At 38.5% G+C, this 561,495-nt stretch overlaps 74 protein-coding genes and 1 pseudogene across 97 annotated transcripts in view; 34 read left to right on the forward strand and 41 right to left on the reverse strand.

The window, feature by feature from the left end:
* Window positions 1–8,928: 8,928 nt before the first annotated feature.
* LOC108597261 (glutamate receptor ionotropic, kainate 2) lies at window positions 8,929–20,127 on the reverse strand. Its single transcript, XM_033294618.1, has 11 exons — window positions 19,922–20,127; window positions 19,694–19,849; window positions 19,550–19,612; window positions 18,971–19,174; window positions 18,660–18,871; window positions 18,475–18,597; window positions 11,547–11,786; window positions 11,047–11,463; window positions 10,765–10,988; window positions 9,881–10,708; window positions 8,929–9,274 (listed from the first exon to the last, which is right to left on the reverse strand). Exons 1-11 carry the CDS (start codon window positions 20,004–20,006, stop codon window positions 9,031–9,033), a joined length of 2,796 nt encoding a protein of 931 aa, XP_033150509.1. The 5' UTR covers window positions 20,007–20,127; the 3' UTR covers window positions 8,929–9,030.
* Window positions 12,308–14,159, forward strand: LOC108604409. The gene is made up of 2 exons (XM_017993876.2): window positions 12,308–13,654; window positions 13,710–14,159. Exons 1-2 carry the CDS (start codon window positions 12,455–12,457, stop codon window positions 13,719–13,721), a joined length of 1,212 nt encoding a protein of 403 aa, XP_017849365.2. The 5' UTR covers window positions 12,308–12,454; the 3' UTR covers window positions 13,722–14,159.
* Window positions 20,128–30,452: 10,325 nt separating the features above from the next.
* Window positions 30,453–31,135, reverse strand: LOC108605311. The gene is made up of 2 exons (XM_017994984.2): window positions 30,943–31,135; window positions 30,453–30,886 (listed from the first exon to the last, which is right to left on the reverse strand). The coding sequence occupies exons 1-2, from the start codon at window positions 30,998–31,000 to the stop codon at window positions 30,585–30,587; spliced, it is 360 nt and encodes a 119-aa protein (XP_017850473.1). The 5' UTR covers window positions 31,001–31,135; the 3' UTR covers window positions 30,453–30,584.
* Window positions 31,136–48,760: 17,625 nt separating this feature from the next.
* LOC108608545 lies at window positions 48,761–55,577 on the forward strand. The gene is made up of 14 exons (XM_017999963.2): window positions 48,761–48,929; window positions 48,986–49,110; window positions 49,166–49,376; window positions 49,428–49,560; window positions 49,621–49,757; window positions 49,808–50,431; window positions 50,488–50,689; window positions 50,854–51,230; window positions 51,287–51,837; window positions 51,899–52,198; window positions 52,258–53,919; window positions 53,975–54,909; window positions 55,026–55,407; window positions 55,461–55,577. Exons 1-14 carry the CDS (start codon window positions 48,779–48,781, stop codon window positions 55,512–55,514), a joined length of 5,844 nt encoding a protein of 1,947 aa, XP_017855452.2. The 5' UTR covers window positions 48,761–48,778; the 3' UTR covers window positions 55,515–55,577.
* LOC108608544 (peptidyl-prolyl cis-trans isomerase, rhodopsin-specific isozyme) lies at window positions 55,550–56,771 on the reverse strand. Its single transcript, XM_017999961.2, has 2 exons — window positions 56,224–56,771; window positions 55,550–55,807 (listed from the first exon to the last, which is right to left on the reverse strand). Exons 1-2 carry the CDS (start codon window positions 56,728–56,730, stop codon window positions 55,604–55,606), a joined length of 711 nt encoding a protein of 236 aa, XP_017855450.1. The 5' UTR covers window positions 56,731–56,771; the 3' UTR covers window positions 55,550–55,603.
* Window positions 56,772–57,447: 676 nt separating this feature from the next.
* On the reverse strand, window positions 57,448–62,916 carry LOC108608226 (serine/threonine-protein phosphatase 1 regulatory subunit 10). Its single transcript, XM_017999505.2, has 6 exons — window positions 62,742–62,916; window positions 62,375–62,564; window positions 62,208–62,305; window positions 61,864–62,138; window positions 60,526–61,758; window positions 57,448–59,356 (listed from the first exon to the last, which is right to left on the reverse strand). The coding sequence occupies exons 2-6, from the start codon at window positions 62,375–62,377 to the stop codon at window positions 57,753–57,755; spliced, it is 3,213 nt and encodes a 1,070-aa protein (XP_017854994.1). The 5' UTR covers window positions 62,378–62,564; window positions 62,742–62,916; the 3' UTR covers window positions 57,448–57,752.
* Window positions 62,917–63,589: 673 nt separating this feature from the next.
* Window positions 63,590–64,385, forward strand: LOC108608410 (probable 28S ribosomal protein S23, mitochondrial). Its single transcript, XM_017999769.2, has 3 exons — window positions 63,590–63,720; window positions 63,776–63,937; window positions 64,000–64,385. The coding sequence occupies exons 1-3, from the start codon at window positions 63,677–63,679 to the stop codon at window positions 64,352–64,354; spliced, it is 561 nt and encodes a 186-aa protein (XP_017855258.2). The 5' UTR covers window positions 63,590–63,676; the 3' UTR covers window positions 64,355–64,385.
* LOC108608409 (DNA-directed RNA polymerase II subunit RPB3) lies at window positions 64,351–65,325 on the reverse strand. The gene has a single exon (XM_017999767.1). The coding sequence runs from the start codon at window positions 65,229–65,231 to the stop codon at window positions 64,404–64,406; it is 828 nt and encodes a 275-aa protein (XP_017855256.1). The 5' UTR covers window positions 65,232–65,325; the 3' UTR covers window positions 64,351–64,403.
* Window positions 65,326–65,369: 44 nt separating this feature from the next.
* On the forward strand, window positions 65,370–65,907 carry LOC108608411 (glutamyl-tRNA(Gln) amidotransferase subunit C, mitochondrial). Its single transcript, XM_017999770.1, has one exon. The coding sequence runs from the start codon at window positions 65,425–65,427 to the stop codon at window positions 65,884–65,886; it is 462 nt and encodes a 153-aa protein (XP_017855259.1). The 5' UTR covers window positions 65,370–65,424; the 3' UTR covers window positions 65,887–65,907.
* Window positions 65,870–67,052, forward strand: LOC108608408 (DNA polymerase subunit gamma-2, mitochondrial). The gene is made up of 2 exons (XM_017999766.1): window positions 65,870–66,585; window positions 66,643–67,052. Exons 1-2 carry the CDS (start codon window positions 65,892–65,894, stop codon window positions 67,035–67,037), a joined length of 1,089 nt encoding a protein of 362 aa, XP_017855255.1. The 5' UTR covers window positions 65,870–65,891; the 3' UTR covers window positions 67,038–67,052.
* Window positions 67,029–68,480, reverse strand: LOC108608407 (origin recognition complex subunit 5). The gene is made up of 2 exons (XM_017999765.2): window positions 67,392–68,480; window positions 67,029–67,334 (listed from the first exon to the last, which is right to left on the reverse strand). Exons 1-2 carry the CDS (start codon window positions 68,478–68,480, stop codon window positions 67,050–67,052), a joined length of 1,374 nt encoding a protein of 457 aa, XP_017855254.2. The 3' UTR covers window positions 67,029–67,049.
* Window positions 68,481–68,828: 348 nt separating this feature from the next.
* Window positions 68,829–70,480, forward strand: LOC108598192 (actin-related protein 2/3 complex subunit 1A-B). The gene is made up of 2 exons (XM_017984811.1): window positions 68,829–69,192; window positions 69,265–70,480. The coding sequence occupies exons 1-2, from the start codon at window positions 69,120–69,122 to the stop codon at window positions 70,323–70,325; spliced, it is 1,134 nt and encodes a 377-aa protein (XP_017840300.1). The 5' UTR covers window positions 68,829–69,119; the 3' UTR covers window positions 70,326–70,480.
* A 309-nt stretch (window positions 70,481–70,789) lies between these two features.
* LOC108608180 (DNA polymerase subunit gamma-1, mitochondrial) lies at window positions 70,790–74,425 on the forward strand. Its single transcript, XM_017999439.2, is given in 4 exon segments — window positions 70,790–70,969; window positions 70,971–72,798; window positions 72,845–73,664; window positions 73,716–74,425. Coding segments are annotated over 4 exon segments (3,429 nt in total). The 5' UTR covers window positions 70,790–70,852; the 3' UTR covers window positions 74,380–74,425.
* LOC108608181 (cysteine sulfinic acid decarboxylase) lies at window positions 74,420–76,814 on the reverse strand. The gene is made up of 3 exons (XM_017999440.2): window positions 75,963–76,814; window positions 75,205–75,572; window positions 74,420–75,141 (listed from the first exon to the last, which is right to left on the reverse strand). The coding sequence occupies exons 1-3, from the start codon at window positions 76,695–76,697 to the stop codon at window positions 74,544–74,546; spliced, it is 1,701 nt and encodes a 566-aa protein (XP_017854929.2). The 5' UTR covers window positions 76,698–76,814; the 3' UTR covers window positions 74,420–74,543.
* Window positions 76,815–78,904: 2,090 nt separating this feature from the next.
* LOC108608252 (protein son of sevenless) lies at window positions 78,905–84,702 on the reverse strand. Its single transcript, XM_033293354.1, has 8 exons — window positions 83,614–84,702; window positions 83,290–83,577; window positions 82,873–83,230; window positions 81,845–82,803; window positions 80,941–81,783; window positions 80,025–80,882; window positions 79,288–79,957; window positions 78,905–79,225 (listed from the first exon to the last, which is right to left on the reverse strand). The coding sequence occupies exons 1-8, from the start codon at window positions 84,322–84,324 to the stop codon at window positions 79,182–79,184; spliced, it is 4,731 nt and encodes a 1,576-aa protein (XP_033149245.1). The 5' UTR covers window positions 84,325–84,702; the 3' UTR covers window positions 78,905–79,181.
* Window positions 84,703–86,196: 1,494 nt separating this feature from the next.
* Window positions 86,197–87,249, reverse strand: LOC108603432 (UPF0428 protein CG16865). Its single transcript, XM_017992255.1, has 4 exons — window positions 87,081–87,249; window positions 86,866–87,020; window positions 86,510–86,806; window positions 86,197–86,436 (listed from the first exon to the last, which is right to left on the reverse strand). The coding sequence occupies exons 1-4, from the start codon at window positions 87,199–87,201 to the stop codon at window positions 86,281–86,283; spliced, it is 729 nt and encodes a 242-aa protein (XP_017847744.1). The 5' UTR covers window positions 87,202–87,249; the 3' UTR covers window positions 86,197–86,280.
* An 83-nt stretch (window positions 87,250–87,332) lies between these two features.
* LOC108608459 (tRNA-specific adenosine deaminase 1) lies at window positions 87,333–88,997 on the forward strand. Its single transcript, XM_017999843.2, has 3 exons — window positions 87,333–87,551; window positions 87,663–88,421; window positions 88,482–88,997. Exons 1-3 carry the CDS (start codon window positions 87,385–87,387, stop codon window positions 88,795–88,797), a joined length of 1,242 nt encoding a protein of 413 aa, XP_017855332.2. The 5' UTR covers window positions 87,333–87,384; the 3' UTR covers window positions 88,798–88,997.
* A 22-nt stretch (window positions 88,998–89,019) lies between these two features.
* Window positions 89,020–89,663, forward strand: LOC108608461 (C-type lectin 37Db-like). The gene is made up of 2 exons (XM_017999845.1): window positions 89,020–89,107; window positions 89,170–89,663. The coding sequence occupies exons 1-2, from the start codon at window positions 89,053–89,055 to the stop codon at window positions 89,661–89,663; spliced, it is 549 nt and encodes a 182-aa protein (XP_017855334.1). The 5' UTR covers window positions 89,020–89,052.
* An 18-nt stretch (window positions 89,664–89,681) lies between these two features.
* LOC108608460 (carbonic anhydrase 2) lies at window positions 89,682–95,604 on the reverse strand. The gene is made up of 3 exons (XM_017999844.2): window positions 95,363–95,604; window positions 90,657–90,815; window positions 89,682–90,597 (listed from the first exon to the last, which is right to left on the reverse strand). The coding sequence occupies exons 1-3, from the start codon at window positions 95,394–95,396 to the stop codon at window positions 89,978–89,980; spliced, it is 813 nt and encodes a 270-aa protein (XP_017855333.1). The 5' UTR covers window positions 95,397–95,604; the 3' UTR covers window positions 89,682–89,977.
* A 4,166-nt stretch (window positions 95,605–99,770) lies between these two features.
* LOC108608144 (brefeldin A-inhibited guanine nucleotide-exchange protein 1) lies at window positions 99,771–105,789 on the reverse strand. Its single transcript, XM_017999387.2, has 4 exons — window positions 104,734–105,789; window positions 103,843–104,681; window positions 100,446–103,784; window positions 99,771–100,387 (listed from the first exon to the last, which is right to left on the reverse strand). The coding sequence occupies exons 1-4, from the start codon at window positions 105,527–105,529 to the stop codon at window positions 100,244–100,246; spliced, it is 5,118 nt and encodes a 1,705-aa protein (XP_017854876.2). The 5' UTR covers window positions 105,530–105,789; the 3' UTR covers window positions 99,771–100,243.
* A 428-nt stretch (window positions 105,790–106,217) lies between these two features.
* LOC108600953 (zinc finger BED domain-containing protein 4) lies at window positions 106,218–108,452 on the reverse strand. The gene is made up of 3 exons (XM_017988804.2): window positions 108,270–108,452; window positions 107,809–108,195; window positions 106,218–107,748 (listed from the first exon to the last, which is right to left on the reverse strand). Exons 1-3 carry the CDS (start codon window positions 108,404–108,406, stop codon window positions 106,266–106,268), a joined length of 2,007 nt encoding a protein of 668 aa, XP_017844293.2. The 5' UTR covers window positions 108,407–108,452; the 3' UTR covers window positions 106,218–106,265.
* A 271-nt stretch (window positions 108,453–108,723) lies between these two features.
* Window positions 108,724–115,780, reverse strand: LOC108608261 (ATP-binding cassette sub-family A member 9). Of its 2 annotated transcripts, XM_017999553.2 has the most exons (15): window positions 115,495–115,780; window positions 115,055–115,178; window positions 114,244–114,444; window positions 113,718–114,188; window positions 113,506–113,658; window positions 113,273–113,451; window positions 113,001–113,217; window positions 112,638–112,938; window positions 112,266–112,578; window positions 112,057–112,208; window positions 111,815–111,989; window positions 111,374–111,611; window positions 110,687–111,316; window positions 109,613–110,624; window positions 108,724–109,553 (listed from the first exon to the last, which is right to left on the reverse strand). In XM_017999553.2, exons 1-15 carry the CDS (start codon window positions 115,675–115,677, stop codon window positions 109,133–109,135), a joined length of 4,770 nt encoding a protein of 1,589 aa, XP_017855042.2. In that variant the 5' UTR covers window positions 115,678–115,780; the 3' UTR covers window positions 108,724–109,132. The 2 variants fall into 2 exon arrangements, with proteins under 2 accessions (XP_017855042.2, XP_017855043.1); XM_017999554.2 differs by lacking the exon at window positions 108,724–109,553 and having other exon boundaries at window positions 110,225–110,520.
* Window positions 115,781–115,969: 189 nt separating this feature from the next.
* On the forward strand, window positions 115,970–117,006 carry LOC108607580 (protein FRA10AC1). Its single transcript, XM_017998476.1, has 3 exons — window positions 115,970–116,075; window positions 116,136–116,595; window positions 116,652–117,006. Exons 2-3 carry the CDS (start codon window positions 116,140–116,142, stop codon window positions 116,982–116,984), a joined length of 789 nt encoding a protein of 262 aa, XP_017853965.1. The 5' UTR covers window positions 115,970–116,075; window positions 116,136–116,139; the 3' UTR covers window positions 116,985–117,006.
* A 14-nt stretch (window positions 117,007–117,020) lies between these two features.
* On the reverse strand, window positions 117,021–118,455 carry LOC108607579 (mitogen-activated protein kinase p38b). Its single transcript, XM_017998475.1, has one exon. The coding sequence runs from the start codon at window positions 118,355–118,357 to the stop codon at window positions 117,272–117,274; it is 1,086 nt and encodes a 361-aa protein (XP_017853964.1). The 5' UTR covers window positions 118,358–118,455; the 3' UTR covers window positions 117,021–117,271.
* A 265-nt stretch (window positions 118,456–118,720) lies between these two features.
* On the forward strand, window positions 118,721–122,048 carry LOC108607576. Its single transcript, XM_017998473.2, is given in 9 exon segments — window positions 118,721–119,191; window positions 119,253–119,379; window positions 119,450–119,485; window positions 119,487–119,895; window positions 119,954–120,115; window positions 120,175–120,981; window positions 121,046–121,160; window positions 121,221–121,328; window positions 121,386–122,048. Coding segments are annotated over 9 exon segments (2,406 nt in total). The 5' UTR covers window positions 118,721–119,028; the 3' UTR covers window positions 121,865–122,048.
* A 1,800-nt stretch (window positions 122,049–123,848) lies between these two features.
* On the reverse strand, window positions 123,849–124,460 carry LOC108608449 (basic helix-loop-helix transcription factor amos). Its single transcript, XM_017999830.2, has one exon. It carries the CDS (start codon window positions 124,458–124,460, stop codon window positions 123,849–123,851), a length of 612 nt encoding a protein of 203 aa, XP_017855319.1.
* Window positions 124,461–127,414: 2,954 nt separating this feature from the next.
* Window positions 127,415–131,908, reverse strand: LOC108607575 (solute carrier family 12 member 9). 4 transcript variants are annotated; one of them, XM_017998469.2, is made up of 8 exons: window positions 131,329–131,906; window positions 131,117–131,251; window positions 130,708–131,051; window positions 129,363–130,250; window positions 128,928–129,310; window positions 128,677–128,865; window positions 128,440–128,619; window positions 127,821–128,382 (listed from the first exon to the last, which is right to left on the reverse strand). In XM_017998469.2, exons 1-8 carry the CDS (start codon window positions 131,585–131,587, stop codon window positions 127,941–127,943), a joined length of 2,820 nt encoding a protein of 939 aa, XP_017853958.2. In that variant the 5' UTR covers window positions 131,588–131,906; the 3' UTR covers window positions 127,821–127,940. The 4 variants fall into 4 exon arrangements, with proteins under 4 accessions (XP_017853959.1, XP_017853958.2, XP_017853957.2 ...); XM_017998468.2 differs by having other exon boundaries at window positions 128,677–128,868; XM_017998471.2 differs by lacking the exons at window positions 127,821–128,382; window positions 128,440–128,619 and having other exon boundaries at window positions 128,777–128,868; window positions 128,928–128,986; window positions 129,217–129,310; window positions 131,329–131,908.
* A 283-nt stretch (window positions 131,909–132,191) lies between these two features.
* Window positions 132,192–134,873, forward strand: LOC108607577 (probable ATP-dependent RNA helicase DDX23). Its single transcript, XM_017998474.2, has one exon. It carries the CDS (start codon window positions 132,268–132,270, stop codon window positions 134,818–134,820), a length of 2,553 nt encoding a protein of 850 aa, XP_017853963.1. The 5' UTR covers window positions 132,192–132,267; the 3' UTR covers window positions 134,821–134,873.
* Window positions 134,874–135,000: 127 nt separating this feature from the next.
* On the reverse strand, window positions 135,001–137,524 carry LOC108607581 (cysteine-rich protein 2-binding protein). Its single transcript, XM_017998477.1, has 5 exons — window positions 137,131–137,524; window positions 136,922–137,073; window positions 136,683–136,857; window positions 135,430–136,622; window positions 135,001–135,373 (listed from the first exon to the last, which is right to left on the reverse strand). Exons 1-5 carry the CDS (start codon window positions 137,508–137,510, stop codon window positions 135,018–135,020), a joined length of 2,256 nt encoding a protein of 751 aa, XP_017853966.1. The 5' UTR covers window positions 137,511–137,524; the 3' UTR covers window positions 135,001–135,017.
* A 1,497-nt stretch (window positions 137,525–139,021) lies between these two features.
* On the reverse strand, window positions 139,022–140,427 carry LOC108608457 (intraflagellar transport protein 46 homolog). Its single transcript, XM_017999842.2, has 2 exons — window positions 140,226–140,427; window positions 139,022–140,160 (listed from the first exon to the last, which is right to left on the reverse strand). Exons 1-2 carry the CDS (start codon window positions 140,340–140,342, stop codon window positions 139,165–139,167), a joined length of 1,113 nt encoding a protein of 370 aa, XP_017855331.1. The 5' UTR covers window positions 140,343–140,427; the 3' UTR covers window positions 139,022–139,164.
* Window positions 140,428–141,743: 1,316 nt separating this feature from the next.
* LOC108607921 lies at window positions 141,744–184,578 on the forward strand. The gene is made up of 4 exons (XM_017999034.2): window positions 141,744–142,451; window positions 161,239–161,291; window positions 172,587–172,637; window positions 183,067–184,578. The coding sequence occupies exons 3-4, from the start codon at window positions 172,635–172,637 to the stop codon at window positions 183,901–183,903; spliced, it is 840 nt and encodes a 279-aa protein (XP_017854523.1). The 5' UTR covers window positions 141,744–142,451; window positions 161,239–161,291; window positions 172,587–172,634; the 3' UTR covers window positions 183,904–184,578.
* On the reverse strand, window positions 152,947–155,437 carry LOC108607918 (peptide transporter family 1). Its single transcript, XM_017999031.2, has 5 exons — window positions 155,398–155,437; window positions 155,202–155,338; window positions 155,074–155,149; window positions 154,006–155,009; window positions 152,947–153,943 (listed from the first exon to the last, which is right to left on the reverse strand). The coding sequence occupies exons 1-5, from the start codon at window positions 155,429–155,431 to the stop codon at window positions 152,999–153,001; spliced, it is 2,196 nt and encodes a 731-aa protein (XP_017854520.2). The 5' UTR covers window positions 155,432–155,437; the 3' UTR covers window positions 152,947–152,998.
* LOC108607919 (peptide transporter family 1) lies at window positions 155,569–158,378 on the reverse strand. Its single transcript, XM_017999032.2, is given in 7 exon segments — window positions 155,569–155,965; window positions 155,967–156,023; window positions 156,025–156,753; window positions 156,809–157,812; window positions 157,876–157,951; window positions 158,148–158,284; window positions 158,345–158,378. Coding segments are annotated over 7 exon segments (2,196 nt in total). The 3' UTR covers window positions 155,569–155,806.
* On the reverse strand, window positions 173,688–176,217 carry LOC108607920 (probable cytochrome P450 310a1). Its single transcript, XM_017999033.2, has 6 exons — window positions 175,587–176,217; window positions 175,410–175,532; window positions 175,171–175,352; window positions 174,882–175,112; window positions 174,018–174,272; window positions 173,688–173,957 (listed from the first exon to the last, which is right to left on the reverse strand). The coding sequence occupies exons 1-6, from the start codon at window positions 176,069–176,071 to the stop codon at window positions 173,794–173,796; spliced, it is 1,440 nt and encodes a 479-aa protein (XP_017854522.2). The 5' UTR covers window positions 176,072–176,217; the 3' UTR covers window positions 173,688–173,793.
* A 4,480-nt stretch (window positions 184,579–189,058) lies between the features above and the next one.
* On the reverse strand, window positions 189,059–193,419 carry LOC108608465 (coiled-coil domain-containing protein 170). The gene is made up of 6 exons (XM_017999853.2): window positions 193,282–193,419; window positions 192,088–192,169; window positions 191,545–191,670; window positions 190,674–191,489; window positions 189,666–190,538; window positions 189,059–189,606 (listed from the first exon to the last, which is right to left on the reverse strand). The coding sequence occupies exons 1-6, from the start codon at window positions 193,386–193,388 to the stop codon at window positions 189,085–189,087; spliced, it is 2,526 nt and encodes an 841-aa protein (XP_017855342.2). The 5' UTR covers window positions 193,389–193,419; the 3' UTR covers window positions 189,059–189,084.
* Window positions 193,420–193,962: 543 nt separating this feature from the next.
* LOC108601074 lies at window positions 193,963–195,634 on the reverse strand. Its single transcript, XM_017988972.2, has 3 exons — window positions 194,838–195,634; window positions 194,636–194,781; window positions 193,963–194,583 (listed from the first exon to the last, which is right to left on the reverse strand). The coding sequence occupies exons 1-3, from the start codon at window positions 195,554–195,556 to the stop codon at window positions 194,108–194,110; spliced, it is 1,341 nt and encodes a 446-aa protein (XP_017844461.2). The 5' UTR covers window positions 195,557–195,634; the 3' UTR covers window positions 193,963–194,107.
* A 4,590-nt stretch (window positions 195,635–200,224) lies between these two features.
* On the forward strand, window positions 200,225–214,706 carry LOC108596937 (protein FAM107B). Of its 2 annotated transcripts, none has more exons than XM_017983182.2 (3): window positions 200,225–200,934; window positions 213,736–213,916; window positions 213,980–214,706. In XM_017983182.2, exons 2-3 carry the CDS (start codon window positions 213,762–213,764, stop codon window positions 214,239–214,241), a joined length of 417 nt encoding a protein of 138 aa, XP_017838671.1. In that variant the 5' UTR covers window positions 200,225–200,934; window positions 213,736–213,761; the 3' UTR covers window positions 214,242–214,706. The 2 variants fall into 2 exon arrangements, with proteins under 2 accessions (XP_017838671.1, XP_017838662.1); XM_017983173.2 differs by lacking the exon at window positions 200,225–200,934 and adding an exon at window positions 210,523–210,907.
* Window positions 214,707–214,815: 109 nt separating this feature from the next.
* On the reverse strand, window positions 214,816–216,466 carry LOC108602802. Its single transcript, XM_017991029.2, is given in 6 exon segments — window positions 214,816–214,940; window positions 214,997–215,308; window positions 215,361–215,449; window positions 215,503–215,663; window positions 215,713–216,035; window positions 216,038–216,466. Coding segments are annotated over 6 exon segments (1,293 nt in total). The 5' UTR covers window positions 216,392–216,466; the 3' UTR covers window positions 214,816–214,886.
* Window positions 216,467–216,712: 246 nt separating this feature from the next.
* On the forward strand, window positions 216,713–217,446 carry LOC108604438. Its single transcript, XM_017993918.2, has 3 exons — window positions 216,713–216,822; window positions 216,873–217,169; window positions 217,228–217,446. The coding sequence occupies exons 1-3, from the start codon at window positions 216,790–216,792 to the stop codon at window positions 217,366–217,368; spliced, it is 471 nt and encodes a 156-aa protein (XP_017849407.2). The 5' UTR covers window positions 216,713–216,789; the 3' UTR covers window positions 217,369–217,446.
* Window positions 217,447–220,131: 2,685 nt separating this feature from the next.
* Window positions 220,132–222,305, forward strand: LOC108595906 (CG31674). Of its 2 annotated transcripts, XM_033295123.1 has the most exons (5): window positions 220,132–220,211; window positions 220,825–221,235; window positions 221,290–221,627; window positions 221,687–221,812; window positions 222,102–222,305. In XM_033295123.1, the coding sequence occupies exons 2-5, from the start codon at window positions 220,841–220,843 to the stop codon at window positions 222,218–222,220; spliced, it is 978 nt and encodes a 325-aa protein (XP_033151014.1). In that variant the 5' UTR covers window positions 220,132–220,211; window positions 220,825–220,840; the 3' UTR covers window positions 222,221–222,305. The 2 variants fall into 2 exon arrangements, with proteins under 2 accessions (XP_033151014.1, XP_033151012.1); XM_033295121.1 differs by lacking the exon at window positions 220,132–220,211 and having other exon boundaries at window positions 220,732–221,235.
* A 150-nt stretch (window positions 222,306–222,455) lies between these two features.
* On the forward strand, window positions 222,456–223,686 carry LOC108595855 (glyoxylate reductase/hydroxypyruvate reductase). Its single transcript, XM_033294320.1, is given in 6 exon segments — window positions 222,456–222,540; window positions 222,543–222,858; window positions 222,916–223,247; window positions 223,304–223,429; window positions 223,489–223,526; window positions 223,528–223,686. Coding segments are annotated over 6 exon segments (978 nt in total). The 3' UTR covers window positions 223,609–223,686.
* A 255-nt stretch (window positions 223,687–223,941) lies between these two features.
* LOC108606547 (intraflagellar transport protein 80 homolog) lies at window positions 223,942–226,959 on the reverse strand. Its single transcript, XM_017996749.2, is given in 8 exon segments — window positions 223,942–224,175; window positions 224,178–224,547; window positions 224,604–225,143; window positions 225,201–225,580; window positions 225,636–225,665; window positions 225,668–225,865; window positions 226,308–226,764; window positions 226,823–226,959. Coding segments are annotated over 8 exon segments (2,346 nt in total).
* Window positions 226,960–228,892: 1,933 nt separating this feature from the next.
* On the forward strand, window positions 228,893–237,603 carry LOC108606511 (CG31676). The gene is made up of 3 exons (XM_017996684.2): window positions 228,893–229,138; window positions 233,809–233,994; window positions 237,361–237,603. Exons 1-3 carry the CDS (start codon window positions 229,069–229,071, stop codon window positions 237,573–237,575), a joined length of 471 nt encoding a protein of 156 aa, XP_017852173.1. The 5' UTR covers window positions 228,893–229,068; the 3' UTR covers window positions 237,576–237,603.
* A 2,530-nt stretch (window positions 237,604–240,133) lies between these two features.
* Window positions 240,134–244,025, forward strand: LOC108603622 (CG9335). The gene is made up of 3 exons (XM_017992582.2): window positions 240,134–240,316; window positions 243,150–243,350; window positions 243,405–244,025. Exons 1-3 carry the CDS (start codon window positions 240,250–240,252, stop codon window positions 243,620–243,622), a joined length of 486 nt encoding a protein of 161 aa, XP_017848071.1. The 5' UTR covers window positions 240,134–240,249; the 3' UTR covers window positions 243,623–244,025.
* Window positions 244,026–245,888: 1,863 nt separating this feature from the next.
* LOC108602949 lies at window positions 245,889–247,679 on the forward strand. The gene is made up of 3 exons (XM_017991303.2): window positions 245,889–246,213; window positions 246,293–246,469; window positions 247,360–247,679. The coding sequence occupies exons 1-3, from the start codon at window positions 246,153–246,155 to the stop codon at window positions 247,569–247,571; spliced, it is 450 nt and encodes a 149-aa protein (XP_017846792.1). The 5' UTR covers window positions 245,889–246,152; the 3' UTR covers window positions 247,572–247,679.
* Window positions 247,680–249,644: 1,965 nt separating this feature from the next.
* LOC108606530 (CG9338) lies at window positions 249,645–251,176 on the forward strand. The gene is made up of 3 exons (XM_017996708.2): window positions 249,645–249,788; window positions 249,849–250,022; window positions 250,854–251,176. The coding sequence occupies exons 1-3, from the start codon at window positions 249,728–249,730 to the stop codon at window positions 251,060–251,062; spliced, it is 444 nt and encodes a 147-aa protein (XP_017852197.1). The 5' UTR covers window positions 249,645–249,727; the 3' UTR covers window positions 251,063–251,176.
* Window positions 251,177–255,527: 4,351 nt separating this feature from the next.
* On the forward strand, window positions 255,528–256,439 carry LOC108603214. Its single transcript, XM_017991812.2, has 3 exons — window positions 255,528–255,822; window positions 255,933–256,115; window positions 256,172–256,439. Exons 1-3 carry the CDS (start codon window positions 255,777–255,779, stop codon window positions 256,393–256,395), a joined length of 453 nt encoding a protein of 150 aa, XP_017847301.2. The 5' UTR covers window positions 255,528–255,776; the 3' UTR covers window positions 256,396–256,439.
* Window positions 256,440–258,584: 2,145 nt separating this feature from the next.
* LOC108606481 (GTPase-activating protein skywalker) lies at window positions 258,585–295,342 on the reverse strand. 12 transcript variants are annotated; one of them, XM_033294962.1, is made up of 13 exons: window positions 295,270–295,342; window positions 293,535–293,798; window positions 278,751–279,241; window positions 267,581–267,783; window positions 267,318–267,522; window positions 262,705–262,829; window positions 262,307–262,635; window positions 262,078–262,249; window positions 261,677–261,706; window positions 260,826–260,912; window positions 259,309–259,467; window positions 259,035–259,255; window positions 258,586–258,976 (listed from the first exon to the last, which is right to left on the reverse strand). In XM_033294962.1, the coding sequence occupies exons 3-13, from the start codon at window positions 278,896–278,898 to the stop codon at window positions 258,835–258,837; spliced, it is 1,821 nt and encodes a 606-aa protein (XP_033150853.1). In that variant the 5' UTR covers window positions 278,899–279,241; window positions 293,535–293,798; window positions 295,270–295,342; the 3' UTR covers window positions 258,586–258,834. The 12 variants fall into 12 exon arrangements, with proteins under 12 accessions (XP_033150852.1, XP_033150851.1, XP_033150857.1 ...); XM_033294963.1 differs by lacking the exon at window positions 295,270–295,342 and having other exon boundaries at window positions 261,677–261,703; window positions 293,535–294,014; XM_033294961.1 differs by lacking the exons at window positions 278,751–279,241; window positions 293,535–293,798; window positions 295,270–295,342 and adding an exon at window positions 269,337–269,514 and having other exon boundaries at window positions 258,585–258,976; window positions 261,677–261,703.
* Window positions 295,343–295,505: 163 nt separating this feature from the next.
* Window positions 295,506–298,915, reverse strand: LOC108597371 (microsomal triglyceride transfer protein large subunit). Its single transcript, XM_017996594.2, has 6 exons — window positions 298,659–298,915; window positions 297,584–298,380; window positions 296,593–297,526; window positions 295,993–296,533; window positions 295,771–295,938; window positions 295,506–295,717 (listed from the first exon to the last, which is right to left on the reverse strand). The coding sequence occupies exons 1-6, from the start codon at window positions 298,717–298,719 to the stop codon at window positions 295,564–295,566; spliced, it is 2,655 nt and encodes an 884-aa protein (XP_017852083.2). The 5' UTR covers window positions 298,720–298,915; the 3' UTR covers window positions 295,506–295,563.
* A 26,790-nt stretch (window positions 298,916–325,705) lies between these two features.
* On the reverse strand, window positions 325,706–328,168 carry LOC108601578 (polycystin-2-like). Its single transcript, XM_017989481.2, has 7 exons — window positions 327,833–328,168; window positions 327,127–327,778; window positions 326,839–327,070; window positions 326,553–326,780; window positions 326,023–326,501; window positions 325,919–325,969; window positions 325,706–325,860 (listed from the first exon to the last, which is right to left on the reverse strand). Exons 1-7 carry the CDS (start codon window positions 328,113–328,115, stop codon window positions 325,755–325,757), a joined length of 2,031 nt encoding a protein of 676 aa, XP_017844970.1. The 5' UTR covers window positions 328,116–328,168; the 3' UTR covers window positions 325,706–325,754.
* A 1,978-nt stretch (window positions 328,169–330,146) lies between these two features.
* On the reverse strand, window positions 330,147–402,234 carry LOC108608182. Of its 2 annotated transcripts, XM_017999444.2 has the most exons (4): window positions 401,802–402,234; window positions 331,388–331,739; window positions 330,413–330,543; window positions 330,147–330,350 (listed from the first exon to the last, which is right to left on the reverse strand). In XM_017999444.2, the coding sequence occupies exons 2-3, from the start codon at window positions 331,701–331,703 to the stop codon at window positions 330,482–330,484; spliced, it is 378 nt and encodes a 125-aa protein (XP_017854933.2). In that variant the 5' UTR covers window positions 331,704–331,739; window positions 401,802–402,234; the 3' UTR covers window positions 330,147–330,350; window positions 330,413–330,481. The 2 variants fall into 2 exon arrangements, with proteins under 2 accessions (XP_017854933.2, XP_017854932.1); XM_017999443.2 differs by lacking the exons at window positions 330,147–330,350; window positions 330,413–330,543 and adding an exon at window positions 330,741–330,879.
* A 1,084-nt stretch (window positions 402,235–403,318) lies between these two features.
* On the forward strand, window positions 403,319–408,221 carry LOC108596319 (integrin beta-nu). The gene is given in 8 exon segments (XM_017981938.2): window positions 403,319–403,503; window positions 403,567–403,646; window positions 403,728–403,917; window positions 405,085–405,835; window positions 406,573–406,768; window positions 406,827–407,240; window positions 407,242–407,337; window positions 407,339–408,221. Coding segments are annotated over 8 exon segments (2,397 nt in total). The 5' UTR covers window positions 403,319–403,427; the 3' UTR covers window positions 407,933–408,221.
* Window positions 408,222–408,596: 375 nt separating this feature from the next.
* On the reverse strand, window positions 408,597–419,115 carry LOC108594477 (estradiol 17-beta-dehydrogenase 11). The gene is given in 8 exon segments (XM_033294004.1): window positions 408,597–409,264; window positions 409,359–409,475; window positions 409,558–409,679; window positions 409,743–409,868; window positions 409,931–410,041; window positions 413,127–413,251; window positions 413,312–413,465; window positions 419,104–419,115. Coding segments are annotated over 8 exon segments (1,035 nt in total). The 3' UTR covers window positions 408,597–408,996.
* A 1,218-nt stretch (window positions 419,116–420,333) lies between these two features.
* On the reverse strand, window positions 420,334–421,983 carry LOC108595961 (annotated as a pseudogene).
* A 2,356-nt stretch (window positions 421,984–424,339) lies between these two features.
* On the forward strand, window positions 424,340–429,556 carry LOC108608163. The gene is given in 9 exon segments (XM_017999418.2): window positions 424,340–424,597; window positions 425,604–425,749; window positions 425,807–426,001; window positions 426,067–426,158; window positions 426,222–426,356; window positions 427,451–427,605; window positions 427,660–428,323; window positions 428,378–428,476; window positions 428,698–429,556. Coding segments are annotated over 9 exon segments (2,046 nt in total). The 5' UTR covers window positions 424,340–424,583; the 3' UTR covers window positions 429,244–429,556.
* Window positions 429,557–429,932: 376 nt separating this feature from the next.
* On the reverse strand, window positions 429,933–431,852 carry LOC108608164. Its single transcript, XM_017999419.2, has 3 exons — window positions 431,537–431,852; window positions 430,688–430,956; window positions 429,933–430,636 (listed from the first exon to the last, which is right to left on the reverse strand). The coding sequence occupies exons 2-3, from the start codon at window positions 430,847–430,849 to the stop codon at window positions 429,989–429,991; spliced, it is 810 nt and encodes a 269-aa protein (XP_017854908.2). The 5' UTR covers window positions 430,850–430,956; window positions 431,537–431,852; the 3' UTR covers window positions 429,933–429,988.
* A 219-nt stretch (window positions 431,853–432,071) lies between these two features.
* Window positions 432,072–433,456, reverse strand: LOC108602456. The gene is made up of 3 exons (XM_017990582.2): window positions 433,132–433,456; window positions 432,807–433,075; window positions 432,072–432,752 (listed from the first exon to the last, which is right to left on the reverse strand). Exons 1-3 carry the CDS (start codon window positions 433,442–433,444, stop codon window positions 432,090–432,092), a joined length of 1,245 nt encoding a protein of 414 aa, XP_017846071.2. The 5' UTR covers window positions 433,445–433,456; the 3' UTR covers window positions 432,072–432,089.
* A 601-nt stretch (window positions 433,457–434,057) lies between these two features.
* On the reverse strand, window positions 434,058–435,206 carry LOC108595940. Its single transcript, XM_033294010.1, has 3 exons — window positions 435,095–435,206; window positions 434,766–435,040; window positions 434,058–434,714 (listed from the first exon to the last, which is right to left on the reverse strand). Exons 1-3 carry the CDS (start codon window positions 435,204–435,206, stop codon window positions 434,058–434,060), a joined length of 1,044 nt encoding a protein of 347 aa, XP_033149901.1.
* A 943-nt stretch (window positions 435,207–436,149) lies between these two features.
* LOC108595951 (perlucin-like protein) lies at window positions 436,150–436,633 on the reverse strand. Its single transcript, XM_017981241.2, has 2 exons — window positions 436,562–436,633; window positions 436,150–436,506 (listed from the first exon to the last, which is right to left on the reverse strand). Exons 1-2 carry the CDS (start codon window positions 436,631–436,633, stop codon window positions 436,150–436,152), a joined length of 429 nt encoding a protein of 142 aa, XP_017836730.2.
* Window positions 436,634–436,918: 285 nt separating this feature from the next.
* On the reverse strand, window positions 436,919–438,705 carry LOC108602226. The gene is made up of 3 exons (XM_017990276.2): window positions 438,426–438,705; window positions 437,957–438,095; window positions 436,919–437,897 (listed from the first exon to the last, which is right to left on the reverse strand). The coding sequence occupies exons 1-3, from the start codon at window positions 438,573–438,575 to the stop codon at window positions 437,014–437,016; spliced, it is 1,173 nt and encodes a 390-aa protein (XP_017845765.1). The 5' UTR covers window positions 438,576–438,705; the 3' UTR covers window positions 436,919–437,013.
* Window positions 438,706–438,783: 78 nt separating this feature from the next.
* LOC108605322 (pickpocket protein 28) lies at window positions 438,784–440,598 on the reverse strand. The gene is given in 7 exon segments (XM_033294803.1): window positions 438,784–439,006; window positions 439,065–439,546; window positions 439,604–439,677; window positions 439,739–439,862; window positions 439,918–440,202; window positions 440,258–440,384; window positions 440,436–440,598. Coding segments are annotated over 7 exon segments (1,398 nt in total). The 3' UTR covers window positions 438,784–438,863.
* Window positions 440,599–442,248: 1,650 nt separating this feature from the next.
* LOC108600259 lies at window positions 442,249–443,567 on the forward strand. The gene has a single exon (XM_017988218.2). It carries the CDS (start codon window positions 442,257–442,259, stop codon window positions 443,499–443,501), a length of 1,245 nt encoding a protein of 414 aa, XP_017843707.2. The 5' UTR covers window positions 442,249–442,256; the 3' UTR covers window positions 443,502–443,567.
* Window positions 443,568–444,531: 964 nt separating this feature from the next.
* LOC108605834 (CG14397) lies at window positions 444,532–449,090 on the forward strand. Its single transcript, XM_017995645.2, has 3 exons — window positions 444,532–444,549; window positions 448,724–448,946; window positions 448,998–449,090. Coding segments are annotated over exons 1-3 (318 nt in total). The 5' UTR covers window positions 444,532–444,547.
* Window positions 449,091–449,210: 120 nt separating this feature from the next.
* On the reverse strand, window positions 449,211–456,872 carry LOC108594296 (WD repeat-containing protein 75). Its single transcript, XM_033294353.1, is given in 7 exon segments — window positions 449,211–449,728; window positions 453,123–453,493; window positions 453,990–455,182; window positions 455,238–455,416; window positions 455,476–456,130; window positions 456,183–456,572; window positions 456,641–456,872. Coding segments are annotated over 7 exon segments (3,243 nt in total). The 5' UTR covers window positions 456,733–456,872; the 3' UTR covers window positions 449,211–449,365.
* Window positions 451,600–453,074, forward strand: LOC108594297. Its single transcript, XM_017979440.2, has 2 exons — window positions 451,600–452,000; window positions 452,717–453,074. The coding sequence occupies exons 1-2, from the start codon at window positions 451,911–451,913 to the stop codon at window positions 452,861–452,863; spliced, it is 237 nt and encodes a 78-aa protein (XP_017834929.1). The 5' UTR covers window positions 451,600–451,910; the 3' UTR covers window positions 452,864–453,074.
* Window positions 456,873–457,179: 307 nt separating the features above from the next.
* LOC108601301 (malectin-A) lies at window positions 457,180–458,664 on the forward strand. The gene has a single exon (XM_017988625.2). It carries the CDS (start codon window positions 457,295–457,297, stop codon window positions 458,339–458,341), a length of 1,047 nt encoding a protein of 348 aa, XP_017844114.2. The 5' UTR covers window positions 457,180–457,294; the 3' UTR covers window positions 458,342–458,664.
* A 170-nt stretch (window positions 458,665–458,834) lies between these two features.
* Window positions 458,835–459,298, reverse strand: LOC108605098 (UPF0729 protein CG18508-like). Its single transcript, XM_017994817.2, has one exon. It carries the CDS (start codon window positions 459,195–459,197, stop codon window positions 458,940–458,942), a length of 258 nt encoding a protein of 85 aa, XP_017850306.1. The 5' UTR covers window positions 459,198–459,298; the 3' UTR covers window positions 458,835–458,939.
* Window positions 459,299–460,218: 920 nt separating this feature from the next.
* Window positions 460,219–465,531, reverse strand: LOC108594415 (long-chain fatty acid transport protein 1). Its single transcript, XM_017979585.2, is given in 6 exon segments — window positions 460,219–461,056; window positions 461,059–461,301; window positions 461,361–461,562; window positions 462,148–462,774; window positions 465,090–465,367; window positions 465,473–465,531. Coding segments are annotated over 5 exon segments (1,875 nt in total). The 5' UTR covers window positions 465,194–465,367; window positions 465,473–465,531; the 3' UTR covers window positions 460,219–460,357.
* An 858-nt stretch (window positions 465,532–466,389) lies between these two features.
* Window positions 466,390–467,764, forward strand: LOC108602958 (leucine-rich repeat protein 1). Its single transcript, XM_017991327.2, has 2 exons — window positions 466,390–466,987; window positions 467,038–467,764. Exons 1-2 carry the CDS (start codon window positions 466,394–466,396, stop codon window positions 467,743–467,745), a joined length of 1,302 nt encoding a protein of 433 aa, XP_017846816.2. The 5' UTR covers window positions 466,390–466,393; the 3' UTR covers window positions 467,746–467,764.
* Window positions 467,765–478,225: 10,461 nt separating this feature from the next.
* On the forward strand, window positions 478,226–480,911 carry LOC108598653 (lipase 3). Of its 3 annotated transcripts, XM_017985368.2 has the most exons (5): window positions 478,227–478,418; window positions 478,585–478,913; window positions 479,526–479,703; window positions 479,768–480,129; window positions 480,230–480,911. In XM_017985368.2, exons 2-5 carry the CDS (start codon window positions 478,695–478,697, stop codon window positions 480,794–480,796), a joined length of 1,326 nt encoding a protein of 441 aa, XP_017840857.2. In that variant the 5' UTR covers window positions 478,227–478,418; window positions 478,585–478,694; the 3' UTR covers window positions 480,797–480,911. The 3 variants fall into 3 exon arrangements, with proteins under 3 accessions (XP_017840863.2, XP_017840857.2, XP_033149257.1); XM_017985374.2 differs by having other exon boundaries at window positions 478,226–478,913; window positions 479,768–480,123; XM_033293366.1 differs by having other exon boundaries at window positions 478,227–478,913.
* Window positions 480,912–481,654: 743 nt separating this feature from the next.
* LOC108601229 (lipase 1) lies at window positions 481,655–484,185 on the forward strand. Of its 2 annotated transcripts, none has more exons than XM_017989131.2 (4): window positions 481,655–481,774; window positions 482,310–482,445; window positions 482,499–483,038; window positions 483,526–484,185. In XM_017989131.2, the coding sequence occupies exons 2-4, from the start codon at window positions 482,335–482,337 to the stop codon at window positions 484,162–484,164; spliced, it is 1,290 nt and encodes a 429-aa protein (XP_017844620.2). In that variant the 5' UTR covers window positions 481,655–481,774; window positions 482,310–482,334; the 3' UTR covers window positions 484,165–484,185. The 2 variants fall into 2 exon arrangements, with proteins under 2 accessions (XP_017844620.2, XP_017844628.2); XM_017989139.2 differs by lacking the exon at window positions 481,655–481,774 and adding an exon at window positions 481,827–481,853.
* An 8,014-nt stretch (window positions 484,186–492,199) lies between these two features.
* LOC108607879 (E3 ubiquitin-protein ligase TRIM9) overlaps window positions 492,200–561,495 on the forward strand; it is an 88,037-nt gene continuing 18,741 nt past the window's right edge. For all 3 annotated transcript variants that reach the window (XM_033294089.1, XM_033294090.1, XM_033294092.1), the window contains exon 1: window positions 492,200–493,382. In XM_033294089.1, the coding sequence (XP_033149980.1) occupies window positions 492,489–493,382 (894 nt within the window). In that variant the 5' untranslated portion in view covers window positions 492,200–492,488. The remainder of the gene's footprint in view (window positions 493,383–561,495) is intronic.
* On the forward strand, window positions 517,695–518,501 carry LOC108594438. The gene has a single exon (XM_017979613.2). It carries the CDS (start codon window positions 517,754–517,756, stop codon window positions 518,474–518,476), a length of 723 nt encoding a protein of 240 aa, XP_017835102.2. The 5' UTR covers window positions 517,695–517,753; the 3' UTR covers window positions 518,477–518,501.
* On the forward strand, window positions 532,268–532,694 carry LOC108594440. The gene is made up of 2 exons (XM_017979615.1): window positions 532,268–532,372; window positions 532,424–532,694. The coding sequence occupies exons 1-2, from the start codon at window positions 532,356–532,358 to the stop codon at window positions 532,626–532,628; spliced, it is 222 nt and encodes a 73-aa protein (XP_017835104.1). The 5' UTR covers window positions 532,268–532,355; the 3' UTR covers window positions 532,629–532,694.
* On the reverse strand, window positions 534,268–534,753 carry LOC108594439 (acylphosphatase-2). Its single transcript, XM_033294093.1, has 3 exons — window positions 534,522–534,753; window positions 534,444–534,460; window positions 534,268–534,381 (listed from the first exon to the last, which is right to left on the reverse strand). The coding sequence occupies exons 1-3, from the start codon at window positions 534,682–534,684 to the stop codon at window positions 534,268–534,270; spliced, it is 294 nt and encodes a 97-aa protein (XP_033149984.1). The 5' UTR covers window positions 534,685–534,753.

A 561,495-nucleotide genomic window follows, 5' to 3' on the forward strand; every position in this document is an offset into this window, starting at 1 on the left:
GTCTACGCAGTCTAAAAATAAAAACTTCTTCACGTTCTAATTAGCGCCTCCTACGATTTTGTTTGACATATTAGATTACAAGCTCTGTTTCTTCTTGTGACAAAATTATAAAACCTAAAGTAATCTGACTACAACTTAGCTTGAATTTATTTAAAAATAACCTTACTGTCATATTCAGAGAGTTTTCTTTTGTCACAATACTTGTGTCATTGCCTGTATTGCAAGCTTAACATTTAGAGCAGCTGCAAAGTGCTTAAAATTGATTTTTTAGTTTCTGTCTGTCTGTCTGCGTAAATTTGTCAACTTATGTACGTTGATGACAAATTAAAGTAACATTTAAAATGCGCATTAATTTAGTTTAATTGCCAAGTCAAATAACAAACTACGAAATAAATGTTGTACTTCTTTTAGACAGGCAAACAAAATAATGCTCGTTTGTAAATATTTAATATACAAAATGTCTTCAATTAAAACTACACGAATTAGTTTACAAACCAATTTTGAATCCAACTGATTTATTCATAGCATAGCATACCAGGGAAACGGAAAGCACAGTTAGAATGTCACTTTGGTTGTTAAAGTTTTTATTTCACTTTTGGGCAAAATAACATTTATCAATGTCGTTGCTCAAGAGTTTGAGTGCGGGGTGGTGGATTGGGTTTGGATTGGCTGTGACGTTATTTTGTGTGGAATTCGAGTGCAGCAAATAAGTTGCAGCAACTTGCAAAATGTTGTTTGCCCTGCCAGGCTTAAGTGTCTGCTTATATACATATATACGAGCAGTATGTGTGTCAATATAGCAAGTTGGGCTTTAAATGACATTAAAACTTTGACGCGTCTGTAGATTTTGCCAGCTGCCAAATCAGTGCCTCAACATATATAGAGAACATACAAAGTAGAGATAGAGAGAGAGAGACTTGCTGCTGGCAAATTAGTTGTCTGCTACGTGCGTTGGCGTTGCTTGATTAGCGAGCGAGACGGCGCAAAAGTTTTAGCTGAAATTTTTGGCTCATTTTGCGATTTAACAATTTTTGTATGGCCCGTTTACATGGCTTGTTGTGTCGCGGCAATTTGTTCGCTGTCACTTTGCACGCGGCTGCGACATAAATTTCGCTTTTGTCGACCCAATTTTTCGGGGCGCAGCCCAAAGAGCGTTGTCAAAACTTTGCAGTTGGCTTTTATTTACATATAGTGGCAAGCAAGAAAGACTGAGCGAGCGAGCGCTAGAGAGACAAGGCAGCCAGTCGAGTAACTAACTGAAAAATGAAAACAAAAATAGACCATAAATAAAAACCACAAGCACGAGTAGCTACAGCTACAGCAGCCCTTCTCTATATAGCGGCAGGCGTTACTGCTACACAAGAAAATAATGGAAAAAGTTAGTTTTGCATAACGCGCTGCGTCCGAAGTCGCACATGTGTGTATGTGTGTGTGTGTGTGTGTTATAACTACAACAGCTGCTGATGCTGCTGGTGGCAAAAAAAGAGAAAACAATGCTGTAGCAGCCTAGGCAAAAGGCTAACGCCTTCAGTTTAGCTGCATGTGTGTGTGTGTGTGTGTTTGCCAGTTGCGGTTGCATACACATTACTCACACACACACAGACACAGACACACAGTCAGCTGCCCCCAAGGTTAGTATTTAAATGGCAGTGCGAGCGAGAGCGCAACAGCAGCAGCTGCAGCTGCAACTCAAGAAAAGCGTCTCCTTAGCATATATACATATGTATGGGTATGCCTGCCACACTTGTACTTGCAGCTGCCGCCGCCTGCCGCACACAGCTACAAAGTTGCACTTTTACTGTCAATCGACACACACACAGTCACATGGGCGTTGCAGCTGCAGTCCTGCAATTGCAATTTGCCACACACATACACACCGCACATAAACTAACACCAAAATCGAAAGTTGCACGGAAATTATTGCTGCCACATTTTATGTGCTTGGCCAGAAGACATTACCATTTTGTCAAGCGAACGTGCAGCATATTGTAGCTGCCACAGTTGCATATAATGTAATGCACGTTGCACAGCCACCATTTACCATTTATATTATATTCAGACAGGTAACATCTTCACTATCTTTAGCTGCTGCTTGTGAAAAAAATTCAAACGAGTTTCAAATTTATATGTAGCCCGAAAAAGTATGCTACAAAAAGCGTATTTGAATATGAATTAATTTCAGCCGAACTTATATTTTGATAAACGCACTGCATTTAAAATGTTGATTAAAATACAAAATATTTTTAAAATATTTTTAAAAATAAACATTGAGTTCTGCAAGCTTCCTTAATTTGTTTTCCTGGTTTCTGTTTCTGCATTTCACATAACATTTAATTATATTGTAAATATATTTAACAAAAATACTTGTTTTTATTTAAAACATAAACTTGCGAAATACTTTTCAAACATTTGTGAATATGAATATTTAAAAAAATACGAAATCAACCCAAGGCTTAGTAACTTTTTCCTTTTTGCTTGCTTATTTTTGCATTTCACATGAACTAAAGCAGATTCTTAATTTTGTTGTACTTATATTTTACTTTAATAATATGCTTTTTTTTACATATAATGCACTCGCTAAATACTTTTAAAACATTTGTGAAATTATTAAAAAAAAAAAAATTCAACACAAAGCTCAGCAACTTTTTAATATTTTTTTTGTTGCTTTCTTTTTCGGCACTGCACATCACACATTTCACAGTAAAACGCCTGCCTAACAAACTTATGTAAAAATTAATTGAGCAAAAGTATTTTGCTCGGACTAAATTAATGCAAATATTCTTAAATTCACTTATAGCGCAATGTTTTGAACTTTTTATAGCAATTAGAGCACTTTTGTAATTAGAAGATTACGCTTAAATGTTTTGCAAAACTTTGCAGGCAAACAAACAAAATATTTAAAAAGTAGTCTGGCCATTATGCACTTAATGTAATGTAATTTTAGACGTTTTGAAAGGCGCTCTAATTTATGTGCGTCTAAAAAACTTTACACTTGGCATTAATTGAATTTTCGGCCATAATTTTAACAATGCTTTATTCATTAGCCACAAACAAATCTAACTAATTTGCATAAAGTTAGAAGCAAGCACACAGACTGAAGTAACGAAATGTAAGCGCAGTTGACAACTTTCTAAAATATATAAACACAATATATATAGCTGCATGGACTGACAACGATTTTTGTGGTCGAGAGCGCTAAAATTTTGATCTCATTATTAGCGCATGAGCTAATATTAGCACAGATAAAACGAAATGAAAATTTAAATAAAATGCCAAGGAGCTTTAAAGCAAATAAAAACAAACAGCAGAGCACAGGGCAGCGCACGTATGTGTGTCTGTGTCTGTGGCTGTAGCTGTAGCTGTATCTGTGTGTGTGTATTAAGGGAAGCGGCTACACGAATTGCCACTTAAAAATTCAAAAGTTTTGCGGCTGGCGCATATGGCAGCGATTCAGCGAGGCGGCGAAGCAGCTTAGTCGCGGCCCAGTGGCAAAGCCGGCAGCAGCAGCAGCAGCAGGAAGTGTGCGCCAAAACACAGCAGCAGCGGCTGTGGCAGTGGCAGCAGCAGACTGAAGCTGAGTCAGCCTCGCGCAACGCGCTCACAATTGCTTACAACAATAACAATAATAAAATGCGCCACAAGACGTGGCTTTTGGGGTTAGCCTCGAATGCGCGGCTTTTGCATTATTTTTTTTTCTCTGTTTTTTTTTTTTTAGAGGCCACCAAGCCGCAAAAGGCCTTAACCCGAATTAAATTCAGAGCCATAACAGCAGACAAGCAGCAATCTAATTTCAATTTCTTTGCCTGTCTTGTACTTTATTTGCATAGAAAATTCCATGCGTTCGCACATGAAAATTGTATAAATATTTGTTGCCAAAATATTTGTGCTGTAGCTCAAGCATTTACGCGCAAGAAAAGTTTAAACAAAACTGCGAAACTTTTTCTTTAATTTGCAGCTTACCCACATGAGCGCCGAAAATCTTAAAAATTACAGCACAAGAAATGAAAATAGTAAAGCAACTTAGTAGTCAACTTGCCTGCTTGCCACTTGCCGCTTGCCACTTGCCACTTGTGTGTGTGTGAGTTGCAGCTGCAGTTTGCTTTAGCTTTTGCGACAACGGATATGAATTCCGATTTTGGCCCCGAAAGCAAAAAAACACACACACACTCCGACACCAACACTAATACATGCTCGCCGCGACACGCTGCAACTCCGTTTTGCACACACACACACACACACACACACAGAGGCGCACGCACGCCGTAAAGAGCGCAACGAAAATTTTATTTCTATCAAAAGCTGCTTTTGTGTTTTTCTCTGTTTCAGTTTCAAATGTAAACCGCAAGCGCATGGAATTTTCAATTTCAATTTAAATTTCGTTTTCGTTTCAATGCGACATTTAATTTCTACACGCAGTTGTTTGTTATTGAATTCTACCTGCTACAGTTGTTGTTGTTTCTGTTGCGTTTGCTGTTTCCGTTTCTGTTGCTGTTGTGTTTAAGCATTTTCTTTTGCTACTTTAAGTGCTGTTGTGTTTTGCTCATTTCAGCCAATCGCGACGCGAGACGCCACGCGTCGTAGCTACAACGTTCAGTTTACTATTCGCAGACCGCACAATTCAAAGGCAAAACGAAGACTGAGTTTTACACTTGGCGCACTCGTTATTTTATACGCTCAGCACTAAACGAAGCGTCCACGAATGCGAACGACAACAAAGGCGCACACGACTGTTAACATTAATGCGATGTCCTGTAATGTGAGTGGTGAGTTGCCCTCTCACCGCTATCGTTTGCTTGCGAGTCTGTTAAAGTGGCTGACAGACTGCTGAGCAGAATAAAACGAGTTGAATACTGCAAATATTTAAACAACAATTAACAATAAAACAAGCATAATGCTGTGCGTAAAGATTTGAAGAACTTTAGCCTGGTTATCAAGAAATGATCAATAAGTGTTCGATCCCAGCAACAATTCTGAAAGAGCGAGCTAGGCTTTATTCTTTATCACGAATAGTATAAAGATGTTGGCAGGGATCTTGACAGGTCTCATGGCACAACGAAATGCTTTCTGTTCCAGCTGGGGCTTTATAAGAATCACATATATTCAAAAACTCGCAAAATTATTATACACAAATTGTATTTTATTTTTATTTTACATTTAAATTTGTTAGCCTGTGGCTGTGGGTAAACATAAATTTATGTTGTACACAATTGTACTTTATTATTATATTAATTAATTATATTATTTAGCACATTTAGCTTAAACATTTATTTGACTATAATTCTGTAAACAAAGCAGATAACATTAAATTCAACCCCTTAGATAGTTGCTATAAATTTTATCCGCGGGCTGTAATCTTAACATAGCAGCGTATAACAGTTAGAACAGCGAAACGGTTAACATAGCGTACATATATTTTACTCCAGGCTGAACTTAACATGCTCTCCTTTGGATAACATAACTAACAGTCGTTAACATAACAGCGGCAGCGATTATGCTGCTAACAGCCCAAGAATCTATGCTTAGTTTTATTATTGCATTTGATTAGGATTAAAAAATAAAAAAAACCAATACATTTCTAAAATAAATGCAGTTGCTGAATCAAAATTTACGTAATAACAATGACAACAAAATAAAGTAAGTAGCCAAAAAATGTTTGGAATTTTCACATATTATGGCATTTGGAAAGCAGCTCATATAAATTACAGACACTGCTTCGATGCAGCTGCAATTGGAATTGCTAACGTCTTTGTTTTATTATGCTATTTTGAAATTATTTATTGGCCAGCGCTGGCGAGCAAAGGCCACGGCTAATGCGTAGTTCAATCGAGTAAGTAATGTGCATCAATTTTCAGCTCAATAACGCGTGGAATACAAATGTGAAACATGTGCAAATATACGCACATACACAAAGACAGATAAATATGCGCAGAAATAAATATCTAATAGGATGAGGCTGTAGCAGCAACAGCTCGCTCTAGTTGCACGCAACTCGACATTGATTGGTGTGTGAGTGTCAAGTGGAGTGTGACGCGTTCCGTTTCAGTGTTGTGGCAAGCAGCAGCCGCCATATTGTTTGCTCTTTGCCTTGCCATGCCACACAGCTCGCAGCGCTTTATCTGCGTTTATTTGTTTTTGCTGTTGTCTTGCCACTAGACCCCCGTCTGCCCCTCACCCAGCACCCCGCGTTTGCAATAGAAGAAAAATTGCAATTGCTTGGCAATTGTTTTTCTTTTAGCGATCGTGTGCGCTGCCATTTGTTTGCCAGCGAAGTGGGCTTCAAATATTTGCTAAAGCAACAAAGCCAGGGTCGAGCAGGGACGGAGCGGGGCAAAGTCGTAGCAGCGCAGCTAAATAATGTGCGTCTTTCAATTGTGTGGAAAATGGAATTTCGCAACATAAGCATGGCAGCTAGCTATGGCAGCATATAGATAAACTTCTGTCCACATTCAATACGAAACAATACACACACACAGACGCACACACGCACGCACTGACACAGACAAACATTTGCATGCAAACAAGCGAGCCAAAGTTGCAACACAGCCAGTGCAACTGCAACTCCATTGTACAGGCGGCTGGCAAACTAAACATTCATAAGCAAACATGGAGCTAAAAGCAAACTTGCAACGTTTCGTGTCAAGGCATGCAATGGCCAACTTATGTGGCATGTCTCAGAGTCTACTCAACCGCTCACTCCGCCTTTGGCGCCCTCAAGTTTCTCAATTTTGTCACGACAGCCAAGTAATTAGTGCCAACTAGTTAAGTGGAAAGTTAACAACGGATTTTCGGCTCAAATTTCAAGCACAATTAAACCGAATTAATTCAATTTGATTCTGGGCGTCAATTACTAGTGCCACATGTGCTATAAATCGTGACATTATCACTTGCCTAGCCGCCGTGCCGTTGCCGTTGCCTTTGCCTGACTTGCAGTTAATTAAAAATGTTGCTGGCAATTTAACACTGCAACCTAGGCCAGGCAGCCAGCCAAAGATTTATGTTGCCACCTTCACGCTGGCCTGGCGAGCTGCCTTTTAATTTCATTTTGTTGCAACTTGTTGTATAGACAGCGGGAGCCGTGTGTGCTCATGCACATATTGCCGCCGTCTTTCTAATTTATGTGTTATATAATTTATTTTATCTGATAGAGCTCAGACTGCGCCTTTAATTAGGAAGAAATGAAACTTATTTAACAAATAGTCTGCTAGAGCTTCTTTTCTTTTTGCTATTGCTCACATCAGAGATCGTCACTTGCTTGTGGGTCTATATAATTTAAAGGGTTTTACATTAAGCAATACTTCAGCCTAGGCATGTGAGTGGGAGTGGTGCGATCATTCTCTCATTCGCTTTGGCTGCTGAGCGTCCGAGTCTCTAAATAGCTTAGATGATATAGTCTCAATTATTTATTATTTACATATTATTATTTAAAATTGCTTCAATTATTTTCAACAACACCATTTAATATTAACAAGCTTTCTTGCATTATTAAGTTAATCGAAAGCGTAAAATACATGTAATTTGTTGTTTTTATTTTAAAATATTGGAAAGCAATTAAAAACAATTAAAATATAATGAATTTTAAACAATTGTGTTAAATTATTTTCTATAATCTCGGTTTTTAAATGTTTGCTTATAATACTTGTAATTTAAATAGAATTTAAAGTAAACTAACTCTGTTAGTAATGAATACAATTACTAATTTTTTATTAAAACTTACACCATACATTCTGATTAAAAATTCTGTTATGCTCAATAAAGCTTTCCTAACTTTATGCCTGCCTTCGTCGCCCACTTAATAATTTGTTTATATGTTTCTAATCATTCACACTAAATGCCCACAACAGAGCCGCCGCCTCAGCAGCAGCAGCAGCAGTAGAAGCCGGAAATCAGCTAAGCCACAATGCCTGTAGCCCAAAGGCAGCTTTGGCCGCTTAACATTCAGCTCATGTGTCCGTTTGCCGGCTTGTCCGCCGTATATGTATATGTTTGAATGTATGGGTGCTTACAGCACACTCCATACGCGGTGACAGGCAACAACAAATGTTCAAAAATTTGTTAACATCAAAAAGTACATTAAAGGCTCAAAGAATGCGCTTTCGTGCGGAAATTGCTTACGTGCGTGGCATTAACAAATGACATTTTTGTATGCGACTGGCAACAACAGAGCGAACAGAGCCAGAACAGTCTGCGCCCGCCACCACCCGCGGCGTATAAGAGTGATAGCTCGCTTAAGGGTGCATTTGAGTTTAGTGTGGAACGTGTGGAACTTGTCGCTTTGTCGCCCAACATTCAGCCACTAGCCGGCGGTGGTGAGTTTGCGTTTTTTTGTAGCTTGTGCGCATGTTAGAGCAGCAGCAACAAGTGAGCAGTGTAGAGAATTGTGTAGAGTTATGTTAGTGCGGCTGTTAAGTTAACAGCAGCCCACTAACAGAGGCCTGCTGCTGCGCTCAAAATGAAAATGACACACGTAGTTTGGCTACGTGCTACAACAAAATAATTAAAAACTGCAGCCAAGCAGGGCCAACTGGCCTCAACTCCAGCTCCAGCTCCAGCTGCATACAACGGTTGATGGCCAAGTATGTTGCCGTTGCTGTCACGCCGTCATTTGCTCTAGAGCTCCGCTTACAGCGCTTGACAAAGGCCAAAAGAGCAATGACATGGCGCGCCAGCTCCACTTACACTTGTAGCCAACGGCAGCAAGTGAAATAATTTTGCAACCAGTTGCGAAAAAAGTCAATAAGCTCCAATAACGCAATTGACAAGCTGAGACAGCGAAAGGACGCTGAACGCAACGCAGTGTTGAGTGTTGAGTGTTGAAGGGTTTTGCTCAGCGAGCCATGTGGCAAGTTCAAGCAGCGCTATGTGGCTGTGCTGCAGGCCAAAAACCCAAAGTAATTTCAAGCTTAAAGAAGCTCAAAATTGATTATCAGCAAGCGCACAATTTTATTGCAAATAACTTAATAACAACAGCAACAACAACAACAACTTTAGCTCAGACACGCGCTTCATCTTCATGCTTCATACTGCTCATCCTCATGGCTCTTCCTCCTTGTTGGCTTTTGCTGGCGGCGCTGGCAACTCACGCATCTCTTCGGAAGAGCGACCCAGCACAATGCGTCGCGCCGACTTTGGAGTGCGCTCCAATGACTTCTCGATAGATTGCCGCGGCGTTGTGCGCACACTAGAGACGGGTGAACCACTTGTTATGGGCTTCTTGTTGTTCCACACGCAGAGCACAAAGCGTATTTCCTTATTGAAGGCCTGCTTAAAGGTGAGCTGCAATGGAAAGAGTGCGAATCACTGTCAGTTGAATTTTAATTGAGCGAACTCTGAACGCGTCGCATGCTCTTTGATAATTATTAACAGCTGTTGAGCAAAACGAAGAGAGAGAGAGAGAGACATAGCAAGTGCAATTAAAAGTTAGTTAGTGTAGCTAAAAGCTGAAAAGAGAAGAGCTGGGACATTAGCACTGTTTACTAATATTCAAGACTTATAATTAGCTATTAAATATTAAAAGAAATGTTATAGTGCAAATTAATTTATACTTAGTTATTAAATAAAAATATAAAATAAAATATTTCATTTTTAAAAAATTTAAGTAAACAAATATAAGCACAAAAAAGTGAAAAAGTAAAGTAAATGAAGTGCCTCTCCAGCAAATATAAAGAAAAATAATAAAATTAATTTATTACTACGGTTAATTTAACTTTAAATACTTCTTTATAATAGTTTTTAAATCACCCGTGAAGAATTTAAAAACTTTTCAGCTATAAATATCAACGTTTCCAACATTAACGTTAAATCTTTGCTAATTAAAAATTGAGAACTATTTAATTTCAGAAAAAGCTTACAAAGACACATGCGCCAAGGTATACTACACAAGCGCTCTTCAAGCGCCACCTGCTGCACATAGACCAGGAACTCTATGATGCCAATGAGAAACGCTATCAAGATGCCCACATAGAGGGTATAGAAGATGCCACGCAATGCTTCAAAGTCCATGTCAGGTGTGGCATCCGGATCGGGCTCCTCCGAGCAGCTGGAGTTTGTATTCTTCCACCATTTTTGCTTGAGATTGTAGAGCTCGCCGCGTTCACTCAAACGCAAGATGGAGGCGCTCAAATTGGAACGATAGTCGGCACCGAAGGGCACAGCTATGGCGTAATGCTTCTCGCCAAACTTTTCGCCCACCACACGCAAATCGCAGTGCTGCTCCCGATTGTATTCGAGCGTAGTGGTCTCCATGAGGAACATATACTCGCCCAAGCTGCTGAGCACACGATCTACGCCCTCATCGTTGTCCTTGGTAAAGGCGGAGGGATCATCGTTGCTCATCAGATTGAAAGCCAAGCGGTAAACCGTTTCATTGGACTCGGCCAACAGATTGTAGGTGCTACCGCCTTGAATGGTGCCAAACTTAACTTTCTTCTGTGCACTCAAGTCTTTGAGGCTGGTGATGCTGCCCTCCATTTTGGAGCTGGTCAAAAAGGCAGCCAAGTTGGCAGTATACGAGTTGGCAATAATAATGGCGAATATCCACCAGGTGGCCTCAAAGAAGCGCACCTGCGGACTACGCGGCAGAATGTCACAACCTGCTGTCATTATAGACGCCACCGTTAGCCAGAAGGTATTATGCAGATGCCATTGATTCTCCAAGCTGTCTGGGTCGTGATTGCAGGGATGTGGATTCTCCCATTCCTCCTTGGCAATGCTGAAATGGTAACTTTAAGCAATGTGTTCCACTAAAGAGCTGGAGGGCCTGCTCACCGTGCTATAATAACTTTCAAGAAGGACATGGCAAACACTGATATGAGTATCCATATCCATACCATGCCGCCAAAGGGCTCCAGATAAGCGTGCAGCTCCTTCTCCTTATGCGGACTCTTGTAAGCCAAAATACTCACGCCCAGCTGCATAAACGGCACCGTAAAGTCCACAGCTGTGCGTCTAGCTTGGGTAATGGTCAAATCGCAGATGCCCATGTGTGCGTCCTGCAGAGCAAGCAGAGCAATAAGTAAAGCCAGCAAGCCTAGGTTAAGTTCCACTCACATTATTAACTATTTCACCAATGATGCCATTCCATTGCTTCGTATCCTTGTCCTGTTTGCCGTACTGTCGATCCGCCACAGGCACAAATATATACTCGAAGCCCACCTCCTGCGCAATGGCATCAATTAGATCCACCGCATAGCCTTGGTATATGGCATTGCCCGTCAAATTCAACTTTTGCGCCGTCTCATTATACGAAAAGTAGGGCGGACCAATGCGTGTGGCAACGCGATAGACCACACGCTTCTGCACCTTCAGGTCCACATTTAGCTGCGTTATTTGGCCACGCGTATCCCACACGGCCACGGCCACATTTTCCGTCGGATCATAAATCTCAATATTGAAGTTAATGCGCTGTCCATCCTCGTCAAACTGCAAATTGCTGCTGCGAAAGTTTGTGCTATTCACGCCGGAAGTCTGCCCATAAAATCCAAAGCCCCACCCCCACCCAGCGTTAGTATTAGTGCCACATCAAGCGTCAGTCCGTCAGCCCAACTTACCGCCTTCATCAAACGCATCAAATAGCGGCCCATTTGCCAGCCACGCCCCTCCGCGTTAAAATCGCAGCTCAAACGCGGCACGCTCATGCGATCCGGATAAAAGTAGCTGGCATTACGCCAGGCCTGTGCAAACAGCTGCAGTGAATCGTGCAACAGATCCTGCAACAGCATGCGCTCCGGCTCAAAGCTCTCAAACACAACAGAATCTCTTTGGGTCACCAGGCCATACGGGTCGACATGCTGTGGATAGTTAAAAAAAAATTAGATTAACATATATACAGAATGGCCCCTCAACTTTTGGTCTAGCAAAAAGTGTGTAGGCCAAGCTGCCTGGGCGCACATTACAAATACATATATATTATATACAAAAGCAGTTTAAGCAAAGCTTACGCAATAAACAATGCATTACGACATACATTGGGTTATGCGAAGCTACGCAAACAGCATTTACACATACAGAGTTACATCTGGAATGCGAGCTACGCTAATAACAACACAGTAAACATACATACATATGTGTAGCGCCACTGCAGCTGCGAGTGGACATACGCACATTTCTAAAATGCGACTACGCAAAAACACACTTGTACATACATATAACATTAAGCTAACATAGTGCGCTGCGCAGTGACATACGCACATTCTGGAATGCGAGCTACGAGTAATACATTACTCATATGACATACATTAATAGAATAAGTTGCCACAGTTACCAGCTGCATTGATATATTTAAATGCGTAATTAATAAGTAAAAAAAGAGAGGACGCGACGCAGGACAGTCAGTTCTGTTTCGGCGTTCAGTGAATAAAGAGTGAAAGTTGTGAAGTGAAGTTTGTGTACTCATTTATAGACATACTATATTAAGCCTCCGACAATCTCAGAAGTGTGAACGATATACACCTACAAAATGAATAACAGTGAAATAAATGTCGATGTGGAGATCGCAGAGTTTTCAGTTATCCAACTGAAAACCTGGCTGGCGGCGTTGGAGCAACCTACCACTGGCACCAAGGCCGAGTTAGTTGCACGTCTTAACGCGATCTCGCCACAAACACGTGGCGCCAGACCTAATTCAACCACAGAAGACCCTGACGCAAGTGGACACAACAGCGACATGGACGAGCAAAGCGTTATTTCATCACAAAATGAAGCGGTCGACAATTTAAATCAACAGGCACAAGACACAGTTGGCGACACACCAACAACTTCAAACGCAGACATACACAACCATGACGTGTCCGTGCTGGAACAGCTACGTGGGATACAGCAGATGCTAGCAGAACTCAAAAGCCCAAAAGGAGAAGAGCACCACACCACAAATGGCGACAAAAGTGGCAACGGTAGCGATAACATAGAGAAGCGAGCAATCTTTGATATAAATGCTAAGCAACAGCGAAGTGACAGTGCAGCTTTGGCTTTGTCACAAGCTAAAGAAATCGCAATGAGCTACGACGGAACAACATGTGCACGTCTTTGGGCAGCACAAATACAAAATATTGCAAATATGTACAACTTGGACAATGGCAACATGCGTATTTTGATAATCTCAAAATTAAAAGGCAGTGCTCAACAGTGGCTACATGCCAACACAGTGCGAATTATGGAACCAATCGACGCAATATTGGAACAATTAATTTTTGCATTCGGGGATCAACAATCTAAAATGGAGTTACGGCGCAAATTCGAGGATCGTAAGTGGCAGCCCGGTGAAAAATTCGCAGCATACTTCGAAATAAAAATGATGCTGGCCAATGCGATTGCCATCGAACCAGATGAGCTGATTGAACATATCATCGAAGGGATACCAGACATCAACCTGCGCGATCAGGCGCACATACAGCGATTTTCCAGCCCAGTGCAGATTCTTTGCGCTTTCGCCAACGTACACATTCGAGGACGGACAGCAGCACCCAAGCAGAGGGCGCCATCAACAGGAAATGCAGTTCGCAGAGCTGGAGTACGTTGCACAAACTGCAACTCAATCGGACACAACGCACAGGAATGCCGAAAGCCAAAAAGGGAGCCAGGATCATGCTACGCGTGCGGCAAATTTGGACACTTTGTGGCACAATGCCAGGATAAGAACGAACTGCGGGGCAACAACTATGTAAAGTATTTTAAAATTTATTTTGTTAACAATAACCCATTTTCAAAAATTACAGCATGCCTTATAGACTCAGGTAGTCCCATATCTTTCATAAAAAAAACACTCATGCCCAAAGAGGCAAACTTACAAACTGTAACTGAATCCTATTTTGGATTAAATAAAAGCCAACTTGAAGTGTATGGCAGCATATTATGTTATGTTTTCAAAGAAACAACAAAATGTTATTTTAATTTGATAGTAGTTTCAAACGAGTCTATGAGTCATGATGTAGTTTTAGGCAGAAATTTCATGGATGCATGTAATTTGAAATTAGACCTTGACACGCTAAAAATGATAACAGTAGAAAACAGTCCACACCACAATAAAAATCTGTCTCACAATATTAAAAGATTTAAGAATAGCTCTTACACAGTAATTCGCAGAACTGAACCAAAGGTTAAGTCAATTCAAAAGTTTTCAAGAAGATATAAAATAGAACGACAGTCAACTGATAAAACTGATACAATTGATATAAATGATACTACTGATACAAATGATACAACTGATACAACTGATACAAAGCATACAACTGATACAACTGATACAAAGGATACAACTGATACAACTGTTACAACTGTTACAAATGATAAAATTAATATAAATGATACAACTGATACAAATGATACAACTGATACAACTGATATATATGATGCAACAGATACAACTGATCAACAAAATAAAAAATTGGCAACTGATAAAACTAATACAACTGATATAAATGAATCTACTGATACAACTGATACAAATAATACTAATGATACAAATGATACAACTGATACAACTGATACAAAGGATACAACTGATCAACAGAATAATAAATTGGCAACTGAGCAACAAAATAAACGACTAGAAACTGATACAATTGAGCAACAGAACACAGATAAGAAAGAAAACATTATCCTAAAAAACAGACAAGACCAAACAGTAAACGTGGAAAACTTTGACACTGAAATGTTTAATATCTATCACACTGACAATGAAGAAATTGATTATAAATGTGGGGAAAACATAGGTTATGGAACAAAATGGAAATTTACAAGAATACTGAGGGAAAATTACATAAACGCAATACGACCGGAAAAACCAACAATCAGAGCAGAGATTAAACTATGTTTAGAAAATAGCAAGCCTTTTAGTTGTTCTACACGACGACTGTCTTATACAGAAAAAGAAAAGCTACAGCAGTTATTAGACGAATATTTACAAAACGACATTATTCAACCAAGTGATTCTGAATATGCTTCACCCATAGTATTAGTTAAAAAAAAAAACTGGCGACATGAGATTATGCATTGATTTCAGAAAACTAAACAAAGTATTAATTAAAGACAATTACCCACTGCCACTGATAGACGACTTGTTGGACAAATTAGTAAACAAAACGGTATTCTCAAAACTAGATTTAAAAAATGGTTATTTCCATGTTTTTGTAGACAAAGAATCAGTGAAATATACATCGTTTGTAACGCCCCTTGGCCAATTTGAGTTTCTCAGAATGCCAATGGGAGTAAAAAACGCTTCCGCAGTATTTCAACGATTTGTTAATAAAATATTTTGGGATATGATTAGGGAGAATAAAGTTATTGTTTACATGGACGATATAATGATCGCGAGCAAAGACATCAAAGAACATTTAGATACATTAACAATAGTATTTCAAAGATTAACACAAAACAAATTAGAGTTACGCATGGACAAATGCGAGTTTTTGCAATCAAGCGTCAAGTATTTAGGTTTTTTCATATCGAAAGACGGAATTAAAGCAGACGAGAAAGGTATTGAGGCCGTACAAAATTTTCCAATACCAGATAAAGCCCCTGCTGTTCAAAGCTTCTTAGGACTATGCTCCTACTTTCGCAGGTTCATAAAAGATTTTTCAACAATTGCCAAGCCGCTATACGATTTGATAAGGAAAGATAGAGAGTTTAAATTTGAAGAAAAAGAACTGGAATGTTTCACAATTCTAAAAAACAAATTAATACAGTCACCAATCTTAGCAATTTATGATTATAAGAAAGATATTGAGTTACACTGTGACGCCAGTGCATTAGGTTTTGGAGCTGTCCGACTTCAGAAGCAAGACGATGGAAGACTACACCCAGTTTTCTACTTTTCAAAGCGGACAACAGAAACAGAATCAAAGTATCATAGCTTCGAGCTAGAAACCCTTGCAATAATTTATGCTTTGAGACGGTTCAGAATATACGTACAAGGCAAACATTTTAAAATAGTTACAGACTGTAACTCACTGACGCTCACACTGAACAGAGTCGAACTCAACCCAAGAATAGCAAGGTGGGCACTTGAGCTTCAAAACTACGATTATGAAATCATTCATAGGTCAGGGAGTAGAATGCAACACGTCGATGCACTCAGTAGATGTAATAATATTTTAATAGTAGAAACAAACACTTTCGAAAATAATTTAGTCATTTGTCAAAATAAAGATACTAAAATTGTCAATTTAAAAAAATCATTAGAGAAAGCAGAGCACAAGCTATTCGAAATGAGAAACGGCATAGTGTATAGAAAAACAACAGACAACAGAGTCTTGTTTTACGTGCCCGAAAGTATGGAAGACCACGTCCTGTACAAGTATCACAATGACATAGGGCACATAGGCAGAGACAAAATGATTGACATTATAAAGAAAAGCTATTGGTTTCCGAGCATAAAAGAAAAATGTTGCTCGCACATTCAAAATTGTCTCAAATGCATAGCATTTTCCCCAACAACAGGAAAAAGTGAAGGATTTTTACACAGTATCCCGAAAGGCTCAAAGCCATTTGAAACAATTCACATTGACCATTACGGCCCAGTGAGCAATGCTAGAGCGAAGAAATACATTTTTGCCATAGTTGACGGGTTTACAAAGTTTGTAAGACTTTACACAACGAAGACCACAAACACAAAAGAAGTAATCATAGCACTTAAGGATTACTTTAGGGCCTACAGCAGACCGAAAATCATAATTTCCGATCGAGGCAGTTGTTTTACGTCAAAAGATTTCGAGAATTTTACCGCAACCACAAACATTAAACATATTAAAATAGCAACAGGATCCCCACAGGCCAATGGGCAAGTGGAAAGAATTAACAGAAGTTTAGGGCCAATGATTGCAAAACTGGTCGATACTGAAAACAACGTACATTGGGACACCATTATTGACAAAGTAGAATACGCATTCAACAACACACAGCATCGCAGCATAAAACAAATGCCAAGCAAAATGCTATTCGGAACAGAGCAAAAGGGCGCAATAATAGACAGTTTAAGAGAAAAACTAGAAGAGCTAAACACAACAGCAACAGAAAATTTAAAACAGATTAGAATAGAGGCCAAGCTAAATCAAGATAAAGCACAAAAGATATATGAAACTTACTTCAATAGAAACAAGACTAAACCAAAAACATACAAAAAAAGGCGACTACGTAATGGTAAAAAATTTTGATACAACAATAGGCGCACCTAGAAAACTGATACCGAAAAATAAAGGCCCATACAAAATAGAAAAAATTTTGCGCAATGACCGATTTTTATTAAAAGATGTGGAAGGTTTTCAAGCATCACGCACGCCATACATTGGCGTGTGGAGCGTTCAAAACATTAAGCCATGGTTCAATAGAAATAAAAATAAAAGCAAATAAATTAAGAATATCAACATGTATATTTAGAAATAATTTAACTTTAAGAAAAAAAAAAAAGAAAATGTGAATATTAGATGTAAGTCAAAAACTGTTAAACCACATGATCAGGAGATCAAACGGTCAGGATGGCCGAGTTGTGGTAGGCAAGCTGCCTGCACATACCAAATACATATATATATATACAAAGGGTTAAGCAAGCTACGCAATAACAATGCATTACGTACATACATTGGGTTATGCGAGCTACGCAACAGCATGCACATACAGATGTACATTCTGGAATGCGAGCTACGCAATAACAATAACATAAACATACATACATTGTGGTAGGCCAGCTGCAGCTGCGCAGTGACATACGCACATTCTAAAATGCGAGCTACGCAATAAAACACACTTGTACATACATATATACATTAAGCTAACATAAGTTGCGGCTGCGCAGTGACATACGCACATTCTGGAATGCGAGCTACGCAGTAATATACATACTCATATGCACATACATTTAAGTTAGAATAAGTTGCGCAGTTTACCAGCTGCATTGATATATTTAAATGCGTAATTAATAAGTAAAAAAAGAGAGGACGCGACGCAGGACAGTCAGTTCTGTTTCGGCGTTCAGTGAATAAAGAGTGAAAGTTGTGAAGTGAAGTTTGTGTACTCATTTATAGACATACTATATTAAGCCTCCGACAAAAGCTGCTGTGTTTGTTTATCAGTCATTTGCCTAAGCTATCAAAGTTTAAAAACTAAAACCCTTACAGTAAATAAAAATAGTTTATCAATCAAAAAAAAATATATATAGTAGAAAAATTCAGCCTTTTCTAATTGTGTCTTAGTTTTGTTTGAATAATGTTTTTAAAACTAAGAACAGTGTTTAAAATGCGAGACTTGAGGCGTTTTCTTTAGCTGATTCATACTCAGAAAGTATTTAATAAAATTCTTGAGCATATGCGCGAGTTTTTGGAGTCGCCCATCTGACTTTAATCAGTATACTTTAGTCTAACCACAAAATATATAGTTTAACCCTCGAATATTTAGCGTAGTCATTCATATTTAGTTTAGCGTAACTTTGAGCTCAGCTAATGCGTATTTAAGTGTTATGCATACAGTCTGTGTAAAAAGAAAACTTACAGCTGGCTGTTCGGCATTCACTAGCAAACGCACTGCGGTTATATTCACGGCAAAGGTTTCATTATCCGCTGTGAGCTCCTCCAGATTGTCGGTATAACTATCCAGATTAGTCAGAAATACGTTCTGTTGAACAGCAAATATAATAATTTAATTAAAAATCATTAGCGTAGTAGTTTGCAACTCACATTGAATACACCCGTTAGCCCAAACTCTGAGGAGGAATTCAAAAGCTCGACGAGCATATCTGGCTTGCAATCCAACACCACACGTCGCTCGCCTTTAATGCTCTTCCATATAACCCTATAGTCGTCGTCTCTATGGAATTTACGCACACGCACCACATCGTTATGCATATCACGCAATTGCAGCAAATCCTGTAAGCGAGCTCTGGCTTGAGCTGTAAACAATGGCATTAGCTAAGTAAGCTCAATGGATTTGCTCTGCATGAGCAACGGACTGGCTGGACATGAGCAACGGAACGGAACGGACTGCTTACCATCCTCATCATCATAGACAATGGTAAATTTGCGCCAGCCAAAGTTTAGCACTATATCCGCATAGGCCTTGGACAGTATAAGCTGTGAGGGATATAGATTCAATGTCATCTGATGATTGGGCTTATCATTTAAATGCTCATCGTCGGCCACATCGAATTCGAGGTGCGGTATGCCGGTGTTGTTGCAAATTAAGGCAACAATATCTGCAGGTGTTAAATACAAGAATTAGTTCAAATAAGAATTAAATATCTTTGCTTATTCTAATTTAACTTAAACGTTATAACTGCTGCATGCTTTCTAATAAAATTCTATTCTACTCAATAGCAATACTAATAAAAATAAACTTTCATTCAACGATTTTTCTTTAATTCTTGCAGCTTAATAGCTTTCAGTTAAATTCCATTTAAAAAGAATATAAGCACCTACATATAAACTTTCAATTTTCGACACTCTTGGTATTCTCAACAGCTTTTGGCTTTTTGTTTTCATTTTTATTTTGCTTGTGCGTTCTATACAAATACCGCCCGCAATGTGCGCTATGTTCTGACAACCCCCAGCCCAGCCCCCGGGCTACTTACCACTTGCCGCTTGTGAACTTGGTCCAAAAATAGCAGCGACACCATCATCTATGAAAGCGCATGCTGAAAGCGACAAGTTTTGCCATATGAATTTCAATTGGTGTGTGTGTGTGTGTTTGTGTGTTTAGTGTTTAGTGTGCTCACCATGCTCCTGCAACGCGACGCTGCCATCCTCGGGATTCAGATGTTTTATCAGTGGGTTTAGTGTGAAAGTTTGCTCCGCCTCGGGGCCGTTAATGGCGTTCACCACAGCCAGAAATTCTTTCTCCAGCGCCAGTTCATTGTCGTAGAAAAAAGCGCCTGAGCATAAAAAGTCGCAGCTATTAAATAATATGCATATAGACTAGATAGCTCTACGGGTTGTTGCCTCACCAATGTTGATTTGCTGCTGCTGCAAACTGTCGCGCACCAAAACTGCACTAAAGCAACAACAAATAAACGCAATTCCAGGCCACATGCCTGCCAAACTGGAATTCTTTTTCTTTCGCAGCACAACGAGCGCAAGAATTTCGACAATGTTACGGCAAAGCTATTTCCGAATTATGTATCTGCTTGCAGCATACGGCACGGAACGTACGCGTCGAGCATGACTAGAGCACTGCCAAAGCTTTTCAAATAGATCACTTTTGGAATGGGGCAAAAGCAGCAGCTGTCAGCTGATTTGTTGGAAAAGCTTTGCAGGTCAGCTGCTCACCAATCAACGCAAATTGACTGCAAGACAAATTGATCTATAATATACACTTTATAAGCAAATGCGCATCAATATTGCACTTTTTGCATGTACTCAACTATAATATACACTTTAAAAGCAAATTCGCATCAATATTGTAATCAATATTGCACTTTGTGCATGCACTCGACTAAACCTTTCAGCTTCCTATACTGTGCAAATGTTTGAAAGCAATACAAAACGCTTTTTATATAAAAAAAAACATTTTTTTCATTAGCAATATAAAAATGTTATTTATAGAACATCTTTAAGTTTAATTCTTAATCTATTAAATAACAATTTATATATATTTTTGCTTTTCCTTTAACTATACTATATGTATAAGCAGCGTTAGCAAAGAGTTATATTCTTCGTTTGGCAAGTGTATGAAAAGACGGCATGATTAGCTCCCCAGGGTGCTGCAAAAAGGAGTCAAGTCGGTTCTCTGACATGTCAATAGCAGCACCATTATCCTTATGGGAGGTCGCAGCTCAATCAGACGCAGAATTTCACACGCCACACATACACACACATACACACACCCACACAAAAGGCAGTGAAGCCAATGCCAAACAGGAAGTCAGCTGGGCCAACATAATAAATTTATTTTCACACCAGCAGCTGCTCTATACCCACTCTATGTGTGTGTGTGTGTATTTGTGTTTGTGTGTGTGTGCGTGTACATTTGCGCAGCATTGATTTCTATTGAAAAGTGATGAGGTGACAATTTTTCATAGCAACAGCAGAAAAAAAAACTTAATAAGAGCCGGCAACCAACAAGCAGCGTTAAATGTTGTCAGCCTTTGGCAATTTGCATAAAAAACACATTGACAAAACACACACGCACATTAGCATATTTTAATGGTGTGCGTGTGTGTGTGTGTGAGCAACAATATGGCCGCTGGTGTCATTTTAGCTTCTGGTCTGTTTGCTTTAAGAGCTTTATTGATGCCAAACACGTTCCGTATTGAAGGCAACCTTTTTCTGTTTGACTGGCACGCACTGCAGTCAGAATTTGAATAATTTGGCCATGGCCAACAGGTAGCGTAGCTAACGCTTTTATTCATTCAACGCTGGCGGCAAAAAAACGAAAAGAAAAACAATCTAAAATGCCCAGCAGGCAGACATAAATATTAATAAACAAGTCGGTTGCAGCTTAAGCTTCAAGTTTTGCGACACGCAAACGCAGAAAAAATTGCTAAACAAAACACTTGCAAAACATTTTCTATTACAGCAAATATTTATGGTTATAATGCTATGCTACATATATATAGGAGGTATGCATGTGTGTGTGTCAAGCAAAGACAACAATTCTAAAGCCAAATGCTTGCCGCAAACTGCAGAAGAATCTGCAAAACTTTAGCTAGGTGATAAAAAACAAGCAGCAAGGCCAAGGCAGATGTACAGCCAAAGTGAGCAAGGGAGCAGCACATTGGTTAGACTGGGTTGCAAAAAGAGAAATCTATTTGAAAATAAGTTGCAGCAAGCAGCGAATAAAGAGCTACACTAACAATAATTTAATATATAAATGTAAAGCAATTTGCAAGCCAAAAGTTTATAGAACTTGCATTTAAAGTTCTTGCATTCTATAATTTTGCCATGCGTATACTTAATTTTGAAAGCTGTGTGTAATTAAAACAGAACTCTAAACACGCGCAACTCAGACTTCACACTTGTATCCATTAAAAGCTTAACGTTTGTTTTAAACAATTTTATTTTTTTAATATTTATGCATGCCAAGCTGCATGAACGGACGCACAGACTCGCAGCGCAAAGTGTATAAAAAGTTTTTAATACTTGGCCATAATGTTGCCAAAAGGATTATCCAAAAGAATGACTTTTAATGGAGACAGGAAGTAAGCGCATAACAGACAGAAGTATTAACTGTTTCCTTCCGACTGCCACTACAAGCGCGCACCGTGGGCCAAACGGACAGACGGACAGAGGGCCAGACAGACACATAGGTTTGTATGTATGACTATTTGTCGTATTTACAGCGAGTGCCAGTGACTAAGCGCTGTTAGTTGTAAGTAGTTGGTAGCTTGGATTTAGCCACATTGTATATGTGCATGTATGCGTGTGTGTGTGTGTGCGACAGCGGAAATATTTTAGCTTGTTTATACCAGTCTGGTAGTGGCCTAAAAGCTTATGCTTATTCTTATTTTTATTATTTCTGTGTATGCTGGCTAAAGGCAAAAGCAAAAGCTGGTCAGCGTCGCATTTGTTGGTTGCTAGGATTAAGTTCAGACGCAATATGCTGCCAGCCCGACTAATAGCGCTAGCTGTGTGGCAACTACCTAGCTACACTACTACTGCCTACCTATATAGATTGCGCTCATTTTCCATTTTAATGAGCACTCAGCTGCGCTGAAATATGAGGCGGAATCCACGCCGCGACGCTTCATAATTTTGCTTGGCCTTTTGCTTTTGCTTTAGCGCATTTTTTCTGTGTATAATGCCCAAGAAGAAGCAAGTGGCGCTAAGACGGTTTTGGCCGTGTCGTTTTTAGCGGCTTGGCTGACTGCTGCAGGATATTGCTTTAATTGAAATTTATGCTAAATAGATTGACACTAATGAGCAATGGCTGCCTGCCTAGCCTAGCGTAGACCACCCTTAGCTAGCTAGCAACATAATTAAATTTCCATTCAACATTTTTTGTTGCCACTGCCGACGCTGCCGCTGCTGCTGCTTCTTCATTTTGTTATTATTATTTTTTGCGCTATGTCAGCAGCAGCAGCAGCAGCAGCTCTAGTGTCTTCAGAGTGTCAACGAAATTATTGTTATTATTATTATTATTATTTTTGCTGGTGGCTCACATTTGCATACTAAATTGTGCTACAACAAATGGCACTTCCGCTTTGGCTTAGTGCTGAATTTCCGCCAAAAGGAAACTTGTTTGCCTGCCAAAACATAACAAGCAGATCTATTTGAACCATGATCTTGCATATGCTGCTCCTGCTCCTGTTCCAGCTCCTATGCTGCTTTTTTCTAGTGCTGCTGCTGGAAAAAATATACATTTATGGCTTTAGTGGCGGAAATGAGTTTTCGTCGTAAAGTTTTATGGCAATAGGCGTTTGCTTGTTAGCGTGTAGCAGCTCCAGTCTCCCTTTGTTCGTTGCCCAAAGCTCACAAAAAAAAATTGTAGCACGGAAATTACGCACTTGGCACTTGGCACTGCCAGCAATAGCCACAGCCGTCATGCCATATAAACATACAATGCACACACACACACACACACACACATATGAGAAGCACTTTAAGCACTGAGAGAAATACAATTGCTTTTAGCTCAAACATTTTTAAGCCACTGCCGGTGAACAAATTCATGTTCAATAATATTATTTGGAATAAAATAAAATAAAACATTTATAGCAAATGTAAAATATCAAGCTACTTAAAATTAAACATGAACTTTTATAATATTTAGCTCTACAATTTTATATATTTTTAATACTTCTCTTAACTTAAACAACTAGTTTCAATCAAAAAAGTTATTGGAAATAAATGTAAGTTTAAATTGCTCACCTACAATTTAACAGTAAGTAGATTCCCGAATATTTACGGTATATAATTTAATACCAAGCCAAATTCAGCACAAGCGTAAATTGATATAATTTCAAAACATGTTTAAATTGGATATCTTCACACTGATTACAGCAAAAGCAGTTTATGGCTTTTCTAAACTCTCCCCATATAGATCTTACATTACAATATTTATTTTGATTAATAATTTATTTGGAATTAGCATTTTATAGGTAAGTTAACAATGCACTTACCTATGACTTTTAGTGTTTTTTCTTTTTTGTCATGCAAGAGTTGTGATAATAAATGAAGAAAGAAGCTGACAATCAAACATTTTGTTATTTTTCTGATTGCTACTACTTTTTATTTTAATATGAAATGAATCAAAAACATTAAATAATTAGAAATATTTAATTAATTAATAATATTGTCTGCCTTACACATACCTAAATGAATACTATTATATAATGTGTATTTTCATAAATATTTTAAATAGATTTATTCTAAAGTTAATTGACTGCCAAGTGATCTACAATAGAATTTCTCTCAGCTTATGGCATACACAGCGTGTGTACATATGAATAGCTCGTGCTAGTTTTAGCCATTGTTTCGACAAGGCGCTGTCATCCATTGACACTCTGCATAAAAATAAAAGCTTTGCAATTGAGGCGAAGTGTCTGGGGTGGGGGTGGAGGTGTGGGTGGGGCTGGCTTCTGGGTTGACATTTCGTTTGCAGTGTGCAGAGTGCGCTGTTTACTGAAAGCATTTTCCATTACATTTAGCCTGCCACGCAACATTTCTCTAACATTTTGACTAAGCAGCGTGCACAACGTGGCGTATACGTGGCGTATTGTATATGGGGGCCAGCTTTTCCGTTTCCGGCTATGGGTGCCAATGCCAACTAACTTTGCTTGTTTGTTTGCTCTTTTGTTGTTATCATATGCGCTGCGCTTTTGTTTCAACGCGCTGTTGTCTCAGGCTTTTAATTCTTTTAACAATGGCGCTAAAAAGTTGTGCATTGAACAGCGAAAAAAAATATATGTACAGGGCCAAATGCAACTACCAAGAACCACCCGCATGTATAGCCAAAGATAACAAAAAATATTGTTCGCCGCAATGCAATTGTTGCCAAAGAAAAACTGACAAAACCAGAGAGTGGGAAAGAGTGTTGCTCATGTTTTTCATTTGTTTCAGCTTATTCACACGCTGGCAAAAGTTGCGCGCTGGGCAGAACGTATACACAGCATCCGTTTCCGTTGAAAAGTTTCATTTCCTACAGCCCAATACGCTACGAGCTACACACACGCCTGATAAAGTGTAAAATTAACTTTATGCAATAAACAACAACAGCAACAAAAGCAACGGCAACACTCTTGAAAGGCCTTTTGCCTTGCCTTGGCTTCTAGCAATCATTATGCATATAAAATGAGTTTACAACTGTTGCTTATCGGGGCTGTCAGGCAGCTGAAATCAGCAAGAAACAAATTTTGCACGTAACAGAAGAAAAAAAAATAAAATTGTATATGATAAATTTTTCGCATACGCAAGTTCATAAAGCAAGCAAAGGATATGCCTTAGCCTAGCTATGCATATTAAATAAGCTGACTTGTATATATGTGCGCATTGGCAACTTATTGGTAGCTTACTCCCCTCCACCCCCTCTCTCATTCCCTTGCTATCTCTCGCTCTGCTCTGCGGCTTGGCAGCAACACGAAAAGCAATCAAATTGCAAAAATTTGTTTCATTTTCTGCGATAACATGACTTGAATTTGATGAATGCCGTGGCGCGCGCTCAGGCCACGACCACAGCGCCAAGCTATAGATACATATACATATATTGGCCACCCAAAGCCAATCTCGGCGCGCTTTTTACGACAATACCGCACAGAAAAAAAAAGCGAAGAGCAGAGCAGAGGCGAGGCGAGGAATATGAGAGAAAAAATTCTGCAGATATGGCCAAATGAAAGAGTTATGAATCCGCAACTTTGTTGGCCCCGCCGCAGGCGCTGAACTCTTACGAATGCCAACGACGATATTACTAATACGCCCCCTTGTACGCCTCGGCAGAGGATTAAAATAAATGTGGCGCATTTGTATGTGCTGCACGAGCAGCAGCTCGATTGGCTGGGCAAAGTCAAGTTGCCTGGTTTTAGCGGCTTATATAAGCCATAGACTATTGCCAAGCACTTGAAGCAGCGCACATCACATGCAAATCTGTTGGGTAGTTTCGTTTCATTTTTTCGTACTTTAACTTTGGCTGCCGCCGCTCCAAGCATCAGCTTGACAGCTTTTCCAAATTTTGTAATTACGCGGCACGTCAAATGCACACGCCCACAAATAAATGACCATAAACAACTTGAGTTAACAGCCTGCAGGCCACGTCAGTTGCTAGGGCTTAATTTGCGCTGATTTTTCAACGTGATGTTCGGGTCAGTGCGCTGCAGCAACTGATGAAACATTTGAGATTTCATTTACCAGCACAATTTATTTGAAGGCATTTTTTTTCTACATGCTACACATAAGATATCAAAATTATGTTGTGCTTAGTTTTCAGTGCAGGATTAATGTTGGTAATAAGCTTAAATTTAAGCGCTCGTCAAATTACTCTTGATTCTTTTCATTCGTTTAGCTATATGGCATAGTAAGTATTAAAAAACATTCACCCAATTATATTATAAAGTTACTCTAGGCGAAATGATTCAAACAGCATTTAGATTATACTCAGTATTATTCATAGTCTATTTTATTTATTTATTTATTTATTTAATGTCAACTATGAACACTCGACGAAAAGAAAATGAATACAAAAATATTTAAAGTTAACCTTAAAAGTATTTAAAATTAAGCTTTTGTTTTTAAATTTGATAAACTTATAGATTGGGAGTGTTGAACAGACCCAACATTCGTAGCAAGGATTGGGGAAAATCCAAAAGCCAATACAAATTTATTATTGCATATTATTGATAAAATTTATTTTATGCATATTTTTAGAATCCATTTGAATACAATTTTCTAGCCTTTTCTTTCATTTAAATATTATTTTCCAATAATATATTCTAAGCTTTAATTACACTTTAGATTTCTTTATATCTATTAATATAAAATAGCTTTCGAACTTGTAAATTTGTATACGCGTATTCACATACAATTTTTGAACAATACTAATTCACGATTAGTATTTAAATGAATTTAAATTAACTATAAATCTGCCACTGCTACTCTGCTAATTTTATTAAATTGTAGTTTTGATTCCTTGATTTTAACGCTCGGCTTAACTTGCCTTCAAAGCTGCATTTTCATTGTGCGCGCTTTAATGGGCATAAAGCCAGCTCTTGCTACCCTGGGCTATAAGCTGCTTTTTAACATTTTCAGCAATCATTTTTTGTTATTTATAGTTGCTTTTGTTATTGCTGTTGTTGTAGCATATGCAGCTACCGTTATCAACTTGAAAAATAAACGCAGCTCATGGCAGGCTCATTTAATATGAGACATAAACCGCTTTGTAGCCAAGGGAAACTCAATTACAGTTGCCGTGTGTCCAAAAGACTCAAAGACACAACAACAAAGAGACTGCCTAGTTTGCCTCGCCCGCTCGCATTGTTGAAATATTTTAATGAATCAAATGGCAATGTTGGCAGTTCGATATTATATGTATGTATCTCTCTCTCTCTCCTTCTCTTGCTCTGTCAGTTGACTGCTCTGCTGTTTCGTATAGCATTTCAATCGTGGGGGATATGACACATCATCAAAGTTGGCATATTTCATTATTCGACATCGATATGCTTGCGTGTTGCGTGCCAACGCTCAATATGCTAAATTTTCAGCAGCCCACGCCCATCACAACAACCACACAAACACAACATTCAAGTGTACACTTTAGTCAATCGAACTTTTCACTGTGATGTGTGTGTGTCGTGTGGCAGGCAGAAATTTTCATTTCGTTTGGCGCGTCATTTGAGGCGGCGCCGCTTGTTATTGTTGCAACAGCAACATTGCTGCCATTTGATTGAAATCGCATAAAACAAAAAGCAAGCGGCATTGCTGCCTATGTGAGTCATAAAAATATTTACAAGTGTTTGGTGTTCGATATTTGGCGCATTGATTTGATTGCCCAGGCACACAGAGCGGAGAAAAAGGAAACAAACTTTTGATTGTTTTTCGCGTTTGCGCCTAATGACAGCTGAGCATGACATGAAATATGAGTTGATTGTGCATCGTAGACGCTTGGGGGAGGGGTTGAGAAGCGCACATAAACGGGTTATAAATCGTAACGTAAAGTCACAGCTTTGGTAAATTTGTAGCCCAGCATAATGGCCAACAGCAAGCTCATTAGGCCACAGCAATTACTTTTAATTAATGCCTTTGAACAGCATAAAATTTCGCAGACTTCGAACAGCGCCCCAGTACCCAGTCCCCAGCTACCTTTCTTACATGCCAATTAACCAAGTCATAACAGCGAGCACGGCGTTGTCGCCTGCCTTGGCTAGTTGGGTGTCAACTCGGTGGTGCAACGGGGCGTATTAATTAGTCACTCGAAGCCATCATCAAGCAGCGCGCACATTTAAAGCTTCACCTTGACGCGCGCTCTCATTTCTCATTCAAAATATGTCGCTTTCTCTTTCTCTCACACACACACACACACACACACATATACACGCTCTTGCAGTCTAGCTAATTGGCTTCATTTGCAGTTACCCTGTGGTCTCTTGTGCTGCTCCTGCTGTTTGCTCTCAATAGCGTATTGCATAAATTTATTTACGGCGTGCAATCAAAATTTTTCTAATTGGCTATGAAAAAGCTTATAATTCAAGCATAATGCGCTCTAATTGCTTTAAAGATTTTTACGCTACTCAAATTACATGCCAAGCTGCAGTTCGCAGACTCTGTACATAAAATCTGGACTAAACAGAAAGTAAAAGGCTGCCAAATCGAATCAGTTCCGACTTTATTTTTAAGCTATGCACACAAGAGGATTATAACTTTGTTAAAGCTGCGAGCTCTGCCAGCGATATCAATATAAATTATATTTTATGCACTTATGTATAGAGTTTAAAGTTAGTTGCATTAAAACAAATAAATTACTCAAATCAAAGCTACATACAGTATGTGATTTTATGGTTGAGTTAGTTATTATTATTAGTTTGTATAATAAGGTAAGTCTTGGTATAATAATTAATTTTATTGATGAGCTTGATGTAATGTTATTATTAGTTACTATTCAGGCAATAAAAATAAACAAGCTGCTTATATGCTAGCTATATACTGGGTCTCAAGCTGCCGGCTGCGTCCTGTAGTCTTTGCAAGCTCCGAATTTTTATTTTTGGCATGCATAAAACACATTCAGGCAGCGGTAAAAAAAACACTTTACACGTTTTACCCAGGTGACATGTTGAATGCATAAAAGGCATTTGCACAAGTTTATATTGATAGGCACCCAGTACTGAAGGCGCAAGCACCCTGTAAAGTTTAATATGTTCAATATAAATAAATTAATGGCATTATAAGGTTAAGATAATTCTTAAGCTAAAATCTTTACAATGTCAACAAGTTTACAATTCTCCGCTCTGCCATTTTGTTTGATCAACAATTATTGCATATTTAGTCTATTGTTTTAAGCCTTGAACTCAAACTTCACTCAACACCATTATGCCCTTTCCGAAAGCAATTTTCCAAGTGGTAGAAGCATAAAAAACCCAACAGACCGCAATACACTTGGTTTTTACTGCGTTGAGTGTCAAACTTTATTTTTATTTGTTTTTGTTGCGCATTTTGGACATGACGTTAAAAAAGTCGGAAAATTGCATTTGCCCATATGCAATAGTTGTGTTGTCTACACACACACACACACACACACACACACACAGACAGACACATACATATATTTATATACATATTTGCGTATGGCAAGCTGGCAAATGTTTGCCTTTTATTTTAATTTCCCATGACGTCGCTGCCACACGTTGCGAGCTCTCTTACATTTTGGCTGTTGCGACGAGCAGCGAAGCACTTTACATTTTACGTTAATGTAAAAATTGTGCACTGATGTAAGCACGTCTTCCGCACTTCAGTCTGTGGGTTTGCTTGCATGTGTGTGTGTGGCCACTATAGCAAATAAAGACTGTAACTATTGCAGGCCAGACAGCGTGCATTTTAATAAGAGCGAATTAAAATGTGCACTGTGATATGCTTTCAGTATTTATGTTTTTAAATTTAAATTAATATGAGTGTGTCTAACAAATAAATTGCACTCGAAAAACTAAAGTGCATACACTCTATATTAAATAGTCACTGCAAATGTGACATACTGGCAAAATTGCCTTGTCAACTTGGTTTTCTGTCTGTCTGCCATGCATATTATATAATTTTCCCCATATGCGGATTAGTATTCAGCAATCCCCTAGCCCCGCTGTCAGCTTTGCCGCATACAAATAACAACAACAAGTAAAACAAGAGCAGCAGCAGCAGCAGCAGCAGCAACAGCAGGCAAAGCTAGTTCCATAAGCGGCTTTGGACAAAAGCACTTGAGCTTTGTATTTGAGAGTGTGTAATGCGAGGGAAGAAGAAGCAGAAGGCCAGCTTATAGTTTGTTAAACAGGCAACTAACGCTGCCTTTGTCTGCCGTTCCCGCCCGTTTACATAATGGCTGAGTAAGACAAAAATCAAGCATAGGCAAAATCGGATTTACTCGAATGCACATACAACATATATATATATCTATTGTGATAGAGCAGCGAATGAAATGATAAGACAAAGCGAGCTATGTATAAGCTGAAACATTAATAGCTTTAATGCGTGCTCGCTCTGCTAATCAAAGAAATCCAAAGTATCTTGCGAGCAAGTTAGCTGCCGCACAATTTCGCCATTTGGTTCGATCCAGGCCTGTGCTACTTCGGCAGCCTGCATGGCATTTTGCATTTCGAACAGCAAGCCGAATTTGTAGATGGGATCAACATTAATCTTTGCCTGCACCACTTGATCCATCAAATTGTAGAGCTGCAGCTCCAACAGCAAAGCACGTGCCAGATCTACGGCATTCTCATTACCTGTTATGGGATTGTTTTTCATATCAAGTGGCTTGACCAGCACGCGCGGACTAAAGTCAACACCTATAAGTACAAGTTTAAGTACAAAATATATTTAGGAATTAATAAGCGCTGCTAACCTTCCGCAAAAGCACAGCTGAGCATTGAGAGCAACGCAATTGCTAAATATATTTTCATGTTGTGGCAGCTTCGAAGAGTGGAGTACGACTGATTGCAAAGTCTGTGAATTGAATTTTTAGCCAGATAACAATAATGAGCGTGAGATTAACTGAGCGTGGAATAAGCAGAGCTGAACTTTTGCTGATAAGAATGTCAGCTCGAGAAGCGATACTACCAGCAAAACTGGAAAAAAAAATAGTATTAGCAATTCAAGCAGTGAAATGAATGAAAGTGAAATGAATGAAAGTGAATGCTTTGGGCGAAGCAAAAGTCTTAGCTCAAGTTTATTGAATGAATAACAAATTTGGTCAACAGTTTTCCAATATTGTACTACTCAGTTTTATTTATATATAATCAATTAACAACCGCGTAACATTATATCAATTATTAATCTCTTCGATTTTGTTTCTAGTACGATTAAGTAACTGCACACAGAAAAGTTTTATTTATATTTTTTAAATATGCTTCGTCCGAATCCATCACGCTCACACTTTTAACTAAAACTGATCAAGTCAACTCGCTCTGCTCAAAGCTCTCATAAGTCAACTTCTCGCATTGCCAGATAACCTTTTGACATCTGGGAGCATCCGCCCGACTCAGCCTCTCCGTTTATGCTTGTTTGATCATGCAAGGCAATAAATTTGTTCCTCAGCTACGAACAGCTGTTCTAACTTAAGCTCAAATTTCGGCTTTACACAGAGCTGATGAAGCTCAAGCGCTTTCCTCTTTGCACTTGCATTCACGCGCTCTCCTCTTGCGCGTTCTCTTCTTTGTGCGTGCATTCGGCACTACTTTAATAAAAGCGCGCGCTCTCTTTGTGCGTGCTCACTAATTTATTCTCTCTATGCACTTGCCTTCTTGCACAGCTGCATTCGCTATCACTTATCTCCTATCACTAGTTACCTATCGCTAAGAATTAGAAGGCCGTGCCTATAATTCTCTCCCTACACTTACATTCGATCATCGCAACTCACAAGTTGAACCTTTCCTCTCGCTTACTAATCGCTTCTAATCGCTTTACTTACTAAATAATAATTAATACGGCCGTGCCTTTAATTAATTTGTTAGTAAGAACTTACTTACTTTTGATCTTCGAAACGGACAGACCTTGCTCTATATTTATTTTCGTACGCCGGTCGTGCCGCATACATATATTCACAAATTTACTTGTAAAACTGAACTAAAACTAAACCTGCAGAGGGCAGTAATAAATCTACATATGATAAAGAAATTTCTCGTCGTTTCTAATATATATTCGGGCGTTAAATCGCGACGCGCAAAAATATAACTAGCGACAAGTCGTCAGCTCAAGACATATTAATATTGATTAGTGCTGGCAGTTTTTAAAATTAAATCCGCTGTTTTTCGTGGTACGAATTTGAAAAATAAGCTAAGAAGAGGCTAATTACAAGTACAATAACCCAAAGTTGAGTTAATATTCCGATAATGTTTTAAAAAAGCAGAGTTACTAATTTCCATATTTTAGTAGTAGTTGAGTAAGATTAGGCTTAAGGCTCTAAACATAATAACGATGAATAAAAAATATTATTATTACAATATTTTCTAATAACAATTATTTTTCGAATTGTGTTTCTTTTATTTCATTTTGATTAAGTTTCCTCTGCTGTATATCAATCGAGCATCAATCGCAACTACAATCAAACTGCCTTTAATACTCATTTAGCTTTTCAAATTTATGCATCATGTGTGTGTCTTTGGCTGTCTTTGGTTTGTTTATTATAATCAAAAAATACATTGGCGCTGGGCACTGGCACTCCCCTCGCTATTAAGTGAACAGGAAAATAATCAACTGACGCAAAATAATTTCAGCATGCTGCGATATCATCAAATTTCATGCACTATCAAAGTCAATTTCCTGTGCTGCCCCCGCAGTGATAACAAGTCCACTGCCTGCGGCGCAAAGCTGCTCAAGTCGACACACCCCCACGTCCCAGCACCCCACCCACTTCATTTTGAGTCACGAAAATAATTTATTCAACTGTAGCGGTGGTCGCTAGTCAGCAAGCAAGGACGATGAGATGATGAGAAGAAGAAGGACGACGACGATGGCGACTGCCCTGCGGTTCATTGTCAGTTAAGCTTTTTAAAAGAAAACCACTTAGGTTGTTGACATTATCCTTCACTTTCTATTTATTTTGTCATTTAATCAACTTCCTGACGTCGACGCCGCCGTTGATGTTGATGTGGCTGTCGATGTGCCCAGACTGATTTGCATACCAACTGCGTCGCCGCACAGTGGCGCCAAAACTTGAGGTGGACGACAGGCGACAGTCAGTGGCAATCCAATCCATCAGCCGCCTTGTGGGCTCGTTTGACTACTGAGTTGCCTGAGTCGCCAAGGCTCAGAGTAAATAAAAATTGGCTGCGGTCGAAAGTATAAAGTCAATTTGATAGCCTGGGCCAGCAGCAGCAGCAGCCTCACTGGCTCACTGGCTTGCTCATTTAGCGTTATTAAAGCAATTCTATGAATATTTTAAAGGCTTTGTTTGAACTGAGCCCAAAACTGAGTGCTGAGTGCTGCCTTGGCCTGGAGAGTGTGTGTGCCCCACAAAAGGTTTAGTGTTTCAATATGGCGCATAGCAAATGCACAAAGCGGAGACGTGGCATGTAAATAACGGCAATGCCACTTTGAAGTGGCTGCCACTACTAAATGCCATAACTGTGTATGGGGAGCGGGGGTGCTTTGTATTCATCACATTATGGTTCGCAAAAAATGAAAGAGAATAAAATAAACAAATGCCTTAAGTCGCATTTGGGCAATCAGGCGCACAATAAATTGTTTTTGTTTTTTGGCTTTAACATGAAAATGCTTTTAATTTTCCATTGACTAAACCAACGTCGTTTTGGGGGCATTTTGTGTGTGTCGAATCGAATGCAAAAAATACAATAGTTTGCATTAGGTATACAAACAATATTGATTGTAACACACGAAGTTAATTAGAGCTTCATCGCTCGCTGTGCGTAAATTATTAATTAAAAACAGGCTTGCCACGTTTAATTGCACCGCAAAATGAATGCAGTGAAAGCAGTGAGAGCAGTGCGCAAAATTTATTAATTAAAATGCCACAAAAGCGTAAACACGCACACATAGATACACTTAGGCAAACACAAAAGCAATGTGTGTGTGTGTGTGTGTGGCAACAATGCGGCACTTAAATGCGTGCGGCAAGTGCTCATCAAAACCAGACTATCACTCAATGCACACAGCATTTTTGTTAGTTTAATTATGTGTGCGCAAACTAACACACAAACACACAAACATATTTGTATATCAAGTCAAGCCTCATCGAGCTGCGGTTGTTGTCATTCACAATATTGCGCAGCATTGTCGTAATAATTGAAAATGCTCGCTGCCCACAAAACAAAACAAACACACACACACACACCGACAGACAAACACATGCAAAACACGTAAATTAACAATATTGTCAACTAGCATAATTTTTGTTTAATTTGAGGCTAACTGTCTGCATTTGATTTTTAATTGCGCGCCTTTATTGCAAATGATTTTTTTTTATTTTTTCCGCAGCCTGCGGTTTGCTCTAACGTTAGAAAGAGAAGCAAGCACAGGTGTCAATTTTATTTTTAATTTGTAACTAATATGCGCATCAAAAAGCAACAGTAGCTCACAATTAGTAGTAATAGCAAAAAGGGCAGCCCTAGTCGCTATCAAAGCTCAAACAAACGACCAGTTGACCAATGGCTTGAAAAAGTTCTGACAATTCTTTGTGAAAATACTAAAAATTGGCTTCATTATTTGCAATTTATATTACGCTTCAGTCAAATGATTTTGATAAAAGATAAAATAAGCAATAGTTTAAAACTTGGGAGTTTGTTTTCGACATTTACAACTAATTTATATAATTTGATTTTTTTTTTTTTTTTTTGAATGAACTGGCTATGCTGTTATAATTAGAAGTTACTTAAATTAATTTCATCAAGCGACAATTAATACATTGAATCATTTTCAAAGCATTTTATTAAAATACACATATCTTGATCCATACTTTAATCATAGAATTTTGGCAACATTACTAGCAATCTAATTTTCTAGCTATTTTAATATCAGACTACACTTAAAATTACTTTTGTTTTCCCAATTTTAAAATGAACATATTTATGGGCATAGCTGCCCAATTCCATCCCATTTATACTTGACAAATCTGTGTCGATTGTAATAATCAAAAGTAAAGCTAAATGTAATCATAGAATTTTCATACTTGACGTAGTTTTAGGTTTGATTTTCGGCTTGTTTGTTGCTTAAAAGCTTTAAGTGATTTCCAGCGCTTCTGTTGGGAACTGTGCGGTTAGTCGAGTTCAGCTTGAGTGCATGTGGATAAAGAATATATTTTCGCTGAATATTTTTTATGACGAGCCATGAGCTGTAATTAGTGCGGCCAACTGACCGCTGCACCTGTCGCCGAGGCTGGGCGCAGACTACGACATTATTAATTGCATGTCGCTGCAGCTTGGCTGACAGCATGTTGCAACATTTTGGAGGCGCCACAAAATAAATAAAAAGACGTAAAAATACAACGGCTGGCAGGCAAGTCAAGCGCTTGGCCACGATGCACACAAACACACACACACATGGTCAACAAGCTGATAAAGTTAAGTGCACGTCAATGCACACAGAGGCGGACACACACACACACATAGAGGCGCTTTGTGTGTGTGTGTGTGTGTAAAGGGATGACAGAGCACACGATTAAATTACAAAATGTCAATAACGATAACGAATGAAATTGATTGAAACGAGCAGCGACCACAATGGCGACGTCTCGCACTCTCGCGTTCTCTCTCTCATTCTCCAGCTGTCTAGCACAGTGATAAATTATGTGCCTTTGTATCTGTGTGTGTGTGTGTGTGCGATCTGCCGATGTCAATTAAAATGCATGATGTTGAAACCATTTGCAATTAATTCATAATTAAAACATGACACATAATCAAAATAACAAATGAATTCGCCTGCATGTAAAAAGTACCGCTATTTATTGAGCATACGCACCTTTAAGCCTTCGAAGCTTGTACCATAAATTTTTGCATAGTTTTCGGCAGACCTCGACAGTTCGACAGTTCCGCCCGCTTGCACACTGCTAACCACTGACAAGGGTACAGGCAAATGCACTTAAAAGCATTTAGTTGTAGCGACAAAATTTTGCAACATTGAAATGTGGTCGCTGGCCCAAACTCCCACTCCCACTCCCACTCCCTCCCACCCTCACTATCTTTTTCTCTTTGGTTGCGAGTGTGCTCACAATATTTGTGTGCTGTGCGGGTTTGGCAATTTATGTGCGTGCATAAACAAGAAGCCTTTGCTCTAGGTAGGGTCGCTGCGGAAAACTTTTAACTTTGTCGTTTTGCTCTTGCTGCCTAAATTAGCGCCATAAAGTATGCAACAAGCTTTTGCTGTCAGCGTATTTAATTTGTTTTCTTGCAGTGCTATCAAATATTCATTTGAGCTGCCGCTGTCCCCACTCCTACACCTCCTTCAGTTCAAGATGACATGCTCGCTGGCTCTGTGTGGCCATTGGCAGGCGGTGGCGAGCAAAAACTTTGCAGCTAATTTGCGTTGCGGCAAACGGGCAACATTTTGTGAGGGGGGGGCAAGCGCTTTGTTGCAAAACTAAAATTCTCATTCAACTGTCATTTGTGGCGCTCTGGCGTTGACATTCATTAGAGAGACATAGCCTTTGTGTGCTTACAGTGCTGGGCATAAATTATGTGACCATTACAACTTTTTACTAAGACACAAGCCTGTTGTCATAAGCCAAAGCGAACTCTAAACCAAAAGCGCTCAAAACTGCGTTCCAACTTATTTTCCAAATATATTATTGCACATAAAATAAAATAAAAGCTGGCTGCCTGGCTGAATGTGCTAAAGCGCTTTTACTATTGAAATTGAATTTGGCAATTTGTCTTTGCACTCTGACTGCCATTTTTTTATGCAAGGGCTATAAAATGGCACTGCGAAAATCACATTTTGTTTGTAAATCAGCAATTTAACGCCAAACCAAAACACACAAACACGCACTCACACTGTTAAACGCTCAATAAGATTGGAAAATTGATGACGGTCTCGCTCATTGGTTGCCAGCATCTTGTGGACTGTTGCACTACTACGAAAGCTAGCGTGTGCCTGCGACTACGCTGAGTAAATCCCTCATTTTCAGTGAAAATAAAAATTGCCCCAGCGTAACGCAAAATAAACACATTTAAGTTGCAAATTGAATTTTGCATAATCCCAACGCTGCTGCTGCCGCTTCACTGCGACAGCTCTCTTGCCTCTTATTGCGTCCATTTTGTCAGCTCATCCTTTACTTCTTCGCCTCTCTCCCACGCTATTCTTAGGGTACTTGTAAATATATATATTTTGTAGCGCACTTATGGGCGCAAGCCGCCTGCAGGAAATGGTCGCGCATGAGACGGAATTTCTGATTAGTTGCCATGGATCTGCACTCCACACTGTGACAGCATTCACTGTGACTCCCTCCCTCTTACTCATACTCTCCCTCTTACCCCTAACTTGCGCACTGTTTGCTTGGCTTTGACTTTAGCGGAATTCTATTTATTTTCAAAATTTCTTTTGGCACAAATTTTGCGTTCACACACACACACAAGAGTGTATGTAAATAACAACACACACTATACACACACAGCATGTGTGTTAGGCATGTGATCCTTGGGATTTAAAAAGTAGCTGCTGCTCGCCGCGTAATTGAATTTACTTTATACTCAGCTGATTAGAAAAAAGAATTTACTTTTTCTGATTGGATTTCGTTACGGCTATGGTTGTGGCTTTGTATGTATGTGTGTATATATGTAAGCAGTCTTATTTGCTTAGCTGCTGTTTATTTACGCTTGTTGGTAAAAAAATAAATTACATCTAAGTAGTTGCAACCTAAGAAAAATTCGAAAAGTACCGACAACATAAGACCCTGTAGCTGTATCTGATGTCAAAGCCGCATTAAAACACAGACAAATAAATCTAGGTAAGTGTGTATTTATATCTTTATATTTATAATGCATAATGCTTATACTTAAGCCCAAAATTCTGAGGAAAATGCATGTCTTCTCAAATGAAATCTTCTTTGCTAGCTGTAAACTATAAAATATGTACTCAATCAATTGTTCATACTATTTTTCTATATGAATATAATTTTACTACAACATTTGATAGAGAAATTTCACAGTCCAGCTGCAACTAAATTGCTAAAAAAAAAAGCTTAGCCCAAAGCATTATTCTTGCTTTTCTATGCTCAAATTGCTAATTAAGTTGGGCACTTTACCTCTATTTTGGCTTCTGCCATTGCTACTTTGGGATTCAATTACGTTTGTATATGAGTTTTGAATAAAGTGGCCTCAACTAAACTCACATTTTACGATCTAATCAACTTGGTTAGCAGCCCAAAAGCACAAAGAGCAAACAGCTTAATAGGTCGCCTTGAAACACACACTAATTGCCTACAAAGCATATTATATGTAGCCCATATAACTCTCATATACTCTTTTGCTATGCAGGATTTCCACAAATGAGCAGCATATTGAGTTCTTTGTTGTCCCCAATACGCTCATATTTGCGGCTAGGCAATGCGGTGACGTTGCCTGAATGAGTGCTAATAAAAAAAAAAAAACTATGTATATAACTCTACATAAAAACCTACTCATTTGTAAGGCAGCAATGTCTCCCAAGTGGGCTCATCACACACAGAAACACACACACACACTCACACACACATTGATAGATATATACATATATGGCACACTGGTGTATCATTCACATAGAGAATGCTCGGCTACAAAATTGTAGATTGGCCAGCACGTTCAGTTCGCTTGTCTGTTAGTCCAGCGGACAACGGAAAATAAAACAAATTGGCCTTTTTACCACTTTGAATACCCTGCACAGCTTTTGTAAGTGTATAAGCTACAAGAAAATAAAAATGTAGCAATATATAAATCAAACAGCTAAACTAAGTCAATACAAATTATGATTAATATGCAAATAAATTAATAAAATGACTTTAGGCAACTCATCATTTTGAAGCTAGCAATGTCAAATTTATATAAATACTTGTTTAGGTATTATAGCGTATAAGTTCGTCCAGCTTGGCGCAATTTCGACTTTTTCGCTATTTGCTGTCAACAAGCAAAAGAATCGCAACTGAAGCAAAGTAAAAAAATAAAGGCAAATAATGAAGTGGAAAAACGTAAACTATGAATGTGGCCATATGTACAAACATGGACATGTTTGTATGTAATTGTCTCTGTGTGTATGCGTGTGAGTGTGTCTGTTTTTTATTTGTTTTCTGTTGTTATTACGACTCCATTGCGTTTAGATGGAGATTAAGTCGCACAGATCCCAGCTCTCAGCTCTCAGCTACTCCTTTTGCCACGCTGCGACTTTTTGCAATATATATATATATATATACTTTTATTTTTTTGCTTTATGAGCAGTTTATTTGCTGGCAGTGTAATTCTACGCGCGCCCTGGGCTATGTATAGACCAAGACCAACGGGCCGAGTAAGCAGGATGAGAGATAACACTCTAGCACATGGGCGTAGCCCAGGTAAGTGCAAAAGGAGACAGCTGTACTATATTTTCCTCATATATATGTGCATGAAAAATTCTGCAAAATTCTAATAAGCACTGTTCCGGCCAAGTTATAATAAAGCAACCTATGCTGTCAACGTATTTTTGTTTGTAAATCTGGTGAAAATTGTGGTAAAAATTCTGGGAAATTGTAAATTATATGCTACCTACGCCCATGCAACAGCACAATAAAGTGCGGCATTTGTTTGCGTTTGCCGCCGTAACAAATGAAAACTGTGAAAAACAACAGCAAGAATAAAAAAAAATTGCTCAGCAGCAAAATGAAAATATTGTATGCATATTACACACGAGCGTCGCCGCTTGACTATTATATTGCTTTTGTGGAGATTCTGCGAAAGCAGCAAAAGGGGGGAAATGGGGTTGAATGCTTTTATTAGTCATTGTCATACAGTTCCCGCTCCACTCTTAGTCGATCCCCAAAGTGCCATCGACCAAAACGCTCTTGATGTGTGTTGATAAGCTCGCTTTGTTTGCTATTTTTTTTCTGTTTTTGTGTCCAGCCGCCGCTGTTATTTCGGTTTGTTTGTTGTTCTATAACTTTAGCAAAAAAATATATTTTATAAAATATACACGAGTGGTGTTGGCTTAACTTGGTCAGCTTGTGCTAAATTGCCAAAGGCATAACCTCGTGGCAATGCTCAATAAAAATTTGATTGCAACATGAAATTCATTTTTTAACAATTTTATAACAATGGCAGCTAACTAAAATATTAACAAATTATTGCAAATTTTATTATTATAGCTTATTTAGTTTTATTCTTTACTCTGAGAGTTGCTCTTTTAAAATGTGCTCACTTCATCAGAAATAATATTTTTATATACTACGTATACTTATTTTTGATGTGCCTGAGTACGTTGTAAAAATCTCACGTACATATGCTAAAATGTAAAATATGTAAAGTTGTTTGCCACATAAAAGAAAATTGACTGCGAATATTATATTTCCCAAGTGAACTGTCCGCCCACAGTTCATTTTTTTAACGCACGTCTTGTGATTATAATTTTGTTTTTCATTTATTTTATTTTTCTCTTTCACTTACAATTCAGTTGTTTTTTTTTTTTGCCTTGATTTTTGTGCTGTGCAAAATTTTTTAATTTAGCTGATGCGCGTGTTTGTTTGTATGTGTGTGTGTTTGTTTGTAATATGAGCATTTTTGTTTGGTTGCATGGCAAAGACCAAGTGACAATGGCAGCAACACTTGAGGCACAGGCGAGGGCGTTTTGTCTAGGGATTTATTAGCAGAATTTTATGTGGCCAAACACACACACACACACGTAAGGAGTGCAGCGCTAAAGTAAATCCCAAATTTCCAAGAGCCCAGCAGCACCTTAACTTTAAATCAGGAAATGTGCAAAAGCAAGCAAATGCATTTGCAGCCGACAAATAAAATAAGTTTAAAAATAGTAAAAGTAAATTTATATATTTTCAGATTCCAACTCATACTCATTAAAATTGTCAATTATGTACGCACTTTAAAGCTTTTAATGCATATTCCTTACGCACACATCAAAAGCGACATTAATTAGCCACACCTCTGCAGACGTAACACACACACACAGAAACACACACAGAGAGCGAGAGCAAGTACATAAATGTATGCTGTAAAGCAATGTTGTTGTTTTTGTTATATGTTTGCCTTATTATAGCAAGCGTGCGCATAATTTCTAATTAACTTTTTGCTGGAAAAGCGTAAGACAGGTTTTGGTCTGCGGGGTACTTGGTGCTCGGCATTGGCACCGAGATCCCTTTAGCACGTCATCATAAAAATGTTTTGCCAACATATTTACGGGCGTAGCCCCTTGGGCAAACAGACACACACACACACACACACCCATACACATATCTTTCTCTTCAGTGCAATGCGTAACAAATGAAGTAAAGAAATATGTGCGACACACAAACAAACTCAAAATGGTAATAAAAAAAGGCAACACCTGTAAACCTGTGCAATGTTGTTGCTGCTGCTGTTGTTGTTGTTATTTTTTGTTTGCCTGGTCTTGTTTTTATGCGTTAAGTCATTAAAATGAAAATTTATTATGCGCACCGTACGCACGGCAGAAATTTTCTTGTTTTGAGATGCCAGAGCCGGCCTAGCCGACGTATACGTAACTCAAACGCATATCTCATTAAGCTCCTGTTGCTAAAATGAAGCCAATAAAGCCTCTTATCTGCAGGCAACGTGATTTATTTATGCACAAGAAATTATACTTACTTTGATTTGAAATTAAGTATATGTGCACATATCGTTCGTTCGTTAAATTTTACGGAATGTGGCTCTTACACTGGAAAAAAATAAGATGCATATGCGCATATATAAAACAAATAATAACAACTTTTATGTTCAGCTAAAGTTTTTGATAAAATTGGCACATCAATTTTTTATTAAAAGTCATTTCATTAAATATAAATATAATTATTTTATATTAAGTGCATATAAAATGCGGACATAAAACCCTTTTTAAATTCATTGCAATTTAAGGATTAAAAATTTACTGTGGATAGCAAAGTTTATAACACAATGTATAAAATTTATCAAATAATTACAATAGAAGAATAAGAGTAATTTATAAATAAAAAAGTAATAAAGAACGTTAACCCAACTCGCTTACTTAGCGAACTTATCGCTTAAGAATGTTTTGTATTTTATTGTTAGACCCAAGTTTCGGTAATAAATGAAAGCTGAAACTACCCGGACATCTTTTAATTTCATGTGCCCAACTGTGACTGCTACAAATTTAAAATTTACAGCTAACAAGATACAATTATATCCTTTTCACTACCTGAACTTTTGCTAATGCGCACTTAGTGTCTGCATTAATTTTTAAAAGTATTCAACAGCTAGAGAACTTTATGCGCTGCTGTAAATGCAATACTTGATCCAGTGTTAAAGATAGTAAGTATTCTACTCGAAACAAAAAGCAATTACCTTGATATACAGCGGAAGTGCTTAATGTCTTCGAGTGTGTGAGTGTGCGTAATTTTTTGGGTGCAACTATCTGAGGCAAGTTTGTCAAGTGAAATTTATGCGAACTGCGACAGTAATTGAAGCGGAAATCCACAAGTAGCAGCAATCGAAGAAGAAACTAATAATTTACTTTATTTACGGAATTTGAACGCAACACACTCAGCAATAATACTGTCTGTCTCTTTCTATTACTATCGCTCTCTCTTTCACTAGTGCTGCAACGGGCTGTTGTAGTTTCTCGCACACGTACGTTTGCCATCAGGAAAATGGAAAAAGTTTCGTGTTGCCGTGCGCTTTGCTTGGCCTGCTCATCAGGGCGCGCAAATTAAGAAAATTATCATGCATCGTACCTAGGCGACAAGGCTAAGTTAAGCTTTGGGGCGTGTGATGACAGAAAGAGAAAACTTTCTCAAGCAGAATCCAATTAAACATAAAAATAAAATATACTGTGACAGTTTCCAATTAGCGCTGCAAGATGAATCCGATGACAACATATGCCAGCCAGCCAGCCAAAGAATAATATAAGCTGGCACCAAGATGTCTATAGCGCGATAGTGAGAGCGAGATAGCAAGCTAATTAATGACAACGCTGGGCTACATAACAACTAGACAGCTGCGCTGCAAATTACAAACGAGCGAGTTCCAACAGACAGACACTCGAATGCGAAAATAATTGCCAAAAATAACAGCGCATTTATTTATGCCCCACTACACATGGACGGTTGCCAGTGGCAAGTTTTTATGATTGCCACTGAGCTTTTTCTTCTGGGGCTATAAAAATGTTGAGCAATGTTTCTAACCCTGGCCGCGTGGCCAAAGGTCCTTTATGCCTTTCTTGCAATTTGCAACTAATTGCTACAAATTAATTTCAGTATGCTTTTAATGGCCTTTTGAATGTGCTAAATGACAATAGCCAAGCCATGCCAAGCCAAGCGGCCGCTGTACTTCGCTCAACGTTTTGTGGTTTCTACTTTTTGCTGTTTGCTGTTTGCCTTGATTAAATTTAATGAGCTGAGACAAGCAGCCACTCAACTACAAAGTTAACAGCAGAGCAGCAAAAGAAAATTCACAGACAACCAGCAGTTCACTATTAGACCAGCTTTGTATGTATTTGTGTGCTTGTGTGTGTGTGTTTGTGTTTATTTCCGCATATGCGTGCATTGCTTGCAGTGTCGTAAATCAAATTGGCGTGTCAACATCACAAACTAATTTATTTAGTTCAAATGTGCCTTTAGCTCTTGATTATTCATACGCACTGTTTGCCTGTCTGCCTAACTGTCTGCATCGATCTGTATGCCTTGTGTTGACTTTCATTAGCTTTAATTGCGTAAAAGTACTTGAATGTCGCTTGCATAACTCAAACGACAAATCAAATGCAGTGTTGCTGCTGTCACAGAGTTGCTGCAACGTCAAGTTGCAATGCACACAGCAAAATCAAACGCAAACAAAAGTTGAGCACAAACTAATTTTTTAGAATTCATGCAGAACTTTTTGTAGTCAAAATTGTGGTGGCAACAAATGCGTTGTTGCAACATTGTAGACAACTATATATAATATTTCTTACAGTGCATGGCGCATCGGTGAGCTCAGCACCCGAATAGCCAGTGGGCTAGCTGCCTGCAGTCGTTGTTACCGCCTGTGTTTGGTTTACGTGCTTAAATTGGCAATTAGCAGATTAATTGTCACTGGCAATATATGCGTCAATATTTTGTGCAACCGACAGCTGCAGTACATAGCTCTGCTCTCCTCTCTCTCTTTCTCTCTCTCTGTATATCGCTTGTGCACGTATGTAGTTTGCTTTACGGCACTGTTGTTTACACAATTGTTGCACTGCTGGCTGCTGCTGCTGCTGCTGCTGATGTTTGATTGCACTAACGAGCATTAGCATAAATTGGCAGCACAGTAGGTTATGGGTTAGTGCTGAAGGGTGGGCAAAGCATGAGGTGTGTGCCATATGAACGTTGCATGCATCATTTCGCAGCACGCAGCCAAACAACGGAGCTCCCCAAAAATATCTAAATATCAATTGTGCAGTCAATCAATTGTAAATTTTTAATGAGTTGTCATTTCGTCTGGCTGAAAACTGACATCAAACTGACATTTACTGTTGCCCCCAAAACAGTTTTGGTTATTGGCTCCTGTGGTTGCTCAACTCTCAAAGCAATTTGTCACGCTAATTAGCTTCTGTGGGCTGTCCGATGCAATGACACCGCAGCACACTCACATATGCCAGCATATTATGTATACGCCACGTAGTGCAGCTAACCTTTGGGGAAAACCATGGCACCGTACCTACATATTTAAGTATTACATATGATTCTGTACTGTACGCTCGACTGTCACTTATATTTTGTTTTATCGCTTACTTCTTGCTTGCCTGCTTGCTTGCTTTCTTGCTTGTTGACGTTGCCGTCGCTAGTTTTGCTATCTGGCAATAATATAGCACAAGTTATTCTAGCAGCACATCGACACTGACGCTGACGAGCATAAGTTGTTGCTGCAACTGTTTTCATACACATGCATGCAAAAAATACTCTTGTGCTGAGTCAGTGAGTGACTTAAAGGGAAATGTATGGCTGCCCTTTTTACTAAACAAAACAAAACTAACAACTATTTCAGAGAATAAATATTTGTGTAGAAAAGTTTTATTTAATGTTTAAATTATTTACTGAAGTTTTAATTTACTTTTATATAAATTCCGACATACCGACATGTAAGCTGCTAGTTTTACTTAACTTTGAGTTAACAACTTTTTTATGCAACAAATAATTTTATTTACTTTTCAAATATAATAAGTGTACATTTATTATATATTTATATAAATTACCATATGACTAGGATCCAATTTTAAGTTGCCCTTAAATCTATGCTATAAAATTTGATGCTTAACTGCAAGTGCATTTAAATGTCGCATTGTTGCAGCTATGGCTTTGATTCTTGTATTTGTGTGTATAATATGGCTGTCGTGGCAGCTGCAGTTGCTCGTACATTTCACTTGACTTGAGAGCCACGTTAATGCCGTCAGTGCTGCCTCAATGTCTTGGCAAAAGGGCAACTTATCATTTTATAAGCATTTCTGTTTTTTGTTTTTCTTTGCCAAACTGTTTTTCTTTTGCGGGCTACCACTAGTTGTAGCAATTGCAAAAAGAAGCAAAATATTTTGTTGCATTTTGTTTTGCGCACACTATGCAGCTGTGTGTATGTGTGTGTTCTTTATGTGGCACATATACGCTTTAAAATGTGGCAAAGTGGTTTTCATTTTGGCAAAACGCTTTTAGTGGGCGGTAGTTGTCGTCAGAGTGCTCTGCCGGCCATTTCAAAATGAAATTAATGTAAAATTATGTGGCACGTAAACTAATTTTTAATGCTGCAACCAAAGCTCAGTCCGCGCTGTATACGATTTACGAGCTTAGAGTAGTGCCGAGCCAGCCTTTCGCTATATAGCATTTGAAGAGCCTTTTATTGCGTCGCTGCCTGCCACTTAGAGCGCAAAAAAAAAGTGACCAACATACGCATTAAAATGCTACCCAGGCTCGCAGTTTGTTGTTCAAGTTGAAATTTATATTAGGCCAACAAAGTCGCCAGCAGCAATGGCACAAGCCTGTCGTTGAGGACAACGCAGCCGCTGGCAATGGCGCCTGCTCTCAAGTGCTCATAAATTCACGAAAAATTTCACAGCCGCCAACGGACTAACAATAGTATACTAAAAAAATAATAAAAAAAAAAGAAATGCCAGAGAGCAGAGCAAACCCTTCAAGAGCCCGTTGGCAGTCTCTCAGCCTGGCGTCAGCTGTTGCCGCAGCCAAAAAGGGTTGAGGTACGGCCTTTGGTTTGGCAACATAAATTGTTAAAGAATTGCCACTTTATAGTCGTAAGAACCCTCATAAGCCGTGCAAATAAAAACCACTTGTTAGGATTTTTTCTCTCTCTTTTCTTCGCTTCTTTTCTTGTTTGTGGCAGAGTTCACCTTACGATGCGCCTCGGCGCGGCAGCTGACTCAATTTGTTGGCCAATTTCATTTCGTTTTTCAATTGCCAGCTCCATAAAGGGCCTTGCATCAGCAATATATTTGATTTAATTAAGTTGGCTTAAGCAATAATAAAAAATCATCAGTGCAATATACATATATGCACTTGCATGATGTGCATAAAGTGATGAATGATGTACGCTAAAGTTATTTTGAGTATTTCAAGCGCCTTCATTCTTTATTTCAGCCATACTTAAGTTCAATGATTTAATTTGCCTTTCAAGTCTAATCTTACTGTAAATACTATCCATGTATACATTAGCTTTAAAGTAATATTTTAAATCAAGAGAGTGTCAACGAAAAATGCTGCAAATGACGTATTCAATATTCAAAAAGAATTAAATTAATATAAGTTTATAACAACCTTCAATTTATTTCTTTTAATTAGTAATACTTTAGGTTTCAATAAAATCAGTTCAGTTTCTATATAAATGATTCAGCTTGGAGTTCGGCAGCAAATCAAACTGTAATTTCAAAATAATTAATATGATATATTATTTTATATATATTTATTTATTATGCAAAAACATGGATATTCAATGGATTATATTTAGACATTATAAAGATATATCAATCAAATATTTAACTTAATTAAAATAAAACCCCAATCAGTTAATTTTTATACCTTTTCCATATGCATATGCTATTAATCTTCACTTTTTAAACTGCAGCAAGCTACCAAATCCATGGCACTTTAACCCTAATGGCCTTAAATGCAGCAAACACCCAATATTTGCTCTTAACCCCCTACACACACACACACACACACAGCCATTGAAAGATTATGTAATTTTCAGCTAGTTTGCTTTGTCGCCAGCCTTCAGCCGTACTGTTGACATATGTGGACTGTGGTGCTCCATTATCTGGTCGCATTGCTGTTGGTGCATGTGAAGTGTCGTGATTTATAAGCGCTTTGCCGGCGATAACAGGCGCTAAGGGACTGGACGACTGCGACTGCGACTGCGACTGCGACTGCGATGGGTTGTGTCGGCAAAGGAATGCAAGATTTTTGGACACACCCAGTGGGCGAGGCACAAACAGAAAATGTAGTGAGGCAGCAACAGCACCAGCAACAACACATGCAAATTGCTTGGCAGCTGCACCCAAACTTTGGTCGTTTTCTTTCAATTTACATTGTTCGCTTTTGCGGTTGTACGCTTGCCTGGTTCGATTCTTTGTCGTCTCTACCTTGCAGCATTGACAATAAAAATAGCAACCCAAACCGCATATCGTTGCAGTCACTATCAAAGCAGCCCCATAACATTAATTTAGCACAAAAGCACATTGCCAAATACAGCAGAGGAATAGATCAACATGCAACTAACAAATAAATAGGACTGCTTGCGATTTTGTTGTGTGTGATGCATTGAGAGCTCAGATCTCTACGCCAGCGTCTCTGTGGTCATGCGGTTGGGTAGCAACCGCTGTCGACTGCTTTTCGGCACACAACTGACCTGACGCCACCCCCCAACCCCCTAAGCCACCCTGTTGTCTAACCCAATACGTTTGACATTTTGGTTGGTCACATGCTGAGTTGAGCTTTTGCCAAAATTGAAATTGTTTTCTCAAACAACAACGGGGCGGAGCAGTGATGTGCTCACAGTATTGTCCTTTGCCAAATTGTAAGCGTGCTTTTCCTGAAAATGTTTGACCCAACCACACGTGCGCCACATGCAGCCAAATCACGTGCAACAGACAGACTTGTATTAATCACAACGTTGAAGGCGTTACTATTAAATGAATTGAATTAGATAGAGCAACTTACTTACTTACTTGAATTAGATAGAGCAACTTACTTACTTACGTAAATAATTTGAAATAAATCAATTCTATACCAAATTAAATTATATGTTAATTATATTTCATTATTTTAAGTAAATTGTTTGAAAGCAAAATCTTGACTATTATTGTCAGATTATTATTTATATTACTGTAATTATTTGTATACATTTAAAACAAATAATCAAACAGAATGAACATCAAATAGCAACATTAAGATTGTCACATTTTTTCATAGATTTATTATAACAGATATTATTATCAACTATGATATGCATGATTAGTATTGCTAAAGACCAATTGAATTTCTGTGCACAGCTTGACATTAGTATAAAATTAATATCAACACACACATATATTTGAACAAGCTTTCAAATAAAATAGCCTACAATATGTCTATATTAGACGCACTAACAGTAAGAGAATCCATTAATGAAGAGGATGAGATTGAAGATGCGCCCGAAGAAGAGCAGTGCACAAGAGCCTCACGCATCTCCGCACATGGGCGTGCTAAATCAGACTTTTGCTGCATTGCCAAGGAATGTAAGTTAACTATAAATAAATACAAGCCGAACTACTAACTAAACCATAATTCATAGACTACAGTGAGTACGGGAATTTAGTGGATTCATTGCAAATCATACCCAGGTTGATTGTAAATAAAAAGGGCTTCAAAAAGAATGCTACCTATGGCTTGAGCATAGCCATACGCAACAATGGACTGGTATTAATTAACTTTTACACTTAAGCGTTTAATATATAAGCTAAGCTTATTGCAGTATCCTCGAAATATACGTTTTTTTACGGATAGTCCTAACGATACACAATTGTCTGTATTGGAACACGAGTTGAATCGATATTTGGAAACTGATAAAGTGATAAATATTAAAATCTGGATACGCAGCACTACGGCTCATGATATCAATCGGCCACGTCATATATTCATAGAAACATTTCATCCAAATATTGTTTTTGAAGTGCCCATTATAGGTAAAACTTGTTAAGCGGCTTAATAGGCTCTAATTTCAAATTTTATTGCAGTTTTGCAAGGCTTAGAGGAGCCCACGTATAGCAAGACTATTATACTGCCGGCCTGTGTGCCCAAGGATAAGTCCTACTATGAAATGATAATTTATAATCCTAAAAAAGAACCTGTTCCATTTAAACTAAAAAAGTAAGCACTAAACGATTATAATACTTATATTAAATATATTTATTTATTTTTGCTTTGCAGCACATTTCATGGACTTACCATAAGTGACTTGCACAAAGATGAAATACCGCGCTTAGATTATGTTAAATTACTATTAACATTTCATCCCAAAAAATTGCAAATTTATAAAGGATTTTTCAATTTGAAATTTTCCATGGGTACTTAGTCAAGCTAATATTTTAATTGACATCTAATTAATTCGTTGCAGAGCCCGCCAGGCTAATAATGTTTGAATTTACACCCAAATCGATGGGCGCCTATTTGAGTCATGGACACATAGTCTTTGGTCAGACCAAGTTCGATCAGGAGGAAACACGCAAAATCATTATATGCAATGAAAGTCCACATATTCTACGCATGTGCACATATTTTAGTATTCAACAACGTGACACGGTGCATTCCTCACTCTCAATAAACTCCAAGATGTCAAGACTATTTTCTGATGCCGTTAGCATGCATAGTGTGCTTATGTATGACTTTGAGGAAGAGGGACCACCCACAATAACATACAACGAAGAAGCGGAGTATCATTTTAATTATGATGCACCCGATGTACTCGAGGCTTATTCAACGAATGAGATTATATTGAAATTTCGACCCAACTGCATTGAAACCACGCCCTTTTCAGATGCTATGGAGCCACCTTACTTTCAACGCACTAAGATACATTTTTGCCTTACAGATTCCGATGACTGCGTCGAAACTCAATTCGTTACTATTGAGGGTGAAGTCGGGGGCATTGAAGTCGAAATCTTTCCCAAGGTAATCGACTTTCGCAAAATCTATTTGGGCGAAGAACACTGTGCGTTTATTAAAATCTTAAATGTGGATGGTTGGTAAGCGCTAAGTTTAAGGCGAGTACGTCATACAAAACAGCACTTGTGTCAGGTGTGAATGCCAAGGTGAACTTTAAAGACGCTTTGGAAGAGGATGTGGGCGGTGTGCGTATCTCACCTGAAGCTGGCTATGACCTTGCTCCCTGTGAACGCGGCGTCTTCACCTTATCCTTCTTCACCATAGTGCCCACGCGCTTTACGCTAACATTGCGCTTCAAAGTAGTTAACGGTTCTCACTATAAGGTCTTGATCAAGTAAGCTAAAGAAATTATACTATATAAAATCTACAGCTCTTAGTAATCATATTATTGACATTTATTTAAATATGTAAAAGTATTAGATTATCTCTTGCAAATCGTTCATCACGATTATTTTTCATAAATAATTTATTTGATTAGTATTGAATTCCACATTTTAGAGGCACTGGACAGCATGTTCAACTGCGCACATTTCCACAGCTGGTGGAATTCGGCAGCATTCCCATCGCTGTGCCCCAAAAGCGTTTCATGCTGCTCATGAACCCGCTGGCTGTGCCCATTACACTACAAGTCACCACCACGGATGATGGTGAGGAGCAGCCTTTGGTGTTAAATATACGCGATTCCACAGAAATGCTGCCCATTACCGTAAGAGATCCCATTAAGCATTTACAAAAGACTAACGATGAATTGCGGGAAGAAGTGGATCTTACGCAGGACTTTGAGTTTCAGCTAAACGAACAAGAGGAACTGTCCGTCAAGTCCTATTCACAAAATGAATCTATATATAGTGCCGAATTTGAGGAAGAGGTCATGGGTAGCCATCAAACATATGCATACAAATTAGCCTTTGATAATGCGTTTTTATTACAGAGCCAGTGCCTGTATTGGCTTCACATCTGCTTAAAAATCTGAAGAAGCAAAAGATTTTTGATAAATCGGAAACAGATAAGCGCGTTATACAAGAAACGCTACGAGAAATGCTCAATACAAAGTATTTTAATATATTTTCCAAGCATAACAATTTCATTTTTATGGACTGGAACGCGTTGCCAAGTGATCCACGCGAAATCTACTGCGATAATGAGGTAATATATCTCAGACCCAACACCGGACGTAGCATAACTATATTGATTGTACCGAATCGTGTGGGCTACTTTCATCGCTCTCTCACTGTGCGCATTTGTCCAGCCGTTCCCTTGCCCAGCGAGTCGAGTGAGGATCAGCAGCACAACACGCTCATTGAATCCAAATATCTATGCTCAAAGTTGTGGTATGAGTTTAACTGTTGCATACCCGACATCGAGTGGATTAACTTTGTTGATCTGACTGAACGCGTTATATATGCAGGCGAGGAATATTACTTTGATATGGTATTTTCCAATCCCTCCACAGTGAGTGGCTTTGTGCACTATGAAGTTGTGGTAAGTCATTAAACGATTTTTCATTTCGATAGACAAATAAAATATTGTTTAACTTTGGCAGCCCAATGAAATGAGCTTTCGCGACGGCACTTGGAAGTTTTTTATTGCAGGTGGCGCTCAGGCAGTGGCCAAGTGTTCCATTTCATTTCACATGAAAGGTCAGAACAAGCTAACAGGCTTGGTAAAAGTCGTAGGCGGACCACATCCCTATCCCTTTCATATATTTGCGCAAGTGCTGCCACCGGAAATACGCATACGACCCAGATTTGTGCATAGACTGCTGCATGTTTATGAAGAAAATAAAATACACTTCTACATAGACAACTGTTCGCCGACAAACACAATGCTGACCTTGAGATTAGTAAGTAACTTTAGCATATATTTGCATATTAAAATACTCGGCACTGTCGATTTTCTTAGGAAGACTGTGAGTTTCAATATCTGACCACGCGAGGTGGCGTGCTGGCCGCCACAGGACAAAGCATGTATACCACCTTAGTATCAATGTTTCTTGACCCAGATCTATATCGCAACACTTTGTATGTCGATTTGCAGTTTGATCATGTTATGGAAATACCCATAACATTTTTAGTTGAAGGCGTGCCGCTTTATTTTGAGCCAGATATTAAAAAGGGCTATGATGCTGGCCTACTGTTTACCGATAGCAAAGAAGACTTCAATGCCAATATCTTTAAGCATCGCTTTAAGGTAAAAGTAATCAATCGTGGGCAACGTTACTATCGAGTGTCCATCAGCCGCTTGAAAACCTATAATCCCACATTAAGTGTAAGCGCCTGCACTAGTTTGCCGCTAATGGCGCGCTTTGAAATCCAGCCCAAGTTATTAGAGCTATCGCCCAATTCTTTCGACTATATGGAGGTGCTCATTAGCGCCTATGAGGAGGGCGTCTACCAAGCCGAGTTTATGCTAAACATCACAGACATTAAATATCCACAACGCAAGCATATTTTAAAAGTCACTATCAAGGCTACATTTGTCGACTGTCAGCTGCAGTGGAGCCCCAGGCAGCTGAATTTTCACTTTCAGCCCAAGACGCCACTCAAGGATCGCACACATATTGCCATTGCCGAGCTCATCAATCCATTTGATATACCTGTGGAAAATGTAATACTTACAGCTTTGGGACCATTTCGCATTAAAGCCCTATTTGAGCATCTGTTCGAAAGGCAAATCAGCACTCGTTTTGATTCACACGAGCATAAAGAAATCTTCGTGCTGTTTCATAGACCAGCGTTGAAGCAGCTCTGCTGCAAGCTGATTGAGGGACGCGTTACAGCCTGTGCCGAGGGCATGCCACAAAAGTATTTACAAGTGCGAGTCCACGTGCTAGTGCCAGAGCTTGCTATCATGTTGCCCGAGCTGGTGCTCTTCGATCGTGGTAGAGCCTACGAAACCACGATTAATATTGTCAATCTGGGCTGTGCAGCTGCCAGTTACAAATGGCATAGGCTTTGGGTTACGGATCGATTCGTTGGTGACGATGATCCAGCCGATGTAGTTGCAGAGATTTTGGATGAAATTCTACGCATGCTGGAGTACAACTTTAAATGTGATGAAGAGCCGAATATGACGCTGCGCTATCAGCTCTGCCGCTGTCAGTTTCATCACGAGACCGAAGTGGGCAACCTAGTGCTGGAAATTATAGAAGATATTATTAATGAGCTGGATCTCAGTCAGCGTCGTTTTATCATCAATTTGAATGAAATGGATATATCGCTGGATGACAGCGCACAGCATAGCACAACGAGCTTTATACAACACACATTGGATGAACTGCTCAATCGACTTAATGTCGAATCGAGTCAAGAGTTATCAGAAGCTTCTTCGGAGTATTGTTTCTTGGATCGCTTCATCTACTTTTACGAAAAGACTGGTGAAGTGGCCATTAAAAATAGTCAAGATTGTGTGCTACACTTGCCGCATATAAATCGTGGACATGAATTAAAAACGGTTTTTCAATTGGGTGTTATTGGCGGCATAGCCAGCTCTTTAGCTGTAACACTCGTAAATTTAAATGAGAAAATTCGATTTCATAATGACAATGTGTACCTCAATATTAAGGTAACTAACAGAACTGTCCAGTTCATAGATATTCTTATAAATATTATTCTTACAGCCTTGGTACGAGCTCTTCAACACGACTATACGCATTTCAAATGTCACTCAATATCCGCTGCAGTTGATTTTTGTAGATATGAGACCAGATCAAAAAGAATGGCGTTTTGTTGATGGCTATGCGAAGATAATGCAAAGCTATGATCTAGCTTTGGAGCCCCTGGGCATCGATAAAATTCAGCTGAGTGGCATACTTGGCTTCAGTGAAAACTTTCAACGTTCCTTTGCTGTGCTCATTAACAAAAGCGCACTCAGCTATTTCCGTTTGCGTGGTCAGGGCGTTTTACCCATATTATGCATGACGTCACAACTGCCCAGAGTAACACAAAGTATGGTAGAGATTTTAGATGAATATACCTGCATGCGTATAATATATAACTATGAGATATTTAAGAGCATAACAGAGACGGACGAAGAGCCGCCAGGCGGCGACGAGGAGGAAGATTTTATGGAAGACTATCCTAGTGAGGACTTTAGCGTAATGTCCATAAGCGGTGAAGAGGAAATGAGCGACGCTCGTCAGCGTGCGCATGATTATCAATTTTATAGAATGTTACGCACTTATGTCTTGGTTAACAATAATGAGGAACTACCCAATGCCGTGGTGTTAAATCAAATGCTCTTAACTGAACGTTATCTGCGTCGTTTGCGCTATAACTCGGAAGTTTTCGACATACACCAGCAAGTGTATCAAACCTATTTGAAGGAAGGTAAAAACATGGGCTATAAGCAGCCGTCTACGGTCAAGCATATTACTGTGCAGCCCTTGCCTTGTGAACAGCATGGCTACGTACTGGACTTGGGTCCCTTGACACGTAATACGCTAAGAAAGTTTGAATTGAATTTACATTTCTTTGGACCTGGCAAGCTAATAGCAGCAGCACGTACGGCTGTGCGCATTCCGGGCCTGTTTGTGGACTTTCAAGTGGACAATCAGTAAGCAGGCTTTGCCGACTTTGGTATACACTTTGCTGTTAAACTAATGCATACAGCAGTCAAAGTGTATACAATAGCTTTTTTTTAAATTTCTGTAATTCTAATACTAATTACAGTATCGACAAAAAGTTTACGTTTTGGGCTGAGCAATGCAAAGCGCCAGAATTTTTCAAGGATTCTTATCGTAACATGTTGGAACGTGAAGTGGATGCTGATAAAGATCCAAAGCTTAAGCATGCGCACTCTTTTGATTTGAATGAAATTGTTATACATCAGCGTGATGTAAACGCTGTGGATCGTCGTATAATCGATGAATATTATATCAGCTTTAATCCTTCGGTTTATCCAGATCATAAGCATCATTTTACTCTGGCTAAAGTATATACGGCGCATAGCTCAAATTTCTCTGGTGTGGATGTACGTTTAGTGGGTTACTTTAGGCCGTCTTCCAAGTACTACAAGCATCAGCAGCGCATAGAGGATTACATATATATAGATGTGAGTATAGTTGGAAGTGTGGGCTTCAATAATAAATTTTCATTTCTTTGCAGTTACATATGGGCCCCACTCTACCCATACTACTAAAAGGCATTTGTGCGGCTTAAACACAAGTTTTATTATTATTTATTAATACCATTAAAAGTTGCATGTGCTGTTAAGTATATGATATATGTGCATATAAATGAATAAATCATTAGCAGTACATATTTAATTGACGGAAAAAATAATGGAATATTAATAAAAGGACAAAAGAGCTTATAACAGGAAAACCTGCTGCTTTAATCCAACCTATAATATTATAATCATCCGGATAGTAGTCAAATTTCTTAGTAGGAATTTCACCGCAATTTGTTATAACCACCGGCTCTATGGGAAAGTCATCCGTGTCTGTTTTTACCTACACATAATTTAATACAAATTTTAAATGAGTTTTTTAATTAATTTGCAATGTACCTACATCTTCGATAGCACTATATAGTATCCATGCCCTCTACTGCACTAGAATTGCCAAAGACGACCGTGTTTGCCATCCACACTTGGCCACCCCCACTGTGTATATAGACTGACAGCCATTGTATGTGGGCTACCACGATTGGCCAAGCCCACCAACCCGACCAGGAGGCGGTTCCACCATTGGCCGCAGATGCCCACGAAATAAGCCCGAAGAAATTCACAGGAACTTCGAGGAAGTCGTGTTATTGAAACCGTTTTCCTAAAGGATGGCAGCAACAAGAAGAAGAAGAATATTAGCACACGCGTTATCAAAAAGGTTAAGGGCGAATGAGTTTTTTAATTAATTTGCAATGTACCTACATCTTCGATAGCATATAAAGTATCCATGCCCTCTAGCACTTTGCCAAAGACGACGTGTTTGCCATCCAACCACTTGGCACCCACTGTTGTTATATAGAACTGACAGCCATTGGTATGTGGGCCACGATTGGCCAAGCCCACATAACCAGGACGATTATGTTCGACGTTTAGAGCCTGTGGTTCATCCTCAAAGAAATCACCATAAATGCTTATTGAGCCAGCTCCATCGCCAGTGACTATATCGCCGCCTTGCACCAGAAAACGACTCACTACGCGATGAAATCTTGCACCAACATAGCTGCTGCCATTGATGCCACGCAAGCAAATATGCCGAAAATTGGCCACAGCCTTGGGGGCAATCTCGCCGAACAGTCCAAATGTTATACGTCCCAATGATTGCTTATTTTGCTTAACATCCATATAAATGCGAGCGGTCACTTTGAAGCTAAGTCCATTGGCTACAGCCAGCGTAATTAATAGGCTGAGCAACGTATTTAAAAGCTGCATGGTTTCGGCTTGAGACGCGTAAACTGCTTCCGTTTTGTGAAATAACTGTGTACAACTAAATTTACAAAATATCCCAAATGCTGCTAGCAGCAGTGGAAGCCTTAGAAATTTTAGGTTAAGTGCAACAAACTACGAAACACTGAAAACTAAAAACAGTGGCGCCGCACTAGAGGGGCTAAAAAAGAATTTCTCAACGGATATTTATGCATTATGTATGCGGAATTTTAATTTACAGACTTGGCTTAATTGACTTATTATAATTATATAATGTGTATAGAAATATTAAGAATTGTAGATTACTTCAAACTAAAACCGTTCTAATTACTTAATTTACAAACTTCTACTTGAGCACTTAGTAACAGAATTGATTTTTAGTTTAAACCAATATTGTTTGCAATCACTATTCTAATAAAGAAGCAATCGCTTTAATATCTCATTAGTTCTGCTTCCCTTTTTAGAACACTATGCACGCTCTTGTCTATTAGCAATGACATAATCGCAGCTAGTTCATTGATTTTTGTTCTATTTTACCGCTGCTTTAACTAAATGCAATCAATCCACACGAATATAACTAGGGTGAGCTCAGTATAGCGTAATATTCAATTAAATTACAGCACTATGTCCAACATTTGTATCAAATTACAAAGCAAATCTAATTGTTTTGACAATACACATTTTTATTAATAAAAACAATATTATTTAATAAAAAATATTCATTCATACATGACTTGGTCTTTATCGCTAGCCTTAATCATTAAATATCCCTATTTGCAGTGTGTACCAAATTCGAACTGAACCCCCTATTGTATACATACGATCAAGTTAGTAAGTACACCACAACTTAATACTTAATGGCTAAATAATATTTTAGGTTTATATTTACAAGTGCATAGGCGCCGGCGCTAATGAGCGGGCTACAGTCTTCATTGGCATTGTTTGGGGGGGGTAGTGGGACTTAGGTATTTGGGTAGAGGGTGCGAGATCTACGATTTTGAATCTTCCTCAGAAGATTCAAGCGAATCCTATATGCGTTTCTTTTGGGGATGCACATACTTGCAGGCCTTGCCCATGTGGCAATGACCACGCATAAACGCTTTGCAAATGCCTGTGTTACCGCCTCCGCCTCCGCCTCCGCCGCCGCGATTGGAGCCAGTGCCCGCTGAACGCCAATTGCCACCAGAATTTTCCTGGAAATTGTTGCCGCCGGTGCGCCAATTGCCGCCAACATTGTTCTTGCGATTGTTGTTATTACGCGGACCGCCATTGCCCATGGGGCCCATTGGCCCATTGGGCATAGGCCCATTGGGTCCATTCATCATGGGACCGTTTGGACCCGGTCCGTTCATCATCATGGGTGGATAGTTCATATTGTTAAAGCCAGGTGGACCGCCGAAAGGACCCGGACTGCCAAACTGATTGCCCATAAAATTGGGCGGCATGCCGACGCCGCCCACATTGTTCATATCCATGCCGACAGGCGGCACATTCATAGGATTCATCATAGGGTTGCCCGGCATTTGGTTTTGCCAAATGGGTGGTGGTCCCGGTTGTTGCATATTCATGGACATCTGTTGTTGAGGATTTGGTGGCATGTTGTTTGTGTTGGGCATAAAATTAGGGCCAAATGGCTGGAAATGATTGGGTGGCAGCATATTGGGATTTATTCCAGGCGGCATCATATTATTCATATTACTATCATTGAATGTATTCATTTCGTTGGTATTGTCAGCAAAGCCCTTCGGCTCTGGCCAAGGCTGTGCGCTATAGTCATTAGTTGCATCCGGATTGCCTGTGAGATCATCAAACGGTATAATGGGTATATCATACGAATAGTGTGGCTCTATCTCCGCCTCAACAGGGCAAGGGGGTATCATCTCAACTGAGAAATATAAGGCACGCAGCGTGGTAGCTTCACGATCCGCTTGCACATAGCGCTGCTTTGACATGCTACCGTTAGGATGATCGGGCACATTGTCCACCTCTACCAGTGGGCGCCACTCAATTTGCGCCTCCATTGTGTCATCAAAGCCCCGTCGCGATATATTTAATGCATCGCGTTCGCTATAACGTTCCAAATTCTTCATCTCGAGGAAGCTCTGCTTGGTGACATTAACGCGCTCCGTGCGATCCACCTCAAAGAATCGCACCTGCGTCAGCTTATCCTCCGTCTGCCAGGTCAACTTCTTCTTTGGCCCCTTGCGCCGATGCAAAGTAAGCACGCCGGGTGGACCATCTGGACCGCAGCCAGGCCCCGGCTTCTTGGGCTCCTCGGGTGTATCGTCCTCTTCAGGAGTGGCAGCACGCTCTGCATTTTCGCCCGCCTTCTCCTTTTGCACCTTTTGCTCAATGTCTTCCTTAACCTTCTTTAGAGGTATGTCATCATCCTCGCCATCGCTGTTTTTGCCAGGCGAGCCAGCACCGCTTTCGTCATTCTCCTTGGTGCTATCATCAGACTTGTCCTCGCCCTTCGACTCATCTAAGGTATCCTGATAGAACTTGAGCGGTTGCAAGGGCGCATCCTTATCTGTAGGCGAACCAGCAGTCTTCTTACGCTTTACCACCTTTTTAGGTTGCATTGAAGCGATAAGGGCATCAGAGAATAGATTTGTCTCAACCAGCGTACAAACTGCAAAAGAATAGAAATAAATGTTAATAAAAGCACACAAATAAATATAAAATTATAGAGGAATATAAAAATAATTCGTAGTCTTTGCTTTTGTTTGCTGTAGCTTGTCCCATACACAACCTAACGGTAACTCAACATGCTGCCTGCGCAGCCCAAGTACAGTACACAACAAAAATAAGAGAAAATGGCGACGTGCAGTCAGGGACGTCTGCGCATAATGCCCTCAATTATATGTTTAACAAACTTCTCGGTAACGCCCCAGTTGGCTGTCGCTTCTATTAAGCGTTAGCAAGCCTTATTCAAGTAATAAACAGGCTGCCAGGTTCTCAGACTTTGGTAGCGCAATCATGAAGATGTACAGTCTGCGCACAGCACGAACATAGTATATACAATATATGGTTTGTTTATGATCAGATCAATTTGAATCGACCGCCATAAAATGCGTTCATGTTTGGCTACCAAACTTTAAGAACCGCAAGCTCACACTTTGCATTTTGTTTTTTGCATATCATAATATCATTAATTTATTTCAAATAGAAAAAGTATATTTTTCTATAAGCAGGAGATAAACTCGTATTTTTATTTTTGTATGTAGTTTGTTCAATAAGCTGCAAAAATCTACATACCTTATAAGCTAAATTATTAAACGTGTACTTTGTGTGTATTTGCAAAATGGTTTATATATAAATTATTGTAAAATGCTTTTGAGGTTGAGAAATTTTATACTTAACACCAAACAGACTCGTCATCATCATGGTCTCGTCGCCGGCTTCCATTGAGGCGCATGCGCAGTTCCATAAAGCGCCGTGCCGTGCCGGTTGCCATCGTACAAAAACTAAATCACACTCCAACGTTAAATGCCGACGCTTATCTATAACGATCAGTCTTTTGCCGCCGACCCAATCCCACAGCAGACATTTAGCTTCAACGTGTGGTGTGACAATTTAAAATATGTAGCTTAGATACCCAGAGCCTACCCCAAATATTAATGTTATTGATTAACCACCCCAGTCGAAAATTAAAAACTCTTTTTTTCAAAAAGATTTTCACAAAATACACAAATTTTTGTGTAGTCAAAAAAAATAACAGCAAACAAAAGCAAAAACCTGCTGATAGCCTGTAAAGATATAAAAGGAGATTAATAGGGTATTCATAAATTTGTTGCTTACTTTTCTTGGGGGCTATTAGCTTAGCAGCTCCAGGCCTTTCCACATGCCCGCTCACGTTGTTGATATCAATCTTGGCCTTTTTCTCGGCAGACGCAATATCCCGTGGCGGTGGTGATGATCGCTTCAGAGAACCCGACGGCAGCAACGTGGGAGTAGTTGCTGGGATAGACGTAGACGTCGGCTTCTTTAGACCCTTGCGCGAGGGTGGGGGTGGTGCCTCTTCAGTTAGACCATGTGAGCGAAATTTTGATTGATAGGTTTTAACAGTCGCCGCTTTCTCTGTATCACGGCGTATTTCAATCGATATCGACGCCTTTCTAGATGGAATGGATATCGATTTGGGCTTTTGCAACTCGCTATCGCCCTCCTTGGACTTTTTATCTAATGCAGCAGGCGACGCTGTTGGTGGGGGCATTAGCTTATTATCTTTGTCTTTTAATGTTGAGGACGACGTAGTGGAAGAGCGGCTGCGCTCTTTGGATGAGCTTGATGTAGACGACGATCTCGATGATTTATGTTTATTTGATGAACTAGTACTGCCTTCTTTGCGGTCCTTATCTTTCGATGAGCTCGAGCTAGAACTTGAGCGTGTCTTGTCTCGATGCTTATCGCTAGAGCTACGATGAGACGAAGACGAACTTTTTGATGACGATGACGACGACGAGCTCTTGTATGAGGAGGAGGATGAAGATGACTTATGGCTAGATGAGGACGACCTGTGACTGCTGGACGATTTCCTATCCTTATCACGATCTTTTTCTGATCGCTTATTTTTATCGCGCGCGCTTTTATAATTTTTATCTAAATCGTCACCAGCTTTGGATTCTGTTGTACTACTATCTAACATAGATCTTTCTGAACTATCTAAGCTGTCTTGATCAGCCTCTCTACTGCAATCATCGCCTGTGAAAGAACTATCGTCATCGTTATTTTCTCTATCTGCAGGCATTCGCGCAGATTTAGATTTGTCAACAGTTTTGATAGTTATAACTAAGTTCTCTTTGCGCTCATGTGATGTAATCATATAGTTTTGATTATCTGACGTGCCATCGCCACTGTCGGTGCTGTCCGAGGAGCTGCTTCCCATATTCGCAGCCGCCGCCTTTCGTTCCTTCTTCTTTGGTGACTGCTGGTCCCCTATAGCCACGGGCGAGTTAGTGGGTGTGCCATTTGGATTCTCTGTCACTATCTTTAGCCACTGTTCAACCAGTCGCTTTGCGAGTATTCTAACACCTATAAACAATAGCATCGAAATATACCGTCGGTTAGAATTTGGCAAATAACAAAATATACACAAAAAAAAAAAAAAAGGAAGCAAAACTAAAGCTAAATACACACCTTCATTGCCACCATCTTTGCAGAGACCCTTAACAAGGACAGGAGCCGAGTTAACTTTTAGTCTGTTGACATCTACTGGCGAAAGCAGCAACAACTCCAAGATCTCTTGCACCAAAGGCCAGTTCATAGTACGTATAGCATCACTAAGCCAAGTACATACTAATGCCCAGCCCCCAACAGACATGAAGTCACCCAGTAGTTCAGTTTTGGTTGATTTCAATATCTGCACGTAAACGCACTTAGAGACCAGCTTTTTTGAATATTTCGTCATTAACCTATTTCGACATTATTAATTTAAACGTTAGATGGCGCTTTCACAATTTATCCAAATTTTGACAACTTACCCTGCAATACGCTTTACTTCCGTTGGACTAAGAATGCCACCGTTCGTGTCTAAAAGCACCCGTAGGCACTTTAACAACTGTAACGGCACTATTCGCGGCTGTGATTCGATTAAGCAATGCAATAATTATTTAATATATAAATTTAATGTTATAAATAGTTAACTCACCATTTTTGCGTGGTTGAAAACAAAAGACTATCTGGCAACGCTGCCAAACAGCAAATCCAATGGTTGTCTCTCTCTGTTACAGGCAATAATACTCTTGGCACCAATACAAATGTAAGGCTCCAAGCAGATTACGCAATTTCACCAAATGGGCGTACAATTATTTAATTCAATTCAATTTAAGTCCGTATATCTAAAAACGTAAGAAGTACCACTTAGTAACTGTGCACAAACGTACATACATATATACAAATATAAACACACGATTATAATGCTAATGCCTAGAGACGCAATAAAACTCCTAATATTAGGCTTGCAGTACGCAAATGGCTGTTGAACGAATTTATTGGCATCCACAACAATAACTTACAAAAATAAGAGCTAGATTGAATTTTATTTAGCGTTTTGATCAATATTCAAACGATGAATATGTTGACGATGTTGACTTGGAACAACAAAAGAAACGTGTTTCCCGTAGATACGCGGTGAAAGCAATGCCTCCACAAAATTGCAACCCTGAAGGAACTGACAACTCGATTGCAGCTATGAAAAATATTCTTTATATACATATACATACATATGTATAAGTTTATGTATAAATAATTTTTTTTATAATTGTTTAATAATACAATTCGTGCTCAACGCGCGCCTGTTTGTTTACGAATGAGTGTTGTTAGCTCAACGCCAGCCTAGCTGGCTTAATGTTTTTGTAATTTTAGAAATCAGATAATGTAGAAAGTGGGCAGCGCCATTACATGACACGTAGGCACACGAAAAACGCCATATTGATTTTTACACTTGGATTTTCTCACTAATACGCAATAACGAAAAAGGGCTAATTTTACAATGCTAGCCAATGTTTATCACTTAATAAGAGTAAATACATAAGTACATGAACTTTCTGCTGCATTTGCACGACACATAGCCCCAAAAAGTGACTAAGGCAGGCACTTTGCCATAGATCGGGTGTTGGCCTATTGCAAAATCAAATTATTATTATTATTACAAATGTTCTACAGCAGAACTTGTTTTATTGTTAAAAAAAATTTGTTGCTTTAATTTTATTGCGTCTCAATTAATTTTAAATGCGAAAATTTGTCCGCTGTTCGACTTTACCTTCTTACTTTTCTTTTTTTAATAACGTGTTATCGCCATTGTTATTGCCAATCGATATTATCTGTACCAAAACTGTGGTAACTGCTACTTTTTCTTAGTGTCACATCTCAAATAGAATTCCAGTGTTGCTTAGTTTCCTGCATGTCGTAATAATTAATAAACAATTTTGTGAATTAAAACAGCAAGGAAATGGCGCAAAGCAGGTTGGAAAAGATTGGCACCATCTTCACTAGGTATGGGACTATCAAATAAATGCCAATCCATTTCGCTAATTGAGCAATTTCACAGAGTACAAGGTCTGTTGCGAGGCAGTGCCATGAAAGCTGAAGATAAGCCCATCTGGTACGATGTGTATGCGGCATTTCCACCAAAATTGGAACCTCGCTTCGACAGACCTGCGCCCAATGTGCCAGTGCGCAATATATTCTATGCTGAGGATGTAGTGAGAGCGTAAGTCATCATTCACTAGAGAAGCTCTGAACTATTTTTCATTGATTAATCCCATACCGCAGAAAGCTGCATAAGCATAACAAGCCCACGGAGACTATATCGCTGTTTGACCATAAGCGTAGCACACAATCACAGCAGTTTGTGCAAATCTATGAGAATTTGCGAGCGCAAGGAGCGCTAGATGAACAGCGCATATATGAAACAGCATTGGATTTGTTGGCGGAGCAGAGGCAACAAGCAAAGGGTACAGAAGCTGTGGAGGAAAGCTTAGAGGAAACGGAAGCCAAGAGCACGTTGCTAAGCGACTTCCAAGACGCCGGCGAGCAGCAGCAAATAACAACAACGAGCACGCCAGCTAGCAAGAAAACGAAAAAGGATAACGCTGGCATCAACATTGACAGCTTGTTCAAGGATTAGTTTTTTGTTGTGTTTATTAAACTAATTATATAAAATTTGTTAAACTTCCTTAAACGGCGAGCGCATCGTTCTGCGACTCGTGGCTGAGTTGCGTCTGTAAATTGGAAAGTTTATTCTTCAGCACCTGCACGCCCATGATGACAATATTTTCAGGCTTAAGTGCTCCAGAGGATTCTACGTTGAAGAAGAATTTATTGGGCTTGGCTTCCCAGTTGTAAGGTGCCTCATATTGATCATCTTCAAGTTCGGTGTGCTCACTCTTGGGCCACTCATCGGGCTTGGGGTAAAGCGTATGACGCATGGAGTTATCCGGATCGTACTCAAAGCAGACACCTGCTGTGGGGTTCCATTTTGCATGCTCCTTGCCAAAGCCTTTCTTTGCATAAGCGCGCAATTTAAGCTCCTGTCCCTTACGTAGCTTGATTATCAAAATCTCATCAGTGCTCTCACCATACTCGTTGTCCTCCTCGCTCTGGTTGCGTGATGTGACCGGAAGAACCTTGGCATTGCTGGACTTAAGATCCGCCGTAGTAACGTGGCGTGTTTGCTCCTCATTGCACTTGACATCCAAAGTGAATTCAACGCTGCACTCGGGACAAAAGTCAAGGCATATACAATCGCGCGTATACTGCAGGCGCTCCACCACATCGTCCGAAATCAAAGGTATTAAGCCTATGCGATGCGCTAGGAACTCATCTGAAAGCACCGTAGAGTTTGCCTCAAGTTGCACCCAATCAATGGCCAATGTTGGCGTCTCAGCTATGAAAACACGACGTAGACTGTTTGCTACGCTCAACTCCGTGTCCTCCAGCACAAACTTCACATTGTCGTCAGTCAGCTCAGTTATCTGCACAGAAGGCTGATTTGCATACGGCATTTTAGCTTACTTTTTAGCAGCAAAATAATAAAAACAAAAATTCAAGCGCGAGACAAAAAATTCAGCCGGACAGGGTTGCAGCAGGGATAAGTAATAACTTATCGAATCGAATACGATTGCCTGTTAAAATGACTCGTTACTTTTTTGATTTATTCGTTACAAGCAACAGCTGACAGGCATTCGCTTTAAAATAATGTTTCGTTACGGAGCGCGTTTTTATTGCAAATTTGCAACAAAGAGTAACATTAAATTACCAAAGCCAAGTGAGAAAACAGAATTAGACTTTACGCAACTAAATCATAGCACAAAGGTGCCGCAGCAACCAGTGCCGACTGCTTTTCCAGACACTAGTAAAAGTGCAATTGAAATTGACACCAAGACCATACAACTGCTGGAACGCCTGTCGCTGGTGGACTTGGACAGCGAGCAAGCGCTGGCTACGCTTAAAAGCAGCATTCAATTTGCAGATAAAATAGCTCACATAGACACGGAAAACGTGCGTCCATTGTACACGGTGCTGGAGAAGCAACAGCTGCAGTTACGCAACGACATTGTAACAACTGGAGATAATCGGGAGCAGCTGATGCAATTGGCTAAGGTAACTGACGAAGATTACTACGTCTCGCCTCCTGGCAATATCCCACTGGAGCAATAAATGTCATGTCTAGTCGTCTGGCGCGCTGTTTCAAGTCCCTAGAAGCCGCAGACTTTCTACGCCATCTAGATCAAAAAGCTACGCCAGACATACAGCTGCTTACCAATGGACAGGCCTATGCAGAGCAGCTGCAGCAACAGTGGCTGAATCTGCGCCCACTTTCAGCTAATTTGGGACAGCTGACCTACAATGATGTTACCGCTCAACATCGTTTCTCCTTTGTGCAAGCACCGCAATTTAAAAAGCAGTTACAACAACTGCATCAATTGTATCCACAAAAATTCAAGTGTCCCACGCTGTTAAAGCATCAGCGCAGTCTTAACTACAACTCCCAGTCAAACTCTATATTTAAGCACAGTCTGCCAGTTACGCAACTAATTACAGACTATTTTGTGGAGGCACAACGCGGCCTGGAACACTTTTATAATGTGCAACGTGAGAGCAAAATATGGTGGATGCGTTACTCCTCAAATCCCAGTCGTTATTCCATTGTGCCTTATATAACTGAACAGCAAGAAGGCTGTCAAGCCATTGATATTAAAGCCAATTTTGGCCATGAAGCTGGTGTGACTGTGGAACAGCTGAGCTTGGTGTGTCCTCCAGCTACAGCAGATTTATCATTGCCTGATGCACGCTCAGGCCAAATGCAACAGCCAGCAATAATACGATCAATTATAGAACTGGAGCCAGCCAGCTGCAGTAAGTGTCCAAACATCAAAAGTATAATCAAATTATAAATATTTTCTCTCCTTACAGCGCTTCTACTGGATGGTTGTGATCATAATAGAGAAGCGAGCTCGCTCTTGCTAAGCCGTGCGATGGCACCTTATCAATGTGGTGTGGCTGCCAGGCAGTATGATAACCAAAATTCTGCTGATCTACACGATCTCTGCGCACACGTAGTGGATGTACTGCAGCGCGCAAAAATACGCCTGCATCAAAGCTATACTATAACACAAGATGAGGAACAGTTGCTGCAGCAATTGCAGCAATTCGATGGCTTGGGTGTGCCTTATACGCTGCTGCTGGATGAGACAGAGGCATTGAGCACAGGTCTGTTGCAATTGCGTAGTCGGGACACACAGCTGGCAGAGACTGTACACATTAGTGATTTACCAAATTATCTTTTAAATATATTTAGAAATTATTAAAATCTTACAAAACTACATAAAATCGCATAAGTACTGACGCACATTGAATCCCACAACTTTGCCTATGTGCAAAACAAACTCGAGGCCCACTGTACACTGAAGTTTGGCAGAGCCATCCATTATATTATTTTCACCAGAGACAAAGCAGAGCAACTTCAGATGCACCAACGTAGAGATTTGGGAGAGCAAGTTGCAAGTGAGACCTACTTTCTCATCCAAAATCGCGTAGAAAATTGCCAGCAAGCGATCAATGCTAAAGGACTTGGGACCCAGAGTGGTGGACATTTTCTCCACCGTCTAGAAGGGAGTGTAAATTAATATTTACTACAAGAAGAATAGCATATTGATATTTACCTTGGCTTTTGCGTTGACGCTTTGCATACGCTTGCGCTGTTTGCCATGATGCTTAACAAATAGACGCTTGTCCTGCTTGGCCGAGTTGTGGCTAGCCAAGAATGCAGCTATGAGCAAATATTTCCCATAATATGGCAGCTCCAAGGACTGCGCTAGCTGACGCACGCTTTGCTCTACAAGCTCTGGCTCCCCCAGCGGTTTTTCTATGCGCATGTAGATCTGTGTTAATGCCGCACGCAGTGGACCTGCTATATGACGCCACAATCGTGATACATCTGTAGACTCTATACTGCCGTCTAGCACGGGTTGCACATAAATGTCAAAGCACTTGCGCGCCGTCAACTGCAGTTCTGGTAAGTCTCGACACGCTTTATAGAAAACGCTTAGAAATAGATTTAAATAGTTGTTGTAAAATTCAGCAGTTAACGCCTGTTTACAAAGCTGCAAGCGGTGCTCGTCGTCTGTCAGCTGCTGTTGACGCAGCAGACGTTGCTGCATTTGTAAAAAGTCGCTTCCAAGTATGCGCTGCGTCTCTGCTTTGTTGTATTGCGCCAAATGCACTGTCATAATCTCACTTAATCCTGTTTTGTTGTAATACTTCTCAAAAGGCAGCTGCGAGAGCAAGATCACGCAGATATTGATGCCGCTTAATTCTTGCAGACGCAGCAGCACTGGCAATACATTAGCATCCATATCGCGCAGACGCTCAGCGTTGTCGATGGCTATAAGAAACCCATTCGTTTTAGTCCTTTGCCAACGACGCAGTTGCTCCACAAATTCTAGCATATTGTCAGCTCGTATCTCCAGTTCCCCCTGTTGTGGCGCCAGTGCGTCCAAGACAGTTTCCAATAGTATTTTGGTTGTATAGCATTCTATGGCATTTAGCTGTGCTATTTGAACGTTTTGTTGCTTGTGGCATTGTTGCAAAAATGCTTTGGTGATCGCTGTTTTTCCCGTACCGCTGTGACCATATATGTATATAGCTGCTGGATAAGCTTCATCGCAGTCGCCTATAAGCTGCGCCAATGTTGTTATGGCTGTCTCGCGACAAGGAAACTGTGGCTCCAATGCGGCACAAATCTGCTCCATTTGCTTTGTTTACGTTATACTTTTGGCGGCATGAATGTTTATCGGTTATATCGGTTCTTTTTGTTGGCTCGATTTTGTTCGTTCATTTTTGTTCATCGTTCGTTAAGTCCGTAATTAGTTCGTGTTAGCTTGGTATCTATAATTTTTCTACATATTAAATATAGTGCAACAGTTCATATATTTTTGTCTTTTAAAAATTTGCATTTCGTACATTAGTAATTTCAAGATATGCACAACAACCACTCAAGAACGATGAAGGGTGAACGATTTAGTTCGATCACTTTAGTGAATAGGTCAATTTTGTCGGTTCGTGTGTGAACGATTCAACACTGCTTGTGACCCAGAGCGGTTTTTGTGAATTGTACAACACCAACACAGATTGAGAGGTTTTCTGCTTTAACAATTTGTAACTCCGCTGGTTGTGCGAGTTTTCTGTTAATTAGTGCGGCTAACAAAGGTTTACTAGCTGCAGTGCTAGCTTAATCGTGTAGACGGCCCAGAGTCCGCGATTAAAACTAGATAACAAGCCGAAAAGCAAGCGCTCTGCAAGCAACGCCCAATTTGCAATAAGCCAAATATCGGCGACCTACGTGTGTGGTAAAGATATATAGTAACGCAGCATTTAGTTAAGCATTCGCAATGGCTGAGACGTACACTTTCGGTACCACGTTGGCTTCTATAACGTGCCACGCCTGGAATAAGGATCGCACACGTAAGTGACGCATTTCAACCACACAATAGAAATCATTTACTAACTTATGACTCATGTGTGTATTTGACTCAGAAATCGCGATATCGCCCAACAACCATGAGATTCATATCTACAGCCGTGACGGCAATGACTGGAAACTGGCCGATGTTCTTAACCAGCACGATTTACGTGTGATGGGTATTGACTGGGCCAAAAATACGAATCGCATTGTAAGCTGTGCGGCGGATCGTAATGCTTATGTTTGGACGCAGGGCGACGATAGCAAGTGGAAGCCAACGTTGGTGCTACTACGCATTAATCGTGCTGCTACTTGCGTCAAATGGTCGCCGGCGGAGAACAAATTCGCCGTGGGTTCAGGTGCACGCCTTATATCCGTCTGCTACTTTGAGTCTGAGAACGATTGGTGGGTGTCGAAGCATATTAAAAAGCCCATACGCTCAACTGTCACATCGCTGGACTGGCATCCCAACAATGTGCTGCTGGTTGCCGGCTCGACGGATTATAAGGTGCGGGTCTTTTCGGCCTTCATCAAGGACATTGAGGAGCCGCCATCACCCACGCCTTGGGGCAATCGTAAGCCGCTTGGTCAGCTTATGGCTGAGTTTAGGAATTCGGCCAACTCTGGCGGCGGCTGGATTAACAATGTTAGCTTCTCCAGCGACGGCAACAAGGTCTGCTGGGTGGGCCACGACAGCTGTGTGAGCATTGCCGATGCCACGAATGGCAATACTGTCATACGCTGCCGCACCGGTTACTTGCCTTTCCTCTCCTGCGAGTGGGTCTCGCCTACGTCTGTTGTGGTTGCCGGCTATAGCTGTGTGCCTCTGGTTTACAGCCTGACGTCAGACAATAAACTGGAGCAGAGCGGCAAACTGGACAAGTCACAGAAGCGCGAGGCCAGCGGCATTACAGCCATGCGTATCTTCCAGTCAATGGACCGTAATATGCGTACAGAGAACACGGATACCGTGGTGGACTCTATACATCAGAATGCCATCACTAGCGTGCGTTTGTATGCTGGGGATAAGGACAAGGCCACAAAGGTGTCCACCTCGGGCGTGGATGGCCAACTAGTCATCTGGAATGTAGAGCAGGGCGGCATCAATGGAGGCATGCGTAATCTGCAGATCTAAGTTTGCCTATAACGCACTTTGTTTTTATGTTTTGTCTGTGTCGGAGCCTGCATTGGATTTTTGTTTTGAACAAACTGAAGACTGCAGGCCTTTATGCATATATATATATAGTATTGCCAAAACTGTTTTCGAAATGAACGCGCTTTTTTCTTTAATTGTGTCGTGTAAACGCTTCTTTTTATAGATATATCTAATTTTATGCAACAATAACTAAAGAGATTTCTGATCTTTACTTCTTCCATTTCCAAAAGTATTTGTATGTATTTTAATCTGTTTCTATATTAATGCAAAATGAAAATGAGAACATTTAATTTGAATTTTAAATGATGAATTGGAAGAGGGTTATCTACAGTGGGAGCTTTTAATTGATAACAATTTGATTCCATTTTCATTTAGTTTGGTTTGTGTATTGGCTAACGATATCGATACAAAAGCCCAACTGTTGACTATGTGGCAACACTGTCATTTATAAACAAAACAAATTTCGTAATTTTAACAACAATGTCGTTTAATTTAAACTAAAAATCATGCGTCTGCTACGTAATTATGCAACCAAAGCAAGTCGTGAGCACTATGCTAGCAGCAGTCTAAAGATTTATCGTAAATTACCTAGTACAAGTCAATTAAAATCAAAATATGCGCCAAAGACAAAACCCGCGGAGCCGGCCAAATTCGGAATATGCTGAGAATTTGGTGAAGGTCCAAATGATATCAAAGAACTTACACCGGCAAATCTTTCCACAGGCTAAACGAGAGTATGATGAACCACAACGCGATGCGGCAACGCGCTACAATGCGGAGCTGCTGCGTCATGGAATAGATGTGGAAAGCGGCTCAGCTATGCCTGATGTCGAGTTGAAATTACCGCCATTGCGTGGTAAGAATATTGAGGAGCACTTTTACAGTATAGCCAAGGAGCAGGTGACACCTTATGAGGCGCTGTTGCAGCCGCTGGTGGACTGTGCACAACTGCCAGCCAAGCCCAAGCGCTGGCTATTCCAAACCGGCTGGACAGCCTATGATGAAGATGGGAGCGCCACACCAGTGGACAAGCCCATGGAGCAAGGCATAGTATTCGATGTGGAGGTGTGTGTGCGCGAAGGCAGCGCCCCAGTGCTGGCTACTGCAGTCAGCACCAAACGCTGGTATTGTTGGGTGAGTTCCAAGTTGACGAAACATCGCACAAACGTGAAGCCTGTGGAGCTTTGTGATGCGCCGGAGAATGAGCGACCGCACTACACGCCGGATGAGCTCATACCGCTGGGCACGGGAACACCTGGACTGGTGGTGGGTCACAATGTGTGCTACGATAGAGCACGCTTGCAGGAGCAGTACTTACTAGAGGACGCAGGCACACGTTTTGTGGATACCATGTCGCTGCATATGTGCGTAAGCGGCGTCACCAGCTATCAACGGGCGCTGCTCAAGTCTAAGAAAGAACCAGCTGAAGAGGATTTGGCTTGGCTGGAGCAGAGCGCGCTTAATAGCTTGGTGGAAGTGCATCGTTTGTATTGCGGCGGCCCAGCTTTGTCCAAGGAGCCGCGTAATATTTTTGTTGAAGGCACGCTCGAGCAGGTGCGTCAACATTTTCAAGCGCTGGTCAACTACTGTGCCAGTGATGTGGAAGCAACTCAACGCATCTTACGAGTACTTTATCCTATGTATGCGCAGCGATTTCCACATCCTGCTAGCTTGGCGGGCATGTTGGAAATGGGCTGCGCTTATTTGCCAGTCAATGGCAACTGGGAACGCTATATACGCGAAGCTCAACTGACGTACGAAGATCTAAGCATTGAAGCCAAGTATCATTTGGGTCGTCGTGCGGAGGAAGCGTGTGCGCTGTTGCAGGACGAGCAATACAAGCAGCATTTGTGGCTCTGGGATGAGGATTGGAGCGTGCAAAAGCTGAAGCTTAAGCAAGCACCTAAGCGCAAGGCGCTGCCTACAGCGCCGATGCCAGATGAGGGGCAACTCAATGAGGAGCAGCGTCGCTTGCAGCGCAAGTTTCAACATCTTTATGATCAGCAGGCGCTGCTGCCAGCGCGTCGTCCATTGCTGCCCGGCTATCCACAGTGGTATCGTAAGCTCTGTCGCAAGCCGCCAAGCAACTACAATGAGGAGCTGGATGAGGAGGAGCCTTGGCTGCCTGGCGCCAGCGAAATCAGCACAGGCATGCAACTGGCACCCAAGCTATTGTCACTCTGCTGGGAAGGGTATCCTCTGCACTATCAGCGTGAACATGGCTGGGGCTTCCTAGTTCCCTTCCGTCGTGCTGACCAACAGAGTACGCTGCCCTTGGACCAGCTGCTTGAGCGCTGTGCCATTCCTGAGTTTGCGCGACAGTTTGCGGCAGCAGAGGAAGGCAATGCCGCTTTGGAGCTGCTGCCACGCCAGCTGGAAGAGCACTTGGGCAAGCGTCAGTTTCACAAGAAGATCTCACAGCAGCAGCAGCGCCTGGAGCAACAATACAAAGGTGAGTGGAGACTCTTATACAACTCTTATAACTCGATTTATTTTAGGTGCTGGCGTCTGGTGTAATCAAGTGTTAGATGACTGTTGCTTCTTTCTCAAGCTGCCACATAAGAACGGTCCCAGCTATCGCGTGGGCAATCCACTGTCCAAGGACTTTCTTAATAAGTTCTCGGAGCATGCGCTGAGCAGCGGCGACACCAGCTGCCACGCGGCCACGCGCGTCATAGAGATAGCACGAATGATGAGCTATTGGCGCAACAATCGCGATCGCATACTCAACCAAATGGTAGTCTGGCTGCAGTCGGAGCAGCTGCCAGCAGAGCTTAAGCCGCTCACACCCAGCTTGGCGTTTGGCGCCATTTGTCCGCAGGTTGTTGTTGCCGGCACACTAACGCGTCGCGCCATGGAGCCCACCTGGATGACGGCTTCGAATTCACGCGCCAATCGCATAGGCTCAGAGCTGCGTGCCATGGTGCAAGCGCCGCCGGGCTATAAGCTTGTGGGCGCCGATGTGGACTCGCAAGAGCTGTGGATAGCCTCGGTTCTGGGCGATGCGTATGCGCATGGCCAGCACGGCGCTACGCCTTTGGGCTGGATGACGCTCAGCGGCAGCAAATCCAATGGCAGCGACATGCACTCCAGCACGGCCAAAGTGGTGGGCATATCACGTGATCATGCCAAGGTGCTCAACTATGCGCGCATCTATGGTGCGGGTCAGCAGTTCGCCGAGACGCTGCTGCAGCAATTCAATCCCAGTCTGAGTGCCACCGAAGCTAAAGCCAAGGCTATGAAAATGTTCGCCGCCACCAAGGGCAAGCGTGTGTATCGTCTACGTGAGGAGTACCACGATGAGCTGGAGGACAGAAGGTAAGCTCAGGTGCAAAACAAAAGCAGCTTGAACTAATTTTGCCATCACAGCTACAGCGGCTATGAAGCCACACGGCTTGCTGCCCAACGCAATCGCATCGTCTCTGAACTCTTCCATAGACCACGCTGGCAGGGTGGCACTGAGAGCGCCATGTTCAATCGGCTGGAGGAGATTGCTACACGCGAGCAGCCGCAGACGCCGTTTCTGAACTGTCGCCTAAGTCGCGCGCTGGAATCAGCTGGTGGCTCAGAGCAGGAGCAACGTTTTCTGCCCACACGTGTCAACTGGGTGGTGCAGAGTGGCGCTGTGGATTTTCTGCATCTTATGTTGGTTAGCATGCGTTGGCTGCTGGGTCCACATGCACGCTTCTGTCTCAGCTTTCATGACGAGCTGCGCTATTTGGTGAAGGAGGAACTGGCCTACAAAGCTGCGCTGGCCATGCATATTACAAATTTGTTAACGCGCGCCTTTTGTGCCTCGCGTCTTGGCCTAAATGATCTGCCCATGTCGGTGGCCTTTTTCTCATCCGTCGAGGTGGACACAGTTCTGCGCAAGGAGTGCACTATGGACTGTCAGACGCCCTCCAATCCGCATGGTCTGCAGATAGGCTACGGCATACCAGCGGGACAGACGCTAAGCATACAGCAAGCCATTGAGCAGGCGGGTGGCAACGATTTAACGCAGTGGGCGTGGCTTAAGCGGCAAACTAGTTGATTGTTAACTCTTTGTAAACGATGACAATAATTATTGTGAATTTGTTTTTCCTAAAAGTTAAATTAGGTATTTTATTTGTAATAATTCAACTTAAAATGCTAAATAACAGCTACAATACCACATTTTGTCTATACAACAAGCTTAGCCTACAGATAAGAATGTACTTAGAGCTGCTCGCCCAGCGTTTCAATCTCATTGATGAAGAAAAGCATATCCGACTCCTCCAGGCAAGAGTTCTGCAGCACCAAGCGGAAAAAGTTGGGCAGCTTACGCAGCGGCTGATAGGTGATCATCATGGAGCCCTTCTTAATCATAGCCTCCTTGATCTTCGGCGCCACCTTATGCAGCCTATCATAGAACTCCTGATTGCGCTCCAGCTGCCTCAAGCTCGTGGGCACATACCAGAATGTAATATTTGTGCACTCTGGCTGCTGCAGCACCAGCTCAAAGCCTGGACGCTCACGCAGCTTGTTGGTAAAGAATTCGGCCATGCTGAAGACCTGCTCCACATGTGCTGCAAAGCCCTGGCTGCCCTTAGCCTTCCACATAAACCAGAACTTGAAAACATCTGCGCGTCGTCCACACTGTATGTGCTTATCGCCAGTATCGAAGCTCGTATCATAGAACTTGTCCTTCTGAAAGAGATAGGCTGCATTGGTGGAGTGACACTGGCTCAGAATCTGCGCATGGCGCGTTAAGAAGGTGGAGCACTGCTGCGAGGCCGCCAACAGCTTGTGTGGATTCCAGGTGACTGAATCAGCGCTGCCAAACAAAATGTAATTGATTGAAAAGAAAGTCTTAGTCGCTGCTGATCAACAAACTCACCATTCAATGCCTTTGAGCAGATGTCTATATTTCTTGGACATTAGCGCACCACCGCCCCAAGCAGCATCCACATGCAGCCACATATTATGCTTGCGACAGAGCTCGGCAATGCCCACCAAGTCATCAAAGGCACCCAGCACTGTTGTGCCAGCTGTAGCCGACACCATCAATGGCTGCCAGTTGTTGTCCAAGCAAAGTTGGATTTGTGCCTGCAAATCGCTTAGCTGCATCTTGCCCAGCTCATTGGTGGCTATCTTGCGCACATGCTCACTGCCAAAGCCCATAAACATGGCCAGCTTCTCCACGGAGTAGTGTGCATCCTCTGAGGTGAAGATAATCAAGGGTTTGGCATTGAACAAGCCGTTTTTCTAAAAGTCATTTGAGAGAAGATTGAAAGCAATTAAGAACTAACAATAAACAAAGTCTGTCAAAAATCATACAATGTATAAATATATATTAAGTATACGCAATATAAAAATTAAAAGTGAAAACTTTGCTCAAGAAAATTGTTGTCAAAGCAAAGCTCTAACTCATACCTATGTGTATAAGATAATAATTAAAATAAGCTAAGTCATACAAAAATAATAAATGTATATCAAGTATACGCAGTGTTAAAATTAATAGTGAATTATTGGTAAGTAACTGCCTTCAACTTTAGGGCCTTCCGTTTATTAAATGCAAACTAGTTGACCAACGAATCTCACTTGCATAAGCTTCCGCTTTGCTTGAAATGGATTGGCCTTCGTCTCAGCTCTTACCTTGGATTCGGGCGCGTATTTGTAGCGCGCACAGCTAATTGCATAACCATTGGCAATTGAACCGCCGGGGCAAAAGATGCCATCGCCATGTCCATTGTCTGGGAAGCCCACAATGCGACGCATTTCGGCAAGCACCTGTTCCTCCATTAAGGTGAATACAGGCGCCACCTCATAAGTGTAGACGCTGGGATTGAGCGCATCGGTTAGCCACTGACCCACCAGCGCATAGGGATCAACGCCCGAGTAGAGCTGATTGATAAAATACGGATGACCCGTCTTGACCGAGAAGCGTATTGTCTCGCGCAATAGCTGACGTAGCTTGTCTTGCGATTCGCCCTTGTCGCGCAGTTCGAAGTCAAAGAGCTGACGCAGCTCGGCCGGCTCATGCCATTCAACCACCTTTGAGGAGCGATTGGTGCCCTGGAAAACGGCCAGCTGTATGATCTCATCCACGCAGGCGCGTATAAAGCCTTCAAATTCTGCCGCTGGATGACTAGCCACAAAGCTGGATAAACCATTGGCACTACACTTGATATTATTATTGTTGTTGTTGCTTAACATAATAGCTGCTGTTGCTGGTGCTGCATCCATTGCGGCAGCTTCCTCGATCACAACTGCATCACTCGATGACGACGTGCTCGTTGCTGTTGTCAATGTCTTGGCCAAATCGCCATTGTACGGCTTAAATATAGATTCCTTGAAGTGATGTGTGGGAAAATTTTCACTGGCCAGCATTTTGTTTTTGCTTTTACTTGGCAGCACAAACACAAAATAATTTTAACACTTGCTTGACTTGGCCTGATCTTTGTTAGCTGCTCCTGGCAACGTTTCGGAAGTTCGCTAGCCAACTGAACGTATTGTTGTGGTTCTTGCTGCTTTTATAAAAGTTTATTCTAACTAACACACATACACATACATACGATCGTTCATATATCAACAAGCATAGTGTAGCGTTAGCGTCTTATATAAAGACAATGCCGTACGTTCTCCCAGCATGAGAGATAGAGAGAGAGAGAGAGAGAGACCAAACGAGTGAACGTTACTGGGAGGCGCGTTGCTCATTTGAGAAGGGGAATCCGAAAAAAAAACCCATTGACTGTTATAGTTTAAACAATTTACTCTTAACATCTAAGCTAACATGCGCCTTTCTAAATTATTCTTATAATTCCTAGATTTTCCATTACTGCAATTAAATTAATGGAAGGGCACTAAGACGTTTTGCGTATAAAATATTTAAATAAAATTTCGATAGCTTAAATAAAATTAAAAAATATATAAAAACAAAAGAAAGAATTTGTTTATTTAGCACAAAAAACCTAATTTATTAAATAAAAACAAATAAATAAAACTAGTTTTATAGGGTATTTGCCAGTTCTCTTTAGCAAACGTTTTCACTGTTTATTTTGATCATTAAACTTCTTTAGATGACGATGCAAGCAATTGCCTTGAGGGGATTTTGATTAGTAATCGGCTAAAATACGCAGAATTTTTCGCACGCATTTAAATTGGCAATATTCAACTCAATAGAGTGTACAAATATGTTTATAAGAAAAAGGGGATTTTAAGTGATTTGGCAATTTGATTTGCTCATGTAATACAATTATGTGCGCCTAGTTGACCAATTTAATTGCTAATTACTCGTACGCTGTTGCCTTCAAAGAGCTCTTAAATATATGAATGTGCATAGCTGCTGTTGGCGGTTTCTCTCTCATTAGTTACAATCAACAGCAAATTAAATGCAAATTCATTGAGCAATTTAAGCAATTGCTATGGGTAATTCTTTATATTTTTTTCTTGATTATATTATCATTAACACAAGCTAATTTCGCATGTTTAAAGCGTGGTACATGATAGACAATTAATGTTTCAAATAGTTGCTGTAGGTCATGTATTGTGCTGAGAATATTGCAAAGTGTTAGATGTTGGGCAATTGCTGTCATTGAGCAACAACTTTCTCTGAATTAATTTCAAAAAAATATATATTTAATTAATATAATGCATATGCAACAATTTCCGTTACTTACGAGCAAGATACCTGTGCACTGATCTTGGGCAATGGCCTTGACTGTGACTGAGAATTTCTCTATAAATAAAAGCGCATACTATCCGTTTTGTCTAGAGCTCTATAATATTTGAAATTTTCCGGTAATGCTGCTATATGGGATGCAGAATATTAATAGTATGCAATATAACTAAATGAAAATGAAACCAGTTTCCTAAATTCAGGAAGCATTCCGAGCAACGTCATCAATGCAATCAATGACAAAAGCTGATTACACAAAATATAAAAAGCGAAAGGAAACGTAACTTTTGCTAGAGTTAATTGCAATGCACAGCTCACAATAACAATAGCAACAGCGACAATAATTAGCAGCCTCTTTCAACTCACTGTGTGTGTGTGTGTGTGCTCTTTCCTAGTTGTAGTTAATTAACAAATGTCTGCGTACGCCTTTCAAGTTTAGTTTAGCTTAGTACTCCAAGCAGGTGTTCCGGTCAAGTCGTTACGGTTTGGCTTTATAAGCTTAACAAGGTCAGTGTCCACAATCGTAAAGAATACCATGAAGAACTTTGATAATGTTGCATGAAAATCATATTACAAAATATAAACGAGTCGACACAATCAAGTTTTTGCAGCGGAATTGAAAACAAGTAAGCGGAAATAAAAAACAAAACTTGACTTAAAGTTAAACAAAATCAGCGACCAGTTTTAGTATTATTTTAAGCTATAGCATATAATAAAAAGTAATTTCTTTAATAAGACAAAAAACTGCTGCATTTTACAGTTGTCAACTAAATTCCATTCTATGTAATTTATTGAGTTCAACAAATGGAAATGTCTAACAATAGTGTTATACTTTATTGTTTTTGTATTTTGTAATTTTTTTGTGTGTGTGTTTTGTATTGTTTTATGTTTTTTGTTTTGTTTTACATTCTACGATCAATACAATGTTGTTTTGATATTTACAATTGTTTATAATATAATTAATATAATAACATAAATTTCATTTTGTTTTTTGTTTGCGAATAATAAAATCGTCAGATTTAACTCGGGGCCCATAACTCCTGAATACATACATAAACATATACATATACATTATTTGTATTTATCTTTTCATGCACTTGCACTTGATGCCACAATTCAATTTGAAACATATTTTATGGTTACATGCTGTCGTAGTTGCTCATTTAGTCCTATCACACATCGCCAGGCAATAAATATTATTCTTGGTTTGTACTTGGGTAAGGAAACATCGTACCTTTATCTGCAAATCAAAAAAAAATAATTAATAAAATACAAATCTATTGAAATAAGCACAGCACTCACCTGGATTGTTGTAGAAGTTTGCGCTTAGACTAGGTTTTGGTGGAAGTTTGGGTGTGCCATCGCTATGGCTCGCTGTTAGCGGAAAGAACTCCTTGGGGGACGAGCGTCTATTCGGATGTTGTGATGGATGATGATGATGATGCGCATGCCCATGCGCATGATGATGCTGTGAGTAAACCATCTGCTGTGCTGGCTGTGGCCTCAAACGTGTTTGATGCTGTAGCTGATGCGGGTAGGTGTTGGATGTGCTGCTCTCGATAGCGCTGGAAATGTATGGGGACGGTGACATGGGCGTTATGGGCGTCATGGGTGATGTGGTCGTCGAGGAGCTTAATGCGGGCGAGATCGACTGTGGTGGCTGATGCAATTGCTGCTGCTGCTGCAGTTGAGACTCATCACCGAGCATTGCGGATTGCTCAACATTAATCACCGTCGTGCTGGGCGTGCCTGCACCCGCAGCTGTGTGTGTTGCAGAGCTTGAGTCAAGTGATGGCTGCTTGGCCGAATTGCGACGTATCATAATACTGCTGGTGTTGGGCAGTAGCAGGCTGCTGCTTCTGCTGACAAACTCCTTAGGCTGGTGACTGTGACGCGCATAGCCAGAAACTATGGAATGATTAAGTCGTGGCGGTATTGGTGGTGGACTCAGCTCGCCATCGCGTGGAGGTAACTAAGCAGTTATAAATAAAAATTATAATTAGACTAATTAAAAATATAATTTGACTGCTACTACTCACTGTAGGTGCATCGGGTGCTTGACGCTTTTGCGCCATGTCAGCACAGCTCTCGGTGCGTTCCTTTCGTCGCGGTGGCAATGGCGGCGGCACCGCCCTATACTCCAAGTGGCTAGCCGTGGGCACATTTACATGCGGCGATATAGGCACCGCACCAGACTGCCCATGTCCGTGCCCATGCTCGTGATTATAGTAGAATCCACCCAAGGTTGGACTTACATCACCAAAGCCAGCGCCAATGAGCGTCACAGTACTGGCAATGCTATGCGTTGGACTATATTGTGTTTGTGTATGGCGTTCATGGAATGGTGAGCGATTGCCAGTCTGCTGTGGGGCAAAGTGCGATGCCTCATGCCGTGGACTGACCAATAGCTTGGGCAATGGCGAAGGTGGCAATACGTCTGACATATCTGTGCCCAAATAGCTTTCAGACAAACTGACCGCCCAGTTGCCCAGTTGCACTTGTTGTTCTGACAGCGCTGGACTAAATGCATCCGTGACTGCTGTTGCTGCTGGTGCATTGCCGCTTTGTGTCCACACATGAGCTCCGGGCTTGCGTGGCAAATGCGGTGCCACCTCGCCATTATCTATGGCACGCTGCATTGGTGCGCCGCTCCAGCTGTTGCTGCCATTACGCTCTGGTATAAGCACATGCGCAAACACGGAAAATGCTTGCGGATTATGCTGTGGACTATGGTCACCAAGCTCCGCATGCGACACCACGGCAGCTGTGTTTGCGGAAACTGGTTCAATGCTGTTGGGTGCATTGCTAGACAGCTTGTTGCTGCTGTTTTGGATTTGGTTCTGGCGCCGCGGCTTAATGCCTGGCGATTTGAGCGGAATGTTCGGCCATTTGCGAGGCTGCAGAGAAGGATACAAAGTTGAATTAAGGGCTACTATAATAAGGAAGCTTACTTACAAATTTAGGTACCGTCTTGCAGGCGCGGGGCTCAATGCGCAGACTCTCGTTAAACAAATAATCCGACATTTCCTTATCCGACAGACTATTGTACGGATCGAGTTGCTCAAAAAAGTGCCGATATTTGGGCTCTTCGCTGAGACAATACGGCTGATTCTGATATTGTTGTATTTCGCCAATAATTTCCGACATTTTTCGTCGCTTGGAAAAGTTTATCAGCTCCGTGTTGGGTAACAAATCCAAGTTGCCCTCCTCCAGATGCAATATGTTTGTGAGATAGTGTCCAAAGAATGGCACGCAAGGCGGATTGATGCTGCGCAAACGCTCTTGATATTTCTTTAAATGATCCTCGCTCAGCTCGCGACACTCATCCAGAAACTTCCGATGTCGTTCGGGCAGTCCATTAAAAGTAGCACGCAAACGATGCACTGAAGCTGTATCCATGGCCGCCACAATCGATAAAGTGCCATTGAAATTGTTCAACTCCAACATAACCATCATAACCTCAATGGCGCGCTGTACCATGGCCAAACGCTCATCATAGTTCTCAGCCTCAATAATAGACTTCTCAATCCAGCGTGTCACATTTGTTGTATGTCGAATGATTTTGAGCAGATTGGGACTCTTAAGCTCTTTATCCTTTTTTGTCCATGATGAGCCCACAAGCTCTGAAGGTTTTACAGTTTTGTACATCTCAAATTCCAGCAGTGTGAGCTGACGTGCCACCTCCAATGGATGCAGTGTGAGCAGTGTTATCTCCTCCTCTGGCACACTCAAATGGTATTCAACAGGCGGAGGATCATGTCCGTAGGCATAAACGATCTTTTTATTGCTTTGTTTGTTCTGTATTTCATAAAATAAAGTATATAGAAATAGTTGCAAGTAATTTTGTCTTCAAACTTACCTTGCGATCCACAATTTTGCGCACAGACTCCACCCATTTTCGCATCGATTTGCTATTGACAATATCGAGGAAATGCAACAGCCTGTCCAGCAGCGTGGGGTCCTTCTCAAAATCATAAAAATGATGATCGACCCAATGTCGGAGCACATTCAGAACACGGAATTGCACCGGCTGCACAAATTCCTTGCGATAGCGCTTCCAATCCTCGCGTTGCGAGTTCTTTAACATCTTATCGCTATCCACTGTGGCAGTCACTGCATCCTTATCCGAGTCCGTGCCAATGCCAGCATGGCTGTTTGTTTGCTGCTGCTGCTCCTGATAAACCAAACTCGGCTCAGGTATTTCAAAACGTTCGATGAGCAGCGTTAACAGCTGCTGTGGTGAACAAAAGTAACGATATGTGGTGAGGAAAGTGCGCACAAATGTGGGATCCGCATAGATGTGATAGGTTAGGCGTTCGATAAGTTTGCAAAGGGTGGCGCCTTTGATCATCGGCACCACACCGCTGTCGCGCTCCTCGAGTACAATATTTTCGGGGCTGTCGGGCACGGAAAACTTATATATCTCTGGGCTGGGCATGCGCAATGGATGCTTGCGTTCAATGTCCTGCAGAATGCTGTCCAGTATACGATCTAACATAGACTTGGTGTTGACCATTATGAGATCAGCCATCCAGTCGTTTTTATGCTGTGCCGTTTTAGCTGACAGCACTGTGGCTGGATAATTGGGTGTGGCCAGCTCAAAGCTATGCTTCACCTCCTCCGTATCCGCACGATCATTGATCTTAACGCGACGCATAAAAAACTTTTCTTTTTGTCTATAATCATAGGCATTGGCACCAGCCGACGGTGTTTGTTTCTTAGTATTCGGTTTGCACAGCACCATGAGACCATCAAATAGAAAAACTTTGCGCTCGCTCCAAATGCGCTTGCCTGAGCCCAATTTGGTCAAGGAATCCTCTGGAAGAAAAATATTATATGTACATTTAATGAAATGCTATTATTTAATTATTGTTAAAAAATACTTACCGCGTATAAATTCATTGCAGTTAAGACCTACATCCTTGTCATCCCAATGCTCCACCTTAAGCTGCAGTTCACGAGTGCGTTCTATGGCCATTTGGCGACGCACACGGCCACTTACAGGCACTAGGCGATCCTTGGACAGATTAGCCATAACTTTTTCGAGATCACAGTGCAGCGGATGTAGTAATCCTTGCACTTGCTCAAAACTTTCAAAATCGTCCTGTGATGTACTGAGATCCATGAGATGCTTAATGTAGTCAAAATACACAAAGGCGTGGCAAATGGGCACCAATAGCAGCTTGGGCAAATAATACTTGACCGCTTCCCGAAAACCATGACCAGCCGACATTAAGGAAAGTGCCTATAAAATATGTAATTTAATATATATATATTAAATGTATATTTGGGAGTTTTACGTACATTCGGCTTGGCCAGCAGATTGCTGAGTGCATCACGAGATGCCTGGGAGGTGACATCATGTGCGTATTTCTTGTAGACATCGAACTCTTCGGCCTCGGCAAGCTCCTCAAAGCAGCTGGCAACGCAGGGTGCATTTTGTTCCTGCGACATTTCGATTACGTCCTCTAACGATCCAAGCAGTGTCACCGTTACTTCATAAATGTCCATTATATTGGAAAATATGGGTTCGAGTTCCTTGGGATCGCGCGTAATTTTGACGAGCTCTTCGCGAAATACACGTATAATCATGGAGATCGCGCTGATTTTTTATTGATTAATTTTTTTATGGAGATCGCGCTGATATTGTTTCTCATCATTGATGAGTTCCTTGACGGTCTCCTCGTAGGTGGCGCTGGCTCGTTGCGCCGGCAGCGACAGTGGACTGGGCAATACATTGCTTTTGTGCTGATCGCCGCTTTGGTTAAGCATGTCGAGAAGCACACCATCGCCAATCATGACCACCTCAATGTCTTCTTTGGCTATCTCGCAATGCGAAATTCTCCCCACATAATCGGCGGCCATTTTGAGCGTATCTGCGGAGATGCACTCGAGTATGGCCACCAGATAGGCCGTAACAGAGCTATCGATTTTGTACTGTAACACATCCTTTTGGAGCAGTGAGTGCACACGTTCTGTGGGCAACACCGTTTTGCGTTTTTTCGAATTTATCACTTCGTTGGCCTCCTTAAGAGCCCACTGATCGATGGGCGATGGAAAGCTTTTAACCTTCTCTTCGAGATCTTGCACAGAATGTGGCAATGGCTTGGCGCACAACAAGGCCAGCAGTCGTACGCATAAATTTTCCACATAAGCCAGCGCTTCGTCATTGGCTGTGACGCGCGGATTAACCTGCTCGAGCACCTTACGCAGTGATGGTATAAACAATCCTTTCCAGCGCTGTGCATTCTCGTATTTTGTAAAATCATAGCCATCGGTGTCCTGCACAGTGGAAGCAACGCTGATTCCATGGCTGCCACTGCCACTGCTGGAAAACATTTCTGCACTCCACACAAACACACACGCACACACTCTCAATCACACACACTCACTCACACATACACACCTATGCATACATATATACACACACACACTCTTGTTATTAGTCAACAGCAACCGTCTTCGTCGGGCAGCAACATTTTCAGCGTTTTTTGCCAGTTCTTTAAACTCCAATTAAACTTCGCGTTTTCTATTTACTATCTAACCCGAAGAAAAACAATAGTTTGTTTTCACATGCTATACATACAATTTTTTTTTCAATATATTTTCTCTGCAAATTCTGCTTACAACAACGTTAAGTGAGCTGTACATTCGATTTATAGTGTTGGGGAGCACTACTCATACTCGATTGTCGATAATAATTTTGGCCAACATGGTTTTTATTGCACTATACCGCGTTTTATTAATTTGAAATTAAAATAAATTGTAGCATTGCTGGCCTCTAAATATATGTATATGTATGTCCAATAATGGCAATGAATTAATTTAACTTAGTGTTTCGTTTGGCCATACCAATTTTTCAATCCATTCTAAATAATATGAGACACTTGTTAATATCGTATAGATTCCCAAATCTGTTGAACAAGTTGGTCCCTCTGAAATAGCCCCAATTATTTGAGACCAGCAGTTAACTGATTTGGGATGTTCTACAAACACAGGACCACCTGAATCACCCACACAAGTATTAGTCCCGTATTTTAATGCACGAGTACATATTCTCTTAGGATGATTAGAATCTTCTGTACTCTGACAAACACTCCAGTCCTTCTGACCTAAATGTATCGACTGCAAAAGATTTATGTCCAATTTCGCTGTATCATTGCTCCCCCAACCAGCGGTTGTAAAATTTGTAAATGTCAGGGTATTTCCAAAATGGAGACAAGCCGGTCTTATTTTGTCAAGAAAACTAATCTTCTTGTCTAGCTTTAACAATGCGAGATCAGCGTAAGGATCGTCATTACCGTACTTTGGATGTATGATTACTGTTACATTTATTCTTATACCATCACTTTTATTACTTTTGTCAAGAGTTCCCAAGAGTACAGAAACATCACTGTAAATAAATGCATGCCAATAATTTATAAAAATAATAATTTTTCATAAGTTACTAACCTTTTATTTTGCTGATCAAAACAATGACCTGCCGTCAGTACATATTCATCACTTATAACAGTTCCACCACAAAAGTGTGTTTTATTTACATTTTGTACAGAAGCCATAAATGGAATTACGTTGGTCACATTCATTCCACCTTTAATTAACTCAATTCGAGTGCATACATCTGTCAATCGCATATATTCGTTGCATTCTTTAGAACACAAATGATTTATTTAAGATTTGAAAACAACATGTAAACTCAATGATAAATACATACTCTTTTCAGCAATGGTTTTAGGCTTTGAGTTTTCTGGACAACACACCAAATTGTTTCCATTGCAATACGGAAGTGCAGCACCAGCTGAAACTAGTTCTTTTAGCGGTAGGCAGCTTTTTATTTTTGTACACTTAAAGGGACAGTCTAGATCACTTTGAGAGCTTGCAACTAATGTCACAATGAATAGTATCCTAATCATTTCGTTCCTACTACACAACCTTTAGCACACAGATAAATTATAAATAATGAATTTTAAAAGCTTGACACCCGTTATTTTATGGGCGTTTATTTGTTTGCTATTAACTATTAGTATGTACACATATGTATGTATATACGCCCACTTGTATAATATATATACAAAAGTATGGTATAGATAAATCAATGAAAATGTGGGAATTTAATCCAGACTGTCGGGATACAGTCGGACAAGTAAAATGAAATTGGTTTGCAGAGAGCTCTATTAAGAATGATAAAAAATTCAAACAGTTTTACCTAGTGTAACTTTTATTTATAAGCTAAGCTGTAATGTAAACTAATCAGCTTATAAAATGAAATGCATGGGATGTTGTACTTGGTCAGCATTATCTTTCCAATAATGTACCCCGCTGTTTCTTTTGTGGTGGATGCATATCGTCGGCTTGAGATTTTACACCAGGATCGGCCACTTTGCCACCTTTGCGTTGAAGCTGTTTTTCGATAATGCGTGCATTGTTAGCATAGCTATCCGCAATTTCACGCTATCATAGATACAAAAAATAAGTATATTCATTGAAATGCTGTGAACATCAGTAAATGTTGGTAAGTGCTTACCGCCTCGATTTCATCCTCTTCTTCATCAATGGTAGATACCGTGACAGAGCTGAATTTACCCATATTTTTTGTATGTCGCGTTACCATAACCTTTTTCCCACTGGAATCCACAATGCCTGAATCTTCTCCACTTGGAACAGCTGTACTGGTCGGCGGGCATGCGACTTTGGTATCTATTGCCAGCAAATGTGACAGTGGTTTCTCGCCCTTGCTGCTCACCAGTGCATTATTCATAACAAATGTCACATGAGAGTCGATGCCGTGTCGGTAGTATATGGGCAGGCCGCAATTTCGGCACTATAATTGACAATATGCATTACAAAGGAATGAAAACAAAGCTCAACGTAGCCACTCACCGAATACCTATACTGCTTCTCTATGCCCTTTCCTTTGCGCCGTATATAAAGCATTTTTGGTGCTGGATTGAATGTCATCTTGTTGGCATGATCATTAGCATCTATGACTCGGGCACCGTCCACCTCGCGCAACGGAAGCTGATCTAAAGTGCAGTCTGTTAAAAATAAATGTATCAGTAAAATGCACTAAATTAATAAACTCGTAAACGTTTCACCTAAAATCAGTGACATTTTGGTGCATAGACAGTAATATATATTCAACGGCTTCTCCTCATTATATTCCTCCTGATCCTTTGTATCAGAGCATACAATGCTGCGCGAGACTACTTTAGGCATTATTTCAATATAAAATTAAAATGTAAACAAAACTTGTATTTCTTTTATTTATAAGTGCAATGCCCGATAACGATATGATACCGATAGACCGCTTCGATACTAAGTACTTCGGTGTTGTCCAACACTCATGGCTGTTCTACAAGAAATACAACAATAAACTCAACAATAAACACAAATGATTAAATGGAACACGAATTAACTGCTCAACATATTGCCGAGCTATGTTACCAGAAATTTAACTGTCTACCCAAGGCAGGCAAGCCGACCAACTGTCAATGGACCGTTCTAGCGGGAATTGTACAATATGACAAACAGTCAACCTGTAGCAAGACTGTTGCTCTTGGAACCGGGTTAGTAAATTCTTAGGCATTCCTAAGATTTTATATCAACATTTTATTGGCAAACAGCACCACATTATGTTCGTATTTTGTCTTTTCTTTTAAAAATCCTTTATTTTACAGAACTAAGTGCATTGGTGCCAGCAAGCTCTGCAAGAGTGGTCTTATAATAAACGATTCTCATGCTGAAGTGCTGGCACGGCGGGCTTTTTTGCGTTACTTGTACCATGAGCTGTCGAAGGCCGCGCAGCATTCAATGGATTCGCCTGCGGATTCCATCTTTTACTGGCAGCCAACTTCAAGTTGCTTTGTGCTAAAGAAACACTTGGAGTTCCATTTTCTATGCACACAAACTCCTTGTGGAGATGCATGCATAGCTGACGAATCATTGACAAATGAGGGCGGACAGCCAGCAAAACGACAATGCTTGAATATAAAGAGCACAGAATATATTTCTGACGCAGTTTATACTGGCGCCAAATTGATTAACAGACAGCCAATGAGCAGTGATGATATGCAGCAATCTCCTTCAGAATTACGCACTAAGCCAGGACGGGGCGAACGCACTTTATCTATGTCATGCAGCGACAAGCTATCCCGCTGGAATGTGCTTGGTGTACAAGGTGCATTGCTGGACTTGTTGATCGATAAACCTATTTACTTCAATAGCTTAAACTTCTGCTGCAAAGATGCGCGTTTAGAGTGTATTGAGCGTGCCATTTATCAACGCTGGCAGCACAAGGAGTTCAAAAACACACGTTATCAGCGACAAAAGCCCCGGATACGTATTAACTGCATGCTGCCATTTGAGTATGCGCAGCGTGACGATTGTCAGCCCTCCCCAAATGCCACGATTTGGACCCTGCTGCCGGATACACTAAAGTATGCTGTGAACTTCAGCTGTCTTTATATAATCCTAAATTATTTTTCGTACTTTTGCAGATCCTATGAGGTAGCAGTTAATGGCAAGCGTCAAGGCGTCACTAAGAGCCAACTGCATACAACTCAAGCTGCTTTAACAGTTAGTAAATATCAACTGTTTTTTAACTTTATAGATTTGTTGGTTTGCAGCAGTGCACTACGAAAGCGGTTGCAACTAGAAACATCAGAATTGGATAATTTAACATATGCAGCATGCAAAGCGTTGGCCAAGGACTATCAGTTAGCCTGGGCGAAATTGAAATGTGAATACTTTGAGCTGTGGACTAAAAAGCCAGACAACTTCTTAAACTTTACTATTAAAACAAGCTTAAGCTGACCAATGTACATGAAATGAAGGGCTACACCCATACTAATATTATTAAGTGACATAAAGCAGTAACAATTTGTGGAATTCGTTTTGAAATTAATAATGATTGAGATTAGCTTATGCCACAAAATCTGACGCATGATTAGTAGAACGCAAAACCGCAAAATGTTTGCTGTTCAATCAAATAATGTTTTAAATAAATGTGCTTATGCAGAATCTAAATCAGTTGCGCTGTTTAACTTCACATAATTGGAACGCATAAAAATGTATCGAATTATAGCTTTGACTTTGCTTATACAGCAATTAGCTTTGGTAAACGGTAAGCATTGGCAAACGCCTAAAATGTAAGCTACTAGTAATCTTAATTTTATGTCGAAACAGCTTCGGAATACAGCACCAAGGTGGAGTACAAGGTTTTAAGTACAGTGCCTGCACAATATCATGACAGGCTATTACCGTTTAAGGCTATTGGACGAAGCTTTTATTATTTGCCTGAAATCAATGAGACGGAGCTTAATTGGCATCAAGCTGTACAGAAATGTCGTCAACTGGGCGGTCACTTAATAAATTTGCAAAACAAAAACGAAAGCTTGCTAATTGGCACGAAACTGGAGAAGCAGAAAAGCTATTGGACTGATCTTAGCAATCTGGGACAGACGGATTATTACTCTATTTCAACTGGCTTGCCGGCTACAAATAGAAATTGGTTGGGAGATGATGCTGATGAGCAGTTGGATGAACACAAACAATATTGTGTGCAATTGACACATGACTATGAGGAGGGGTTTGTAATGAGAAGGTCACGCTGCCAGGATCAGGCAAGTTATATATGCCAGCTATTGTCGGCGCGCAGCATTTCCATTGTGGTTTGGTGAATAATAAAACAAATGGAGTGGATTTGCAACATTTAAAGTAAATATATATTTATTTTGTAATACCATAGGTGTAACATATAATATGGGCATAAAACTAATTGTCATAGAGCAAGTGTTTCAACAAATAAAACATTACACAAGCATTTTAAATGTAAAGAGGCATCATAAGAGCTAAACAAAAATAATACAAACTAAAACGAGACTTTAACAATTGCTGCTGCTCAACTTGGAAGCGATTCTAAGGTGCAGACACGGCATTTCTGATCATGTATCTTTTGTTGCTGTAGTTTGGATGCAATGTCAATGGTTCATGGTCAATGTTCACCAATTTCGCGTAGCTCACGCTTGCCCAGCGGCAGTGGTGGACGGAAGTTGTTGATGACCTTGCCATTGAACTCATTGCATGGGCACTCCTCCTTTACGTCGTAGGCATTAAGATTGCGCATGGAGTTCAGCTGATCGTCCGACACTTGAATGGGTGTCTTGAACACAAGCCAGATGACGCACTCCGAGCAGGGTGGCGTTGTTAGCGAGCCCTCATAAGTCCAATAGGTGTGCACATCGGGCAACAGTTTGCCAGGATCACAGCCTTGAGGCAGTGTGACGCGATCGCCTTTGTGCAGCACAAACTGCAGTAAGCTGCTGACCTTATCCAGCTCGGCATGATGATCGCCCGGCTGCAGAAACACACCCAGTACGGCCAAGCCGTCGGGTGCAGCAGCCGCCTCATTGAACGACTTGTACTTGGTAGTATTCCAATGGACCAAGTGGAGCTCGCCGGCATAGGAAACACCATCAACCGTATGCTCTGAGCCCTTGGAGTCTGTGCATCCCCAATGGCAATGGAATTGCTCCAGCTTAAATATTTGATTACCCAGTGGACCACCCGTCAGCTCCGAATTGGCGCCATTAACATCTACGCGCCAGCAATAGCCTGCAATTGCATTTAAATTAATATATTGTAACTTAATAAAATAATATTGCTTTATGTACCTGGATTAACCAGACTCTTGGAATTCTCGGCAACATACTGCCACTTAAGCGGCGCCAATTTAAGATCGCTGCTCTTCTTAGCACTTGAGGTGGTTATGGCCACAGGCGACTGACGATGTCCCGATGCATGTGGAAAATCCTTGGCCCAGTGTTGAGGACCTGTAAAGAACAAGCATGAATGCGCTTAATTAATAATGAATCATTACCTATTACTAGTGTTCTTTGTTATATATTTTCTATTTCAAATTATTTTTCATTTTATTGCAATATATTTGCAATGTTTCTAATCTTTTTTGGCATATGGCTCAGTAAATTGAATTCCTTTTGAGATACTTAACATATATACATAAGTATTTGTTGAAACTTTGAGCAACGGCTCAAAGTATAACTTTTTTATCTTTGCGCGCCTGCTGTGTAAATATAGAGGCATTTATTACTTATTGCATTTGCATTCTTTTAATACTTATTATTGTTGTTCTTGTGCTCGGTGCAAGAATAAAAATTAAGCAAATATTTGCAAACGCTATGGCGTCACGTGTTGTATAGAAACGCCTAAGATTGCGGTTTTGGGGCAGAGTAACTGAAAGCAAGAGAACGAACAAAAGAGAGCGAGTCATGTGATATGTAGACCTGACGCAGGCATTAAGATAGACCGCAGTGTTTGGGGCTTGAGGGTTCAGGGTTGAAGGTGTAGCAGTATATACAAACAAGCAAGTATCTTACAAATGTTTAGGTGCACTTAATCACAATAAAGTAATTGTCTTATCTAGACAGTGCGGTGTCTTTTGGCACATGATAAATCAAGACGCAAAGCCACTGTCTTTTGGTATTAATGACTCTAAACACAAATTTATTGATAAATCAGCGCATTGCGAGTCATGTGCAATGCAATTTCACTATTGTTATCAAGGGCAAATATTATTCAAGCGAGGCCTCTCGCTAATTATATAATTAACTAAAGAGTCGGCAAAGGAAAAACATATTACGTATACGTATATGGTACAGACAATTGGTGCTGACAATCTATTTAGACCATGACAGGGTCTGCCATTTGACGCATGTGACAAATCAAAATAGGGGAGCAACAAACAAATTGACAGTGCAAATAGTTAAATCAAACACAAACACAACTAATTGCCAGTATGTCATAAGAATATCACGTATACGCTGCTGTCTTTGCCACACAGCTATGCATAAATATGTATATAAAGAAAAATACGATCCTTTTATAATTTAGCAACTGTGTGTAAATTTCCGGCCAGTGCTTGAGCTTAAAGCATTATTTGTATACTTAATGAAGTTGTCATGCTGTCATAAATGTTTCTACTTTATATATATGTACTTTGTTGTTTTTGTTGTTTTTTTTTGGGCAGTGCAGCAAATATTTTGCCTTAATTGTATATACTTAAAGATCAAGCGACGACATCTGCCAGCCAGATAACAATGAGTAATGCATAAGCAAACAAAAGCGGCAAGGGAAATAAAAGAAATGTAAAAAGAAAAGTAATTTTTACACGTGCTTGAAATTTATAATATTTAAATAACTTTATTACAGCTGCTTATGGCAACGAGTTAGTGCTTACAAATTTGCCATACATATATAGAAATGAAATATATATATATGTATATAGCAAACTGTTTGCTGTCTAATTGAGTGCTCAGAGAACATTAATGCTGGGATAAAAACAATATAATTGTTGTTTAATTGAATTACCCAGTGCTTTAAAAGGCTTGCTATATCATAAACTGGTTTGATTGCCGCTGGGGGAAACAAGGAAATAAGCGGCATATATTTACATTCTATATTGTGCAACAGCACGTTACTAATTTCGACGATAATAAAAACTACAATACTTAAAAGTTTACAAAACAAACAAAAAAGTAAAAGTATATAAGAAAAACCTCATTAAGTAGAAAATAAAATGTCACAAGCGCGACTTGCGTGATAATATCTAACTGATGCTAAAAACTAATAGACACATATACATATAGTATATGTCATGAGTTAATTGCGTGCTATGTTTTAAAATCGCAAGGAAGCGCATGCTAATTGAGCGCAGTGTGTTTTGTACAATGAACTGTGCCAAAAATAAAAAGTTCAAGCTGATACCGGTTCGTGAGTCAAGGTATTTTATTCTCCCCACCTGCTTGTTAGTCAGAACAACCCAATTGTATAACGTCGCTAGACAGTTTGAGCTTTTGCGAAGCCCCAGCACTGCGCTTAAGCATTATGGACGCTTAGCTAATGTCATTCTTCGATTTACAATATTTTTAGTTGGTCCGCATTGACCCTTAATAGGTCAATAAGCAGCATTGCTAATTATTTGTTTGCATGTGAAGCAATATTGCCAAATATCAATAGAAATTGCCTTTAAAAAAACAAAAAACTGTCACGTACAAGACAACAATGTGTATTTGTCTAGCATATTAATTCGCCAAATATTATACAAAAAATATGTACAAATATAACTTTTATAAAGTACATATAAATTTAATTTGCTTATATGCGCGTATAGAAATAGATACATTTTTTTTATGATCATCGACCTAGCCAAAAATAATACATCGAATTTTCTTCGCACGCGTTGATCAGCCGAGAAATAAGGTAACATACCATACATATAGGCAGCCATATTTATCTTTGTTTGTAATTGTGTAAGAAATATTGGTCGCGCCTTTCGTATAAGTAATGTGTTTTATAAGGAGCTAAATGCGTCAGTGGAAAATTTCGCAAATTGATGAAAGTGCGTCAATGCATCTATCAATGATTTAATATCATATTGATAATAGCACTTCTATTTGTTTGCTTATACATATATGTATAACTAATTGTAAGATTTTGATCAGTTTTTTTTAATAATGGGATATTTTCTCAAGAATCAATCAAAATTTCGATGCAAGATAAAAACAAATTACATATTGTATGGCCTAAAATGCAATTCATCATTGTAAGAATCTTTTAACTACAGAGTAACTGTCTAACGGTATAAAAATGATTACTTATGACAAAAAGAATGCCATAACTTATCATAGGCCATAAGCCCTTAGCTTAAGTGCTTGACATACCCAACGTGATAACAAAGTACATACAAATTACTAGTTGAAATCAGATCTTGCTTTATATATGATTGATTTTAAAAATATAAACACGCGACTTTTAATCTAAGATTCGCTTATAAAGCGTGTCTCCTGGTTTGTTCAGGGCAGAGGTGCGCTTGATTTGATTAAAGCGTAATCTTTTTAATATATAGTTAAAGTCTGTGTCTGTGTGCACTTATGCTTAATGCAAAAAGCACTTAACTCTCGAGTGCGCCATATAAAGTATATATTTAACATTTATTTAGGGGGCATACTACTGTTAAATGGAAGTGCAGTGATAAGGCATCAAAGAGTGGAAAATTTAACAAGGCATCAAATCAATCAGCGCACAATCGGCAACAGTTAAACAAATCAAAACGAATTGCCAAAATGCTCTAATTGATTTGATAGCGCTGGAGACAACAAATATGACTTTCTTTTTTTATTATTTTTTTTATCAAATTATGACACCCTCAGTCTTGGCTGGCATGTGACTTTGGAGCGCATTGGAGCGTTTAGAACATTCAAGCCCCTGACAATGTACATATTTCGACTTTGAAACCGGTCTTCAAAGCGTCCTTAAGAATCACACATGCACTTGACCAGTGTCGGCCAAGTTAACGAACTGCCTTCAAAGAGCAAAACAAACTTATACAAGAAATGTGTACAAAACAAAACTATAAATTATGAATAAGGCGAAGCTTAAATGCTCTAACTGTCGCTGAAAAGACAGCCAGACAATTTTTAAAGCTTTTTGTTTTGTTTTTTCAACATAAATCTTGCGAATAAACAAAGCCAAAAACCAGTTTACACTCTCAGACTGGCTTAATGGGATTCACCCGCATTTAGTGTGCGGCAAATGCTGAGATCACGAGACATAGCTCGTGCTACGGCAGCGGCGACTGCGACGGCGGCGCTCTCTTTAACCGTTGGCCCCTCAATGCGCTCAACATTGCGTATGCGTATTAATTATAACTGTCGCATATTCATGAGCGCCCAGCGCAGCTCTGAACGTGCCTATTACTCGCTCTAAATTGTGTGATTGTGCGCAAATATAACTATATATATGTACATATATCTCATGGGTGTGTATTTGTGTTGCTTGTAATTGTTGCTCACGACGGCTGCTTGATTGAATTAACTGAGCTGAACTGAAGTTTGGAGCAACGACCAGTGTTAACCAGCAAAAACTCAACACACTTGGTGTTGGCCAGCTGAGTAATCAATTCTCGACAGATAGTGACTCGGCTGACTTTTAGTCACTTGTTATTTCACGTTTTTTCTTTTTTCGCCACAATGTATATCTTATCATTAACATTTCATTAGAAGCATTACGGTCTGCAGACTCAGACAATTACGCATAGCGGCAAATAGCGCGTCTTGTCTAAACAATGCTAAAAGTTCTCAAGTTGCTTTATCTATTAGATAACAAAAGTGTTCAATAAGCCAGTGTCTCAGTTGACAAGTAAATATTACAGCATCAACAATAGCACGTAAACAAACTACTGCAAGCACAACAATACTAAAGTTTCCAAAAAAAATAAATTAACATACACGCATGCGCTGCGTGTTTGTCAACAAAACTTGATCTTGACTTGAAATTGTAAACAAAAAGCACAAGCTCTTACCGTTCTCTTCGGTGTAACCCCAGTGGTGGCTCATGTTTTGTTTTTGATTATTGATTGATCTTTGGTTTCTGGTAATTCAAGTGTTTCACTCGCGAATTCTGGCACGCGTCTGACTTAAGTGTAGAATGCGACAGTCCCTTTTATAAAATGCGGGATTTGCCTATCGGGGAACTGTGTGTGGAAAGCGCGTCGAGCAAGATACCAAGACGTCTGTTTAGTTAGTGCGCTGTCTATAGACTGGCCCGAGCGCTGAGACAGCGTCGCTGGCTTCGAAGCCCAACTAATAAAGCACAACAGCACGCACTTAAGCGCACTACTACCAAGAGCGTGCGGGAGAAAGAGTGAGCGTAAGAGAGGCACAAATACGGGAGAGCGGGAGCGCGCGCTCCAGCACTCGAGCGAACGCCAATGGCAGCGTATCAATTGAATTGAACTGAATAACAAAAAGAGCAGGGGGAATGTTAGGTGCGACTGCTGTCTGCCTGCTCAGTGGCAAAGTGCTATTAAAACTGTTGACACTGGCTAAGTTCAATAGCTGTAAAAAACAGGCAGACACCCCGTCTCTCACTTTTTCGCTCTCGCGCTCACTAATTGCGTAGCCGCACTGTGACGCAAAATGCTGCACAAACGCCATGTTTGCAAATGTTTGAACAGCCGCTTGTCTATATCGATAGGCGTCGATCGTCCACAATTGTTAAATTAGGGGTGGGCCAAGCTTTGCTTTACTTTATTTACTATGCTTTGCTGCATTTGGTGCCACTGTGCGCAGCTCAAACGCCATCATTTGCTGTCGGGCTTTAGTGAAATGTTTATTTTTTTGTTTTATTTTGAAACAGCAAAGCGTGATCACGATCGTGCGCTTAACTTTTACACACACACAAACAAAGAAGAGCAGCATTGAGAGTAAAGCTGTTATTTTTTGGCAGCTGTGCTCTCAATTGACATGAGGGGATGTTTGTGTGTTGAAAATTTCATCAACGCTGGCAATGTGATTTCATTAGACCCTACAGCAAAATTTTGCACATTGGGACAGTTTAGCGAGTTAAAGCAAATTTGCCGCTAATTCAAATTTAGTAGAAATTGCTTTGCTTTGCTGATATCTCTCTCTCTCTCTTTATATATATTTATATATGTACCTATATAAATGTGTCTAATTGCGTTTGTGTAACTGCTGTGTTGTTGTTCTTGCCAGCTTTGTCATTTTGTTTGCTGTTACACGCTGCGTATGCGCAATTAATTTGCGTCTGTGTGAATTTTGTGGAATTTGTAGACTTTTTTGTTTTCATTGAGCTGAAATTTATTGCACAGATAAATGTAATATGCAGCTTATTTTTCAATTAAGCATATAAATATGTAATATTTCGTACTTTGTCGCAGTTTTATCTGCTTTTCTCACGTGAGCAGAGCAGCGTTACATTCACAAAATGCAATCGTTTCCGTAATAGCAAATGTTGCACAACAAATAAATGTAACTTTTAATGTACACATGCTCTATAGTTTAACTTCAATATTTACTACTTGAACAGCTACCGCTCAAGGTCAAGTATTGCAATTAAATTATAGCTTGGCAAATATTCAGATAGAGAGAACGATATAGAACGAATTATATTTCTATATTTCTCTATTTATTCTAAGCATACTAATATACATAGCAGTACTGAAAGTTAGGGTAGGCTGTTGTACCTTTCAACGAGTTCAAGGCAAGGAAATACAGCCGAATAGATAATACAACATCTTGTTTTATTTTTCTACCTAGTTTTATTTAATTAGCATGTTTTTATCTATTTATCATTTTTTAAGACAAATACGCGTGCCAGGGTTTTAACGTAATCAGTCTTTTGGCCACTTGAATTTTAGTTATTTTTCAACTGCGTAGATTACAAGAGGATTAGGAATTGGAGCATATAATTTGTTTTGATATAAGAATTTACTTTAATAATGTCACGTGAAACTCATTAGGCAATCTATCATCATTTAAAACTTAACGTGCAAATAATTTGACAAATAAACGACGCGAATCATTAGCACATATATCTATGTATGTACATCATTGACTTATATGTGCAAAACTTCAGTGAGAGTCTGATTAAGTTTCCATTGAAATTGACATATTAACAAGATCTATTAACACTTTGCTTTGAATTTGTAACTCATACAAAGCTGGTTCATTTACCACCCCCTTGACAAGCTTTCCCCATCGAAAATTAGTTGTATATTCATTTCATTTAACACAACGCGTCATTTGTTTGTCACAACTCATCTTCCCCCACGACAATGCGTGTTAATCGAATTGCTTATGGATATATAAAACAGAATAAAAACAAGAAGGCATTCAAGTTGGGCGCAACCAACGTTTTGATACACATTTGCACCTTTATATTAACCCTAGCATTTCCAACGCTACTGACTTGTGTTTTTTAATTTTATATTTATTTTGCTGCCATTAATTTCAATTTTAGTTTCAAGCAAGAAAGCCTGTAGCTCAGCGAATAGAATTTGGGTAAATACATAAAATCCATGCGTTTTTAAGCTCATACGATCAATAAAACATTTGTTGATAAAGTAATGATGCAATTTTGGTTTGTAGAATTTCAACTTTGAAAAGCCGACGCTCCGCAAAATCAAATAAATAATTATCTAATTTACCTGGTGAATTCGTCACACATACTTTGCCTTATCAGCCAGCGTTTAGTTTTACCTATTATTTTATTTTTGGTTTATTAGTAGTTTCGTTGCTTGTCTACGTTCTTAGGATCCCGACTGGCTGGTCAAGGAGCAACAACTGGATACTGGTCGTAGAAGAAACAAGCGGTCTACACACCAACTGAGCAAGTAGATTGCTTCCCATCAAGTTGGTGAGATGTAGATGACTTTCAAATTGAAGCCTAAAATATACCAAAATATAATTTATTTTGTTGCATTATTAAATACTTTTATAATTATACCATTGATACATTTCTTCAATGAATGAAACTGTTTTCATTGCTAGAGAGTGGACATTTTAATAAATGCAATAAATGCTGATTTCAATCAAAGGAACAAACAGAGTTGACTTAGTCAAACTGCAATTTTACAACAACAATAATAATAATAAAAACAACATATGCAACTACGCATGCGCATGAACGTTTCGGCTTCGCCCTTTAGTTTCCAATTTCTTTATTTTTTGTTTTATTTATAAATTTCAAACAGAGCGGATACTTGATACCCTTTTGAAAGGGCCTTCTCCATTTTGTACAAAAATGTTAAAGTGTATAAAAAACAGAAAAATACTTGTGTGCTATTTATTAATTCATATCATGTGGACTATGATGCTGTTAAAATTTTTTATTAAAGGTGCCAACAAACATCTCAATATATGTCGATGTATAGATATGTATACATATGTGTTCAATATAAAGAATGTATTCCCAGCCGCAAGTCGTACAATCCAAGAGCCATTAAATAAGACAACTCATACATATTAAAAGACCATTTGCAAGAATATAAAAAACAAACGTTTTTATTAGATTTAAAAATAAATTGACGACTTGCTTTGTTTCTGGCGTTGATTTATTAATTAAAAGTAGTCAAAAAATTCCATTTAATGATATTCAGCTTAAGGCAATTATTGCAAATATAGTATAAGCAATTATTTGCACGCATAATGATGCCCATCAAAATGGCGTGGATCGGAATAATCCATAGGATTATTTGCAGTGGACATTTTGAATTCATAATTCAACAATTCAAAATGTGAGCAATATACAAATTTTTGTGAAAGTGCTTTTAATATATAAATTTGAATAGATAAATTGAACGATTTATAAATAAATATCATTCACATATCACGAAAAATAACAAATTAATTAGAAAATAACTGCGAGATTGCCGGCAGCACAAGAAATTTTGTTTTGTTGGCCTGTGATATGATCAATTCTATTCGATTTTTTCGAATTAAATCACTCTAAATTCGAAGATCACATCACTTGACATTGTTTGATTCTCTTGCTTTTTGCCTGATAATTAAATAATTGATAATGTACTAATTAAATGACAAATTTCACAGCAGGGTTTGCATAGTAGACAAATATAAATAACCAGCTGGCATTTAAATTTGTTATTTTTTCGCATTTATTAAAAAGATGGGACGTTATCGTGAGAATGCGGCACAGTAAAGTCAGCGTATAAGAGAACAGTCCCTAATTAAGATTACTTAATTATATGGTATTCCACTGAATCCACAAGTTGTAACTACGCTTTTATAAGTTTAGATTGTTCTGGAAATCTTCAGTTCTTGAATGCGACTTATTGTTACTCATTCTTATGACTAGTTTGAAAAGAAAAAGACTTTCGAATTATGTAATAGTTATATTTGAAATATATAATTTGATTTAGACTATTACTAGCAATATACAGGCTATAGTTTAGCATTTAGTATTATTTATTATTTATGCTACATAATTGTGTTATATAGAGATAGGTAGTGAAGTTATAAATAAATGGTTACACCAATTTAATTTTGCCAAAGAAAGAAACTAATTATATATAAACTGACACATATTAAAGCCTTACGCACGCTCACACATAAAGTTGGGCGCATATATATGAATATAAAAACAACAACACTTTTTGTTAACCTACAAACGTTACATTCGCATATATGTGTGTATATGTATATAAATATAATGTATTTATGCTTTTTTATGTATTGTATATGGTATGTATGTATATAATAAAAATATAAACTCTGCTTACGGAGGCCAATGACAAATCAACAACATAACAACAAAGCCCGAAATGTAAAACTAGGGGTGATAGTTCGAGGGGGGGTGGAGTTAAGGATTGATAAACAGCGCCTTGCTAGCAGGGCTGAGTCAGTGAAAGAGGGCGTGGCCTTGACTATTTAACATTCGCGCTCATAATATTGAATACTGGACCGATGCGCATAAACACACGCCTAAGGACACTTCTCAGTTCAGGCTTTAGGTCAAAGCACATCATCTCGCAGAGCAGACTATAATAGTTGGACACGTGTGTGGCAAACTGTAAATGAAAATAGCGTTGAGCAACTATATTAAGCAAGATATGCGCAAATACTTACCCTGGTGTCAGACATCTTAAGCAGACGCGTTAATATGAGCAGCAGCAACGATGTCCAGGCATCGCGATGCGTCTCACTCTGCAGGCTCAGATAGTAGGCCAGCGCCTCCTTGCACACTTGCACCAACTCCTGCTCAATGGTTGGCCAATCGCTGCGTCGATTCTCATCGCCATACATCTTGAAGTAAATGCGCACAACACAGGCCAGCGAAGCGGTCTCCTGCTTAAGCAGATTTGGCTTCACCGAGCCCTTGAAGCCCGCATGCCACAACAAATTGCGCTGCTCCTGGTCGTTGTTGAAGCGCTTGGCAAAGCGATGCGACTGCAGCAGGCACTCGGCGAGCGTGAATAGCTGATGCGTGCGCAGATAACCGTACATGCCCTGCTCCTCACGCTGGCAGTCCAGCTGCAGTGAATGCTGCGACTGCGTGGAGCCACGACTGTTGCTCAGGTCTGCTGCAGCCAACGTAAGCGTCTCGGCATCTTCCTTGCGCGTAGTTGCGGGGAAGAAGACTATATTGTCCATGGTCTGTATAAGCTCCAGCTGCACCACGCACTTGATGTGCAGCGCCTCAAATTGATTGTGTGCCGACGCCATGACTGGCGCATCCGACATGGAATGTGCTGAGCTGGAGGCGCGTCTAGGTTGCGTCGGCTGCTGCTGCTGCTGCTGCTCCAGACTGTTGTGTGATTTACTGGGTCGCCAGCTAAGCAGCTCCTTTGGGACCGTGGCATTAAAAATATCCAGCAAGCACTGACAGGTGTTATCCCAGGTAACCTCATTGAACTTGAAGCCATTCGAGATGACCAGATTCTCCAGGCAATTGGTGCCGGATCTGGCCAGCTGCTCGTTATTCTGCTGCACGCACCAATGCAGCTGTGCATAGAGCTCCTCGAGCAGCAAATGCCCCAGCACATCAAAGTATTGCGTAAACACATCTATGATAGCATACAACGCATGATTGCAGGTGGTGGTCATCCATTCGGATTTCTCTGTAACATGCTCCGGCAGCTTCATATTGTCAAATATGCGAAAGATGACATTGAACAGATCCTTCCACCAGTTGGGCTTAAAGCTTTCACCATGTGTTTTGACAATTTCAAAGAGCACGGTAAGTCCACGTGTGCGCACGTCCAGCTTGCAGCGATTGACGACACAGGAGAGCGAGAACAGCATGGGGAACCAGCCGCGCACCCACACACGATCCTCCTCCGCCACAGAGGCATCGTTCTCCATGCCTGCATGCTCGGCAAACAGCTGCGGAGCATCATGCACGCATTGCGCGCAGTTGCGCACCAGGCGAATGGCCTCCATGCTGGTGTCCGGAAAGCGTGCATTGCAAGCAAACTCGGACAAACACTTGACGGCGTCCTGGAATGAATCCACCATGACAGCAAACTGCCGTTTATACAATTCGCCAATGATTTTGCCTGTGGTTTGGAAGGCTAGCTCCACAATGGGCTCCTCGTGATCAGCGGCAGCCAAGTGGAATATGGAAAAGATGTTCTTCCAGCCTGAGCGTATATTATGTGCCTGGGAGTTGACCATTTGGGCTATACAACGCACTACCATATCCCTGATGGCGGGTGAGTTGTTCTTCTTCATAATATGCTCAAAGGGGCGCAGGAAATCCTTTTGGAAACGAAAATTACTAAATTCACCCTTTTCCATGAACTTCATCGAAAGCTGACGCAGTGAGTCCAAAGCAAAGAAAGCAATCTCCTCATTGCTATTGCAGCCGACGGCATTGAAATGCTCGCCAAGCACCTGCCAAATGCGTGACCATTGCAGACGTATGCGCTCCATGTTGTAGTAACTAATCTCCACAATCTTCTGCAGCGAAAACATGCGTGGCTGCGACTGCTGCAGTTCATCCAACGACACCTGGCACAAGGCTTTGACAAAGTCCACAATAGCATCACCATCCAGCCGCATGGAGCCGGTAAAGATGCGATCCACTGCAACAACAACACTCTGACTGCTGGTTTCCCCAATATGCTCCTTGACTATGGGATTGAGCGTATCCTTAAGTGTAGTCTGTGCGCCAGACAAGAACTGCGGACGCACGCCAGTGCCGATAAGCTGCGCCAGCTCCAGTTGACTGATGACTTTGACTATGTCCAGCCAGCTGCTGCCCAAGTAGTTGCCATCGGTGTGTGCCACCATTATTAAGGTCTTGATGGTGTCAATATTCTTCGCCTTCATCTCGTTTATGGGCGAGTTGGCATTGAGAAGCGTAAAGCGAGACAAAGCCTGCACATAAGCATCGCGCTCCAGTGACATGTGGAAGATGCATGCAATGCGTATGGCACAGCGTATGCCATCCAGACAAAGCGTAGCAATCTCTGGATCATCGCAGACTTGCAGGCCTACAGAGAAGGCTGCTAGAAATGGTGTCCAAGCCATTTTAAACATGGGACGCACATGCTCCAAGTGCTTGGCAGAGGTGAAAGGCGACTTAACATGCGATACCGACTGCATCAAATTGGTGGCCGTCAACGAAATGACCTCCATTTCCATATTCCATAAGAGTTTGCGTCGCTTCTCGGTTATAAAAGGCTGCTTGCCCTGTGGCTTGGGCGCCAGCAGTGCTGAATTATTCTTCATTTTGATTTCATGCTCCGCTATTTCATCGTATATTGAAGATAAGTACTCCTCAGGCAGATCAGCCTTGCTGTCGCTAATGCCGCGATTCATTTTTATATACTGCTCCTTGGTCATTTTATGCTTGACCTGCGGCGAATGCAGATCTGTCGTAAGCATTATAATGCTAAAGGCCAGCACATACACAGTGTCTGCACTTTGGAACAGTTGATTTTGTGGATTACACTCGCAATATCTGCTCGCGAATTTCTCCATAAGGCGATCGATCTTTTGCGCCTCGCCGGGCAGACGGAATTCCTCGAGTAGAATTCGCAGCGCTGCCACCACTTCCAGCTGGCGAAAGTCAAAGGCATCAATATAAGCACACATCACCTCCTTGGAATGATCATCATTCTCGCCTAGATAATTGCCTATCACTGTCTTGTCCAGGCGCTCATCCTCATGCAGCCAGCGTGCTATGTCCTGGCAGCTTTTGCCCAGCAGCTGCTTCTCCTGCAGAAACTGCACGCCCTTTTGTGGCTTGCGATTGAACAGCTCTATGCCCGTTTCCATCACTTCCTTACGCATTTTACGCTCCTCCAGTGCTTCGGGTAAGTCCAGCAGCTCTTGATTCTTGGCGCTGCCATAGGAGTTCAAGCTATGACTGGAGCCGCCATGCGTGGAGCGCAGGCTAGAATTGTGTGCTGATAGCGTATCCACATTATCGCTGCCGCCCTCCTGTGCAGGTGATTGCACCTGCAACAAGAATTTGATTAAACATGAATTATATATGGGAAGCCTTACAGTAGCTCACCTGCAGCACTGGCGCTGGCATATTAGGATTCACATACAGGTCCTTGCTCCACTCGACCATGCACTTAAGAATGGACACCAGACATTCTAGACCACGTATGCGCATTGATTTTTCCTGCATGGGATTAGCACCCAACTCAAGTGCTTGCCTTCCCTGCGCTATTTTGGACAAGTCATTGACCAAACGCTCGAAAAGATTAGCCGCTGAGAAATCACAATCATAGTTGACATAGATATCAACCACGGACTGCGCATCGGCGCAAATACGCGTTAGCGCCTGTATCACCATCCACTTGTGCTCAAAGGAGCTTGAGCTGGCCTCCAGTATATTAAGAAAGATCTCCTTGAAGAACACCTCAATTTGACGCTTCAGATGCACCTTAAAGTTGGACAGCAGTGCCACAAATATAGACAGCGATAGCTCAAAGACCTCGGCCACTAGGCTGACGCCATTGTTTGATAAGGCAACGCATAAATATTGTTTTATAGCCATGATGAACATCTCGTTGGAGCGGAAGACAGGTCCAGCGTTCTGCAGTATAAGCAGTAGCAAGTGCAAAGACAACACTTTGGAGCGCAGCTCATGTGATTTGGGATCTGGATGACCCTCGGGCAGCGGTTTCATTGACAGCTTACAAAGCGCGCGAAATACCAAAAACGCATCCTTTTGCAATATGTGTGTAAACTTGGCTGTGACTATGGCATCGTTTTCACTGTGCAGCTCCACGCTGTCATGATCCGAGTGCGAAGAGTCAACGGAGCCATTGCCATTCATCGAGACATCCATTTCATGCTGGTCCTGCTCCTGGTTCTGATCCTTCATAGCCTCATTGAAGGCGGCTAAAATAAATCAAGTTAGTGAAAGTTGGCACTTGCTGTTTCCATTACGCACCTGTTATGATTTCAGCCAGCAACTCTGACGCTATGACTTCATCACTGTCATCTGTTGCCGGCGCCTCACTGCCAGATTCTTCCTCTTGACTGCCAGCGCTGCCATTTAGCGTCGTTGTCGTCTGTTGTGGAGCCGGTGGCGGCACCTCGTATACCTGATTCTCCATGCGCGCAAAAATCACATTCAACATCTGTGTCAACGTGGCACGCGCCGTTGTCTGATTCACCAGATTTCGGCTGGACAAATAAATGTCATAGCACGTGCGCACCGCCTGCAGCAGTGTGAATTCATGTATCTCCACATGCTGCGAGGTGACCACTGTCAGTAGCGCCTTGATTATCTGCAGCTGCACACCCTCATCTGTTTGTGGTCCATTGAAGCAGCCATAGATGGTAATGACAATGCGATCGATAAGCAGATGACCGGGATTCGCTGAATCCTGTATGGCGCCTGTCAAATGTCCATATGCTATGAGCTTCTGCAGGCAGTCCAGTGCTGTGACCACAATGCGTGGCGAGCGACTTTTGCAGGCCAGCTCAAAAGGCAGGAAGTACGTTTCCGCATTGATAATGCTTGCCGCATCATTTTTGGGCAACGGCAATGCGGCGCAGGGCAGCTCATTACCTTCTGCAATTTGGCCAGCTTGTATGAGCTCGGCTTTGATTTGTTCTAGCGCTGTGTCGCAGGACTTTTTGAGCTGCGAGTGATGTGACCGCCGTATGTCCTTATCGGCAAGGATTTTCTCTAGAGCACGCACAATAAACATTTCCTTCGTTTTCGTAGAGTTACTGTGCATATTGTATGCAACGCAACCAAGGTCGTTTATCTGTTGTTTTTCTAGCCTCTTTCTAAACTATAAACGGTGTGTTTCCTTTCTCTTGTTGTTGCTGACAGTGCGGCCAGCGACTGCAACAGTCTGTGTTTAGCTTTGTGGTTGTTGTTAACTGTTTACTGCAACACTTGGCAAGCCCTGTGTGTTACTTGACTGTGCATTATTGCAAATGTTTTAATTTTTCACATCAAATATAAAAAATACAATGCGTGAAAAAACGTCATCAGTGCTGCTCTACATTGCCAGACTATTAAAAGTCAAAAAGCTGCCAGATGGCTAACAATAAAAGTATCGATATTAAAGTATCGATGTTATTAACAACTATTTTGATTTTGGAAAATTTTTTAAATAAAAAAATTAATAAGTGTCTTATACTTAAGGTTGAGCACTTGCTGTTTTTGTGCCAAATAATCGTCATGTACTGGAAGTGTTGATGTTCTGCTTTAAGTCAAAGAAATCGGCAACTGAAGCAAATTTTAAAGCGATTAATTGCGCTGGGAATGATTCAGAAACAAGTAACTAATAAAAATTAAGAATTTGCAAAGTATTTAGTTCTTTTATATATTTGTAAGCATTGTAACTTACGACAGCTCAAAATTTTAAACCTAAGCATTCATACAATTTATAAAATTAACTAAAGGATAATATAATCGTGTGGTTATAAAATTAACTAAAGGATAATGTAATCGTGTATGCATGGTTATAAATTCCATTCCTCCTTGTTGCAATCAGACATGATGACCATATTATTCATATGATTTTCCTCAAGTTTAGCAAGACAATCTGACGTCTCGCTGCCTTCATCGGTAAAAAGTCGGGCTGGTGGCAAAGCAGATGCAGGAATATGTAAGTATTTCATTGCTAGGCTTTGCAGAAAAGGATGAAACTGCGCCAGATTCTGCCACAGCAACAAGGGCTCAGTCTGTAAGCAACTACTATTTGCATTAAAGAAACTTGAGATCTCATCCTCGCTCTCATTTTCAGTAGTCATGGTGCTTTGCTTGTATTTCTCATGTGCGAGCGCACTATAGGCGGACCAAATGTTGTAGCCTTCAGTCGAGGCCTGCTTGGCGGCCATTTCAGCTGCAGCTGCCTCTCCCCTCTCCTCATACAGTGTATATAATTGTGTCATATATTTGGTCATAAGCGGCACGCTCTGGAAGGGCATGTTGCGAAAACGAGGATCCAAAAGACTTGCGAACGCCATGTGTGGATTTTGTTCAAAGCTGTTATAGCTTTCCTCCAGCTTCCTGATGACAAACGTGCGCAATTCGTGCACAAACTGATGGGGCCTGCTTCGACCCACAAGCGGCTGCTTTAGCTCATTAAGTATGGTAAATAAAATGGGCAGCACATTGCTGGCATATGGATAGGAGCGCACACTGTTACCACACAGCTGTCGCACAGCACTAATTATAGGCGTCAAGACAGCAAGCAATTCAGATGCCAAATCCAACTCATCCGCTGCGAGCGCATTTAATTGCATCTTGTGCTGCAATTTCAAGTAACGCTCCAGCATATCATAGCTGCTCAAAGCACGATCTCTTACATCCAACGGCAACTTCAGTTCCGTGCACAAGTCGCTTGTCATGATGAAGTGTCGAACTTTCTCGCAAAGCGCAGTGAATTCAAAACGCTGAAGTACACACTCCAAAAGTGACTCCAGCTGTTGAGCAAAGCAAGGCATATAGCCTTGCCTACCCAACATATCTGTTACTGCTTCCTTGAGTAGCTGATTGTCCCTGCATACAATGCAAACTATTTTAGACTTATCAATGTCGAACTGCTGGCACGCGCGCTCTAAACTTCCAACAATGCTTCCAACATAACATTCATTTGGCAACACATCCACGGCTAGCGTGCGCGACCGTCTGTTGATGCCCTCATAATAATGCGCTGCCAGCTCAAGATAACTAAATTCAGCAGTTGTGCTTAAAGAGCAACTAAGCGACAGTGTTTCCATCTGATTAAATTGGCGACGCAGATGTGCCACCTGCTTTTGTGCTTTGAGGTTTATATAGTTCCCCAGCTGCTCAATACTGGGGAGTTGCAATTCTGCATTCTGGCTGCCAATCAGCTCTTGAAAGCCTTCGCCTTTTATTATGTGCAACGGATGCTTATCGCGACAGACAAAGTAAGCCAGTCTATCCATATAACGAACACGCGGAGACCTTGGCAATTGACTATAGGGGAATAGTATTTGTTTACTAAACATATACTATATTAAAAATGCTTTCACTCACCAATCGGCATTCTCATTTTCTGCCTCTTGCTCGCCATTTATGTGATAGGAAACCACGCTTTGTGCAGTCTGATACTGTCCATGCTTTGGCTCGAATTCAATAATATCACCCGCACTAACTGTTTCAGCAGATTCAGTTTCTTGACCCAGCCAGTTGGTGTAGGTTTCTTCGGCAACAACGCTCTCCACAGCTGCGTGTGCCTCGGCATCGCCGTCCACAAACTCAATAATGTTTACTGCATCGGTGTCTGTTTCAGCCTTTACCAACTTTTCAATCTTTACCGCATAGCCACGCTCCACACGCATTTTTCTATTGCGATGCTTGGAAAGATTGGGCTCGCGTTTTAGAATGCCGCGCACCACAACAGATTCATTGTCATTCACATCGCTGCAAAACAAACGCGTTTATCTACTATGAGCATATGTACATATTGTACAGTTGGTACACATTATTTGACTTACATTTGTGGATGGGTCTTCATATGTTTCATTAAATTTGATGTGTTGCCGCATGTCTTGATGATCTTTTCGCAAAGCTGACATTGTGCCGTACTTTGGTCTATTTTATCGTAATATTTCCAAATTTTACTGCGCGCCATTTACGATGCCTTGTCTGTTTACAAGAGCTGCAAAATGTAGTGTTGCTAAAGAATCGATGGTAGCACAGATAGAATTGTGCAGCACTAACAAATGTAAACGTATTCCTGTTAAGGGCTCCTGTTAAAATCAGTAAAAATGTTATGCTTCTGTTACAAATTCAAAAACTTTATGATTTTTAAATTTAAAAAAAAATTAAAAGTCGATTTAACAATCTTAAGTCATGAAATTAAATAAAAACTCGATTACGTTAGAAAACACATTTACACATCTATATTTTGATATTAATTACTAATTAGAAAGTAAGTATATATGTATATGAATGAATTTACAAGCATGCCATGTAGTACATATATGTATGATTTGATTTTGTAATCACTCAGTATACAAAATTATTATAACTTACACTATCTAAAGGTTTTAGTAGGAGTAATAGACCTACTCTATGAAAAAGTCTATTAGAATTACATTACACACACATTGTTCTTACAATAAATAATGATTATTCGAATATGTTCTCTTATGATTGTACTGCTAGCCCCAACTGTTAAGCGGCCCATCCAAAGCAAGGCCGAGCTAAAATTTCATTTGCCACTAACTAATGCCAACATTGCTTGCCAACACAAGATAGAATGATTTCTATTTCTTTCGAGCGGCTCGGCCAACACAAAATGACCAACGATGAAAATTTCGTCGTGCCCAACATGCTCTACTGTGGATGGGCCGCCTTAAACTTCGTTTACTTCAGAGTTTTCGCGTGATAAGGATTTTGCCTGTTTGTCAAACTTCAAAAATATATCCTCCAATGTGCACTCGTTAACCGAGTAATACTCGATGAGATGATCCAGCTGATTAGTCAGATAGTCGTTAGTTATCTTAAAGACATTCGACCACAGTATGTGTTCTTCGGTTTTTACAAAGTAGGTTAAGGTGCCAGCGTGATTTTCTCGCAGATCCAGCGTATCAAATAGACTTTTCAAGGTGCTGGTAATAAGAGACACATTTGCTTCAGTTTCCGTGTCCATTTTCATTTTCAGTTTAATGGTAAAGCCGCTAAGTCGTTTCAGTTCACAAATGTTGTTTAAACATTTGAATTTTCCTTTGGCCATGATGGCCAATCGGTTGCAAAGCTCCTCGCACTCATCCATGCTGCAAAAAATTATAAATTTATTAAGCTTGGATCAAATTAAATTGTGTTTTAGACATACCTATGTGACGTAAGCACCACTGTGCGATCCTTGCTTTGAAAATCTTTGATGCATTGCCACAAAAAGCGACGTGAGATAGGATCTACACCCGTGGTAGGCTCATCTAATAGCACCAGCAATGGCGCGCCAATCATGGCCATGGCTGCCAGCAGTTTGCGCTTGGTGCCGCCTGAATAATTGCGTACTTGCACATGGCGATACTTTTCCAAATGCATCTTAGTCAGCCAGTAGTCCACATTTGATTTAACGTTTTCTTGTTGATCCCGCTGTCCACTTAGCCCTCGCAGCATGGCCATATAGGTCAAACACTGCTCGGCGGTCATAAATTTATTCAATGCATCATATTGCGGACAATAGCCAAAGCGCTGCCGATAAGCGACCTCATTTTCACGAATGTCCACGCCATCAATGAGTATGCGTCCGCCATCCATGGCCAAATTGGCAGCAATCATTTGAAACGTGCTAGTTTTGCCTGCGCCGTTAACACCAAGGAGGCCAAAGCATTCCCCACGCTCAGCCCGAAAGCTTAGGCAATTAACCACGGGTACATCGTTGTAGCTTTTGCGCAAATTGCTCACAATCAAAGGATTGTCCAAGGCAGTGCGCTGTGGATCTTCTAATAAGTGTTTGACATGTAGCGTTTCATTCTGCACATCCTTAAGCTCCAACTGTGGTGTAGTGCTGACACGCGCAGGACTTCCCGATTTATTTGATGTCCTGGCATACTGCCACTGAAAGAATTCGCGTAGACGCTTGCGATAATATTTCTGCTCCAACACAATGACGAAGAAGCCCATAACCAGCACGCACACCATTATGGCATATAAGAAAAATATAGCGGTTGTTTCCAAAGGTGGGTTTTTCGATTTGCCACGTTTTGCTATGAGATTTTCGTTGATAATGCGCAGCTGATGATTTAGATTAAAATCGGGCAAAAACCGCAGAAAAGATATTTTAGTGGCATGCAGTTTCATGGCTTGTATATGGTTGGATGTAATCAATGGTGCAATTTCTGCAAGCATTTTGTATGAAAAATAAAATAAATGCAAAATGAATATTTAGTTAACAACTCACCGGACACAATAAGCATCAACAGCAGATATGTGGATATTGTCGATATGGATTTAAAATTATTTGCCAGCAGATATAGAATTGGCAAATAGCTAATGCCATAAAAGAAAAAGCTAAAGCCTATCATCCCTTGCTCCTCAACGCTGTACAACTCGCTGGGCATTATTATGCGTTGTATTATATACAGTATAAGACAAAGCCCACAATGTAGCAGCGCATCCATCGCAAAGCTGGCAAACCAGTAAGTATACCGTGACATGGGCTGCAGCTGACGAAAACCATTGACGTGCTCACGGAACGGCAAGGAGGTGTAATAGAACAGGCTAAAGAATAATGCTGCTGATATTATAACTGGGTAATATTCCAGACGCGATGAGCTGACATCTCTAACAAAACGCCTGATGGGCACATATATGGCTTCAATCTGCATTTGGTTGTCACGTTTGCCGAGTTGCAGCAGGCACGTGTCCAGCATATTGATGAGCATAACACTGCTGTGGTAACGATTGCTGGCATAGTACAGCTCAAATGTGGGCGTTGTCTCAGTTCCACGCTGATCCACATACATATCTACTACGCCAATAGTGTCCTCCAGAAAATCAGCCAAATTTTCACGCTGCAGTTGCAGTAATTCTGCAATAGATATATTCTTGATAAAGTTGTTACACCTCCTTAGATATGCCTGCTTACCATCATGCATAGAGTTGCTGCCGCGTAGCGTTAAAGTCTTTGCATTGATGCCATTTGCTTCTATGTATTGTCGCAGTTGTTGCTCTATCTTGTCATGATGGCCCGTGGGATTATAAATATAAACAGTTCCGGTATGTAGTTGGCTAAGCTTTAATGGCAAAGCGGCTTCGTTTGTCACTACAGATAATGAATGCATAAGGAAAAGTACACAGATGACCGCAATCACTGGCAGACTCAACTAGAAAGATAATAAAAAGATAAATAAATCAGTTAGTCCAAACACGCTGCGCTTCATTCAAAATATTCTTCTATATAGAGATCAGTGGCTGTTCTTGAATTCGTTAGCAGCTAAGTGTAGCCTAGTCAAAGTTTATCAATTTAAGGGGGTTGGTTAACCTTATCTTTTTATCACCTAAGCTTTTAATAGTGTGAGTGATTTACCATTAAGCAAGTATATTGCCATTGATTAAGCAGAAATGTTGACTTTTTGTAGAATATAGCACGCCACAGCTGCCACTGACTGGGCGGGGCCTGCAAACGTTTGTAATTCAATAAAGGTGCATCATTCCTAGCGCGTGCATCAGGTGTGTCCACTTGGTCTGCTTCGCCAGCACAGCTGTTTATACAAATAAAAACAAAGTCTAAATTACTTATTACACAATTTGAAAACTGCTTGCACTTACTTGAGAAACACTGTTTCCAGTGAAGTATCTGTTATGGAAATTGTTTCAATACCCAGACGTTTCATATTTTCCTCCAAACTACGTAGCACATTAAAGAATTCCTTTTGATAGTCATACGGCAGGCATATATAGACTGTAGGTTTTACAATGTTCTACAGAAAGAGCAACATCACTTAATTTGCAATTAAACACTAATTGTAATTAATTACCTGTATAATTGGATTGGGTATGTGGTTGCTTATTAAATCCAAAGTCTCCTGCTGCAGGAATTTAGTTTCATGAGCCTGCAGCTTAAGAAAATAGCCGCAACCAGATTTACGCTTTAGTTCCAAGGGTGAACCATTTGCCTTTAACTGCCCATCGACCAATATGCATATGGTGTCACCCAGTACCTCAGCCTCTTCCATATAGTGGGTGGTTACCAAAATAGCCTTCTCTTTGCGCAGTGCCAGCAAAATATCCCACAATTCACGACGTGATTCAATGTCCAAGCCAGAAGAGGGCTCATCTAGTATGACAATTCTATAGATAAAAAAGATAATGAAAGTAAAACCAATAATATATAAAATTGTTTTACTAACTTGGTATTCCCCGCAATGGCAATGCCCAAGGAAAGACGCCGCTTCATGCCACCGGACAAATTGCAACCATATTCATTTGTTTTGTCGGTTAAATTTAACTTTCGCAGCTTTTCCTTGGCCCAGAGACGCGCATCCTGACGACTTGCACCACGCAGTTGTGCAAAGAACTCCAAATGTTGCTGACAGGTCATATAGTTCATAAAAACACTGTGCTGTGGACAGAAACCAATCAGATGACGATACGAAGCCACATCACGTTCACTGCAGGCAATTATTTTACCCGAATCCTTCGGCACAATTCCTGGGAAAATTAGAAAGTTAATTAATATAAAATACGCGAGAAACAAAATCTTTGTATCTTGCCCATTATCATGTTCATGATTGTGGTTTTTCCGGCGCCATTATGTCCCAGCAATACGGTTATCTCTTTGTTTCTAATTGTCATATCTAAATTTTGGGCAATTGTGGTTTCACGTTTGCTGCTTTGAAATTTTTTGCAGAGATCACTGATGATAATAGCATCAGTGCCACGTGGTGATGTAGTATACTCATTGCGTTGACGCTTCTTGTAAGTTTCGGGCTAAGAATTAAAATAAAATTAAATTGATTTTATACATAATACAAAAGCCACTTACGTTTAGGAAGAAGAACAGGGGACGCTTAAGTCCACCATGTCCGGGAAATACACATGCAAAGTAATTGTAAAGCACAGCATACAAGATGGTTTGAAAAATAAGCAGTATATATAGAGAGAAAAGACGACTAGAATCGAATTTAATAATGCGAAACAGATCGCTACCGCTAAGCTCTCGATCTGTAAAAGTAAATCTTATAGTTTAAAGGCTTTAAATGAACAAAAGCAACTTACGCTTGTTGGAAAATGTCTGCAGGACGTCCAAGCCTTCCAGAAAAGCATTCGTACACAGAAAATAACAGGCCAGCTTGCTAATCCAGCTGCGCACAAATGTAAACGCATAGGGTATAATGAAGAGTACGAGGCCACCAATTTTGGCATAGAATACTGCAAAATATAAACGATAATTATTTAAGTAAACATAGTTAAAGCCAAGCAAAGCTTACCTGAGTGAAAGCAAACCGATATGAGATACGCATATGACATTTGCGCTACGATGTAGAGCAAATATAAAAAAACGGCAAATATAATTCCGCTATTACCCAAGGCATGATAATAGTAGGCGGGTATTAACGTTATAGTGAGAAAAAATGCATAGCAAAAGAAGCGTATGGAAAAAAATGTTAATCCGTCCAAGAAGCTCATGGGTGTAACCAGATTAAGAAACGCTTTTATGCCATTGTGCTTCTCCTCCACATAGGGCACAACAAAAGTGCTTAGCAGCAAAAATGTAAAGAATATGCTAAATAATGTGCCAGAATTGTTGATGCGATTGCTGTCAGCATTGGACAGCTCTAAATTGGGCATAGATTTCAACAGCAGCTCATAGTTATTATCTATTCGTTGGTAACGCATATACTGGCGATCTATAACAAGCTGTAGTGTCAAGAATCCATTCCGTATATACTCATCATCATCTAAGGCAAAAAGTCAATTAATTTATTTACCATTTAAAAAATATGTATGTATTACCTTTCGCATGATTGATTTGTTCGTCATTTACAAAACGTTTCTCAGGCAGACTGCGCATTTGATTGGAGCTAAGTGTATATCTAAAGCTTCCATCATCCCCAGGTGCAGGCATTTCTTGGAAATTGATAGCAAAACAGTTGCCCCTGCAACGCTGTTCCATGTCCATTTGCATTTCATCGCTGCTGTTGTATTCCAACATGCCTAGCAATTGTTTATGAAAATTTTTGTTATTTTATATATATTTTGTTTATACAACCACTAAGCAAGAAATATATAGAGGCGTCAGAGTGCGTTCGGCTGTTTTGAGTTCGAAAGCAAGCACAACAAGAAATCTGTTTTCAGTCGCAGATCGACTGGTTACGATTGAGGACGGCTGCGTTTCTACGCGCTGTGTTCTCGTTTCTGTGGATGTGTGTACGTTTTTATGCGTATGCAAAAGGCACTGTGGAAAAATTTCAAAATAGCGGGAATTCTGGCTTTTTTGAAAATGAAAGCAGCTTTTTCAATCTGCCCTTGATTGACTAAAAAAAAAAAAGGTTGCGTTGTATTATTTTGTTTTTTCTGAAATTTGCGTGTTATTACTTATATTTATTTATATATTTTAAGACAATGACTAAAAAAAAGTTCGCTAACTTCACTTTTTCACAAATTTTCCACTTTATTCACTCACGCTTTTTTCTATCTTTGATTTTGATGTTTTAGCCACCCAGAAACAGGTGCACTGGTCGCTTGATCGGTTGATAGCACTTTTTTTTTGCTGTTTGGCGCATTCTTGCGTTTGATATATTTCTTGCTTAGTGATACAACTCACGTTCATATGGTAGTTCCAGCTCTGTGCGCACCTGGTCCACCAGCGATCTGGCATTCTCTGTGCTGGGCGCGTAATATATTTTATCATCATCATTTGCCGGAAAGTATAATTGTTTTAAAGCCACCTAAAAGTAAACAAATCATCCGATGTACTTATTAAAGAAGATAGGAGTACTTTTTAACTTTTATACTTTCTGTTATAATTTTAAGCCCTGCGCTTCCCATACAATCAATTTAATGTAATATAACCATTTGGGTGACGGATGTGATATGGGCACCCTCTATTATTAAAGTTGTAGGCGAAGTTGTATAGTGAGCTCTACATGCATGTAACTACATATGTGTGAGTGTGTTTTGTATTGTAACTTGGGCTACTTATCGCTGTTTTTTTTTTTGTTGTAGCGTAAGCACTGGCGTATCAATAATTATAATTGTACTCACATAATCCTTGGATTCAAATATTTCCATTCGAATCGTAGACGTATTGTCAGTCCAATGTAAATATGCCACATTACAAAAAGTCAAGAACAGGAATATGAGACATAGAGGTATCCAATTAAACCGTAAGTACAGAAAATTCTTCCGCCAAAACACAGGGATTAATACCCTGCATTGACTAGCCATTTTTGTAGCTAATTCTCCTTTATTGCTAGGCAGAAATTTAGTTTATTTAGCGCACTTCTCCATTTGTTAGGCGTATAAATTGCTTTCTCCCCTTTTTCGGCATCAGTGGGGTAGAGCTGAGTAATATTGCATTAACATTGACTGACGAGTATCTTAAAGTTTCGTGTCACGTCGTGACTACATAAAACATTAACTGTTGTTTTTTTCCGTTAAATATTTAAATTTCTATATACCAATGATTTTTTATTATTTTTGCAACCAGCTCGAAAGAAGGCATACTACCATCTAAAAAATGCATGGACATATATTTTACACACCGATGGTCACTGTAAATATCAACCATTAACGTACTTTTGTAACACTTACTGTAGCGGCTTGTCACATACTTACTTAACAGAGTATGTTACTTAACAGTCTCAAAACAATAACAACGAAACTTATTGTATTATTTTTATCAGAAGAATGAGCAACAACAAATCACAAACTGCTCTATTTCCAATAAATTTGGATAAGCTTACTGATAAGGAACGACACAACTACATATTAAACCAATATGTGATACCAACGGCTGCAGAGGTGCAGTCACGCAAGCACAAACGCGATATAGATGTGATTCGGGAAAATCATAAATTTCTCTGGTCGGAGGATGCCGATGAGGACATCCAATCGCTTAGTTGGGAGCAGCGGTTAGCGCTTCGCTATTACCGCAAGCTCTTCAAGGAGTATTGCATAGCGGATCTATCACGATACAAGGAAAATAAAATTGCTCTACGCTGGCGAACAGAGCAGGAGGTGGTCACTGGTATTGGACAGTTCCAATGCGGCAGTAGACACTGTGGTGTGCGCGAAGAGTTGCGCAGTTGGGAGGTTAACTTTAAGTATATAGAGCAAGGAACATCACAAAATGCGCTCGTCAAGGTAAGTCCGCAATAGAAGCTGGAAAATGTGTTTACTAAATTTTAAATCTCGAGCAGGTACGTCTGTGTCCAACGCATACAGAACAGTTAAATTATAGAACAAAAAAAAAGGAATACAAACGACAAAGACGAAGAGAAAAGGAAGATCGCAAGGCAGAGATAAAGCTCAAGCGGCGTAAACTAAACGAGAGGGCGGACGACAGCGTTGAACCAGAAGAATCGAAGGACAAGATTCAAGAGGAAACCAAAGACGAAGCTGAATCAGATACACCGCAAGTTGGTGCTGCCACAGCTAATGAGGATGTCTGGAGCAAACAGATTGATATAAGCAAGGAAGAGCCTTCACGCGAGCTTGAATTCGAACGCTATTTAGAGGATCTCTTGCTATAGAAGGTGAAGGAGAGACTGAGAGCCCAAGCTTGTTTGTATTTTGAAGTTTGTGCTCTTTAATGGCTATGGCTACTGCAGACTTGTACATAAATATACATTTACATTTATACAATACACAAAATATGTTCACGTTTAAATAAACCGACACCAATAAATCAAACTGGACATTAAGGCGGTGACTTTTCGTTTTAGAAACAATTGCAAATTACGTATACTTTAAAAACTATATTGGTTAGCATCATTAATTGACTCGCTTCACTTGTCACCAACATCATCATATATTTTATTTATTGAGTCTGCGGCAGCAGCTCAGCAAAGGCCTGTGGCGGCTTAAAGCCGCGCACCTCAGTGAATACCAACTCCTTCCATTTCTCTACGGGCAGCTCGTTCTCTTCGAAACTTTGATCATAGATCGTCGATGTGGCTTCATCGGAGGGATCATGCCACTTTTCCATATAAGGATGAGCTAGCGCCTGCTCTGCGGTTATACGTTTCTCTGCATCCAGCTCCAGCATTTTTTCAAGCAAGTCTATTGCCAGGGGATTGGCTCCACGGAATACATCTCGGAAATTGCGAGGTGGCATCACAGGCAGAGAGCGAATGTAGGAACGCGCGCTCTCTGACGAAATTTTGTTCATAAACTCTTCGGACGGCGTTCCTAAGACTTCCATTATCAGGTTTAGCTGGTGTATGTGATCTGTGCCTGGGAAGAGCGTGCGTCCTGTTAAGAGCTCTGCCATAATGCAGCCCACAGACCAAATGTCCACCGTCTGATTATAGTGCATCCAATTGAGCATGATTTCTGGCGCACGATACCACCGTGTGGCTACATAGCCTGTCATTTCATTTTCAGCCGGACGCGCCAAACCAAAGTCCAGTATGCGCAGCTCACAATCCTCGTTTACCGCCAGATTGGAAGGCTTCAGGTCGCGATGTATAACGCCAGCACTATGTATATACTTAAGTCCGCGCAGAATCTGATAGACCAAAAACTGTACATGCTCATCGGAGAGTTTCTGCGTGCGTATTATATTATTTAGATCAGCGTCCATCAGATGCGTCACCATATAGACCTGCTGAAAATGATCAAGCGAGTCAGCGGGCTGCCCTGGATGAAAGACGTCCAGCAAACCTATAACATTTTCATGATCCATATGCTTCAGCAGTCTTAATTCGCGGTAAGTACGTTTGGCATGCACGGCGGATTGGAAGGGGCGAGCCAATTTCTTAATCGCTACCTTTGTCGTTGTGCCCTTTACTAATGCCTTGCACACCTGTCCATATGCGCCTTGGCCAACGGGCTGGAGGTTTTGGTATGTCTCGGGTATTTCCCACTCGGTGCGGTTTATGTCAAGCTTATAGAATTTCGGCATTTTGCTTGTGATTGTCTTAGAACTTTAATACCTTTTAATTATCGAATTATTGTCTAATTTTACGAGGTGTGCTTCTTCTTGCACATTTAAAAGTGTTGGCTAACGCAAATAATTATTGTCTATTTATCAGTTTTTGGACAGTCGTAAGATGTTTGCTACAGTGAAAGGTTTATTTTCTTAATAGCTCGAATTTAATCCCATTCAGCTAATTTTTCCCATGGCCAAAATATTATGTTACTTTGCAGCAAACAACTTAAATACTACAAGTATATTATCCTGTCACTTTAAAATACTTGTTACCAGTCGCAGTTAGGTTCAAGAAGTTCTTTCATCAGTGTTGGTTAACTCAAATGTGTGTGATGTTTTTCTAAAACAACTCCCAAATTAAAAGAACAGAATTTGCAAATCGCCGCGTGCAATTCTTAATAGAAATATAATTAAAATAAAGAGCCAACTACGCTGTAATAAAATAACACCATGCTTTCATTGCAAGTGCACCCTTAAATTGTTGAACTGCGGCTGAAAAAAAGTGCGCGATTTTTTGTGGCCGCCGCTGCCGCAACCGCGAGGCTCAACTAGGCGACAAATAAAAATTAAAGGCAATTCAGCCAGCAATTCATTCACAATAGTTAAACGTTTGTAGCTGTAATTGTAGTGCGTATGAATTAAGCATGTCCAAAGCAAGTGAATTGTTTGATGAAGAGCTGTTTGAGACACGCTTGGAAGCGCTCAAGGACACGCAGGAATGTATACAACAAATGTCCAACTGGTGCCTGCAACATCGAATCAATCACAAGAAGATCATACACTCTTGGCTAAACGTATTCAAACGAGGTATGTAACAATAGTTCCTCAACTCTAATTCCACAGCTCTAATCGCATTGTAATGTTGCAGTGCGTGTGGATCATCGCCTGGTATTATTTTATCTGGCCAATGATGTTATACAGTACAGCAAACGCAAGCGCTATGAATTTGTAGAGTGCTGGGCCACAGCGCTACAAAGAGCCACCACTATGGTGCGGTAAGTTGAAGCAGCTAAAAACATAAATTTAAACACTTCTTATTAATTTTATAAACATTTATTTAAACAGCGACGAGCGCGTAAAGGGCAAAATCTTGCGGATATTAGCAGCGTGAGATCTACAATGAAGAATTTCTCAGCGATCTTAGCGGCTTGCTTAATATAGCTCCGCCCAAGAAAGCGCCACCAAGCAGCGATCCCAGCAATGAGTATCAAAACTCTACGCTCATAACGCAGGTGAGGGAATGCGTTGAGCTGTCGGAAACCACAGACAAGAGCATGAAGAAGCTACCAAAACCGCCAAATTTCGAAATCGAAGTCATTAAGCAACAGCTAAAGGATAAAAGTCATTCTAATGAAATAGAAAAGGAGCTGGAACGCTATGTGGCTTTTATAAATGCGTACAACAAGAATTTACAAAATGAAATTAAGTGTCGCAAGGCGGTCTTGGATTCTATAGAAGCAGCGCAAAAATTCTACGAGCACCAGGGGCGTGAAGTTAAAGTTGTAGCAAGTGTAAGTTAACGATGAGAGTTTATGTTTATTGTTTATTTAATCTAAATATCGTGCTTAGGCCTATAAAAGCTTTGGTACGCGAATCAAAATTGTCAAACGCAAGCTGGATGAGGTGATACCCACATTATCAAGCCCAATACCCTCGCCGGATATAAATGCGCCCTCACCAGAACGTGATGCGGATCTGCAGTTGCCCGATGAAAATTCGCCATTAGGCGAGGTAAACTAAATTAAACTAAATTCGCATTTATTCAAATGTATTAATGTTTGCGCTTCCAGAGCATATTCAGCAGCGACGGTCTCAATGGTTTTGCCAGCTATTTGGATGGTCAGCTGCCCTTTGATATTAACGATTTTAAGCGTGAAACGAATGCCAAGGATCGTGGGAGTGCCATTGAAGTAATTGGCTCGCGTTCGGATGATGAGAGCTATACGCCAAGTGCCAATTTCTATAAACCCGAGACACTGAATAGCAATGCCTATGCAAATAACGCAAATGGTAATAGTGTCGGCTCTATACCGGGTCTGGGCAGCAGCGGCAACACTGGCGAATATAATCCGGCGCAAATGCACAGCTCTTATGGTGGTGTATTGCCGCCACCAGCGCCGCCTAGTTTTGAGGAATATGCGCCGCCACCGCCACCCCATCTGGGCTATGGTCAGGCAGAGAGTCAATATACGCCTGCGCCTTTAAATAGCAGCAACAACATGGCACCACCGCCGCCTATGCCAGCAAACGCTGGTGGCGTAGATGATTTCAATAGTACTTGGGACATGAGCATGACTTGGACGCCGCTGGATAACAGCTTAAATAGCAGCAGCTCCAGCTATACGCCAACGCAAATAACGCCGCGCTCGCCGCCACACTTTGAGCGCAAAGGCAACGGTGCGCCCATTGAGTACAATGATCATCATAATGCTTCGGGGCTGGGTGCACAAGATGTGGATCATCGTGCAGTGCAACTGCCGCCGGCGTTTAACTTTCGATCCAAGACCACACAAAATGAAGATCTAACACGTCCGCTGGTGGATATTGATCATCGAAATTTGATATCACTCACAGGCTCACCAGGGGGTGCAGATAAGGTAGATACACCAAAGATAATAATTTTGTGGAGCTTAAATTTTATTTGTTTCTTTTTCAATACAGGACTTTACTGGCGGTGCAGATGTGGACTATCGCACAGCGCCAGTTCCCAATCATTCACCAATGATGGCGCCGCCGAATAAGAAAAAGCACAATTCGCCACTAAAATCAAATGCCAGTAAATAAACCAACGCAATTGTTAGTATTCGGTATGTCAAAACAAACTTAATTTTTGCAGGTTCATCTTCAGAGTCGGATCGTGTAGATGGCTCGGCGCGCTATGATCCAGCTGATATGGTTGTGGACATGGATATGTCGGACGAGGATCTGGAAGAGTCGCAGCGAGGTAGTAGTTACATATTGATTGAAGACAAATATATATATATTAACGTTTTTTATGCAGAAATGATTGCTAATGTAAATGATGGTGAACTGGATCAAGCATCTGGACGGCCCGCGCTGCTGGAAACACCCGCAGATTTTTTAAATCAATGGGACGACAGCATGCAGGACACTCAGGGTGATGGCCAACAACAACAACAACCACCACCTTTGCCACCGCAACCTTGGAATCAAATGCAGCCGCCTAGGCCCTGGAATGGCAGTGAAGGTAATGGCAATGGACCGAATGGTGTGCCGCCTCCGCCTAGGCAACCATTTGCTGGAGGGCCATTTCCGTTTAAGCCCTTTGGTAATAGTCCGGATAATATGCAACGTGGTCGTGGTCGCGGTCGCGGCTGGTCTGCACCATACAGGCCCAACTTTCAGCGCATGCCCAATAATCCGTTTGATGGACCCGGGCCTGGTCCCAGCGGACCCGGACCTGGACCGCGTCCGTTCTTTCAGCGTAGAGGGCGCATGCGTGGTAAACCTTGGATGTAATGACGTATTATAGTTAATATATATATAGAGGTTATAGTTGTTAGTTATCTTTATCTCATTTGGATTTAAATTTATTACACATATATAAACAAAGAAAAAAAACACACACACACACATATATATAACCTACGTATTTGAAAGTTGTGGCTCGTTGGCAACAACAATTTATAAACAATTGCGGAAACAGGAGAAATATTAAACCTTCTTAGTGTCATCAAACAATCTATGTTTAAGCAAGAGTTTTTATGAAATTAACGCAAAAGCAGTTTTAATATTTGTCTGTCTATAAATGCCACGAATTTGAAAGCAACAATAACAAAATGATTTCGAGCAACCTTTAATAAAGATGCAATTACATTGAGTGACTTTAAAACTTTGTTTGCTGGTTCAATTTAAATAAACTTACCACGTGCCAAAGCAGGCTCTAAAGTCGTTTCCCTAACGGTTTATATATATGTTTATAAAACGGTCAACGCAGCCAAGCATTTCAAATACTAGCAGAAATTTACAAAGACTTGTGTTGCGCTAAAATATATTTTAAGTTTACAGTTGCCTTAGCTTCTATAATTATACAATGTAACGCTTTTAATTACAGTAATTAATTCAAGCAAGCTGTAACTGTATATAATTAAAAAAATAATAATTGTAATTAAAAAAAAAACAACTAATTATTGTAATTAAAACTTTGGTTATGCCAAAGTCTTATGCTCTTCACTAAATGTCTAATTATAAGCAAAGAAACGCTAACAAAAAAATCAGACAAAACAAATTTAAATTAAATAAAGATTGAATTCTTTTAACCATTTACTTGAAAAATACCCACAACTAACCCACAAGGCTTCAGGGGATACCATTGAGCAGCAGCATGACGGCTTTATACATACATATACGTATACATATTTTTTCGAAACCTCTATTTCAAGACTGACTTTTTGACTACCAAATCAGAATCACTCACGACTTTAGTACAAATGCTGAATCTCTAAATCAAAATTTATTGCTTGATCTGCTTTTAAAAAATATTTGTGAAGAGCATAAGATATTAAAAACACTTGCTTGCTAGCCTAAGCATAGAGATATACGTAGTTAAGCATTTAGTTAATAAGCTTAGACTAAATATGTATATTTATATAGAGTATAAATACAAATCTAAATGTGATATTTAAAACTAAAAAAATATACGTACGTATAACTCAGCAACATTTAAACAACGCCTTCAACTCTCTAACCCATGTTAAATAATCAACAGTTACAAATGTCTATGTTTAAATCAATTTTCTTTTGCTTTAGCTGAGAGTCCTTGCATGACTGTTTACCTGTTGATGGCACTTAATCACCTCCAAAGTATCTTTCGCTGCTGTCTTTATGGTCTGTGTCGGAAGTCGGAACTCATCAATCGTGTCGGCAAACAGTTGTTTGGACTGTTGTGGGCGTTACGCCCACCACTTGCATGCCGCTCCCAAGGATAAAACTATTTAAACTAGTTAACTGCAACCGACTGCATGTGGAAAATGTGAATTAATGTTGGGGTGATGTAAGTCAAAGGATGCGGCTGCAAAGCGCTACACGAAAGAAAAAATAGTGCAGATTATCTGTAAGTTAAAATATTTAAACAACAAACTATTTTTATTTGTATAGCGATAGGATAAATAGAGATTCTAATTTGTCTTTTAGTTACTATCGAGAATAATTCTTGTTCACTTCGTGACAAAATCTCTTTTAATTTAATCTTGTTTCGGATTCCAAAATTGTTTTTGCTTTGAAAATTGTAATTGGAAAACATTTTTATATCATAGAGTAAAATATATCTTTAATGTTTAATTTTCATTATTTTATTTTTATTTTAATATTTAATTTGTTGCTTAAGAAAAACTTAGTTAAACTAAATAACTAACAGCCTTTTAAAGATGACACTAGGTTCAAGTGATGCTGCGCCCCACAGCCCCCAAGCCCATATATGATGTAGGACACCCAAAGATAAATTTTAATAATCTCTGTCGAGCAGCGTTATCAAGTCTCCAATGTACGCCTGCGCCATTTGCAAAGTTTCGTACTTGGAGAGACGTCGATCGTGTCCCAGCGAGGGCACCACATCCCGCAGCTTATCAAAGGCATCGTTCAAGCTGTTCATGCGTCGACGCTCGCGTGCATTGGCGGCCAGACGACGCTTGCGCATGACATCCGGGCCAGACCGGGTAAGCTCTTGGGAGGACGAGGAGGATTCGCTGCTATCGTAAGGTTTGCTGCGTGAGGCTTTGCTCCAATACTTGGCGGCTTTGCTTTGGAACTTTGTGGCTGCGCTGCCGTTGCCGCTACTCTGCTGATGCTGCTGTTGATGTTGCTGTTGTGTCTGTGTGCTTAGCATCTGCTCCAGCTCCAGCATAGCAGGCGTATCATAGTAAAGCTCTAAGCTGCAGCTGTTGGTGCCATCAGATAGACTGTCTGCACTGCCAGCAAAATCCTGATCCTGCGTCTGATACAAAAACTGCGCATAATCATTGTCAGTGCCCAGTAGAACATCCGCATTCGACTCTATGGCCTTAGATGGCGTCGTATGATAATAAAAATGTTCGAGCAGCTCGTTGTTGGTCAGCATGTTTGTTGTGTGTGCGTTGTGTATGCAAGTCAAAGGATAACTGAAGCAGCCACAGACTGTCAAGCAGCCTTTTATGCCAGTCAGCAGGCCAAGGCGTGCGGTGATTGGTTCAGACTGCAGGCAACTGCAGCTACCTGATTCGTTGAGCGTCTCAGGCACTGATCCCTGTTGCTGTTTGCTCTTACCTGAGCGCTGGCTTAAGCCCGTGCCCTAAATTGGCTTGCGGTCAAAACGTTTAATTGCCTCTTGCGCATGCCTTTAAACTGCCATTTGCTACTGTACCTTAATCACATACATAACATAATGCATAAGTGTGTGTACTATATACAAAATTAAAACTTTTGTGCTGCTCACGAACTTCGTTTCTTTTGTGCTGCTGCAGCAGCAATTGGCTTTTTATATGAATTATACTTATTTAATTTTAATATGGCCAACAATTGTTGCCAAGGTCAATCTTTGTGCACACAAAAGACGAATCTACTCTCTTGCCTCCTGGCCATCTGCACTTTCTGGTGAGAATTAATAATTTGCGTATATTTTTATTGTTAACCACATTTGTGGGCCAACTTAAATTGCTCTGCATACAGTTTACTTTGCATGTCTGTGGTCTAGTGCCGTCTTTTGGTTATCTGTGCTTTGGTCAAGAAATTTCTCCACAACCATAACAATAAGAAAAGTGTCTGTACCAAGTGCATTTAAGAATTTGTTGCCTGTGCGGTTTAATACTTTCGATTTTAGTCTTTGTCTTTTATTAGGTCAAACACAAATGTTGAACAATTTCTCTTTAAGCTACAGTAATAAGATTTTTAAACTTAAACTGAATCTTAAATTTCTCGAAACATTATCTTTGTTTTTTCCATCCAGTTGAGGGCAATTCGGAAGCGGTCTATATAAGATGATAAGAACATGACTAAAATATGATGACTAACTAATACTGGCAGGGAGAAAAAACTGTTGCTTCTTCCCAAACTTAATCCTGGGCACGTTCATGTAAATATTTCTGTTGATTAAAATTGTATTTTATATTCACTGCACACGTAGATTCTAAGAGTTTATATCAGCTCAAAATATCAAACCATACTATAATCATATTTTTAATTTATCATATAAATTTACATTTACATAAAACTTAAAAAGAATAATTCCAAAGCGTATGAATCAAAGGTCTTAAGCTATTTAAAAAGCTATGAATGGAACTCATGTTTATGTTTTTAAGCTCTATGAATGAAACAGTACTGCATGACTCAAGCGATTAAGAATCGGTAGAATTTCATTCAAATTGCACTGGCTAATATTTAAAATACAAGTCATGCTTTCTAACCACAGCCCATTTGCTTGCTGCTGCTGCTCTACTTTCCACGGCCATCCTGCTGCCGGCTCATCATCATCAATGTCAGCTCGAGACTTCTGGCCCACTTTTAAGAAGCCGCAACGAAAGGTTAATTAACTCGACAGACTTGTAGTTGGAAAATCAATTCAAACAGCTCGTTGCATTTCTAAAGAAAACGGCCAAAACAATTTGAAAACAAGTTGAGACCGAGCGCCGACCATGGCTAAAATGTACAAATGATGCGGACTCGAAGTTGTCCCGATATTTCACACACAAAATTGACAAGAACAAAAGTGGCGGCCACTCTACTGGTCAGTGGCAGATATTTGATGCCGACAAAGGACCGCTGATGGATCTCTGATAGATGTGCCACGCGACCGCGGAAACTTTTGATATTATGCTGCAATTTCCAGCGAAAGGATCGCCGGCGAGAGATCAGCTAAAGATCGTTAACGCCCAAAGCCAGTCCAGGGCATTTCCAATTAGCATGTGGCTTACCTGGCCAGGCAGCATTTGTGGCATGTCAAAATAGCAACAATAGCTGAAGTGGCCTAGTGGGCGTAGTTTGGTTGAAAGTCGTGCCCTTTTTAAACCCAACAATAGCACAACTGATGATAATCCTCTGCGTGTTTGAGTTTCTTTGCAGCATTTTCGAGATTAATCGTTTTCGTTGTGCGGATTATAGCATTGGCGCTAAATTGCAAAAATGCGATTAGGCCAAGTCAAGTGGTCGAAAGATTGCGTGAGATTGTTGCTATTGTCACTAAAGAATAGAATATTGTGCTCTTGCCTGTGGGAAACTCCACTTGTTGCCTGCCTGCCATTGTTTCCACAGCTATTGTGTTTGCAGTTTCGGAAAAGTAAATTGCAGCTCTACAATTACCATGTAATATATAAGAATTATGGGTTATTACAGTTGTGCATATTGGTTTTGATTTCTGCGTAAAATATTTGTTTTGTTTGCCAGCTGTGTTGGGCAAAAACCACAGACAGCGTGTCGCGCTAAGGATTAACTCTAGTTTGGAAATTTTATATTATTTGAGTGTTTAGATTAAAACAAAAAGTTATAGCCTTCATTACCAGAGCGTGCTTAAAGGCGACGCCAATTTCTAGGAATCAGACAGCTTCTATTAGCCAACCCGTACCCTAACACTTCAGTAGTCTATCCTGCCTATCAGCATAGCCGTTAGCCTGGGCATTGATACCAAAGTGTCAGGCCAATTGCAACATTTATGAGAATTTATTGACACTTAAGCGTGATTTGGAAAACACAAAAAAAAAAACAAGGCAGGTAAACAGGACCTCTCGCAGGTATGTCCTTGAGCGGCAATACTATTGATGAGTATCATAAATAGTCATCACATAAAGTAACGTTAACCCTCAAATATCAGCTCAAGTGACATTTATGACTTCATTGTCCTTTTTTTTGTCCTTTGCCTACAACACGAGCCTCTTGCTTATCTTAATAAGCATTTAATGGTAGCGGTAAATCGCTGCCTCTAAACAAAACAAAAAATGTGTTAAGTGAGCTACTGATAAATACAAAACTGCAGCAACAAAGTATCTTTTGATAAGTTTATTGTAAAGAACTGAATACATAGCATAGATAAACATAAATATAAATAAACAGCTGGTCACAAAATAATTAGTTAATGCACTTTAAAGACACATGAAGTAAAATAAAATTAAAATTATATATAATTGTTAGTTGCATACGGTAGTTGACACTGTGATTTTTTAGCTAATTTAATTAGTAATTAGTACCTAAATGCGTCTATGAAAATCGTGTTCTAATACTTGCTTTTTACTAAATGGAAATCAGTGAATCACAACTTGTTTAATATCGCTGTATTAATATACATATTTGTATAAATTTGAATTATACCTAAGACAGATTTCATATTTTCATTTCACTACACATATAAAATTGTATGTATGTAAATACACATGTAAATTTGCTGATATGATGGTGTGTTTTTGTTTGTGGTGGTTATTGTTGTTCATACTGTGTGTGTTAATCAACATAAAAATGAATAAAGCAATGACATGGAAACTCTATATATGTAAATAAGATACAATACAATCAAGCCGTGGGCGTTCAAGAGCAGATTGGTCTTATCGGCTTACAATGTGTGCACTCTGCTTTTCGCTTAGAGCGTAGTCGACGTTACTGTGCTTACACCATGCACCAGAATCGTGGGCGGCAGCTCCGCTGTCAGTTCGGTGAGCAGTTCCACATAGCTGGCACTTCGGTCATGAAAATCAGGCAACATGGGCTTGGGTGGGGCAGCTAGATATATAAATGAGAGCGCTGTTTGGTCGGAGCGATCGCGTATGATTTGATTGGCGCGTTGCATATATAAAAGCGACCGATTTAGCTTATCCTCTGCTATCTCAGTGCCATCATCCAGCCAAGCCTCGTCCGCTTGCGCTGTAAACTGCTTGAGTATGCGCGCATGACGCGTAAACTCCGTATCGCGACTCCATTCCTGTATCTCAATAATGTCTGCATTAATGCGCAGCTCCTTAAGCGATTGCTCCAGCTTCAGCTTGGAGAACACATCCATTTGCGGTGCTTGCGTATCAAATGTGCTACAAAAATGAATAATTAGAATAATGTTGAGTAGAAATGCTTTTTGCTTTGCATACCCAACAGTGCGCTCCTCATTGGTTTCGCAGAGAAAGATGCGTACACGCAGATGCTTCCACTTGGCCAGCATTATAACAGCCAATTGCATCATAAAGAGCGAGACCATGTCAAAAGGATCACCCGAGGTAGGATTGAATACATTTATGGGCCACACGTCAATGTACTTCATATGCTTGCTACTGCAAAGTTCAAATTGTGTTTAGTTTATAAATAATAATGTTAATATTTTAGCTTACATGGTAATAAAGTTTTTATCCAAGCGCTGAAAGTTGCGGCACAAGCACAGATTCTTTTTCATGCGCAGCGTATCGCAAAGAATTTGCACATATTCCTGCACCTGGAAGTGCTTGGGCTCACCATCGCGTCGTATGGGAAAGTTTTGTATGTCGCCTTCGTTGAAACCATCCGTTTTATAGGGCGAAGAACTGCTGTAATATTTAATAAACAATGTTATTAAGCTCAAATAAATAAAGCCTTAGCTACTTACTTTTCAAAGAAATCCTTAGGTGCTTCATTGTCATAGAAGCCCAAGATAATTGTATTCGGCTTCATGGCGCCAATGCCTGACAAACGTATCAAATGTTGCACACCCTCGCGTATGCTGCGACTTATGGTCACCTCGGTGAAAGCTTTGACACGCATGTGATCCAGAAAAGACCACCACTGCTGATTCTCCACGCTATCTTCGCCGGCATTACAGTCGCCTATCTTGACATGGCCTATGATATAAAGACCGCTTTTCTTCAAATCGTTGACAAAGTCAACTAGCGGGCAACAAGAGCGTGGTGAGCTGACCAAGAGCAAGATCTGTGGACGCCAGAACTTGACATGATCTTTGCGCGGATCCAGCATAAGCAAATATTTGCGCACCTGTAGGAAAATTCAATTAAAAGAGATTTCGTTTAATGATTTATGCACTCACCTGATGAAACATAAGCGCTTGCGAAATGGAGCCCCATTGAGCTGCTTGCGTTGCCGGCGAGAACAGATGCAGCGCTATAACCAAAATCAAGCAGAGTATAATGCAGGAGGATGCATAAATCGGATTAATGACAAACATCATGATGAGTGTGCCCAACAAACCAACCAGGCAAGTATGCCAGGTAAAGTATTTGAAGAGTGGCCTAAAGTTGGGCGCACCCGTTAGCTCAATGCCCAAGCAGGCCAGATTGGTGGCCAAGTAGGAGAGCATAAATAGCACCGAATTGATCTGTGCAATAATGTTAAACGAGCCGATTAACAAAATGCACTCGACTAGCACCCAACTGACGACCACAGCGCATATGGGATTGCCCTTCCAGGTACCGCGCAGTACAAAGTTTAGCAACGAGCCAAAGACTTGATCCTTGCTGAGTGCCTCCAATATGCGACTGGAGCCAATGAGATTGCTGAGACCCGTGGAGAAAGTGGCTGTCAAAATGCCTATAGCAGTAAATGGTGGCCACATATTAACAGGCAGCAGGAACAGATAGTTGTTGCGCATAGTCTCGGCGGGTGTGGTGCAGCTCATCAGGAACGAGAGTATTACATAGGAGATGAACGTGAAGCAGACGGCGGACAATGTGCCCCATGGTATGCTCTTTGAGGGATTTCGCAGCTCGCCGGACATATTGGCACCAGCCATGATGCCTGTGACGCCAGAGAACAGCACGCCAAATGTTGTGGAAAAGTCCACCTCTTTGCCATTGGATGTATAATCCTTGCCATAGTGCGAAGCCAAATTCTCGCTCAATGTTTGAGAACTCAAACCCGTATAGGGCAAATGTGTTGTTGTATTGGGCAGTAGCGTATTCGCCTCGGGCACCGGTATCTACAAATTAAAAAGTAAAATAGCTTAATGAGCCGTAGTTTATAGCACTTTGTTGTTAATGCATATAATTAATAAAATAAATATGTATGTGTATATAGTTTAACGCTATCAGCTGCGCACACAAGTGATTCATTTGCCACTGGTCATTATCAATTTAGCATTGGTTAAAGCTTAGTTATAGTATAAATATACTAACAGCAGCTGTGCTGCCAAAAATTACAATTTTCGAGTCATCACTGTGACTAAAAGGGGAAGTATTAGAAAACAGTTGTTATCTATCAATGTGCTTAACAATTATTGAAAAAAGTATGATAAATATTTGTTCGCAGCATTTTTATAAATTTATCTATCGACAACTGCAATACCCTTGCATGAATAGAGATTGATAAGCGTTGACAGCGCTTAAACTATGCTGATTAATTACATAGATAAATGCCGCTGAGCCCTACACACTTACCATTTCATCGTTAGCGCCAACGGCCAGAAAGCTGATATAGGTGGCGAATAGACAAACGGTCACTGTGCCCAAAATAAGCACTGACGTCTTTGCAAATAGGGCTGCGCCCACCAGGCAAACCAACAACATGCATGTATTGATTACACTGCTTATGAGGAAGCGCCACCATTTGCCATCCCGTAAGACTGCATCGCCGTGCACGAAATGACCGCCGGGTCCAAAGTTATCCATAATGCCTTCAGTGCAGCCAGAGATGGCCATGGCACAGCCTACTACATTGGCAAAGAAGAAGAGCGTACCTATAGAGCCGCCAAACTCTAAGCCCAAAGTGCGACTGATCATAACTGTAAATATAAAAGTTCCAGCTTTAGTATAAGCTTACATTTGGTGGGAGATAATGATTACTCACAGTAGACGCCACCGCCTTCTACGGCGCCATTGGTGGAGATAGCACAAACAGAAGCAACCGTAAATAGCAAAATCGCATAAGCAATAAGGAACTGCAACAGCGTTACATACAAGCCAGCATTGCCCACAATGAAACCTGTTAAAAAAAGCACGCAAACAATTAGTTATGCATACATACATACAAGACTAGAAATGTTTAGTGACGGCACCCACCCACACGTATGAACACCAGAGCGCTAAACATCGATAGAGCCACTGGACTGAAGACGCCTGCAAATGTGCCCAAAGTGCGTCCGTTACGTTCCGGATCCTGCATGCCGAACTCAACGTATCCGTCACCCGACTGCGGTGTCACTGGACGCGTAGTATCCGCACCGCCAGCACCAAATAATGAGCCAAAGCTGCGAAACATATTAGCTGCAGCTCCATTGCGCGGTGCTGCTATGGGCGCCGTCTCCTGATCTGTGTTCATGCTTATTTTGTGTGCCAGCTGCTACGTCTTTGTCAGCGCTTGCAAACACACACAACCTAAGTGCTGGCGATGTACTAGTTCCTAGACGCCCACAATTACTTTAAATCACGAGAATTAGGTATTTGTGTTATTTGGAGCGCTTTAAAGCGTCCGATTCATTTGTTTGTGTCGTTTTTGCTTATTTGTGTTCTTTTTTATTTTCTGTTTCAACGCGTCACTTGTCGCTGCGTTACCGTTGTTGTTCTCTCATTTGTCTGTTGTGTACAGAGAAATCGCGGAAGAAATCAAGCCCCAAAGGGGGAACAGCTCCATGAGCTCAGCTGTTAGGGTTGTCAACAGTATTTATTCCATTCTAGTGATGCCAACTTTTTTGACTTATTTTGGTGGGAATAAACGGACAAAGCAAGAATATTTAGAGCAGCTAAGTGTCATCCTGTACATTGTTGTTTACATTTTAGCTGAATATAAATATACTTAATTTGAACAATAAGCCGAAAAGTAAGTTTGCAAATATTTTTTGGCTGCTAACACTTTGCATTGTAAAAGAAACATTTATATCGGCACTAATTTATTGTCACAGTGACTTCATCACAGAGAATTGCTCATCTCTAATGCGCACACAGCTGTTTTGTTTTCACCTAAACGTTTTGATTGTATTATTTTCTGCTGTAAACTAAAAAATGGTGAATGATAAAAAGCGTCGCTCGCGCTCCCGAGAACGGTTTCGGGATGAGCGTAATGTAGCCGGTACCGATCGAGATCGGGAACGTGAACGGGAGCGTGAAAGGCAGCGAGATAGAGATCGTCAAAGGGACCGCGAGCGCGACCAACGCGACAAGCAGTTGGATAGAGAAAAAGATAGAAGGCAAAGGCGCTCGCGCTCTAGGGAAGATAGAACACAGAACGTACGCAGAACGGGACGTTCACCAGAGCGCCAACGGGCTGTACGTGAACGTTCAAGAGAGCGCGGTACACGCAATGGCGAACCAGAAAAGAAGCCCAAATTGGATATTAAGCCGGGAGTTAAAATTGAGGACAAGCAGGACCAGAAGAACGTCGATGTAAAGGTAAAGAAGGAGCCGTTGTCGCTGGAAGAGCTCCTGGACAAGAAGAAGAAGGAGGAAGAGGCACGAAGCAAACCAGTTTTCTTAACAAAGGAGCAGCGAGTAGCGGATGCAATCAAGCGACGCCAGGAAGAGGTGGAACGTATGCGTGCTGCGCAAGATGCGGTCAGAGATCAGATACACGCGCCTAATACTAAAATGGGCGGTGCTATAGCCACAGCTTCAGCCACGCCAGCAGCAGGAATGCCGCCACCTCCGATTGCCAAGGTTGAGCGGCGTGGTGAGCGCAACGAACGTGGTGGCGATCGTGGTGGAGATCGTGGTGGCGATCGTAATGGCGACCGTGGAGGCGATCGTAATGGCGAACGTGGAGGCGACCGTGGAGGAGAACGTGATAGGGAAGGAAAGCGTGCGGAGGATTTGACACACAAGGACAAGGAGAAGGAGCTGGAGGCTATACGCGAACGCTATTTGGGCATTATAAAGAAAAAGAGACGCGTACGGCGTCTCAACGATCGAAAATTCGTATTCGACTGGGATGCTGGCGAGGATACTTCCATAGATTACAACAACCTTTACAAAGAGCGACATCATGTGCAGTTCTTTGGACGCGGCAATGTAGCTGGCATAGATATTAAGGAACAGAAGCGCACGCAGAGTCAATTCTATGGCGATTTATTGGAGAAGCGTCGTACCGAAGCCGAGAAGGAGCAGGAGAAGGTGCGCCTCAAGAAAATGAAGCGCAAAGAGGACAAACAAAAGTGGGACGATCGGCACTGGTCTGAAAAGGACAACGATGAGATGACCGAACGCGATTGGCGCATCTTTCGAGAAGATTACAATATTACCATTAAAGGTGGCAAAATACCCAATCCCATACGTAGTTGGAACGAGTCTGGCTTTCCGAAAGAGATTATTGATATCATCGATAGCGTGGGCTATAAGGAGCCCACGCCTATACAGCGCCAGGCCATACCAATCGGTCTGCAGAATCGCGATATTATAGGCGTGGCTGAGACAGGTTCCGGCAAGACTTTGGCTTTCCTTATACCTCTGCTATCCTGGATTCAATCTCTGCCTAAGATTGAGCGTCTGGAAGATGTAGATCAGGGTCCATATGCTATTATAATGGCGCCCACACGAGAATTGGCGCAACAGATTGAGGAGGAGACTATTAAATTTGGACAACCGTTGGGCATACGCACCGTGGTTGTTGTGGGTGGTTTGTCCCGTGAGGAGCAGGGCTTCCGCCTGCGCTTGGGCTGTGAGATTGTCATTGCCACGCCGGGTCGTCTCATTGATGTGCTGGAGAATCGGTATCTGGTGTTGAACCAGTGCACATACATTGTGCTGGACGAGGCAGATCGCATGATTGACATGGGCTTTGAGCCAGATGTACAGAAGATTCTCGAATATATGCCTGTGACCAATCTTAAGCCGGACAGCGAGGAGGCCGAAGATGAAAAGAAGCTTATGGAGAATTTCTACTCCAAGAAAAAGTACAGACAAACGGTGATGTTTACAGCTACTATGCCGCCGGCGGTGGAGCGCTTGGCACGCTCCTATTTGCGTCGTCCGGCCACTGTTTACATTGGCTCCGTTGGCAAACCTACGGAGCGCACAGAGCAAATAGTCTACATGATGGGCGAGAATGACAAACGCAAGAAACTCATGCAGATTCTCTCCGGTGGCATTGAGCCGCCAGTTATTATCTTCGTCAACCAGAAGAAGGGTGCCGATGTGCTGGCCAAGGGCTTGGAGAAGCTTGGCTACAATTCCTGCACGTTGCACGGTGGCAAAGGCCAGGAGCAGCGTGAGTATGCCTTGGCTGCGCTCAAGTCGGGTGCCAAGGATATTCTGGTGGCCACCGATGTGGCGGGTCGTGGTATTGATATCAAGGATGTTTCGCTGGTTATTAACTACGACATGGCCAAGTCTATTGAGGATTATACGCATCGTATTGGTCGCACAGGTCGTGCGGGCAAGAACGGTGTGGCCATTTCGTTTGTCACCAAGGACGACAGCTGTCTGTTCTACGATCTGAAGCAATGTGTAACCGCAAGTCCGGTGTCCACCTGTCCGCCGGAGCTAATGAATCATCCAGAGGCACAGCATAAGCCGGGCACTGTGGTTACTAAGAAACGTCGCGAAGAGAAAATATTTGCTTAGATTTAAGTACCTTCCAATGCCAATAAATAATTATTTCGAAAATTATCACAAAATATATGTTTATATTTTTGTTATTTGTTTAAAGTTACGCCTGAACGAAATGCGTAAAATAGACGCCAAAAATAATTTCCAACATTTAAATATCTTTCTACTTAGCTTAACCTGAGACGTTTATATGAATTACACTTAGTGTGCCATCATCTCATTAGACGCAAAAAGAAAGCATTACGGCTTTGCTTGGAGTCCAGCGGCAAGTACTTGTCATAAAAGTCCACTATCACCTCCTCAATCTTAAAGCCAAACTTTTGGTAGAGCATCACAGCCGAGTTGTTTGCCGACACATGCAGTGTTATATCCTTGGACATGCAAGTCTGTATAAGATGATAGAGCATGAAGGTAGCTATGCCGCTACGCTGCCAATTTGGGCGCACGGCCATAAAGGATATATAGGCTTCGTTGAAGCCCACATCTGGCACTAGAAAGCCGCAGCCAATGACAAGTTTTTTATAAAGCGCCACAACGCTATAGTCGGGATAGCTCAAGCACTCGCTAACTGCAATAAAAACCAGTTTAAAAATAGAGTTCAAAGATAAAGCTGGCAATACTAACCATCGATGCCTGACCAGAAGGCGCTTTGGAGCAGCGCATTTACCGCTGGTATATGCTGTGGCCGCACATAACAAAAGTCGATAGTAGCTCTGGTGGGATGAGTCTTATTTACTTTAAACTGTAGCTCGCACATGAGCTTTAGCCAAGGCGGCGCCATTTGTCTGCTGCGGTAGACAAAGGGCTGGAGCACGCGTTGTGTGTAGGGCGACTCAAATAACTCGTACTCCGTCGTGCCCATAAGCCTGGCACGAAACGTGCTGCGTTTTTGTAGCGTCGCCTGCTCCAACAGGTGATACCGATCTAAAATTTGTGGTTTCTTTTCTCTGTTTAGCATTTGCAGCCGCGCCGTGGGATCCACATGTTCGTCCAGATTGAATATGCTACGATTGTGTTCACGTTTCCATTTGCGCACGCACAGCTTACGATAGAAACGTCGCACATGGGCGGGTATTTCCATTTTACAGCGCTGCTCCAGCGCAAAGTATTTTTCCAAACGCTGATGCAATTGCTGCTCCTCATAAACGCTCATTAGCTGCAACTGCTGTGTAGTTTCCTCTGCTGGCTGTTGCTTTTGCTCTTGCAACCAAGGCCAATTGCGACGTGTTTGTCTTTTAAAGCCACTTGGTTCACAGCGCTCGAGGCTTGGATTTTGACTCTCAGGCGGCTCAGCTGTGTCTTCTATAACTTCTAGTGGCTCTTCTTTGATTGGCTTTTGCTGCTGTGGCTCTTGCGCTTGGAAATTGGTCACCTGCACTATGCGTGCTTGATAGCAATCGCTCTGCTCAGTCTGTGGCTCTGCCTGCTCCATGGCTTCCTCTTCGCTTTCAGAGCTGGCTTGTTGCGGCTCTGCTTGCTCCATTGGCTGTTGCTCTGGCGGCTGTATTTCACTTTCAGCTGGCGGTAGTCCAAAATTGCCTTCAAGCTCAAAGAGACTGCCACTGGCACCTGGTGGTTCTAGCAATGCTTCCGACATAAAGAAATCTGTCTTGCCTATGCCTGGAGTACCTATAAGTGGTGGTGGCATAAACATACTCAAATCATCGCCACCCAAGCTTTCTGCCAAAAAGTCCATTAAACTGGCTTGAACGCTGCTTAGAGGTTGCTGCGGTGTATCCTCGACGTCTTCTTGCTTGGTTTCTGGTGACGGTGGCGCTGCTGCTGCTTGTGTCTTGGGCAGTCGACCCATGTAGGGACTGTAAAATGTTAGCATGTTAAAATTGATATAAGACATCAAATATCGCTGTTGTGCTTACATGGCACGCGCACAGCCTTCGCTGCTTGCTGGCTCCTCTACTGGAGCGCTTGCAATTGTTGACACTTCATTCACATGATCTGTGACAGACAAGTCGCTGCCACAGCTGTTCTCATCCACCGCTGGCGCGCGGCGATCTATACGCAGCTGCTGACGCTCAAGTGTGCGATGTTCATCTGCAAAGTCGAAATGTAATATTATAAAAATCTTAAATCTTTAAATCTTAAATCATATGCTTACATTCAGCACGCACGCTGCGTGGTGTTAGATTGGGTTTGGCCAGCTTCCACCAGCCATGCTCCAGACATACGGACATGCCACTTTGAAAGTATTCTGGGCTGTTGTGCGACAATGCGCCGGAAACAGAACCTGTCCATTGCTTGCGGCGGCGACTGCAAAAAATACCAAATGTAATACGCGAAGAAATAATAAATGCGGCTTACACTTACACTTTTGGCTCGAATATAAAGTTCCAGTTCTTCTCCACAAAGTTGATAATGTGCGTGCGCCAGTGAAAGTAGCCATGATGACTTAAGCCTTTCGATTTAATGGAAAGATTGTACAACGTTAGCGTCAGCACCAACAGCCAAGGTATGCGTTGACGCACAAATCGCTCCTTGGGCTTTTCCACGGAATCCTTGTTTTCTAAGCCTACACACCGTATGCACGTGAAATCAAAAAACACATCGCCAAGCAAGTCACCTGGCGTGCTAGCATGTGGTAGACACTTTATATGCACATATTGCTCGCATTTCAAGCACTCCAGATAGTTGTCATCGGTAACCGCCTTCTGGCAGTAGCTGCATGTGGACGCGTTAGTCGGCGACATGCTCAATTAATTGTTAACAATTAAATATTGTTTGTTTACATCAAAGCAAGTAATAAATGCGCATTTATGGTGATGAGCATGTGGTGTTTTGACTAAAATGCACGAGTGTCATCTATAACAATCTTTGTAGCTATCAGCTGCCGCCACAATTATCGAAATGACCGCAAAAATTTAAAACAAGAACTAAATTGTGCTCAAAACGAAATATGGTAAATAAGATTAAAGTTTGAGCTGAGTAATTATTTTCAATTTGCTACTGAAAATACAATTAAGCTCAGGTTAAGCATTTTTCCACAAGTTTGACAACTGCAGCATAATTTTCTTACTGCTTTAATTGCTGCAAGCAGCTGCAGGCTCTTCATAATTTGCTTTCTTTGTATGGTTAACGACGCGCTTGCAATGTCAATCACAGAAGCAACGCCACAAAAGGCGTTGAAAATTTACTGCAATGTAATGCATTTTGCATGTGTTGCTGCCTTTGATTGGCAAGCGCACACCCCACAATGACACACACACCCACTCAAAGACACCCGAACTGCACTCACGTCGGCTGACACATGATGTCCAGTGCAGTCAGACGCACACACACACACTCACGCGTATACACACATACAACGAAAATGCCAATAATGGGTCTTTACTGGTTTACGCATAATTAAGGTCGTCAAACGTGAACTGGTCAATGTTGTCTTGAGCAGCTCTAATTAGCCAACATTTGTTGTTGTTACGGCGGCGGTTGTAGTTGCTCTTGTCGGCGGTTTAAGCAAGTACATGATTGGATTAGGTGCAATGTACGTGTCGGTGTGTGCATGCTAAGTGTGTTAGTGTACGCATTGCTCCAGAAAGCATGCTATACTTTTTCACTTTTATTTCCAACACTTTTTCAATGCTCTTTGTCACCCATGCCTCAGTTTCTGTTGCTCTTGTTTGCCACTCTAGTGCATTTCATTCAACTTTTCAGCACTTTTTCATTTTCAGTTTCAATGGAACATCCGTACGGCGACTCTAGCGTTCATTGTGCTTTGTTGTGCCTTTTGGCAGTAGAAAGCGACACCAGCAAAGCAACAAAAGCAATTAACAGTGAAATGGACGCTCAGACTTAGTCGACTATTAAATGCGCTGTTTAGCTTAAGATGTATTTCAAAAATATATGTAAATGCAATTATTCTTTGAATTTATGATATATAATTTGCATGCTTGCTAATAAACTTAAAACAAAGCAGTTCACTTTTGTGTGCTAAGCAGCTAAGCAGCTGAATAGTCCATTTGAATTTAGTTTTGGCAACGCATAAAAAATTGTGAACCAAATTTCATTTTTGTCGCTCAAAGCTATTCATGCAACAGTGGCAGAGGCGACAAAGCGACAACTGCGGCAATTCTGCAAAGTTGTCGCCCACGCAGTGCCTTTAAATGGACATGCTAGACTGCGAAATGCAATCACACCCTATCCCGTCCCTATCCCAACCCATTCCCAAGCAAAGAGCATAAAACGTGCAAGTTATGTTGGCGTTTTAATGTACAAGCATTGACTGTTAGCCCCGCGCATCCTGCAGCACAAAAGGCAAACAAACGCCGCGGCGCAGCGTCTGGCTGTCACTTAATCGAAGCCATTAGCGTTATTAGTGGTGGCCCCAGTAGGCAGTGGCCAGTGAAACTACTCCCAGGCCTGACTGGCGGCCAGGTAAAGGGCGAATAGCGTTTGCACGCTGTGTATATAATCCGCTTGACTCTCCAGCGGCCCCTCCACATCGAATCGCTCGCACAGCACGCGCACATAATCGCCCAACGAGATTTGTTGCTGCAGGCAGCCACGATAGGCCTCGTCCAACGCGGCCATTGTATCTTCTGCCGCAAATGAACGTGGCCAAAGCTCTAGCAATGCATCGATGTCCTTGCGCGGTTGGGCATCGTTCATGGACTGCGCCATATGCACCTGCTCCACTTCTGCAATCCACTTTTCAATATCCTTGTTGGATCTGGCGGTGGGCACCCGTGTGGCCGAGCTGCTGGCATTGCGCGTCTTCTTGCCACGACTGCCACTCAGCACGGAACGCAACTTCATGTTCAACAGACTGGGCTCGCTTTGAGCGCCCGACGGCTCATCTAGCAGCATTAAGCCCAAGCGCTCCAAGTGCTCATCCAGCTCCTGCTGACGTTGCGGCTGCAGCAGCTTTGGCGCCTGCACCTTCAGCATGGCATCCACATCGCCCACAGCGGGCACAAACTCGGGTATGAACGGCTGCAGATGATAGGGCGTCTCTATAGTCTGAGGCGTGTACTTCAGTATATAGGGAAACAGTTCCTTGAGCTCTGGCTGCAGTGGCAGCTGCTCCCATTTATCTGGCGTCAAGCTGAAGTTGTTGGTTGGCTTGGCTTGGCTAGCGCTGCGTCGTTGCTGCGTGGGCAGCGGCAGCTTTTGATGCATCAACTTGGCTGCTGCCGCTTCCTCTGAGCTGGCCAGACTGAGCTGGTCCTGTTCCTCTGCGGACGTAGACTTAATACCACGAGTGCTGCCTGTTCTTGTGTGTGGTCGTGGCGCTGTTGCACTGGGTATCTGCAGCTCGCTATCCTCATCGCTGTCCTCTTCGTCATCGTGGTCGATAATATCCTGTAGCAGGCCATCATCATCCGCCGAGCTACTTTGCAATTGCTGCACAGTAAAAAATGAGCTAGAGATAATAGCTTTCCACTAGAAGTTTCATCGCTGTCACTTACCAAACGACGCTGTTCACTTCTGTTTGCTCTGCCAGCTCCGCCACTGGCTCCGAGTCTCTCCATTTTGCCATTGGCACCGCTGATTGTGATCTCCTCATCGTAGTAATTCATGGCCATTCAGCTGCTCAAGTTCTTGTTGAATTTCCTATTTATTTCTTCTGCTATTTTATTTTTTGCGCACTTCCGCTGAATCCTTGATACACTTGCTGGCCAACAGCGTGACAAAATTTTCCCGTTTTTGCTTTTCAAGCAGGTGCCTGCGACCTTTCATTGAACTGCGTTTTTGTTTTGGCTGCACTTGCTACCTGCACTGCCTGTCACGTTGCCTTGGCAACCCGCGCCACTAGCAACAACGCCCCCTTCCCACCGTGCGTACTACTTGTTGTTATTGTTATTGTTGCTATACACATTTCAGCTGAAAGTGGACGGCTGTCCGGACTGCGGACTGCGGACTCCGGAGTATTGCTGCTTCTTCTTGTCGTCGTCTGTTGCGCTGTTTGGTTTTAATTACATAAAATGGAAATCTGATTTACAGTATCCGTTCAGCATTTGGTTGTTATCTTTAAACCAGCAACAGCTACAGAGACACTGTCTCTTAGCCCTTTGTTCTTTGTTATTCATGTTTGGAAAATTGAGGTAGTTCATACCCTTTAGTGGACCAATTTTATGGCGTGTTTTATTAATGAATATTATTTCAAGCAATTCGAATGGTCTTTGAGTAATTAGCGCCTAAGGAATTACACCAGCGGCGCCGAGTCTTAAAGAGTTCTCTATTAAATGTTGTAAATACATTTAAATGAGTCTAATAATTGGATTTCAACATTTAAGTAGAGCACAAATAGTTTTAACATTAGCATTTGTCCAAGTATGGTGGGAAATTGTTTGAAACATGTAGAAAAAATGCAATACGCTGAGCAAAGTTCGAATTATTATACATTTTTTTTCAGTTTGATATATTTTTTATAAAATATATAAAAAAGAGAAGGATGCCTCACCGAACCCATGAAGTCTAAGCCCGTAAAATTTGCAAGGCAAGCTTGGTTTGTTTTGGAATTTTGTATTACAATCCAAATTTTTTTCTTGCGACTTCGGTAATATTCAGTATAAGTTGCCATATAGAGCGCAGCAACTCGCCAGCCAAAGTGTATACAAAATTTAGCTATAAACACGCTAAAATATCCAGCGCAGCACTGACGCAACATCATACCAAAATGTATCTGCAACATTTCAAATGTATCGCAACTTGTTGTTTGTTGAGGGCGGCTCAAAAAGTATCTGCTTGGCTTAAAATAAAATAAATGTATACACAATTCTAATGACTAAATAATAATTTATTTTTTTGTTGTTAAATACCGCAAAAAAATTACAATAATTATTGCATTAAGCAGAACGAAAAGTTCCCAGAAATTGTAAAGAAATACACAGCGCTAACAAGTTGCGAGCACGCTTGTATCTGTCGGATACTGATACCAGTTGGCAGTTGCACAGTGTGCGCGCTGTATGAAAATAAACAAACGTTCATTCTGTTTTGGAATCTTGCGTTGTGCGGTTCGTTGCGGCTGGGCTATAACCACGTAATAGGAGTTCGCGTAAAGATTACAGTCGTAATTCGATTTAACCGGTGTTTGGAACGCGCTGCGCTCTAACAACAACAAACAAAAAACAAACAAACGAAAACAACAACAACAAGCACATCTAATTAAATGCCAAAGTGTGTACGTGTTGATGTGTTTGTGTCTGAGTGTCTATGTGTGTGTCAATTGAATTTGTGTGACTTTTGATTGAATCAAAATTACGTACTACAGTCATAACAGCGTGATTGGAGCGCAACAGCAAAAAAAAAAAAATAAAATAATGAAACAACAACAGCACACAATTAACGTTAATTAAGCCGGTCGCTTGTTTTAATTACGCGGTTAATTTCTTTGCATTAAATCTTGTGCAACGTGCTAAAGATATTTAAATTTTTTGTTCATATAACTGGCAAAGCGCTTTGGGCATAATTAAAAGCATTTTTAATAGCTACAGTGCTCACTCCCCCGCACATTAGACCATATTAAATAGAAGGTGTGCCTATCCCTATCTACAATATACATGCATACATATGTGTGTGTGTCTGAGTGTGTGACTGGCAGGATTTTCATTATCAGACGCTAAAAGGATTAAGCAGCCGTTCATCTTCATCAGCTGCCTCAGCAGCCAAATATTTGCGCACATCCGCTAACGGTAAGTTAACCCAACACCCCATCCCACCCACAAGCCAACACTTCCGCATTTGGTGTTTTATACGTTGGCATTTCACGCTCCCGCAAGCCTGCAGCCAAAAATGCTTTATACGTTTGTCTCTGTGTGGGGGTTAAAAAAAAAGGGTTGCCTTGAGTCCGTGTGCGGGTCAAAATGTTTGGGCCATATTGTTAGCTTAAACTGTGCTTTGTAGCACGCGGACCCAACAACTTTGGCAATAAAATGAAATTGTTTTGAATTATTGAGATCCGTAGCAGGGGAGTTCTTAGCATCCCACCTACCCCCTCACCCACGCACATTACATCTTTTTTTTAATGTAATTTATTTTTGGCGCATTTATGACCAGAAAGTTCATTGTTGGTGTAGCCCACATATGGTCAGAGCTCGGAAAAAAATAAAGGCTCAAATAGGTGTCTGGGGCATTAACAGTTAACATGTTGCGGTTTTTGATTGCTGCAAAGAGTTTTATCAGCACATAAAAAAGGGCCATGTGCTTAGGGACTGAGTATTGAACTGGCAAATTGGGTGTGGTGTGGACGAGTTTATCAATTGTATATACATATGTATACACGCTGGACCTTCTATATATAAATGAACTTGCTTAGTTTCGGTTTTTTTTTAAGTTTGATAAGCTTGCCCTGGGCTTGGCTTGCACTTAAATGCAAATGAGGCATTGCTGCTGGGGTCAGCGCTTCATGTAGAATGAGAAGCAAATAAGTAATGAGCCCCAACTTGATCCTGCAATTTTATGATAAAAGTTGAAATGTCCGAAACGACTTCGAGCTTAAAAAGTTTTTATAGAAATCCAGATATATATTTTTTGTAAGTAAATTAAAATGAACAACATTCGTTCTCTTCGAATGTTGATAAAAAGTATCATACGTCGCTTTATATCAAATTGAGATTTTGATGCAAATTTTTTGTAAGGTCAGTTGCTTATTTTTTGTCCAAATATTATAATAATATTTTCCATAGTTAGTTGACACTTTTGTTCAGAGCAAAACCAGAAATAGGAATTGCGGAACTGCTTTTTTATCTTGGGGGTTAATTAAATTAAACACATACAGCAAATACCAAGATATTTGCTTCAATTAAATTCAAAAAAGCTGCTGTTATTGAAAACTATATTTACTCAGCCCCCAAGTCATCAGAAATTGAGTTATAGCTCACGTTAAATGCCTGGCAGTTTGCCTTAGAAATATTTCATTTGCAACAATAAGAAATCAAATCAATAGCAAACAGATTGACTGCCTAAGCTCACTCACCCGCACTCACCTCCAGCCAGAGATGCTCACACACAAGAGCCGAAGCTATTTACCTACAATATTGATAGCTGTATATCAGTTACATTTGAGAATAAATTGAATTTGTTGGCCTCGAACGTCAAATTATTAACATTGCAGCTTCTGGCCAGACGCTTGAGCACGTTGGAGTAGCGTGGCTAATTAATTTTCATTCATGTGCTTGGCAAGCCACAAGAATAAGGAGAAATTAATATCAAAAGCGAGACAGAGACAGAGGGGACAGCGGTTGAGTTAAATGTGGAAAATGTTAACATAACTGGGCCAATAATAATTCCATGCTTTGTGTACAATTGCTTTTGAGCTTTTTATTTCTTTTTGTGGTCTCTGTTTTTTTTATTGTGACTTTTTATGGTCCGGCAATGTTGTGCACTCTCTATCTCTAATTCCTGACGCTGAGCGCCTAAAAGCAGACAACACTTGGCCACTTGGCCACTTTCCCTTTCATTGCTCCAGCAAGCGAGAGCATGAAACAAAGAAAAAAAAGGAATAGCCGCTTATCGCAGTTGTCGTTGCTTTTGCTTAAGCATTTTTATGTCTATGCTGGCGTATTTTTGTTTTGTTTTATTCTAAGCGGTACTCGACGAAAAAGTTTGAGTGTTAGGCTCTGTGGCATGCCCCCGCTGCTTGTGAAACAGAGTAGGATGATAATCATCATCATCAGCATGCGCAGCCATGTTCTCAACTTCAAGTTCAAGCGAAAGTGAAACGTGTTGGGTTTTGGATTCTGCTGGCTGGCCATAAAAATAAAAATTGTTGTCGTAGAGGCTGCGACTGAGGCTGAGGCTGAGCTCGCTGAGCAATTTGATTTGAGTTGCAGTTACACACAGTCACGCTACGTCGCGCTCAATAACAAAAAGTTCGCCAGAGTATCTTTGGGTAGGAGAGAGAGAGAGAACGTACGATAAGAGACACGAATTATATTTGACATTTTCAGCCAGATTGGTTTTTATTTAAATTAGTTTCAAATATGTATGTGAGAGCTGTAGGCCTAGCTTAGTATACAATGCTCGCTCAAGTGTTAAAACAAAAAAAATTGATTCTCTTTTACTCAACTGTGAAGTTGCTGCAAAGCAAGAGATAGACATGCTTGGTCTGAGCTGGGTAAATGGTAGAGCTAGTAGATGAAGGAGTTTATAAATATATTTTATAGCTGTCTGCAGCTGCAAAAACATAAACTGCTGCAATGGCTATAAAAATGCCTTATCAAATGGCACATAAAATGAAATTAAAATAGTTTTAATATTTTCCAGCGCATAGCCTAGTCGTCTATTTATTTTCGTTATGGCAAACACAGCCTTTTATTATATTTTATTTATTTATTTGCTGTGAACCTTTTGCTGTCTCAGCTGCGCATGTCTTTTGCTAATATTTCTGCGAATTTATTTCAATTTGTGTTCTTAAATCAGCAAAAGCTGCTTTGCAAAGCAAATAAACAACGTGAACTTGACTTGCTTGTTACTCGAACTTCCGCCGCTGCCTATCGATGACAATTTGTAATGAAAACACATTTATTAGTTGCGCTCTAGCACAAGTTGTTAAGCTGAAATGCAAATAGTTATTTTAGCAAGTGCTGCGACTAACAGTCAAATAAAATTTATTATTTGCGCAAGTGTCACAAGTTTTGCGTCTAAGCGCGCAACAAAACAAAAGCAAATAAATAAATAAATATAAAAAAGAGTAAGACAATGACAAGTCAGTGGGTGAACGTCATAACAAAAAAAGTTTTAACCTTTTGCTGGGGCAACAATCAACAGACACAACAGTTTTGCTTCATTACGAACGGAAAAACAACTTTCCCATGTTAGCGCATACACGCCCAACTGCTCAAGCAGTTCCAGAGCAGCTCCCAGCTTGCTTATATCATTTATCAAAATTTACATAGTCAGCAGGGAAAGCCAACTCAAATTGCTGCTGCTGTTGTTGTTGTTGTTGTTATGCATTATGATGAAGCTATCAAAAGCAGCAGCAGACGGGCAAGCGAAAGAAAAAATACTTGTCGACAGTGGTGTGTGCAAGTTGTCAATGAGATTGATTGTGGCACAAAGGCTATTGAGGCAGGTAAATAGCTGACGAGTGGCGCCAAGCTACAGCACAGGCTTAAGCTGTCTCAGGTGCTGGCTAAACAAATGTACATTAGGGCTAAGGGTAGCTATGCTATGCTGCAGATAATGTGTTAATGATGGTCTTTCAATAGAGAGTGCTTCATTTATTTTGTTGTTGTGGCAAGTTGGGCAGCTTTAAAAGCTTTTAAAAATATTTTCATTATTTATACTTACAAACGACTGCATTACTTGCGACAAACAGCTTGGGGCCAGCACTTTTGTGTTTTAGTGCTAAATCAAAAGTATCCTTGAGTTGTGACAGTTGGCGCCTGAATAGGCGCAAATGCAGCTGCGTTTGTTCACATAATTAGCTAAGAACAAAAAGCGAAAGAGAGAGAGCGAGTGAAATTGCAGGCCAAAGTGCTGCGGCATTTTATCTTTTTAATGCAACTGCTTAGCCGCAGGCGCAGCTTAAATTAAAAATCTGAAACTAACTGCTTGCAAATGCATTTTAATACATACATATGCATGTGTCTATGTGTGTGTGTTGCATTAGGCACGTGCCGCGCCTGACCTAAAATCGCAATTGCTGCAGCAGAGCAAACAATGCTCTCTAAAAGCAACCGCGCCCCGAAAAAAATAATATTGCAACCCTACTTGTGAGCTGTCTTTAGAGCTAACACCCAAAAGCGCTCTCACTCTCACTCCCGCTCAATACCATAGATGCTGCTCTCTTTCTAATGCTTTTGTTTCGCTGGCATTATTTGGCCGTGTGTGTGTTGGCTTAGCATATGCTATGCCGCTTTGTCTGTTTCAAGGGTGTTTCTACTTGGCTTTAAGTGCAAATTGGGTCAACGCTGCGTATGATTATTTTGCTTAAGCAAGCAAACAATTGATTGTAAAAGTTTGCTTAACTTATTGTATTTGCATTTTTCAGCTTGGAAATGAGAGTATGCTTTAGATTGCAGCTAGTAGATATTTTTAATAATATTTATTTCGATTTAACTCAAGTCAGTCTGCAAAATTTCCGCTGTATGTAAATAGAGTTGAAAGAATATACCAGCAAACAAACATGACAGCAGCAACAACGGCAATCAGCATGGAAACGTGTGACATGCACGTGCGACATATACATCATACGCCATGTTGACGCACCCTGACAACTTGCAACTCCCACCCCTTAATCCAGTTTGCAACAAACAAAATGGTTTTGCGTGTTGTTTCTGGAGCTGGGGCTGGGGCGTAACCCCCAAGTGTGCAGCGTGCACAGGTTGTTCGTTGGGTTTGGGTGGGGGGTTGCCCAATTATGAATTTGTCTCTATGTGTTTATGTTAATGCGGCAAGCAGCAGCGAGCGACACGCAAAGCAACAAGAACAACAACCAGCAAGCTATGAAAACTGATAAAACATCTGCATGCGCATAAAAAACTTCCACTTGTACTTTAAGCTTGTGCGCATATCTATTGGAGTTTTTTATCTTGCAGTTACTTTTTTTTAGAAAACAACTTGTTTTGTTTTTCAACTGCTGCTGATGCAAAAGTTTGTGCCAAGTCAAGCAAAACAAATTTGGGCACGTGTTGACACTCAGTCACCTCGCCAGGCAGAAAGTTCTGCTTTAAACAATTTCGAAAGGATTTTTAAACGATTTTTAATTAAATTTATGAAGACAGCTGCCGTTAAGAACTTTTAGTCGTAGAGCGCGCACGAAAAAAAGAAAACAGTTAAAACAAGAAGCCGTTAAGTTTTGGCCTTTATTTTACCGCTTGATGTCATAAACATGATAAAAACTCGGGCAGCGGCGGGCATCGGGCCAACAAAGAGACAAAAGATAAATAAAACGTTGTTTGCCAAACTGACTCATGTAGAGCAAAGTCATAAATATGCGCATAGGGCAGGCTAAATGCTCAACACCTTCCTCAATTGAGCCCAGAGCAGCAATGGCAATAGCAATAGTATCTTAAAGATACAGCCATGTGAGCTCATCGCTTGGCATAAATAACGTTACTTTTTTAATCAATCTACGCATATTTTAGTGGAAGCTATTAATACTTGAAGCAAATGATTTGATATGCTTATCAGTGAGCTCAGCGCTTTTAGCCATTGCTCATATTGGTGCCAGCGTATCTTAAGTAAACATAAATAGAAACAGTTTCATTCACGTTGATAAATACTATATCTGTAGCTATTTAAGCGTATTTTATTTTTGCTGATAAAGCACTTTTTGGTGTTAACTGGTGACTGTTTTTTTTTTTTTTTTTGAGGTCAGTTATTTGGTAATTGAAAATTGTTTGTTAAATGGGTCGCAATACGTAATATGCTTACAACGGTAGTTGCAGTCTTAGAGTCTAGACGGCACTAGGTACATATATTGCTTTATGGGCTAGCGGTACTAAAAGCCAATCAACTTTAGACAAAAAGAACCAAACTTCAAACATATGCAAACTAGTTCATTGAACTCGCAACTCACATGCATTATGTAAACAATAAAAAAATCAGCTGAACAAAAGAAATGTTTATTGCCGTTTTGGATGTGTAACAAATACATAATTTTGGAACTTTTGGTTTGGCTTGGTCAGCTCTAAGTTTTTTTTCTTTTTGACAGCTTGCCTTAATGGGGCATGCCACTGAGCTAGACAGACATGTGTTGCCTTAGTCAATTGACTTGCATAATGCGCACACATACATATATATCAGCATTATTTGCTGACTGGCTCCATTGTTTCTTGTCATTATTAATCCAATTAGCAGCACAAGAACACAGCATAGCACACAGGCCTAGCAGCCAAGGCATTGCACAACAACAATAACAAACATATGTGCATGGAACGTGCGGCAAGCCAAAAATTGGGTCAAAGACTGCACGAGACCCCGTTGGCAACATCTATGTGTGTGTGCGTGTGCGTTTATAGACAGCAACTAGCAATTGCTCTCTTGTCTGCCTGGCAGTAGTCAGTGTGGTAAGCAGCTTAAGCCGCAGCTACTTAACAACAACATGTAGCGACATTGCCAATAGGGATGAACTGCCCCTGTTGGTGGGTGGGTTGGTGTGCAATTGCAAGTGCATGCTTGGCAGCAGTATAAAGTTCAAGTTCAGTCTTGAAAAGCGCAGCTCAGCACTTCTGAGCGTCCTCAGTGGCTGCCTAGGCTAAGCTTTTAAGCATTTTATAAGAGTGTGTATCAGGTTTCGAGTTGAAGACCTTTTTTCAAATGAAAAAAAAAAATAATAATTCAAATTTAGCAACAACTCTTTTTGTTATAATAAATTTTTTATTTTGTATGTATTTAAATTTTTTAAGTATTTTATTTGCTATAATTTTATGTTTCTAACAAAGTTAGTTTCTTTGCTTTTTATATAATTTGCTTGTTTTATATTGTAAGCATAACATTTAAGGCGTTGATTAATTTAATCGCTGGTAGTTTTCCATGGAGTTTTATGAGCTGGTCTTTTATCTTAAGAAGTATTTTATTGTGATAGCTTGCCATTTTAAAAATGATTTATATTTATTTTTAGCACAGCTATCGTTTTATCATTTTGCTTGCCATTTTTTTTAATTATTTACATTTATTTTTGGCATAGCTATCGCTTGCTTTTATTTTTACGTATTCTGTTTTTAATGAAAACATTTTAATTTACAGTTTGTGTAATTTAATGCCTAGCTGTTTACTCAAGTCTGTTGTGAGCTGTTATATAAGTATTTATAGCTGCTTTAAATATGCCGTATTTAAACAAGTGGCTCTTTTAATAACGCTGTATGCCAATTAATAAGCCATATTTATAGGTTAATGTGCACAAACAAGCGAGCAACAAACAAACAAGCATGTGTAATTTGCACAGTTGTTGCTTTATCAGCAGACTTATTCCTAGAAACAAAATGTTAAAGTCAAAACGAACAAAAAAGAAAAGCAACAAATTGTTGCTGCTCACAAATTAAACGTTAACCATAAGCAGCTCTCAGCACAATTATGTCAATCAAAGCAATTTGATGTGACAATTGATACGAGTCTATTGTCCACTTGTAACCACACCCCTCACGCCTCCTTTTACTCCTCAGTTCTTTTTACACTTGATTACTTTTAACCTTTACACTTTTGTAAGCCGCTTATGCGGGGTCCGACAGCATTGAAATTGTTTGCCCGACAATTTCAAGAACGTCTCCAGTTATAGTACGGCAGTCATGACTAATCGTCACAAAATGCACTGGACACACACATACATGGACATACGTATGAGGCATATGAAGATTAATCATAGCAAGCACAACGAGTACCGCATATAAAGATCTAAGATAGCAGACACGGGTTCATAAAAGAATATACACAAGCTCTCGCCTATTGTAAATCAAATGTGACTTTATTAATACCCTATATACTGCATACGTATAGCTGTTAGCTTAAGCTGGGTATACCTTATTTTCTTTATTCTTGTGCGTAACAAGTTATGTAGAAAATGCATAAAGAGTTGCTGCAGCAATCAACAATAAATTCCTGCACATCACAGCAGCTGCTACGTATGTGTGTGTGAGCATTGATTGTGGCGCACACACACATTCACACACACATTCACACATTTGCATAAGTTGTTGAACTTTAGATAAACGCTCGAGTCTTCAAGTGTTGCCGTTGCCGCTCTCAACTATCTCTGCCCCCAAGTCAAAATCTTATTGGTATTGTGGGATTTCTGAAATTGGAGAAAGAGCCGTCTCTATATATCTCTCTGTGTGTGTGTGTGTGTGTTTTTTTTTTGTCAATTTTTAATTTAACCACTTTGCCGCTTTGGCCTGCAGCTCTGTTGATGGCTTAATTCAAGTGCTGGCTGCCCCTGGTGCCATTGGGTGCCAGCTTTGAGGTCTGAGTCGAACAATTTTTGCATAAATTTGCCACACTGGGCGTTTACTACTTTTGCTTGAGCTTCAACTACAGTTGCAGTTGCTACCTGTTGGTGGGCGTGGCAATGCCATAGATTTTGTACATAGCTTTCATACTTTTGTGTATATATATTTTTGTCGCAGCGCGTGTTTTACGTGACATTCAGCCAAAAGTTGGCTTAGTACAAAAATTTACAAAAAAAAAGTATAGAAATTGTTGATTGAACTGCGGTTCAGCGGTTTCTATTAATCAGTAGACGGGTTATTATAAACTTTGTTGTTGTTGTGCTCCTGTTAGTGATTACGCTAAGGTCAAAAAGCGCAAATTGTTGTTAGCATTGAGTTACATGGAAAGTTTTGTTTTAACAAATTGTTGCTAAGTTGTTGTTTTTGATTTAAAAATATTATTCATGCATAGAAACTTTCAAGCTAACTTTCTTATTATGGCTTTGCTAATGCTGTTAGTAACATAACATATAAAAAATCTTTCACTTTAATACTGCTATTAATATTTGATGGCCACGCTAAACTTATAAAAAGTGTTGAGCTTATATAAATTTAGCACATTGTAAACCGTTCTCAATTTAATAAGTAGCTGACTTCCAACACTGTTATCGGTGATTGTTATCGAGTTAAGTAGCAAGCGTGCAAAAGCTCTATGCTATACATGTTCAAAAGCAAGACAACTTCCAGTGCTTGCCTAGATAGAGCATTTAAACTTCGTTCTGCTAACAAACAGCACTGTGGATTTTTTCATGACTAGTCAACGAATTTCGAGGCTGGCTCTGGCGCTGTGTGCACTTGCCAGGGCTGCTGCTGATAAGCCACAGCGAAAGCAACAAGAAATCAACAAAAAACAAAAAGAAAAGTAAACACAACGCGACATTATCATAATTGCTTATGCTTCATTACATATTTGCTCGCTCTGGAGCTTGAAGCTAGTAGCAGCTTGAAGGCGAGCGTTTGCTATAAACTGAGTGTAAGCGTTGGAGATCAACAATTGTGGGTTTTGTTCGCCTGTAGCATAATCGTTGTATAAACAAAGGCGATAAAACAAAAGCCACATAAATAAAGCGCAAATATTTGAAAAAAACCATACTCATGTATGCTACATACATATGCACATTATGATAAAGATCACGAACTGTATGCGCCGCAAAAAAAAAAAACTACAAACGAAACTTGAACCGAAAGGGGCAGTTAGTCAGCATTGGTTTGGCTTAGTCGGTCAGGCTAACGGTATTGCGGCACAGTTGCCGCACGCCCAAAAAGGGCAAGTCTGGCCACAAGCTTGGTGGCAGACACAGCCAGACAAAGGCATCCATCGACAGCAGCCGCACCATGTGTGTATCAGCTTTGAATTTGTTGTTGAATTTGTTATAAAGCCAATGTTGTTGGCCACGTTTGGGCTACGCCCGTGACTTGGCGATTTTATTTTCGCTCCATTTGCGGCCATAAATATTCAGTCAAGTGTCATCTCGTCTCGCGGCATGTGTACTGGAGTTTGAAATGAAATAGATGCTGCTGCTAGGCTGATCAGAGCATAAGGGGGCAGCAGTCAGTGAATAGAAAAAATGAAGCACAAACGACGAGCATATGAGCTGGCTTAAAACGAGTTAAGTCACTTCTGCGGTCGCAACCAAGTGGCTTCCTTGTCTCCAAAGCTGTAGCCAAAGCCAAAACCAAATACAAACCCGGACGCCCGCTTCCAGCTGCCAATTGTGTACGAGTCGCGCAGCTGAGGCTTACGGCCACAAAAAGCATTGGAATTATATTTTATGGTTATGCGCACAGGCAGCAAAAAAAAAAAAGGCAACTTGGCCCAGCCACAGCTTGGGCTTTGAGTTATGGCGTTTGGCAAAAGTGCATGTAATGTAGCATGTCGCCCAAGAGCAATGGGCATGTTAACTGGCCATGTGGGAGGCTCTGTGTTGATGTTCTTACTCCAGAAGATAAGTAGCTCACATGATTGAAATGTCATAACTGGCTGGCAGTCTATTTATTACTGCAAGTTAGTGGCAATCTATCAATTGATTGCAGCTTGATGAGGGTTTTAATAAAATATAGCTATAGCAAAATATTAGTAGAAATAATAAACTAAATGGAAAATATAATAAAATAGGTTATGGGTGACTTTCAAAATATAAAACCAATAACTTTTTATCAGCTCAATATTGTTGTTTACTCTCGATTATCAAATCCACAAATCATTAGCTGCAGTATTTAGCATTCCCACAGTTGATTAAAAGAGAATTTCAAATTCGATTTGCTTATAGAATGCTTTAATTTATTGCTCTGTTGTTTTCACACTTTAAGTTTCACTCCAAGTACTTTGCGCTCTTCTCCAAATTCTTTTTCGAACTGACAACATCTTCACGCTCCTCAGTCTCCACATTTGGTTTATACTTGTGTGCAATCCACATGAATATCAACATATCAATAAACACTAAGACGGCGTAGAAAAAGAATTCATACGACTGCCTTTCGAAGATCTTGAGCTTGGCTATGACCACAACTATGACATTACCAAATCCCATTGTTAGCAACCAACAGGCTTGCAGCACAGCCTTCATGCTGGGCGGTGCCTGTGCATAGGAGAACTCCAAGCCTGTGACAGAAACCAATAGCTCCGCTAATATGATGAAAACATATTGCGGCAGCTGCCAGAGCATGCTCAGCTCATTGGGTGCAGTGACCTCTACCAGCTTGGTATAGTAACTGCCAGGCTGTAGTTCATTGATTAGCAAAGTGTAGACACCGCCTTGTCTCAACTCATAGCCTTTCACGGCGATATCATCTATATATACTAAATAGTTACGCGCAGCCATACGCATAAGTTTGGTCTCATTGGCTGGATGTATAAACTGTTCCTTGCTGCTCTGCCAGCGGATGGAACTTGTCTGCTTCGTATTGGCAATGCTGCGGACTTGCGGATAAGTATCTCGCGGTTTGTTGACAAAGTCGCTGGTCCAAAAACTCGAACTGCTGGTATTGCGTGCATTGAGTATTAAGGACCAGGCGTGCTTGTGGGTGAGCTGCTGCCTTCCAGCCTCAAACAGTGGACAACTGCCGTCTGTAGAACTGAGAGTGTATGTTAGATCATAAACTGACGGCACGTGTAGATTTTTATCTGTATAGACGCTATATGGCAGCAGCTTCACACTGTTGTTGTAGAGATTGCTGGAGAATTCGTAGGTGCAGTTTTCCGTATTGAATATGCGTAGTTGTATATTATTCACGTAGGGCAGCACTGGATAGTTTTGCTAGAAGAATTGCAATTAGGCTTCAAGTCTACAGTCAGCTAAAACTAAACAGCTAAACTTACCTCCATTTGGAGTTCCAGTAGGCCAGAGCAGATAAACGCAACGCCAGCTAAAATCCCACCCAAACTTATTTTCTGCAGTGGTCGACTAAGATGCAGAAACTTCAGCACTGGATTAATAAGAACATCCTTGAGCGCAATTAGCACTAGAATTAATAATGGGTTTACTATATGAAACTGATCGGGTTTGATGCGCCAAACGCCAACGTCGCCATTCATGCGCGCCGCCTGAAATGTCCAGCGTGAGCCTTGCTGATCAAGCAGCGCATAGAAGAGGGGCAAAGGTAAATACAGACAAAGCACTCGTAGTATAATTTTAACATCCGTTATCATTTGCGGCTCATGCTGCTCTGCCGCGTAGTCCAGCCAGTGGGCACGCGACTTTAAATGACGCTGCTGCCATTTGGTTTTCACCGCTGTCCATATGGTGCGACTTACATTGACCACTATATTGCCTGCAGCTGGCTTGATTATGTACAGCCTGCTGCCTAGCAGAAATATAAGGATTGCTATGATCATAAGCACTGCAGGTACGCCAAAGGCCAAGGGATAACAGCTCAGCTCGCCAAAGCAATGCACATCCTCACGTAAAATGGGCGTTACGCTCACCGACAGAAAGGAGCCCGCATTGATGGAAAAGTAGAACAGCGAAAAGAACCCTGTGAGCTGCTTTAGCTGCTGTGGCACTGTAAACTGATCGCCACCAAAGCTGGCCACGCAGGGCTTGATACCGCCAGCGCCAACCGATATGAAAAACAGACCCATTATGGTGAATGTATTGGCTGGCAGTTGCAGTGGTCCTATGGCACCCAGCGTCAGTAAAGTGCAGCCACATATGTAGACCATGCTGAGGTACAAAATGGTTTTGAACTTGCCCAGCCAAGAGTCCGCTATGATGGCGCCAAGGATGCACAGCATAAAGGAAAACATGGCGCTCATGTGAAACAAAATGGTGGCCGCATCGTCGGTGTAGCCCAATCGATGACTGAGGTAAAACACCAGCACAGCTGATTAGATTGGATGCACACTATTGTCAGTCACTGTTTGGCAGTTAGATTTGTATTTACTCACTGCGCATGCCATAGTAATTGAATCGTTCACAGAACTCACAGCTGATAAGGAAGAACACTGATATGGGATAGGGTAACTGCAATTGACAACTGTTTGTTTCTTCTCTATTCGTTGTGACTATATACTACCTTTTCTTGTATTGCTGTGTCATTGTTGTCCTTGACTACTTTGACATCTTCCAAACTTTTGTCCACTGCAAGTTGCTTAGCTTTTTCGTTTGCCCCAACAACTGCTAGATCAGGCACAGGCTGTGGTGTCTTAACCACTGCAATGAATAAGCCTTATTATTAAATATTTTATATTATTTATTTTTTGCTAGCGCACCCAAAAGTGGAACTATCTCCTTTGGCGCTGCCATTGCAAGTGTCGGCCTAATACATTTATCTGTCACAGATTTGAGTGAAGGCGTAAGAAATAAAGAGACTGAAGCATATCTGAATCTCTATGTAAACAAGTAGTGTCTTTAGATAATATACCCAGCCAGCAATAAAATATAATCTTTATTTTAATAAAACTTAACCATGAGCTGAAGATTTATTAGTTGCTCATTGAGCGCTTAGAGCAATAAACTGTTCTCAGTTTCACATTTAGTTCTCATTGACAGGACATTCGCGCAGCAAACGGGAAGTCGAAGGCCACTTGAACACGCTTAGGTCTGCAGAGGAGTGTCTGACTTGGCAGACACTTCCGCAGTTATTCAAAATTAATTGTTGTTACTTTCACACTGAAAATTTCACTCCAAGTACTTTGCGGTCTTCTCCACATTATTCTTCGAGCTGTCAGCATCTTCATGCTTCTCGGTCTGCATATTTGGCTTATACTTGTGAGCAATCCACATGAATATCAACATATCGATAAACATTAAGATGGAAAAGAAGAAGAATTCATACGACTTGCCTGTCGAACATCTTCACCTTAGCTATGATCACAACAACAACATTACCGAATCCGAATGGTTAGCAACCAACAGGCTTGCAGCACAGCCTTCATGCTAGGGGGTGCCTGAGAATAGGAGAACTCCAAGCCTGTGACAGCAATCAAAACCTCTGCTAGGGTGATGAAAACATATTGCGGCAGCTGCCAGAGCATGCTCAGCTCATTGGGTGCAGTGACTTCTACCAGCTTGGTATAGTAACTGCCAGGCTGTAGTTCATTGATTAGCAAAGTGTAGACACCGCCTTGTCTCAACTCATAGCCTTGGACAGCGATATCATCTATGTATACTAAATAGTTACGCGCAGCCATACGCATAAGTTTGGTCTCATTGGCTGCCTGTATAAAGTGTTCCTTGCTGCTTTGCCAGCGGATGGAACTTGTCTGCTTCGTATTGGCAATGCTGCGGACTTGCGGATAAGTATCGCGAGGTTTGTTGACAAAGTCGCTGGTCCAAAAACTCGAACTGCTGGTGTTGCGTGCATTGAGTATTAAGGACCAGGCGTGCTTGTGGGTGAGCTGCTGCCTTCCAGCCTCAAAGACTGGACAACTAGAGTCTGCAGAAATGAGAGTGTATGTTAGATCATAAACTGACGGCACGTGTATATTTTTATCTGTATATACGCTATACGGCAGCAGCTTCACACTGTTGTTGTAGAGATTGCTAGAGAATTCGTAGGTGCAATTTTGAGTATTAAAGATCCGTAGTTGTATATTATTCTCGTAGGGCAGCGTTGGATTGTGTTGCTAGAAGAATTGCAGTTATAATTTAAGTCTTCAGTCAGGTCAGTTTCATATTTACCTCCATTTGGAGTTCCAGTAGGCCAGAGCAGATAAACGCTACGCCAGCTAAAATCCCACCCAGACTTAGTTTCTGTAGCGGGCGGCTGAGATGCAGAAACTTTAGCACTGGATTCATAAGCACATCCTTGAGCGCAATTAGCACTAGAATTAATAATGGGTTTACTATATGAAACTGATCGGGTTTGATGCGCCAGGAGCCAACGTCGCCATCCATGCGCGCCGCCTGGAATGTCCAGCGTGAGCCTTGCTGATCGAATAGGGCCCAGAAGAGGGGCATGGGTAAAAAAAGATAAAGCACACGTAGTAGCACTTTAACATCCGCTATCATTTGCGGCTCATGCTGTTCATCAGCATAGTCCAGCCAGTGGGCACGCGACTTTAAATGACGCTGCTGCCATTTGGTTTTCACCGCTGTCCATATGGTGCGACTTACATTGACCACTATATTACCTGCAGCTGGCTTGATTATGTACAGCCTGCTGCCTAGCAGAAATACAACAAGGGCCATAACCATAAGCACTGCAGGCACGCCAAAGGCCAAGGGATAACAGCTCAACTCTCCAAAGCAATGCACATCCTCACGCAAAATGGGCGTTATGCTCACCGATACGAAGGAGCCCGCATTGATGGCAAAGTAGAAGAGCGAGAAGAACGCTGTAAGTTGTTTTAGCTGTTGCGGCATCTTAAACTGATCGCCGCCAAAGCTGGCCACGCAGGGTTTTATGCCTCCAGCGCCCAGCGAAATACAAAATAGTCCCACTAGGGTAAATGTATTGGCAGGCAGTTGCAGTGGTCCTATGGCACCCAGCGTCAGTAAAGTGCAGCCACATATGTAGACCATGCTGAGGTACAAAATGGTTTTGAACTTGCCTAGCCAAGAGTCCGCTATGATGGCGCCAAGGATGCACAGCATAAAGGAAAACATGGCGCACATGTGAAACAAAATGGTGGCCGCATCGTCCGTGTAGCCCAAGTGACGGCTAAGGTAAAACACTAGCACAGCTGCAGATTGGTAGATTACTTTTTTTTAGGCACTGTAGGCTAGTTAGATTTGTGTTTACTTACTACGCATGCCGAGGTAGTTGAAACGTTCGCAGAACTCACAACTGATAATGAAGAGTACTGATATGGGATAGGGTAACTGTAAACGATATAGACAGCATTTAAATATTAGAGTTGTCACAGAAATCATTGCCGCTTCTGTATAACTTTAATTTCAATCCGGCAATAGTACAATAATTTTGCACAGAGTTCAAAGTTGTGTGGCGGAAATTTCCACGCGGAAATAATTAAAGCGAAATTCTATTTCATCAGAGATTTCTGTTTATATTTATTACCTTTTCTTGTAGCTCTGTGTCATGGTTGTTCTTGAGCACTTTGACATCTTCCAAGTTCTTGTCCAGTACCAACTGCTTACGTTGGTCGTTTGCCTCAACAACAGCTAGAGCAGGCACAGGCTCTTCTGTTTTAACAACTGCAATGTATATGTTTTATTATTAAATATTTGACAATACTTTATATTTCGGTAGCGCACCCAAAAGTGGAACTATCTCCTTTGGCGCTGCCATTGCGAGTGTTGTTCTAATGCATTTATCTTCTACAGACTTGAGCGTAAGGCGGTAGAAAAAAAGAGACTGAAGCATATCTAAAGCTCTATGTAAACGAGACGTGTCTTTAACCACGCAGATAAACTGTTCAGCCAGCAGTAAAATATAATCTTTATTTTAATAAAACTTAAACAAGAGCTGAAGATTTATTAGTTGGCTATTGAGCAGTTGGAGCAATGAACTGTCTCAGTTTCACATTCAGTTCTCATTGACAGGACATTCGCACGTCGAGCAGGAAGTCGAAGGCTTAATCGGCCACTTGAACACGCCTAAGACTGCAGCTGAGTGTGGCTCACTCTCTTCCGCAGTTAATCAAAATCAATTCAAGCTAGTATCAGACATTAAGATATGCAGCTATCTTCATCTATATAACTGTAGTATATGCTGTATGTCTCAATCTCAATCTTTCGCACGTGCTTCGTATAATGTTTACGCTCAATTTGCCTAAATGCAATTTGCATATATTTTAAGTGCTGATTTGCAACCTAAGTCTTGAAACTTTAAAAATTTGCGTTGGGCTTATTTGTTTTTTGCTGCGAGCCAAACGAGGTACGCTTGTTACTTATGTTAAGTGCACTTGGGTCACGTTTTTGATATTTCATTGAATCAAAACAAATTGCCGCTCCGCCTGTCAGACCTTAAATAAATAAATAAATATAAATTTAGAAAATGTCTACCCGTTGGGCAAAATCTACTCGTTAGGCTCAGAGCAGTACCAAGCCCAAGCTCAAGCCCAAACCCAAGCTCATAAAAAATGCCGCAAAGGAAACAAAAATTAGATTAAACATCATAAAAATGTAAGTCCCACTCAATTAAATGCTCAAACAGGTCAGTGCATGGTCTTAACTCTCAATGGTAAACAAATTGCCAATTCTTAGCGGTTTCAACATTTTTCTTTTTGCTTTTTATTTTTATTTCCATTTCTTGTTGCTGTTGTTGGCCGTTCGCTTTTTTTTTCGCTTGCCTCTGGCTCAGCACTTTGGCTAATTGACAATTTCAAGCAAGTTTTGCTCCGCCATAAAAACGAACTTTTCTAATAACCCCAAAACTCAGTCAGTCAGCTCGTCTAAGCTATTAAAAAATTAATTGCCCGCTTCCCTAAGGACAACGTCAGCCTCGGGTACACGCCCCATACATCGTTGCTAATACAGCTTTTAGAGCTGCTAAACGCCCGAGTCATCATCATTGTCGACTCTACGTTTGACCATTTGTTTCCCACCAAAGCTCTACAAAAAAAAGGGCTTGGCTTCGACTTTGCTTCGTCTCCCAAGCTGGCCAAAAAGTAAAACAAGACGCAGTGTGCAAGAAAACAAGGCAATAGAAAAATTGAGTTTAATGTTCAGCAGAAATACTCTGCAAAGTTTAGAAACATAATAAAGAAATAAAGAAAGCATTTAAAAAATATAAAAAATATACAATACCGCATAAGAAACTCAAAAAAGTGTCAGATCTGTATGCTAATTGATTTTATTTTTAAAATATATTTTTATTATGTTAGCAAACAGTATAACAATTTTTATTCAACCAACATTTATTTTTGTTGAAGATTTTTTTCTTTTGTTTGCTAACCTCATTTCTTTTATGCTTGCAGCTAGCCCATTAATATATTTTTTTCTAGAGCATAAAAACGTTTAATTTAGCCACAAGCTGCTAAATTTGTATTGCTTCGTTTTGTTCTTGCCTTTTTTGTTTTTGTCTACCTTTTTGGTCTTTTGAGTGTGCGACTGACCTTTCGTAAGCAGTTCTCTCTAATTGTGACAAGCAACAGGCTAAAGCGAGACAGCTGACAAACTGACGCTCAATTTAGCTCAATTTTGTTTATATATATTGTATATTTTTTTTGTATGTGGGCCCTGAACTGACGCAAGCTGCCAATTATATACATTATTACTTTCCAATTTGATAGCTCTTGACACTATATTAGTAAATAAATGACGTCAGCAATTGCGACGATTAGATTGCTTTTTGGGCATTAACATTTTTCGCGCTTCCTGTTGGCACTTCCGCTGCCCCAAAAGCAAGTGAATCATGACTAGAACTTAAAGACTTTATTTCTATATAGAGCAGTATTAATTGAACTTTAGTTCACACACAATTACGCCTGTCATTTAAAACTGACATGCCTTTTTTTTCTACATTGTTTATTAATCTTTGCATGAAGTTCATTTATGAATGAGCAAAAGCAGAACTGCAAACAGTGCGGCTGAGTGCTTTAATACTTTATGTGTCTGTGTGCAGAAGCCCAAAGCCGTCACAATGCGCAAAATTTTAATGAGTTGGAAATTTAATACCAGCCAGGCCAGGCAGCCAGCCCGCAGTAGCAGCCAATATTGCAATTGCCAAAAGGGAGAAAGGGGCATGAGCTGCTGCTGATTGCTCAATTCGCTGGTTGCAGCTGCGGTAGGTCGTCCCAACAGCAGCGCGCACACAATTCAATTTTCAGCAAACATAAATGCATGTGTATGTTTTTGTGTGTGTCTGTGTGTTCTATAAATTGTTGAATTTACATTTAATTAAGATTTTAATAAAGAGAGTGCAACTAGCTGCGACTACAGTTTGAACTTGACTTTCAAGTAGCGCGCTCAATGTCGACGTCGCTCAACTAATTCAATATTTAAAGCGGCAACGTTTGACTAATTTTTGTATAGCTTTAAGTTTATTATTCTTAAGTCTGGCTGCGATAAAAATAAGTCGCTTCCGTCCGTCGCATTTTGCACACAATGCGCAATTACGCGCGGATAAATTTTAAACTTAAGTTTTGTTTGCATTTAATTCATGCTAACTAAGCTGTTTCTTCTTCTTCTCGTTTTATCTTTTGCAGCTTATAACGACAAGTTGAGACGACATTATCGACGGCAAACTTTCTGCGGAAATGTAAGTTCTATTACTTTTAACCCTGCTCAATTTGCAGACACTTAATTTAATTTGTTGCGCTTAATTTTCGTCAGTTTATGTGACAACTCGCTAAGCATTAATTTATACACGTACGCGTATCACATGAACCGTAAACTTCAACTTCATTTTAACGCTCTTCTGCATTATAATTAGTCCTACGCGACGTCGTTAAAATCTTGGCAATGTCTCACTCTCTCACTCTGCACTTGTGCCCCAATCCAGATTGTTGCTTCCAGTGTGTGTCTCTTCTAATTGTAGTTTAACTTTCTGACATAATTTATGATGCTTTACTGCTGTTCTGGCTCTCAAGTTTGCTTATGTGTTTGTTGTTGCGCTAAATGGGTTTTTGTTTACCTGCTAAGTTTTCTCCTTTGCAGTTTTTTTCTGAAACTGAAATTCTGGGAATTTTCAAATTGCATTCAAATTCGCCAACAGTTGATTTATAGTTTGTTGCTGCATGGCAGATTTGCTACTTAGCGATATTATAAAGTTATTTATGCATCCTTTCCATATAATTAATATCTTGCATAACTCAGACAGGCGGAACGAGAATAAACTTGAACTTGAAAGGCAGATTTAAAGCTACACATTTAAGTCGATATTATTATTTAAACATGTAGTTTATTGAATCCGTCAATTCAATACTTTTAATGGATACTATCGATAGCATCACTGATTGTTTTACAATAAAAATATTTAGTTACATTAAATCAATTTCATAGCATTTAAGATAAAAAGTATTGTACTTTGATAGTGTTATTGTTAATTGATTTGCTAAGTTTAATTATAGCCTTTATAATCTATAAATATAACTTGCTTTACCGCTATGTGTAAGCAACATTAACTAACATCAACGAGTGCATGCGTGTCTCATCACTTTAATTTATAGCCGCCTTATGCAAGCGCTTACAGTGCTCGCCATAATTATTCAAGCAATAACAACTCGCAAACAATAAAAATATATATATGCGCAACTGTAAAAATTTGCCATCATTTGTAAATGAATCTTTAAATCGTCACGTTTAATTGAAAATTGCTGATAGCAAACGTAGGCAGCTAACAATTTTACATACAAACATGAATGTCTGACTGTAACGCTGACTGTTGTGGCTGTTTCTATGGAACTTTGGTGAGTCGTTCACACACACACTTGGTGACCTTCACACAAAAGTCTTTATGGGAACCAAAAAGAATTATAATAAAATTGTCTGTATATTCTAATAATAAACGTTATATACTAAACTTAAATCTTAAAGCTTTATGATGCTTGTTTAGATATCTTTGCTCATGTGTGGCTGACATCAGCCATGCAAAATGCAATGCAGAGTCATAATATTAACGCTTTTTTGCTAAGATTAATTAGAGATTTCATTTTATGATTAATTAAGCTACAAGCTTTTTGGGTGGTCCACACAGTCAAGTGCCCTGCGGCGGTTTTTTACTAAAATTTATGACTGTTCTTTGTGCAAAGCTGGCCAAAGAGCTTTAAACATTTATATTTGCACATGATAATGTTATTCATTTAATGCACACAATTTGTATATGCAAATTATGATACAATGCAAAAAAAGCCATTAATTTATAGATAGCCTAGTATTGTTTACATTTGCCAATTAATAATTGTATCAAAGTGTTTAAGCTTGCTTACTGTTATTTGTGGCACGTAGAGCAAATTTAACAGTGCGCAGCTTAAAGTTATTTTATGTGAAAATAATTTGTTGACGTTAGCTAAAACAGTAACAAACTTTTCAATTGGCAATAAATTGTGTTGGCTTTAAAAACAACACACAAAATAAATTGGCATGCATGTGGCCAACATAATCTACGCATTACAAGCTTGTATATATTTCATTTCCTTAAACAAACACAAACCAAACTACTTTGAATATTTACAAACTTAAGGCTTGGCATGCCTTTCATATACCGCAGCATACAAAACATAAATAAATAAATAAATACATGCTACATTTGCAGCTGCCTACAGACAGGTGCTTTGGTTTAACGTGGCTGAAAAAATGCGTTTAAGCCGCGTGGTTGTTGCATTGCAAAAACGCAGCAAAATAAAGTTGCGTAGCCCACAAGCCAAAAGATATCAAAAATTGGGTTAAGCAACTTGTTCAGTGTTGTGGTCGTTGCTGTTGTTGCAGCAACATTGCTGCATTAGTGTCTGGCTTTTTGTTCAATGAAAATGAAAGCAGGCCTTTGCAAATCAGAATACTGGTCTCAGTTATAGCCATGGCCAAGTGTAGGCCTGCACTTGTGAAAGTGAAAACTCAACTTTCTTACACTTGTCGCACATTACAATGTAATTTGTTTAGTTTGCTTTACATTTATTATCTGTGTCTAGCTAATGTCTGTTCTTTGCTGAGTGCTGCGTCTTTGTGGCAACGTGGGAGTTGCTGCTGCCACAATTTGTGTAAATATTTGCTTTTGGGAAAGTTTCACAGTTTAAAGCAACAAGTGTTGAGCATTTATGCCAATGCTGTTAACAGACTTTTCCTCAATTTTTTATGCTCGTTATCGCTGCTGTTGCTTTTGCTGTTGGCAAAGGATTAGGCAGCTAAACTCATTTGCATGACAAGCTGTCGGAAGCTGTCGATGCGATATACATGCAATATACATGACTTGAGCCAAGATATGTAAAAATCTGCGTGTTGGCTTAAAATTTTTATGTGTTACCTGCTTTCTAGCATGCCAGGCCAACCAGTTTTATTATTACAGATTTATTGGCCGCATAGGTTGTATTTTGTTTTTACTTTTTCACTCTTTTATAATATTTGGTTTTATACAAATTGACTGGGCAATTTCTTGCGGTTTCCCAAGGCGAAAGTCTTTGACTATATTTTGTTATAACTTTTTTTTAAGGCGTTGTCTCGCATTGCGCGCTGCTCTAATTCGGGCAATGTAACTTTAACTCCAATTTTAATTAAAGTGATTGCGCGCACCGGCACGTTTTCGATTTCCAGCTAAAAGGCGTGGCAGTGTGTGCCTATTATTAGCTGAAAATTCGCTGTAGCAATCATAATTTACAGTTGGTGTAAGCGAGCAAAAAAATGCGTTAAGTATACGCCGCATTAACTGAGATTGTTGTCGCCTGCAAATTATTTAATTAAACTAATTGTTATTTTCATTAAAATTATAATTACGCAAGCCGTTACAAAACAGCCAGACAATTAAAAAATCTAATTAATTTTATTTCACTTAAAATAATAATCAACTATTTTTTGCACAATTTTCGCTGCAAATATTTAAAAGTTTTACGCTCAATTACAGCAATTTAAGCGCGCAGGCTTGACGGCCATTTTTATTAAATTTAAATTTCAAATTAAAGTTCAGCAACAGCAGTTGCCATGCTGACAATAAATAAAACTGATGGAAGTTCATTGTTTAAGCGTTGTCAATATGAAAAACACATAAATCTTGGTCTGGTTTGTTGTAGCAACATATTGGAAAAACGCTTTTCCAACCCTAGTAAATGTGTGTCACATATTTGCATAGATTGGCATTTTCGATGGTCCCAAAAAAATAAAATTCGTTCGTAGTAGTAGTACTATTTGTATTTTTGTGCTCTACGCTTTGTCACGTGATTTTTTGTTCCAATTTAGCTTTATGTGCAGCTGACACGTTAGACTCATGTGCGTTTGTCAATCTATCAATAAATTTCAGAATGCGCTGTATTGATAACAAGCAGATACAAATTGTTGCGTAGTCAAGACGTTTGATTAACAACAAACGATCGATAGCGTGAGCAACAAGAGTTTTTAATTAGTTTTGGCCAAGTCGCAAAATATGTTTAAAAGGTTTGCGATATGAAAAAAGAATGTGTTTATTGAAAACTGGTTGAGTATGAACAGGAAACACGCGATATAAAGCTCAAGCCGGTTTTTTGATTTTTATAAATTTACAGGCAGGTGATTTTTTTTAAGAGGAGGAGAACTTGTTCTTTTCCCCAAAACTCTCACCACGAACTTTACCTCTCTCTCTCTCTCTTGCCGGGGCTTGTATTCATATGAAAATTAACGCATGTTCGCTGAAATCGACTGATTTAATTTAAAATTTATAACAAAAGCATTTGAATTCCGCGTCACGCTGACCTTTGCAAGTCATCAAGAAATTGTATGCAATTTGTAAATTACGCACGTTTTGCAAAGACCCTTGAATATAAACAAATGAAATACATAAAGATATAAATCACAGCTTGAACAACACGCTATAATTCCCTTGAACATCAAAAGTCGCGGCTTGGGCAAACAATTGTCAATTGTTCATTGAATTGCATGCTAATTAGGCTTTAAGCTTTTGATTGATGTTTGCTATTGATGGACAGCTGAAAAGGCTTACAACTGTTGCCGTTACATTTAAATTCACACCCACAACGACAGCAAGCAGCAGCAAGTGCGAGTGCGAGTGGTGTTGGTAGTGCGTGTTGTTTGCCAAAAAGCTCAAATAATCATAATAATAACTTTAAAGTTTCTTTTTATGGCAAAGTTAAAATTTGGCTTTCAATATTTGAAGGTCTTGGTAAAAAACAAAAATGTATGCATGGCAACATATTTATGTAGACTTGCGCATTGTTGCTGTCAGCTTGTATTTAATATATATATTTTTTGCCAGCTTTTAACAACACTTTTTGCTGCTATGACAAACAATCTGTGCTTATTGTGGCGACAAAAGAAAGTTTGAAAACACCCCGTAGGCAAGCGAGCTAATAGGGTCTGAGCATTAGAAAGAGACAGCATGAAAGTAAAGTTTGCTTATACGTATGTGTATACGTCGTAGTAGTAGTGCAAGCTAAGCTTGCACTTATACTCGCTTGCAGTGCAATTAAGGATGACACTCACACTGTTTGGGATGACAGTGCATTGTTCTAAGAACAGTGTGCTTACATTATAGAGTAGCTTAAAGTAGAAATATACTGCACACTTAGCCGAGTTAAGTGCTCTATAAATAGACAAAACTACGTTTATTGAATTGTAGGTGTGGTTGCTTTGTCTTGAAGGTGTTTTAATTTTTATTTTGTTGCTTTTTGCTGGCCAAATTGTTTTCAATCTGTCCAAAGGTGTCTTTGGCATTTTTATGACTCTCGCCAGTCCATAAAACATATAATGGACTTTCACTCTTTATTTTATACACACACACGCACACACTCATACGCTATATTTATTTATTTTTTGCTGTTGCTTAGTTTTGCCCAGCGTGCATTGATCTCATAGAGCATTTGGCGTGTCCAGTGGATGCTGCGGCTTTGGCTCAGAAGCAAAAAGAAAGAAAAGAAAACCACATGGAATTTCACTTTTGTTGTGCATTGTTTGTTTGATTTGACTGATTATCAAACGTAGTGTCAATTGATGACTTTGATTAGCATAAAGTTGTTGGCTATGTTCGAATTTAATTGGCTTGTTCATCAATCAATCAATCGCTCAGTCAGTTAGTCAAATAGACATTGCCTGACTGCAGGCAGTTTGAACGTCAATTTTTATGAGTTTTTTGACGCTCTGTTGCAACAATTAGCAACAAATTGGCAACCGGATGGGGAGTGCCACAGCAGCAACAACAATAGACAACAACAACAACAACTCCAACAATGGCGCTGCAGCAAAAAGTTGTCAAGAAAAATTTGAAGTTGCAAATTCTAGACAAGCGCAAAAGTCAACACTTTTTTGGAAGTTCTGCTGCTCTTTTCTTTACTTTTTTATTTTTGGCAAGTTGAAATGGTTGCAGCTTCTTCAACACAGCAACAGCAGCAGCAGTCGCAGTGGCAGCTGCTATGTTAATTTTACATATTGCAACATGCAGCTTGGCTGGCTGCTGCTACTGCTGTTGCTGTTGTTGTTGCCACAAAAACTCATTACATTGAATGCGCAAATGCAGCGCAATTTTCCAGCTGCCCCATTGCCATGCCACGCCACCTCGTCCGCTTGAGCTCAGCATTGTTGCCCGTAAAACTTTTGTTGCCGTAAAACTTTGTTGCTGCTGTTGTTGTTGCTATTGTTGCTGCATTGCATTGTGTTGACAACAAATGGTACTAAATTTTTGGCATTGCATAATAAACTGCGCGATGTTAGCGCTGATGATGCGCGCAACACAAAGTTGGGGCACAAGGGGCAACTGGGGCAGGCAGAGGCCGATTTCGACAGGCGGCAGCTTAAGCGCAGTTGAGCAAGTAAGACAATAACTTTTCCTCCGTGATGACATTATTCACGTGAAAACTTTAGCTCCAGTGAGAAATGGGCTGAGCAGAGAAAGATGGGGAGGGAGCAGCATTGATTTAGCCAAAAAACGTTGCCAGCAACAAAATTCTCTTAGAGCAAAATATCTATAGCATTAATCCTGGTGACGTTGGCAGGCAACAAGCCCAAAGCAAATATGATAAGACGACTGCTGAAGCTCTGCTCAGGCTAATTTATTTCATGTGCCATAACTCAAAAGCCTGACTAAGCAAGGCAGGCAACCCTTCCTTCTAGCGTGTTGCATGTTGCAGCAGCAACCCACAACTGTTGCCACTGGGTGACTGACTGTGGTGTGTGTGGCGCATATGGCAAATGGCAAAGCTTAAGAGACTGCAAATGAAAGTTGCAGCTGCAAGTAAAGACTCCGCATTCCTGCATGGAATATTTCTTTCCGCAAAAACTGTTGTAAAGTACAACTGTTGCGTGTTGTTGTTGCCTATCTGTCATGACATTTGGCCGCTTGCAGCATCTTCGGCTTCAACTTCAGCTTCAGCGTATGCCGCATAATCAGCGGCGGCTTTATAGGGTTTTTGGGTTTTCATGTCACACGACAAGACAGTTGCTATCTTTTCATCTCAAGCATATTTTGCTTTTTACTTTTTCTATTTTCAAATGACGCGCAATTTGGCGTGGGATTTGCCGTGGCGCGCACAAGTGAAACTAATTTGCAGCGGCACAAAGTCAACTCAACTCTTAAATTGTGTCAAATGTTGTTCAATTAACTTGTACGCTGGCAAACCTGATAAGAGAGCGCACCCTCCTCCAAGTTCCCACATAGCCAACAATAGACGCCACATAAAATGCTGAGCCCGAGCTGCCCCCGCAGGCCAGAGGTGTGCCCATGTAGCGCCTCAATTGGGGCTTTGCCGTAAAGTGTAGTCATTGCCAGCTAGGCGGCTAGGCAGGCTGCTGCCTCTAATCAAGCACGTAAATAAAGTTAAAGTTTATACATGTAGCCAAGCACACAAATAACGCTAAAACCCCATCGGCTCGATTGCCGGCGGGGCTATGACATCAAATCAATGGACGGGCATACACACATGGACTTGTTTAAGCTAGGACTGCTGCCGGCTAACAAAAGCGGCCAAATGACAACATCAACTGCGACATATATCCAGCAGCTGTTAGCCCTTGCTACACTGAGCGAAACAAGCACAGGCCAAAGCAATTGCAATACATGCCGCAGCTGCTGTTAATGAATTAATAGCAACATATAAAATATAAAGTACACGCAATGTTGTCACGCTTTTCGCACAGTGTATTTATTTATAAAGAGTTGCCTTGCCGTGTAGCATGTACTTAAAGTATAAATATAGTCAGAGCTTTGCCCCAAGCGGCAAACAACAATAAAAATTGTTGGTCGTATGTAACATTTGATTAGCTTGTGAAAAGGGGCGAAGAGCGAGAGCGATTGCCGCTTAGTCAGCTTCCTTCTGGGCTGCGGCCCCAAATGCGCATACATATAATATATATAGTATGTAGCCAACAATGGGGCTAAAAGTGAGCAGCAGCGCTGGGCCCAGTTGGCAATTAGAGGTTGAAAGTTAACTTGAAGCTGGGAAAATTACTTGCATAACCCACACAGAAGCTAACAGAAGTAGAAGTAAAGTATCTAATGTTTCATATTTAAAAACTATGTAGTGTAGTGTAGTGTAGTTAGTTGCCTAATATATGACAATAGCATATTGTAAACTTGATTACGTATGGAGTGTGCCAAAGCTAAAGCTTCAAGTTTGCGTGCGTAGCGCTTCAAGTGCAGCGAACTGTGCAGTTGTTAACTAAAAGAATAACAAAATACAATTTAAACTGTGTTGTTACTGTTGTTGGTCAGAGGTGAAAACTTTACAACTGGCATAAACTCCGCATGTAAGACACACTCAAAGTTTTGGCTAAGTCCATAAACTGGGTTAAACTTTGCAGCCATAAAGTGCGTTGGAGTTTAAGCAATGTACAGCGAACTAAAAGTAGCGCAAGCAGCGTATTTTGAATACAAAATATGTTTTAATTATTAGCAGCTACTTTACTAAATTGCAACTGACAGCAGCTTTGATCAGAGACGTAGACATAAATTAAGCAGCTTCAATGCCAATGACATGTTTCATGAAAATCAAAGTAGTTAACATCATTAAGGCCAATTTCAATCTGCATATGCTTATGTTTGGCCAAAAGCTGAAAGCCGCTTCCTTTCCCAGCAGCAACACACAATAATGCCGCCATATAAACATCCGCTTATCGTGATAAATCAAAGCCACGAGTGCTGTTAATTTTCCCAGAAAATCTCAATGCAAGACGCGTGCAAAGCGCAGAGCAGTGTGGAGTGGGCTGGGCTGGGCTGGAAGTTGGGAAATGCCTGCCCCGAAACGTGAGCATGTGCGTGCAAGTTGAATTTATGTTTTCACGGCAGAAAAAATTTATCTTAAACAAGCATGGCGGCATTAAAGTCTCTTGTCTGTCTTTATGCATATGTGTCTGTGTGTGTGTGTGTGTGTACATGTTGCTAATTCTAATTAAAAGCAACAACAACTCAATGTAGCGAAAAAAGAAACATAAACATGAAGTACTTGGCCAATGTGGATCACATCAGCTAGAACTACGGCTATTTAGTCTAGTGTCTGCTTGGCTGGAGCTAAAGCTGATTGTGCGGCGCCGCCTTAACCACAAAATTCTGTGTGGGGGCCAAGAAAAGTGTAAGCAGAATTAAATTGTGCACATTTCCGTGTGACGGAAATTGCTTCATGTTTGTCATACGAAGAAGAGGCCCTTTGTAAGCCTAAGCCTAAACAACCACAACAAAACATTAGAGAGCGGAAATTCAGAAAAATTTTGGCAGTTGGCAGGCAAGATGAAAATTGAAATGAATTTGAAATTATTTAGATTTATGTTACACACAAAAGCTGCTGCTGCTGCAACTGTAAATTGTGTTTATTAATTTATGCGCTGATTGTGGGCATTTCAATTGAATTTACACTGAATTATGCTAAATCGAAATTAATGCTTCACAGCTAATTTCGTTTGTGTGTGTGTGCTGCTGCGTAGGTGTGATAATTTTATTAATTAAGGTACATAATTAATAAGCATAATATAATCGCCTGTGCGCACATAATTCAAAGCCAAAACTTTGGCAACAAATTTTACAGTATTTATGATGCAGATAAATCACAATTTGTGTTATGAAAGTTGCATTAGTTTGAAACATAACCTCAACAAATTTAGGTAACTGGGTTACTTTATATTCGCATATATTATTATTTGCTCTCGCTTGGCAAATATGTTAATTGTCTTAGCTTGAATTCTTTATATACAGATGATGTTATGAAAGTTGCATTAGCAAAATGGCGCTCAAAAGTACAGTTGTGCTTGAAACATAACCTCACAAATTTAGGCAAAGGAAGTTTGCTCGAGTTTGTACAACTGTCTAAATTTAATTAATGAACGCGCCTGTTGGCTTGTAATCTAAATTTAATGCACTGTTTAAGCGCCTTTTGCTGAATGTCAGGCACATAAATTAATTAAAAGTCGGAAAGAGATATAAATACAAAATACATAGACAGCAAACAAACGTAAACATAAACAAATTACAGCATGCAGGCAAGCGTTTCATTTCAGCTGACAATAATTAAAGCAACTGTGCAACAAAAGCAACAAACCAAACCAAGAGAGCAGCAGTGACAACAACAAGCGCAACAAGCAGCAGGCAAGCAAACAAATCAACAAGCAGCTGCACGCACCACGCAGCATCAAAAGAAATAGCCGAGTCATCTTTTGGCTGGCAAGGGCTGCTGCCATGTTGCATGCAGCACGTTGCACGTTTGCAGTGGCAATTATGTGTATGCAACGCCGCACACAAATTGAAATGAAAAAAAAATGTACGCAACCCCCCCAAGCAAGTCGTCAAACAAACCAGACAAGCTAACCAACCAAAGCAGCTAGACTCGTTGCATGACATGCACACACATACACACACACATACATAGGCACACATATGCACACACTTATGTTGATAGTTATTCTACAAGAATTGTCGCTTACAATTTGTCATTCTGTTTGCTAGCTTAGCACTTACTCATCAACAACGTAATGATATTAATGTTTAAAAGGCAAAAAGTGTGCAAAGAGCAACAACAAAGCGCAACATACAATGAAAACATAGATATGAATGTGTCATTTGTAATTGTTGTACAAATATAAATATATATGCATGCATGTAAGACGAGAGCGTCATTTATTTATTTTTATTCATCTGTCGTCCCCCCTCGAGGCGCTGAGGTCGTGTGGGTCGTTGCTTGGCTGTCGCTCAAGTACGTGTACAGTTAACTGGAAATGCAAATAACACTTTTTAAAAATAATTGTTTAACAGTGAAAAACAGTTGAAGCTGAACAAGAATTTCATTTAAAATTTAATTAACGCAAATATGCAAGCAAAGCTAAAGTGGAACAAAGCAAAGCTTCTAAGAAATGTAGAATACATTTTTATTAAATTTAATACAATATTGTCAGTAGTTTTTTAATTCAACAACTTCACTTTTGCAACAAACTAAAAATTTTGCTAGTGAATTTTAATCTTATTTAAAAATATTATATGTATGTTTTTATGAATTGAATAGATTTCATTTTGCATGCTTTCTATTCAGTTTCTTTCTTTGCATAAATTTACAACAAATTTGTTACATAATCTGTTAAATCTTTAAGCTCTCAACTTACATCAGCTTCAGTTCCACTGTTAGGCATTTTAAACAAAAGCAACAGCGACAATAAAAGCAACAAATTATCGACAAATAAAAAGCAAAAACAACGCAGACAGCTAACAAAAGTCATATGTCAATTGGTTAATTAAAAGCGACGAGTCGACGTAGCGACGTCGATAACCTTTTATGTCAGTTTTGGGTTGTGATCAATGCCTGCACTTGTTGTTGTTGTTGATTTATAAGAATTTAATTTATTTTTAGTATCTTTCACTTTTGCCGCGCGGCAGCAATGAACTTTAAGCTTAAATTAAAACACATGCTAACTCATAAATAACAACTTGTCTACTTTTTATTTACAGTTGTAACATTTTTTGGCTTAATAGCAAAACAGACGACAACACATAAAAATGGTAAGCAACAAGCTCTAATTGGGGTGAAAAGAAAATAAAAATTATTATGATAATTTACATGATAAATTAGCAAACACTTAAGTCATTGCTACATGTCAAGAGCGCCCAAGTGGGAAATATATTTCTTAATTTATGCTCAGGCGAAATGAAAATTTTCGTAGCAAATGCTAGCGCATATTTTAAGCCAGGCCAAGCCAACGAGCGTGCGGGCCTGGTGTGGAGGAGGTTGGGATTCAGCGTTGACCACTTAATATACACTGAGTTATGTTTTTAAATGTAACCAGGACAATGGCAGCAAGCGCGCGAGTTCGCGATTTGCAAGCAAGTGGGAATATTCACGCCCAGTTAAGAGAGAGAGAACGGCAAGCAATTTATATGCGCTGGCGTTATCCCCAGGAACTGGGTCAGTTGCATGTGAAGTGCTGCTGCAGCAATTGTAACTCAGTTGCATGCCACACACTTTAAATTCGTGGCAGTGAAAAATTCAATTACGCTTTAAGCTCAAACTACAATTGTTGGCGCACATAGCGTATGCGTAATTATTAATTTCTGTTTTTGATAAGCGCGCACAATTTCCGGCTCATTAGAGCTGCTGCTGCTGCTGCTGCTGCTACTGTCTAGACAAGCTGGCAGGACTCGCTTCCTGGTCACCCATGGAGCGTAATTAATTTAATGGCTTGGGCTGAAAGTTGTTAATTTTGCAAAATGCCTTTACAGCCAGATTAGAAGCAATTGTTAGTACTAGCTCTAATTGTGGCATCGTTAGTGTCTTGCTTAGCTACCAAAAACGGAGAGGGAGGACTTGAACTCCAATCAATTGCAACATCTCAAGCGTATTGACAACAAAGCCAAAGCAAATCGAATCAGAGTTAATAATAAGCTGCTTGTGAGCCTTGAGTGCCGTGCTGTGTAGCTGAGCAACCAAAACAGACTCGTAGCATGTCTAATTTAAGCGCACATTACGTATACGCAGCGTGTGCGCTGCTTGTTATGAACTGACAGCATAAAAAACAAGCAATAATTTAGCAAAAATACAATTTTATTTATGGCATAATTTTGGGCGTTCAGGCAGCATGAGCAAATATATATAGAAAACGTATAAAATTAGTTCAGAGAGATTCAACAGCTTGTGACGTTGTTTTGTTTGCTGTCTATTTTATTTGCGCGCTTTTAATTTAACTCGCAGTCCCTCCTTGCTGCTTATATACGGCGCTGGCAGCTGCGACACCTGCACGGACTGCGCGCAACACAATTCCAAATCGTATTGCTGCAGCAGCTTAATCAGCGCCACTTTGATTATCATGCTGGCGAAACTGTGCGCTGCAAATAGTCCAGAGAATTCAGAAATGAGCGCTGTGTGCAGTGTGGCATGCAACTTACCCACGCATTGAGCGCCGCCAATGCCAAAGCCAACAAAGGCCGTGGCCGCCGCCGCTGCCTTTGGCTTGCCATGCAGAAAACGCAATGGCTTATAGCTGAGCGGATCCGCGAAATGCTGCTCATCACGCTGTATGGCCAGCACTGGCACCATCAGCGTCTTGCCCTCGCCTATGGTGAACTTTGAATTTGGCAGCGTGTAGCTCTTTCGGCAAATGCGTTCAATGATGGGCAAAGGCGGATATTTGCGCAGAGTTTCTAGCAGAAATAAAATAAATAGCAGGATAAATAAATGCAGTAAAGTTAAACTTAAGCTCATTGTTTTTGCTTTGATTTTTATGTCTACGCAAATATTGGCAAAGTATAAAATTGATCAAAACAAAAAGTAGTGCAAGGGAAAATAGTGCAATCTTATATATGTGAGGACTCAGAGCAAAGTTAGTTCTCAAACGAAATAGTTAATATATTTTAACTAATAAAACTAGAAGTAGTTTATTCTTTTTGCTACATAAGCAACTTTTTCTATTTAAGAAAATTAAAACAAAAAGAGTTCGCTTTAAAACAAAAAACTTTTGGAATGATTTCCAATGTAACCTTTTTATTTCGTCAAGGAAAATTCCGCATTTAATTTAATATAAGAATCTAGTTTTAGGCTTTCTTTCTGAAAGATCCGATCAGTGTGAAATTAAATCATGGCTAGTTCGTAATTGAAAACTTTGCTGTGAAGCAATACAAATTTACACCGGAAGACAGTTTGGCAATATTAAATTGTCGGACTGTGTATTAAAATTCTCTCACCTTTCAGGCATAAGTGGGTTTCCATTAATTGTTTATTTACAATATTTACTGTGCTAAAGTTTCACTCACCTTTCAAACACATGTCCATGTACTTGAGCTGCTGCAAGTGTGGCAAGCTCAGCTGCAGCTTGTCCGCTTGAAATTCCGCCAACTCAGTCTGCAGTTTCTCCACAATCAAAGGCTGCTGAGCTATTTCATAGAGCGTCAGCGTTATAGTCGAGGCAATGCTATTCAAGGCGGACTTCAACAAATCCTCGGCAACTTGCGCCAAGCGCTTCAGGCACAGCAATTTGTCTTCCTCTGCAAAGGGAAAGCTTGGCTTAATTAAAGACTTAATTGAGTTTGGGGGGCCGCTTACCAATCGCATGTTCCACTTGCCACTTGTCGCTGCTGAGATCGTTGCCGTTGCGTAACTTCACCAGCAGCTGCAGCATGTCCTTGCGTATAATGCCGCGTTCCTCGCGCTGCAAAACATTTTGCTGTATGATGTCCAGCAGTCGATAAGTAAGCGTTGACTTTTTGTGCAGCTTGCGCAAAGTGCTGCAAATATATGCAAAATATATAGCCAAAGTCGGTGCAAGTGGCATTAATGCTTACAAGGACTGCAGGCAGCCATGACTAGTCAAATTGTTGGCATAGCTATTGAGCAAATGATCGCTTTGCTCAAAATTGTTGACATCCAGGCCATAGACTAGATTGCCCATAACATTCGCTGCATAGCTGTTGAACATATAAAAGTTATTATAAATTTTTAGTTTAGTTAACGATACTTACACTCTGAGCAGCTGCTGCAGTTCCAGCTCGACGCTGCCTTGGGTCTCTAGCTGCTGCAAATGCTGCAACATATGCTCGCCCACATGCTGCACATGCTGGAGCATGTGCGTCAAGCGCTGTGTGCTAAACATGGGCGCCAGTTTCTCCAGCAGATTGAAGCGCCTGTAGCCCTTGACATAGTCCCACTTGCCCTCGCTAAAGTGCGCGTTGCCCTGCTGCAAAATGTTGCAGGCCAGCTCAACATTGCGCACCAGCAGCACCGGACGAAAGAAGCAATAGATGCCGAGCAGACGCTCGCGGCCCGTCTGATAAGCCTCGCATATGGCGTCCACGTGTCGGAATTCACGGCGATAGGCCTGGCTGAGAAAACGCCAGCTGAGTGCGACGCGCTCGCTGGGAAAGCCCTTGCGCTTCCAATAGCTGTAGACATGTCGCACATACAGAAAGACCAGCGAGTAGACTAGAATCGGCAGCAGCAGCCACATCTTGCAGCGCAGAGAGTCGTTGATATACTAAAGCCGCACTGACTGACAGACAGCGCAACCAAAAACAACAACGAAAAAAAATGCAGATAATTATGGCAGCAGGTTCGCCTGAAACCGAAAGTTGCGACTGGCAAACCCAAAGAGCGACCAGGCCAAGCCGGCAACAGACTAAACAGACAGACTATGTGCTATCGCCCTTGCCCTTATGCACAGTCTGCTGCTATCTGCGGCTCTCTCAGTTGTCGAGTCTCGCGCGCTCTCTTTCGTTGTCTCATGCTGATAATGAACACAGCCGGCTCTGTGACTCTCGCATCGCATCCTGATAGTAATTCATACTCTAAGCAACAGTTTATATATATTACTTAATATATGATTATCAGCAACTTGTTGTGCTCTGCGCTACTTTTGTTTACATGCGCTGCTCTCTTTCGCTCTTGCTGCAGCATTTGTGCAGCTATTGATAAGCCTTATACATAGCCTATATATATATTTTATATAGCTGAATTTGATTCTATACTTGATTGATTGACTGCGCGCACGTCCGCATCAGACAAAACTGGATTCGGCAGTCCAGTTTATTTTTGAGTTATGCCAAAGTTGGCAAGTTTTTTTTTTTTTTTTTGTTTACAACTCTTTCTGCAAATTATCTTATCTTGCTTTAGAGCTAAGCACAGCTCTCTAGAGTAGCATTGAGTAAACATTCTTAGTACTTGTTATCTGTTTAATCTACAAATGATAATTGCATTTACAGTTATCTTTATCTAACAATAAGTGCATGTTTGAAAATTCACAAGCCAAGCGACTTGACTAGGCTTATCAAAGGATTTATCAATGCACTGAAATGAAACAATGCTGATAATTTTAGCATATGGAAATCGAAGATAACTAACTAATTTAACAAGCACGCAGCTATATATAAACTTGGCTATTAAATTAATAACATACTCAATGGCCTTTGATATATTATTTTAACGCTTTGTTTACATTTATATTTTTATTCTTGACTGTAATCTCTCAAATCAAATCGTTCTGAGTCTCTAGAATTTATAAAGTTACAGTCAATTATACACAAATCTCTTAAAAATTATCTGTTGCTATATGAAACAAATACACAAGTAAAAAGGAGCTTGAATTGATATTGGATTGGTTTGTTTCTAAATCGTTTAATTCCAATAATTTCTTTTAAATTTTTACTTTTCATGCTAAATTTCTTTTTATATTTATTGCCAAACTAAACTTAGCTCAAGTGTTTATGGCAAAATAAACACTTAAGTGAATTTAAAGCATCATTTAACAAAAATGGAAACTTGAAGAGTTTCTTTCCTTTTTTTGTATGGCTGCTGTTCGGGGCCACTGACATTTTGTCGTAATTGTTTGCAAACAATTGCCAAGTCATGACAATTACACGAGTGAATGGACATGCGGCAAGCAAGAAGGATGTAGTATGAACATGCAACATATGCCTAGGCCATGACTTTGTCAATTTCGCAACGCTTTTGATCAGGCAGCTTGCCACAAGCTGTGGCCACAAATGCTGCGCCAGCCCAGCCAGTGCCAAATAAAGATGAGCAAACTTTATTGAATTGTGGCTGAGGCCAAATCACTTTGGCAGACACTCAAAAGCTTTATTTATGCTAACGGTACACACACACACACAGCACTTAGCATGACATCCTGCCCCCAATATGTTGCATGTTGCAACGCATAACTTGGCCACGTAATATTGGCCATGTAACTAAGCGCGCTATATAGGGCTTTATATTTAAATCAACATGGGAATTTGCATTAAGAATTATGTGGAAGTGCAACAATTTGCAATACAAAAGCTTAGCTGGCTTCGTGGCAGTTGCACTAGTTGTAGTTGAATAATTCAGTGCAGTGGAAAATTGCCTCCGGTTGCTGTTGGCGTGTCGACAGCAGCAGCAACAACAACAACAGCTAAAAGTTGTATATTTTTTGCAAACAAAATTAGCATTATTTAAGCTTGACATGCTAAGGGCGTGATTAACAGTTTCCTCTTTTGGCTGCTGACAGTTGAAGGCTAAGGACTTCACTATAAATAGCATTCAAAACTATTTATGCAAATTTACAAGCATCACATTAGCAGCACCCACATAAACATTTAATTAGAGCTCTAAAAGCCAACAATTAAATTGTCAATTAAGGTGCAAGCATTTGCTTGATTTAGTCACAACTCAATTGCAAATCAACAGCAATCAAAACACTAGACAAACCATTAAGTGTGCTATTGATATATTAGCCTAAGGCAAGCGACTTCGAGTTACGTATTTATTGCTGCAGAGATAACAAATTTCAATTAAAGATTATAAAGTCAGCTGAGTGCCATTCAAATTAGCTCAGGCGTTAAATTTGCAAGATAGAAGAAGATAGACAAAAGGTAGCTGCTATAGAAATGAGCAGTGCTTGAGACTCAAGAATTTTATTGCTTATATAATTATATGGATATTAAGCACTTTAACGTATATTGTTTTCAAATTGATTGACTAAGTTTTTTCTAGACATGTCTAACAGTAAAACTATACCCGTTATATATTTGTTTAATGTTAGCTTTAAATTAAATACCAACACCTTAATATTATAATGCAAAGTAATTAAAATCTGCAAAAAAATTTAAAAATATTTGTCAAAATAAAAGAAGCCAGATTTAATTAGATTTTGTTTTTGCATTCTAGTCAACACTGCATAATTTGATGCACAATTTCGCTTGATGGAAACAAAATCAAAGCAAACATAATTTATTGGCTGCTGGCATAAATATTGTCAACAAATAAATATAAAAGTGCTGTCATGCTATACGTAAATACATAACTTAAAAGGCTAACAACACATGCAATAATGACTGACAATTTAACTGCGCACAAAAAATTAAATGCTAATAGCTAAAAATAACAAAAACTGAACAACAACATTTCAAGTTCAGCTTCAAAGCAGCGATAAATGCAAACGAAAATTGAAATTGCAAACAGCTGTCAGCCATATAGTATATGAGCATTATATATTTATTAAACAAATGAAGTGATTCACCCACAACACAAAAAGCACAAGCACGTGTCATTTTCTTATATGCAAAGTTAATTATGCAGCGCACTCACGAAAAATTTTCCCAATGAACTTTGTGTGTGACAAAAATGTTGTTAAATTTTTTACATTATTTTTCGCTCTCTGCCATAAATCAGAGAATGTGCCACACAGGCCAGGCCGCTGTTGTTGCAATGCAATTTGAGCATTCAATGAGCGTATAGAGCTCTTTGCATAGAGTTTGCTTTCTGACAGCGCCAGCAATTTGCAAGCTAACAAAAATATTACTCAGCTACTTGTCAGCCTCGTTTACAGCACACAGTGCACAATAAGAAAAAGAAAAAAAAAAACTAACTAAACAAAACAACCCCGTGCCCCCCACCCCCACCCCCCAGCCAGCTGCAGAGCTATCTACAGTTTAGCGCGATGCTGTTCAACAACTTGCGAACAATGCGACGCTTTGTGTTGTGTTGAGAACTTTGTGAAGTTCATGAACAAAAAACAAAATAAGTAAGATAAGTTAAATACGATAAACAAAAAAAAAAACAAAACAAAACAAATATAATGTACACTATACGATATGAGCTCATAGTTGATGCTCTTAAGCTTATTTTAAAAACTAAAAATATGAGCTTAAAACTTAATTTTGTAGACGTCTGTGCTGTTCTTCAATTTGACATGCCCGCTATACAAACAAAAGGGCAAAAGTATTTACATGCAAATTGCTCATTGCTACAAGTGCATTGTGTGTGAGCAAGACAGCTATATATATAGTGTATATATAGCAAGGGAGCAAGTTTATACAATGGTGCGAAATTTGCATGTTTATGCGAAATAACATTGCTGCTTCGTTTTTTTTCTTTTGCGTACAATGCGGCGTATGGGCAACGTCAACGACAAAAAATGATTTTCTGAGTTTTGGCAACTTGAGCGTTGGTCTTCGCGATTTGTGCTGTCAGCACAGCGAGCATTGCATATTTGATAGAGCAAGAAGCGAGGACTGAGGAGCAGCTGGCAAATGGATATGGATATGTCTAGCTGGAGTTACAAATGCAGCTTTGGCTTCGCATGCAAATTGCTTTATGAGCTGACATATGTGTGTGTGTGTGTGCGGTTTAATAACAAATTCAATTTAAAGTTGAAGCATTTTTTACTACACATGCGTAGGCGTGGGAGGGAGGCGGCGACTGGCTTTTGTGCACTTTTAATTGAATTTTTGCCACACAAACACGCCCACATCTTAAAAATTAAATCAGCGCACGTTGCACTTGAACAAGTTTTTATAATGCTCAAGCCCAAGCAACGATTAACATAAAGGCCGCCACAACGGGAAATTGTTCAACTGACCTTTGTGTAGCATGCCCCACGCCCACATTGCAACGGTATCAAATTGCTACAACAACAACGACAACAGTATGTTGAACAATTTGTTTGATTTCTGTTTGTATTTCTGCTGCTGTCCGTGACATGCACAACATTTCACTGACCTGCCCCATACACAGAAACGAGAAAAAAACAGAATAACAATAGCAATAGCAAAATTTTTATGTTTTCTCTTTAGCATTTTTTCTAGGTTTTTCATTTTCACATTGCCCATTGTCCATTGTTGGCACTTTAAGCTACTGCTACTTGTTTTTACAATTTGTATTTTTATGCGACTGTTGACGCTTCTTGTGCTCAAATGGCAAATAAAGTGAAATATGATATTTTTCAACAGTTGTTATCAATATTTGACTGAGCGTGAAAATAAATCTACAAACAAATTTTCCAGCTCTTTGCGCCCATCAATTTGCACTCACACTCTAGTTAAGTAAGCGCTCTAATTAAAGCCATTACCAGCGCTTAGAACACGCAATAAATAACAATTGTAGCGCTTTGTTATATAAGCTCACACTCAAATGCAGAATGTTACTCATACGCCGCGTGTTCGCGCTCAATTTGCTTTTGACATTGAACTTGTTGTATCGATAGCTTGAAGGCCAGTCAGCCAGCCAGCCAGCCAGCCAGCCAGCCAGCCAGCCCGCCACTGTGCCTGAGTGCAGCATTAAATATTCATTTGGCTAGTGCTAGCCACAACACAATAAAAATGTCAACCTGGTCAGCCAGCTTGCTTGTTTAATTGTTGTGGCAAATGTTCTACACCATGAGCGGCGACACCAAGCATGCAATCGTGCTGATACTGCCAAGCAAGGACTCGGACTCGAACGAGTCCGAACTCGTAATGAAGCAACATAAATCTCAGCACTAAATATATATATAGTAAGTTTGCCAGTTGGTAGGGGCGACGAGCTGAGCGATTAATCTTCTGCTAGCGCAAGGACACGTAAAAATAGACTCTGGGGAGCGGCAAAAAAAGGACATGGCCCGCAAATAGCAAAATAAATGTGCATACAGTGAATACAAGAAATCAACAACCAGCGAACAGCAGCAGCAGCGGCAGCAGCTGCCTGTGTGTGAATAATAGATAACCGCGTTAATGTTGCAACGCCGCAAACTTTACGCACAACTTCGCATCGCAATTTTGTGTGCTTGCCACACTCTCAACGGATGTGACTTAAAGCTCTCCACACTTCCTGTCGTTTATTTATTTTTCGTCTCTCTGTTATTATTTGCGCTGCTTTAAGCTTTTTTCTGCTTCAATTGTTGAGCACTTTCCATTTTGGCGCTTTCAGTTTTGAAATTAGCAATTTAAATAATTCAATTACAGACGTGAGCAGCAATTTGTGGCTTTAATTAAAACGTGTCGGTGTCCAAGCGCCCAGCTCAGCGCTCAGTTCCAGCCCTGCAGCTAAAAGTTGGCGCTTTGCGCTAATTTCAACTGTCACGCAAATTTGTAGCAAATTTTAAATCTATTTTTTTATTCGTTTGTTCATTAACAATGCGAGCATGGAGTGCTTAAAAAAATTGATTGCGCATTTCAATTTGCCAGTGCTGGCGATAAGGGCTTTAAATTTATTATAAAGTGTGAAACAGTTGAATGAATAGTAATGGGAGAAAATTTAAAATAAATTAATAAGCGGCAAATAAATATATTATTTATAATTAATCAATTTTAGCGTTATGCAAATACAAACTAAATGCAAATGTAATTAAAAATAAATTAACATAATAATAATAAATAAATCAATACGAGAGTTATGCCAGACTAATTACGATTGCTCACTGTAAAAGAAATTGAATGTGAATTTGACATAGCATATATAAATTTAAATCTATAATATATAAATAAATTCCAAATGACTAAAGTCAAATAAATTCTTAACGCACGCAGCGCTGCCCTAATGAAAAAGAAGCAGAGCGCACATTAAAGAAAAGAAAAGAGAAGAGAGAGCGAGCGGCGACAACATAACTGTTCACGCATGCAAATGAGCATATGCATACACTTGAGCTGTTGAGAGCAAGCAAATGAGAGCTAAGCTCTCTAAGCTGCTGCGCTCTCACGGCTCATTGCATACGGCGTTGCTCTTTTGCTGTTTGAACAACAAATATTTAAAAATGACTTTACAAATTGATTGGGGGGGAGCATAAAAAAACAGAACAGTGGAAATAAATTCAAATGCAATTACACACATTGAATCAATTTTTCAATTGGTTTTGCAAACGTTTTTACTATTTTTTTTTTCTTTAGCTTTGTGCTAAACTGTTGTTCAGCATATTTGATGGCTTGTTTACAGTTTTTGGAGCGGAAATTGATTGTGTATAATTTCCAGTTGAGCTCGCCCGCCCAGCGACCGCAATGTAAACAAAAGGCAAAAGCAAAAGCTGCGCCAAAACAACTAAAAGCTCATCCAAAGTCGACTAAAGTGCAGCGCGCGCGTGTTGGGAATTTATTTTTGGCTTAGCGCTCAAACTCAAGTTGGGATTTGTGCTGGGTTAGGGGAAAATGCGATTGAAATGCTTTTACACTTTAGCCACAAAATCTAATAAAGCACTATTTGTTCTTGCTACCTTTTTAGATGTCACATCAGCTGCCGCAGACACGTCGCCGGTTGGGCTCCGTTAGCGACTCGGCGCCACCCTCAGAGTCCAGCGAGGGCACCGCCTCCTCAGAGCAGCGGGAAGAGCTTATCCTGCACGCCGACTGGTCGGCCCACTCACAGTCCTCGGCGCAACGCAGCAGCGCACATGGCACCACATCGCTCTACAATGCCTCGGACATAGATGCGGACACCATTAGCACGGACACCAGCAGCAATACCAATTTGTCGGAGTACGAGCGCGGGCAGGTGGAGAGCTTCTTTGGCGGCCTGGGCACCGACATATTCGTGTGCGGCGCCTTGGCCAATTTGTATGAGGGCACTGGCAACGATGGCGACTGGCGTTTGGTCTTCACTGGCATTCCAGTCATGCTGCATGATAAGGGCAATGCGCGCTCGCGTTCCATGCCACGCCTCACCTTGGTGCTGGCGGAGCGTGGCTCTTGCTTCGCTTTGTGGTCAGATCGCGTGGATAATTTGTCCAACTATCGCATAGCGGGCCCTTCGTTTCACACCATGTGTCTGTCCACAAATCATCAGCAGATGATTGGCTTCAGCTTCGATTCAACAGACGCCGCACGCGAACTTTGGCAACATGTGGAGCGCTTGGTCAGCGATCCGGAGAATCTGGCGCTGTCCGTGCCCGGACGCAAGCAGAAGAAGCAGAAGCGCGTCAAGCCAGCGCCGCTGCCGCCCAAGTCACAAATATCGCATCCCTGTCAGTTCCATCATGTGACCAGCGTGGTGAAGGAGGATTGCGAGCGTTACTACAGCATGCAGGCATTTGGACCGCCCAATATGCAACAGCATCGTTGAGTAGGGTCGGGCGCGTGGATTTGGAATACGAGCGCCCTCTGGTGGCAGAACTAAGCAACACCACCAGCAATCACAATCAGCATCGAGCCCTCCAGTCACGCCCCCTCCTAAGCATCAGCCCCCACTTCTATATACACAACATAATATAATATAATATAATATAGTTGTAGCTCTACATTCTTTGTTATAGCTTGTAGCATTATGGCCTAAGTTATGTCAATACTATATATTAATGTATATGTATATGTGTGTGTGGCACAGCTGTGTGTGTGAGCGCACGCATTTATCTGTGATACCATTTAGGCGTCTATATAGCCATATAGACTCGGCATTTGGCAAAGAGAAAAACTAAAAAAGAAATCAAATCAAATTTAATACACAATATTTATAATTAAAAACGTGAGAATGAATACACAACAAGAACAAAAAACGGTAAAGCGCATTCGAACGATTGTCAATAAGCAAACGAGTTTTATAAAGTTTTCTAATATCAGCAAATACACAATTATATATGTATAATAATATATTCATGTGTATACATTTAGTTATATAGCATATTAAATGTTTGTTTGGCATTCGCTGCATTCATAAGCATTAGCACTAAGCTTGTTTTTTCTTAACTAAAATTTTACTAACTGTTTTTTAGATCGTACATAATAAACATGCAAACATATATTATATATACATATAAAAGAATATTACTAATGACTTATATAATTATATATACTATATGCATACATATACTGATTGTATTTAGCTATAAGCCATTGCATTCAAAGCCCATTACTATGTATTTCCTAATCATAACATTGCATTCAACAAATGACAAAAATCAAATAAAGCTGATATAAACAAAATAAAAGTATAGATGGACTTATTAGTAAAAGGTTATGCTGGCACCACGGTGCACACTGAACTGAATTTCTTTTAATAAGCAAAAGTGCAGAGAGTAGATCGATGTGCACTCTCAATTTGGCAAGCAGCCAGCAATTGCAACGCTGCAATCGAAAGAGAGAGAGCGCGCGCGCTGACGTTGACGCCGACTGCGAAAGAGCTGCGCTCACAGCTTGGCGCTCACTACGAATTTTAGTAAGCAGCAACTGCAAGTGTGGAGAGATTAAACAGTTATTTTGAAGGTCACATGCTAAGCGCTTCCCATGCAAGTAAAATTAATACACCAATGGACATGAAAAAAATATTAAGAATATTATCATCAGATATCTGTACATAATAAATTGCGTGTCGTCTGTGGCAGACACAGGCTTGTGGATACAATGGCATTATTTCCCTATTTAATTGTGCCAACAATTACAATTACATCAACAATTACGCTAGGCAAGGGCAAAGTCAAAGGGCCAAGGCAAAGTGAACTGAATGCATGCCCGTATAATTAATCAAGGGTTATGGGAGCTGTTGGAGTTGCCACCACTGCAACTGTTGCTGATTGAAGTGCAAGCAGCAACTGGCATAAAAAGCATTTAAATCATGTGACACACACACACACACACACACAGACACAGTCAAAGTCCAACTGTGTTGCAGTTGAAGTTGCAGTTACAATTGCTACTTGGGAGTTTATATGGATAAGTGCGGCAGACTGCAGTGAACATTTATGCTAATTAAGACACATCATGTGGCAAGCTGGCCCCCCACTAAAAGGCAGAGGCAAGCCACAGAGTGCGGCTGATAGTCCGGGTTTGGGGGTCTATTCAACATTATAAATGTGCTTGCATTTTATGGTCGGTTTTATTGTTTTATGTGTTTCATGTTTCATGTATATTGCCATTATTAATGCTATTATTGTGGACATTTATTATTTTCGCTTTCGGACACACAGAGATTCAGAGATTCAACATTTGCATGTCAGCAGAGTTGAATAATGTTCAGTTCTGTGGTCCACAGACATCAAATTGTCAACAAAGAGTTTCACATTTAAAGCTTAAAGAGTCAACTTTTTGGTAATTGTTGCAATCAACATCAAGTTTAATGGCCTGAATAGTCTTGAGGGCAACACTTGTGGCTTAGAACAAAGCAAGGCTGTTCAGCTTATATTCCCAATTAAAAATGAAATAGGTATTTATGCCCAAACTATTTTCAACTTTAAGCTGGCCCAATGCCCACAGGCAATTATAAATTTTAATTCTGTGAGCTCTCGAAAATACAAATTTCGTCTGTTGCCCAAACGCTTTTAGTCGAATCAACGTGGCAAGTTTTTAATCAGAATTTGTTTGCTGCTATTTTTTTTGGCAGCTGGCAATGTTTTCAACAATTCAATTCGTTTTTTGGCCTGCAGTGCTAATGACCAAGTAATCCAACAATTGCCACTTGCAAAAGGATAAAGCCAAATCCCTCGCTCAGACACCGGACATCAAATATAAATGCTTAAAATGTAAAAATGCATTTTCATTTCAACTTTCAGTTGCATGCCACACACACACACCAACACATATTGGAAACCCAAGTGGATTTGTTGGCTGCATGACTGTGAAAGCCGCAAAACATTTTGATTATTTAAGTTGACTGCTGCAAGCGTCGGTTTAATTTTTGCTGCTGCTGCTAAACAATAAGCGGAAGTTTTTGTGGCTTTTGCGGCCAAGTGGGTAAAACCGAATCTCGACTCAATCTGTAATCAAATATGCTGAAGCTGTCCACACGCTGGGCATTCCAATTGTGTCGCTTGGTTTACGTTTAACAACAAGACATAGAAGAAAACAGCTATTAAATTCGTCTCTGGCATAGCAACAAGCTAAGGCGCCCACTTGTATGCTTTAGTTTTTTGCACAAGTCAATTTTTTTTCTACACGTGTTGTTTTGTATTGTAAACAATTTGATGTGACACCAGCAGACACACAAGCGCCTCAGAGCTGCAAGTGGTGTGGTGTGTGAGCATATTTACATAGCCCAAGACAACAACAAGCTGAGTGATACAATGGAATGGAGAATACCCTTTGTTTTTCAATAAAAGCAACAGTTTGTGCTGCAAAAGGCTTAGAAAAATTGTAAGAAATATTTTAAAAATTAATAAATCAATTGAATTGTGTCTGTATATGCAAAAGATTTATAAAAATTATAAGAAATATTTAAAAAGTGAACCAATTGAATGCTGTCTTTGTATTATCGATATAATCGATATCAGCAAACGATATATAGTATAGCATATTACTGTGCTACATATTTATTAAAGATTTAATTTGTTCAGCAGTATTTCCTATAAAATTTAGTTTTCACCAGCTTATTCCAGCTGCTAACAAGGTAGAGCTACCCCTAAACTCACTTAACTAGAGCATTTTAACAAGAGGAGCAACTGAAAACCTTCTCACACAGGTAAGATCTTTGCATGTGTGTGTGTGTTTGTGTGTGTGAGCTGTGTTTGTCATAGTCACATTACCATTTCTACAGCATTTCCAATTGACGTTGACGTTGGCCTAGTTCTTGAACCACGCCTCAGAACACGTCTGACAGTTTTGGCACGTTTGAAAGTGATTCAATGTCCAACAAGCCAACCTGCCTACCGGACACTGAGCATTGAGGCATGTGGCGCAATGGTCGCGGCTGATTGTGGGGGTGGGTGGGTCAGTTCAGTTCAGTTCAGCCAAGCTGAACAAGGAGCAATGGCAATGCAACGGAATTTTATCACAGACATGTTGAAATATTCAAACTGTCAACGCATACAAGCTAGAATTAGGCGAACTGGAATGAACCGTATACGTGCATATATTCGGGCTAACATGTAAGCTACTACATACATATATATGTAATGGCAATTATAAATATTTGTTAAAAGCTGCAGCCAATATCAAACAAAATGTAATGGCAAATTTAAAGCGAATTCTAATTTAAATGTGCGCTTTAAGAATTTTCTTCCATTTTCTGCATATTTTTTAATTATGGGCCAGTCAGTTTGGTTTCATAATAACTAAAGTCGCACCTGAGTGACTCCAGAGTCTAATGGGCGCATCTCCGCCTGCGCGAGAGTTTAGCAAAAGATCAAAAGTCGCATTTAAAGCAGAACCTGTTGGTTGCTTGGCTTGGCTGTGGCACAGCGTGTTGCAGTTTGTGCCGCATGTGGCAAGATCAGTAACCGCGCGCCAGGCGTACACACACATATGTGTGACTTGTGGCCTGCCAAGATTCCTGATTTTTTTCTTTGCTTTTTATGTTCTTCTGCCTCTTTCGCGTTACTTATTGCTGGTTCTGTAGGTCTGGGGCATGGCACCACCTCTCCCGCTTGCCCTTTGGCTGTCTGCCAGCAGCCAGTCAAGCGGGTCGATCTTCACAATTTGCGTTGCAAGCAGTCAAGTCAAGTTCATTGCACCAAAGCAGCGACTGTCTGCTGCTTCAACTCCTTGCAACTCACGTGTATTTGCCATTTATGCAACGCTTTGTCGCTTAACATGCAAAATTATGCATCTTGATTGGCGGCTCATAATAAAAACCAAAAAAAAAAAAGATACAAAAAATAATATAAAACACTCATTTGCTGCTGCACTTTTGATTAATTGAACATGTGGCAAGCGCCACTGCAGACTTAAACGGGTTGCATGTCGCATTTGATTTATTTGTCAGACGCATCTGAAAATTGCCCCGCAGCCTCAGCATCGCAGGCGACATAATGCCTTGTTTGACACATTTCCTATTTTGCATATTTGTGCACTGACCAGCCACATGACAGGCGAGTCAAAGCGACAGCTACGAAGGCAGTGGCCAATCAAGCCCCTTGGACAGGTGAACAAGCCAATGACATTACAATTTACAACTGACAGACACTTTATATAAAGTAGGGATAACATAAGAGTCAAAAACTTCAGCGCAATCTAGTTAACATTTCTATATATCGACTATTTTATTTACTTTAATGTAATTTTTTCAATATTTTGCATTTTTTTTTTTGTTTCGTTAGCTTGGCGGCTGCTTTTAAATAAATACACCAAAGAAAATACCAAACCAAATGCACACACCGTATTTAGCTCTGACACAAACCAAACAAACAAATGCAGGCAGACAAAAGCTGCTTGAAACATACAATTAACTCCAACGTTTTATTTGTACTTAAACAAGACAAATGTGTAAATATTTTTTAAGTGAATTTAAATTAAATGCTTTATTTAGCTATTAAATTATTAAACAAACAAACAAAAAACGTTTTGAGGTGCAAATAAAATGTTTAAAAGGGCAGTTAGTTTAGCAATATTTGCTCTTAAAATCAAAGTCCTCGTCGCAGCTGCCGCTTGAATTATTAGCCAGCAGCTGATCCTTGCAGCCATGATGAGCACGATGCACATCCGAGTCGAAGCAAGCATCATGCAAACGCTTGTCGCGACTCTTGCTGCGCTGTCTCTGCAGATGACGTGTGCCATGTGAATGGGAATGCGAGTGGGCGTGGCCATGTTCATGCCTGTGATCGTGCTTATGCGGACTAAGCTCACGCGGCGGGCGACAATGCGCAGAGGGCGGCACAGGATCATCATAACGCGGGCACGGATGATCGCCGACGGGCGAGGCAGTCTCATAGCGTTTGGACAGCAGCGTGAATTCCTGATGAGCCGAGCAAAGCGCCTGCAAGCGATGCAGCAAATCCGTTTCGGGTAAGTCACGCAAATGCAAAGTGCGCGCCACGGAGGTGCGAAAGGACTGCAAATGCGACAGACGCTGATTGGCATCCGAAAGCTGAGCGCTAAGGCGACTGACATCCTCACGCAGCGACTGCAAAATAGAATTGATATAGAATTGGATGCGATATGGCTTCAACTTCATCTACTCACATTGATAAGCGCCTCATCGCGACAGCGTCGATTCTGATTGGATTCACAGCTGGACTTTAGACGCTCCTTTAACGCATTCAGCTGCGCCAGCATTCTGGTCTTCTCATCCTCCAGATCGCAGATTTGTGTGGTCAGCTCATCAATTTTGCGCGCACGCTCCAGCGATGTGATCTTATACTCCACCGCCTCCGCCAGCTGTGCCTTGACCTCCGCAATCTGAGCACGCGCATCCGCCAGCTGCGCGCTTAGCTTATCCACCTGCTTGGCCGTCTTCTTGGCACGACACACCGCCTCATCCCGCTCGCCCTGCAGCATGCACTTGCCCCTAGCGCCATCCTCAATGATGGCCAGCTTGCGACGCAGCAGCTCCAAGTGCAGGTCCCGTCGCTGCACTTGCTCGCGCAGCACGCGGACACGTCGCTGCAAATTGTAGACGCTGCTGCTCTCCTTCAGCGTCAAGTCGTGACAGGAGCGCTCTCGTCGCAGCTTACTCGGCCCATGATGGCCATGATGATGACCATGATGCTGCTGCACGTGATCACAGCAGCCCTTCTCCAGCTCATGCTCACAATGAGCAGCCAGCCGCTCGGCGCGTTCCAGCAAGCTGTCTGCCATCAAATTGGTGTCCGCACCCACAGCCGGCGGCGCTGAGCATTCACTCCAGTTGAGCGCATGCGCCAAACGCTGCAGAAACTCAGCCAGACTCAAGTGATCCTTGCGCAGCGTGTGTATCTCGGCATGGCATTTATCCAGACGCTCTGCCATCTCGCACTTTTGCGCTTCATCGGAGCGCAGACGACACTCGGTGGACTGTTGCGTTTCCTTGAGCTTCTCATGCTCACAGCTCAGCTGATCGCGCATCGAGTGCAGTTGCTAAAAAAAACAAAACAAAAAACAGTTGACTTGTAATATAAAATTAAAAACTCATTCAGTGCTGGCTACTTTGCTTTTGGCTGGATTTCAATTATTGATTGCTGCCAATTAAATTTATTTTTGCCATTTACTCACCGCTTGCATTGACTGATTCTCGCCCAGCAGCTCCCTCAGCTTATCCTTGATGAGCGTCTCGCAGGGTTCAGGCACATTGAGCAGATTGCTTAGAGTGCGCAGGAACTGCAGACGATCGCCCTGGCAACGGTCCAAGTTATTTTGCAATCGATGGCAACGCGACTCAAAGCCACGCAGCTCCTCCTTCAACTTCTCGCCATTGATTTCGGACTCAGTGAGGCGATCCCTTTGCAGCTGCAAATCGCGTTCATATTGACGACAACGTCCCTCCAGCTCATGGTTATGATTGCCAGCGCCGTCCAGCTGCGCGCTCAATCGTTGCTTCTCTATGTTGGCCAATGACTTGAGATTGAGCAGTTCGTTCTCGCAGCTGCTCAGCGTGTCACAGGTGGAGGCCACCTTGGCCTTTGCCCGCTGCAGCTCCAGCAGCAGCTCCTCAGCACGCGACACTACACACTCGGGCGTGGCATGATTGCCCTCGCACACCTCCAGGCCAAGTGCCACGCTGAGACGTCGCAACAGCTCATGGAACTGCGCCTTAGACTGTTCCTTGTGCGACTCCTCGCTGGCCAGCTGCCCCTCCAGATGCTGCAGCTTGCACAGCAGCTCCTTATTGCGCTCATCCGAGCTGCGCTTCTCCCGCTGCACCGTCTGTATGGTTCCATCGCAACGCGACTGCACCACCTGCTCCCGCTGCTCCGCCGACTGCAGTCGTCCCTGCAGCGAGGCTATCAAAGCCGACTGGCGTGCGGTCTGTGCCCGCAGATTCTCCACCTCTGAGTCCTTGCTGCATAGCGCGCTGCGTGTCTCTGTCAGCTATAAGCAAATTTAGGTTAATTGCCAGGTTGCCAGTTGTTAGGGCTGCGCCTACCTCGCTGGTTAGACGCTCCTTTTTGTAGGACAGTGCGGCCAGTTCACTGCGCAGCGTGGTTGTCAAATCAAGTCCATGATGATGTTCACTGACTGTGATGCCTGCCGTGCCACAGGATGTATCCAGCTTGAATGCAAATAAAAAAATATGCAAATTTCTGATTTATAATATTTTAAACATATTTTATTTCTCACAGAAAATATAAATAACTCTTGCCCATCCTAATATTAAATATAAATTTGAATATGTATATGAACATAAAAATATTTAATAGAGAATTATTTGCAATTTGTTATTCATTTAAACGATATGAAACAAAAGTAAATGAATTGAAATACTAGTACTAAATAAATTAAAATCGCTGTATCGAGTATAAAGAGTCAAAATAAAGCTTAATTTTTAAAAATTATAATCAAATCAACCATAAAATTTCAAATTTGTTTATACTATAACAATCAGAAATTAAAAGAAAACTTTGTTAAAACGTTATTCATTATTTTACAACTTTATGCAGTTTCCTTGCTTGCCAGGCCTACAATTTACCAAATGGTGATGATGCGGCGATAGTCCACCACTGAGTCCCAAGTGATGATGATGCAGATGATTATCCCCTGGCATACTGGGGCTATATAATTTAGAATTGAGTGAACAAATAATGAACCGCTCGAGGTAGCCGCTGGCAGGCAACTAAATTCAAGGCGTGGAAATGTTGCTCTTGCCACCGTCGTTTGTGGCATTGACAACCAGCCTAACAACTGGCCAGCCAGTTACCTGGCATGTTAGCTAGGAATTTACATCAACATAACATCACACACGCGGTACTATATAAATTTATGCTGAACTAAAGTTTGCTAACAATTGGGAATGGGAACCTTAAACGAAAGGGGACGGACTAGAAGTGAAAACGAAGCCAATGAATGGGGGGACGCAGACTGAACTGCAAACTGCTTTGTTTACTGTTATTTGGGTCATTCACTTGGCGCCAGTGCAAGACAGGATTAGGAGTTGGTTATTGGAGTTGCGTGTGCACAGTGTGCAAGGAGTTGGAGACATGAGCTGCGAAAATTTACGTTGCAAAGCGGAAACGGAAAATGAGGTGGGAAAGTTTTATTTGCGCTTGCAGTTGGCCCTAAAAGAAAAGGTGCCGAAAAGTCAAAAGGGAAGCCAGTTAAATATATAGATAAAGTGCACAGTAGCAAGTAGAACAAAGTAGAGTTGTGAAATTAGCATTGATTGGTTTTAAATAAAATAAATAAAGTGAAGCAGTTACTTTTAATTTTTAGCTTTGTGGCAACGAACTAACAAAATATAATTTTAAACAAACTGCAACATAAGAATTAAAGTTAATAGAACACGCACAGTTACTTTATATTTACTGCTTGTCTGCTGTTTTTTTTTAACCACTGTGCATTTTATGTAAATCGCATAAATCCTCCAATAGTTCCGCCTGGCACAAGCAACGACAACATCAACAACAACCAACAACTTTGAGCCCTAACAACCGCATAAATTTCACACTAAAAAAGAAAACAACAACAACTAACCAAAAAGTTTATGTTGATAAGCGCACAATGCTCAAATTTGCCAAAAACGAAATTCATATTAAAAATGCAAGCTCATAAATCTAAACGTAATGCTTTCATTTATGTAGTTATGATGGCAATTTGGATGGCTGGCTGGCTGGCCCCATTAAAGACAGCTGGAGAACTTACCAATGGAACTGGAACTGGAGGTGACATTGGCAATGTGCTTGAGTTCGAGGACAATTTGCCACATAAGAGCTCAAAGACATGCCAATCCTCTGGCGTATTGCCATTGGTTTCGGGCCTGAGATTCGCAGGCATTGAGTCGCGAATTGAACGCGCGCGTTCCAACGTTAAACGGTGATTGTTTCACATATATTTTCTATTTGCCAACTATAAATAAAAGTTGCTAGCTAGCCAAGCACTTAGTCAGTTGCCAGGCGCATAAAAATAACTATGCATAGAGCCCAACACGTGGGCGTTACTAGGGCAATGCACAAGGCAATTTGAGTGGGCGGTTGGGTGGTAGGGCTGATTGCACCTAATAGCATGATTCGATTTTCTGACTGCAAATTCAATTTTTGAGGAGCAGCATTGGCTCATAATTATGCTGCAATGTTGATGATGATGAAGTTGGAGGGGATGGCTTCATTGCTTCCGCCTAGGCAGGCACGCAAATCGTTTTTACCGTAATTTCATTGTCGCCGTCTGGCGGCATTTCCTTTCGGGCTGCTACCTCTCAACGCCCTAGACCACGTCCACGCCCAAGCCCACGCCCACGACACCAAACGCCTCCGCCCGCCCCATTTTGTGTAACTTTGACAAATAAATATGCATGGTAAATGTTTGGGCAAAGTTTTCATGTGCTGTTTGCTTTAGCCCTGACTTTGATTTTGCCATGGAAGCCAATGAACTCGAACCCTTTAGGCAGCAGCAAATTGTTGATTGTCACTGCAGCTTGTGCACAGTGGCGTAGACTATACGGGGGGTGTAACCCCTAGTATTTGTTTGTTTTATTTGTAATACTCGAAATTTCAGTTTTACTTCTTTTTGCCCTTGCCCTTACCCTTGCCTTTGCCTTTGCCCTTACTCTTGTTGGAAACATTCGAGAGGAAGCGAATTTCTGTCGTTGCTCTGGCCTCTTCCTCTAGGCGAATTTGCTCGTTGACCTCTTCGACGCGACGCTTAAACATATCCACCTGCTCTCTATAGTATTTGAGATCATCTCTAACCTTGACACAATTATTGCGCGTAGTGTTGCAAGTCAGCTCGGCATACTCCAGATCGTTGTCCAGACGCGTCTGCCATTCGATAATGGAGTTTTTATAGCGCTCAATTTGATGCTCATAAACAAAGTCCACATAATGAAACGAACGACTATCGGTGCTCATTTTCTCTGTCAACTCGTCGAGCTCATCCTGAAAGACTCGCTCCTTGGCATCCAGCCACATTTCATGCTGCTCCACATTGCTGCGCATCCAGTTAATGCGATAACGCATTTGTATGGGCATTAGAGCTGTAAAGATTTTCAAATTAAAGTTATGCTAAATAGTTAAATGTCTGCTTGCCTTCTGCCAAGTCGTTGCTATTCAAAAGCTCCGAATGTCTATCGAAAGTTTCAGGTGATTCATGCAGTTTTTGCAATTCTCGATGAGCCTCACGCAAACCATCGAGCTCAGCTACCCAATCTGCAGTACGCTCATAGTCCGAAAGCCTTTACAAAAATTAATTAATCATGCACTGATTATTGAAATAACTAGCACTACTTACTTTAGCTGCGCCAATGCGCCCACACACAAGTCTTCATTGTTGCGAAAATCTTCTCTGATTGCAGATATCAAACGCTTAATTTCTATCAGATCAACGGCAAATTTGGTGCAGTCCAATTCATGCTGGGACTTCTCCATCACCAGCACACCCAAATAGAGTTGACTGAGCTTTTGTCGGCGTAGAAAGTGCTCGACCGACCAATGAAAGAGACGATGCGGTATTTCATCTATTTCATTTGGCCAAACCTGTAGAAATGTGTCCAGCTGTTTGGTCAGACGCACCGACAAAAACTCAACGGCGGCCTTTTGGAACTGCACCAGGCAAGCTCGATGCAGTGACTCCTTTTCCTCCTCAGTCAGCGTTATTTTTGAATATTGCGATATGGTGCTACGCAACCTGCCTGTATTGGCTTCCTGCAGCATTTTCATAATGCCCATAGCCTCACCTGTCATGGAGGCCAAGGGTCTCGCCACAATTGTTTGCTGCAACATTATTTGCTCATGCTCATGCTTGGTTTTGATTTTATAAGGCTTTAGCAGATTCTTCAGAAACTCATCGCGACAGATGGAAGGATCCTTTTGTGTGGGTAGTGGAAATGGTATAACAACAGCATCCTCATCTTCCTCTTCGGACTTATCTTCAGTTTCATCTGTGCTCTCAGGACTGCTGCCAGCAAAGTTGACAATACTCTTTCTCAAATCATCCATTAAATCCTCCATCGCGTTTTATATGTCAATTGTGTAAATATGTGTGCAACTGCTTAAATGTAGTTGTGTGCGAATTGTTTATATATTTTGACAGTGTTTCAAATGATTACATAAAACAATAAACAGTGAGCATAGCTTTGTCAGCATTTAAAAGAATGTTCAATTTGGTTTTTGTTTTGTGTTTGCATCGATACTAGCAATAAATTAAATGTATTTAAAATTTAAAGTTTAATTTGGTAAAATTTCAAAATTACAGTAAAGCGATATAATTGTTTTTTAATTAAAAATTGTTTAATGCATACAAGCTGCACTGCAATAAAGTGTAGTCTAATCTGTTTTTTATATTCGTCATTTTTGGGGCAGGCACAAGATTGCTGTTGACCTCCCGAGTAGGTGGTGGCACGTAGTCATATGGGGCAGCTAAGAGTCAAACATATATTTAATAGCAGTGAAGCAATTAACAAGTCATGGAACTGTACCAAATGCACTGTAGATGGCGTACTTACATCTGTGCGTTGTTCTCATAATGTAAGTAAGCCAAAGATAAGCTATGACGTATACGTAATTTTAAGGCTCTACGCTAATGGCGCAACAATACCAATCCCAATCTCCGATTACCGAAGCCGAAAACAGTAAGCCGCCTGTGCCTGATGCACCCATAGCTGAAAAGCCGAATACCCCGATGCCACCAAAATCGCAACGAGTTTTCTATAGCATTTCAAAACACAGCAACGCATGTTAAGAGTATGGCGCGTATTTATTCAGGCAAAAGAATAAAACCGAGCCCAAAAGAGCTAAGTTATTACCCCACGTAAGCAAAAGAAATTGTTTTTCATATAAATTGTTTTTATTCTGGCTGTTCAGCAAAGATAGGCCGACAGTTTGTGCTCGCCGTTCGACCATCTATAACAAACCCAAGGTAATGGGTTGATTAAAGTATGAGCAGAAGGATTATCAGCTTTGGAAAAAAATGGTATAGCTCAAGAGCAGTCTATCTGGAGCAGAGATGAGCTGTATAAAAATGCAAATGTGTAAAAGTTAGCATTATATATATTATCTTAGTAATACAATGAGTTTAAAATATTAGTATATAAACTAAAAAGTTCACATCATTCATTTTAGCTACGATAAAAGCATTTATATTTAAACATTTGTATGTGTGCAGAGGATTCAGCGCGGTTGTGGCTTAAAGCGGCCATGGCAAGAGCCAAGTTCTTGCCGCCGTTTTGTCTGACATAAAGGGCTTGCAACCCGGTTTTTCATTCATGTGGCAAGTGGCAATCGTTGAGCAGCACGTTGCTGCTAGCCTGCTGCAGTTTCTAATCGAATATAAACCTTCCACCCTAATAATGACCGCAGGCAAACTGCAGGCCCTTTGTTAGCTGAAATATCAAGTGGTAGGTAGCCCTGCGTTCGTTATTATCATAATTATGGCCTTAGTTTGTTGCAAATGTGTCTGTGTGCGTTGCGCGTGTGGCATGCAACGCGCTTGTTGCTCTTTTCGCTGTGCGCCTGCTCGATTTTGTTCCGTTAAAATCTGTGCGCTGCGCTGACAATGCCACAAAATGTTGCACAACAGCAGCGGCAACATAAGGGACCAGCTCACAACATATTTGCTCAAACAAGCGTGTACACATGTGCATATATGTGTGTGTGAGTTCAGTTCTTTTAGGCTACCCTGTAATAAATGCCAACTGCAGAAAAAGTATCTGAAAGATACAAGTAAGCAAACTGCAGTTGCTTTAACATTTGCATGCTTATTTTAAGTTAAGCACTTAAATATGAGTTTAAAAATAAATGTTTTATTAAAATTGCATTTAATATTTGGTAGGGTAGCTCTTATTCGAGCAACTGCTGCTGCTGCTTTTTTTTGGTTTGTTGCTGGGAACGGGAATCGAAATGGGTTGAACGCCAAGTAAGGGGATATGTTTATGTTGTTCTTCTTCGCTTCGTTGTTGTTATGTCGTCTGCCTGCTTCTTACTCTCTCGCGCTCCCCATTTCACTCGCTCCGTCTCTGTTTGGTTGTTCTTGTTGATTCTGTCTGGTGTTTGCTGCTTTTCGCTGAAGTTCCTGTTCGCCTGTTCAAGCCTGTTTGAAATTTCACATGTAATTCCCACGGCCTGAATTTTCCCACACAAAACGGCGGAAGAAGAAGCAGCAGCAGCAGCCTTCAACAAGAAAGCGACAAACGGACTCAGCAGACAGACATCAGAGCCATAAAAAAAAGAATATACATACATACTTATGCACATTGCACATTCACACCGCACATATATATTATATATAGTATCTATATATATATATATGCAGTACTTTTTTCAATGCACTCCAGGGTCGCTGGCCGTGCTCCGTCTCCTTCTCCAAGCATCGTTATTTCGTTAACGTTATTCTCTTTTGCTGCTGCCTGGCACTCGAACGCATTTTTATTAAATTTATGTAGTTTTTAAGGCTTCCAAAACCAAAAACCAGTCGTATCCATAACCAAGAGTCTTCTTACAAGTTCCCTCTTCATAATTAAACATATTTTTAATTAAACTTTTTACAAACGAAACAATTTATTTTTATTTATTTTTTGGCTGACAACTGCATTTTAACTGTGCCTTAAAGGCGGTACCCAGAGACAGTGCAGAATTCTTGATGCACCGGAAATTGCATTTGTGGTCGTTAAGGCAAAATTGAAGCAAATTTCCAGCAGCCTAAGAAGAAAGTTATGTTGCACTACCATCCTGTCCAGTTACGCGCAACAGACTAGCAGCTACACAAAAATATTTAATAAACAATCAAATAGTAGTTGTTTCTATTGCAAAATGTAGTCAACAAATTTCACACAGCCCACTTTGTTTCAAGATCTTCGACCTTGAAACCTTCAAATCAAGTTACCTACGCGCCAACTGAATTAGAATGGAATTTGGCTCAGCTGCAGGTCAGAGAACTCTGCTTGGCCTTGACTGCGCTTCTAATGGTCCATGACTTCTCTCTTTGGTAGCAAACGTGTATGGAGGAGGAGGAGGCCACAACCATAAAACAGGCTGAAAAGAACGTAGTCGAGAGTCGACTACAGTCGATTCCAGTTATTGTTGTCTGCACTGCACTACGGCTACTGCACTCCTGTTTCATCAATATGTTCAAGGATTTTTTTCATGCTCAGCTTGCATGCATGTGTGCGTGTAGTTATGCTGGTGTGCGTGTGTGTGAGTGGCAAGCTCACTTCAAAGGTCATAAGCACAATGCGCTCGCTTTTGAGTGGCACTCACACTTGAGAGGGGGCTGAGCAGAGGGGAATACGTACTAAAAATTTTTGGCAACTTTATGCGCCTGCCAAGCTCTCGTACTAAACTTGCTGTTATCCTGTCGCCTGAACTCACCAGAAGTGACAAAAAATGTGCTTAACGGGGTCAAACGGTTTAACAGACACACACACATGGGGACTTGCAGCCACAAAAGTTCGGGGTCTAACCAAGTTCCACTAATCGCTCAAATCTCTGAGGCGCTCATTGTGCAAGAAAAAGTAAAAATCAAGCTCACGCTCAATGCTACAGCAAATAAAAATATTTTTTTGAATTGGCCGCTATACTCTCCACCCATTAGTACCATTTCCCCAGCAGCGAAACAGCAAAGCTTTGCTAAATCAACTTTGTTGCTCGCCACACACAGATACGTTTTGTATCTTACAAATACTCGCGCACATGTGCATGTGTTTGTATAAAAATCGCGCACGATTCACACTCAGCTAAAGCAAGCAGGCCGAGTGAATGTCACGGCGAGAAATCTCTCAAAGCAGCCAACTGTTTTCCCTGCGAGCCTGCTATTTAGAGTCCATGAATCGAAATTTGTCCGCGATTGTTTGCGCTTCGAAATTAAAAAAAACTAGAGCAATACTGCCAAGCAGCATCATTTAGATTTTAGACCTGAATTGTAACAGGCGAGCAGCGAACTCAGCAAGCTCTTTCGCATTCACACCTTCAAGCAGTTTTGTGTTTGGAGCAACGTTCCAAGAGCAAGCGAGACGGCACGCTGGCACACGCAAAAGTTTGAATGTTGGCGCGTTATTTGAATGCTGCCGTCTGCGCGTGCATGTAATTTAATACTGTTTTAGTTGCTTGATTTAATAAAGGCAATTGATGATTTATTTTGAGAGGTTAGACACCCCACTGCCAGAATGCTTATCTAATTTAAACGTGCACATACTTTCCTGTATTATCAAACCTTGACAATGTTTGAGGGTCGCATGTGCCAAATAAATATTTTTAATCCGGGTGCGGAATCGTAAATCAAATAAATTTACTGTCACAGGTTAGATTTTAGAACTCAAATGAAAACATTTATCTATGACAATAGCTTACAAAATATTGGTGGACATCGCATTTGTTTACATTATTGTTTCTCGCATACTCAGGCATTTCCCCTTCGACTTCCCCGTTCATGTTGTGCTGACTGCATTTGTCTCGCTTGCACTTGCAAATGTTTTCATAACTTGTTTATGATACTGGATGACACGCAACTGCGCTCTCTTTACAATTGAGACGAACATTGCAGTCGAACTCATACAATTGAGACGAGCATCGAACACGCATCGAGCGCCTTTTTTTACCAGCGCTTTTTGAAGCGAACATTCTGCCATCGCAACTCCAACAGTTTTTTCTCAATTCTCATATTCTCTCTTATAAATCGCCAAGTGTTGAGCATGTTCGTACATGTTCGCGGGTGTAATTTTTAAACGTTGTTTTTATTTAGCATTGCTTTATCGTAGTGAACGCGTCGCCGTCGCTCGGAGTCGGAGCCTGAGTTTAATAAGAAATAATAACAAAAGCAGTAATAATTTAAAAATACTTGACCAGTTTAATGCACTCATAAAGTAAATATTGAAAAAAATAACGGCATCAGCAAATGTGCTACTAAAAGAGAAATACAACGAACACAGCATCCTAAGATTGTGACTGTGTGCATGAGAGTTTGTTTGTTTGTTTGTTGTTATTGTGTTTGTAGTTGTTCCTGCGTATTAGGCAAACAGCAAAGCATGAAATGCAAATAATCACAGCAATAACAACAACAATAACGTGTGTGCCTAAAACAACGAAACGAGACAACGAAAATTGCGCGCCAAAAATCCGCAGCAGCAGCTAACACAAAAGGATTGAAAAGCAGAAAATAACACGCAAACACACATACATGCGCACACATAAAAATACCAATACAAGAGCAGAAAGCAGCAAAACAAGCAATAACAACAACAGCAGCTGTGTGAGCTGAGCTGAACAAAATCAAAACAGAAGACAACGCTGACTGCAAAATTCCAGTTTCATCTCCAACTCACTCCACTTAATTTACTCACCATACCCACAAAAAGGACGCTCAAGTCTCATTGACTTGAAATCATTTGGACTACGTGGTGAGTTGTTTTTTCGTTTTTCTTTGCTTCTTTATTTTTCGCAATACGTCCTGTCGACATTTGACGAAAGTGCAAAAGTCAAGGCTTCTGATTGTGTGACCTTTGCAAAAAGCATCTAATGTGCAATGACTTCAAGGCAAGTCCTTGACAAGCCTGCGTCTGCACAGTGGTTAGCAGCCTGTGAAAAAATTGTGAAACCCAAAGACGTTTATCAGCAGCTCACATGCAGCACAAGAAATTGTGGCATAAGCTGCTTAAGGGATTTAAAATACACACAGCTAATTAAACACAAAGGAAACACATTGCTGATTAATGTACTGTGACGAAATATAGAAAAATAATCACGACATTACACGCCTATGAATCAGTTTCTGATTGTATAAGAAAGCTAGTCAGGTAGAAAGAAAGCAGCAGCTAAGATTTCCTGTTTTAAGGGTATTTATTTTCCAAGGCGTATCAAATTCGTAGCGTCAGCATAATGGAGACCATTGTTACATATTTATATCTAAAACTTATTAATAGCTGTAAATGATTGATAATAGATTAAAGTTTCTATATGCTGTCATACTGTAGCTCTCAGCCTTTTGCAATCAATAATGTCTGTAAAGAGAATAATAACCGATAACAAAAGTGAACCCAACTAAAACTAACAACACACACCCAAAAGCCATAAAACCAATAAAAATAATGCTTCAAGTGTGTAATAATCACTTGCGACGATCTAATGACAAGTTTAGGGCACTGTGCCTAAGCTCTGCGGCTTCTTCTTTAACTGTTAACTGCTTTCTGAGTGTGTGTGAGTGTCTGTGTAATCAGCAGTCTAGACAGGCTGGCGTAGATGACTTTGTGTGCAGCTTCTTTTAGTGCAAAAAACATCGCAGCAAACCTCTCGCTCTAAAGGGCAATCCAAACACACTCAGCCAGCCAAACAGCCGCAAACATACTCATGCATAATCCCTTTTTATTACGCTCTCGCGACAGAGCAATCGAAACGAAAATAAAAATAAAAATACTATAAAGCCGAGACAGCGGCCCAAAGAGAGTTCGAGAGTCCTGCTGCTAACCGACGAAACGAAACCCGTTCCCCCAAACATGTTTCGCGTGTGAACTCCACTCAACTCGGTGTGGCGGCTCAATCATGATGAGAAATCGCGCTCGTAAATTACAAAACCATGGTTTTATTTGTCAAAATTTGAAACTTATTTGAACAGGCGCTAAGCAAAGGGCAGCAAGTCGAAAACAACGCGACTCGACTCCACTCCAAATCCACCGGTTTGTCCGGGTTGCCAAGCGAGTTGTTGTTTGTTCTTTTGCTGCGCTCTGTCTGCTCTTTGCTCGTGATTAGCATGCTCCGAGCTCAGTTTGTTTGCTCTACGTGTGTGTGTGTGAGAGCGCGAGAATTGCGCCCTTTGAAAATACACTCGACTCGGAGTCATAAGGCACACACTCAGACTCAGTGTCAATGAATTTCTTTAGGCACACACACAGCCAAGCCCCAAGCATTGATTACTGAGTTTAATTACAAAAACCTTCATTACACTCTTCTTCGTCTATTGTTTTTGTTCATTCTGTGAACAGTTGTCGTAGTCTCGTCATTGCTAAAACGCAATTACTTCAAATGACGCATGTGACGCGGCTTAAGCTCGAACCAAAATTAGCAAATGTATAACAACAACAACAACAAATAATTACTGTAGCAGCTTGTAAATGAATTGGAGCTGTAGTGAATGTTGATTACAAGCTTTAATTTTGAACGACGTTCCCATTCCCTATTATAGTCTACACACACACCCCAAAAGCAACCAAATCGAGTCGTGTGGATTTGCAAAAAAACACACAACGCCAAATAATAATAATAATAGCAAGGCCGCCTCGACCACTCGAAACAATAGAAGAAGCATGAGTTTTGAGAATGAGTGCAAAGAGCTTTACACTCAATTCAATTGCATGAATGAAATCAACGAGTCGAGCTAACGCAGTTGATTACATATCAGCTTTGTTGTTGTTGTTTTTGTTATTGCTACAAATAGACTTTCGGGTGTTGAGCTTTCTATATATGGTCATGTTTTGTATAATTTATAATTTTTTCGCTTTTGATAAGCCCAGCTGTGTGTGTTTGTTTGAATGGCATGAAATATCTTTAAGCAGCCAGCTCACTCGCACTCGCACTCGCTTGCATTTTGCCCAAAAGCGGACGAGTCAAGAGACTGGCAGGCAGCCTGCGATTCCGGCTTATGCAATTTATCACAGCAATAGCAACAAAAACAATAACGGCAATAGCAATGGCAACAAAATGCAATTGAATCGGCGTTTGGTAATGAATGCTGCACAGTGGTCTCCAACTTGAGCTCAAGCCGCACTGTGTAATTCACAAAAAAAGCAACAAAAAAAAAAAAAGTGAAAACTTGTTTTTGCTTTCTGTCCCGTTGTACATAGTTTATTATTGTTGCTATTACTTGTTATTGCGCCTGTTGTTGTTTTATGTTTTGTTGTGTTTCTTTTGTTATGTCTTGCATTTTGACTTTGACTTTTCAACCGTCTTGTCGTCATCGTCATTAGTCACAGTGGTGCCGAGCTGTTAACAATTGCATGCAGTACGCTAAACAAAAGGCTTACAAACAAAAAACATAAATAAATGAATACACACATACATATGCATGTATGTATGCATATGCATGTAATTTTGCTTGTAGCTTGTGTGTTTACATTAATTTCATACAGTAGCTGGCAGATTTGTATCTTCTGTCTTTGCATTTGTTTAGCTGAGCGTTGGAACAATTGCCACTGTGCAATGTCCAAAAGCAACCACCAATGGCGCTTTCGATTTTCTTCGCCTTTTGCAACCCCACACGCAGTAGCAGCAACAACAACAACAAGAAGAGCACAACAATTGGGGAGCCCATGCAATCAAGTAGTTGTTGTTGTGTGCGCTCTCGCTCTCTTGCCCTCGCTCTCTTGCTGTTTGCTTGTGTGTGTGTGCGCGAGAGCTTTAAAATTCTCTTTTCGGATTTTGTATTTCAACTTTTGCACACACACTTGCAGTCGTTGATGATTTCCTGTGAACATTTGGATATTTCAATGTAAAGAAACTTGTTGCATGCTATAAAATTTAATATGAGTACAGCGTGCTTGCGACCCACTGTTGCCACAGCTGTTACTCTACCGCTGGCATGTTAATGAACTTGCAGAGTCATCGACGAAAAGTAATTAATGCATTTTGGTTTAGATAGCCAAACTGCTTTTTCAATTTTGAATTAATTATGATCAGCGCAAAACATTTGGAACGTGCAAATCAAATGAAGTTCACTTTCCAAGACCAACCAAAGTGAAAGGCCAAGTTTACTTTTATTTAAGGTTGTTTTTGTTGTAATTTTATTGCTGCAAGTTATATTTTTTATTTGTCAATTGCTCTGCTAAAATATTTATGTTGTTTACATGCCACACACACGCAGCAGCACATTTGCTGTTGCCGTCTCTTTCGCACGGTGATTAAGTCTTAAGCGCTGCCATTGGCTAATTTTAAATAGTTGCAGTTGCGCCATTTGCTGTAATGCTCATTTACACGCATTATGATTTAAGATATTTCTTTTAAAAACACCGCTGTGTGAAATATTTTAACGCTAACTTGCCAAACCGCTAAAGTTCACTGAATTTGTGCCACAACAAGTGCCAAAAGGGGCGGAAAAAGGGGGAGAGTGCACAAATATGTTAAATGCTTATTACTCAATGGTCAGCACATAAGGAAATTCACTTGTAAATTTAATGTACTTCATAAAAGCTGCAGTAATGAGCAGCGCGGCTATTGCATGTTTATTACCAAGGCTATAAAAATACTAAGGGAAATGCTATGAAGGATCAAATTGCACAATCAGCCGCCTAGCTACTATACTATGATTGATTAACTAGCTCAAGCGTTATATAATTAAGCTAAGCACTTTTTTTTTTATTATTTATTGCGCAATGCTTATTTATAAGCGATTATATACAGAAATCTTTGCTTATCTGTATTTTATTTTTAATTGTGAGCCAACAAAACATAGATAAACAGCTTGGCAGTCAAGAGCTATTGAAATTTGCTTAGCTGCGTGTCGACGGCCACCATATGGTTTTTAAATTGTTTCATAATCATGCAAATTCATTTAAATTCGTTATATTTTTTATAGCGCTCTTGATAAGCTTCGGCGCTCATAACTCAACACAAAAATTCTAGATACGAAAAGCGCTTTATTAGCTCTTTATGTATTTGCTTGGGATTACGAAATGCCGTTGCTTTGACTTAAAAAGCAGCTAAAAGTGCTCACTGTAGCCCTAAGTAGGGTAATGTGTGCTAAGGGTTGCATTAGTCACTGTATTAAGTAAAAAAAAAGTTGTAAGATATACAAAAATTATACATAAAAAATTTAAACTTACTATGAACATACAGTCAGATATCTAAAAAATAATAAAACGATTTAGGAAATGTTATGTTAATCTTGTTGTATTTAGTAGCAAAAATTAGTATTGGCAGCTAATTTTTATTTTTATGCAAATCAGTTCAAAAGTGGTTAAGAAATTGTAATTTTATTAAGTTTTATATTAAAAAATAATAAAACGTTTGAGGAAATGTTATGTTAAGTTTTGCTACATTTTTATTTTAATGCTAAACAGCTCGAAAAGTACCGAACTAATTTAAATAAATAAAATAAAAAGTCAGTCATATAAATAATAAAATAAATGAGGCACTGATATGTTAATTTTGTTATCTTAGTCACTGTATTTAGTAGGAAACATGTAAGTCTAAGCAGCTATTTTTATTTTAATGCAAAGCAGTTTAAAACTGCAAAGAAATTGTAATTTTATTACAGTCGTTTATTTAAAAGATAATAAAACGTTTTAGGAAATGTTAGCAAATGTTAGGGCATTCAAATAGTTTTCAATACTCAAACACACTGTGCGCTGTTTCTTATTAAAACGTGCTCACAGTCGCTATTTGTTTATCGTAAATGTTTATAACTTGCGCTGCCGCTGCCGCTGCCTTCAAGTTGTGCTGTTTTTTATTGTTTATGCCCAGTGGGGGAAATGCCACATGGGGCACCCACACACACAAACACATGTCTAGATTCTATAAACAAATTGCGCATTTTGCTGAAATCAACAACATTATATAATTCCACTCGAGGCAGTTCAATATGTTTCAGGTGTTTTCTCCCAAATTTGTTGCAGGCTTAAGCAATTGCGCAACACACACACACACACACTAATGCACACTTAGGCCAGCTTTAGTGGCAGTTGTCAAGTAGCTAACGCAACAGCTTAAAGCAAAAACTGGACAGAAATTAAGCAGCTAAATTGTTATTAAATGCGCGTACGTACGACAAACGATGTCGAGGCGGAAAATGTTGTTATTCGAGCTCTGGAAATAAATGAATGACTGACTGAATGACTGCATGACGAAGCGCAGAGCTAAAGAGAGAGTGAAAGCCCATATAAGCTACTTTAGGAACCTGACTTATAACTTGTAATCACCATTTCAAGTTATTTTTCCTTTGTCTGTTTTATTTTCAACCATTTTTTTGTGCGCTCTTAAAGTTGTGTATATGGAATGCGACTTCCTGTGGAGCCAGCAGCAGCCGAAGCAGCAGCTGCATCTGCCATTGGGGACCACACAATGCAACTGCAACTGCAGCGGCAACGGCAACTGCTGCTAATTCCTCATTCATGACTCAGCCCCCAGTGTGTGCCCACCCATTTACTCTCACTCCCACTAATGGGCCGAGAAATGAGCGCGGCTAATAAATTCTGACACGCCACTAAAAATTGCTAAAACTAAACATACCTTGCACACATGTGTAGCACTGTCTATGTGTGTGTGTGTGTGAGTTGCGTGTGCTCTGGCCGGCGCGTTTTATGTCGCGGCAGACAAACAACAGCCAATAACACTAGACAAATACAAATAAATACTAAATATGTAGTTAATACACATCAGCAATGACTAACACGCGCCTCTAATGACATTAAACACACAAACAAGGACATCCTTAAAATAATAGAGCAACATTTTTTTCCTAAACAAATGCGTTTTAATTTTTATTAAGGGAGCTCAGTCTTTTATTAAACAGAGATTGAATCGTAAAGAAATTATTTTATAAATTGAAGTCAATAATTTTATAACAACAATTTCGAAGCACAATATTTAAAAATAGACTGATGGCTAGAGGGCAGAGTAGACATGGCAATGAAATATAATAAGGTAAGCACAAACATTTAAATTAGTTAAAACAAATCTATAAATTAAACATGCAATTGTAAGCTGCGAACATATAATATTTATTATATTTCACTTCAAGTCCTAGGCCTGTTCCAAACTAACGTCAAGCGAGAAACAGACCCCTCTAAATCACTAATAGAGTTTTATGCATGAAATAATTATTTTAAGTAATAATGAAATATAATAGTTATATTTGTTTCTTAATTTATTTTAGAGTAATATCAGCATATCAATTATTTTATTACATTTTAATAGTTATATTAAATAAATACCAACAACCATAAGCGCAAACATAGCTTCAATTACTAATAAATTATATAAACTATAAAATAAATTTCCAATTGATTAATATACATTATCATTAATCACTTAATTACACGCTGTTAAGTTTAGTTCGCATTTAGATCTAAATAAAGTCACAGTTAAAGCAACAACTACTCAACGTTCTACTAAATAAATGTTAATTAATAAGTGCTGCATAAAGTAGTTATATAATATAATTGCCTTCAATTTAAGTAAACTAAATTGAACTTGCAGGCTGCGGTCGTTAAAGCTCAACAGCTGCCAACAATGAACTTAAATACAATTTAAGCATTCAATATTTATTTGAACCCATTCAATGGCCAAAATATTTTATTCTTTGTAGAATTGTTTACTTCAGCATTTGCTTGAGCAAACAAAATTTCAATTCAGCTATCATTGCGCTAAAAATGTTTTAAGTAAAATAAATAAGCGGCAAGTGTCTGTTTATTGATCCACTTGCCACATGCTGCGCGTGGCAAATATTTGAGTAAACTGGCCAAAAATGAAAAGCACTCTGGACTCAGTTTACAACCACCGCCCGCAGTCTAGGCTAGAATAAAACTATGCAAAAGGCAAAAACAAAACATGGCGCACAGCTGATTAGGGCTTATAACCCCAAACGAACTAGACACGGGTGGGTGGGGGTGAACATATTGTCAGCGGTGCCAAAGCTTTGTTAAAATTTATATTTAGCGTTTGGCCATAACACACTCGTTGCAAATTTCTGCTATCCTGTTGAAAAATCAGGGAAATCTATTTATTGATGTTTTTCGCCAAGTGCCAAAAGGTGGGCCAACACCCAGTTAGCGCCCCCAGTTAGCAGCTCATGACGTCAGTCGATAACGGTTAAAAGCGCATGAGAGAAAGCTTTGAAAGCTTTTAGCTTGCGCAGACGGACGTCACTGCTCCTGTTTGGCGACGTCTCCTGTTGCGTCCTGTGGGTAGAAACGAGCAACTGTCTGCGGACTGCTGAGCGCCTGTTCTTTTGAGGCGGAGTATTTGAGTTAGAGTTGCGAATGGCGCGCAGCCCGCTCCAAGTGCAGCCCACACGGCCCCATCAACTCCCCAAGAGCAGCTCAAACTCCCCAGCCCCGGACTGGAGAATTATTTGTGGAGTGGAGTAGCACTTGGGCCACCCACTCAGCGGCGCCCAAGAAGTTGAATGTCTTAGACGTTGCAACAAGCAGCCAGCAATCTGCCTGCGTGTGCGTGCGTGCGTATGTGTGCGTGTGTGCGTGTGTTTTGCATGCGTGTGCGCTTGTGTGCGTGCAGCGGCCATTTTCTCCATGGAGCCAATTAGCACCAGGCGAGCAGCAAGCACCTAGACAGACTCTCACCCGACAGCAGCAGCAGCAGCAGCAGCGTGGCAGCTTTTTCGCCAGGCGCAACACACGACGCACGCCACGTCACGCGCTGCTCCTACGCGCGCCACTCGGCGTTGCCCCTGAAAATATTTCGTTGATATATATCTATCTATCAACACAAGCGTCGCCGCAGTAGTGAGTGCGGCATTGTGGCAAGCAGCCAATGGCAAACAGCAGCGCAGCGCAGCTTCCGCCCAAGCCCAAAGCTTTGCCATTGTGTCCACGTGTGCAACAGCAGGAACAAGAAGAAGAAGAAGCAGAACACGAGCGACTAAATGTCTGCAGGTCAAGGCAACACTACGCATCAATTGCAAACTGCAAGGCTGCAAAAGTTGCCTGCACTTGAGCGAAAATTTATTACAAATCGCAAATATTTTAGATAAATCAAAATTATTGATTAATGCTTTGTAAATATCTTTAATCAATTGCTAAACAAATTTGTATATTAAGCAAAGATTTTGATAAATTTATTTAAGCTCAAATTGCATTAATTATGTTAAATTAAATTCTGTGAATTTATGTTAGGCATAATCTTTATTAAGCTACTTAAACTCAAGGCTTGAGCTAAATTAATTTAAGCTTTGTTGTAATTACAATTGTTATGACTAAGCTCAGCAAAAAAAACGTACTATTTATTATTAAATTTAAAGCCAGCTGTTCCTACTTTTTGTTTATTCAATATTCAATTCATTTCATTTACATTTGCTTAAAATTTATAGCACTCACCTTTGAACGTATCACAATATCCATTGCAATTACAAAATAAAGCTATTAAGCTATAAATTAGCTACATTTTTTGGCGTCAACTACAATTTCTTTTAATAATATTTTTCATTTCATATAAAAGTTTTTCTCAGTGTGGAATTCTGCAATCTGTTGTCTGAAAATATGCTAGGCATAATGTTTATTATATTGCTTCAACTTTAGATTATGTCAAAGCGTCTTATAATATAATTTAAGTTCAAATTAAATTGTAGCCTTGTTGCAATTAAAAATATTTTAAGTAATTTAAGTAATATGAATACATTAAAGCTTTTCAGTTCTTATCAGCGTAACAATTTTCTATGAATTATTATCTCAATTAAGAATTTTATCATTAGTTATTGCTTTTTTATTTATATATTCATTGGATAAACTTTTTTGAACTCTCTTTATTCATTTTGAGCTGCAATCGATTCTGTTTACTCCTTACAAAACTTTATCTCAGTGTAAAATGCTGCAATCTGTTCATGAGTTTTCCATAGAATTTAGCAGAGCTGCTCTTAAGCTCCAGCGGGTTGTGTTAATTGTGGGTGGTAAAAGCTTTCAACACCACTTTCACGTGCTTGCAGCCAGGATCAAACAATGCATGCAAATTGCATGTGTGTGTGTGCCTCAATATTTGGGTCAGTTGTATGTGTGGCAAGCAGCATTTTGTATGTTGAGTTGCATAAGCCGTTGGTAGGTTGGTGGCAGGCGAGTCTAGCGACAAAACTAGTGCCACACCAAGCGCCCATTTTAGGCGACGGGCGCCGCGCGTTGCAACAAAATGAGGAAGCCTAAAATAGCTGAATAAAGCAGCTGCATTACGTTGGCATCGCTGCACGCTGCACACTGTTGCAATCGATTTGCTGCGAGCCGAGGCAGCAGCAGCAGCAGCAGAGGCAGAGCTTGCCTCGCAGCCTGCTGCACAGTTGCAAGCCATAAGTTGCACTGATAAGAACAACGAGCAGCAGCAAAGAGCGGGCAAAACGAAAGCGAAAGCGCTAAAGTGGAAAGTGAAAAGTGCCACAGAGTGCAAGTGTAGGCTAATAAGCTGCAAGAACAAACTTGCAACAAGCACAAAAAGCAATTAGAACAACAGCTGATTGATTGACTGACATGTGTGTGTGTGGCGACTAAGCTAATTAGCTTACTCAAACTCAGAGCGCTCAGTTAATGGCGCAGTAATAGTTTGTTTAGCGACTTAACTAGTTTACCAAGCAGTGCAACAAAACAACAAGCAACATGCAACGCCCCGTGCCGCACAACACCGCACACATCTCCGATAGCATCATGAGTCGCATGTCCATCTTTGAAAGTGAGTTCAACAAATTCAAATTCTCTTGAAAGCGTCGCTTTTGTGACAGTGAAATCGTCGATAAATAATCTTCCAAATACCTTTGCAGAACACAATAAAAAAAACGAAACGAAACCAAATTGCTAAACAAATAAAGCTGCGTGCCTCAGATGTTAACAGCAAACATTTTGTTGTTGACTCGGCCTCAACTCGTTTTGGTTTGTGTGTAAAATGCCAAAAGAAATTTCATTTGTTGCTGCCCAATAAGGAAATGATGTGCATTTAATTTTAAAATTACATTTTTGCTTATCAATGACTTGTCGTTGCCTTTTTCGCATATCATCAAAACGAATTGCAAACGTCGTTTTTAAGTAACTAGTCGCGTCACTAGCTTATAACTAAACTTAGGTAGGACTCAAGACAAACCATTTAAATGTCTTGAAAGATAAAACTCACTTTGCTTTAAAGTTTAAATTACGCTTACTGTCTTTAATTTAATAATTTACTTATTCATTGATATTAAACTGCTTATAAATAATTTAATTTATTGCAATTTAATTAAAAAAATGACAGCTATAACTTACTTATGCTATAAAAAAGAACTCACCACTTATGTTTTTAAGTTTGAACTTAACAATAAACTCACAAAACAATCTTTATAATATACAAAATACATAAACTATATTAATTTAAATGCAACACTAGTTTCTTGCTAATGAAATCACTGCTTATATTTTATTATTTGCTTTTTTGTATATTTTATGCGAAAATTGGCTTAATACATTTATTTTATTAACTAAATAAATTTGATTAAAATTATAGATTACGACCATAAACTAACCTACAAACTAAAGATACAATTTACTTGTTTAAATTTTAAAGCGCTAACAATCTTCAATATAAACTTTAAGCTGCTGCAATTTCTAGCTGTTAGTATTAGTTTTTTTTTAATAAATTCTTAGCTTTTGAAAGTGTATTTAGATACGGTCTTAAATCTAATTAAAGCATAAACTTGCTGCTCGATCTAAAGCAAAGTGGAAGCAGCTTTAGATTTGAAAGATTTTTCAAGCAGCGCACTCACTTCTTGATTGTGTGTCGCCTTTTGCTTGAAGTTGGGTTGATATATGACTTGGGGTCTAACGGCTCTTCAGTGTCATGGCTAGTTAAACATGAAACTCGCTTAGTTCTAGTTAACTTTTGTGGCATTGCGGGTCATAAAAATTAAATTTTCCATAGCGCAAACTTGTGTACAATATCAACTTTCATTCCAAACACCAAAAAACTTGCATATGTGTGCATATAATAAATTAAAATACGCACACACACACACAGTTATGAACAAAGACATTTTGATTTATATGCAGTTGGTGGCGAGTCACTTAAGTCGAAGTGGCAGTGGCAGTTGCCCTCTTGGCCACTGCAGTGAAAACAAATTGCATATAATTAGCTTTGATATGGGTTGCGTATAGAGTGTTGTGCCCTTATAGAGGCAACTAGCCTTAATTTCAGACGCCCCAACACATGCTTGCCTCATTAGCTGCCGCAAACGCTTATTGCGCAAGTGAAAACTAGTTGAACAAGCAGCAACGGCAAACGGCGTAATCGCAATTAAAATCGTTAGTCGTTAATCGTTATGAGTGTCTGTCTGACTGGCGAGCCATAAAGAGCTTCATTCATTTGCGAGTTCAGAATGCTGAAACTCCAAACGCAAAAGTTGCGTATGCAAATGTCAAAATCAATTTATTAATATTTGCATACAATTTCCGCTTGGCCCAGACAAACGAACAATAATATTGTGTAAAATCTGTAGCTTAAAGGTTAATAACAATGCCATGTCAGGGCCACTTAACAAAAACTATAACTATTGTTAATTTGTGCGGCCTGAGCGACAAAACTGAAGACTCGCTGATTGATTGATTGATTGATCAGTCAATTGAGTTGAGTTGAGTTGCTGCAATTGAATACAATGCAGACAATGTTCTTACTTAATGCGCAGAGAGACAAGTGCATTCATTTGGTGAATGAACTCTGCATGTTGCAAGCGCTGCACAAAATGTTGCCATGAGCTCTTGACCTTTATTTATAATTGAAATTCCCACAACTTGGCCTGGCCCTACGACTATAAATTCGCTGACTTCACACGCACTAAATATAATTTATTGTTGGCAAATCACAGCTTGGCTTACATTTTGCCACAACAGTTGGCAACACATATTTGTAACCATTTTACAACTATTGCCATTATTTCTGCTTTTATCAACAGCTGCTAATCTAGTTTAGTTTAGGTTCTGGTTCTGCGCCCAGAATCTGGGTTATTATGTTGGGTGTCAATGGCAAAGAATTTGAACAAGCCAACGACTGGGCTTAGAGCTCTTGACGTGCTTTGTGTGTAGAACGCGCCATGTGCACTAACTTGTTTTTTTGCTTGCAGCTATGCTCAAGAGTGAGATAGAGAGGGGGAGGGGGAGAGCTACGTCACTTTTGTCAAGTCGGCTTCATTTTTATATTTTACGTTAGCTTTTTTCTTTTTTTTGTTGTTTTCGTGTGTAACAACAAATTGACAATGACATGAATGCAAAGAAAAATATTTAACCTTAATAAACGACGAGACACAGAGCCAAGAGTCTATGGCAAGACATTTTGCCGGCTCTATTGTGTATAGCTGTATTTTGTTCTTGAGCAGTTTTTTATGCTCGTTTTTTATCAGCTCTTTTGTTGTTTGATTTACAACAGAACGCAGAGCAAAAAACGTTGCCGCTTGTCCATAGGCCAAGTACCAATTAAACTTGACTACTTAGTAAATGGTACAACAAGACATTAAGCGCTTTTCTTCTTCTTCTACTTTGCAGATACTAACGATACCAGAGACGGCAACATGATGTCCATGTCAAGTTCACCGCCCGCTGCGGCAGCTGGAGCAGTCCAAACCGATGCCGAGGGACTGATATTGCCAAAGAAACTGATAAATCCCTGCATTGAGAGCATCGATCGCAAGGAGCTGCATCGAGAGCTCAAGTTCAATGCGCGCATGTAAGTGAACCTTAATATACATTTATTTTATAAAATGCTAATCCATATGCTTTGCATTTTTAGTGGCAAGAGTGTGCTCAATCAAAAGTCGGAGCTGGAACGCGCCTATGAGAAGCAGAAGGAGCGACATGCGGCCGCCGAGCAGCAGCAGCATTCGCCTGAAACGGATTTGGGTGAACTGGGACGTGTGATAATGGAGCGAGCGCAGAAGCATGAGGCAGCAGCACAGAAGCAGGATGCGGATGATGCCGATGAGCGTCAATATGTTAATCCCGAATATCTGAATGTGCGCGCCAAGCTGCGCACAGCGCATGCGCCAAATTAATTTAATCTATCGAGCATTGAACATTGTAATTTACTCAATGCTAAACTTAGTTGTGACCTAACCAAATTTTCTGTATAATTAACTATGTTTTATAACCGCGCGTCAGCATACACTTTGATCTATCTTATGTTGTATATTAGTTCTTAGTACTAAGCGCAACTTTTGTATGTACTGCTAGTTTTGTTTGTTGAATGCGACGACGACGACGACGATTATTATTATTATATGACATTGAATTAATGCATTAATTTCTGTTTTGTATGTACAAAAATGTATAAAGTTTTAGTTGATTTAGAAAGCATTTCTTCCGAAAAACAAAAATACCACACGAATTGGCTGATTGAGTGTCTATATGCATATATATATGTTTAGGTTTAGTGCGCGATATCGCTGTGTGAGCAAAAGTTGAAGTTGAAGCTATAATCTTTAAGCTGAAGTATGAGAAGAGGTATTATATATATATATATATATATAGATGCAACTATTTTATGTCAAGCGATTGCGATAAATATTAATTAACAAATCATAAATACTATATACAATATATATCTATATACACATTTAGTTTCTGGTATTAATAAATTTTATTGTAGCTAACTGTTAAGAAAAATAACCTAAGCATTTTCTATTCTTACTATAAGCAAACTATTTTTTCTTCTTATTTTTCTTATCCGGCTTGGGAGGCGGCTTCACGGAGGACTGTATGAAAGTATGATATGTTTATAACTATGGCAATAGCTTGAATGTTTAATTACCTGACGCATCGATATTCTATTTGCCTCCTCTATTTTAGCAAAGATGGCCTTAACTTCTTCCACTCTTATGCGAAACATGACAACTTTCTCCTGTCTAACTTTCAGATCTTCCCTAGCCTTGGCCACCCTATTGCGTGTCATTTGCAATTCGTTCTCCACTACCTCCAAGTCTGCTTCGTATTTCTGTTCCATAGCGCTTATGCGTTTTTTTAAAATACCAATCTCCTGGTCATAAGCCATTATGGCAATCTCAAACATATAGTTGCCCTCTTTAATCAGATGCCAATACTCTTGCAATTCATCGGTTACCACCTGTAGAGGAAAAACATTTCAATTGCTGTTTAGAGAGCGCAGCTTAACGTACTCTAAGTTTAGCTTCATCCTTCGCTATGGACTGCTGCATGAGTGATTCGGCCCAGTTGATGCGATAGCGCGCCTCAATGGGATGAATAACTACAGAAGAGAATATTATACGGATGGCATTAGTGCTACGCATTTGAATTTACAATCGAATTTGTTGACTTTAGCTTCCAGCGCCCTGAATTTTTGACGTGCCGGATCAGCCGAGCGTGGATGCTGATGATATTGCCAAGCTAGCTGCATATGCTGTTGCTCCGATTGCGCTTCCGTTGATATCAATATATCATTTATGTTTAGCTCTGCATCTCTGTAAACTTAAGTTAGTAATTTGCCTACTTAGCATAAGCTCAGGCTACCTTATAATCAACATAGAGTGACTGCATATATCCCGCTTCAATTTCACATCCTTATAAACTGCATCGAGCAGTCGCAATATCTCCTTCATGTCCATGTGAAACTTGTAGCACTCGATTTGATTCTTACTCAAGTCCTTCTCGAGTGCGTCCAAGTAAACAGTGTTGGGCTGCTTAAAGCGCTCGTAGTAATGATTAATAGCCCAGCTGAATATGTGCATCGATCGATCCAGCGCAGTCTTCATTCTGAATCTTGCGCCCACAATGTGCAGCCGATCCTTGAGCTTCTGTATATGATAGAGCACACCTAGAAAAACTTATGGCCTCTGCCATATTCTTATAGCGCTGTCTCAACAGCTGATTGAAGATCCGGTGCAAAGGGTCGCTCTTCTGTTGCAGGCTTTAGAAATGCCGGTCTTCTCATAATGCTGCCGCGTTCCCTAAACTGTATCAGCAGCATCTCCTCAGCTTCGCTATATTGTGTAGAGTCCTTAGTATAATAAGCTATTCCAGCCTTGACGTCATCCTCTACATCCTCTTTAACTTCTGTCTCATAGGGTTTTAGTAATTCTCTCAGAAATGCATCACGACATAGACTGGCATCTGTTTGCGGGGGGAGTGGAAAAGGTATTTGTGGACCCTCATCTGGCTTTTTGCTCATGGGTGCTAACCCCTTAGACATTTTGAATTGTTATTGTTCTACAGTTTTTGATTGTGTACTTGATGTGTTGAAGTTTGTTTTGGCTTTGCTACTAGATACTGAGATAGCTCTCTACGATAGAGCTTAAAGATCTAACAGATTTAGACGCTTGCAATCATAATTAAAATTGGCTGTTTATTTATTGATATTTATGTTTGATTTTTGGCAAATAATTTGGTTACTTATTTTGCGCTAATAGCTTGCATTAATATATAATACAAATATTTTGTTTACAAGCATTCATTTCATTTCATTTCATTTCATTTCATTGATTAAAACAATACGAGCCATATTATACTTTTTCATTTCAAATCATAAGTAATAAACATTAAGTTTTTAATGCAAATTCTTTTTATTTGCTGCATGCAATTGATTGGTCAATGATGGTTAACTATCTAGTTGAGAAAGCCAAGGTAGGTTAATAACTAGTATTAAACAGCTGATTAATAGCGCCGCTCTGCAGTCATATCCACTAACAATTGTTATGGTCGAGCCGAGACAGCTGCAGCTCCCGGCGGCGGCTGCGTCCTCAGCCACAAGCGAAACTCTTGCTTGGGATTCGTTTGTGCTGCCACAGAATGTGTACGCTAGAGATGTATTGCGTTTGATCAGTGGCTTGGCCAATGTGGTGCAGTTACTGACGCGTATTAATGACATTGCTACGCATGAGCTGCTGCAGCATCCGGAACGCGTGCAGGGCTTTCAGATGATGCGTAGACTGCTCGCCTATACGGATGAGACCCATACGCAATTAGTGCAGGTAAGCTCAACACTTTTTGAGTAATAGTATTAACTATTAGAGTTTATATTTTTTATAGCGCACACTGGACTCACCGTTGAGGGAGTCAAGACCAGTAAGACTCCAGCTGGGGAATACGTTTTACACCAGGAGCAGTTTGAGTGGATTTTTAGAAATTGAAACAGCAAATGATGCAGCAAGCGATGGAAATGATAACTAGTTGCATTTTTGCATGTAAATAATTTTAAATTGTTTGTGAAGAAGTTACATCAGACTAATAAGTATTTAACCAAAGTAACGGCATACCAAACGTGCTCCCATTCGCAAGCTTACAGCTGCGACAGAGAGAGAGAGGGAGAGAGAGAGAATTACAGCCCGTGCCTGCTGTCAGTTAATGTTAACGTCATAACAACTGTAAATTAAGCAAAAACAAAATACACTCCCACGCTGTTAACATTGGCTGCGCGCTCTCTCACGCGCACACACAAACAGACTCTCGCTCTCCCACTCTCTGGCTCTCACTCTAGCGCGCTACTGCTGCGATTGCTGCTTGGCTGTGACGTAGGCGCCTCTTTTGTTGGCACCGTTGGCGCTCACACACACACACACACACATATGCATCTCGCAACAAACTGAGCAACTCGTGCTGTTGTTGGAGCTGCCATTGCTACTTGCTACTTTTTCATGTGCGCCTGTTCTCATGTATCGTGTAGAGGGACCTGCCTCAATGCTGCGCGTTCAATTTTTTTGGAGCCTACTGCAGAAAAAAAAACTGCTTGCTACCATTGGAGCTTGATTTTTATTTGTTTACTTTTTACTGCTTGTGTCTGCGTGTCTGTGTGTCTTTGGAGTTGGAGGGGCGACTTTGTAGGCGCCGCTTCGGCTTTTGGCGCACGCGCAGAGCAAAGAACAAGTAGCGATGCTTTTGCAGCTTTGTAGCTTGCAGCTTGGCCGGGTCACAGTCACAGTTTGTGAGTTGAAATGTTGCTGTAGTTGGTTATGAAGCAAACAGAATGCGGCTGCTGGATGCTGCTGCTGCTGCTCATGAGTCTAGAGTGTAGAGTGTAGAGGTCGCGCGGCCTACATTAACCGTTACCGCTAGCACCCACAGGCGACAATAGCAACGAAATCAATACAACTGCCACCGGGCCAGCTATCAGCGAGAGAGGCGCGGCCGCACATTCATTGGCAGTGGCGAGCAGCAAACTGGGTTACAATTAAACGTTAGCTTATGACAACGCCAGCGCTTCTTCTGTTTGTGCTTCGCGTTCGTTGTTTGCTGGGCACTTGTTCGCCAAACCGCAGCTGGCGCTGGTGTAACGGTTGACGACAACGACAACGACGACAACATCCGACGGTCGCATCTGATAGACAGCTGTCTCCCGGTTACGTCAGTCAAAATGACGCATCGTGTTTTGGTAACAGGAAAGCATAAAACTTAGCGCCACAACAGCAAAGAACGGGGGCGCGACCGCTGGAGAGAGAGCGAGAACGCACGCGAGGCCAACTCACATACACACAAAAGAAAATCCCCCACGAAACAAAAGAACCAAATCGCAAGCAGCGACAAGAGTCTCGCACAGACAGAGAGACAGACAGAGGAACGAACAGCCAGACAGACGCGAAACATTTGGCGCCCACGAAGTGCCGTCGCCACCCTCGCAACTTTATGGCGAACTGCAGCAGCAGCAGCAGCAGCGGGAGAGCGCTGGGCCATTAACCTTTTTTTTTTTCAATTAGACAAAGTGCAGTTGCGTCCAGAGAGCGCCCCACAGACTTCTCACAAATCGTCAGCTGCTAAAATTTGCGTCACAATATTACAATCGCAGGTTGGAATATAATGCACTTTAACATAAATGAAAGTGGCATGCACGACTCAAAAATACCCTGTAAAATGTATTTCATATAATTATAAACAGTATTACTGTTAATTAATTAAAAGTGTGAATATAAAAGTTGTGCGCGACAATTCAAAATTCTGTGCAATTCACATTTATTGTTAACACTTTACTGCCCGAATAAGAAATAAACGTAGAGTATTTGCATGCTTATAACTAATTAGGTTACTTGGAGACTGAGGCCCTGCAAAGTTCAGACATTGCCCTCGCGCATGCAAAACGCACACACAGCAAAAAGGCAAAAAAAAAACAACAACAAAGCAAAACGCCAAGCGCCAATGTTTTCTTTTCTGCTTTCACACACAGGCGCATACAAGCAAACCGAGACCGAAATACACTCACACACATAAAAATACTTTCAAGTGAATGCGTTATGAGAGTCGCCTCTGCCTCTCTCTAAGCACGCTGGGCGCCTGCTGCTTTGCGGACAAAATTTGAGCAGATTCCGCTCACAAAGGTGACACCTATTATTGTTGCTTGTGTGTGTGTGTGCGGGAACAAGCAGTGAAATTAGTGAACAGTCGCCGTTTAGATTCATAGCAGTAGGTTCCACACACAGCGTTCCAATCCGACTCGAACTCGACTCCATCGAAACGTGGAGCAGTGTTTCAATAGTGAACTGTGAGTTTATGAGTGGGCCAGTTGCCCGTTCCAATTGGAAACCGCTCACAAGTGACATGGGAAAAATCCCCAACTGGTATTTTGAGCAGGCGCACAGCCGGCATTAGCAATAAGCCAGCCAAAGAGTTTACAAAATACAATCACAGTCGGAGACAGAGACGCGCTACTTGGGCATGAGATAAGAAGGCAAACGGGGCAACAACGAACAGAACGAGATAAGAGTGAAAGAGCACTCGATGTGCAATAGCGAGATAAACGAAAAAACAAAAATAAACAAAAAATATATACAAAAGGCATAAGGCAGTGTTGAGGATTTGTCAGCGCTGATCGTTCGAACTGATAAGAGCAAAGAAAAAAGTAATTTAGAATTGCTAATCAAAGTTAACTGGTATGCAATTGCTCATCGCAGCGTTGTTATCACCTTTCAATTCGGCTAATGTCATTGTAATAACAGTAACTGTGTATATAAAGCTAAAACTTAAAAGCGTTTAGTTCAGTTCCAATTAAACGCGCAACAGCAAAGTTTACAATTTAATTGAATACAGTGAGTGCCGGCAACGATCGTGTGCAAATTAAGAGAGAGAGAGAGAGAGAGAGAGAGAGAGAGAGAGTGTGTGTGCGTAATAAAGAGAGCAAAAGCTTCGAGTCAAGAGTGCGCTGAGTTTTTAGTTCTAAAAGCGCTTTCAGTAATTAATATTTCTTTCAATAGTGCACATTAGCATATTACAAAATAATTGACAAAACAAACAAACAGAGCATTGTAACATAGAATTTCAATTATTTCCGTGTAGTCAGCTGATTAACAACAATTTTAATTGAAAGCAATTGAGCTTGCCTTTAACTTTTCACAACACTTAATTTATGCTCTATAAATAATTTGCTGAGACATTTTCTAACGACTCTTCAACTTAAGGGAAACCAGTTTAGTTTTCAGTTTAAGAGCGACATGCTAAACAGGTTCAGAAGCTTATCTACGATCGTTGGCAATCAGGCAATGGGTCTGCTCTTGCCCGAGTCGAGTGTACTACTTAAGTTTGGGTGTGTATGCGGCTCAGTAGCTTGCCAAGCCTCGCTTCGAGCACAATGTCTAAGAATTACTTATTTCTCCTCGCCATCACCTTGTTGATAAACCTGAACGATGCTTCACTTTTGCGCAGAGCCAAAAATCGCACCATGTCCGCCAAGCCCTACAAAGTGTTGATCTCGCATCCGGAGGTGCCGCAGTCGGCCATTGAGCTGCTCAAGGAGAGCTGTGAGCTGGTGCAGGTAACCAGCTTGCCGCCCAACCGTGCTGAAGTGCTGGAGAAGATCAGAGGCGTGGATGGTTTGTTCTGGGGCGGACACTCGCCACTCAATGCTGAGGTGCTGGATGCAGCGGGTCCCAAACTGAAATCGATTTCCACCATGTCTGCGGGCATTGACTATGTGGACTTGGCTGAGGTTAAGCGTCGCAAGATTCCACTGGGACACACACCCACAGTGCTGGATCCAGCGGTGGCAGATATAGCAGTGGGTCTGCTCATAGCTGCGGGTCGTCGCTTCCATGAGGGACGCAAGAAGATTGACAGGTAAGTTTGGCATAAAACAAAGCTTCATAAGCAATAATTTGTTTATTAACTTAGCAACAACTGGGAGAACTATCATTTGAACTGGTTGTTGGGTCAGGATGTGCGCGACTCTGTTGTTGGTTTCTTTGGCTTTGGCGGCATTGGTCAGGCCATAGCCAAGCGTTTGTCTGGCTTTGACATTGATCATGTTTTATATACAACACGTCGTCGCATTAACAAGGAACTCGAGCAAGAGCTCAATGCCAAGAAGGTGGAGTTCGACGAGCTGCTGGCCAAGAGCGATTTCATTGTCATTGCCGCGCCCTTGACTGAACAGACGCGTGGCGTCTTCAATACCACAGCGTTCAACAAAATGAAGCAAACTGCGGTGCTGGTAAATATTGCGCGTGGCGGTAAGTCAGCCTTAAATATTTAGTTTACTTTATTTTAATTTTTTTTTTTATTATTGCAGCAATTATTAATCAGAATGATTTGTATAATGCGCTGAAGACCAACAGAATCTTTTCCGCTGGCTTGGATGTCATGGATCCGGAACCTTTGCCTGCCAATGACAAATTATTGACGCTGGACAACATAGGTGAGTTATACATTTTGTTATTTATTTTGTTTTCTTTTAGTTGATAGCAGACTTGTTTATTCATAAGAGCTCATGATTCTTTCAGCATCGCTGGGCTATTGTCTGATATATTACTAATGTCTTTGCTAATCAGACGTTAGAGAGTTTATTTGAATCAGGTTTGATAAAGATTACTTCAGCAACTTTTGCTTAAATTTTAGCTACACTTGCTACAAGTAACTCTCGACCGTTTTTCATTGAAATCAAGGCAAGCACACTTACCATTTTTTGCATTCCATTCTCTTTACAGTTGTTCTACCCCACATTGGTTCCGCCACCAATCGCACCCGCTCCGACATGGCCACAATTGCGGCCCACAATGTGCTGAGAGGTTTAGCCGGAGAGCGTATGCTCTCGCCTGCTTATTAAGCCAAGTTAGCTGCATTCAAGTGTAACAACTGTAAATTAAAGTCACACTTTTTTTTTAAATAAATGCACCTAGCATAACTTTAAATTGTAAATTGCATTCATTTAGCAAACTAAAGTTTGTTTACATTTATTTAAGAGCGCAAACTTAAAGAGCAAAAGCTTTGCAAGCTATGAAAGCTTTAGCGTTGCCAAAACTTTCCACTTGGCGTTTAGTGTGCGTTTAGTTTAGTTCACAATGAGCGTCTCAAGGGCTTTCAAGGTGCTCATATCGCATCCGCACGTGCCGACGCCGGCGCTGGAGCTGTTTTTGCGTTCCCGTGGGCGGAGCTGATTCTATGCCAAAGTGTGCCGCCATCGCGTGAGGAGATTCTTAGCAAGCTGCCCGGCATGGATGCCATCTACTGGGCGCATTATCAGCCCTTGAATGCAGGCATTTTGGATGCCGCTGGGCCACAATTGAAAGCAGTCAGCACTATGTCGTCAGGCATTGACTTTGCTGATGTGCCAGAGTTCCAACGCCGGCGCATACCTTTGGGTCATACGCCTGGTGTGGTGAAAAATTCAGTTGCAGACTTGGCCATTGGCTTGATGATTGCAGCTGGTCGCAATTTTCATGCCGGACGCAGTGAGATTGAAGCGTAAGTGTAAACAGCTGTGCAGAGCTTTGAAAGCTTGATCGCTTTTTTGCTTTGCAGTTCACAGTGGGTGACGGAGCGCATCACCTGGCAGATGGGTCATGAAATCCGCGACTCAGTGATTGGCTTCTTTGGCTTTGGCGGCATTAGCCAGGCCATTGCCAAGCGTCTACAAAGCTGGGATGTGGCTAAAATAATCTACACAACGCGTACGCGCAAGCAGAACGATGTGGACTTCAAGGCTGAGCATGTGCCCTTCCAGCGATTGCTGCAGGAGAGCGACTTTCTTGTCGTAGCTGCTCCACTTACAGCTGAAACGCGTGAGAAGTTCGATGCCCACGCCTTTGAGCAAATGAAACGCAGCGCTGTGTTTGTCAATGTGGCCAGAGGAGGTGAAACTAAGTCTAACTAAGTCTAACTAACTAAACTAAGATTTGCTTATTTTTAGGTCTGGTCAAGCAGCGTGACTTGCATGCGGCTCTAAGCACAGGCCAAATCTTTGCTGCCGGCTTGGATGTTACCACACCAGAGCCGCTGCCGGCTGATGACCCTATTCTGAAGCTGCCCAACTGTGGTATACACTTTTTATATGATATTTATGCATTGATTAATATTTAATTAATTTTATTGCAGTTGTGCTGCCCCACTTGGGCACACAGACAATGAAGACTAACTATTGAAATGAGCCTCATGGCTGCCAATAATATACTCAATGCGCTGGAAGGCAAACCCATGATTAAGTCAGCCTATTAGAATGCCAGAAATACATATATGTATAAATATAGTATAACTAATATTTCTTAAAATGATTGAAGCCATCAAAAACTATTTTAACAGTTGAGCATTTTGTTAATTATTGTTTTAAGCTAATCACAAAACTGAAAAATACCCATAAAACCAATTTTATAAATTTTTTTAAATCTTTAAAGGCAAATATATTTTAGTGCGATTTTCAATATAATTTAATTTAATTACACTAGCCAACAGCCGTTTTGCCTAAGAGCCTAGAATTTAAATACTTTTGAACATGAATTTGAATCGAGATATCGAAATTGGAATAAAACTTTTTATCAAACTTTTTACATTTCATTCACTGGGACTTTCATCCTTTACTGCATAGCTTAGATACAATGGCTCCCATTCATCGCGCGCCAAAGCCTTAAGATACTTTCGTCGCTGCTCCAGCACACGCTGCAGCAAATCCAAGCCAGGCTCAGCCGTCTCATGCTTCTGGGCAATCTCCAAGGCGCGCTTCCAGTTGTGCATGCGAAGAGCCAAGCCCACGGCCTGCTGGAACTTTTGATTGTGCAGCAGGAATAGTCTTCCGCCTCCAGCATGCGGCCCAGCATCAACGAGTTCTCCGCCATTTGCTCGGGACTCGAGGGTGTCAAAGTCTTCAAATGCTGCAGATAACTGACTTTGTCGATCTGCAAAGCGGCTGAGTAAGCTTCCTCGCTAATCTGCAGCTGATGCTTGCGTGTGGCAACCGCAGCCAAAGTGGCCCACAGACTTGTATGCTGAGCAAGGCGACAAATCTTCAGTGCCTGTTGCCACTGACCTTGACCCTCTTGCAAAGTGCGATGGAGAACCTCGCAGTAGATGTTAATGTTAACAGGCAAGAGAGCGCCAGCGCAGCGAAAGGTAATGACAGCATCCTCGAAGCTATCAATGTCCACATGCTTGCCAAACTCGCTGTAAATTGAAGTGAAGATTAAGCTTAAATCTGTTTTAGGTGCAGTGAAGCTTACGCCGTATCCAGTGTAACTGTGGTGAGTGCTATGATGGTGGGATCGGAGGCACCTTCGCCTGGGCAGTACCAAATGCTGTAGCAGGAGTCATGCACGCCCACTAGAATATTCGTTTCACTTGCCCACTTGATGGCTGTGAGCTGCGTGCCTATTTTATAAATTTCATTGTGGCCATTGTTGGCTGAGCCGCCATTCAGATTACGCGTTTCACTGATGTACAGCTCGCGATTGCTGTCGATGAAGGCAACAAACTGATCATCGGCGCTGCCTGCTCGACAGGCTGCAATCTCTGCCAGCGGCTGCTTGGCGCGCAGCGACTGCGGCTCATATTGACGCGAGGCGCCAGGAATAAGATCGAATAGGTGCAGTAAAGTTGTCTCTGAGTTGTCGCGTATGGCCAAGACATCCAGGCCCAAGCTCAAGCTGCGCCAGTTGAGCAAGGGCAGCTGCGCTTGCGAGCCAGGATAGCGTGGATTCAAATGCAGACGACCCGTATAGCTGTAAACCCAAATGGAGGTGGCGTCCAGCACCATAAAGTGTCTGTTGAAAGATTATATTATAGATATGTTTAACTTGGGCAGTGGGCTTGGCGCTTACTTCTTGCCCACTTCAATGACGCGCACATCGTTGCGTCCATCAATTATAATGGGCGTATTAATATATTTCTCATTGTAGATGTGCAGCTGATGCGTCGTAGCCACCACTAGATGACCATAACCCAAAGCAAAGTTGATGACACGCTGTGGAAACTCCAGCACATCTCTGCTGCCATTTGCTATATCCTGCAGCGCAATGGACTTGCGACTTGTGCTGCTGGCCTTGAGATTACGCGAGTACAGCTGCTGCTCCACGGCATAGCCCATGATTAACTGACCCGTAGCTGTGCCGCAGGCCACCTGCGTGCCATCTGCCGACCAGGCCAGGGTGTGAAACGAGCCCACGCTGGGCGCCGTAAAGCGCTCGCTGTTGTAGCACCACTGTAAGCATATCAAGGATTAGCAGCAGCAATGGGATAAACTCATAGAGACTTACGCCCGTGCTGTGGCACAAGCTTGAGCATGTTGAACGGTGCCCACCAGCAGCAAGTCCTTCTCGGGATTGAAGGCCACGCTAGTTATGGCATACTCCTCCGCTGCGCTGCTGTAGAGACTGGCGCCTTGAGCATCCCAGATCTTAAAGCGAAAGTCCTCACCACCCGAGGCGATAATATTCGATTGGGCCGACCAGCTAAGCGACAGCACTAGACCATCATGAGCACGCCACTGCACAGTTCAATAGATTTTAAGTGTTTAATAAACATTAATTTAAGATTAATTAGCAATCTGATGATATATAGATTATTAATGCAAACACAGCTCGAAATTATTGCATAACAGACTTAACAAATGTTGTTAATTAATATGCATTTCCTATTCATTAAAATCAAGTAGCAGACCAATTATAATATTCTAGCTATGCTGTCTATTAATTATTATTAATTTGTTTCGGCCACAAAGTCGTTTGGGATCAACATGAGAAAAATAACATTTAGAAATAAGCGTTGCTGTTGATTTGGTCTGTTCATTTTAATAAAGTTGCGCATACGCAAAGTAGACCCCGAATGAGTTAAGATTGACTTTAGAAACTTAAAGTAAGCTTTTCTACTTAAGAGTGAGCCACTAAATAATACCTAATTCATATTCTAGTGTGAGCTATGCGACTTACCCTTATTAGTTTGCTATTGGCTGCAAGCGGCTTGATGGATATATGACCACCTTGGCTGAATGCAATGGCCGTTGAGTTGGGCGACCAGCGGGCACAGCGTATGGGCTCATCACTCTGCACTACCGTGGAGCGCAACATGCCGGAGCGTGACCAGATTTTGATGACGCCATCCTCGGCGGCTGTGAGTAAGCCCGCACCATCGGGACTCCAGCGACCCGCACTAATTGGCGCTGTGTGGGCGGCAATGCTGCGCTCCACTCGCGCACTCTTGTTCAAAATAATGAAGCGCCCGTCGTTGCTGCAAATGAGCAGCGTATCGCTGCCCTTGCCACCGCCGCTGCTGCGACCACCCAAGAGCAGCCAATGCAAATCCGTGGGTATAAAGTCATCCGGCAGCTTGGCCACCTCCACTGAATCGCGACTCACATCGCTCCACTTGTAGATCTGATGATCGTCGCTAATTAACAAAGAGGAAGTTTGACAAAGTTAATTTCGAACTGAGTCAGCTTGATTACCTGACAAAGTAAATCTCCTCATTGCTGCTCCAATCGACGCAGCTCAGTGGATAATTTCCACTAGGCGCTTGGCTTTCCTCTGTGGCATCCAAAGTCTTCAACGAATTCTTTTTGCAGATGCGAGTTTTTAGCTTCATTTTTACATAAATAAAAATAAACTTTATTTGTTTGTGTTTAAGCGTTGTCTTGGCAATGTTTTTTGTATATAGCAACGGTAGCGAGGCAAGCGCCAGGGCTACCAAGCTTGTTGGCATGTGGTGTGTGCATTGGCTAAGTGGTTTTGTTAAAAGCTAAGAAACTTTTCTATGCGCAAATAGAATTTTATAAAGCGTGCCTAAATTATAATGATTGCCGATCTGGTATCTTTTAGTTTTAATTGTATAATTTTAGCTAGTCTCATTTCCGCTGCTGTAAGCCAAATTGCAAAGCTGCTTACAAGATTGTAAGCTGACTAAGACTGTAATTAGCTTGAGCTTATTATTTAGTTAAGCAAGCGTAACCATAAGCAAATTCAATTTTATAAATTGCTGAGCTAATGTCGCTTGATGAATAATATTTTTATTTTATAAAAATGTAACAGACTAATTGTAAAGTGCGTAGTATGTAGGATAGTTAGTCTAATTAACTATGCTATGTTTAATTATTGCTAGCAAATGACCAAGATAAAATGTACTTAATCATCTAGAGCCAGGCTACAACAATTATTTTCCAATTTATATGCAGCAAAGCCAAAGTCGTAGGCTTCTTGGAAATATATTCACCCCTAAGGACTAAGCACATTACGCATACGACCCTAACACCCACTCAGGTACACACATTGGAGTTTCTTTAACTTTGCTATCTATCAAACGTGTTTTCTTTATCTTTGGACATTGTGCATTGTCAAATACGCATTTGCTGTACAGTGAACTTTCGGGAGTTAATTTGATGGCTAGATATTGGTGCAAAGCTAATGAATTGGGTTGTCTACGCCCTTCTGGGCTATATTTACTTGGGCTAATAATTATTCTGTTGTGCCTTGAACCCAACAAGCAACATTAATAATAGTCAATGCACATGAGAGCTTGACTAGACATAAATATTTTGGTTGAACAACTAAATATATACACAGCTAACAATTTGAAATATTTATGCAAACGACTGTTGCGAGCATTTACTGTAAATGACGATGCTGCTTAAATTTATGAATGCAATATATATATAGCGCATAAATAAAACATTTTGTGGTACGTATTTTATAAAAAGAATTGCTTAACAATAAGCTGCCGAATAACAATAAAATATAAGACTAGTATAGCGTTGTCTCAAAAAATTCCATAAATTAAAAGCAGCAGCCCACAAGTCAATGCACTTTTAGTTGGCAGAGACCCTAAAATCCAAGCAACTGATTAGCAGCAATATAAAAACAAATGCCATAAAATAGTTACTACAATTTAAGCAGAGCTTGGATCTACTGCTTTTGGGGTTGTCTGCAGACTGTCAACACTGCATTTCCTTATCAGCTGCGCCACCTGATTAGATGGTGTCAATGGCAGCATTGAATGAACCAACTGAGCGGATAAACTAGCAGACAGACAGTCGAACAAAATGCATATGCCATAAAGCGTCAATGATGCAAGAAAACGTGCACAGTGGTGCGTAGTTTTGAAAACTTGGGCATGCCAAGTAAAGTTAAAGTTTTCCAAACTGTGTGCTAATTGCATTTTAAACTTAACATAAACTTTTCAGTGCTTGACGCTTTTGCGTCACTGTGCCAACTGCAAGTGTTTTGTGTGGCCAGCTTCCAGCTTAATTCCGCTACTCCACAATATTAAAACTAAACTCCAACTGCGCTGCCTCTCTCTCTTGCGTTTGGCTCTCTCTCTCTCTTTGCTTGCGCTTTCATAAGCTTGGTTTCAATTTATGCTGCTGCAGTCGATTGAATCGGCGCTCATTGAACGATCTCGGTCTCTCGCTTGCACACACTTCGTGCCCAGACGCGCTGTTGCTTCGCATTCGTTCGCATTTGTTTTGCGCTATTGATTCCACTTGCTTTGCTTTGCTTTTGGCTTCGTTCAACTTGTGTGTTCAGTTCAGTTTGTATTCAGTCTGTCAACGCGTCGCATGCGTGAGTCGAGTGCGTCCCCCAACAAGTGTGTGGCAATATTATTTGAATATAAATTTTCAACGAAATACTGCGTGGAAAATATAGCGCAGAAATTAAAGTAAAAGTGCCAGTTAAAGTTAACAAGTTTGCAAACTCGGTCATGTCGTCGCCCCATGCCATCAGTGTCTTGCTATTGGGGTTGCTATCCCTAGCGCTTAGCTTCAATGCAGGTTGGTATCCTATTAGCCGCCATATATGTAAGAGCCATGCTTTTGCATAGCTATGGCTGCTAATTAAGTATGTTAAGTTCAGTGCAGTGAACCTCACTGCATAGGCATTAAAATATGAAACACTTTGCGTCCATTTTTCAGTGTGTTTGAAACTGCGCTTGTATATCAATTAATTGTTTCCTTATGAGCCTCAAAATTGATAAGTGTTCTATTGTATCCACAGCCTCCGCAATGACATTCAAAGTTGCCCAGCAGCTTACTTGATGATTTATTAATATTTATGCACTTGTCGGCCACACTGTGTTTATTTATAAACAAAGCGTTGGCAGTCTGCATAGCTCAGCCCCTTGCTGCGTCTCTATTTCATGACCTTAAAATATTATTGAAATAACGTGAAAATAGCACATCTTTGGTTAAAAGTATTTTTTTTGGAACTGTCCCAGCTCGTTTCGAAAATATTTCTAAATTAAATTGCGCAGTAAATAATTATTTGTGCTTGATTGAATTAAGTTTGTGAACAAAGGCAAAATGCTTGAAATATCACAACAGTCTGTGCACCATAAAAGGTCTAATGCCTGCACTCAGCGAAAAATCAAGTATACGTACAACAAATTTAGAAATAAATAATAAATTTCAATGCAGCTATGTTGTTGTTGGTTTCTTGCAGTGTATTTGCAGTGCTGCTGCCCACTTTTCTTGTCTTTGCTGCGATGTCGTCATTTCTTTAACTTTAATTGAAGTTTCTATGGGCGCAGCTCAGTCTTGGGCCTCTCTACGCGCACTTCCATTGTCAACTCATTGTTTTGCTTTCATTTTCATTCGCACGCAACATAATAAAATACTGGACAAACTGACTGCATGACAATATATTAACAAAATAAATTTGTGAACTCATTGTTTATAAGCGAGCGACGCGCCCACGTTACGAAAAATTGTATTGAAAAGCAAAATTTGCTAAAATATTTGTTTATAGAGCACGTTTTGGGCGAATAGTGCACATCATATTTCATACTATGTATGCAAAAAAGATTCCTTAATTAATTACAGTCTGGCCGCGCAATTAAAAATTTTTGTATAAATAAAGCAAATTGCCTAGAGCAACTGACTGACTATAATCTGACTAATCTGCTGATTCGCATGTCATGTCACTGCAATTTAGTTGAGATCACAATCAGTGTTGTCATTATACAGCCCTGGGCTGCCTGCTCGATCCCTGGGCAACACCCCAACAGAGCAAGGCATGACTAAATGCCATCACTTTAATGTGAAAAACGCTCTTGCCATTAAATCATTTTTCCAACATTCAACATTCGTTTTTAATATTATTTTTTGTAGTTTCTTGAATCGGCTTGGGGGTGTGTATATGTCATTTATATATCCAATCGAAATAGCTTACTAATGCACGTCTAATTATGCAAGCATTTGACACAAATAAATAACAATGCATAATGTTCAACAAGTCGTGGCTCAATTTAGCAGCTTGCATGTCAATCAAAAACAGTTTGTAGCCTGGCTCAGATAAGACGCTGCATGTCAACAACTTGAACGTGCCCCTAATCAACACATGCGCCCAAGTTAACTTCGCCCTAACTGCAACTGACTTCACACACACACTAATGCACACATTGCATGTGAATATTGTGCTTGGCTCTAGTTTCAGTTACTTCAAAACTTGCCATGTTATAATAGTTTGCTCGCTTTGCGCTGCAAAGTTCATTCAACTTTTCAAATGTCTTCGAGCAACGCCCAATGGGCCTTGCTAACAGCAAAAAGGCAATAAACCTTTGTAGCTAGAAAGTAACTATTATTTTGTATGGCCCGCTAATTTACCTGCAATTTTTTTTAGGTTTATGCAGAAAAGTGTAATCAATTTCTATTGCTTATACGCAATGTATGCCTTGAAAGGTTTTTCCAAGTGCAGTTCACATTTGCTAATTTACTAAAAAATACTTCTTTAAAAATTCATTTCCTTAGTAATAATTTTCTAATATTTTTATGATAGAAAGCGTTACATTTATATTTAAAAATGATTTTGGTTAAGTCTAATTTTTAATTCTGTTAACTTCAAATCACTTTGCACTTGCAAACTAAAAGAATCTTCAAATATTATATGTCTAAAAACTGTTGAAATTAGTTATGCATTTTTTTTTTTGTTAATTTTATGTTTCCATATCAAATATATTCAAAAGGGTTTTACAATTTTCTAATAGTTTTTTTTATGTATTTCTACTAGCTAATCATTATTAATTGGTACGACAACAATTGCTCAACTTTAGTGTTGGTTTAGTCAGAGATTTACTTTATTGAAAATATAGTTTTATAAGCCTTTTATGATATGCAAGCTATATATACGTTTCATATCAAAACACTGAATCAAGTCAAATTTAATAAAGTTACTTTTTACTGCTTGAAAATAATTGGCCGTTAATTTATTATATTGCATTTTAACAAGCACAAAATACTAAAAATATATATTAAACTTTTTTATTTATTATTGATTGTTATACTATCAAAGAAAAGTTTATTTAATTTAAAGCCCATAAAGCTTTAGGCTATTTCAAAATAATTTAGTTTGAATTTACTTTAGCGCTTCGACTTGCTTTCAACACAGCAAACTTTATGGTCTTTAACTCTCGCGTGTGCCTCACATGCTACGCAAAAATATCAGTTTCAATTTTTATGTTGCATACAATTACAGTCATTACCATTAGTAAACTGCCACTGGCCGGAGTTAAGTGCGTGCTGTGCTGTATAAACAATTTTGGGTGAACGATCTGACAATTCAACTGTCAATTAATTTCAATATATGTTCGTATGCTGGCATGGATATTGTATATGATAATCATTTGCTGAGCAATTCAAGTCAAGAGTTTACGATTTCAACTCAAAATACGCAAATTGTAATTGTTTGTTATTATGTTTGTTGTTGTTTATGGCCAAATTTGGCCAACTGCTAAAGCCAGTGACCAAAACACGTTTCGCGTTTGAAGTTTGGCACACTTTGAATTACACACACACAGACACACACATGCGTGTGCGTGTGTGCGTGTGCGTGTGTGTGCTTGCCCCTTGCTGCTTGCCACCTGTTGTTGCAAGCTGCTTATCTAAGCTTTCATTTAAACGTGGCTCAAAGTGTTGGTTAAGTGCATTTAACCTGAACGTTAACGCTTGACGTTTAAATTGGCCCGGCAAACAAGTTTTCCCATGCCCACAACTAAAATCTAAAAAAACATCCGCACACACAACACACAATGTGGATTAATTTAAACTATAGTCGTAGTACTAATAATTTTGTAAATCGCAGCTGAAAGTTTTGACACTTTTATAAGGCAGCTCTGCCATAGGCTGTCGCATAAATAACTCAGCCAAAAGGCTACCGGTGTCTAATTAAGCGCATAGCACATAATTCATGCAAAAGACTCTTGGCCAAAAGCACCGCCAAGCTGGCCAACAGCTTAGCTTAAGCCTAAACTGCACAGCAGGCATCATTTACGGCAGCTTATGGGCCGCCCCATTACTTATAAGCGAACATCAGCGTCTGATTGGCTTTCAGTTCCTAACTTGCCAAGTTTATCTGCTTATCTGGCCAAGAGGGGCCCCACTCGATGCAGGCATTTCAATTGGGCTTGTGCGCACTAGAAATGTGTGAATTGTAGTTCTCCAAAGTCAAGATCAATTAATATTGATATAAAGCAGTTAACGCAGCTTGCATGCGCAATAAGCTCATCCCGACAATGGAATTTATATACCTAACATACGATACTATATAGTTAGATTCAAGCTTATGTAAATTTGCTGAGGGCGTAGCTGATCAAGCTGGTCAGATACTTACTTAAGTTGCATGCACAAGTAGTTCATAAATAAATAAATAAATAAGGAGTATAAGTTTCTACCTTCGTTTATCGATATTATATTATATGTATATATAATAAACATGCCTTTTAAGTAATAATAAGTAATTGTAATCATTGCTGATTAGATAATTTATATGCTATGGCTGAACTAATATTTAAATTGCAATTATTCGTGTTTTTTTGTCAATTATAAAATGATTACGATTACATTACATTAACTGAAATTACGAATTTATTGAGGATACTCAAAATAATTACAAATAATTACAAATTAATATCAATTTACACACAAACAAATGATTTTTTTTATTGTCGACAGACGATAAAAAACAGCAAAGCAGAAATGTATTTAAATTAACTAAACTAAATATTCACAATTAAATTTATATACAATATTTGAGGCTTGATTGTTTTCCTACAGAACATTTAAAAATATCTTAAGCATAAATTAAGAATCTGATCAACAAATAGTGCAAGGATTTTGGACTTTATAAGTGGCCACTTTCTTGAAGGAAAAATGCTTAATAAAATTCATTTATTGAAAGTAAATGAAGTAATTGAAAACAATATAATAAAGAATCTTCGCATTCAAAAAAATGATTTATTTATTTACAAGATTAATTATTATACAAACTAATATAATAACTAAAGCTGGTGAGTGCTAGCTACTAAAGCTACTGACTCGTTTAAATAATTCTTAACTATTTTTGAAATATGTTTATATCAGTTTGGAATACATTTCACTCAGGCATTATATAATCTATTTGAATAGTAATGCAAACTAAATTTTAACTGCTTGATTTGTTTTCTTTGCAGCCTCTGCATCGCTACGTTGCTGGCGCTGCTCGACAGATGTGTCCAACGGCGAGTTCTGCAACGATCCCTTCCAGCCAGATTCGATATCGGAGCAGCTGCGCTATTGGAGCTATGTGAACTGCACCAACTCGGTGGGCGTCAAGTCGGTGAATGCGCGTCCCGTCTGCAAGAAGCTTGTGCAAGAAGGTGAGTCCAACGAAGAAGACGCGGCGACTTGAGCAATTACTCAGACTTAGACTCAGACTCAGTGCCAGTCTATTGTTATAACTTGTGTGTGTGTGTGTGTGTTTTGGCTATGACATGCAGCCACCAGTGACGTTAACACCCGCGTGTGCTGCCGCGTGTTGTTGGCTGCCACAAAGCGTCAAACGAGATTGAGATTTATTGCACTGACAGAGTCGGCAACAAGTGCCGCATACAGAAAACAAAACAAAGCCAAAGCCAAAGCTAAAGCACAAAATCCACAGAGACGACGGAGACAATTGTCTGCTTAGCGAACGCGTTAGCAGCTGCTGGGGCGTTGTTGCTGGGCGTGGCAGGCCAGGCCAGGCCAGGCCAGGCCAGGCCAGGCCAGGCCAGTTGCATGTGCGACTAATTTACAGCAAATTTATGTGGCGAGTCACACACACACAAACAAACTAAGGCGAACGCTAACGCCAACACATGCGGCGTATGAGTGATATTTGTACTGCAGTCGTTGATCTTTGTTGTGTTTTTTATTTATTGTTTGGCCTGCCGCTGGTGCAAATTGCATTGCCGCTTGTTGGCATTTGCATTTGACAAGCAACAACAACAACAACAACAACAACACACAACAACAATTGCGCACATAAAAAAGCAAATCAAATGAAAATGAAAAACATTTTTTTCAATTTGCCAAACGTTGCGTATCGCTGCATTTTGATCTGGATTTAGTTTAGTTAGCTGTCACTGTTGGATGCGCCGCTGGCGGCGATTTAATTAATATTCTTTATTTATTTGTAACACGCGCTTTGTGTAAATTGTTTTGAAATTGGCATTTAGTCAATTTCTTATGGCCAATTAATGAACACACACCATTAAATATTTGCAATCAAGCGTCTACAAATTGACGCAAAGATTTGCGGCCGGGCAATTAAAATTGCAAACTGCAAATCTCAGCGCTCTCAAAAGACTCCAAAGCAAACAGTTGTACATAATATATGAGTGCGCTCAACAGCAGCAGCAGCAGCAGCAACAACAACAACAACAACAACAAGTAAAAAATATAAATTAATTAAGTTGTTGCACAGCGTGAAGCGCTCAATTACGGGCAAGCGTAAGAGGAGTGCGCTCAGGTGCGGTGCGGCAAGCTTTGGGGGCATGTTAGCCAAATGTCTGAGAAAAATGCAACTAGGCGATGCTGCTGCTGCTACTTGAGTTGTTGTTGTTGTTGCTGTACAATTTATATGCCGTTAAATTAATTGCTTATGAAGCTTGGAGCGACGAGTGGATGAGTTTTTGGCAAATGTCAAATTAAAAATGTATTCCATAATTCCATAAAATCCAAAAGCCAAGCCAAGCAATTAGCTAACAGTGCGTATACGCAATGTCTGTTTGTATGTGTGCGCATTTTAGTTGTCACTGTGCGTCACTGTGCAAATATTTTGCAACTTGTTGCATTTTGGCCGAACCGCAAAGTTGTCGCCAAGTTTTTTGCCTATTTTTGGCCAATTGCGTTGGTTTTTGTTTGCTCATTTTTCCATTACTTTTTGCTTTTTGGGCTTTTCTTACTGTGAAAAATGTTGCCAAACACACATTTCTCATACCAATAAATAATTAAATTAATTAACATTTAAATTTATGACACAATGCCACACAAGCCAAGTTAAGATCGGCGTACGCGGCGTATGCGCAATGTGTGCTGCAGATTTCTTCGATGTATTGGCCGTGATAAGGCGACAATTGTCAACAATTTTATTAGACAACAGCGCACTCGTTCGCACACGCTGTCTGCTGTCTCGCTCGCACACTTCTTGGCGCACCAATCACAAAAATGGCTTTGATTTTATTTTGATTTTCGACTTTGCGACTTTTATGCGATTTCGTTTTGTTGTTTGCTTCTCTTTCGACGCACACGCAATTTGTTGTGCGTATTTCATTTATTTATTTATTTCGTTTTCGTTTTTATTTAATTTTATTTTTCGTTGGTTTCCATTTGCCGTTTGCCTGATTGCAAATTGTCTCGTTGTGCCGCCGCGACTCAAAACGTATGTTGCAAGCCTCATTTTGTGTCGCTCTACACGCGGCTGTGTGTGTGTGTGTGTGTGTTTGTATTTTTTGTTCAGCAGGCTGCTGCTGTTGTGGCAAGCGTTCGCTCAGGTTGCATTGCCAGCCTTGAACCCATTTCAGTTAGTGGTCTGTTTGCTGTTTCAGACTCAGACTGCTCTTTTTCACATTAGAGCTCTCTATTAAACATAAATAAATATTTTGGATAATAAATAAATATTTTGGATATATAGCCAAGCTGCAGAAAAATATTGCAACGTCTAAACATAAAAAGTTTTAGCTCTTCTGTGCATTGTTAAATTTTTAACAATAAAAAATATTAAATTGCTGCAACTGATTTTCAAATTATAAACTCCGACAACATTAGGGCTCACTCTATAACATGCATAGCATTTAAAAAAATATTTTACAGTTTTCTGAAAGTTGCAGCTATGAAAAAGTTCAAGTGTCTGTAAAATAAAAGTTTTAGCTCTTCTGTGCTTTGTCAAATTTTTATTAATAAAAAATATTAAATTGGTTCAACGGATTTTTGAATAATAAACTCAGACTACATTGGAGCTCTCTTTATTGTGGAGTCTATAACATGCATAGCACTTAAATAAATATTTTACATATTTCTGAAATTTGCAGCTATGAAAAAAGTTCAAGTGTCTGTTTATAAAAAGTTGTAGCTCAGCTGGGGTTTGTGGAAATTTTATCAATAAAAAATATTAAATTGGTTCAACTGATTTTTAAATGTTAAGCTAAGTGATTGGAACTTGGTATGCCGCTACTTTTCGATTTGAATTGGCCACTGTGTGCTAAATGAAATTTATTATTGTTCATTCACAATAATGAATTTCATACAGTGACAGCAGCAGAGTAAAAAGACTAAAAATAAGCGTGGCCTAAATACATTGTTAGCAGTCGCTATTGAGCTGCTTGCAACGAATACGTTTGGCTGGCTTACATTGAAGGATGCTACTATTGTGCTATTGATTAGCTGGGCGTGGCACTTGACAACAAAGCGCGCCCTTCAGCTGCATTAATTGAGTTGTGACTTTCAATATGCATTCTATATATATTATTTCATTAAGCCCAAGGCAGCTGCTGGCCAAGATTAATCCAGCAAGAGCATAGAAAGTAGTCGAGGCTTGCTATTTAAATATTTAAAATTACATCAGCGCTACTTTTGGCAAACATGCAAAGTTCATTTAAGCAGCGCTGCCCACGCAAGCAAACTGTTCGCTGCCTTTTAATTATATTAATTAAAACTGTAAGCGCGCAATTAGTTAATGCCCTCCGTTTTTTTTTATCTTATTGCAGTCTATGGCAAGCGTGTGATTTCGCGCTCCTGCTTCTATGAGGATGTGGATGACTCGCCGGACAAGTGCGCCATGGACACAACCTCATCGTATATTAAGACCGTTTATTGCCGCACGTGCACCACGGATGGTTGCAATGCGGCGTCTGGAGTCTCGAGATTGCTGTGGCTGCTGCTGCTGCCGCTGCTTGCCGCACTGAGGCAGCTATGCAAATGAAGCAATTGGCAATGCAACAAACCACAAGCAACAGTGCAACCAGCAACCACAAAACCTAAAAACTTTTAAACACACAACCTTGCAAAATTCTTTTGACAAAATTTTAAGCTATTGCAGCGTGTATTTAACTATTGCTACAAAAAATCTCTCATCAAAATTAGCAATTTTAGTATGACAATAAAAATAAAAAGAGTTATCAGTTTTATATATATCATGGAGCGAAGGATCAACATTGTTCTGTTGGTTATGTAGCTTTAGATCAATCAAAGCTCCCTCCCAAGCAGAACTTTGTTTACTTAAACGCTTAATTGGTTAATCATGCGCATCACACACACACAAACGAACACACACACACACATATTTGTAATATTTTTTTAAATAATTGTAAAACACTTTTCTATGGTGTAGTATGAATAAATTTTTGTGTTTAGATGGTACCAAAGTGTTCGCTCTCAATCTCAAACCTCTAAAAAAAACAAACTGTTGCTTTTATTCTTAGTCTTACTTTTATTCTCAGCGTCGAATCAGCGGTAATTGTCTCACATCATTGCGCTTGACATTGACTGCGCTCAACAAAGATGCAATCTAAAAGATACAAAGATACATAGTGACGCTTTATAAAGAAATTCATCACAGCGGAAATGCGCATTATTTCAGAGTTGATTTTGCTTAATTGCCAGCTACGCAAGCTGCTGACTCTAACCTAGCTAAATCTATAACTTTTGCTCTTATACGTTTTAAACTTTTCTTATATCTTCCTCCACTATAACATCTCTCCCTCCAAGCTCGCGCCTGCTCGCTCACTTCTATTAAAACATGCATTAAAACGCATTTCTAAAAATCGTCAACACTGCATATAAATAAAATGCTGTGAAAAAAAAAAGCTCCGCGCTGTCACTTAGCCAACAAATATATGGGTGGCAACTTGGCCATTTAAACTTGTCGCGCTGTTTTGTTTTGGTTTTTTTTTTTCAAAAAATTACATGCATGCAATGTTTTTACTTGAGATTTTTTTTATGACGTGCCTGGCAAAAATGTCGTACAGTTTATGCAATAAAACTGGCCATTTATCATGGAGGGGGCAAAAATAAGTAAATAAAAATTTATAAACAAACTTACAAAAAATACAAACTGCCTATCGACATTGTTCGGTTTGAGTTACGCATACGCCCCGATGGCCCCAGGCTGGCTGCGTGCGGTTGGCCATATGCTGGCGTATATAAATCTCAAACCTGCCACCGTGTTCAAGTTTATGATGTGATTTGACTTTTTATTGCTGCGGCTTAGGCTTCAACTTAACCTCCTAAACCGTTGTGCGCATTAACGTTTCGCATTTGAGTCCGAGTCTGAGTTTTGGCCCGGCCCCGTTGCGCCAATCAACTCCAAGTGCGTCGTCGATGGCGTCGCTCTCGTTTGCCGTCTCATTTGGCTTGCATGCCACAACAACAACAACAACTGGAAATTCGTGGCGTATTTTTCACGCTTTGTCAGTTGCTTTTTGGGTGCAGGAGGAGCAGCAGTAGTCAGACTGTCGTCTAATGCTGCAGATTAATGTCAAGATTTGCATACGAATTCATATATCTGTTGACCATGTTAGCGCCTCCAACTACCATTTTTGGCCAGAGAGTTGCCAATTTTGGCTAAGTGCTGAACGCCAGTTGCAGCAGCAGCTGATCGAATTAGTAAGTGCGTGGCTGCAGCATGAATCATTTGGTTTCCAAATCCAATTGAATCATTGACAAGGTTCCAGAATGGATGAGTAAGGATGCACGAGCTATATGATCTGATAATAGCATCAGGCATGGGTTAAGTGAGAAATACATTGTAAAATTAAAAGAAAAGTTCATCATTTAAGCTATCAAAGTTAAAATTATGCCGCATTCTATTATAACAATGTTCGCCATAAGCTTCAGGTCTTCATTTCATTTTGAATTCACACACTTTTACTATAAAAACTTAAATTGCTTTAATTTTAATTCATTTATTAATAATAATAATAATAATATTAAATAATAATCAATTTATTTCTACAATTATCCCCAGTTCGTTTTTGACTGTAATGTGCTGTAATAAGTTTGCAGCTAATACACAAACCATTTTAACATAATCATAGTCACATTTGTTTAGCTAGCTGACAAAAGCTTAATGAAATGACGGAGCAGTGCAATAATAGCCAAGAACCAAACCATTCGCTTGCAACCCTTTTGGAAGAACATTTTTTAATTGCTGCCTTATCAATTTATAATCACATGATTTAAACTCAAAAAATGATTTAAAAAATATTTTTTATGCTATGTTTTATACATAATTGTTTCAAAACTATAATACTTCAATTTAAATAAACTTTTTTTTCTCGTTCAACCCTTGAGCCACAAGGAATTGAAGACGCGCCCTTTCAATTGGCAGCATGGGGCATCCCCCGACAGCAACGTCATCAATAGCAGCAAAACCTCCAACGCGTCGCTGCCGCAGCTACAGCTAGCGCACGCGTCAGCGTCGGCAGAGCTTGTGGCAAATGTGGCAGCATAGCCTGCGTTGGACAGAGCGGCACAGTCGTTACTTAGACGAGCAGTGGTTTGCATCGCGCGCAGTCTATTTGGCAGAGAAATATATAAAGGATATATACACACAAAGAGTTTTGCACACTTTATTGAACGTGTTAATTGCAATTGCGATGTCAGCAACTATGAAATACATTTTCGCCGGTCTGTGCCTGCTGCTGAGCACCTGTAATATCAGAGGTGAGTACCCAAACCGAACTACTTGAAGTAGATCGTCTGCTAGTTTTAATGCACGTGTATCCGCAATGCATAAACAGCACCATTTATTATTAAATGTTTTGTAAAATTGTGTGTTTGCTGTTTATGTGAAACTAGCAAGGTCGCGGCTAAATCTTTTAATTGTACAATTTAGCAGTATAGTTAGTTTAGTTGTCGATCACATTCGATGATTGAACTGTTTCTTGCTTGGGCTCTTTCAATTTGTTTATGTGGCAATTTTTATTGAATTTTTCGCACATTGTTTATACAATTTGTGTTATGCTTAAAATAGCGATAAAATAAATGCTCTTTCCCCTAAGGAGCTATAAAAAATTTACTTTACAGCTAATTGAGCGCGTTTTATGGTCACTTTTCAATAACTCTTAAGTGTCAAAGAAAAAGTCGAACATACTTTGATTTTTTTTTGCCCTTTTCGGGGGCTTGGCTTGAAAACTCTTTTGGCAGACACGCAAACAGCTTATGGGTCAATGAACACATTGCAAATTTTCGCATTTCCACACACACCTTATATGCATACACAAGCTGTATTAATAAATATGTCATAATAACGTAACAATTTAATGTTTTGTTCATTGATTGGCAGTTGCGTTGAAATGTTTTCGATGGAATTTTTATTTGCTGTTTCGCTTGATTGCTGCAAAATCCAAAATATGCACAAACTGTTTGTTTTTCTTTTGCTGCTGCTCATTGTGCTATTCAATTTGCACTTGAATGAGCTTTAATTATTAAGCTTTTCATCTTATCCTGTTGCTGATTTGTTTGCTCTGCAATTATCTAATTGGCTTGCATTCAAACAAAATGGGCAAATGCGCAGCAATTGGCGACACTGCGCATGTCAAACTGGCGCCACAACGTCGTCTGCTCCAGTTTCCCAGCAGCGCCAGAGCCTCGCCAAAATAAGTATATCTCAGCCCCGAAAAAAAAGGACTGTATACAGCACAGATTGCTGCGCATAAACTATGTCATGGACCGCGTCCTGTGTGCGCCCCCAGACAGAGCAGCGTGTGTCCTTTTCGAATACTTGCTATGAATTGCGTAATTTTAATGCAAAGCATTATTGATGAACAGAGGCGTCAACAACAGCAGCAGGATGTGCAGAGCAGCCCCCAACTTAAGAATTGTCACTCAGCTCTTACTTAATTGCAAACTTCGTATGCGTATCAAATTATATCGCATACCTACTTCAACTTGTTTATTATTATTAGTTGTTGTTTTTGGAAAGTTTTTGTTTATTATGCTGAGGGTTGCTGCTCATCGTATTAAGTTGCAATTGTGTGTTTGGGGGTTGCAATTGAAGCCCACACGCAACCAAATTTGCATATAGAGAAAAACAACTTCCTGCCGATAAAGCAATGAAATCTAAGCTGCAGTATTGAAATTCGGGGTGGCAAGTTTGGATATAAAATACTTCAGCTGCGGTAATATTTAGATTTTAGATTATCAATAAACTGGCTATGGTAATGAGTTGCAAGAACTTAAAGAAAATACAAGAAATAAACTTTAGTACTTCCCATTTTTTATATATTGTATTAACATTCTTATTGCATTAATTCATTCTATAGATCAGTTAATAGTGTATAGACTTGCCAACATTTTCTATTGGTCAATTTTTCAATTTAAATGGCAGAGTCCAATTTCTCAAGTTGGAAAATGCCTCGCATTTGTAGAAATTGCAGTACTTAGCGTGCTTAAGGATAACAAAACACTTAACATGCGACCTTGACTTGGAACTTGGGGCTTTAATATGCTAAAAAACAATCAATTACTCACACTATTAAACAACGCGACTGTTGTGGAGGTTGAACTTGACGTGGCTTAAGTTGGAAATACCTACAATTTGCAGTCAAGTAGTGCGAGCTTTCCAGGAAGCTTGGGAAAAGTTTGCAAAGCGTGGCGCTACAAGTAACAACGTAAAGAAAATATATGGCTGGCAAGTGCGAAACATGCCAAGGCATTCCACAGCTTGTATAATAACGTTTCAATTTAATACAAGCACATTTTTAAATGTAGAAAATGTCAAATAATTTGACACCTCAAGGTCCTCCGTGTTCCCCCCAAGCTACGCCGTAGACTGAGCTTGAAGCGCGTGTCAAGGTTCAAGTTCCAGTCTGAAGCCTGCTAAAAACTTTCAAGGTGAAGCCTTTTGACCACACACAGCTGACAGCCCATCTAGATGCGAGCCAAGCAGCTAATCACGCATATCTAAGTGGCTAGAATGAATGAAATTTGCTCACTGCTTTTGACAGCCCCCCACCGTAGTTGCTTATTTATTATGAATTTAATGCAAAAACAACCAATTTGAATGGCTATGTCTATGCTTTGTTGAGCAATGTTTACCAATGATTTGTATTTAAATTAGTAACAAATTATGCGGAAAATTCTAAATAAACAAAGAGCGCTCGCTTGATCACACAGGCAAAAGAATTGTGCTGTTGTTTATATTTAGACATGATAACATATTGGCAAGTCCGACTAAAGAGCGAGCCATTAACTTGTTTAGTATGCAGTTGAAGCTCAAGTTGAAATTACGACACGTTTGCCAAACTTCACATTGTTTGCGATTGCGTATACGTAATAAAATTTCAATGGCGGCGCCACCACGACTGCCTACGCACTGCCCTTTGATTTGTGAGGGTTGAAAGCTCTATTACTATAGAGCATGATGTCAACAACAGCAGCAGCAGCATAGACAACGGCAACTGTCTCGCTGGCATTTAGTTTGCTTTTAAGGCCAACCAAACGCGCTGGCACGCGATTCACATTTCACATTGAACATTCTTTTCTTTGTATTTAGCACATCAGCATCAAGCCTTGCAGTGCTGGCATTGCAGTTCGGCCACCGTTGGCTCCGATGGCTTTTGTGGTGTCACCTTCCAGGAGGACAACATACCCTATGAGCAACTGAAGGAGAGCAACAGCAATCCGCTGCGCACCTGCAATAGCAGCATTAACTCCGATCACGAGCGTCCTGTTTGCCGCAAAACTGTGGATGAAAGTAAGCGCACATTTCATTTAATATTTACACTATAACTTACTTTCACTCTTTTAGCTAACGATGGCAAACTCATAACCAAACGCTTTTGCTACTACACCAACAAATCGGATCCTGTGGAGCTTTGCAACATGACCAAACCCGACAACAATATGCGCCGAATATTCTGCGAGGATTGTCTATCAGATCGTTGCAATGGCTCCGCACGTCTGGCTGCCATTTTGGCTGCCATTTTGCTGCCCTCATTAGCCGTGGCACATTACTTGGCCATCTAAGCAGCGAGGCGCGCTGCAATTTCAAGCTCTATTTTAATTTGAAACGTGATATTTTGTTTAGCTACGCAAGCAGCTGATTTATAGTTTATATTTAACTTAGTTTAGTTGTAGTTTGAGCTCTTTTATACTTTAGTATAGTTTGCATACCGTTTGACTTTATTGTTTTTAACTAAATTCTTAAATGTAGTAAACAATTTTTCAGCTAATAGCAAAGCTCTGTCTCCCCACAAACAAGGTATACTGCAAAATACAATATATAAATATTTTAATCATGTGAAAGAATATAAAGTAAACTACATATATGACCATACTATATATATTTAAATTCAATGTAATTACCACAGTTGCACGCATAAACAAAGAGACACCAGAAAAAATAAAGTTCATAAACTATGTGAATGTATTTGTAATTGCTTTTCATTGTATTATGATAATAGACTTAGTTTTAATCCAATTAAGCTGGCGTGTGTTATCTTTAAAGCTACGCTGAGCTCATTATGCCGCACATCCTGCAGCTGGACTCAACCCAACTCACCCGCCCGCCCGCTGTGCCTCCATGCATATCTAATTCAATCTATGCAAATAACAAGTGTATCCCCTGTATGCTCTGATTAGTGTCAAACACTGACGCTGACAGCTCATTTAGTTGCACATTTCTGATTGTTTATCAATGTGGCTCAGCTTAAAGTTGTTGTTGTTGTTGTTGTTGCTGGCCTACAAACCCACTTAAAGCCGTATTGGCTGTTAGTCACAAGCTGAGACTAAGCCAATTAGGCATTGAGCGCCAAGTCACATGCTGACCTCATTTCGAGTCCACAAGTGTGTCCTGCACCGTGTGCCTTGGATTTGTCTTTTGCTGTCACACTGTGCGTCTTCGATGCACCCGCTGCTTACAAAATAATTGAATAAATGCAAATGGCGTGCGTAATTTTATATCGAAATTGCACTAAACAATTTGTTTTCATAGAGGGCAGAGTTGCAGTTTGAAATGCTATAAACTATATGAATTTCGAGCACATAGCAGTCGGTCGATCCTGGCCCGAGAGTGGCGACATTTGTGCTGAAGACGCCAAATGCGGCAGCAACAACTGAAGCGGCTGTTTAATTGAACAATTGATTATTCATTAACTAATGCTTAAATATTTGGAGTATTTATACAATTTTGTTTTTAGCATCAAGACTGTTCTGTCGACTAGGTTTTAATTTACTTTCATGCTCTAAATAGCTGTAAGTCACCAAAACAATTATAAAACTAAAAGAACTAAATGCTTGAATGTAAAAGATATATATGAATTGGTTAAAACTGAATGATATGGCAAAGGAAAGTATAGCGGTGTACATAGGGTAGGATAAGATAAGGAATTTGAGCAAATTAATAGTGTAATTGTCAATCAAATAGAAGATTAAAGTTTATTCTGCAGCTTGGTTTGCTGAGTTGTTAGTTTAAGCAGGCACAGTTAACTATAGATTTTTGTTTATAGTATAGCTGTGAGCTTTTAGCCTGGTGCTCATATATACAACAAATTCAGTTGTAGTTTAAAATTAAACAAAAAGTAACTCGGTAACATTTGTTTTATTGCCATAATTTTGACATTGATCAAACACAAACATCTCAAGAGTTAATTAAGCTATAAATCAGCTCAGTCTGATCTTGCTCAACTAAGTTATAGTTACTCAAAATACAACCTTTGGTTGCTGATGTACAATACATCCTTAGATAGTTTAAAAGAAGGATTCCAATAGCTTGCTGCAGTATCCAAAGATCAATTCCCCACTGTAGGCATGAGCAGCTTAAGGGGAGTCAGACGCTTAATGTTGAAAGCGAAAACACGTATTGCGTATAGAAAGATTTGTTTTGTTTAAAAAGTCAAACAGTAGAAGTTGTTAGTAACTGATCGCTAATGAGATTTGTGCTGAAAGTGATTCATTTGTGTTATTAACTATATAAGCACAAGTAATTACTTTGAGCTGCGAGTATGCTTAATGTTTTAAATGTTGGATTATAAGTCACCAAATACAGAGCCTGCATATGAATGGCTTCATTAGACACTGTAAAAAAATGTGGCTCACTTTGCTAAACAGCAGCTAAGTGCAAATGACTTGTTATCACTTATTTTTTACAGTGCATGCTCGCAACTCTAATACAAAACAAAAAGCAAAGCAAAAACAAATGACAGGAAAAGACAAAACCGGTTCACACACACACACACACACTTAAAGCCGCCTTTGTATGTGTTTGTATGTCACATAGCAAGCCGCTGCTTTGAATTCACTCAAAACAAACATTTGCTGCTGCTGCTGCTGCTGTTGCTGGCAGCGCAGTTGGCAGCGCTTTGAGTGGAATTTGCTGTTGCTCTTGGGGGTTGTACGGCGGACTGGGGCCAGACTAGACCAGATACTCTGGAGGCGGGACAGGCTAGAGACGTTTGTTGAACTACTCAGACGTGCAGCAGACATTGCCCGTAGAGGTTCAAACTTGTGCATTCAGCTTCAGCATAACAAGTGTTTCCAGTTAAATTAAAATCAGAAAATGTTAAACGCAGCAAAGTGTATTTTGGCTCTGGCCGTTATCATTAGCCTGACCAGCATGGGTGTGTATAAATAGCCACAGACACATATAATATACGCAAATTATGAATATACAAATAACATATATCTTTCATTTTATAGCCTTTGCTATCAAGTGCTTTCAATGCGAGTCTCTCTCATCGCCAAAGTGTGGCATACACTTTGAAGAGGAATCCACATTTCTGGTGGACTGCGCTGGCATTGGACCTCCGCGTTATCTGCAAAACTTTTATCCCGTTCGCAATGCCACTGGCTGCATGAAGAAGACCATCGAGAGCTGTAAGTAACCCCCAAGAGCATAAAATGCTACAACTTCAACTATGATGTCATTTTCTACTTCGACTGCCTTTTTTTTTTTGTCAATGTTGGGAGTTTTATGTTTTGCGCAGTTGCGAAATATTGTTTGCTTTTGGTACAGTCATTTTGTATAATTTGTAGATTAATGTTGATTGTGAAAATAATTATGATGTAGGGAATTTTGTTTGTGTAAATTTATGGAAATTATTTTGATATAGTATCAGACAATCTTCCATTAATTGCAGTCCGTTCAGTTTTATTTCCAGATTTTATATTTTACTTTTACTTTATTGACTTATAATGAGTTTTTGAGCAGCTTAAGCATAAATTTATATAATTTTTGAAGATTAATGTTGATTATGGAAAAAATTATGATGTAGAGAATTTTATATTTTGAGTTTCAAATGATTAACACTTAATCTTATATTATTCAAAGTCAGTTCACGTTTCTTTCTAGTTCTCATACAATATTTTCATTCCATGATTCACTTGAAACTAAAATTAGTATGATTTTTAACTAAAAATTTGGTTACTAGAACTTATGCATAAATTACTTGTTTGACATTTCAGTTGAAACTTTATATGCTCAAGCTAACTCGATACTTGGCTAAGCCTTAACATTTCAGCTGAAACTTTATACTTCGAGGTCAATACACAGCCATTTCCACCAATTTCTATTTAGTATAGTTTTTAAATATTGCCTAGCCACAAGACTTGCCCACATGTTTACACTAGTTATTTATGCCCGTAGCATTTTCACACAAGCTTTTCATTGTTAGCAGTTTCCAAACAAAGCGCGGGCTTGTCACGACTTTTTTACCTTTTTTTGATATTGAAGTGAAAGTTATTTTCTCACCCATTGTTGTTTACAGTTAACGGACAGCCACAGGTGCTGCGTAGCTGTTACTTTGGCGATACGGCGAATATACAAAACGCCTGTCAACCGGACGCTGCGCTGCCTTATGTGAAGCAATTGGGCTGCGATGTTTGCACCAAGGACGAGTGCAACGGCTCCAGTGCCTTGACTCCAGCGCTGACTGTGGGCGCGCTGCTGCTGCTGGGCGTGGCACGTGTGCTGGCCTAAATGGATCTCGCTACAAGCTTTAAATGTGTTTTTTGTTTGTTTGCTGGCTTTTGATGTGTTTTTTATTTGCATAAGTTTAATTGCAACAAATTGTGCCTCATTCATTAATTGTATGTATTGAAAATTAAAGTATTTTTACTCTTAAACAAAACGTACTTACTGATTACAAAAAGAGCTGCTGCTGCTTCACTTCCTTTGTTGACTCATCATTTGCTGATTGTATCCAGCACTAATTGTAGGCACGCAAAGCTCATTAAAGTTTGTTATTTATTAATTTCACGCATGCTGAAAGCGAAAACTAAGCTCAAAAGCATCTCAGCTCTGACTCATTTCCAGCCCCAACACCTGGGCATGCTAATTAGTGTGCTCCCATATGAACAATCAATTTAAAAAACAGTCAAAGGTCACGCAGTCCCAACTGTGTGGGTGTCTGTCTGTCTGTCTGGCTGCGTTAATTGCATTTAATTGAGTCAAACTCGAATCACATTTTAAGCTGACAAAAGTGTTAAATTTACAATGCAGAGAGAGTCGCTGCGCAAAAGGTCAAGCAACTGCAGCTGCTTAGATCTTAAGAGTGCGCAGCACTTCCGCCTCAGGCAGCAGCTGCAGCTGCCGCTACAACTCCAATTAACCCAAACTCATTTGGCATAATTCATTAAAATTAACCAATTGAGCTAAAATAGAAAATTATGAAAGAAATGCAGGCTGCCTTGGCTCAAGAGTGCTTCAAATTATGAGGCTGAGGGGTAAGTGTATTAAATTACAATTTGTTGTGGTCAAGCCTGCATATGGGGATGATCTTAATGTGATTAACAGAAATACAGAAATAAATGCATGCATTAATCAATTAATTTTTGTTACTTTCAGCTAATAAATTCTAATTTCGACTCACATTTGTTTAAATCATTTGAAATTTGAAACTACGCACAGCTCAGCGCTCTAACAATTATTCTTATGTAACTTAATTTAACTGTTTTTTTTTTTATTTCATGCCAATTTACTTGCGTGCTTGCAGTAGTTAAGAAAATCTAAATTGTATTACTATGTTACTTGTTAGACATCTAAACTTTGCCTTACTCATTATTCTACAATAAACGAAATTATTCTACAATAACGAAAACTCAAACGTATCGAATGTTTCATTTCCCCCAAAATAAGCTTCTAAGCTTTTAGGTATAAGTAAGAAGCTAAGTTATATTATAAACATGCCATGTAATCAATCAATACATCAATCAAAATCAAGCTCAAGAACTCTGCTCCATATCTGTGGATTTCAATTCAACCTCAAACCAAACTAAAATTTGCTTCGAGTTGGTTTTATATTTCACTTATAAATGAAAGCTTCTCTCAAATATTTTTAATAATAAAACCTCTATAAGTTTTGCGCCTCGTGGGATTTGTTTTCAGCTATTTCATATAATCAATATTTAATTTATTTTAAACTCTTAATTCATAAGACTCCAGAGTAAAATCTTAAAGTTACTTTTCGCACAAATGATTTACTGATAAATAATTTCATTATCGAATGCTGGTTTTGAAAACCGAAAACAAAACAACATTAAATAAACAATAAATAAGCTCGCTCGTTGCAGAGTCAACAAACTTTTGAACAATTTGAGTGAGTTTTTGAGCAATTCTGTGAGAACTGCGCAGCGTGAAATAAACAAAACAAAAACTAGTTTCGATGGGTGTGTAATGATGAATGATTGGAATATAAATAAGCTTTAGAGTAGCATAAAATTTCACTATAACAACAATGAAATGTTAATGACATGCGGCTTTAGAATATTTTTGCTTAGTTAAAAAACAAAAATCTCGCTGACATCATAACAAAACAAGTTTTTTGTGTACATTACAGCGAAATGTTTATATATTAAAAAAAAAAAAACAAATTGCGGTCATTTTGCTTGTGTGTCAAACGTAACAATGCCAAAGACGCAACATTTTGTTTTCAAAGCAAATGATGAAAAAAAACTCACTCAACGCTGAGCGAGTGAGTGAGTGGGTGAGTGAGTGTGAGTGAGCGAAGCGTAGCTGACTAAATTTTGAAATTACTGCCAGTCAGACGCGTAACGTTACTTGAACTGTTCAGTTGGACAAATTATAGCAGCTGCCTATAACTTGTTTTTGTATTCGATACATTCTAAAATTATAAAATGGCGTTTTCTATCAAACAACTGCTGGCTATATGCATTTTGGCCACCTTGGCCTGCACTGGTAACTGCAATTTGGTTTTCTTGTTTTTTTGGACTTGCGCTAATGGCTTAAATTTTGCAGGCTATGCCATTAAGTGCTACCAATGCGAGTCGATCACCAGTCCCAAGTGTGGTGAACACTTTGAGGCCGATGCCAGAAATCTGGTGGACTGCTCTCGCTTTGCGCCGCCCAGTTTCCTGCAGAGCTTCTATCCCGTGCGCAATGCCACTGGCTGCATGAAGAAAGTCATTGATGGTGAGTGTTTAATTAAATTTATGATGTCACAAGACACGCCCATTGCGATGGGGGCAAGCAATTAGCTTGATTAGCTTGAGACGCAGACGAGACGTAGGCATTTAATTAACCTCTGCGCTTACCAGGCGTATGCGTGATGTACGATTATGTTTGTAGTTTTTGGCAAATGTTTCGAATCTCAAATTATTGCCCAACCCAACAAAATTGTGAGAACCAAAACAAAATTGTGTGAGCTGAAGCAAACAATTTTGCCTTGCGCATTTGCATTTTATGGCAATTTTTAGTTTTTATGCTTGGCATACCAATTAATTGAATTAAGATTTAATAATTTATAGTATAAGCAAAACTTGTTTTACAAACATTTTACAAGGCGTGGCTGTCAAGATGAGTGACTAGTCAGCGCTATTTTCATTTATATTACGTATACGCAATTAAAGCTACTCTACGAAGTTTGCGGTTTTGCTTACTTTTCGTATTGTTAGACATATTTAGTCATGCCTAAAGCACTGGCTAGGGCCCAAACAGGTTGGCACAGCCATTAAACTATAAAGTGTTGCAATTACCGCCGTAGAACTGCGTATTATAGTTCTAGCTCGTCTCAGTTCGTCACTTGTAGGTGTAGCAGAAGTTTTGCTCAGCGAACAAACGCAACAGACCTTGAAATCAATCAGCAGCGAATGCACAAATATCACAAACTCTGACACTGATTAGCATTTGTTAGCTATTGTATAAAACTGTTAAGACGCCGCCGCATTTGAACTTCAGTGACGCACTCCATGCCCGCCACATGTGTAAACATTTATAATATAATTTTTATTTTCTTTACATTAGTGCCCGGTCGTCCGCAAATCGTGCGCAGCTGCTACTTTGGTGACATCAGCCACACGGAGACGGGCTGCCGTGCCGATCCTGCTCTGCCCTTTGTCAAGCAAATGAGCTGCGATGTGTGCGCCAAGGACGAATGCAATGGCTCCAGCTCTTTGGCTCCCATTGCTGGCGCAATTCTGTTGTTCTTTGGCGTTGCACGTCTCTTGGCCTAAATCAAGTATTCTCTCTCTTCATTCAGATTAATCAAGTGTCTGTCAATTATTTAATATCTATGTACAAACAACAAATTTGAAATCTGCATAAATCTTTTTCAACAAAACAAACGCAGTTTTCCAATAAATTAAAGTTAAGTTGGTAAGTTTTATTATTTAGCTGCGTTTTATGTGTGAAACATCAGCTGCTACTTATTCGAAATGAAAATATGCTGAGCCTAAAATGAATTCAATTCGTATATAACATAAAATTATTTTTAATTTGTGACATAATTGAATTGAATTTTTTTTTTTGGAATGATGTCATTTTGCGATCAATTTGCTTACAGCATAATTTTGTTTACTACACAGCTTGGACTGAGTTAATTGAGCTATTAATTAAACTACAAATATTGAAAAAAATTGTTTACAACTACAGCAGAAAATTGTTACTAAAAAGTAGCTGAATAAAAGATATTTATTTAAATTCAAATGAATCCGGTTGTCAGCAAAATTATTAAAATTGTAGTGAATTCTTTTAAGAAATTACCAAAAATCACGCAGAAAATCACGTACTTTGCTAATTAGTTAAAAAGTAATAATAATAATATTGCTAACAGGATGACATAAGCCTAGATGTGATTTGTGATATGATTTTTAATTATGTCCTTTTGTCTTTCAGTAGTTAGTTCAATGTTAATGTGCCTAAGCAAAGTTCGAGCTGCCATTGCACAATTAAAACTCTTGCACGCACACAAGTGAAGCGCCCACGCACACACACACACACATAGAAAGGCAAACATTGTTGCTCTTTAGTTGCTGCTCTCGCTCTCTTCGCTGTTGATTATAAAAAGTAAACGAAGAGTTTGCACGTAATGCGTACATATGTTTTATATATTTGCCTCCAAGCACATATGTCTGGCTCTATGTGCACATAGAAAAGTGTATAAATATTTGTTTTTAATGCTGCAGAACGCGCGCGCACGTCTGAGGAAAATTCATTAAATTTAGCCAGTCAGCCAGCCAGCTTGAATAGGTGACGGCCACAAAAGTTGCCCAGACTGATGTATGGGCCCAAAGCGAGCAGCGATGAGCGAGCGCAAAGAGAGGCGCCCAGCAAAAAGTGGAATTTGGAAACGTTTAAGCATTATTTTCAGTACAATTCCGAACGCGAGCGATGACTGACAGACGGGCTGAAGCGACGTGTAGCGTAGCGTAATATTGCACTAGTGAAGAAAACACCGGAAAAACAAAAATAAAATCAATGCAAATGCAAAAGTACAAATACAAAAAGAAAACTCTATGTGCCAAACGATTTGTTGTGCAGTTGACGTTGCAAAATAAATTAAAGTGAGCGCTCATCAAAGTCAAAATAAAAAGAAATATATAGCTGACATATATAGCTGTTCCGTTTATACATGTGTAAAATTAAATTATTGAAATACATATTTGCAAAAAGCACTAAAACTATAGCCAAGGCGTGCTGAGTGAAAAATTTATAAATACAAATAGCACAAACAACAATAATAATAATAATAAAACCACAAAGAATTTCAGCGCTTATCCATAAACCAATTTGGGCAAACACTTGTCTAGATCTTAGCGCAATCGTCTTGCCTATTTATTTACCCATTCAACATGCAATATTTGGTTTGCTTTGGCGCACTCTTCACACTCTTGGCCACAGGTTTGTTATCATCATCATCGCTGTTGTTGTTGCCGCTATTTGTGTCCTTGCCCATAAATCTCAAGTGTATTCTATTCTATTCTCAATGCCAAACAGCTGACGCCATCAAGTGCTACGCATGCGAATCGGTCTATGAGGCAAGCTGTGGTGAAAATTTTCACATTGAGAATCATTTCAAATTCGATTGCGCGCACATTGCCCCGCCGCGTTTCCTCGACCACGAGTTGGCCAACAAGAATGCCACTGCCTGCCTCAAACGCGTATTTCGTGGTAAGTTCACTGGGGAACTGGGGAAATTCGCTGGAGCTTTAATCATTCACCACACACACACACATCAATTGTTTAAAGGTCTTATTATAGTTCCAATTGCATATATAACAATAACGTTGATAGCGATTCAATCGTTTGCACTAGCAATGGGGATTGCCAAAGGGTGCAGCAGCCTTTGACAGTGAACAGTATTTATTATTAATTAAGTAATCAACATAAGTCAAGACTAGGTCAGATACTATTCGATTTTTAATTGTTTGTTGTACTCTGCACGCATTAAAGTTACTTTGGATTTAAGAACTTAAATTTGTTGCAGATTTTTGACAATTTAGGCAACAATAAACAAATTGCTTAATTATAGAAGCACCCATGTGTCTAAAAGGGCATAAAATAGTTTAAATCTTTTACAATTCTACAACTTTTATTAACATACAAACTAAACAATGCTCTAACAAACAGGAATTTATAATACAGACTCTTACTAGTCTAAGAAAATATAAAATTAAAGATTTTGTCAAGTTGCAGCTTTTGAAAATTTAATATTTTAAAGAAAAATCATAAATACTTCTCAATAAATTGATTGAGATATATTAATATATGTAATTATTAACATATTGTTTACTTTTAACACACATGTTAGAGTTTATTACAATTTTACAGAATTTTTACTTATTCTTCTGCATCTGCATTTCATCAAAAAAAAAGCATTCGGCCAAAATAGATGAAATGCATATTATAAACATTCGTCATCAAGTTAAGGCTCGCTCTGAGATATTATTATTATTATTTAAATTAGCATATTGACAAATGAAAGCAATGCATATATAGTTGATTTACTCTTGTGAAAGAATATTTAGTAGTATTCATACTACACTTTTTGTCAAATGTAGCTGTGTTATTCGCTTTTATTTTTTATTGATTATTTTATTATTTTTATTTCTAAATTTATTACAAAATATTTAAAAACCACCAGTTAACTTGCAGAAATCTAAATTAATGAATCACAAATATTGTTGTTGCTTAAAGTATGCAACACTTTTTAGCAAACTCAAATAAAGTTTCGACTGGACAATCAAACAAAGAAATTAAGTTTGTTTGATGCTTTCTATTACATTATTAAATGGAATGAATATTCTTAACAAATAAGAATAACCTGCACTTTCTGCGCATATTTAATTTCAATTTTTTATGTAAAACAAACAAACAAGAGTGCGTATCTACCGAACACGCCTTTGAAAAGTGTCGCTCATTACTTTATACACCGCTACTATAATTTGTCAGCTACCTGCTTTGATGACCCAACCCAGAATGCTAACTTTGTTACATTTCATTTCGCATAGTTTATAACAATTAAGCGAATATTTACAATTTATGAGCAAGCAAATTTGTTGCTTGGCAAAATGTGAACAATGTGTGTTGTGTGTTTAGCGCATAAAATGCTAAGACGAAGATATGCGAAATTAGCACAGTAGTGTAGCGATGTAGGGCTGTATGATACATTACAGTACAGATTATTCGAGTGAGGACGGTGAAATCGAGACACGAAGGATAATAATCGCGCTGTATATTTTGGAATTCTTCCTATCGTTGAGTCATAGATACAATTAGCTGAGACTGATACATCAGTGTGACCTTGCATCGCAATTGAGAATCTATTTCGGTCAATATCTACCTAGAACCGCCACATTATATGGCGAGTAATTGGTCTTAGCTGGGACTTGGAGCACGCTTCATCGTGTTTTAGCCTTATATATGAGTCTCGTCGGACCACATTGCTTCAACGCGTCCTTCCTCGTCACTTCGTATAATTTGACAGTTGCTTTAGCCAGCTGCGGCGATCGATGACTTGTTATCGCTTGTCAGCGCCAACAGCTGTGCTTTGTTCACTTGATTTCAACTGCAGATCTTACGAGACTCCACGGGGCTTGGAAGAGCTTGCGCGCGGTGGAATTATGATAGGTCGGGCAGGTGGCATTAAGAGAAGAGTGTACCAGGAGAGCTTGTTTGTATCAGTCCTACGCCATCTAACAAATAATAACAAGATATATATTATTTGAGATATATATCCTTATGAATAAACTCGATGTTATATATTTTGTTAAGTGTGTATGTATAAAATTATACAAGATATAGCCCAATAATATATGAACGTCTAGCACTATGTGTGGCCCGCATCAGGACGAGCGCGCTAGAGCAACTAACAGTAAACAACAGGTGTGCAACCGCACTCTAGCACGCGCACGACACCAGAGCATCACTATATAAAGTGCACGGTGTCCGGGGCCATTACTATATGCTTCTCATCAATGAGTCGATCCAGACGATCAGTTTGCTAACTTTGCTCTATCCTCGGATTCTGACTCCACAACTCGCAGACTCATCGGACCGGCCATTTGTATACTTCATATAGGGAGAGTCATGTACTAGATTGCGGTCAGGCAAATGAAAAGCAAATGTGTTGTACAAAGCGAAAAGAACACAGAGCAAGCGAAAAAACGAAAAAAAAAAAGAAAAAAAATAAACCTCATTCAGAATGCGATTGCTTGGCTCAGTCTCGCGTGTGCAGCTCATAAGGCTAGTCGAGCCAATTCCCGACCATGTGACTGTCGATCGAAAGCAACAACAACCAAAGCAAACAAAGGCTATAATCATACATGCATCCCAACACAACATCATCATCATCATCTGTTTAGCTTAACACGCACAGCAGTTTTTGCTCACCTGTGTGCGAATCGCGCGCATCATTCAGTGGCCAGTGGCATAGAGAACGTTGGCGGGATGTTGCTGTTGCGCGCTTTGCTGCTCGTCACGCTGGCCGCCGCAGGTGAGTCCGTCCACACTGGGCGACATATGTAGATGTACGTGTTGCTGTTGCTGTCGTTTCACACATTGTTGACACACATATTTATGCATGTCGTCATCGTCGCTTTGCAGTCTTTGCTGTTACTTGCTATGAATGCGATTCGGTGAATGATTTATATTGCGGCGTGGATGATTTTCAATCGAATGATATTGCCAAAACGGATTGCGATGCCATGGAGCTGCCCCAAGCAGATCAGCCAGTCATCTATCTGGAGAGACCAGAGACAGCTTGTTTAACCAAATACTACAAGGATCGTAAGCAACAGTCAATTTAATTTAAACCAACCAGTAACAAACTTTTCATTCTACAGCTTTAGCTGCTGCTGCCGATGCGTCCTTTGTGCGTCGCTCCTGCGCCTTTGGCGACTTGACTGCTTGCGATACACAACCGGATCCGGTTATGCCGCAGCTCGGCTTCCTAGGCTGTGTCTTTTGTCACGGCGATCTGTGCAACGCCAGCCCACGTCATGCGCTTGCCTCATTCTCCTTGCTGCTGGCACTTGCGCTCTCAATAATTATACATTTAAATTTTTGATATTTTTGCAACATTTCTTTTAGTTTATTTGATTTTTGTTTCGTATTTTGACATACACTAAAATGATTTAACATACATATATGTTTAATATATTTAATAATATAGAATTGGGCATATTTAATTTATACGTTTATTACTGTGTATATGTGTGTGTAATTGAAGGCAAAAAAAATCGAAATAATATTTTAATAAATTATTAATAACATTAACAACACACGTTCTATTTCAAATAGCAAACACTGCATATATAATATATATATTTATTATAATATTTGTTTAGATAATTGTAGTATATTTCAACTTGCTTTCGATATCTTCAGTTGGCTTCTATATAGTAGTATATATACGTATGTATGCTGGTAAGTATATTGTATATTTATAAATAACACATTTGAATGATGCAACACTAGCTGCACTATATCATGCAATAGAATCTGTAAAAAATATCGAAACCTAACAATGACTACACATAGAGAACAATCCATATACATATATAATAATTATAATCATAATAGTTGTACAAAAAACAGTGTAAGCAATTGTATTTACAAAAGATTGATAACTGTCGTTGCTTGTTGTGTAGTAGTTGGCCAAAATACTGTTCACACACACACACACACACGCAAACGATTAGATCAAACAACAAGCAACAGTTTCAACAAAAATTTGTATGCTTAGTCAATCAAGTCGAGTTAAAACGTTTTTATCAACAGAAACAAATAACAAATACATTTCTCAACTTAGTTATTGTTTTGTTTATAGGCTATAAGGTGTTATAAATTTTTAATGCTGCTTATATATAAAATGTTTATTAACAACACAGAGAGTTTAAAATATAATAAAACTATTCGCACTGCCGCTGCCAGCGCACATTACATTGCTTGTGTGTGTGTGTGTGTGTGTTGGGAAATTGTTAATGTGTTGGAGTACCAGCTCCGAAAAGGATTTTGCACAACAAGTGCCCTTGAGTGTAGAATTTATTGTTTTAAACAGCGGCAGCGGCAGCAGCAACAACAAATTTGAAATTTCATTTTATTTTATTTTTTTTTTTGGCATATTTTGTTTACATTTAAACAATTTAGCTGTGAGTTCGTTGTAGATTGTAACAATTCGCTTAGCAATTGCTAAATGGGCGTGCAACACAAATAACCGTTAATGTTGCCACACACATGTTTAATTTTATTTATTTTCATCGTTTAGTTTGTTGACTAGATAGAATTTGATAGAAAATGAAGCTTACAAAAAATAATAATTGAGCATAGCGCAGTGTGAAAAAGTTATAAATAAAAAAACAACTTAAAAACAATTGAATTTCGTTAGCTATTGCTTGATGGGGGCATAAATGAGATCAATTTAACATGTGTGTGCAACCAACGCTGCTGTGCCTGCAACTCTTTGCCTCTTGCCACAATTAGCTGCACGCCCAAGTAGCTTTAGTGTATGTGTGTGTGTGTGCGAACAACATTACTCGACTGCACTTTTATTGTTATTGTTTAATAGCTAAATATCAAGCAGAGTTAACCTTTTGTTGCGGCAAATGTTTTCCAACTAGTTCAGAAATTAAAGAGCTCCAATGTAATATACAAATTATATAATTTATACACATAGTAATAATAATATTAATAACATATATAACGAATTCAGTCAAGTCAGTAAATTTGGTTTACAGAAGCAGAACAAAAATAATTAAAAATATATATATATTGTAATGTAATTACAAGTTAACAATTTTCTTTCGCTCTCGTTTCATATCTCAAGTTGTTTTTTGTTTTGTTTTGTGTTTGCTTAGATTGTTTTTGCTTTTGTTTCGTTTTAAGGAATATAATTTGCGTTTTTGTTTGATGTCTGCAGCTCAAACTCGTAATATATATAGAAACAGTTTATACGCTTTACGATTTACATTTAGATATACACATTACATTTAAAATTATATAGTATTTATATACGTTAGAATAACAACTATATTACTAAATATATATATGTTGGTTTTGTATGTATGTAAATAATTTCAAAGCTTTGCGTTTTGAAACATTTTAACTCACAGAGTATTTCCATTATAGCATATATAATTTGTTTATCGCTTGATTTAAACGTTTAACATTAACACGACGACGACAACAACAATGATGACGACGACAACAACGACAAGAAGCAGCAGCAGCAATGCCACAAGACTCCATTTTTATTACATAATTATAAATAAGTTTTTATATATTTCTCATAAATGTTTACACGTTGATTTTGCAGCCGTTTCCGTTTCAGGCCGGAAACCTAAGCACACTGCACAATGCCTGTGTATGTGTGTGTGTGTGTGTGTGTAGTGGTGCGCATGCAGGGATGAGTTTTGGTTGTGTTGGTGTGAGGAGAAGCGTAGCTGAGTACGCCGCTGAGCACTTTTGAACATCGGCGGGCAATTTGGTGTCGTGTACTGAGTTTTCTTTAGATGCCAACAAAGCCGTAGACCTCCAGTACGCGTATCTCAAAATCTCCAGATGGACACAGCGGCGGATTGTTGAAGGTCTTGCAGCCGTCTGTCTTGCCAAAGCGAATGTTCTCATCCATCCAAATAGCTTGGCCCTCACTGCAAGCAAATGCATTGTGATTAGTGATTGAGATTATGAAATGCTCTCTAAGCTTACCCGCCGCCAATTGTTATCATTTTGGAGTCAGCAGCCATGAAGAGCTCAGAGCTGTGACCCAAGTCGCGGTCGCCCTCAATACCCACCCAGGGGTACTTGGCGCGCTCGGGATAGAGTGAGAACAAAAAGGTTTCGCCTGTGCCAAAGTAAGCCTGTCGCTGGCCCTTGTCATCCTTGACATTGCGCTCGAACCAGCGCGAGGAGCAATAAGCGCCAAATACCTACCAAGCAAATAAGTTAATTGTAGTGTTTATATATTGATAATGTAGCTTACCTCATTGTTGCATGTCTTGATCATCAGCAGCGTCGGCTCGTGCTGCTCGACGCGCACATAGAAGGTGGTCAAGGAGCAGCCGTGCTCCTCGGTGGTGTAGAGCAGCACCGGTTGGTACATGGTAATGCGCACTGGGAGCCAGGACCAGAGCGTGAATAGCTAAGTTAAGAATCCAAAGGCAAACAAATTAGTTTTATGCTTATTGAAATGCGCTTGCTAATTAGGCAACTTGTAACTACGTTGAAATTAGATATTAAAATCAAAAAAGTTTTGGGTTTAGCATTAGCCAATTTGTAATAAAAAACAGTTAGCAGAGTGGAAAATATGCACATACAGTTACATTTGTATGTTAACGCACACACAAAATCATAAATAAAAAAAGGCATTTTTATTTGGGGGGGCGGGGTTTGAGGCGTGGGTAAAACAAAACACAAACTAAAACTAAAACAGCGAAAATTACAACAACAGTAAACTAAAAGCCAAGTTAATACAATAATCAAACAATTATTAAAACATATATGCGCATAAATTTCGTTAACTACAAAACAAAAAGCTAGCGGCGTCGGCAGCAGCAGCGCAGCGCAGCAGCAGCAGCATAGCCAGTGACTGTCAAACTGTAAAATGACAAACGAGTTGGTTTTTTTTTTTGATTTGGAAATGGGCATGAATTTTTGTAATGTTTGTATGCAGCACTATGGAGTTTAGTTTACCAATACATGGACACACACACGTACACATATATAGAGAGAAAGAGAGAGAGAGAGAGTTGTTTGAGAGAGCAAGATAGAGAGCGAACTATTAGATTGTACTTGGTTAAGTTTTCTCTAAAACGGCACAGTTTGGTTTTGGATTTTTGATTATTTTGTTGTTTTGGATAGAGGAAAATAGTTTTTGCTTTTGGTGTTTCACATTCGCATGTTTGGTTGGTTGGTTGGTGGCTTTGGTCGGTGTAATATGCTTACAAATTGTCTATCCGTCCAGGTTTTAATGAAATTCGTTGTGCCCGGTAAACCGAAATGCTATGAAAAAAGATGATGTCAAAATTAGATGCGCAGCACGATTTTCTCGAATGATGCAATGGCATTTATACTTATTATTTTGGCTGTAATGCATGCAGTGCAGTCAAAGGTTAGTTATTTAATTTAACAATTATATTTGTAACAATTTGTTTTCCAAAGGCGCCACTTATAATTATGAGAAACTTCACTTGCCTTACCTTGGCGCCAAATTCAAATAAAAAACAAATTTATTGCATACAAAACAGCATGCAACAGAGAGAGAGAGAGAGAGGGGGCGTGTGTATAGTGGGCGGGGGGCGTGGCGCAGTCAATAGTCATACATAGTGTGTAGTATAGTGAATTGGAACAGTTTTGTGGGCAATTTGAAAGCAATACATAAGTTGGTGTGTTTATATAATTGCTTAGAAAAATTATAAACCATTTAGTTATAGCATTGGAATAAAACTAGCATATAGTAGAATACTTCAGTTGGAGCTTGGACTCGAGCTTAACACTTACATCATCGTTCTTACAGACTTGACTTTTGAGATTGTGTATGGGATAGACGCCCATGGCGATGGCTCTATGACCGGGCGACTTTTCGCCCTATATATATATATATATGTGATATATATACAGTGATTTATGATTTATGGCAAATGATATATATTGTTTGTTGTTAATGTTGTTGATACAAAGCGCACGCATTTCATAATTATTACAAATTGTTGTTGTTGTTATTATAAATTTTTGTATTTTTGTTATTGTTTCAGGTTCATAGTTTGCCAAGGCAGCGCAAAATACAAGAAAGAATAGAAATAACGTTTTTATATATATATATAAATATAGTTAGATAATATAAGATTTCGTCTTTTGTTTGTTTGAATTATGTATTTGGCCTTGGAGTGCAAATTATGTGCTGAAGTAAACGAAAAAGTTGGAAAACTAAAACTCTGGTAAATTTAATGTTTAAGCATGTTTTATGTTTAGTATTTTTGTAGTTTGTGTTGTTCTTAGATTGGATAACAGGTAAGAGTAACAAGACGGCAACAACAGCTTCATATCAAAGTAATGTTAGTTTATAAACAAAAGGAACTGCAGCAAGTAAACAATATAAAATATGCGCTATAAAATAAACTAAGCTTTAGTTTAGTTTGTAGCGCTAGCAGTTTTAGCTAGAAAATAGCTAAAATTGCTCAAGACTTGTAACAAGCAGCAAAATTTTCAAAAAACTCAACACAAAACTGTTTTTTTTTGTTTAGTAGCCTGCATTATGAAAAACAAAACAAGCAGAACAGAATTTTTCAATAACACAGCCGGCTAATAACAGTTAAATGTATATTATATACAATCGATATATAGCCTCATACCAAATTGCGACAGCTCTCGGAGTGCAGCTTCTAGTTTTGTTTTTCAATTTGAATTTATATTTGTTGATTGTTGTGTTTCAGTTGTTGTTGTGGTTGTAGTTGTTGTTGTGGAAAGAATACAAAAACAATAAATCAATATATATAGTATTAAATACAGTTTAAGTTTTAAGTGCTGTGTGCTTTGTGTTTGAAAACAAAGTAAGAACTAAAGTTAAAACTAAGTTTGGAGTGCAATATTCCAAAGACCCTTGACTGGTTATATAACGCGAGCGAAAACTAGAGCGATATATATATAGAGAGAGATAGAGAGAGAGACAGGTGGATGGGATTTGTTTGTTTATGTAACTGGGAAGTTTCTGTTTGCTTTTGTTTTGAACTCAGTGCGACTTTAGTTAACGTACCTCACGTATGGTCAATGTATGCGACATCATTTGAATGTTGACCTGCGACTGACTAGTGGGCAGATTATCACTTGAACGCGATTTGATTAATTGCTTCGAGCCGCTGCTGAGCACGCTACGACTTTTCAGAGTCATTTCAGTCTTGATAAATATTCTAGATATATACTGGGTGCTGCCAATAAGAATAACTGTGAGCTTATATATATTTTAATATATTTAGGTGGCATACCTGAGTCCCCTAATACTAAAAGCGGCATGCAGCAGCTTCGCTGGCGATACTGGTATCTTCTTGCAGAACTTGATCAGCGCATTGCCAATGTCGTTTTTAATATTATCCGGACTCCATTCGTTGTTCGACTGGCATTCCTTGTGAAAGAGATTGATGATGACCAGCGCCACCCGATATAGCACCTTGATGCCCTCATGAAAATAGCAATCCATAATGCGCACCAAATGCTGAAATGGCAGACCAGCTAAAATCCACCAGCACCAGTCCATGAAAACGCGCTCCAGCTTCTGCCCAGGGCAGATGCGTTGAAAATACGCAATGGCACTTTTCTAAAATAAATATAAATTAATTAATTAATTATATATGCGTTACATTAATCATTTCAATTTGTCACTCACTGTGTGCTTTTTGGCAATTTGCATAACCGTTTTCCAGGTCACCTCATGCTGCAATTTGGTTTGATTAATGAATGTCTTCTCCTTGCTGCCCACGAGTCCTGCCAGGCACAAATAGGCTTCCTCCTCTGCAAATAAATAGAATAGAATTATATAAACTGAAGCTGCATTCATTTTATTATGTGACTAGCCTAAAGCTTAACTCATTCGCTCTGTAATTTAATTACACAATTTTCAAATGGCAATTTGCACTGCAGTTTGCAGTTTCTACTTTTTTATTTGTTGTTGTAGCCTGAGGTCGTTACACGTTCCATGTACGTTGCTGCGGTTGCGGTTGCGGTTGACAAGCGCTGCGGCTGCCTGAAGATTACAATGGGGAGCGCTTGAGCAGGCGTTGCCGCAATGACGCTGCATATTTTTGTAGCAACTGAACAATTATAAATTAAATAGCTGCCAGCTATGCCGTAATGCTATATTAAATTATTAAGCATACGCATATTTAGTTAATTTATTAGTTATGCTGCAAATGGATAGATTTAATTCGATTTTTCGTTCACTTATCGTGCTTCGGCCTCATTAGCACCACCCCAATGGCTGTATGCCCAACTGATTACAGTAGCAACAAATACAACAACAATTGGCTAATAATACTTAAAATGCAATTGTGTAAGCTTTGTTATTGTTTAACAGCCAATTAACAATCAGTGCTTGGCAGCTAATTATAGCAACAAACTGTAGCTTTAAGTGTCATTTAGATATCGCCTGACTTTAGAACTGCATATATACTCAACTAACTGATAAGCATTGATTTGAGCACAACAATGGGCTTGCAATTGCAGTTTAAACTCTGTTATCATCAGCTGACGCTCTTATCAGCGCAGCTTCGCTTCAATGCAGTCTGAGCTGGTTTGGATTAGTTAAATTCTGTTCTAATTAGAATAGCTCTGGGTGCTCCGGCTGCGTTTCAAAACAAAACAATATTTAAACGTTTATTATCAATTGTGTGTACAATTCAAATCTGTTTCAAATCTGAGCAATCCATGTCCATATCTCTGCGCTTATCACTTACGGAAACTCAAACGGACTCAAGATAAGCTCTAAAAATGTCTCTCTCTATTTACTTTGTGTATTTTTATCATTAAATATTTGCTGTTAAAACTATTTTAAGCAACTGACGCACATTACAAAGCTGTGCAGTGGCTTTCATTTAAATTAATCGTGCACTAATTGTCAACTGCAATTGCCTTTGGCAATTAGACAATTGGGCAACCTCAAGGGCGCAGCGCAAGAGGCAAAAGTTTATGACAGCGCACAATTGACTTGATAAGCAGTCACATAATAATAATAAAAATAGAATTTTAATAAACACAAACTAGTTGAATTCTCAGCAGCTCATTGCTCATTTCCATTTTGACGTCAACGAGCTTGGGGCTAATTTGCAGGCATTTTAAACACCTTTGATATATCACAGACATAGCTCAATTAAACATTTATAGTTGAGAGAAAATCGTATCACGCGATGGGCAGAGAAAAAAACAAAAGCAGCGACTGTTTTAATTAACTCAGCAAGAGCGAGCAAAGAAAAAAGCAGAAATATATTAGCATAAACAAAAACAAAGTTGAGCAGCTAAAAATAGTATCAACAATATAAACACAGGCTGCAAATTTAAATACAAAAACATAATTTATGACTGGCGACGCTCAAATTGAGCATAAAAACTATGCGCAAGCAAATGTTGCTCTAACTAAAGATATAGAAAAATAATAATTTATAAATAAAATTGCTATTTTTGCCACTAAATTGTAGCAAAAATAACAAAACAGCGCATTAAATGATATTTATTGCTTGTAGCAGCGAGCTTTTAACAGGCAGCGCAGCAACTCAGCTCAGGACTCAATGAGCTAAATAACTAAAACTAACTTTGATATTTGCAGCTCAACATTATAAATAAAATGTAAACATTATAAACATTTTACATAGCAGCGAGCTTTCTACACCCAACACAGCTACTCAGGACTAATCAACACTCACTCTTTTATTCAAAGAGCGTCAAATTTATTTGATATAAAAGTAAAGCCGCGCTAAAACAAATATGCATAAAAATCAACAATGTTTGGGTAGGGCATAAACAAGAACAATAGAATAACAAACACAGCACATAAAACAAAAGTAAACGTAGCGCAAAAAAAAAAGCAAAAATATATTAAATGTGCGCATTTGTTTGGCTTGCTTGGGCTTGGGCTTTGGGGTTGGGTTGGCCAGAGCTGGGTACAGCTGTTGCCCAATTTAAATAAATTTTATGCACACGAACTAAAAATAATCAGTGGCTGCGTTATTAATGGAAAATTAAGTGTCACATGAGAAATTGGACTACTAAACATTTGTTGAATGTGTAGTTGATATTTCTCAAACGACGTGATAAAAAACTAAATAAATAAAAGAAATTTGCATAAAACTCAAACAGCAAAGCAGACGAATACGATACGAAATGACGTCAACAAGATGTCGGGCAACAAATACAAAAAAAAAAAGTAATGCAAACTGCCAATAGCGCTAACCCAACCCGCGCCGCCTCACCAGCCAAAGCCATACAATTGTATATATATAAACGAGAGTACATGATGTACATTAATTCATTGTTTTTATGTGAGACTCTTGAACTTGAAATGCACACACATTTGACTGATTGAAAATGCAGCTCAATTTTTTTTCGTTTTTAATTGCAGCTATAAAGATTTTCGACGCGCTGCTTAAAGCTTTCGATATCGCCGATCTTTTGCTTTTCGGGTCTGATGTGTTTACGTTTTTCTTAAACACAAACAATGGAACTTTGTACCGCTCTAAGCAGCCTGTAGGTCCCAAGTCTATAGACTATTTTTAGCGACTGTCTGCCACCTTGAGCGAGCGTCTCTGCCCCGGAATTACATTTCCAAACAGCAGCAGCGGCGGCATTTACAAGCTTTTCGCACCGTGTAAACAAACCTCCAAAACAATGAGACATTCGTACAGATCAGACCGACTGAGTCCGTATATATAGACTGCACGTACTCTGCTGTCGACCTCTCAGCTCTCGACTATCAGTTGCAGCTTTATCAGCTTACAGGCCCCGTTGTAAGCGCGTCATGTGCCTCACTTTAAGTCGCATATTCAACAACAACAACAAGAGTTGCTGCATCTCGGCTATTAATCGATACCAGCAACTAGGTATATATTTCACAGATAGTACACACTATATAGCTAGTCTAATTTTAATGCGCTGTATACTTGAACTCAAAGCTAGAAATCGATTAATTGTCTTGTTGTTCACAGTTTCAAAGTAAATAAAATATAAATAAAGCTAATGGGGGTGTTCAGAGTGCAGTGTGCAGCTCAAGATTAAACAGATTTCAATATACCTATGATTATATATTTGAAGGGTTAAGACCTACAGCTGTCAGTTCTGGCTCTGGCATTGCGGAAATTCTGACAACAGAATTTTCTGTGTTTACATTTCCGTTTAAAAAAGATTTTTTGTTTCTTGAAATATTATTTTGCATTGTAAATAAAATTTGTTTCCACATATTTATTAATTTATGGCCTATGCTTCGGCTACAACAATTAATTGATAGCCAGTGGTGAGCGGTTCTGCCAATCTCCACCAGATTAATCCAATTTCAAACGGCTTATTGAGCGAAAATATAAGAAATATGCTTTGTTGACTAATTGGCGAACAGCAACAAATTAAGAGACGGCAGCCAGACGAGCGAGCCTGATAAGCTACACTACAACAATAGTTGTATTAACAATAACAAATAATAAATGCGCAACTATTAGCGGGTTGTGAACTTCAGAAAGACGCACATTAGTTAAACAAAATAAATTGTAATTTTTTTTTGACTCAAATTAAAGTTATTCCAATTAGCTGCTCATTGGCTATTGACTGAAGCGATTAGCTAGAAAATCACGATACATCAATTTGCGCAGAGCTGCGAGTTAAACTTGAGTTGGGGCTGGAACATTATACACTTGTCTATATACGATTTACAATTGTGCCAATTAATTGTGTCTATGTATTTTGTGAAGCGCTAGAAATAATAATGCAAACAAATATTAACAAAAGATGCGCATTCGTCACTCGCTACTCGTTACAACTACAACTCGCTCGCCTGAAGTTTGTTTTCATTTTTTTTTCCAGCTTACTTGTTACTCGCTTCTCATTGTTGCTATCACTCGCTGCTAGCCAACCTTTTCTTTTTGATCTGGACTACTCTTTGTTGATTACTCGTTGTTGCTACAACTCGCTGCAAGCCTAGCGTTTGCTTATTTTTTGTCAACTCGTTACTGTTCAGTCGCTACGCGTTATTACTACAACTCGCTGCAAGCCTAAAGTTTGTTTTCATTTCTAAGCCTTGCTTCCTTTTTATCGATTCGCTACGGTTCACTCGCTACTCGTTGTTGCTACAATTCGCTGCTCTCTTTTTCTTAGCTCGCTACTGGTATTACTACAACTCGCTGCAAGCGTAAAGTTTGTTTTTATGCAATCCAGCTTACTCGTTACTGTTCACTCGTTATTACTACAATTCACTCGCCTAAGGTTTGCTCTCTTTTTTCTTCTACTCGTTACTGTTCCACTCACCCGACATGAAATGCAAAAGTATCGCTGTAATTGGATACAATACTGGACTGTAGGTAATATCGGGACAATCATAGCCAAGCACATTCACAATCCGATCGGCCACAGCGCGTCCCGTGCTGGTCAAATGATACGGCAAACAATGTGTGGCATCCACAAATGCGGGCAGCATAATTGGCCGCTCCGACAGCTCCGTAGTGCCAAAGACCTAAACGAAATAATTATTGATTAAATGTTTAATTTAGTTTAGAGCATGGCAGCCTTACCTGATGCACCATCTCCCAGTAGAAGCCATCTAGCAGATTTTGCTTGGTCAGATGCTGGGCGCATAGGGCTGGCCACAATTGCGAGCGTATTGCCGAATTGATGGGCCAATAATTCTCTCTGAGTATTTTCTTAACATCGCCTTTCTTGTTCTGCTGCAGCAGCTGCTTGATTTCGGTGAATGAGCGCAGTGCCGGCTCCTTGCCTGCAAACAAACAAAAAAAAAAAGCAAATCAGCATTAAGTCACAAGTCAAGTTGTCTGAGTTTAGCCTAGGTCAGTGCTAGAGTCGCTATTCTAATGCTAAACAATAAATAAAAATCAATTTCATTTTACAGCACGCACATACAGAAACTCAAATTATTGCGCGCAATAAAACAAGTTTGTGTACTAAATTAAGTCGCTTTATTTATAGTGTGGAGACACAAATATTTCGCTGGTCAGCTCAAGTGGGGGGCAGGCAGCTGATAAGTTTTAACGCCTCATATGACACATTGCCAAACTGATAAGCGCCACAAGCATAAAATCCCATTGAACTTGTATGCTAAGGCTGTTGGTCAAACACGAAATACAAATGCAAAGAAATTAAATGCAGACTAATTTGCAATTACTCATGCATTACAGCTATATAAAAAAAAATACTTAAAGATAAGTGTGTGAGTGATAAGAGTGCTCTACAATATTTTTGTATATATAAATGAAATTGCATAAAGTTTAAATCAAATTGCAGAGAGCACGCCAAATTGAATTAACTGGCATGCAAATTGAATTAAATCTAAATTTTATTTACAACTTTTAAAACTGTATGTGCCTCTCTATGTGGCGCTGACATAATTAGATTGATGCATGCGCTTATCATAGCCTGGTCAGCTGCTTTTTTTTTTGAAATGCTGTGACGACATTTGGTGGACAAGCCTACTCAACCGAACAGTTGAGCGAGTTCAGCGAGGCTGGCTGGCATATTGATTAGTTATCTAGTAACTGTTTGGGGGCTATAATTGATTGTGATTGTGCATTCGGGCTACACATGTCTCATTACGATTTGGGACGACAACTGATCGATTTTTGCATGCCGCTTATCATATATATGGGTTTTCATTTATATATTGAGTTGTTGTTATTGCAGCAGCGCCTTAGATAAGCGTCAGCGTCAGTGCCAAGTAAAATTTATAACAATAACAAATTAGCAAACATTTAGTGCTACACTCGACTGTGTGTGTGTGTGTGAAAGTGTTTGTGTCATATCAAATGACATTGTTAAGGCTAAAGAGCAAACACTGAGACCTAAGGCTAAGATCTTTGCGGTATTGCAATAATAATATAAAAAACTGGTATATAATTGAATGAGGCTCGTTTACATTTACATTCGCTTTTAACTGTATTAGTGTGTGTGTAATTAATCGCTTGTGCATTTGCATTTAGCGTTACTACTGTTATAAAATCTGTTATGCGCTAAATTTGCTTTCAACAATTGCAAACTTAAAGTGTTTTTAATTAGTTGTGTTAACAAATACTTTAAGTCAATGACAATCAATGTTTATTATTAACTTAGTTTACTATCAAAAGATCACTTTGGTAATATTTTTTAAAGTTCTCAAAACTATAATTTCACACACGTTTATATAAATAAAAAACAAGTTTGTTTTGTCTACACTTTAATTAAATTTAATTTATTGCTTGTTGTAAGTTTGAATTTTAAGCATTTGATCAGCGCTTAGATTAAAGCTAAAGCTTTCTCTATTTTCTCTATTTTCATTACCTGGACTAAATTGCCAGCACTGGCATTTGGGTGTTATATCATTCGAGCTGGCCGCTATGAAAAGCGGCAGCTCAAAGAATTTGTCACATTCTGGATCGACGTAGACGCTGCTGCGTCGACTGCTGAACTGCTCCAAGTCGCGTATGCCCAAAACTTTGCCAACCATTTTATTTTTTTGTCTCTCCAGCGCAGCGATATTGTTGCTCCTCTTTATTTTTACTTTTGGTTTATTTAGCGTATATTTTTATTTGTTTTTGGCACTGTATATATTTTATTTTCTGTTTCTGTTTTTTTTTTGTCACAGCCACAACAAATACATTTATGTAGATTTTTGTTTTCAGTTCTTTATTTATTTTTTGTTGTTGTTGTTTCCCCTTTTAATTTATTGCGCTCTGCAATTCGCTTGCTTCATTTATTCGTCGTGCGAGCAGCAGCACTTGAATTTAATTTGCAGCTCCAACCATTTACATTTTATAACATTTTTTTGTTGTTTTTAATATTGCATTAAATTCGTAATTTATGGCTGCTGATTTTTGTAATTTTTATACTGCGCACGAGTTCAAAAAACAAAGTGATTGATCGTAAAATGTTGAATTGAAATTGAAATCAAAATCAAAGCGAGAGAGAAACCAAAATATATAAAAAATTCCGTAGGCCTACGTGCGACGCGTTTGAACGCGTTTAATGTTCTCATGCCGGTTTCTTGCCTGGCGGTGAATGAAACTGAAAGCTCAACACAGAGTTTGAGAGAGAGAGAGAGAATGGAAGAGAGCGCGCGCGCATGCAGTTGTCAGTTGAGTGTGGGCGATCGTAATCTGGCGCGTGTGCAAGCTTCATCGTTGAAGCTTTTTTTTTTATTTTGCTATTCGCGCTCGCTCGCATTTTTGTCAGCGCTGGCAGCGACGCTGGCGTCAACAGCTGTTTTCTGTTTTCGTTCTTTAACTGCCTGTTGCGCTCATCTGTTTATATCTGTCTTTCGCTCTCTCTCTTTCTGTCGACCCAAATCTCAGTGTAAATGCTTTATAAATAGCTTTGCGCCCCCTGTAAAGGAAATTTCGCAAGCTCATGATTTGCCAATGCAAAGAAAATTGTTGGCCTGCGTATACGTAATATACGTTTGGAGCTTAGATTGCTAAATTCCACACGAATATTTTGTTTACGTTGTTGCTGTTAACACGGCGCAAGATTTATGCGCCCTAGGGAGCAGCAGAAATTATTGAAATAACTTTGCCACATATTTGTGTCTGTGGCAAGGACAAAGCAACAATAAGAAAAAAAAGAAAGTGTGCTGGAATTTCTAGCACTAGCTTAGTTTACTGCTGCTTTCAACTTGAATTTAATAACATTAAGCTACTTTTCAGTTGTTTACTATTTTCTAATCTCACGTGATTTTATCGCCAAACGCATTTAAAATCAATTGTCTGTTGTTGCCATTTCCTCTGCGTACTATTTGCTATATCTTGTTCACATTCTGAATCTAGTATACAAATTGATTTTTCACATGTTTCGTCAGCGCGTCAGCGCACCAAATCTATTTGTTTATGTATATAATATAAAGATTTTTGCATACATATGTATTATAAAAATAAACAACGCGTGTCGTCTTCTTGCTGCTGCTGCTAAGTTTAATAGATATATATTGGGCCAATACAACAACAAAAGCCAAACTAATTAATTAGGCGACATGTTTGCGGCGTACGAAAAATTCAAAAATAAGCAGTGTTAACAATATTCTAGAACTGCCTGTATCGGCTATAGCATTGAACCATTTAAAATTTCGTACAATGCGATGAGTCAAAAATGATTGCCAAACATATATACGATATATATATATATATATGGATAGATAGCTAGAGATATGACTGTGTGGATAAACCTGAGGTGACTTTTAAAAGTGCTTAAACATTTATAAATAGATAACATTTTTGTCACGTAGCTTTGGCATTTGAATTGGGCAACTATAATGCATATCAATGATGTTTATCTACCAAATTGTTTTTAAACTAATTGTTAAGCTTTTATGCTAAAATGAAATGTGAAGCGTAAAATTGAAAAGCCAAACGAATATTCTTAGAAGTCCAAACAAAAAGTTAAATAAAGAACTTTTGTTGAAAATATGATTGTTAGCCAAAACCTCGAATTGCATTTCCCGGTAATTTTCATTTGCATATTGCAAGAATTAAGCCAAAAAGCAAACTGCGAACAATTTCAATTTTCAATTGCAATCAACAACAACCAACAACAACAACAACAACAAAATAATTGTGACATGATCTAATGTGCAATTTTTAGTTACACACGACACTCGACGAAAGGCTGAAGCGGAAACAATACAGCAAAAAGACAAGAAAAGCAAACAAAAGAACAAACTAAATGAAAAATCAACAAAAAGGGAAACTATAAGAGCCACTGAGCGGGAGGGGTGGGCGGTGCTGGGCGCTATGTTGAGGTCACACATCAGCGTTTATTTTACAAATGCAATTTATTAGTTGCTTTTCCTTTTGCTCTACTCAATTCGGTTACAGCTGCTTGACGACATCGCTGGCGCTGCCAAAACTACAAGAGCCCCGCCGGCTGCTGCAGCTAAATTTAAATCCAAAAAAAAACAAAAACTAATCAAATATTGTACAAACAATACAAACTGAAATTCAATTCAAAGCTACGCTCTGAGCTGTGCTCTATTAAATTTCCAACACCTTGCAACAGTTTTCAGTGCTGTCAACAATTCTGTTGACTTTGATTTGCTAATCAATTAAATTATTTACGGCCATCAACAAGCATTCGTTGACTTCTTTTTTTTGTGTCGTTTGTTGCATGTTTAGCATGATTTAAAAATAGATACACACACACACACACATAGACGCAGCTGCCGGCACATGAAATTCAATTAAGCAACTGATCAAGCGGCACATGTTGAGTAGCAACAATTAGCACTTATTGTCTCTTTTTTTTATATCTCAATTTGTGTGTGTGTGTGTGCCATAAACTAAAACAAAGAGCACATGACAGAATTAAGTCAAGCAAACAATTCAAGCTCAAGTTGCTGCTGCCGCCCACTTAAAAAATGAATTGACTCGTGCCTAATGCGCTTTGGTAGTTTTCCGCATGAAAATCGTTTGAGCAAAAATAAAAAAAAGACGGCGCTGCTTTTCACAGTTGCATCTTAATTAAATTGACGCTTTAAGTGGGCGTTGGGCACTCCTATATATTGATTCACGCATTTGAGCCGTGCTAAATTTATAAAAAAATTAGCAAAATTAGCAAATTAAACAATTGATTTGTTTATGACTATTTTAAATTCTGCGAATTTGTTGGCGCCCTTTTTGGTGAGCCTGGCACGAAGTTCGCCACACGAGCGGCACTAAATTGATTTGGAAAATGTTCGATTTCAATTTGATGTGTTTATTTTGTTTGTTTGAACCGGTTCAATGTTAATTTGTGTGAGAGCGAAATGTAAATAAATAAAAGGCGCAAGCTTTTGGGTTCATTCAGTTGCAAGTCTATTGTTTTAACCTTTTTGAAATGCGCTTTGCATTCCTTTTACGTTCTACTTGTTAATGAGCTGCTGTGTATATTTATTTGTTTTTATGTGCAATAAACCATCGACAGCTGCGTAAATATACGTAGTGGCGTACTCGCTGGCGTATGCGTAATCAGTGCTTATAAATACTGACTGATTGATTGCTTGACCAACTGACTGGCACGCAATGCACGAGACTTGAACAAACAGCAACAAATACGTTTATGGCAAGGTGCGATAATTAACAAGTTGTCATTTTAAAGCCACTTTTGGTCTAATGTGCATTGCTGACTTTGGAGGCTGCTGCACACACACACCACACACACATACACAGAGAGCTATTTACATAACACACACGCACACTCATACGTTTGTGCGTATTGCAATACAAACATAAAGCAATTACAATTCGATAGACACGCGACTTGTTTCGTTAAATATTTAATGTTGTTGTTGTTGTTGTTGACAATTTGGATAGTTGACAACTTTTGGGCTCAAGAACGCGTGGCAACCGCAACGCCCGAGAGTTGAACTAAGACTGAGGCAGCCCCCAAGCAACATGCACGATCAATCAATAATCGCCTGAGCGTAAAGAGAGCGAGCGCAAGAGCGAGAGCGACGCGAGCGTTGCAGACAGGTGCAAGCAATAAATTTATCTGGCGCATTCAAACAAAAGCTTGCATTGTATTGTTAACGAATTAAGTCGAAGCTTTAAACAAAGCTTTTGGCTTTTAACACCAGCGGCTTCAACTTCAACAAAAGAGATCGTTCAACTTTCAGCGCTAGCTCTGCATAAAGTGGGCGTGTCCGTTATGCCGGCACAATTTATTGTTTATTCTCACAGGCATTTAATTAAGCCTGACATGTAGTTCACTGGGCTGTTAACAGCGGCGCTGATTTGCAATTATTATTAAGTAGTTGTTGGTGAACTGGAAGACAAGTCTTCGCTCTTGATTTGTACATCATGTGATATGGCGGGCTTAGCTTGCCAACAATGTGTAGAGAAGTGTGAATCAAAGCTGTCGCCTTGTGACTTAAGATTTATGCATAAGCATTGCTATTTAGTTAATAAATATAAGACGAAGTGACAGCACAAACTGTCATTTTAATTTGTTTATACAACATTTATTGTAATTACAATTATTAAATTACATTAATATTAGTTTGTTATAATTTTAGTTTTCAATTAGCTTACATGTTTACACTGGCGTCCAAAATAAACAAACTGCTAGTGGGCACTACAAACTTGTAGTGCTCGTTTATAAAAAATTATAGCATACTTTTTGGCAGCTACTTAAAATTAACGCATATGAAGAAAAGTTGAGAATTATTCGAACGAATTCCCCAATGTCGTTGTTATGAAAATATAAAATATGAATATAAGTCTCTGGAGATGGCGATTTTATTAGCCAGTTGTCATATAATTAATTAATTATTGTAAAATATTTTTAAATAGAAAAAGGAACATTAAAGGTTTGAGATTACAATTTTTATGAACGACTATTGCGAGTTTGTAGTTGTAAATATTTTATATATTATTTATGCAATTTTATAACAATTAGGAAGAAGAATTTTGTTATAATTTTTTTTATTTGCGTGGTGTTTGTTTTTATTTTGCTGATTCAATTTAAACAACATACTGAACGCTCGCTGGGTTTTGTTTGTTGTTTTTGATTACAGCGGCAACTCAACAATGTTATCTACTTCAACAGCGAGAGCGCAGTCAGCGTGATAAAGAGAGCAACGCCGGCTGGGCTGACAACATTTACAACTATTTATTTAAATGAGTGAGTAATGCTGTCAATGTGTTTGTCGCTCTCTCTTTTTTTTTATCAGCAGACATTTAAAAATCACAGAAACATTCTTATAAACAACAAACAAAACTGAGAGCAACTCTCGTTGATGTTTAGTGCTTGACCTCAACGTGAATACAAGCGCGCACACACACACACACACACAGTCACGAGCGTGCATAAAAAAAAAGCACTCAAAGATGCGAGTGCATAGATACAAAAGTGTAATTAGTAGCGCCCGTGTTGACAGTAAGGCCAAAAGGCTTCAAAATGTTAATGACCAACATCTCTCTATTTGTTGCCAATTTAATGGCATTTTGGGTTGAAAGTGAAATGCGTTTTCATTACAAGCAAATCAATCTGAGAGCAGCCGTCAGTTTGTTTCAATCAACGCTGTGTAAATTATGAAATATGGGGAAAACGCAAATGGAAAATGAAAATGTGGAAAATTTTATGAACAAGGCTGAAGCGAGAATATGCATGATTAATTTAACACATTTTATTACAATAAAATAAAAGCTTGGCATATACTTTTGATTAGCTGAAATTCATATGAACAAGCAAATTCTATAATTTTCATATTGTATATAAAGATGTTTAATTTATTAAGTAATATAAAATATTAAGTAGCAAATTAGTGAGGCGCATTAAGCATAAATCATAGAAAGGTAATTCACAAATATTTTTGTTTGCTATACATAATGAGATTTAAATAAAAGATTTTCAATAAAATTTAATATCAATAATAACAAATTAAATGCAAATTTTGTTAAATTTCTTTTTGCTATATTTTGTAATTGCTTTTTAAACATTTAAAGCTTGACTTTTGATGATAAAATAAAAATAAACATAATTTTGAAAGCAATGTTGCTGAAAATTAGTGAAGCTGCCACACGCTAAATTCCGTGACTTGACACACGAACACTCCCAAAACACACACACACACACACAATGCATATATATAGATCAGCTGCCGTTGCATTTTTCTGGGAAGTGTATTGAAGTTGATATTTGAGACCCTTGTACACTATGTTACTCTAGACTATATCCCTGCAGGCTCGGCTCTATAGGATAGAAACTATTCTCGAGTGTTGTAATATATAAAAAGCGAGGATACCATACGAAAATTATAATAAAATACTTACCAAAAACCAAAACAGAAGTAAAGTAAATCAAAATAAGCAAATAATAAACACACTAATAATGCAGCCTAAGCTGACTGTAATATGAGCGGATATGTATACTCTGAACTTTGCTCGCAGATATAGGCGTTCTTTAATGTAGCTTTTATAAAAGTGTTCAAATTGTTTAAATAAATCATATGATATAATATAGAGTACATGACCATGCTACCTCGAGAGTTTTGCAGAGATGGTCGTGACACTCAAGGTGTGTAAAAAAATAACTGTCTGCATTATAATACCTCCGATGACAAGCGGTCAAATTCGTGTGCAAATTAATCTATCTGTATTGAGCAAAATAGCGTGAATAGAGACACAGAATATATCTCGGAGCCATATCCACGACACAATAAACAGAAAAATAAAATATATTAATTATAGTGTATGACTAATATCAATGAAGTCTCTCCAGATAACCAACCTCCTACGTCCATATCGAATGATTGAGCCTAACGACCCATCCCTCGCATAAATGACATTTATATGAGAATCATAATATAGTGTTAAAATGAATAACAACAAACGAACGACAAGAAAACAACAATAAAAAGACAAGAAGCACACAATAAACATGAAAATTCAATTTAATTTATCTAAATGCCATAATAAGTCATTTTATGTTTTGGCAATCTCCCTTGTGTCGTGAGAAAATGCACAAGATCGTCGTCGGCAAATCTTGACTGTTTAATATGCACTCCAGTATATCAACTGGTTGCTAGCCAAACGTTCCAATTTAAATACAAACAAAATATTTGTATGCAAATAATTTATGCATAATTATCTCCCCACCCAATCCATTGAGATCTGTATCGATTTCAGTTGATTTCAAGCCTCGAAGCAAGCTGAACGTGATTTTGAGCGACAGATTCATATTTGTATTATAACGATCATAAGTTATTAAATGAAAGCTAAGGTATCCCCAAGAAGATCAACGACCGCTCCCGCTTAGCTTTGAGAATTCATAAAAAATTAACCCACGAAAATAATATCACGATACATATTCCAAAAAATAAAGTCAAACAAATTTCAAAAGCATTTCGCGTCACGGGAACAACAAAATATTGTTTTGCGTAAGCAAACAGCAGATTTCTGTTTTTTTGGCCAAAAGCAAAAAACAAATAAATATTAAATGTTAAGCACATAAACTTAATGTGGGACTAGGGCCGTGCTAAAGATGCCACGCGGCTTAATAGCGCATATTTCATACAAATAAATGTTTATATTTGAATGTTGCGCCTTAAATTAAATGTTAAGCGTTCTATGCAGCATAGCACATTTTTAATTTACTACAATGAATTTTTGTGTTGTTTTTGCATTTTGTATTTTACGTTGACGCGTTGTTTTTTCCCATTTGCAATAATCCTTTTGTTTTGCGCTGTGTTTTCCCCAATGCAATTTTATGCGAAAAACCGAAAGAAACATTAAATGGAAAAGTGTGAAATTTATTTTTAAAAATATAAATTAATTGGCTGCACGCCAGCTGCCATAAAAACGTGAATGATTTTTATTTATTTGCCATTTTGTTGTTGTTTTTGAAAATTCTTGTAGATTATGTCAAAAAAGAAAAGTGGATAGTTATGTAGGATTTTCCCCCCCACCAAACAAGCAGCAGAAAGTTTGCCAAATTATAATTGCGAAAAATGTGAGCCAAAACATATGCCCATGTACTAGTCATATATAGCTGTGTTTACATTTCAAAATCAATGCCAATGCCGTCGTCGTGCCAGCGGCGCTAATGGATCGAATTGAATTGGTTTAGTTAGTTGAGTTGATTGGGTTGCTATCGTTGCTGCTCGATTGCATTTCCGATTATACAAATTGCATTAATGCATATTGATATTGGCAGCTTGACAAGAATTGCACACACACACACACACACAGAAAAGTTAAGTGGCCAAAGCCTATTAAACATTCTTGTGTTGGCTTTGATCTATTTGCTGATTGATTTTTGAACTTCGGGTTGTGAATATTTCATGAATTAATAGGATATAACAGAGAGTGAACTGACATAACCAACCTATTAAACATTCTTGTGGTCTATTGATCTATTTGCTGATTGATTTTTGAACTCAAAGCGTAGTACGCAGTTTCTAATTATTCAGCCCTTTCATAATATTATTTTTTATTTCAAGTTTACCGTTTACGCTGCTCTATGTGGGTCAATGGGTTGTATAACCTTCACTATCAGCAGTATTCATATATATTTAGTGATAAGCGCAGATTGCTGATTGCGACAAAGTTGCCCACAAAGTTTATGTTTGGCTCAAAAAGTTTGTAGTGAATTTTTATTCTCAAAAAAATGTTAACATTCCATTAGTTTGCATAATTTGACATGCAAACGCTGCTTGCGTGTGCTAATTGACTAAAAATAATAACAAATTGTATTGAACAACAAATTTGTGTGTTTAGCTGAATTTTTTTTGTTTGAAGTTGGCTCGGCCGGTTCGTTCGGTTTTTGTATTTCGGGCTATTGGCCTGCTCATAATTATTATAAATGCCTATATTCAATTTATTTCTGTGTACGCATTTGTATTTAGCTTTTTTTTCAGTTTATTGATTAATGTGTATTTTGCTTTTGGCGCGGCATAAAACAAACAAATATGCATAAGTTCGTATTTTACTCAAAATATTTGTGCACTGTGCTTAAGGGAAATACGCGTCTATATACAAATTAGATCTATAAGCTATAGCGCCGCGTTCATGCCACATTTGCTGGCGTGGGTTGTTGCTGCTCGATTCTAAACTTAATATATATATTTATTTTTATAGACCCGAACCTGTTGCGTTTCGCATTCGCATTTTATACACACCTCGCACAGAATTTTGTTTACTTGCCCCAATCGGAAATGTTGCATAAAATTTACTTAAATTAAGCAACACACAAATTGCTTTTTAAACGTATTTGCTATTGATCACTTACCTGTTGGCTTTGGTAGATTATAAAAATCGAGTGTCTTAATTTCCGATGTCTCCACATGCGGCGCGAATCCTTCATACAAATCACTCTCCTCCAAAATGCCGCTCAGCTTATCAGCCTGGGCCGATGTGTCTCCACGGTGATAGGGCATCTTCTTAGCCAGCTTGACTACAAATTTGGCTTAAATATTGCTTATCGAAAATCCTTTTAGGCGTTAGTTATAACAAAAATTTCTTGTTGTGCGCAATATCAAAATGTTGTCAAAGTATTTTTCTTATTTTTATAATTTGTGACTAGAACTCTTCGATTTTGTGTATTGCAGTTAGTTTTCAATTGTTGTTTGTTGTTTGTTGCTTGTTGTTGTTCTGGCTTAGCAGCTGCTGAATTTATGGAGACAGAAATACTCCAATACGATGATGCCGCGCGGAATTCATTATAATGAATGCTTTTAGCATAAATACTTGGGGCACATAGCGTTGGAAGCGTTCAACAAGCTGCAAGGAGAAAGAGGAAGAGTATATTAGTAAAAAATATTTAATTTAGCTGCTCTGTTCGATTAATCTAATAAATATTTAAGCCATATTTTAAGCATAAGCTATCAAAACTTTAACTGACTTACTTATTTAATTTATTATACAGCTAATCACTTGAACATTAAATTCGTATTTTTAGCTTTTAGTTTAAAATATTAGTTTATGTGCTTCTTATTAATTTTTTTGATATTATATATATTTTTTAATTTGTATACCGCAAGAATTATTTTAATGAATAGCTTGGCATAGTTTAATATGAACTAAGAGCTCAAAGTAAAGTTGAATTTTATATTTAAAACAATGAGTGAAGTTGACTGCTTCACATTTTGAACTCGACTGTTCAACTGGCGAAACTATCACAGTTAGAATTTAGAATTTTAATTCAAAAGTAACTTTGGAACATAAAGTGAGCCGCTCACGCCTCATTGCATCCCAATTTGTAATAAATTTTCACATCAATCATAAATCAGTGCGTCTGGCCTGCAGCATTGATCAATCAGTTATGTGTAGACATATTGTATATACAAGTGCCGACATCTATACTCTGCCCCTACATATAAACATGTTGTATTTATTTATTTATTGCAGCTATTTAGTCCTTGTCACTTGGTCTCAACTGAGTTCCCGAATCGGTTCAATGACACGCATGAAGAAACAAAAACAACAAAACGCGCAACATTTAATTTCATTTCGGCCAAAACGACAAAACAACAACAACAACAAATTGAGAAATTCTCATATTGTAGACAAGGCGCCGTTGGCTCATAAAATACATGAAAACGGCATTTAATGCCAATGGCTATAAAAATCCCAAAAACTGTACACACAGATTCAGATTCAGAGTCAATTGTGCGCTTATATAAGCTATATACATATATATGTGCTGATATATACAGTGGGCACAAACGCTTAAGCATCTTTCGCTTATGTGCATTGTTTGAAAATTGCAGTTCAATGTGGCTCTAAATTCAATTTAATTTAGTTATAACTTAATTTGTTATTTTTTACACATAATTTCTATTTTAAGTAGCGTTTACTGTGGGCCGGCAACTCAGTTTATTATCTTAGGACACGGCGCTGAGCAGCCGGTTCTGATTTCGATTTCTAATTAATTTCGAACAGCAACAACAACAACAACGAATGCATAACTTTATTGCTGTCAATAAAAATACTTAAAATACATGTAAATAAAGTAATGCCAGACAAATTATTTCGTTATTAAAAAGTCGAAAGCGTTGCGCGTCAAGGCTTCTAATGCTTATTTATATTTTTTCAAAATTTATTTATTATTTTATTGTCTTTTGATATCATTCGTGCTATTTGATAGCACGCAACTCGTTTTTGTGTTTTTTTTTTCGTTGACACCTGTCGCTCAAATTCTAAACACTTAACACCTTCGTCAGGTAATGATCTATCAGAGCTGTCTGTCACAGCTGCCACGCCCACTTTGCAAAATGTTTGAGACAAGCGAAATCATTATAAATGTCAAACTCAAAAATGGCAAGAAGTAGTTCGTGTTGTTGCTTTACGTGCGCCGCATTTTAATTGAAATTTGCAATTCAATTGAAGCATTTGCTTTTTGCTTTTTTGTTTTTTATTCTGCTGCCAAAGGTTTTATTTGTTGTGCAAATATACAGAACTAAACTTGAGCTGTTTAGCATGCGAATTGAGCCGCAGGGCGATGGAAATAAAAGCGTGGAGCACAAATTATACGCATGAAGTGCTAGACAAAATAGAAAGGGAAAAGAATTGAAATGCTTAAGTGAGCGTCAAATAAATTAACAAGTCAATCTAATATTTAAATTGTATTCATATTTTGATTTAAGCAATCTTAATGCTTAATTAAGATCATTTTGAATAAAGCTGTGATATTATGTATACGCCAGGTGTGCATAGCTTTTGTGTTCTAAGCTCTCGCGGCTATGAATGAGGCTCCTAAACAAATATAAAGCAGATAAGAATTTAAATTAAGTATACGCATAGTGTGCATACTTTTTATAGAGAGATAAGAATTTAAATGTTTTATTGCAGCTAAGTGAGATTTTAAATAAATCAGCAATTTAATCGCAGTTTCTATTTAATTTTAAATATTAAACAGTGTTAGTTTTAATATATTGTGCAATTTTTTTCTATAAATTTTTATATTTAAGTTTACGTTGTCTATCACATACTTTATTACATTAAGTATACGCCAAGTGTGCATGCTTTTCCTTTTTTTATGTTCTTGGCTGCTTGGCTGCTGACCTAACTTTCATATCATATTGATAAAGCCCAATAATATCCACTAAGTAATTGCTGTCTAGATATTTTGTTGTCCCCACTATCATTAGCGCTGATGTTGACTTAATAGCCAATGTGCAAATGTTGTACTATATGTATGTCAATATATATATATATAAATGCTCGTTTTGCATTTCAAGGTGTCTCAATTTATGACTATCGCAATAATAAATAGCATCAAGAACAACAAAAGCAAATGTATGGGTGTGTATTGGTGTGTGTGTGTGTGTTTTGTATATAAATAGAGTTATTAACTAGCATTTGTTGTTTATTTGTGTGCATTGCGCGCGATGTGAGACATTTGTTGACTTGAAAATTGTTGCACAGCTTATTTAACGCAATGAAATCAAATTAAGCAAACGCGTAATCAAATCACTTGAGCGCACTCAATTGAATTCAATTGGATAACAAGTCAACAGGCAATAGCAACGGCAACAACTAAATGAACTATGACAATCTTTTTTACAACATTTAATTAGTTACCCTCAAGTCAAGTAGCTGTAGCTAATTAAAACGTTTATGCAAATCAACTGACATGGGATGTCATGTTGCAGTCCGAGGTCAGTTGCTCTCTCGCTCGCACGCTCGCTTAGCCATTAAGCTCCCACTGCGGACAGTTACGCAGATTAAACATGGCGGCAAATGTCAGTGCACAGTGTCCAATGAGCGCAGCATAAACAAGTCAATTGCCTATGGCCCGACTCTGTCTGATGTGGGAGCGACGTTGCCGTCATTTCAATTGAGAAACAGGTGCAAAACGTTTGTGCTAATCAAGTGGCTCATTTGGTGTAATCAACGGCAGTCGGAAGGCCACTTAACCCATTTCAACAATACAAGTGCAACACCCACGCTAGTGCCAACATGCCACACACAATCAAGTCGGAAATTTTTTTCACTCAAGCAATGAAAAATTTCCATTGTTTATGCACATGCATTTTGCTATCAGTTTGAATTGCTGACTGCATCGTTGTTTAAACAGGACACACCCGACATGAACGTGCAAGTGCAAGAGACCACGAAGGACAACAAAAGGACAATTTGTTGAAGCTCCCGAAGCGTAGCAATAAAAACTTGACGTTGAGCGCTTAACTCATTGGTGAGCAACTTGGAACTTAGCGATATGTAGCTTTGCATACAAAACATTGATGAAATTAATATTGGTGAAATAAATATTGTTGAAATTAACATGGAAATGTAGCTTTGTATACAAAACATTGATGAAATTAACATTGGTGAAATAAATGGTGAAATTAATATTGGTGAAATAAATATTGTTGAAATTAACATGGAAATGTAGCTTTGTATACAAAACATTGATGAAATTAACATTGGTGAAATTAATATTGGTGAACTTAAGATTGGTGAACTTAAGATTGGTGAAATTAATATTGGCGAAATTATTATTGGTGAAATTAACATAGAAAAGTAGCTTTGTATATAAAACATTGATGAACTTAAAATTGGTGAAATTAATATTGCTGAAATTAACATAGAAAAGTAGCTTTGTATACAAAACATTGATGAACTTAATATTGGTGAAAGTAATATGGGAATGTCAAAGGCAGTGACCAATTCGCATTGTATGTAATACCAATTCAAAATTCACCAACAATCGTATTCACCAACACTTTCTTGTAATAAAACATGAACCAGCAATTAGAGTAAACGAAATTACTTAAGCTATAATATTGCAATACATATTACTTGAGAATTCACACATGCTCCTCACCAATATTAATACCAATACTAGTCGTACTACTAGCTTGTGCTATTTTCCACTTTTCCCAAGCAATTGTCATAAATTTGTAATGCACATTTGATGGCCTAGGCTATACTTAATATCAAACTTTAAAAACAAATTGACTTTTATGACAAATTACAGACTCAGGCCAGGGCTCCAACTAGGTCACTAAACTGAACATTGTGTGTTTGGCTATTGTCAACGATTTCTTATGACTTTTCAGCTACACACACACACACCTAACAACACACACACACACACACTTGAGAGTCTCACATTTGCATATTCTATGTGCAGTCTAGTGGTTACTTGAGCGAGCAAGAAGGGCGCAACGTTTAGAGCGTGCTTAGCGTCTGCTTAACTGGGCCAACGACGACGACGACGACGACGCCCAGCTGCCAGCTGTCACTTTTCAAAGTCCTTGTAGCTAAGCTATGAGTGCAATGACTTGGCGCTTTTCAGCCATCAAGGCCATTAAAAAAGAAATTGTGTCAATTCGGTTTGCAGCAAGAGCAACAAAAAGAAATAGTATAAATAAAGTAAAGAAAACAGAAATTATGCCATCATATGCTTAGACAACAATGTGGGGCAACAAGCAGCGCATTGGGGTGTCAGGACACTTTACGTCAGCAACAGAGCAAATAAAATTATGTCCAGCACAACAAAAAGAGAGAGAGAGAGAGAGAGAGAGAGAGAGTGAGAGCAGTGTGTGTGTGGCTGGGAGAGCGAGTAAATCAATGAATGAACGCACAAACGCACAAACGCGCACACGCACACGCAAGTGAGATAGACATAGTTAAGTTACTGAATCAATTTAAATGCTACGCTATGCTTCACTCCCCAGAGCATGTTTCTGTGTGTTTGTGTGTGTGTGTGAGGCGAAAGGGCAAGCAAAGGACAAACAGCGCGCAGACAGACAGCGGAGTCGACTCGGCAGCTTGTAAACGTTTCGAGGCGCCAAGGAAATCAACTTGTCAATTTGGCAAGGACAGCCAAAAAAAAAAAAAAATGAAGCTTGCTACACCAAGACTTATCATATGCTTGGCCTGGCCAAAACGAGAGACGTCAGGCTTGACCTGATTTTAGCGCACATTACCTGTTTTTTATTTGGGCAAGTTTTGTAGACGCGGCGACGCTGAAAATGCCAGCACGCAAGGCTTTTCTTTTTCGTTGCTGCCGCACAACACAAAGGAAAACCAGTATAATGCACTTGCCACAACAACAACAACAATAGCAACAACTGCGCAGTTCATTGAACTGCAACATTAAAAACTGCAACAACAGCAGCCAGCACCATCAGCAACATTATATTTTCATTTTTTTTCTTTCTTCTTTTTGATTTCATAATAATTACATGCAAGCTCGCACACACAGCTGGGCAAAGAAAAATCACGTGCAGACTTTTGCTCTTTTTGATTCCCTTGAAGCCACACACACAATAAAATGCAACATAGCCCGTTAGGAAAAGCAATTGCCAAGCAACTTTGTTGCATGTGTGTGCTGCTGCTGCCCAAACAAAGTCACGAGTCACAGCAACATTTTCGTTATGTAATTGCGTATGTTTTTCTTTTTGTTTTCCCAAACTGCCTTTTTTTCTTCGTTGTTTTGTGTGTGTTTTGGTATTTGCTGATATAGTTTTGGCATTTTTGTTTTGCTTGGCTTGGCAGAAAAGTTCACTACTGCAGCGACAGCGATGGGCTTGGGGCTCGGACATGTGTGCTATGGTTGTCAATTTAGCTATTTTATAGCTAGCTTTAGCTTTTTCTTAAATTCGCTGGCAAGCTTAATTTACAAATTGACCTAATACACTATAAATAAAAAATCAATTAAAATATTTAAAATTAATTGTGCTTTATTTAAAAGCAGAAGAACAATTTATATAAATTATAATATTGCAGTATATAAAAAACACATAATTTTGATATTTCTGGCATACCTTAATAACTCATAATAAATTAAGAACAAGAAGAATAAATAATTTGAAGTGCGGCCAATTTTTTTTGCATGTAAACAATGCTGCACACTAAATTTATTTATATTTTTTATTTTTATTCTATGCACATGTTGTCAATGTAGCTATTTTATAGCTAGCTTTAGCCTTTTCTTAAATACGCTGGCAAGATTAATTTACAAATTGAGGTAGTACACTACATATAAAAAATTAATTAAAATATTTAAAATTAGTTGTGCTTTAAAAGTAAAAAGAACAAATTATATAAATTTATATATTAGCAGTTGGTTTTATATATAAAAATAATAAATGTTGATATTTCTGGCATACTTAAATAGCTCACAATCAAGTAAGAAGAAGAATAATTAATAAATTTGCAGTGCAGTTAATATTTCTTGCATATAAACAATGCTGTACGTAAATTAATTTATTTTTATTATTTTTATTCTATGCACATGTTGTCAATTTAGCTATTTTATAGCTAGCTCTTGCTGTTTCTCAAATTCAATAAACGAAATAAATTTAAAAATTGTTCTATTACACTATTTTCTAATAATAATATAGTAAAGAACCACAAAGTTTTGAATTTATTATTTTGCAGTAAACCCTAAAGCTGTGGTCAGCACTATGTGTGCACTATATACATAACATAAGCATATAAGAGGAATAAAGGCTAAAGAAGAGAACCATGAATCATCGCAATTTGCATTTGGTTGTGTTCGTTGAGTGTCAACTAGAAATATGCATTTTATCGTTGCTTTTGCTATTTCCACTTCTTTCTTTACTTAATTGTGGTCAACGTGGCGTATTGCAGCTGATTTACAATATTCATTACGCATACGTCATGTTGACACCGCAAAAATTGCTGAACGCATTACATAAGCTTTAGAAACTTTAATTTAAAATGCTCGAGTTTTTTACTTATAATTTTTAGCATATGCTCAGCTCACTTTATTTTAAGTGTTATATAGTCCGTAAGTGCATATTAGTGAATATAAATAATGCTAAGTGGCAATTTTGTTGCCAATTTCGTTATGGACAATATAATTTTTATGAAGACATCAGACGGCGTCAAACGGGGGCAGCACTTAAATTTCAACTAATTGCACCGCATTTACGACACTTAATAGACGAACGATGGCGCACTCGGCCATATGTCGCTCGACTGGCAAAGCTAATGGAACCGCTAAAACACACAAAAAACGGCTATTGTTATAATATGGAAGAGAACGAGAACTACACACAAATGTGTGTGTGTAAAAGCGTCTGGAGAGCTGCGTAGATTGATCTTGTACGTCTCTGGACTGGGGCAAGGCCAGCGAAGGCGAAAAGAAAACAAGCAGCAGCGCCCTGCCAAGTTGCGAAAATGTTTACACTTGCAACACATGGTGGGGGCAAGTGGAGCCAACAGTTTGCTGTTGTTGTTAGTTTGTTTAAATAAAAACTATAAATGTCTTGCGCTTATAATTTACTCGCAAATGCAATGAAAACTTTAATAACTGCACACGTTACGTATACGCCTGAGCTACCTGTAAATTGATGTGCAATACTCTTTCCCTCACTTTTGTGTACTTTCTGTTGTTTGCTGGGCACAGCTGTAAGTGAAGATGTTCAAATAAATAAACTAGCAGTTGTTTTTAAAGCGCTGTTGAAATATGATAAACATCACGTATGGCACATTGATGAGCACAAATATCAAATAAATTATGAGCAATGTAATCAACAAATAGTTTGCTGCTGTAAATTGTAAAAATTTCAATTTATTTATAGCTATGACTACGCATAGTTTACAAATCTAATAGTGCTAAACATTAGAAATATATTCAATGCCTACTTTTGGTTTTTTGCCATAAAATAAAATTGAATATGCAGATTAAACCGAATATTATAGATTGATAAGATAGTCGAGGCAGCAAAGTTATAGCCTAAAGTCCACAGCGTTGGCTTGCACCCAGCCAAGAATCTATTGATAAGCAACTGGAACTGGAAGACTCTATCTTTTCTCTTGCTGTCTCTTTCTTAGTTATTCATTTGCTTGATAAGTTCTGTGTGTTAAGTAATCTCAAGCTGTTGAAAATGACGCTGTCACGAGTCGAGCGCATAAGCCAGCTGAGTGTTTGACTATTTTTAGTCGTTTTAGTTGTTGACATTGATTGTAGTAAAAATCTTGGCAATGGCAGCGCTCAATGTGAAAAGGAGGCGTAGCCGTCCGTCACTGCTCTATGACTAGACCAAGATCTATGTCTATGACGACAACGTCATCAATTCAATTGTCAATGTGTGAGTGTGAGCAAACTTCAATAATAAATCAACAGTACTATAAATTTCGCTCTTCGATTGTGAAATTTGCGAGTTGGGAACCGGTCGGTCCGCCGTATGCCATCATGTGTTTATATTTTTATTCATACTTATGACATACTTAAAAGAATTTCTGCTACCAAGAAAGAGCAAAAAGCCGTGACTCAGCTTTGAACACCAGTTGAGACTTTGACAAAAACAATTGTTCTAGACTATGCCCAAAAGCATTCCACTGAACTTCACATGATATTGGAGACTTGTCGCTAACCGACTCTGAGACTGAGCCCGAGACTGAGACGGAGACTGAAACTCGCTGCTGCAGCCATCACGTGCTTTTCAAGTCTACAGTAAATATTGTTGACTTGACGCCCAGTTTGCAGTTTGTTGTAAACAATGCTGCGGCTTGTTTCTAAATATTTATTACTTGGCATTTAATACAAAAGCATTTTAGGCTGGGCAAGCCAACAGTTTAGTTTAGGCCAAAGGGGTTCATTAGTTTTATGTTTTGCGTATATAGAGAGATCGTAACATTTGCAGTTAAAATACATTTTAAAATTTATTTTTTATAGTTATGAGTTAACTTTGGAACCAACAATAAAATTAGTCAAAAAAAACAAATATTTTTATTAGTAAAATGTACATTAAATCTTTCGCATATATTGCGTTTATTTTTTTTAATATTTTAACTTTGGCACTAACTATAAAATTAAAATAATTTTTTTAAATTTATATAAAGCCTTTGGTTGCTTTTATTTATTTTATATTTTCAAATTTCTTGCATAATAAGCTCTATGCTCTAGTTGAACATTAAGCAATCACGTGCGATGCATTTAAAGCTTTGCTAATTACACAGACACGAAGCCAAAAGCCCCAAAATGCATTTGCGTCAATTTGCAGCTGCGTATGCAGAATAGATAAATATTGCAAGCGGATAACAGCAGCGGATAAACACGTAGAACAAGCGTTTAGCTTATCGTAATAATGGATAACGAACTTTTGTTACAGTTTGATTAAAATTTGCACGTTTATTATTCTAAAAATGTTCCATTGCTATTTTTGTGGCACTGTCTGCTAATTAAAGAAACCAGAGTTAATTAATTAGTGGGCATGTGTGAGTAAAAAGCAACTGTGTGTCGCTTAAAATGTGAATAAGACAGACAAATTATAAATTTGTTCAACCAGAGAGCAAAGCGTGCGAAAATAATAAAAGCATAAAAATTAAATTCCAACCCACGCAAAATACAGCGACGACCTCTAGGGGGAGGCTGGCTGTGCTGGGTGAGAAAAGTAAAATGATTGAATTAGCGCAACGCAGAAATTTACAAAACAAAAATTGAATAATAATCCAGCAATGATAATTAACAGACAGACAGCAATTCAAAAGGCATGAGCTGAGTGGGGGGGTGTTGTAGCATAAAATATGCAAGCAAAGCTGAGCATAAAGCAAAATCAAAATAACAATAAATAACTGACAGTTGTTGTTGTTGTTCTTTTTTTTTGCTGTATGGTCTCTTTGTTCAGTTGAGTTCAGTTCAGTGCGTGGCTCAACTTAATTAAGCGCTCTCTTGTAGGGATTTCAGTTGTTAACCTGGCAACAACTGCCGAGAGACAACAACTTGAGGATCTTCTCGGCTTTTGTAAGTACGTAGTACGTAATTCGCTTTATTCAAATAGGTATAATAAAATAAATGCTTGTATGCAAAATACAATGGGCAAAAACGTCGCCATTGTCGCCTTATGCTTTTGAGTTCGAAGCCGTTTGCCTCGACATACAGACAGATATACATATATATATATATATATATATATATATTCACCGAGAAGTCGCGTATGCATGATGTAGATACACAAAGGCCTCTCGTTGCCCCCGCTTGTAACTTGCTGCTGGCTGCTTTGTTAGGCCGGATGTTTTGATGGTACTGAATGGAGGCTTTCTGCTCTATGCGCGAATTGAACTTATCTCAATGAAGAGTGACAATGGCAAACGAACGTTATGCGCTTTAACTTAATACGGAAAAAATGTCGCCGTCGGATAACAAGCCCTGGGACACAATCGTACTTTAAAAAGTCTAACTGCATAACCACTTGTCAGTAATAAACATTTTGAAGCGAAGTGAATTAAAGATAAAAGGCGAATTGAGAAGACAACAGGTCATGCGATTTCTTGTGTCGTGTCGCTTTCATTTCATAAAATTACAATTTATCTGATTTAAATTGATATCAAGTGATTGGATAATGGACTTGAAGCAATTGTGGGCTTGGGCAATTGAAATTAAAGGCGCGCGGATAAGCGCGGATAATGCAGTTAAGTGAATAATGCGTCGGATAATCGACTTAAGTAGAAACAAGCATAATAATTCGACTTAATTAAAGCGGATAAAAGTTATGCAGCTGTAAGTTGCCTTATCCGCTCTGTTTATTTTACTTGGATAATGCAGCAGAACTTATGTGCTAACTTTGCAGCTAATTGCTTAGCAACAACTAATAGCTCTCTAATCAGAGCAATATTTTCATATCATAAACAATCGACTGAACCACGACTATCGAATGAATGTCGCAAACACAGCTGAAAATCAAGGTTACTTAATCAAGGAAAATGTAAAAATATTTACACTAAGCGCATATCAACTGCAAGCTTAACTCAGTTAATAACCTTTATTCGCTAAACGAACAGAGACATATGTGCACATATATACTTAGTATATGTTTTTGCAGTTGTCGAGTGGCAAAGGAGAGAGGAGAGGGGAGCGGCAGAGAGACTCCGTCAATGAAATTACTTGCACAAATTAATGCCGCACAATTGCCCACATCAGAGTCGGCCAGAGCCAGACAATTGATTGTTTGATATCGCGCGCATATGTCAGAATATATGTCCCACTATATATATGTGTAGATCTAAAAATATATACACACCAACAAATGTTCAAATTATATTTAATGTGCGAGTTTATTTTTTTATTATTATTTTTACTTTCGGCTTTCTGTGTGTAGGAAATTGTGGGCGTATTTTTGTTGTTATTCTGTTGCATTATTAACACATTCACGCACACATATGTTGTACTTGATTTAATAAATTTGATTAGGATTTATGAGTGTGTGGGTTTTAATTTTAGCCACACAGCAGCAGCAGCAGCAGCAGCAGCAGCAAATAAAAACCTTTCACGATTTCTATAAAATTCAGTTGTAATTCGATCATATGATCAATGAAGCGAAAAATTTGATATAGCGCGATTATTAAATGTGCAGAGATACCCACGCGAATAATAAATTATTTATACAGTTTAAAAGCGTATTAAATTACAGTAGCTTAGTTTAATTTAAAATGTGTTAAGTGGTTATTGGTATTATGATTAGTAAATCTAAAGCAAGTTAGATTTCAAATGTGAGCATAAATTATTAAAGCTCAAATTAAATTTATGACAAAAAGAGAACGCTTAAAATCAAATACTTAAAACGGATAACAAGCCAAAAGCTTACGGATAACAGCAAAGTGTAAAGGATTTAATGATTATAATCAAAAGTAATAAGCGGATAAGCGCGGATAATAATTATATAATCTGAAAATGTTAAGCAAATTAAATAAATGTCTATAATTTAATATTTTTTGAATAACAAGCTGCAGCTTAGCGAATATAATTAAATTGAGCATAAATGCTCACTTAGCAAATTATTTTAAGGCCTAATGCCTGTAGCCAATGCAATAAATTTAAGCAATATATAACAACAATGTATTGCACAATACGTAATAGAGTGAGTTATTATGCAGTCTTATGAGCATGTGCAGGTGCTCAAAGGCATCAATTTTCATGTAACGCGCTGTTTTGGGCCGTATTTATAGCAAAAAGCCAAAAGCAAATTGAAAACATAAACATAAACTAATAAAATTCCTGCCAACAACAAATGTCGTGACAGGTCAAGCGGCACCGAGCCAAGCGCTGTCAACTATAAATAACTATAGAGCTCAGCGATTTTCACACACACACACACACATAACTCAAATATTGATTTTTGGCATTGACTTAGCAAGGAAGAGGCAGCAGCAACTACTTGCTTAGTCAGGCTAACTTAGACTTTGGGTTAGTTGACTAAAAGTTGAATGAACTGTAAGCACTTAGACTTAGCAAAGTTACGTTTGCGTGTGATTTTTTTATCTATGTAGTCTGAGATGATTCATGGCATAAATCAAAAATCCGCATGTCGCAAGCTTGTCGTCGACTAGGCACGTAGTCAAATCTCAAACGATATGCCAGTTGCGATTTAAGTTGCGCTTTGTCAACTTATTGAAATCGATTGATTGTGTGCTACGCACGGCGTATCAACTGGCTTGACTACTTTATCCAATTCATAATATATACCCAGCACACTTGAGCAAGGAGTTTGTAATTAAAGCGACTACAATCGAAAATAAACTTGAGTTCATTTGCGATTAAAAACTCTTAGCTAATAGTTACTTAGCTAGTTAACTTTTTCTAAAAATTATATATATTCTTTTAATTTGTAAAATAGCTTTTAAGTCTGTTAAGTTTGTAAAATATTTAAGCAAATATTTTTTTATGCTCTAGTTGAGCTACAAATCTTATTTTATATTGAATAATTTATTAGGTATTTTTAAAGAGTTTTATGCATTGTGTATACTTAGATAAAGGATACACAATATAAATATCTAAAAAATTTGTACATTCTACACTATATTTCTGCAGATGTTGAGTGAATAAAATATATCTATGCAAATAAATTTAATTCCCTGAGTATCTGCTAGTCTAGATTTATTTCTTACTTTGGCACTTGTTATTTATGCGCTTGGCTTGGATCGGTAATTGCTATATTTCTGCAGTTGATTGCTTAGCCTCACGTATGTGCTTATTTTTATTTTATTTTATTTTTTTTTTTCGAAATCCTAAACAAATCGAACGCATAAAACTTTTTAAAAAGTCGTTTTGTCTGTACTTCAAACTCACGTGAGCGACTGGACCACCGTTAACAGCGTTTGGGCCAATTGAGCGAATGATTTGATGGCCATTTCTGACAGTTAACCAAACATAATTTGTCTATGTGCCATTTAATGTTAAAGCAGTTTAAAGTTTTCATTTGCGCTATTTGCAAATTTTAACATAAAAGCAAAAAAAAAAATTTTCTTACTGGGCCAAGTTAATTGGGCTGTTAACAAAGATAAGATAAGCGCACAAAATGTTTGCCCGCACAATTGATTTTTGGCTTATTCTTTACTGGGCTAAGAGAGTGGAAACTTTTGTTAATGAAAAACAAGCAATAAAGGCTAAAGTTTAAAAAAAAAAAGCAAGCATACGCTGTAAATTAAAATAATAATTAAAACTTTGCAATGCTAAGTGCTTGTTGGAATTTCAGTTAAGATAATAGAACCTATGCTCTTATATAAATTTTAAAATATTATTGTCCATCTATAATTTGTGATTATTATCAATAGAAGTTATGCTAAGGGCATAAATTTTAAAATATTATTGTCCATCATAATTTGTGATTATTATCAATTAGACACGAGCTAGTTTTACTGCTGTTGACAACGCTCATAAACTAAAGAAACTTCTTCATTTTGCAGCATTAATTTAGGGCCGCCGCATAGGCCATATAAATATTTAATCATAATCAAGAAAATTGTCGTAAATTGTGCAAGGTTAAAAACCAACAAAAAGTAATCTAATCACATAATATAAACTGCGGACCATACATACAATAGAGATTATATTTTACGTTCTTAAAAAAATCCCTTTTTTTTTGGATATAAGTAATTAAAATATAGCACTTAGATGTAAAAAAAATACCCTCGAGCTTGAGTCATTGTTTGAAATAATTCGCGTCTCAATAAATTTATAGTTGCGATAAAAATATAAACAAGATTTGCTCAATTGAGTCATAGAAAAATTCGCAGCCATAGCAGTTTTAATATATAACTTGCCTAATGGGAGTTGCTGTAGGCGCAAGCGAGAGAGCAAATGAGATGCAGTTACCTGTATGTACCAAAGTTAAGAGTTCTTCTTGATATTCTCGTTGTTGCTGTTGCTGTTTCTTCATCCACTTAGCTGCCCTTCCTTTTTTAACTGCAGTTGTCGATTTGTTTTTTTTTTTAGTTGTTTGTTTTTTTTTTCTTTTTATTTTTGGTTCTTATGCTGTGCTGCTCTTTCGCACTGCTCAGCTTGTTTTATTTTTATGGTGCACACGCGATTTGTTTTGCTTGCCTCGTTCGTTTGCGTTTTCACTTTCACAGGTAAATTCTAAATGAGACAGGAGCTTAAAGCGAGAGCAAAAGTTCCCCCCTCACACGCAAATTCCTTTTATGTTTTGGCTGCCTCTACGCTTTTATTCTTAGCTGATGCACATTTAAGACCTAATTTTTTATGTATGTGTATATATACATACAAATATATATTTGTATACACTAGGCGAGCAACTTTGCGGCGAACAACCTTGCACGTCGAGCGTTAAAAATCAACTGAGAGAAAACTTGGGGAGCGCACTGTTGATACCGTTAAGGCACGTATTCGTATTGTGGGAGCCAGACTGGGGCGAGAGCGCCCAAGCGTGCGCAAGGGTTGAGCGTATGGCAGTGTTGATAAATATTTTCCCGTCAAACTTGGACGAGAGCGTTAAAGATTTCGAAATTGCGGTAGGCTGAATCGTCAGAATATTTAAAAGTTTAGCTTTTTATCGCTGCTCTCCAAAAAACCCAAAAATATTTATATATTTAAGCTAAATTTAATATTGAATACATCATAATAGCTACAAATATTTCTCTAGTATTGCAATCGTATGAAAAGTATCTGAATGGCTCTAATATTGTTTAGACAATTCGATTTTTAATAAAATTGTTAGCGTTTTTGCAGCTTTTTTAGCTTTATTAAACAAAATATGAACAGCACTGGGCGTGTGCTCATGGGAAAACCAATTGAGAAACGTCACACTCTCTCGTTTATTTACATTTGTGTGGGTGCGCTTTTTGATAAAAACTTATATGCATGCATATTTTCGCATTTACAAGTAGTTCTAATTTACCGGCTGATTAGTTTATATTGTGAGCGCAAAAAGCATTAAGTTTGCTGCGCACATAAAATTCCAATTGGAGCAACTGCCTCGGTTTTGGCAAATGTCAAGTATTTTGAATGCAATTGCACACGCTCTTTACACGTGGTTCTTGGGGTTCTAACATTGCAACTTCACGCAACGAAAATTCCCACACACACACACACACGCTAGCACTCCAAATGTTGCGCTCTCTCAGCCTTGTGTGGGCCCGACTCTCTTTCTCACTCTCTGCGAGACGAAACGAAGAAAACATCTTTGGCACAATAAAAATCTGCTGATATTTTGATAGCACTTAACGCCTATCTCAGCAATTAGTTAGCACCTTTCTTTATAAATAGTCACTTTAGCAGTCGCCACACAAGCCGTCCCATCAACACTTTTATATTTAACCCTTTTAACTGCTGATGATAATAATATACTCACAAATATGTAAAGAAAACAACATAAACAAGTGGCTTTGGATATTTTTGGCAACAATACATGCGCATTTTTCTACTGGGAGCGCTTGTTCGACATTTACAAGTACGCTTGTGTGCGTGTGGCCTGTGTGTGTGGCCAGGCCTCCACGACCAAAAATTCATAGTAGAAAAACTGCACAATAGAATTTTGACCTAATTTCAAAGTCAGCTTAACAATCTGTATGTTGCTAACAACTTCAGTTACCTTTAAGCACTTCTATTACACGTTTTTTACGTGTTTATTAACAATTTTCTTTTATTAAACGTCGTCAGAAATAAATCGCGCGAGAGAAACAAATGTAAACTAACTGTTAAATTAACATGCAGCTAACAGCGTAAATACGCATTAGCATAAACAGTAACGAGTCGTTAGAGTGGCATTAAATAACTCGTTACACCTATCGATAAAAGACGCGCTATTCAAAATTATAAATTGTTCGCTTTTAATCTCTCTGTTTAAATTTACAAATGCAACTTTTAGTCTCTTAATTAATTAATATCAGTAATCACCAAATATCATGTTACACATATCATTGTTCTTTTGATTCAACGAAAATGTACGTCCAGCCGATTTGTGAGTACGCGAGGAACGCAAATATTTTACATAAGGCTTAGCCACAGCCTGCAGATGAGCGGCACGTGTATTGTTGTAACTGTAAAAAAAACAAATTAGCACAGATTATAAACAATAAAGGTTTAAGCTTACGTTAGCAACTGATCAGGACTTTGCAGCTGCATGCAGAGCTTGATGCCGCTATAGAAATCCAAGTCTGCATTGAGACTCAGCTTGGGCTCGTGGGTGAGCGAGAAATCCTGCACCAGCTTGGCATAGGTGAAGCCCACTGCTATGCGACCGACCACAGCGCTGCCAGTGCTAAGAAGAAAATAATATTAATATAATTCCATGAGTTCTTAAACTTTAGCTTACTTTTGTTGAATTTCCGTTTGGGCATTGCGATTCCACAGGCTAAAGTTAACTTTGCCATTTAGATCGACGCTGCGAGCGCCTAGGATGCGCCAATATAGCGTTGCACCCGAGGACAGTACAATATATTGCTCATGATCCTGAGCCAAAGTGGTAGCTTGATAGGCTGGCGTTGAGTCCGAGGCAGTGCCGCCCCAGACATGGCCCATGAGTTCAGTCTGGCCACTAAAGAAGACCAAGGGACGCAGCTGAGAGCCCTGCACGCTTATCTCCATGCCAGCGGTAATGGTTTCCTCCTGCTCCAGCTCATCATCAGCGGGTATATTATCGCTGCCCGCATCAGCATCGCTGTCGCCCACCATAGAGCCCAAGCCAGCGGTGTAGATGCCAAGCTTAAAGCTACTAGCCTGCTCACGTCCAGCGTGCAGCAAAAACTCCACAGAGCCGCGCTTGAGTATGCCCTGGCTGACTTCCTGAATGCTCAACAGCGATTCATTAAAGGCGGGCGAGTGGGACAGCTGACGACTGAGCACAGTAGTGAGACCTAAAAATAACAATTTTAGCTTAAAGTTGACCACTTAGTTGGGCTATTTGGCTGCTCACCTCTTTGGCCTAGCACGTGATAGTTGTTGACATGGGAACGTTGGCGCAGCGACGTCAGAAACGCAGCACGAAAACGTGGACAGAGCTCGGAGAGCATGCGCAGCTTTTGCAGCACATAAGTCTTAATCTCAAACTGGCGATCATTGGAGGCCAAATATTCCAGCAGTGCGCCCAGCTGTGCTGCATCAGGACGCATAGCCAGTAGCACATCCAAAGCCAAAGTGCGGGCAGAGCTGTCGTAACGTCTTCGTTGCTGATAGAAGATGGACTCGAATTGACGACGCTGTGGCTGAGCGAAACTGTTGGCTGGAAAGGCTTTGAGCGCTTGCAGCGCTGCCACCGAGACTTTAACATCTTTGGAGTGCGTCGCTTGCTCCAGCAGCGCATCAATGGTGCCCAGATCACGCAGATTCTGCATCGCGCGTATGTAAAGCGTAGCGTCGTCCGTGGCGAGTCCTTCCAGCAGATAAACGCGTATCTGTTGCAGCAGCTGATCGTTGTCAGCGAAGCCGCTTTGACGCGCCAGCACTGCCAGCGTTTGGAGCACCGTATCACGCAGCTTGGACTGCTTGGCTTTGTTGTCTGCTTGCTGCAGGAAATTGTATAAATGCTCCACAATGCGGCGCTCCGGATGCGTAGCTACAGCTAAGCTTTGTAGATATTTCTCCAGCAGCTCCATTTGCTCTGTTTTGGTTTGCGATCCTTGATAGAGCTGGGCAAAGGTTGCATTGTGTGCTTCAAAGGTTTGCACAGCGCCTAGCAGATCCACAAGCTGCACTGCCAGCTTTGACTGCGACTGCAGCAGTTGCTCGAACTCTGGCTGCTTGGCCAGACGCGCCAGCGGCAGCAGCTGCGCAAAGGCCAAAGCTAGCGAGGATTTGCCCACATGCTCCGACTGCAGCTGCGGCGACAGATGCTCAAATTGTTGCAATAACTATAAATAATAAATAAATAAATAAAAGAGTCTTAGAGTTCATATTGTGATGCTTGCCGTTTGCTGCTTCAACTCGCTAATGACGCCATCCACATTCGCCTCCAGCTCAAAGACGCGATACCATTCCAGCAGACTCTCAATAGCCGCCTCCAAGGACTCATGTTGCAGCTGTTGCACTGTCTCTGCGCCTTCAGCTACATGTTCCAGCTTCAGACTTGCTCTAACCAAACTGCCCGCATCTGATTTGGCCGCCAGACTCAGACGATGCGTCTCTGTTGACTGCGCACGCAGCAGCGCGCCATCGGCACTCAACTCATACTGCACTTGCTCCTGAGACTGCTGGTCGACGCCTAGAGCCTGCTCTGGATGATACGATACACGCAAATCCCACAGCGCACAGTCCGTTTTGGTTTTCTCTACACGAGTGGAAGACTTCACTTCATAGCGCACGCGACAATGTCCAGAGACATCGAGCTCAGTCTCTTCGCTGTCGCTGTGACGCAGCTGCAGCAGTGAGGCAATGCCGCGCTCCAAATTTAAGAGCGACTCATCTCGCGATGTATGCGCTATCACCTGCTGTGGCTGACCTTTGACCAGCGCTATGTAGAAAGGTCTATCCGGCAGTGTTTTAATTTCACGTTGCTTGTCTCCAGCAGCGACGCGACTCTCGCCGAAGTAAAGCTGTAACAGTTGCTCTTCATTCTTGCTCCACACTGAGTTGATTTTCAGTTTAGTTTCAAAATTGTAGCCCAGCTCCTGAGACGCTGCCGACTGCAACTGATCCAAGCTCACTTGACTCTGCAGCGTATAAAGCTGCTGCGTGCCAGGCGGTATTAAAGATGCGCCCGCAGTAACTTAAAGAGAACGAGAGAGAGTTAGTACACGTCATTAGCAACAAATTTGAAACTTTCACATAAAGAATGCTAAGCTCAGAAAGGTTATCAACAAGTTGCTGCCGACGTTGACGTCGCTGCCCGCAGCCGCATCAGCTGTTATCCATTTGTGTCTTATTGTTGTTGCTTTTTCTTTGCATGTGTCTGTCCGTTGGTCTGTGTCTCACTCACAACATCAGGTTCATTCAACTCTTTAACTTTCTACGTGCTTAGCATTGTTATTAATATTCATAACATACCTGTGCTGAGCAACAACAACAACCAGACATTGTTGTTGTTTTTTCGCCGGTTTAAATGCATCGTACTGTTTGTTACTACTGGCTTTTGTTCGTACTTTTCACTTAAAATTATGAAACTTAACTACACTTAATTCATCTAAAGAGCGCGGCTTTAAGAACACAACTCTCGTTTTATTATCAGCTTAGTGTTTTCTTGCTTTTGTGTTCAAAAAGTTGTGAGAGCGAGCGAGACATCCGATAGCCATTACAATCAACGATAGCGATAGCGACATGTCCATCGACTCAAATGTTAGCCTCAATGGTATGTGCGAGCGAAAGATCCGATGTTCGAGCTCGCCTCACAGTTTTACAGCCGTCATTTTTTGGCGTGTCACAGTTTGACAGCTACTACTTGCGCACATGTGGATGATACTTGCCAGTTTAATTTAAATGCTGATTTGTCAATATTTATCATATTTATAGAACATAATAAAATAATCAGCTGATGCCAAATTTATAAAGAATTTAATTAAATTATTGATAGAGTTTTGCTCACACATGTTTCAAACTTAAGTAATTTAACGTAGTGGTAATGCTGGTAGTACAGCGCGCCAAGTAATTTTTGAATTTAAAATATATAACAGCTAAAATACATTTGCAAACTGATAAGAATTGTATATGTTATTTATGGAAATAAATCAAATATTTGCTATGATTTATCTGTTTTATTGCTTCATTTCTTATCAAGAAAGGAACAAACAGAATGACGGCAAACAAATGGACGAATGGAACCGCAAATACACAAGTTAATCTGAGACTGTCGCTGACAATTTTATTTTTACAATTTAATCTTTTATTTGCACTTGTAAAAAAACGACCACAAGGTTTAATTAACCGCAAATGTGTAAACTGGAATACAAAATAAAAAAAATTGTGATATGCGCTAATGCGAAAAGTCAATAAAAATGAGGAAAAAAGATACATAAAACAGAAAGCTAGTTAAAGAGAATAATAAGGCAAATACTCTACGCACACACACACACACACACGCGTACAGGCAGACAATACAAATAAATATTTATGCCATAGTGATAAGCATGGACATTGGACCAAAGTGGGGAGAAGGCGACGGACATTGACCGTTACGCTCCCCATACCTTTCATTTATCAGCAGAACGAGACAAACGACAAGGCGACTTGAGTGCGCCTGTCACTTAAGGCAAACATATGGACACAGCATACTTATATACATATATATACATATGTAAATGTAACGTTACAAATTGAACGACCAACCGCAATAGCTTCAACTTTGCTTATCAGTGCTGAGAGCCGGCTGCTGCTGCTGCTGCTGATAGCAGCAGCTACAACAACAGCAACAATAAGAATACCAAATGCAGGCGGACAATACGAGAGCAAACAGACGAAAATTAACAAAAACTAAATTTAAACACGTCTTGCTGCGGCTGACTAATTCAATGGCTGAGCAAGAGAGTGAGAGAGAAAGAGAGAGTGAAAGAGATGGGAGAATGCCATACGCATTTCATTAGCTGACTGCAGCAGCAGCATCAGTTGCTGCAGCTGACGTCAACGTCGCTGCGGTCGTTTGGCAAGGTTAACGCTACGAGAGAAATGTATTTGAATTAGGGGAACAATGGGTGTGGACTTGACTTTTGTTAGAGCAACGCTTATCTATTACGTGCATATGTATATGTATATTTATATATGCATGTAAATGTCTGACTAATAATGTACTTAATCTTGGAATGGAACAACAAAATGCTCATGATGGGATTTCAATAATCCCATAAATTGTTAAATAATTTTCTCAGGCATATACAATACAATATCTGCAGTTTTATCAGTCTTTTGTTATCGATTACATGGTCAGGCTACTTTAGCAGCAGACCGACCCCACCTGCTGCTTCATGCTCTTAGCACTCAGAAGCGCCCACGTCAACGTCAGCGCCAGCTTCGCAGCAACGTGGTGTGAACAGGCAAAGGCAAACAAGCAAATAAACAAACAATCGAAGTGCTTGCCTCTGTATGTGTGCGTTCCTATGTATGTGTGTGTGTGGATGAGTGCGGGTGTGTGCAGCTTTCGGTCAAGCTTTTCAAAAGGTTGCCGTCCGTGTATGTGTACGTGAGTTTGCGTGTGTACAAAAGAGAGGCAAATAGAGAGCCAGTCAGCCAGAGCCGGCGCAGCGCAGCGAGGGTTGCTCGGTATGGAGTGTGAGTAAGCTGCGGTTGCTTGTTGCTATTGTTGCGGCGGACCTCGGAGCTGGGGGGCCAACGTTGGGGCGATGGAAAAGGTGGCGCAGCAGGAAACAATTAGCTCTAAATAAAATTTCAAAATAAGCAACTGTTTACGCTTAAATCCATTGGAAACGGACCCGGCCAAAAACCAAGCGAGGCGTGTGTGCACGCGAACGCTTTTAGGCCAATAATAGCAACAACAGCAACAAATACAACAATCACCACATGTATAAATAGATACCATGCTATCACTTAATTACGGTATTTAAATGAGCAACAAATGATATTATATGAAATTAAAAGAGGCAGCTAGACACACACACACACACAGACGGTAAATAACACGCACACATAGATAGCATGCGCTGGAAAATATGCAACAATATTTTTAATTTAGAAACATTTCATTTACAAACTCTTTACTTTCTTTTTCTAAAAGGGTATTTTCTCGCGCCGTTAGCTCATTTAGCATCTAAAATTTAGCTGTAATATTTTGTAATTGAAATTTTACACGAGCCTAAAACTAATTGGAATTGTTGCATTATGCAAAAACTGCATATGGCTGGCCACAGCAAAATGCTAATTAAAACATATATGCTCGTCTAATATACGGAATACACACACATATATATGCGCGACTTAAATAATTTAATTAACCAGTCATGCTAAAACGAGTAAAGCCAACAATAACAGCGATTTGAATACTTTATGTATCAATCGAGCGGAACTATTCACTCGCATTTCCGCATTTCTATGCAAGCAACTGCTGACCCACTTACCAAAATATTTTTACAACTAAATCGCACTCACACACACACACACACACACACACACTTGTGTATTTATATTTAACAAAAAATTGTTGATATTTCAGCGTAGGCTAAATATCAGACAAGTTAGCAGGTCGACGAAACTTTTTAACGCAAATTTTTGTTTTTGTTTTTGCAGCAAGTTTTATCCTCTCATGTGAGTGTGTGAGGCTTTAATTAATGCGCTCGGCTTTGGACATTTGCAACTCTGTATATTATGCAGATTTTTCATATTATTTACCAAATAAAAAGTAGAAAAAATCTATTTATAATAAAAAGTTTCCGTGTGTGCTTTAGTTTCTGTGCATTTGGTTTTTAAGCCGCACTCGCTTTTTGTTGCCAAATAAGAGATTTTTGTTGGCAACAACTTTTGACTCTCGTACGCAGTTGGAGGTAAGCACTATGGGACTAAAAATGAAATAAATTAACAAGTTGTATGAAAAATATAAATTCTTTGGATAGTAAATAAAATAATCAAATATTCAATTTAGCTAAATACTAAGCTTAAAGCCTTTGCTGCTATAGCTAACATTTAATTTTAATTCGCAGCACATAAAAATAAGCAAAAATGTATCAAATTTCTAGTAGTGGCTTCTTTGTTTATTAATGTTCTGCTCTCTTGTTTAAGAGCAGCGCTTTGCTTGCTTAAACAACAGTGTGCCAAAAAAGATTTTAACCCACATTGAGTTTGTTTTATTTTGTCTTTTTTTTATGGCTAGAAGCATGTTGTTTCGTAGCGTAAACATAGTTTTAAATTTTCGTGCAAATGAAAATGAAATGCCAACAGCTCGCGGGCAGCAAGGAGGCGGCGTAAGAGAGTGAATGAGTTTCAAAGCACACACTCGCACGCATACATGCACACATACATATTGTATGTGTATGCATTTATACAAACACGCAAATTATGCAAACGGCTACCGCAAATAACATAAATTTGCCAAGCACGCCGGCCCGGCCTGCAACGCACCTGAGAGGTGAGTGAGATGAGTGGGAGAGCGAGCGAGCCGTTTGGTAAAGAGAGTAGCTGAAGAGCGCGACGGCGAGGGCAACATTGAAATGTCGACAATGAAGGTGTTTTGGCAGCATCGTCGGCATAGAAATGTTAGCATTGCCTATACAAACAGACATATACAAAATGCATGTGTTTGTATACAATTTGCATGCGTGTGTTTGAGCATTGAGCGACATTTGTCTCTGTATGCGTGTGTGTGTTGCATTTAAAACGAGTATAATTTAATAAAAGCAAATGCTTTTGATTTTATTCGCATGTCGCTCTTTATTTTAGGCTTTCTTTTTACAGCTCGCAGGCAGCTTACTTCTGCTTCCACTGACATCACAGTGCATGTAAATACCGAACACAATGTCAAAAAGGGAATAAAACTGAGCTGAGCGGCAGCGCACAATTGCCGTAATTTTGCATTGCCAATCAAATGAACAGCGAAACTGACAACGAATTGAGCATACGCTACAATGGGCAGTCAAGTAGAACTTAGTCTTCATTATTTAGTAGTAAATGTAATTAGTAAAATTGAAATAATAATAGTTAAAATAGTAATATTATTGTAATAAATATAAATGAAAGTATTTTATATTTGTTTAATATTAATATAATACAACTATTATAAAAATGTATTAATTTGTAGTAATATCCCATAACAAGAATAATGATTTAAAACACAAGAAAAATAAAATGGTAATTAATTGATTTAGATTTATATTATACGTATATAGCTCAACCCCTGATCAAGTATTTTAATTATCATTTTTACTCATCATAAGACTCAATTGAAAATTTCTTAGTAAGAATAAATTGATAAAAGTTTATATGGAAAACTAGGTTGCTTGACTTTGCGTAAACTATTTGTACATGCAACGTGTTTTAAACAAAGTATTAACAAAGCGTTTAACTTTCCGCGCTTGTTTCCCACTGTGCGCTGCCTGTTGTTGTTTTTGCACTTACTGTTATTCTCTCGGCACCTCCGCCAATGCCCTTGTCACAAGTTCTTTTTCTCATAAGTTGCTGACATTAATGCGCTTAATTAAAGCAGCGCGCGAATGTCAACAACAAAAACAACAGTAGCAACAATGAAAGCAACAGTAGCAACAACAAAAGCGCAGCAATAATAACTGTGAAAGAGAGACACATGCAATTTACATTGCCTGGCGGCTCCCTGGCGGCAATCATATAAACAAAACGAAGAGAGCTGCAGAAAAAAACAGCAAGCGTTGATTTTTTTTATTGTACACATGTGTATGTGTGTGTGAGTTTTTTTTTATACGCGCTGCTGGATTAAATCAAATCAAATTGAAGCGACGAACGGGCGAATGGCAACGACAAAGCAGAAAATTAAACAGCAAGCTATGTGAAGGGGAGAGGGTCGGAGTAGGAGCCGTAGATTTTGCATTCCCATTCAAACAATGCAAAACAAATTGGGTCAAAGATCAAGTGGAGCTCAGCGTCGCAGCAGCAGAGCAACTGAAGCAGCAGCCAAACAAAGATGCCAAATAGAGTTGTGCTGCAACGTCGCCGTCGACGTCGACGCAGCGGCGCGTGGCAATGCACATGAATGCGGTAGCAATACACTGAGAGATGAAGAGAGCGAGAGGGGGTACGTGGGAGCCAAAGAGCAGCGCTTGGGGTTGAGCATAGGTCGACTTGCCAGCCATGATGATGGATATGCACACACAAGGCAAAAGGCAAAGACGGCGCGCAAGAAAAAGATTAAGAAATATGCGCGTCAGTTTTCTACAGGGCGCCGCCGTTGCAGCGCTGTTGTAACTGCTGTTGCTGCTGCTGCTTCTGATGCCTGGAGCCATGTGCATGAGCATGCATATGCAATGTGCCAGCCGACGAAGAGTGTGAGACAGAGGTAGAGGACGAGAGCGAGAGCTGCAGGCAGAACGCCTGTCAGCGCCACAGCTGTGACTAAGCGGGCGCATAACTATCAACTGTAAACTACGCGAACAAGTGAGAGCGGGAGCGCGAGAATGTGGGTGAGAGAGCTTTTTGCTTGATTTTCGCTTTCGCCACGCGTTTGTGTAGTTCTGCTTGCTGTTGTTGTTTTTGTTTTTGTTGCCCATGAATTTTTCACTCTTTTTGGCATGCTCGTAGGCGTTGATGATACCAACAACATGCAGCATGCCAGGCAAGCGATACGCACAGTGGTGCAAACGCTAGAAAGTATTGTAGTCAAAGCTAACATAGCTAAATGTTTGAATGCTTAGCAGCTTTGCACCACTGTGCACACTGCGGACGTTGTCGCTAGCAGCAAGAAATCATCAAACTGCAAAACTGCACGAAAATATGCAAAAACGGCCAAATGATTGCGGCTCAGTTGCGCCGCCTGCATCAAGCATTCCACCCACCAGTCAAAGCTACACACCGCGCTCTCTCGCTCTCCATAGTAAGCATAGGTCGCGAGTTCAGCTCACACACACACACACACACACACACACTTATACATACACTGTGCCGAATCCGGGCATGCATGCAACGAAAATGAAATTAAGTCAAGACGGTAGTCACATTAATCGACCGCACAGCCGCTTCCCTGTTTGCCCCTCTACTCTACACTCTTCACTCGCTATAGAGTGTGCTTTGCTTTTGGCCCATTTCTCACTCTTCATTTCCTTGCTGTACCGAGCGACCGACGCCCACCACTTTGACGAGCGAGCAGCGGCTTTTGCGAATTTATTTTCCCTTTTGTGCTGTTGCTTGCTGACACTTTCTACTGCCCGATCTCGCTCATGCGCGCTTGCTGCCGCTGCCGCCACTGCCGTCGTCGGTCGCCGCTGCTGCTGCCGTTGATTTTGACTTCTTAACAACAATTAAGCGCGCACATAAGTCAAAACCGCAACAGCAACAACAACAACAATGAGCACAACAAAATGGAGCACGAAGCACAATAAAAAAAGAAAACGAATTTAAGAGAATTTCTTTAATATGCATGGGGTAAAGTTGCTGCGCTAGATGCTCTATGCAAAAAAAAAATAAAAAAAACAAACTAATTAAATACAAAAAGCAGCGCTTACTAAATTTAAAATTTAAAATAAAAGCATTTTATGCTTACAACTCTGCAGGTTTTGGTTAAACGCACTTTTATTTTGAATTTTAGCTTGCACTAATTAGTTGCAGTTTTTGAAATTTTGCAAGTGCTCATCAACTATGCTTTAGGGTATAATAAGCGGTCAGGCCACTGGCAAATAGTCATCCGCACATAGTAGCAAAAAGCCATTTCCTGCAAACACAACTGCCGACGACAGTTACACGCCCCCCGCCCTGCCCACCGCCCCGCTGCACAACTTTTTAGACTGCACCGAGTCTCTCATGCCGCTTTTCTATTTAGCTGCAGCCTGCCATTGGATTGCCATGTCGCCCACTGAGCATCGACCGCACAAATAATTGGAACTTAGTCTAGTTCTCCTGTAGAGAGAGAGAGAGAGCGTGAGGTGGGGTGGGGTGGAGCACTGCCTGCCAGACACAATGAGCCGACAAGCTCGTTGCCGTCGTCGTCGTCGTCGTCGCAGCCTCTTCAAGTGCATTATCGTCGTCGAATCTTTGTGGTAACAAAAAAAAAGTGAAGCTCAACGCTTTTCCATTTTCTAGCGCTGGGGGCAGCTGGCGTTCCATTGAAACCCAAAATACGCACACTCAATCAACGTTTTTGTCTTTTTAATGGTGATTCACATTTTCTTTTCGTTTTCTTCACCGTCTTTTTTTTTGGGTTTTTCCGTCGTCTTGGCTGCCAGCCGCATAATTATTGCCATTAGAGTGCGTCTCAATTGAGGCGAGTGGCATTTTTTTTCTTCTGGCCAACAAAGTTGCTTCAAAGGCACAAAATGCAAACGACGCGTGTCATTGTGGGTAAGCGCGCACAGTGGGTCAATGCAGTCAAGGTGGGGCGTGTGGTTTTCAAGCAGTCGAACCGCATTTCCAGTGGCCTTTAGGCCCAAGTGAAAGTTCTTGACAATTGTGCATCATTAATATTGTCTATGGCATCGCATGTTGCAGCAGCAGCAGCAGCAGTTGCCGATGGCATTGCCCCAAAACATACAAAGCCAAAGTTGGAAATCGAAATTGGAGTTGCAGCTCGAGTTCGAGTTCGAGTTGTTGTTGTTGTTGGCTGCTGCCTGACGGTGTCAGAATCATGGCAGCATTGTTTGGGGCTACCTGAGGTCGTGCTTAGGTACTACTTGCTGCTGTCTGATGTGTCTGTGTGTGTGCTGCTGATGGGGAGTGAAATTTAGCTGCTATCAAATGCTTCAGCTATAAACTGAAATTGACTGACGTCTAACCAGATGAGTAAGACCATTAAATTGGCAATTGAATGGGAATTGCTGCTGCTGCAATTGGGTGTGGAAATACGCAATTTGCCGTTAAAATGCAGTTGCACTTGCTATGTGGCTACTAAAAAAATATTTATAAAAAAGTAATAAATAATTGATTGATTGCTAATATGAAAATTTTATATAATTTGAGCCAAGCTATATAGAAATTTTTTTTATGAATTTATTTTCTATTTAGTCGTACGAAAAATAACAAAGTCTCAATTGATGTAAATAAAAACACATCAAAAAATTAAAAAAGAGAATTTAAAATTTAACTAGAATTCAAGCTTTTCTTTCTAATTCAATAAAAAATTTGTTAAATTTAAATAATTGATCATAAAATTGTCTTTGTACTTACGAATATAAATGTTTTCCAACTTGGCTTAAAGTGTGACAGAATGTTATAGTCGCTTTGAATATTCTATTCTATTCTAAATATTTGTCTTTCCAAATCAAAAACGCAATGTGAGAATATAGAATTAAGCGAATATTGTGTCATTCTTAATTGACTAAATGGACTTCTTTAGTTATTTGTCTGTTGGCAATTCTCAACTATAACAATTTTTATGCACACATGTCACTTAAATATGCAATCTATGGTTTGGGCCACGCTAACCAGACACAGAAAGGCTCTAAGTAAAAAAGGTCAGCAGCAGCAGCATAAGAAATTAAATTAAAGCCACAACAAGTTCAGACAGCTGACCTCAAGTCAAATTTAACAACATTCACATGTTATTGAAATATCATTTACTCTGACTCTGATAACAGCGCAACATCAACACTGATGTCTTCATCTCTATTTCGGTCGCACTCGTAACTTTATCTGTATGTCAATTTATATTTGTTCGACGAGCCATTATATTTATTATATTGCTGCTGCTGTCGCTGTGTCGTTTGTGTGATAAGTGTGAAGCGTAGTTTGCATGTTTGTGTATACATCATATGAATAATAAATGCGTCTGGTAATCGTAAACGTAAACTGCACTTTGACCCTTTACGGGCGGCTGCTGTTGCCTCGTAAAACAAAAAAAAAAAAAAGAACATTAAGTGCTTCAAACAAATGAATTTTTCTACACAGCCTAATCGCATTTAGTTTATCATCGTTTGTCTGAGGGGCGTGAAAACATTTTACTGCAGCAACTGAACTCTGAACTTTAGCAAATGTAAAGCGCGCTCCACTCCACTCGCTTTATCAGCTCAAAAGCCATTTGGTGTAATTTTGCTTAATGTTATTGCTGCTTGCCTGTAAATAGATGCATTAATTATTTACATAAGTTATAAGTGACGCACGACTGTGCAAGTTCAGCTATTTATGGACTAATTAGCAACAGAAATAAACTTGTGCTTAAGCTGCTCAAACTTTAAATCAAAGCGACACTTTTTGTATTTAAATATATAGCTGAAAGTAATTTAACTCCCTCTAATATGCCGTTATCTACGCTTTAAATCTATACTAGCTTTGTCTACGCACAAAATATCAATTTCCCAACCAAAACAAAAAAACAAATTTTGTTTGCGAATATTTCTGCACCCGCATGCTAAAAACTGTTGCCTACATTTGTGCGTTGCCTTTGTCTATCGCACAATTGCCTTTCAGCCATAAACAGGTCAATAACCAGTCAATAACAGCAGCAAAAAACCCTTTTCACAAATTGCTTTACATATAGATAGATATATGTACATATATGCATATATAGTTTTTGTATTTGTATTGTCAAAAGACTTGCAGCTGTTTTTGAATTTTTGGCTTTGGCTTTGGTCTTTAGCCGCATTTGTAATATTGTCTTTGACAGTTATAAACGCTTGCTATGTATTTATATTTTTTGACAATGCAATGCACTTGTCACTAATTCAGCCAGCACACAAATACACACACACATACACACACATGCATACAAATAAATATGCGCCAAATATTGTAAAAATTTTCGGCTTTTGTCTCTCTTACTTACTTTTATTTGCCTTGTTGGATTATTTTACATGCATGTTTGCGCTCACACACACACACAATCGCACAGACGGTATATACATACATACGTATGCATATCTATAAATGCCACATAGCTGTATGAGTGTGTGCTAACAACAGCAAAAAAAATTGTCAAGATATTTGTCATTTAGTCAATGACATTTATTTTCATGTTCACTGCTGTTTGTAGTGTTTTTTTTTTTGTCTTCACTTTGCTGTACTACCCTGTAAATTGATGTTTGTTACGGTGTATGATGAGGCAGATTATGTATTAAGCTAAAGCTTAAGCTTAAGAATCAGTAAATTAGTAACTTAAGCAATGCTAAGCTAGAAAAGATTAAAATGCTGTTGCTCAAATTTCTTGGAGCTTATGAAATTGCAATGCTTGTCATTATATTTATCAATTTATAAATAAAAAAAATTTGTAAATGAAAAGTAATATATTTTAAAAAATAATTTAATGAAAACAAAAAGGTGCCACAGTCATTTTCAAACTTTAGTTGAATTTCATAAATTCCGTATGACTAATTTATAATTTAATGGCATTGAATGTTAATATATTAAATGCTTCTAATTAAAAACTTATTAATAGTGTATAAAATTATATTTTTTTAACAATTGTTTGATTGTAATATTTTGAATTTATTTCAATTTTTCAAGTGCCACATTATTTGACTAATTTATAAGCTTTTAACACTTAATAGCTATTTACTTATAGCGTATCTTTACTGTACAGCAGCTAACACAATTGTCAATGCTTTATGATGTACGTATATATACTTATAAATATATATATTCGTATATTTGTGTGCATGAATTTAGCAACAATACCCAATGCTGCTGTTCAAAGTTGTTGCTATTGTAATTGAAGCATGTAATGCAAGTAAACGCCCTTTTGGCTTTGCACACACACACACACACATATATGTATAAGTGACAGCACGCTGGCCCTAACCAATGAGCTACTCACTTTAACTTGTCACAGCAGCAGCAGCAGCAGCTAAAGCATTTGGGAACATTTTGGCAAATGCTGTGTATATGGATATAATGACCTCGAGGCAACAAATACAACAGAAATCGCCAAACGAGCTTTTGGCTCTTGGTTGAGTGCACTTTGTCTACATGTAACAATGTGTGACCGATTGTTGTTTCTCCAATTGATGTTGTTGCCATTGTTGTTGTTGTTGTTGGTGTTTGCTCAACTACATAATCATCTATTAGTATTTACATAAAACTACACTTGTTTGCATTTAAGCGGCAAGCAGCAAGCGGATTATGCTGAGCTGCCAGCAATCCCCAATACACACACACACACATAAACACACAATATATTTTTTACTTAGCATTGCATTTTATATATATGTGTGTGTGTGTTATATTTATAGCTGCAAGTGCTGTTTGGAATTGTCAAATGTGCCAACTGCAAACCAATTTTCATTATTTTATTTACTTTTTTTTGTAGTTTGCTTGCTATTTGCTTGTAGCGTAATTGATGTTTAAATTAAATGCAGCAAACATGTTGTTTGCCTTTAAATGTGCATTAAGTTAGCCATTGACATGTGTTCAGGAGCTACAAAAAATATTTACATTTATAAATGAAATTTGATATTTGATATTTGTTCAAGTTAAGTTTTGCTTTGTAATTGGTAATTAAAGGAAAAACAAAATGTAATTTGCATTGAACATAAGCAAAGCTGCTAAGAACTGCAAGTACAGTAGAGCAATATTATGTGCAACATATTTGTAATAAATATATAAATATCAAAATGATTTATTAGCATTTTATGTCAATTGTATGCAAATTTTAAATCAAATCAAATGTTATTTAATTAAAAGTGCACAAAGCATCATTAATTAAATATAAACAAAAAAACAAATGATTAATTCTTCTACAAATTTTTGCATTAAGTGTATATATTTGTTTAAAGCCTATGCTGTTTTACATTCTTTTAAGTCAAGCCAAGTCAAAATCTTCATTAGTTGAATAAAATATTTACAAAAATATTATCTAAGGTTGAGAAATCGCAGCCATTAGCCATTCGTAATATTTTGCCACATCTGTGTAAAAGCCGGGATATCCCTCACTGGCACATGGGTAATTCTTGCCGCCCGATACAATGCCGATTAGCTCATTCTTACTGGCCAATGGACCTCCGGAGTCATTTACGCAGCTGTCCTTCTTAGATGAGTAAGCACAGACAATTTTAAATTTGTGTGATATTATCGGGTAGTACTTCTGAATGCATCTTTTAAATGGAACAACTTTCAAATCTACTATTCGTAGCTTTTCCGAATACTTGCCATGCTCAGTTCTGCCCCAACCAGAAACAAATGCAACGGTGCCAACTCCTGGAGATTTTCTGGCCAAAGGAATTGCTTTCACCGAATCACTTGTCTGAAGTGCAGAGCTGAGATGTAGAACTGCTATATCATTACTTAAATTATATTTTCCGAAGTCCTCGTAATAAACAATTTTTGCAACTTTGACAACCTGTCCACCAGTGTTGTGATATGTGGCACCAGCACGTACTGACAAGTTTTGAGCAGGAATTGCATTTGAGTTATCAAACAAACAATGGGCAGCAGTGATAACGATTTTCACATTATAAATAGATCCGCCACAGATATGAAAACCATTTCGTAATAGTGCCACCTGATAGGGAGCCTCCTCAATTTTAATTTCAGCACCGTTTATAATGCGTCCATCCAGATGGGCACTTGACTCTGACTGACCACTCGCCGAAATCAAAGCGATTGCCCAGCAGACTAAAAAGACTTTGACCAACATCTTTAGTCCGACTTGATTACTCTTCTGTCGTACTATGACTTTAGCAAAGCCTTATATAGCTAGAAATCAATTAGCTAAACCAAAGTAGTACCTAATTAAAATAACTCTAGCTAATTGCAAAAAATTGAACTTAAAATTGCTTAGATAAGAATTAAAAAGTTGGTTGCAAATATAATTTACAACATTCTAAGCAACAAAGTTGCTGAGATAAGAGCAAAATATATATAATGAGACTATAACAAACAGAAAAGCATTAAAGTTGCTTAAATATTGTGATTGTAAATTGTTTATTTTCGAAATGTGGAGGAGTACGGAAGGAAAAAATAAAAGTGTACTGCTTTGCCAAATTTACTGTCTTTAACTCTTAATGTCTCTAAATGTCTGAGTTATTGTTGCAGACGGACGGACGAATAATCGAAGAATATAAATTAAAATATACCATGTATATTTATATGATACAATTTTTAATATATTACAGATCGAAATCAATTTAATACATGTGCTTAGTATATTTATCGTCAGCCTTAACAATCTGTTTATAATTTCTATCAAATAAATCTTACGAATTTTAGTACTAAGTTTAGGAAATTAATCCCTCTAACAAACTAAAATATTTAATTGTTTATTTTGCACATTGGAATCGTTATGGGGCAACAATTAATTTAATATTTATGACACACTTACGTATGCTTAATTTATTTTAAGCTTCCAAATTAATAAGACATACAATTTAATGTTTTGCTTAAATGAATTTGCAAATGAATGCCAAAGACTTTAATCTTTTAAGCTATAACTACTGTAGTTCAAAAACTTAATCTCTTGCAGTTAACTAAGCCAATTAATGAATTCAACACAAAATGTTCGTCAAATCGTGCTATTGTTATTTCATAATGTTAGCAGATTAGTTCGTTGCGTGTCAGTTCAAGCGCCAAGGGGCAAGCAGCTCTTGCTCTGCCCAAATGAGAAGCACAAAAAAGCGAAGCTCATAATTAAATCAAAGCGTTTGGGCATAAGCTGAGCTAGGACTTCTTATGCATGTGCTATAATGCCTGGCAGCCATTTTGCATGCTCAATATGTAGCAGATTGTATATAGTATTTATACATATGTGTGGGTATATAGGCAAATGCAAATGCGAATGCTTATGCAGGTCAATCTATGAAATTTAAACATGAAATTTTAGTTATTTATTGTTGTGTGCGATTGCTGCAAATGCATTTTAATATTGCAGGCATTGATTTGTTATGCAAAATTTGTTTGATATGTATGTCATGGTACTCAATGCGATTACTTTGCTATATATATACATACACATATCTATTGCGTATGTGTGATGAAAATTATGCATACGCCGTGTTGCTTACAGCCACATAATTTAGCATTTATTATTACATATTATTATGATTATGTTATTTAATTTAATTTGATTTCAGATTTTTCTCGCTCCCACCCTCTCTCTCGTTCTCTCTCTCTGTCTCTCTCTCTCTTGCGCACTTTAGCAGTGGCTTATATGCTAAGCTCTTTGTGAGTGTCTGCACACACTTATTTTTCAAGGGGCGTGTCTGTGTGTGTGTGTCTGTGAGTGAGTGTGTTACCAAAATGTCTTCGATAATAGAAAATATAATCAAAGCGCTATAAAAATGACATTTAACATGCGGCATGCGTCGCCAACGCGTCTCGACTCCACCGAATCTCCTTTTGCTCATCAGCAGCAGCGTCCCCAGCAGCGTCTTCACTTTGTCTTTGGTGGTGGCTCGTCCTTCTTTGCTTCTTCATTTATTCAGCATTTTTTTTTTTGGGCTTTCGTTTGCTGTGTGTGCTGTGCGGTTTTTATTTCATTTCATTTCGTAGAGGGTTGGAACTCAATTTACTTGAAAACGCATCAAACAGCAAATTTTATGAATTTACAACGTTTCGGTTTTTTTTCTACCCCCCCCGTACCAACTTTGGGGTCACTACGGAGCGACAATTGTCTGGCTGTGTGTGTGTGTGCGTGTGTGACATGTAAGTGTAATAGAAAGCAAAGCTGTTGGGCTGCTCACTCGTCTCTGGTGGGGGCTACTGCTGCCAAACCGCAGCAAGCAGCAGCAGCAGCAGCAGCCGTAAGGCAAATGGCAAAAGTAACCAACGAGCAACGACCAAATGAGTTCGAGGTGTGAGCCCCAGACGCCTTTGGCTTTGATAATGCCTCGTAGCTGCTGCTTGTGGGGTCCGAAGTGCATATGTGTGTTGGTGTGTGTGTGTGTGTGAGCTAAGTAAGCTGGCAAGCCAATGCGCCATATTCCTTTACAGCAAATATATTGCAAGTTATGAAAGCGAGACTATAAATATTGATATGACCCCTGTTAGCCAGCAGCTCACACTCACTTCGGAGAGTGTGTGAGAGTGTGAGTGAGTGCATTGAATTCAATTTCTATTGCAGACAATGGCGAATGTTTTGCTCAGTTTTAGGATTATGGCCAGTGCTCTCACTGCGTCTGCATTGATATGAGCTCGACAATTTATTGACTGCTTTTTAGTATTGCAAAAATACATTAAAGTGAAAGACCAAATGAATTTGTTGTGCTTCAGTCTAAGTAATAAAGATGCTATTAAAGGCCAGCGCTAAATGAATGAAACAAATTATAAAATTTATAATAAAGAGCTTTAATATTGTATATTTTTTAAATTTTATGCATACTCGTTAACCTTTTAACCTACATGCAATTTATTTTTACATGAAGCTGTAAAGCTGCACGCAAATCTGAGCTTAATAGAAACTAGTTTATTGTATTAATTAGTAAACATATGTTTTATACTAAGGAAATAAGCTGACTTTTCGTTGATATAGAAAGGGAACGATTGTTTTAAAATAAGTCTCTTGACTTTAGTTATATATCACAGACAAAAAATATAAAAGTTTAACTATGTATGACGGCAGCTGGGAGTTATTTTCATTTAAAAATCGAAAAGAAGCACAGAGAGCTTATGGCTGATATAAGAGTCTAAAGCGTATTGGTGGACTATAGCTTCTAAATCAATATATCGATTTCTATAAAATTGCTCTTAAGTGACGAGCAAGACTTTAATTGTGGCATAGAAGTTCGGTCATTGGCACATTTACTTAGCTGAACTAATGTTTATTTGAAAAATCCAAAAAGTAAAGAGAAACCTTCGTTTTTAATTTACTAATTTATTTATGCTGGCTTACACTTTGATGGACTTTTAGTTGCTTTGTATTAATTATTTATTCGCTTGTCTAAATGCTTAAAATTAACTATTTATTAGCTTTAAAATATGCCATAAACTTTAATGTTGAATATTATAGCTATATATATTTAATTAACTTTATTTCATGCATAAATAAAAAGCCACACACACGCAATTTTTTTACAGCTGCTAAGCTAAGCAAAGAGTTTTTCCAACGACTTTCCAAGAGGAAAAACTTTGGATTTTTCTCTCTCTCTCGTTTTTTCACTTGTATTGAAGGCGTTGTCCAAGTCTAAGTAGCGTGTGGCGTGTGTGGCATGTGGCGCTTTTTAGCGCTGCACGTAGCAAGACACACTTTACTACACACACACACACACACACAGAGGGAGAGTGAGCGAGAGAGCTATAGCGCTGCTGCGTTTGAACTTTGCTGCAGTTGATCAAAAATTCATTTTCAAAAACTTGCCATAAAAATGCGAATTTTATGTGTTAAGCGCGTGTGTGTGTATGCATGTGTGTGTGTGTTTGCTAAGCTGTATGCATGTGTGTTTTGTATCTTTCGTTCTGCATATTTGATGCAACCCAGTTGCCGCTAGAGTTGCCAACAACAGCAGCAGCAGCAACTAACTTGAGACTTTATTACTTAGCACACTGATCAGTTGTTGTTGCTGCTGCTGCTGGTGTTGCTGTTGTTGCAGCAGCAGCACGTTGCACGTCGACATGTCGTTGACAGCGTTGTTAACATTTTTATAACCGAACTTTATGCGTTGCTAGTAGCTCTATAGAGCGTTGAGTTTTGGGGTTTTGAGAATATTTCGGGGCACTGATGTTTTATGCACGCACATTGAATGTGGCACGTTGCGCGTCGCGTCGCACGTTGTACGTTGTGTCAGAAGTCAAAAGTTGCAGTCGCAATGTTTGGTGACCTCGGCCACATTTAGTGGCAGTCAAGCACTCAGGCAGACAACAACACGTGGCAGCAACAGCAGCAGCAGCAACTTTAGCTGTTGGCGGCTTGTTAGCGAAAGTGTTGCAGTTGCCACATCATGTGAGGCACGTTGCACGCCGCCGCCTTCGTCGCCGCTGCTCTGGCTGTGGCTTTGGCTGTGGTTGTTGGCCTATTGGCTTTTTAATGCAGCCATCTTTTATTTTAAACAATCTTTTTTTTTCTATTTTTTTTTGGAAGAGTCGCCTGTCGTCGTCATGATGATGACCTCATTCTGTCCTTTGCGCTCAACGCCCCCGCCCCCCGCAACCCCCTGTCGCAAGTCTGTGCAATTTAATTTACGAAACTATCTGCGTTGTGCAAAGTTTGTCTGCCTTATTGCTGTTGTTGTTGTTGTTGTTGTCTAGGCTTTCTCGCTTCGTTATTCGCACAAAAAACTATGCAGCGCCCACAGCCCTGCCCCTGCCCCTCCCGCTGCCACCCTAAGCTTGCTTTTTGGCCTGATGTTATCAGTTCGATCTGCGCATTTGCATGCCAAATGAAGGACGCTCGCTGCATTGGGGGATTGTAATGTTTGGGTTATGTTACTTGCTGTTTTTTTTTTTTTTTGTGTTGTGTTGGCTTCTTCTTTTTGTTGGCTGGTTGATGGTAGCTTTGCGTCAACCAAAAGTGGCTGTGCATATGGCCAGTGGATGGGATGTGGGAAAGCGGCCAAAAGGTTCATTGCTAAATTGGGGCGGCCAAATTCTCGCACACTCTGTGGCAAGCTTCTAATGGTTTAGGGCTTTTTTTTAAGCTATTTATGCTACTCCATTTGTGGCCTGTCTGGCTGGCTTTACTTGCATGTGTGGGAGTAATTGACGCATTTGGTGGCTTATCAAAAAAATCGCTGTCTAATTTATATCAGTTGGGCCGATTTTAAATGTGTAGCATATGTAACAATTGCAAAGAGAATATTTAGTATTTCATTTAAATGTATTAAACATGTGTAAAAATGTATACAAAATACATTTATAGCTCAGTTAATTTATTATACATTTTGAATTATATTCAATTATTATTGCATACACAATATTTTTCATATTCTCAGCTTATAATTTTCAAAATAAAATTTTAACTTATTAAAATATAAAATACTCAGTTAATAATTTTCAAAATACAATTTTAACTTATTAAAATTTTATAAATTTGTGAATATATATAATTTTTGTTAGCTAGTTTAATTACTAGGTAACTCTTTACATTGTTTAAATTTTATTCCTAAAGTTCTTGAATTATTTTTAAGGTATTTTTCATTGTTTTTTTATAGTTACATTTAAAAGTTTAACATTTGTGCTAAATTTCTAAAATATTTTGGACATAATATTCGAAATTCTCTTTCTATAATTTTTAAAATAAAATTATAGCTAATAAAAATTGTATAAATTTGTTTTAGCATAAATTGACTTTTTACATTCTTATTTTATTTCTTAAGCTTTCAATTTGATAATTATTATTTCTTTTGCGCTATTCCATGCATTAAAAATTCCAAAACAATTGCTTGATATATTTTTTAAGCTCTCAGTCAATGCTTTAATTTCATGTCTGACGTTCAGTTGATTGCCAAGGCATAAAAAATGCAACTGTTTTTTTTTTTTTTTTTTTTTTTTTTTTTTTTTTTTTTTTCAAAACGTGCAGCGCGGAAATATAATTATTTTGCTGTTAAATTGTTTGCCAAAGTAAATTGTTGAGCGATTGGCAATTAAGTTCCATTTGCTTAAATTCTCACTCTGTCTACGAGAAATTTTATAATTATATTTGCAACGTACATTAGCTGCTGCCACATGTGGCTGCGGAGTGAGGCAACAATTATGATGTGGGTAACTGTAACTGTTTGCCATAAAAGATTGTAATCGATAAATGCATTTCGAGCCTTTCAAGTTAATTTGCTTTGCGCTCTGTTAACTTCGCTGCCACGCACTCCCCACGCCCCGCTCCCCGCCCAGCCCGAGCTTAGGTGCGTTGTAATTTCCTGCTGCATCTGCTTACAAATTATTACCGCAAAGCCTTTTGGTAAAACAATACGCAGATATGCGCGGAGCAAATGGCTAATGCCAAGCCAGACATCATTTCGCATAACTTGAAGCCCACCACCACCCAGCGCAACAAACCCGCATGTGGTGCATGGATTTTGATAAGGGGCCACAGCCAGCACAAGTACGCATGTGCACAGTGACAGCGACTGCGACTAGCGTTCCGAAGTTTCATACGCAATCTTATGATAAATTTTGTATATCAAATTACAGCTGGCAAAACTTTCGCTACAAAAGGCATAATTTAAACAAATACAACAACAAATGAGGTAGAGATCCTGCTATTTGTTGTTGTGCTAACTCAAATTAATGTCACGACAGCTAGCGTGAAGCCAAAGAGAGCGACAGAGACAGAGAGAGGTGCTGGGGCAATTAAAGGGCATATATATTTTTTAATTGCATATCTTTGCCATGTGTCAGAGTCGGTTATTAACATTGTAGTCGCGCAATTGTTGCTGTTGCTATTGTAATTGGTTTATTGGCACATAATAAAAACCAGGCCAATATTTAATATGTTAAATATTTATCCTTATAGTTGTATTTCAGCTGGAACGCACATTCATTTTGTTATTTTTGCTACGTTTGTTAAAAACTTTTTTATTTGTCGAGCTCAATTAAAAATTGTTTATTTAATTCGTGGCAGTTGCACATTTTAATTTTAATTAAATACACGTGTGTGTGTGTGTGTGTGCGCTCGCATATATATAATATATAAATTTTAATGCATACCTGGCATACATGCAATTGAATTTGCAAAATGAAATTGTTGAATAATGCAATGCGAGTTGAGAATGCAATAAGTGAGCTGCATTTTAAATCGATAAAAATGCAGAGCGCTTAGATAAGCTCAAGATTATAGCCTGAAGGCCTCTAGACAAACTAATCAATAAATATAGAATTAATTTGCAGCTATAGAGCAAGCAAATAAATTTAGTTTACAGTGCGAGTGCAAACAAATCTTGGCTTAAAGGAATTTAATCAATTGAATATATATGCAATTCATAACTTAACCCAAGTTGAGCATCAGTATTATATTGTACATTAATAATAGCAACTAATTTGGTTTACTTAATTTATGAGAGACTAAGCTTGAGGCAATCTTTCAAGTTGTAAATTATTTGATTTTGGCTTTGCCCTAAATGTGCTTAGACAATAAAATAAATCAATTTAGTATTAAATATAAATTAAAGCAACATTTTTTGCCTAAAATTGTATAAAATGTAAAGCAGAAATATATTTAAAATTTAAAGTTAAGCCTAAAATAAAACGTTGTCATCTCGAACTTCACATTACTTTATATTGAAAATATAATTCCCATTAACTGCGGCTATCCTAAGAACAGGCTTTCAACATTGTGCAATGATTCTCTGTAAAAGCCTTGGCCAAAAATAGGCATAATCTTCAGCCCACTGGGAAAATGAAAAGTTGGGGCTTAACTACTAGTGTTGGCGACGACTTTTCCACATTTTACATTTGTCTACAAAGTTGTGCATGAAAAATTATGAGAGGCGGCATTCCAATGCGACTAGCGGTGTCGCCGTCGCCGTCGCCGTCGCCAAAAATATCTGGCAAAGAAGATAGCAAGCGGCAAAGCGAAGTGAAAGACGCCCACGCGACAAGAGCGAAGACGAAGACAAAGTTGCCAGAGATGCGTTTAACTGTAAGTCGGCTCTGGCCTGGTTCGCAGCCGGATTGGGCCGCTCCTTGGGCCCGGCCTTTTGAAGCAATATCAAGGCAAATATCTCAAATTTCAATGCACATTTTGCAAAGAACAAGAAGAAGAAGTTGAAGCTGAAGCTGAACGAGGCGAGATACACACACACACACACACACACACACACACACACATGTGAGCATAGTAATCTCGACCGGCCTGCTGGCACACATTTCATCGTTCAAGCCCAGCCCCATGCCCAGCCCAGGAAGCTGCTTATGCCTGCTGCCTGCCTGCCTGCCCCCGAGACTGCTCGCCGTCTGGCCTGGAATCAAAAGCAGTATCATCATCACAAGTGGCTGAGAATGTTGCTTTTGCCACAGCCAGAGCGCTGAAGGATTGTCCATTGACTGTTGCGTCGTCGTCGTCATCGACGTCGTGTGTGCCGCCCATCAAACACAAACAGCTCAAATGGTAGGAAGTCCAAATGTATCTTTGTATCACATTTTGAGTATCTCTAAATATGCGAGTGTATGTGTGTGTGTATGTGTGTGTTTAAAAGACTAAGACCGCAAAAGCGGCAAAGGCAAGTACTGCAAATGCATTCAAACTGGCTTGAAAGCAAAAGAAAAAAAAAAGAACTGAACTGAACTCTGTCAGCTCTTTGGCTTCACACACGGCTCACTTAGTCATCAGCGCAGAGGGAAACCGCAACGTGTCCCATTTAAGTGAACCAAGAGTAAAAAGATAGTGTACTGCCGACTGCGTACCGTAGCCCAATGGTCATAAAGCAGGCACCAGCAGCAGCTAAAGCAAGCGACGAACTCTCTTCAAGCGGCCATGCGATATCCTTGAGTGCCTTGGTCAGTGCCCATTGCCAGTGCCAGTGCCAGTGCCAGCCCATTAGCCGCAAACGAGAAATGAAGATTATCTAAAAGATACATGCGAGGACGGCACGCTGCTTGGGCTCTGCTCTGAAGCGAATGAAACGAGCGAGTTTCATTACAACGAAAATTTAACAAAAATATACACTGCGACTCCAGAACAATCTGCTAAAGAGTCTGATCAGCTATAGCTGAGTAATGTGCAAAAGCAATGAAAGAATCAGCGCTACACTACACTACTGCTTAGGCTAATAATGTTTATTAATTAACAAGTGTAGTTATACTAAACTATTTATATTTAATAAAATAAAAGCATATAAAGGGTATTGTAAGGAAGTTATTTATTTATTTAATGTCGACTATGAACAATCAAGGCTAAAATAAAATTATTAAACAAAACTATGTAAAATGAATGAAGAAAAATATTTATTAAATGAATTGTTTATTGTTTAATCTTTACTTTAAAATATATATAATGTTAATATGAAATAGATTTTATCTAATCTTTGTAGTAAGCTAATTATTATTGTAAGTTAGTGATATTGAATTGTTGCCTATAAATGTTATGTTAAAGCCTTTAATAAGAAAAATATATAAAAATAGAGCAATGTATTTTATATGTAATAATATATTGTATATATATTGTATTTGATTAATAATAAAGGACATTTAAAACAAAAGTCTTATGTTTTACTTTTATTTAATAAACTCTCTGCTCTTACAGCGTGCACAGCAGTCGGCTAAATATTCTTTCAGTTTGTTTCTGTGTGTGTGTGTGTGTGTTTGTTATTTTTTCTGTGTTTTGTTTCAACGCCATTGTCTGGGCGTTTGGGCATCTTTCTCACTCGTTTGGCTTGGTGTCCGAAATGTAACTTATGCCGCAGTCAAAAGCTGATGGCTATGAGCCCGCCTGCATTTCATTTCGCATGCATTAGCTTGGCTGGAAACTAGCGATGGACGTTGGACGGACGAATGGACTATCTATGTGCCTTGCACTACTAAAAACCCTGAAAACTCAGCGCGAAGCGGCTTTTGTGGCCTGGGCATAGCTGGCGCCATTGTTTGGCATAGTTTTTCATGGTAACACACACACACACACACAGAGATACCACACACAATCATAGATAGACATGTATGTGCGCTTATAGCTGCATGTAGTTGCGCCTAGTTTTCGCATAGTTACAGTTACAGTTACTGGCCTCGAGGCAGACAATGGCATACAAAAGCTGCAGCAGCAACAATGTCCAATGTTGTTGATGATGATGATGATGTTGATGAAGATGAGTTGGGCCGCCCTGCTTTTATATGCAATGCCTGGCCCATGGGCAGCTGCTGTTCCTGTTGTTGGTTGTTGCTGGCTGTTGTCGTCGCACTGCTGTGTATAATTGTTTTATTAGCAACATTTGCCTGAGTCCCAAAATCCGTGCAACAGAGCGACATGCTGTGTATCTTGCAGATACGCCAGGCTACTTCAACCTTTGTGTTCATCAAATCGCATGTGTGTCAATTTTTATGCTACTCTTGGCAAGCAAAAAATATTCAGATTGATTGCCATGTGACAATGTTTCAAATTGCCAAAAAAAAAAAAAGAAAGCAAAGAATTTCATGTGAAACACAAGACTTGTGAACTAAACATGACAACTGTTGGCCAATCAAAACCAAAGTGTGTGTAGCCAATATAAAGAGCTCAAAATGTTGGCCAACTTAAAGTGCAATAAGCAAACTTGGTTAACCCTTGACCTAAAGTGCATTTTTCACTGCACTAAATATATAAAAATATTCATTGAATTAAAAGCTTGAAAAAGTGTCAAGCTTTCAACTGTTGACTGTATAAATAATTGACAGAAGTGCAGTTTTGAAAGTTATAATTATGCTGTGTATAATAGATCTGATCAAAAGTATCTGCTCAAATTCGTCTTTATAATCCTTAAAAATTATGCGAGTTCGAACTAAATGTTCTAACTCAATTTGTTTTTTTTCCTTTGCATTGAAATTGTTAGTGCGCTTTATTAAACTAATAGCACATTTTCATGTTTATATTCAGTACAACAACATAATGTAAATAGTTCAGCAAGTGCAGCTCTTAAAGTAATAACTAATCTATCTAACAAAGTATTTGATCAACTGCGCTTTAATTATAATGATTAAAACTAATCAAACATTTTACGAAAATGTATTATTTTATCGTCTGTAATTACATATTTGAACTAATTGCACATTTTATAAACCTTCACTACCAAAAAATACAAAACAAACTTTCAATGGCAGTGAAAACAAAATTTAAATACAGCTGTAATTGAATTTAATTTATTTACATTGCTGTTTATCAAAAGCAAACAGACGAGAGAGCAGCTTACAACTAGCAAGCACTATTTACAGACAATTTAAGTACTACAAATAGATGTCAGTTAAGGCAAATTGCTTAGCTGCCAGTTGCCAGTTGTCAGTTTGCCGTTTTGCCAGTGGAAATTCTTTTGCTAAAAACTTTGCACAAAACTATTGATAAAACGCTTGTATGCAATCAATATATAGCATAGTTGTAGTTATAACCCTGCCACCACCCGTAACTCCCCAACAAAACTCTCTTCCGCTCTTGGCTAGCTACAAGTTAAGAGCAAGCTAACGCCCCCGCATTTCAGGGCTTCCGGCTGCAATTTAAGTTAGCTCAAAGGCGATTTAAAATTTGATTTATTGCAGCTGAGCGCCGTCCAGAGCCAAAGTCAGCTGTTGTGCTGGCAATAAGAGATACATGCATGCTATATATATTATATATATATATAGATTGTATCTGTTGGCTAGTAGCTTGTGTTAGCCGCATAAAAAACCGAAGTATGCAAAGTAAAGTAAACAAGCAACTGCAGCAGTAAAAGCAGCAACAGCGCGACACGACGGCGACGACGAGATGTACGACGGCTGTTGCTTTGATCAATCAAGCGTCAAAATTATGGCCCCGTGCCAGCTTCAGTCAGGCTACAGTCCAGTTGGCATAGTGGTAATGAAGGTTCCGCAGAGACGCGGCAAGGGGCGCATGTTGAGCCGCGGATGCAATTATGAGCATTTCCATGTGACGCTTCATTGAAGCCCAACAACAGTAGCGCTCGCTCCTCAGCTCAGCTCAGCTCCCCGAACAGTTGGTGTCTCTGTTTAAATAGAAATTTATTGGCCATTGGCTGTGTAGCTTAATTGCAGCGAATGTGTGTGGCAAGCTCACTTCAAACTTGTCTATAAAAAATGCTATATTTTATAAATTTATTTAGCTGACAAGCTCTAGCTCTAGCTCTCGCTGCTGAAGCAGCTGTTTCAGCAAAGTTAGCTGCTCAAGTGGCGCACTCACATATGTTGCATGCAACAGCAACAGCAGCAGCAGCAGCAGCAGCAGCAGCATGGCCTAACTAGTCGTGTTATTATGCGCCCAGCGTGGCGCATAAAGCAGCTAATCTGGGGAATTAGGTAAAAAAGCAACTACATGCAACACCAGCAAAGCTGACAAAAGGCAAACAAGCGGCGTTCAAGTGGCTGCTGCTGCTGCTTTAGCTGCTGCTGCTGCTGATGTTATTCCAGTTACAGCAGCAATGCAATTTTGTATCCTATTACGCAAAGTAACTGTCAAGTCGTTTAGGCAGCTGGACGAGCAGCAGCAACAGAGACTTAGAAACGCGCTTATCTGCGTTCCCTTCCTTGCCGCTGCTCTGAAGGATTTACGCACAAAAGGCAACAGGATACGAAAGCCAGCCAAGTGAAGCCAAAAGTAGCTAAGCGAATTAAAAAAGTAAACTGCCAAGTAAATTAAATGACTGCAGCAAAGACACAGAGAACGTCTAGAAGAAGAAGCACGAGGGCGATAGAGAGAGAGAGAGCTTAAGCGCTCAGTCTGCTGATAAGACGACTAAGTCGTTGGACGTTGTGTCCCTCTAGCAACCGCAGCGAGAAAAATGTTTTTAAAATGAAATCACTTTTAATGAGTCATTCAAGTGGCATGAAGACCAAACCCAATGAGCAGACAGACGCGCCGCCACTTGCCGCCTGCCACTTGCCACTTGCTAGCCTAGAAAAATAATCATTTTTACTGTGCAACAAACAAAAGGCAACAACACACAAGTAAAAAGCAAAAGAAAAAATATCGCAGGAAAGCAGAGGCAATAATAATTTCGCGTTTGTGAATGTTGCTGCTGCTGCAGGAAGCGGCCATAGCCAACGCTGACTGCGCTGCGGCGCAGGAAATCAGCAGCAACTAACACAGGCGCTGGCAGCGTCGCATCCTTCGACGTTTCAATACCCAGAGCAACAAGTTGGCGCTGGCGCTCAAACTCCTGCGGCCATTTCACTTTGCTTTGCAGTTTATTACACATTTTTTTCCTACCATTATTATTATTATTACTTTTTTTTTTGCTGCAGCGCTTTGCAAAATTATAACGGCAGCTAAAGTTAGTCAAGTCCCAGTCGCTGTCCAATCGGCAAAGACAGCCTTGTTGGCGGTGGGCGGGGGAGGGCGTGTGGGGTCTGCATTCGCTTCAGTTGGCGCATGAACATTTAATGAAACGAAAATGACAACAAATTGTTTAAACATTATTTGCGCTTTTATATTTCAGTTTGCATTTCCCTTTTGCGCTCCATAGTTTCCTCTTTCTACGCTGCTTGTTATTTCTCATTTTTCCATAAGCATTATTGTTCATAAACAGACATTACAAAGCGCATAATGAGCTGTAGCAGCAAAAGGACTGTAGCAAAGCTTACTACTAACAATAACAATAAAAGGTGCTTGAATGATAATTAGAGAAAGAATACTTCTCACTGATTCATTTATAGTTGGGCTTGAGCTTGAAATTTAAATTTAAAGCCGCTAAAATTAGCATTAGTGATGAGCAATTAGCATTTTGCTCTTGCAAATGTCATCTGGCGAAATTAAAGATGGCGGCGGTTGCCAAAAATGTAATGGATAACACTTGCTGATCGTAAGCTAAGCTGTAAACGTTTACACACATACATGCATACATTTGTGAAGTAAAATAAATATGTAAAGTTCTATGCATTTGTGCAAATGCTTTAATTTAATGAAAGCTGAAATGCAAATAAATTGTTATGAATTGATCATGCGAATTGAGCTTTAGCTCTTTACGTTGCTGTTTTTTTATCTTTTCTTTTTTTTGTGCGCGTGTTTTATTTAATTAAATTTAATCAAAGCTAAAATGCAAAATAAATTGCAATCATCTTGATGAGCTTTAACTAATTATACTCCTTTAATTTTTCTATTAATTTCTGTTCATAGGACTTTATTCTAATCAGCTGTTCAGCAGCAATTTCTTCCAATATATCCATGCGCTTGCGTTGGCTGCGGATTAGCATAGAATAAGGCTTAAACTTAAGTCTATTACTTGGCAGCTACTTACCGCTTCAAACGTCCTGGCAAATATTCAGTAGGCATCAAATTTGGTGTGTTTCTAATTGAACGAACAACACTTTATAAATTATAATATAAAAAAAAATCGCTTACCTTTGCGCCATGTGGCGTTGACTGGCCAAAACAGCAGCGAGCTTGGGATCAATGCGGTGGTCGGATTGGAAAGCACCTTGAGCATCCACATCTGGATTTTCCATCATTTTACGCCTTATCCAATAATAAGGTTTCTTGAACAACAACGTGATGGTAGCCCACAATTGGGAGGGACGTGTCTGAACACCACTCTTGACCTCATCGTAGGTGGTATTGATTATGACGAGAAAGGCTTGCAGGAGTCCGATATAAACATAGGAGACAAACGATACGTAATATATGGCAGCCCAAGTTGGATTCGATTTCTTAAGATCGGTGTATTTGAAATCACCAGCAATCCAACGCGCCATGGTCCACATGGAGATCAGTAGATTACGAAAGTAACGATTCTTGTTGCCAAAGAGAATAATGCCACACTGAGCATAGGCCAAGAAAACGGCAAAGAACAAAAAAAAGAATCCATGCATCTCCCTAGCGCTCTAAAGAGAGAATGAGGCTAAATGGAAGCAATATAATTAAATGGGACTTACGCGGCGAATAACTAGGAGGAAGATCATCATGCTGCGATTGAACACAATGAAGTGCATTAAGCGTATCCAAAGAAAAAGCGTAATAAAGCCAGCCAAATTATTTGCAATAAGGTTAATATGCGCGAATGTTTCCAGGCTAATGAATGTATCCTCTACCTTAACTCTTTCTAAAGCCCGCTCCACATAATATTGATGCAAACCGTGGCATATTAACAACAAATAAGTTAACTGCCAACAATGTATATTTAAATAAATTGTTTTGGCTAAGCATATGTAGTAAACTTACCACAAGCACAAACAAATCGCAAAAGTTAACCCAAAATGATAAATATTTGAAGAAGCCCATTTTCAGCATGAGGCGAAACTCACGTCTGGTATTTAGCACAACACAGCTAATATATAAATAACAACAAACAAACGAAACCATATTCGGATCATTAAAGAGGGAGGCACGTCTGATAGGACGACAATTGTAGCTGCTTATGCAGCCGCCGCTAGGCAGATACTCCAGCATAAATCTATGAGCCATTACTACATTAACATTTCTATAGCTTATAGTTACAAAATTGCTTACCTGACGGCTTGCAATATGTTGGTATTGACATGAAAGAAGCTATACTCCAGTATGACCAGACGTGTACCACGATTTAGCCAATGTGAAGCGGCTAGGTTTTCTATCAATTGCATATTGGTGTCGTAGTTGTAGGTTAAATCATACGTATACCCAGAGCCATAATACAGTTCCACCTCCGTCCAAATGGGCACGGTAGCGCGTTCATAATTACTCATCCATTTTGCACCCTTATACTCTCTTTTATCCTCAACTCTCCAGCTATAAGCGGGAAAGCATAGATTATAATACTCCGAAAACTCCGAGTTCTTTTCACATTCTTCAGGCAGCACACGCACCTGACGCAAGCGTGGTGGACCTAAGAAAACATTGCCATGTAAGACGGTGCGATTGGATACATCTCCAAACAATGCATCAAATTGTGTCGTATCGCTGGGACTAGTAAACACAGAAGCGCGATCCTTTGGCTGAAAATCGCCAAAATTCATTTGCGACAGCACTACTTCTTTTATAAATATGTAAAAGGTCTTATACGAATTGACATCCTTATACGTTATTCTCTCGCTGGCATTTACGTTAAAATGGGTTTTGGCCAGACGATGACACATGGCATCATTAGAATAATACATGGATGTATAACGATTGCCTTGGCATACTAAATTGAAAAGCTCTATTAAGAATCATTTGTTATCTATGTCGTAGTTCTTACCCATCAAAGCTAAAATCATAGAGATTAGATACATACAAAATTGCAATAGGTTAACCCTTGTTTCTCGTATCGAATAATAGCGCACAACCAAATTCTTCTTTTGCGTTTTCTTGATTAAATAAAATAAGACACCAAATGTGCAATTCCATATTATACCCAAAACTTTGATAACAATGGCTCTTTTGTTGATTTTCTTTCGAGTTTTTTTGCGTGTTTCTTCATTAGTACCCGACTTTTTTCTCTTGTGAGTTCGTGGTTGTTCTTCTTGATTAGTCTCCGACATTTTTGAATAAGCTAAAACTCTCGACTTTTTATAAGACGTAATAGCAACTGACAGCTAAAGCTTGAGACATTTAATGTTTCCTGTCACTTAATCTATTTTCCGTTTACGCAGAAAGTTTCTTCCTTTTAAATGTTGTTTTTTTTGTTAAAATGCGTTGCCAAATAGAAAATCATCATAAATTTAGTTTATTACGACAGTTTTTATGTATTTTGCTTGTATAGAAATATTATATACTATATGTTTGTTCAGTGGCGTAGCTAAAATACTGCAAAAATTATAATTAGTGCTGTCAGCTTGCAAACCCTTTCAAAATTAAACATATCACAGCTTACCCACTCGTACTCTAAATAATCATATATTGGAAAAACTCTTCTTTTGAAGTGGCTTCGCAACGAGTATAATTACAGTCGTATAAAAGCCATTCGACAATGACTGCCTGCCACGCTCATAATTGTTATTCAAACAGTTTTTATCACAGCCTAGATCTTGCTGAAGATGATCTGTCGACACTATTTCGTCTGCAAATCTACGACGCTCGCACGAGTCCATGGCGCCCTCAGACCCCCTGGCTACTGAGTGTTCAAAAATCCCACCTCACTCACGCCCATTCAATAAATCGAGAAAAAACAACTTTAGCAACTGCTTTGATTTGTTTTGCAGCAGCAGCAGCAGCAGCGACTAGACAGCTTTTGACTCTAAGATACCTTCTAGCTTTTTATTTCAGTGCAAGACGCAGGATATTTGCACAACTTTTTATAAGCCAAAACATTTTTGAGTTATTAATGAAAAGTTCTGGGCACACACAGTGAGGGGTTGGGCTGGGCCCAGTAGTCTTAGATAAATACAAGTGCTAACCAAATGTTATGTTTTCATTATGCTTGGCATAACACAGAGCCAACTTTGGCTTGTGTGGCTTTTGTTCTGCTGCTATTTATTGGCTTAGAGCAGAGCGTTTTGTCTATGGCTTGCTGCCTCTGCTTGTTAGCCCAGAGTGCACTTTTTAACTAACTTGTCTAACGCAACTAATGAAAAGATTTGTTATTAGTTTTGCAGCAGGTGCTAGTCAGTGCCTAACTTCAGCTTCAGCAAGACCAAATAAAACTTGAAAAAACGAGAAAGTAAAGTAAATAAATATTTGGACATCTACTTATGGCCAAGCTATTTGCTATTTGTTTGCCTCTCTGCAGACAGACAAAGAGAGAGAAAAAGTTTACGTACAAGTTGTGAGCACATAACGTAGAAACTTTGCCAGCCAAGTTTTTCCTTAGATCAGAACAATTTTCAAGCTAATTTAACACACAAAAGTTGACAACGAAAAAATAAATATTGAGGCCTGCGCTCTGTGCTGTCATAAGCTGGACAATGCTGGGAAGTTGACACCTCTTTTGTTCAATAATACAACGACGACAAAACTAAAGATATTTGTCATAATAACAAAGCTATAATAGCCAATGCCCGAATCAAGTGCTGGAGTCGTCCATGCATTGGCATATTAAGTTGCCAATTTGCAGCTATTTTTAGTCTCATAGATAATTAAGTCAAGTTTCTCAAAAGACACTGTCACAGCTGATTGATTGACTTTATCGCTTTTGGCTTGATATCAACACGAGGCTCTAACCATGCGATCTCTCTCCGGCTCGGACTGCGACTCCGACTGCGACTGTTGCCATACTTTGGCTATCTTGATGCAGCGCGTTTATGCATAAAGGCAAAGACTATCTGGCCAAGAGCCTGGCCTGAGAGGCCTGACTAAGCGCTCAGTTTAAACGAGTTTCTGTCTTTTTTTTTTTAATGTTTGTTGCTTTTTGCTGGAGCGTAGGCCGTAGCTTATCTTTATAAAGGTCTTTGCCTGCCTTAATGAGTGTCTGACGAGGCTGGAGAGCGAGCTGAAATTTAAGAACAAGCCCCAGCTGCTTTGATTGGCTTTAGATACAAAAGTATGCCCATAAAGTTTACAATAAAGCGACCACAAATATTTCGTTTCAACATTAACAAGTTATAAATTATTTATTCATATGCTACGTGTTGTAATGCAATTAACAAAAATTTAAATAGAAATTATTAACAATTAACAGCTTTACACAACGACTAATTAAATTTACAGCTTTGTTATGCACAAGCTAACATAACATTTCGTTTATTAACAATATTTGTACTATATATACGACTCGCTCGTGTTGCTGTTGTTGTTGATTGATGAGCCAACGTCTAATGCCCGCATGTGGCAGCAACCACCTGAAAATATATGTCAAAGTCGTATATAATACAGTTGACTGGGGCACACGCAATAAACTAACCACTTGCTTGTTGAAAAGATGTTGTTTCCAAAACTAAATTGTTGACCAGCTGCTGCTGCTGCGAATCAATCAAGAGGGCCCCAGTGCCAACACCCGCATGTTGCATGTTGCACACTCAAACTGGCGAAAAACTATATAAAATATAAATACTTGATTAATAGCGTGGGCGATATTATTCGCATTAAGTTGAACGCTGCTGAAATGAATAATTTAATGCAAAATCAGTGCTGTAAATAATATGCATATTTTAATTATTATTATTTGTATGTTGCTGCGCGTCTGATTATACGCTCATTAATTTGTAATGGCTGCGAAAAAAAATAATAATATTATTAATAATGTAATTTATTGATTTATATGCAATGCAATATGCAATGAGCTGCAAATGAGAGAATAAATAGATTTATAATAATTATTATTCCAACGTTGATCCCAAAACCAAACTACAACCAATTCAAGCAGCGCACCTGTGAATGAAAGAGAGAGAGAGCAAGAGAAAAGCTAGCACTAGGCAAGCTGGATTAGAAAAGAGGGGGGAGGGGGGTGGGGAGAGCGCTGGGTGGACGCCGCCACTTGGCAAATGCACAAGCATTATTTGCAACTAAATAAAAAAACGTAAAGAACTCAGCAGCTCAGAGAGCAACTGTAGCCAGCGTCAGGTGAAAATGCAAGCTCAAAAATTGGGTTAATTGATGCTTAGCGCACTATGTGTGTGTGTGTGTGTGGTTAAGAGACTGTGTGTGTGTGTGGGCGTGTGGTTATTTAGCTTAAAATTGGCTAATAGTTTTTGCTGCCAACACATTTTTATTTTTGCCGCAGCCGGAAACGCACACACACTCACTCACTAGAACACACACACACACACAAGGGCTTAAAATGGCGGCGCCACATTAGCGCTTGGGGTTTCTACATGTAATTAGCATTAGACCATTTGTCGCTACATATATTTTATATATATATAGTAGCTATACGCACCGGGACTGCCCAGTTCCGTCAGATTGCCAGCAGCCGGCAATGCTACGCCCGTAGCCAAGCCCGCGATGCCGCCGCCGCCACCGCCGCTTGCAGCACCAGCTGCTGCTGCTGCTGCTGAGTTGGAGGCGCCACCGGCGTTGCTGCTGCTGTTGTTGTTCGCTGCTGTATCCAGCGCCTGAGCAATGTCGCTGCTATGGCCGAGCAGCAGCAGCAACAATAGTAGCAACATCATGTTGCAGGCTCTAAGCGATGACCTCATTTTGCAATTTGGTATTTTGGCAATGTGTTTGTTGTATTCCAACAAAGGCAGCAGCATGTTCCATTTGTTGTTGTCGCCAATTGTGAAAATTTGCTGCAAAGCAGAGAAAAATTAATTGAGTTATTAAGCGTTTTAGACAAAACAAAAAACGGATTTAGCTGTAGCCAGCTGCCAAGCAAATGTGGCTTTAAATTATTGATTTTTTTTTCAAGTTGCTGTTGTTGCTTGTAGCTTTGTTTATATTTATGCATTGCACTTGCGCCCAACTGGCAAAGTGTGTCTGCTTTTCCGCTTTTCTTCGTTGTCGTCGTTGTTGTTGCTTTGTTACATTTATAAATGGTTTACACACATGCACGCGTATGTGTGTGCGTGTGTTTGTGTCTTACACACACGCACAGCTGTGGCTACAATTTGTAACTGTAGCGCATTTATAAATATATTGCCGTTGCTCCTTCTGCTTTTCCTTTATTCTTATTTTTTAATGCTTTTGCCAATGTTTACACGCTCAACAACTTTTTGTTGGTCGTCAACAAACCCATCAACCCACACACACTTTCTCTCTCTCTCTCTCTCTCTGTCTGTGTCGCTCTCTTTTGTATTTGATTTGCTTATTCCTGTGGCTCTAAGTAGCTGGAAACGTGCTCTCTCATATGCTCTTAACGCCGCTTGTTGTTTCAGTCAATTGACGCATTTTAAAAAACGCATAAAATTCTGTTTGCTTTGCTTTTGTCTCTCTCTCTCTCTCTCTCTCTCTGCGCTTATCCCTCGCTTGTCAATTTATGCAAGCGCCGTCGCCTCTAAAAGGGAATTTTCCACACCGAAAGTTGTTGCAGCTGCAAGTAAAAAGAGAAAGAGAACGCAATGTTATTGATGATTTATTTGCATTGAACATTGATATATGCTTAAGTAAATAAAAAGGGTCTGCTTATCTTCAAATTCTCTCTCTCAAGCTTCCAAGTCATTTTTATTTGCATTTCGTGATTTCTAGATAAATGTGTGTGTGTCAAATATTTGATTTAATTCCCTGACATTTATAATTAATCACTCTGCACCTTTTCGACACAGTCGCAGTCGCAGCGTTTATTTGTTTATAATTAAATATAACTTTTGGGCCAAATGAGACAGCCAAGTGGCATTTATCAGTCAGTCATGCTAGTTTCGTTCTTTTCTATTTTCTATTTTTTATTTTCTTCAGTTTCAGCTTTTCTGTCTCCTCCTCTGTGTGTGTTTTTTTAATGAGTTACAAATTTGGTTTTTTCAGTTGTGTTTAATGGCTGACAGCATTATAGATTAGTGACCAAAAAGTTTCGTCTACTCAACGCTCTCTCCACCCTACGCTAATTCTCCAGTCTCTGGGAACTGGGAACTGTTTTGGCTGCCGGGCAATATTTAGGTTGGCTCTGTCGTCTGTTTTTCAGCTACTTCTACTTCTTGGTGGGTCTGTCTGTCTGTCTCCGTCTCCGTCTCGGGTCTGCCTACTTATGCCATGTTGCTAATGTGTTGCAGCTCCCAATCTGCGTCTGCTTCGCTGTCTGTGGCTGCGTCTGTGTCTGGGCCTAATAGCCGCCAGCTAAGCAACAAAATATTTTAAGCTTCTGCCTGCTCCGTTGCTGTTTTCTTAATTTTTGGCTCGTTATAAATGTTGGTATGTCGGACATTAGTAAAAGTTGACAGTTTAAATAGTCAACTGCTGGGTCAACAGAGCATTCAAAATTAGAATAGCGTAGTAATTAAAATGAAAGCCAAACGCTTGTAAACAAAACATAAATATTACAAAATATTTTTATGACATTTGGCTAACAAGCAAAGAACTAAAGGAAAATATTTTTAAAAATAATTAGTTATTAATTGGTCAGCAGAGAATTATTAATTTGGACGCACAGCTTAAAATTATAATGTGGGAAAATTAAAAAAAAAATGTTTGCATACATTTTGTAAAGCTAAATTACGTATACGCATTAAAAATGAATGAAAGTAAGCATAAATTTTGAGTTGTAGCTAAGATTATACAAATTTTATATAAATTGCTTGATTAACAACAATTTTAAACTAACTGAATATTAATATTGCTCATAAATTTGCTTATAAAATTGTTCACGCTAAAATTAATTAACTTAAGCTTAAGCTTAAGCTAACAAAATATCAATATTAAAAATTGTGTATTATGCATAAACTTGGCTGGCAGTCTAAACTACATTAACATGACTTAAATACTTAATGCTAATGCCAAGTTAAGCTGCTTTGGCTGCATAGCGACGCTGGGGCAAGTACAACAATGATTAACATATTGATATGTGTGTTGTAGCACATGCCACACACACACACACACACACAGACACACATGTCTGTTTGTGTGTGTGTGTTGAGGCATTAAAAATTCATAAACTCAACTGTCAAGTGACGTGGAAAAAGGCATTTGAATTTCAAGTGCTGTGCGCGCGCTAAAAGTTAAAAGTGTCAAATTGGCAAGCATTTTGCTGTTGCCAGACAAAAGCGAAAAGCAAATAAACAAACAAACATTTCGCTATAGGCGCCTATAGCAATTGCTACTTATTTATGTATGTATGCATATGTAGCTGTGTGTGTGTGTAATCTGTGGTGTGTTTGTGTAGCAAAAGTTGCGAGTTGAGTTCATAAGAAATTGATATCATTTATCAAAGTGACGCGCGAATCAAGCGCAGCGCTTCGCTTTGTTTAATATTTAGAAACTTTTGCCAATGTGTGTGCGACGGGGGCTGACACATAAATTATGTGGCAAATGGGCGTGCCACAAAACCAAATTGAATGCTGTGTGGCGCTGTGGCGCATATGTTTATAAATAAACAAATAAATAAAACAGTCGCGTGGCCAAAAACAAAAGTAGTTCATTAAGCCGCAGCTCAGCGGCATTAGCATAAAATATAAAAACAAGCACGTTGCGCAATAATCAACTCAACTAAACAAATACATAGCAAATATACAAACTAACAAAATATATAAGAGAGCGAGAGAGCGAAAAGTTTGGGAAAAACTTGAAAAGTCAGCGGCACAACATGCAACATGAATATCAAAAAATATTTCAAGCAGCGGATTATAAAATAAAAATCAATTGGAAGAGCGAGGAGTGTACTTGATATTTGTATTTCGTAGCGTAGAGTGCAGCAAATCAATGCACAACAACAACAACAACAACAATAATAATAAACAAACGAGCTTCGATTCGTTGTAAACTATGCGACGCGTGTCAGGGCCAAATTCTATGGAAAGAGCCGCCGCCGCCGCCGCCGCCGAACCCACTCGGTAATAAAAAATATTTTCAATAATAAACTGTATTAAGTTGTGAAGTGCACACAGATACAGCAATACAAACAAACAGACACACACACACAGTTGAGTTGACTGCAAGTGAAAATAAATGAAATGTGAATCAAGCACCAAGCAAAGTTACACAAAAAGCAATAAGAGTGAAAATATTTTTTATATTTAATAACAGTATAGCAAAGAATTGCGCCACTTGCACGTATGTGTGCGTGTGTGTGTGTGTGTAAATAAAAATATTTTTTATGTACAGTGTAAGCGAGAGAAATTCTTATTTTTTATTCCTTTGCCCTTTTTAATAACTCGTAATCAAAGAAATTCTCACTTTAATAAACTCAAAGCTATAAACAAATATGTACGATACTAAATATGAAGTGAACTTATTACAAATAAAGTTTATTGCTATAAAGTTGACATGACCACAAGAATTTTCTTTAACATTCATTTAGTTTTCTTTTGAATTTCAATTTTTAGCTATTGCTTTTCTATTATTTCGTTACTCATTTATAACTGTAACTGTTTTCTACGAAATTTTTGTTTGGAATGTGTCAAAACGATTTATACAGCATTTTTAATTCTGACATCAATGTTTGATTGCCACCCCCCCACCCACACACTTTTTAAACGCTCCATAGCCTTTGTAACAGTTTTCATTTCGCTTGGACCAACTGTCAACTGTCAACAATAGTTGAAAGCAAACAGCAAAGAGTAAAGTGAAATAAGTGAAATGCGCTGTAATGAAATAAACTAAAGTGTATCAAGTGTGCGAGTGTCGCCCTGTGTGACATTGCAACAGAGTAACGGTAACGGCATCTAATAGATTTCATTTGTTTATTTATGCATGATTTTTTTTTTCTTTTTGTATCAAATACTTGCGCGTTATTGAAACTCATTTGTGTATTTCTTGCTTAAAGAATTTGTTTGAATTTCTTTTTTTTCTTTCTTTACAATTGAAGTGCAGTTGTATGTGTGAGTGTGTGTTTCACATTTAAACAGATTACATTAAATTGAAGTGGTTTTGTGAGCTCTGGCTCTGGCTCTGGCTCTGGTTGGGGGTTTGGCTTGCATGACCCGAGGCCATTGTTGTGTGTGTGTTTGCCCAGCAAAAGAACTGAAACGAATTGGATTTGCTTTTGCCCAGGCTACAACATGTAACTCCAAAGAGAACTCGCAACAGATCCCCCCACCCAACACGTTTTGATGGATAGTTTGGGATTAGTGTTCAACACATGCCACGTTAAAGTTGCGGCGAGGGGGGCGCAAGAGGGGGCAAATAAAAGGTGTTGCTATAGAATTATTTACGCAACCGAAAAAATATGAAAATAATATAATTACGTAAGCTAGTAGAATTAGCAGAACAAAATGGCGAGTACATTTTTTTACACCAATACAGTTTAGCAACAATTGTTGATTTTGTTGGTGAAAAGTAGTGAATTCACCAATGACAAGTATACGAATTCCAGCTTCAATTTTGAGACTAAGCAACACAACAAAGTCTGTTGTTGAATTAACTGTTGATTGGTGTGTAAAGATATCCCCAAGCTAATTTCACCAATGTTTTGTAGCTTCGATAACTTGTCCGATAAGCAAAGCTGATGATTGGTAACTGGTGAATTTACAAGCTGTTCACCAATGAGCCGTGCTGTAGTTTTTACATTTTGCTGTAAGCAGTTTTATTTATAATCAAGCTCACACCAACGATAACAATTAGCTTTAAATAGAAATAAAGCAAGTTAGTTAATTTTAAAACAAAACCGTTGGTGTATTTATCTTTTCTTATTATAGACTTTTATGTTTGCTCTAATCAAAGCGTATTAAGAAGTTGACTTAATGAATTCTTCTTTCAATTTGCATACACAACTTTGGAATTGTGAACTGAGCAGAGCAACATTCATGATTATTTAGCACATTCGACGTTTAAGGGCAGTCATTAGTGCATTTGCCATGCCCTTTGTCGCATCAAAGTGCAGGTCGACTCGAGCTATTCTCCAACTCATGCGCTCTCTCTCTCTCTCTCTCTGGCACTCAGAGCAACCGCAGAATTTGAAATGCTCACTAAGAAATGCACACACACTCAGAGACACAACTTGCAACAAGCGTCGTGGCACACACACACACTACGCACATGCATAAGCGTAAAGCTGCATATGCTAATTAAAGGTTTCTAAACTGGGTCACAAGACAGAGCGAAACATTTCGGTTAGCCCCAAAGCCGTAAGTGTAACTGCACTTTCCGGACGGACGTACGCGACTAAAACTAACGGCATTTGGCACACATTGGACGCGCATCTCTGCAGCCTATGGAGAGCTATCAATCTTGAAGCTATAGCCGAATATAATTTATAACCGCTGGGACAAAATTCCACATGCACGCCCACTGCAACTCGCGTGTCCAAGGCGTGGCAAGCACCCAACCAAGCGAGGGGGCGACACACTCACACTGTGCGGCACTTTTAATGAGCCGCCAAAGCGTGAAAAAGCGCAACGTTGCCGCCTTTTCAGTCGCTCGCTCGAGCTATGCACAGCTGATAATTATGAATGGAGCCAACTGAAAGTCAACACACACACACACACACACAACCCACACACACACACCCAGAGCAGAGTGCAATGGCCATTGAGCTGTCAGCTGTGTGTGTGTGTGTGTGTGTGTGTGTGTGGAGGTCGCTGATGCGGCAGCTACACCCAAAAAGCTACGCCCCATAGGTAAGCAGCTTAATCGAGGGTTAGGTGCGCCTCGCGCTCTTCCTCTTCCTCTTCCACTCTCTCTCTAGCTCTGTGTGCTGCGCCGTTATCATTAGTTGCATCTTAGAGGCACTCAGAGCCGCTTTCAAAAGCTTTCAGAGAACTGCTGGCTGTGTGGCACTGACTACGGCAAAGTGAATGGAGCCAGGCACTGCTGCTGCTGCTGCTTGAAGTCGCGAGTTGAGAATTTTATAATTTATTGCCTTGACGATAGTGGAACAAATCTATTAAAATGCGCATATTAAGCCGAGAGCAGCTTAAGTAAATTACGCACTTTTCAGAGAAATAAAAAGAAAGAAGCATCAAAAAGCGAGATGAACAAAGTAGAAAACCAAAGGCTAGAAATTGCTTAATGAAGCACTAAACTTTATTGAAAAGCAAATTAAAAATTATAGACTCGTCCGCAAGATAAACAAAAGAGCTCACAGTGCAGACTCGTTAAGTGCTACCAGTAACTAAATTAGTGTAATTATTAAATATTAAGTCTGTCTTAGTCAGGCTTAAAACTTAAAACTCGTCTGGCAGCTACAGCAATAAAATTAAAAGTTCTACGCTAGATAAGAAACTAAATTACCCACAGAGCACAACAACAACAACAAAATATAATCATTAAAGTCATAAATAAAGCAACAGCAACACAAAATGTTAAATGAAAATCGTTACTGGGATTCTGAAAATTGCTTAATTAGTCATGCAGTCGAATTTTTTCGGTTTTCATTCTCTCTCTTTCTTTTAGTAATTTGCGTAAATAATATATAAAATATGTGTTGTGCTAAAAGCAACGATAACAACAACAACAAATACATTTATTTTTGAGTAACTTGAGTATTAACAAAAGATTGCTTTGCAACAGTTTTCGATTTCAGTTCTTTGTTCGCCACATTCATATTTTGTGTTTTTTCTCTCTTTTTTTTTGGAAGGTTCTTTATTATTTTCTCGGCACGCTGGGTGTCCCATTTTTTGGGTGCTACCTGGGCGTCAGTTTATTTATGGCTCTGCATTTATTAAAATATATATATATATGTGTGTATGTGTGTATGTGTGTGTGTATTCAAGCGAAGCGTTGAAACCATTTTGCGTAACAGGTTGGCTGTTGTTGTAATTATTTAATATCAATTAGAGTTTGCCATGGGTCGGTCGAGGGGGCTGATTTCAAAATAACGACACGCATTTCAGTTTCAGTTCAGGTTCGGTTCGAGTTATTTATAAGCTCGTTCGAGAGGCTTAACAAATGTCTGGCAATTAGAACAATATGGCAACAATTTCAACGCTTTCCAATTTATGTGCGATCAATTTCGAAATGTGGGCACGAGTGGCAGAGGCAAAACAAATGTTTCAACGCTTCGTTGATATTGATAAATGATCAAATGCTTAAATAGCGCTCGCTTTGGGGACAGTCCATAGCCATTCCATTGTGGCGAGGCCCCATTGAATTGGCGCTACCAATTGACGGACAATTGATCTGTGACATATTGGCCATAGTTATGCGCTTAAAGTGGTTAAGCAATACTTGATGGAATTATGTGTGTTGTTGTTGGCATAGTTGTGCTTTTATTTAAGACTCTGTAATGCTAATTGACAGTGGCCTAATAGTTCAGTTGAATAAGCGAACAGGTTACACATTGTTTGTCTGTATGAGCGCTTAGATCTCAAAAACTATAAGAGCTAGCGACATTAAATGTAGCAAATATATATGTATAATCATCATATGAATATTAATATAGGCGGTTACGACACTAATTGTCTGTATGAACACTACGATCTCAAAAACTATAAGAGCTACAGACATTAAACTTGCTGCGTTTATGTCCTTGACATTTTGCGCTTATGTTAAAGCTAAAAGATACTGCATTTAAACTTGATTAAGCACTGTTTGTCTGTATGAACGCTTAAATCTCCAAAACGTAAAGATTCAGCGACTTTAATTTTGATACATTTATATCATAAGTATCTCAAGCTTATGCTAAGGCAATAAAATATTAGACTTTAGTCTCAGCAGCACTAAGACTTACTATGCACTATGTGTTTGTATAAATATTTATTGTACCCAGTCTTATACTGTCGGTTGTGCCCGTTTTTGCTGCTCCGAAAATCACTCAATTATTAGTTTTATTATTTTTTAAGTACTTCGACTTATTGCATCGATTTTTTTTTTGCTTCTTTTAACTATTTTCAAGCTAAGAAACTTTTGTGTGCATTGCTAGAGCTTTGCTAATATGAAATTAAAACTCAGACACTCCCAACTAAACTGCATGAAACTGTAGTACACTGTATAATAAAATTAAATATAATTAAATTAAAACATAAACCGCTAAACCATGTATGTATTATTTCAATATAAATTAGATTGTCAATCATTTTTTTGGCGCTTACTAAAAAATACAAAATGTTTAAAAAAAATACAACAATTTCAATTTGCAACGCATAACAAATAATGCAGAAAATGTTCCACTAATTTGCGGTCTAACTAATTAATGGTTTTTGTGTTTAGTTTAGTTTAGGCAAACGTGTGCAAATAAAACGAGCTTAACATTTTTTGGATGACGACGAGCAGCAGCTGCTGAAAAAAGTTTATAAACATTTTTGTTGTTGCTAGACAAAAATGTGCAGACTAATTGTCAATTAAGCAGGGAAATAGTTTACAACAACAGCAATAAATAAATTGCATGATTGATAAAAGCGTTGGGCAAACTTTTAAAAATAAAACTATATATACATATATAGTATATATGTATATAAAGCTAAGCAGCTAACTGATTTTGCAAGGTAAAAGTTTTAACTTATGAAAACTGCACTTGCTGTGTGTCTGGGCTGTGGGCGTGGTCTGCAGCGCCTTCGAGCAGAGGCGCTCAAGTATGTTGAACACGCGTCAAGTTCCTGGGGCAAAGTTTTGCGTCAACTTTTGGTATCAGCCAAACTCAACCCCAACCCCAACCCAAGCAAACGCCCAACAAAAAAGCAAAGGTGAATAGTTCGTAGTTCATTGAAGTGTGAGCCTTTGGACCAAGGACTTTGGCGCTGCCGTTAGCCTTCATTGACAATGCAGCAACAGTAACAACAACAATAACAATAATTCTAATTAAAGTTTTCAATTTGAAGTTCGGGCTGCGCGCTTACACTTGAAACTACCGACGAGCCCAAACTAAAAAATAGCAGAGAATCTGTTATCAGAGTCGGAAAACAATGCGGAGCAGAGAGCTGTGGCAAACAATGCAGAAGCAGCAGCAAACAATAGAAAACGCACAATGCATAGGCAATGCCAGCAGAGTGAGAATAGAGCTGCAAATAGAGCCCGAGCCGAGCTGAGCCCAAAATAGACCAATAGGTTGAAGAGCTTATGCTTCCAATCCCACACACTATCTCGCTCTCTCTCTCTCTCTCTCTCTCGTAAGACGCTGTAATCTAATAACAAATAACTTCGGAAGTATTAATCATATTCGGTGCGTGTGCTGTAGTTATAACAATTGTCTACATATGTGTGCGTGCTGCTCGCTCCTCTACTAATTATAAATTTCAATTGTGCACAGACTGCGCTTTATTACAGCACAAACTTTGCCGTAGCTTCCTCCAACGCTTTGTTGGCCAGAGCTCCATACTATGTGTTGGCCCATCAGGCGTACCAAAGCCGTTTAGACCATTCAAGCATTTAGACCAACACAGAGAGGGAGAGCGAGTGAGGCTGGCAATCATACAATAGCATTGAATAGCTGAGTGGCTGCTAAGACTGCTGTCTGGCACTCGTTAGATAATGATAATCAGCCGAATAATCAACATTATAATGCACTTATATGACCAACAAAAGAGACAGCGACAGTGTGCAAGAGAGAGGGAGACACAGACAGCTGCGGGGGCGTGCAGAAGTTTTTGTGGCTGTCTGGCGGCAATGGCGAAAAAAGAATTTTTGGTTCACACTAAAGTTTGTACAAATAAAATGAGTTTAATAAATTAAACACTGAGCGCTAAGCGGCGTAACTTGTACAACTTTTTTCGAACATACTGCAGCTAAAATAAAAATATTGCTATTGTTAGCTGAGTTAAGAGTAGAGAGTTTGTAATTCTTATATCTTTTCATATAAGATTTTAAGAGATAGGAATTTTTGTATATTTTTTTTAAATTATACTAATGCTTATATGCTCTAATTAACTCAATTAGATTTACTCAACGCCCTCCAATTTTTATAGCTTGAAATAAAAATTCTTTTCTTATGTAAATTAATTTTAGCAACAAAAATATTAGAATTTTTTTTTGAATTTATATAATAAAAATCGTGAAATAAAATTAAGCTCTAATTTTTGTTATTAACATTAAATATAAAAGTTATTTTTATGAAGTTTTATTATAAAATTAAATAAAGTAATTGTTCATTTATGAACTAAAGCAATGCTAAGAGTTATTTGCTTATTTATATTCAAAAAATCAAGAGTTATTTTGAAGTGTAAATATTCCAAGTGGCTATAAAATATGCAGGCATTTAAAAAAATAAATAAACTCTCATTTAAAGTCTTAATATTTTGTGTATTGCATATATCCTCGACGCTCGACAATGCGCCGCACAGTGGGCTAACAATCATAATAACAAGCGCGTTACAAAATTCCCAAATGGCTTAAAGCGCGCTTGTGCCAGCTTATAACAATCGATTTTCCTAGGCCGTTTTCCCATGCGTATAAACCAAAAATACACACACACACACATGAGGCTTGATGTGTATGTGTTATGACAGCGCTTTTTGCATATATGTATATATGGTAGATATATAAGTAAAGTAAAGCTGCAGTCAAAATGATTAAAAGCAGTCGCGAAAATGAAGTCAACAGCATTGACAACAAACACACACGCACCCCTTTTACCCCCAAAACGAAGAAGAACAAGAGCAGCAAGCAAGAACAACAACAAATCAATATTGGTTATTTTTGTATGCATGGGCTGTGTGGGCGTGTCTGTCTGTCTGACTGGCTGTCTGTCTGTCAGTTGGGCGTATGTCGACCCCCTGCCGAAATAATCATCAACAACTTTGACGCCGCACGCATATTAAATAAACTTTGCGCACAGCCCAAAGAGAGTGAGAGAGGGGGGGATAGAGAGGGGTGAGCTGCGCGTGTGTGTTTGGCGCTTACACTAAGCGAAAAGCAATAGAGACCTGCAGCATATAAAATATAATAACAAAGCGACTTTGTCTAGTGCATAAATTAGCTGCTAGCTTAAAATTAAATTCAGTCTATGACGCACTTGCAACATTGCAACGTCTGCATGTTGCAGCTGCAGTTGACTGACTGTCTGTCTGCCTTTTGTCTAAATGAAAACTTGATGTGGCTTTGCTACCTGCGCAGTAATTAGCAAAAGGAACTGCAACAAGTTCAACTCTCAAATTTCTAGCAGACAATGCTAACAGTGTAATATGCACTAGTGTGCGTGTGTGTGTGTGTGTGTGTGAGGTCGCGATATTAATGTGCAGCAGGGTCGAGCAGCCGACCACCAATAAGCCGAGAACCGAATACCAAAAACTGATAATGATTGTGGCCTGCGGCGGCTACACAGAGACCAGAGACCCAAACCAAAAATCCATGGCAACAACAACAACAGGCAGCAACTGGCGCCGGACTAAACAACATTTGAGTAGTATTTGTGTCTGTGTCTGTGTTTGTGTTTGTGGTTTAGATTTCGTGTGCATATTAAAAGCCTGAGCCTTGGGCCGCACTGACTCTCTGACATGGCAGCCGTTTGCAAAATCAAATGTTGCTGCTGTTGACAAACGCAACATTTTCCAATGTGGTGCAGCAGCAGCAGCAAATGGCAGTTGTTTGTGGGCGTGGCTTGGCAGTGGCAGCATCATCATTAAATATCATTAACACAGCAGCAGCAGCAGCAGTCAAAAACAACAAGCAACAGCAGCAACAAAACATTTTGCTGATATCATTAACAAGCGAGTGGCAAAGTCACTGAAGCAATTGCAAACGGAATCGCAATAACAGCAGCAGCAGCAGCAGCTACAGCAACAACATCAGACAAAAAGGAAGCAAATGTGTATACAAAATGTTTTTAATTAAACGCTTCCCGCTCTCTCTCTCTCTCTCTCTCTCTATCAGCGACAATGTTAGAGAGCGGCACAGACAGCAGCAGCAAGTTGTGCTCAGAGTTGGAGTCGCCTCCGACTTGGAAGTTTGTTGCTGCTGCTGCCGCCGCCTGTTTTCACTTAACTCAACTCAACTCATTTCATTTTCTCTCCATCTTCATTGCATGATGTCGTGCTCTGGCTTTGATTCATTTCATTTATACACTTGCCTCAACACTCGTAATGTGTTTAATTTGGTTAACAAGTTTGCAACGCTCAAAAGCGAATTGCAAGCGAATTAAGCCAACTAAGAGGTTTATACGACGGTAAACAAAATTGCTAAAAGAAATTATTTAATATGGGGGTAATGTTATGAAGCAGTAACAAATGAAGCGTATAATTATTATTGCTGCTTGCAAGACTTACAAATTTATATTGATGCTCAAAGTATTTGCTTTTGCTCTATAATATTAATTTATTTTTAAAAATAAAATATTTTGTATACACAAAATTATTCAGTTCTGTCATAAAATTTGATGCTTAATATTTTGCATTAAAGAAAATCTAGTAATGAAAATTATGTAAACATGTAAATGTTAAAATGAAGCTTGGCCAAAACTTTTATGAGATTGGTAACATGAAATATATATTGGTAAATTATTAATTTGTCGTAAATGAATAATTTTATAAGCGCTATTTGTACGAACACTCCATATATATAGTATTTTACTCCTGTAACAATTATTAAATTATTTTTTATATTATTTTAGTATTTGACAGTCTGTTAATTGTATGCCAAATATTTTGTTTTAAAGACAATTAAATCAATATTAATTATATAGTATTGAAGTTTGTATAAAATACATAAAAACTCAACTAATGTCTTATAATAAAATCAATGCATTTTTTTTATAATAATTAAAGCTGTAATTTATCATTTTTAACTTTATTTACTATGCACTTGAGTATTCTTTTAAGTATATATCAAAAAGAATTTAATAAATGAAAAGTTTTGGCCAAAGCATTGAACTGTTTGAAATTCAAATTTGCACTAAAGATGATGAAGCCAAAAGGATAATAGGAATTTGTATGTATATGTATGTGTTAGGGCTATAAAGGTAGCTGAGTATAAAATTACGAGAGAGCAGAGCCACAGAGCAACTGAACTGCAGCTACGGAAGATATAGCAATCAAACAAAGGCGGCTTTTGGATTGGGTGCACTCGCTATTGAAGAGTAGAGAGAGTATACGCCCTGTAGCCTTTCATGCAATATGCATATGTATGTGTGTGTGTGTATGTGTGTATTATTGTTGTTGTTGTGCATGGCAATCCTTTGATATGATTTCACATAATAATGTGTTTGCATGTTCAGTTCAGTTCAGTTGTGCTGCATTCAGTGTTTTCATTGCAGATTATAAACAGCATATGCATGTGTGTGTGTGTGTATATGGGGCGCTTCATAATAAATGACAGCAAAACATAAAGCACTGCTGCTGCTGCTGCTGCGAAAAGTTTGCCATGATTCGTATAATTGCAGCGTGAATAATTACATTGAAATCAAAAACAACAACAACAGCAACAAAAGCAACATGAACATTGCTTGTAATAACAACAGACTCAACTGTCTGACTGCCTGTCTGTCTGTCTATCTGTCCGTTGTTGCATGTAACAAGCACAATAAAAGATTATGCGCTTCTATGGGTCGCTCTCTCTGTCTCTGGTAACGTTTTGCACTTGCTATTTGTTGTTATTTATGCGCTTGAAAAAGTTTTTAATTGATTTAATAAGTAAGGCGTTTAATAGCCAGCGCCACATAGATTGATAGATAGAGAGTTACACTTGCCAATGCTATAAACATTGGAAGTTTGTGTTTGGGTTTTTGCATTTTTTATTGGATTTTTAATGCTGCAACTGCTGTCGCATTTGAAGTGCTTTTAATTATGAGCTTAACTCTTGAATGGAAATGCTTTTGAAGCGGGATTATTTATCATGTGGAGCAGCAGCTACGTTGACATGGTAATCTATTGCCCCCACCCACCGAACCACTGCCCACATATCACTACAAATTGGGTTTGGGGTCATTGGCTAGTGAAGAGCTTATAACGTTTCGATTGCCAATGCTCAAGTGGATTGAGTTATTTGTTGTTACAAACGAAAAAAAATCACTGGCTATTCAAATTGGTTGTTAGAATTTAATTAGCGCGCAGTTAACTGATTTGCTAGCATAAAGGGATAACATAAAGTTTGAATGAATGTTAAAAAAGTTACACAACTATTGTCTAATAGCAATGCTAAATCAAATTTAAAAACTTTAATTAAAATTATTAAAATATTCGAACTTTGCCAGTGCCATAGAAACAAATACTTTGCTCTAACTATGGTAGACCTCAGATAAATGTTTATAATAATAATAGTAACTTTTATTATGATGCAATCTAAATAGAAATAATTGAACTAACTGAACCCTTTCCATAGAGGCAAATATTAGCTAAGTTTACTTTTTCGATAAGATTCTTTCCAAAATATGCAATTAAAATTGCATAGAAAATTTTTAAAATATTTTTTAACATTATAAAAATTGTTAAGAAATACAAAGAAATATTAAATATATACTTTACTAGTTCAAAATAAAATTAAATGGGTTTTTGATCAAATTAATGCCAAAAATTACCTTGGGTTAGGTTAGGATTGACTGGAGGGATTAATGGACTTCGATTTGGCCTATTAGGTTACCAAATATTTTATATTGAATTGTATCGACAATAATATTTTTCAAACTTTGTTAATTTCTGTTTCGAAAAGTTGCCATAGATTGTTGAGAATCGCGTTCTCTAGCCAGCTTTGTTTTTAAAATACTTAAATATTCTTCCGAGGGCCTTTGGGAAATTTCAATTATTAACAACTTTCACTTGCAGTCTCATTTGGTAAATTTGCTGCTGCGAATTCATTCAGCAAGTAAACAGAGCTTAAGCATCAAGATAAATTGTAAGCGTTATCAAGAATCCTTTCTTAACTGTGTGTAGCATAACCAAAACATAATGCCCAATAAGAGCTGTCAATTTATCATTTCGCAAAAAAAAAAACCTGAGAGCAAGCAACCAAAAATAAAATGAAATGAAATGAAATAAAAATAAAAGCCATGGGTGCTGCAGTTGGCATCTAGCATTAAGCATTTTTTTTTTGTGAGTCCAATTACGAGTGACTGACAATTGGCCCAAGCTGTTGCTTATGCGCTGTTGTTGTTGCAGCTGGGGCTATAAAGCTTTGAGGGGGGTAAACAGGGCACTCAAACAACGGATTGACCATGACAAAGTAATGACAGTTTACAAAAGATGAAATAAACAAATGACCAGAGGGAGACCAAGGAACAGCAGCTTACAGAGCTGTAATGCAAATAAAAAAACGTGTGTGTGTGTGTGCGTGTGTTTGTGTGTGGGATTGCGAATGGTGGCTGCGGGGCATTGGGCCCATTGGGATCCATTGGGGAAGCTGCGTGTGAGCAGCAATACGCATAAGCAATTTGCAGTAGCTCCTGCGAATTGTGCTGAGAGCAAAGCGCAGAGTGAGTTTCATTTGTTTTCGCAGCAGTTAAATGAAATTGCATGCAAGTGTGGAGGGAGTGGGGTGAGGGGGGAAGCTCGCATTTGTAGTGGCTATCATTACACATTTATTGTTGCTATGGCTGTGGCCTGCTCGCATTGTTGCTGGTCAGGCGCGCACAAGATGCTGCTGATGATGATAATGATGATGACGACAGCAGCAGCGAGCAGCGAGCAGCGCTGCCAAGTGTGGGTGTGAATTTAATAAAATATACACACCCACACACACACACACACACACAGCAAACAAAGAAAGAGATAGAGCACAAAGGCAACCATGACAACAGTCAATACAAAAGGCGCCTCCTACTCCACTCAGCACTCGAATGTACAACAACTATTTTCAATTATTGCCAATCAAATGTTGCATTCACTTGATGCAGCAGCAGCAGCAGCAATCAGAGTGTGGTGCGTAGCCAGCAACAGCAACTTGATTATGGCCCAATGTCCGTTTGGGTTTTAGTTTTAGCCTGCAGCAATGAGCGAGCGAGAACGAGAGCGAGCGCTACTCTAAGCTAAGAGCCATGTAATTAGTTTGCAAGTGAGTGTCAGGATTAATCTTTGAGTGTGTGTTTGATTGTCGGCACTTCAGACTCTCACACACACACACACACACACATCAATAATAATGCTCTGGCAAATACGCTGACTGTGCTAGTTTGTCATGTTGTGTGCTTCAAGTGGGCGCTGGGCGGGCTGTGGGCTAAAGAAAACGTACGAAGTTAATTGCAGGCCTAGACAAATAAGAGAAAGCGTAGGGCAAACTAAGTCAAAATCGCTGCAATTACAAAAGACCAAAAGCCAAGCAGGCGTAACAGTGCAACAAAAGTAGACTACACTCGAAAAAAATGCGGCGCGACTTTTAGTTTGCAAAGAAAGTAAACTTCAAATAAAGTTGCTGGCGCAACATAAATTTGAAAACTTTTGCGTTTGTAATACGAAGTACGCTTTGAACTTGATAAGTTCTACGAATAAAATACGCTTAGAAATTCGAACTAACAAATGCATAAAACATGGAATTTCGGAATTTAGTTGAATGAGCAACATGCGAAGTAAGCAGAAGCAGCTGAAACTTGATCAGCTAAGTCGGCATAGAGCAATTTCTGTCTGTATGAACAGCAAGATATGCGCAACTAGAAGAGCTAGAGTTACCAAACTTGGCATGTAGATCAAGTCTATATATGCTGTTAATTTAAGATCGTATAATAAGTACAGATAAGTTTTACGAATAAAATATTTTTAGAAATTCAAATCTGTTAGATTCTTAAAAGGTGGGATCTTGGAATTTAGTTGAATGAGCAACATGCGAAGTATGCAGAAGCAGCTGAAACTTGAGCAGCTAAATGGAAATAGAGCAATTTCTGTCTGTATGAACAGCAAGATATGCACAACTAGAAGAGATAGAGCTGCCAAACTTGGCATGTAGATCAAGGCTATATATGCTGTTAATTTAGGATCGTATAATAAGTACAGATAAGTTTTACTAATAAAATATATTTAGAAATTCAAAATTCCTAAAAGATGGGATCTTGGAATTTAGTTGAATGAGATATATGAGAAGCAGAAGGAGCTGAAACTTGATCAGCTAAATGGAAATAGAAAATTTTCTGTCTGTATGAACAGCAAGATATACGGAACTATAAAAGCTAAAGTTGCCAAACTTGGCATATAGATCAAGGTAATATATGTTGTTGATTTAAGATCGTATAATGGCTACAGAAGTCAACGAGCGCCGAAAGACAACAAAATGTTTACTTTTAGTAAAAGTTTTTCTTTTTTGACAAAGTTGGGAGTTTTAGCTTTGGCAGCTACATCATTTTTTCCAATACAAAACTATTGCTATTGCACTTTTAAAAGTCCTCCAATCCAATTTTAAGTTAAATAGCAAATAGATATTGTTTTATTATTGACAACATTACTAAAAAAATCTATTTTTATTTCTCTTTATATTCATTCTGTGCTACAATCTTGAGCAATCCATTGCTTTATTATATTAGTTTTTATAATAATTAATCACGTAAATATTAATATCCTATAATCCATTCTGTCGCTTGTTTCAGCTTATACTTTTATTCATATTCTTTTCTTGCTGTGTAGCTAGCACATCGTATTTTGTAATTAGGTTATGTTTGATTATTATAATATGCAGACAGAATCTAGGCGCTCGCTCGATGTCGTCAGCTAACATACGCGCACTCACTCTATCTCTCTCTCTCTCGCTCACACTCTTTAGCTGCTCGTTGTGGTCAATGGCCGTTTGCAATGACGAAATTGAAGTTGGCCAGTGGAATTTAATCAAGTTTTATTTGCGCTAGTTAGAGCAAAAGGATGAGCAATAAGGAAACACACACACGCACACACATAGAGCAATAAAGTATACATGTGTGTATGTGTTAGTATATTGATTGTCATAATTAAACGCTGCTATTGTTGCTGCTGCTTTTTTTATTATTACTTGTTGTTGTTGTTGTTGCTTGTTACTGCTGCTGCAGTTTGCAGCTGTTGCAAGTTTTGTAACTGCGAAAAAAACTAAAACTTTCTTGATTGAATGCAGCGCTGCACAATTGTTGCAAAAGGCTAGCCATAAAGTGGCCTTACAACCCACCCAACCTCCCCCCCTAGTCACTAAAAATAACACACGCCCTATAGCTGTACATTAGCAGTTGCTGTTGCTGGTTGCAGTTGCTGGTTGCAGTTGCTGCTGCCCACAAGTTTTATTGCTATTCTTTTGTATGCTCTGTGGATTAGTTCTTCATTGTTTAGCTGCAAGCGTGGCGCTCTGCAGATAACACACGCACTCTGGAAATGCAGCTGGCATGATAAGTGGGTGTTGGGATTGGGCGTGGCCGCATTGCTAACTAGCTGCGACTTAAGCGCGGCTTATACATTAAGTCTGACGAGCGTCGTCGTCGAGTGCTAATTGAAAATATGTTTTATGCGCTTGAGCGCAGCTTCGAAATTGTTTATTATGCTACTCAAATAAATTAGTTCAAGCCTCAAAATTAACGACATCATTAAAAGCCCAATCTCAGTTTTATTGCGCTCACTGCACTGATTTCAGATCTAATCAGCCAAACATATCTTAATTACCCAAGTTCACTGCCTTTTTATCAAAGCCCTGCCCCCTAACCATCTGTCTAGCCTCCCTTGTGTATGAAATTCATAGCGCGTGTTAAACACTTTGTATATTTTCACTTACTTATGAGCACATGCACTATTTGCTTATTTATTTATTTATTTATTTGCTGCGCCCTTGCCAAAGCTACATATAAATGTAATTTTTTGTTCATTCTTTTTTCGCTGTCGTCTGTCTGGTCGCCTCAATTGTTGTTCCCGGACTATTGACAAATATTACGCCGCATTCTTCCGCCCACAATGGCAGCCCCTTGGGCGTTCATTGTCCGCTGTTATGATTATTGTCTGTGTGGATATTTTCTATACCCACAACACGTACACTACGTACATAGCCACGTTATTTGCATGAAATTACTTCTCAATGGTGAGCAAAGAGATGAGTAAGAGCGACCCACTTCAACCCCACAGACGTTGCATGCCCCATGGCTTTATTAGCATGCTCTGGAGATTAGGCAGGCAACAACAACATTTGATTTCAGTTCAGTACAGTTCGGAGCTAATCAGCACAAATGCCAAAATCGAAAGTAAAAGCAACGACAAAGCAAATCAGAAATCACAAAAAGAGCGAAATTTATAAAGAACTTCCCAATTGCAAGTTGTGAACTCCGCCCCGCGGGCGTGCCACACAACGAAGCAAGCGGCAAACAGCAAAAAGACGTCAATCACAATCACAAATCGCAAAAGCAGCCAACAGCAACAGCAAAACAACAACAGCATTGAATACTGTGAAAATTTGATATGCCTTCTAGCTTGTTTCATAGTCGGATTCGTTGAGGTTTATTGATTTGTTTCCTTTAGCTTCATTTTGCCTGTAAACTGATATTTGGCATTTGAAATGCGAGCAACACAAACAACCAAGTTTGGGGAGTTGGGCGGTTGGGATGTCCCCAAAATTTCAGCTGCGCGCTACTTTGATGTATGATAGCTGAAGCTCAAGCAAAAATCCCAGCAGCAGATTAGCTGCTCAGCGATTTAAGTGATTGTATATCTTTGGGAGTGAAAGATATAAGGGGCAGAGGCAAGTGGCAAGACTTAATAGCTCAGGCTAAAGTCGGCTAAGTGTGGCACAGCTCTGTGGGTGTGGCAAGGTAAGCGGCAAGTGCCTCGTGTGCCACACAACAGCCAAAGTAACTTAAGTTAGTCCTTGCTGTTTAAAGTGATTTGTGTTGCCTCCAAGCAAAGTTCTTTGCTATTTTATTTTTATATATATATATATATATATTTTGGTGGTGCTGTCTGCTGTGGAGTGTCAGTGGCTTTTTATGCTTGTTGAGCAAAAAGTTCTGCTAGTGAATTGTTGCAACTTGCGTGTGGATTTTTCGATTGCATAATCTATGAATTCGGTTTAGTCTTTACTCTCAGCCAAATTAATGCTACGCAATTAAAGCAGTAATAAGCACGTTGTTGCTTAATATCAAATACAAATAGAATACAGCTTATAATGAATACCAACCTTAGCTCTGATCCTTAGCAATGTGCAGCGCGCATTCCAATGAAAGACGAGCACACAAAGCAATTAGCAGCAATGGACGCACGAACGAATGTCTGAAAAAACAAAGCAAAGAGCAGAAAAAAAAGGTATTTGCATTAGTTGGGTGCCAAAGGTGTAGCAAACATGTATACAATGCTATATATACAATATAAATACAAGACAAGGTTGTAGCTAAGGCCAAGGCACAGGCGCTGACACGAATAATAAAATCCTTTGGCTTTGTTTTTGCTACACTTTGCTATACACTTGACATTTTTATAGAAAAATTAATGAAAGAGGGTGTCATAAGTTGAGCGTATAACAGCTAAAAGTGGGCGTGGCAGTGCCAAAGACTAACTGAGTTGATTTGCACATGTTGCGTCTGTATGAGCAGCAAGAACTCAGAGACTATAGCAGCTAGAGTTACCAAATTTTGTATATAGCTGCTGCTAGTCCCGGAGCAGCACGATATAAATTTTTAAATTTTAATTTCCTACACCGACCTACACAAATAGCAAAAAACGCACTTGAAAAGCGAAAAAACGCCTCAATATTTAATATACAAATTTCAAATAAATTATACATAAACTTTATTATGTTCTTGACTGAATTTGAATTTCAGATTGAGCGTTTATATAGCTTTGCAAATATTCCTTTAGACAAAGTGTATTAAATACTTGGCTGCGCCTAGTTTTAATGTCTACTTGTTTTCTTACTTTTTTTTGGTTGTGTTTTTAATTTCCTTTAGCTTTGCCGCAGTTGTAATTTGTGTATCTCAGCAAGAGTGTGTGAAAGAGAGAGAGCGAGAGAGTGAGAGCCACGCGCTGTGTTTGTGGCAGCCAAATAAAGTTATAAAAACGTAACAAGTTAAAAAAAGTAACATATACAGGAACGGCCCACGAAACTTGAGTGCGTTGCTGTTGCACATAAAATTTCATTGATTACATTTGTTTGTGCGTTAAATGCCGGGCACAAACTTCTATATAAAACGCTAGGCGTTCTCTAACGGGTTTTGTGTGTGTGTGTGTGTGCCTAGGCTCGTTTCCTGTTTACATAGGCGTCGCGTCCTGTAGCCGGCGGGCAGCCATTTAACTAGCTGCCTCACACACACAACGGCGTCGGGGGTACTCATGAATTTTTATTTGCCGCCAGCCAAGGCTCAAATAACGCTTCGAAATGTGTTGCATACTCATAACTCAAATGCTTGGAATTATGCTAAAAATACTTCAAAATGCTATTTACGTAAGCCTCACACACACACATACACACACAAAAAATTGTTTTAAATTAAAAGGTTATGCAATGTGCATTTTACATGCTAACAACAAAAAATAGAAACACACAGAAAAGAAAAAAACAAGCTAGGAAAATAGTTTTCACTAAATCCTCATTAATTAGTAGCATTTAAGGCGGCATTTACACAAATGCGCCGCCCCCAGGCCACTAAGCAAAGCTACTTAGCATTCGTTAGTGGGTCTCGCACAGTGGGGCCAAAACAGGTGTTGAAAACTATGAAAATGATGCATGAATTGGGCAGGTGTTTAGTCAATTTTAAAGCTAGTTTATTGACTAACAAGTGTGGGCTCCCATCCATACGCTTTATGTTTTTTATATAGAGTGGGCACACACACATAAATTAGTCAACTTGTGAATGGCGACAGTTGTCGGTCGGACTGTCTGTGAGTGTGTGTTAAAGTTTTTACTTTGACATCGTTTTGATTTATTTGTAAAATGTATAATGAGTCGCTTTATGTTTTTGTAATTCCCAGCCAAACAAAATTCCATTCATAAGCTGTAATCCCTTTGCATTTCATTTAATGCTAATTTGCATACATAGCCACAGCTAATGACTTGGCTACAGTGAAGAGTTGATATGAACACTAGCAATTTTTATAGCGAATGCTTATTGTATTAACAAAATTTAGAATTGTGTTTAAATATTAAAAAAATATAAATATACATTAGCTTATGTTGAGAGTTGTTAAGAACACTTTAAATATTTGTTTAAATGCTAATAAATTATTAAAAACAAAAAAAAAAACTTAGAAAAAATGTTTAAATACTTTTAAAAATATTTATAAATATATATTATATTTGTCAGTATCTAAAACTACATTAAACAACAGTTTTTAGTATTTTTTTTCACTTCATTTAATAAAATAATATTTTTCTTTATTTAAAAATAAATTATATATATTTATTAAATTTTAAATGCATTTATTTTTAAAACATTCTTTTATGACTTTATTGTTTTATTTTCTGTCAATATTCTTTTACTTGCGAGTGCTCACTGTACTGTAGTCTTATGTCTCACAAAAAAAAAACGTAATTTCTAAAAGCATTTCCCAGCACACTGTGTTTCCATGTCCTGCGTCCTGTGTGCAACTATGAATGCGACTCTGTGCCTTGTGCTAAAATGTAGGCAACACCAAAACCAAATAAGCACTCAAAAGCAGAAGAAAAAAAAACACAGACCATATATATTTTATATACTATACACAGCATTTATACGTTAACGTAGTAGCAACAGCAACAACAACAACAACAGCTCTTTTGGGCCCTCTTTAATGCCGCTGCACACACGAAAGCAACAACAACAACAACAACAATGACGACAACAAAATGCCATAGGACAGACAGGCAACTGGCTTGCCTGCATTTAATAACGTTTAGTTTTGTCTGCATTTGTGTGAAAAGTGGAAAAATAAGGCAAAAACAATGATGTGGGAAAATGTGAAAGAGACAGAGACACGCATAAAATTTCAGTCATTTTTCTCGCAGCGTTCGACGACGCATTAATTTCATTCACACTTTGGAAAAAATATTTAAGGCAAATATGTATGCAATAACGGCATGTTGGGAACAATAATATTTGTCTAGCCCTGCCCAGGCAAGAAAAAACTCTAAAACGAAAAGGGATAGAGCCCATAGCTAGCCAAGGGGTAGCCCTAGGTGCAAGTTGAGTTTTGTGAGAAGCACGCGCATAAAAATGTCTGTTCTTTCAGTATTAGTTGTTGGCCTCGCTTGTTTTGTTGTTCGATAGAGCAGCCCAGTCCCAGTCCCACTCCCAGTCCAGTGTGTCTGCCACCCTCGAAATGTTTGTTCAACAATTGAAATACAGCGAGCCATAGCGACGACGACGACGACGACCCTTTGATATGCTAAAATACCATAGACGAGGTGAAATGCACTGGGAAAATTCTTTGGCCAAAGTGTTAAAATGGCTTAAGTGCTATTAAATGGCCTAAAAAAGAGCTTAGCATGTTTTCACATCTTTTAAATGTAATTAATTTAAAGATTACAAGATTACAATAAAAATGCTAATAATATAATTTGGAAGCTAAGCTGCCAAGCTTAAAAAAAATCTCACAGTTTAATAAAAAAAAGCAAGAGCAAAATTCATAATAAATATTTGATAATTACTTTTCAAAATAGAATTTTTTAAATATTTTCGAATATTTTTCGAGCTAATGAGTTGTGCTACAACTTTCTATACAATATAAGCTAAAATTTGTTAAAACGTTTTGTTAATATATATATACTTTCCATATAATAATAAACTAAAATGATTTTTACTAAAAACTGTTGAATTTGTTTTGATTGTAAAAGCTTTTAAATTGTTTGGTATGTTAAAAGCATTTAAATTGCAAAAATAAATTAAGTTTTACATATTAAGCATAAAGTTTCGACTTACTATTGTTTATAAAAATGAACTAACAAATAATAAAGTTATACATATGCGCTGCTTATCTCAAATGTTTGGCTCATGAGCATTTTAATTGGCTTCATTTATATTTTGTGCTTCATTTGTTTATAAACGTTTTATATTTTATGCATTTGGAGCACAAAATTAAAGCAAATTGCTAAATTTAAATCGCTTGCACACAAAACTTTGCCCAAGTGCAATGGGCAAAGCGTTTTGAGAGCCAAAGTCTGTTTGCATTTGTCTCGCGCTTGCCTTGATCCCTAGACCCATTAGTGCGCCTAACATGAACACACAGATACACACGCATACAGTAGCAGAAGCACAAGCGCTGCAGCAAATTCCAAATTCCATAGCCAATCGCACTCACATTCGCTCACGCTCTCGCTCTAGCTCTGTGGCACAATAAAAACAAGAGCGACGTCGTGTCATGGTGTTTGGGATTTTTCAATGTGTAAAACTACCTGTCGCTGTAGTTTGCTACTGAAACTTGCCTGACTGACTGCCTTTGCCTATAGCTAGAGCTGCAGCTTAAACATGGCACTGTGTCTATGTCTGTGTGTGTGTGTGTGTTGGCCCTGTAGCTGCTTTGAGCCAGGCAAAACTATCTTTTAACACGCACAACGCATTATACGAGCACCTTGCATGCACACACGTCACACACTCAATGCCAAACCCAAGGAGAGCGAGTGAGCTAGACAAAGCGCGGGAGAGAGAGAGAGCGCGTTAGTATATCCCCAAGTGTTATTTGCTGCTGCAGCCGCCGCTACCGCCACGTGAATTTTATTCCTGCCACAAACGTGGCGACGACTCCCGACTCTCGACACCCAAAAAACACAAAAAACTCTTCTCTGCTCTTTGCTGACGACATTTGTTGTTGTTGGTTTTATACCCATTCAACTATTTTACTTTTTACGTACGAATTTGCTGGTTCGCTTTTATTTTATTTCCTTTTTGCTGCTGCTGCTGCTGCTGGCTCAGTTCAGTTGCTCTCTGCGTATTTTGGTTGGGCTTTGCTCGCATTTGCGTTGGCTTTTCTTTTCAGTTTTTATTTCAGTTAAGTGAAATGTGCTTGGCAAACTGCAGCAACACCAAAGAGAGCGAGAGCGAGAGAGAGCAAAAACTTTGTGTGTATGTTCCTTAAATAAATTTAGCTTAGTTTTTGAATGGTTTTTGCACTTGAGAGGTTTATATTTTTGCCATTGCAAAACGACTGCAACCAAAAACTTCGACAACAACAATGTTTGTTTGTATGTGTGTGTGTGTGTGAGTGTGTATTAGATTTGCATCACTTGAGTTGGCGTAAATGCATTTTGGGGGGGCTGCGGGGTAATCTCAGCGCACTGGCAGATTTGTGTGCCCCTTGGCACACGCGTTGCAAACTAAAACGTTGCCAAACAGTTTGCGTACTATTTGAGCTTGAAATTGTTTGGGCGTGTGCGCGCCAACAAAAACAAAAAAAGTTGACACAATAAATGAAGACACACAAGCAAAACGCATACGCTCAGTTCAGATACATTTTGCTGCAAGCAATAAATTTGCATTTTTTTATTCGTAGCTATTTAACAGCCAGCCAGTTACTTGAGGCGCCACTACTATTATAAAAAGCATACTTAGCAGCTGCCACAATATGGATTGCCTAACTAGTTGCAACAGCATGTTGCATGTTTAAAATGGTAAAGAATAAATAAAAATAAATCGCAGAAAATGCGCTTCAAAGTTTTTTGCTCTAATGATAAAAGGTGTTCACGATTGTTCTTCAGAAATATCAGAAATTCGACAAAAAATTGTTTGTGGCATTCCTAAATATTAATGGAGGAATATAAGCAAAAAAAAAATTTGATTTTTTCAACTTTCCAATTTTTTTCAATTTTTATATCGTAACATTTTGCTTTTATAACACGAAAAAAAATGTTTAAATTTATTGTTTATAATGAAAAATACTAACAGCAATTTAATATTTTAAGCTAACCATAAATACAGATTTTTTCGTTAAGCTATTTTTTCAAATGAAAGTGCCTATAAAATTTAAAAATCTGTTTTATAATTAAAAAATAACATGAACACATTTAGTATTTTAGTTTTATATACTATATTTTCATTGAAATTTGTTTCTTGCTTTGCATTTACAAAAATTAATTTAAGCTAGAGTCGAAAACCCTTTTGCAATACCAAGCAGCAAATAATAATTTTGCAATATTTTTGTATTAAGAAATTTAGTTGTATACAAAATATAAATACAAAATATATAATGCTGAATTTCAATATATTTTGTATGCATTTTTTAATACATACATGCTCACTTTTATTATTATTATTAAATCTTATTGCTGCCTCATCAACTTGCAACACTTAAAGCTCAAAATCTGCCACTGAAATCTGTGGCTGTGGCTGATTTGAGTTTTAAGCAAACTGCAGGCAGCTGCATTTGTATCTCAATATGCGCAGACAATCGTTTTTGCTAAAGTTATCCAGCAGCTACACCTATGACAAATTGCCTAAACGCAGCTTCAACTTGCCACTTGCAACCTGGGCCAGGGCTACGCGCGCAACAAGAAAATGTTTGCAATTTATGCAAAGAAATGCAGCAGTAGCAGCAGCAACCGCAGCGCGCAATTGTTGCATGCCCCACCAGCCCGCCGACCGCAGCTACAATTTGCCCCCGCTGCCGCTGGCGTTTGGTTGGAAGAGAGCGAAAGAACCTTTGGCTACTTTTTATGCTGCCGCAAACAATTCAGCATGTATTTTTTAAATGTTGCCCATAAATTGTTGTGCGGCGCGCACAGTGCGTTGCGTTCTTTCAGTTGTGGTGCATGCCACGCTTTTGCTTTACTAGTGCTGCTGCGGCTGTTGTTGTTGTTGTTGTTGTTGTTTATGTTTTCATTCCCTTCATACATAAATACATGTTGCTGTACATGGCGCAAGTACAAGGAGTATTTCATAAACAGCTGCAATGTCTGGGTGGTGGGAGCTGCTACCAAAAAAAAAGTAAGTGCATTAGATTTGAGCGCAGCCAACTTTGATATGCACTTTGACTAGCGCAAAGACAAAGAATAAGACAAAGTTTATTTAAGATTTTTATAATTTTTTTAATGGGTATTACAACTTTTTTTTATTTGTGTGGCAGCAAATATACAAAAATTAAATATGAGTAATTTAAGGTCAGGTATAGCAGCAGCTATATACGTAATTTGGTTGATCTAGCTTTCATAGTTACTGAGTTATTCTTGCTCATACAGACGAATAGACAGCTAGACATGACTAAATCGACTCAATTTGACTTGCTAATCATCATAAATTCATTTTGTGCTGTTTGTTACATACATTTGGCGCAACTTTTGCATACTCTCTTACATTTTTTCTATAGAATGTCAAAGTGTATCAAATGGCAGCCAGAAAATATACTCGACAGTAGGTGCAAAATGTAACTAGCATTAAGCTCATGCTACACTGCGCATAGCAACGCATATCGAAGCGAATACTACGCGTCGCATATTTTGAGGCAAGAGAGCTCACAACTCCCTGGAGAGTATTTATGCGGCAGCAACATTAAGTTGCCTCTACTCTTACTCTATACATAACTATAGCTGCCTGGCTGGCTGGCTGGCTGGCTAACTGACATTTGCCATGTTTCCCAGCTAAAAATAATTCGCATCTTTTGTGCTGTTTCTATTGTCATAAATATTATGCGTATGTTTGTTCTGCTCTGTTCTGTTCTGTTGTGTGTGTATTCGAGACTTATGCTGCAAGTAGCAGGTAGCAGAGCAGCTCTCTAGCTCTAACTCTAACTCTATGTCTCTAATGTGCCCCATCGTCATTGCCACACATATTTTTTATGATTATTTTGCTGCCGAGCGTCTGTCAAACTCCATTTCGCAAAAAGTCAACGTTGCACTCAAAATTGTTTTGCTCTCCCCCCCTTACTCACATTCGACTATTTGCCTAATATATCTTCATAGTCGCCAGTTTATGGCCTCAGCTCTATCTGTTGCCTCATCTCTCTCTCTCTCTCTCTCTCTCTCCCAAGATGTTGCTGCTGTCATCGTCTGTGCAGATTGCTGTTTTTAGTTGCTGCTGCTGCTGCTTTTTTCGTTTGCCAGGCTTCCGTATACTAATGTGTCTCTTGCGTTCTGGTCCTGCCTGCCACAGAGTCTGGGCCGAGGCTTGCCCCAGCCTTTTGTTTGTGCTTCATATTTACGACTCTGAAATGTCTGCAGTCAGTCAGTCGAGTATCTCATGCCGTCATCTTTTAAACGATGGCGGCGGCAATTCCTCAAGTGTTTGGCTGCTGGTCGCTCGCCCGTTCGTTCGTTCAGTCCGTTCCACTTGAAAATTTGGCATCAAATGTCAGCGTCAGCCTCAGCCTCAGCCTCAGCAGCATCATCATCATCATTGTCGTTTGCATGCCGTTTGCGACTCGATTCTCACTATTTTATTTGTGTTTTTGTTTTTATTAGAGGAGCTGTGCTTGCTTGCTTGCGCCCTCAAGTGGCAACGGGTCGTCGTCGTCGTCGTCGTTGTCGTCATCGTCCGATTTAAATGAGTTTTTCAAAATACTTGTGCACGTACAGCAAACGTAGCACGGACATGGACACGGGACATAGACAACTACTTTCTTTTTTATCTCTTGCTCGAAAATGAAACGCGGCACGCATTTGCTGCTGCTGCCACCGATTGCTGCCACTGCCACTGCTGCTGCTGATGCTGTCAGTGTGGCGACAACGATGACAACAAACGACGGCTTCCTCTTTTTATTGCAACCACTATTTTGGTTCTATTGAAAGCACAGACACACTCAAGTTCAGTTTCAGCTTCAACGCCAACTTCAACTTCAACTTCTATCTCTCTACTCTTAATTCAATTCATGCACTGTCATTTTTAATGAATCACTTAATTGTTGTCCCCTCTGCACAATACAAAGTTCTGAGTTCTGAAAAACGCCGACTCGACTCGACTCGAGTCGGTTTGTGAGTTTAGTCAAACGAGTTGGGATATTGCTTTTAATACGCAACAAGTTGCAGTTGAATTGCTAGATTATGTTGTTTAGGAATTGACAAAAGAATGCGACAAAATTCAGGGAATTTTTTAAGTACAACCAATAAGTGAATAAAACGCTTGCAAATTGGAGTTAACAGTAATTTGAATTTGGGGTAGCATTTAAGATTTTAATTGAAACGTTTGATTGAAATTCTTCAACTTTTCAAAGCAAATATTTGTTATTTGAAACTGCTTTAAAATAAATAAAAATAATTGGGAAATTTTAAAAATGCTTTAATAATTCAGATGCATACAAAATATCTATTTATTAAAATATATGAAATATATTCAAAGAACAACAAGATTTTAAGTTTAAGTTCCAAGTAATTTAAATTGGGGGTGTAAATGATTTAAGATTCTAATTAAAACTTTTGAAGCTTAAGTATTAAATATATTTAAGGAATTTTAAAGTAGATCTTAACAAGATCTAGTAATTTTAATTTGGTGTGGAATGATTTTGGAATTCTACTTAAATTTTGAGTTATCATTTTAAAATTTTCATTTTGAATACTTTTTATTAAGAACTGCATTAATAATTTGAAAGAAATGCCAACATTTTTTTTTAGATGCATATAGCATAATAGCAATTTATAGAAATATACAAAATGAAATATGATTGATTAAGTCGACCGATGAATTCTAATCCATATGTCAGCTACTTTTTTGTCTACGAATTTTAACACTGTGACATTTTTGAAAAAATGAAAAAGGATTATGAGTGCTCAAATGTATGTACAGGAGAAGAGCGTGGCAGACCCATAAATATATAGTTATTCTATTGATCAGCTCACGAGCTGAGTCGATTTAGCCATGTCCGTCCGTCCGTCCGTCCGTCTGTATGGCGTGCGTGTTCCTCAGCAACTATTAGAGAGCTAGAGCAACCCAATTTGGTATGTAGGTGCTCATATATCCAGGACACTACGCTTTTATTTTATTTGGTTTTATTCCTCCCCCCTCCCCCGCCAAACGAAAAAACTATAATAAGGCAGTACAAAAATCTTAAAAATCTGAAAAAAATCACAAAATTGCTAGTCATGTTTTTGAACCGATTGTGCGAAATTTCAGAAACATCGGATAAAAAATTAGGATTCATGACATTTCAATTTTAAAATGTGAAGCGGGTTGCACGTGCTGACGCGCCAAACAAACGTCGCTGCCGACGCAGCGGCGCCGTCGCTTGTGGGCGCTAGCGAAAACGGCCTGTGACGCGTCCGTGTTTGTGTGTATGGTGGTTTGTGAGTGTGTGTTTGCTGCGATGCCCTAGTCAAAGTGTATTAAAAAGTTTGTTGCCGCCCAACTTTAACCTGTCCACTTGTTTTTATTTGCTTTATACTCAAGTAGTCCAATATCTTTTACTACTTATAATTTCGAACATTATACAAGCAACATCATTAGTCATGCATACAACTGTTTGCTGGCAAACACTTAAAACTTGCCCTATGCTATCCCAAAGGGCTCTCAAACACTTTACCCAATATCAAACTGCCGAAAAAAGCGAAAGAAGAAGAAGCAGCAAGAATAACTAAAGAAACTTGCTGCACTTCAAAAATGCCTTTTGGCAACGAAAAAAACCCATTTTCCCATGCTTGGACCAGACGCGTCGCATCAACATCAAAACTACTCCAAGAGCAGCGAGATGAAATTACTCAGAGAGAAATATATATATAGAGTGAGTTGGAAATTCAAGAGTCGTCTGCACTTCATATCTACATGGGTGTTGCTGTTGTTGTTGTTGTTAGTTGAAAGTGTTGTTAGAAGAACACTTGGGCCATTTGCTATAAGTTTTATTATTTGGTTGGTTGGTTGGCGACTTCAATTTCGACTGCGGGCGGTCTAAGACACAAAAATTGTTTTCAACTCAATTTGCGTACACGCATCTTCATTATAAACGAGCCACTGCTGCTGGCAGCGTCGTCCACGTAGCACGTTGCACGCATTGTGCGCTACATAAACAAATGAAATGAGGCTTGCAATATAATTTTAACAAAGCGTGCTATGGTCTCTCCCCCCTCCCCCCATCCAGCGTCTGTCTGTCTGTTCTGATCTGTTTGTGTAGGACTTTGCTCCTGCGTCGTCGTTGTCGGCAACTTCATCATTTTCCACGCATGATTCGGCATAAAATTTCATTCACACCATTTAATTTTTGGGCTGTGCGCGCGTGTTGACATTTTGCAGCGCGCCTCGGAATTGTGTGAATAATAGTTGGGAACAAGACCAGACATGACTTGGCATGTTTTTATATCTTAGACATATGTGGGCTAGAGAGAGGCGGCTGCTGCTGCTACCAGAGGTCGTACGGCTAATTAAGTGCAACATAACATGAGGTTTTTAAAACAGAACAGAAATTTATGTTTTAGGTTTTTATGTGCCAAGTTAGTTGCTCTCGCTCGGCTCGCGGCTCGCTCTCGGCCCTGGCGTTATATATTTGATATGTAATTAAGACAAACGTGCGCCTTGCCTCACATTCACCTATAACTGTTGTCTCTTCTCGCTGCAAGATTCTTGCGCCACATACCAAACCACAAGATATTTTCTCCCGTTGCGCGCGCTCGTCTCTTGCTGCTTTTTTTTCTTTTTAAAGGCTAACTTCGTGGCATGCCACAGCAATGAAATTTGATTGAGTTTTAGTGCCGCATATGATTAACAAAAAAAAACGAAAACGAAACGAGCCTCATGTGGGTCTTAAGCAAATGCAACCGCGTTGCAAGCGCCGTGGGTAGTCACTGAGCAAAAGGGGGGCAACATTTCTAACTGGCGTGTCGCAGTTGCAGTTGCGGCATATGTTTGTTTATTTATAACTTTTATGTTAGCTGCGCTGCATTTAATTAGCAATAGAATAGTGCGGCTATGCTCGCTGCCCGCTGTGACAGTGACAGCGGTAAGTTTATGCACAGTCTTTAAACTGCGCTTAAATTTACAGTTGACCACTTGAGGGTGCGCATACAGTGGCAGAAAATGTTTAGTTCGTTTCATATTTAAATACAAACTAACTTTAAATTCATTCTAAATTAGTATATAGAAAATAAATATTACATTAAGCAGACAACAAACTTTGTTCGCTTGTTGGCAATTCAAAAATATTTACATATTTTTTAAAGATAATATAAAGTTCGTAGCAATGGCTTAGAAATGAAAAATAAAAATGTAGAAATGTAGAAAAATAAATATTTTATATAAATAAATTATGTATTAACAAACTTAGTACTGAAATAAATTACTATACATTCTATGTTAACCTCCAAAATGTTTAATTTAACTTGAGTGATTAACTATCAACGCATTGGAAAATCAACGCATTGGAAAATATTTCAAGTCATTTCAAGTATTGCAGCGAGTAGTTTATCTCTGATTCTTATAAGTAGTATGCAAATAATATTTATGGAATTTCAGTTACTTTAAATAAACTCACTTTAGTTACTTACTACAAAGTTAAGCCAGCTAAGATTGCAGCTTCGATTTGTGCGAGTGTAACTAAAATTTATTTAAATTTTAATAATTATGTTGCACACATAATTAAATGCTTTGCAACATTTGCAAAATAATTACAAAATTTCTCTCGGCTCGCTAAGCAATTCATGCATATAAATTTTCAATCTAAAATCCTTGCGCTTGGGGCCAAAGTCTTCTAACTGTAAATTGAATTGACTTCAGTTACGTATCAGTTCACTCTGCTGCGCTTTAAGCGCGTATTTAATTTGAGTTTAATTCATGTTTAATCCCCGAGTGGCCAGCAGACCCCACCAGACTCTGTCTCGCTCTCTCGCTCTCTCGCTATGTAGCTGCCCTACTTAAAATAATTTGAAAAGTTTTAAGCGTAGCCAACTTATATATTTTCAGCTTCTTCAGCAACTGAACTGCAGCTGGCCAGGCCAGGCCAGGCCGTTGGGTAATTGTAGCTAGAACGAGAGTCGAGAGTCTGGGTTTATGCCTACGGTTATCACATCATTATTCAAGCAACAACATTTTATTCTTTTTTATTTCGCAACTGGTCTTCAGCTTTAGCTTCAGTTGGTTGCTGCTGCCTTTGTCAAAGTTAAAGTTAAGCCACTTGAGCGACATTGTTGAAATCGGTAATTTGCCTGCCTCTGGTGCTCGCTGTTTCGCTCGCTGGACGTGTCCATAAAAAAATCGCGACAAGCGTCCAGCACAGCTAACGACTTGAAAATCCTTATTAATCACAATGCCAAGACACACACTGTCCACTGGCCCAGCCTCCAATGCAGCAGCAGTTGCAATCGCTGCCAGTGTGTCCAACTATGTGGCCTGTGACTGTTCCCAACCAAGTCGCACATGTGCTCTGCTCGCTTGTCGCTACTCTCGATGTGTGTGTGCTGGCCATAAAAAGCCAACGCTGCCGCTGATAAGCAAACCAGCGACATGGACAAAACTCGAGTCGCAGCCAGCCAAACCAAATAAGCCAACAACAAGAACCAACTACGTCGTCGTCGTCGTCGTCGTCGTCGTCGTCGTTGCTGTCTGGTCCACTACTCATTTTCAATTAATTAATCCAACAACATTCCTGCACTATTATCTCGGCATATCTCAAATATTTTCTTTAATTACGCTTAAAGAAAAGAGAAAAAAAAGTGCGCGGCAAGCGAGGCAAGCAGAAGGTGTCCAGGCAACCACATGCATGCCTCATGCCTCGGCTCGTAGCTTGGCAAACAAATCTGACACCTCAAACAATCAATACATCATCATAAGCACGGCATGGGCTGTAGCAAAAAATAAGCAACAAAAAAAAAAACACACACACACACACACACATTTGTGGCAAGGCAAAAAAGTAAATAACAAAGTACACGCACATACAATTACAGGCATGCCACAAGCACCAGAGGAGGCAAGGCGCTTCTCTCTAATAAACAAAAAAAAAAAGCAGAGTGGAAAAAAAATTTATGCCATTCAAAATTAGCAAAGTGTTATCTAAACGCATAAATTACATGCACGTACAATGTGGCAGTGGTGGTGGTGGTGGCAGTGGCGGCGGCAGTTGAACGTAGGAATTGGGTGACGACGACGACGATGCAACCAAATGTTGCACAGGCGCCCAAGCAGCAGCAGCAGCAGCAGCTTCACATGCAAATTCTCTCAGTCTGTGTGTGTTTGTTTTTGCTTGCGCGATAAGTTGCAAGACGTTGCTGAAGAAGCTGCCACAGCAGCAACTAGTTCTCTATGCATGTGTGTGCGTCTGTGTGTGTGAGGCAATGCGGCATAAACGATGCCAACAACTGATTGTGACGTGAACTAAGCTCGTAATGAAAGCATCTATACCAAGGCGTACCAGGCCAACAGCTCTGCACTCCCCTCGCTCTGGCCCTAAAGTCCTCAAAATAGACGTTGCCAACGCACACTCTCTCTCTCTCTCTCTCTCTGTCTGTCTCTGTTTGTTGCTGTCCCTGCTTGTCTGCGACTTTCTTGACTACGACAATGTGGCTGCGTTGACTTTAGCGGCAACTCTAGCGCTGCATTGGACAATTGGCCGCCGCCGCCGCCGCCGTCATGTGAAGCAACAGCGCAGGCAATGACTGCAGTATGCACAGTGGAGCAAGCTAATGCCAAAATTTTGCAAGCTAATTTTAATTGCAGCAAAAATGTAACAAATACATACAGCTGCTCAAAATAAAATTAAAAATTCTGTGTGTGCATTAAATAAATACAAATTGACTAATTTACGTACATTTTATTTTTTCCATAGTAAAATTAATATTATTTACTAAATAATCGATGAAAAAAGCAGTTCATAGCCGCAAGTAACAATGAATTATTTTTTCGAAAATATTTTAAATCATTTAACTATCAAAATAAATAAGAATTAATAAATTCACCCATATTTCTTTGTCAGTATGCTAATAATTTTAATATTTTAGTATTTAAATGTACTACAAAAATCTGTTCTAAACAGAATTTTCGCTTGAGGTATTTATAAAAATATTTTAAAATTTCTAGTGTATAGAAATATTGAAGACTTGACTTCATTTCGAATTTTGCTTAACATTTAAGCAGTATCGGCGCAAAAACAGAACAAAATAAATATGTAGAGAGATAAAAGTGAGCTGCATAGTTTATTTCAATGATAATATTAATAAAAAAAATATCTAGTTGCTGAATTTAAAATTTCTTCTGCTGTTCCTAATCCAATTAAGGCTTAAAAGGGCAATACTGCACTTGAGCTTATTTGCTCTTTTAGTTTTCAATGACACTTGCACCACTGTGACAACAGCATGCCACGCAGTTGAAGCAAACTCAATTCGATTCAACTTAACTTAACTCAAGCGCTGCGAATGGCGCATAGCGAGGCGAGAGCAGAGCAGAGCAGAGCACCGAAAAGTCTCAAACGACGCGTCGTCGTCGTCGTCGTCTCAACCGTCTCACGACTTTGGCGAAAGAAGATATAAGCACGACATAAATGGTACTTTATATCTGCAAGATATTATTTTTCCAAACATACACACAAAGTTTATGATTTTTTCTAGATATTTTGTCATCTTTATTATCAGACAGGCGGCAGAGCAGGGAGCAGCGCTTGGGTGTAAAAAGCAAAAGGTAAAGACACATTGAGGCTGCAGCCAGAGCAAAAGGCATAAAGTAACCAAATAAGCACAAAAGCTGCACAGCAGTGTCATGGGAAGAACGACGCCTGCGTAGAGAATTGGCCATTGAATGCCATAGACAGAGACAAAGACGGAGACGGAGACAGCGACAGAGGCCAGGTGAGTGTCCATGGCAATAAGAGCAACGACAACAACAAGAACAACAACGAGAGCAGCGACAGCGGCTGCAACTGCAGGAAGCAGTTTATACTTGACCACAAAGGCAGCATAGCAATGCAATTGTGGCAAGTGGTAAGTGGCAAGCGCAGAGAACAGAGCGCAGCGTATGCTTTGCACTTGCCACAGCGACAAAGACACAGAGGCGAAGTGTCTGTCTGTCTGTCTGTCCAAACATGTTGCATTGCCCTGTGGCAGCAGCAGAAAATAGTGCGTCATATTTACGATTTAGCCAAGGCACATAAACAACATTATTTGGCTGTGGCTGTCATAAACAAGTTGCCAACTATATCTATAGCTGTTTTCTATATTAATGCGTATGCCCTGAACATAAAGCAGACTACTGTGCTCGCTAACCCCAATAGCTTCGACTAAAGAAAGCGACCCTCCACACGTGTACACAGTTAACCGGCAGCTATTTGTTGACTTAGGCCCACGCCATGTCTAGGGCTTCGCTACCTTTGGCTCAAGCTCAAATGAAAAACCACAAAAACCTGAGCTGGCATATTGCCGTTGCCTATTGTCTTTTATAGTTTCCTGGAACATTTGCCGCTTTTGCCACCAATTCGTGTGGTGCAATACTCAAGAGATTTTTCTGTGGTTTTTTCTACTACTTTGTTGTGCAACTCCCACTGCTACTTACACTGGCGCTGGCTGCTGCTGCTGCTACTCAATAGCTTTAAGCATGGTCATGATTTAAAGCCATGACCATGTGACCCACATTTGGAGAACTGCTATATACAAAATTTATAAGTTTAGCTATGGCACTAAATATTAAATTTTAACTTTAATGCTCGCACTAAAATGTTTACACACTAAATTATTCAATTCCGAAATCAATAACACAACTTGTTAGTTATTTAAGCCTTTTAATAAATCAATAGCCATAAGCTCACTCATTCAACATTATTAAAATTGTTTTTTTATGCTTTTGCCAAATAATAGCGCCAGCCATTGTGCCTTGAGCTATGCCAAGTCCATTAAAAAATTAAAAAAAATACATACAAAACTTTATTATGTCATCTAGCGCATGTGGGCAGCTGCTCTTCAAACATAAACTCAACGGGGTGGCTGCTGCGTCTAGTTTAATGTGCCACATCAAACTTAACGACGACACCTACTTCAGTTTGCTTTATGGCCAACCAAACCTTGGTTTTTATACTGCTTGCCAATTGCTAAATATGCGCAGCTCATAATTTACACACAGTTGTTGTTGTTGCAACAAAATTATGCCCAATTCGAGGCACTGAAACTTACGCGGGTATCATTAAAAAAAAAAACTTCTTGGGGCAACAGCAGCGTAACGAAATTTTATTTGGATTTTTTGTTTTTCACAAAAAGCCGCCATCAACGCCAAGGTGAAGACGTTGCACACAACAAAAAGATAATACAGTTGATAATAATCCACACACAGACGGACAAACACACACAGAGACACACAGACACAGAGTTAATGTAACTCAATCTGCTTCTAAGCCTCAATATGCGATACGCCAGCAGGACACGTTGTACAACAGAAAGTTTCGAAAAGGGAACAAGCGGCAAGAGCTAAAGACGAATAGCGAGCTACACTACAAAAGACTGAGAACTATTTTGTAAACAATAGAGAGGAAAATATGAAAAAAGGTAAAGAAATGCGTAGAACAATAATTCCCAAATAAGATAAAATGGGTTGGGATGCTTAAGATGATCTAAATTGCATAGAAATTTAAATCAATGCATTTCGAACGGAATTTCGAAATTCTTGAAAATCATATTTGTATGCTAAAACTTTTATCTTAATAAAATTAGCATAGCTGAAATATAATTATGATAAAGTTTCTAATTCGAAATTATTTAACACAAAAGGAAAATGCCTGGAGTATTTTATAAAACGCGTATTCGAATAGGAATTTATGTAACTTAAGTGAAATATTTTATAGTCGAAAGTTCGATCTCGAATTTATTCATTATTATATATTTTTATATTTTATTTTATTGAATTTATTATTCAATTTATTTCTTGCACATTTTACAATGTGCGAATATTCGAACTCGAATGCAACACAAAGTGTGTTCGAAAACTAAGCGAGCCCCCGTTTGGGCCAAGTGTATTGCAATACCTAAAAAGAACATTGCAGAGAGTTAAAATAATGTGCATGAATGATGAAATGCAGCTAAGGTTTGACTGCCAGGGAACCAACAACTGACTTCGACTGTTTCGACTCTGACTTGGGCTGTCTGAGAAGACTTCGGTCTTGCTAGTGAGTGCCATTTGGCTGGCGGTGGCGGCGGCGCTCAGCAGCAGCCAAGAGATGCGCGCTGCACCAAAGCGTAGCATACAAAAATATATATACATATATATATATTTTTTTTGGGACAAGCTGAGGATGGGAATGGAACGGCGACGGCGGTCTGCTATTAACGTCGCAGCGCACACATGAAACAAGATATTTTCTACATTGCCTGGTGCCTGATGACTACCACTACTACTACTGCTGCCTTCATGGTCTTGGCCAAGCGAGCGACTCGTCTTGAGCGTTATTATTGCCAGCCAAGACGGGTTTTCTTTCGCTGCTGTGTCCAGAGCGACTTTGACTTTGACTTCGATGCAACAACGTCCCGCAGTTCACACACACACACACACACACAACCGAAATACGTTTTATTATTTTGCTTTCTGTACAAAACGACACACGCTGCATGCGGTGCGGTCTTGGAGAAGCGCTGGAACCGAAGCTGAGACCGGCTCTGGCTGTGGCTCTGGCTTTTGGGCTCTGTCTCTGGCTCCGGTGTGAGTAATAGGCGGCGTTGCTGTTGTAGTAAATGAGCTTACCAGGTGATACCAAAACACAAAAGAAATTATAGTAATCAAATCATTTTTATGTTAAATTATGATCGACAGCAGGCAGGCGGCAAAACTCGAAGTCGAGACTGTGTGAACGCGTCTCGGTTGCTTCTCTCTCTCTCTTTCGGTCTCGTGTGGCATTTTTATTGCGCCTAGTGGTTTTTTAATGAAACTTTATACTAAATAGCAAAAATTGTTGCTGCTTTTTGGTCAGCGCTTTTATTAAAGTGTCTATCCGTGTAGGTTCGTGAGTGTTGGCCGCAGCCACTGCAGCTAATTATCTTTTGGATTGCAACAAGTTTATTAATGTTTATGCTGGTCCTGCTGCAAATCGTGGCGGCGTTGAAATTTATTGTTGCCCTGCCATTGAGGTGCGCCGCATTTTGCGCGATTTTAAAAGGTTTCAATGAACATTTATTATGATTGCAGCACAGAGAGTCGAACCTCAGCCTCAAGTGCGCAGCAGCCACTCGCTCATATAATAAATAAACTTGTATGCTACATACTACGAGTATATATGTTATATATATATTTGTTCAGTCTCTATATTGCTAGCTCGTATATCAAAATGGCTAAAGGCCACACACAAACTGTGCCGCACATTAGTTTTATTAAAATAAATGCGATTGCTGCTGCAGTTGCCGTTGCCGTTGCAGTTATTAAACAATGTTTGTTTGTTCTAAATTGAGAGCCTTACATAAATCATATATGTGAGGCTATTAAGCTTTTCACCTAATGCTGCAGCAGAGCCGCTGACAGCGCTTAGAAAAATGGCATCAAAGAAATCGATATATTAATAAACGACAGCTGTCGAGCCTCTCTCTGTGTCTATGTCCCCCGATGCGATTTTAATTAAATTTGTGTGATTTAGAGCGCAGCGAGCGTGTGTGAGAGTTGATGATGATGCTGCTGCATGTTGGGGCGTTCGATTGACACCTGCACTTCTCACCTGTGTCTATGTGTGTGTGGTGGTCACCTAGCAACCGCCTAGCAATCAGTCAATTAAATGCGAAACAGCAATTATAGCCATTAATGGCAAAATGGGTAAAAGATGAGTGCACTGCAAGAGTTATAGATACACAGATACTCACACACACACACACACATGTGTGTCTGCATTTGTGTATCTTGTGCATGCAGCTGGAAAGTGGCACAAATTGTACGGGGACTTGGAGCGGAAGCACTTGAGGTTTGTTATTAAGATGATAGCGTCTCTAAAGTGAGAGAGCCACACATTTCGATTTTATGAAAAGGCGAAGCAGCAATTTTAGATAATTGAAAAAGCATAAAATAAATTCATAATAAATATAAGCTGAACATAAATGAGAATGAAGCGTTGAGTTCCGAAAGCAATTCGAATTGTGAGTACTAAAAATAATTTTGAAAAATCATTGAAAAATATTAAATGTAGTTCAGCTGAGTGGAAATTCAATTTATCTGAGCATAGTTTATTCAATTTAAATATCTATAGTTCTTTTGTTAACTTTGCCAAACTGTTAAGTTTCGAAAGCTATTCGAATTGTGATTTGAGTACAGATTGCTTAAAGTTTAATTATTTTTGAATATAAAGTACTAAAAATAATTTTGAAAAATCATTGAAAAATTTGAAAATTTGTACGTTGAAAGTTTTTTCAATTTAAATCTTGTCCAAAGTATCAAAAATCTATATGTTTGTAATACAATATAATGCTAATGTAACTGTTAAGTGCTGAATGCAATTCGAACTCGATAGTTTTCGAAACTCTTTTCGTTAAGGTTCGAAAAACAATTACCTAGTTAAATGTAACTAAAAAAATCTGAAAGCGAATTTGACTTTAAATATTCCTAAAAATTTCTTTTGTACCTCAAAACCTAATTTTCAACTATCTTGCTATAATATTAATTGTTAAAAATATTTGTAACTCCAATTAATTTATAAAAATCCAAGTCTATATAACTTAACTCTTAACTAATTTGATTTTGCATTGATATTTGCCTTTACATACGATTTGTTTTTACAATCCATTTGGCTGAAGCTATCAATGGACGACACTGGGTGTAAACACTTACATCTGCAAATAGAGAAGAAAAGGGAAGAAAAACTTAATTAGTTAAGGCAATCAACAAACAGGTGGGGAGCGAGTGAGTGGGTGGTCAGTCAGTGGGGTTGGGAAGCCAAACAAATAGCAAATAAAAGCGTATTGAAGCTTTGCCAAGAGAGTCTAAAAGATATGTAGAGTTGATAAGGTGGCAACTACTACAGCTATAACTATATATATATAGTATACTTATGCACTAGCTGCAAGCACGTAGACACACACACACACACACACGTTTTATTGGCTAATTAAATTGGTAGAGAGCGTCCAAGCAACGTTCAGTGCAATCCACTGGCACAATTACAAATTGCACTTAACTGCTGCCAACTGAGAAAGAGATGGCAATAAAGCGTAAGTGAGAGAGAGAGAGAGAGAGAGAGAGAGACAGAGCTTAGCACTAGAAACTAGTGCGCTAGTCGTGCTCGTAGGCATCTGTTGTAATTAGAAAGAGAATGCGTTTTGAGCTTGCAACTTGCATTTATAGAAATTTCAACTTAATTAGTTTATGGACACCTTGCCTGTGGCATGCTTTTAAATAAACAAAAGTATGTGCAACATGCGGCAGACGCTGCGGCAATTTAATAATTAAATAAAATAAACTGGCAAGTTTTTTATGCCACACACACACAGAGCAAAGCTGAGTTCATAACTAATCAATAAATTGTGCAGTTTATTGGACCACAGTTAATAATAAAAAAAATATTTAAATCCCTTAAGCTGCTTTGCCGTCGGCTAAGTTCAAAGTTCTGCTTATGTGTTAAGTTTCTCACAAACTAAAACCGGAAATGTTTGCCAAACTTTGCAGCGTTTCTTCTAATGCTTGCAACACATTGTGGCACTTTTATATCTCTACTATTTGCCACTCTAGCGAAGTAGCTGCAGTCATGTGAGAAATGTTGCGCATGTTCGTATTTTTTTTGTCTATATGCTGGCCATGATAATTAAATATTTTTAATTGCTGTCTTGCACAAAATGCTGCAGTGGCCAGGCCAAGAGGAAGCAGCAGAAGCAGCAACATGGTCAAGCAGCAATGAATGCGAAAAATTATTTCCATAAAAGTGCAAATCATGATATCTTTTAGCCGCTAGCAGCAGCAGCAGCGGCAGCGGCAGCGAACATAGCTCTAATATTTAGAGGCATGCCTCATGTATCTTACAGATGCGAACATAGCGCGCACACATTTTCGGATATCAGAGATTTAGTGCATTTTTCTCTATGTTATGTTGCACTTGAACACACAGTGCAACAGCAACAGCAACAGCAACAACATTAAGGCGCAGTCGCAGTTGCAACGACAAGCAACAAAAATAAATAAAAAAATAAACAGAAAAAAAAGGTTTATTTGTCTGTGCTTGGCGCTCGCTTACACACACACACATACACACACTCATATGTGTGTGTGTAAGTTTGTTTGTTTGCCACTGCCATAAAGCCGAAGCCAGTTTTGTTTTAAAGCCAGCCCAGCTTGCTTTTACGGCTTTTGTTGCTGTTGCTGTTGCTGTTGCTTTTGCTGTGTTGCACTTAATGCATTTTTCAGTAGATGCAGCATCTTGTGCTTCTGCTTGTTGCAGTTGCTGCTGCTGCTGCTGCTCTTCATGAAAATATTTTGTGAAATTATAACGTGTGCAACGAATTGTTAATGTGTGTGTGCATGCCGCTCAAAAGCTGCCTGCTATAGCATTTAATTATTGCGCATATCTATTTCTGTTTGTTAGCACCCCCCTTGGCTCACAATTATTTCTGCATTGCTGCACAATTGTTATTGCCTGGAATTAATGCAAATTTCACTTAGGCAAATTGTTGGCTATAAAACCGCCAAACGCAGCGAGCAGCACATCAAGCGCAGCTCTAATTGAAAATCCTCACGTTTCAGCTATTTGTTAAACCAGTTCGCAGTCAGTCGCGCTCTCTCTCCCCTTCTCGATTGTCAATACAAAATGCTCTTCAGCCCACCACCTACATAAGAGAGCGTGAAATCAGCTTTATGTTCTCTAAGCAAGCAGCAACAAAAACGCCAACAAACATTCCAATCAGCAGCTTAAGCAGCCCAACCAACCAAAAAAAAAACAGTATGATAATAATAATCTAGCAGCGTAGCCCTGTTGAGAAGCTCAATACAATATATTTGGGTATCTTTTGCTAAGGGTTGAATGAATGAGTGAATGAAAAAAAATTAATTAAATTTCTTTGTTACAAAATTTATGTCCTCTGCGCTTTATAGCCTTTCACTATGGAAGGGTATACAATTTTAAGCTGAATTGTGTTCCTTAGAATTTAATTTATATTCTTTAGTTATAAAAATAGTTAGCTATGTGCTTAAAATTTAATTAATTAAAATATATGTATATAGTATTGAAATTTAATATTATTTTATTTATATCAGAGAATTTTGTTATATGCACAATTTTTAGTAATTCCTATTAAATCCTAGCCTCTGATTTATACCCTTTTGCTATAGAAGGGCATAGGAATTATGCAAATTAACAGCATTTAGAATTTTGATTATATTTTTTAGTCATAAAAAATAAATTTATATATGTATTGAACAATATATATTTTTTGTTTAATACGAATTTTTTATTATATTTTTTTTAGTAATTTTTATAAAGTGGATAGGCTCTAAATATAAAAATTGATAAATACGTGTTTATTTGATTAATTCATAAGTATGAATATATGTATTAAGTTTTTATTTTTTTGTTTATATGCGAACTCTATTTTATATATTTTAGCGTATAGCCTCTGCTTTATACTCTTTTGGTATAGAAGGGTATACAATTTTAAACTGAATTGTATTTTTCAGAATTTAGATTCAATTCTAGTCATAAAAATTGTTAAATACGTGTTTAAAATTTTATTAGTTCATATATACATATATGTGTATTAAGAATTACGTCTTCTGTTTATTTATATATTTTAGTAATTTCTATAAAGTGTATAACTTCTACTTGCTACCCTTTTTCAAATAAAAGTGTATACAGTCTGAGGCACTTAACACGCATTCTAATTGCAAAGCGCTCACAAGCCGGCAAAGAAAAGAAATTATTAGCAACAAAAGCTTTTGATAGCAGCCCGGGCAGCCTCAAGTTGCGCCCATGTGAGTAAATGCGACCAAAAACGGAAGGCGCAGTGCTGTGCGAGAGTTGCATGAGACACGGCTCTTAAACTGGCGAATGGCGGTTAGGGGCGGGGCGGGGTGGGGAGGCTCGTTCGGCCGTAGCAAAACGTTTGCACGTTGAAGGCATAATAATAATAAAAGGTTAAAAAAGGCGCAAAGAAGATTAAATGCTTGAGAAGATGCAATATTTTCGCTCTCGCTCGCACGCTCGCGCGTCAGGGGGGGCGGGGCAAGCAGCGATTGCACTTATGTTGCTGTTGCTGCTGCTGCTGCAGTGCGCCTTGTAATTGCACATCATGTTGCTGTTGTTGTTGTCGACTGGGACGTCGACTCGGCCGCCTTTTAGTTAACTATTTTGTGTTCAAGTTGAAGGCACATGGTAATGGCCAATGTTGCAGCTTGCTCACATATTAATTGCCGCACGGTTGCGCGAGCCTTTTGTGGCAAGCAAGCAACAGCAACTCCCCACAACTTGCCACAGAGCAGAGCAGACCAGACCAGACCAGAGACGTGGCACGCAATCCTGCCGCAGCAGCAGCGGCAGCGGCTTTCTGTGCCCCATGCAACGTTTTGGTTGAAGCCACTTGCTGCCTTTTTTTTCAGCTTCTTCTTCGTATTCTGCTGCTTCGTTTTTTATGCGATATTTAAACAAATTGCTTGTAGAATATTTGTGACATTTTGTCATGGGGCGCTTGGGCTTAAGTTATGTGGCATGTTCGTAGGTGTGTGTGTGTGTGTGTGTGCACAGCACAGCGGGTACTGAAAATTGAGTACAAGTTGGCTTGCGAGTTGCATCATCAATCATTGCACACGTTGAATGATGTTTTCTTGTCTACAGATACGTATCCGACGGCAGCAGCAGCAGCAGCAGCATCCACAACCTGAAGCATGCCACACCGCAAAGCAAGTCAAAATATTTATAAAAGTCAAAATTGTCACACACACACACACATTTACACACAATGAAATTGGAAGCCTGCAACTACAAACTTCGCTTCTTATTTGCTGGCAGCTTCAATTTCGTTACGTTACTGCCTCACATAAGTATACACACACTCACTCACTGTAAAATAAATCTCAACAATCTTTTGCCCGCTGCTGTAATTAATAATCCAAAAAGTTGCCAGCGCGCATTTCTCTCGCCGTTTTTGAGCTTGAGAAATGACGAAGAACTTCTGCTCCTCTCTCTTTCTCGCTGTGCCAACAGCCAATGCCATTGATTGGAATTCTATGGCAGAGCAGCCTCCAACTAGTGCGCAAGTATTTTTGTAATTTTCTAGATGACTGTCTGTATAGTGTTTGTTGTTTGAAAAATGTAAAGTCCCCAGCGTTTTGAGCGTTTTGCCAAGAGAAATGGTAAAATTGTCGTAATCTAAAGTTTAAATAGTTTAAAGCGCAAAACTAAGAAAAACTTTAGACAAGATAAATGGTTCGGGCTCGGAAGCTGGAGCTGGAGCTAGGCCGGAGCAGAAGCAGAAGTTTGCAATGCTTATGGCTTTTGTAAATGATTCGAGCGATCTAAAGTTGGCATAAGTATCTGAGCCAATATGGATAATTGTCAGTGCCGAGATAGAGAAAGAGACAGAGATAGAGCATAGTTATAAATTAAGCTGATATACATCATAAGAAAAGTTGAGAAGCGAGAAGTTACAGTTTGGGGTAAAAGAATTTGAAGTTTACATAATATTAAGAACTAAATTTCTCATTATGGCCATTAAATTTCATTTTGCAATATTTTCAATCATTATGAACTATAAATAACAAATTATTACTATACAGATTTTTTATTCTACTTTTGTTTTCAAAATCTTATTTATCTATTTTAATAATTTTAAATTAAGTAAATTTGTTAGTTTTTATTCAAACATTTAATGTTTTTTTAAATTTTGTTGTATATTTTAAATTAAATATTATGTTATAGCTTAAGAATTTGAATTTTTCGTTCGTGATTTTTGATTTGTAATTTTATTATTTTATATTTTTTATTTAAGTACTTAACCTATATATATAAATATTTTTTTTTGTTTTTTAGAATTTTATATTAAATAATTGGTTTATGGTTCTGTTGCTCTTAATTTGAGAGTTTTTATTTGTTGCCTTGCATTAGTAAATTGAATTTCAAGCAATTTTCTTCAACTTGTGGTAAGCATTCATGACTTTTCTCTTTCTTATGGGTTTACTGGCTGTCACTTTCATACGTTTACTATTTTTTTTTTGCAATTGTCTGCAATTTGAAAAACCCTAAACAGCTCCATTTAAAATGCTTAACATCTCAGCCTTATTTTGTCAACTTTAATTACTGGCCGCAAAAACCGCAAAGCTTTGGGCTAAGAGCGGCGCGAGAGAGAGATTGCCAAAGTTAAAGTGGTCCACTGTCAATTGTATGACATTAAAATACGCAGACAGTTGAACAAAAAGCCAAAAAATCGTAAACAACAACAAAAACAACAACGAGAGAGAGAGCGAGAGAGCAAGAGGCAAGACAAGAAAGTTGAACAGCAAGGCGAGGAGTAAATACCGCAAATAAAATAAATTAAATAAGAAACTACCGAGGCTGTCAAAAGGTTTAACATTTCACTTAAAAACAGCACACGAGGCAATGAAATATATTTAAACACACACTCACACACACACCGCATAGTAAACAACGTTGCAGACACACCGACGAGTTGAGATACAAGAGGCATGGGATTTAGGCTTTTTGAATGTCTCACTTGCTCTCTCCGGCTCTCTTGCTCTTGTGTCTATCTTTTGCGCTCAAGCTGAACTCAAGCAATGAACAACAATTTCCAAGAAAATTAAAACATGTAAAAGACATATCTTTTCATCTGACAAACATGGCTGGGATTCATGCATATGTAAATATATTTATTTGTGTCTCGTGTTCATCGTCGTCGTCGTTGTTGTTGTTGTTGTTGTTGTGGCTTTTGGCTGCTGACTACATTTTCAATTTCAACTCCTTTTTGGTTTTAAATGTCTCAGCGTTTCAGTCTCGTCGTCGTCGCTTAAAGCTCAAAAAGAGCGAAATTACACAAATGCCTGAAATCTCATAAATACTTCAATCAAGTATGTCCAAAAATAAGTAAAGATATTTAAGCAAACACACGAAAAATTCTGCAGGCGACAGCTGCTGACGCAGCTACGGATGCTGCTGCTGCTGCTGCTGGGTAAATACCAAAAAAACAAAAGCAGCAACAGTAACAAGCGAGACAGCCAACATACATAAGCTCTGATTGTTGTTGTTGTTGTATCCATTGGGTAGAGATACTTCCATAACATAAGTACTTACGCCAATATGGACTTGGGCTTTGGACTTAAATTGTACATTGTACAGATTGGTTATACGATTTTTATGCTGTCTCGCTCCCTCTCTCTCCCGCTCTCTTCTCGCTTGTCATGACACAAGAAATTGACTCCACTTGAATATCGAGAGAGCAAAAAAAAAGGAGTGTAACAGCAAAACGAAATTAAAAAGTAAATGCAGCCATAAATGCAAGTCGAAGCCTCCCCAAAAACACAGCAGAATGAGAAGAAAAAAAAAACTACAATTGAGCAAAGTGAACTTAAGTTGCAAGCTGGCACTGGCGGCAACTCCACCAGCGGCAGCAGCAAATGAAGTGCCTCCAATTGTTGTTGTTGTTGCCTCTGTTGTCTTTATTGCTGTTGTTGCTCATGTTGCTGCCTTTCTGCAGCATAAAAAGTTGATTTTGATTTGCAGGCAAAGGAAATACACAACACACAAAAAACAAAAAAAAAAAAATGGGAACTGAACACTTCAATAATAAATGCGAGGGCTGTTCCAATAAACAAAGCTAACATGCAATTAATTACAATTTGAATTTATCACAACATAAAAAATAAATTGAAAATATATAAACAATTTATGAGATTTGAAAGAATGAAATGCAATACAAATGCAATGAAATTCAAATTGTGAGCAATAAAATTCTGTGTAAAATTAAATTAAAATTACGAGAAATAATAAATTAAACATATAATATAATTTAAAAAAAATATAAAACTTTTTTTTTTATTATTTATAAGTTGGATTGTTTTAGTCCAAATGTTAGCTATATATCTTCCATTTATATGTTATTGCATACATCAGAAGAAGAAATGAAATGACTTTTAACATTTAATTACCATCAAATTTTTTATATCTAATCATTATCTTACATTGAATTTTACGCCTTGCAATTTTTATTTCATTCTTTACAGTTGTATAAAATGTTTTTAATTCATAAAGCAATAGCTAAATACATTTTAATATTTATATAATTTGTCGAAGTTTAGCAGAGCTGAATTTTAATTATTTAACACTGGTTTCTTGATGGGAATATATCATAATTTTGTTTTGATTTAATATTCAGTCTTATAAATTGTTGAAAAATTAATTAATTTATATCCATATCTATTTTAATTTCATTTAGTCATATAAGTTCATATGTTAACATCAGAATACAATATCTAACTGATTCTTAATATTTTCCCAATTTGTCATAAATCCATGGCTAACTTTTCTTCAAGCCGCCCACTCTCTTAGCCTTTCATGTTCAATAACTATAGCCTCTACAACTTTATGACTGAGCAGCAGCTACAGCATCTTTTTATGTATCTGACCAACTTAGACAACTGTTTTTATAGCTACTGTGCTACTATTTGGGCAGTTCGCCTTTTTTATTATTGCTCGCTGGCTGGCCCTACGCCCCATTTCTTGGCATTTTTGGCATTGCGCAGCATTCACCTATCATTTATGTATTCTTCTGCTTTTTTGCAAGCAAGCTAAAGCCAAACAAAAGCCACATGTGAGCATTTAATTTCAACAACTGTCGCTGGGGCAGCAACATGAGAGTGAAATACCAATACCAAGACGACACACAAGACAACAAGAGCAACAGCAGCAGCAGCAGCAGCAGCAGTGTTTAAGCTTTAGTTTTAGCATCAATTTCTGCAGTCGCCTGCTCACTCCCTTCGGTCATGGCTTTTGCCACTACCCACTGAGTGGCAGTCTGTGTGTGTGTGCCCCAATGTTGTTGCTGCAACGTCGCCTGACACCAACGGCCCTCATGTTGGACACTAAACAGCGGGCGCTGCCAAATGACAACCAAACTACATGTGAAGTACAACAGCAACAGCAGCAGCTACAACAACCAGCCAGAGAGCCAAGGCACAAAGTAACAGTGGGAGCCGCATTAATATAGCCAAGGTAAAGGGTATTTAAAAGCAGCAGCCAGGGCAGCCAAGCAGACAAGGCTCCCCAAAGCAGCAGCAGCAGCAGTAACAGCAACATTTGTTGTAGCTGTGTGTGGGTTTTTGAAAACAGGTAGGCAGTGTTGTTGTTATACACTTTGTATAAAAATACATAAGGGAAAAGGGTATGTTAAGCTTGTGGGTTAATGGGAGCAAGTAAAATATATATATAATGGATTTGCAACACAAATTTTGTTATTATAGCAATTTTTATGTGTTCGCACGTCTGTATGAGCAACGATAACTCAGATACTATGAGAGCTTGTGCAGCCAAATTTAATATGTATGCTTCTTCTATTTCCGATTTATATTATTGTAATATTTTTTTCCTCCGCCGTCTGTTTGAGCAACAATAACTCAGAGATTATGAGCGCTAGTGCAATCAAAATTGATATGTATGCTTCTTCTATTTTCGCTCTATGATATTGTAACATTTATTTCCTCCCACCTCCCCAGCATAACCAAAAAACCCATTTACACAAACAAAAAAAATCTGAAATAAACTTTGCCATATTTTTGACCGCTCTCAAAGTCAAAGTGTATCTAAAAGTTGCTTGCGCTCAACTGTAATGCGCCCACTTGTTGTTTTTTTCTCTTTTTGGCCAACATTTAAGAAACAAAGCTGAGGCCCAACGCAAGGAAAGTAAAAGCCAGTCAGCCAGCCATCCAGGCAGGCAAAGTAGAAAAATTAAAAACAGGCTTTAAAAAAAAAACATAAAACATGACAGCAGTTGGTGCGCGCACAGAACGCAACCCTGAAAATTAGTTGACAAGCCGGCAATGTATAAAAAAAATACATACACATAAGCATAAGAATACTATGGGACTGCTTGCTGTGCTCAAAGATTTACATAATGTGTCCAACGACTACGACGACGACGACGAGGCGCAACGTGTGGGAATTTCATTAATGAAAGAATTATGAGAGGTTACATAATGAGCGAGCCGTCTGTCCTGTTCTGTTCGGTGTCTCCCTCCCCACTTATCGCTCTTATCTGTAGATGACATTGATAATGTCAAGGCATATGCAATGTTGCCTCTAATAACGCAACGGGGGCGTAAATGTCCGAGCCAGCAACTTAACCCATTGTGGCATAGTCAACAAATTAACAAAGTTTCCAAAGAAATGCGTAATTGAGCGCATTAGCCGATATTAGGGTTAGCATACAAGGCCAGGCTACATCACGTGCTGACTCGAAAACTCATTTTGACATCGAAATTAATACAAAAAGAGAAAATCGAAACAAAATGTTTGTTGTGTGTTGCGTCTTTGTTGTGAGAACTTTGGAGAAGCCACAAAAATTCCCTAAAAATTGTTTTCTTCTTTTCTTTTAATGGTTCTATGCGGTTTTAGCTACTTAACTGAGATACAAGTTTAGTTAGTTGTTAAGCATTATCAAAAAAAAAAACAACAGCTAATTGTTAACTATACAAGTTGGAAATTAAAAACACGTGAATCAACAAAAAGTTTGTATGATAACAAAAGAGAGATACGTAGTAATATTGCTAAGCTCGGAGTAGTAGTTTTGGTAAATAGAAGTACCAGGAATTGAAGAGATTAGAAATGATTATTAATAGAAGTGGAAAGTTGAATTTTGTAATAGTAGTAGTAAAAAGAATAGAATACTTTTTCCAAAAATAGTAGTAGCAATGAGGGCTTTCGTCATTAGTAGTAGTAGAAGGAATAAAGATTTCTGATGTGTAGCAGGATTATTAATTATAGTAGTAGTAGTAGTAGTAGTAGTAGGAATGGATGGGTTAACATAATAAGTATAATTATTAATACTCCTCATTAGTAGTAATAGCAATACGATATGTGGTAATAGTAGTAGAAATAGAAGAGTTGGAAATATATGTAGTTGGATTATTAATAGTGATAGTTGTAGAACTGAAGAGATGTCATGAGTAGAATCAACCTAAAGAGAACTAGAAGAAAAAGGAATAAAAGAGTTCTTACAAAAAGTAGGATTACAAATAGCAGTAGCACTAGTAATAGTAAAAGGAATGGAAGAGTAGTTTGCAATAATAATGGGAGTATCAAATAGTAGGTAATAGTTGATCCTTCAACATTCCTTAGTTGCTCAATAGTACTAACAGAATTAGTGACTTTCTTAATTGTAGTGTCTTCATAATTAATAACTCTTCGCTGCTACAATTTGTACAAATACCAAAATTCCAAAGTTAATTGTTAGCTAGCAAAGTTGTCGATTGAAAACACGTGTGTGTTTAACAAACTTTTTAATTATAGTAAATAAGGCAAATGACAATTAATTTATGTTTGGCCCTAGACGCTTCAGGAAACTTACGCTTATGCCTATAAACTAATTTGACAAGCTTAAAAAGCCATTTAGCTGGCCGCTTAGCCATTAGCATGACAAAAGCCGAGACATGAGCAAGTTGTTCAATTTGCAAGTTAGTAGTAGTAGTAGTAGTACTACTACCTATAGCGATATATGGCGCAGGCAAATTCAATGGTTGCCAATTTGAAATCGCAATACGCACCTGCCACATAAATCAGCGTCCAAATGTGATTTATTAGTTATTCATATTAGTTACCAACTCTCGATAGAGTTTCAGCTTTTTTTTTCTCGTTGCTGTTGTCGTGCTTTTGGCCAAGTTATTACCGCAGGGAACTACAACATGCGGTAATACATAATAAGCAATATATAAAACATATGTAGAGACAAGTTTATGCTCAAGTTTTACAGCTGCAGAGCAGAGCAGCGCAGACGGGCTTGGGCTTGCTCTGCTTAAAATATGTATTTCCTTTACAAATATTTCCATTTTAGCATTTTATTTTTGGCACGTTTTCTTTGTTGGCTCAGGCGCTGGTGCTGGCTGGCAAAAAATATTGAAATTGAGTGCAAACTATTTGAACTTTTGTTGCTGCATAACTTCTGGCTACATTATTAAAATGATATAAAGGCGTGAGAGAGCGAGAGCGGCAGACTAGACCAGAGACTAGCAACGTGCCGCAACGACGTCGGACGCTGTTGTTGCTACCGGCAGCAGCAGCAGCAGCAGCAAAGTATCTTTTTTTTTTTTCGTGTTGGCTATTTTCAAGCCACATTTAGCGCGAGAGCAGCAGCCCTTTTTTTGTGCTCGCTCAGCTGTGTGAGAGCAAGCAATAGCGCGCGTCTGAGTTAGTGTGTGTGTGTGTGTGTGTGTGTGTGTACAAGTTGTTTGGCTAGTATCTCAAAATGTTGATAAGTGCCAGAGTTATGGACTTAAACGATGTTGTGCGCTCAATTGTTTGTTGTCTGTGTGTGTGTAGATCAACTTGTACGATCTGTGATTAAAGCTAATCAAACTAGCTAAATAAAATGATTTATGCGCAGCTTAATAATCTAAGCTTAGATTAAAGCAAATGCGCCACGTACTTAAAGCAAAACAGATGCTGTAACTGAAGCTCTTTTTTCTATAGCTCTTTGGTGCTCGTAAACATTTCAAATTATATGTCATCTAAGTACTTAGTTATGACCATAAAACCGACAATGCCAATGGAAAAAAAAGCGGGCCAATGACTTGACTGCTGTCAAAGTCGTTTGGCGCATAATTTTTACAGCAAGAGCCATAACTATGCAGCAGACTACACCAGCATCATATACATATATATATAACCCGCAACGCATAACTTTTATAGTCGCCGTCGCCGTCGCTCGTTGCTAAAATATTCTAATTGTTTTTAACAATTTTTGAATGCGCCGTGTACGCGGCGTCATAAATCTTGACGCTGAAGTCAGCAGCAGCAGCAGCAGCAGTAACAATAGCTGAAGCTGCGTCCAAGTCAACGGCAACAGCAAACGGCCCAAGACAAATTTGCTTTAAAGCTCGCCAATAAAAGTTAACAACGCACACACACACACACCTATAATATACACATATAAGAGTGAGGCACGTTCTGTATGCTGTCCAAAGATTTCTATTTTCATGCTGCATAATATAGTATATAACCCATTCAAGGCTTTTAGGCGTCATAAAATTTGGCCTAGGTATGCAGACACTTTGGTAATTTTTGAGCATGTGCGAGAGATATAATAAATATATGCAGACAGCATCTCGGTTACTGCTGCTACTGCATATAAAGCTTTAGCTCTAAAGAGCTTCGTTTAAAATGCATTAAAATTTAATGTGCTTTCAGCTTGTTGCAGCCACTCTGCAGTGTAATCCTCACGCTTGGCGCTCACTTCGGGCTGCTCCCGCTTTAGCTTGATAAAAAATAAGTAGCTAGAAATAAATATGCATTAAATTTGAGTACAGGCAATTTTTTATACATATTAAAGTGTGTATATTTGCAATGTTTTTTAGAAATACTTGTGTGCAGTTTATTAGAAATTTTTCTGGAAGAAAATGTATAATTTTTGCAATTTTCAAGCTCTTTTTTTTCGAAATTCAAAAAAATAAAATAGCAGCGTGCTGCTGCGCGATTAGAAGTACCTATATACCAAATTTAGTAACTCTAGCTGTTATAGTCGCTGAGTTCTGGGTAACTATACAGACAAAGGAAATCGCAAACATGGCGCAATTGAATGCGCTTGTCTTGCTGTTCAAGAATATATAAGGTTTATGCATTTTTTCTCTTTCTGTTATACATATGCACAACTTCATGCTACCCATACATATTTTATAAATATGTCAAAGTGTATCAGTTGCATTATAAACATAAGAACAAGCCAAGTCAACTAATTTGCTAATTTTTAGCTACAACTTCAAGTAAACTTGCTTGAGCTTAATACAATTAAAATTCCACAGCTTTGGCTCAAGCTTTAATGCGCTTTAAAGCTTCCCCCATTTAGCTGCCTGTCACTACACAATTATTCAAAATCATGTTAAATTAAAATTCCTTAAAGCTAACCCAAACGCTCGTACGCTCGGGTGCAACTCAAATCAACTGCTCTGCATGACTTTCAAATTGTTCTTTGGCTTGGCAGCAAGCAGCAGCAAAAAAAAACAAAAAATTCCAGCTGTAAATCAGTTGTAAGTGCAATTTTCATTTTCCTTGCTTGTTTCAAATGTTCGCTCACTCGCTCGCTCTATCTCTTTCGCACATCCGCCGCATTGGCTCATTAGCATAGTTCAGGCAATCTCATTAAAATTCGTTTGCCTTGTTTTTGCTGCTCCCTCACTCTCTTTTACTATTTAAATGTCGATTTGTCTAAATGGCTACAAGGCGAATTTTAGCTGAACTGAACTTTTTTTTTTTTCCTTTATTTTTGGGGCTGTATTTTTTGCCATTTGTGGCGCATTTTCCATTTCATAAAGCAGCCATCGAGTCGGCAGTTTATGATTTAGGCTTGAAGCGTTTACACTGCTGCGCGCCGCCAAGCTTGCCACTTGCCACTTGCCACCGCTTGTGTAGCTGCTTATTAGCTGCCAGACGCCTCTGGACTTCCTTGAGTGCTGCGCCAAACTTCTGAAGCTGTAGCTAAAACTGAAGCTGAGGCTGAGGCCGAGGCTGAGGCCAAGTGCCGTTTGACGTCGACGCATTAATGATTGTTAGTGAGTTGTGAAATTGCTCTAACTGCACTTGGGGCAGAAGCAATAGCAACAGCAGCACAAGCAAACACGAAACAATCTCGCAGAGTTCGCATAGATCCACATCATTTGCCAAACAGTCTCGATTGTTCGTACGTTGGCTCATTCGTTCGCTCGCTTGTCCAACTGACTGTCAGGCTAAGTTGCTGCCGCTGCCACAGCCGCTGCCGTCAAACGTCGTTGGCTTTCCGGCAGCAGCCAACCCGTTCCGTTCCTGTTCGCATATTAAAGAGTAAATTTTTCAATTTCACAGACATTAAACGCGGCTGCTGTAGCTCTAGTCCGAGTACAGGCGCTGGCTGGCTGCCTACTTCACTTCGCTCTCCATTTGAGCCAAACCCACAGCAACTAAAGCTGCACACTTGACTCCAGTCTTAGCCAGAGCATGAGCTAAACGCTTACAGCGCCGTTGGCTATTTTTAGACGCTGCTGCTCTGCTGCTCTGTTGGCTCGTTGCTCGAACCACATATATTCGCCCCCTTAATAGTTTAGTTTAAAAATTGCGCATATATATCATTACAAACTTAGCAATTAAGCGAAAATTTCGTATGGCCAAAGGCTAGAACAAGCTCACATATAAAATGTAGTAGCCTGTAGCATAAAATCATTTAGGATTTAGTTATTACTTAGTGCATTATGTTCCACATTAATAAAGTTGCCTTGTTGCTTTTTTGTTGTTGCTGCACATAAATTTTAAATGACAATACAATCTGTGCGCTGCAGTTTGCTTTCACTTCGATTTTGAACTTGCCAACAAAGTAACAAACCTAAATCATGCATAATCCTTTATTGCTAACGAGAGATCAAAAGAAAAAAACGAACTTAATAACAACCACAAGCAACTTGGCAAACTTGGTAGCTCACGCTCTGACAGCTTGTTGCACAACTTGCATACACTCTATGAACGCCTGATCAACGCTGAGCGACACGACATCCAAGGAGAGCGAACAACTGAAAACGACCACGCAGAAATATCACATTGCACCACCCAAGAGATGAGTTTGCGCAGTTGGAGCCTGCGCGCTATTGGTCAGTCCTGTGAACTGCCAAGTCGATGAACCAGCTGCAAGTGGTGGCTGTGTGATGGCGCCTTTTGAGATGCTAAACTCGGCCATAATGACCAATTTCGGTAAACTGAACCTCTGCCCTAAACCGACAAGCAAAATGCGCTTCAATTAACGAAAACATGCTTCTAGTAACCTACAATTTAAAACCACACACATGTGTCTGTATGTGGTGTGAGATGTTCTGAGCTGCCTATTTTTCTTATTTTCAACGCACGGAACTTCCAATTGGCGGTCAGCGAGGGCTCTAAAAGCAAAAAAGAGTTTAGTATGCACTAAAGTAAATTCATGTGACCAACTAGCTTACTGCATAGACAAAGCTGTAGTCCAGCAGCTACGTTATACACCCACGACTGCGAGTTTAGTGCACAATGCTGGCAGATTAAAGTTAATTTCGAATCGCTTTTAAATTAGCTTAATTCGCTTGAAATAAAACTGACGCCTCCGCGTGGGCAGCCGAAAAACACAAAACAGGCAGCTAAACATTTAAATGTTGTACAAGCAGCAATAACAATAATACACACACACACACAGGCACACACATATGTGGCCACTGTTGCAGTCAGCGCAGCAGCGCAAACTTTAAGATACTTTTTGAACTTGACTGTCGATTGGCATTCGCCACAAAAACCCAAAAAAAAAAAAAAAGATACGAACTTCTTTTTTTTTCAACGCTAGAACGCCTCTTCACAACACTTTCAGCCAAAAAATGTTTAAGCCAGCTTCTGTTGCTGGCTTTTTATTTTTTGCTGCCGCTGCGGTTTTTTATTGCTTGTTGTTTGTTGGGTTTACGTTTTATTTTTGTAGCTTTTGTTGCAGATTCTTTGCAACAATTATTTCTGTTGGTTTGGCTTTTCTTCATTTCATTCATTCGCTGCCGGTTTCGGTATTTTATGGCTTTTGTTTAAACTCCAACAACAGCAATAATAAATAAAATTAAATTATGTTGAAAGCGAACAATTTAAATTCAATTTTTTTTTGTACTGCAGAGACAAACATACTCCAATTATCAATTAAGTCAGCCAAACGCGTTGGCCATAAAATGTAATAAAATGCAGGAACCGTTGACAATGCCGCACAGTGAATTGAAAAAAATATTATTGAAATTGAGTTTAAAGTTTAAACTGCTGCAGTCTCGACTGTAAAAATTAAAGACACCAACAATATTTTTATTGACATCATTTTTTTTAGCGCTAGCATCCTTAACAACTTTTTATTTTGTTTCGAAATTTTTGCATTGTCTGCAGCTTTTTTTTGGGCACTGTCCAGTTTCCGCTCATGCTGAGCGTCCAAACAAAAAGATAAAAAACATTAATTATTATTAATTGCCTTTTTTCTTCTTTTGGCTGTATAAATATATTTCGCTCTTTTGTGCTTCTTGCAGTTTGCCTTTTGTTTTAAACCAATCTAAAAAAGAAATCCTTTTGGCAACTGTCGTCGCGACCCTTTTCCTGATTTAAGGCTACTCTCCTCACATTTTATACACACTTCATCTGCTTCCTTTTGTATGTATGTCTGTCTGTGTGTGTGTATCTGTGTTTGATTTAAAGGCTAGCGGCATTTACTGCTGCCGCCCAAAATTCTCACTAATGGTTACTACAGTAAAACCTGTTCCCAACGCACAACATTCATTTCATTTCATTTCCATTCGCGTTCTGTTTAAGAAGCTAATCGAAACGACAAGTTTTTAATGTTTCTGGCATGTTTTGTTGTATTTTATTTTGCTTTGCTTTTGGAATCTGGTTTTAGGCGCAGTGTTCAGCTTCAAATATTTTTTTTCGCTTCTTGTCGCGTGGGCCGCGGCATGTTTAACAAATTTGTGGCCAGTTCCATTTCGCTTCAAGCCAAAAGAGTTAACAGCTTGACATTTTTTTGGGCAAGCTTAGCTTTCAGTTCAAATTACTAAGCATTAGCCAAAAAATTTCATATTAATGCATAAACAAAACTGTCAGTATTTTGTAATAAATTTGCTAGAAATGCAAATAAGTTCATTAGGGTGGGTCGATTTTAGATGGTAAATGGTAAAAATCAATTGTGAAATTAAAATTAAGATTTATTGTTCTTCTTAAGGTTTTATTGCTATAATTTTTTATTAATCAACATATTTTTGACTTCGTCTGGTTGATATGTAAGTCAAAAATTCTATTCATAAATTTTTTTGAATCAAATTTTTTTGTAAAATTAAAATCAAGATTTATTGCTGTTATTGCTATAATTTTTTAATAATTAACCTATTTTTGATTTCGTCTTGTTGATATGTAAGTAAAAAGTTCTATTAATAAATTTTTGAATTTTATTTTTTAATTTTTTTATTTTAACTTTGGTGTAATCAGCATTAATTTTAGATCCCTAGTTTATTTGAGAAACATTCTAGGAATTAGCTTTAGATTAAAATTTACTATCGAACCACCCTAATGTATATCTATTGCTACAGCTGTGGCTTAAATTTAACTGAATCTCAGTTCAATTAAATGCTCAAACTTTTGTGCGTCGCTCTTGAGTAGTTTGACGCAAATTAATTTTGCGTCCAACCCTCGTTGATTTTGTCTGCTTCTTCTGCTTTCGCTTTGGTCCAGCGCTGTTATCGCCTTGCTGCTGGCTTCTTCTTCTTAGTTCTAGTCGTGTCTGTTTGCTAGTTAGCTTAACGAAAATTGGCAAGTTTATCGATCAGACACAGAGTCGAGCTGAGCAGCAAAATAGTCAAAATAAAACCAAAATCATAATGAAAAAAAGAAGAAGAAATGCTATGTGTGTGTGTGTGTGTTGCAACAAGATGTGGCATGCTGTTAACTGCAGGACAAAAATTTTCATGCTGTCGTCTCACACTGCGTGGCTTTCAACACTTTTGCTTTTAATTAAAAATTATATAAGCGCTTCAGCTCACACGAAAGAGACAGACAGACAGACAGACGGGGGGGGGGGTGGGGGTGAGCTGAGATATAGCAGAGAGTGCAAATGGCGGCAGAGAAAAATGCGTAAAATTGCAAGCAGACAACAGAGGCCAAGTTCGAGTCGAGTCGGCAAAAGCAAATTTCGCAATAAATGCAACTAAGCAAACTCGAGTTGGGCAGCCACCAATTGAAAAAAAACAAAGCAACAAAAAGTTTTGTGCATCTATAAGCTGCATATATATTTTTAATTAAATATTTGCAGCAATTGTTTTCAAATTTCTTGGTAAAAGTTTTATTATTTTTATCAAATAATTGGCGCACAGGCGCCATAAGAAAATTCAAACTCTCTCTCGCTCTCATAACAAGTGTGTGGCATCAACAACAACTGCTTGCCCCAAAAATGTTACCACATGCATTTGATGTTGAGTAAATGTTTTTGCATTTGGCAAACCGAGACGACAGTATATAAAATTTATGCTTTTTACAAACAACAAATTTACATACGTATGCACATAGACAAAGTAATTATGTTCGTGTTGTGCGTGTGTGTGTATCCTTGTTTAGAACTGTAGGTTTTGTTGTATAAATTTTGCGTATGAATTTATTTTTTTTTGGGGTTTGTGCTGTGAAGCTCTTTTGCTTTTGTTTATTTTATGCAGCAAGGGCGAAAAAAAATTAAAACAACAAAAAATGTTTATACAAATTAAAAATAAGTGTAACCAAAGTTTATTAGTGTGTGTGTCGTGTGTGTGTGTGTGTGAGCGTAAGGATATGGCACCAAGTTGGCAACGTTGCTAACTCGACTCGCATTTGGGTCAAGGCGCTTAGTTGTTGTTGTTGTATTAATTGCTGATTGCGTTGCGCTAGGGTTTATTATTGTCATTGTGATAAAAAAAAAATAATAATAATGCGAAGCGCTGCAGGTTTTAACAATAACAACAAGCAACAATTGAAAATGCATTGGGAAAATGCCACAGCCAGTGTATGAACTGTAAGATACTTTTTTACTCCAACCCTCATACCTAACTCCCAACCCCAAATAGCATAAGAACATTTAAAATTAAATAAGCAAAAATAGCACAAACAAAAAAACAAGCTGAAGGCCTCAGAATGATTATTTCAAAGCTACAATTAAAAATAAATAAATATTAAATAAATGTTTTTGTTAATGCATAAATATTTGCTTTTGATTATATAAACTTTTTTGCAAAGCTTGTTGTTATTTCCTCACTAAATTAAACAATTAATACAACAAAAATTACATTTCATTTTACCTAAAAGTTTGCTTAGACGCTGAAATGAAAACTAAATAATAATTATAATAATTTAGTTGTATAAAATTTGTGTTATAAATGTTTTAATTTAAAAAAATGTATTGTTTATAAAATTGCTGGCATAAAAAAAAAGATTTCATTTAATAGCTCAAACTCAAAATCAAACTTTAAAGTTTGCTTAGACAACTATGAAAACTGAACAGCTCAAAATAAATAGATTTTTTAATTAGATTAAATTTGTTTTAAAAATGTTATAATTAAATATGCATATTTATTTATTCAATCAAATAATTCTAAAAATTATTGTATAGAAAAAATAATTTATTAATTAAATTAAATCTTTTTTAATGTTTGCATTAAATATAAATTTGTTTATTGTATCAAATAATTGTAAAAAATAAAGCATTAAATATATAAATTTATTTATTGAATGAAATATATATAAAAAAGTAAAGCAACTAATTTATTTGATAGCAAAAACTCAGATTAAACTTTAAAATTTGTGAAAACTGATCAGCTATACCCTTCGACCTGCATTAATGTGCGTGGTATTGGCGCTGCCAGCCACATATGCATAAAATATGAGCATGATTAAAGTGTCCATAGCATGTTATATCCTTGCCATGAGCTAAAAACAATAGCAACAACAACAACAACAGGGACAGCAACAACTTTATGCAGTTGGCTGCAGCGGCAGCGTCAAGCTAAAATTATTATGGCAAATTTGTACATGTTGAAGAAACTGACAAAGCGAGCAGAGCGGGGTGGAGAGAGGGAGGCGAAGTGGCAGCCAAGCCAGCGCATAGTGAATAATCAATAAAAATAAAATATATCACACGTTGAAAGCAAACGACTCCCAACCTACACTTTGGCACCTAACAGCGCTTCCTCCCCCCACGCCCAACGCCCACTTCAACTCCCACTCCCACTCCACACTGTAGCTCTCATTGCTTTTATGCTGTGAGAGCGTTTCGCTCTCATGCCCCCCTGCCCCTTGTACTTTGCTGCTCATTTCGTGTTCATGTGCCATTATACAAATATAATATTCTTTATTTTTTTGCTGTAATATTTTCTTGTTTTTTTTTGTGTTTTTGCCACCAGTAAAGTAACTGTGCTACAAGCAGTCCCTCCCCTCCCCCCTGTTGTTTTACACGCACGCGCAGGGGTTGGTGCAAAGAGGGTAAAGTGACACCCTTAGTTGGGCCCCCCCCCTCAGTTTGGTTTTCGCTTTGCTTCATTTGCTTGTCGTGTTATTGGGCAAATTGTAGCCCATGTATGGCATCGGTTTTTGCTTTTTCGTCTACAGTGAAATTTTTATTTCAAAACGATTGACAGGACAGTTGTTGCTCCAGCTCAGGCTGAGGCTCAGCTCAAGCTGCCAAAGGTCAATGGGCACTTAAAACGTCGTTTAGAGCAGCGTGGGAGCATAAGTTGCAATATGGCAACACGTATTATACATAACTGTAGTTATGAAGGCATAATTACATATTTTGAATAAGTACAAGCTTTGTTTATTTTTTAAAAGTAGCATTACGGATCATTCTATCATATTAAGTATTGTGAGACAAGCTTCAGATTTATTAATATAGTATTTATTATTATTTTTATTTAATAATAAATAGAATATAGCCTATAATAGAAGAAAGCAGCTGAAAACCTCGACGCTAGTTCTCGCATTTGAATATAACTGTCAGTATTATTATTTTATATATTTTGTAAGTTTTTTAATATTAAAATTCGTATGAAGAAAGGAATAAAAAATGCATTTTTACTATAACAACAGCTTTAAAACTTTTTTTATTGCCCCTATATTTGATATTAAATTTCTTTTAGCCAATTGCTTAGGCATGCGTACGAAATAAAAAAGAAATGTCGATAGCTTCAAGCCCTGAAGCTAATATTTCAATCTGACTAATATTATAATGCTTTCCATTGATTTTACTCAAAAATGGTTTTGATTTTACTTTAAATTTACTTATATTTTCTCAAATCATCAAGTATTATTATAAATATTTAATTTTAAATTGTTTTATTAAAAAATCTGTTGAGCACATTATTTTAAAGTTTTTTTACAAATCAATAACAATTATTATAATTATTTAATTTTAAATTGTTCTATTAACAAATTTTTTGAGCGCATTTATAATATTTATTTAAATTGTTGTTATTTATATCAATTTATTTTACGTTTTATTCTGCTGGTTTCATTCTTATTATTTTTTTTTTAAGAATTTGTATTTTATTATAACTCACTATTATGTATTTAAATGGATTTGCTATTAATATATACATTTGTTATTGTTATTGTTGTATTTTAATACATTGTATTTCATATTGTAAAAAATGTTGTACGTTTTTCAATAAAAACTTTTTACTGCAGCCAACTTGTTTACTTTTTAATTTCTTTGCTGTCGCTGCTGCCAATTTTCACTGTAACAACAGACAACTTGTTGTTGTTGCTGTTTTTGTTGTTGTTGTTGGTTGTTAGCACAACTTTTAAGGAAAACATAAAAAAATGCACAAACATTTTGCGCCCCACACGCAGCTAAAGGAAAATTGCAGCAAAGTGTCCTTTGTGTTGTCAGCTGGCGTTGATTTTGCCTGGTTCACTTTGCAGTTCCAGTGCTCAGTTTATGCCTTTTACATTTCTTCATTTTACAGGGCTGGGCTGGCTGCTTCTTCTTATTGTTGCTGGCACTAACTTCGATTATGTCTGCGCGTGTTTCTTGTGTTGGAATTTCGTGTGAAATTCTTGAATGCGAATGCGCCTTTTGTAGTATTTTGTACTCTCGGCGTCATTTGAGTGTTGCGCACACACTTGAGTGCACACGTAAGCGAAAGGGGCAGCAATTCACCCCCCAGGATAACTGAGAGTTTAGCAAGTATAAAAGGAAGTTTGCACTTGAGGCGGCGGCAGCAGCTACTTGGGCTTTAGTTTATATTTATTAGGGGTTAAAGCCGATTTCGCGTAGCGTGTTAATTGCAATTATGCAATGCTGCATGCCACAAAGTGCTGTCAGTTGCAACGTGCTGAGGCGTTGGCTAAATTATTGTGACACAATTTTATGCGTCTACGCGACAGTTGCAACTGCAAAGGGGGTTGGGGGGTGGTTGGGTTACCCACTTCCTGGTAATAGCAACAGCATCAGAGCATTGGCTTCCTTACATCCTGCCAACGACAGGCAACGTATATTGGCAAGTTATACCACACACATGCCACATGCCACACGCTGTGGCAAGAGCGCAGGCGTATTAGTGTGTGTGTGGTCTGCATGCAGCATAGCCAAAATTGCCTTTTTAAAGGATTTCACAACACACATGCATATGTGAGTCCTTTACGCTTGTCAACGTTTGTCTTCAACGTCGTCGATTTCTATGCCAACTACTTTAGCTGCCTCTCGCCTCTGCTGCTGCTTCTGCTTTAATGACGCATCTATTTCTCTCTTATGCTTTTGCTTTGCTCTGCCAAAACGACGACGACGACGAGAGTCGCAGTTTGAAACTCAATTCGTGGCGATAAAACTAAAATTAAACTCTCGCGCTCTGCGACGCTGCGCTGCTCTTTATTTTTTTTTTGCTGGCCAAAAACTGCATTTTCACTTTCCTTAACAATTTTCATTTGGTTTGCGTTTTTCTTGCTTGCCTGCCACTTTTTTTTTTTGCATTTTGCAGTGTCAAAGGCGCTTAATTTAGTTTGTTATTTTTTGTATTTTTTTTGCGCATTCGCTTTCCGTTTTTGTCTCAGTGTTTTTGGCATGTAATTTGCTGGCTTCAGCTCGGAAATTGCTTTATACATATAAATTTATTTGTTTTTTTTTTGTTATTTTGCATGCTCGCTCTCCATTTATAATTGCTAGGAGCACAGGCGCCTCTTCGTCGTGTGCGCTGCTCTGGCTCGAGCTCTGCCAATTGATCAATAATTAAGGCTGCAGCAATTAAATATTAATAGTCATCATGGCTTGGCTTGGCTTGTGTGTGTGTGTGTGTGTTTTGGGGGGAGGCGCCCCAAGACTATAATGCAAATGATAAGTTCTTTTTAACACGATTTACAGTTAATGCGCTCATTTGCCTTTGGCGGGGGGTCTGGGGTATCCATAATAAGTTAAAGGCGCCAGCACATGCTTAAACATGCAGCTTTTTTTTCTTATTGCTTGCTGCCACACATGCTGTGTGGCATGCAGTAATTAAAGCGCATTATTTATGTGCCTGCCACCATCGAGACACAGCACAGAGTGTGGCAAATGAAAAAAAATGCCGCAATCAGCAACTGTAATGTTTAATACAAATACACACAGTACAGTAAGTGCGGCAAATGTTTAAAAAAAAAGGTAAAGTGCATCTAAATGGTGTGAAGTCATTTATGCTGCAGTTGACTTAAAATAAAACTCAATTTAAACAAATGTAGCTTTGTTTATATTAAGTTGTTGCTTTAAATAGTTTTCTATAGCATTCAGTGAGAGCCAAATACATAGAAATTATTTTAGAATATGTGTAAGCCTTAGTTAAGTTTAAGTTGTTTTTGCTTTCAAATTTTTAAAGCGTAGCTTTTTGACTAAAAATATTCTGTAATTATTATTTTGCAGCAATTTAACAAATAAATTAATTTTTTTATGGCAAAGCGTAACAATCGATAAACAATTTTTGATATAGAATTAAGTAAAACTATTTTTCATATTTAAGAAAATTGCTGAAGTACTTGATTTAATGTAAATTTGCAGCAAATTTCAATAGACCTTAGCTTGATAATCAATTTTTTATAATAAGAACATAATAAATAAATTATTTTATTATTGTTTTAAGTAGATTTCACTACAACAAATTTTTACAAAGCCGAAAAACATGTTAACTTATTTTGCATGTGTTAGTAAGTTTCTGAAGTATCGTGAGATATTAATGTTTCAATAGACGTCATTTGATTAACAATGTTTTATTAAAAAATCTATGAAAAACTGATTAAAGTAGATTTAATTTCTTCATAAATAAAAGTTGCAATTTAAATAGTTAAGCATCTGCGAAAGTTTGATGAATTTTAAATAAATTTAAATCAATTGTTTAAGCATTAGAAATTTTGCCAAATCTGTAATAACATTTGAGCTACATTTGCTGAAAATTCCAATGAACTTCAGTTATTATGTTTGCCAATACCAAATGAAAAGCTTGAGCTGAAACTTGTACAGTTTCCAAGAAAAGTTTATAGAAATTGCTGAAGACTTATCACAGTAATGCAGGTCATAAGGTCTCTCTCGCTCTCGCTCTCGCTCTCGCTCTTGGTCTCTCCCTCTCTGTGCTTTATGTTGCTTTATAGCTAAATCTTTTATGATTTTGCCAAACAAAAATCTATGGAAATACTCTGTATGCAGCATTTGTAGGTGTGGCAGCTATAAAAATTGATACCCCGCATTGAACATAAATGTTTTCATTTTATTTTTTTTTTTTTGTTGTTATTTACCACCAGCAGCGGGGGCGCTTGTTTAGTTTATGTTTTGCACTGTAAACAAATCAACAAGAGCAACAGTAATATAAACAGCAAACTGCTGCAGCAGCAGCAGCAGCAGCAGCAGCTTGTGGCAGCTGCAAGATGCAAACAATAAATAGTTTCAATTTCTTATAAATTTCGAACTGGAAACCGTTAATTGCGACTAAACCGGGCTGAGTACACAAGTTGCAACAACTGATAAGCAAACGTATGCGACTCACATTTATTGCGGCCACAAAAACGTGGGAAACGGAGACGCCTCGAGTTACAGTGTTGCGAAAAAAATGTTGAAGCACGACAAGGTGTGTTCCATTCTTCAAATGTTCAGCGCAGTTCAAATTGCAATAAAGCCGAAGCTTCAACATTAAATAAACGATTGCGAAAACATTGGGATTGAATCATCAACAAAAGTTTCACTTGTCAACAAAATAAAAAATAAAACTTGCGGTTTTTCTACTCATTTAAATGCTAAGCACAAGTTAAGACTCAGTTTTTTTTTTTAGAAACTTTGAAAACTTTATCTAGACCATTAAGTTTTACAAGGAAAATTTTTTTTATGCGCAGCAAATATGTCAGCTAAGTGCTTTGGATTCATATCCAACACCATCACACACTGAGCGCCAACAGCACACACTTCTAACATCGCACCGCTCGACACTGACTCAGCAAAAAATACAAAAATAAAAAGCAGAAAATTCTAAATAAATAAACCAGCAAAAGGAAGAAAAAAAATGAAATAAAAACAAAGTCAACAAGCAAACGAAACGGCAATAAAACGACGGCCTCAAAGATACGCAATACAAAGCCACACACAGATACACACACACACACATGCATGAGTGCTGAGCTAGAGAGAGTATTATTCATATGCGCTTGAGAAAATTACACTGCGCTGCATAATTGGGAGTCAACTAATGAAGTCAAGCAAGCTCAAGTTTCAACGCTTTCAATTACAGTTTCAAATTAATTTCCTAATTAAATAAAATATTATTCTTTATGAAAAAGTTTAAGACACATGCAAATCAGAAACTGAAGCCTTGGGTTCATTGAAACAAATTTTTATTTATTAGAGTAAAGAAATATTCTAATTTCTTTCTGAATTTTTTATTTTTAGTTTTGTACATGTATTTATCTATTCAATATGCTATTTATTTATTCAATACAAATAAAGCATAGCTTAGTTTATTTTCAAAATAAATATTTTGATTAAAGTTTTAATACAATGAAATTTTATGCTTCAACGTAAAAATATATAAAATATATTAAATTTCATAGAAAACAAAAACTAACTAAGTTCATTTATGCAATGAAAATAAATCTTAGCATACAAAATTATTTAAGCTAATTTTTTATTATTAGCATAAATTTATTAGCATTAAAATTTGTTATATTTAATTTTTTAATATTTTTTTTTCATTTCGAAACTATAATTTTCTAGTAATGTTATATTTTATTTTTCTAATTACTAAACTATAACTTTGTAGTGCAGTGTGCCTTGCACAAACAGAAGACTTGAAGTTTTTTTTCTTCTTATTTTTAAATGAACATTCTTACGCACCCGAGTTCTAATTTGCCTGGGTCATGGCGTTGAGGTTAATGAGTCATATCATGATCAACAGCATTATCATTATCATTATCATTAACGTTCTCTATTGCAACTACAGCGCTCTCTTATACTATAAAGGGGAGCGGAGGAGTGCGGATGATTTGCTCAAGCGCGTCTTTATTATCTAGGCGCATAGTAGGGCACATTAAAGACTTATTTGGTCTCTCTTTGTTTTGCTTGCAATTAAATGTAAATAAATTTACAATTTAGTTGTAATTTGTATGTCCGAGAGCGTTTATAATTCACTTAAAGTTTAGTTAATGCAGCGACTTTTTGTAATTTTGAGGGTATTTTTTTATTTTAGTTGGTCAGCTCTTTTTTTGTAACGACGTTTGTCGCCATTTGGTTTGGTGACCCGATTTCCGCAATTTAATGACTTTTTGTTTTGGCCAGCCAGCGCATAATTGCTGGGAAATGTGCACAGAGCGAGATAGAGATATAGAGACAGGGAGAGAGCGAGAGCGGGCGGGCGAGCGGGCAGGTAGTTGGGCAGACAATTCTCTGCTCATCAGAATGAATTGTACAATGTTTCATTCTTTTGTGTGTTTTCCACATAGTTTATGACTTTGTTTGGTTTTCAGTTTTTCTGTGTCTGCTAACGAGTGATAATTTTTTTGGCCTATTTATTGACTTTTGTGGCCATTGTCGCTTAACACTCAAAGCCGGAAATGCGTCTTGCTGTGCGTTCAAGGTTCAAGGCTTTTATCAATTGTTGTTGTTGCAGCAAGTGAAAGTGGCAGGAAGTTCTCTTGGGTTAGTAGAGAGGCTAAAAATAAAACTCAATTATGCCAGCTTAAGATATCAATTTAACGTTGAGCCCAACGATTTATGTTTAATGCCACAAAATACTCAAAAGTCCTTTATCAACAGCCAGAAAATAAGCAAATGCATAAATATTACAAAAACTGTATAATAATGTTAAATATATGCACAAGACCTTATAGACTGACCCTCATCAAAGTGATAGAAATCCATCGAGCTGAGCTGAGCTGAGTTGAGTTCTGAGTTTTGAGTTCTAAGCGCTTGCCGCAGCACGACGGAAGCAACGTTGGCAACTCAACCGACACACTCACACTAGGTCGTGGCATTAGCATACAAATGTGTCAGAACAAACAACCAAATAAAAGAAACTCAAGAGAGGGGTATCAATGAGCTGGGGGGGAGGGGACAGCGTGATTTCTTGACTAATTTTTATGACACTTTTTTTTCAGTTTATGATGCGTTTCGTTCCCAAAGGTTCAGCTCGACTAATTCTTTTAGCTTTGTAAGACAGAGAAATTCAGATATACAAAGATTTTTATCACCCATGTGTGGATTTGTCATAAAAATGTTTTACATTCATCGAAACTATTAAAAACAATAAATGTCAAGGCAGCAAAATTTGTTGACATTCCGAATGCGGGAAATGAACCTGGACATTTCCTACTTCTTCTTCTTCTTCTTCTTCTTGTTCGTTACTTATTTTCTGCATGCAAATCACGTAAATTATGGCCACGGCACTATAATTTCTTATCGCTGCAACATGATTTCCAATGATAGACTGCCCGAGAAGCGACTTGCAACGCATTTCTGGCCGTTAAGATTTAGTGGGCGCGACAAGTTTTTGACTTTGCAACAGCAGCGGGATGGGGCGGGGGCTCAATTGCCAATTGGCAACTGGCGCAACACGCATAAATTGAGAGCGCCGTACGTTTTTATCTAATCCGCGGCATCTGCGACGGCGACGCGACGCGTACATTAGCCAAAGCCTATTGGCTGCAATATCTGCTGCTGAGGTCGGTTCCCGACTCCGACGACGACGACAATCGACAGGCAATAAATCACCAAAGTTGCCACAGAGCACAACAAAAAATTTATGTGCAAGCGATAAAAATCGGCAACGGCAAAGAACATTAGAATAAATTGTCAGTTAGAGAGCGAGAACTAAAGTTTGAAGTGCTGCGAAAGCAAAATAAAAAAATAGTATCCGTGTCCCTCTGTATGAAAATCATGCAGATAATTGCAGTGCAGTAAACACTCGACTTAAGCGACTAATGAAATTTCTGCAATCATTTTCTATTCTATGCCGCATCAAAAGTGAAGCAAATGATTTCGAGTGGGGCGTAAATTGATTTAATGGAAATTTATGCGCCGAGGGCAATTATTATGGCCCTAAAATCGTATTTTCTACAATTTATGAATGCATAAGCCGGAGTGATAATTAATAAAAAAAAAAAGAGGGCAATTTTAATTATAGTTCTTAGTCATAGAAAATTGATTTATTTACATTTTATATACGCTGGGGTTAATTCTTTAGTTTGCCGCATGATAATTTGCGCAATTTATTTTTTAGCATATTATTTTTGTATATTGAAATCGAAGTGCTTACCTTATTTATTCAGCTGCGTCTGTCTTTGTGGCTAGTTCGTTCCACAGACAATTTGTGTGTTTCGCTAAAAGCACGTTCCAGTCCAAAGGATAATAATCCGACGCGTCGCCAAAGTTCCTCTGCCCGTGTCTGTGTGTGGGTGCGTGTGGGATTGTCCGTTTTACCGTTAGCGGCGCAACGTTGACGTCGCTCTGCTGTTAGCGGCGTGTATAATCCAATAATCCAACACGAATGAGCGTGTGCAGGCAGAAATTGCAAAAAATAGACAACAACAACGGCAACAACTAAAACCAGCAAACAACACTTTGCCGCTGCTAGTACTTCTTCTTCTTAATATTTTGCTATGCGTGTGTCTCTCTGCCTTTGTATGTGTGTATGTGTGGGTGACTTTGACTGTAACTGCGACGGCAAACGCGCGTTGCCGCTTATTTAGTAAATTAAACTTTTCACTTTTTTGCAATTTAGCGACACAAAATTGGAAAATGGAAAATGGGCAATTTACTTGCTTACTTTCGTTTTAGTTTTTTCTTCCTTCTTTTCTTTACCCAATTCACAATACACAACAAACAAAACACTGACTCACACACACACAGGCACACGAAATAGCGCTAAACAAAGCAATGCCGACGCTAGCGTCGCTGCAAGCGGCGAACAAGTCTCAGCCTGATGGCGTCGGCGGCGTCGGCAGCAGCAACAGCAACTTTGTTGTAAAGAAAAATTCCTTTTTTTCTCGCTCTACGCGTTCGTTTTATTTCAATATGTATTTCGTATATTGTTGTTATGTATTCTCTCCACAGCTATTTTGCTTTTGATTTTTATTTTATATTTTTTTACCACTTCTTATTTAAACTGCACTCACCGTAAATTTAATACACTCTCACAACAACAATAAACACAGAATACGCACACACACGCACTTTACTCTGTTGGTGAAATTGTTGTAAACAATGCAATGCGGCTCATTTGATAAACATTTTACTTATTTTCTTTTTGTTATCCGAAATTTATCCGCAAAAAACACAACAAAATCTCGTTAAAGCGGCCGTGACACGCGCGCTCACAAGCCGCCCGAAAAATTCACGCGACCAAAAAAAGTTGGTTTTTATTTATTCTGTGTGTGTGTGCCTCAATTAATTTATAGACATTTCTCTATGCGCTAGCATCACTTCACATGTTTGATTTGATTTGTTTTCATGCAATTGCAATCAACGAAGACGCGACGCTTGTTTTACAACAAAATTTACAACAAATTCGAAAATTACAGCGACAGCGCGCGACACACGTCCGTTCAACTTGGCGAATTATAAGAGAATGAGAGAGAATGGAAGAAACGATGAAATTCAGAGAGAACGAAAAGCAAGCAACGGGGGTGGAAGCGAGAAAGACCAGTTTCTCGTCAAAAACAGCTGTTGAGAGAGCGCGTTCTTGGCTTGAATTTTTGAACTTAACAAATTGAAATGAAATAGTAATTTAAATTATTGTATATTTCATGTAATATTTTAATATTAATTTATTAATAATAATACTGTAGCATTTGTATTGAAGTTATATTGTTTTTAGCTTAAGCCGCTGTTTTACTCAGTGTTGTCATTTGAGTAGTGCTGCCACTTTAGCTATTTTGAAACTGCAACAGCTATAACATATTATAATATGCTATTATATAGAATTCTAGTTATATTACTAAGAGATTATGTTGAATTAATTACACATTTCAAGAAAGAAAGCAGAATATAAGCTATTTGATTAATAGTTTTAATTATTGTTTTAGCTATTTAGCATTTTTTTTATCAGCTTAGCTATGTTAGCGTATAAAGTTCTGGCAACTCTGTATAGTGTAAAGGCAGTTGGCAACTCCAGGCAACAGTGAACAGCTGTTTTCAAAGTGTTTGTTGTTTTGCGTATAATAATATTTTGTTGCTGTGCTTTGCTTTAAGTTATTGATTTCGCTTAAATAAGCTGTAAGTAAGTTAGTCGAGTTTATAATAAATAAATATTGGCAGTATAGTTCACAATGTAGTGAAGTATTTACTAGTGAACAGTAGGAATTGCTTAAACCTATAAGAGGCGCCAATTTGAATTGAGGAAACGCTTTACAGTTTTGAGTGCGCCATAAATCGTTTTAAACACAAATATTAGTGTCAAAATTGTTTATAAACTTATCAGCAATAACGACGTCACAGCTAAACAATTTGAGTAACGCTCGTTAAACGTCTATAACGGTGCCATTTTCCAGCTAACGTTCTTATTTGTATAAATAGTTAACGCTTTGATAAGATAACACACACACACACAACCAAAAAATTATTAGCTAATGTGCGACAAATTTTGTGTGGAAAAAAATAAAAATGATTAGTTTTAGTTGTTGTTTGGTGTTATTGTGGTGAACAAGTGTTGCTGGTTAACAAAATTACACAATTTGCTGTGCGCGCTCGAAAGAGAGAGACTGCTACAGTATTAGTAACCAAAATAACAAAACGTTTACAACATGCCGTCATACAGCGGCAAATTGTTTTTGTTGTTGTGGCTGTTGATGCTAACACTGGCAGCAGCCATAACAATAGGTTGGTGCTAAAAAAAAAGTTTATATAAGCATAATTTATAATAATAATTATTTCATTTAATAGATGAGCAATGCATGCATTCCATAGACAGCTGCGATCGCTGCTTGAGTACGCATTTAAATTGCGCCTGGTGCACGGACAAGGTGAGTAGTAATAATTAAAAAAAAAACATAAAGCTGACTCAACTCTCTCTCGCTCTCGCTCTCTTTCTTGCACTCTCTTAGAAGTATCAGGTGCGCTCTCGCTGCCTCTCACGTGCGACGCTGCTCAACTTCAACTGCAGCGAAGCGAACATTTATGAGAATCAACCGCAGCTGGAAGTGCTGCAGCAGAAGCCGCTGAAGGATTACGAGTCCAGCGATGAGCATTCGGTGCAAGTAAAGCCACAACGCGTGTTTCTCAAATTGGTTAAAGGTGCGTGTTATCTTATCCTCTCCACATAGTTTATCAATTGTTATTGGTGCTCGCTTCGACTCACTTTAACGGAACACATGTAAACGTTATACCCTAAGCTACCTATAGTCAGCCACCCTGTCAGTCTGCTTGTACCCACCCCTCGCTCTGTTGTAATCTATAACAAAAAATTGTGTCAGCATTTTGTTTGCTTTGCTGATTTGTTACACGTTAAACTGTACAGTTTTTTTTTATTGTTTTCGATCCTCTATTGACATTGCTTATCAATATGTCCCACAGTCATTTGTTGTTGCTCTCAAGCCGTGGGAATCTTAAGCGTTCATTGAACTCACTTACATTTGTATGTGTGAATTATAAGATCTATTTGAGCGTATGAGTAAGATTAGTAATGATATAGCTATGGTATATTTTTTATAGCTTTATGCTATATTCAAAAAATATCTTACTTACTCTTAACACTCTTTGCTGCCTTAAGCCAAATACTATAAAATTATTTTTCTATTGCCTTTGCTTAAGAATCATAAATTTTTGAAGCTTATGTATGAAATATATAACTAACAGTAGTTAGATTAAACTAAGAAAATATATAATCGTTGAAGCTCAAGTTTAGACTCAACATTATTGTAGAAACTTTGTAGAATTTCATTAAATATAAAACAATTAAATTCTTGACAAGCATTAAGTTTAAATGAACAGAATATCTGAGTAATTATTATGGAAATGCAATACATTTGTGCAATATATATTCATCATTATCTGTTGTTGTTGTCCAAGCAATCTTAACTATATTTAGCTGCATCTTTGCTAATTTCGCTTCAAGCCTCAAGTGCTTATTGTCAAAATGGGAATCAATCATGAATCATACAATTTCGCGTCCATTATTAAGCAGCAAGCACACAAACAAAAAACTTGACACCACATGTAATTATGCAGAGCAGAAATTGCAGGCTTAAGGATTATGGTAAGCAGCATTTAGTCTAGGGTGTGAGCCAGCAACCAACTCACTGACTGACTGACTGAATGGAGGTAATAAATGCTTTTGGGTGCAGAGCAGAGCAGCAGACAAGACATAAAACAGCTCGTAAATGACGCACTTAACCCGTTGACTTTACAACTTTAGTAGTAGTGGTAGTAGTAGTAGTAGTAAAATGCTCTTCCAATCGTCAGGAAACACGCAACGCCTCAAGCTGAGCTATCGCGGCGCCTTAAACAATCCGCTTGACCTTTATGTGCTGATGGATCTCACCTGGACAATGCGCGATGACAAGGACACGCTGGAGCAGCTGGGCGAGCAGTTGACCAAAACGCTACGCAATCTGACAAACAATTATCGCCTGGGCTTTGGCTCCTTTGCGGACAAACCAGCCATGCCCATGATTATGCCACAGCTACGCGATAATCCTTGCGCTGCCGAACGCGAAAGCTGCGAGCCCACCTATGGCTATCGGCATCAGCTACAGCTGACAGAGGATATTAAGGCGTTTACCAATGCTGTTAGGAATAGCAAAATAACTGGCAATCTGGATAATCTAGAGGGTGGGCTGGACGCTTTAATGCAGGTCATGGTTTGTCCGCAGCAGATTGGCTGGAAGCAGCAGGCGCGTAAGGTTGTCATCCTGGTCACCGATGGCTTCATGCACTTTGCTGGCGATGGCCGCTTGGCAGGCATAGCGGAGCGCAACGATCGCCAGTGCCATCTAAATGAGGCGGGCGAGTATACGGGCTCGCTGGTCTATGATTATCCATCGCTGGAGCAAATCTATCGAGAACTGCTGCGTCGCAAAATCAATGTAATCTTTGCTGTAACGGAGGAGGTATTTCTCACCTACAAAGAGATGAGTGGCCTCATGCAGGAGATTAGCAACGTGGAAATACTAAGCGCGGACTCGTCCAATATTTTGGAGTTGATCAAGAAGAGGTGAGCATCGAATATATAAAAAGCTTAAGTTAGTTTTTAGAAAAGCAAAGAGTCATTCCAAAGCTTTTCATTTCGATTTTAAAGTAAAGAGTTTGAAAAACTTATTTGTAGAGCTTAGAAGAGTTTATTGTACAAAATTATGAAAGAAAAAGTTATTCAAATTTATCTTTCGGATAAAGTAAATAGTTTTAGTAAAGCAGTTTTTACTTCACTTGAGCTCTCTAATATAATAGAATATAATATTCTATATTCTTTGATATTTATTTATTTAATACTAACTATAAATAGTCGACCGCAAAAGAAAATAGTTCGAAAAATTATCAAAAATGAATAAAAATAAGTATTTACAATTTGAGAAAATGGAATATGAGTTTGTATACAGGAGTACGAGTCGTTTATACACTTATAAAGATTTAGAATCTTAAATTATCTATATGTCTTATAATAGTCTTAAATTTGTTTAGTTTTAGTTCTATGTTTGGCAGAAGCGAAAACAATTACTTTCAATACTTTGCATACTTTGTATCTTAAAATGAGGAAGATAAATAATTTCTAGCACTGTAATAAAAATATTGCTGTAGATAGAGTTAAAGTTCAATTAAACATCAAAGCTGCTATAAATAAACTTTTGAATATTAAAATGGATAGAAGTAAGAATTTTTTCATATAGATTCTAATGAAAAATTTTCATTGCTGTAGTTAGAGTTAAAGTTTCTAATTCTCTTGTTCTCTTTTAGCTACGAGAGTTTTATCAAGCGCACACAATTTGGCGACAACAGTCCGGAGTTTATAAAAATGGAGTACTATACCGACTGTGCCGGGCAGTTTCCGAACTTGCGGCCACGCAACTACTGCAACAATGTGAACCTAGGCAAGGAGGTGGAATTCTATGTGGATATAACGCTAACGGATTATCCCAAGAATGGATCACTGGTGAGGTGTAACATAAAAAAAAGTTTTCTATTTTATTTATCCGTAAACACACCTACAGTATCACAAAATACGCGTGGAGGAGACTTCGTTGAATGAGTACATGGATATCGAAGTGGAGCTGCAGCGTCCGTGTCCGTGTGTGGAGGAGCCGCAGCCAGACGATGAGTACGGACGCTTCCAGTGCGATGAACAGGGCTATTTGAACTGCGGCATGTGTGTCTGCGATGAAGGCTGGACGGGCACATTCTGCAATTGTCCGACAGACCCGAGCAATGCGACCACCAATGAAGCACTGCTGCGCACCTGTCGCTTGCCATTGGATAGCTTGGGCAGCAGCTTGTCGCACTTGGTTTGCTCCAATCATGGCGAATGCGACTGCGGCAGCTGCAAATGCGATGCTGGACATACGGGAGAGTTCTGCGAGTGCCTGGAATGCTTTGACTGCGATGAGGAGCGTGCCGAATGCCATTGTGGGCCAATGTGTCTGCAAGTACGGCTGGTCGGGCACGCGCTGCAATTGCGCCGAGTCCACCGAGGGCTGCATTGGACCCACGGGCGAGATTTGCTCGCGAGCGCGGTGCTTGCGACTGCGGCGCCTGCAGCTGTGAGGAGCCGTATTTGGGCATGTTCTGCGAGATCGATGCGGAGAAGGACAACAAGCTGTGCCAGTTCTATGAGCCCTGCGTCACTTGCTTGATTATGCAAAAGCAGGGCATGGGCGCCTGCGATAATCTCAGCCAGATCTGCTCCAGCGCCAACAGCAGCAGCAGCTTCACTTACAGCTTTGTCGCCGAACTGGAGGCGGAGATTATGTGCCTGGTGCGCATTGTCAATAAGCATGGCATTCAATGCGACAGCTACTTTGGCTATCAGGTGATCGATCGTGCCAATTATTTGGCCATCCAAGCGATCGATTGTGAGCCAGCCAATTATTATGCCATCTTTGGCTTCATTTCGCTGGCTACACTGCTGCTGGGTCTGCTCATCATCATGATATTCCGCTGGTGCATCAACATGAAGGATGCTCGCGAGTATGCGCGCTTCCATGAGGAGCAATCGAACAGTCTGCGCCAAGAGAATCCCATCTACAGAGATCCCGTTGGACGCTACGAAGTGCCCAAGGCGCTGAGCGTTAAATACGATGAGAATCCATTTGCCAGTTGAGTTAAGTCAAGGCAACTTAGTTGTTATTTAGTATTAACGTCTGTCCAAAAGTGCCAAAGCGAAAGTTGAGCTCAATTGTCTACAGTTAACATAGTTAGAGTTAAGAATTGATATAAGCCAGAATTGTTATTGACTGTTAACAGCCCACTGTTAATGACTTGACTGTTAATGCCGCCAATCAAAATGCCTTGTAACAATATTCCTTGAAACTGTTAACATTTGTACCTACATTGAGCATTTTAACATAAGTCTGTTAACCACCAATCAATGTCCCCAATCAAAATGTCTTGTAACATAATTTTTGTATTTTTATTAATATTTTTAAAGATTTGTTTGTTAATCCTTAAAGCTTTAACTGTTAAGCTGTTAAAATTTGTGCTTACCTTAATCGTTTTAATACTAATTAAAAGTCTAGTCTAAGCTGGTAAACAAACTAGTGTTAAAATGATTAAAGTAAGTAATTTTGTCTGTTAATCCTCGAACTTTTCACTGTTAACATTTGTACTTACCTTAACCATTTTAACATAAGTCTGTTAAGCAGCTTACATTGCCCCCAATCAAAATGCCTTGTATATTTTCTTTTAATATCATATAAATTATTTATTAAACATATTTTTTATGATTATACCCTAAAACTTTGCTGTTGTATTTTACATAATTATTATTATTTGTTTGTTTCGCTGCTAACTAAGTATGTTTGTTATTAATAACTAAATATATATTTCTTGCTTTGTATTTAACTACGGCAAAGATTCGTTTCAAGGAATCACACGCGGCTTAAATTATTGTGCCCCAAAAAACTTAAAAATTGTTAACCGATAGAGTGAAATGCATTTATTAAACCTGATAACCGCTGACTCATTGCGCTGTACAGTAAAGAAGAGAATATAAACTTTAATGTCAGGGCTCTTTAACTAAATGTAATATCACTAGACTTGTAGCTTAGTATTTTGTAATGCACGTGGACGAAATTTAAAAACTCATAAAAAAGAACGGTAAGAACAAATTCAATTACACACACATAAAATGCAAAAATAAAGGGGGGACGACGACCCGGTGGTGGTTTAGAGCACACGTTCCCCCAACGAAGGAGTGCGCTGGATGAGCATCGAGGGTGACTTGGCTGGCAAAGTGGCGCTGGCGCTTGTAAGCTGCGCATTCAGTGCGCAACCGCTGAGCTCCGCTGTTGTGTTTGTTAGTGTTGTAGTTGATCAGGCAATGATGTGGCCATTGTTTAGAACTGCGCTATGACTGGAGCTGGGCAAGCCCTTGGGTGAGGCATCCGGTACTAGACGACGCAGCAAGCCACCCACACAGCCCCAAGGGAAGGCCCTGCGAATAAGCGAGAGTAAGCGCAAAAGTTTGTTAACATTTTATGTTAAATATACATAATTAAATACAATGTCTGTCTGGCTTGTTTGCTTACCACTTGAAGGGCAACAGGACTTTAAGGAAACCAGGTATAACCGCAAGTTTCTCATTCTTTTTAATGGCTATAATAATGCGATCGGCCACCTCGTCGGCATTCAATGTGGGCACCCATCTGCAGTAGAAAGAACGTTTAACTGTCAACATTATTGCACAGAGGCAGCAGCCACGCCCCCCACACTGAACACTGAACTCACCTGGCATTGACATCATCAAACATGCCTGTGGCTTGTATAAAGAATGGACAGATGCAAGTGGTTTTGATGTTCGTGTGTCCCAGCACTTCCAGTTCCAGTCGCAGCGACTCATCAAAGCCAACCTGCAATTATATATAACAAGTAAGCGCATATTTTTGGCAGACACTGTACTGCTGCTAACTAACCGCTGCAAATTTGCTGGCACAGTAATCGACCAATTTGCTAATGCCCACATGTCCAGCCAGCGATGCTATTGAAGCTATATGACCACGTTCGTTCTCAATCATTTTGGGTAAAAATGCTTTTGTGGTCTGCAATAAAATAAAACATTTTAGCCAACTGTAGTTGACACTTGAGCATTTAGCATACTAACCCAAAAATGTGACATAACATTGACATTAAAGCTGCGCTCGATTAAATGATCCGGCGTATCCAACAGATTCAAGCCAGAGACAACGCCAGCATTGTTAATCAGCAAAGTTATCTGCAAAAATAAAAAAATATTTACTCAACATTTACAACTTGCTGCTGCGTCTTGCGCAACTTTTTTGCGCTGCTAACAAGCAAAAAAATAATTTTATATATATTCTTAACTCGTTTTGGTTTATCAATTGGTGTGGTTAAGTGGCCTTCGGCTCTATGTTTATGTTTGCATGTTATTGCAAAACTCTATAAAAAAAAAAAACCAAAATGCTGACAGTTTTGGGCTACCATAAATTTTATAAGAAATTCGCCAAGTGTTTTTTTTTACTAATTTATGAAATTCTTTAACTAAGCGTGAGAATGGGAAACAACTGAAGAGCGCAATTTGTAATAATAATAGTTTACTTGGGAGCAGTTATTAATTTTTTTAAGCTTATTCCATTAAGGTGAAATCTTTTACATCAGCCAATGAGCTTCATTTAGTTGTATAATTAACATTTAAGTTACAAGCTTTATTAGAAATTTGAAATTGTTTAAAATGAATAATATTAATATAAATATTAGGCAGTTATTAATTTTGTTTCAGCGAAATCTCTTACATCAGCAGGTTTTTATCCAATAAGTTTGATAGTATTATATTCATTTAGTTATATATTTAATATTTAAATTAGAAGCTTGATTAGAAAAGTCAATTGTTGAATTTTTAACTGGATTAGTAGAAGATCGTTATGTTTTAATCTTAAGAAACTAAAAGTTCTAAAAGTGAGTGCTGCTTATTTTAATTAGTTCTACTGTCTGAGGCTTTTTACCATTCAATCCATTTGAAATCCATTGAAATCTATAAATGCCGCTTATAAATATCTGTCTTTATATTCACTTTGACCAGTAAACTATCCTATTATATATATATTATATAATATTATAATAAGTCCCAATAAATTCGACTGCCGAACTTTAACTAAACTTTTAATTATAAAATAAAGACCCAAATTGAGCTCTCTTTAATTCATACTACATTGTTATTAGCAAAGCAAACCTATATGTGTATAATTATACATAATACATTTAAAAGCGCTTTGTTCCTTCTACAAATACTACAATTGTTTCAAAGTTCAGCTGAACTTAACAATTAAACGCACGTTTAACAGAGTTCAACAGTTTTTAACGCTTGGTCGGTGGCAATTTCTCAAGCCACAAACATTAGCGCGCTGACAAGTTGAGCTAACAACAAACATAATATAAATAATTGCTTAAATCTAAGAGCAGAACGCAGGCAGCGTAAAAAGCTTAAACTAAGCCAAGAGAAACTTTTATAAGTAAAATTTTCGGCGTTAGCTAAATGACGCGATTTATAGTGTTGTATGTTGTTGTTGTTGCTGTCTGGTGCCTATGAAATATTCATAATATTATTTAATAGCTTGCGAATGTTGTGTTTTAAATGCACGCCTCGTTATAATGTTTTTTTTTGCTCGAGTCAGTGCGCATAATTTGAAATCGCGCATACGCAACGTCATCATCAAAAGCTCAACTTTTGCTGCACTTGAACTTAGCTTGGCCTGCTTTTTATTGTTGCTCAAATGTTGCACTTGTTGTTAATTTTGCTTAACTAGCAACAGCGGCAAACTGAAATTATATATACATATATATATTTTTGTAATGTTGTTGTTGCTTTAACATTGCCAAGCATTTTACATTATTTGCAATTAGACCTTGACATGCTACAATAAGCTAAGCGCATCTTAATTGTAATAAAGATTTCTCTAGCAAAAAATGTTGTAATAGTTGGCAAGTAAAAAGTAAAACATAGTTAAATATGAGGAAGTTGAAAATTATAAAGGTTTTGTTGACTTTTGCATGTAAGATGTTTGCTATTAGTTCAAAATTAAGCGTTTGGCTGTTTGTATCTTTAGCTTTTGGCTGAGCTCTTTTGCAATTATTAACTTAAAAATCTAAAAAATAAAGCTTGCATTTTATATCCATTATCAGTTAAAGAGTAAAATGCAATTATTTAAATTCGACAAAAGTAAACAGTAAAGCAAAAAGGAATCGAGATGATTTCAAAGTAAACAGAGCTTCGACCTATTGAACAATATTAGGAAATTGTTAAAGAATAATTATTCATTAATATATACAAGCAATATTCTAATATACATCGCTCAAGAATATGTGCAGCTTCTTATGAAATGATATCAATGTTTGATTTGATTGTCTAACAAATTGTAATGAAGCATTCATTTTATATAAAGCAAGTATGCGCAATTAAGTCTAAATATTATAACATGCGGAAATGCACTTTAATAATGTGCTTGATTATTTACTAGCAGCCTAATTTGCTTAACTACCCATCGGCAGCAGTCATAATAACATGTATAGATCTCATGCGCTGTCGATTTACGACACTTTGTCACAACAACGCTATCACATTAGCAAGCGCAAGTTGCAGTATAAGAATGCCTGACCATTGAAAGTTTCGTTTGTCTGCTACCGCTGCTGTTGCAAGTTGATTTATTTGCCACGAAATGCGCAGCGAGGCAATCACAATTAGTGGCCAGCGATTTTTTATGCACTTTTAATGTGGGCAGAGGGCGTGTCCGCCCAGCGCACAGCTCGTGCCGGTTTGTGTTTAATTTGGCAATGCCGCACAGACCGCGAGAGAGAGAGAGAGAGAGAGCGAGGAGCTGAAGTTCGCATAGTGATTAATTGCCAGATGCAACGCAAGTGGCAACCAGTTTGAAAGACACAAGTTTGCTGCTGCTGCTTCGCTTTTTATTGTAATCTGCAACCATTTCTCAAGGTTGCACGTTGCACGTTGAGGATGCGCTCATGCATACCACAAGCTAAATTTACAGGCGACTAGCACCAAGAAAATAATGACATAAATATGCAATAAAGTGTTTCGAGAGGCGTGACCATGTTGTGGCCAATGTTGTTCCTCTCCTAAAGAATCAAAGCGTTCGCGCGAGCTATTAAACGCCACTTACCAAAACAATTACATTTACAACATACACACACACACACTCACAGCTTGAACTATTTTGTCTCATCAGCGCTCAACTGTGAACAGCGTTGTCGTTTTAGTTTATGCATCAACTCGCTTGAATAGTTGCTACCAATTTGATATATAACAACAACAATTTTGTACTTACATCACCGACTTCAGCTCTGATGACATCGGCTGCTTTATATACGTCTTCCTTCTTGGATATATCCACCACATAACCTTTGCAATAGCCGCCCGCCTCTTGCACCCGCTCAACGGTTTCCGCAATGCCTGAATATTTCACTTAATTATAGTTCACTCCATTGGCTGTTGCTTTTAGCTCGAACTTACCCTTTTTGTTTATATCCCAGATGATAACTTTGGTGCCCAGTTTGCCAAGTCTTTCGGCTAGCAGACGACCCAGTCCATTGCCGCCGCCAGTGATTAGGGCAATGTCCGTGTTGAGTTCCTTTTCGGGATAGCCAAAGGCTATATAATAGAGGTCCTGCAAAAAGGTGTTGATAATTATATATAGCGTTCGTGTAGAGAATTAATTATGTGTTGTTCTTATTTAATTAAAGAATTTCTCAGCAGGAAGTGAGAAACAAGTGTACAAATTGTTTGGCATACCTAGTTCATTGCATCACAAGCTCTTTTACCGACCTTTATCAAGTAATTCATTACATAAAAATTGCTAGCACATAATGCAAATATTACAAATTTAAAGTAAGCTATATAAAATTATGAATAAAATTTATTAGAAGACTAGTTCGAAGAATTAAGGAAAAATCTAAACTTAAAATTACACCTATTTTTTTATAAATCAATCTAGAAAAAGTTGATATTTAATCATAAATTAAAGCCTTTAAATACTAAAAATATATTTTAAGCACCAAAACAGGAACTGAGGTGACACATTCCCTTATTTATATATTATTTCAACTATTTACACTTTTTAACCAATTCAGCATTGTTGCCCCAGTCACTAGCTTAGGCCTCATCACTATAGCGCATTAAAATCTTAGCATTACACCAAGACGTAAACATGCATACAATATTTGTTAAACAATTTGCATTGTCTACCAATTGTCGGTAGCGTGTTAACAGTCGCAGCAAAGTGACAAACACTTGAAATATTTTAAGCCGTTTTTTTATATTTTTCATTTTGACAGCTCTTTTGTTGCTTTAGTGTCAATAAGCTCAATCGATACAAAAGGCTTGGCGGCAAGTAACAAACATTAACATAATATTTAATATACATAAAAATTTGTTGTTGTTTGGTTATTTTTTTTGGTAACAAACAGTAGCACTTTCTTGCATGGCCAACAGCGGCAGCTCATAAATTTTACGTGCCACACGCGACGTTGCCGCCGCCGCTGTGCTGCAATTTACACACAGCCTCTAGGCAGTGGCAAGTCGAGGAGCGCTTGGCAGCGCTGTCCAATTATTTTACAATTACATGAATATGTTGCACATGTGTTTTGTGTTGCCCCTGCAAAATGTTAACATATTAAAAAAGATGATGAGTTGCTGCTTTTCCCTGTTGAAACACTTTTGTACATAATGAACATGCAATTCTTGTGCTTCTCTAAATCATAAACAGGGCCAGGAAGTTGGACAATATAAAACCCTGCTGCGATTATGTCAGGTTACGATAACTCAGTTGCTTGTTGCAACAGTTACACGCACGTTTTAAGCATTTTGGGCTTATTAAATATTACATTTTAATGCGCTCAACACGGAACTTGAACTTCACATCTTTTCGGTTCTCAAACACATGACTTTGCATAAGTTTGAAATGAAAAGAGCTTTGCTTTGTCATTCGAGTAACAAATTCAAACATAAAACTTGCCAGTCAGCTTAGAACTCTGTAGGTTATTGGCTGCTTTGTGATGCTATTGATGTTGATTCAAGTGAGACACACACACACACACACATATTTGTAAAATGGAAAACTACTAGAATGTCAAGGTGCGGAAAAATATGTTGAGAAATAAAGAAGTGAAGCTGCAACTTGTTTTTATTTATTTGTGTTAATTTATGTAAATGAAAACTGATAAAATATTAATAATGTGTATAACTTTAAATAAATAGCATTTATTTTGAATAAAAGTGAAAAACTGCAATCAATTTGAAACAGAAATCAAAGAAGGAATTCAAAGCTGAATTTAGTTTGAATTAATTCAGCTGAATGCAAAGCAGAAAAAGGAATTTAATCCATATTAAAATAAATCTTCAACAATTCAAGCTGCATTATATACAAAATGATTTAAATCTTTTATATATCTGTTTATTGTTATAGTATGACAATTAGATTCTATTTATATAACAATTCTCTTCTCTCTCGCAATGATTCAATTGCCTCCCACACTTTGCGAATGACAAAACAAATAAAGCCTAATGATCAAGCTGCTCATTAGTCTAGCTGCTTTTTGTCTAAACATTTGTTTATAACTCTAGCAATTAATGCAACTGTATAGCGGTAAAACTAACACTTAAAAGCAGCTGCTTTTGGTCTTGAGCAATTATGCAAATGCAAAGCAAGAGCGCAACAACAACATTAAATTGTCAATGTGGAAGTTGCCAGACAGACTTATATATGTTATAGCAAGCAGCTTCTGAAGGTATTCACGCCATGGTAATAATCAAATGTTTGTGCAGCAACCAAACTTGTTTACTGCTACGATCGACAGAATTGCGAAAATTAACAAAATCTAAGCGACTGGCCAAGCACCAAGCACCAGGTGATTCTAGGCGAGCTGAAAGTGAAACTGCCAAGCGACGAGAGCCGGCAGCCAAATGCCAACTTTAGCTATAGCTAGCAAAGCAAGTCATGTAGCTTACCCAACAACAACAACAACAACAACAACAACAACAGCAGCAGCAAATGGCACTTAAGTCGACTCAACAGCTGCTGTAATTGGCCCGGCTACATTTAGTTGTTGGCAAGAAGTGCTTTTGAGCTGTAAATGTTGAGCGCTTTTCAATGAGCAGCTCAAATACAAAAGACTTAAGGCACGAACTTGCAATATACACCACTACTAGCAATATTGTTGCAATGCAACATTAACTTGCCACTCACACGCGCAACGCTCAACGCCGCTGTGACCTTCTTTGTAAATTCGCTATAAATTATATATGTAAAATATATATATAAAAACTCAGCTAAAGCGTCAAGGCGTCGAGGAAAGGCAGAGAAAAGACAGCAAAGAGTAAAAGAAAAAATAAACTATGCAACTTATAAAACAAGCAGCTTAAAACGCTAATTTTCTTAAGAATATTAACTGAGAGAATAATAGCTTAAATAAAAATTAGAAATATCCACATTTTTACATTATTTTTACTTTGATATAAAGTAGACGGAATCTTTAGCAATTATTTTAAATTCGTGGTTTGGTTTAACTTAATTAATTTTATTCGCGTGGCTTAATTATTAACAAATTATTGTATTAATAAACTATTTAGTATTTATTTTATATAAATTGAAGAAGCAATATTTATAGCCAAAACATTTTTGCATATTTAAGTTACACGTATTTCTTTTATTTATTTTATTACATTTATTTATTTGCAAAACTGTTGCATGTTTAATGTAAACCTTGCGTTAACAATTGCATTTATCGCTTGCGTAAGTTATTCTCATTTAAAAATACTTGTGTATTTTTATAACTTGCACATAAATTTTGGAATAAATTCTTTTGGCCACATGCACATTCGTATATCAAACTGGTTTGGCAGTCATTGAGCTCTAAGCATGCGCACAGCGTTTTAGCCATGACGCGTATGTGATTTGGCTCGGGTTGCACACCACAGACAATACCAACACCCCCCAATCCCCTGCAGTTGGTGCAGCGTACACTTGAAAGTTTATACTTGTGTGTTTTGTTGTCTTGCAGTTGGTCAATGAATTTTGTTTGTATTTGTGTTTACTGCCGTTTGTTTGTCTATTGCAGCGCGGGTGTTGGCGGCTTGGCCTTCAATTCAATTGCCATGCTAAAAGTCGCACTTTGTTTCGCGCAGTGTACACTCATAAATCTAACAATCAAGTTCTGTGTGCTGATGCTGCAATCTGGTCAGCGCCATAGATAAATTTTGCCCAATTGCGCAGCTACGGATATGAAAATTGTTATGGCGCGTAATAATGGAGTAGGCCACACAGCAAAGTAAATTATAGGTCAATGCTAAATGAGGCTCACAGCTATTGCAGAAAATATGTCATAGTTATTTTTGATAATAACAATCTTATAATTAAATTTACAAAGCCCCTAACTGGACACACTGGCAAATGACCAATGTCCTAAATAAAAACCAACAACATGTGATTGCTTTCAAGGCCGTTGCGGGTGACGGCGATTCACAAACAACTTTCAAAATACAAACATAAGAACCACATATCACATAGCAAAAGCAGAACTGTTGCGTGTTTGCTTTGATGTTCAAAGCACACTTTCGATTTCATTGCTTTTCTTCTTTTTTACAAACTATCGAGAGACGAAAGACTAATGCAGACATTTAAGTAAGCCGCAATTTGCCGATGAAAAAAATGTGTGTTGTTGCCACAGAGACACACACAGAGCCGAACCCACAACTAGCCAAGCTAATAAAAACAGGCTTCGGGCTTCGGCTTGCCAAGCCGGCAAAATGCAAAAAGTACTGTGTGCACAAGCCAAACGCGCAGCAGCCCGTGAAGCGCTGCATACCACAACACACACACTGCATATTGATTATAGTTAGTGTATGCCGCCAAAATAGAACCCAGAAAGTTTTGTGCCTAGTTTTAGTTTTTTTTTAAAGCTGTTCAATTGAACGCAAATTGCAAATTCAACAGAATCAATCAATATGCAATTGCCAGACAGACAAATAGCAGCCGCAGCTGTAATCATCGCTGAAGCGTCTCGCCTTTAGCTAAATCTTAACTTTATTTAAATATATAATATTCTTTTTTAAAACTGACTTAAAGCAGCAGCAAAATGTCAACATTTTTAGCAGTTAACTGCAATTGATGATACCAACTGACGCTGCTAGTTAAGCATTCAGGCAAAGACAGTTGCCTCGCCAATTTAATGGCACTCATGCATAATGGAGTCTCAGGCCAAATACATGATATACATGCTATATTTAATGATCATATCTACCCAACAACTACAACAAAGTGAAGTACAAAGCAAAAGTAACATCGCAAAAAAAAAAAGAGAAAATATATAATTATCTTATGAGTTCTGCTGTACCGCAATATTTGCTAATTAACAAATTTTTCTTCTTCATACTACATAAGCAAAGTTTCAAATCATAGTAAATTGCATTGTTAGCAAAATTCTTTTCTTGCCGCAGCTTTTTTTAAATTAATTATTTTAATTACCTCGTGTAACAGTGACGGATCTGCACTTGTGTCAAGCATAAAATTGCAGTTCATGCGCGTGTCGTTTAATTTATAAGCATCAGCCCATAAAAGGTTGATGAAACTGCATTATTATTGATAAAAGCGTCAAGCTGGCCAACTGCTCAACTGGTAGCGGCAAGGGCAAACAAGATAAATCATATTGTTACCAAAAAAAATATTAAAACTGGTTTGATCTCGCTTGATTTATGTAGTGCGAAGCTTGAATAAAACTTTTAAGTGGAGTTGATTTATTTAATATGCAAATGAGTCTGCAAAATTTTAAGAATAACAAATCAAATTTTTAATAATTGTGCGTATGCTTATAACAATAAAAATATATGCGTGTTGTTATATAATTTTTATAATTTAAAATTGCTTGTATGCATTAGAATCTACAACAAATATTTTGACTAATAAATGCATTTTTTTAATTTCATTTAAAGTGTTTGAGTTTTTCAAACAAACAAATTTTTAAACATTTTAGCTATGTTTTTATTTATCATATTTATAGCTTTCAAACTTGATTGCCTTTTTAAATTGAGTTAACGTGTTTCATTTAAATACTTTGTCGCTATTTAAAGATTTTACGCTATTGTAAAATTGAAAGTATTTGTCAAGGCTCTCGACATTAAATTCAACGCTTATTAATGAGTCTGTCAATTTGAATATACGGAAGCTACAAACTACAAATAGATTGAAGAGCCTAAGCCAACTAGTTTAAGTATGTTAACAGCTTGAAACACAACAACAACAACACACGTACAAATAGTGACATTGTAGGTTATACGCGTATAACCAATGTGCAGGAATAAAAACCAGCCAGTCAATAAAGACATCCCCAGCTATTCCAAAGTGTTTGACGCCAGCTGAGTGCGGCGGCTGTGGGCGTGGCAGCATTGCCATTAAGCAGCGCATGTCCATTGCTGGGCGTATTTAAATCCGCCTTCAAATTGTTATTATTTCTCACCATTTTTACACAATTTTTAAATTTTTTATTTATTTTTAGTTTAAACTGCACACATTGAATAAGTTACACAGTTATATTCGTTAATATAATATTTTGGGCAACACACAACGCAGCCAAACTAAAAGCCACTTTATTTTGTATATTTTGCTTTTTGCGTATAATTTATCTTTTTTGGCTTTTGTCTCTGACTTTCCGCGCAGCACGTCCGCTCTCGTGAGCGTAGCAAACGAATTTGAACGAAAGGAATGAATTTCGACTTCTTATTTTGGGGCGCTATTGGATATTGTTGCTGCTGGCGTCGCAGTCACGTCGAAGCTTAGCTTAATGACGTCACGAAGCTTTTTGTCAAAGCTTCCCCAATGCGTTCTTTGGTTGCTGCTGTGCGCTAAGCGCTAATTGTTTTAGTTTGTGTAACTTAATTATAAGCTTTTCGTTTTATTGTTGTTGTTGTTTTTTTTTTGCTGCTGCTGTATAATTATTAATATTTGTTTATAGCTGGCAGCATTAGAGCGCGCTTTGTGTCTTTTGTGCAAGCTCATTAGCACTCAAAACTGCACTCAAAGCTTAATTACTGCAGCTTGATCTTTAACAGCTTCATAGTCATATAACTTTATGCATAATTCATTTAAAAACAAAAAGTAAATAAAACTAATGTGTGTCTTAATTGATAAGCGTTTGCCTAACTTTTGCATTTTACACATTTTTATGCAAGTGTTAATGAATTAAGTTTAAGCCTTTGCAGCAGCTTTTACTTTCCTGCAGTTGTTAATGCTTAATTTATTGCTTAGCCTTAATCAGTGTAACCAAAACAAAGCATAAAGGAAAGTGTACAGTGGCTTATATAAATTGTTGAGTTACTTTTTTAGCCGCAGCTGCTTATTAACATTCATGCCTGGCATATTTAAATATTTCAATTCAGGTTTAAATTCCGCATAGCATTTGGCACGTTCTAAATTCTCTAAGCAGGCAAAATATTTGATGCTTTAACTATTGTATTTTTTTTAGTTTTTTCTTGTTGTCCAAAGTTCAAGTCCCAGACTGTGTCCGCTTCAGCTTGGAAATGCGCAGCAAACTCTTTGAGCCAATAACACCAACGCCCCAGTGACGACGCATCTGCTCATAGCGCACATTAAAGTTGCTCTTGACCAGCTCCAGCAGCTTGCTGAGCTTGGCTTTATGATTGCTATTCACATTGGTCAAGGCCAGTGCGCTGCAGTTCTTGCGACCCAAACGAGCTTTGCCCTTAATAATGCAATATGCCACGCCCATTTTGCGGCACAAGGCACGCAAGTGTAGCACCAACTCCAGCGTATCCACATCGTGAGCAATCACAACCAGCTGCGCTTTCTTCTGCTCAATGAGCGTGGTCACCGCATTGGCGCCGGCAGAGACTTGCGCTGCACTTGCTTGTGCTTAAGCCAGGCTTCAGCAAACTTCAGCACGCGCTGCTTCTTGGCCAGCTGCGACTCTGGACGATATTTCTGCAGCAGCTTGAATAGCTTGAGCGCTGTGCTCCTGTCCAGCGTCTGGCACCTTCAGACGCTCTTTGGCGTTGAATGCGAATATATTTGGGCCAACGCACAAAACGCGACAAGTCACGCTTGGGCTGCACATTTTGGCCAATGCCAAAGTTCTTGGCTTCTTCGAAAAGCTGATTTAGCACTTTCTTAACTTCATAGCAGCAGCTAGAGCCACTTTCTTAGTCATTTTCACGCTGTTAGATGCTAATAAATCGATTTATGTTGCTTTAAGCCATAGATTGCGGTATTAACTTGTTATAATGAGCAACTTTTATTAACAAATTAAATAAATAAAATATATAAAACAAACACAGCAGCTGTAATTTGCTATTGAGTTTTATTTCAGTGTGATAATTATTATTTTTGTTTAATATTTTTTATTAACGACACATTAATTAATCATTATTATTGTTGTGTAAATTCAAACATTTCATTATTGATTCATAATTATTAAACTAATGAAAGTAACAGCATACACACGAAAAGAATTTCTGTCATCAACATTAACTGCTTCCCAACTTGTTTTTTTTTTTAGTTTATAACAATGTCCAACAAGTTATGCAAATAACGAAATGCTGCGCGGATTTACTCAGCTAATTATAGCATACATATTTTTGCATAAGCAAATGCGTGTTTTATGCATTTATGTTAACAGTAATTTTGGCAAATGCAAATGCTTTGGGTCAAAAACCCGCCAGCAAATATTTTAAGGCCGTTTAGTGTCTGGTCAGCTGCAAATACTTGTGATGCCAAATTGCAATTGAGCAAAGAATGCGCAGCAAAGAGAGAGGAAACGCTAAGAAGCGTGAGAGCATTAGAGGGGTGTGGGGGTACTCTATGTGTGTATGCGTTAGTGAATTGCATAAATTTAACAAAACTGCAATTGAAATTCACTATTTTGTCAGCAGTTAACACTTGAGTTTTTGCTTAGACTGTTAAGTGCACTCAGAATTGTCTTTAATGCAATATTATTCACTTAATTTACATTTCAAAGTATGCACTCATTTGATTATTGCACAATACACAGTTATTGAGTCAGACAGCCTTTAAACAACTAGCAACTATTTATTTGTTTTATGCAAATTCTTTTTGTTTTATTGTTCTCTTTTCGGCACTAACTTTTCGTTTTCGTTTGATTATTTTTATTTTCAAGCATGCGCAAAGAATTTAGGACTAAAGTAAAAGCAAACAAGAATATGCGTGTGAAAGAGAAAGCTGCTAATGCAAACAGCTGTCTGCATATTGTTGGTGGTTGATTCTGTTTTTAGAACACAAGCGTCAGCTGCTGCTGCTGTCAGCGTTGCCACCTTAATGAAAAATTAATTGCAGTCTGTTTAAATAAACTTGCTATAAATTAAAATTTAAATTGGCACTAAGTAGCAAATTAATTTGAAATAAAACGAGTTTTATTTCGCTGCAGCATTCACCTATTTAAGTTAAACGAAAACTATGCAAAACTTTAGTTGTTTGCCATTATCTGCAGTTAAGATTATTTTTTTCCCCTTTTTTGTCTTTGGAATACTTTTTTATATTGAATCAAACAGTAGAGAATTTGTTTAAAAATTGTTGCCAAAAAAAAATTCTTGAACAAATTTATGACAATTTCTTCTAAGAAATAAGCATTGAAAAATATACATAAATGTGTTTTTTCGTTTGCTTTCTTTATAAAATTTAACTAAATTAATTATTATTGGTAATTGAGTTCTGTTTAAATAAACTTGCTGTTATAAATCATAATAAGAATTAGCATTAAAAAGCAAACGAATTTCACATAAAACACGTTTTATTGCGTTGATACATTCACATATTTAAAAAGTTAACAAAAAGAAAAAAAAACTATGCAAACTATGTTATTTCATTTTTTTTTTTTTTTAAGCGAAGATTATTATTTATTAGAATTTTATGAGATCTGCACTCATATATCTCAGATTTGCTTATATAATTTAACTAAAATAAACACAATTTCCGCATAATTAGCTTTTAAACTTCCAACATTTCCTTTTCTAACTAACTATGGCATAAGCTATTTAACCTCGTGCCCTGTTGACCGCGCGTCAGAAATATGATAATCCATAAATAAACAACAACAAATAGCCACACATTAGATAGTAAAAGATTTATGGCGTGACCTTGACAAAACCCGTTAGAACCTCAAATCAATGTTAACGTAATTTGTTAAACTTAGCCATTTGTCAAAAGTTTGGCAGCAATGTGGCGCCAATTCGCTACGAACTTTAACCTATTTTACTTCCTCACACATACACACATATGCGATCTAATACTTGTTTATGGTCTACGTGGAGTTTTGAGTTTTACTTCCGCGTAGGTCCAAAGAACGTGTTTTTAAACATGTGGCGTATATGACTGTGCAAAATTCTTGGGGTTTTTTGTTTGGTATATTTAAGAATTTTTTAATTTTGTTTTTCTAGCTTGTCAGCTGCTGGAATTATTGCTGACAACTGTATTAATTATTATTTAGAGGCTTATAGACATAAGTCTGCTAATTGCAGCTGAACGCATAAACCAAAGATTTATAATATTGTGAATTTATCAAGGTTATTTTAGAAGTATGAGCAAAGGTGTTAATGTTAAAGCAAGAACTTTAATTTTGACAGCAATTAAATTCAGAATTTATTATGTAGCTACAAATATTTGAAGAATTAAAAAGCTCGACCTACTTGGTAATGCTTTTGTGACTTTGATTTTGAATGCTGCAAGGTCTGATTGATTACTGCTTACACGCCCTATGAACAACATAATATATGTTAAATTATGTTGAAAACTTAGCTAAGCTTGGATGCTGTCAAGCTTTAACCTTAATGCATCACGCTGGCTGCAAATGAAATCTATTTTTAATTAAATTAGTAGCAAATTCGTAAGTAAAAAGGCCAAATCATTAATGGAGGCGGGGGGCATTAACACATAGCTGTCTATAAAAAAAATACATGTTTTGTATATAAGACAAGTGGCTTTAAAGTTGTACAGAAGGTCGTATTCAAGTCCGTCAGACACTTGAGAGCGCTAGACTCTATAGCTGTAGTTTTTGTTTATTATTGGTCAAGTTTAAAGATGAATTTTTTTTGGTTTTAGGTTGTCTGGAACTTGTTTCATTGCCTGGCATTAAAGCTAGATAAGCCAGTTTCAGACACTGCATGAAATCATAGATAATTTCGAGTAGAAACAAATTTACATTTGAAATTAGCACTCTAAATAAAAATAAAATGTTTACTTCTGCTTGAATTGCGCCTAGTGTACTTAATTAAGCTTTACTAATAAGCTAAGCAAGTTCATAAGCTGACTCTTGAGCTGACATCAAAGTAAATCATAACAACCCCACGCACTCAACAGTGCCAACCAACTGTAAGCGTCAACAAAAGTCACTGCGCAGGATTCTCGCTCTTTCTCTCTCTCTCACTCTCTTGGGCTTGCAGCTGTGTCAAAGCTTTCGCTTTTCATTTCTGGCACAAGCAGCAAAAGCTTTAAATGAACAGTCAGTCAATTGCAGCCAATTTGTGTGTGCGCTACATAAATTTATTTTTGTATCTTATATAGTTCAAATGCGCTTAATTTTTGGGCATAAGTGAAGCGACACGTTCCAATGCCAAAGTGACATTAAATCATAAAATTCACATGTCATTTAAATGCAAATAAAGCAACGAAAATGCAAATAGCATTAACTATATATAAGCAAAAACAATTGGCACTCAGCCAGCAAATCAAAGTTTAAGCAACGACATATAAAAAAAAAAAGCTGCAATGTCGAGCGCCAGGTACGCTACATATAATGTTCTTATAATAGTTATAGTCAAAGCTAACTACGCACACATATCATCGTATGTATACTATAATGCACATTATGTTTTGTTGAGCACCTGCATGCTATATGCTATTTATCGAGTAATCAATAAATTGATTTTTGATTGCAATAAGCTTTTGGCTGTCTGTCTATTTTGTTTTGCTTTCTTTTGTATTATACGCTTTGTTGTTGTTGTTTTGACGGCGTCGCACTGACTGGCTCAACTTGCTAATCTTTTATTTGAGTTCTAAGTGCGCTACATTAAAAACAACAGTGCGTATGCGTAATGTGTACCTAATTTGTAATTAATTAATGTTAGTTTGTACCTGCAAAAGATTGTATATTTTTATATAGTTTACGTTTTTATTTTATGATGTGCGTATACGTAATGTTGCTGCCTTTGCAACTTTGAGCTAATATGCCCTAAGCTTTTGGCCTTTTCAAGGCTCACAGCCACACTTTTAGTTTGTTTACTTTCTTGGCTTGACACGCGCTAACAACCCAAAGCGGTTACGAGCAGACCAGACAGATATTTATGATACCCCTAGAGCAAACATATGTGTGTGTTTATTTATTTATTTAGCTGCGTCTATATTTAGTTTTAGCATAGCTACATGCAATTAATTAAATATACAAAAGCGCAAACTTGCGTAGTAATTAGAGTTTATCAAGCAATTAGCAACAAGCAGCAAGTAATTAAAATTAGCATTAAATTGAGTGTAAAAGGATAAGTTGTAAAATGACACTGCAGACATTTTAATTACGAAAACGGAGACGAGCGCCCACACAGTGACAAACAGACAGCTTGCCACTGACTTTACTGTGTGTGTGTGTGTGTGCATGAGTCACGCCCAACGCAAACGCTTGTTGATCCTTAATTCTGGGTTTGCGGCTGTCGACCGCAATTTAAGCTTCACACACAAGTCATATTAAGTAAAGCTTACAGTTTAAAAGCAATTGCATACTTTTCTGCTTTACAGCTTGCTGGATGCGCTGTGCAGCGGCAGCGGCGCTCGCTTGGCGCTGGGCACATCGGTTATAAGCTACTTAATCGCCTATAATGAAGCCGCTGCGCCTGGCTTAATCTTTGCCACAATTTTAGCCACCATTTATGGCCTTATGGCAGGTAAATCGTATATTGCCTGTATTAGCTTTATAAGCTACATTTATGTTGAACTTTCAGCTCGTTGCAAGACCAGTCTGCGCAGTCTGCAGATGCCGTATGTGCGTGCCACAAATAAATTCGATTATGGCTGCCTCTTTATGGCCATCTGGCTGGATGCCTTGGCTGTTATGTGTGCCTGTGCGGCCTTGGCACGCACACTGAGCGCTTGTCTGGATGCCATGACTGGTGGGCTGGCGCGCATTTTAATATTGGGTACTAGTACTAATATTTGTGTACAGCACTGTTTGCTTAGTAAATTATATGCTGCATACTTTTAGGTCGCAATTCACCAGTTAACGAGCCTTGGCCGGATGTTTTAGGTGTTGCTGTTGTCTTTTTGGTCACCGGCATGTTTATGCTTGGACTCGAGGTAAATATTGCTTATAATTATTAGTTGTTGTTATTTAATTGCTGCTTTTCACCTTGTTGGCAGCACTCGAAAGCCTTCAGTTTCATCATGACACTTGGCATGTTTGGCTTAAATGCAATACTAAGCGCTGTTGGCTGGTGGCGTGGCGATTTTGTGGCCTTTACGCAGAACTACTTTCAACCCAATGGCATGAATAGCGTAAGTATAACAAACTCACACTCATACCCAGCCAAGCCAACTAGCTGGCTGATAGTCTAGGGCGTGTTATTAGGTCAGTGCACTCGCCGCTCAATGATGTTGCTATCGATTTTCAGTCGTAACGGCTTTCGTGACAAGCAACAATTGTACCCATCGGAATCGGATATAAGCTTTTGATTATCACACTTCAAGCGCGCATACAGTTTTTACTTTTGGCTTTATGTTTTTCATTGAGCGTTGCATTGTGACATTTCAAAATATAAGTGGTTTGAGTTGTATTTGAAATTTAGATTGCCAGAATACATTACAGTGAGTAAAAACGCAAAGCATAGGCGTAAGCTAAGCAAAGTATATCAAAATGCATTCATAGTAACTTAACAGAGGCTTAGAAGTGTGCGAGTAACAGTTCGTTGCGCTGTTAGCTGTGTGAGCGAGAGAGCGATATTGATTAATGTATGCCAGTTAAGTGATATGAAGTAAATTTTGTATGGGCTATCTTGATTGGGTGATGATATTGCTAATCTAGCTAATCGCTAAAAGAGAAAATAAGGGGCAATAATATCTTTACATTAGTTACTTAAAATACATTTTTAAATAATGGCTAATATATTTAAAATATTATTGACGACGTTTATTTAGTATTCAGTAAGTATCGAACAGACAAATCAAAATATTTGTAAAATGCTATAAATGATACAGAACAGAACTTTTGCATATATTTTTGAATGCTTACAACTACACTTAAGCGCCATAAAAGTTTCCGCAAAGGTATAAAAAGTTATAAAGTGTTGAAAATGTTGTCAATTGTTTGTTTCGCCGAAGCGAATGTTAAGCTCTGTTAATGTTGAGTAAACAGTTTGACTTGAACAAGATTTACTCAGCTTAGAACATTTTCTTAAGAACGCTTAGTTTATTAGTTAATAGGCGCTTAATATATTATATGCTGAATTTTATTAAGTTCTGCTAAGAAAGCAGCTTGGCAGAAATTTGTTTATTAAATAGAATTATTGAACAATAAGTGTTTGCAGCTTTGTCATTAATTATTAATGCTTATTATTAACAGCTCTTGTAACTCTCGTATTTTACTATTACAGTTTCTTTTAACTACTGCATTGTTAACCTATGTATATCCCAGTATTTGGCCACAACAGCATCGCAGCGGTCGCTTAACAGTGCTGCTAATAACAGCCATAGCCGCCGTCTCTTTGCTGCTCACAGCGCTCTGTCTAGCGACAGTGGTGCACTTTAAGTAAGTTTAAGCTCAGCTCAAAAGCAACTAAAATGCTAATAATGTTGTACTTAGAACACGCGAGGAATATGTGGCCGTGCCGCTGTTTAATATACTGGATGAGAGCGGCTTTCATAAGCTGGTGCCCGCTGGCGCTTGCATGTTGCTGTTAACCAGCTCTACAGCATTTTTGGAGCTCTTTCCGGAGCTGTATGGCATTGTGGTGCGCTTGGCTACCTCCGAGTGGCGCATACTCTCCAAGCAAATAAGCTACGAAAGCTCGGACAGCGGCAATCCAGTGCTGGCCGTCTTCATAGCCGGCAGTCTGTGTGCCATGTTAGCATTCGCCTGTCCACTGCAGCATTTGAGTTATACGCTGGCTGCTAGTCACATGTGTGCGGTGATGCTGCGCGCTTTCTATTTTACTCTACACGCCGTATAACCAAAGTTTAATGCAGCCCGCAGCAGTGGGGGGGGGGGGGGGGCGAGTCGACTTTCGTACAGTCGCTGTCACAGCAGCCTTTAGCTTTGGCTCGCCAGCAGCAGCTGCAGCAACAATGGCAATGCAAGTCGCCTAAAGCGCAGCTTGTGGAATTTAAAGAAGAAGCCCAAGAGCAAGCAGCGCACCAAGCCGGAAGTGGAAAAGGAATGGCTGCTGCTGGGTGAGCCCACATCGCCTTGTCCACAGCGCGTTGCAGGCGATGTGGAGTCCACTGTGCTGTCAGATGCGGAGCCAGTGGTAAGTTCTGCACTGCACTCTAACTAATCAATTCTAATCTATAACTAACTGCAGCCCTCTGACTTTGAGTTTGCCGACAAGTTTGACAAAAGCGATTCGGACACCTCCACTGACATTGATGCCATCGTCGATGAGTACAGACAGAACATTAAGGCAAGCTATAAATGCATTGATATGTAGGGTGTCTGTGTGGAACCTTTGCTCAAGCGTAGGGTGTCTGTGTGGAACCTTTGCTCAAGCGGTTATAGAAGATAGCCAGGCTTTATTGGTGACAATGCTTGCATATTGTTGGCCTTTAAATTCAGGTGTCTCCTGTATTCACTTGTGCAAAGGATCTACGGACATCCTATATATAAATCTATTGTTGCTTGCAGGTCACCACGGCCGGACCCTTGGAGCGCAGCGTGCGTGTGCCCACTCTCAGCTCCTGGCGCGTCACCATGTTTGCTCTCGTGGTCATTGCCCTGGGCATTGCGCTCTGCCTGGCCGGCTTGCTAATGCATTGGGCGCCCGCTGCGTTTACTGGCGCCATTGGCGTCTTTATTGTTGCTCTCATGATGGGCATCATACCCAAGTATACGGGCAGTGTAATCAATGTAAGTCCAGTGCTTTGCGCGCTGCTTCTGCTGCTGAGCGTGATTTGCTTCAGCGCTTGTGCTCAACACTCGTGGCCTGGACTCTTGATCTGGCTGCTGGGTGGCCTCATGCTCTTGATACGCTGCGATAAATGGTGCTGCAACTGCTTTGAGCACACGAGCATCTTGCAGGCACAGCTTATACCCAGTGTATCCGGCAAGACGGGCAGCGCCTTGCCCGTCTCCGCTTCCTCGAGCAGCATACGGCTGCCGCGACCGCCCAAGGGCGTGGGCGTGGGCATGGGCGTCATTGGACTGCCGCAGCGCGTCAGCGGGCTGAGATGACATTCGGAGTCCTCCAGCGAGGAGGGCGAGGAACTGTTTCACGAGGATTTCAATGTGCGCGACTATGATGAGGAGCATGATGAGGGCGACTGCTGGACTGATTAGCTTGCCTTAGTCTGTGTGCCTAAAACCGCAAAGTGCCGTCACTTAAACTTAGCTAGACTCTTAAGCATACAATTAGTTGAAGCGCAGCGCTTGCCTTGCTAGCCTTAGCCATTAATTAAACAAATGTATTAACTATTTAGTGCTGTCCATGCCCTTAGTTAGTTTACAAATTTCAAATAAAATCTATGCAACTCTTAAGCGGAGCCGAACGGCATTAAGCCAACTTTTTGACCTATTAACGGATTTTAAGGGAATATTTTTTATTAATAATAAGCCTGCAATGAAGCTTGATGATGTAGCTTGCCAGGTAAATCCCAACCTTAATATATTATTTTTTACGATAATAAATTCTGATAGAGATTTTAGTTTGTTACAAGGCCGGACTGACGTATCTTTCTAACTATCTGACATGGATGCTTTAGCTGGATGCCATGACTGGTGGCTTGGTCCGCATATTAATATTTTTCAATAACAATAAAATTTTACAAACATTTCTGCTCACATTTCTTTCGACTATTGCCGCATAAATTTATTGTATATCAACGACTTCTTTTAAATTATTTACAAATAAAATTATTGGGTAATTTATAGGACGGAGGTCTGGCTACTTAGCGAGTTTTTTCACTTGATGAGGTTATTCTTAACTTTCTTGCGCTTCACTTGCCAGCAGCTGCTCCATTAGCTCCTTTATAAGCGCCATTATCTTAGCTTTATATGCTGGATCTTGAGCCATGGCCATATCCAGCAGCTCACGTCTGTCCACATTTAGCCAGTAATCAAATTTCTGAGCTTGCTGCGATCTCACTGTAGCCATCAACTTGGACGGCAATAAATGTATTGGCAGACAAAGACAGCTGATAATTAAAGCAACCAGGCTAGCACGCTTGCAATCCGCTTGGAACTCTTGCCAACTTAGCTCAGTGGCGGGTATGCCAAGCTCAGCAAATTTAGCTTGCAATGCATCAAAGTACCACTTGATAAACTCTTGATACAAAAGCTGACGCGTTGTCTGCGTTGAGTTCATATAAAGCATAAAGTGTATATCGTGTGCGGGCGTGCTGTAAGTGCTTAAGCCAAAGTCAACTAAGCAACAGCGCTCAGCATCATGCTTAGCAAAGAATATATTGAAGTTGGATGCATCGCGATGGCAAAATACATTGCACATACGCTCGGTTGGTTGCACTAGTGTCTCGGTTTTTAATAATTTCTCATACAGCTTGTTAGCTATAAAGTGCTGATATTTTTCATGCTGCAGCTGCTCATGTTGTGCAGCTAAATAAACTATAGCCTGCAAATTATTATATTAATATAACTGCTTGCATTTTGTTTAGGAGCTCACCTTAATGCTTGTAATGAACCAATCATTCTCACTGCTTAGCATCAGCTCAAAGAGCATTTCTCTATAACGTTCACCTATGCTGAAGCTTTCAGCACGTTCCCATGCTATGCTTGTGGCATGCAACGTGGCTAAATGGCTTAGCAGCACACGATATTGTGTCATATTATAATCCTCCAAGGCAGGCAGTTGTCTGTAGTCAAAACTCAGATTTTCTAGCACCAAGAGATCCTCGCGTGTTAGAAAACAAGTGGGAGCTAGTTTACAATTGGCTGCAAATATATATATATATATATATATAATATTAGAAGTCGGAAGTGCATGCAAACAATTATCATTATTAAATAAACTTACTACATAATTGGTACGTACAGTAAGCGCTGCTTTTATAACTATTTATTCATTCTAGATTAATTTAACTAACTAGAAATTAACAAACAAAAGGCGTTTGGGTTATATTTCATTTGCTCAAAAATGATTTAAGCATATTCTATTTTAAGTTAAGAATTTAAAATTATAAAATTCCAATTTATTCATATGAGTATTTTGCTGTTAAGTTTGCTATTACCTATGTGACAACTTTACCTAATTATAACTAGGGCGTATAGATTAACTCTACTGTGATTTTAAAATGGAGCATTCAAGCTAAGAGCTTAAATAATATATGCCACATCTAATTTTTTATAAAAATATGCAATATCGTTATCCAATCTATGAAAAATTTAATTTAAATTAATGTAAACAATTTAGTTGCTGCACTTGCTCACAGTTTTTACATGCCTGTTAAAATACTTCTGCGCATAAGTTTAAAAGCGCTGAGTAGATTAAAGAGAACACACAATACTGACTCACCATATCTCTGTAATTTAGGTATTATCTCCTTATAAATAGCAGATTCTTTTCGCAATACACCTTTACGTTCACATTCTTCTCGATATTGCAGATTCTGCTGCGGCAGCGTCTTTATAAAATAATCAAACAAACGTTCCTTAGCTGAAAGCGTCGATGCAGCTACAATAGTTAATGTATAATACTCTCCTAGAAAGCCAGAGCAGTTTGTTATTTGCTTTAATTGAATATCCTTTATGTAGAGCTTTTCAGTTTCTATTTGTTTGGCTGACAGCTGAGTTTTCAGAATTTCTATGCACTCTTCGGTGCTGACAAGTTGCAGTGTCGTCATGTCAGCAGCTAAGGCGTAGCTTAAATGATTGCAGAGACTGCAAATGGAAGAAGCTGTAAAGCTCTAACTGATAAGAGGCTCTTAATCTTATCTAAGTTGTAAAGATAAACAGCAGAGATGGCATATAAATACTATATGTTTAAATTAAGTAAGCAAACAAGCGCTGATTCATTTAATTTATTTATAATAATCTTTATTAGAGTTTAAAAAAAAAACGAAAAACATTTAAGCATACAGCTCTTCATTTTGCATAAGATAATCCAGCAGCTCTTCAACTGGCGCCATTATCTTTTGCTCATAGCCAGGCTGCAATTTCATTACTCTCAAAAGTAATTCATTGCGCTCAGTATTGAGAAAATAATCGAATTTTTCAGGCTCTTCAGCACGCAGTTTGTTTGCAATGACTGAAGACATTTTGGTCTGTGGCTCAGTTAGCGCCCAAATGGTTAAGGCAGCCAAACGCATTTGCTGACACTGCTGCTCAAACTGTGCACGACTAAACAAATCAGCTGCTAGGCCCAGACGCTTGAATTCAGCTTGTAGTGCATTAAAATAATGCTCCAGGCACTGCTCATAGATGAGCGCACGTTCGCTGGCTGTGGGCACAATATAAAGCAGGAAGAGCACATCCAGCAAAGGTGAACAATATTTGGTTAACTGAAAGTCCACAATGCAGCAGCTGTTGGGCAGACTAGCAGCAGTGTCAGCAAAACCAAAGAATATGTTACGATCCCAAGTATCGCGATGACAAAGCACATTGCGCATAGATGCGACAGGTGCTACCAGTTGCTCAGTTTTAGCCAAAAGTGCGTAGAGTTTGTCTTTGATAAAAGCTTGAGCTGCTGCTGTTTGGTATTTGGCATGACGCGCAGCTAGAAAAACAATGCCCTGCAAAAGATATTGAGTGGCTTATTTAGTTAGTATAACTAGCTTTAAACTCACTTTAATGCCTGTAGTAAACCATTCATTCTGCTGGCTCAAATGCAGCTCTTTCAACACTTCCTTATAGCGCTCGCCTATGCGAAATTGTTCTGCCTCCTCCCATGCTAAACTGGCAGCATGTAAAGCAGCCAAATGCTCCAGCACTAGCTTATAATGAGCCAAGCTATAACTTTCTGTAGGCTGCAAATGTCTATAATGCGCAGTCAGATCCTCCAGCACCATCAAATCTGAACGACTGTAGTAGCAAACTGGATACAGCTTGCGATTCGCTACAAACAAACCATTAATTAGCTTTAGTTTGTATGCTAGAGCTAGTTAGCCTCACCATATTTTTGCACTTGTGGCAATATATTTGCATAAATTGCCGTTTCCTTTTGAAAAACTCCTTTGCGCTCGCACTCCGCACGCTGCGGCGCATTTTTGTATGGCAAACTTTTAACAAAGTACTGCAAATGTTGTTCCACCTGCTTATAGCTCAACTGTAGCTGCAGCTTGTAGTATTCACCCATATAGCCCATTAGTTCAGCTGCACCCGCTATTAGCTGATAATCCAATATAATTAGTTCTGCATCTGCTTCACTTAAGTCTAAAGTGCGTGCGGCTATGAGGCGACACTCCTCAACGCTTAGGAGCAACATCGTAGCTGAATATATTTGAGCAGACTGTCGAGTTGAACACTTCTTACTATCCACTAAGGCAAACAGCTTCAGTTTGTAGCCAAACATCACTTATCACATATTATCTTATCTTTATTTAATAATTGTTTACAAACGGCTTAAGCAATTAATCAGTTGGGCAGTTATACGCACGAGACTTAAGCACAATCAATTAGTAAGGCACGGATTTTTATTCACTTTGATAGTGAGAAGTAGACATAGCAGACGCTATAAAGTTTTTTTTTATTTAGTAAGGTGTAGGGGGAAGTCGGTGAACCCCTTTACGGCCTAGGTATCTGTTCTTTCAGTCCAGATGGGCGCGACAGCTAGTCAAGCAACTAGCGTTAATGCTATAAAGTAAATATAATATATCCATTCTTGATCTTGCCTCTAAGAAAAATATTTGCTAATAGACTATAAGAGTTAGAGACTCTAAGGACATACTTTTGGTATTTACTCCTATCTTAAATTTAAATTCAGCACACAAACTTTAGTGAGCTCTCGGTGGATGCCAATAGATTAAATGACTTCAGAAGTCTTAAAATGTTTAGCGTCTGCTTTAATACATAAAAGATGAAAGCTTCAATTTCTATATTTATTTTTTATTCTGTTTGCAGTAAGTCAATGCCAATAGATCCTCTAAGCAGTCATACATATAACGCTTGTAGTCCGCATGCTCGCGCATTAAGCTCAAAATGCTTTCCGTGCGATCCACAAAGCTAAAGTGTTGAAATTCCTCAGGGCTGTGCTGTTTCAAATTCTTTAAATAATCCTTGGGTAAATGCAGCACAGTGGCTACCACGCAATTGTACACCACGCCAAATAACGCCAAGTCCTGCAGGCTCTGCTCGAACTCAGCTCGACTTAGTTGCTCCTCAGCTGGCACAATTTGCATTGCTTGCAACTGCTGTTGCAAGTTTTCATAGTAATAGGCAACCAAACGCGGTTGCAACTCTCTCTGCAAAGCGGGCTCCAGATTGAAATGTGTAGCCATTAGAAAATCAATAGCTGGTGGTGCATAGCGACAGAGCTGAAAGTCCACCAGAACACAGCACAGTTCTGATTGGGATTTGTGAAAGAAAACGTTGCCCAACCAGCTGTCGCGATGTAGAAAGACATTGCGATGTTTAGTCGACGGATTTACCATTTGACTGGCAGCAGTCAAATGTTTTGGCAGCTCCTGAGCTATATAAACTTGAGCTTGCAGATCCTTAGCTACCAAAGGATGTGTGGCAGCTACAGCGAGCACAGCCTGCAAAGTCAAATAAGTTAATGTCTGCATGCATTTAATCTAAGCTCTCACCTTAATGCCTGTTTGCCACCAAGGTATCTCTGGATCTATGGAAAACTCCTGCAGACAGTCCTTGAATTCAACAGCAATTGTTGTCTGCTGACGTCGCTCATAGGCAATGCTGCTGGCATGCAGCGTAGCCAAGGATTTGAGCAAAGGATATAACTGTTGCTCGCTTAAAAATCGCGTGTCCTCAGGCAGCTGCGCATAGCCCAGATCTTCAATATTTTGCATAACAAACAAATTATCACGACTATAGTAGCACTTGCCACACCACAAATTGTCAGCTGTAAATAATTTATATTTAATTAAATTTATTAGCATTTTTGTTTATGACTTACAGTAATCCATAAGCTTATTTAGCAGCGTGCTATAAAGCGTTGCCTCTTTTTTAATTACATCTTGAAATACTACAACATCTTGAAATAAAGCTGCTTTAACAAATAGCCGCATTATATGTTCTTCCTCTTGCTCTCCCAACAGCACATAATTGATTATTAAATGATAATATTTAGCTAGAAATCCATTTAGCTCTGTTGCGGGCATAGCTTGAACATGTTTAACTATTCCTTGCTGCTGCTGCTCCTTGAGCACATTTTGTAATATTATTTCACACTCTTCAGCAGTAAATAATTCAACAGCAGCCGCACTTTCCATTTTGTTAACTTGGTTTGTTTACTGTTTAATCAAACTAAGCGCTGTCTCGACAGCAACTAAAGACGCACTGGCAACAAACTGTTGGCGATCAAGTTCATATTGTAGATATGATTAGATTGTTAATCTATGAAAGTTATTGAAGTAAATAAGCGGTTAGTAGACATGCTAGACTACGAACTACCGTAGATATTAAAGAACTACACAACATTTTCGGGATGTCTTCATCCTTTTTATGTATTTAAATGAACTAATAATTCTCATTAGGCACATATTTGTATTTTTGTATTATGAAAATTCTCACATATTTTATTGCACTTAGTAAATTTTTCACAATTGCTCATGACAAAAAAAAATGAAAAGCCAAAAGCTTCCCCACTTTTTCTTCAGTATCTTTATGATTAGTACGAGTGCGGGTGTCATTAAGTTTTAGTTATCATAATAAAAGCAATAAACATGTTATCGCTAATTTAAGTCAAATATTTACGCTTAATCAAATAAAATGCAAAATCTACAAAGTGGAACAGTTTATTCTGATGGAATGAAAATGGAAATGGAACAGATTATTTTTTGTTGATTTTGTTGATTTATATTGAGTACTAAGTACATATGAAAATATTTATATATCTTTTTAATCAAGTATCGTGTCGCGAAAAATGTTTTCATGTTTTTGAACTTTTTTTCGGGTTTTCACTTCAAATTATAAATTGAACATTCGGAACATGCGCCTTTAATTTAATTGTTATAACTTATTAAGTTTCACAACAAACTTATGCTTCAAATTGCAGTCAACATCGTTATATCCATAAACCATACGATTGGTATAGACTACACATTCCTCATTGCCATCCCGATTGTTGGGCTCGCCGGGTAGCCAGGGCATATATTTCATAGTTTTTTGATCATGCTCGGACACGAACTCTGCTTTGGTATTCAGGGCTGCAATACCAATCCATATTTCATCTTCATATGGCTTGCCCAATTTGAAGCCATTGTCTATAAGAAATTTCGTGATTTGCTCTTGTTGTTTTTCTGTTTTATGCAATAATAATGTGGCATTTAGCTTGTCACATTTGCGATAGGCATTGAAAAAGTTTGCCTTAAATAGAATTAAATTAAATTAAAAAATTAATAAACTTAAACAAATTATTTACTTTGTTGGGAAACAAGCGCAGACAGCTGCCAGCAACTTTTTTAAATTTTTTTGGACAGGCGGCACTATGCATATCCATAATAAAGCTGAATAGCAAACAAATATAGAAAAATAGTCTCATGACAAGAAAGTTTAACAAACTGTATTAAAAAGTAAACTAAATTTGCATTTATATATATTGCGATAAAGCGTAACTAATTCAAAAACTATGTGGAGTTTAGCTATGCTATTTAAATAATTATAAACGCCTAGGCAATATAAAAATATTATAAGTTGTTGCTCTAAAATGTAAAGAAGCGCAGAGTTAATAAAAATAGTTCACTAAAATTGTATTATATAATTGTATAAGTGTATTTATATGTTGGTGTTTATATTACAGTTTTTTATTAGACTAAGGCGTAAAAGTTAAGGCACATTATGTACTTAATTTTATACTTGACTATAGTATACACTTTATAAAGAACGTTCTGCCATTGACACAGCCACTTCGTATACCTCGCCGCATATTCTTTGCATTATATCAGCAAATTCTTTATTTTGTTGCATATACTTTAAAATTGTATCACTGCGATTAACGTATTTATATTCATTGGTAACATAATGCGTTGGCACATTTATCATTGTGGCTGCAAGAGCATTGTAAACAGTTGCAACCAAACGATACTCTTCATATGATTGCAGCAGTTGCGCTTTGCTTAGCAGCTCATTGGCAGCCAGACCAAAGTGTTGCAAGTCCGCTTGCAGCCAATTGTAGTAGAAATCCAAGCACTGCAGCTCGCATTGCGCACGTGTCTGGCTTGTAAGATTAAGATACAAACAGAAGGCCAAGTCCACAGCTGGTGGGGAATAGCGACAGGTTTGATAGTCCACCAACAAAGCGGGTTGCTGCTGAGCAAAGAATATATTGCCCGCCCAAAGATCGCGATGGCAGAGCACATTTCTATATTTTCTAGCAGGCTGCACTTGCTCGTACACACGCTCAACTATGCCAGGCAGTTGTTGGTTGATAAAGTTTTTTTCTTTGTTGGAATGATATTGTGGCAAGCTACGCAGCACGTCCAGCACAGCTTTGAGTCCGGTGCTAAACCAGGCAATGTTAGCAGCCACTGTAATTTCCTGCAGCTTGTGGCCAAATGTCAAGCCAATATTTTTGCCACTACGCTGCTCGTAGACAAAGCTGGCAGCATGAAAAGCGGCAAGTGAACGCAGCACTTGTTGCAGCTGCTCTAGTGTTAGCAGCTTGCTTGTTGCCAAGGCATAGCCCTGCTGTGTAATATCCTGCAGCACGCAGAGATCAGCGCGCGTGTAGTAACAATTGGCGCTCCATTTAATGCGTGCTGAAATTTTGTTTAATAATTAAAAATATTTTATAAATTTGCTTTAAGACGCTACACACAATATTTTTGCATATTGGCTAATAGTTGCTCATACAGCCACGCCTCTTTGCTAAATATGGCCTCCTTTTCGGTTTCATCGCTTTGTTGCGGCAGCGCCTTGACAAAGAATTTTTGCTGCTGTTCATTTGGTGCGTCAGCCTGTAAGTATGCAATGATTTTATTTATTGCAATTTGGCGCATAAAATTGTCACTATTAACTTTTTTAATAACTTTTGCAGCCATGCAACATGCATTTGTTTTTAATAAAATACTACAATTCGCTTGTCTATTTACTTGGCATAGATATTTCATGCTTATCGCTATTTGTCATAAACATTTCTGATTAAATTTAATGCGACAAATTAATTAGTCATTAACATTATCAATGCAAAATCAGGCAATAAAAGTGTCGGCAATTTTTTATTGCATTGCACAAGTTCAAGCAAATGTTAATTAACACAGGAATATTTATTTATTTTGTTCACTTACCAGGCGATAACTTAAAATCAAAGCATAATAGTCACCCAAGTAACCAATTGCACTTTTATCGCTAACTAAATCATAATTCAATAGTTCAAATTTTTGTGCATTTAGGAAATTCTTTAGAATTGCAACACATTCAGCGCGCGTTAAAAGCATATTGCGTATACGTAATTTGCATAATTTAAATGCACACCATCTCTCTCGCTCTCATCTCTCTCTCTCTCTGTGGCTATTTTCACTTTTCCCACGACAATTTTTCAGCGTGCGACAGCGCTGCGCAACGCGATTAAACTGAACAGCAAAAATACTTTTTAAAATATATTTATTTTCATGCTGAATGCCGACAGCTGAAAACTGTTCGGTTTTTTATGTTCTTTGCATTTCATTCTGTTTGCACTGCGCCCGAATGAGCTGCGATAATATGTATATAGATTTCAAAGCTAATTAGCGTGCGCTCTTGGGCTGTCGGAGGCGACGCTTCTCATGTATATAGCGACTATAGGGTCGTATGGTGATGTAGTAAACTATTTCCACAAAGCTGAGCAAACTTGCGCCCACAAACAGGCCCGTGGTGCCGCCAATCGAGACTGCAAGATAAATGTTAAGATAAAAGCAATTCAGATTAAAGTTTAGTAACTAACTAACCCACTAGATCGAGCTTGCCACGCACCAAATTTCTTTTGTAGCGCTCTGTGGGCAACTCAACCAGCGCCAGTTCAATTTTCGACACTGGATTCTCATGGCCATACAGCGTATCCTTGCTATCATTCACAGTGGTTATATCCACCTCAGTGCAGGAAGGCAAACAGTCACAGACCAAGCCCTTGCGTCCACGACGTCGCGACCACTTGGCTATAATGACAGACAGATCTTCATAGTTGCGATTGAGACACTCCAGTCCATCCATGTTGCACATTTGCCAATCCGGCGTATTGGGCGTCAAGTGACTGGAGCAGTTGCATAGCTCGATTTGTCTATCCTTGCGACATTGTACAGTGCAGGCGCTATAGCTATAATAACGATGCACATCGAGTATATTTTCATCCGCAAAGCGACAATTGCGCTGATGTACGCTGGTCTGGCGAATTTCCTCGTCGTTTTCAATGTCACGCTTGGATATGGAGCGACTTTGGGGAGCACAAAATTAAACAAACTTATGTAGCATTATTAAGTGCACAACTTACACAAAGGATATGTAAGGACCCACTGCTAGAAAATCTGTTTTGGGTGTAACCAATGTGGGCACCTCTTCATTGCCCTTAAAATAAAACCTAGAAATAAACGAAATATGAAAATACAAAAAGTAGCCAAAACTAAACATATAAATAAATAAATAAACATAAATCCTTAACCCCCGTGCTTTCTGTATAACAGCTCCATTTTCATGAGCCCGGACCGTATACACGATTGGAGTACATATTCAGCTTGGGCCCTTTGTTCATGCTATAAATTCAATATTTTATATCAATTTATGCAGCTAGTTAAATGAATTAGTTACCCCGCCTGCATTGAATTAATAGCATAGCAAATGCCCAACTCAGTTTCCATGCGCTGAAAATATTTGCAGCATTCGAAAGGTTTATCGTTCCATTCACAGTTCTTTATAGTATCAAAGCAGCTGCTGCGCACTAGCTGCGCATAGTAAGAAAAGTTCGAGTAGAAACAGGAAGTAGTGGACTCCTCGCCAGTGCACTCATGCACAGTATGATAAGATTCACCACGAAAGAAAGCAATTTCACTTAGAACTTCCTCCAAAGTAAAGTCATGATCAGCGCCCCATAATCTAAATTAAGTGAATTTATTCCAGTTAAGTTAATATTTAAAGCAGCGAGTCTTACTTTTCACTAATTTGCTGTATGCGATCCATATTCTTAGACTCACAAACTATTATAGCTGGAAAATTGGTGTCCCAATCTCGATAAGAACTTTCCACCACAAAGCTTATGGCATTATTTTCAAATTGCTCTGCAAATGTTTAAAATTAATTCACATTAAATTTTTATTTATTTCACTTACCCAAAGATGCTCTTATCAATAGCCAGGAGGCATACCAGGATGCCACTAGGCAAATTAACCAAAATATACGCTCCAGCCAGCTGGCATCTTCATCGACTATAAAACGCGCTCCATGCAGCGTTGAGTTCTTTAAATATTCCTCGACGCTTTTTCGCAACTGCATAGTTTGAACTGTCAATAGCAACTCCAAGCTTTGGGTTCAAATCAGACTTGACTTCATTTTGAATGCCTTGATCTAGATGCAGCTGTTGATTTTCCCAGCACGCATTGAACATATATTATGTAGTATTTAGTTATTATCTTTGATAAAGCTATAATAGCAGTTAGCTTAATGTCAACATAACTCTACAAAAAGAGTGCCAAAGGACCTTAAGTTTAGTTGAACTAATTAATGTGTGCATACTGTAGTAGTAGATGTAGCAATTTGTATTAATATTGCGTATACGTAACTCCAGCATTTCAATTTAAAATACAGAAATACAGAAAAATAATTTATACTTTTTAAATTTAATATACTTTCATGTATTTAGTTTTAAAAATAAGTCAGGTTATATAAATAGATAAGTCTGTATACAGATCTAAGCTAACCAATCATTTCTTAATTCACAAATACATATTAATATTTTATTCCGACAGGGTTATCTACAGTCGTTCGTGCCCTACTCTCCGCACTGTTATCAATTGTCATTAAGTAAGTTTCACATGCTCATTGCATATTTAATACCCATGCCCATACCTATTTGAGATGCCAGCCACGCGTCTCCAGCTTGTTGCCTCGCGGCCAGTCTTAAGTTAATATTCGTTTAAATTAAAATGATTAAAGTAGGTGTAGCCAGATATATAGCTTAGTTGTGTGTGCAAGCTATCACATTACGTTGAGGTGATATAAGCTAATTACGTAGTGTGGGGAATAACATGGACATTGACATTGTGTTGCTTTTGCCAAAATATATTAAATGGAAAAAACTTTAAACAGCTGCTGCCATAAAAAACAAAGTCAATTGCAAATATAGAGCTGAGATTTTAAGAGTACGCAGAATTTAGTTCATTTATATAGGCTAACTATCAAGCTGGTTATGCACATTGAAGTATAAATGCTTTGGCAGAATATTTTTAATTTAAATGTGTATATAATAAACCATCAAACTTAATTATTTGTTGCCAATAAAAGACAACAAAAAATTGTTTAACATGTTATAATTTTTAGCTATAACTAATATATATATAAAGAATTAACTTAAAATAATTGTAATTTAATTATTGCTTATTCAATTTTTTAAAAGTCATTACAAATTGCTTTAACTATTTTTTGAATTCGACTGATGATGACTGACGTATTAATTATAATTTTAAAGAACTTTTAATAAAATGTCCATATTATTTGGCGATGTCCATGGTGAGAGCAGGGTCGTTATAAACTTATACAAACTAATTGCAAGTCTTAATTATTGGTCGATCTCCTTCTGTGCTCGCATTAATGCTAAGAACAAAGTGTCAATGAAACAAAATCATACAATATAATTATTAAATTCTCGAAAAGCACAGCGATCAGTAATGTGGTTTATAAACATTTCCATAGCTACTGCTGCTGACGTCAACGAATTTATTAACACAGGTCACTGCCACAGCGAATGATTTTAAATTTCTTTATATGGCGTCTAGCTGAAAATGCAAACAAGGCTCATAGAAATGTGCGCCTGGTTACATGATGCTGGCGCTTATCAGGAGCGTCTTTTACAGCTTTGGCTTTAGCTGCTGCTGAGCGTTTAGCTCATATAAAGCTGTAGCAATTTGGTAGCAGCGACAACAGTTGGCAATAAAATGGCAGCAACAGCACTTGAGCTAAGCAACAGTGATATACAGGGTCTATGCCAGAGTTATCTAAACCAAAATGAGCTTGACGCCATCTTTGAGATAGTCAGCTATCAGCTGCAGCGAACTTCAGATGCGCCCGCTGGCTTTCTGGGCAGTCATTTCTATTTGCAAGTGCTGCTGCAACTGCAGGACAATGAGCTGAAGACGCTGCTCTTCTTCTGCAAGTCGGCGCCACAGGGCAATGCCACACGCATGGAATATCTGGAGGACTTTGGCGTGTTCCAAAAGGAAATTGCCGTCTATCAGCATGTGCTGCCGGCGCTACAAGCGGTGGTGGCTGAGGTGGCGCCCAAGTGTTACTATGCGGATAAGAATCTGCTGGTGTTTGAGAATCTTATAGATCAAGACTATCGCATGGGCGCCGAGCGCGATGGCGTGCTCAACTATGAGCAGCTGCATTGTTGCCTCAAGACTTTGGCTGCCTTGCATGCTGGCTCCATTATACAGGATCAGCGTGGTGCCAAGCGCCTGGAGCTGCAGGAGAACTCCTATCCATTGAATGTGCCGCCCGAGCATTTGCGCATGGTTAACTTTAATCAAGCCTGCGAGGTGCTCAAGTGTTTTATACAAACCATACCCAAATATCAAAGTCGCTTGGATTATATTCTGGCCAACTTTACGCCGCGCATGAGCAAGATTTTCGAGCTGGTGCAAACCTCCAAGACGCGTCTCAATGTTGTCTCGCATGGCGATCTCTGGGCCAACAATATTCTCTTTCAATATGGCAAATATGGCGAGACGCCTTTGCAGTGCCGCTTTGTGGATTTTCAGCTCGCTCGCTACGCTCCTCCGGCCATGGATCTGCTCACAGTGCTCTCCATTCCCACCACCAGTCAATTTCGTGCTGCTCATCTGCATGAACTGCTAGCTGAATATTATCGCTTCATGTCGGAATTTCTAAAACGCGCTGATCTTGATATTGCCAACATTTTACCAGAGGCTGACTTCTACGACTCTGTGAGGGAGTGTCGCATTGGCGGTCTTATCGAGAGTTTGCTGTTCTCCCATCTGGTCATCTTACCCACAAACTGCACACGTGAGCTTACAAGCTCTGCGGATGGCTTCAGAGATTTCTTTAGCCGCAAACGCATTGAAATCTGCATGAAGGCCTTCAATACAGATGAGACTTATCGAAGTCGCTTGCTGGACATGCTGCAGGATTTTGTAGACAACTATGTGCTGCAATCTTGAGTTAAGAGCGGTATTTCTACTCAAACAGTTCCTAATTAAACATTTATAAGAGCTGACTATAATGTATTATTATTGTACATATTATATTATATTTTATTTTATTACACAAAATTATATGTATTAAATATACTTGCGTTTATAAGTTATTCTAAATTCTAAACAATTTTTAGCTTGCTCATCACGTACAAAAATATAAAATCTCAATAAATTTAATATAATAAAATACTATTATAAAATTTAATATTAATGAGGTAAACCAAAGATTATAAAACTTTGATGGCTTGTATGGCAAATGTTATTGAAACGAATACAAAAGATAATTAATGCATTAATTTCTGTTTATTTCAGTAGAAATACCACGCGAACAGAAATATGAAGTATAATGAACAATTCAAGCTAAGATTTGATAACACTCGATCGATTATGGAACGCTAATGTTGCTCTGCGCGTCCTTGAGAGCGAAAGCTTGAAATTTCCAACTTTATTTGACTTTATTCGGTTTACATTTTGAATTTTCGAAATAGGCTTCTACGAGTATGAAAAGTCGTCTCTAATTCGATTTAATTTCGCTGAAGATTTTGCAAATTCTACAGATTTAATTTAATAATACTTAATAATATTTAATTTATTAGTTTTTTATTTTAGTTTATTATTTATTATTATTTATTAGTTTAGTTTATTAAAAATGCAATACTGATACCGATCTGCTGTTCTATAAGTAAACCTTCGTTAAAAAACATTACGCTTAGCTTTTAAGCGACTTCGTTAAGTTTTCGTTTTCGCTGTTGTTGTATTTGAAATTCGAAAACTTTTAAGCTGCCAATCCAACTCAAGCTGCACATTTTGGTTTGTTTTTGCGAGCGCTGCTTTAATGTTTAATGTTTTGGCTTGAAGCGCGCATTTCAGTTGCCAACTGGTCGCGATCATCACAACAACTTGTTGACGGGCGCTCGAAAGTGAAAACAGATAGTGGAAGCAAAGCGGTTGACAAGATTACGTTGCGTTTTGAACAAAAAAAAAAATACATTTTTGAATTTGCTATAAAAATGTGAGTTAAATTTATGTCAAGTGTTAAAAGTTAAATTTAATTTATGTGCCAGCGAAAAATGAAACAAGCAAAAAATGTTTGCAAACTCAAAATACTTCAAGCTGACCCCACACACACAGCAGCCATAAATATTGACAAGCGAAAAGAAATAACAAAACTTGGCAAATAAAATACCAAAACTATAAAAATTGACAGCGGCGGCGGCTTTGGGGTCGCATAATTCAATTTAACAGTCACGTTTCCTTAACAAATGCAACGAAAATAGTTTAGCCAAACATAAAAATATTAAATGAGATTTGTCAGCTTGAACAACGAGCTCAATTAAATGACGTGCATAATTTTATAAATAAGCTTAGGCGTTGACAAAAAGCAAAAACAATTTAACAAGCTGACCACTACGTGTTTGTCTAGCCTAGTAGTAGACATAAAGTGCATATAAATATTGACCATAAGCCTCGGGGTGTTGATGAAGTAATCAAAAGCAGCACTTTGTGCAATTTTTCGTGTTGTGCTTAAACATTTTGTTGTGGGCGTGTAATAGTTTCTAAAAAAAAAGCATAATTTATGCACATATTAAAAAACAATATTGCATTTGAATAGTTTTGAAAATGTTTGTAAAAATAAAAAGAAACTAGCTCAATTGTAAGATTACTGGAAGTCAATGAAATTCTTGGACTTAACCACAAGCTAACAATTTAGCAATAAATAATAATGTTTTTCAATTACCATGAGTGTAAAAATAACGAAAAAAAAGCTATGCATATATTGAAAAATAATGTCTTTAAATACTTTTAAAAATTGTATGTTAAAAGCAAAAGAAACGAGTTGAACTGTTATGTAAAATAAATGAAATTTTTATATAATAATACAAAATAAATTAAAAAATGTAACAATTTTAAATTCAAAGTAACAACTCCGAGACTAATAATAAAAGAAAGGAATTACATTTATTTAAAATTTACACTAACTTGACCTAAATCAAAGAGTATAGTTTGACTAAATATAAAGAAGCAAATATTAAACTATTTATAGCAATAAAACATGAAAATCAACAGAAATCTCTTCACAAATGAAAACATGCAACTTTTTCATTTAATCATTTGAAATTACGAATTATCATCATGTTTGTCACTGACATTCCCATTGCTCAGTGTCTTGTGTCTTGCTTCGGATCTGCTCCCCACATTCTTGTTGCATAGTTGCACATTGTGCATTATGCAACTGAGACGGCGGTGCGCATGCGCTTTTTGCAACCTGCCATGTCTTCTCTCTCTCGCTTTGTGTCTGTCCGTGCGTCCGTCTCTACGCCTGTCTTGGCATTTAATTTTATTTTTCTTTCAGGTTTTTGTATGTCATGCTTGTTGTCTCCAAGCTGCTGCCTCAGTGCAACGTTACATGCCACAGCTACGCGTAGTTTCTGTTGTTGTTGTTGATTAGGTCAATGGAATCCAATTGCCAGCGTCGTCGTCGTCGGTGTCGTCGGCAGTTGCATTTTTTTGCTCTCGCATCACATCCACGTACCCCGAAAATTTGGGTCATCCGGTTAATTGACAAAAATTGACGTATTGTTGTTCTATGGACATAAATTTGTTTACACATATTTTTTTGCATACAATGAGGAAATCTTTAACAGCTTCAGCTGCAATTGTCAGCAATATGCAATGATATAGTGAAAGGTCTCGAAGAGTCAAAGCGCTGCAGGCCTTGATAGTTAAGCTTAGTCTTAAACTCACACAGATGGCTTATTACATGTTTACCATTGCCCTTCCCCCCTGTTTGCTCGTAAATTGTGCCAACTGTTGTTTTCGCTTTTAACAGTTACAAGGTTACAACATTGAGGATGTTGCCGTGTAAATATATTTATTAAATCTGAAATCCACAAAGTAAATTAGTTGCTAATTAGCAGCTGTTGAAAGTAAGTTTGTTGCAAATGAATGTAATTAGTAGAAGAAGTTGAAGAGTAACAATAACTAGATTTATATGTTAGAGCTGTTGACTGAATTGAATAATATTTTTGCTTGAGTTCAATTTAATAAAAATGCTTAAAATGCAGCATAAAAACTAACTTAAAGCCATGCCTACAATAATTGTAATCATTGCTAATTAGAATTGTTTTTTAATGTAAACTCATCATTAATTGCAATTATTTCGATACTGCTTCATTACGATTGCAAATAATTAAAAAGTAATAGCCAAATTTTAAGAGTTATTCAGAATAATTGAATTTAATGTAAGGTAATTGCTTAGAATCTTTCAACTTTCTTAATTCTTCGCACCAAACAAATACAAATATCAAATCGCTTTAAAAAAAAAGACTTAAATTTGCAATATAAGGCAATTATATATTATATATTGATTAGCAATAGAAATAGTATGTCTTAAACTAACTTCAAACATTTAAATTTTATAATATCGTATAGTTAATACAGCAAGCGATGCAAATGAATTAATATTAATGCAATTCTAATACCTAAACTGCTCGCAATTTTCCATAAATATAAAAACCGCCTTAGTTATACAAATTGAAATACAAATTGTTAAAATAACATCGCTAAGCGATTCCCATTCTAGTTTAAGAAAATATAATGAAATTGATTGGAAATCGCAGCACTTCTAATATAAAAGACTTACTTTCTATTTCACATTGTCTTAAGGGCATATCGTATATACCTTAAGCACTTCCTGTTGTAATCATGTAATCTTAGCTGTGCCTTCCATGTTCATAATGATGTTCATGAGTTGGCTTAAAGCAAAGGGCGTTTGCGGTAAATGCAATCGACTTCAGTTGGCAAAATCAAGTCCAAGACTTATATCATCGAAACAGCAAAAAGCCAAACGACTGCCGGTTATTCAATTTAAGCCAAAAGATCAGGGATCTTTTTACAGCTAAACTGGGCCGTTCACTACACACACACACACACACACACTCTATATGTGTCTGTGTGTGTGTGTACGCACCAAAGTGACGGCACAGCACGCGACATCTAGGAAATGAGCGTAGACGTGTCTGCTGGAGAGTCACATGACAACAACTTTAATCAAGCAAACGCATAAGATATAGTAGAGGATATATGTGCATATAGTTGAACAGCAAGTCGGCTGACTTGGTTGTCCAGTCCAGTTTTTAGGCGTGGAGCAGCTTTACCTGCGAGAGCGAGTGCGTGTACATGCGTGACAGGCGGAAACTTGCAATATCATATGCACGCCAACATTATGTAATAAACATAATAATAATTTAACACACACACTATTAAACTTTTTGTTTTTTTTTTCGGCAACTGATCTGGTTTCATCTTTTGTTTAGGTGGCATCGCCTTTATATTGCTCTAATTTTGTTGCTCAATTAATTGAATTAAAAGCTTTAAGAGCAATTCTGATTTGACTGATATTTTTAAATTTATCTTTAAGAAATCTTTCATTAAATTTTCTAAATAACACACGCATCGATTATATTACTCTTTGAGTTTAAAAAGACAGTTCAATTATGTAATAAACTATTAAAGTTGTGTGCTGCTTTTCTCGACAACTGATCTGGTTTCATCTTTTGTTTACGTGTCTGCCCTACCATCGCCTATATATTGCTCTGACTCTGTTGCTCAATTAGTTAATATAAAACCTTTAAGAGAAATTTGGATTTGGCTCAAATTCTAGCATAAGGTCTGCCCTCGATATTTATTAATTTATCATTATCAAATAGACTTTGAGTAATTTAAACCAAATATTCTAAATAATATACACGCATCGATTAGTTTACTCCTGGAGTTAAGCAAGATATTTTAATTATGTAATAAACTTTTGTTTTCTTTGGCAGCTGATTTCGTTTAGGTGCCATCGTAATATACTATATATTGCCCTTACTTTGTTATTAAATTAATTAAATTTAAAGCTACAGGCGCAATTCTGATTTGAATTCTTATACATGGACTACTCTTGATATTTATAAATCAATCATAAGGCTAGAAAATCTTTATGAAAACTTTAATAAATTCAAAAACAAATTTTCTAAATAACATGCCTCAATTAGTTTACTCTTTGAGTTTAAAATAAATATTGAGTAAAATATATATATTAATTTACTCTTTGAGTTTAAAAAATATACTTCAATTATATAATAAACTATTTAACTTGTGTGCACTTTATTTCGGCAACTGATTTAGTTATATTTTTCATCCAGGTGCCCGCCGTGCCATCGTCTGTATATTTCTCTAACTCTGTTGCTCATCAGCTTAACGTTGAGCAGCGCGCATCCGCAGCGCAACTTGCAACACATTGCAGTGCTTGAGAATGCCGCCTGGGAGCAAAGCTTGCCACAGCACTTTCAAAATCCTTTCTACAAGACGCCACGCGTGCGTGATGCTTTAGCCAGATCCAGCTGGTTTGGGCCAGGCGAACAAGTCGTAAGTAAGCTTTAGCAATTTTATCTGCAGCTTACACTTTGTATCTTACAGGTGCTGGAGCGTCAGGCGGAGAAGATACCACGCATGGAAATCTATAATGTGCTGTCTCATGCTGGTTTAATACCAAGACGTCAATACTTTTAAACAATTTGTAACTCATAATGAAATAAAGAACTGCAGTCATTAATTTAAGTTAACAAAATAATTACGTTTTAATCATATACAAACTTGCTGCGCTTGTAAAAAAATAACTGCATTGTTTATTAATTATTTTATACATGTGTGTATAGCTTCAGTATTTCTTTTATACAAAATATAGTCATAAGAATTTATTACAACAACTATAGACTTAGCATAAACTCTCTGTCTGTCGATCTGTGTGCCATATGCAAAATATAAGTGTATTTTAATCTTATTAATTAAAAGCTCAGCTCCACCTCGAGCTTCGCCATGCGCTGCAGTCGCGCATCCAGCGACTGTTGTGCATATTCCTTGCTGTTCTGCTGCTTCAGTTGCTCATTTTCCACAAGCAGCTTCTTGCGCATTTCCGTTGTTTCCGCCAGCTGCAGCACAGCCGTTTCCTCAGCTCTGTCCAGCTGCTCCGCCTCCTCCTCCTCGTCGCTTTCTTCATGTACGTGATGCAGTCCATTGCCATTCACCTGGCCGTTGCTATGCGGCGTCGTCTCTGCAGCTTCCGTCTCGGCAGGCGTTAGCAACGTTTTAATAAATTCCCCACAGATCAAACTCATGGCAGGCATCGTGTGGGCGGACAAATTGACCAACTAAAAATAATAAAGAAAAGAAAATGTGAATTAGATAATATTAATTGGCATTGACCTTGTAAAAGGTTCAAAAAACTGTGTTACGCGGTTTGGAGGTATAGAGAAAGAGTATTCGACGTTTAGAGGAGCTTCTGTTCATATACAAATCTTAAAATTTACTAGAAGACATTTACTTCTCAAACTATTCTCATGCTCTATATATTAAATATAGGATTGATAACATAATCTCATATTAATTCATCAAATTGCTGCTTCGGCTTAGCGATCTGCCTATTTTATATTATAGAGCATCAGCTCTTCTGCATGTTTTTTTTTTATTTGTAAATTAAACGCGCATTGCGTTGTGGAATTTTTTCTTCTTATTTATTTTTTGGGCGCGCGCGCCTTCAGCTTATGGTTCAAGTTCGTAATCACATGATTTAGTTACGGTTTACTTTAAGTTTTTATTGTTGTTGTCTTTTATGAGTTTGTCATTGCGCGTCTCTTCGTCGTGGTGTGTTGTGAAATCCAAAACACTCAAGTGCTCAAATCTATTAACCTTCGCGCATGCGTATTTTACTGTTAGGGGCTTTCTTATTTTGCAATTGTGTGTCACACTTTGTCTTTCTAAAGAATTATTAATTAAGTTGTAATTGAGCAGAAGGAAGCAAACAACAAAGTGAATCAGTTTTAAACATGAAATTATATGCTCATCAATTGCAGCTTGCAGTAACCACTCGTAACTAGTTAAAAAAGCGAAGAATTGAGCACAGTCAAGCTAATTAGCTCAGCTCAGCAAGTGTGTGCGCATTACAATCAATTACAAGTGCCTAGTGCCTACGCTTGCAAATAGCTCCCTAGAGAGTGAATTTCGGTGTTGCGGACTGCACCATAAAGTAGCAACAATAGATGCGTGCAACAATAATAAAGCATAAAAAAGAGCACACCTAGGCACGCAACAATAAACGACGCACGCATAAACAAAGAACCAATTGAATGACAAAGCGTCAAAGAGAACAAAGCTCTGACGCGGGCAGCAAAGAGCAAAGAGAGTGGAGCAAGAGTACTACGTGCCAAAATATAGAAGAACGCACTTAAAGTTGGGCACAGACAACTTTTCGATACACTTTGTATGTCAACTGTAAATGAAAATGAATGCAAAGCAGTATTTTTGAATTGAATATTGCAGTCTATATGCTAATTTAAAATTAAAATATGTTAAAAGTTATTTATCCAATCGAAAGTTTGGCTCAATTTTAGTCAAGAATATGTCTCGGCTTGTGAGTTATTTATTTTAAAATTTTAAAAAATATTTTGGGCGTAAATTGGTTTTTTTTCTTAAATTTTTGGCCGATTTGCAGTTAATAGGGAAGGGGAATACAGCTAAAACAATGAAAGCGTACTGCTCCGGGATTAGAAGGAACTGCATATCAAATTTGTTTGCTCTAGCTCTTATACTCTGCGAGTTTTTGTTGGCTCATAAGACGACAGCTAGCAAACATTGCTCAATCGACTCAGTTTGTACTGCTAAGCAAGAATATATATATATATGATATCTGCTCGGCCACGCCTTCTTTTGCCTGTTACAAACACTTGCACAAATTCCGTATACCCTCTTGCACTTTTAATAAAAATTGCAAAGTGTATAAAAATGAGCGCAAGCTCAATTGAAGTGGGCGTCGTGCCTGCACTGCTGCTTGCAGTAAATGCAGCGATAAGTGTAGAAGTAAGAGAGGAGAGCGAGAGTCACACAGTAAGCGAACGAACGAGAGCAACCATAACAAACCGAAGTTTACGAGCTTCGTGTAGTTCGTGGCTTAGAATAATGAGAGCATGTCACGCACGAGAAGCGGACGAGATGTCGGCAATGCGGCATATAAATTGCAATGTGCTCCAACAGTCGGCTAACATTTAACCGGAGCAGTCGAAGAGAGCGCCACTGAGTAGTCTCAGCACTGGAGGTTGGACAAAAAACGGAAGCGCGTGCCGCAAAAAGTTTACGGAAATATAACAACATACGCCAGCGAGCGCAGCAGGAAAAGTAATAAAAATCCAAAAAAGTTCATAGCACGCAACACAAAGCGCCAGCGCCACTTGAGCCAAAAAACAAGCGACAATAAAGCGCAGAATTTATTATTAAATAATTGACAAAAAAAAAGAAAGAAAACCGTGCAGTGCAGTCAAGTTGCAAAAATAACACAAAATGTGGCCCAACTTTGTTGCTGTCATAGCGCTGATGAGTCTAGCGCTGTTCGCCTGGGCGCAAGCTGGACCTGTGCCAATTGTGAATGAGGTGAGTTTCCCAAAGGGTTGGGGGTTGAAAACGAAGTTTGGAGCGCTATGGCGCAAAAAGTTTATAAACAAAATGTGCCTCGCATGCTCCAACGACAATGTAGTGCCTACTGAAAATAGTTTGCTTTCTATTTAAAAAAAACAATAAACACGACTTGGGCGGCTGTTAATCAGCTTGACTATTTATAGAGCTGAAATGTTTAAATGATCAGAACATTTCCACTTGATTATATAATATGCGGGAAGTTCACTCCTTATCAAGAGTCAACAAAAAATTCGAGGTGTTTAAAATTTCGAAATAACAAAGTGATTAATCTCAAGCACTTTGAACTTCAGGAAGAGACAAGACTTTTGTCTCTGAGCTCTGTATGGGAATTATCTTAAGTAAAAGACCTATGACAATTTTTCAACTACTCAACCAATTGAAAGGCATTAGCTTTAAGAGAATCGCGTTACTACACACGAGCATATTTTATGCAAATTGCTGCTATTTTTACTAGAGATCGTGAGCCTAAAGGGTAGTTTGAAAAGATTTCAAAATTGTATAGAATAAAATAGAAATTGCGACTAGACTAGTAATAAAATTTAACAATTTACTATCGAAGCTGATAAAAGACTTAATTAATTTATTTATTTTATACTTTTTTTTGAAGTAACTAATCTACCCTTAAGCTTTTACTGCTGCTTCTTTAATCTAATACTATTTCATAATTCCAGCACCAACAGCTGATGCCCAAGGTGCCCCAATGGCATTGCTTACGCTACTTCAAGCACGATGTGCTGATGATGCGACGTTGTCGACACTTGCGCGTGCCCACAGCTCCACGTCTAGGAGATGTGCTCATACGCAAGCGTAAGAAATAGACTAAAGCACAGTCAAAACATAAACAGCAACAACAAATGCAGAGGACTGAGCAACAACAAAACGAATTACAATTACAATTAAATTTATATAGAGTAGCTTTTGAACAGGATTTCTAAACAGACCAAAGCGTATAACCAAAAAATATTTATATTTAAAATGAATTTATATCTAAGCCTAACCAATTGTACTTCATAGCGCGTAAGATTTCAATAAAAAACATTAAACAAACGCAGAAGGGAATTCAATAACTAGACTTACCGCATTCACTGCGCTGTGGACACCACGTCCAACTATCAGTGGACCACTGCTCTTGGGCAAATCCTTCATTTCGGTCATTTGCTGTTTGGCCACAAAGCTGCCGAAGGTTGCATATTGCTGTAGTTGTTCCTGAGCCGGTTGCGCAAAGGATATGGGCGCTGGTGCATCATCTGTTGTGCTCTGTCCGGGCGTGGCCAGATAGACAATCTCTTTGTCTTCGGTCAGCATATGCAGCGTCGACTGCGCCTGCCAGTCCACATTGATGGAACTCTGTTTAGGCTGACGTCGTGGCAGCCAGACTAAGCCAAATAGCTTGGGCAGCTGTCTCCGCTGATAGACTGGCAACGGCACATTGGGTTGAAAAACATGCACTGTGGGTTGAGTGCAAATTAATTAATTAATAATGGCAATTATCTATTTATAATAGAGCTGCAGTATGAGTTATGCAATACTTAAACTATGAAGCATTAATGCAAAAATATTGTTAGATTAAGAGATTATTAAGTTCAAGGAATTAAAATAGTAATAAATTAAAATTTAGTTCTTATTTATTATTGCACTGTTTCTCTTTCTTTTCTGTCTATTTAAGTATTTGATTTGTTTTACTTTCATTCAAATTGATTGATAAATTAAATGAAATTGATTGATTGAAATTAAATAATTTAATTTAAAACTAGAAGTTACTATTTTTTAAATTTATGAATTGTTGAGCTTAACAGAATGAATTGAAATTAAATAAACTTTAAATGAATTAAATGGAATTCAAAAGAAAATTCAATGCGTTATTCGATTCGATCTTTTCACTAATAATTGCTTGATAACTTGAACATCGAATTTAAGTAGCTGAAATTAAGTGGATAAACTTACATTCATCATTGCGCGTTACGGCAGCGATAAGATTGGTGAGCGGATCAAAGGCAAGCTGCCGCACCGAGAGCTTGAGGCCGGCTTGCAGGCGTAGCGTCATTAGATTCCAGATAAGCACACGGGACTCGGTGCATACCGCCACCAGATGCGCCTGCGCACCAGCACCAAATTGCACTTGTGATATTTGCGCCATGCTCTGGAACGGCGCTCCTGGTATCAGTGGCTGAGTTGCGGCCGCAGCTGGAGCTGAGGCGCTGCTGTTGCGTTTGCGCTTGAGTGGTGTTGACTTGGGCGTGGCAGCTTTTGGCTTGGTGGTTTCATCTATGTGCAGCACGCTAAACAGCGTCAGCAAATCATTCTTGACAATTTTCTCGTAGCTCTGACGACGCTCGCAGACGCGCGACAAACGCTGCTTGGCCTTGAAGCGTTCACGCGGCTGCAGACGCAGCAGGCGCGCATTGAGCTTAAGCAAACGCTGGTGGCATTCGATGGGATCCGCCAGACTTACTTTCAAGTATTTGAATAGACGACGCTGGAAACCATTGGGCACCTGGCATTCAATGTCAAAGCGACGCAGCAGCTGCAGCTTCTGATGCAAGTCCAGCTCAGACATTTGCATAATGTGCTTGAAGATGGACTCCTGAGCTGTTGGTTTTTGCTCTGTCTTGCTCACTTGAACGCTGGGCGCGCTGGCTATGAGTTGCTTGGCCTGCTCCACCAGCTGCGGATCATTGTTGTTGTTGAGCAGCTTCTGCAGCAGTTGCCAAAGTGCTTGTCGCTGCTGCGCCAGCTCCTTGCGGCAGCCATTCACAGGCGTTTGTGCTAGACGCAGCTGCGCCTTGGCCATGACGCCACTCAAGCCCGCAGCAGTGCTCAGAGCATGTAACAAACTCAAGCTGCCCGCATCATACAACACCAATGCGCTGCCATAGCCTGCAGCCAGCAAGCTGCCATCCTGTGAGAAGCAAATGCTGCCCAGCGTTTGTTGCTTGTACTGCGTTTGTGCCACACAGCTCCACATGGTGCCGCCGCGTTTGTAAATGTTCTCCGTGTCACCCAGAGTCCATAGCTTGATGACATTATCCTTGCCAGCGCTAGCGCAACGCAAATTATTCACCTTAAACTGATTGGAGAAGGCTATGGCCTGAAAGCCTTGCTCATGTGGCAGTTCTATGTTGGTATTTAGAACATAACTGCAAAGAAACGAAATATTTATTATGTTTAACAGTTAAAGTGGTCGCCTTTTACCTTTGCATCTTCTCTTGGTATTGCCAAAACTTAAGGCGCAGCTCAACAAAGTTACGATGATCGTTGTAAACTTCACCAGTGGCCATCCAATCAATATTGAAAGCAGCGCATGTGATATTGATATTGTAAATAATGCGATTGGCTTCTTGTGAGTTGATATTTGTATCCACAACGCGCAACTAAACAGATAAATATGCCATTAATAACAATTGAAAGGCTTAACTTAGAGTCTGCTCACATTGTAGAGCAAGCTCTTTTGATACGCCGAGAAGAACTGCAGATGTCCAATGCGTCCATTCAGCACTAACGTATTGGTGCGTGGATTCAGGCACAAGCCGATGGGAAACATGCTCTTGCCTGTTTTATCGGGCAGCGCATAGGTAAAGTGTTGTAGCGTCGACTGCAAACTCATTTGATCTGGACTGATAAACTGCAGCGCATTGTCGTCTGTGGAGCAGAGCACATGTTCGTTGCCATCGCTTATGACTATGTGACGCACAATGCTGGACATGCGTGGCAAAAAGTCGCGTACATGATTCTTTTTTAAATTCCATTTGACCAGCACCGATTCATGACCAGCGCTGTACAAACTCGTGCCCGTCGGTGTGAAGGCAATGCTAGTTACGGCCGTATTATGCCAATGCAATTCCGTGGCTTGCACATGCTTGGCATCATCGATGTTGCGCCAGATATATATGCGACCATGCTGATCACCCGTAGCAGCCATTTCTTCGTTAGGACTCATACGCACACAGGTCACAGGCTCTTTGTGTTGGTTCTGATAACGCGCAAACTGCCACGTCTTATAGTTTAGCACGTACACATAATGTCCTTGCGAGAACAAAATATATTTAAAAGCACCCTTGCTTACATCTACCATAGGCGTGCGCACTCTGCAAGCAACAGGTTGTTTATAAATAATAATAAGATATTCAAGAAAACTACTTTGAGCTTCAGCTCGCAATTGACATGAAATTCTGTTGCCTTGTGATAGTTGTGACCAAAAACAAACAGTTCTCGCCACTCTTGCGTTTGGCTGTTACAAAAGCAGTTGCAGACTCGCCTTCTTGATACAAGTCCAACAAGTTGAAAGTTAAAATTTCCAAGCCATCCTGGCCCAAGTTCAATTGTAAATCATTTTGCAGCACGCCTGTGCGCCAATGCCAGTGCAGCAGCTGTCCCGTGTTGGTGCAGCCATACAGCAAATCTGGCTGCTTTTTTAAATCCATCTCCAGACTTATCAGCGTCGACGTTGCATCTGTTAGCTCTCGTGTCAGCTCACCTGTGCTAGTCACAAACACCTGCACCTTGAGTCCACAGCGTATAAATACAAATCTGTCAAAAGCCATACAAACATGTTCAGATACATTTGCTTATATTTTTATATTCAAGTCATAACTAACCTGCCCATTGTGGAAAAAACGGGCGCATGTTGTACAATGTTGCCGCCAGCCAAATGCTGCAGCTCCAGCTTGTCCTCATCGTCGAAATTCATGGCTTTATTTTGTATAAAGCCAGCTGCAGCAGTATTTCCAGCTTGTACACTCAAACACAACGGTTTTTATGCTTAAAATATATAATTTATGCCAGTATTTTCAACTCAAATCATAAAACCGAACCGCACGTGTAGCTAGAGCTGGGCTACATAGTGATGACAGCAGCTAGATGTGGCGGGCAGCGATAATAATAGGCCACATGTCAGAGTGTTGGCAAATGCCAACACAATAATATTGTTATGTTCAATTATCTATAGGCAGCCACATTAGCAATTAAAAGAGCTAACAGTCGCTTAAAATAGCAAAACAATTTGTAACCTATCAAAATACAGCCATACAAAACATAAAAATAAATTAATTTTTATAGCGGTACACTTAAGAAAAATCGATATATCATCGATAGCTTGTACGATAGTTTGCCCAGCACTACTACACGTTAGAATAAAATATTGTCCAATTAATGAAATAAAACCAAATGGTAAGCGAAAAGTAGGCGGCACAACATTAACGTTGCTGCCACGTGTCCAAAAAAAATTTACATTTCAAGCCAGAACAGCCAACATGTGCAACGTTGCAGGCAAATCGAAACGAAATGTAAACAACAATTCAGCAAGTGCTGAAAGTATCTTGTGGATACTGAAAGTATCTTGCGTGTTTGCTCTTCTGCTGCAAAGCGCCAGTGCTGAGCCACTAAAGGTGGTCTATGCACTAAACGCTGGCGGCTCCGAGCATACGGATCAGAATGGAATACACTATGAGGCGGATCCGTTAAATGTGGGCATTGCATCGGACTATGGCAAGCATTTGCTGATGATTGGACGCGTGCACGAAGAGGATGAAGTGCTTTATCGTACTGAGCGCTATCATACTACGACCTTTGGCTACGACTTTCCCGCTGATGGCGATGGCGACTATGCGCTGATTATGAAATTCTGTGAAGTTTATTTTGATGCACCCAATCGCAAGGTGTTCGATGTGCTGCTCAATCGTCGCCACACGGTAATAAAGCAGCTGGATATTTATAATCATGTGGGACGCGGCTCGGCGCACGATGAAATTGTTTACTTTAAAATTGTTAATGGACGCCTGCAGTATGAGTTTGAAGGTGAGATAGAGACGTCCGATGTGCGTAATGGACACTTGCGGCTGGACTTCATCAAGGGTGCGCTGGATAATCCCAAGATTAATGCATTTGCGCTGCTCAAGGGCGATATGTCTCAGCTATCGCGGCTACATAACAGCGAGGCCAGCGATCGACGCGCCGACACCGAGGAGGAGGATGCGCTGAAGGCAAAGAAAACACGTGACAATCAGCAGCATCAGGAGCGCATTGTGCGCTATAACGAACGACAAGCACAAAGAGGCTATGACGACGAAGAGGATGAAGATGACGATGAGATGATGGAGCAACTGCCACAGCAGCCATCGTCGCAGCAGCAACAAAACCAACAGCACTCGGAGCAAAAGGCGCCGGACAGCTCACAGCGCATGCGTAGTGGACCACGTCAGCCCAGTCCCTATTCCATGGATGATTCATCCATATTGATGCCCGTATTTATTGCCATTGGCGCGTTTATACCATTGCTGTTTTGCCTTTGCAAGCTGTGATCCCCATGGGATCGATTTGATTTTTGTGATTTTTATAAAAGACTTAATTGTATAATTATTGTTTAGTTGTACAAGCAACAAAATGTTTCAATTCTTTAGTCGCACAAATCTCACTTATTCTCTTATTCTTTTGCTCTCTCTATATATGTGAAATTATATACAAGATTAATGTATGCATAGCTTAATTGTTTAAACTTTAAACCATTGTGTTCCTTTATCACGATGCAGTCAGCACGATCTTATGGCCCGCACACAGGCTCAAATACTTAAGAATTTTTATTTAAATATTAAATCTTACGTTTGCTCAACAATGAATTTTTTAGTAATGCAGTTTAGCAATTGCTTAAAGTTGTTAAGTTGTTTAAAAGAAAATGTAACAATACGCAAATAAACCTTGTTTGTTATTTAAATAAAGTTGTTTGATTTTATAAAAGGGTAAAGAATGGGTCGATATAGTGTAACAATCTAAAGAAAAAGAGCTAAATTGCTATATAATAAAATATTAGGTTTGTATTTTTATACTCATAGATAAAACCAAAGCCACAAAGAAATAAACAATGGTAATTTGCTTAAAATCAATTTGGCTAATGTTGATTTTTCAAGATTTCTGCAAATCCTTGACGGGCTCATCTCTTGCAACGTCAATTGGCAGCTCTTTGGCTTTTGCTCCACGACGCACAAAGCGACAAGTGCCACCAACGCATTGGAAGGGAGACTGTGGCGGCTCCTGCTTGATAACATTGCCCGCAGCGTCCTTCTTGGCCCAGGGATTCCAGTAGCGCAGCATTATTGGCTGCACAAACTTGTGCCAAATGTACAACACCAGTGGAACCATAATGCACGGAATACAGACCATCTTGGAAATCACAAATCTGCCAAGAATTGTTTTATTATAATAAAATAAATTTTGACAAGCCAATTACAGTTGAATGTGACAAGAAAACATTTGTTATCGTTTTTAAAATACACTTCATACTTTAACGAAACGAACGCCCCTTTTTAGATATCATTATTTATAATTAAAAACTAATTTAAAGCTATAATCACATTATACAAATATTCATTTGCATCTAATCAGATTAGCTATATTCATAACAGTTTAGCCAAATATTTTAGAATTTTTAAGTGAAGTTTTTATGCAAGACACAAAAAGCGTTAGAAAATATCAAAATTAAATTGGATTAAGAATATTTACACGTACTATAAACATTAAAATGTCAAATGATACAGCAATAAATTTGTAAATATAAAGATTAGCAATAATCTTTGATATCTTTATAAGCAAATCTTTTATTAACTTGACTCAATCTTGATGCGTTGAGCTACAAATCGTATTTTCCATATGGATATCAGAGCTTCATTTACTTTCACACGCAGTTGCTTAAGTGACACCTATTAATAGCACCTGTAACTGTAGCTCCAATCGTTGCACCCATTATCATAATAATGTAATAATGTTCTTGGGGCGGGGGGTTTCAAGTTCAGTTACAAATGCCAGACATACTCCGAAGCACGCACGTAATCGATTACGTGTTTGTCCACGGGGCAATTTGTAATTTGTATGCAGCGTGTGCATTGACATTGTGACTCACTTGGAGAATAATATAGTATATAGTATGTTTGGTTTGTTTTTTTAAAGTAAAATAGTTAATAAAGAACTTTATTAGCTGTGAGTAGAATTTTTCGCGTTCGACAAAACCAAATGGCTGCGCATATATACAGGCAATAGAAATAATAAATTTAAACTGTATAGTATTATACATTATATAAATCGTATAAAAGGATTACACTAGCAGGACTAACACTTGACAGAGTTTTGTATGTGTGTAATAAAAACAAAATCATAAGCATTGGCTTACTAAAAAAATTGCAACATTACTATAAGCTATAATTTATATAAATGTATGATGAAGACTAAATTTTCATTTCGTAGCTCTTACAAATTAATTAACAGCATAGTTGGGCAAAAGAATAAACACACAACACCAAATTGGAAAAGCTCTCAGTTTGCAGTTTCTAAAATCTGATCTCATTGCGTTGCAGCTGCTCATAGGCGGCCGGAGTGAGCAGCTCGTAGCGTCCCTTGGCTGTTTGATAGTAAAGCGCATCGCTGACAACTTTCGGATCGTAGCCCTCCTTTTGCAGATCCACTTTGCGCAGCTTAAACGTTCCCGTTAGATCCACCTTGGTAAGCAGTCGTATGATCTGTGGACGCGCATAGGTGGGCAGCACCTTGGCAAGATTCAAAGCAAAGTCATCCAAATCAAGCTCACGGTTTGGATCATAAATGGCTGCCATGCCAGCACGTCCTTCAGTGTGTGGTATGGTAACGCCATAGACTACGGTATCCTTGTAGCCGGCCACATTGCTGACCTGAGCCTCCACCTCGCTGGTCGAGACGTTCTCACCCTTCCAGCGGAATGTATCACCTGTGCGATCCTTGAAGTACAGATAACCCTTTTCATCAGCTACCAGCAGATCGCCAGAAATAAATGCCATATCGCCATGTTTGAACACATCCTTAACAATCTTCTTAGCCGACGCCTTGGCATCCACATAGCCCAGAAACTCACGCGATGGATTGCCCTTGACGATCTTGCCAATGAACACGCCCGGCTCGTTGGGCTCGCATAGCTGGCAAAGTCCCTGGCTGTTGCGTATGGGCTCGCCGGTGTCCGGATCAGCGCGTATAATGGAAATGGGATACAACCTTGGGCCAATATGCGCGAAACAAAGCCTATGGCACCCACTGTATTATCATGATTCATAATATTTGCATTGCCCTCGGTGGCGCCATAGAATTCACCCACTTTGCCAATATTGAAACGCTCCACAAACTGTGGCCAGATCTGCGGACGCAGTCCATTGCCATAAACCAAACGCACGCGATGCGCGCGATCATGCGGCGATGCCTTGGTAGCCAAAATATAACGCGCCATCTCGCCAATGTATTGACCCACCTAGGAGAGTTTAAAAATGTGAGAAGAAATGTGCGAATTGAGCTTCCAGCTAAGCTTACAGTGGCATTAAACTTGGCGCAGTCAGCGAAATAATTGGAAGCCGAGAACTTCTTGCGTATGGACACAGTTGAGCCAAAGAGCACGGACTGACCCATGCACATAATGCCGCCAGCGGTGTGATAAAGCGGCAACGGCGTATAGAACACATCGTCATCCTTGAAGCCCATGGTGTAGTGGATGCCAGCGGCAATGAAGAGATAACTGCAAGAAAGAATATTGTATTTAATTATTTTACTTATTTCATAAGACATTTATTTGTAGAGTAAATAATATACTTTGAAAAACGTATGTTAATTATAATAAAAGTATTCAATATCAATTAAATTTAATATTATTATTCTGCCTTATGGAAAGCCTTAGCTAAATATTTATTTAAGTTATATTACCGCGATTTAAAAACAGCTAAGACCACAGAAAAACATATGAACATATGTTTATAAAATACTATATGATAATACTATGTAGTATTATTTACAAAAGCGAATGCTCGAAAGTGATATCGTGGGAGTCTTTTACATTTGTTGTTAGTTTTGCTGATGTATTTGTTTTGTTTTTTTAATTCAATTAAATGTAACATGCAAATAGCCAATAATAGTTATACTATAACACTAGATTGTCGTTTAAGCATTACGTAAGAATAGGTTCAGTTATTTTTAACCCCACCTTCCATAAATTCTAATAATGAAAATGTTGCTGAGGTAGATAAGTAGAGGAAAGACCCACTCTCTACATCAAATTAATTTATGCGTGTATGAATAAATTACTAAGAATAATAAAAACACCTACCGGGAATGCGATATAACCGCCGCTTTGGGCAATCCAGTGGTGCCAGAGGTGTAGATATAGACCAGCTTATCATGATGGTTCACCTGCGTTTTGTTGGGCGCACTGGCGCTTGCCGCTGACAGCAGCTTGTTCAAATTCTTGGCCGTCTTGACTGCATCTGCTGTGCTGTTGTTGTTCTCATTGTTGTATTGGAAGAGCAACAACTCAGCTGGCAAATCCTTGCTAACCTCTGCGACAGCTTCGACGAAATCCTCACCATAGATAAAGGCATTGCAATGAGCGACAGTGATGCTGTGCAGAAGCGATGGACCACGCAGATTCGTATTGATCAAAGGTGTAATGACGCCAATTTTGGATAGTCCCAGCCAGGTGGCCACATACTCGGCGCGATTCTCCAGCAGCAGGCCAACAACATCGCCTTTCTTATAGCCCTGAGCTTGGAAGACATTTGCCACACGATTTGCATGCTCGTTCACCTGCCGGAATGTCCATTGCTGTGTCTCGCTAATTACGGCCAATTTATCCGGCGTCTCACGCACATTACACTCAAAGACATCGGCCACCGTATGATTGAGTCGCTCATGGCGTTTCGTATAGCGCAGCAGCTTGGCATAAGCCCACAAAGCGCTGCAAGAGAGCAACAAAGAGAGAGAGAGAGAGAGAGAGATTGAGTATGAGAGCGCGTAGTTTACTGATAAGCTACTGGGGCATATGTGTAACACCTGTTATCATTCAATCAGTAGCAATTACTTTTTGTTTTATGACCCTAAATTAGGGCAGGCGTGCTTTGCTCCAAACTCTAGTCTATTTTATCATATCTAGTCATATATCAGCAATTAATGATTATACTATTTACAGCATTTGTTTTCAAACTATAGCTTCTGATCTGAACAAACTGGTTTCATAACAAAATAGGAAAAAAAACAAGCTTTTAATTTAAGCCAATTGCTTTATGTACACGCTATTGAGAGTACTTACGATTAAAATAACTTTGGCTGGCGCTATTTATAAGACAAAAAAGTCATGACAGCGCTGAACTCAAAAGCATTAATTACAAAACTAAAATAAGAAATTTTGTATTCATTCACAGAGTGCAAAGTAAATTGAAGTGAAGTAGAATAATTTATAATTATTGTATTAGCAGTTTTATTGCAATACAGAAAGCTGTGTATAAAATTTAATTAAACAATTATTTGTATAATAAATATAAATTTATGTTTATAATAAGGAAGAGTAAGAAATCGTTCAACTGCAAAGTTTTTAATCACAACATGCAAAGATTATTAATTTGTTGTTTTTAAGCTGCCAAGGGGGTAGCTAATAAGCTAATCATTATTTTTAGTGCAGATAGCGATTAAAACAATGCTTATCCACATATGTACGTACATGCGTTTAATAGCTGACATATCATTGAAAGTTTTTGCACTTGAAAAAACATTTTGCTTTGCACTTAAATGTACTTTGCGCTTTATGGAGAGCCAGCAGCATATTTGATAAGATTGCCCGCCCAGGCCAGGCCAGAGGTTTAAATGCAAGTATAGTTTTTAAAGCGTATAAATTATGTATGTCCCAAAAAATAGCTCTTTGTGCTTTTCAGTCGTACTAAGGCAATATATGCATTAAATACGTAAACTTGAATTGGCTGTTAAAAGTCCAAAAGATTGCAACAAGGTCGTCCAGTAAAGAGTCGAGGCAAATGGCTGCTGATCTTAAGAATCTTGTTAATTAGACCCCAGCGCGACGCTGGCCTTGTAGCTTGAAACACGATATTCAATTTTTTGCTGACTATGCATGCAATTTTTATATTTTTAATATTTTGGACAAACTCAATGCCAAGCAATCGTTGACTTCCAACTAAATAGTTGCGACTTGGTTTTTATTTTTTTAGTGCCTAAAGTGCACTGTGAGCTTTTAATTATAAATGTGTCAAGCGATAAATTTACATAGAGCAACACCCCGCACACATTTGCAGCTTTTACTATTTTTAATTGCCTTTTACAATCAAATTGGCTCAGGGCATAAACCCTAATACACAGACACTTCCGCATTTTTAATTGAATAAATATACGAAAAAATAGCGTCAAGAACAGTTCGTGTGGATGATCAATAGCCCCACAAAAACAAAAGCTGCTTCCGCTTGACGCAAAGAGCGGGAGAGCGGCAGAGCAGCAAAGAGCGTAAGAGAGCGAGAGTGTGGCTTATGGCCCACCATTGGGCAATTAGTATGCATATGGGATGGCAGCGCTTGGCTTCAATATTGAAGCTTTGGTATATACTTATAAAAAAAAAAGTGAATTTGATTTTGCTGTCTCTTTTTGTTTGTGCAGTTTGTTTTGCTTATTGGCCACCTACTGGCATGGTTAATAGCGACCTTGAACCTGACAGAGTCAATGACTGGCATAAAAATATTGAATAAACTGCGATACAGATGTTTCTAACTAATACGCAAATGTGTGTCACACACATTTGTTTTTGTTTACACTGCCTCACTGAGCTCACAGTTAATAAACATATGTGAAAACTCCAGCTAAAGTGAAAACTCTTGTTGATTTTCTCAAAATCTTTGCTGTTACTGTGCTGCTGCTGCTGCAGATGGTCGACCCACATAGACGTCGACAAAACGAGTTTTCTACTATACATTTATTTTTTATTTTTGCTTGTTATGCGCTTGGGTACAATGGGCAAAGTATACGCCACTCGCTTGAGGTTGCAGACGGACATACACACACACACACACACAAACATACTTTCATAAGCAAACTTATAGCGCGACGGCAAACGTAACGGGATTGAAGTAAATGGATTTACAAAAGCATACGTAAATTGTATTGAAATGCACACCACTTGCGGTTTTTTAAACTAATCAACATTATGGCGCACAGCACAAAAGTTAAAACACACCATCGGACTTAAGTGAAATAAAGAATGAAAAATAAACTCACGTTGTATCTCGTTTGGCTGTTGCTCCCGCAATATAGAACCAGCGCCAAGACCTTGTTAGCAGCCATACAATGATCGCGACGAGAGCGGCAAAAAACCAACCCATTGTTTGAAACGTGTATATGACGCAGGCGAGGCCTAATCCGAACCCAACTGTGGCGAAAAAGTAACGTAAAACGAATAAAAAACGCTCGCGTCGCTGGCGCTTGTTTTTCTGCAATGATCGGTAGCTAAGCGATAACGATTGCCGATGCGTGTCACCTGTTGAGCGCAGCTGTGTCTGCAGCGTTGCCAGATCGTTGAACAGCATATTTTGTGTAAATAAACAAATGCCATTTTAAATCTCTGTTTTATATTTTATAACATTTTTAATAATAATGCTTACATTAGTGCTATAAAGCGCGCAGTTGTCAATATTGATGATCACGTTGCTGTTTGCATTGTTGTCAAGTAAGCTGTTGTTGTACTGTGAAAACATCATGATTTAAAAACGTAAATATCAACAGTCAAAACATATTTTAAATTAGGCGCCAAACTGAGGTTTGTTTGCTTGACAGCTTTTGTAAGCTTTACTGTGGTTTTGCACAAACGTTTATTGACTTTTTGCAACACCTTGCTGTTTTGTTTGCAAAAAGATTAGAATTATTGCATTAAACTTACGATGGGTTCACGCCTTTGTTGACTGCTGCTGTTGTTGTTGTTAAAACGCAAACGTTGATAGCGCGTTTCATTATGTTGTCACAAGAAGCCATTAAACATGTAAAACGGTAGAAATTGTCGGCGAAATCGCACTACTTTCCGGAATAACATTTTTTTCTGTCGCTTTTGCGCTGCTGGCAGCCCCGTGATTCTGTTGTATTATTAACAACAAAATTAGCAACAATTTAATTAATTTTGTAATAATCTGATTGGTTTTATAACAGCGTTTACAAGTCCTGAGCTTTTATTACAATGCTGCCATATCAGCGTATTTGACTAAGCTTTTGAGCTAGTAATGAATGTATATTCTTATATTCATATAAGTGAGCTACATAGATAGGTCTTTGTTTCGTTCGATTCTGTTTCTTATATTTATTTATCTCTTGTCTTTACTCATTGTTCGTTTTTGTTTATAGTCTGTTAGTTACAGCGAGGATTGAATCAGTTCGTTCATTTGAGTTCGCTCCGACCCATCACTAAATAGCATGCGCGCTAAAACTGTTGCGCATCAGCTGTTCAGTTAAGTAAGTGGGCAACGCTGTTGGCAAATACAAGTAATAACAAACAGATACTTAAAAATACAAAAATCTTAAACAACAACAACTGAATGAAAATTTCAAACTATAAAATGAAAATATTATGCGAAGTGCAGGTGGTGAATCGCAACACTCAAGCGAATCGCACACCAAGAGCAGTCAAGTCAACGCTAGCCATGGGCTACAAGCAAAGCGCGCGAGACTCCAATGGCAACACCAAAAAGGAGCTCGAATTGGTGCTATTTACACCACAAGTAAAAGCTGGCACACGATACAAAGTGCGTGAAAATATACATTGCGTACACACCAAGTTTGTATTGGACGGCAAGGTCACCATAGGATTTAAGCAGCCAGCAGAAAATCTGCTCATCAAATGTGATCCCATACAGCTAAAGGGATTTTTGCAGACGCTCAAGCTGGGCATGGAGGGCAAGGATACCATGAATTTGAGACTGAACATTGCCGCAGCAACGGCCATACCACAAAAATCACAACCACAAACACGCATGACCATTAACCGACGCAGCGAGTATCCCATAAAGGGTTTTCCACGCACGCTTAAAACGCTATGCATCACCAATATACAACTGATGAAGCTGAGCTTCGAAATCTGCACTTTGCGCAATCTTACAACCCTGGACCTTTGCTGCAACAAGCTGACTAAGGTGCGTCTTAAAGTAGCAAAAAACATAGTTATAAATATTTTCAATTGCAGATACCCGCTGAGCTGGGTCGCTTGAGTTTGAACACGCTGATTTTAAGCGGCAATGCGCTGGGCGTCTACAACGACTGGAACTGGCTGCGTGGTACCAAGCTGACACAGTCATTGTGTCAGCTGGACTTGTCCGCTAACGGACTCAACTACTTTCCACCACCTTTGGTTAAATACGAGCGACTGATTACGCTAAATTTGAATCACAACGACTTGCGTCATCTGCCCTTTGGCATACGTCGTCTGCAGCGATTGCGTTCGCTGCATGTGTCCAGCAATAAGCTGGAATCTCTGCCTGCTGCCATAGAAGATTTGCATATCGATTTGCTGGATGTGTGGGGCAATAGCTTCAGGAGCTTCAATGGCGAGAGCGCGCAGGAGCAGCTACAACGCATCGCTGCCACACAAGCGCATGCACCTGCAGCACTTTGGCTGCAGGCGGCGCGATCTGTTTCCAAATACAAGCTGCCATATACAGCGCACACATTGCCACCAATACTTATCGATTTCCTATCAGAGGCACCCAGATGCTTATGTGGCAAGCTCTGCTATGCGCTGCAGCCGGAGGAACTCTTGCAACGTGCAACGCAACCAAAGTTTGAGAATATTAAAAGTCTGACCTACAGTCGCGAGCATCAGATCTACGCGGATTTAATTGTCTGCGGTCGCAATTGTTATTCCTATACGGCACAGATAGCGGAGCATCCCTGATTTACGGAAATATTTAGTTATAAACGATTTTTTACTAATATTTTAATATTCTCTGCCGTTTTAACTTATATATTTTTATATTTATATATTTATGTTTATCTTGAGCTCATCAGTTAAGCGTAAGACTATAAAAAAACAAATTTTTTGTAGTACAACTCAAAAGAGTTTCTCATAAATAATGATCCATAATCGTTGTCCATTAGATGTTAGCAGATGTAAGAATATATTATACAATTGATAATTATTACTATTCGTGTGCTATAAGCTTTTTATTGTTTATCTTGAGCTCATCCAGTTAAGGCGCAATGTTTAAGACTATAAAAACAATCAAAGGAGTTTCAACAATAATCATTCCAAAATCTCTAGATGTAGCATGTAAGAATATATTTAACTATTGATAACAATGACTATCACTGTGCTTATAGCATTTGATGTTAGCTTATATAAGACTATACAATTTTACTAAACTTACGTGGTCATAGCACTAGACTCTATTGTTATAAATATTCAACTATCGGTCATTGTACTTAGCAATTAAGACTATACAAGAAAAAGTGTGGCACAACTCAAACGAATTTAATAAACAATATTTAAATGTTCAGTGTTAACCAAAGTGCAATTGTATTTATGATTACTTTTCATTATTTTGAAGGGTTTCATATTTTTGTTAGGCCTGCGGCTGCCTTAAAAGCAGCTGTCCTACACACATACACACACATACATATATATATATAGACATTTATACGCACAGTCATGAGCTGGAGTCTCTCACTCTGTTAGTCGCTTGATTTGCTTTCTTTTAACAGGCGCTCGTTGTTTTTATTATTAAAAGCTCAGTGCGTATGTGACTTGCATAAATGCTGTTGTCTCAAATAGCAGGAGTTTTTATCAGACACACAATGACACCTACAAGCAAACACACACACACACACATGCACATCTTTGCTTTGGCATCATTTTCTTTTGGCATTTTCTTTCAGCTTTATCAAATCAAAACTTCGAAGCGCTGCTACTTTTTTAAATAAGCATAAACAGTGACAGTCAACTGCCTACACACACGCACACATACACACAGTCACACACACACACACACACACGATACAGCAAACAAACTTAATGTGCAGCTGGGGAATATGTAGCAGGGCCCATGACTTGTGGCAAGCTGTAAGCTGGCCTTACTATAAAAATGTTTATCGGGCATTCTATGTGTGTGTGTGTGTGAGTGCGTGTGTGTGAAGGGGTGTGCTAGGGGCAAAGCGTCTAAGCAGCACAAATCCAATTTTGAGCAGCATTAAGGTGTCTCTCTGTCGCTTCCTGCGTCCCAAACAAAAATGTAAGCATCCCATTTTGTTTGCCAGCTCTATGTGCATGTGTGTGTGTGTGTGTGTGTTGGCCTGGGCATATGTGTTTGCTTAAGCTTTGTGCTCTGGGTCTGGCCATGACATTGCCGTTTTCAATGTGTTTGCAAATATTTGACTTTGATTTTTGTTCAACATTTGCCTGATTTGCAGCTCATTTGCGCACAAAAGGCGGCAACGATTTAAATTATAAAATATAAAAAGCTATTCAAGTTAATTAATATTGCAATATTATGCTCAACTTTAAATTATAAAATGAAGCTATAAAAGTCTTTGATTAATAAGCCATAAAACCTGTAAAATATAATCAGACAAACAAAAGCTGTTTATGGACTCGTTCAACATCAGTCTGTATTTTAATAAAATATAACACAAACAGTCGCGTCGCTCACCTAAAACGCAATATAAAAAAGCAAAACAAATATTGGCAAGGGTGGCTGCGTGGCTAAAAGCGCACCCTCTGAGCCTTGCTCTTGGCCATAAAGTCTCGCGCGCTTCAAAGGCAGTAAAAACTCCATTAACTGTCATCAAAAATGCATTTCGCATGCAGCAAATGGCCAAGAGACGGCGACGCGTTCGTGCCATCAAATAGAATAGAATGAAATGGCGCAAATCAAAACACATCGAATAAATCAAAGAGCGAGCAAGCAAGCAAAAAAAAAAATGTCGAACGACTGACAAAACATTTTTATGGCTAATCAACGCAGCAGCCCAAGTAACTCCCCAGCGTGGCCTGGCCACAATTTTTATGCAAGCCCAGAGCACAAATTAACTTTCCATTTGTTAGCGTTACATAGAGAGATAGTCTAGGCGTGAGTTGTGCGGGGGCGTTGCGTTGCGCTCTGTGGCATTAAATTTATCCCCAATTTGCGTGCAACGCGCCAACATTTTATGCCACAGCTGCGTGCGCTGTGAGCCGCTACACTTTAGCTTATCAAATTTTATTAGCCAGGCCAGCAGAATTGTTGCAAGACGACAAATAGCTTAAGAGTTGCTGGGGCGACGCCTAAATTATGAGCCAACCCCCAAAAACAAACTCAAATATATATGTGTATATAGCCTAAACTGCAGGTACGCGTTGGTATGATTTGTCGCCTGCTATCAATTCCTAAACATTTGTAGCCAACCCCAAAAAAAAAAGAAAAAGGAAGCAGCAGCAGCAGCAGCTCAGCTTTGTCCCCAATGCGCTACAAAGCTAGAAAAACGAGCGGAAAAGTGCAAACACACGCGAAACTGTCGTCGACTTTCATATTCAGGCAACCTCCCCAAAAATTTGCTGCTAAAGGGGCTTGGCGTAAGCTTGGGCGCGTGCAGGCCGCCAATAAAAATGCTTTTGATGGGCTTATGAACAGTTTTTCATGTTATAATCAGCCGACAAGCAGCTGAGGAGTGCTCATATTACAAATTTACTTGCTAACTGTTACAGTCAATTCGTATATAATGTAGGAAAATCAATAGTAAGTAAGTGCAGCGCGACTAAAGCTTGATGCGCCCCATAAGTATGCAACAAAAATGATAACTTTGCTTAAACAAATTCTGATTGTTAAGTTATCAAGTCAAGCGCATTTGACTAACAATTTCTACCTGCCCACGCTTTATGCGCTTAATACACAAATCGTTTGTCAATGCTGACCGCTGCTGGCAACCAAAAGAAATCAATTGCAAAAAAATTGAAAGCAGAGGCAATCAAATGTTAGCCAGCTGTAAAACAAATAGAAAAAGTTTGCAAAGCATAAGCAAAATTTTGTATACACTACAAAAATCTTAATTTTGTTTAATAAAATATAACTGCAGTTTGTTCATATATAAAATAATTGATATTAAAATATATATTGCACGCTATGCAATTTAAAAGGGAGATTATAATAAGAGCATAAACGAACTTTGCCAACATATTCGACTGACTGACTGACTGTTACTTGCTAAGCTACCCTCTTGGCCTGCTCTAGAGAACAAAAAAAATGTATATGCGAATACATTGGCAAAAATCAATTTTCAATTTAAAATTTAGATGCCACGCCTCCTGCGTTTTGCCACAGGGCAAAGTTAAAGATATAAAATGCGCTGAAGCGCAAAATGTAAATAAAATAGAAAGTTTACTCAACACAGATGAGCGGACCAAAGCGTATGATATTGGTGGTGGCCGTGGCAGTTGCAAATGCCACAGGTTGTAGCATATACAAAGAGACAGAGAGAGCTTCCTGGGGTGCAGACGGGCTCTGACGATTTCAAAGCCATATATATTGCCGCATAAATAAACTGGCAGAACAACAAAACAAAAAAAGAAAATTCGTTTATTTTGCGGTCAGCGCTGTTTCTTGTTCGCTTCTCTCGCTGTGATGTGCGCTTTTGATTTCTGATTTTCTGTTTTTTATGAGCCATTGTTTTGAGGCGCACACAAAACCAATTGATTGTTTGTCTAACCCCTGAGCGTACATTTCATTAGCTGTATCTATGAGATACGCATTAAATGCAAAGCAAGCGGCGCAAACAACTTAAAGCAAAAACTTCAGTAATAAAGTTTGCTGCCTAACTAATTCATTTGACTGCTTAAATTTAATAAGAGCTCATTAAATTTAATGCAACTGCAAAAGCACACACAAGTGGCGCCAAGAGCTTCTTCGTTTTCGCAAAATTTGTTCATTAGCATTTACTTTGATGCATCAGCAACAGCAGCAGCAGCAGTCTTTTGTCTTTGCCACTTTGATGTGTAATTAAATCAATAATCAAGCGCTGCTAACTTAATTAATGCTGCAGGTGTCTGCTTTGAATATTGTTTATTAGCTATGCTTACATATTTGCTTGTAGTCAAAGTCTTGTCGTTTGTTCAACATATTTGCACATTTGTTTGCTCTTTGGCATAATATGCCATGAAAATAAATTCTTATTTGAAGCAAATATTTCATGTGGCTTTCTTAGCTGCTGCTGCTGCATATCCTTTTTTGCATTGCCTTTGCCGCCTTGTATCGCATTACAGCTTGTTGCTTACTGCTTATCATTGGCCATGCAACATAAAACAATAAATATTTTATAGCCCCTTTTTGCCGAGCGCATAAATCTTTTCGAAATTGATACCACGTACGCGTTCAGCAAAGAGCAAAGGGGGCGCAGCTGCCACATTGACACACTCAGAGTAGCAAACGGGCTGGTGAAATGCTTTCCCTTACCACACACACACACACACAACTCTTGTTTCTTATGGGAATTTACGCTTTCGTGCTGAATTTTCATGTGCTTTGAGTACTTAAGATTTACACATTGATTTTTTTTGTTTGTTGCTTTGGGTTGCGCTTCAACAAGGTGAAACAACATGTTGCTTAAAGCTGCGTGGATTTTAAGTGAGTCATTGGATATGCCACACTGATGGCAGCTGATGAACCTTGACATTGCGCTTGAGCCGACTGAATCAAGATTTTTTGAAAATATGATATTATTGAAATCAAAATTTATGTGACAATTGATAATTTTTTTAATGATTACAAAATCTTGTTATTATTATTGCAGTTTTAGTTAGTCTGGCACTGCAATTAATTTAATTTTTAATTTAATTTGACATCTCTTTAATACATGTCAATTCTAGCTTCACATATATAATGCGATTCAATAGCACAGTTGCGATCATTAAAAATATCCAAAAATCACGGCACCGTCTCAGTTCCACCCAGAATTGTTTGGCTCTCCGCACCCCATCGCATATTATGGCCATATGGAGCTCCCGTAGCAATCGCTCAACTAAACTCATCAACAGACAAGGCAATTTGCGAAGTATGGTCATAGTAACTACCAGTAATTGATTATAGCAGAAGTCATCCATTCAGTGCAAGCTTTCAAAGTAATCAGATTGCCCGCCGCAAACTGGCGACAATTGTGAGCCGGTGCTAAGTAAAATTAATCGAACCTTTGCTTTGTATTATACCTACGTTATAGAATAATGCAATCTAATCGGTTTTGAAATTATTATTGCAATTATTCCAAGAAAAGTACCCGCAGCATATCGACATTCTTTTGAAATTTTCTCCTCTATAAATTTCAAAATAAAACTAGTTCTTGAGATAAAGAACAGGTCAGGAAGCAGTTTTAACGGTTAGCTTGTTATTTACAACTGCGATTATTGTTGACAATTTATAACTCTTCTTTGAGATACTTGTTCAAAGTTAATATTATAAACTGAAATTAAACAAAAAAGTGCTGTAAACAAAATCAAGAAAATCTAAGAAAAAATTCATTCCTATTTGTAAAATTTAGAAGGTCAGTAGTCTAATGAAATTGCATAAGACACTCTCAATGATTAAAAGTATGAGAGAACTTGTTGCAGTGTATTTTCTTTTGCATGGAAACACTTTGAATTACAGTTGGTGATAAAGATATTTTGTATATAGTAATAAATCACACACAGTATTTAGTAAAAATATTTATTGAAATGTCCGTTTATTAAATGCCAGCAAATAGGAAGTGCTTGATATCAATATACACTTTCCTTTATATTTTGCCATACAAATATTTATTTGATACAAAGAAAGGAACAAAGTTAATTCAACTGGAAAATGTTGTAAGTTGTTCAACTTAAATTAGCTCATTTTACAAATCAACGCTTAAGTGGCCAAAAATACTTAAAAAGCACCACAACACAAGCCATACAGAATAAAAAGGGAAAATAATGCTGCTAAAAAATACCGTTGCTACATTTAATGCCCAATTAACGCATTTGCCACTTAAAATGCAGCCAAGCACAAAATATGTGTGTAGACCTTAAAGAGTGCGCCCCAAAGGTTAAACAGGCCGAGCTGCATTTCTCTTGGCATAAAAACCAAACCAAACCAAACCAAGCCCAGGCTGCTCCCTACTCTGTCCCGCGCTCCATGCAGAACAAGACGAAAACATTTGTCGCTTGGCTGAGGCTGAAGCGGCAGCGGGAGCGGGAGCGCAGGCGGGCTGCACTTCATTAAAAAAAGGAGCATAGAGAGCGTTAAGCAGAGCGATAACTTTGTCGTTAGACGACTCATGGCTTCTGCAATTACAACAATACCAACAAACTCTAACACACACATACAGCGTACACTTCAAAATGAGTGATGTAATGCGCATAAGCAGGCTTCTTCCCTTGCGCTTGCTTCACTGTACAGGTTTGGCGAGCGAGCTCTCATTGTTGCTTGTTGACATAACGAATGCCTTAACATTTTTTTTCGTCAGCATAACAGCCACACCCCCCACCCACCCTGCTTGTGCACTTCCGCTCCACTTATACGCATAGCCGTCGAGCGGTTTGTCGAGTTAATGACACTGCCAGCTGGAGTCGCCTACGTTGCTAACCCTACGACTCGTCCCGCTTCGTCCTGTCAACATCAACTGAGGCGTGCAAAAATCATTTTTCTCGCACATTTTTTACAACAACAATAACAACAACAATGGCGTACATTTATTTATATTTATCATTTCGGTTATATACATTACTCACAGTGCCAAGCAAAAATTGCCTACATACGCGTATTTTTTTTTTTTTTATATAATGCTGCATTGTTGTTGTTGTTGTGATCACTCTCGTTAGCCGCGAGTGCCAAGGTGCAAATTCAATATTTTATAGTTGTCGGGGCTGCTGCTGCTGTTGTTGACAGTTAATTATTTGGTTTAAATAGGCGCAGATGTTGCAGTTGTTAAAAAGGGTGTAAACGTTTTTTTGACAGCTGCGTGCGCCGCTAGCAATTGAAACGATTTCGTTTATTTTTTTAAATGTAACCAGAGACAAACATTTAAGGAATTAATTATTAAAAATATTTTAAAATAAAATGACTTTTTCGCTTATTTGTACAGCTTAAGGGCTAAAGTAAATTATTGTTTGTTGAGCTTGTCATAAATAATGAAATTTAATTCAAATATAAAGTTGAATCAGCAAATGTTGTACTAACTTTTATAAATGCAACTAAACTAAAACGTATATAAATAATTTGTGCTTAATAAAATATAGTTTTTCTTTTTTATAAAATATATGTACATTTTTTGTACTTTTAGAGCTCAAAAGTATTAAATTTAGCTAATACATAAAGCAAATTTGAAGAGTCAAATAGTTAAAGCTATTAAAGTCTTAACTTTATTTCTTTATAATTAGTGCCTTATAAAAAGTTTAAATTTGAATTAAGCTGCTTTGGAGTTATTATAGTTTACGTATCAAATTATTTCAGTAGAACGCATTTTTATTAATTATTATTTAAAGCAATTTTTCCATGCAAGTTGCTATGATTATTTACTTATTGTTCTTTATATTGTCTATACAAAAAATGTTAAGAAATAAATAAATAATAATGAGAAAAACGAGTTCCTAAATTTTCTTTATTAGTTTAGTTTTTTTGAATGCTTAATCACATAAATTGCAAACCTGTACTCATTATTGGACACCACTGTATTTGTAGTAAGTCTTTAGCTTAAACCGCAATTACTTTAGCACTTTTTTTCCACAAATTTTGAATGTGAAATGAAACTTTCTAAAATATCAGAAGCTAGCAGCACAACAAACTTTGCCAAAACTTTTAAGGCTGTGCAAATTACTAGGAGCACTCTTTGTTTACCCAGGTCAGTTCGAACTTTTGAACTCAACCACGACTGAAGTCAATTTTCAAAGAACTTTCATTTGACAAGTAGCACTGAGTACTGAGTAAAATGTGAAGAGTACTTTGGCTTATGCTAATGCCTATATCAGTGCAATTCATCAAGCAAGTGCCAACAGCCAGGCAAAAACAAAAACAAAAACTTTTAGCAACAAACTGCTTTAGTTGACATTTGCATGGGCGGCATAGGGCGTGGTGGGTGGTTGGGTTGGGTTGGGTGGCATTGCTTGGGCTGCTAATATTGTCATGGGCTCTATTTGTCAGCAATTGTTTGCGGTTTATGCGGTGGGGTTTTGTCGCTGTTGTCAAATACCCCAGAGTTAAATTAAAAATGCAAAATGCCAGATGTCAGTCAGTCAGGACCAGTCAGGACATCCAGTGGTATTTTTGGTTGCTTTAGAACGCGCTTTGAATTGACTGCAGTGCAAAAGTTTTGGGTAATACGCCCCCACATGCAAAAAACCGCATTGTAAATAAACGCATCAATTCACAGTAGTATGCCAAAAAGCCAAAAATCAAATTTCGGTTAACGCTCGTTGAAGCAAATAAGTTTGTCGGACTAACTGCTGACATTGCAATAAAAGCATTCAGAACTTACACTAATGCAATAACAATAACAACATGCATAAATTTATGCGCTACTTTGAATTAATGAAGGCACAATTGTCTGCTATAAAATCTAGCCAGAGTGTTGTTATGTTGTGTTGTTGCAATTAGTGAAGTAGCTTCGTGCCTATGCACTGAGTAAACTGAAGCATAGGATCTGTTGTTAGTAACTAGCAAAATAAGCTGAAATTGTCATAAACAGCATTTCGAACTAAGCTACCCTTTATGTGTTATTATTTATATTCATTGATAAATATATATATAATTTCTCATTTCATTATTTTATTGTAGAAGATTAAAAAATTGTTCCTAAAGTTATGCGAGCACTAAAATGATGCATTTAATATATTAATGACAACTATAGGTGGCATAGTTTATAATCGATTTGCTTATTAAGACACAATTATTTATTTTTAGAAGAAAAACGTTTAAACAAATTATATAAAAATTAATAGTATATACTCAATTCATTAATTTCTTAAAATGATTTATTAAGTCATATTTATAGTTCTATATAAATCATTTAGAAAACAAAAAATAAATAATTCTGCTGTTTATATAGACTATATATAGAATTTGTTAAAGCAATGTAAGCTTAATTAAATTACTTAATTAATTAATTAAGTATTTTGTTTTATTGCTTGAAGAAAACGAAAAACGTTTTCCTCTTTCTACTTATAGCATTATTTTTTTCTAAAATATCATTTTTCAACTGAATTATGTTCTGAAGCCATATGCTCTTATATCTCAATGCAGGTATTGAATAATGAATAACACTCAACTGTTGCACCATTTTATAAGCAGGCATTCATCTGCTTTATTCAAGCTCCACTCGCTCTTCTCTCTTGCTCTGTCCAACTCTCATCACTGCTCTGCCCTCTGGTTAAATATTTTGACCACATCTATTTGCTGCTTTTGTTATTATTATTGCATGTGTAGTATCTGTACATCTGTGTGTGAGGCTGTAAATAGAAAATTTCTAAAATTAATTTTGTGTGGTTTATGCTTAGCTTAATCATTGCCCATCGTTTGTCAACTTTGATACTTATTTATCAGCAAATTTACCGCAATTTGGCTGACCAATGAATTGCGTTCAATTGAATAACAATTAAACAGGCAGCAGCAATAATATTTGTGGCACATTTAATTGCACTTTGAACTGCAAAATACAATTTATTATGAATGAGTGGCGTTGTTGCTTTTTGTTTAGAATGAAACTTTATATAAGCAGGTGTATAATTAATAAATTGTTATGTATATAGGTACTTATAACAATGATTCATAGTTAATCATTGGCATAGGCGAAAAATAGTGCTGAGCGTAGCATTTGTTAGTTGGGAGCTGCCGGTTTCATATTGTAGAATATATTAGCAAATTAATGCTTAATAATTGTTGTTAATATTATAATAAAATAAGTCGTATAGAGTATTGTAAAATCAGCTACTGCTAAATTTATAAACAAAGCTGCTGATAAGTAATTATATTTCATAAATGCATTTGCACTTTAATATTTATTAATGGCAAGTTCAACTGACAGCTGCGTAAAAAAATTTAAATTATATACATATAGCATATAAAAAATAAAAAAAAACTACAATTAGGTCAGTTCGATAAACGAGTTATGGCAAAACTTTTAAATAAAAACGTCATAATTGTGAGGTAGACAACAAGTTTTTTGTTAATGAAATGCAAATGATGCGCTATATATTAGTCAACTAAATATAGCGCCAAATGACTATAAGAGCATCATTAGGTTGATGCATATATATCTATTGAAGACAACTGGTTGTCAAGTGTGTGAGAAAATGAATTGAAATTTAAGCAATGTGCAGTTTAAAAACCCAAAGCAGCGCTCAGTCGGCAAATGTAAGCGCAACGCGCAGCAACACAAAATTTAACAAACAAGCAATTTTATATATATATTGACCTGGCAACATTATGTTGTTATTATAATGTTGCTAGCTCTACGCTCAGTTCAGTTCAGTTCAGTTCAGTTGTTGCCTAAGCCCACAAGAGTTCAGAAGTCGCGTGCGTAACGCAAAGTCAAAGTCAAGCGCAAAATTGAAAACCGGACTCGCAGCTTATCAGACAATGACGTAGTGAATTAAAGGTTATCAGTGCACTTGACCAATATTTGTTATCGCTCTTTTTTCTTTTTGGGTGATTCAATTGAAAGTATTATTGTATGCAAACAAGCTGTAATCAGCATATATAGCACATACTATATCTCTCTCTGTGTGTTTGTTTGCATGCTTATTTTAATTTCATTTCAAAAGCGACAAGTTTCATGCTCGTCAACTCAATCAACGCATCAACAGTTCGCATTTGTGCCCCAGCGTGCGCGCATTGCCTCAAGTAAATTTTATTATTATAAATAAAAGTCAAGATGTGGCATTTTAAGCAGCTGCTGTTGTTCGCTCTATGCCTGAGTTTGTCACAGTGCGGCAGCCAGGCTGATTTATCATTTCTACTCGGCAATATCAGTTTATTCAATGTAAACTTTAAGTCGCCCACATGGCTGGGCCGTTCATTAGCCGTGGACTCGCATTTGCGCATTGAGCACGATGTGGATCCAAATATACAAGAGGATTCGCATTTGAATACGGTAAGCAAAGAAACTGCATAAAAATGAATATACAAAAATAGAAAACAATAATAATCACACAACATAATGCAACAAAAATTAAAACAATTATTTATTCAAAATGATTAACACAAAATATAAGTATCAAAGCATACTAAGCAGCCTTGTTGCTTACAAGCATTTCCCGCAACAATGAATTATATACTATTGATGTTAACGTAAACAATTTAAATAGAACTAGAGATGGAACACAGATTCTTTTTAAAGTCCGACCCAGTCGTAACCCAAGTTACTTATGAAGACGCACCATTAAAATTCCGTCCGTCCCGATATATAAAATATATACCATATGTATTCTTATTATATACTTTTCAGTATATATAATACTACATCACTTTCAAACCATACCGAGCATTCCACTTTTACTTTGCCCCTTCAAATGAAATCATTTTTCATATGCGAAGCTCGGGAATTTTTTGAAGAGGCTCGTGACTTATAAAGTCCGCATAGACTCCCAACTCTAATGTAACATAAAATGTTTACATAATTATAAGAAATATAATAAAGGGTAAATGAAAAAAGTACAAAATTCAACAAGTATTAAAATGTTTTTAAACAATTCCTAACTTACAGTATAGTCTCATAAAGAAGTATGGCTATCCGGCGGAAAATCATACAGTTACGACAGATGATGGTTATATATTAACGCTGCATCGCATTGCTAGACCAGGGGCTACACCAGTGCTGCTGGTGCATGGACTGCTCGATAGTTCCGCCACTTGGGTGATGATGGGTCCCAATAAGGGCTTGGGTAAGCCTACAAACATATATATATATAGTATATATATTTACAATCTATACGACTTGCTTATCAGGTTACTTGCTATATGAGCAGGGCTATGATGTTTGGATGGCAAATGTGCGCGGCAATACTTATTCACGCAAGCATATTAAGTATACGACGCATCATGCCAAGTTTTGGGACTTTACATTTCACGAAATGGGCGTGTATGATATACCCAAGACTATAGACTATATACTGGAGCAGACAAATCATAAACAGCTGCACTATATCGGACACTCGCAGGGCACTGTCGTATTTTGGATTATGGGCAGCGAGCGTCCCGAGTATATGGATAAGATAATGCTAATGCAGGCGCTAGCACCTGTGGCTTATATGAAGCATTGCAAGAGTCCTGTGGTGAATTTCCTCGCAGAATTTCACATGTCGGTGAGCGTAAGTTATCGTTAAATATTAACAAACAGTAGACTAACCAATTAGTAGTGTCTACACACTATAAAACAAATCAATTAAATTGTTTACTGTTGCTTTGCAGATTGTGCTGAAGCTCATTGGCGTGCATGAGTTTTTGCCCAAGAATGAATTTATAGTCATGTTCAATCAGCTGATTTGCGATGAGACAACGCTTACCAAGGAGATTTGCTCGAATGTTATATTCCTCACCACAGGCTTTGATAAATATCAGCTGAATGAAACAATGCTGCCCGTTGTAGTGGGGCATGCACCCGCTGGCGCTGCCACCAAGCAAATGCAACACTTTGGCCAGCTGCGCAGATCGGGCAGCTTCCGTCAGTTTGACTACGGCTGGCTACGCAATCATTGGCGCTACAATAGCATAACGCCGCCAGCTTATAAGTTGAAGAATGTCAAAGCCAAGGTCGCTTTGTATTATGCTCAGAACGATTGGCTGGCTCAGCCCGCTGATGTCGAAGCGCTGCGTGCAGAGCTGCCCAATGTCATCTCCGAGTATATGGTGGACTATGAGGAGTTCAATCATCTGGACTTTATTTGGGGTGTTGATGCTCGCGTGCTGCTCTGGGAGCGCATGTTGGAGAATATGCGAGCGCATGGCAATGAAAATGCTATCGATACTTTAGATTAACATGCCCGATGAGCTGATTTAATTGCTAAGCATACTTACAGTATATTAACCTATTTGTAAATATTTATTTAAATTCATGGTAGCGATTTAAATTCATTGAAGCGATTTATTTTTAAATACTAGCATTACATTGTTAACACATACATATAGCAATAGCTATGTGGCAACGCTGCGTATGAGCATTCTTGTAAAACGGCTGGTAAGTAAAAATAACAAATGACAAACTGCAAAAGGTAACTAATGAAAATACATTTGGCAAAAGAAAATTATGTCTCCTTCTTAACGACCTACCAACCAGCGATTGAATCTAGGAATGTGCAATCCTAAAACAGTTGAAAAGAACTGTTAGATAATGTTTACTTATAAGATATGTATACTTAATCTCAATTTAAGAGAAGATTCAGTAAAAACAGAAAAGTTTAAAAAAATTGTTTTATCTCAAGGCGAGGATTTCTAAATTCCAATTAAAATTAATAAGTGTAGAAACATGCGAGTAGTATAAATAAATTATAAAGAAAATTCGTATAAAATAGAAATGGAATTTCAATTAAAAAACTAATTAGAAGTTATTAACAGCTAATTGACTTACTGCACTTATAACTATTTAAAAGTAGGTCAGCTAGTATATAGTATATAGCCTGGAACTAATCACTTTGAAGCAAGTTGCTTGCATTTAATTCTATTCCCGGCATTAAAACTTGTTTGACATTGCAATCGGGTAATTTAAGCTAATTTTTGTTCGAATATAAATTATATACTGCGTGTGCTATTCTCGTAGCATAGATCGGCTTACAATCATAGCTAGACGTTATATCTAACAGCTCAGTTGTGTTTTAAACAGATCAGTTGCTATAAGAATCACGCCGTGCACAGTTGAAATTTTCAAAGCTGGAAAACTAAAACGATCGAAGTGTTTAAAGCGTTTCAAATCGCGCAAAAGGCGTAACTAAAGCTGCGTTAAGTGCAACGTTTTAAAATGTAATAAACTTTAGTTTAGCAATGGTCTTTAACGTAAACAATGACAGTTTGAGTTTATTAAGTGCTGTGGGAACTGGGCGTATGTGTAATTTTTGACAAGCAAAGCAGCTCGCTAATAAATAAGAATTAAGTGGCGTGTGTAATTTACATAAAATTCAACTAAGTTGACAAAACTGTTGAAAAATAAATAAAAATTAAAGAAATATGTTTTAAAATATTAATTATTAATTAGAAGTAATTAAAATACCAGAAACTGCATGTACAAGTTATAAAAATATATTTAAAATGCAGCTAATCATGCTCGTTAAACAAAATAATAAATAAATCGCGCTTAAACATAGCTAATTATTTATAGATAGTTTCATTGTGAAGGCGATAAAATGACAGGTTTCACTTGAGATTAGCAAACTAGTTTTCATTACAAAAGTTAACATAGCAAGAACAATCTTTTTAACATTGAACTTGGCATGCAACTGGCCAATTAACTAGCAATGTTATTACATTATACACAGATCTATTCATATGCACATTTCAGATGTTCGTTCAACTGTGCTAACAATATGCTGCGATTTGTTGGCTGTTTGATTTGCCTATGCTGGCAAGCAAATTTTATATATGCGGATATAGCCAAGTATGCTGACTCAATTATAGAAGATGCGCGTCTAAGATCGGTAAGCTGGCCTGTAAATATTTTTTGATTTATTCTAATTATACTTTTGTGCAGCCCGAGCTTATAAGGAAATATGGTTATCCAGTGGAGCTGCATAGCATAAATGCTAAGGATGGTTTTCAGCTGACAGCGCATCGCATACCCAAGCCAGGCGCACAGCCTGTGCTGCTGGTGCATGGCCTGGAGGACAGCTCCAGCGGCTGGTTATTGCTGGGGCCCAATACGTCGTTTGCCTATTTGCTAAGTGATCGCGGCTATGATGTTTGGCTGCTCAACACGCGTGGCAATCGCTACTCACGCAAACATAGCAAATATCATTTATTGAATCCACAGTTTTGGGACTTTTCATTTCATCAGCTTGGCATTTATGATCTGCCTGCCACTATTGACTATATAATAGCTAATACCAACTTCAAGCAGCTGCATTATGTGGGTCATTCCCAGGGCACCACTTCCTTCTTTGTCATGGGCAGCGAGCGTCCTGCATATATGAAAAAGATTCTGCTGATGCAGGCTCTGGCGCCTGTGGCTTACTGGAATAACATAGATAATCCTTATTACCTATTGGTGGCGCCTTATATAAATGCTCTTGTGGTAAGTATAAAGCTAAAGCTAAGCTTGAATTTAATATACATGCGACAGAAAATTCTTTAATACTTTTGTGTGCCTTTAAATTGTTTTAACCCTTTCAATGATTCATATTTCCAACTAAAGTTGAGCTCAACTTTAATATATGCGTTTGATTTGGCATGAATTTTGTTCTATCTCGCGTTTCTTTAAATTCTTTAACCCTTTTTAATTGTTAATATTTTCAAACTTAAGTTGAACGAACTTGATTTTCATGAACGTAACTCAATTAACGTTTTTAATATATCTTATGCCTTAAATAAATTTCATGGTTTTAAGCATAAAGAAAAATATGCGATAAATTTGAATGCACGTTATATTTTTCATAGAAATTCTTCAAACTTTGCATCTAATTATATTTCAAACTAGAATTGCACGCGTTTGAATTTCATATAAACTTATATAGACTTCTGTTTACCGTTTTTAATAATTTTAATTTGAATTAAATTTGCAGCGCCTTTTCCACTCCGTGGGCATACACGAGCTGCCACCGGAGAATGAAGTCTGGAGAGAGTTGGCCTATCAGCTTTGCAGCTTTGCCTTCAAGAACACCTGCACCTATATTGTCATGGAGCTTATGGGCTGGGACTTAAATCAGTTCAATGATACCGCCATACCGCTGATATTGGGTCATTATCCTGCAGGCTCCTCAGTCAAATCGTTTGGACACTATGGTCAGACTATACACAGAAAAGAATTCGCCAAATACGACTACGGCCCTTTACAGAATCGCAAGCTCTATGGCAGCGATACGCCGCCTAAATATAAACTGGGCAATGTGGACTGCAAGGTTGCTTTGTATTATGGCAATAACGATTACTTAGCCGCTGTTAAGGATGTGCAGCGCTTGAGTCGTGAGCTGGGCAATGTGGTGCATGATGAGCTGCTGGCCTATAAGAAATTCAATCATTTGGACTTTGTTTTTGGCAAAGATGTTAAGAAGTTGCTCTACAATAGCATGTTTGAGGTTATGGCGAAAGTGGAGAGTGGACTGCTGACAAATGAAAATAAATCTATGGGCACTATAGTTACAACGCGACCAAAATTAAACAAAGGCACAACGAATTACAGAAGTTATCTAACATTAAAGTAGCATAAGCTATATTTAAGTATTTTTTTTGTAGTATTTTAGTTTATTATAATAATTTCTATTAAATGTTTGCCACTATTTAAAGCAATTTAGCCAACATGTTTTGTATTAAGTTTCAGTTTATTTTGGCCAACATGCAGCATTATATTATAATATTCATATTGTGGCCAGCTGTTGCAATTCTCTCTCTCTCTCTCTCTCTATCTCTCTCTAAGTGCTATTAAAATAGCATTTGCTGAAGCGTTTATATGAAGTGCACTGACAGCCACTTAGAATATATGCAACTAAATACTAAATACCTCAATAAATACACACACACAGCTGCAGTTAAGTGTGTGCTTTAGTGAATTTAGTCTAGCACAAAATTATTGTAATTCTGTGTGGAAGCGAGGCATTGAAATGGAAAATCAGATTAAATATTTAAATTGTACAAGTGCCTGTGGCTGGCCAAAAAGTCCAAGCATGCACTTCGTTTAGATATATAGACGCACACAATCAACATCATCCTAGCACAAATATGTCGCTCTATAACTGCATGAAATTTATTGCAAGCACATTTTATTTAAATATCCATGCTGCCAATGACAGTCTGGCTCGGGTGCAAGCAAGTGTCCACTGCTTGAAAAAAAAGCAACAGTAAGTTAAAAAAGTATTGGCATGCGTTATTATTGTTAACATTTTTTCTGAATAAGCTTAATTATAGCAATGAAACTTAACTGCTGTGGGAACTGGGCGTATGTGTAATTTTTGACAAGCAAAGCAGCTCGCTAATAAATAAGAATTAAGTGGCGTATATAATTTACATACAATTCAACTACAAAAATAATAAATAGTTCGGAAGTATAGTAATACATAATGATATTAAGAATTGAATTAATAACGATTTAATTATTTAGAATATTAGCGATGCTTAACAATTATTTCTTTAGCACAAAGAAGAATTTCTCTTCTTATTTTTTTTTAAGATTTAAGCATAGTTTAAATATATATATTGGATGTGAAATTTACTAAAAATTCTATCACTTTATACATGGGACATTATTTCGCGCTTTTTTGACTTAATCCACATTTTTTTTTAATTATGTCCAAAGTTTTCTATACCATAATTACTAAATTTGTATACAAATTTAAGCTGCACCAATTATAAAAACGTGCATGTTGTGTCCAATTAATTTTTGAACTCAGTGTATTGTTTTGGTGAACCACAATGAAATAAAAGTGTCACTTGATAAATACAAACTAAAATCATTTGAAGTCGGCAGTCTTGAACATTAAACAAACAACGCAATGAATTAATATAAATTTAATTGCTTTAAAAATAATAAAGACAACAAAGTCTTGCATATTATAAGTAGAAGTAAAATGCATAATGCAATTAAGAATGCACTCTAGCTTGATTTTGCGACTGTACACAGCAGCTGATCAGCAAAAACTGAGCTTAAGCAGCGAGAAAACCACGAGCAGCACATTCGAGCGCTCTCAGCAGCAGCAAACTCAGTGAACTAAAATTAGCCACGCACTTTTGCTTGTGGGCGTTAGTGGGAGTCTGTTGTCTATTGTTGTTGTGGCTGCTGCTGCTCGAAATCAAGCAAAGGCATTGGCATATCAATCATGCTATTTGACCAAGCGGAAATTGAGTTTTGTTTATAGCTTGCTCCTAAGCAAAACAACAACAACAACAGCAGCAGCTTAAGCTTGCCTGGCATAGAATTTTTGTGAATATGCAATACGTTAAAATGCTGGAGCGAACGCCATTGTTTCAGTCATTTACATGTTAGTTGGCCCTCTGGCCTGAGACTGGCTGCTGCAAGTGATAAAAGCGACACACACAGTTTGATGCGCAAACAAAAGCTGAGGCTGAAGCAACACAAAAACCAATCGAAGTCATTTTGAAGATTTGCTGCAGGATTTGCATTTGAATGAAAGTTTGAGCATTGGCAAACTGAGTAAGTTCAAGTGTTTTGTTTTGAAGCCCAGGCCAGGGTTAAGACAAAAGCTTGGCACAATAGCTCGAGCCAAATTTCTATTGCATACTTTGGTGCGTTGCGTTATAGAATTTTTAATAGCCAAAAGTTTTTGCCTTGCAACTTTAATGGCACACAGTGGCTTGTTAAATATCTGATTTCACAGGCAAAAGCACAATTTGATTTGCACACAATTTAATTAAAGCTGCACAGCATATAAAACACACACACACAGACACACCCTACTGTGGCTCGTTTGCAGCTTGCAGCTCGTTTTCAATTCCCATGTCATGGCATCAGCGCTTGGGCTCATGTTATTATTGCTGGCCAGCAACAATCAAGCATCACTTACGAACAAAAGGCAACTTTTTTGGGGTGCTCTGGCAGCGTCTGGAGTACATCAAAATATCTAAAATTTCATAATTGCAACTGGTTACACTCAATGCGAGGTCTTTGTTGCTTTTGTTGCAACCAAATATGGGAGAAAGCTGAGCACAGACCGCAGTACATTTAATTACTAAGTTTAATGATTTTTTTTGTGTGGCTAAGCTTTGTGCTTGGTCCTTTATATATTGTGCAATTCTTCAGCTCGAATTATGTGGCAAGCAGAAACTTAATATGTGCTGCTGCTGTTGATCAATAGTTGAAGTCAGTTGCGAATACTAAATGCTATGCTGCCAGTGACGTCAGCTGCTCTTCGCTTACAGTTTGGCAGCTGCTCTATATATGAAGCTGCTAATTGAAAATAATTTTAACTAACGATGCAAGCGTAGAAGAAAAATAATGTGCGAACGCTACAACTGAAAACTTAATGAAAAATCAAACCAAGTTTGCTTCTCCTGCTTGCTTTTGTGTGTGAGCTGTCAGAAGCTAAAAGGTGCAACAAAGCTGCAGTTGTGGGCCAAAATATAAGCTGTGGCAGCTGCTGTTGCTGCTGCTGCTGCTACTTGCAACACATGTCAGCCAAGCAGTCAAGCGGAAGTGCTTAACACCAATGCTGGAGCACAAAATGAAAACAAAAACGTTGCCAACTTGAAATAAAACTTGCTGAAATTCTCTTCACTAACTAAACTAAAATAATTCCCTAAATACACGCAACACACATACATACACATGTCTGTTACCTGTGCAAACAACTGGCGTTGATGTGGCTATAAGCCAAGTTAATGCTTGAAAATAATTTATTGAGTGCATTTATAATTGATGCTTTGTGGTGGATGCTGCAGTTGCAAGTTGCTCTTGCTGCTGCTGTTGCATTCAGCTGTGAGCAAAGTGTTGTAAGTTTTCAATTATCTGTGGACATGTGTAAATTTATAGTCCAGCATAGTCGCACATAAATATTGATTAACTTGGCCTTTGCACATGTATTTAATATTAACAAGTTTAGGGAATACTTTTCACGCTTCTGCAGTGAAATAATTTATATTCATTTGATTTAAGTAACTGAACAGCAGAGAGCTTAGCATGAGTGTAGCTCAAAGAGAAAAGAGAGAGAGAGAGAGAGAGATCCTTAGCTTAGCACTCAGCATGTTCGCTCTAATCAATTTGACCTATTGAGAGAGCTTCGTATTAAGCGCGAGTCTTCGGCATGACCAAAAATTGTGAGCAAAGCTGACAAGCTGAACGACTTAGAGTGGCTTGAGTTAGGAGCTCAGTTCTCAATGGGTTTACTCTTTCCAAATTGCGTTTGCCTAACTTTCTCTTCTAAAAGTTTTTCTTTTTAGCAAAACTCTCAGCTTAACTTTAACCCTTAACTGTTTAAAAAGTAGATTTAACTTTCGATTAAGCAGACAAATAAACACCAAACAATTTGTCATGCCTCATAACTTCTACTTTAGACCCATATTAACTGCTTGCTAAACAAGACCAATAACCACGAAAAAAAACCAGCCAAAAAAAAAAGGAAAAACTCAATTTAAGGCGAGTGTCATTTGCTAAAATACAAAAATAAACCTCAGGCAACAACAACGAAAAAAACAAAATGATAAAAAAGAAATCTAATTAAAAATTTGCAGCAACGCTGCTGCATGGCAACCACTTCCCCAACCCCAATGTGTGTGTGTGTGTTGACCAACAAAAGCAAAAACAAAACGCTCGCAGCGACAAACAAAAAAGCAATTACAGCCTCAAACTGTTGCAACTTCCTGCAATGACAACAGAGGCGCTAAACTTGGGGCCCAATATTAGCAGACTGACTGTAAGCCCCCCCCCCCCCTAGTTCACCACACCAAAAAGTATCTCCACATAGCGCTCAGCTAGCAGTTTGGCCAGCTGGAGACTGAAGCCTGGTGACCGCCTGTGGTTGTTGCTCAACATAACAGGCAGTCAGGATATCCTACTGCTTGCTGCCCCAGCAGCTGCGTGCTGTCTGCAACACTTTGTCTGTTGCTGTATCTGTATCTGTGTGTGTGTGTGTGTGTGAGTTAAATACGCGAATGTCCTTCCTAATCTCATTTGGTGTTGTTATCCTGCACGCCAAGCAGCCCAAACAACAAGCTACAGCAACAACTGCCGTCGCGTCTGGGGCATGCAACTGCTTCCCCTTCACCCCCGTTCGCCAACCCGCACATAGAAAATAAGAGCAGTTTTTATTATGTGCTCTGTTCCGTTGATGGCTCTACGCTTTGTATGTAATGTATACAGCAACAAGGCAACTCCATTTTACAGTTTTTCTCTTTTTTCTGGTTAAAACTTTTTACATATTGTTGCCCCATCTATTCCCAACTGCACTCGCTGCTTTAGTTTGGCACTGCGTATTCAATATAAGCGAAAAGTTACATGTTATCGATAATTTGTGTAGCTTTTATTTGTATTAATTCGTATATTCTATAATTAAAATTAAATTGACATTAGTTAGTTTTTGTTAGTGCAGTGTCTCAGAAATGTTAAATATATGTTATCGATAGTATCGATAAATGTAGTTTGCTTGTATATTTATCAATTAGAATACATGAACATCAAAATGAAATATACATTTATCATTTACAGTTTTACTTCTCGCTTAGTTTAATTTAAAACTAATAATTTGCACAAATTAATTGCAAATTCCGTAGCTATATAAATTCAATAGAATCGTTTTATGCTTTAAGCTCTCAATAAATAATTTCCTTGCATTGCTATCAATTTAAATAGTTGATCATTAAAATAAAACTGTTTATGCTGCGTGTTTTTCTTTAAGTTAACTTAAAGCTTTTAATTTCACACAAACTAATTAATTTGCAGCGTAATTATTTAGCCATTCGCCATTATTTGCTCACATTTTTAGTTAGTATTTCAACGTTTATTTTTTTTTGCTATAGTTCCATGCCCAGCGGATTCTGTGGTCGTTGTGCCTCACGTTGCAGTCACAATCGCCAGCAAGAACGCTTGGCGTATGGGGCGTATGGGGCATGTCATACAGCGCTACATGCAACTAAAGCCAGACCAAAGCTTACGAAAAAAAGAGCGAAAAATACATACAAAAATATTTTTCTATCTTTTTAAAACGCGTGGCAGGGATGTACACAAAAAAAAAGTTTCGCACCCGTGGCGAGCAAAGTATTTCTGCCTTTTTCAAGTGTCTATGTGTGTGCGCGTGTGTGTGGATGTGAGAGAAAATTTTTGGCTGTTATTATTGCGTTTTTATGCATGCGCGCATATTGTGAATGTCCTTGGCCATGGTGACTGGTTACAGGCGCATGATATATGGTCTTAAAGCGAGGCTAAAAGTAAACGGCGCCACAAAAGTGTGGTTAGGTTTGGGTTGAGTTGGGTTGGCTTGGGGGGAGAAGGTAAAGCAAAAGCCAAAGCGTGTGAAAGCGTGGTGCGGATTTTGGTGGTTTAACTTGCTGTAAATGTGCTAAAAACTTTTTTAAATATTTTCCCTACGCCAACTACACTGAATTATGTGGAGCTTAAGTAAAGCGAGTCAACTAAATGGTAAAGTTAAGTCTATTTTAAAATGGATTTATTGTTGGTTACTGGGCAATGAAAAATAGTCAGTCTATGAAATAAATAATGTTAATAATTATAAATGCAATAAGGATATTAAAGAATGGAATATATCAAAGATAATAATATATTCTAGGTATATGCTATATCAAAGTTATTTTTAAAAGTGTTTACATATGAAAAAAAATAAGTAAAAATATCAAATTTGGGGATTCCTAACATTAAATAAAAATACAACCATATTAGAGGTGATTTTTCTAGCATGTATTATCATTTTTTTTTATACTAAACAGTTATTTGATTTTAACATAAACTTTAAATTAGTGGCAAAGTTATTTTTAATTATAATTAATTTTTAATAATAATTAATTTTTTCGATAATAAAAATACAAGGTATAATTATAATAATATTTTCTTTTTGAAGTTAAAATTACATCTTATATATTTTATATCTCGAATTGTTCAACTAATACCTAATGGAGTTTAATTCTTAATAATACTATAAACTTATTTAAATCACGTTACCAATTTTCTTGACTTCTGGAGTATTCTTGCTCCACTCAATGGCTCAATTTTGATATTGCTACAATAAACAATATCAAAGATAAATACATGCAATTAGTTGAGCGCCTAGACTGTCAAAGCAATTTACGACTATAAATCTTGTAGCAAGGCTTGTAAATAGTACAAACACTTGGGGCCCCATGGCAAATAAATCGAGGCAAATTACGCATTTACAGAATGTTTGTGAGTATTGTGTTTAAATATTTGCATAGGTCTTGACGCCGAAAAATTGGGCGACAGGTAAACGCTTTGCTTGGCTGTCTCGCTCTAGCTCAAGAACGTGGCTTATTAAGTCGAATGGCTTAAGCACGTTTTTGTTATTGCTTTCAGTTTTCTTTTGGAGCTGCGTGTCCAGTATCGATATATAGATAGTACAGGTATTTAGTTGCGTTCAATGCCTGATTTGATGTTTAAATAAAAACACACACACAGGAGACAGCGGTCTCTTATCACAAAGCATACAACATAAATGTTTGTTGTGCTGCTTGTTTGATCTTTTGGTTCTTCTGACACCTTTGGAATGTTGTTCAGGTGTTAACAGCGACTAGCCAAGTCAATTGCTTATCAATTGCGAGTGTCAGCGTGTGCGTGTGTGTACCTGTTGGCTATGATTGAGTTACCTGTGTCTGTTTGTTTGTCTGCCTTGCTATCAGCAATCGATTCACTTTTTTTACTTTTTAGTTCTTATCAGCATTCACCCTTTTTGTTGTTAAACGTGCAGCGTATTTAATCTAACATGTCTAATTGGTCAGTTTGCTGTGACCTATAAAGCCAAACTGGCACAACTAAAGCACGCTCACGATTTTGAGAAACAAAAATTATGCTGCACATTTTAGAAAAAATATCAACGGTCTTTATTTGAATTTCAATTGCAGTCACGCTGCTGTTAATGCGCTGTAATTGTATTACAGTTTGAGCAGCACTGCTGTTAGCAACAGCGCACATGTTCGATGATGTTCGAAACAAACAACGTGCAACGTCGTTCAAAATTTGTTCAAAATAAATAAGCAAAACATTAAATAAAATGAATAACAAAATAAATTAAATTAATTTATTAAATTATTATAACAAATGTATAATTTTAATAATAATATTTTAGCATATACAAATTGTAAATTGTTAATTATTTTTATTAACAACTGACATGCTTAATAAGCTTATGCAATATTTATGTTGCCATTTAATAAATAATTATTTACCATTAATTAAATTGTTTTAAATGTAAAATAAAGGAGAATGACACAACTGTTTAAACATTGCACAAAATAAGAAAGTGGCAGCATTGTTAATTTTGGTAACATTTTATTAAATTTTTAAACTTATTTAGAAATTGTTGTAATTGTTGTAATGCAGACTGATCATAAACAAATTCTAAGAATACTCCCACGCGCTGATGCAACTACTAGCAACAATTTATTTGTTTGCTGCTTGCGCGCACAGACTTGGGGCGAACATGAACGAACATGTTGGTTTCAAATTTGTTTGTGAATTCGAGGCGAACGGTCGTGCGTGCGGACGAATTTCTTGTTGAGAAAATAGTTTGTGCTTGGGAATTTACGTGAATTTAAAGACGTGATTGCGGTTGCAACTGATACTGAAAAGGTGAAGAATATTTTATTGTGCAGAAACTGCAAAAACAACAAGTTTAAGTGATAAGTGATAAATAATTGCGCAAAGAGAGATGAGATTTATTAAATAGTAAGCGCAGAAGTAAATAAAGTTTTTTACAAAGTGGCTGCCAAAATGTGTAAACAACGCTTAAGTTTATAAATAAGAGTTGCGCTTAAAGTAATTTGGAACAGCTGTTGAGCTTAAACACACAAGTGAGAATACAAAATTGAAATTATTCTAAGCAAACGGGAGCATAAGATGGAGGACGAACTGCGTTGTCCCACCTGCAAGCAGCTCTATGCGAATCCCGTGCTCTTGCCCTGCTTCCATGCCCTGTGCCTGGGCTGCGCTTTGGATATACAAACGCCATACACACCTGGCGCACCTTTGGGTGCTGCTAGCGCAATCGGCGCTGCCGGCGCTGGCGCACATTCCTCAGCTGGCGCACATGCGCCTGTTAATGGCGCAACCGCTGGTCAAGTGCCGGGCTCGGGACCAGGGCCGGGCACACGTCACAGCTCGCATAGCTCGGCGGCCAGCACCGCCAGCTCGGCCACAGGCAGCGACAGCGCCACTTCAGATCAGGACGATAAGCTAAGCATCTTCAGCGAGGCCGACTCTGGCGTCGTTTGCTGCTCCAACACATCCAGACCGGTGTCCTATGCCGGCACTGGCCAGCTGCAGGGCTTGCTTCAAGGCTCCGTGGTGGCGCCACCTGGCGCCGCCTATTGCCTCACTTGCCCGCTCTGCCGCAAGCTCATCTTCTTTGACGACGGCGGCGTGCGCAATTTGCCCACCTATCGCACCATGGAGGCCATTGTGGATCGCTTCTGTGCCCGCGAAGCGCTGCGCTGCCAAATGTGCGAAACAGATCCCAAGGTGGCCTCGCTCATCTGCGAGCAATGCGAAATACGCTACTGCGATGCTTGCCGCGAGCTCTGCCACCCGGCACGTGGTCCGCTGGCCAAGCACACGCTGGTCAAGCCGCGTGGCGCCGCCCAGCAGCGCGAATCGGTCTGCGGCGAGCACGAGGAGACGCTCTCCCAATACTGTCTCAACTGCAAGATGCCCGCCTGTGGCCAGTGCATCAATGAGCAGCGTCATCAGACCCACGAGGTCCAGTCCATCAACGTCACTTGCAAGGCACAAAAGGTGAGCGAGCAGTTTCAAATTCACAAAATATTTAAAGTATTTTTATTAAGAGAATTAACAATGAGCTAAAGAGTCTAATGACAATTTTCTAGTGTATTTATTTATGCTAGATAAATAATATTGCACATAGACTTGGGTTTATTATTAAAGCGAATTGCAATTCTAGAATTGTTTACTATGCAAAACTGCATTGGAAACTATTTAAGAACTGCAATTAAATAGTTTGAGTCAGAGCTAAATCATTTTAGAATTTAATTCTCTCTCATTTTGTATTTGAATTTAAATTCTCGGTATTGAATTCTTTATTAAAAATATGCTGCTTTTTATAATTTGAGTACATAAAATATAAAAATCTATGCATAGCATAAATTCAAAAATGTTCTCTAAATGAAACGAGTTGTTTGTTTTATATTTTTTATGCTCAAATACAAACAAAAATTGCTCTGAGCTTAGTTTTATATTTGAGGTAATTTAATTTACGTTCGTACACATTTTATGTTAGCAATGTAAGCAATGTAAACACTTATTTTAGTTAAAACAACAAGCAAAGTGAGCGAAAATATTTATTTTGGCGAACAGCAGCTGTCTAAAAATTTTGCCAGTGATTTTGTTAATATTTTTTGTAATTAAATTGCAATTAAGCTTAAATAGAATTGAGTTTTTATTGCTTAGCGAGCTTTGAATTAGTCTTTGAACTAAATTGAACCAAGCGAAGCTTGGACGTCGCCATCGAGAACTGAAATGCTGAATGCCACAGATGAGGAAATTTGGCAATATGTGGATGAGTTCAATTTGAACAAGAAGCGCTGCCAGCCCAAGCGGCAGCAACGAGCTCGTCGCAGCTCAATGCCCAAAATACGCTACAGATCATGTCCTTGCTTCAGGCCACGTCCTTTGACCAAAGTGCGCCGCTGCCACTTACTAGGCAAACCCATAGGCCTTCAACGCGATTGGGTTAAACGTTCGGAAAGCAGAGCTACGATCAGAGAACATTGGAATCTTATGCTGCATTGTAACAAATGCTCTGGAACTGAGCATGATGATATTATATAAATAGCCCATAAATAGCTTTTACATTAAGCCAGACGCTAAATTAACGCAAAGCTTTGAGTTTGTGGAATTTAATTTTGTGCACCTGCATTCCTAACTGAAGCAAAATTTTAATATGCCGCAAACAGGAAGCGACAGCAAAAGAGCAAACCAAGTGCGAAAAGTGACAAATTGCAGCAGCAGCAGCAGCAGCTAAAACAAAAGCAAATGACAGTTGTCAAGACTGAAGAGGCCAAGAGGCTAGAACTGTGCACAGTTAGCTGCATTCCATTCTGAATAGAAATGTAAAATTTGTATAGCAAAGGAAAGTGAAATATTTTACAGCGTAATGAAAATTGCACGACAATTTCTAAAGAGAGGGAAGAGTAGAGAGAAGGAAAATAGCTTGTCAGTTTAGATTTTAAACTTTTAAACAGGTAAACAAATTTAAATTTTACTTAGAATATTCGTACAGCAAAGTTGTTTTGATAAAAATGTAAGCAATTTAAAAATTAAAAGTATTTTAATAATAATTTTGTTATTTAAATTTATGTGTGAGTAAAATATTTTAAAATGAAGTTAACTAATTTAAATACGCAATGTTCTAATTGAAATTTATAGTTGATAAAAATATTTAAAATTATAAAAATTGAAGATAGGCAATTTGAATATTGGAAAACTTTGTTTGAATATTGCATAATTTATTTTGCTAATTAAGAGCAAGTTCTTCATGCAATAAAAATTGTTAAAAAAAATAATTGCAAAATTATAAAATTGTATATATAACATTAAAGTTATATAATGTGGAATTTCAAAGCTAGAAATTTGTTTTTCTATATTTTTATTATTAATAATCTCATTATAGATACTTTTTAGCATTTTGTTAAAACAAACAATAAAATAGCCATATTTTATTAGATTACTCCTACTTTTGACCTAATAACAAAAAATAGATTGAGCGAATTTTTGCCGTAGCTCAGCCATATAATTTTATCTGCCAACGTTTTCAATGGAAATGTGCAATTTGATACATTAAGCTATTACTCAACTGATTGGGTTCGTTCACGAAATATGTCACTCCAATCGATATCAATCTCTCAGGTATTACGTGTGTAGTTTGCTTTATCAGTAACGAAACGTTATCATATCAATATAGAAATTACAAGCAGATGCAGCGCAGAAACAAAAACAATTTCCGCTTCGAATGTGACTCAGCTGGCTTTAGCCAACAGCTGATGGAGCATTTGTTGTTAGCCAAGTCAAATTTCAACAGCGAACGAACAATGCTTGCCAAAAAAAAATTAAATGAAAAGAGAAGTAGAAAATCTGAGCAGCTGAGTCAAAGCGGCAGCTGCAGTCGCTCCCCTGTTGTGATGTTGATGATGTGACACACACACACACATATATAAACGCTTAGCTCAATCAACATTTAGGCCAGGCCCGCAGTCATGACAAAAGTGTTGATAAGATAAGCGCGCGGGCACGAGTCAAAAGCCAGGCCAGGAAAAATATCATTAGATCGCATACAGTTTTGCTTGCTGCTCTTTGCTTTTGCGAATCATCATTGGCCTGCTGCACACTCATTTCGGTTTTTGTTGCTAATGCTTTGTGCCATTTGTCACACCTTAGAGTTTGGCTCTTACCTGCCGGAGCGGACTCCGTTGCCATTTCACCTGTAAACAGGTAATGCCCTTCTCGCTTTTGACCTGTCAGCGCGCGTATTTTCCCACTTGTTTCGCATTTTCTCGCGAAGCAATCATTAATTTTAAGTTTATTATGCGCTGCTCCCTTTCACTCTCTCTCTGCTCCAAGCACATCCTGTGCTCATTTTCCCGCTGGATTTATGACAACCATCAAAACTGCAGTTTTTAGTTTCTCGAACCCGCTCGAATTTTTGCACCACCGTCGCCACCATAAGTATGTGTACCCACCCTGCTGCCTGCCGCATGATTGCACTGAATTCGTTCCATTTAACATGCTTGCCTCGTTTTTCTTTTACTATTCTCCATTTTTTGCATAGTTTTATTTTATTTGCTTCATCAACCCCGTAGCCAAAACTGTTGTTGGCTTCTCTGCTCACAATAAATGGCTTTGATACTTTGTAGCAAAAACTATTGTGCAGATAACTGGCTGTTGTTAAGGTTCATAATTCACAAAGGTTGTTTAAAAATTTTAGGGTAGATTTTTTACGTTTTTAAAAAATAGCCAACATTAAAAAGTTAATGGTACTTAAAACAAAAAATAAATATATTTTTTTTATAACATATGCTAGTATATATTGCTCCTCATTAAGCATTTTCTGTTATGATGTTAATATTCAAAAGTTTATGTTAACAAGTCAACATAGAAAGCAAACCAAATATCAATATTTATATTTTATTGCTCTTTTTTTATAACATAGTATATCTCTATTGTTAACACTAGCTCATTATTTGGTGTTAACAAGTCAACATAGAAATGTTAAAGTATTTAAAAGAAAATGTAAATAATTATTTTATTGTAATTTTTTTTATACTATTGATTGCTATCTCCACCTCTTTACTAAACTCCACCTCATGGTTATTTTCTGTAACAGTTTCTGTTAACAAGTCAACATAGAAATGTAAAATTATTTAAAACAAAATATACTTATTTAAATATATTAAATATTTTAATGTAGTATATATTATATTTGGCTACCATTAAACAATTTCTGTAATTAAACAATTAAACAATAAATGTAAAAGTATTTAAAGTAAAATATACTTTTTTAAATATATTAATTTTTTTTTACTATAACATATGTTATCTTTTGCTAACATTAAACATTTTCTCTAAACTAGTCAGCACGACTAAAAGAATTTCAAGGAAATTTACGCAAATATATTTTCTTATAACATATGTTATCTATTGCTATCTGTAGCTCATTAGGCCTACACTGTTATGAAGTTAACATTAAACTGTTGAAGCAATTTAATTAGGCTTGAGCTTGGCATGCGCTCTAGTCCTACATTTGACTACACCCCTGAGTATTTCCAAAAATTTCCACATTTGTTTGTGCATTAGACTTGGCAACTTATCAATTACTATTACCTTATCTAAGCAACTAGATCTGCACTGCGTGCCAATTAAAATGTTTACGAGTATGCATCACTGTCGGCGGCCACACTCCAGGGATTTGTGCAGCCTTTTGGGGCAGAGCTTGCCCATTATAGAGCAAGAGAGAGAGAGAGTGGGAAGTGGACACGTGATGTGCAGGCCAGATAATGCTTATGACTAAAGTATGTTAGGTTTGCCTATTTTGACAGCATAAAGTGTCACTCATGTATAAATTTGCAGCACACCCAAAAGTCAACAGAGTAGCGAAGTGCGGAGTGTTGAAAAATGCCTGTAGATTAGGCACTAGGGAAATGTGGTAAGCAACAAAAACAAATAGCTAGAGCAGGTAAATTATGGCCGTAGACTCGTTTCATTCTTTATTATTTGTGAACAAGCAAATGTTTGAAGAATTTCGTTTCGTTTCGTGACAACAACATTTTTAGCACTGAAGCAATTTTATTTGAATTAAGTCGGGGCAACCTTTTCACTCACTCTGGCCTCTACCATTTCCAGAACTAGCGTGTTGTACGTGTGTATGCTTTGCTCATTTAGCAAATAACGTAAATTGTATTGTTGCTGTACACACTCGCAGTTTGTAAAGGATTTTTATTGTGACGCAATTCTTGTTGTTGCCCTCTTTATTTAATTTGCTTTGTTTCTATAGAGCAGGCTTCAAATGGAATAAAAAGGGTATACAGCTTAACAAAATTTAATAAAAAATGTTAAGCTAAATTCATAAATTGTCTGCTGCTTTAGTAAAGCTAAAGTGCCTATAAAATGAACTTTCCATTTATTCTAGGGTATTTTCTATTGCTGCCTTGCTTTTGTTATTTCATTATTAGCAGTTCCTTTTTGGTTGCTCAACAAACGCAAACAAACCCCCGTTACTATACACGCCCACATACATATAAAACACACACACACACACATCTGCACTTTCTCTTCAACTCTCTTTTGCCTATTTGCCCATATTCTAGCTAATGCTTTGCTGTCAGCAATTAAGTCGATATGCCTTCTGCCTTCTACCATTTGCCATTTACTTACATGTGTTATCCTCTACACACACACACACACACACACATATCTATGTGTGTATGTTAGCTACTTTCATTTGGTGCATTGACTTTAGCCTTATTTTATTTTATTTTTGCTTCGACTTTAATGCTACGTCTCTTTGATTATGTTTGGCTTGACTTCGCAGGCAGTTAATTAGCCACTGCGTCTGAATTTGTTTATTAATTATGTAATTCATTTTTCTCGGTAATTATATTGGGGACCTGCCACACATAAAAGTGAATACACATACACTTCGGTAATTGGGCCTGTAATTAGCTGAAGTGTTCCCTCGCAGTTAATGCGGAAGTTCTTCAAGACAGGTGGCAAGATATCAAGAAATTAATGCGCCAAAATACATTAGAATACTAACTTGGCCTAATTGCAAATAATGTGGGCTGCAAAAGCGGCTTTAAATGCTACGCTGATAAAAATAAATGCGTTTACGTGTATTTTAGTAGCAGCGTCTAAGCTTGGAGTGTTGAAGTGAGAATTTTGTTCTAGGCTTAACAGAGATTTCTAATATTAAAGTTCAGAAAAATTATATAATGGCAGTTATTAGGCAGGGAAATCAAAATTTGTCGAATTTGTTTAACAATTTTCTCAATTGACTATTACAGTGACTATATAATTTAATATTAATTAACTATTTTATTTACAAAGCTGCTTAGATAATTTTATATTAATACAAATTTTTATTTTATTCATTTAAATAACCTACTGAATTTTAATAACGACTATTGCATATCGCATTAAGGCTAAAACTGAAAAAAAATTTTTTTTTCAAATATTTTAATTGGGAAAAGTGATTAAAAAGATTTCAATTAAAAATTTGCTTATCAACTTCACGAACTTGTATGAATTTGCTTTAATTAAATATTATAAATATATTCACAAAAAATATTTAAAATATTATTATTTAAACATTCTTTTTAGCTGCAGCTGATTAAGTGACTTTTTTTATAAAAAGATTGTTTGTATAATTTTAATATAATTAATTAGATTACATTTTTAAAAAATGAAAGTAAGGCTGAGTGGCTGCCACTTTAGCCTACAAATTTCTCTCATTCCCTCTCCCCACTTTAATATCACTTATCATTTAGTACATGTTGCCCCATAACCTTTTAGTCTTTAGCATAAATGTTGAATCAAGCGTGTTGAGTTGTGTTTTAGTTGGCTGTGATTTTTCGCATGCTTATCTGCAAATTACTTTCTTTTTTGCCTTTTAAGCGAAATTACATTTTTGTTGGTAATTTATGCGCCTTTTGCATGTGCTAAGGTAATTGTCAAGGCTTTAGTGCAACAAAAGCAACAATGTTTTATAATATAATTACTTTGGGTGCTTAAATAAATGAAAAAAAAGGAGAGCGTCAAAAAAATTGTTTTTGGAAAGTTAACAAAACTTTGCTTTGTTTTGTCAACTGTTTTTGCGGTAGACAAGTTTTAATTATATGGGCTAAGGCCCCCAGCCCACCCCACTGTACCCCAAAATTTAACACAAGGGCTGCTCATTCAACAGAAGTGTCTGCCCGCCCGTTTATTATTGATTTAATTTAATTAGTTTTCGTTTGCTGTCTGCCCAACGCTATTGACCAATGCATTGATTGCCCATTTTTGTTGTTGTTTTGTCTTTGGTTTTGAAATTTAACGACACATTTCATGAGGGCTGACCCGAAAAGTTATTAAAATTTTATAGCCAGTGAAGTTTTCTTCCAAAAACAAAAAAATCAAAGTAGTTTTTATTGTTTTTGTTGCTTGATTGCATTGTCATTTGCTTTTGCTTTGCTTTCATTGTCAGTAATGGAAAATGCATTTGTGCTTCAGTTCAATGAGAGAGTCTACTTGAAATAATTTTTGTGTTTATATTTTACTGGCAGTTTTTATTGACATAAATTGAAATTTACGCTTTAAACTTTTGACTCTTTGTACAGCGTTTACTTTGATTTATATTTTGTTAGCATTTTCCATTATCATTTAAAATAGATTACGCTTGAACAAACTTTTTTATGCAATTTTCATGTCAAATTGTTTGTAAGCGCTGTTCGGTTTTTTTTCTAATTTATAAACACATTTGTGCTCATACATAATTTATTTAACACGCGGCTTTGCAACTAAATGTGGCACTAAATAAAATAGACCGCAATGTGCAACACTTTGCGCACGATATGATGGCATTATTTATTTATTTGTTGTTTAAATTAGCACTAAATAAATAAAGCAGCAAATGGCAAAAAAAAAAAAAAATTTGAAATGCAGGCATGTGAACTAAACGTTTTGCAATTTGCTGACTATAAATATAAATTTTGTTTGATTTAAGCGCTGCATTGGAATTTACATAAATTAAATGTCATTGGACTCAACAATATTTGCTGCAATTTATTTATGTGCCAATATGCTGTTTATTAACGATTTGCATAATTAATGCCCAAAAGCCTCATAAATTCTAAACAAAAACTAGAATTTGTCAACTCAGCATATAGCACTACTATATAGTTATGCTTATTGATTTACGACACTTTCGTGTTATCATGTAGCAATTAAACTTGCTTCACCTCAGAGCTGCCTCCAAACTAATAATTTCTTATCAGCTGCGCTCTAGCTGATAAATGTCTATTTATTTATGTAGCTATTTGTTTATACACACACACACGCATACACACTAAAGTTAGCTTGACGCTGTTTGTTTGTGTTTCTTCTGTTTATTTTTTTGCCTTGAGTTGTGTGTGATTTGTATTGATTGATTTGCTACACATAGCGAGGTGAATGCTCATTTGTTGGTCTTATTAGCTTAAAATGCAATTAATTTCATTTCTTGTGCATTTGCTATTTATTGCTAATTAGCTATAATGTGCACACAATTGCAATGGGTGGGAGATTCAATAAAGTTTGTTAAAGAGCTCAATGTTAAATAAAGCATTAAATTATTTAAGTAAGCAAACAATTGGGAAAGATTTGAACTAACATTCTAAAGTTAAATTACCATATTAATTGCTCATTTAAGCATAATTACTATAAGAAATACAATTATAAAAATAAAATATGTAAATTTCTATGCTTAAAATGCTTAATAACTTTACTTTTAAAGTCAAATAAGCAAATCAATTATTGGCATTAGCTGCAGTACTTTCATAATTACTAGAATTACATAATAATTCGACAACTACATTAATTATTAAAACTCTCTGTGTTAGCTATAAGTGTATGTTGCTCAAATATATATCAGTATAGTATTTAGGAATGAAAACCAAATTAAATTAAAGTAATTAGCGTGAAAACTATAATAATTACCCAATTACATAAATATATAAAAATTTCCTGTGAGATAATGGTGTATGTACCGCAAATAATTAAAATATATGTTTTGTACATAATAATTAACTAAAGAATTGAAAGTAATTATCATAATTACATAAGTAATTACAAGGTTAAGGCTTAATTCAATAACATTTAGAATCTAGCTAAAGCATTGAAAGTAATTATCATAATTACATAAGTAATTAAAGGCTTAATTCAATTATATGTATAATGAAAACTTAATTTTTAAGTTTATAATGTACACTCTAGCACATTATTGAACATAAAAACTTACTAAGCACAATTACTTATGTAATTAATGTGAGCATGAGCTCAATTTTATTAATTTCAGTAAAGAAGAGCCTTAACATATGTTAGCAAGTAACTCTCTTTAGCTGTATGCCAACCAGCATTTATTGCTTCTATTCCCATAACGGAAACAAGCTTAAGCTGCTTTAAATCCTTGCTGCAGCATAAGCATTAACACTTGACCGTGCAGACTCGTGCCGATAGACATCTGGGCTAGCTCACACTAGTGCCTGCATGGCTGGTCAGCCACAGCCTTAAAGCGTCAAACGGTCTTGTTGACAGTTGCTGGCGCTGCAGGACATAAAAAACAGACTGTGTGCTGGGCTGATATGGGAATAAATGTGTGTGTACGAAAAAAAAAGTGAAATAAAATACGAAATGTAGTTTAACGACACCTTACAACTGCAACAACAACAAGAGGAAGAGCAAGAGCAGTGGCAGTGGCAGCTGCGCTATGTTGTTGCCGCGTGCCACGTTGTTGACGCCACATGTGACATGCTGGCCTGGCTGCTGGTTAACGCCACCGCAGTGGCATGGGTGGTGACTTTTTATGTGGTGGCTAATTAAAAAATGAAAAAAATGAAACGAATGGCTCGACATGTCACATGAAAGCGCGCGTCAAACGTTTAAGCGTCATAAACGAAACGAAAAAAACCTCAAGCCCCACCCCACCCCACCCCACACCGCTCAACCCTCATGGTTAGCACGCAGAGTCTATTGGCCTCGCAATTAAATGCCAAAAGTCATTAAATGCATTTATACCAGGCGCCGATAAGTGCGCGCATTAATATTATTAACAGCTTTTCCACGCAATTTTCCCATTGAATTTCCATTGAGTTGCGCACTCATTTAGCTGAAAAATTTGCATATTCATGTAAATTAAAAACTTCCGTTTAACAGCCGCCCACACTTTTTTTTTTTTTTTGGCTAATATTGAATTCTCTGCACTTTATTTATACACATAATTAAAAACTATTTGATTTTGCGTTTGTAAATTATGCGAAAATGATTTCCGTGCAAAATAAAATAAAAGTGTTGCGGCAATTTCATTGTTAAATCAGTTGTAAATTTGTTAATGTTGTGTTTTTTTTTATTTTGCGAGACATTCATGTCTGAATGAGTTTATAATTCGGCATTTAAGCTGCTAATTGAATTGCAAATATATGTATTACATGTGTGTATGTGTGCAGCAATACAAATAAACTAGATTTATTGATTGGCATAGCTTAAAATAAGCAACAAACAAATATAGCAAAACAAATAATAGCTAGCATAGAATTATAATTGTTTTTCATTTATTTTTAATACTTCATAACTGTCATATAATATTTATCTTTATTGTGTAATCTATATAAAATATTTACGCAATTAATTTGCTGCATTTAAAAATTTTAATGCATATTTTCAAAACATTTAGTTTGTTGATTACGCTAGTCAAATTGATTAAGCTTCAAATAAAAAATATTCAATAGGAGCGTGCAGTTGAGCACGTAGACCTGTGATAAACAGTGTTGCTTAATAATATACGAACAATAGTCGTAGAATAGTTTGATAAGCATTAAACAAAAGTGTTGCATCAGAATTAATTAAAAATATAAATAAGCTTTACTTTTGCTTTCAAATTCAGCTTCAAGTGCAAATCACTTTTATACTTATTCAAATGATTGTTTTAGTATGAGTTTATATATAGCTTGGTAGTTTATTTGTTGATATTAAAAGACGCATAGTTTATATACTTAGCACGCAAGTGTTCCAATTTGACTTAAAAATAATTTTAATATTTTGCAAAAATTTAATTTAATTAAATTTATGATATTTTGAAAAGCATTACTACTATTAAAATAATTCAACAAATTTTACAGCTCTGTTTAAATAATAAATTACCTTCTATGAAGTTCAACTTTGTCGCTTTTACGAATTATACTGAGTTTAAATTTAATTTAAAAATTCTATTCTATCTCAAAAATCAGTCATAGCTCAGAGCTGACTTTGTAGCTTATCTAGTCTACAATTGTTTTACTTTTTGAAATTATTTACAATCGTTTCCTTTTATGGGCTACGTTACGCTTCAATTTCTTACTTATCTTGATTGTCTACGCCTATAATTTCACACAGCCTGGCAATTAAATAAATGATTATGGCTCATAAATTGTGCGCCCCACCCACACACAAATCGCCATTCGATTAGACATGCGAGCGCCAAGGCGGTTATCTCACTAAATAAATCAAAGCTGTTGTTGCATATGAAATCAGCGCAATTTAATAATTAACTAGACGCTGATGTAGTCGAGACTACAGCGTTAACCCTTAGCTGGTGGGCACTGTCATCAAAACGCTGACAGCTGACAGGCTTGGCCGCCGCAATGGCAGCACCAACACCAACACACCTGAGAGACAAACCGTAGCCAAAGCCATGACCAAGCGCACTTCAAGCGCTGACCACAGCACATGCTGCCAACAACAGGACAACAGCAGGATACAGCTGGCCGCCCCACTGCTTTTGCATAGTTCATGAAGTTGTCACTTAGTTGTGTAGTGGCCAACAATGTTGAGCGACAAATAACACTACACTGCAATTGTCTCGCTGTCTGCACAAAGTTCTCGCTGTTCCCAGAGCTATCGACAGCAGCAGTGCTTAGCATTAGCTTGTAATGCTTTGGTTTCAATGCTTTAAACTGTAGCAGCCTGCATTAAAATAAAAGAAATAAATTTAATGATTTGCTACGTGACAAAATCTTGAGCTCGTCTGACATGTCAGAATGCAATTGAACTGCAACTGCAACTGAAAATGAAATTGTGGCATGCCCAATCTTTTTTATAGTGTGAATTCTGTTGAAATGCCATAAATTTGTGGCTTGTTCTTGATAAACATCTGTCAGCCAGAGCGTCACAACTGTCTAAATGACAGACACGCTCGCTCCCCCCCTTCACTTTTTTTATGGTCTACGTGCTACATGTAATTGCACTATGAATTTACAAGTAGCTGGCGATAATGTCGTATCTATATTTACATGCTTTGCTTTAAGTTAAGTTCTTGTGATTTTATAAATTTTTAATTAAATTTCGCTTTTATCTTTTGCAGGTATGTACTCGAGCTTTGGCTTTGGCTTTGTCTGTTGTATTTGTAGCGTAAGTCCTTTTTGCCTTTGGCATTTGTTTATGCATATTTTAGTGTAATCAGATTTACCGCACGTGGCAGTTTTTTGCGTCAAAAGCAAAAATTTATCACATTTTTTGTTAATTAAATGTTGCGGCTTAGCTCTTAACTGAAATTATGACTCCCTCAGGCTTTGGCAGCGGGGCCTGTCAACAAGTCTCCCAACTTTTTATACACTTTGACATCATTTTTTGCGCATTTTTTAATCAATAAATGTCCGCTGGGCATATGCATATATTTTTATGCCTGCCTATCAATTTTATTTCATGTAATGGAGACATTGCAACTTTTTGGGCGCAAACACCTGTCAAATTGTCTTGACCCTTTTCTCGTAACAATTTTTTAATTTGTTGACTTTTCAGCTTGGGCCAACATTTGTTTTAATTTGTTTGCCTCTGCGCTAACGAAATCATTTATATTAATGCTTAGACCTGCTGCAAACCCTTTTGATGTTATTTTAGCCTACATGCAAACTAATTAAGGAGGGGTTGCTCCTGCTGCTGTAGGCTTGGCCCATTGATTATCCTAGCTGGTCGACAATTGCCCAAGCATTTTACACAATTTTTCGTTTTCTGGCGTTGACCAGGCTTGACTGCGCCTGTCAACCCCACATAGTAGTTATATCCTGTGCCTTGCTTTCTTTGCTTTTCTTTTCATTTTTTTTTTGTAAACAATTTTCGTTTATGTTGTCGCATTTTTTATGCCTGGAAGTTCAAAAAAAAGGTCAGTGGGTCGCTGACTTTAGGGACATTTCCTTTATTAAATTATTTCTCTTATTTCATTCAGTTTTTTCTTTTGGACTGGGCAGCGTTTATTGTTTGGCTACTTAAAGCTTATCTTTGGAACATAAACTGGCCCACAAACTAACGTAGGGATCAGTAACAAGTTATAAAAAATGGCGCATATAACTTTAAACTATTTGAAGCACTTAAAGGCGCAGCATATTAAGCTGCACCCCAAACCGCTATGCAAATGAATCAGAATACTCTAATTTGCAGAAATCCTTTTCAATTCAATTAAAAGCTGCTGAGTCAACATCGCTAAACAAAAGTTCAACTGCTGATGTGGCAGGCATTAAGTAGCGCGTGTGGCAAACTCAACTCTCAACTAATTACAGTAAAACTAGCCAAGGTCTTGATTTAGGCAGCAACGCAAATTAAGCAAATGACATGCTGATGAGTATTTTTCATTAAGACCAAAAGTATTGTCCTCAACCACAAGCTGTGTGTTCTTTATGATTTGTCTATTGTGTGTTTTTTCTTATTTGGGTTGTAGGTTTGTCGGCACTTTTAATTCAATTACGTTTGCTGTATGTTATCTGTGTTGGCAAAAGGACGCGCTGGAAATTAATGGGCGCTAAATTAGTGAAGATTATGCCATTAGGGGTGGCTTTCCCTACAGCCTCCTTCTCCTACTCGTTGTTGCTCATCAACTCTAGCCCATTGTCTTGATGATTTTTATTGTTTACTTGACCCAGTTTCAGCCTAAGCAATTCGCTTTGCTCTCCACACACACAAAAATGTGCGCGCTCGTAAGTTTGCAAAGCTTTTCGCTATTCGGCATGCCTTTGTGGCTCATAATGCTTTTTGGCCAGCAATCAAAATTTATCTGAACAAAGTGAATGCCATAACAGACATAATGCCGACAGGTAGCTTCACTTTGCTATGCGCAAATATTTTAATATGCATTTTTGTGTGTGCAGCCAATGAAAATTTATCGTTTTAGTAGACAGCAGTTTATAAAATTGTTGCTGTGCGAAATTGTTGTTGTTATTGATGTTGGTAGAAACAAATATGTAAGTCTGTTAACTGCATAACTGTAAATACGTGGAAATGGCAAAGCATAGACTCTAAAGAAACTTCAGAGCAAGCTTAGTGTACAGCTCTCTGTTAACTGCATTACATTTGTTTATAAACAGTTCAGTTTTGACCAGAATGTATATTGAATACCTTTATGCTAATTTTCTCTTTATCAATATTTTCATTAACAGTGTTCTGTTGACTTTATAACAATTGCTGCTTAAGATATTTTAAGCCCACTTTGTCTTTTAATAATTTCATTAACAGTCTGCTGTTAACTAACATTTGGGGCATACCATGTGTTTTATTAGGAGTACAGCTGTGACTAAAATGTATATCTATTCATGATAGCCTTAAGCAAACTATAATTTTCAATAAATTCATACACACATTAAGTATTTTATTATTATATCAAATCGAATTTAACTTTCTGTATTTTAATAAACAGTGTGCTGTCAACTATATAAAATTTTCTGTTATTTTTATTAACAGGCGAAAATTTATATTGAAATCTTTTGCATGATTACTTTATGTCTACTTTCTCTTTCAATATTTTCATTAACAGTTTGCTGTTAACTTTATAATATTTGCTACATACCATGTGTTTTATTAAGAGTTCAGCTGTGTCTAGAATGATATTAATATCTATTCATGATTAGCTTAAGCAAACTATATTTTTGAATAATTTCATTAACAGTCTGCTGTTAACTCTGCTGCATAACATTTATTTAATAACAGTTCAGTTTAGCTTAAGATGTGTATTGAATTCTTGTCATGTTTAAAAGTAAACTTTATCTTTGTATATTTTCATTAACAGTTTACTGTTAACTACATAACATTTGCTTGCGATTGAGTGAACTTTTTGCTACGCAGCTGTATTTTTATGTTTATCTATTACTTTTTCAAGTTCCATCACTTGCGGTCTCTTGACAAATTCTTTGTGCTTCATTATTCGCGCTACTGTCAACGACATCTTTATCTTTATCTTTAGTTTGCAATTTTTGGACAGAGTCAAGCACTGACAGTCGCTCAATTTGTGCTACGTCTATGCCCAAAAGTATTTTCGTTTATTCCCATAAACCCTTGGCAACTTACGACAACGCAATGTACGCATTGACAATGTTTGCATGTTTCAACTCTCCAAAGGGGACGTCGGCTGGGCACAATGACAACATTTCCTGGTTGTTGATACACGAACATACGAACCTCCCCTAACTCGTTAACGCGGCGGTGGCGATGGCTGCAGCTTCAGTTTGCATTTGGCATTGTTTTCAAAGTCACATTTAACATTTAACCTTTCATTTTCGAAACAATTGCGTCTGCTTATAAAAAATAGATGTGCGCACATGGCAAAACAAACGTCATGCGACTGTCATGACAAGCTAGTCAGTCATTCAGTCAGTCAGTCAGTCAACTTGTGGTATGTTGCCTGCTAACCTACCCTGCCGTCCTTTCCATAGCAAAGCAGTTGCCGTGGAGCTGTCGCTACTGCAAATTAAAATGTATAAAACACAGAGCTGAGTTGAGTTGAGTTGAGTTGAGAGTTGAGAGCTAAGGCATGCAAATGCAAATGGAAATGGAAGCGGCATGAGCGGCAAGTGTTTGGCATGCCGTTCATACTATATAGATGGCTTATGTGTGCACTGTACAAAAATTGATACATTTAGTAAAGGCAACTAATATAAATAAGAGCTTAAGATATTAAATATATCTATAGAAATATATGCTTCATTTCGATAAGACTTAATTAATATTAAAATAATATTTCTAGAGCAAATTTCAATTATATAAAGGATTTTTATTCTATGAAAATGCTAATGTTGCTACAAATACTAACGATAATAAAAGATAATAAATTGTAATTTTATGAGCATATTTAACTTATTATTTAAATAATTTTAATGAGCTAAATTTCGTTAAGAATATATTAAAGATTAATAGAGAAAAATAATTAGAAATGTATTCTATAACTCTCTAACAATAATAAAAATTACTTACTATATCAATAAAAATTTTGGAGTCAGTCCCAACTACATTGCAATACAAAATTGCAAAAAATAAAGTAGACTAATAATAAATTAATTCTATAAAAATACTAGTAAATATAATACTACTACTACTTCCAATAATGACTATGGGAATACTAGAAAATATAATATTTCTAGTAATAAGTATGGGCATTCTACAAAATATGGCTAGCATTATGCTAGTACTTCACTAAATTGAAGGTTGAAAAAAACATAAACATAAGTTATATAATTACTTAATGCTTGATTAATAGTTTTGTAGTTAATTTTAAATTTTAAAATTGACATCTAAGCAATTTTTTCTAGGTGTGTATGCACATATATCTTTGTATATGTTCCCAAAAGCAATAACGATGACAGCAGTGTGCCGTGCGTGCAACTGAGACTTAGACTGAGTTCAGTCGGGGCTGAGACACTGTTGTCATCTGTTCAGTTCCCCGCTCGTGCTCGTTGTTGTGTGTTGATGGCATCAAAACTCAGTGTGGCTAACATTTCAATGTATTTTCAGGCTTAGGTGTGCCTGTGTGTGTAAATTTGATTTGAGTTTAAGGCATGAAGTGCAGTTATTACTCATACGCTCAGTATGCCTTGGCGTTGACATATTTTTACACACAGACAGAGAGCAGAGCAGAGCTAGGCTAAAGGGCTTTTGGTGTCTTGTGTGTTCATTGCTATGCCTTTGTAGGCAATGGAATACACATACCTGTGCAGCCGCCAGCCCTCTCCCCACCCGCTGCCCACTCAACTCTTGCGGTGACGCTGTGTGTGCCGTTTGCTGTTTGTTGTTTTTATTTGAGCTGGCATAAAACTTTGCATACTTCATGGCGTTGCCACAGACATGAGAGTGCATGCAGCTCTACACTTCATGTCGCTGAGCAAACGTTGTGTGTGTGTGTTGGACAAGTGCAAATAATATCATAAGCACAACCAACAACACAGCTGCTTGTTTTTTCTAGTTATTTATTTACTTTTTTTTTCTGTGGCCTCCGGTGCTGACGCTGTGGCTTACACTTGAGCTTTGTGGAGTTATGTGATTAAGGATTTAATTCCTGCGGTCTCACATTAAAGCGCTGCAGTCATTAGGCAAGCTCGCATTGCACTTGAGTGCCTTGGCTTAAAGTCAATTGATTTAAGCTTAGCCTATTTACGCATACGCCAGTGGGCGTTGTTAGTCTCTCTCAGCATGCACAGTATTTAATTGAATTTACTGTGTACAGTAAATTTTGAAAAGTCATCATCAAGCTAAAAATGTTGTTGTCTTCAGTATCGTCGACACGGAAAAATTGCTTGAGCAGTGTGGCGCCCCCATTTGAAGCGCCTTTTAAATTTATTTACTACATTGCCTGCCTGCCTTGCCTGCCTGCTGCTGCTAGCTGCAAGTTGTTCGTTCATTGTGCGGCGCAAAAAAGACTAGACGACAACATAAATTGCCGGCATACGTGTGTGATGACAAGCACAAACGGCAAAACCGCCTGGACTTGGACTCACAGCAAAATTGGTAAGGCGGCATACAGACTAGACTGAAGACAGACAGACAGGACAGACAACAACACACAAGCGTCTCTCGTTGAAACAATTGATTGCATTCTTATTTCACAAACAGCCCGCTGCCTTCGCCTGCTGCACGACATGGCGTAGTGCGTTATATTCTCGCCTCTGTAATTACTTCAGGCCCTGCGCCTGTGCTGCGCAATTTTAATATTGTTAACACAGTTGATTAGTTTTAAAATGTAGTTGTTTGCCATATTGTTGCCTGTCGTGTTTTCAATTAAAATTCAAAGCTTAAGTGCAAACTGCAATTTGATTGGTACTAAGTTAGTTATAAATTATATATATGTAGGTATGCAAAGTTGATTGTTGACTAATTGTATTAATATATAAAAGCTTTTAGTAGCTTATTGATTAACACTTCAACTGCTGCTGCTGTTGACAGCTTAAGAAATATTTACCTTTAATCATCATTAATAATTCATAGCTGACTTCTAAAAAAAAGCAAAATCATTTTACAGTTCAATGCGCAATATAGAACAAATCTGCTGAAGCTAAACAGTTGATTAATAAATAAATAATTTATTTATGCCACTGACAAACGCAGCTGACAACAAAATGGCAAGTGGAGTGAGCGTATTGTAACATGAAAAAGCTGTAAAAAATTATTAAATAAGTGCAAAGAAATGTTTGCCCTTATATAGCTGTTAATATTATGCGTTAGCTAGAGAGCGAACCCCCGCGCATCTCCTCATCGCTATAAATATGCATAGAAAATGCCTAAAAGTTAATTACCGTCAACATTTCTGAGTGGCAGGCGCTTTGGCCTGGTGTGAGTGGGCGGCTTGTGTGTGGGCGTGTTGCCCGAGCGGGCGTTTGGATTTTAATTTATGGCAGACAAACTTTTGCCACACCGACTACAGCAAATAATACACTGAGTGCAAAAAAGATGCGAAATACATGTGCGTGTGTGTGTGTGTGTGTAAATGTGTTAATGCGCTTGCCGCGCTGCATTACGTGACACTTTAATCAATGTGAGTATCTATAAAGCTCACTCTAGGCGTCAGTCAGTTCAGCTGCCGACCACAATCTAATTAGCAATATTTTATATGAACGCGCAGCATCTCACTCAAGCTAATTTGAATTGAAATTCTAGGCGCTCTGCCAAGGGCACAGCCGTTAAGATGTCATAGTCATGAGGGTTGCCTTAGCATAAATCTCAGTCAAATTAAAAAAAAACCCTTTTCGTTGCCAATAATTACCCACATTTCATTTTTATTAAGGGGCCAACCCTTTTATTTTAAAGATCACAAAATTCTAGCTAAATTTTATGTCTGTTTTTACAATCAAACACTTTTAATTGCATTAATTAAAACTTAGCATATAGTATAAGTATTTAATACTAAGCACAACTGCTGCATAGAGATAATAAATTTTTATTTATTAAGCTCTTAAGAATCTCTTCAAAACGCTGATGGCTTTGCGACTTTTTATATGCTCATAAAATATTTTTTAATACTTTCTTATGTAAACTCTAAGTTTATAGCCAATTAAATATGCAAAAAATATTTGCAGCATATAAAAGTATTTAATAAATATTTATTCAATGTTAAGAATTTTAAAACACTGTAACTCAATATGTAGTGAGTAAAGTAATAAAGATTATATAATATATATATTAAAAATTTCTCAATTTAGTGGCATAAAAAGTCAATTGCCCATTGGCAACGATTTTTTAAGTACAGATTTTATATGCAAGTGTATACCTAATAAAAGATCTAATTTTATTAGCTTTATTTTAATATGCAACTTATACGTTTCATATAAAAAAACTGAATCAAGTCAAAATGAGTAAAACTAAATTTTTAGTACATGAAAATAATTGAATTTCAAACGTACTAATCAATTCTAGAGCATTGAAAAAAATGTATTTGCATTTTTTTAATCAATCTATGTTTTACTAATTAGCCCAAAGTGTTAAAGTCGCCTCAACTCATTTGCTCATTTGCCCTCTGACCCCACAATTTTGCGCTTTTTGTGTATTTAACCCTCCTCTTAATACACACACGCCCTTTTGCATACTTGTTATGGCATTTGACATTTGCATTTCAAATGAATTTTTGCTGTTGACTTTAATTAGCTGAGATTTTGTTGCCCAACTCTCTCGCTCTCGCCTCTCTGCTGAGTTTTTGATTTATATTTACAGACTCAAAGTAAACTAAAGTTACTAGGTGAGGGGTGTTGGGGGGAGTATCTATATTTGCACTTATGTGCAAGTTAAGGTATTTATACTGAATTTGCATTGCAGTTAGCGCAGTAATGGACACAAGAAACTCCAAATGGGAAGTCGACAACCACAACGAATCGATTTCCTGCGACTGGTGGCAAGTGGCAAGCAGCTGCTGTCGCTGCTGCTGCTGCTGCTGCGGGAGGAAGTCGGCGTTCATACAGGTGGAAAATGCGCAAAAATTCATTGTGCAGAAAAAGTTTTTTGTGCCTCAGCTGCAAAGCAAACGAGCCAGCAGCAAAAGTCGTCCTGAACGTTGTAAAAAAAAAGCGAAAAAATAAATTTACCTGGCGGCGGCATTCTGCTGCTCACAATACGCCGTGCAGTCTGCTGTGTGTGTGTGGGGGGCGTGGCCAGAAAAGTGTATTAAAATGTAAGGAAATGTTTGTAGCCTCGGCTATAGCTACAGCTGTGTTCAGCTGCTTGGAAACAAGAACAACAACCGCAACATCAAGAGACAGACATTTCATGTTACGGGGCTGGGGTCCACCCCACTCACTTCCCAGCCCCAGACGCACACACACACACACACATAAAATAAACAGCCTGTAGCTTACAATTTCCCCCTCGCTGTGGTTTCGGTTTTTTTAGTGCTACAAAATTAAGCATAAAATATTAAAACATTTTTGCTACAAAACAATTTGCAACTTTAAGACGCATTTCAATTTGATTTTATAACAATTTAAATTTGCATTTTATTGCAATTGCGTAGATATTTTTGTGCTCTTTGTTGCTGCTCTGCACATAAATTCCTGTTTTATGTTATTTTATGCATTTGGCTTTTATTACCAATTTTGACTGTGGGGGCCAAAGCCAAAGGTATCTACAGCGCTGCTGCTGCTGCTGCTGCTGCCCTGCTAATGACATTGGCGCTATCATGCAAATGTCTCTAGTAGGAGCACAACTCGGTCCCAAAAGGAAACAAAAGAGCCAAAAAAAAAATGCTGAGGGCTGCACTCAGTGCTCAGTCCTCAGTCCTCAGTCCTCAGTCCTTTGTCAAAAGCAGCCAAAGCCCAGCCGAAAATTGTCTTTTAGTTTTTAGGGCTCCTCTCTCTTCCTTTTTTTTTGTGCTGACATGCTTTTGTCATTTATTTTGTTTATCTCGCTGCGCTTTGCTTTTTATAACAAATTATTATTATGTTTTATTGTAAAAGGCAAACCATTTGCTGAGCCCAGCAATTTCTTTAACGCAGCCGCACGCACTTGCCCCCACAGGCTGTAAATCACACACAGATACAAAAAAAAAACACACACACACAGATACAAGCGGCGGCTTTCATTTCGCATTTTTGACCTGAGCAGTTGGCCCTTTTCTTGAAGAAGCTTTCGCTTGTGACCTGCATTTGAGTAATGAGCTGCTTATCCCGCAAAAAAAGGAGCCAAGTCCTCGTTCTGGACAGTTAATGTTACAATTTCGCTTTCTGGGGCTTAATGAACACAAACGCACAAACACAAACTGCTAACGTGACTGGGATTTCGGAGAAAGGTGTGAAAGTTACTTTTAGGGGGTAATAAGGTCAAAGGTATGAAGTCTACGTTTGAGATTTTAACAACGTAGGTACTTAAGTAAAATATTAGTTAGCTGTCAAATAATTGCAATAAATTTTGAGTTCAATATATTTTCAAGTAAAGCCAACAGAAAATTCAATGCGAAATTATATGCTAACAAAATATTCTGCTACTATTTCAAAATTATGTAAAATTATTTTGCTTTACTTCATTTAAAGGAAAACTTAATAACTAAGTTGCTTTATTATTGGCTTTTAATAAAATATGAGTGAGCCAAAATTGAGTCTCAATTTGAGACTCCTCGACTAGCTGCGTGCAGTTCGCTCTCAGCAAAGGCTCCAAACAACAACAAAAACAAAATTGCAACCCGCAAGCTGTTTCGTTATAAATTGCAATATTTCTATATAAAACATACCTTGGTTATATTAGTTGATTGCGCTGCAAGCCACACTCACTATTTTCATTATTTATTTATTTGCACTTATAAAAAAAAAATTGGCGGCACAACTTTTCACGTACAAGTAACTACGAGTAGTAACTGTGATTTAAAAATGACAGCTTATTGATATCATTAATGATCGTGACTTGTTGACATTGCTTCAAACAGCAGACAAGTACCTGCGACTGAGTTGACAATTCGAACTTAAACAATGTATCATATTTACTGATTTTCTTTTGTATTCTGCTATTTATTATTAATTTTACAGCTATTTTTAATATTATTAAGCGTTTATTTATATAAACCGTGTGTAAAATATAAGCGCTAGCTTGAGCTCAATCAACTGTCATCATAGCATAATTTACAAGTAAACGTTTACAAATATGCAATTGTTCTCATTAATTTTATTTTATTATTATTTTTTTCTTATTTTACATATTATTTACCGTTAATTTGCTTAGAACGTGCGTTAAATAAAACTGCTAACTTGGGATCAATCAACTGTCATCGTAGCATGATTTACATGTAAACGTTTACAAATATGCAAATTAGCCAACACTATCGATCCTTCAACCGCCGTGTAAAGCTTTGCAAACTGCACAATTATTTTTGCAAATGTTGTCTTTGGTTTAAAAGTGCACTAAATAGCTAATAAAGTGTTAAGATTAAACAAATTAAGTCCCTATCAATTATATAAAACACGTGTGTGTTAGTGTAAAGCAATTACATGCGTTAGTTTGCAAAGTGCGCAGTTTTTTGTGTGCGTGTTTTTTTTTGCGTGTGGAGTGAAAAAATTAGCGCAGTGATAAGCGAAAACAAAGTAAGTGCCAAGTATATATATGTATATATAAATTGGAAATGATAAGTAAACGCCTTTAGCCTTTTGTTTTTATTGTTGTGTTCAATAGTTTGTCAATTAAATGAAAAATTTGTTTAAAATACAAAAACAACAAAAGTATAAAAATATAACAATCAATCATTGGATGTTGCTTTTAATCTTAAAAGCGTGTCTACATATCCTTTTCTCCCGCTTGCAGTTGACTGCGGTAAACTTTTTTCATTAAATTTTGTGTCCTTAGCGCTGCAGCGCTGGCGAAACAGCCTTAAAACACAGAATATCGTCGTTAGAACGCTGGAAAGTCATTACAAACAGCTTAAGTTGATGTTAAACACGCCTACATTAACAGATTTTGCATACAAAACAAAAGCAGAAGGCGAAAGGCGAAAGCAAGAACCAAAAAAGTTTGGAAAGTTTCTTGCTGCTGTTGTGTGGGGCAACACTGAGGCAGTGGCATGTAATAATTGTAATGCGGCAATGTGGCAAACAGCGAGTAGCACGAGAAATAACAATCAGAAAGCATTTAGCAGTTGGCAGAGTTTTGCTACAAGAAAGCAGGTGGCATGCCCCATATGTGGCACAAGCAGCCCATAAGCAAGGCATAAATGCAACAACCTTAACTAAAAGCTAAACAAGTTGCTTGCATTACTTTAACGATTAAACAAGCAGAGCGAGGGACCAAGAGCCATAAACCAACTACACATACAATACATAAATCAGCTATTGGATGTGTGGTTCGTGGTGTGTGGGAGGGTGTGTGGATGTGCCAATTTAATGGTCTACCTACTTAGCCAAAAACAATTCCTGTTGCGTTTTATGAACACTTAGCAGGACGCAAGCAGGCTGCGCTTTATGGAATTAAAGCCGCCAGGCTAGACTAGACGCTTGTTTTAAGCATCAGTCTCAAAGTATTTTGGCCGAAAATATGTTTAAATAAAATCTTTAACGCTTTTAAGCTTTGAAAAGCAGCAGCAGCAGCCACTGTGCATACAAAGGGCTAGACAACAGACTAAGGCAAACATGCCACTTGAAGAACCAAACTCTGGCGCTTTTGTTAAAGTCACAAAAGCCTATTAAATAACATGGCCTTATACACAAGCAAAAGTTTGGCTGAAGACGAAAGTTGTGTGCGCCCCCCCCCCCAAAAAAAAATACAGACAGACACTATGAAAATATGAAAAATATGTGCAAAAAATATATGAAAATATTCATAGCTATGAAAAAAAAAAATAAAATGGCCAGCGAGCTTGTAAGAAAACTTTTGCACACACAGCCAGCCAAATGGCAAAAAGTAAACAAATAAACAAGCTGTGTGTATGTATGTGTGTATGTTTTAGTCAAGGATATGTTGTTAACACACACACATGCAGTTGAAGTGTGTGCGTGTAGCAGACAGCAGCAGCCACATTTGCATTTGTATAAGATAACAACAACATCTACATTTAGTAGCTGAGACATTTTTGTCTTCTTCTTCTTCTTCTTTTGCTGCTTGGCCAGCATTCGACTAAATTTAGAGGAAAATTGTATTATTTTAGCCACTTGCAGCTGTGTGTGTGTGTGCACTTGATTGTCCAGCTGGGTAAGCACTTCTGACTGCTTTTTTGCTCTCTCTTTTGGCATGTTAAACATTTTTGTTCAATAAATGTTCGATTGATGTTTTTGAAAATAATTGCACTAAGTACTTGAGCTGCTTGAGAGCAAAACTGCACAGCAAATAAACAAGCATTTAATAAATAGTTTAGGCACTCAAACTAAATAGTAAATAAAAGGGAAATGGAATAGTTGAGCTGCTTAACAGCAAAAATGAAAAATATTTGCTTTATATTTATGGAGAAATAAAAAGATGAATAAAAGAATGCTTGTTATCTAGTTACAGCAAAGTTTTAAATTTTATAATGGCATTTTTTAAATTTTATAAATATATTTAGTTGAAGTATTTCAAATTTGTGATGTTGATTTGCTTGTCAATTTATTAAGTAATCACAAATTTTCGTTTTCGTTTACACTTTCTATGTTAAATTGTTTTGATTCGAACATCACACACACAAAAATTCCAATTCCAAGATGGAAAAAGATTTGAACTTTCTAATCTGTTCATTGTCAGTGCCCAATTCGCGTGTTTGGTCCGCCTACAGCAATCAGCAGCTGGCTGAGATGCGTGAAGCGTTTCTAATGCTGCAGGAGCTGCTGAAACGCAATCCCACGCAGCTGGATCAGGTGTCCAGCAATAATATACCATATCGCTTCAAGGCAGGCGGCAATGCAGATTCAGCTTCCAGATGCTCCAAATCACTTGCAAGCTTCTATAGTGCGCTCGAGCTGGAGCTGGAGCCAGCTTCGAATCAGACCAGCAGCTGCTTGCAAACCAGCAGCGAGCAAATGCCAGCGAGTCTAGAGGCGCTATCTGGGCATAGCTATGAGGAGCAGAGTAGCAGTGAGAACTTTTTGGCGCTAGTGCCATATCGCGAAACAAGTCAAGAGCTCGTGCCCTTTGTGCCCACTGATACTGAAGATGAGGCTGATGAAGATGAGCAAACTGAAACTGAAACTGAAACTGCTGCTTATATCGATGCCATGGGGGATGTCGATGCGCGCACCTTGCGTGCCAAGTCGAGCTCCTACATATCCATGCGCATACCCGTGCATATGGAGTGCGTGTATAGCAATGACAAATACGATTCGCGTAGCACTGACAGCGACTCGACTCTAATTGCAGATGGCAAGAGATATGTGCTGCGTAAAACTTGTGTGCACTCCTCCACTCCATCCTCAACTTGCCACCAGTAAAAGTTTATAGAATTAAAAAATATATATAAAAATTGAAATTGTGGCTAAAGTGTTAGCAGCTTGCATTGCACGTTTAAGAGCTGCTCATAATTTATATGCAACTAAATATAAAATATGTGGAGGCGTATAAAGCTTAAGCCTTTAACATCATGGGCGTACAAAGAGGATAAAATTATTAAGCAAAAATGGCTAGAAAACACTTAGACAGAAAGAAATGCCAATTTAAATTGCTAGTTTATTTTCAATTTTATGCTGTTTGGACTTTGATATTGTTTGAGCAATTGACAAACAAGTTCTTAGCTTCCAACATTCTTTGAATTTACTTGACTAAGTTCAATTCAAAATTTGTACAGCTGCTGAAAATCCACTCTTATTGCTATTATAATGCTCTATCAATCAGTCATATCAAAAGTGTCAAATGCTTTAGATAAAAATTTCTACAACAATAGTCAAATATTTGTTTTTTTAAGAGTTAGCTAATAATTTATTTAATTTATTAATTTCTAGCTGTTGCAATTTTAAAATAGCTAAGTCTAGCTATAAAATTGCTAAAATGCCAGTATACAGTTAAAGCTATAAATGTGAAAAATATCAAAAGAGTGTCAAATGCTTTAGAAAGAAATTTCTACAACAATAGCCAAATAATTTATTTTTAATATTTAGCAAATAATAATTTATTAATTTCTAGCTTTTGCACTTTTAAAATAGCTTAGTTTAGCTATAAAATTGCTAAAATGCCAATATACAGCTAAAGCTATAAATTGTGAAAAATATCAAAAGAGTGTCAAATGGTTATGATAGAAATTTCTAAAAAGATAAAAGCAAAATTTTCGCTTTTTTGATTTGCTGCCTACGCCTTTGCTCTTTGCTCTATTTAAAGTGGCTGCATTCACATTTCACTCTATGCTCTGGCGAAATAGACAAATATGCGTTTTGCCTACGGTTATACGCACTTTGCTGCCATATAACTGTATATAGCATATACACATATATAAATTTTAGGGGGGTTAGGCAGTTTTGCATGCGTGCGTGCGGCAATTTCCTTTCAAATTCTACAGACAGACAAGCAAGCAAACAAACAAACAAAGCAGCCAAAACCAACTAACAAAATTTTCTAATTTAATTTCGTATGAAATTCGCTTATGCCTTTTGCTTTGGCGCATACGCAATAACCAAATGTGGTTTTTATTGCTGCTGCTGCTGCTGTGCAGTCTATACAGGTGGTTTTCATTTAAACATGCACATATACATACATATATATATATATATTTTTTTTTTGGTTAGCAACCCCTTTAAAGCTGCTTTTAGCCTTTTTGTTGACGCTGCTCGTGTGGGGCAGGTTAAATGCTTTGCTCTGTGTCTGTGGCTACTGCTCTTTTGTCAAGTGGCTTGGTCTGCTTGTCTATTTGAACTTATGAGCATTTACTTTTATGCATATTAAGCTTTGCATAGAGCCTGCAATTAGTTTAATGGTTTTGCTAGTCGACATGTGCAATTACTTGAGCTTAATTGCAATCGATTTGTTGCAATGGGCGCACATAAATTTCAAAGCTGTTGATTGGCAATAATTTATTGTTTAAAGCGACGCTTTGCTATAAATTGAATTAATGCTGGGCGCATAACTCAAACTTAATGAGCTCAAAAAAAAAAAAAAGAACTGTAAACTAAACTCATTAATTACTGCAATTAGGCAACAAACAGCATTTCATTTTTATCTTTAAATTGTAACTTAGCCGCTATGACACGCGACCCGCAACAAATAATAACAAATGTTAGTATGAAAATAAGAGGGTAGTGGTATATAAAAAGCGGCAAATTGAGTTTACATATATATGCAGTACTTATGAACTCTCCCAGACTAAGCCAGTTGTAGATTGCGGGCTAGCCAAGGCGCTGATTAATGGTTTCTTACTTTGGAGCGCATGTCATAAACGAGCAGCAGGTCCTTAGCCCAGGCCACCCCCAACTGCTGCATTATCAGCGCTTGACTGGGCCAAAAGCATTGTGCGAGGGCTTGTCGTCCAGTCAAGTATAATTAACAACTTTGTTGCGCAGGTTTTTCCACAAGAAGTTGCGGCACTCGTTTTATGTAAATGATGTGTAAACACCACGTGCTGTGGCTGCAACGCGCATAATCCTCAGCCTGGCAATGCAGGCACAGCGAGCAAATTATTTATAAAAAACTAAAGCATTATATAATATATTCAATGCATATTTCGTGGCGCATGTCCATTAGTTTACAACGACACGTGTCGCTGCGATTTATTAGCATAATTTTTCAACTTGAAGTTTACATTCCTTGCGCTGTGCTGTGCACACGACAGCGGAAGCATTAAAGTGAAATTAATGTTGATGCTGATGCTGCTGCTGTTGTTAGTTTGCAAGTAAAAACTTGAGCTGAGGTATAAGCCACAAGAAAGTTTTCACTTTTCAATTTGCCACAAGGCACAAAACATTTGTAGCAGCGCTGCCAACATCAAGCTGCAGCATTTTCTCACTTAATTGTTGTACATTTGTCAAGCTGCAGCGACGTCAAAGCATCCACTTTAAATTCTAGAACACACATGCTGCCTGTCATTGCCTGCGGACTCAGAGCTCCAATTTCAAATTGTAAGTGCGACTCGGACGTGCAGACACATGCATGTATCTGTAGCTGTAGCTGTATCTGTATCTATCTATCTGCTGTCTCGTGTCTTGTGCTATTTATGTCTCAGTTAGTAGCACATTGGCTGCGAGTAGTTCGTAAATTAATTGGATTTGCAATTACATGCCATACAAAACGATACAAAGCGGCAAACAGCAGGGCAGTTGGTATGAGAAGCGCATAGAGAGGCGCCACTAAGCTGTGCTGTCAGCACAACGCGCAGACGACTAATCAATGCTTAGGCGAGCTGCACTGTATATGGCGGCTTTAAAAAGCAGTCAAGACTGTCAAGTTCTATACTTTAACATTATATAAATAATTCTATGCTATATTAAGTTTAGTTCCCATTGTCCCATGTTTACGCAAGTTTAACATACAAATGAGCTACACACATTGGAATGCCAAAATTTAAATGTAATCTAGCTACATGCGAAATTGAGGCATGCCACATACGCGCGTTGACATATGTGTTTAATGTGTATTGAGGTTGGCAAAAAGGTTGCAGTTGGGTTAAAATTTAATTACATGCCCCAATGGCTTGTAAATAAATCTACAATGCCAGTGCTCGAGACAATGTCAGTTACAGCCAACAAAACAATGAAATCAAATACAAACAAATATTTTTAATAAGCGTAGAGTTGAACCCCCGAGCCGAGCACGTGTAGCTTCAAAATGTTTGAAATTGCAATAAAACGTCTGACTGAGCATGTTTAATTTATCAAATACTCTTAGAGCTTGAGAGCAGCAGCAGCAACTACCTATGAACTGAAAAATCCTTTTCATTGTGCAATGCTTTAAATACAGCGAACATGAAAGGCAACATGGCCATGTGACCATAGTTGCACCCCTTGAACAACATACACACCCCTCTCTAAGCTGCCGCACGTAGTCGCCTCCAACCCCAAAGCGTTGCAGCAGCAGCCGCCAGCAAGGTGTCCCTTCTCTAATGCGTCGCCGTTTTTAATACCACTTCCGTTTCGCTTCTTTTGGACAGATTTTTGGTGGTTGCTGCCGCTGCCGTTGCCATGACGTAAACTCTGCGCGGGGGCTGGGGCAGGTTCTGTGTTATGCCTGCCACTGAATTTTCCCTGCAAAGTTTTGCGCACTTTTAGTTAATTTCCACTGCAATGCAATTGCGCGGCATTGCATTTCAAATTAAATCCTCAGCGAGCTATTTGTCATTTTTGACAGTTAAACTGTTTTTCGCTCCTCCCTTTACACTGGAAATTGCGGCTTATGGTCTACACTTTTTACACGTTATTTTTATATTGGGTTACGCAGTTGATATTGTAGTCTATGATATTCCCACTGCGGCGGCGGCCTCGACTCTGGCTATGGCTATGGCTGCTGTTTTCATTTTTTCTCTGCTCTCTGTTGTCAACGCGTGCTGTTGTTTTTCGTAATTAGAATCATAAATATTTTTGTTGGCCCGACAAAAAGTTTTAAATTGCATAAGGGATTGGATATTGAGTATGAAGTTCAATTTCTGCTTGATTGCAGTTGTTTAAACAATAAATAGTTGGTGGAAATATGCGTTATTATTTGATTAAAAACGTTCGCGATGCAAGAGCTCAGCAACTTTTTAAGCTATGAAGCTTAACTTGAGTTTATAGTTGCCTACGCATATATAATTCTATAGTTATGTTCAAAAAATAAACAATAGGCTAGAGATTTTTAAGTTATCGAAGGTTTTCAGCGCGGTTCGGTGCAAGATCTCAGGATCTTTTGAAGTTATAAAGCTTAAATTTGGTTTATAGCTTCCCTAGATTCCCTAGATTATATTTAAATATGCATCATAAACAAGCAGAATGTTTAAGATTTTTAAACTATTAATATTAACTATCTCAGGATCTTTTGGAGTTATTAAGTTCAAATTTGGTTTATACTGCCCAACGTACTTATTTTTTATAGTTATGCATAGCCAACAAACGTAACGCTTTGCAACTTGTATCAAACGTTTCTAGAGTGGTTCGGTACTAGATCTCAGGATCTTTTTGAGTTATGAAGCTTAAATTTGATTGATAGTTGACTATTCATATTTAATTATTATATTATGTTCAAAAAATAAACAAAAGACAAGATTTTTAAGTTATCAAATGTTCTCGGAGTGGTTCGGTGCAAGATCTCAGGATCGTTTTGAGTTATGAAGCTTAAATTTGGGCTACAGTGTTCTAAGCATATATTCTTTACTTTTATGGACACTAAACAAACATATATAACTTTTATCATACATTTGAAGTGCTTTACATGCCATTGCGCTGGTTCCCACAAAGCTTCAACCTATGCTCAGCTTATCTCCGTTGAAATATTACTTACAAATCTGCTGTGAATTAACAGCTTCGATATCAAAAACAATAGTCGAAAAAGTTCTTTTGGGCAATTCCCAGCGGGCAGTGCAAAAGCAGATTAAAATCAAATCAGCGCATAAATTGCCAACTCTTTGTGGTGGCAAAGGATATTAACGCCTTGAGCCCATTTAATAGCGCCAAGCTGCGCACACACAAATATCCATAAATCATCAAATATAATAGACCGCAACAGCGTGCGCGACAGATACAATAAATGAAATTGAAAACAGCGAATTTTGCATGAGGCAAACAACGATATTTTGCCAAAAAAAGAGTAAAAATCTGCACCCCACAGTTGGAAATCCGCTTAAAGCACATAACAATCAAATATTATGGTTTAATGACGGCCGAAAGGGTTTCGATTTTTAGCTCAACTTTGGATTTTTCGTATAGCTTCCGCTTCGGGGGCAGCGCAACAATCGAAGCGAGCGAGCGGCTGAACTTGCAACAGTTGCGTTGGCAATTCAAAAGCCGCCACAAATGGCGTCTGCTTTTTACAATGTGGTGGGTGGGGGGATGCCCATTGTCAATTTTTATTCGGACCCTCCCTGGAGTGGAATTTTTGCATATACAATATAGCAAAATTGACTTGCCGCCTGACATTGGCCATTAAAAAGTTTTGTCAAGTTAAATTACCAAAAATTGCAAATTGCTTGGATTATGCGTTGTTCAAGGACAGAGACGCAGCCACTTTCACTTCCTGTGTGTGTGTGTGTGTGTGTGTGTGTGGTGCACATTGTGTGGCTAAAGGATTTCATACACTCAATATAATTAAGGGCTTGCGCTTGAGCCCAAGTTATGGGAATACAAACTCCAACGTTGCTTTGTGTCCTGGCAACAATTTGTGTATTTTGTGGTTAGAGTTTAGCGTTTTGTGTGTGTGCGCAAAGAATTTGTCGTAGAGCATTTGAATTGTATGTTAAATTAAATTTTACCACAGAGACCAGACAGCCACTCTGGCCAGTTGGCCAGTCTCTGGTCAGTCGGAAGTATAGCTTAGAGACAGCCCGGGGTGTTTATTTGGGGAGCTGTATGCTAGGGAGCCAGCTAAGCTTAGCTCGCTTCAAAGTCATTGGAACTTTGCTGTTGCTGTTCGGTTGCTGTTGCTGCTGTTCGGTTGCTGTGGCATTAACTTGTCAGTTTGCTGAGCTTGACAGATTTTTCATTGGCAGACCAGTGGTTGGTTGGTTGGTTTGCTTGCTTGCTTGTTTGTTTGCTGGGCACTGGCCAGTAGATAGCCCGGCTTGAATTAATACGACAAGCTATATCATTCGAGCTGCATACAAAGCAGTTAAAGGCAGGTGTTTGCCTTTGTGTGCGTGCGCGTTAAATTGTGTTGCTTTAAGTAACAGCAGCCAAGCTCTAACTAAGCTATTGAACTTGCAGCTTAGCTGCGCGCTATGAATAAAAACTTAGCACTGTACCCTTTGCTAACAGACAGTAGTGTAAACAACTGTAAATGACAAAAAGAGATAAGCGCAAGCAACAGCGCTAGGCAGCAAAGAGAGAGCAGAGTGAGCAGCAGCTGAAGCGAGTAGCGCTGCCAGAGAGAGAGAGAGCAAAGTGAGCAACAGCTGCAGCGAGCGTCAAAGCGTGAGCGAACAATAGTTAAGAGAGCTTATCTTCGAACACTGCTTAGAGTGACAGAGAGCGCCAGAGCGTCGACGTCTAAGTCAGCGTCGCAGCTGCAACTGAGCAGCGAAAATACGGTACTTGCTTTTCGGCTTTGCTTGCTGCCTTGCCCTTGAGAAAAAACTTTAAACACAATATTTGCTATTGAAATGAATGCAACTGTTTATTGCCTTGGCAAATGATTTAGCTTATAATAATTATAATATCGTGAAGATTTAAAATGCACAATTTATAAGAGACAATATTTTTTTTCACTTACACATATAAATTAGATAATTAAGTATAGACTGATATTTTACAAATATTATTTAAGTCATAGTTGTATGTATGTATGTAACTATTGCTTACTGTACAAGTAATTTATACATTGCACAGTGGGTAAACAGGCGAATATTTTGACGTAGTCAAATTTGAAAGCTAAAATTTAACACAATATGATAAGCACAGTATATATATTGTTTTTATTTTAATTTGTGCTTAGACTACCTTTGCACCTCCTTTTCGTACTCTATTTAAAGCCAGCTCAAGAGTTTTTATTTTCATCTCGTTCTAAACGGAATTTTAGTTCTTGAAGCATGTTTTTAAAATTGTTTACTACTGTACTGTTCGTCAAATATTGAGAGGGTCAATAGTTTTCTATATGTGTATGTCATCCATATCATAATATTAATATAAATTTATAGACATACTTGTAGTTATATAAATTAGATAATAGCAACTATGTGACAAGAGCTTTAAGTGATCATACCTATTTTACAATTTAGTTTAGTTTCCCTATAAAGTTTAAACATTAAGTTCTCCACCTTTATGCCTATTGTTACTTTCAATTTAAAACTAATCAATTTCGCTTATGCTTATCATTGCAGGTAATTACACACTACTTATGCTAACTATTCATATCGCAGTAAGTAACACGCTGAGTGGCACTGACTTTGGTCATTTATTGCAATCAGCTGGCAAGTTGCCGAGTTCCCCAAGTGCCAGTCTAAGGCGAGTCTGCCTATAAATCAATAAACAATGTTGTAGGCGACAGAAAGCCTGCGCAAGTTGCCAGACAGACAGACGGACAGACAGCGGCAGCTTTTGTTGCTGTTGCTGCTGCTGGTAAAGTGGAGGCTGCTGCTTTTTCATTATAAGTATGAGCACTCGTATATCAGCAGGGCTATTTGGCTGATTGTCATCGCTTAAATGGCGGCCAGAGCATTTTATTTAACAAGTTTGAGTCTGAGTACAAGTGGCAGCGTCTTGGCAACGTTTTAATTTAATAGGCGCACATGAGGCACCGCCGACTGCGACTCCCGCTCCGAGTGCGACATAAAAACCAATTTCGCGTAAGTGATAAAAATGCAATGAGCATTGCCATTGGCTCTATCTGCTTGATGATGACAATCATCAGCTCAGCTTAGCTCAGCTGCTGCTGCTGCTGCTTACGAATTAAATTTACGAGTGCCAGCAAACTAGTTTTGACACATAAAATGCGTCTTTTCGCAAAAAGTATCTTGAGCAGATACACACTTACAGTATCTGTGTGTGTGTCGCTTGTCTCACATTTAATTGTTTAATTTGTATGCTAGGCAAAGAGTAAACATAACATTGCATAATGCTTATGTAGCATCATCATCAGCTGAGCTGTAGCTCGTTATGTGCCGCCAGCACAAGTTTCAATCATCATCAATTTCGCATCAAAGTGTCGCCCACAGCCGGAACTTGCAGACGGCGTCAGCAGCGTCAAATCGTTTTACAGCCAACAGCTCCAAGCACGCTCCGCTCCTGCTGCAATGACAAGATCGTATCGACGACAGGCAACATGACAATATTTTTTTTCCCTCAGCTGTTGTTGTTGTTGTTGCACTTTTCAAGTTCAATTTCAAGTTGCAGCTTGCCCAGCAAATCAATCAATCTAACAGGCAGCTAGACAGTCCAACAGACAGACAGACAGACAGACACTTAGTCAGTTAGTCAGTGCTGTGCTTTGAAGTCCAGACATTGTATTTCCTGCTTGGATTTTATGACTGGCCTAAGCAGGAAATAAAGGACACAGCTTTCTCACAGCCTTAGCCACATTCAAATGCTATTAAAGTTTAAAGCATTTTTATTATTTACTTTAAATAGCAATAGCATTTGTTTCATTAATTATTCATTTATATGCAATGCAGCAAATCTTTGCAGCAAATCTTAACTGATTTTGCTTTTAGCCTTTGCACTTGATTTGTTGCCCTTGGGCCGCACAGCTGTCAGCATTTGTCAGCTGCCACGCCCACTAGCGCCTGTAATTGCTGCGCTTATGTAATCGATGCTGAATTTATTTATTGACACATTTGTCGAAACTGTCGCAATAAGCAAATAAATTTTAAACAAATTTTGCCTTAGGGCTTTGCTTTTATTTTGATTTCTCTTCTTTTTTTTTGGTGACAGTTCAATTGGCCTGCGGCTGCGTCTGTTTGTCAGTTGGACATAATTGAAATTGACATATTTCCATTGTTCGGGCAAAAGGCTGTGAAAATTGCCAAAGTAAATTTTCAATTTTCATCAAGGGGACGACGACGACGCATTGATTTGCTTTGATTTTCATCCCACTGTCAATCAGCGACTTTATTTAACATTTTGCTTTGCTTTGTTGTTGCGCCACGGGAGTGAAACGGGGGCAACTACAAGTGAATCGGGGAGCTTACGGCTTGTTCTGTCTGTTTGTTGCCCACAGGCAAGCAAAAGGCGTAGTGGGCGGGGCTGTTAAGCGCCTTTCGCAAGTGTCAGCTAACGCCCTCAAAGCAGCAAATTCTTTTTTTTTTGTCTGCCCTGCTACGTTGCATATTCTGCTTCTTTTTTTTTTTGGCTATAACACAACTGCGTATTGTGTTAAGCGTCATAGCGACGCGTTGAGCCCTGCTGTGGATTTTTGGCAGCTTTGCCAGGCTTAGCAGGCGGCCACTGCGGCCTGTGGTGTAGTCAAGCTGATGATGATAATGCTGATCAACTTTAAAATCGAGTCGAGTCGAGGTATTGTGTATATAGAAAAGATTAAACGGTTCGTTAGTAAACTTTAAAGGCAACACAATTAAGAGTACAAAGCAAAATAAGCAAGCCGAAAGCTTTGAGTTTAAATATTTTAAACTTATTTAGCAAATTGCTTAGAATGAAATAAAGCTAAAATTGAATATATTATAAGTCTTTATAATTTCAATATAGATTTTTTGCTATTTTAAATACGATGCGGAACACACTTGTATATAAATTTAAATATAATAACTTCTTATTAATTTTTACTAGTAATTATCATGCCTATTTTTATTAAATTGGCTTGTCTACTTCAAAATATTAAATTTCAGGTATTGTAAACAAAAATAGCATTCAGATTCTGTTGTCAAACATATTTTTCCTTGTCATATCCCTTAGCTTCTATGTTAAATTTTGGTAAGCTTTAAGTCTTTTCAAGAAACCTAAAATATTTTCCATTTTCCATTTCTTAAAATGAAATTAAATTTAAATGTTATTACCTTTATTATTCTTTTCAAATGTATTATCAAATGCTCACTTTTATTAATTTGTGGTTTTTTTTTTGCTGTTGAATTCTTAAGAAAAAGTTTATCAAAGTATTTGTGAAACTTTTTTTGCTTTTGTATGTCTGCCTATATAAATAAATTTTGTAAGATTTTATGTTAAATTTACTTGACAATGCAGCTTACAATATTTTGCTCTGCTTATTTATAAAAGTGATAACAATTGTTTTGAAATTTATTTATATGAAAGACTTGGCTGGAAATCAAAGATGAAGCAGCAAAACCTAATTTGCTCTTAAAGCTATTTCAATGTAATTTATTTTAAGTTAAATTTGCTGCATATTTTTCTAAGTTTTTTCTATAAAAGTGATAACAATTTATTTGGCATAAAATTCTGCACTGCAATAAAGCAAAACTATTTTGCATTTAGAAGCTCTCTGAGCTCTTTGGAGCTTGTGGAGCACATTCACTTTCAGCTATTCGCTATAAAATTGTGCCAATTGTAATACATTTGAATTTCAAGTTGAATAACAACAAAGGAAGCATTGATAAAGTGCTGCTTTGTTCACTTCACTGCTTTTGCATTGTGCGCGAGTTTTACACTACACTTTCCATTCACATTCACATTCAACATTGCTGCGCTATTTACCCATAAATTATAAGGCCGAAACAATGAAATTTATGTACAGTCGTATATATATATATAGTAAAGGGACAGCCAGGTATTTGGGTCAGTTTATAACATGCAAAACAGCAGTAACAAGCGAAATTTTCAGCTAAAAAAAGGAGCAGAAGATGTAAACAGCGAGAGAGAACAAGGAATGTTGCATACCAATGGGCGCAGTTGGGCTGTCAAGTGCTGTATATTCATTAAAATTAAAACAAGAAGTGGATTGCACTTGTAGCTCAGAGCCGTTAATATTAATGAGAAGCAGCAGAAGCAACAATGGCAACAGCCTAGAGCTACTAGAAGAAGAAGAAGAAAAAATGCACATAGCAAATTGAGTTTTGTGGGCTAATTTGGGCACTGGAATCTGCAATTCGTATGAGAGCAGCTTGACCTGCTTTTAAGTTCGCTTGTTTGCATTTAAAGAAAGTTTTGCGTTGAAATTTATGTTTTTTTGTGGGTTTGGGGGTGTGTGTGTGTGTAATTATCAAAGAGAAATCTGTGGTATCTGTCAGCTGTCAAAGACACAAGAGAGCGCATCATACATAACCGAGTGCTTATGGCATGCGGCATGTGGCATTCGACTATCTGCAAGTCTGCTGCCACTAATTTCGGCAGCTTCAAAAGACCGCAAACTTTTCGGTTTGCCTTTAGGCCTTTCGGCATTTTTCAGTGCGCTACACACAAATCAAAGCAAAAGCAAAAGGCAAAAGTATTTGCCACTAAACGAGTTTAGGCTGCGCCAAAAAGTTTTGTTCTGTTGCATGCCGCTTGCGCGCCTTTAGCTATACTATACATAAAATGCTAAACAAAGGTTGAGAAAACATTTCAAAAAGTTAGCTTATGCTTATCGTCGCTCATTTATTATGCAAAGTTTGCGTTTGTGCAAATTTCTCAATTGCCCTGCCCACCCAATCGTTAGGGCTCAACTAGTGCGCGGTGGGTGGTGAGTGGTGGGCTGGGGCGCTAATCAACTGCGACATTTATCAAATTGGCACGCAACACGAGTATCAAGCTCAACATGCAATCCGCCACACATGACGTGCAGCTTGTTGCATGCCCGCCAAATTAGCGCCACACATATATACATTATATATATATTTTTCATAAATTTTATTTTGGCAGCTTTAGCTGACTTTAGTTCATAATGCAATTTTTTGCTTCAGCCAAGCAAATGGCTTTGCGTCTAGACAAACTCGTGCCTCTCTCTTTCTCTCTCTCTCTCTCTCTCTCTCTCTGTGTGTGAACATGTGCCGCATGTGGCAGCCCCTGTGGCAAGCCAGCAGTGTCTTTGCCTCAGATTTGGCTGCAAGTCTGCGCTGCTTTGCGACCGAACACGGTTTGCATTTGTAATAAGCTCTTTGGCAATCGAGTTCCTTTTTATTGCCCAATGTTATTGTTGGGGAGAGCGCGCGTTGAAATATTTCTACAGATTTGCATTCATTTCGAATAGTTCGAGCAAAGCGCTAAAGCTTTAAGATTTGGGGTTGTGTTTTAAAAATAAGCCACAGGAAATTGACTTCTCAGCTTTGTCAGCACTGCTTAAATTCAATTTTAAAATAGCGCAGCAAGCGTGGAAAATATTTTAAATTATATAGAAATATGATAGAAAACTTAAAAATTGTATTAAGAAATTAGCTGTTTAAATTATACATTTTTTAATAAATAAATGCACACATTCCTGAATTATTTAATTTGAATTTAAAAAAACTGCTAACAATGTCAAGTTAGTAGAAAATTTAAATTATACATTTTTCAATAAATAAATGAGCACATTCTTGAATTATTTAATTTGATTTAAAAAAATTAAAAGACTACCAACAATGTTAAGTTATTACAAAATTTAGTATCCAATTTAATCAAAAATTATCGGTTTAATTAAATATTTTTTAAGATTTTCGCTAATTTGCTTATGCATTTATTTTTAAAAATAGTTAAATGTAAAATGAAGAAAATTAGCCTTAAATTCTATTATCTATACTTTAGCTATATACTATAATTGTATCTCTAATCTCTATTTGCCGTATGTACGATACCAAGCTAATTGAAAATTAAAATAAAAAAATTATAGCTAGAAATTGACCAACCTTTGTTGCTCTGGCTATACTAATTGTACCATAGAATTAAATTCTAGGCAACAATTAAAAATAAATAAATAAATTAAATAGTTTTTTAAATGTACTAATACATTTAAAAGGCAATGAATAAAGAATAAAGTAAGCGTTAACTTCTTTTAGCTCATCATTATTTATAATGTCAACTCAATAGTTTGTTGAATGACTATAGCTAATAAGTTCAATATATAAATTGACAATATTCTGAAATTCTTAAAATGCAATATACGAAGCAAACTATTGTTAAATTTTATTATCTAGAGTAGAACCTTTCATATATCTTATTGCTGAGTAGAACGCTGAGCATAACCCTGAGTATAACCCTGAGCATAACCCTTCATATATCTTATTGCTGAGCATCCCTAGTTGCGTACAAAATTTCCACACCCTCTAGTTAGTTCTATGAAGCGACATATTGGCCTGGCTGATAATCAATAGGCATCAATGTGCCAATGAACTCGTCAATGAACTCGTAACGAACACGCTAATGGAAACGCTTGCCACATGCAACGCGGCGAAGACACGCGAGGTATTCAGCATGCAGTTAGCACACACACACACACATACACACCAGTACGAGCAACAGCCACGCCCACAAACAAACAAACAGCTAACAATGCCAGCTAATACACATTTCATGCTTTTGTTGTTGCTGTTGCTGCTGTTATGATTACAATAATTTGATGTTTTGTATTTCCAACCAAAATGTTTATGCATATTTTTGTGGGTCACGCACGCGTTGCAAGCAACGGAAACAGAATTGATTAGCAGCACCACCCAACCACTGAGTTCTCAATAGGTTTGTCGGCTTAGCCTTTTATCTGCTCGCGTGACGCGTATGAATTCAAAATTTTAATGACTTTATTTAGACACGAGCTAAAGCCCAAGTAGGCGGCATTTAAATTATTTAGTTGCTATTTAGTTGTGAGCAGAATATTTCGACTTTTCCAAATTTTATATTCAAAGAAAATTGCAAGATGGCCGGCAAAAATAAGTAAATATGTGATATATATGCTATATATACTATTTAAGTGGCATGCCACAGAACTGTTGCAGCTGCGCCTCTACTGCAGTTTAGCACTGCAGCTGGCACGCCCGAGACCAAACGCAAAATGTTGCTGTATCGCCAGCTGCTGCGGCAGGAGCTGGGCAAGGAGCTGAGAAAGGAGCTGCATCTGCTTGGACCCAAGCCCAAGAAACCTGCCAGCAAAGTCAGAGCGCTGCCGAAACCAAAAAGCGCGGCCTTATAATTTGTTTATACTTTATGTTAAATTTAACAATTTTTGCAATAAAAAATTGCCAGCAATTGATTTTAAGCAAACAACTAACAGTCGCTGTTTGTCTGTTTTTTATTGCAATTTTGCGTTGTTTGTGGTTTTAACAGTTTATAATAAAGTGCCAGCTTGTGCATAAAAAAAGGAAGAAGCAGCAGCAGCAGCAGCGGCAATAAATGCGCAACAAACAAAACCAAAATGGCGTTGCGACCATTTTTAATTGCCGCCAAGCGCCGCCAACTGTTACGCAGCGAGAACTTTGTAACTTTTATTTATTTATGCAAATTTTATTTTTACTGTCTACAGCACAGAGCGAGCGTGCCACGTTCTGTGGCACGACAATATTTGCTGCCAAATTGGCTAAAAATATATATTTTGATGGCTGCGCAAATAAATTGAAATTGTTGTGACAATTGTTAACCAAACTTTGTTGCACAAAAATGTTAGAAAAATTGCCCCAGCTAATTGGACTGCGATACGTGCCAATTGTTTGTGCCCCCAAGCAATTCAATCGAGACAGACAGAGAGAGAGAGAGAGAGAGAGATAGAGAGAGAAAGCGAGTTTAGCACGTACAAACGCCATATGTGTGGATGATTTCTTGTCTTTCGACTTTAATAACACATAATTAAATTTGAGAACTACATCAAAGCGACACTTGCTGCTGCTGCGTAGCTAACGTCGTATGGTAAACGTCTTGAAATTGTGCGCTGGCAACGGCTCATTGGGCGTAAAGACGGCTTTGGTTATGGTCGAGCGTGGGCTGCCCTTAGTTTGTAGCAGCCAAGGTTTTCCTAAAATCAACAAAATATAATTTTAATGCAAGCTCAGGTATATATTATCGCTGTTTAATAATTATTAGTGTACATAATTATTGCTAATATTATGCATTTATTTGTTTATTTAATGGTTACTGCTGAATTTCTATAATTCAATAGTAGCAGAAAATGTTTGGAAAAAGCAAGTAAATTAATATTCAAAATTCAATCTGCTTTAAAAAGTAATAAATCTAAATAGTGGAATTGGTTTTAGCTGAATGATTGAATCAACAAGATCAATAATTTCAATAGTGGAAGAAAATGCTTGGAAAAAACAAGTAAATTAATATTAAGAATTACATTTGCTTTAAAAAGTGAAGCAACTAAAAAATTGCAGCCTTAACATTTGTTTTTATTATTAGTTTTAGGTAAATGATTGAATTAAGATTAAATTCGGGTCGCTTAATTACAAATTGATTACAACAATTCGGTAATGTGTATTTAAGATAATGCAAAATTAGTCAAAGATAGTAAAATCAATATCTGTAGCAATATTTGTATTATTTGCTGCCTTTTGATTTTGCTATAAAGCAAATACAAATATTTAAAAGCAATTAGCAAGCTTAAGGCACGAATTAGCAAATAGTACAATAGTTACATCAAATGCGCTTTTAATACAGATTAATTTCCTTTTTTAAGTTAACAAATAATATAAAATATTTAACATCATTTACTATTGTTATGTTTGCTACTTATAAACGCATTTAGTTAAATGAAAATGTCTGCAGCTTATAAAATCACAACAATTATGATTTAGTTAATTTAAGTGAACAGCTATGAATGTTAATATACTGGTAACTTACATTTCATTCAGGCCCAATAGCTTGCCCTCTATAACGCCCTTGACCGTGCCCTCTCTAGTGTTCATGCACCAGCCACCCAAGCCCAGCTGCTTGGCCTTCGCCTGTGTGTGCTAAAAGTAAATAAATTCTAAAGCAAATTGCTCACAATATATGGAGAAGAAGCTAAGCTCACCTTGCGAAAGAAAACGCCTGCAATAGTTGTTGATATTATTTAGCTATTTGCTATATATTGAATTATAAGCCAACTTACCTTGGACTATGCCAAACACCTCGAACATGCTGCTATAAATGCGATGCTCATCGCCTCCCATGCCAGCCAAGGCGGATCTGGGCGTTTGCACTTCCACTTCTGTGGTCAAGTTGGCTGCAGGCTGCTCCGTCGTCAGCTTAGTTTTCTTAATTTTGCGACTCATTTTGTTTGCTCGATATTTTGTTTATAGAAATTTAATATTTGCTGCGAAGCTCTAATGCGAATGAGTTTGAAATTGTTTTGCTGCAGCTTAAGGCAAGTGCATGGCAAACTAAGTTTGCGAGATCTAAACAAAATGTTTAATTATAAGCTAGCTAAGCTGCCAGGCACTTTTAACTTGTGTCATTTGCTTGCAATTTATAAAGACGCTCAATTTGAAACTTTGAGCGTTTATGTGGCAGCTTTAACGCGAAAATAGTTGCAACAAGCAAATGATTTTTGTTATTTTTACGCAGACAGTTGCAAGGCTTGTCAAGTCTTGTTGCCCATTTGAGGCTTCTCTACACTTTTGGCGCTTACGCTTCGTTAAACTTAAGAGAGAGAGAGAGAGAGAGCCAGCTAGCTATTAGAGCGAGAGCGCGCAGTGGAAACTTCAATAAAACGTTTGACGCTGCAGGCAAACTGACATTTTCCATTAAGTGCAGACAGCAGCACTCGCAGCTCATTTCGAAGAAGAAAAGAGCGAGAGCATTTGGGGAGTGTTTTATTTTGAAGGCCAAGTTTAATGTATGGCTGTGGTTGATGTGCTGCTGCTGCTTCCTTAGACTGTTGATTATGATGTGCGTGTTGGGGCTCTTGAGCAGCTTTTATAGTCTGCTGCTGTTTATAGCCTGCTTTTAGGCGCATGCAGCTTAATTAAAGCTTGGCCAACAGCACAGAACCAAAAAAGCGAACATCAAAGCCATGCAAGCGCTGCACTTCCGCACAGGACGACAACAGGATGTCTACTACTTGACTCGCTGACGACGTCACCAACAACTTCAGCAACAATAATATTTATTTAGAAAATATGCTCGAGCGCGCTTTGTGGCAAGCACAGCGAACAACAACGAGCGAGTGTTGCCAATGTAATCATAATATTTTGTCAGCATATCAGCTGGTATTAGTTTTTGAATTTGTTAGCTGGACTTTGTAGCTGCTGCTGCTGCTACTCGACAATTGAGCCAGGAAATTGAGTTGCCACACGCTGAAGCGCCACTTAAATGTGGCAAACATTTTAAGCAGACGCCACACAGCGCCAAAATTGACATTTATGCAATTTGATTTTGTGTGCCGCACAGCAAATTAAATTTGCGCTCTTTGCTACCCCCAAAAAGTATGCTATGTTTTTATATGCGTGCCTATGTGTGTGCGCGCGACTTTTTCAAACAATTTGACGCTGAAATTTGTTACAAATTGCAGCTACACAATATGAAATTTGCATAAAATTTCCATATGCGCTTTTTGTTTTGTTATCCTTGCCAAGCAGCCGTAGCCGCGTTCGCTTCCGCCTGCCCCGTCCCGCTCTTTTTCGCTTTCGCTTATAAATTTGCATAAAAACGCGCCGCCTGACTGACAAATACTCATGTCGCTTAAAACTCAACGCTCAACTCAAATTTATGAACTCTTGAACATATTTTTGTGCCTTTTTTTTTGTTTTTGTTTTCCAATTTTGCGTTTTTTTACGCTCGCCGTCGTCTTATGGGACTTTGTCCAGCTGTCTGTGAGGTGTTAACATGGCTAAAGCCACCATTTTGCATGCGGGCTGGACCAAGCGCGACCCTAAGCTGTGTGTGTGGGGCGGGGCGAGTTAATTTATTTGCGCTGTCTGCAAAACGCCAAAACGAGCCTCTCAACCAATTTTCATTAAAGCACATAAATTGTTGTTTATGACGACGCCACAGTCCAGGGATACGTGCACCTTGGGACCAACCACCCAGCAGCAACAGTCGACTTCATTTCATATTCATGGGCGCTCAATTCGCAACTCCTTTTAGGTCTCCTTTTCTTTTTTGCTGCTTTGTGTGTGCAACACCCTCGCTTTGTACTCGTATCCGTTAATAAACTTTTGGCAATTATCTTTGCTGCCTGTTGCTATAATGCCTGGGATTTGTCTATGCTGCATTGAGTGTGAGTCCCAATGGCTGTCTGCAGCGCTAATAACGGCGCAAGAGAGAGAGCGAGAGAGCGAGAGTTCGCATTGGCTGCTGCAGAAATTTGAAACTGTAAGAACAACAGTTGGGGGTGTGGGCTACAAATTGGTAACAGGCCTTGTCTAAGCCTCTATGATATATCGAATGAGCTCAAATTGTAGCTTACAGTTTGCAGAACTTTAGCATAATTAAAAAGCGCAATTAGTAAATTTTAATTGAAAGCTGTTGAATATCATTTTAAAGTTAATTGGGCATCACATTTTGAAGCACAAATAATAAAATATATATAATATTTTGAATTTAGTTTTTTATGACTTAATAAAAATATATTTTTGCTAATGTGAATTTTTGAACATTATTAAACTCTTTACGTTTGTGCTATTTTTACGATATTTAAACTTAAAATATTTATTTATACGATATATATGCTAATTTTGAAAATTATTAAAGTCTCTACTTCTATGCTATTTTTACGATATTCGTTTTGCGATTTTTGTTTTTACGATATTCCAAATATTTATTTATACGATACTAATTTTGAATATTATTAAACTCTTAACGTCTGTGCTATTTTTACAATATTCGTTGTACGATATTTGTTTTTACGATATTCGAATTTACAATATTTATTTATTAGATGCTAATTTTGCACATTATTAAACTCTTAACGTCTTTGCTTTTTTTACGATATTCGTTTTACGATATTTGTTTTTACGATATTCGAATTTACAAGACTACCTATAATATGGGATTTTGCAATTAAATTTATTGTTAATTTCTTAATATAGTATGTAAGATTTTACGATATTCAAGTTTACCATAGCTACCAATTCCATTTTTAATAGTAAGAATTTTACTTAACATTTCGATATTCATTTATACGATATTAATTTATTTTTTATTAAGCAAACAATATCATATCGTAAATCTTACGATATGTAAGCTTACCATTGTCTACAATCACATTTAATTAATTTATCTATCGTACGATTTATGCTTTTTTTTCAAGTTAACCCATAACTTTCAATTGCCGTAATGATTTTATCATCATCATCTACTTATGCCACTCAAAACTTTGCAAACAGCTTACATTTAATTTGCTGACTCTTGCTGCTGGGCACGTTTGTAATCAATAGTCCAAGTTTAAAAGCTGTCTGCAAGTTGTCTTAATCCACACACATATCGTGGCCTTCAGAGTCGCAACAGCTGCCGGCAATTTCATAAAGTGCATAAGGCACACGCTGTCTGCTGTTTTTTGTGAAAGAAAGAAAGTGAAAAAGTTGCGACACACACGTGATAAACCTGCCTCAATATAATTGCATTACACGCAGGCTGTCACAGGCGAGAAAACCGCACAGTGGCAGCCGCAAAGAAATTTATAAAAATAAATAAAATAATGTAAGGCTAGAGCAGCTGTCAAGGCAGCAACCGCAGCAGCAGCAGCAGCAGCAGCAGCATAAGCTGAGCACTGAGCTCTTACCTAGGACTATGTGTCATGACCCGACTCAAAATGTGAAAATTTCTTTGGCAGGCGACTTTTCATATTTTCTGCGTGCGTGTGTGTGTGTGAAAAGTTGCTAAAGAAAATCCTTTTTTCTGAGCCCCCAAGTGCGCCACATACTTCAAGTGTGCTTAAGCGCACCCACGGCAACGCCCCAAACTTGTGGCTTGCAGCACAAATCACCAAGGCGGCAATGTCTGGAATTTATGCGCTCGCTTATGTGTGCGTCTGTGTCTGTGTGTGTGTGTGTGTGTGTGATCCCTAAGCTGACACTGATGTACGCCATTTTGTAAGCGAGGCAGTCAAGCGCAGCGCAGAAACCTGCAACATGGCCAGCCCATTAGCTCTCAATATTTTTCATTTTCTATTCCGGCTATTTCTTTTCTATTTTGAGGTTGCTCCGTTGTCACGAGCTGTGTAAATATTTTTACAAATTATTTTACGCATGAATGAAACGCCAGCGGAAATCACTTATGACATTTTCGATCTATTGATTTTTTATGCTTCAGCTATTATTTATTTTTGTCAATAATGACGCAACAAAAAAAAGTGAACTTAAAGCGCTGAGAAATTGGTGCGCAATCAAAAGGGTTTTGTGTAAATCAAATTAGAATTTTGATTTGTTTAATTTAAATATGTTGAGAAATTTCGTAATCATAATGTTGAGCAGACGTAATTGGAAGAGTTGAATTAATAGTGAACCAGTATATAAATTATAATACCGAAATAATACCGAAAGCAAAAGAGAATCTAAACTATTTAGTATTAACTGTTTTTACTTATAAAGTTCCTGCCTAATATTTTGTTCTATTCCTTACAAAGCTTATTAAATAATATGCAGTAATACAGTGGCGGACAAACAAATCTATTGGCGGCTTTTACATGGTTTTCTTTAATTCATTTAACTTGATAATAACAAAATATATGGAGAGCTAAAAATATTTAAATGTTATTCTTAAAAAAATATATATATACAAACATGTGCTCTTTATTTGCTTTATATAAAAGAAACATGTTTTTCATATTTATTATTGAAATTGAAAGAAAACATGTTTTGCATCTTTGTTATTGAATTGAATTCTTAATAAAAAAAGTTGCAACTATTCTTGGTGAATAGCATGAATGCTCAAGTTTAGCAAGTTTAAAGCTTATATGGTTGTCTTATACATAACGATTAGCCAGACCCAAATACAATACAAATATAAAATCAAATAACAATATGCCAGAGATAAGCGTAATGTCTCCAAATGTAGCCAGTAGCAATTAATTTGAACGCGTTAAATGAAATGGATACTTAATGGTCAATATAGCTGACAGCTTATACAAGTTTAGCAGTCGTTAAGCTGCAGCGAAAACATTAAATATATCATTTAATAATAACAAGCAATGCATTGCTGAACATTACGCAGCGCTATAAGAGAACTGCAACTTAACGGCGAGAGTGCCACACTGATAATGCACTGATAGAAAGTTAACGCGGGCTCATGATGGAAAATTCCATCATGCACGTGCTAAATTCTCTCGCTCACATCTTAACATAACAGCAAGAGTTAGATTATGTTAATGCACGCAGATCTTAACACGCGATAAGGCCTAACATAACAGCGAGCATGAAATTCTGCTAACAAGCGTCAAGACTTATCTCCGCTCACAGCTTAACATAACAGCGAGAGTGAGATTCTGCTAACATTTCGGTTAAGCTGCGCTCACACCTTAACATAACAGCGAGAGTATCAGTCTGTTAGCGCACTACACTGTTAACATGCGCTAGGGCACGCTCAGCTGTTAAACGTTTAGCTAGCGCCGATTAGCCGGCACTGTTGATAACATTTCGCGCTACTTTTAACATAAGTGAAGACGTGCGCTGAGATCATTAAGTAAAAGGCAGTCAGAGGAGCAGGATGTGCATTATAATTGCTGGATCACTATCCCACTGCGTGTAAATAATTTGATTTGTCTTCTTTTATTATATATACATATATATATTATATTTTTTATATAAAAAAGTTAATATGCCTAAAATATAAATTAAAAATTAACTCTGGATCTGTAACTAATAAATGTCATAATTTCAAATTTAAAATATTACTGCAAAAAGATTCATGACTTGATATAGAGACTTTTAGCAGAGTCGCTGATCAGAAACTAATTCTTGACTATTTTAGTCTCTCATATAATGAAAAGTTTCATACAGCGCCTTGCTGGGAATAAAGTGATCCGAAACTTGCTCATCAATTGCGCCATCAATTGTGTCTGCTTTGATACGCAGGCCAATGGCAAAACAAGCTGCAGCTGGAGTTTGTTTTTTCTAGCTACACATTGAGTGTTTTTGCTGCTGCTGCTGCTGCCACAGGTATGAACGTTGGGTATGGAATTGAGTGGAGCATCTATCAGTGGCAGTTGCACAATACAATGCCACAGGGCACAACACACCTAGTGTGCGTCGTGTGTGTTATGCCGCGAGAAGTCTCTATACACAATAAACTGATTGTAACTGCAATCAGTTAGCAAGCTCTGGCCGAAACTACAAAAGGCGACGACTGTTTGCCAAGTTGTAATAAAGTTTGGTAAACAAGTTGCACACACGACACGCAACACACACATTACACAGACAGCATGTGCAATGCTTGTAAACAGCAACAAGGAGTGGAAAATGGAAATGCAATACACACAATTTTCTACTACAAGCTGTTAACTCATCGACTCACACTCCCAAGCAAGACAGAGCAACTTATCTTAAATTCTAATGCAATTGTTGGGCTAAAGCTAAATCAGTTTTACCCCACTCCAATTCTTTTGCTTTATACATATATTAAAGTCGTTTTTTTCTCTAGGTAAGTTGCAGCCATTTTGCTTTTTCGCAGCGTCTGTTTCTCTCTCTCTGTAAGTTGCAAACAAATGCATTAGTTATACAATAGACAAGCACACACATACATAAGAGTGCGTCCGTGTGTGTGTGTTGCAAGTGCTTTTGACTTTAGCTGCAGCATGTTCTTGGTGTTGGCTACGTGCCGCTTATCAAATGCATCCAGCAACATCGAGTGCTCTTATTAGTTTACAAAGACTTGAGCCATGCACTAAATCTAAGCAAGAAAGTAAGCTTAAGTTTAATAATAATAGTTGCAATAAAATAAACACAAATTCTGCAGTTTATAGTATTTAATATAAACAGCTGAAAAAATAAAAATAGTTGGAAACTTGTTAGTTAAATAAATTAGACTCATTAGTTGACTATAACATTTGATTTGTATGAATTCTTCATTCTGTCTTAAATCAAAAATATAAAGCAATTGTTTGGAATTAGTTTTGAACTCATCTTTTGATAATTGAGCAAACCCAAAACATTTGATGTGTATTCAAAAAGTATATAAATGTTCATTGTATGTTAATTTAAAAATATATAGCAATTTATTGCAATTAGTTTTGAACTAATCTTAGCTAAATTTATTAATTTAAACTCAAACGATTCTGCAGCATTTTTCAATTGATAATTTCTCAAGCCCCAAAACAATTGTAAATTAATCATAAGTTCAGCTTTATTAGGAATGATTACAATTAATTTATTTTATATTTTCAAATTATAGTTTAGCTAATTCATTTAATTATTCATTTAATCTCAAACAATTCTGCAGCATTTTTCAATTGCTAATTGAGTAAACTCCAAAGAATTTTAAATTAATCAGCTTTATAAGCCAAAATGCAATAAATAATGATTCCATTTATTTAACAGCCATGTTTTGAAATTAAAGTTTAGCTTTAATGTATTACAAATTGTAAATTAATCATTAGTTTAGCTTTATTAGTTCATTCGAATTAGCAATGATTACAATGAATTAATTTTATATTTTCATATTATAGTTGAACTTTAATGTATTACAAATTCGTTGTTCAAAACAATTTGCTACATTTGCTTTTATGGCTTGCGCTTTGCCGCTCGTTCGTTTTATATGCAACACAAGTTGCTGCCACTGGGCACTTGCAACGTGCCACACAATTGTCTTTGCTTGAGGGTGCTTAACTGCCCAGTTGACGGGCGTCATTCATTAGCCAATTTAACGCCTTTAATTAAATAACTCGCAGGCATTGGAAGCTCAGTTCAACTCTTCTCAGGCTTTAGACTTGGCCAAACAATTACAGAAAATTACGCAAAATTATGTAATGTAATTAGGCTGCCAAGCTACTGTTGCTGCTATTTGCCGATGCAATTAATTGTGCATAATTATGCGTTGGTTGAACAAATGCATGCAACATAGCTGTGGCAGCAGTTTGGGGCAGACAGACAGACAGACAGAGAGTTTGACAAGGGATTGTTGTTGATCGGCTAAATGTAAATGAATTTGGCTTGTGGGTGAGCAGCAACATAGCAACATAGCTGTGTGTTCAGTTAGCTGCATGCCACATGCTGCAGATGCAACGTTTGCTGCACGATTGCATTTTAATCACGCCGCCGCCCCCACCACGCTGCGCTCTTAATGAAGTTGCAGCAATGCTGCTGTGGCAAGCTTGAAATGTTGCACAACCCCCAAACGCTTTGCCACTTTGGCTTTGGCTAAGCTGCCACTTGGGCCCACATATAGTGTGTGGCTTAGTCAGTCATTGACCAAAGTCGATGCAAAAAAAGTAGCAAGAAATGGGTCGCAGCTGCTGCTGCTGCTGCAGCGCCTGGAAGATTTATATTTGCCATTTCCTGCCGCAAAGCTCCAGACAACATGCAGCATGTTGCAACAACAACAACTGTGTGGCAACATCAACAAACATTAACCCCCAACTGACTAAGTGAAGGTCTCTTTGGCACTTTTGATATTTATTTTGTTCCCATTTTGTTCTCTTCTGATTTGTTGCTGATTCGTTCTTTCACTAAATTCACTTAAATTTCTGTTACTTCCGCATGTTGCACCTCCACTTTGCTTACTTTACTCACAGCTCTGCTCGTTTTTCTTGCGATTTTTCTTTTGCTTTGCCAATTTGCACTTCATGAATAAGATAGACTCCGTAATGAATATAACTCTTGGCCGCTCCGCCTGCTGTGTGTCCGTGTCGGTTGCCGTTTGCTTTTTCTTTTTTTGCTGCTGCTGCTGCCACATTAATTCGCTGAATGCACAGATTGATGCATTTACCGCTATTTGCCGCCCTTTGACATTCCCAAACATCCGCTTTGGAAAATCGCTTTCAAGCGATGCCCCGTGCCCTACACTTCACTTGCTCAGCAATTTTTGCTGCACTACAAGTTGCAACAAATACCTGAGACGACTAAATGTGTGGCATGTGGCAAGTGCTGCATTTTTGCTGCCACCAAATTTCGCCAGCAGCTGCTCGAGAGTTTATTAGCCGCTTAAGTTGCCTTTGTGGCTGTGGAACAATTTTCTTGCCTAAATATGCATCAATTAATCAAAAATTATGCTATGATTTTATAGTTTAAACTCGAGGCAAATTCTCTAGGCATTATTATTAAAGTATGTAATTTATTTTGAATATGCGCGAATGTGTCATTATGAATGTTACTTAGATGCATACAAATTATTTATGTTTTATTTCATTTACTTACATATATATTTCAAACAATAATCGATTTTTGTGAAACGCCGGTTTGGCTTATGTTAACTTAACAGAATATGTTAAGCTATCACTAAGACTACTACTTGATTTAATATTGATTGATATTAATATTAATATTGATACTAATATTGCTACTTTATGATACAAAAATGCTTGAGCAAATTGAATAATAAATAAAGAACTTGTTTCTAAAGAAGAGAAGCTCAGTTATAATAAATTTACTTAAATCAATTAATGAACAAATAGCAATTGAAACTTAGTTCAAGTGTATAGCGTAAGAAAGAGCAACTGACTAATAAAAGTGTTAGGTAGTAGTGGCTAATAGAAGGTGTTACTAGTATTTAGTCTAGCCATACATTTTAAAATATTCTCGCTGCTTTTGTGAATGAAATGATTAACTTCTAAGACATTGAAAATGTTATATATATTTGTGTTTGACGTGAGAACAAAATTATCAAAAAAAAATTTTATAACAAATATTTATATATTTTATTTTAATTGTAGCCTAGAATCAAAATTCTATGGTACAAATGGTATAGCGACGCAACAAAGCCTCAGCTGAACAATCTGTAGGGGATTCTGCAGCTTAGATTTTGATTAGGGTTGTATGCTTAAAGCTGCTGCATTTCAATCCTAAATGGTTTTTATCAGCTCTGTCTTTATATTAGCTGCTTAAAAATTAATCCACTTTAATCTATTTGGCGCATAAGTCGCTAAGCTTGCCTCACGCCTGGCACAAAGCACCGAAAAAAAATCAATCTTAATGCCACACAATGCTCTCAGCTCACACTTGAATGGAAGCTGACGTCACTTGCATTCACATTTGTTCACAAAAATCATAACGCACTCACCGCACAATGAGCCAGAGCCAGATACAGATGTAAAGCAGAGCCAGTTGCTCTTGGCCGCTGTCCCATTCGCTCACTTCAGCTGCTGCTGCTGCTGCTGGAGCAACAAAAAGAAGCAAAAGCCTCGAAATCGACATGAGGGCAATGCGAACGAAGCAATAGTTGTTGCCCCTGAGTTATTGTTAGAGTTGTTCTTGTTGTTGCTGCTGCTGCTGCTGGGAAGTTCATAGAGCGTAAAATGAGGTTATGCTTGGGCTGCTGGCGACGGCGACTGCGTCAGCGACAGCGTCTGCCTCTTAGTGTGGCATGTTTCTTTTAGCTTTTGGCTCTGTGATTTATGAAGAGCAATTTTAATGACACACCACTGCACCCCCCCTCACAGTACAGACAATCGCTTATGGGTGTGTGGCAGTTGCAGTTGCAACCGATTGTGGCATATTTGCTAGTCATGTACTGGACACACCTAAGTGAGTGTGTGTGCGTGTATTTGGGGCAATCTTTGGTGGCAGGCTTATGCAATTATTGAGCCAAACAGCTGCGTCAGCAATAGAAAGCGTTAGCACTTTGATTGCTTAAATCAGTAAATAAATAAAGCTCAAGCAATCGAATCGATATGTGCAACATACACATATGTGTGGCACAGTTACTTTTATTGTTGTTGCAAGTTTGCATTTCCATATTCAATTCGATTGCCTTTTGAGTTGGGAGACGCACCAAAAGAACAACAGACAGACAGACAGGACAGACAGACAGACGAGCAAACAACGATGTGCAGCAGTAAATTGCAGTTTGCCAAAAACATTTTGTGGCCATAACCAATAACCAAATCTCTCGTTTGCTCTCGAGCTGCAGCTGTGCGAGATTTATAAGCTACAATTTTAAATTGTATGCAAACTCTATGGAAAATTCTTAGCTACACTTTAAATTAAATTGAAAGCACAAGCAACTCAAATTAAAGTCAAGTAAAGCAATAAATAACAATTCGATGTTCTTATCACATAATACCAGTGGCCATAAATCAAGTGGAAAGCGCTTTTCCCAAACTCTCCCCCCCTTATTCTGCTTGTTGTTGTTGATATGGATAAATCTAACAGCGTCGCGTGAATAATTAAAATGAATTGCTTCAAGTTTTTCTTCGCTCGCTCTATTGCTTTTTAAATGCGTCTTGCCACATGCGTCAACAACATGGATGAGATATCCATAATAGAAACAAAGTTTGCTTTTAATATTTTGATAGCTTGAGCAGCAGCAGCCGCAGCAATAAATAAATTAACACTCAAAACTGCTGCTGAAGGTTTTTATTTTGTTTTTATATCTTGCCAGCTAATCGCTTTGCTCTTTATGAACTTTAATTTGTGCTCAGCTGCCAATTGATAGTTTCTGTTTTTTGGCCCATTAATCAATGCAATGCGTAGATTTCTCTTCTTTTTTTTTTTGGTTGGTGCCCAGCGCTTGTTTGAGATTTATGACCCTTCAAAATGCAATTAAATTTAATTGAAGCGCGAAAAAAACTGCAACTGCAGTTTGTTTGTCTTTTTCACACTCTCAGCTCAGTTCGCGGGTCACGCATACGCCCAGTTGACCATTTAATTAATGGGCAAAAAGCCATTGAAACAAATCGCTTGCAACTACAATTTTAACGGTATTTTTCTAGTACATTTAACTACATAAAGTTAACATTTAATGCCTGCAATTGTTTATTCTTTAAATGCTTAAACTATAATTTGAGTGCAATTAAATTGCATTCACATTTGAGGTGTGAATATCTGTTTTGATTTATTTACATTTCAAATCTGTTGTTGTTGTTGTTGTGCTGTTGCACGTGCTGTGTCTACAAATCTTGTGGTTAACTTTTGTGTGCAGCAGAGTTAAGCTGCTGTTTGATTTAAAGCTCGCAGCTAATTTAAATTTAAAATAATATTAATATTTAAAATCTTTGGATGCTTCTTTTATCAAAGTATTGTGCAGAATATATGAAAATATACGCCCAAGCTGTAGCTTTTAACTGTAGAACAGGCAACTAGTTCATAGCTGGCGAAATCACTGCTTACTATGGAACCAGCTCTACCAGCTTTATTAATTTTATGCTTGCCACTAAATTGTTTACCAGAAACTAGTGAAATGAAGTTTGTTTATGGCCAATTAATGCCTCCAATACTTTGCCTCTCTCTCTCATTTATCGATATCAATGTTTATAAATAAAATATCAATTAAATTCCCTAAACCGCTTGACATCAATTAAATAAGCAATTAAAATTATTAATAAGCACGCAATGAGGCTTTGGCAATTGCAATTGAATATTTTCGCATAAAAATATCCTTTGAATTATTTATGCTTGTCAATGTATAAAAAAACAGAGAGGCAGACCGCAGTTATCTTTTTAATAACAAGCCAACAATAATATTTACAATAAATAAAAGACGAGCCACAAACATCAAAACACACACACACACACAGCAAGGAATAATAAACAAGAAGGAGAAGTTGAGTAAAAAAATCAACGTTAGCCAGCAGAAATTGAAAAGGACAAGTTAAGCGTTACAGCAAAAGAAAATTTATATATATTTATGGAAAAGAAAAATCGCACAAAACGTGGCTAATAGAAAAGAGAAAAGCGGCCATGACTAAAGCCGCATAATAAATCATGCGCCCAGCCACACACAGCTAGGACATAAAGGACATTCGCATGTTCATAAAAAGCTAGTAAAGTACACAAAGAGAGGAAGAGAGAAGCAGAGAGAGAAATAATAGCGACAAAGTCAATTATGCAAGAAGCAAACTGTAAATGCAAACGCAGTCGCCTTTGCAGGCAGGTCCTGCGGCTTTAATGCCAAGCCAGACAGTATTATTGAAATATTAATGATGCTGCTCCGGCATTATTAAAAACTTGAGCTATTAGTAACGCTGCAGACGCATTGCAATCAAAACTTAATCAGTTTATGGGCTTAGAAATTTCAGTCGAAGCCCAGCGGGCTTATAAATATTTGCGCAGCTTTTGATTAGATAGCGAGCCATATTCTAAAATTTTAAAAGCATTTGGCAGCGTCAATATTGACACAAGACTACAGATTGCCTGCCTGACTGACTGACTGAGTGAGAGATTGAAGCTTAAGCAAATACTTGTGGCAGCTTTTGGTTGTTTGCATTTTTATTTTATTTTGATTGATCCCACACAGCAACAAATTAATACGCAGCGTCGTCAGTTATTTGACAATAACCAAAATTAGTGCAAAATATAATTACGTGACTTGTCAACTAATTAGAATATTACCATCGTCCAGCCAAGAACATCAATCCCAAGCAGCCACCTGCTGTGTGCTGTGTGTTCGTTGTAGCCAGCACCCCCTGTACAGGTAATTAACGCGTGTCATTTATGCGTGACAGCCAAGCCGAGAGAGCCGAGCTCATAAAAATGCCAAGCAGGCGACACGCAAACATAATTTGTACACCTTGCCGCATCCTTGTGTCATTTATTTTATGTAAGAAAAAAAAAAAATGCAGCAATAAATTAAAAATTATTGCCATACTTTGTTTTTAATGTTGCGTTCTGCTGTTGGCTGTTGCTTAATTTTATATAGAGAGAGTCCTCCCCCCTTCTTTTCTTTCTTTTGTTATTTTTACGCGTATTTTGCGCTTTTTATGTTAATATTACGCTCAGGTGATAAAGTTGCCCATGGGGGACGCTTCATAATTCATTGTAGGCGCCATCCCTGGGTATTCGAAATTTATGCAGCGGCATGTGCAGTTAGAAATTGCAAAGATGACATAATGGAATGGCCCAGGGACTTAAATAAATTACGCACGCCAAATTATTAATGCGACGAATTTAATTAATAAGTACAACATATTAATAAATAATATAGCAGTGCCTTATAGCCAAAATAAATTCAACAACATTATACTATGTTTAGTATTAAGCATAAGAATTAGACTGCCTCATGTTTTTTTTAATACAATTGTTTAGCTGTTATTTAATATTTTTAGTACAAATTGAATACAATTGCATTCAGACCTAAGTAATTTATATTGAATTTCTATTATATTTGATTCATTAATAGCAATCTATTAATTGAAGAGCAACTGAAGTGAAGCTATGCAAATTGGCTTCATAATCATTTGTTTTGTTTAACAATATTTTATTTTGCTTTAAATTCATGCTCCAAGTGCTTTAAATAAAATTAGCAAAAAAAATTCAAACTAAATGCTTAATATGTGAAATAATTTTATTTTACCCTTTCGGTATTTTGCAACCATTTATATATAAAGCATAGAAAGAGCCTCTGCCATTAAATTTATAAATTATTGTAATATAATATATATAGGATAAAATATTAAAGTCCTTAAGAATCAACTTATAAACTAATCATTATACATTTTTTTTTTGAGTATAGAATTAGTTGTTTTGTTATGTTATTTATTTATAACTTTAGCTTAGCATTCCTCGATCCATTAACTTTGTTTGATCCACATGCTTAATCGAGTTGGAAAGTCATCCAAGTTGCTACTCATGGAATTACAATTGTCACCCACGCATTAACTTTAGTTTATTTCATCATAAACAATTCAAAACACCAGCAAACGTGACAGCAGCTTTAAGCTTAGCTAAATATTTTATACTGCTGTTGCTTATTTTCTTTTTAGGCCCTTTGCAAAAATTACAACTCATTATGCGACCCTCTTAACATCTTTACCCCATTGCATTATAGCTCAATTTTTTGTCGTCGTGCGTAACTTATTTTTGTTCATTTCTTTTTATTATTGAAATCCACACGCAACGCAGCGACGCGCCACGCCCCACGCCCCTTCAGAACAATACACAGAAGCGTGACAACGCCAAATGTGACTTTGAAAATTTGATAAATGACCGAAAGTTTCAGACGACGACGACGGTCTGAAAATGAAATAAGAATCGAGCAGTAGCCGAAAAGCCAAAGCGGAACTGAATGCCACACGGCCATAGAAAGAAAGAGAGAGAGAGAGAGAGTGCGAAATGGAAAATAGAAGAAAACTGAATGAATGAATGAATGAATGGATGAATCAATGGAAACGTGCGAGGCGAAAAGACAAAGAATACAAAACGCGCCCGCGACACTTTTGACAACAAACAGACGGCGTCAGCGTCGGAAAATTCAACAAGCCGTAGCAGCAGGCTGGAGATGGTGGGTGGGGGGCGCCACATGTGTGCGCTGTTTGTTGTTGTTGTTATTTTTGTTCGATACATTTTAGGCGCCTTCGACTTTGATTCGGCGGCATCAAGTCAAAGTCAAAGTCAACTCAACGCCAAGTCATTCTTCATTTGTAATGCCGCTGGCATCGCCATCGACTGCCACGCCCCCAAATACAAATGCTAACAAGTCTGGCGCAGAACGTTGAGGCAAAGGCCAAATTGGCTTAGGCAGCTTGAGTTCTTAACTGAAAATCGTTAGACATTTATTTTCTGCTTGCTGCTGCTTGCATTTAAACAAGTTGGCTGCATTCTGAGTCTTGCGGCACTTTTTGGTTTATTAGCAATGCCTATTGAATTTTCTTTCGCTTAGTATTGTGAGGTGTGAGTTTGATGTTGTCTGGGCCACTGACAGCTGATTGAAGTGGCAAAAGCTAAAGACAAAACGATAAATAGCAAGAACATTCGCAAGTTCATTTCAAATGCCAAGCACAAAATTTCGGTGTAATAAAAATTAATTTCTTCTTTACTTTAGCAGCATTCGTTGTAATCAATATAATTACAGCCAGGCTATGGTCGAAATGTCGCACACGTAGTGCGAAAACTTCAAATGGCAGCACGTAGAGCAAATAATACACATACGCACTGTAGAACGCAGACCAAGGGGCAGCGCTTGCTCAGCTGAGCTTGGGCCACAAATTAGTGCAGCTGGCTACATCAATTGATTTTGTTGCCACATTGACAGTCAAAATGTCAATTAAGGCCAAAAAGTTGGCCAGCATTTTATATAAAATGTTTGTCTATTGTGCGCTGCGTTTATTTAAATGTTTAAAAGCATAAAATATTTCGCACTCGAATTGCTTTAATGGCCGCTTTTGGTTGCTTGGCCATTTTGTCTTGCCCATTTTACGGGTGGGAGTGCGTCATAAAAACATTACGCGCAATAAAATAATTTCCTTAATGATAGTAGCGTAAGTTGCTTTACGACACTGAGGCGCCCTCTGTTGGTCAATTGCCAGCTGCTGCTGCTGCTGCTGCGCCCAAAAGTAAACGTGATATAAAATTCATTTATCAGTCTGCCGTCTTATTGGAAACTACTTCTCTTTTCTTTTTGTGTTGCCTCTTTATAAAAGCGCCATTAAAGTTGTGTGTGGGCCTCTGTCGATATGCACATGCTGTTGCCAAATTGCATAGCCGAGTTTTTTGTGACCAACGCATGACAAACGTTTTACCCAGGCTGCAGCAGCTACAGTAAACTTCAAATTGTCCACGCACTGTGCTGCTGCTCGCTGCTGTATCGAATTTCCGCGTGTCTTGGTTGTTGTTATTGCTGCTGCGCTGCTGCTGCTGGCTGCAACTAATATCCGTTTCCGTTGTAGACAAAATGTGTTGCCATTTATAATGTCAAGTGCCTGGGGCACTACTGCGCCAGCATAACGGTACAAGTGTAAATGTATACAGGGTGTAACATTTCTAACATTCTATAGCTTTTGAAATTTGACAAACGATTGATTTGACTTTGGCTATCCATGAAAATTGTTTAGCCATCCAACTCAACAGATTTGTTCCCATTACTGGAATTTATAATAAATTGTTAGCTTAGCAACAAATGTTAACTTATTATTATAGTAAGCTTTGATTGTTGATATAAAGAAACAAAGCAGAATAAATTAACAAATGCTAAACAGACTTTAAAATTTGAATATATTTATATTAAAAACAAAACCAACATGCCTCAGATTATTGATGAGTTTGAGGCAATAATTTGTGCCATAATGAGCGCTAAGAGAAAAAAGGGAGTTAACTTATTTTTTATATCAGAAACTAATATACAGTCGTGTAAAAAATAATAGAAACAACATTTTATTCTGCAACTTGAAATCGATTGCTAAGTATTAACGATAGTTGTTGGCTTGAAATTGATAACCGATAGTTTAACTTTATTTAGAATTATTTTCTGAGTCGCTTTCGCCTTTACTTTTTGCGATATCTGGTAACTTTGTAAGCCACTTCGTCACTCAGCTGGAAAAAATAATAGAGTTTTGGGAGATAAAGCTAAAGGTTTAATAATTGTACAGATTCGTTTCAAAAAGTGGTCATTTATATTCAGAATGGGTCGTGGAGTGCATTGTACAGCTGGAGATAGAAATACAATAAACAAAACTGAAGAATGAGGGGAAAACCATAAGACAAATTTCTCAGATTATGAAGTGCTCAGCAAAAAAAGTATTTTCGGCCCTTCATTTCACAGACAGAAAGGACACTCGAGGTAGAAAGCAAGCCACAACTCGAAAGTTTGATGCCTTATTAGTTCCTTCTTATCTTCAGAGGACCTCAAAAATGAATATAAATAAATTTTATAGGTTTAAGGCACAAAATATTTCAACCAAATAATACAAATCAGTACTTCAATGTTCATATCTGCACAAAAACTGACGCACCCTGTATATTATATAGTGAAGGGGATGTGGTGTGCTTAGCTAACAACAACAATTTGTTTTGTCATACAGCAATGCAAACAATTTGGCATTTGAAATGGCCAACGCCATAGATGAGTCGAGAGTTTTGTCTATTAACTTGTTGTGTTGCCAATATGCAAAACAGAAATTCTTTTCAAGCCTTAATTGAAATTAGTTTATGCCATTTGCAGCTGCAATTTTTTCTACATTTTATTTTTATCAATTACTCAAACCAAAGTAAAGTTGTTTACTGCAGATCTCTTTGCAAATTGCACTTGCAATTTAATTTATTTCATTCTCTTTGAGCTGAGCGTAAAACGATGCCACTCTGGTTGCTATGCTGTGTGGAATAAATGAAGGCAAACTAAAGCAATTTGTATATTTTTTTTATATAGAAAAATGTGCTTTTATCATCGATTTGTGTTCGCCAGTCAGGCAGGCAGCTGTTGCCAGAATAAACTTTTGTTTGCACGTCAGCAGCAGCAGCAGCAGCAGCGACAGAGACAAATGAAGTTATTGAAACCTCATTATAAAGGCAGAGCATAGAGGAGCGAGCAAGAGATGCTGCAATTCATCAAATGTCAGAATGCATTTGGTGGCCAAAAATTCGTTGTGTAGTAGGCCAAGCATTTATCATATTGCTCAAGTCAGAACATTATGGTAAAAGGCGCTGCCACTTAAACCGAAAGCTGTTAAAGCTTGAACGATGTGTCCATGTCCAACAGACGAGCGGGCAGCCAATCGAGCACGTCGAAAACTAATTTCTCTTGATTAAGCAGCAGACAGCAAAGGAGAAAGAGAGGGGCACAAAATTGGCTTGAGTTGCACTTCAATTTTCGACTGCAGACACCTACATCAGTCGTAACATTTGTCAGTGGGTGGGGGGGGGTGGTGTTGGTCTGCTTAGCATGTCATTTTCTTTGGCGTCAGCGACACGCGTCGAATCTTTTGAGTTGAAAATTATGAAAAATCATTCGAGTGCGCATATCTTAAAGTGGCTGTCAAAATAATTAAACGAATTGTGTGTGCGCGCCCCAAGACAAAATGCAGCAAGTTTATCAGCGCCTTGCCACAGATTTGACTAATGCTGCATTTACCACAACACAAGGCAGCAGCTAAAATTAAACTGAGCGAGAGCGAGCGAGCGAGCGAGAGCGGAAATGCCAGTTAATAAACGACGCTGACTATTAACTATGATTCGCTTTTTATGAGTCGCCTTGATTAATGACAACTTACGTGATTTCTGGCATAGTTTAGCGATTAACATTGGCTTGGGATTTTAGAGTTCACTTGGCGTTATGGCAACAGATGCGGGCGGGCGGGCTCGCTCGGTAGCTGCTGCTCTGTAGGTTTAATGAACCCTTGGGCTGCTGCTGTCAGCAGCTGCTGCTCCCGCTTCAGTTTTTCCATGTGGGTGGCACAAAAATCTTCTATATGCAGTCGATCTGTCACCGATGGCGTCGCCAAAGTTCATTAAAATTATGTCACTGCATAATTGAAAAGGAAGTGCAGCGAGCTTGAATTTAATTGAAAATCCAAGAATTTGATTTACACACAATTAAATGTTCTGCCATATGTGAATTTAATTTAACAAATTTATTAGGCAATTAATTAACTAAAAGAATGCATTGGAAATGTAAAATGACTCAAACGTGACCTGTTATTATAAAAAAAAATTTAAAACAAATGAAATCTTATATAAATTCTTAATTTTAAGCAGCTCCAAGTTTGGCTTTAGAATTTTGTTTGCTTCGAATTAAAAAACGAACACTGATATTAGCTAAACTTATAGCATATATTTCAAGCGGACGTTATTTAGAAATACTTATGAATTTAGCAAAAAAAAAAACACAAAATTATAATAAATTTTTTCTTTCCTTTTAATTTTTAAAGATTTTGTAATATGAAAAAAACTTACTGAAATGAATTTATAATAAATGTAATAAAATAAATTAAATTAGATTACAATATCCAAAAGATATGAATGCAAATTTTAAGATATTATTTAGAAAGAAATTGAAAGAAAATTGATATGTGCGAAAATAGGGTCAATTGGCAACAGATTATTTGACACGGAGTAAAATTATATTACAAACATTTTTTATTATTCATTTCTAAAGGTTATGGAATATGAAAAACTTACTTAAATCAATTTAAATTAAATGTATTAAAATAAATAAGATTAGATTACTATATGAGTGCAAATTTTAAGATAATATTTAATACAATAGAAATTGAAAAGACATTTTTTTATTTGTTTTAGAGCTCAATAAAAATAAATTTTTGTTAGCAGTTAGTAATCTAATCAAAACCTAAAGCAATATTCGCACCAGTTACAATTTATTTTACATATTGCTTATATTTATGTATTATGTTATATGGCGACCTTTTTTAAAAGTCAAAATTGCTTGACTCGCTTTCAATATTAAAAATAACCTTTTCTAACATAATTAAATACTCAACAATTTATTTACATGGCGCACATATTTTCTTGTCATTGCAGGTACGTTAATTTAAAAGCAACACATAAGGATAAAAAGGACACTTTTAACCCCCTATTGGAAATTCAGTGCACACACATCTGTCGCCTGCCTGACCTTCTGTCTGTCTGTCTGTTGTAAGTGACAGACACTTTTGACCTCCACACACACATAAAGGGCTAAGGCACCTGCAACGACAATATTTGTACACACACACACACACACACACACACCTATGTAGGCAAGTAAACAAATAGCAGACAGGCTGGTTGGCTTTGCCTTTGGGCCTGGCCAACAAGCTGTTAAGCTGTGCGTTAAATTGCTAAAAGCCTTTATAGAGGGGCTTAAACTAAAAGCTCTGCAACCTTCACTGCCAAATGGTCGCTTTGGGTTTTTTGGCTATTAATCAACTAAACGTTGCAACTATTTGGAGCTGCCCAACAACAATGTCCGTCTCTCTTATCGTTGGTCAAAGTTGAATTAATAAAATTTCCCCCTGGGGCCTTCTGGTCCCCAATTTAAATTTTTCTTTTATTTTTCCAAGCTTAAAAAACATTTCATGTGTGGGCTGGCGACGAAAATTTGTTCATCAATCAAAGTTGTATGCCCAATGTTTGCTTTATGCGAATTTTTATGCAATTTCTAAAGCGTCTGCGCAAATATGCAAATGTTGTAAACAAAACAGTTTTTCAGTCACTCCAGCTATCGATTTTTACAATGTGACTACTATTTGTAGTTTAGATTTAACAAAGGACACTCGTTAAAAGCTAAACTGGCTACCCCAGCAATTTTTTTTTTCAATGCTTTGCGTCGCGCTTTTGTGTCATTGTCAGCTTTGCCTAATTGCTCTAACCACAGTGCACACCTCAACGCGCAGCCCTCGCCCCCCTCTCTACACCCTTTAACGTAGTTTTACCCTTGGCATACAAAAAGTGTTGAAAAGCACTTGAGTGTCAGTTTATATTTTCACTTCTTTTTTTTTTTAGCGCGTAATGAGTGCGAGCAACGCACAAAAGCGAACAATGCATTGGTAATTGTATGTGGTTTGCTCACACACACACACACATAGACACACACACACATAGACATTCTCTTGCTTTAGTTTCTGAGGCCAGCATATTGTTCTCAACTTGGCTGTGTGTGAGTTTATCGACTATTAAATCACTTTAATGGCTTTTGTTATGCCAGAGCCAAACGAGTTAAGCAGTTTGTTATGCTTAGCGCTGATCGCATGATATATATTTAGATGGTTAAGTATTGATATATATTGAAGTTGACAACGAGTGTGGGAAAGTTGGAATTACGTTTCATGTAAATAGTAGTCATAATAGTTGGGGGTAAGTAGCTCAAATGCTAAGAGAGATTTAGTAGTGAATTAAATGCAAAATAAATCAAAAATTTCAGAATTAAATGTGTAAAAATACATTTTATTCTTAAATCTTATACAATTTTTTAATGCAAGTCTAAAGCAAAGAAAATATTTTGATTAAATTCACGCAGTTCAAAATTTAATAGAAGTGCCAAGCCTACAGTTTGACTGTAATTAAATTATTTAATTTAAGATAACAAATTAATTTCAATCTTTTTTTCCTGCAATATATTTGTATACCTACCTCAAATAAACTCAAAATCAGCTTCGATTTGGTTTCTGGGGTAACAGATTCTCCTTTTGTGACCAAGGGGTGCATTTTTTAGGTATTTTTTATGAATAGCTGCAAGTCTTTGCCGCTGTAACTTAATATTCCAAATAATAAAATCTCCCTCTAGTTGTGGTGCCTGCTATGATTTAATTTGATAAATTTTAGTCTAAGTTCTATATCTATATAATTCAGTTGCACCCCTTTATAACATTTAAAACCCGAATTGCTTAGCTTGCTTTGCCTTGAAATTTGTTATTTACTTTAATAAGCTACAAAAGCTTATTTTGTTTACCTCACACACAATTCAAAAATTAATGCTTGGTTACCTTTCTACTTAAATTTAATCCGCTCTATGTGTGCCTTATCCGTTTGTTGGGGATTTTGCAGGCGAAAACTCAAAGAATATAAAACAAAGTATAATCTTAATTGCCACAGTACGCGCCACCGACAATAGACAAATTTATGAAACACACATAACTCATAATTCGTTTTTAATAACGAGTGTTTTTACCGTGTGTGTGTGTGTGTGTGTTGTGAGTGTGGCATGTGAACAGCAGACACTTAAAAACACGTGCGCTTTATCAAACAGAAAAATGAAAGCCAAGGAAACAAACTCTCAACATGCATAAACTTTATGTAGAGAGTTGGTAAGCGGAAGAGGAAGCACACATCCCCAAAAAAAATAAATATAAACTCTGTCTCAGGTAAATTCTATTTGCGTACAGTGGCTGACAAAAGAGTGCGCCAGCTTCTGGCAATTTCTTAGTGCGGCTAGACACATTTGTCAACTCAGGAAATCGCAGCTTAGCTGCTGCTCTAACCACAACGACTTGCAGTTTTAATAAATATAAATTATAGCGACAGCGACAGCAGCTTAAGCTGCTCATAATGGGCTCAAAATTGCAACGAAAGTGCAAAAGTAATGCTGACCAGTTGCCACCACCCTTTCCCCTCTTCCAATGCATCAAATATTTGAATTCAATAAAATTGCGCAGCGTCTAATCAATTTGGTAAACATCTGTCGCTCGCTCAGCAGCAGGATAAGCGTACGGCGCGTCGCTCTGGCGGCGGCTGCTGCGGCGACTGCTGCACATTATCCCGTTTGGTAATGCACACGTAGCCGATTCCCAGATGTGAAACACGCACTGCCAGTTCCCAGTTCCCACTCCCAGTTCCCATTTCCATTCCATGCAGTTTGAGGGTTGTTGACAAAACGTCTGCCGCACATTTTTCATGTTGCCTGCCACACCGCTTGCTGCTGCTGTAGATTTTTGTGTGTGGCATGCTCATTAACACTTCGATTATGTTGCACTTCTTGTTGAGGGTTGGGCCCAATATTTCTCTAGTTTATGCTGTCTAGGTAAATAATTTTACGGCTGCCTTGTTATGAAGGCTGCTACAAATATAAAAATATAAAGAAAATTTCTATGTTTAGCATTCAATTAGTGAAATTTATGTGACGTTTGTGCCGCAAATATTTTGTTGAAATTCTTTGCGTTTAATTGGAATAAATAGTTTTTATTTTGTTGCGCAATTAGTCAAGTTGAAGTTGAAATGTTAATGTTATGCAACAAGCTCTTTGGCTATTTTTCAATGCCACAAAATGTTACCTTTGAACTTTAACAAGCAGCTGCCGCAGTCTTGTGTCATAAATCAACAGATTGCAACCAAAAGTTGCAGCGATCGTGTTTGCGCCGCTTGCCGCTTTGTAGGCGCCTCGTGTTTGCTTGCAACAATTTGCTGCACATTGTTAAAATGCGTGCAAAGCTATAAAAGTTTTGTTTAAATTGAATTGTGTGCAACATTTTGTTGTTGCCACAACACTGTCAGCTGTCACTGTCAGTCAATCAGTTGTTGCCACGTTATAATTATTATATAATTGCCACATGCAACATTTTCTTCTGCTTTTCAATTAATTGGCGCCTTGCCCCCCACAGGCGACAACAATGCAAAGTTGCTGCCCCACATTTGGCTTGCCACAAAATGTCAGTCAAGGCAGCCAGCGCTTGCCACATGCGTTCCGAACTTATCTTCATTGTGCCACGAAGCGTTTATGGCTATTAAATTGCAACTCAGCCCTTGCAGCTTCGCTGCCCATCAAAATTTGTCTTTGGCCTGCTTTAACTTTCAAGTTGCAACTCAATTTGCTGCGCTGCAACTTTCCCACGCTGCAGCTGCCAAAGCGAATTCAATGTCACGCGTTGCTTAAAAAACAAATCACACAGTTTTGCAGCCATAGACATATCTATATAGCAAAGTCACTCAGTCAACATTCCCTGCGGGCGCTAACACAACACAAAAGCCACAAAGGCAAATGCGCTGTAATAAAATGCAGAGCAGGGTATGCTAACAATATAATAAATAATATAAAAATTAAATAAAATAGTTTAATACTAAAAGTTGAAATATTTAAAACAAATCCACAAGTTTAATGTAGTAAAAGTTCATAATATGAACTCAACAAATCAGCTGTAAATTTTAGACTAATTACAATTGAATATTAGAATTCAATTGAAATGTAGAAAAGGTTCAGCAGACAACTCAAAACAAAAAAAAAAATAGAAAACATTTGTAAAATTGATTCAAAATAATTTAAATTGTACAAAAAAGTTAAATTCAATTTAAAAAAGCTAAACAACTCAGCTGAAAGTTGTTCATTTAAATTGAAATTATTTAATTTGCAAAAGTTACTTATTTCCCTTAACAAATCAAATTATATTTAAGAATAGTGCAACTATTTTTGATGAATTTTGTACTATCTACATACATTGGCTGTTAAAATGTTTAATTTATATAAGTAAAATTTATAGAGTACCTAATATAATTTTATTAACTTATTTTCGATAGGTTTTTTTTAAATAGTTGGAAAACAAATACCAAAAAATAATATTAAATAAGTGAAATGATTTTAGCTTACAACAGCTTCTAATTTCTGCTGCAATTTCAATTATTTTTGTCATGAGAGCTTAGAAACTTTCTAGCATTTTGGCATTTGTTAAAAATAAATTAATCTATCAAAGTAAAGCAGTTAATTTTATTTGATTTATATAATTCAGTGTACTGCTATTTTTTGCTTGCTTATACATTTTTTAAAGCCAGTTGCACTACCTAGAGTATTATTATACATAATTGTAAAATAAGATACCAAAAAATAGTATCAAATAAGTGAATATGATTAGCTTACAAACAGATTTAATTCTTCTTGGCAATGTGCTGACAGTTTCGAACTTTCAAAGCCCAATAATGCATTTTGATTTTTAGTCAAAGTAAAAGCAGTAATTTATTTGATTTTTTTTATATATTCGTTGTACTGCTTATTTTGCTAACACTTTAAATATTATAAATCTAGTTGAATACATAATTGGGAAAATAAATTAACCAAAAAAAATAATACAAATAATGAAATGACTTACTCCCAAAGATTCTAAATTTCTCCCAATAATGAAATTTGATTTTTAGTAATCAAGTCAAAGAAAGCAGTTAATTTCATTTCATTTCTACTGCTATGTTGTGCTTGCTTATAAATTGTTTAAAGCCAGTTGCACTAGCTAGAGTATTTCTTAGTCTCTGCAGCTATTGAACTCAATTTATTATTTCCTCACGTAGTTTACTTTGTTGCCCACGCAACCGCAATGGAAACATAAAATCGCGTTTGCTGTCGCTGTCTGCGCTTCAATCGCAGTGGCAGTCGCTGAAACAAATACCAGTCGAGTCTACTCGAGTCTACGACTATTTGTCCTCTGGCTGGGGCTGAATGCAATGCACCCAGGGCGTCGTTATTTATGCTGTTGCCGGCTGTGGCGACTCCGCAAAGTAATTTGCATGCGCGTTAATTTTACATGCAAATAAATGTCGTATTTAAATGCAATTAAAAATGTTTACTTGGCTGGCCGCGCAGTCAGCGCCATTGAATGGGCTGCCCCTTATGCCTTGGCCTTGCCACACAGCGTGGCAACTGCTGCTGCTGCTGTCTTCACGTGTCTTTAGCGACGTTGCACGTTCTGTTAATTTGCGCTACTTTTTAATTTATGATGTGGCATAATGGCAAAAATCGCGTTGCAAGCTTAAGCTGCACATCATTAGCATTTGACATATGCGCCCAGCTGCGGCTTATTGTTGTTGCTAACAATTGTGGCAAGACCTGCGCAATTTGCATATGTCGCATATAAGTGGCAAAGTCATTGGCTGGGCAACGTTTATTTTGTTGATTTCAATTTCAACCTACGCTCAATCGCGTATATCCGTTTGCATGTCCTTGACATTGTCCTTTTACGAACTGAACATTTTTTCGGTAAATTGATACATCACACACAGACACAGACACACACAGCTCGTCGCTTGGTAAACATTGAAAATGGAGGCGCAACTAATTTGCCAAAATGTCAAGTGGCCGTTTAGGTTGCCTCCAATTGCACAGAGCGCTGCGCCAGCAGCATCAGCTGCTCCGCGTTGTCTGCCACACAATTCGGGGGCACACACGAAATTCTGTTCAAGTGGCAGTGAAAAATTTCACGTATTTTTCGTATACAACGAGCAACGAATTTGTTCAAGTGCCTCGCACACAAAGCAGCACAAACAACAACAACAACAACAACTTGTTGCCAATTGTTGTACTACTTAGACATTAATGACGTGCCCCAGAAGCCACAAAAAGTCGCGTTACCTGCGCAAATAATTTGCAACATAAATATTTTGATTGCATTGATTTTTGCAGTCGAGCACTGAATTTGTCATCAGCCAAATTGTTGCGCATGAATCAGAAAAAAAACAGTTACAGCCAAGAGTTGAGTCATATATTGTAAGCTGAGTTGTAAATAACAAATTGGAGTAACAGCTGTGAAAATAAAAAATATAATTGATAGATTTTCACAGCAAAACTTAAGCTGTCTAAAAAGGTTTCAAGTTGTAATGGATATCAAAGCAATAGAAATCAGTCCAAAATAGAATTTTGTGACTTTAGATATAGATTAATAAACAATTGCTACACTATGAATTTTTAAATATTCTAAATAAATCTTTTATTATAACAAAGACTATTGAAGTTTACAAAATTCATTCAATTTATAAAAGAAAATGATTAAGAAAAATAATTAAACTTAAGTTTAAAAGCATTTAAATTATATTTTTATTTTTAAATTTGATTAGCTTAATGATTGGGAGTGTTAACACACCGATTCGTTGCAGAGGATTAGG

The sequence above is a fragment of the Drosophila busckii genome, chromosome 2L (assembly GCF_011750605.1).
Source record: "Drosophila busckii strain San Diego stock center, stock number 13000-0081.31 chromosome 2L, ASM1175060v1, whole genome shotgun sequence".
Classification (NCBI taxonomy): Eukaryota; Metazoa; Arthropoda; class Insecta; order Diptera; family Drosophilidae; genus Drosophila; species Drosophila busckii.

Coding starts and splice junctions, on each gene's coding strand:
- LOC108604409 (XM_017993876.2), top strand. CDS start 12,455: ATGAATAACAGTGAAATAAATGTCGATGTGGAGATCGCAGAGTTTTCA.
- LOC108597261 (XM_033294618.1), bottom strand. CDS start 20,006: ATGTGGCCTGGAATTGCGTTTATTTGTTGTTGCTTTAGTGCAGTTTTG. Junction 19,850..19,921: donor GCAGCAGCAAATCAACATTG/GTGAGGCAACAA, acceptor TTTTATGCTCAG/GCGCTTTTTTCTACGACAAT. Junction 19,613..19,693: donor CGTCGCGTTGCAGGAGCATG/GTGAGCACACTA, acceptor TGTCGCTTTCAG/CATGCGCTTTCATAGATGAT.
- LOC108605311 (XM_017994984.2), bottom strand. CDS start 31,000: ATGAAAATATATTTAGCAATTGCGTTGCTCTCAATGCTCAGCTGTGCT. Junction 30,887..30,942: donor CAGCTGTGCTTTTGCGGAAG/GTTAGCAGCGCT, acceptor TTGTACTTATAG/GTGTTGACTTTAGTCCGCGC.
- LOC108608545 (XM_017999963.2), top strand. CDS start 48,779: ATGTCTATATTAGACGCACTAACAGTAAGAGAATCCATTAATGAAGAG. Junction 50,690..50,853: donor CACTATAAGGTCTTGATCAA/GTAAGCTAAAGA, acceptor TCCACATTTTAG/AGGCACTGGACAGCATGTTC. Junction 52,199..52,257: donor CAATGCTGACCTTGAGATTA/GTAAGTAACTTT, acceptor CGATTTTCTTAG/GAAGACTGTGAGTTTCAATA.
- LOC108608544 (XM_017999961.2), bottom strand. CDS start 56,730: ATGCAGCTTTTAAATACGTTGCTCAGCCTATTAATTACGCTGGCTGTA. Junction 55,808..56,223: donor CTTTATATGCTATCGAAGAT/GTAGGTACATTG, acceptor AATTATGTGTAG/GTAAAAACAGACACGGATGA.
- LOC108608226 (XM_017999505.2), bottom strand. Junction 61,759..61,863: donor CAAAGATGGTGGCAATGAAG/GTGTGTATTTAG, acceptor TATTGTTTATAG/GTGTTAGAATACTCGCAAAG. Junction 59,357..60,525: donor GCTAATAGCCCCCAAGAAAA/GTAAGCAACAAA, acceptor ATTCTTTTGCAG/TTTGTACGCTGGTTGAGACA.
- LOC108608410 (XM_017999769.2), top strand. CDS start 63,677: ATGGCGCAAAGCAGGTTGGAAAAGATTGGCACCATCTTCACTAG. Junction 63,721..63,775: donor ATTGGCACCATCTTCACTAG/GTATGGGACTAT, acceptor GCAATTTCACAG/AGTACAAGGTCTGTTGCGAG. Junction 63,938..63,999: donor GCTGAGGATGTAGTGAGAGC/GTAAGTCATCAT, acceptor CCCATACCGCAG/AAAGCTGCATAAGCATAACA.
- LOC108608409 (XM_017999767.1), bottom strand. CDS start 65,231: ATGCCGTATGCAAATCAGCCTTCTGTGCAGATAACTGAGCTGACTGAC.
- LOC108608411 (XM_017999770.1), top strand. CDS start 65,425: ATGTTTCGTTACGGAGCGCGTTTTTATTGCAAATTTGCAACAAAGAGT.
- LOC108608408 (XM_017999766.1), top strand. CDS start 65,892: ATGTCTAGTCGTCTGGCGCGCTGTTTCAAGTCCCTAGAAGCCGCAGAC. Junction 66,586..66,642: donor ACTGGAGCCAGCCAGCTGCA/GTAAGTGTCCAA, acceptor CTCTCCTTACAG/CGCTTCTACTGGATGGTTGT.
- LOC108608407 (XM_017999765.2), bottom strand. CDS start 68,480: ATGGAGCAGATTTGTGCCGCATTGGAGCCACAGTTTCCTTGTCGCGAG. Junction 67,335..67,391: donor GCGTCAACGCAAAAGCCAAG/GTAAATATCAAT, acceptor ACTCCCTTCTAG/ACGGTGGAGAAAATGTCCAC.
- LOC108598192 (XM_017984811.1), top strand. CDS start 69,120: ATGGCTGAGACGTACACTTTCGGTACCACGTTGGCTTCTATAACGTGC. Junction 69,193..69,264: donor CTGGAATAAGGATCGCACAC/GTAAGTGACGCA, acceptor TATTTGACTCAG/AAATCGCGATATCGCCCAAC.
- LOC108608181 (XM_017999440.2), bottom strand. CDS start 76,697: ATGCTGGCCAGTGAAAATTTTCCCACACATCACTTCAAGGAATCTATA. Junction 75,573..75,962: donor AATACGCGCCCGAATCCAAG/GTAAGAGCTGAG, acceptor AATGACTTTTAG/AAAAACGGCTTGTTCAATGC. Junction 75,142..75,204: donor CTGCTCAAAGGCATTGAATG/GTGAGTTTGTTG, acceptor TTTGTTTGGCAG/CGCTGATTCAGTCACCTGGA.
- LOC108608252 (XM_033293354.1), bottom strand. CDS start 84,324: ATGTTTTCCAGCAGTGGCAGTGGCAGCCATGGAATCAGCGTTGCTTCC. Junction 80,883..80,940: donor GCAAGACGGTACCTAAATTT/GTAAGTAAGCTT, acceptor CCTTCTCTGCAG/CCTCGCAAATGGCCGAACAT. Junction 79,226..79,287: donor AAACTTCTACAACAATCCAG/GTGAGTGCTGTG, acceptor TTTGATTTGCAG/ATAAAGGTACGATGTTTCCT.
- LOC108603432 (XM_017992255.1), bottom strand. CDS start 87,201: ATGCCTAAAGTAGTCTCGCGCAGCATTGTATGCTCTGATACAAAGGAT. Junction 87,021..87,080: donor CAAAATGTCACTGATTTTAG/GTGAAACGTTTA, acceptor TATTTTTAACAG/ACTGCACTTTAGATCAGCTT. Junction 86,807..86,865: donor AGAAGCAGTATAGGTATTCG/GTGAGTGGCTAC, acceptor TGTCAATTATAG/TGCCGAAATTGCGGCCTGCC.
- LOC108608459 (XM_017999843.2), top strand. CDS start 87,385: ATGGAACACGAATTAACTGCTCAACATATTGCCGAGCTATGTTACCAG. Junction 87,552..87,662: donor ACTGTTGCTCTTGGAACCGG/GTTAGTAAATTC, acceptor TTTATTTTACAG/AACTAAGTGCATTGGTGCCA. Junction 88,422..88,481: donor CTGCTGCCGGATACACTAAA/GTATGCTGTGAA, acceptor GTACTTTTGCAG/ATCCTATGAGGTAGCAGTTA.
- LOC108608461 (XM_017999845.1), top strand. CDS start 89,053: ATGTATCGAATTATAGCTTTGACTTTGCTTATACAGCAATTAGCTTTG. Junction 89,108..89,169: donor GCAATTAGCTTTGGTAAACG/GTAAGCATTGGC, acceptor ATGTCGAAACAG/CTTCGGAATACAGCACCAAG.
- LOC108608460 (XM_017999844.2), bottom strand. CDS start 95,396: ATGAGCCACCACTGGGGTTACACCGAAGAGAACG. Junction 90,816..95,362: donor GGGTTACACCGAAGAGAACG/GTAAGAGCTTGT, acceptor TGTTCTTTACAG/GTCCTCAACACTGGGCCAAG. Junction 90,598..90,656: donor CAAGAGTCTGGTTAATCCAG/GTACATAAAGCA, acceptor ATGCAATTGCAG/GCTATTGCTGGCGCGTAGAT.
- LOC108608144 (XM_017999387.2), bottom strand. CDS start 105,529: ATGCACAGTAACTCTACGAAAACGAAGGAAATGTTTATTGTGCGTGCT. Junction 104,682..104,733: donor GCTGGCTGAAATCATAACAG/GTGCGTAATGGA, acceptor GATTTATTTTAG/CCGCCTTCAATGAGGCTATG. Junction 100,388..100,445: donor TTAAGATGTCTGACACCAGG/GTAAGTATTTGC, acceptor TTTCATTTACAG/TTTGCCACACACGTGTCCAA.
- LOC108600953 (XM_017988804.2), bottom strand. CDS start 108,406: ATGGCGCGCAGTAAAATTTGGAAATATTACGATAAAATAGACCAAAGT. Junction 108,196..108,269: donor ATGAAGACCCATCCACAAAT/GTAAGTCAAATA, acceptor TTTGTTTTGCAG/CGATGTGAATGACAATGAAT. Junction 107,749..107,808: donor GAAAATGAGAATGCCGATTG/GTGAGTGAAAGC, acceptor ATTCCCCTATAG/TCAATTGCCAAGGTCTCCGC.
- LOC108608261 (XM_017999553.2), bottom strand. CDS start 115,677: ATGGCTAGTCAATGCAGGGTATTAATCCCTGTGTTTTGGCGGAAGAAT. Junction 113,218..113,272: donor CCCTGTTCTTCTTCCTAAAC/GTAAGTGGCTTT, acceptor TTTAATTCTTAG/CCCGAAACTTACAAGAAGCG. Junction 111,990..112,056: donor CTGGAAACAGTGTTTCTCAA/GTAAGTGCAAGC, acceptor TTGTATAAACAG/CTGTGCTGGCGAAGCAGACC.
- LOC108607580 (XM_017998476.1), top strand. CDS start 116,140: ATGAGCAACAACAAATCACAAACTGCTCTATTTCCAATAAATTTGGAT. Junction 116,596..116,651: donor CACAAAATGCGCTCGTCAAG/GTAAGTCCGCAA, acceptor AATCTCGAGCAG/GTACGTCTGTGTCCAACGCA.
- LOC108607579 (XM_017998475.1), bottom strand. CDS start 118,357: ATGCCGAAATTCTATAAGCTTGACATAAACCGCACCGAGTGGGAAATA.
- LOC108608449 (XM_017999830.2), bottom strand. CDS start 124,460: ATGCTGACCAACAACGAGCTGCTCGAACATTTTTATTATCATACGACG.
- LOC108607575 (XM_017998468.2), bottom strand. CDS start 131,587: ATGAACACAGATCAGGAGACGGCGCCCATAGCAGCACCGCGCAATGGA. Junction 130,251..130,707: donor TTGGCGCTAACGATGAAATG/GTAAGTGTGTAG, acceptor TTTAATTTGTAG/ATACCGGTGCCCGAGGCGAA. Junction 128,869..128,927: donor CCTAAGGATTTCTTTGAAAA/GTAAGTAGCTAA, acceptor TAAATATTACAG/CAGTTCTTCGCCCTATAAAA.
- LOC108607577 (XM_017998474.2), top strand. CDS start 132,268: ATGGTGAATGATAAAAAGCGTCGCTCGCGCTCCCGAGAACGGTTTCGG.
- LOC108607581 (XM_017998477.1), bottom strand. CDS start 137,510: ATGTCGCCGACTAACGCGTCCACATGCAGCTACTGCCAGAAGGCGGTT. Junction 136,858..136,921: donor ACGCAGCGTGCGTGCTGAAT/GTAAGCATATGA, acceptor TCGACTTTGCAG/ATGAACATCGCACACTTGAG. Junction 136,623..136,682: donor GAAGGCTGTGCGCGTGCCAT/GTAAGCACAACA, acceptor AACATTTTACAG/TCCCTACATGGGTCGACTGC.
- LOC108608457 (XM_017999842.2), bottom strand. CDS start 140,342: ATGGCCATGAATTACTACGATGAGGAGATCACAATCAGCGGTGCCAAT. Junction 140,161..140,225: donor GAAGTGAACAGCGTCGTTTG/GTAAGTGACAGC, acceptor TTTACTGTGCAG/CAATTGCAAAGTAGCTCGGC.
- LOC108607918 (XM_017999031.2), bottom strand. CDS start 155,431: ATGGCAGCGCCAAAGGAGATAGTTCCACTTTTGG. Junction 155,339..155,397: donor GGAGATAGTTCCACTTTTGG/GTGCGCTAGCAA, acceptor TATTCATTGCAG/TGGTTAAGACACCACAGCCT. Junction 153,944..154,005: donor TACTGGAACTCCAAATGGAG/GTAAGTTTAGCT, acceptor CAATTCTTCTAG/CAAAACTATCCAGTGCTGCC.
- LOC108607920 (XM_017999033.2), bottom strand. CDS start 176,071: ATGTGGCTGCTGCTGCCGATTCTAGTCTACTCGCTGGTCTTTCTGTAT. Junction 175,113..175,170: donor GCAAGTGGAACATGCGATTG/GTAAGCGGCCCC, acceptor TTCCCTTTGCAG/AGGAAGACAAATTGCTGTGC. Junction 174,273..174,881: donor CATGGACATGTGTTTGAAAG/GTGAGTGAAACT, acceptor TATTTCTGCTAG/AAACTCTGCGCAAATATCCG.
- LOC108608465 (XM_017999853.2), bottom strand. CDS start 193,388: ATGCCTGCGAATCTCAGGCCCGAAACCAATGGCAATACGCCAGAGGAT. Junction 191,671..192,087: donor CGCCGCATCATCACCATTTG/GTAAATTGTAGG, acceptor TTTGCATTCAAG/CTGGATACATCCTGTGGCAC. Junction 191,490..191,544: donor AGGAGCGTCTAACCAGCGAG/GTAGGCGCAGCC, acceptor ATTTGCTTATAG/CTGACAGAGACACGCAGCGC.
- LOC108601074 (XM_017988972.2), bottom strand. CDS start 195,556: ATGGAGGATTTAATGGATGATTTGAGAAAGAGTATTGTCAACTTTGCT. Junction 194,782..194,837: donor GGCGCATTGGCGCAGCTAAA/GTAAGTAGTGCT, acceptor ATTTTTGTAAAG/GCTTTCGGACTATGAGCGTA. Junction 194,584..194,635: donor TAGCAACGACTTGGCAGAAG/GCAAGCAGACAT, acceptor AAATCTTTACAG/CTCTAATGCCCATACAAATG.
- LOC108596937 (XM_017983173.2), top strand. CDS start 210,835: ATGCAACGCCCCGTGCCGCACAACACCGCACACATCTCCGATAGCATC. Junction 210,908..213,735: donor TCGCATGTCCATCTTTGAAA/GTGAGTTCAACA, acceptor TCTACTTTGCAG/ATACTAACGATACCAGAGAC. Junction 213,917..213,979: donor CTCAAGTTCAATGCGCGCAT/GTAAGTGAACCT, acceptor TTGCATTTTTAG/TGGCAAGAGTGTGCTCAATC.
- LOC108604438 (XM_017993918.2), top strand. CDS start 216,790: ATGATGGTTAACTATCTAGTTGAGAAAGCCAAG. Junction 216,823..216,872: donor ATCTAGTTGAGAAAGCCAAG/GTAGGTTAATAA, acceptor GCCGCTCTGCAG/TCATATCCACTAACAATTGT. Junction 217,170..217,227: donor CCCATACGCAATTAGTGCAG/GTAAGCTCAACA, acceptor TATTTTTTATAG/CGCACACTGGACTCACCGTT.
- LOC108595906 (XM_033295121.1), top strand. CDS start 220,751: ATGTCTAAGAATTACTTATTTCTCCTCGCCATCACCTTGTTGATAAAC. Junction 221,236..221,289: donor GGACGCAAGAAGATTGACAG/GTAAGTTTGGCA, acceptor TTATTAACTTAG/CAACAACTGGGAGAACTATC. Junction 221,628..221,686: donor GGTAAATATTGCGCGTGGCG/GTAAGTCAGCCT, acceptor TTATTATTGCAG/CAATTATTAATCAGAATGAT.
- LOC108606511 (XM_017996684.2), top strand. CDS start 229,069: ATGTCGTCGCCCCATGCCATCAGTGTCTTGCTATTGGGGTTGCTATCC. Junction 229,139..233,808: donor AGCGCTTAGCTTCAATGCAG/GTTGGTATCCTA, acceptor TTTTCTTTGCAG/CCTCTGCATCGCTACGTTGC. Junction 233,995..237,360: donor CAAGAAGCTTGTGCAAGAAG/GTGAGTCCAACG, acceptor ATCTTATTGCAG/TCTATGGCAAGCGTGTGATT.
- LOC108603622 (XM_017992582.2), top strand. CDS start 240,250: ATGTCAGCAACTATGAAATACATTTTCGCCGGTCTGTGCCTGCTGCTG. Junction 240,317..243,149: donor GAGCACCTGTAATATCAGAG/GTGAGTACCCAA, acceptor CTTTGTATTTAG/CACATCAGCATCAAGCCTTG. Junction 243,351..243,404: donor CCGCAAAACTGTGGATGAAA/GTAAGCGCACAT, acceptor TCACTCTTTTAG/CTAACGATGGCAAACTCATA.
- LOC108602949 (XM_017991303.2), top strand. CDS start 246,153: ATGTTAAACGCAGCAAAGTGTATTTTGGCTCTGGCCGTTATCATTAGC. Junction 246,214..246,292: donor CATTAGCCTGACCAGCATGG/GTGTGTATAAAT, acceptor TTCATTTTATAG/CCTTTGCTATCAAGTGCTTT. Junction 246,470..247,359: donor GAAGAAGACCATCGAGAGCT/GTAAGTAACCCC, acceptor TGTTGTTTACAG/TTAACGGACAGCCACAGGTG.
- LOC108606530 (XM_017996708.2), top strand. CDS start 249,728: ATGGCGTTTTCTATCAAACAACTGCTGGCTATATGCATTTTGGCCACC. Junction 249,789..249,848: donor GGCCACCTTGGCCTGCACTG/GTAACTGCAATT, acceptor TAAATTTTGCAG/GCTATGCCATTAAGTGCTAC. Junction 250,023..250,853: donor CATGAAGAAAGTCATTGATG/GTGAGTGTTTAA, acceptor TCTTTACATTAG/TGCCCGGTCGTCCGCAAATC.
- LOC108603214 (XM_017991812.2), top strand. CDS start 255,777: ATGTTGCTGTTGCGCGCTTTGCTGCTCGTCACGCTGGCCGCCGCAG. Junction 255,823..255,932: donor CGTCACGCTGGCCGCCGCAG/GTGAGTCCGTCC, acceptor GTCGCTTTGCAG/TCTTTGCTGTTACTTGCTAT. Junction 256,116..256,171: donor AACCAAATACTACAAGGATC/GTAAGCAACAGT, acceptor TTCATTCTACAG/CTTTAGCTGCTGCTGCCGAT.
- LOC108606481 (XM_033294960.1), bottom strand. CDS start 269,502: ATGGTTGGCAAAGTTTTGGGCATACGCGACTTGGAGCAGTTCAGCAGT. Junction 262,830..267,317: donor ACTTTTGCATTTCATGTCGG/GTGAGTGGAACA, acceptor ATTTATTTGCAG/AGGAGGAAGCCTATTTGTGC. Junction 261,707..262,077: donor ATACATTGACCATACGTGAG/GTACGTTAACTA, acceptor AAACAAAACTAG/AAGCTGCACTCCGAGAGCTG.
- LOC108597371 (XM_017996594.2), bottom strand. CDS start 298,719: ATGCATTTAAACCGGCGAAAAAACAACAACAATGTCTGGTTGTTGTTG. Junction 297,527..297,583: donor GCGAGTTGAAGCAGCAAACG/GCAAGCATCACA, acceptor TATTATTTATAG/TTATTGCAACAATTTGAGCA. Junction 296,534..296,592: donor TCACGTGCTAGGCCAAAGAG/GTGAGCAGCCAA, acceptor TGTTATTTTTAG/GTCTCACTACTGTGCTCAGT.
- LOC108601578 (XM_017989481.2), bottom strand. CDS start 328,115: ATGTCGGAGACTAATCAAGAAGAACAACCACGAACTCACAAGAGAAAA. Junction 325,970..326,022: donor CAACGCCACATGGCGCAAAG/GTAAGCGATTTT, acceptor TCGTTCAATTAG/AAACACACCAAATTTGATGC. Junction 325,861..325,918: donor TTGCCAGGACGTTTGAAGCG/GTAAGTAGCTGC, acceptor GCTAATCCGCAG/CCAACGCAAGCGCATGGATA.
- LOC108608182 (XM_017999443.2), bottom strand. CDS start 331,703: ATGCTGCTGCCTTTGTTGGAATACAACAAACACATTGCCAAAATACCA. Junction 330,880..331,387: donor GACGGAACTGGGCAGTCCCG/GTGCGTATAGCT, acceptor TTTCATTCACAG/GTGCGCTGCTTGAATTGGTT.
- LOC108608164 (XM_017999419.2), bottom strand. CDS start 430,849: ATGACACAATATCGTGTGCTGCTAAGCCATTTAGCCACGTTGCATGCC. Junction 430,637..430,687: donor GGTTCATTACAAGCATTAAG/GTGAGCTCCTAA, acceptor AATAATTTGCAG/GCTATAGTTTATTTAGCTGC.
- LOC108602456 (XM_017990582.2), bottom strand. CDS start 433,444: ATGTTGCTCCTAAGCGTTGAGGAGTGTCGCCTCATAGCCGCACGCACT. Junction 433,076..433,131: donor GCCACAAGTGCAAAAATATG/GTGAGGCTAACT, acceptor GTTTGTTTGTAG/CGAATCGCAAGCTGTATCCA. Junction 432,753..432,806: donor GGTTTACTACAGGCATTAAA/GTGAGTTTAAAG, acceptor TATCTTTTGCAG/GGCATTGTTTTTCTAGCTGC.
- LOC108595940 (XM_033294010.1), bottom strand. CDS start 435,206: ATGCGGCTATTTGTTAAAGCAGCTTTATTTCAAGATGTTGTAGTATTT. Junction 435,041..435,094: donor AAATAAGCTTATGGATTACT/GTAAGTCATAAA, acceptor AATTATTTACAG/CTGACAATTTGTGGTGTGGC. Junction 434,715..434,765: donor GGTGGCAAACAGGCATTAAG/GTGAGAGCTTAG, acceptor TTGACTTTGCAG/GCTGTGCTCGCTGTAGCTGC.
- LOC108595951 (XM_017981241.2), bottom strand. CDS start 436,633: ATGCATAGTGCCGCCTGTCCAAAAAAATTTAAAAAAGTTGCTGGCAGC. Junction 436,507..436,561: donor TGCGCTTGTTTCCCAACAAA/GTAAATAATTTG, acceptor ATTCTATTTAAG/GCAAACTTTTTCAATGCCTA.
- LOC108602226 (XM_017990276.2), bottom strand. CDS start 438,575: ATGCTTTTAACGCGCGCTGAATGTGTTGCAATTCTAAAGAATTTCCTA. Junction 438,096..438,425: donor TGATTTTAAGTTATCGCCTG/GTAAGTGAACAA, acceptor GCATACTTACAG/GCTGACGCACCAAATGAACA. Junction 437,898..437,956: donor AGCCAATATGCAAAAATATT/GTGTGTAGCGTC, acceptor ACAAAATTTCAG/CACGCATTAAATGGAGCGCC.
- LOC108600259 (XM_017988218.2), top strand. CDS start 442,257: ATGGCAGCAACAGCACTTGAGCTAAGCAACAGTGATATACAGGGTCTA.
- LOC108605834 (XM_017995645.2), top strand. Junction 448,947..448,997: donor TTGGGCCAGGCGAACAAGTC/GTAAGTAAGCTT, acceptor TGTATCTTACAG/GTGCTGGAGCGTCAGGCGGA.
- LOC108594297 (XM_017979440.2), top strand. CDS start 451,911: ATGTGGCCCAACTTTGTTGCTGTCATAGCGCTGATGAGTCTAGCGCTG. Junction 452,001..452,716: donor CTGTGCCAATTGTGAATGAG/GTGAGTTTCCCA, acceptor TCATAATTCCAG/CACCAACAGCTGATGCCCAA.
- LOC108601301 (XM_017988625.2), top strand. CDS start 457,295: ATGTGCAACGTTGCAGGCAAATCGAAACGAAATGTAAACAACAATTCA.
- LOC108605098 (XM_017994817.2), bottom strand. CDS start 459,197: ATGGTCTGTATTCCGTGCATTATGGTTCCACTGGTGTTGTACATTTGG.
- LOC108602958 (XM_017991327.2), top strand. CDS start 466,394: ATGAAAATTTCAAACTATAAAATGAAAATATTATGCGAAGTGCAGGTG. Junction 466,988..467,037: donor GCTGCAACAAGCTGACTAAG/GTGCGTCTTAAA, acceptor TTTCAATTGCAG/ATACCCGCTGAGCTGGGTCG.
- LOC108598653 (XM_033293366.1), top strand. CDS start 478,695: ATGTGGCATTTTAAGCAGCTGCTGTTGTTCGCTCTATGCCTGAGTTTG. Junction 478,914..479,525: donor AGGATTCGCATTTGAATACG/GTAAGCAAAGAA, acceptor CCTAACTTACAG/TATAGTCTCATAAAGAAGTA. Junction 480,130..480,229: donor AATTTCACATGTCGGTGAGC/GTAAGTTATCGT, acceptor GTTGCTTTGCAG/ATTGTGCTGAAGCTCATTGG.
- LOC108601229 (XM_017989131.2), top strand. CDS start 482,335: ATGCTGCGATTTGTTGGCTGTTTGATTTGCCTATGCTGGCAAGCAAAT. Junction 482,446..482,498: donor AAGATGCGCGTCTAAGATCG/GTAAGCTGGCCT, acceptor ACTTTTGTGCAG/CCCGAGCTTATAAGGAAATA. Junction 483,039..483,525: donor CTTATATAAATGCTCTTGTG/GTAAGTATAAAG, acceptor TTAAATTTGCAG/CGCCTTTTCCACTCCGTGGG.
- LOC108594438 (XM_017979613.2), top strand. CDS start 517,754: ATGGAAAAAGATTTGAACTTTCTAATCTGTTCATTGTCAGTGCCCAAT.
- LOC108594439 (XM_033294093.1), bottom strand. CDS start 534,684: ATGAGTCGCAAAATTAAGAAAACTAAGCTGACGACGGAGCAGCCTGCA.